The sequence below is a fragment of the Schistocerca serialis genome, chromosome 5 (assembly GCF_023864345.2).
Source record: "Schistocerca serialis cubense isolate TAMUIC-IGC-003099 chromosome 5, iqSchSeri2.2, whole genome shotgun sequence".
Taxonomy (NCBI): domain Eukaryota; kingdom Metazoa; phylum Arthropoda; class Insecta; order Orthoptera; family Acrididae; genus Schistocerca; species Schistocerca serialis.
The window spans coordinates 472063202-472541456 of NC_064642.1; the positions used below are offsets into that span (position 1 = coordinate 472063202).

At 41.9% G+C, this 478255-nt stretch overlaps 1 protein-coding gene and 1 non-coding gene across 3 annotated transcripts; both read left to right on the forward strand.

Moving 5' to 3' along the window:
* The first annotated feature begins 31619 nt into the window (after window positions 1-31619).
* Window positions 31620-416260, forward strand: LOC126481191 (segmentation protein cap'n'collar). Of its 2 annotated transcripts, none has more exons than XM_050104781.1 (15): window positions 31620-31699; window positions 202091-202249; window positions 228605-228689; window positions 235784-235938; window positions 240342-240548; window positions 321519-321807; window positions 331697-331827; window positions 341225-341321; window positions 406006-406339; window positions 411610-411755; window positions 412896-413087; window positions 413198-413302; window positions 413413-413600; window positions 413807-413980; window positions 414219-416260. In XM_050104781.1, exons 1-15 carry the CDS (start codon window positions 31691-31693, stop codon window positions 414387-414389), a joined length of 2442 nt encoding a protein of 813 aa, XP_049960738.1. In that variant the 5' UTR covers window positions 31620-31690; the 3' UTR covers window positions 414390-416260. The 2 variants fall into 2 exon arrangements, with proteins under 2 accessions (XP_049960738.1, XP_049960737.1); XM_050104780.1 differs by lacking the exon at window positions 31620-31699 and adding an exon at window positions 132941-133045.
* Window positions 270287-270361, forward strand: Trnas-cga (transfer RNA serine (anticodon CGA)). Its single transcript has one exon. It is a non-coding gene; the product is annotated as a tRNA-Ser (tRNA).
* Window positions 416261-478255: the final 61995 nt, after the last annotated feature.

The following is a 478255-nucleotide window of genomic DNA, read 5'->3' on the forward strand; positions in this document are numbered from 1 at the left end:
ATAAGAGTTTTGTAGCCAGAAGAATGGAGAATACTATGGTGTATTGTAATCCCGGATAAAACCAATTACTATTGAACGCCCCTCGTACTGTTATGTTACACACTGTATGCAAGTCCTCTGAGCTTGGCACCCGAAGCGCACTTTACTAATTGTTATACGTCCGATACAGAAATCTTATAGTAGTGGTGCCTTGTGTCGTTTGGGCCTTGAACCAGCCCTAGAAACAACTACCTTTTAACAAAAGACGTAGTTATTGACTGCAATCGCTATACTGTTGCTAAAAAGCACTGATTTGTAGAAAGGTGTCCACGAACGTAGCACGCATTTCAGAAACGTTCGACTAAAAGCAGTGCTTATTTTCGCGGAGAGATCCGCGCCGTGAGTTGTTTAAGGAGCGCGGCCGGTATGTTTACAAGCATAGACAAGCATCGCCTTCTGGCAGCCGTGCCATGCAAGGTCGGCTGTAGTATTCCGCGCACGCGCGCCACGCTCCTGCTCCCCGCTCGACGCCCATCAGCCACTCGCCACAATCAAGCGAATTACAGCCGGCCCGTCGCGCCGTTGCGCGCTGCATTCTCAGCCGACAGGGCGTCTACAGTGTCGCCTGCGTAGCACGGGAATCAGACTGCGACGCAGGACATCTGGGCTCAAACTCGTCCTGCAGATCAGGTTAAAGGAGTCAGGCAGCTGGTCGTAAACAAAGTACTTATAATGTTATTTTACTCATGATGTTTGTTGCTTAACACAGAGGCCATTACTAAAATACTGTTGAAGGAGACTGCAACCAGCCACAAATATTACGTTGGTGCATAAGTTCGTAGCGCTTTTGTTTTTCATATTCGTATTCCAGTATTGACTTATTTTTTATTTTATTTGTAGTTCACTGTTGCTGTTGTATTTGAGTTTACATATTGCATTTTGTCATATGGAGATAGTGAGTGGAGCTGTGGAACATTTTCGACATATTCTTCTGTTTGAGTTCTGTAGAGGGGTGACAGCAGTGGAGGCAGCGAGAAACATTTGCACTGAGTATGGGGAGAATGCCATTGCACAGAGCACGACAAGACCTTTTTTTTGTTTAGAAGAGGATCGTTTTGGCATTAGTGAATCTCGACGTTCAGAAAGACTTCGGGATTTGGTTGGTTGATTCGAGGGGAGGGGACCGAACAGCGAGGTCATCGGTCCCATCGGATTAGGGAAGGATGGGGAAGGAAGTCGTCCGTGCCCTTTCAGAGGAACTATACCGGCATTTGTCTGAAGCGATTTAGGGAAATCACGGGAAACCTAAAACCCACACGCGGGTTTGAACCGTCGTCCTCCCGAATGCGAGTTTCAGCGTGCTACCACTGCGCCACCTCGCTCGGTACTTCGGAGTTTGATGAAGATCGTTTAAATGCATTACCTCGGAATGGTAGACGTCAATGTACTCGAGAACTGGCAAATGTGATGAATTGTGATCATTCCACCATCGTGCAACATTTGCATGCAACGAAGAAGATTCGAAAATCGGGTACATGGGTACCGAATCCTCTAAGCCAAAATCACAAAAATCAGTTAGTGGCCATGTGTGCATCTCTGCTTGCTCGTCATCAATTGGCTGTCCGCTCCAGGTAGCTGAGCATGCCGGCACGGTAGCTCACCGTGTTTGGTCAGAGGGTTGCGTGCTCTCTGTAATAAAAAAAACTGAGTCACGGAATCAACGATCAACTTCAACGGATATGTTGTGTCGACCGCCCAGACCAAACGCAATGAACTATATCGAAAATAAAAAAAAGTGATCAGCGCGATAGAATGTCAATCCTAAGGGCCCGGAGATTTTCTCCTCTCGGAGACTGGATGTTGTGTTGTCCTAATCATCATCATTTCAATCCCATCGACGCGCAAGTCGCCGAAGTGACGTCCAATCGAAAGCCTTGCACCCGACGAACGGTCTACCCGACGGGAGGCCCTAGTCACACGACATCTACATTTTTATCAATTGGCTCGTGAACAACGCCGACCATTCCTATCCAGTATCGTTTCTTTATGCTAACATAAGGAACAGAGAGGAACAATTGACCTAAAATAAAAAAAGCAGCATCTGCGAAAGAATGTTATGCATCTGTGAAGCAGCGACGGTGTGGTGTACTGCGAATTGTTTCGCCGAGGCGGAACCGTCACTGCTGATATTTACTATCAACAACTGAGACGTCGTGCTGGCGCAGTCCAAGAAGAACGACCAGGTAGACTGCGTGAAGTGATGCTGCTCCACGATAACGTCCGCCCTCGTTATGCTAGAATGACAAAAGCACCACATGGGATTAGGGTTGGGAAGTCATTCCGCACACACCTTATTCAACAGGTTTTGCGCCCTCAGACTTTCATCTTTTACGCTCTCTATCGAACAACCTCCAAATAACTTCTTTTCCGTGGATGAAAATGCGCTCTGAACATCGCCTAACCAGTTCCCCCGCCTGAAAACCACGTGCTTTCTACAGTCTCTGAATCGAAAAGTTACCCCAGCGGTGGCAGACTGTTAGTGAAGGAGAATACATTATTGATGATTAAAATCTCTGGTATGTGTGTCTGTTGTAAAAAGCTTTTATTTTGCCGCTATTATTGATCTTCAGATGCCTGCATGACCAGCGTCATTGGCTAGCATATGGGGGGCACTCCCCCCCCCCCCCCCCTCCCTCCCATGGATACTAGACCTTGGTCTTGCCAAAATTTACGATACCGATGTGCCTGGTTTTGTAAGAAGTGTGAGGCAATGTTCCTTCGGACATGTATGCATGCCGTTAAGAAATACACAAAATATATTCCCAGTTTAGAATATGGGCAACCTTCCCCTATATATTAGAATGACGACATTGAAATTTTGTGCCAGACCGGGAGTCGAGCCCAGTTTCTCGCTTTTCGGGAGCGATCGTCTTAACAGTTTCGGTTATCCGTGTACGCTTCGCAGACAGACCCCAAACTTGCATACTTCGTCGTCCATGTGTCATTAACCTGCACTCCTACAGTTTCTATAATTCCCGTACAAGGGAGACATTTAATCTGAAGTCTGTAGCCTTGTATCGGCGAATAAATGCGATATTGCTGTGCCTGTGTTTGTAAGAAGTATGGTGCAGTGTTATTTCGGACATGCATCATGTCCGAAGAAACATTGCAGCGTATGATATACATCTCAAGGCGTCATGAAAGTAGGGGTAAACTACGCACGTTGCAACCTAACGCACAAGGCAGTAAGATTACATGTACGGAGACTTTAAATGAAAACGTATCCATTTTTAAAAATCTTCATATATCAGTAGTTGCAGTCGGGTTCAAACAAGAGGAAAATGATGAAGGATCGTCGAAAGCTCGAGATTGTTACCCAGATTTGACGCGGCAAAAAAACCGAGGCTGTTATATACTGAAAGAAACACCTGAATGTAAGCTGATTACGTTTGAGTAAAGAAAAAAAAAACATTACTTAATGTATCATTCTATTTTTAATCAGCGTTTTCAGTGGCATCTCATCCGCGCAAATATGTGACTATAAGCTGCAGATCATTTCAGAGAAACATTTTTCTTGTTGTTAATCTGTGTCATATGTGAACAGTCCACCTCTGTCATAACCAATATAGAATCAGTCGGCACTCCGTTATGAAGAACACGTCATGAAAATGCTTTTCAAATGTTGCCGTGTGAAAAAACGTTATTCGTTAAGGGAAGTGCTGTGTTTGTTTCTCTTGCACCTACGAAGTACATGGCAATAATGCGTTCGAGACAAGCTTATGTGGGAAGCAGTGATGATTTTGCCTGTCACTGGGGCAAATGCAGATAAGCTTTCTGGAAACCATTGCTCTTAAAACACCATCGACGCTTCTGAACTGATCTCGTTGATGCTCCAAATAGACAAGGCACGAGGCTTAACCACAATGTTAAGATAAAAATCCGATAACAGTGGTAGACAAGTTGGTTCATCCTTATTAGCAGTACTACTATTTCTTATGTTGTCTGCATCATGAGTGTAGATTTATTAGACGTCAGTTACTGTAATCTGTGCTCGGTAGTGCCTGGTGAAAGAGCCCGCAAGAAAGAAGAAAAGCTCTCAACCGACAGATGTTTAACTGTCAATGAACTAACTTTAATAAATGTACCCATTGATATCAAACACTGTTCTTCCTGCGACAGTAACAGCCCAATTTATTTATCGAAAAGTGTATGCCCACTTGATGTCGGTAATTCTGTCGGGCTGCGAAGGAAATTGACTAGTTCAGTGTACACATACTTTTCTGCGCTTTATGAAGGAAAATGGCAGTATTTTCTGGGTTACGTTGAGGCTAAGCTCTCCGATTTTGGTTCGAGAGCCACTTATAAAGCTGTGAGGTCCGATGGATGACTTGTAGAAGTTGAAAAAATAAAGATCTCAGTCAGACACGCAAAATATGGAAATTAGTGACGTAGTAGGAAAAGTAAGTTTGTAATTAGTCTGACACTATCAGATGAAACCGGCATGAGTAACCACGTGACATGACGACGCACAGACACACACACACACACACACACACACACACACACACACACACACCGCTATCTGGCAACATCGACGTTATCATCGGGAGACGTTAACATCCGTTATCGATTTTTGATTACTTTATTTCATTCCTAATTTGAAATGCGGCGCTGAGCCACGGAAACCAGGAAAGCGATTCGAGTGTTATTTTACGACCAAATTGCGCCATTAGTTTTTTTTCTTTCGATAAAGTTGTAAGCTTCGTGCAACATGTCCTATTCCAGAGAATCATTCATTTTGCCACTGCATACTAAAAGAAAGCTGAGTATAACCGTTCTGTAAAGGGTGCAAAGAAGGATTGATTATTATGTAATTGAAGGTGGCGGGGAAGGGGGAGTGGGAAAGAAAGGAAACGGAAGCAACGAAGACATCAGCTGCAATTAGGCTTTGTGTGGAATCAGCGGCAACGAGTGAAAATCTGTGCCGGACCTGGACGCGAACCCTGCTTCTCCTACTTCCTACGTGTTGTGTTAACTACTGCGCCATCCGGACGTAGTGTTTATCGAAAATGTGCGGACTGTCTGGGCACGCTCTCTGGACGACTCATATCCTACCTAGCACCGTCTATCTGCAGTCCCCATCCATGTCCTCCATGCTTGCTAGTTTTAGATTCCCGCTAGAGCTCGAACGAAATGTGCATTCGCACTGAAGGTGGTGGATTCATTGCCCAACGATGCGAATCAATTATATGAATGCGTGGTGTCTGTTCTTCCGGACATGTCCGAAAAGTATTGCTTATTGTAACAACAGATTTTTTTAAAATTATTTGCAGCCACATGACTGGAGTCAACATAACCAGTGGGTCGCGCCATTTTGTTTTAGTTTTTCTACCGTCATGCTGCGGTACTGTGGCACGGGGTTTCATTGTGTGCCAGGATTGGCGTACCTGCAAAGAAACAATAAAATACTTCAGCAACTATATTTTTTATAGTTGATAATTACAACTTTGGCTCCTCATACATACCCGCGATCGAGGTTCTCTCTGTAGTACCACCGGCCCCTGTGACCGAGCGGTTCTAGGCGCCTCAATTCGGAACCGCGCTGCTGCTACGATCGCAGGTTCGAATCCTGCCCCGGCATGGATGTGTGTGATGTCCTTAGGTTAGTTAGGTTTAAGTAGCTCTAAGTCTAGGGCACTGATGATCTCAGACGTTAAGCCCCATAGTGCCTAGAGCTATTTGAACCATCTGTATCTAATAAGGCGTCGTTATCTCTGGCAGCCGTAAAACCGAACGAGCTCTTTTATCGGATCGCGTTTGCTAGCAGGCTGTGGTGCTATATGTTTGCAATTCAGCGGATGTTCTCTGACGATTCTGCGGCATTGAGGCCTTTTGTGCCCTTCATAAATCTGCTGGTCATGACGCCAGCTTCTCATTTGTGATAACATGGCAGGAGTGACAGCTGGACGAGATTACAGTTCTCGGCTGGCCTTTGTTTGTATTTCCTCCATTTTTCGCTTTTCTTTTTCTTTTCTTCTTTTTTCAAGCGAGTTGTCGCAGAATTGAATGAAGAAGAATTCTGATGAAGTGAGAAGGTTTGAGTACTGCTCTGCTTGCACTAGTGTTCAGAGTACCAAGTTATCGATGTCTTTGTTTTTAGTATTGGTTCAATTCTTTAGACAGTTGTATTTGTTAAAATATCGCAGGTCTATTTTCTGTCCATTTTTACTTGCAGAGTAAACACGTGAGAAGGTTAAACAGGTTTCTGAATGAGTCAGCGACCGCCTTTTGTTATTTAGAACTACCTGTGTTTATTTGGAACTCCCGGTGGTCACTTGGAATTACTTAACAGCTGTGGTGTACGTGAGAAGAAGCAACTGCGTTTTAAGACAAGGCGTAACGGTGATGCTTAGCGGTGTTGTAACATTCTCCAATCGTCAAATTAGATAATTCACGGCAGATTTTTCGGCAGAAAAAAAATCACGACATTTTGAGGATCGTAGGATTTTATTTTTCACTATCAGCGTACATTACATCTGCTGATCTCAGATGTGTGCTACTCGAATCTATACCGTTGTGAACAGCTCCCTTCTACAGTCAACGAAATCCACTGCTATTACGTCTGATACACTTTATGTGACCAGAAACTTTCCAGCTATTAATTATTATTTATTTCAAAAACATCAGATAAAGAGCATAAAGAGATTGTTCAAAAAATGGTTCAAATGGCTCTGAGCACTATGGGACTTAACTTCTGAGGTCATCAATCCCCTAGAACTTAGAACTAGTTAAACCTTACTACCCTAAGGACATCACACACATCCATGCCCGGGGCAGGATTCGAACCTGCGACTGTAGCGGTCGCGCGGTTCCAGACTACAGCGCCTAGAACCGCACGGCCACTTCGGCCGGCGGTCGGAATGATGACTGGAAACTTTTTCCCATGTGATGAAGCTATTCAGTCGTGGTATCATAACATTTCGCCACTATCCCAAAATGCTCATACTTATTATGGCGTATGATCCGTTGTACCGCTACCTCGCCTAACTGTACTCTCTAGCGACCACGTCGTCGACGACATGGTATATCCTAAACTGCCTTCCATTTTAAACGACTGCTGTTACTCTTGTCAAGGAACGAGCATTTGATGCATGTTAGGAAAGTAAGTGAAGCGGTTACCAAAAGGAAAATTCAGTATCAGATACTGTAATGTTGTTACTTTAATTTGCTATGATGAAAGCGGTACTGATGGACAATAAAAGCGGGTTAAAAGCTGTGAGCTGTCTGGGGAAGTTAACCGTGCATTACTGCGCAACTGTTTCACCAGGTAACTAGTCTAGGTTTACCAAATTCCCAATCAGACTAACATTGATTATACTCTTTTAATAGTCATACAACAACCCGTAATATATATATATATATATATATATATATATATATATATATATAAGGAGAATTTAAATAAAAAGAAAGAAATCAGTTTATATTTGGAAATTTATTTTAAGATTGATCATTGAAATTTCAGCATATTAAACGTGAGTTATAACTGAGCTGGTGCCTTATTTAGGACTGTGAAAATGTGAGATTGTAATCTTACGGAACACATAAAATATGGAGCCAAGATTGGGAGACTGCATGCAACACTGCATTCATAAAATAACACACGATGAACGTTGAAACATAAGCAAGAGGAAATTAACCACAATCAACAGATTCAGTTTTCACCCAAAGAAATTACGTTCGTAGCACATTCCTGTCCGTCATGTAATTACCACACACTGGTATACTAAATTCATACCAACTCTCTGTGAAATCTTCCCAAAAAGAATAGCTGAGGGCTACTTTGACGATTACACCACATGCTTCACGTGGTCAACTTGGTTTACACAAAGCGTATAACTCCACAATAATTTTGATAATTAAAATAAATTAGATCGAAAAGCAATTTACAAAAGAAAAACCTCGAACTGGTTACTAACGTCTTACTATTAACCTGATGGGTCAAACAGTTACTGATCAACACGTGGTTCCACTTTACTCACAAAGTAGTGACAAAGCAACTACCGCTTCACACGAGAATTACACTGCGCTGCAATTTAAGATAAGATTAGATATTTTAGAGCTAAACCTGAAATAAAGGTGATTAAATTTTCAGTTAGGCTGAACTTAAGAAATCCATTGTCCTACGGACTTAGCAGACACGCGCTTAGCCGGAGATCTTACCACTTCAGACGCTCGCCACGGACAGACTGACCTGCGCTCCTACCGAGCGTGCTTCCCAAATACAAACGGAAGTGGCCAGAGGGGCAGCTTCCTATACCAACATGACAACGGACGGCCAGGACCATACTAAGAATAGAAACCTCTTTGCTTTTAGAAAGCGTAGCTACCTGTTCCGACGTTGGTCCTACTGTTCTCTAGCAGACAGGCTTGTCTGCTACCCTGAGGCATGCAACTAGAAATACATTTGCTCATTCATCCTCTCACACAGAAGGGAAGAGGGTTGACAGTATCTTATCATATACAGTATATAAAAGAAAGCGGATGTAGGTTCCGTATGAGACTGTGTGACATGAATTACATATAAACTGTGTTTTAAAGTGTAGTAGTGTGACAGATCGTTCTTGTTTATGTGTAAAAGTAACACGTTCCACTACTCAGTCTCCTCCCAGATAGTCAGAAACGCCACAGTAAATTTAGAAGAGGAATTTATGCCGTAAATGACAACAGATTTAAGAAATTAAACATGAAAGGAATCCAACAGAGACCTTTCAATACTTCAGTGTGTTCCCACTGGATCTGATTAAGTCCTAACATTGTTAACAGTACGGTACATTCTTACAACTTTACTCACGAGATATTTGTATGCAAGCATGAAATTGATGATATTTTCAGTTTTTATGCTGTGTTGGTCCCGACTCATATTTCATCAACTCCGCTTTCATTGTTACATAGCTAATAGCTGACATATTTCAGTGCCATAGTATACAATATGACTGTGGGTCTAACTGAAGTATCCAATTTTCTTTGTTTCAGGTGAGTGGCGCATGATGTTGAATGGAAGGACGTGGTTCTCGGGTAAGTAAATGTCGGTAGTGCTACAAACTTGCATACGCATCCAGTTTACACAGTATGTATTGTCACCAGTAGTTTGGCTTGGTAGATCAGTGAATTGGCAAATCACATTAACCTGCATTTCACCGCGTAAATGACTGAGTGTTGGGTTTGTTGCTTAGCGAAAAATAGAGAACAATTACCCAAAGGAATGGCCCCACTGGAAGTTTTGTTTATGCATTATACAGGAGGTACACTGTGTACGATCACATGCAAAGAACCTATACGCCAGTGGCATGAAATCTTCTACAGCAATATCAGCATTTCGTGCAGCCTTCTCTAATTACAATGAAGTCGTGCGTACAGAACATTGCAGACTTGTCGGATGTCATCGATACTGCGTAGCCATCTTACGATGCATAGGCGATGATACATGCTGGTCCCACTCACCTCTTTCCTGTTCCATTTTCGAACAGTGTCCCGAAAGAATAGCTGAACCTCTACATGATCTGAAGTTCTTATCGTCAAGATCATTTCGCTAGATGCGTGTCAGAGGAAGTACTGTATCTGTCAGTGAAGTTCGGATTGCCATCTCTTTGACGTTATCGTTATTTCTGAACGAACACGTGACGAACCTGTTGGTCTTCTTTGGATCTTCACTCTCACCTCTATAGTACCTGTTAAGGAACCCAGACTGACAATTCACTTTCCGTACGACTTACATCTATTGGGCATTTGATCAAGGGATGTTGCTGTTACACTAACCGGTTGAAGTCAGTGTTAGACAGATCTGGTGATGCTGCCCAGAGGAGTGGACGAAAAGCGTGGGTAGTGTGTTGGATTATACGGGAAGTGTGGAAGAACCCGGAAATTCAGTTCATTGTAAGGACTGTGCATTTCGACGCCGTTTTTTACTGAACTTCTTGGTTTTATACACTTACACGGTTCGTACGAGGCAGAAGGTACGTTTTGAGTGAAATAATACAGATGATATATGGAATTTCATGAAACCGTTACGTGTCTTAAGTGAGATCGACTTTCTTACGAGAGACAGGTTAACTGTCGATCTAAAGTACATTCTTCTAACAAACGATTGTAATTACCTCGCTTGAACGGAAAAGATGTATTTTAAGCCACTGTATCCGCTGAATTTGAGTGGAAGTGTTACATGTTGCAGCTGCTTACGGGACTCATCGCGTTTGCTTAGCTCTACACAAATATGAGACTTGAGCGTCCGTAAATTTCGCTGTGTGCGCTTGTACGTTTTAATAACGCTTCCTCTTTGACCCATTAAATGCCATAGAGCGTGAACGAGGGCATCATTTCTGAAATACGAAACCGAAACAAAGGTGGATATTTCAATCAAATAGTGTAATCACGCAGCCGTGGAGTAGAAAAGGTACACTATTTTTGCTATTCTTGAATTTTATTACACTGCAGTTGATACTATTCCCAGCCTACCAGAAAAACAATATTTTATGTAGCATGAATGAAACATATACCCAAAAAATGTGATTAAGACACGTGCACAATGGACAAACATTTCTGCAACGATCGGTAGAGGTTCGCTGTGATTCTCAGAAGTTTACGTTTTGTGTGAAGCTTCCTGGATAATCGTGACAAATAAAACAAAATGAAATTTCTGAAAACCGGGCAATGCACGTTCACAACGCAAGTGCATTGCCTCGCAGTAACATCTACTACCTTGAACCAAAGAGTATCGAACAAAGAATGACATGAGTCTTCCGGATATAGAGGAAGAGCTTTATACACTTCGCTGTCTGTGGGCCATTGGCGTATTAGGTATATTCATCGTGGGGTAACTGTGGTATGATTACTACTGTAGCGGCATGAGATGTCCACTGTCAGAAGGTTGAAGGGCACAGTTAGAAGAAAGTTCTCTGAGCACGTACGCAGCACGAGTAATGAAGTTATTGCGGCAGACATCATCCGATTCATTGCTAGTGAGATAAATAGGCCGATGTTGGTAGTTCAGGCTGTAGCGTCAGCGCCAACTTGCATTCCTATAAGCTGCTACGACTTCTTCTTACTTTCGTCAATCCTTGGTCCCCTGCTCCACACACACACACACACACACACACACACACACACACACACACTCACTCGCTCTTTTCCCTCATGAGCAGTTTGTTACTTGATGCCTCAGAATGTGGCCTGTTGGTCACTCACTTCTTTCCTCCCCAATTCGGTTCACTTCCTCTTCGTTAGATACTTGATCTTTCCATCTAATTCTCAACAGACTTCAGTGACCCCACATTCCAAAACGCAACAGATTCTTCTGCTCTGTACTGCCGTCGTCCACGTTTGATGTCCATATACCGTTACATTTCTCACAAACACTTCCACAAAGTATTTCCTAACCGTTAAATTTGTATTAGATGTTAAAATATTTTTCTTCTTCAGAAACTCGTTTCTTGGCAATGCCAGTCTGCGCAGAAGAGTCAACAAATAAATCACGTACAGGGACTGGGACATCAAAGCCGCGTTACCAGCCTGGAATTTATTTTCCTTTTTAACATACTCCCCTTGTAGACTTAAACACTTATCCCATGGCTCGACATGCATTAAAAGCCTGCACCATAGAATTCGTCTATCTGACATATAACGGGTGACCTTTCAGGATATACCACAGTTATTCACAGAATAAGGAACGATCGGTCGTGGAATGGAAACCACAGTGTAAATCCGATCAAGCTCAGCTCAGATGTTTTGGGCAGTGTCTCTAGTGTGCCCATAGATAGCTGCACATCGCTCTTCTCAGTTCCGAGCGCACAGTGAGCGCGTAAAGATTCCTAGAAAATAGTGTCTCTCGCCAAGTATGGGTGCCTGCCGAGACATTTCGCCTGACTTCATGCAACCCAACATAACATAACTGTCTACATCTACATGATTACTCTGCAATCCACATTTAAGTGCTTGGCAGAGAGTTCATCGAACCACAATCATACTATCTCTCTACCACTCCACTCCCGAACAGCGCGCGGGAAAAACGAACGCCTAAACCTTTCTGTTCGAGCTCTGATTTCTCTTATTTTATTTTGATGATCATTCCTACCTATGTAGGTTGGGCTCGACAAAATATTTTCGCATTCGGAAGAGAAAGTTGGTGACTGAAATTTCGTAAATATATCTCGCCGTGACGAAAAACGTCTTTGCTTTAATGACTTCCATCCCAACTCGCGTATCATATCTGCCACAATCTCTCCCCTATTACGTGATAATACAAAACGAGCTGCCCTTTTTTTGCACCCTTTCGGTGTCCTCCATCAATCCCACCTGGTAAGGCTCCCACACCTCCGCAGCAATATTCTAACAGAGGACGAACGAGTGTAGTGTAAGCTGTCCCTTTAGTGGACTTGTTGCATCTTCTAAGTGTCCTGCCAATGAAACGCAACCTTTGGCTCGCCTTCCCCAAAATATTATCTATGTGGTCTTTCCAACTGAAGTTGTTCGTAATTTTAACACCCAGGTACTTGGTTGAATTGACAGCCTTGAGAATTGTACTATTTATCGAGTAATCGAATTCCAACGGATTTCTTTTGGAACTCATGTGGATCACCTCACACTTTTCGTTATTTAACGTCAACTGCCACCTGCCACACCATACAGCAATCTTTTCTAAATCGCTTTGCAACTGATTCTGGTCTTCGGATGACCTTACTAGACGGTAAATTACAGCGTCATCTGCGAACAATCTAAGAGAACTGCTCAGATTGTCACCCAGGTCATTTATATATATCAGGAACAGCAGAGGTCCCAGGACGCTTCCCTGGGGAACACCTGATATCACTTCATTTTTACTCTATGATTTGCTGTCTATTACTACGAACTGCGACCTTCCTGACAGGAAATCACGAATCCAGTCGCACATCTGAGACGATACCCCATAGGCCCGCAGCTTGATTAGAAGTCGCTTGTGAGGAACGGTGTCAAAAGCTTTCCGGAAATCTAGAAATACGGAATCAACTTGAGATCCCCTGTCGATAGCGTCCATTACTTCGTGCGAATAAGGAGCTAGCTGCGTTGCACAAGAACGATGTTTTCTGAAACCATGCTGATTACGTATCATTAGATCGCTCCCTTCATAATGTTTGAACACAGTATATGCTCCAAAACCCTACTGCAAACCGACTGTCATGCAGTTACTTCTTCATGACAGTTCTCGGCCGCACACTAAAGGGTCAAGTAGGACGCTCCTACAACGTTTTCGATGGGAAATGTTTGATCATCCACCGTACTGCTCGGAATTTGTTCCCTCTGATTTTCATCCCTGTTCAATTAAACCGCTGACTAAAAAGACAAAATTTTGACGAAGACAACGAGCTGCAGTCGAGCTTAGAAAATTGTCGGAAAGCACAGGAGGCTACCTTCTATGGCAAGGGTTCTGGAAAGTTGGTACAAAGCTACGACAGATGTCTTACGTCGGACGGGCAGCTGTGTAGAGAAATAACTGTAAGGTGTAGCTAACTATTACTAGTTTTGATTTTCACTGTGGTTTCCATTTCGCGAGCGATCGTTCCTTACTTTCCGAATAGCCCTTGTAACCAGAATATTTGGTGGCTTAAACTGCCGCAGCCCACATGCCCGATGGGTCCTGAGGGTAGCGAAATACCCGTAGACGTATAAACAATGTACCGTCACTGGATGACTAGGGCCCGATAGGAAGCTTCTTGTGTTGATTTTTTTTTATCCTTTGCGAAATTCCTGTATCCAATTGAAAAAAAATTACATTAATTGCCGTTTTAACCACGTACAGAACGAATTTCGCTAAGGGCCTGGTACTCTGCAAATAGTCCCTCGGCCCACAAAAATCGCGTTGCCGTAGTCGGGTACACACTCATGGCCCACCAGCCATCTTGTCCTGACTGCAGATCTAAAAAAAAATGGCCCTGGAATACTGTGTACAGGCTATATCCCACGCGACAGCGTTATGCCGTATTATGGCGTTTGTGACTTATTTATCGATTCATCCTCGTACACTCTCTTTTTATCGGGCAACGTCAGTCATGTTTCCACCCAAATAGCAAAACGGGTCTAGTACTTCCAGTCTCTCATTCCCTAATCAATTCTCATAGCATCACCAGATTTAATTCGACTGCACTTCATTACCCATATTTTACGTTTTGTGAACTTTCGTCTTATAGCCTCGCCGAGACATTATCCATTTCGTTCAACGGAACTTCCAACTCCTTAACAGTCGCTGACAGATTTCAATATCATCAGAAAACCTTAAAGTTATTATTTCTTCCCCTTGGATCTTAATTACTATTCCAAATTTCTCTTTCGTCAGAATTTGAAAGAATGTATTCCGTTAAAATTGTCAAAAGATTTTTTATAATACTGCTGTACGTTTGGGCTTGCCTGGCTTCTAGGATAAGTCATCTACTCAGTATTTCTCTGGAATTCAAAACGATTGTCTGCCAGATCGTTTTCTACGAGTCGCCCGATACCGTAAAAGTGATGGTTTGTAACAAATCAATCAAATTTTTATACTGTATCAATGATAAACGGCTATATGGTGTTGGCGTTGTAGCCGGCCGGTGTGGCCGTGCGGTTCTAGGCGCTTCAGTCTGGAACCGCGTGACCGCTACGGTCGCAGGTTCTAATCCTGCCTGGGGCATAGATGTGTGTGATGTCCTTAGAATAGTTAGGTTTAAGTAGTTCTAAGTTCTAGGGGACTAATGACCTTAGATGTTAAGTCCCATAGCGCTCAGAGCCATTTGAAGTTTGAACCATTTTGTTGGCGTTGCCGTCGGTTGTGATATAGCCAGCGCTGCTCGGTGCTCGAGTCACTGGTACCGGGAAAACCCGTCAGCTTGACTCACGCCACAGAGTAACATATCTTTGTCTGCGCTCACGTTCTGCTTCCGCCGTACTGCCAGCGGTGCACCGTACACACACTGCAGAGGTTGCCGAGCTAGGCGGCACGCTAGATAGCTAACTCTGGTCTCGTAACAGAGAGCTGGACAAAGTATCGCTGTACTCTACATGAAGGCTGAATACTACAATGCTTTATGAAGCTTGATCCTGACTTACTCAGACAGCTATAGGAGGTTATGAAACTTAATGTGGACTCCGAATGACATTGCGAGTTAGCTATTTTCACGTGAACAAACTACAGGTCATTGATTAATGTAAAAGAAGCAGTATGTGGCAGAAATAAATCTAGGACGGACCAGGCATCGAGTCCTCCAAGTTTGGATTTTGTTGTCTGGCGCTTACCGCCGAGCCACACTTAGTAGATCGGATTAGGGTTCACATCCCATCGGGACATTCTAATTTTCGTTTCCCGTAGATTCCGCAAACCGCTTGATGTACTCGTGGTGCTGATTCCTTTAATAATAATAATTTCTTGTGCGTCGTTGGCTTTGGTGCAATTCCTTCAATTTGACGCTTCTTCGGCAACTCGCTTCTTCGGCAACCTACCCCAGATGTCCTACCGGGGAGAGGGGACCTACAATGTCGTTTTTGGCGACTTCTCACGTCTCTGAGTGGTGAAGGCTATGTTAAAACGCAGATTGAAAAGTTCATGGTCCGACCTGTTTCGATCACGCGACTGGTCTGTTTCCAGGCACACGTTTTAGACGATCAGGCCCTACGGTTCCTTCAATGAAACTACGGTTTTATTACTTCTCTCGTCATTAATCACTTCGAGCAACAACTTTGCCTCGTAAGATCTCGACGTCGACGACATGCTAATTTCTAACCTTCGTTTTCGTTGGATTATTCAGAATTCCTCGCAAGCACGCCATCTGATTATTAAAATGATGGAAACGCGTATGTCGCCCAACCAAAACTCTTTTTGTTTTTGTAGTATAACGAATTGATCGTAATATTATTATTAAAACGGCATAATTTCCGTCCTTATACCTATCGACCATTTAATAGTTCTTTCTAAAGCATCCATACTATAGAGTCTGTTTTCATCGAATGGTGTGGGGAAGTTGTTTGCATAGCCTTTGTCTTTAGAAACTGTTAAGCTCTGTAGTTGAATGGTCAGCGTGGCTGACGGCCATGCAAAGGACCCTGGTTCAATTACCGGCTCTGACAGGGATTATTCCATGGTGGGAGGACTGCAAGGGAGCCACTCAGCTTTGTGATGCCTGTTAAGACGCTGGCTGAAAGAGAAGTAAGGGCTCCAAGTTTAGGAATGTCAGGAGAGCGGTGTGCTGACCCCATGCCCTCCCATTGACGCATCCGATTGACGCCGTATGGCAGAGGATGACACGGCGGGCGGTCGGCATGGCGCGATGCTCTGGGCCTGATCGTGAAACTAGGATATTTTTGCCTTTAGAAACTTCGTCTCTTCCTCCACCTTTCTAGTACTTTCACTATTAAACCTTTCAGATTCACACCTTTAGCTCTTCTGCGAGAGGTCATTTCTGAGGCTTCTGGAAATGCCGCGTCTCAACTTTTGCTATGTCAAATGTAATGCCTCAAAAGAATTTTAGGAAAATGCATGTCAGTACTTGCGGTTAGAGCGCTTTGCGCGTATTGTTATCGGTGCTTCACTTCAGCTGTTCCACAATTTCTTAGCAAAAAAGAAAGAAGTTCGCTTCAAATCTTTGTCGTTAGAGAGACATATAGAAGTACTAAATGATATGGCAAGAATCAGCCATTTTGTTCAAATTTATTCGATTCATATGCACTATTGATATTGACATGTTGGTTCTTAATGCACATCGAAGATAATAAATACGGTAAGTCAGTTTCACGTAATTATTGGTTTTCTGTAGGTTAGTATAGTAATCCCTTTTCTGATAACTGAGACGACTTGTGTGATAAGGTTTCCGTTTCCGCTTTGTGGTCAATCGTAATACAGCCTACATTTTCGAAGTTTGTTATAAATATTTTCTACTGCTTACAAATGAAAATATTGACGCTGACCATTAGCTACGGGTCAGGGATTTTCTCTGCCTCGTGATGACTGGGTGTTGTGTGCTGTCCTTGGGTTAGTTAGGTTTAAGTAGTTCTAAGTTCTAGGGGACTGATGACCATAGATGTTAAGTCCCATAGTGCTCAGAGCCATTTTGAACCATTAGCTACGGAACCGTACACGCTTTTCACGTGGCGTGGCACTTACCCAGTCACCAAACGTATTAAGATCTTCTGTCATATTAATAACAATAATTATTGTCACTTCTGTCTTAGAAAGAAGTTAAATGTTCAAGCAGACAAAGTTTTAATTGTCCTTCCTTTGAAAGAGACAGCTTAACTGGCTCTCAGGTGCTAGGATTGGAAAATGTATTTCAGCATGTTTGCGTACCATACAAGAGCACTGCCCCCACCCGCTGATATTAAAAGTTTGTGAATCACTTTAATCCGTTCGTTACGCCGAAGCTCTGAAGGCAGGACTGGTTATGATGTAAATTTGCGTCTGCAAAGGTGGGATCTCGTAATTGCTTTGCGTGTTCGTGCATTTCTTCACAACGCAAACTGATTTTCTGAGAACGTAAGGCTGATCAGAACACATTTTAATACAACATAGCCGGTTTTTGATGCGTTCCGTAAGTTAAAACATAGCGTCGTTAGTAATGAAACGGGTTTTGTGAAATTTTCTGACAAACAGTTCTGTAACATTACAAAGTGAAAAGGAGTCGCTTTAAAAGATGTCGTCGCATTTAAAGTAGGTATATATTTAATTCATCTAAAATACGTTAATTCACCACAGTGTTAAATCAAGCTATCTTCTACACTTCTCAGTAATAAGCGGTGTATTTTGTACCTGCAAATGTACAGAATGAGCCCAAAAGAACTTCATATTTACAAAAAGCCATACAAAGGGAACGGTGAAACTTATTCGCTTCATATCTTATCCTGTTAATAGAGAATCTCTGTATGTAATTTTTTTACGTGTTATAGGGACTCGATATGTGCTCCTCGAGTCACACAGCAACCGTCAAGACGTGGGACATGACGGTATTGATGAACTCTACCGCATTATGATTCGCTGCCGTAGCTTCGCCAAGGTTTGCTGCAGTGGTGGAGCAAACACTTTCTTTCAAACGACCGAATAAAAACTTCACGAGTGACCATCAGCACCACATGTTATCGACCTGCATTTACATCGTCCATGCAGATGTGTGTACAAATGTTTCCGCGAAGATCAGTTCGATTGAGGCAGTGCAACACCTTATTGTAAAATGAAGCTGTTGCACTCGTCTTGCAGTTGAGGCAGAAGCCACATAGGAAGCAAGTCTTCATGAAAAAGATGGGGCCGTTAATGTCCCTCGACATTTCGCAGAACACATGACCTTTGGCGAATCTCGTTCTTGTTCAATGGGGCTTTCTGTTCACCAGATACGAACATTGTGCCGTTAATTTGCCATTAGTGTGAAACGTTGCTTCGTAACTAAAAATTAATCTCTGTGACATGTTGCCATCATTGCCCATCCTTACCAACAGTTCAATGCAGAAGTCAGATCGTACAGCATAATCTCCTGGAGTAAGTGGACCAGCTGCGGTCTGTACAATTTCATGCACAAGCGTTTACACAGGGCTTTGGAAACGTTTGGTTATGAGATTCTAAGCTCAGAACTTGCTCAACGTATCGATTTATATAGGCTTCGCAGGAATGCTGCTGGATCGCAATCAACATTTTGATGCCACACACTTGGCCGACGAGGACTTAAGCTTTTGCAAATTCAGCGCTTCTCTTCAAACTGTTTCCATCAGGCATGAGTGGAGACTCTGCTCGGTGGCCCCTGGTGAAAGTGTGTGCAAAATGTTTCTTGAATAGCAGTTACCAACTCTCTTTTCCCTAACTTAAGGACACAGCTTTTCTGTTCTGGTGTAGTTGCCATTTCCAGCACCAACTCTGTGGGGGCGGCCCCAGCCTGGAACAAGAGAACTCCGTTAAAAAAAAATATATATATGAATAAATAAAGGCTTCAAAGATAATTTATAAATGGGTTAAGATTTGAAGCGAATACGTTGTACTATTTAGTTTGCATGAGTTTTTGAAAGTGTACGGTTCTTCAGTGCTTACTCTTTATTTTGATAAACTCATCGATTTTTCGAGTCATCAGTCTTCTGACTGGCTCGATGCGGCCCGCCACGAATTCCTGTCCTGTGCTAACCTCTTCATCCCAGAGTAGCACTTGCAACCTACGTCCTCAATTATGTGCTGGATGTGTTCTAATCTCTGTCTTCCTCTACAGTATTTGCCTTCTATACCGAACATAATTTGTGATGTATGAGATACACGAACAGGAGTTAGGCCATGAAGTAAAGATTCGATTGATGCAGTCTCGTAGACGAACATTTAGGTACATTTGTAGCAGCTTTCGGTAATTGACTGTGTTACCTCTGATACGACGGGAACAGGATGCACGTGTAAAACTGACAGAAAACCAGGAAGATGGGAGGTATCAATAACGCATCGAGCCCACTGTGCATTGGAAGCCACTATGTGGCACTCCGTCCCAAATGCCAAGCACCATCAGTGGCTTACAACAACAATAATAATTTTTGCTATGTAGTTGTAATAGCGATTCTGCCCTTTAACTTTTAACCATAAAGTAATTGTTATTGGGGATATTTGCATCCTCGCAAACCTCTACATAAATTATAAGACTACGTTTCACGTGAAGTACTTCATTGTGGCTGCGAGTATTCTCCCAAAGTACAAAAGTCATCACAGGACCTGTCACCCTTCTAGGTGACCAGCTCTAGCAGATAGGATACGGTCTTCTAACCAAAGATCCCTTCAGCTGGAGGACAAAGGAGGTGGTAGACAGAAACTGTGGATTGGTGGATTGGCACACCTTGATTGCTCAGTAGACAGAAAAAGATCTAGGTTAGAATGTCGTACCATCATATCTAAGGTGGATCGACAGAAACGAAGAATTCGGCAAAAGCTAAAAGTTCCTATGTGGAAAGAGCTATTCTGATTTGTCTGTACTTTTTTATTACATGACAGTCCTGCCATGTGAATATGAAGATTCTCTCGTGTACGAGAACCATGATAGTTCCAGTATAATTGATCTTCGTACCGGAAGTGATGGAAGGCTGCTGTCATACTTTGCACATTACATCGCCTGCACTTTATAGATGTAGTCAATGTAACGCCTTTACCAAATTAGCGTCTTACTTTACGTCATAGCTGTATAAACTTGACGGGGTAGTTGGCTCCACTAAAGAGAAGTGCTGGCACAAGTCCCGCCCTCCTGCTGTATACACTGACTGACAGTGCCAGGAAAACACCGAGTGCGTAGTTTTTCTCGGTAGCTCAAAACATAGCCGTGACGTCGTGTCTTTGGTACGTAGATGACATGCGATAGGCGATAAGAAGGAAAAGAAAGAGACGTGTAGTAGGCTGCAAGACGGAAGTCTAGTAACTTGAAACTGTTGCAAGAATGATTTTAATGCGCAATTTTTCAGTTTGTATCTCTTATTACTTTTCTGTATTGAAATTTCGTATTTTTCTCAGCGTGTGTGCGATGGTTCGTGTTCTATGGAAAGAAAAACGTGACAAAAAATATGCACAGGTTGTTTTGTTCATAAAGTGAAATACTAACGCATTTGCACAAATAATACAGCACCTTATAATGACGGCTACAAGAATCTTAGAAACGAAGGCCCATGTTTCTTTGACGACATACAACAAAACAAAATGTTGCCAAGTGTTCCAGCGGATTCTAGATCTTCGAACTAAATTAGTATTTTGCGAGCTACCAAGTAACAGATAGGTCTAGATGTGAATCGTTGAGTAGGCCAGATTTCGAAATCATGCTTCAGTGCAAAGAAACTGATGAAGTAGCATCAGTATCGCCTGATAGTAGCGACGGTCTGCGTAACCGAAATAATGTGCCAGCAAAACACTTACGCCCTGCTGTATGCTCGAGGATTGATCTCGCAACTATTGTACCAGGGAAACGTGAGGGTTCACTAACTATTTTCTATTACGACTATCTGCAAGTTCGATTAACCTTTAGTTTTTGATGCTCTAGCGTAGCCGTGTTTGCGACAGGCATTATGGGAACGGTCTCTGGTTATTTTTTAAAGAAATAAATAGGTTTTTTGAAGGAACAGGCGGAATCAATTCCTATTTCCTTCAAGTGAGCCAACAGCTCAGGCTGGAAATGTCTTAAACGACGCCAATCCTGCGCTCGACTGAGATCATATCCCTGTGACGATTCCCATAGAGATGTGATTGACTGTTCCATGGCCATTGAGTTTTTTCCCCAAGCATTCGCTTCTAATGCCAAAATTTTCACACGATGGGTACAATATTCGAAACCCTCACTGCTGCCGGCAAGTATGATCTGTCCGATTACTGACCCTTTGGTATAGTAGCGTGTTCTGTGGATGCTTTCATTAATGACACTCTTGCGGTCGAACTATGTGCGCTTCAGTGATCCGCATGTTTGGTACCTGTGCGAAGGACCTGAGTTCGATTCCCGGCACTACTAGGGATTTTCTCGTTGGTGGTAGGGTTGGAGCAGGGTACACTCGGCGTCGTAATGCCAGTTGAGGAGTTACTTGAGTCAAAAGTAGCGGCTCCAAGGTCAAGGAAGAGCAGTGTGGTGATCACACGCCTCCATACCGTATCCAATGACACCATTGGCAAGGGTCGGTCGGTCCCGATTGGTCCATAAGGGCCAGAATGCGGAGCTCTGTTGGTTAATGTAGGTTCTCAAATTCAGGTATTTTGTATATTGGTTCATATGGCTTAGTCTGAGATGCTGAACGATCCACTAATGCATAGACGCCTTGTAGTGTGAAGGATTACGTCACAGTAATATTATTGGAGAGTCAATACGTCGTTAGAGTTAACAACCGTGTGGAACGCCCTACAGCTATCTTCTCCTATCATTACCAACTCCAATTATGATACCCGAAGCAATATACACGGAAGAGCCAAAACATTATGACCACCTGCATAATAGCGAGTTGATCTACCTTGGGACCTAAATGCAGCAGCGATTCTGCGTACCGTGATTTTAATAAGAAGTTGGTAGGTTTCCGAAGCTATGTGGCACCAAATGTTTGCCCGCAGGTCACGCCATTCCAGAAAACTACGGACCAGTGGTTTGTGGGTGCGTGACGTGACTGGCGCCCGATAGCGTCGCAGATGCGTTCCGTTGGCTTCAGATCAGGCGAATCTGGTGGCCAGGACATCAACTTGAATTCACCATGGTTGTCCACAAACCACTATAGCACATTCTTGCCTTGTGACGCCGACAAACACCTGCTGGAAGATTCCATCGCCGTCGAAAAGGACAATAAGCGCAAAGGGACGCAGGTGGTCCGCAGTAATATTCACATAGTCAGCTGCGGTCACATTGCCTTTAATTATCGCCCGTAGGTCACATGGAAACCCTGGTGAATGTCCCTAATAGTATAATACTGCGCCCACCAGTATACGTCCATGGCGTGGCGCATGTTTCGAGTGAATGTTCACCTGGATGACGGCACGTTCGGACTCTTATCACCAACCTGGTGCAACAAGAAATATTCATTCGACCAGACCCACGTTAGAGCGTCGATGATCCTGAACCCACTGGAGTCGCAATGGACATATCAATGGGTCAACGTGGGAATGCACATAGGGGTCGTCTGCTGCAGAGTCTTAAGTTCAACCATATGCACTGAACGGCGTACTCCGAAAGACTTGTGCCTGCACCAGCGTTGTACTCTGTCGTCAGATTTGCCACAGATAGCTATCAATCCTGCGTTACAGAGCGGGTAAGCCTATGATCTCCACATTCTGTGACGGGGCACGAACGTCCAACACCTTGTGCCCTCCTCGTGGTTTCACCATAGACACCATAGAAGCTGACAACAGTTGCACGCGAACAGCCGACCAGCTTCGCCGTTTCCGAGATGCTCGTTCGCAGGCGCCCGGCCGTAACGGTCTGCTCTTTGTCAAAGTCGCTTATGTCAGTGGATTTTTCCAATTTACGGTTTGTATTGTTGTCGCTAGAGTAGCCGCGGTAGTCTAGAGGGTAGAGCACTGGACTGTGTTGCTGGAGGACCCGGTATCAGTTGCGATTAGTGGGCGGGGATTTTTCCTCGTTCGTCCCTCCAGGACGGCGACAGGTCCATTCAGCTTGCTATCAAATGAGTACCAAGGTTCTTTCCAGGGGGTGTAAAAGGCAGCTGGTGTCACGGCGAAGACAGACTGTAGCCTAGATCATGTATGAGCTGCATTCTACCTGCAGGCGGTCACGGGGTTGTAACGCAGCAAATTATTACGAGATGACAGTTGTTGCAATAAGGCACGCTGCCTTCCACTGCGGTGGCTGCAGGATGGCTATGTTTTTTTTCGCATTGCTCACAGCACAGCCTGCCGTGAGAACTGCATAGCGTAACATTCAGTCGATACGATGGTTCATACCCTCTACGAATCTCAGTAATCCATATTAATTATTATCCGATTTTATTCAAATTTGGGACACAGCATTTTGTTATTAATGGAACGATGCTGTCAGAATTTTAAAATTTATTTATTATAGTTCTGGAAATAAAGAGAATTACCTAAAAGTCCTAAAACCTACGCTTGTTTTTTAAAACCAAGTTAGGAACAATAACAGATTGACTTTCATTATCATTCGAAGCCATTCCAAAGTTATCAGTACATAAATATCAATTAATTAGAATTTTCTTTTTAAAACTTTAGTCACTGTGCATTACGTTATACAAAAATCGGTCAAAATTATTCTTTTATTATATTTTGCCGTGTGAGTGCGTGAGACTGATTGGGAGAGTGTATGTGGGACATACGTTAAAATTTAATGTTTCATTTTTCGTAAAACCTTGTACAAACGAACCGTGGGAAAATTATGTTGCAAACACGTTTAGGTGACGTATGTCGGTGTGTGCTTGCTTTTGTAAAAAAGTAGCCAGAATGGAAGTTACCTGCCTTGGGCATGGGTGTGTGTGTTGTCCTTAGCGTAAATTATTTAAGGTTAAACTAAGTAGTGTGTAAGCTTAGAGACCGATGACCTCTGCAGTTTGGTCCCATAAGACCTTACCATAAATTTCCAAATTGAAGTTGGAGGCTGAATAAGTTTACTCATCAATTTGATGAATATTTTGCACTTCGTTTATTTTGATTAAAAAAATACTAGAATTTGAAGTTTTGATGACATTAATTACTATCCAATTTGTGATTGGATAAGGCAAGATTTGCCGCGAGAATGATCTGGAAGGAACGTTCTGATTGGTCGTTTAGATCAACAGCCAATCAGAATTAAGCTGTTCCCGCGCGAAAAGAGGAGCGGGCATATAGGAGAGTACCTCGAGAAGAGTCGTTTGCTACGGATAACACGATGTCAGATCGCTCATTAAAAATACTCTTTAAGATGAAGAAATAGTGAGCTAATTTCGGTTCGAACATATCGTGACCGAAGCGACTGGAGTTACGAACACTTTAATGATAGTTTGGTGTTTCTAAATTAAATAGTTTGAGAGATATGAGCGTGTGAACTTTATGGTCGTAGTAACAATTCTGCGTGGCATGTCTCGTGCTCTGTACGGAATATTTTGGCGAGCACCTCTTACGAAGAAGACCACTGAAACGACTGAATGTTTAACTCGCGAATAGTTGTGGGTCTGTGACTGGTAGAACGTGAAAATTAGTCAGGTCGGACTTACTAAAATTCTGGCTACTTTTCGAGTGAATATTTGTTGTACAGACCGTGAACTTTGAATGATAACGTTTTACCATATTAAATACGGACTTGATAGCCATTTCATGTGTTTCAGTATGAGGAAAAAGGAGAGTTAATCTAATTTTAAACGCTTTTCTGCAAGTAGACTGAAGATCCCGAACGCCCGATCTTTTAATCATGAACTTTCAGGAACAGACTTTCAACTAGAGTTCACGGCCTCTGTGTGGTAGGTATTAGGTGGTGGTTTCATCAACGTTGCTTTAGACTGCCTAGCACGTATCTGCTATCACAGAGTGAAGGGACATCGGCAAGAATCCTATCGAGGTAGGTGGACTGAACGATAGCGTTAACGAAAACGTAGACAACACCCCCCCCCCCCGGTCGCATTGTCACAGACAAATTTTTTTATTGTCACTAGAATGATACCTTATTGGGACTTTGCCATAATACGAGGAGCCTTCAGTAAAAAATGCAACACCTTTTTTTTCTGAAAGCACAATTCCAATACACCTTATTATTCCCCACCTTTTCGGCTACAAAATCCTGTTTTTCAACATAATCTCCGTTCAGTGAGACAGCCTTACGCCATCTTACTGGGATGATGGAGGAGGTGGGGGGCTGTATGCCCACGTGGTACCACTCTACTGATCGACGTCGGAGCCAATGTCTTGCTGCATCAGTGGCCTCCCCATTATCCACGTACTGCTTCCGGGCTGTAGCGTGGAATGAGGAAGAACACTCTAGTGACATTTTGTAAGCTTCTCACGGGTTGTTTCACTGCCAGGTCACGTAGACATTGTTCAAGCACCTCTGAATGCTCAGGTTTTCCGCCAAAAGAAATTCAATGACAACTCTCGCCTTCCGTTAGAGACGCCTTTTTGAAGGCTATATAGCGCCTCCACGTATCCGAACTTCAAGAAACTATAGGAGCTGAAGCTGAAACAGCCCACGATGTCTCGCAACAAATTCCGCATTTATTCAACAGAAATTGACCGAGAAAAAAGATGTGCTGCATTACTTATCGAACGCCCCTCGTATTTTGGCTCATTAGTGCGTATGTACTATCTATCACTCCTCCGTACTTAGGTATTACAATTTTGTCAGTTACTATCAGGGTCAAATCAAGAAAATGGTCCACGGTAAATACAAACATATTTTGGTCCCATAACTGGTTCTATCGACGTTGTTGTGTTGCTTTTGAGGATAGGCAATTTGTCCTGCGAGTTTGGACCACAGCAGTTCCAGGATTGTGAGAATAAAATGAAATCAAGAAATTGTTATTTATTTGTAGAGTTCTAAAAAAAGATTGAGATACTGAAATGGAAAAGAAAATACTTAATTATCAAACTGCATCTTAGAACTGGATAGTTTATGAAAAAGCTACAGGGAATAATGAGGGGAGTTTCCATTATAGTTAAAAGACGGAAATGAGGTGAATTGCATATTCACCCTATTTCCGTCGTTTAACTGTGATAGAAGCTGCCCCCATTGAAATAGCATGTAGTTTGAATCACCATGTGGAGGTATCACAGTAACAAATATGTGTACGTGAAATCATTCTGCCAACAGAAAGAAAAGGGTGATTATTTAAGGCGAAAACTGGTGCAGAAATAATGTCTTTGAAACTTAACGGTACGAGGGAAGACTCTGGCTGCAAAAGAGTTCGTTTCTCTAGAAAGCGAAAGCAGTGCCTTTTTAATGCTGTAAACGAAGCAGTGATATGATATTAAAACAGCCGAGCGAAGAAAGAAATTCTTGATGACTTTTCAATACTGTAATTCGATATGCCAATGTTACGGACTGCCTTGAACTTAATCTAGACAAATTGGGAATTTTATGTATTAGAATGATTTTTGCAGTAAATAATGCTGGTAATAAGAAGTAACTTCGCTATCTTGCAGTATGGACGTGCTTGTCGGGTGCAGATGAAAACGGCTGAACTTAATTCCTGCTATCGTAACGCCAATATAGACTTATCCGTATTCCAGAGAGCTGAGGATTTGCTAAAACTAGCGTGGTGAGCATCACTGCGAGTCTGACGCAATACGTAGCAAGCTTACGAAATGCCGCGCTGCAATCGTTGGACGCCAGAACGAGAAGCATTGCAGTGCACGTATCGAGAAATGAAGGGCAGCCGTAAGACGATATGTCAAGTTGTTCGTGGAATCACGTCAAGCTACAAACCCTTATGTAGTAACAGTCACGATGAAAACTGAAAGATGCTACTTTTAAAGGAAATAATAGAGTTGTAGCAGTTAGCATTTGGTACGTTTGCGTTAGTTTCAACGAAGTGATATTAATGTAATAACAAAGGGAATCAGATACGATATATACTACTGAGTCAGTGATACCCTTTTCGAGTCCATCCATCTCTATCAACTAGGAAAATTTGTGAAAGTGCATATGTGTGAGCGAACTTTTGCTAGTTTGGCATGTGGGCGCGGGGAGGGGGGGGGGGGGAGGAGAGAGAGAGAGAGAGAGAGAGAGAGAGAGAGAGAGAGAGAGAGAGAGAGAGAGAGGGGGGGGGGGGAGAAAAAATCTGGGAAACAGGTTATTGGAAGTTTAGACACCCTACTCGATTCATTACATATCTGGTGTATCAGCAATGGACTGATGTCTCTCCTCATGCGAAAGATTGCTTATCAGTATTTGTAAAGACCAAGACCGCTCTCCTAGAAAATTCCGCATCGCCTAATGAATTCATCACGAGTTTAAGGTAATTAGCACTAAATAAATGCTAAACAACTACTCGTATTGCAGGCAATCCTCCATTGGTGAGTGAAACAGAGAAAAAGCTATTAACATTACAGCCAAGTATTGAGCTCTCAGTAGTGTATTGCCATGATAACAAAAATGAAGCTTTTGGCATACCTGTTAATCATTTTTAATCAGGTTTTAATGTTCTTTAATAGCTTATAGTGATTGCTCTTTCAGATGTCACTATTTCTGATGAGTAGATCTGTAGCTCAGTTTTTATAAGGGCCAAATTGTACCATGTAATGTGATCAGAGGAAACAGTCGACTTCTCTTTAGGAAACATAGCAGTCTAAATATGGAGGCAAAAACTAAGCAAGGGGATAAACTACAGACGGTATTGACAGGAAAAGGAACAAACAAGTTAAAAGGAACAAACTGATTAATGTCAACATGTGTCTAGAAATGGGTTGTGAGCCTGAAATAAGTGTTACTACTTCATCGTCTTGTGTTGGACTGCAGTGGAAGTGATCTGCAGCTATGTTCCTTAGACTCTTCAGGACGTATTGGAAAATAAAATCGTTGCTTCGCTTGACCGAACTATTAATTACCTATTCTGTGGAATGAGACCTGATGAGTGTTCGACGCTCAACTAGTTGAGCCGTGTTAAATCCTTTAGTAACTATAGCGTACCTAATGCTTGGATATAACAAAATCTATATAATCCTCTGCAAATGTTGAGAGTCACAAGCTACAAACACTGGTCCCAGACGGGACTTGTATTCCGGGTAGAGCGCGGTTTTGTTCTCTTGCAGAATGCCAAGTCCTGTGCTACCGCATCCAGGTATACTTACATACTCCGCAAGCCACTGTGCAGTGCATGGTGGGTGAACGTTAGGCGTGATGTCGACAGTGTGAAGGTAGTCCCAACTGGAAACATCAGCTCGGTGTTGGTTGTTGTTGTTGGTGGTGGTGGTTACTTATAACAGCCTTGATCGCTTATTACGTCTAGTGGATCAAAAGTGCGGAAGGTGGCTGAGATAATCAATTTTAATGCGTTCTAATACTTCAGCAGGTATGCGCACACCACTCTCTGCACGCCATGTATTTGCCACTGTCCTTGGCAGAGAGGCAAATAATCATCCGGTTGTTGACATAACTTCGGTGTGCGATCCAGAAGTTTTTGGTTGCATTCTGAAACTATTTTTTTAGACCATTGCAAGAAAATCAGTGAGAAGAAAGCGTAACCCTTCCGATAGGTGAAACCAACTTCACCCGTTTCGGTACAAGGCCCAGGACTACTCGCTTCTACCCACTGCTTTCTTTGCTGTCTCATTTCTAGGGTGAAATGGAATGCTTAGTTTCGCCCAAGCTAACAGATCAATGCATCAGAACAGTTTTTTATTATTTTTTTTAAACTGGCCTCGGTCTGTGAGTTGGTGATCGCTGCCTCAGATCATATGAAGATGGTGATTATACGCTGGAGTGAAAAACTCGCGCGCCCGCATCTCGTGGTCGTGCGGTAGCGTTCTCGCTTCCCACGCCCGGGTTCCCGGGTTCGATTCCCGGCGGGGTCAGGGATTTTCTCTACCTCGTGATGGCTGGGTGTTGTGTGCTGTCCTTAGGTTAGTTAGGTTTAAGTAGTTCTAAGTTCTAGGGGACTTATGACCAAAGCAGTTGAGTCCCATAGTGCTCAGAGCCATTTGAACCATTTTTTTGAAAAACTCGCGGACGAAAGTAACTTTCGCATGATGTGTCACTGCCAAGTAACATAACTCGATAAAACGTGGACCATTCATAGAAAATACTGCTATAGTATAGTATAGAAGGTAATGCAAAGAAATATGCAATGAGACGAACAGAAATGACACTTTTATTCAAAGACAATAATTGCAATGAAGTCACCGCGATTTATGATGGTCCCCTTGGACATTACACGATGCGGGACATAGTTCTTAGTACGGTGTGTGATCACCACGGGCAGAAATACCCGGCAACGCGGTTGGTAAGCACTTCTTGTGATAGGGCGTCCCATAGCTCCATCAGCACGACTGACGACTGCTGGATGATCAAGGGTGCATGTGAACGTCCTGAATTACATCTCACCAACACATCCCACACGTGCTCGATAGGATTTAAGTCGGTGGAACACCCAGGCCAACTCATTCACGGAATGTCTTCTCGTTGCAAGAGCTCCTCCGCCTGCGCTGTTCGATGCGGTCGCGCATTGTCTTCCATAGACATGAAGTTACGGCCGAATGCACTGCTGAAAAGACGCACGTGGGGAAGGAGTACTGTGCTACAGTAACGTTGATAGTGTGACAGTAACGTTGACCGTTGAGTGCACGGTGTTTAAAGATTTGGAGGCCATCATGTCCGGCAACATTATGCCTCCCCCACACCGTAATACCTGGGCTGTCAAAACGATCGTGTTCGACAATGTGGTATTATTACGTGTTTCCACTTCAAGCCACATGTGGATACGTCCAGTATTGTGGAAAATGATCGATTTGGTGGTCGAGGTGTTATGGTTTGGAAAAGCATAATATTGTTGCAAAGACGTGCTAAACTCCTAATCTTTGAACACGGTACACTCACCAGTCAACGTTCTTATGACATTGTACCCCTTCCCCATGTGCATATTTCCGTGCTTTATTTTTATGGATGACGATGCGCGATCACGTCGATCTGCGTAGGCGGAGTTATGTTGGAGCAAACGGATACTCGGCGAGTGGACTGGCCTGCTCGTTCCTGCCACTTCATTCCCTTCAAGGAGGTGTGGGATGCGTTATGGGGGTGGGGGTGGGGGACTTGTTGCAGGACGTCCACGTGCACCAGCAGTTGTCATCCACGCTGGTGAAGGAATGGTACGCCTTACCACAAGAACTACTCTTTTATCAACCTTGTGACTAGCATGGGAAACGTTGAAGATCATGGATTGCCGTCCGCGGTGATCACACACCCTACTAACAAGGGAACCTCCCCATCGCACCCCCCCCCCCCCCTCAGATTTAGTTATAAGTTGGCACAGTGGATAGGTCTTGAAAAACTGAACACAGATCAATCGAGAAAACAGGAAGAAGTTGTGTGGAACTATGAAAAAAATAAGCAAAATATACAAACTGAGTAGTCCATGTGCAAGATAGGCAACATCAAGGATGGTGCGAGCTCAGGAGCGCCGTGGTCCCGTGGTTAGCGTGAGTAGCTGCGGAGCGAGAGGCCCTTGGTTCAAGTCTTCCCTCGACTGAATAGTTTTCTTTCTTTGTTTTCGCAAAGTTATGATCTGTCCGTTCGTTCATTGACGTCTCTGTTCACTGTAATAAGTTTAGTGTCTGTGTTTTGCGACCGAACCGCAAAACTGTGCAATTAGCAGACGAAAGGACGTGCCTCTCCAATGGGAACCGTAAACATTTGATCGCAAGCCCGTAGGTCAACCGATTACTCCACAGGAAAACACGTCTGATATATTCTATACGACACTGGTGACGGCATCTGCGTCACATGACAGGAACATGTCCTGGAATTTTGGAGAGCGAAGTTGATTATGAGTGAGTGCCTGAACTTTGATAATTGTCTGAAAATAAAAAATTACACTTTTCGCTCGAGGGAAGACTTGAACCAAGGACCTCTCGTTCCGCAGCTGCTCACGCTAACCACGGGACCACGGCGTTCCTGAGCTCGCACAATCCTTGATGTTGCCTATCTTGCACATGGACTACTCAGTTTGTATATTTTGCTTATGTTTTTCATAGTTCCACATAACTTCTTCCTGTTTTCTCGATTGATCTGTGATCAGTTTTTCAAGGCCTATCCACTGTGCCAACTTATAACTAAATCTGAGGGGGGTGCGATGGGGAGGTTCCCTTGTAAGAACAATGTCCCGCCTCTTGTAACGTCCAAGGGTTTCGTAATGTCGAGGGGACCGCTATGAATCGCGGTTGCTTTGGTTTCCCACTGTCTATACTGTAGTAGTTCTTCTACGTATGGTCCAAATTTCATTGAGCTATGTGACTTGTCAGTGACACATCATGCGAAAGTTGTTTTCGTCGTTACGTTTTGCACACCGGTGCTGCCGAAACATTGGGCGGTTTCTGCGATTAACGATCCCGGACACTCGGTAAGCACACAGGTACGGGCCAGTGTAAAAAGCGACGCGCAACAATGTGTAGGGCTGTCGGCTGACTTGTCGGGAGCGCGTCGCCGCGTGACTAGCGTGGGCGTCACGGCTGGGGCTGCCTCGCGGCCGGCCGCGCCGCGGCGCGTCAGTCGCACACGAGAAGCGTCGCCAGCCGCCACGCAGTAGCCGCACGGCGCCGCGCCCCAGCATGGTCGTGGTGAGTACACAGGCTGCTCCACGTGCCCAGCCGCTCGTGGGGGGGGGGGGGGGGGAGACGCGCGGCCTTCAAACATCGGGTCGCCATTCGCCAGGTGCGCGCTGCGGCTGCTGCATCTGGTGCTGCGCGCACCTGTACTCACGTCAGATACTCTCTCGATTCGTTCAGTGATCTGTTTTGGCATGAGACTGACAGTACCGACAAGCAGAAGAGCGCTGAACTTCACATAGATACACGCACTATCGATTAGCTGATAATCAATATGACTTAAAACCTGATAAAAGATCTTCGGTTTGCGCCACTTCGCCGACTTGTCAATGCACTTCTTATTAATTAAAACAGCTTCCCGTTGAGCTTCACTACGCTGAGTGAACATTTTCAGTCCAGAAAAATCCGAGGACATTTTCGGGAATCCAGCCTTGTTCCTATACTTCTTGAACTATCTAGTCTAATCACTTCAACTCAAGAGCCGGCCGTTGTGGCCGAGCGGTTCTAGGCGCTTCAGTCCGGAACCGCGCAGTTGATACGGTCGCAGGTTCGAATCCTACCTCGGTCATGGATGTGTGTGATGTCCTTAGGTTAGTTAGGTTTAATTAGTTCTAAGTTCTAGGCGACTAATGACCTCAGAAGTTAAGTCGCATAGAGCTCAGAGCTATTTGAATCATTTTGAACAACACAAGAGCGTCCATCCGACAGTTTGAAGAGAGGGGTTGGGGTTGTTCATGGAGGTTTGGAGAATTTTTAATGTTTTGGAAGACAAATGCCGACTTATCTACATCTACATGATTACTTTGCAATCACAATTAAGTGACTGGCTGAGGATTTTTCGAACCACCTTCAAGCTATTTCTCTACCGGTCCACCCTCGAACAGAGCCGGGAAAAGCGGACACTTGCGAGCTGTAATTTCTCTTATTTTATTATGATGATCATTCCACCCAATGTAGACGGGCACCAACAAAATATTTTCACGTTCAGAGGAGAAAGTTGGTGACTGAAATTTCAACTGAAGATCCTGTTCCAACGAAAAACGCCTTTGTTTTAATGACTGGCACTCCCATTCCTGTATCACATCAGTGGCGTCTCTCCCATCTTTCGTAATAGCTCAAAACCAGCTGCCCTTGTTTGAACCTTTTCGATGTCGTCCGTCAGTACTATCTGATGCGGATTCCACACCGCGGAGCAATGCCCTGGAAGAGGAAGAAAGGAAGGAAGGTTGGCTTTAACGTCCCGTCGACATCGAGGTCATCAGACACAGAGTACAAGCTCAGATTTTGTCGAGGATGAGGAAGGAAATCGGCTGTGCTCTTTCAAAGGAACCATCCCGACATTTGCCTGGGGCGATTTAGGGAAAACCTAAATCTGGATGGCCGGACGCCGGTCTGAGCCGTCGTCCTCCCGAATGCGAGTCCAGTGTGCTAACCACTGTGCCACCTCGCTCGGTCCAAGAAGAGGACGTAAAAAAAATTGCATTTTTGCATTTTCTCCGTGTTCTGTCTGTAAATCGTAGTCTTTGGTTTGCTTTACCCGCAGAATGATCTATGTGATTATTCCAACCTAAATTATTCGTAATTTGTAATCCCTAAATAATTAGTTAGATTTACAGCCTTTAAATTTCTGTGATTTATCGTAACCGATGCACAGTTCACGACACGCTCATTGACTTTCAGCAGCCTCGCTTCTTTGTTGGTCTACAAGAATATTCAAAGAAATATTATGTTTAACACTTTTAAGGACTGAATTTGTTCAAATTTCTTCTTATTTACTCAAGAAGAAACCTAAGAAAATTAACATTTTTAGCTACGTTCGTAACTCATGAACATATACGATGGACGGCAGCAGTAGCTTGCGATTCAGCTCCTCTGTACACCGGAGCGCATTCGCAGACAATTTTTCAGTGTTCACTAACATTCGCTTGTATTTGTTGGTTTGTTGATTTGGGGGGGGGGGGGGGGGGGGGGGAAATCAGTGAGGTCATCAGTCCCGTCGGATTAGGGAAGGACGGGGAAGGAAGTCGGCCGTGTCCTTTCAGAGGAACCATCCCGGAATTTGCCTGAAGCTATTTAGGGAAATCATGGAAAACATAAATCAGGACGGCCTGGACGCGGATTTGAACCGTCTTCCTGCCAAATGTGAGTCCACTGTGTTAACCACTGCGCCACCTCGCGCGGTTCTTGTATATGGGGAAAAGCTTTTACACTAGAGGAAAGGGAAGAGAACACGACGTAACGAACATAATCTATGGACATTGCGTCATTGTTTCTTCTTCTTCTTCTTTTTCGCTAGTAATCGGTACACGGGATACCAACAGTGCTCAGAGTATCCCAGAATGAATGGCCAACATTCAGGGATACGACTGGAACGAACTTTCCAAGAAAAAAAGTGCAGTAAACATGGGTCCTAAAATCGTACCTGAAGAGCTGTGGTCACTTCTTCATCTTCGATACTGTGAAATACATCTCCTCTAGTGAACAAGTGCTCATAGCTCTTAAGGTATGCATTCTAGAGCCATGTTTACTAGGCATTTTTTCTTGTTTTGGTCCATGTTACCACCGCTGGAAGTTGCCTACCTTACAAGCTTAGCACCAGCACTACCAGTATATGGATTCCACTGTCAGAGGCATCAGAACGGTTTTGGCGTTTAACTTTCGACTCGTTCGTTTCCGGCACAGCGATCCTTACTTCAGATTTACACATTTATCCTTCCCCATCATGTTTGTAACATCAACACGGCACCATCCTGTTTGCACATACATTTACAGGCGTCGGCGCTTATAACTTTGACACTCTGCAGCGTCGTTGGATGACTTTTGCGGGCATGGATTCCTATTCCAAATATTATGTTGTCACTCCCCTGGACAAGTCCTGCAAGTCTGTTACGGCAATTTCTGAACACCCTATATACATACGACCTGTCATACAGGCTACTTGGTAAGATCTGCCACATGGTTTGCTAGAGGACAGATTTGTGATCCTGAGTAAACATTTATATTTAACATAAAAAATATCTAACGTAACCATGACACATCAGCCATTTAATTTGAGATAGCATGAACGTTAGCAATGATGTCATTCGTGTATCTTTAATTTTAGTCAGCATAGTATACATATTTGCATTTACTTACTTACAAGAAAAATTACTGTGCTTTTCCTTTTTAATAAAAAGAATTGCAAAGATTGTTCTTATTCCCCTCTGACGCAAGCATCTAATGAATGTATCGCCTTCTCGCGTCCCCAGTAGGAGATTTGAGTGCTTAAGCAATTTTCTGAGAATTATATTTCTTTTGCTTCTGTGTTCGTGCTGTGGATATCTTCGATACCGGAAGCATATATGATATCTACATTCTTGTATCAGCAGTATTACATTCTCTTAGGCTAACTCCATCGCTCACGCAACTCATGTCAACAGCTACAGAGTACAGAAGTATGGAAAGATTGCAGCCGAAAGCTTTCTGCTCTGCTAGCGCCGAAGCGGAAGGTACGTGAACTTATGACGGTTCGCTAAAAGAACGACAACCAGAGGAACACGAGCGAGTGCAAACCGAACACGTCCGCATACAGTTTGTTCACGCCCGCCTAGCGTTTACGCCAGAGAAAATTCTCGTTCGCTGTTGCACGTTCGCTTCGGTGTAAAGAGAGCTTAACATCTTAACATTCTATTACTTTTCTTCAGTGCTCGCCGTAGTGAACAAGACAGGGCTTACATCTGATCCATTCGCTGACACTATTATATAAATTATTTTCATAAGATTACACATTTCGGTGTCATGTGGGAGCTGAATGATGCTGCATGCGGTTCCTACTACTGATTGCAGTCCTTGCTAAATGTTTTAATAATATTCTACACAACTTGACACAAGGTGCCAAGAAGTTACGCAGTATAAGTATGAATTTTGTTGCCTTGGTTCACGTAGGTGGCTACTGATTACTTAGCAACTTTGTTCTTACTTCCTGTCACTTCCCATTCTGCCTCCCAGCGCGCCTGTTGAATTTTATCTTCGTTCTGATCCTGAATGTGGTTATGTGGGAATCCTTATATTAGTTTGAAGTACTTTATCATGATCGTGTAACGAGACTTTTAGTCTGCACTGTGGAATCTATCCTTGTCGACTTTAAACGACATGGAGGATGGGTTGAAATCTATGCCCAGAGTAAGTAACTTGGCAAATCGACTGCAGATAAAGACTAAAGAGTACACTGTTAATACCACTTATGGAGGTCATAGAAGACTCAGTAAAATTTTACTTAGGTGTGAAATTTATACTACAAGAAAACGGAATACTAAAGAAAAGTATATGACAATATTAACATTAAAAATTGCTATAATGATGTTCAATAGATTTTAGATATACCTCAGTTATTTCCCTTTCCTGCGTTCCGAATATAACGCGTTTGCGTTCATTTACAATGAAGGTGCATTTCAGGGTTTTTACCAGAGAAATGTTTTCCTCATCGTGATATTTATGTGTCGCCCTCTTGAGAGATGTTCATATCTAATTTGAAAACTACGTCTTTGTGACGTTTTATATGATACACGCTAAGCGTCGTAATTGGCAAATGGGCGCTTAGCGTCTGAAACATTCTCGCTGACAGACGACATTCGACTGTCCAGCGAGTAGCAATAGTTCATGCATTTGGTATTGAGGTATTCATGTCAACACGTAATCTACGTACATACGGAAGGTAAACCAAAATTTTACGTCCTGTCGATGACGATGCACAGGATAAGCCTATTGAAAGAAACCACTCCGGAATTCACCAATAACATTAAAAAAAAAGAAAGTGTAAAAATATGGGTGGCCGAACGGAATCTGCTCCGCATTGGTCTCCAGATGCGTGTTCAGTGCCTAAACCACTTCGATACATTGCTCTGTTTGTAAATATGGAATCGGAGGCATGCCATAAATAAAAGGATTGGAAGGATTCCTGAAATACCACTACTGTGTAGAAAACATACCAGATATTGATCTACATCAGCCCATAATGATTCATTCAAGTTACCGGTACGAACGACACACTTGTTATGTTTTTTACAATGCTAAAATATCTTGCGTTTTGATTCCTGTTTCTTCATTTTCTTATGTATGCAATAATGAGGCCCCGTGATGTAAATTTGTGCGTGAAGAAAGACATAGTGACCAACGGAGACAACATATCATTTGTCCTATTCTTCTTCCTCAAAGTTAATTTTTTTATGCAGTCTGCCTTGAAGCATTTCATAAAACATTAACATTCAAGCACGACGTAGCAGTTTTTCTTTCTGTGGCTGGTGTATGTACTCAGCTGTTTATCGGAAGGTCCAGTTTCTTCCCTACCACACTGTCCTTATCGCCCTGTTTTAATCTTAGTTCATAGGTCACAAGGCCATAGATACATACAGAACAATGGAAACATTTTTCGTTTCTAGCCGTAATCTTATGGAAAAGGTATGACACAAGAATTTTGTGTCTCGTAATTACTGCTGAATTTAATGGAACTGCTTCGTCAAGTAACTCCATGTAAATCAAATTTATCTTCTTCATTTTGTATTTGATCTTGTGCTCTTATCGGGGCCATTGTGTGACGGACGGAGGAAGATTCTGGACCATCTCGCCGATGAAAAGTGGGTCATAATGGACGCCTCTCCAGCTGCGTTCCTTGCGCGAGTGGTAAGAGTCTCAACCATGACCTGCGTAATAAATCATCCGCCTACACTGATTTCCGAAAACCACCGCGCATCACGGCAAACCAGGCGTCTTAACATCAAGACAGAACGAATCATTCACAAGAACAGAATCGCCTCCATCGTTACTGTCGGAATCACTTGTAAACACTGCCGCCTTATAATGATGTCACTGGAATCGTCCTCGGAATTTTAAAACCATTCATTCACACACTCATCCGGATCTCCAGTCTCGCTAGGAACATCTGAATGATTGTCGTCAGAAACCTTCAAAGTTTTTTTCAGATTCGTTCATTTCCTTCAGTTTTCTGAATAGGACCATCTCTAAAAGCAGGAGGAACTCCAAGACGAAAGTAGTAACCATTTAAAATTTCAAAATACAATCAAAAAGCTACACAGCAAAAAACGAAGGCAGTAAAGTTTGTTATATTGACCATTAGCGTAAACACCTAAAATGACGAGGTAATTAAAATGTATCACAGCAGACGGCATCTGCAGACAGCGTGTGGAAAACACGAGTTATCTCGAGATCTGTCCGAAAAGAATGGCGCACGAAACACGAGTAAACTCGGGATCCACGCCCAGTATGGTAACTACTGTGCCAACGTACTTATTAATGGGGTGATGACACATATGACGGCAAGGAGAACCTAATATAAAGAGAGTTTCAGTAAATGGTTGAAACTTTTCAAACTTTTGCCGTCACAAGTTATAGCCTCTATGGTGTAATGGGAGGACACACGGAAACAGTTGAGTATTCCACGGGCTAATACCGATCTATTTACCAATACATTTCAGAAAACTGAAGAAGCTTTACAATAAACAATGCCAAACATGTATGGCAAAAATTAGAAACTTTCATTCCATGGTGTGTTAGACCTTTCATTGAACATCCTATCTTTAAGGGACAATGAGCTTCACTGCAAAGCTCTAACAATCCATTAAGTACGCAGATGAACACCAGGGATTACAGCCTAGAACAAGAAAAAAATTGAAAATAGACAATATCCAGTTGTCGGTTTCTCTAATTTTACAAGTGTAGCCAAACCAAAACAACCTCTGTAGGACGAAAAACCAATCCAGAGTTGTAAATTTTTATTTTTTATTCACTCGATGACTAGTTTCGGGCCAAGAACCATTTTCAAATCATCGCAACAGGGTCAAAAATGTGCAGTGAACATTTACAGTTAAAACAGATAACCCTAACTACTCCAGCATGCTGGAAATTCTCAAAACAACTTCTGTTGACATTCGATAAAAGAAGCTAAAATGAAACAAGTCTACCACTGCGTAGGGAAAATAGAAAGTGTAAAACTGCTCATAAGGCAAATTTTTATTCCGTCTGTTCTACTGAAATGAAATCGCATTTTTTCCCCGCAAACCGCTCACAGAAAATTGTGATTTGTAGCTCAAGTCTCATTTTTTGCTTTGATTAGCGGTGGACCCATCTCCCACTTCGCCTCATCGTCGTGGGACGTAATAATGAACAAACTGCCTACATAACTGATTATCAAAAAATTATAGTTTCTAATATAACAGAGCCTTATAATCGACGGCGAGAGCCAAGGCGGTCGATAAGTAAACTTCCATTATTGTATCTAAACAACGGTATATTTCCGTCTGCATCTGTGATACATGATTGATATTTTGCTCTGTGATGTTTGAAGAATCGGTGACCTTGTCTGTCAACCCGTCACTCATATGAAAGGGTCGCCAGCGATAGCTTATATGATCGTATCGCGGAACGACGCAAATGGAATGGCTGGCGGCATTTAGTGACGAGAGAATATCATAGATGGCAGTTGCGTAGCGACTGGCGCACCACGCTACAGCTTCGAACCGCTAGATGGCAGAGGTGTGCCTGGCGGGAGAACAGTTGCGTAATGGAACGCTTTTGGTACAGATTTGTTTGTCGATGTTACAGCAGGCTTATCGTACTTCTCGGCAGCTTCATAAACAGGCTCTCAGAATTGCTGGCTCTCTGGACGAAACGAGCTGTTGGTCGACAGTAATTTTTTTTTATGGAATAGATGGGTTACAATAGGCCTAACAAAATAGCACGTGTTCTGGATTGTGCTATAGTAAGGTTTTGTTACTTTTTACTTTTCTGATTGGAAAAAATATATTTGTTCGTCGCCTTTTCAAAATTGCTAATAATCCAACCGTGTAACTTCGACAGCCCTAAAAAGTTAGGTTGTAGTCGTATAAACCACTTACCTATCACACCCTCGGTATAACGTACTATTTGTGAAGTCAGAAGTAAAATAGTTCTAGTTTATTGAGCACAGCGGTACAGACGTTGTTTACATCAACAATATCTAACTTTTTCCGTTACGAAAGGCGTAAGACAAGTATTATCGCCATCGGAACGATCTCGGGCTTCTAGAAACGAAGCGCTCTCTCTCTCTCTCTCTCTCTCTCAAGTCAGTGTTCGCCGAAAAGTGACTTATCGAGTCACCAGTTGTTACAAATAGTGTGACATATCGATGATTGGCATCTGTCTTTGGTTCGTTGGCTGATGTATGTGTGACGATTTTTGTGACGTTTCTCCTGCACAACTGCGTGGCATTATCAAAGCTTTACCGTCTATTGCTGATGAAGCTTTGACAATGCCTGCCACTCATGCTGGCGAAACGTCACAAAGATATTTTTGAAAGATGTAACCGCATTTGACTGTACAGCAGGTTTTATTCGGCAATCTAGATTTCTGCCTTACGCCCTTTCCAAGTGTTAACAAGTATCAAAAATCATTAGACTTGAGTAGAGCACAAGCCACCGTCAGAATACGTATGTGCATATACTGTGACTTCCGTTCTACCCAAGTCCAATGATTTTCGATAATTGTAACACTTAAAAACCTGTTGCACAGTGAAAAGGCGGTTATATCTTTTAAAAAGTTTTGCATGACTGTGGCTCCACACCAAAGTAAAGTCACAAAGACCGTCAGACAAACATTGACCGAAGGACCCGAGACGGAAGCCAACAGGCAATTCGTCCACAAGTGACCATGAAAATCTCAAAGATTCTGTAAATTGTCTAATGTTTTCTATCAATCGATGTCTGATCATTTAATGGAGTAAAATTGTGTTTTTTGTTATTGTACAGGAGTAATAATCACATGATGAATTATTAACAACGTTTTGGTGTATTTCTGTTACCTTCTGCCAAGCCTCGCTACTTCTCTAGTAAGGGCATCCTCCGTGCGTACATCACGATTCTCCATTATTTCGTTGATACACTGTTTCCATGAACTCGTGATCTGCTAAGGTTTGTTCCCATTAAAAAAATTTCTCTAGCCTTCGTGATCTGGCTTCCTCAATATATGTCCACACCAGTTTCATTATTTTCTTTCAAACCAATCTATCACTGTTTCATTCGTCCTTATTGAAGCTCATACTTCATTCAGTAGCTTTTTCCCGGTTCTTCATTTCTGGCGCTCCTTCGTAAATAATCGATTCCCGCAGCTATCAGTCAGTATTTAAAAGTGCTGATCTTTAGCGTAGGACAGATTCAACCATTAACCTACCCACTCTTTTCTTAGTGTTTCTTTTCTGCCTTTTTGTATTCTGTGTTTTGCATCTGTATTGGCCAGTTCACTTTTGTCATACTTAAATTTTTCTACCTGTCTCATATCTGTTCCGCCATTGATGTGTGCTTCTAATATAGTGTCATTATTCACTACCAGATAGTCAGCTTTTGTTTCTATTCCGCACTGCCACGTCATGTTCAGTAAAATTTTCACCAGTTAAAGCCTTTTCAATGGATTAACTGGAATATTCGTTGAGAGAGTTCGATAACGTCACAGTTTTGGAGAAGTCTTCCGGCAACTTCGTTGAAACGTTAATGAGGCGGTATTACAGCACTGAAGTGTAATACATTTATTTTCTTGGTCTTACTCTTTTTTTTGTTACGTCGATCATTTCTGTGAGGGAACCTATACTGACGTGTGAGCTATGAGGTTCGTTTTTATTTGTTGGTTTCTTTTCCGCTGAACCGCATCGAGAATTTCATGGAACTCCGACGTTCTGCTTTGTAACTAGCTATGGTAGATGGTTTCCGTGAAAGCATTTGCGTAAGCACCGATCCCGTCCGTTTACTAGGTACCTTATTCGATGGTGTGGGTTATAGATTGGGGTCTGCCCGGCTACGAGAAATTAATCCGCATTCGCAAGCCTTTGTTCGCTTCTCCGGACATTAAAATGTAGGCCCACTCAATTCAGTTAAGTACGCCAGAGCTCTGTCGGTAGTCTTGCGCCTGGCTGACTTTTCGTCTCCTGAAGCTGGATCTCTTAATTTACATTCCATAGACTGAAATACTTCCAGTTCCAAAGAAAGCAGTTGCTGATAGATGTGAATGTTACCGAACTATCAGTTTAATAAGTCAGTAAGTTGCAAAATACTAACACGTATCCCTCACAGAAAAATCAAAAGGTAGGTGACATCGGGGAAAATCATTTTGGATTCCGGAGAAATGCAGGAACACGCGAAGTAATATTGACCCAACGACCTATGTTAGAATATAGGCTAAGGAAAGCCAAACGCACGTTCATAACAGTTTTAGACTTGTAAACAGTTTTGGCTATGTTGACTGGAAAACTCTCTTTGAAATTTTGAAGGAAGCAGGGGTGAAATACAGGGAGCGAAAGGCTATTTACGGGTTGTACAGAAACCAAACGGCAGTTTTAAGAGTCAAGGGGCATGAAAGGGAGGAGTGGACGAGAAGGGAACGGCAGGATTGTAGCCTATTCCCGATGTTAGTAGTTCTGTAAAACGGACAAGGAGGAATGGAAACCAAAGGAAAATTTGAAGTAGGAATTAAAGTCCAGTAGAAGAAATACAAACTTCGAGGTTTGTAGATGATATTTTAATCCTGTCAGAGATAGCAAAGGACTAGGAAGAGCAGTTGAACAGAATGAACAGCGTCTTGAAAGGGGGATATAAGATGAACATCAACCAAAGCAGAAAGAGGATAATGGAATGTTATCGAGTTAGATCAGGTGGTGCTGAGCGATTTAGATTAGGAAACGAGTCACTTCAAGTAGTAGATGAGATTTGTTATTTGGGCAGCAAAATAACTGATGATGGCCGAAGTAAAAAGCCTGTTAAATGTAGAGCGAAAATGGTAAGAAAAGCGTTTCAGAAGAAGAAAAATTTGTTAACATCGAATATAGCCTTGGGTGTTAGGAAGTCCTTTCTGAAGGTATTTTTATGGAGTGTAGCCATGTAAGGAAGTGAAACATAGACAACAAAAATATTAGACGAGAAGAGAACAGAAGCTTTTGAAATGTGGTGCTACAGAAATTTGCTGAAGATTAGATGGGTACTAAATAGAATTGGGGAGAAAAGAAACTTGTGGCACAATCTGACTAGAAGACGCGATCGGTTGATATAACACATTCTGTGAAATCAAGGGATCACCAATTTACTATTTGAGGGAAATGTGGAGTGGTGGTAAAAATTGTAGAGGGAGACAAAGAGATGAATACAGTAAGCAGCTTGTATATGATATAAGCTGCAGTAATTGTTCGGAGATGAAGAGGCTTGCACAGGATAGAGTAGCATAGAGAGACCTGCACCATCAAACCAGTTTCGGACTGAAAACAACAACAACAGCAATAACGACGACAACAGGCTAAACCACATTTTAGCATAACATAGACTGTCAAATTCTTGGTACCTTCCATCAGTTACAATTTTACGTCGTTATAACGGAATGATTTTGTGAAATTTTCTTGGAATATTTACGTCATCGGTGGGTAGTCAAATGAAGAGGTTTTACTAGTTTTCACACTTGCTCATTGTTAAATGTTAGTTGTTTATGGTTCAAATTGTTCAAATGGCTCTGAGCACTATGGGACATAACTTCTGAGGTCATCAGTCCCCTAGAACTTAGAACTACTTAAACCCAACTAACCTAAGGACATCACACACATCCATGCCCGAGGCAGGATTCGAACCTGCGACCGTAGCGGTCACGCGGTTCCAGAGCGTAGCGCCTAGAACCGCACGGCCACTTCGGCCGGCGTTAGTTGTTTATAAAATCTACATTGATTTACCATAATGTTAAAACGTTATAACGTGCTACGTTCCTCAGTGGGACTTAACATCTATGGTCATCAGTCCCCCAGAATTTATAACTACTTAAACCTAACTAACGTAAGGACAGCACACAACACCCAGTCATCACGAGGAAGAGAAAATCCCTGACCCCGCCGGGAAACTGTGTCAAGTTGCACTTCTGGTATCGATTGTCGCTTCTTTTCCCTCTGGCAGTGGTTTATGTATCTGATAAATGTTATGTTGCACAGTGGTTTGGAGTCCGCGTTCAACTGTGAGTCCCCCTCTAAATGCCCGCATAAGTCAATTCAGAGGTTGGCAGAAGGCAAATACACACCGCCTTTCAAAGGGTCGTGGATACTGAAGCACTATGATGTTCAAACTAACCTATGTATTGATGACATTTCAGCTTGCTACGGTAGCAATAACAACGGCACATCTCGGAGAAGACTCTCCCGTTTTGGATATAGAAGGATAATCAATTTAGAAAAGAGACGTTATAAGAAGTGAAAAATCATTAGACAGATTTCGCAACTATACATAGAGCAGCAGTAGAACTGGTACGTGCGGAGAAGGGTAACCAACGTGTGGGTTACTACTATTTTTTAAAAAAAATTACTTTTTTTTTTCTTAAGGCACAATGCAAGTGAAGAAGCATATCCAATGGTTTCAGAGGGAAACCAGTACTCGAATGTTCGATTTTTCTGTTTACAAATATATCAGGATATTAAATATTGTTGCGCAAACGAATGTGCATTTTCCCCGTTCGCTGCTTACCCTCACCTGCGCATGCACAAACCTATATGTCTATCCATTGCTTTGCGTATTTGCACGCTTTTTTTACTGGTTTGTTTTGAGAATGGCAATTAACGAAAATAGTAGAATTTAATTTTTGTTGTTGCTTGTTTATTGAAGCAGTAAAATACCGAGCATTCAAATATCCACTTGGGTTAAGAAAATTTCTACTGTTATAAATCAATACTCTATTCGAGTAGATGACTGACTGCCTTTGACCGTATTTTTTGTACAAGAAATCAATTGTTTCACTCTGCAGACACTTCCTTACTGTTTATATCGCTGCTGGTTGTATACATTGCCTGGCATCTGAACTTCGAAACATAGACCCTGTGAAAATCTGGAGGAGAAACTTGAACCATTTGGAATGTAATCCTATTGATGAATTTTAAAAGTTTTGGGCACAGGTAAGGGGCGAAATGAAGACAAAAAATTACGCGAGGGAAGACGACTTCAAATAATCTTACCAAAGGAAGGGACATCTGGTACTAGCCAAGTCAGGGAAAGAAAAATAAGGGAAATAATTCTTGTAGTCGCAGATAGGATGGAGTGCCATGAACGACATGCTTAAAATCGTGACCGGTGGATGGTGAGCGTGGGGAAGGGTTGCGTTTGAAGATAACTTTTTTATATTTTCCTTGACTAACTCGACAACCACGGCTTCCAGCGCAAGCGTATCCCAGTATAAAATTAAAATACTTGAAATTTCGTACAAAAGCGGCCCTATTTATTGTTCTCTAGGACTTATAGTTTGTGCGATTCAGAGGACTGACAAACGCGAATTATTGAAAAGTAGTTTACTGGAGTAAAGTTAATGTTTATCGTAAAATGAATTGGGTTTAGAACAAGTATTAAATATGTGTACTGTGCAGTAGAGTCGTATTAAAGGATAAGTTGTATGACGGGTAGGAGTTGGGGGGGGGGGGGGAGAAAGGTGGAGGTAAAAGCGTGAGGACAGGTTGCCGAAATGTGGTCATGCACTTCTCCCCTCAGGCGAGCCCACGATTACTCTACCCCACTACGTCACAATTAACAGGTACAGGGTGTTTCACAGAATTTACACTAACACTTTGCAGGGTGCCTTATGCGCTGAAGTGAGGTGACAAAAGTCGTGGGAGACTTCTAATAACGTGTCGGACCTCCTTCTGCCCGGCGTAATGCAACAACGCGATGTGGCATGGACTGGAAAGTCGCTGGATGTCCTCTGCAGAAATATTGAGCCATGCTGACTCTATAGCTGTCCATAACTGCGAAACTGTTGCTGGTGCAGGATTTTGCGCACGAACTGACCTCTCGATTATGTCCCATAAATGTTCGATAGGGTTAATGTCAGGCGATCTAGGTGGCCAAATCATTCGAACTGTCCAGAATGTTCTTCAAGCCAATTGCAAACAATTGTGGCCCAGTGTTTTGGCACAGGATACGTTCGTTGTACGCCCCACATTGATTTCTGCGCTTATTTCACGCGGTGTTGCTTGTCTTTTAGCACTGGCATCTCTACGCAAACGCCGCTGCTCTCGGTCGTTAAGTGAAGGTCATCACCACTACGTTGTCCGTGGTGAGAGGTAACGTCTGAAATTTGGTATTCTCAGCACACTCTTGAGATTGTGGATCTCGGAATATTGAATTCTCCAACGATTTCCTAAATGGAATGTCTCATGCATCTAGCTCCAGCTACCATTCCGCGTTCAAATCCTTTCAATTCCCGTCATGCAGCCATAATAACGTCGGAAACCTTTTCACCTGAATCACCTGAGGACAAATAACAGTTCCATTAATTCACTGCCTATTTGTAAACTTTTGTACGCAATAATACCGCCAGCTGTATATGTGCATATCGCTATCCCATGACTTTTATCACCTCGGTGTAAATCAGGGGCGACGCAGTGCATAGACACGCCCAGGAGTTTTAATTTTCCAAAAAATGTATTAACGCTTTATGGAATACAGATATGAGTTACTAATAATACTAATGTAAAAACCTCACAAGGGCAGAATCTACATAAATCACCGCGTACTGCTCTACACTGCTAAAGGGGGAATTGATTCTTACTCATCCTGCACAGTAGTTGTAGCATTCTTCCGGGAAAGACGACTTTCCACACCATTAGGGCTGCTTGCTGTTCAGTTTACAGACAGACTGTACAACTCCGGCATTTCCTTTCCCATTTTTCATGTGAGCAGACAAAATAACTTAAATAATTTCACTGTGCTCATCTATATATTCTGTTCATTAAGCGTGTACTTGTTTGCAGTTATTGAATTTTATTGTACGTGCGATGTGAATGACCTATTTGATGTTGATGGGACAGTGATAGTTGGTAAGTGAGGCTTTAATCGTGTTACTGGTAGACTGCATAACTTTCTACATTACAGGAACAGCTGGCACTTATAAAGTGGGCTGCACTGAGTGGAGCCACTTGCCTTGCATCCACAGTATGCCTGACACGAAGTAAGACTTATCACGTTCACGTCTAGAACACTAATCTGCCATAATGCACTGCGTGCCCATGTTCAGATATATAAAGTTTCATAACACCTAGGTGACCTGTTGTTGAAGCCTCTAAACATCTTCAGATGGTGGGAGAGCTGAGGCTGGTGTAATGCACTTGATACTCCCCGTGGTGTGGAAAGTATTGCACCCAAAGATTGTGGAGACAATGAAATCGATGTTGTTGAATACGTATTGAAACAATGTTATACTTGGAGCAGGCTCTTCATTGCGGTAGACGGCCGATAGCTCTAGTTGTTGAGTTTCTCGTAAGTTCCACTGAATATCAAATAGATTAATCAAATATTTTGATCCGAACTTCATATGAATGAAGAGTGTGCCAACACGTACCACAGAACTTTCGGATGATCGAGGGCGAATGGAATATAGATATCAGCTTCTTTTCAATTTTCTGTTTTGCCCTTTTTTTCTCTGGAATGCAGTCCATGACGACACAGAGTACGAGGAATAACATTTCCTCACCTCCATTGCAGAATTGTAAAAATGGAGAATTTGTCACAATGTGGGAAAACAGAATTGTCATAATCATTGACTCATTATCTTCAAAGATTACCGTGGCAGATGCTTTTTTGATTCTCTCCCTTATGCTTGTTTGTCTCTGCAGTTTGATGATGGTAAACGTAATTCAAAAAGTTTCCACTTGAACTAAGAACACAACAGTTTTTCTGGTGCAAGTTGTGCTGAAAACTTTGCGGTCCACTTAATTATCTCTCATTTTGTTCTTGGCTATCTTTGCAAGAGGTACTGTAACCCGAACCTAGCTCCAACAGCTCGTCTAAGGTGAATTGGCAGTCATCATTTCCCCTGCGTAACTGAATATCTCCTCTACTGATGCAGAAATTCCTTCGCCCTCAGGCCGTCCTCTTTTTGTCAGTCTCAATTTATTTCTCACTACGCCTCTTCTGCAGTTAGATTTGGTACACACATTTAATATTTGTTCTTAGCCCACTTAACAACAAACATTAATTGTTTACCATTAAAACACTGTTTTCAGTTTGAGTTGCTTCTATCCCTTGAATCGTGCAAACTAGTAGTCCTAAAGAAAAAAATTAAAACCACCATTTTGTAGGAATTTTTGCGTGCTTTAATTTTGTACTAGAATACTTTTTGCCGGACACTGCGGTTTTCGAGTTGTTCAAGGAAATCGTAAAAAAAAAGTGACCTACCTACATGCTTAACCCCCACCGATCAGGATTTTAAGTATGTTGTTACATCGAAATGAAAAGTAGAGCACAAGGTGGGAAGAAATCGAGAACAGCCTAAGTTACAGAAAGACACACACACACACACACACACACACACACACACACACACACACAGAGAGAGAGAGAGAGAGAGAGAGAGAGAGAGAATGCGTTTTATTTCTTTCCACACACTCGTCCAATCCCAGATAGAGTTCCTGTCTAATGACGTCATTTTAACGGCAGTGGCACTAATGTTTCTTCTTTTTGTTCCTTGCTTTTACAAATGTGAATCTTTCCGGCTATTTGAAATAATAAACAAAACAAGCCAGGTCGCTCGTATGTTTACTGGTATCATGTTATATTCGCCATATATGCTTGGATAATAATATCTTCCCATTAACAGTACATTAAAACCACCATATTAAACGAACCAGTCACAATAATGTAACTACTCCCTTTGTTCGACTTCAACATGCGATAACCGCTCACAGACGGCAGGTGGTAGCACTAGCAGTGGGGGGTATATAAAGCGTGTAGGTGGGGGGGGGGGGGGGGGGGGGACGCGGAAAACAGTGCAGTCGTTGTCGTAATGCGGATACTATGTATCTTATCTGACGTCCAAAATGGCATGGTCATAGGCTTTCGGGTCAAGGGTGGAAGCATTCCCGAAACATGTAAATTTGTAAACTGTTCGCGTGGCCCCGTGGTTGATGTACATCGACTGTTGGGCAACAGCCTGTCCAGATGAACCAAGGAACTACCAACATTGTCTCCTCAACGAGCGATCAGCGAACATTGCTGCGAATGGGCCTCTACAACAGGCGCCCGGTTCATGCAACCACGCTGACTGCTCGTCGTCAGCGACGAAGGCTGGAATTAGCACGTCAGTTACTGCAACTGGACGTCCACTGGGTGGCGACAAGTAATTTTTTCAAACGAATGACGTTTTATGCTGCATCAGACAGATGGACGTTGGCATGTACGGCCTGAATCGTATGAAAGCAAACACCCTGCGACAATCGTCGGAAGGGTCCAGGCTGGAGAAATGAGCGTTATGGTCTGGGGAATGTTTTCGTTGCATTCCCTGGGTGATCTCATCATTCTGGAAGGTACAGTGGGTCAACACAAGTAGCCATATATCCTTAGGGACAATGCCCGCCCCTACATGCCGTTTGTTTCTCCTCAGCAGGATGGTATCTTTCATCAAGACAATGCAATCTGTCACACAGTTCGCAGTGTATGTGCGTGGTTCGAATAGCACCAGGATGAGTTTACAGTACTCCTCTGACCGCCAAATTTCCCGGATTTAAACCCAATCGAGGATTTGTAGTACCGCCTCGACTGGGCTGTTCACGCCTTGGATCTTCAACCGAGAAACCTTGTGCAACTGGCCTAGGCACTGGAATCGTCATTGCTCCACATCCCTGTCGGTATCTTCCAGAACCTCATTGACTCTCTTCGTGCACGTCTCGCAGCTGTCCGCGGTGTAAAACTTGGTTATTCAGGTCTCTGGCAGGTGGTCACATTAATGTGACTGAACAGTGTATATTTGCTTTGCTTGAAGATGCAATGAGGTTCCTCAAAGATGGGCTATTACGGTTTACTAGTTTCACCGTAGATGTAAATTATGGAGGTGGTTATTGTAGAGTGGCATTCGACACAGTATGGTGATAGCCTTCACTGTCTTAATTGTAACTTTTTTTACCAAAGATAAATTACCAAACATTCGTATGTTTTCAGAAGCTGTCATTTTATTTACACGATTAGGTTCGCCATCTCATTACCATCTTCAGGCCCCTAAGCACTCCATTTACAGGGAATATCACATCGATACTTGCATAGCCGGAACCATCAACACCTGGATTCCGTGAATCTTGTGTCGAATGTTTACTTCGAAGACTTGACACCAAGTCTTACCACTATGCCACTTCTATCCTCTTTTCTGCTCTGATTGATTTTAGTGTTCATGGTTTGAGCGATAAATCTAAGAATTTAGGTCTTTCCCAGAGATTGCAATTGTTTTCAGTATAGATATAAGCTATATGCGGAGATGTGGTTTTTAGAAAAGGCCTGTTTTTAATTAGCACGGAAAACAGTGAAGCTCACCAGTTACTGCTTCATATGGGACTGTCGACAGTTATCTGCACTATTTTTCTCGTTTTAGCTACAACTGCTGTATTACCAATGGTATGAAAGCCATTTCACTCCCACTGTGCTGTTAAATGGAATGTTTTCCCATAGCTCTTGGCAGTCATTGTGCGACAGTGTCAGATCTGACAAGCACACGTGCAGTATTTTTATTTACAGCGGGAGCCCACATTCCATCCTAGTAACAACTGTCCCACCCGCGTCTGCATTTACCACGTATTAGCGGTGATGCTACAAATCTCTCTCATTCCTCTAATAGAGGTGTTTACTATAATGACGGCAGTGGTTCGCTCGTAGCTCTCCTGTTGTTAGGGTTGAACGCTCGTTTACAGCGAGATCCTTACAGTCGTGGAGCTGACTTTGTTCACGAACGGGAAAGCAGTCGCTTGTGGTTATCCTGAAGGAATAATTACAAGATTGGACTTAACTGATTTAATGTACCCTTAGAAAGCCCATATTATGAAGAAGTCGCCTCAGTTTACCGCGGTTCTTGCAGTGAATTAATCATCATGTAAAAACGTTTCATGCTCCGGTGAGAGTATTGAATGTCAGGAAAATTCCAGTGTAAGAACCTTGGACTATGGTAGGGCGAATACGATCGGCTTATAGCAAATCAGTGATAAAAGCTATCTTTAATAAAGGTAAACACGGCTGGTACGGAGCTGTTCTGATAACACCATAGGCGATTGCCCGCTTGTAACATGACGAATGTTTCTTATACTTCAGTACTCGCTGCAGATCAATAAACAAAGCATGGTATGTACAATAAACAATGGACCATAACCGTTTTCTTTCCTTTTTCAAAACTTGAATGCCGCTTTACCGACATAGCAGTGATCCACCTCTCGGGTATCTGGTTCAAGTGAACGCCTGTAACTTTTCTTCCAGAAGCAAGTATTTACTTTTATTGTACTTCAAGGAAAGAACGTGGGTTAAAATTCAACGTCCAGTCAACACTCGACTAGAGATGCCACTAGCTTAGTTGGACATCAACAGCGTCCGGAGGAATACGTAGCTATGTAGTAGAAGGAAACATTCACATATCCACTTCAGTTTATTAGTGAATAATAGAAAATCACAGTTAAGTAGCTTGGCGGCTAAGTTTCAAGCTACAAATACAAAGGCCGAGGTTTTAAATTCGCAGTGGCCCTGGGGTAATTGTTTGTCATGTCGCTCCTTTCGTTCCTGCCAATGACTTGCTGATGTGAAAAACGGTTTTGAGTCCACGTTAAACTCTAGGTTCCTCGTTATTAGCTGAGTCTGTCAGTCCCGCCTTCGGAGGAAGGCAGAGACATACCACCTCATATAGGTGCATGTCTAGTGAAGCACTGTGGTTACAAAACGCCGGGTTGGTGAACAGTCGAACATTTGAACCCTCCTCCTCCAAAGTACGAGTTGAGTCTTAAGCACAGTGTCACCTCACTCTATATCTTAGGCCTTTGATACTATTGCAGTATACTAGTCATCAGCTGTTTGAATATTACAGGCGATGACCCACTTGAATTTGGTTTAACGTGTTAAGTATCTTACTCGTTGTATCGAGGAGTTGCCTGCAGTCTAATACTGTTTGACCAGATATCTTTGATATGCACCCATGAAGTCCCGTATTCAAGAAATGAGCGTCGAGAGCAGATGCGAGAAAACTGCATTGCCATCTTCGGCAATGTCCTTCTGGAGGTGGTTTGCTGTTGCCTTTCTTTTCTATCCCATTCGGCTAACACAGCTGATTATCAGTCGCACAGGCAGTGACGTTCCTGTGGTCGAATACGGCGGAGTTCATGAAGTCCACAGTGTAGCGAAAGTTGTCATAAGTGTGCGTAGACAGTCCAGGGAGTAACCCAAATCGAAAAACGTTAACACAGGCAAGGTCAACCAATCTACTATCAGTGCCGCGTATCGAAGACATCAGACAATAGCGAGAAATGCCGGACAAATGGGGTCTGCGATATGTACTGGTACTCTCGCATCAGTGAACGGGCCCACGTGACATGCCTGCGGTGGCGCCATCCGCAGGAGCAAGCAAGCTGCGGTCGTGGTATCAAGGTCGAGTATTTCTGAACTTTCCTCGACAGCGATACTCTGGCTGGGCGGGGGATCCGAATCACTGTCGTATGCTTAACTTTCTCCAACCTTTCATGAACTGTCTAATGCGTATCTGTGTCATGTGGACGACTCACAAGTGTTTGTACGGTGTAGTGTTGTGTTTGGGCTGCGCGGAGTGGCCGCGCTGTTTGAGGCGCTATGTCACGGATTGCGCGGCCGCTCCCGCTGGAGGTTCGAGTCCTCCCTCGGGCATGGGTGTCTGTGTGTTGTTCTTAGCATAAGTTAGTTTAAGTTGTGTGACCTCAGCAGTTTGGTCCCTTAGGAATTCACACACACTTGAACATTTTTTATTGTGTTTGTGTTGTTGTGGATGGAGAGAAGAGAGACGGTGAAAGGTGGTCCCGGCACATAATCTACCAGGACGGACGGATCACCATCAACGGTATCACATTCTCTCATTACACGAAACACTGCAGTGAGGTTTGGAATTTAACACATGACGTAATGAGTGATGATAGAGAATTGTACGCCTTAACCACTCCTCCATTTGCCAAATAAATACTAGGGTGGAAACTTTCTTATACCACCAGGATTCGAACTGATTACCACAGAGTCGAACGTCGCCGCACGAGCTTGTGTTAATGATCTCGGTACGGAGGTGGGTACATAAAGTACTGCCAGAGGTAAGTCACATTGTATTCAGCGTGAGAAGCAGATTCAGTATCCGTAATGTAGACTTTCCATGCGGCAAGGTCCTTGCCTATAACAACACAACGCAAGCATCGAAGACACATGTGAGGAAAACAAGGACTGTGGGAGAGACTTGAAAATAAAGCTGTATCGAGGCAGTTTGCATGATATAAATGCTAATGTGCTGAACACATCCTGGCTAAACGGCATTATAAATCGAGAAACTCCACGTAGAGCGAAAAGTAGAACATTGAGGAGGAAGAAGAAGACGAAGAAGATCCATTTGGATGGAATATATCCAGACAGGCGAGGGCGTACGGCACACCATTATGATAGGCACAATGGAAAGAGTACATGTAAAGCTATTCTTACAGCTGGGATTTGTATCGGCACAGTATGCCGCGACATGTATGCGCGTCTCCGGGAGATGTATTGTGACTTGTAGGACGCGCCACATGTGCTGGTGCACTTGCCCTTTTGGAAGAAAAAAGGAAAACCCACAAAACGCAACGAATTCAACAACGGACTTACAGAGCTCTCAGGACCAAATAGGCATTTTTAAACAATCAAGGATGGTACTGCGCATGCTTAACTTCTGCGGTTGTCGAGTATTATGTTGAAAAATTATATACAGATGTATACGCGACGTGTAAACATGGGAAGGTCCGGATACAAGTTGGGTGAACTTTTGTATGTTGATACGACGTTCATACAAGTTGCGATACATGTATCCTATTGTAACCGTACCTTGAGACTGAGTCCTCATATAGAAAATACTATACTGTTTAGGAAATGGAATACAGAACGACAGCGGACCCTACCAACATAACTGACATCAAATTTCCGGGTATTTCTCATACCGTTTGTCGGCGAATAGATGATAATCGCCTGGAAGTTGGACGTGCCTTTAATCCTTACATGAGAAGCGTGAGTACTTAACAGAACGGAGAGCGCTGCGGTTCCAGAGCTTTGAACAGACTAGTACGGAGCAGGTAAGACTAGGATTGGGGGAGAGAGGAATTCTGATATCAGTCTAGCCTCTTAGGCAGAGATTTGTCCACATTCCTGAAAATCGTGGTCCTTGTTGCTACTGTAAACCGTATGCCCATTCTCAAGTCATAAGTTTGCGAAAAGATGTGAACAAAATTTCCACTTGGTGTTAAGAGCGGCACCCTCTTGAAATGCGAATTTACTTATCAGCCAGAACTTTATGACCGCTACCTAATAGCCAGTATGTTTACATATGGCACAGGTAACAGCGGCAACGCGTCATGGCATGGAAACAATGAGGTCTTGGTAGGTCGCTTGGGGGAGTTGGCACCACATCTGCACACACAAGCCACCTCTCAGTAAATTCCGGGGAGGGTGGGCGATGAGTTCGGACGCCACGTTCAATCAAATCCCGGACGTGTTCGATCTGGTTCAGATCTGACGAGCCGGGGGTCAGTACATCAATTGGAACTCGCCACTGCCTTCTTAGAACCACTCCATCACACTCCTGGTCTTGCGAGATGGCGCATTATCTTGTTGAAAAATGCCACTGCTGTCAGGAAACGTGATCGTCTTGAGGAGATATACGTGGTCTGCAACCAGTGTACGATTTTCGTTTGCCGTCATGGTACCTTGCACGAGCTCCACTGAACCCGTGGATGCCCAGGTGACTGTTCGCCAGAGCATAATGAAGGCGCCCGCAGTACGGGCGTCAAGGAGCTGTTCCCCTGGAAGACGATGGATTCGCGCTCTCATCGGCACGATGAAAAAGGTATCGGGATTCTGCAGACCATGCAACGCTCTGCCACTGCGTTAACGTCCACTGCCAATGGTCACGTGCCCATTTCAGTCGTAGTTACCCATGTTGTGGTGTTAACATTGGTCTTTTTATGGGTCGTCAGCTGCGGAGGCCCATCACTAGGAGTGTTCGGTGCACCGTGTCTTCAGACATACTTGTACCCTGCCCAGCAAAGTCTGATGTTAGTTTCGCCACAGTTCACCGCCTGTCCTGTTTTACCAGTCCGCGCAGCCTACGACGTCCGACATCTGTAATGAATTGTGGCAGCCCACCCCACGATGTCTGGACGTGGTTTAACCTTGGTTTCGCCACGTGTTGGAGACGCTCATCACAGCACTCCTCAAACACCCGAAAAGTCGTGCAGTTCGTGCCAAGGTTCCGAGCCATCACAATCTGCCCTCGGTCAAACTTAGATAGATCGTGAGCCTTCCCTATGGACAGCACGCTCATTGATCCTACATCCACCGTGCGTGTAATCTGACTAGCACTCATTCTTCGCTAAGTGACGCTGCTATCGCCTGGACCGGTTTATACTGATAGTAGGTCGGTGGTCATAATGTTCTGGCTAACCTGCGTAAGTGCAAAATAATGCTTGTTACAAAGAGAAAGAATCCGGTAATATACAGTAACTAGTTAAGTGGCGAACATCTGGAGCACGACATATCGTTTAAATATTTACAGGTAATACTAGGAAGCGATTTTAAATGGGACGAAGACGTAAAATCAGTATGAAAAGTGGAAGACTCAGATTAGCTGGAAAGGTCCTAGGAAAATGCAGTGCATGTGCGAAGGAAAGAGCATACGAGATGCTAGTGCGACCAATTCTACAGTACTGCCCCAGCATTGGAGTCTTTAGAAACGGTCGTGACAGCAGACATCGAAAAAATTAACAGTCGTGTTGCTAGGATAGTAACAGGTCCATATAGCTCAAATATAGGGTAACAGAAATGTTCGGGGAACTTTAACGGGAGTATTTGCAAAAGGTGACTGTTCTCGGGAATCCCTGTTGGGCAGATTTAGAAAAGACTCGTTAACAACTTTGGTGCCACTGTCTTAATCTTGCGTAGGTGTGATGAAACTAAATAAGATAAATTCGGACCCGTGCAAAAGCTGGTAACAGATATAGAGTTGAAAATCACTGAAATTGATACAAAGTACCATCCGCCAAGCACTGCACAGTGACTTACGGAATGTCCATGTAGGTGCAGAGTAATGTACAGTTTCGTTTGCGGAAGGTTTATAATTTCTTGGTGCCCTACCAATTATCCCTTTTAGTCCAACTAAACTATAGTTCCTCCGCTGATATCGCTGTCGTCGAGACTTTATGCCTTAACTTTTCTTCTTTCAGACTACTAATTCTACCGCTACTACTAGTTTCATAATTTACGGGGTTATGTATATACCGCTAGTGTCTTTTTCAGTGCCCACAAAGTTGAGGTGTGCTGAGACACGTGGAGCAAGTCATAGGTGTTTTTCTGGTATCGGGTAATACAGTCTACAGCGCCAGATTTTCACCTGGCGGCCATAATTGGAACTAATTTTTTTTTTCTTTTTTCAGCGTAAATCGGTTCCGCGTTAACGCATTAGAATATCTTCCAAGTTTGGTTGCCATACAATAATTTCAGCCCACGCTTGACCTCTGTGAGTAGGTGCATATTAACTTCAACTTTTAATGATTAACCTGTAACACACTGTTCCTTCATATTTTTGCCTGGGACCTATCTCCTCAAAATAAAACTGAAATAGCTCGAAAACTTAGTTACGACCAGGTTTTCGCAAGGATTCCCGTGGTTGCAAAGCAAACGAGTAAGCGCCCCCAAAAACTTGGCGGACTCTCAGTCCAGTGAGATTTGGATGAAAGAAGGTAATCACCCGAAGTTAACAAATCAGTTTATGTTCAGTTTAAGGGGAGCATTAATCTCATGTGGAATCGTACTGCTTTCCGCTGCTGTAGCAGCTAACGGCTTGCCCTGTTCATTATTGTACCTACAACTCGTGAATGTAGCCGTCAGAGGATACGAATCGTTTCAAGGCTGATCGTGTAAACATCAGCATGGCAAATTCAAAGAAATCTGGGGATTATGTAGGGGCGTAACAACAATTGTTCTTCCAGGACGTTCCCTCCGAACGGTATCGATAGCGATAAAGTGACAGCGGAACCCAGTGCCAACCTCTTGGTTGCGGAGTGTTATGTGGAAATGGATTCTAATCTTATTGTCGGTGTTAATCTAAACGCCCAGTGCAGTACGTCGGTAGTACGCCAGATTTCCTCGTGTACTTGGCCTGTGAAGGAAGTGAAGCGAGGTACTACCGCGTGCCGCAATGTCGGCGCGTCTTGTGTGTAGGCGGCGTGGGCGGAGCTGCGGGAGACGAAGCGAGGCCGTGTGACAGATGCGGTCTACCTCTGGGGCGCTGCGGTGCGGTCCATTAGTCAGTGCGGATTCTGCGCGGCCGGAGACCCCTTTGAAGGCAGCGCTAATGGTGCCGCAGGCCTCGTTAGGCGCGTTCTCTGCCGACCGCTTGGGACTTCACACTGCAGTCCCGCGGGGCCATAATCTTGGCTCTGCTACCGTCCAACGGGACCATGCAGCCCAGGATCATGCCGTGTTGTTTGGTTTCTGGAGAGCTACCTACGCAGCTCGGCATTAAAACTGCAACACTAGGAAGTGTAGCAAATAATGAGATAGTACCTGTTGTACGAATACTGTGTAGTAGGAAGACTACATACTTAAAATTACAGGCGATTGGGGAATATGGACTGCGAAATTTAGTGCACAGAGCTACCACCTTTGGCAGCAACAACGGGTCTAACCCGGGTGGTTATCGAGTCGAACTGAACAGACAAGCGAGAGATGCGGGCTAGTCATTCCTTCTTCCTACAGATTTTATCAAACATAATGGCTGGCGATTGTGCTGTGCCTCCGGGCGGAGTGGCCGTGCGGTTATAGGCGCTACAGTCTGGAACCGCGTGACCGCTACGGTCGCAGGTTCGAATCCTGCCTCGGGCATGGATGTGTGTGTTATCCTTAGGTTTAAGTAGTTCTAAGTTCTAGGGGACTTATGACCTCAGCAGTTGAGTCCCATAGTGCTCAGAGCCACTTGAACCATTTTTTGTGCTGTGCCAGTCTTTTGTCAGCCCATAGCCAGATTCAGTGGACGAGAGATGTGGAGAATATGCTGGCCTGGGTAAAATTGAACTCCGTCTGTATCAGGATCAAGACAGAGCGGACACCATGTTGTCCTGTTGTATCTTATTGAAAGAGAATAGCAGGGAGTCTTCCAGGAAACGGTACAGCCACGGGCCTTAACACATCAAAGTGGAAGGTCTGCTGTCCAAATTACCGGATATGCGAACCAGAGGTGATCGTGTTGTCCAATAAATGGCAGTTCATACCACGTTGCTTGGTTGGGTTGGGGACTTGATTTGAGAGAAGAGACCAAACACCGAGGTCATCGGTCTCATCGGGGTAGGGAAGGATGGGGAAGGAAGTCGACCGTGCTCTGTAAAAGGAAACATCCCGGCAGTTACCTAAAAAGATTTAGGGAAATCACGGAAAACCTAAATCAGAATGCGTGACGCTTTTTTTGAGCACATTTGGCGATAACGAATGCAATCTGGCAAAGTTCGTTCTCCTCGGAGACTCCACACACGGATATGTCCATCTTCGTGCTGTGCGCATAACAGGGACTCTGTCTTAAAGGGTGACGTAGTTCCACCCTCGCGTAAAGTGCTGTCGCTGGGAGCAACACTGTCGGCGCGCCTCTCCCTGTTACCGCAACCTACGATCCTGCACTGCAGAGCCAACAATGTGTCTTGTTTTCTTGTGCGCTAGTCACGTGAGGCCGTTTAAATCATGTTGTATATGGCTCAGTATGGTCCCCCTGTCCCATAGATTCCATATTCGCCTATCCGTCGTGGGACATCGACCAACGCGAATGACGATATTGAGGAACGATAAACCGCAGTCTCGATAGCCCACGATCTACCTCTGTCGATTTCCAACACGCGTCAGTACATGTCTCTTCTTACAACATAAGGTATAACAGAATCTTCTTACAAACAGCTAGCACTGAAATGCGATATTTTTTTAATTTTTTTATATGTATTGGCAATCGGAAAGTGCCCTCACAGTCATCTCAGTTGTGTAATGTTAGTTATGACGATATGAACGTGAGAACAACACAACACCCAGTCCCCTAGCGGAAAAAATCTCCGACCCGGTTGGAAATCGAACCAGGCCCCTTAGGTTAGCTGACCGCACAGCTATCGATGCGGATTAAATGCATATGTAGACTGTGTGTAGTAACAATAATACAACAATAATACCATCAGCTATGTGTACTAGTTTTATTTTATTTTATTTAAATAAATAAATAAACTAATACAAACAGCTGCACCTGAATTAAAACAGTTGCTGTCACATTATCCATTAAGAGATGAATGTACGGTCATTGCTAGGCAATCTTTCTTGGTTAACTTCATAAGAAGTTAAAGTGGCATCCAATTTATCTCAAGATTAATACAACCACTATACACAATGTGTACCTATATCAACGACTCAGCAAATAGCGTAACTCTCTAAGACTGTTCGCGGTCGACATGGGGTATACAGTTCACTAATGTCGTTAAGGTAATTGCCGGAAAATGCAGCAAGGGCTGAAGATGATCAACGCTTTTTTGTAACACTGGAATCTGATCAACGAATATAAATGTAACGTGATGAGCGCAAAAAATACGAAAGTAGGAACTATTGTTTGACTTCATGATCGACGATCATTCACTGGAATCAATGACCACGGTCAAGTAGGATATCTAGGAGTATATGTCTGTCGCGGAATGTACTCGTGGGGAAGGTAGGTTTCAGAATGAAATCCATTGGAACATCCTAATAAAATGCTTATTCGTACGTAGCCGTTTAAAAACCCTCGTTCGAACGATTCTTGGATATTGTTGGTGGTTCTAGAGCTCATACAAAGTTGTGTCAAAAAAAGAGGGGAGGGAAAGGAAGTCAACGTTACTCGTTACGAGTTCGTTTCGGTAGCGCGATAAACGCGTTCAACAAATTGCAGTGGTAGACGCTACATGAAAGATGTTGTGCATCAAGTACCCCTTCCGTGTGAATCAAGAAACGTAACAGTACTTCTTCCAACACAGTTCATGAGTAATGATAATAAAGGTAAGATGGAGAATTTGGACCTCAGAGAGAGGAGCCCGCGGCGAATGCAGGAGAAAGGGGGGAAGTGATTGTTAAACGCCACTCAGGTTTACTAACAGATAATGAGAACTTAATATGTTCTATAAGTATTACACCATGTGACCCATGCCTGCTAATCCAATTAAGACAGCACGTAGTGGAGCAAATAAGAAGCCATAAAAGTCTATGAACGGAATCAAATAAGGAACAGAAACTACAGAAATGTTAGGTCTTATCCCGTCGAACAGATCCCTCCTGAGTTGAGGGAAGCAGAAACTGCAAACCTGTAAATATGTTTTGCTAAACTGACTGGTGCATTATGGATCTGTGACGAAGACATCTTGTGAATCTCAGGACCACTGACGGAAACTAAGAATTTTGTTTCTCAGAGACGTTTTGTGTTACCCTTCCCGCAGGTCAGGAGCATACTAATTTGTAATTTGGATCATGCTTTGTACGACCCAGCTGTATTCAAACCTAAACTCAGGTTGATGATTGCTTTATTGTACTTCATTTAGTTCTTATCTTCTATGGGATCGATACCAGACACGTTATCTCACAAGATTTAACATCATTCTCTTATCTGTGTGTTATACGTATATCCAGGCTTTGTTGATAATGCGCGGTTGCGGCGAATCAGTGTATTAATTAGTGACTGTTTTCGTTATTGGAAGTTTCTTTGGGAGAGGTCAGCTCCCTTTTCATACATGTTGTTATGAACGTGCTGGAACAATGCTATAAGTCACGTAGTGCGTCAGTTTTCTTCTTCTTTCTTTTTTTTGTGTTCTGTGTTGTCGTGGGAGTTACTCGATGTGAAAAATGTTGTATATGTGCGGTGTTGTTCTTTCGGACATGCCCGAAAGAGCAGGCACCATATATACAGGGTGTTTCAAAGAGCGTTTTAAAAAATTGAGCGCAAATTTCTTAAACCAAAACAAGGAAAAAAGTCCAGTAAACACGGGCTCTAAAATAAGCACTTGTTAATTCTCGATTCTGTGAACCACAGCTCTTCTACTGCAGGCTCCAAGTTTTGCGAGAAGGCAGTATGGACCTAAAAAAGAGAAAGATGTCCAATAAGCATGTCCTCTAAAATGTATACCTTAAGAGTTACGAGCACACGTTCATCTTCGCTACAGCGAAACAAATCTCTTATACTGAACCAGTGCTTATACCACTTAAGGTATACATTGTAGAGACCATGTATATTAGACATCTTTTTCTTTTTTTCGTTTAAAGAACCTCTCCCCAAATTTTTAAAACGTCATTCTGAAACACCTTGAGTATGAACAAATGCGCCTTGGCTGCCATTAAGATCTTTTCCGTGTGTGTGTACTCTCTCTCCCGAACTCTTGTATGAATCAGGGTGAGGTTGCGAACAATGAGTATGATGGACGTAAATAGTGTGCGACAAATTGGAAATTTGGATTGGACGGGAAATGTGCTTGCATAACCGAAGAGGTTAAGACGACCACTCTCCCGAAAGTGGGAAATCCGGGTTCGAGCCCCGGTTCGGCAGAAATTTTTAGTTGTCGCCGCTGAATTCATTTCAGTGCCCGATTGCGTCAGATATCAGAATTTCTGTTCCATTTCATGGTGAAAAATTTTGTTATTGTATAGTCTCTTCAAATGTTGCTCCTTGTGGAATACAAAACACACAGGCAGATTTACTTTATTTGCGTCCTTTGTTGTATCATTTAATTTTAATGTTGTGGTACAGCGTTCCTCGTTTTCATTCGACAGTAAATTCAGATTTTATTGCCATTACTGTTTCATTATTTTTCGCCTGGTTCCGAGAAATTCACGGAGGATAGGTGTTGTTTCCATAACAATTCCGAGGTAAACTGTACATTGTGGATTTCTTTTTGTTCTTAGTTGTGAAGAGAATTTAAAAATAAGCGCCCTGGACAGAAAATGAGTCACCTCCAGAAGACATACGCTAATGCCGTATAAGAGCGCCTCTAGCTCTGAAAACGGCTTCAGTTCGGCGAGGGAGACTTCTGCAAGTCTCCTCAGGTTCGCCATATCCAGCTGAAGCCACACATTGATGAGTGGACCCCGTTGAACTACCTGCAGTGTGAGGATGTTGACTGCTGCGTTTCACCTAGCGCTACAAACAATCCCAGACATTTTCTGTGAGATTAGAATCAGGGGATCAAACGGACAGGTCATGGTGCGATAGGGCGCCAGAGTTTCCATTAATCCAGGAAGGGTGTGTTTCGTCCTGTGAACTAAGCTTCTGTCATCTATGAAGACAGCAGGGTCCACAGCATAGTCATCATGTACCCATGTGCATCAGGAGGGCAACAGAAAATAAGTGTAGACTTCACAAAATAGACATCCCTGACATTTAAGAAATGTTCACAACAAATGATTAACTTGCACCAGAACACAGAATGAAACACTGCTCGCCACAGTAATCATAAAGGTACACACCACCAAGACATCAGGGGAACTCGTTGGGAGTTACAAACAATGCAGTACGTTGAGCTAGGTACTCACTCTTAAAGAATGCATGTAGAATCATGTTGGCGTAACGGGATGATGAGAACTGATGGAATGTGATGCCATGCAACCAAATGCGAAAAGGTCTGGCATGGAGCACATCATGAAATTGGCTATTCTTTAAGGCATGCGTCCAATGGTTCCAGGTGGTATGACTGCAGTGTCACACACTTATCATGGAGTATAGTTTGGCTCTGAGCACTATGAGACTTAACATCTGAGGTCATCAGTCCCCTAGAACTTAGAACTACTTAAACCTAACTAACCTACGGACATCACACACATCCATGCCCGAGGCAGGATTCGAACCTGCTACCGTAGCGGTCGGGCGGTTCCAGACTGAAGCGCCTAGAACCGCTCGGCCACACCGGCCGGCTAGTATAGTTTGCTTTAAAGGAGTATGATTATTATACGCAGACCAAGAATCAATCCAAAGCAAGTTATTTTGATCAGCTATTGCCCAAAAGCAGTGCACATGCCATAGTTGCTGTTCTCTTACCCCCATTTTTCCACTCTTGCTTGCTCTGACATAAATATTCTCTACTGACCTTGCAAGATCACGCTCATGAGAAAGAATCGCAGGGGGCAGAGAACGTCCAAGTTCTCGTAGGACAATAAATAACTTTCCAGCAAATATGTCATCCAGATTAACAGTCGCTATAATCGTATACGAATGCGTTAAGGCATTGATGTGTGCTGATCTTGATACATCTCTCTTGGTACCTTTAATTTCTAGGGTTCCTTTCCTACGTACTTCCTCTTCAAATCCCAATTAGATGGAGTTGAAAACAAATTCCTTACTGAACGATGCGATAAGTTTGTTTATCTCATTTTCGAGCCGATTCCGCAGTAAGGTGTACATCGTCAAGCTGACGATTTGCTTGAAACTACGTTATCTTGTGTCTTCCAATTCTTTAGCACTGTTTGCAGTTATACTGCCATCGACTGCTTTCATTCAAATCACTGTAATGTATGTCGCACGCAATTTGATGTGAATAACATTTAAGTTACTATCGTGCATATCTTGTAAATTATATCGAGAATACTTGCAACGTGTGTTTGTAACAAGTGCGCCTTGTTCTCCCTTGATATCCGGAATGTTTCTTATACACTACACGGTCATATAGCTGCTGACTTATTCGAAATCTGCTCATAATTGTTTTTTTTTTTTTTGCTATGCTGTGGATGATCTACAATGTGCGTAATTCTGTTTAGTACCCGCTCCTTGGACAACGATTTTCGTATGTTATGTTCCACTGGAGACAATAATGATGAACTACACTACTGGCCATTAAAATTGCTACACCACGAAGATGACGTGCTACAGACGCGAAATTTAACCGACAGGAAGAAGATGCGGTGATATGCAAGTGATTAGCTTTTCAGAGCATTCACACAAGGTTGGCGCCGGTAGCGACACCTACAATGTGCTGACAGGAGGAAAGTTTCCAACCGATTTCTCATACACAAACAGCAGTTCACCGGCGTTGCCTGGTGAAACGTTGTTGTGATGCCTCGTGTAAGGTGGAGAAATGCGTACCGTCACGTTTCCGACTTTGATAAAGGTCGGATTGTAGCCTATCGGCCCGCATCTCGTGGTCGTGCGGTAGCGTTCTCGCTTCCCACGCCCGGGTTCCCGGGTTCGATTCCCGGCGGGGTCAGGGATTTTCTCTGCCTCGTGATGGCTGGGTGGTGTGTGCTGTCCTTAGGTTAGTTAGGTTTAAGCAGTTCTAAGTTCTAGGGGACTGATGACCATAGATGTTAAGTCCCATAGTGCTCAGAGCCATTTGAACCATTTTTGTAGCCTATCGCGATTGCGGTTTATCGTATCGTGACATTGCTGCTCGCGTTGGTCGAGATCCAATGACTGTTAGCAGAATATGGAATCGGTGGGTTCAGGAGGATGACACGGATCGCCGTGCTGAATCCCAACGGCCTCGTACCACTAGCAGTCGAGATGACAGGCATCTTATCCGCATGACTGTAACGGATCGTGCAGCCACGTCTCGATCCCTGAGTCAACAGATGGGGACGTTTGCAAGACAACAACCTTCTGTACGAACAGTTGGACGACGTTTGCAGCAGCAGGGACTATAAGCTCGGAGACCATGGCTGCGGTTACCCTTGACGCTGCATCACAGACAGGAGCGCCTGCGATGGTGTACTCAACGACGAACCTGGGTGCACGAATGGCAAAACGTCATTTTTTCGCACGGATCCAGGTTCTGTTTACAGCATCAAGATGGTCGCATCCGTGTTTGGCGACATCACCACGAACGCACATTGGAAGCGCGTATTCGTCATCGCCATACTGACGTACCACCTGGCGTGATGGTATGGGGTGCCATTGGTTACACGTCTCGGTCACCTCTTGTTCGCATTGACGGCACGTTGAATAGTGGATGTTATATTTCAGATGTGTTACAACCTGTGGCTCTACCATTCATTCGATCCCTGAGAAACCCTACATTTCAGCAGGATAATGCACGACCGTATGTTGCAGGTCCTGTACGGGCCTTTCTGGATACAGAAAATGTTCGACTGCTGCCCTGGCCAGCACATTCTCCATATTTCTCACCAATTGAAAACGTCTGGTCAATGGTGGCCGAGCACCTGGCTCGTCACAATACGCCAGTCAGTACTCTTGATGAACTGTGGTATCGTGTTGAAGCTGGATGGGCAGCTGTACTTGTACACGCCATCCAAGCTCTGTTTGACTCAATGCTCAGGTGTATCAACGCCGTTATTACGGCCAGAGGTGGTTGCTCTGGTTACTGATTTCTCAGGATCTATGTACCCAAATTGCGTGAACATTTAATCAGATGTCGGTTCTGGTATAATATATTTGTCCAGTGAATACCCGTTTATCATCTGCATTTCTTCTTGGTGTAGCAATTTTAATGGCCAGTAGTGTATATGGTTTGACACCTGTTTCAAAGTCACTTTTACTCGTTAAGCACGTATCGCCAGCATTGTACTCTTCATGTACAATGTCCGCACAGTCAAGCGTATACATCAAACGTTCCACTGATTCGTCTTGCAGAAGCGCTGAATATTTCATCCGCCAATTTTTTCTCACTCTGCGAAATTGCTTGGTTTCCTTTCAGACGAAATGTCAACTTCGCAACTGTTGTTGCAGGTATAATGCAATGTTTGCTTTGTTTGTCGTTACCTTGATCTGCTTTTTTAATAACACCACTGACACTGTTGCTAGTTACTCGTCAATTACGCAATTCAACTACGCTCCGTAACCTCATGCTGTGCTCTCGTTAGGTACCTCCAGTCCCGTCTCCTTTTGCCATTAGCAGCCAATATTGTGGGTGCGTATTAGGAGAGATGTGGGGCGTCGAATGCCGTAAACATAATTGGCCTTTCGCGACCTCACACTCAAGGGGTTCCATCTCAGGTTGAAAGCATATAACAATCGCATTACAAAAGTTGCACAAATCCAGCGCACTTGAAGCAAAGCTGTGCAACCGCTGCAAACCCGTAACTGAGCCTGGTAATTCTTGCAAACACGGCTTATAATTACCAAAGTAGTAATAAATGTCTTCTTCCAATATTTTGTGGAGAAGTTAGCACAAAGTGTACAGTTTCACGGAGCGCACCAAAAAACATGACCTTTCTCTGTCACTGTTGCCTGGCTACATCTGCTCTGCTAAGTCTGCCTGCCCTAAAGTTTTTCCCATTTAAAAGGTGTTTCCAAAACGGAACGCGATAAGGCCATCTATTACCCTGCCCCGCCACTGTCCACCGGGTCTGTCTATATTGCATTTTCTCGTATAGAAAAGACATTCGTCGAAGGGAAACCGTAAGGAGAAAAAAAAATGGTTCAAATGGCTCTGAGCACTATGGGTCTAAACATCTGAGGTCATCAGTCCCCTAGAACTTAGAACTACTTAAACCTAACTAACCTAAGAACATTACACACATCCATGCCCGAGGCAGGATTCGAACCCTCGACCGCAGCAGTCGCGCGGCTCCGGACTGAAGTGCCTAGAACCGCTCGGCCACCGCGGCCGGCAAAGGAGAAAAGCTTGGCCTCCTACAAGCCTAATGGCTTCCTTCTATCTTCTGCCTGTTTTGCTACTTTTTGCAGAAATAAATAATATTCAGTTAAGGATCAGATCAGACCGTACATAAATGATTTCATTTATCATCTTAAATCTTGTGGCGGATGACCTATCAGTGGGCTTTCCCATATAGTGAGCGGACGTTCTTCAATCTACCGAGTGCCCTACATGACTTCAAGAAGTTTCACAATGCAAAAGTTTCTTCGAGGACATTCCACACAAAAGAGACTTGAATTAAATCCCATAAAAAGATCACTCTGTATACGTGAATAAACCCTTAATTATCAGCAGTATGTAATTTTTCCCCGACGGCAGGAGTGGCGGAGTGGTTCTAGGCGCTACAGTCTGGAACCGTGCTACCGCTAGGGTCGCAGGTTCGAATCCTGCCTCGGGCATGGATGTGTGTGGTGTCCTTAGGTTAGTTGGGTTTAAGTAGTTCTAAGTTCTAGGGGACTGATGACCTCAGAAGTTAAGTCCCATAGTGCTCAGAGCCATTTGATTGTTCCCAGATAAATCTTGCTGCTACTTGCAAAAGTAAGAAACTCTAAGGAGCCTATATAAATTCCAATGAATAAAACACGTTGCTCGCACTTTCCTTCAATGTTACAGCGGTAAGAACTCTTCATAGCAGATTGAAACTAAGTAGTACATCCAGTGCGCAGCTTTTTCCTGAACATCCATGAATGGTTGTTAAGTTCGTCTATATACCAATAATAAAATCTGGTCTTTTGCCAACACCGTAAACATGTCTTCAACATGAAAACAAAAGACAAAATGCAGTTATCCATGTTAATTTCATCAGTTACATTCTGTTCGGGACTCCACGGTGGTATCGCATAGGTGCTGTCGTTGATCCGGCCTTTGGAGGCCAGTTCATCGATCCACAGTGCAGCCAAGGCAGCGTAGTTTTTACAAAGGATACTTCTGCAGCATATTTACCAACACATCAGCATTCACGAAATTTCACCGCACCGTTAGCTCGTGCAGGTCTCAGTAGTAGTTGTAGCTATCGTGGTTATTTGTTCGTTCACCAAAAAGGCCAATGAATCAGAAACGGCGTTATAGGCGAACGTTCCCAACTTAGAACAAAAGTTTATGTATCTATCATTGTAATTAAAACTTTACAAAATTTGTTAAACAAGCACGCCAGATCTCAGCAACACGCTACGTACATGGACAGTTACACCATTTCGTTGCGCGCTCACCTGCAAAAGACAGTGGTCGCAGGTTCTTATGCCGGTCTGGCAAACAGTTTTAACCTGTCCGGGAGTTTCATTATCCTGTTCATGTTTTCTGTGACCTGAAAGAGTGCACCCAAGACACTGTACGAAAATACCGCCCAAAAGAATCGCAGAACTTCGGCCTAAACTAAACCCTCCACGCACTGAGGGTTAAGCGCATTACTGACCCGTCGGTGTGTTCTACAATTTGCATTGTTTGAAAAGAGCCAATACCACGACTCGTCGGACCGCACGGCCGCTGGTGTCCAGTTTCTGTGTTTGGCCCTTTGGGGATGTGCCGCAGTTACCAGTGGCGTTTAGAGAGGCACTGGACTTCAAATGTCCATTGCTTGTAGTTCCCTTAGTGACATTCGCTTGCAAACTGTTCACACGGACTTGCATTCACTGACAGCAGCAATTCCTGTCGCGTTAGAAACCGATTGTTATTGACAGCGCGTGGCACTCGTCTCCGGTCTTTATCGATTAGGATCCTTTTACGCCACTGTTCTTACAGCTTGTTATATGGCTGCGAGTGGTTCACCATTCCTCGTGGACGCGTTGGACAATTCGCACCGATACACCAACAAATGGGTCTACTTTATTTACGGCGTGATCATAAAAACGGCCGCACAGCGTAGCTTTTTCCTGTCATTCGCTCTCTACGTCGTCTCATCTTACTGCGCTGATTAAATACAACCGATTGGCGTAAACACACCACCTCATTGCCACGACTTACTTCTGTGGTGTACGGTAATATGGCATCCTAGCACCAGTTCTACACCATCCTAAGCGACCAATGTGCTCTCTTAAGGGGATGACTAATATTTTGTCCGCCAGCCCGGTTAGCCTTGCGGTCTAACGCACGGCTCCGGATTGGGAAGTAGCGTCTGGTCCCCGGCACGTAGCCGCCCGGCGGACTATTGTCGAGATCCGTTAAGCCGGCTAGTCTGTGAATGGTTTTGAGGCGGTTTTCCATCTGCCTCGGCGAATGCGGGCTGGTTCCTATTATTCAGTCTCAGCTTCACTATGTCGGCGATTGCTGCGCAAACAAGTTCTCCAAGTACACGTACACCAACATTACTCTACCACGCAAACATAGGGGTTACACTCGTCTGTTGTGCGACGTTCTCTGGGGGGGGGGGGGGGGGGACACTGGGGGCCGAACCGCACAATACCCTGAGAGAGTGGTTCGATGTGGGGCGACGGAGGGGTGAAGTGGACTGCGGTAGTCGTCGTGGGGTTGTGGACCACTGCGGCTGCCGGGACGGAGCCTCTCCGTCGTTTCTACGCCCCCGGTTAACATACATTACAATATTTTGTCCTATGAGCATATTCATCTTTTTCGTGTATAATTGCATCCATTAGGCAGCGTTGTAGTCTATGTCCCTATTGTTCAAGGATGGGACTGAAATTCAAATGAAATGCTCGCTGATGACAATGCTATCCTCACTGAAAGCGAAGAACAAATACAGGATGTGTTGAACGGAATGGCCAATCTACTGAATACAGAATATCGATTGAGAATAAATCGAGGGAAGACGATAGTAATGAGAAGTAGGAGAAATGAGAACAGCGAGAAACTTGACATTAGAACTAAGGATCACGAAGTAGACAAAGTTCAGAAATTCTGCTGACTTGGCAGCAAAATGACCCATGATGGACCGAGCAAGGAGGACATAAGAGCAGACAGGGACAGGCAAAGAAGGCATCTCTGGTCAAGAGAAGTCGACTACTATCAAATAAAGGCCTTAATTTGAGGAAGAAATTTCTGTGAATGTACGTTTGGAGCATAACATTGTATGGTAGTGAATCATAGAGTGTGGAAAAACTGGAACAGAACAGAATAGCAGCACCTGAGACGTGGTGCTACGGAAGAGTGTTGAAACTTAGATGGACTGATAAGGTAAGGAGCAAAAAGGCTCTCCTCAGAGTCTTCGAGGAAAGGAATAGATCTATATGGAGAAAATGACAAAAAGAAGGGATCTCTGTTAAGACATCAGTGAATAACTACCGTGGTACTAGAGGAAGTTGCAGAGAGTAAAAACTGTAGAGGAAGACAGAGAGTCGAATACATCCATCTAGTAATTGAGGATATAGATTGCAAGCAGTACTCTGAGATGAAAAGGTTGGCACAGAAGAGGTATTATTGGCTGGGTATATCTAACCAGTCAGAAGACTGATGAGACAAAAAAAGGCAGAAAGAAAGAAAAGATTTCTTAAGATGAATCGAAAAATGTAAGTGGAACATCAGGTGAGTGTTTCTGCTTGTTGGGCAGTCGTACTAGTTATTTTCGTTGCAGGAGATGGCTGGTTATTGAAATACGTACATGCAAAGTATAGTGTCGCATTTATATCGCATCTGAGGAGAGGTGTAAACATATCAGTAGAGCGCAAAATTGTTCTTAGTTAGTGCCCGATTTCCGCTTGAGATCGAGGTCGTAGAGGTAGAGGACAAATGCACGTGAAAATGAATTGTGGTAGAAATCGGGTGTGGCCTTTTAGTATGAACCATTCCGGCATTCTCCTTAAGTTGGTCACAAAGTCACGATAGCGTAAACGCACTACCCGAACATTATTATGTAGCTTCTCACGAATGTGACAAACCAGGTGTCGTACTACAAAAGATGGGATCTTTTTGGTCGTTGTAGTCGAATCGTTGCGGAGATGATGGCATCAGAAGTAATGGCACAGCGAGCTGGTGGCATTTTGTGCGACCGGGGCGCGTGGAGTCGTCTTCATACCGGCGCCCGGAGAATGGGCGCATCCGTCATTGCGCGGGTGATATATTGCCCGCACATAACGGCGCGTCCTCGTTCTATTTACACCTCGCGGCGGCCGATAGCGCCGCGCAACTGCCGGTTACGGACGTGTTCGACGGTAACGTTGGCAGGAGACACCCGCCTCTGAGGTTGGTTAGTCGCTTGATTTGAGGAGGGGACCAAACAGTGAGGTCATCCGTCCCATCGGATTAGGGAAGGATGGGGAAGGAAGTCGGACTCTGCCCTTTCAAAGGAACCATCCCGGCATTTGCACGCGGGTTTGAAGTGTCGTCCTCCCGAATTGCGTGTCCAGTGTGCTAACCACTGCGGCACCTCGCTCGGTCTGCCTTTCAGCGCAGGCCGCTACATCGTGCCAGCAATCGATCCGGAGGCAGGTGGTTTGAATTCTGGTGGCTGAAGATATTATTCATCGTCTGAATTTGGGCACAAAGGGGGCAAGAGATGCAAACGAACATTTCTTGATCACCATACTGTGTTTCAGTGAGCTGAGTTGTATTCCAAATAGATCTTAAGTACCTTACAGAGTGGAAGCATAGAACACTGTCGACGATGATCCATTCGTCCTCACAGCATTGATCGGACGTACCGTTTCTTATGCATTCCATCAAAACTGTGACTTACCTCAAATTCTGGAACGCCGCGCACTACTCCTTACTTTCCTCTTCTACGTGCCTTCCCCCACGCGAATCATATCCACCCATAAACCCCTCCCACCACCTTTCCTCCCAAACTCTCGCCACCTTCGATTCTCCTATACTCCTGCAGGTTTGATACTAACCACCTAATCGTTTCATCTCTAATTTAAAATCTCAGCACTCCGCGCTTGTATACCTTTCACACAAGCACCCTCAGCAATCAGTTTCAATGTAACTGTATCAGTTACTCTGCGGGACTATGAAATCCGTTCAGAGATCTACCCGTCCTTCCAGATCTAACAGAACCCTTCTGCATTCTTTTATCTATTGAAAATATAGTTAAGTGATCTGTATTTTAATTTATGAAAAACTTCTAATTTTACATCTTTTTAAAATTGAAATAGTTTGTTTTATTTTGAATCATTTTTCGAATATGGAATTAGTTTTTATTGCTGACTCCACGCACCCCCCCCCTCCTCTCGTCTCACCTCTACAGTGTGTGATGAAATAAAAAAAAAGGAAGCCATTACATGGTATTGGATAGGATAAACGGGTTGGACGCTCTTCAACACGGCCCTGCACGGCAGGAACCCTCGTCACGCTCATCCACGTGGTAAAGATAAACCATTGACTTTCGCCCAGGACAGTAATGCGGTATTTCCAGACGCCCCTTACTGAGCATGATACTTGATTGTGTAATCAAGATCGACAGAAGATATAAATTTCCGCAGTATTGAGTGCTCAGAGCTGTCTACAATAGTCACCACTTTTTTGAACTTTATTATTTGTTGATTACTGAATTTACAGCTACTACAATGACGCAGCGTTTAAAACAATGAACTCGTATTCAGGAGGAGGTAATAAACCTGTATCTATCAATCAATATTATAAATGAAAGCCCCCCGCTACAGTGTCTGTCTCGTATGTTCGGGTTAATCTCAGAATTTCTGTACGGACATTGATGTGGGCTTCATTAATAGATAGGCTGATTGACAAGGAATGTTTATAAGATGACTAGCAGGGAAGGTTGTGTGTATAACTTATACCGCTAAATATTGATGACTGTGGAACGTATGCATCTTTTTCTGTTCCATACGTAATTGGCCTGTGGAGTGACATTTCGTGGCGGCGATGGGAGTTAGGAGCTGGACAACTAGAGAGGAGGCGGTATGTTGCGGGAAAAGCAGTAAATTAATAGTCGTCGCAAATCCAAAGAGCAGCTAAACTTAACAAAATTCTACAGATGTTATAAATTAAAGCCCCCATCGCGTTTTTCTGCTTCGTATATGAAGACTATGCTCAGAGAATACATTAAGGATTATGATAAATTTTCAGTATTAGATAGGCTAATGTCCTCTTCCAGGGCACTAATCATGTAAATGTAGATTAATGAGGAAGGTTTGTGTATGTCAGTGCATATCGTAAGTACGTCACCTGGCCGTAGACAAGTATCGTTAGTTCTACCCGAGCGAAGCCGGGTGGGTCGCTGTTGCGACCTTAGCGTCTTTAAACCAGAGCTAGACCATGGATCCGACCATTCTGTTTTAGCTCTTCCTTGATTACCCGCGGTCTTTCTGCGGAAGTGCATGGCGACGGCCGACATTCCTCCAGTCCTCGCTCGACATACACGGTGCTCTGTCTTTAATTATTTCATTATTGATAGTTCTTAAACTCTAATAACGAATATCTTTTACTCGGTTACATTATGCGCGACAATTGTCGTTCCTGACAAATAAAGAATGGTGCCGTACTGAGCGCCGAAACGGAACACTTGCCCTTACAAGGCAGTGCTCTTCCAAATGAGGTTCCCGAATGCGCGCGACGAACGAATTAAAAGTTGAAGCGCGCCGTTCACTCTTCTTCAGTCCTTCCATTTTGTTTTTACCTGTTATTCAACAGAAAAATACGAGAGGCGTTCATTTTTTTCCTGAAAGCAGGTTGGGTTTATTAAGGGTTCCAATGTACACTATATTATTCTCCACTCTTATGGCTACAAATCCTATTTTTCAACATAATATCCGTTCATGCGACGGCCTTACTGGGAGGGACTGTATGCCCGCGTGGTAACACTCTACTGGCCGACGTCGGAGACGTCTTGCTGCCTCAATAACCCCGCCCCCCAACCACCCGCGGTCTGCTTCCCGTGGAGTGCATCCTTCATTGGGCCAAACGGTAGTCGCAAGATGCGAAATTCGGGTCGTAGTACGGATGAAGAAGATGAGGCTTTACGTTTTCATGGAGAAGAAATTCGTTTGCATTTTCGTGGTGACGAACACATCGTTTCTTCAGTTTCCTGAGCGTAGCGCAGTACATTTCATAGTTGATCGTCGCACCGTGAGGGAAGATATCAAATAGAATAATCCCTTCTGAGTCCCAGAAGACCATCGCCATGACTTACTGGCTGATGATGCGGCTTTGAACCTTTTCTTTTTTTCTCGGAGGAAACGTGGTGTGACGCCACTCCATATTCAAATGTGTGTGAATTCCTAAGGGACCAAATGGCTGAGGTCATCGGTCCCTAGACTTACACACTACTTAAATAACCTTAAACTAACTTATGCTAAGAACAACACACTCACCCACGCCCGAGGGAGCCACTCCATGGATTGCCGTTTTGTTTCCGGTTCTAATTGATAAACCCATGTTTCACTGCCTGTGAAAATGGTTGTCAAAAATTGTCACGACAAACCTCCTAGCTACACAAGAAATTTCGCTCAGTGGTTCTTCGTTGCTCTTCATGGTCTTCCGTTATGCAGCGAGGAACTCAGAATACCTTCGGGTTCCGGTTCCCCAACGGTTGGACGATAGTGTCAGCCCTACTAGCAGGGAAGTACACTTGAACAGCGAGGCGTTTGATTGTGATAAATCAGTCTCCTCCAATGACAATGTCTGCACCTTCCAACATTGCAGGCGTCACAGCCGAGTGCGGCTGGCCGGCTGGAAGATCGGACAGGTTTGCGTTACCGCGTTGCGATGTGACAGACGCGTCGCCCAATGACTCACCATGCTGTTGTTCATTACCAGCTATCCGTACACATTCTGCAAGTGCCTGTGAATATCTGCGATGCTCTTTTTTTTCCGCCAGCTGTCTGCTTGGAACGCACCTCCGTTACAGACGCCAGTCTGAAGGTTCCTTATAGCGCTGCCACCTATCGGAACTTTATGAAACTATAGAGGCTGAAGCGAGAACATTGAACGGTGTCCCACAACACATTCTGCATTTTTTTGACCGAAACTGACAGAGAAAAAAATGAGTCGCATTACTGATTGAAAGCTCCTCTTAAAAGAAACCCACTGATGATTGTGAGACTTCAACTAAACTTTTATGAATGAAAAAAAAAATTGTGTTGCAAAGAAAGTTTTAATCTCAAGACGACTATAAATCCATTTCTCAGGGAGAGCACTGAAAAGACTCGGATTCACGAGTGCGCCATTAATGGGCCTTGCTCGGTGTATGCGTGCGGCAGTTGCGCTCAGCAGAGCGCGCCTGTGCCTGCGCTGGCGTTGACGTGTGGCTTGTGGCGTTAATTGCGTGTGGAGGTGCGAGCGCGCTCCCAGATGCGTATCTGGCCGCCGCCGCTGTCGCCACCAGCCCACAGCGGCTAAGCCGGCCGGGGAGACCTTTGTCAGGCCGCGCCAGCTGCTGCTTTCCGCTGCCTTGTAGCCAGCACTAATTAGCTAAGCTGTTCCCACCCACACTGGGAGCCATTACTGCTAGGCTACCCCGTGTACCTTCATAGGTAATACGCTGCCTGACAAAAAAAGTGAAGCACCCAGAAGACGTTGTCGGATGTCACTGTAAATTCGAAAATGCACAATACCTCGGCTGCTATGTGAACGATTCGAACTGCAGTTGTCTGTGATGACTTAGGAGAGCCATCAGAATGCATTTTTTCGTGTTTAATGTTATTACGAGGTCAATTAGGGTATATAAGGGTCGTGAACAGCGTCAGGTGACGATTAATCATTGTGAAGGACACGGATATGTCTCGTAGTCGTCTGAGACAGCGTTATCAGCATCGGATGGGATTTCAAAGGGGGCTCATTGTGGTTCTCCATTTGTACGGCTTGTCGAATCGTGCAGTATCCAAATTTGTAAGGCACTCAATGTTGAATTCGATGGCAACATAAGGACAGGCATACTCGATATCAAAGTTCTGGTCGATCACGTCTGACCACCACCAGGGGATGATCGCCATACTGTGCAACAAGCACATTGTAAACCCTTCACATCTGCGCCTGCCGTCCAAGAACTTAGTAATTAATTCTCTGCACATTCTGTGTTACCTCACACCATTAGTCATAGACTTGCGGCAGTCGGTCTAGGAGGGGCCACTGTCCCATCCGTAGGCTACCGTTAACATTACAACACAAACGGCTGCTTTTGGAGTGGCACCGCGACCGGTAAGCATAGACTATTGACGAATGGCGTCGCATTGTGCTGAGCGATGAACTGCGGTCATGCGCTACCCATGATGACCATCATCGACGAGTATGGCGGCGACCCAGGAGAGGTCCATTCTTGCTGTGTTTTGGAGAGGCGCAGCGATGTTATTCCTGGCGTCAAGCTGTGAGGGGCCATCGGGCATGAGATCGCAGCTGGTAGTGACAGGGAATTCTGACGGCGGAACGGTCCGCCACGAGCATCCCGCATCCTCTCTCATGTGACAGTATCGTGATGCTGCTTTTCAGCCGTACAGCGCTCATCCACACATCTCTCTGTGAACTGTCTGCGTTATGTTGAGGTGTTCGTATGGCCAGGAAGATCTCCAGATCTGTCCTCGATAAAACGTGTGTGAGACCAGCTCGATGTAAACTCCGTGCCAGTGCCAGTATGCAGGATATCGAGGACTAGTTATACCAATTGGGGGCCACGTTGCTGCGGCAGTAGAGGATACAACGGCTTTATGACGTCCTTCCGAACCAAATTAGTGCATTCATCCACCCCCACCCCCCCTGGGGGGGGGGGGGTAACCTCATAATGCTACTACAAAGTTCTTTGTAAATTTGACTGGCATTTATCATTGAAATAACATCATATATCTTCGCAACTCGGGAAGTTTCATTACCCCTCCCCTTCACTTTTTTTGTCAGGCAGTGTACTAACAAGGCCGGGGGCATTCTATACTGTTTTCTTATAGATCTAGAGCAGTTCGACTTAACATAATAATATGGACTCTTTATTCCTGTAGGTTCCTTTTTACAGTTCTGTAACGCTCTTGTCTTCTGTTGACTAGGTGTACTGAGAGGCTATTCCAGAACGTTACGACCTAGTGCGCATTTTCTCTCTGCAGGTAAACATAGGACTTCTATTTGAGATCATATGGTCTTTTCCGAGATCATGTCTGAGTATTGCGGGAGCCCCAGTCAAAGCAAGTTGTTATTGTGTCCTCTGTGATTGTTTAAACTGAAATGTTTGATGGAAAGTCTCACTGATCGTGAGGTCGAAGATGGTGACCGACTTTCGAGTGCTCGGTAGTTGAAATTGGCAGAAATTTGGAAGTATATGGTGATACAGTAATGAACGAAAGAAATGTGGGGAACTGGTGCGGAATGTTCAACAATGGACGATTAAATGTATTTGACGTAACTCAACTTACAGCTACATCATTCAAGACACTATATGAGGAGTCAAGTGAAACTTGAACTGCTGCAACATAGGCACGTAGCCTTAGACGAGTTAAACATGTCTTAAAAATATTTGTGATTCTTTTTTTGTTTTGTGAAATTGTGTCGGGGCATCTGCGTTGTAGCCAAATTTGTTCCTGATGGCCTCCCTTGCAACTGAGAAACTCGCAGAAAAATAGATAATGGCTGCAACATTTGTGGCAAAGTATCACGCAGTTGTAAATGCCTTTTTTGGTAAAATTGTTACTAATGATGAGACGCAGGTGCCACACTTTATCCCAGAACCCAAGCGCCAGTCGTTAAGAGTATTATCATTCCACATCAATCAAGAAAACAGCGAAGGTGTGAATACACTCTGTCAGGACGAAAACTCGTGACGGTGGTTTCTGGAGCCTCTCTTGATGGATTTCATACCGAAAAGCACTGATATCAATGCAGATTGATATTGTGGTGCCCTAAGAAAACTTTTGTATGGCTCCACAAAATCGTTAGTGTGGAATGCCTTCTGGTGGTCTTCTGGTTCTTCATAACAGTGGCCGCCCTCAAACTACAGCTGAAACAAGAGGCTTACTGAACCACTTTGGAAGGGAATGTCTGATAGTACACCCTAAAACTCGGACGAGAAACATTTCGAAAGTGATACTGACGTGAAGAATGTGAATAATAACTCACTTAATGGACTGTCGGCGCCCGAGTGCGACGAGGGAATTTTGAAGCTCGTGCACAGACAGAACATTTGCTTGAATAAAGAGGTGGCTATTTATAGAAATGAAGCAAACTGTGTTTTGTAAATAACGTTTTTGTTAGTAAAATTGTTTATTTTATTTTATTTAAGCCGAACGGCCTTTACTTCCTGAATTACTGTTTGTAACATCTATACCTAAATCGTAATAACAAACAAACTGACTGGCAGATAGTTGTTTGTAGAACAGCTACCATAGCATGAGCTTGGTCACGGTTGTCATATCGCTCTATTATCGGAAGTGCCAATTGCCACAGTCGGTTGCAGGCGACGCTTACGGACGGTAAGGGAACGATAGCGATTCGTTTTAGTTGTTTGCATTGTTTATCGATACGGCGCGTTTATTTTACGTTACAGAATGCCCTCAACTAGCCACGAAAGTGTGCAAAAAGGTGATAAGATTATTAGTACGCTGCTAAGCAAACCAGTGCTGCATTTAAAAAGAGCAGGGTGTGAATTACCTGAAAGGGAAAGCCCAGTTGTTGCTGCCGCAGCCATATTGTGTGCGCAACGAAACGTGAACGGACAACATCGTCCCCTTTCATGCTCGACTGTCAATCACTTCGTTGTTATGATTGAGGTATATTTATGACGTAATGAGCTAATAGCCCATCTGTGAACGCAGTGGCGTATTCATCTACTGTCACGTAGGTCGCTGCAGAATTCAAACGAGGGTAAAATGTCGGTGCTTTAAAACTACAGCGGAAGAAAAATAAGCTTAGTGTTAGAAACAGTAGAGAATTAAACAGGGTTGCTATTTCTGATAAGATAATGTCTACAGAAAGGTTGGCGAGCTTAGTATGCATCTAGTCGAAACAGTGTCAACAAAAACAGTCTGTCGGGAATATATAAACAGGACTTTCGCTTCAGAGCTGTTACTGTCAAATTGTTGTAAATCAGTGGTTTCTCTGAATCATACAAGGCCAATGCCACACCGGTAAGTACATTGTCGTTCGCCTATATTTCTCATTTTTCAAACAATGATAAAATAAATAAAGAATAAAAAAAATGCAAAGCCTAGTTGCAATACTAGGACCGAAAGCATCCTCTACAAGAAATTAGATAGTTTTGACATTAGGTTAGAGAGGTGTGATACATATGGGTAGACATTTGAAATAGAAAACCAGAGGAATGGGTATGTCTGAGGACTTTGGCTTTCATTGGATTGATCTCCACTAATTCCATTCATTTATGTGAATTTAGTTCACTTGGTAAATATATTCCTACGGTAAAGTCGAGGTCCTCTTCCATATCTGTTCTTTCCCATGGTGTTATCCCTAACAACCCTTTGCGAGGATCTCTGATTGTAATGTTCAGAAATAATTAGAAGGAAACGTTAATAACAGTAGAAGTTTGACTTGTGTTTACTTAATTCGCTTGCTCATACACCTGTCGTATTTAAAAATTTAACTCACATGCAGTTGACTTCAGGATACCTCAATCCCGTACTGGTACACATCCTGGAGGCAGCCAGTATTCGAATTCGAGAGCACAGTTCCATCAAGTCCCCAGTCATGCGAGAGTCGCAAGACAGCGACCGCCACCAGCCAACATATTGGTCAGAAAGTGATTTCTGTATCACAAAGATATATTTTCTAACTGAATTTAATTCAGTCGAATGAAAGGGAGTGGAATTAATGAAAGCGGTTCTTCATCAGAACCGTTTCTCTGGTGGTGCTTTCCTACAATGGAGAGCGCACGATTGTAGAATTCGAAACTAATAAGAGGAGCTTTCGGTGACATTGAAAATTTGAGTCGGGCCTGGTGGCATGCTTAGGTGGTATACTGGTTCCAGATTTTGGGTATAATCAACTGAAGACAGCGAGGTCATCAGTCTCATCGGGCTAGGGAAGGATGGGGAAGGAAGTCGACAGTGCCCTTTCAAAGGAACCATCCTGGCATTTGCCTGGAGCGATTTAGGGAAATCACAGAAAATCTAAATCAGGATGGCCGGACGCGGTATTGAACCGTCGTCCTCCTGCACGCGAGTTCAGTGTGCTAGCCACTGCGCCACCTCGCTCGGATTTGTATAGCAGGACTTACTATTAAATATTTACGTGAAAAGCAAAAAATTGCTAGAAGCAACTGTTCGCGGTTAACAGGAGATCTGTATATAAATCCTGGTCTGGTACAAATTATCGTTTGCAACCTGTATCCAAACCACGGAGGTTAATTGTTTGTGAAAGGATTTCTCTGATGCCATTTCAGTGAATTTAAATCAGTTGGTACTGTAGAGATTGTCAGAACTCGCTTATAAAATCCGCTGGTCGTCCGCGCTCCCTTCAAGTGAATCTGTGTGTTCGTGCTACTTGATATTACTTCTTTAATGTGTTTGAATCCTAGGGGTACATAACTTCGTGGCATTAACATTATGTCAATCCAGCTCTTTAAAGTTAGGACTAAATAACAGTGGCGACTGTAGATTATTTAGGAGTGATTCTCGGAAATGATTTTAAATGGAACGACATCATGAAAGTATTTGTACGGAAGGCCTGAGTTTCATTCGCATAATCCTAAGGAAATGTAAATCATTCAAGAAAGAAGTGACTTACAAAACACTCGTGCAACTGAATCTTGGGTGTCACACGATAGTGTGGGGTCATTACTATGTTCGTAACCCCAAGAAGAGCGATAGGTTTTGCTACAGGTTCGCGTAGTAAGCGCGAGAGCTTTACAGAGAGACTCAACAAACTGTAGTGTAAGAAAGTACAAGAGAGGCACTGTGCGTCATAAGACGTTTGCGGTTGAAGTTCCAAGACCATACGCTCAAAGACGAGTCGTGCAACTAATCAGGCGTTACCTTTCGTCGCGGTGCCTTTTTGGTTCGGACACTCGTTCCGGCAGCCATGCTTTCTGTTTCGGTAACAATACCATAGTTTCCGAAAGAAATGTACACTGAGGTGGCAAAAGTCATTGGATAGCGATATGCACTTATACAGACGGTGGTTGTATCGCGTACACAAGGTATAAAAGGGCAATGCATTGGCGGAGGTGTCATTTGTACTCAGGTGATTCATGTGAAAATGTATTCGACGGGACTATGGCAGCCTGACGGGAATTAGCAGACTGAACGTGAAGTGATTGGTTGGTTGTTTGGTTGGTTGGTTAGTTAGTTAGTTAGTTAGTAACATGTTCCATGGATCATTTTGCACCATAGATCGTAACGGTCTGGAAAGAGTCATTACACATTCAGATCGCAAATTAATGTGTAAATACGGTTACATTCCGAACATTTCTAATTTTTTTACAAAAAGAAATACAGAAGTGAGTTAGTAATTCCTACATACAACCTTTTACACATTACAATAATAGAAATTCTTCTACGGAATAGAAGGAGTTGTCAAGGAGAAACATTCTCAGTTTGTTGTGAGATTTTACTTTGCTGTCTGTCAGAAATTTTCTATCATTGGGTAAATGCTCAAAAATTTTCGTTGCAGCATTGTGCACCCCTTTTTGTGCTAAAGACAACCTTAATGTGGAGTAATGAATGTCACTTTTGTTCGTGGTATTGTAATTATGTACCTCATTGTTCCTCTTGAACAATAGTGGATTATTTATAACAAACTTCGTGAAGGAATAAATATACTGTGAAGCATTAGTCAGAACGTCCAACTCCTTAAACAAGTGTCTCCAAGATGTTCGTGGGTGAGCATCATATATTAGTCTCACAGCACGTTTTTGCGCAATGAAGACTTTCTCTCTTAAAGAAGAGTTACCGCAGTTGTCCATATGACATTATTGAATAAAAATATGCAAAATTTGTCAACTTACTGATTTCTCTCTCCCCAAGACTTTCAATGATTCTAAGTGCAAATGTGGATGAACTAAGTTGTTTTAGGAGCTCCAAAATGTTTTTTCTCCAATTTAAATTCTCATCAATAGGGACCCCCAAGAATTTTGAAGTTTCACCATATTTATTATTTCCTCACCATCTGTTACAGTTATTATCGGTGTAGTACCTCTAGATGTGCAGATATGAATATGTTGGGACTTTCTAAAACTGTGGGTCAGACCATTCGCAGAAAATTACGCAATGATACTTTTAAGAACTCTATTTATCATTTCTTCTGTTTCTCTATGTATGCTTGAATTGATTACAATACTAGTGTCGTCTGCAAAAAGAACTAATTCTGCTTGTTGTATACTAGACGGAAGATCGTTTACATACATGAGGAACAGTAGTGTACCTAAGATTGAACCTTCGGAAACCCCATGTGTGACTTTTCCCCAGTCAGAATTATGTCCTTGGACTATATAGCTTGAATTACTAACTACAGCTTTCTGCATTCTTGTGGTTAGATATGACGTTATCCATTGGTTGGCTCTATGATCAAACCCATAAAATGTTTATTTATCTGGAAGAAAGCTGGGATTCACACAGTCAAATGCCTTAGAGAGGTAGCAAAAAATATAAGCCGGACCTATTTTATCATTTAATACTTGTAAAATCTGGTATGTGAACATGTAAATAGCATTCTCAGTAGAGCAGCCCTTCTTAAACCCACACTGGGATTTGCTGAGGATACTATTGTTGTTACGTGAGTTGTTATTCTAGAATACATCACCTTCTCAGAAATTTTGGAGAATGATGTCAACAGTGAAATAGGTCGGTGTTTATTGACGTCTCTCTTATCACCTTTCTTAAAGAGGGTTTTAACAACTGCATATTTCAATCTCTGTGGAAAAATGCCTTGAGTTAATGATGCGTTACATATTTCAGATAAGACTTATTACGTGGGAATAAATTTTTAGTACTCTATTGGAAACATCATCAAAACCATATGGGCTTTTGTTTTTGAGAGAACGTTTAATTTTCTTAATTTCAGAAGGAGAAGTTGGTGATACAGTCACATGACTGAATTTTGTGAAAGTTACATTTTCAACATACTGCTGTGATTTTGCTCTTTAACTGCTTGTCTCTATGCTTTCTGCTATATTTAAGAAATGATTATTAAATGCATTTGCTATCTGTGACTCATCATTAATAGCCCTACCATTCAACTCAACATTGTTGTTGTATTGTTCTGTGGTTGGATGTCCCTGTCTCTCGCTTCACTACATTCCATATTGCCTGATTTCTGACACTATGTGCATGATTTTTGATTTTTTAATAACCTTTCTTGACATTTTTGAGTATTTTTGTATTGTGCAATTACTGCAGGATCCATACTTTTTCTTGCCAAAGACACATTTCCCTTTTCCTTTCACAAGATACATTAGTTCCTCAAATGGTCCATGGTTTTTTATGTGGCTGTGTAGTGTCCTTTCTGACTGGATTATGCGGAAAGCTATTTTCAAATAATGATACGAAATTATCATGGAATAGATTAAATTTTATGTTAGCATTTGGTTTGTTATAAATTACATGTCATGTCATCTCCTGTAAACTATTCTCAAATAATTTGTCCTGGAGTCTCTAATTATTCAGATTTCCACTTCGGAAGACTATCCATACTTTAAGCGCTATGTTTTTTATCGTAACCAACTGTGCATCATGACCAGAGAGAGACAATTTTGTACTGGGTAAACAGTTATTTTATTACTTTGAGCTTCATCAAAGAAAACATAAATTAGGATCCTGCTGTCTTTATCCACCCATGTTGGAAAGATAATTAATGAGACCAAATTGTAGGCTCCAAATAATGTTTCCATGTCGTTTTTCCTGTCAGAATCCTTTAGAAAATCTATACTGAAGTCACCATGGGCTATCAACTACTTGCTGCTGCACAGTAATGAATCCAGATTCCTCATAATAGTTCAAAATTTCCCAGTGGGGATCAATATATCGTTAGAATTAAAAGTGAACTATTGTTAAGCATTAATTCACCGACACACACTTCTTTGCGCTGATCACTACAAAATCTACTTGTCCAGATGTTTTTGAACTTGCATTCTGTCTTAATGTATGTAACAACTCCTCCTTTTCCTATGTTATTTCTGCATGAGCAAGCTGGCAGCTGGAGCTAGACGCATTGGACATTCCGTTTCGGAAATCGTTAAGGAATTCAATATTCCGAGTTCCACCGTGTCAAGAGTGTGCCGTCAGTGCCACAATTCAGGAATTACCTCTCACCACGGAGAACGCAGTGGTCGACGGCCTTCGCTTAACGACCGAGAGCAGCGGAGTTTGCGTGGAGTTGTCAGTGCCCGCAGAAATGTATGTGGTACGTACGACGAGCGTATCTTTTAGATAGTGCGGCGAAATTTGGCGTTAATGGACTATGGCAGCAGACGACCGAAGCCAATGCCTTTGCGGACAGCACGACATCGTCTGCACATCCTCCATATCGGTTGGACCCTAGACCTTTGGAAAACCGTGGCCTGGTCAGATGGGTCCCGATTTCAGTTTGTAAGAGTTTGTGGTGGGGTTAGAGTGTGGCGCAGACCCCACAAAGCCAGGGACCCTAATTGTCAACAAGGGACTGTGCAAATTGGTGTTAGCTCCATAATGGTGTGGGCTGTGTGTACACGGAATGGACTATGTCCACTGATCCAAGCAAAGCGATTATTGATCGGAAATGGTTATGTTCCAAACAACGATGGAATTTTTATAGCTGACAGTGCATTGTCACTGGGCCACAGTAGTCCGCGATTGGTTTGAAGAATATTCTGAACAATTCGAGTGAATGATTTGGCCACCCAGATTGCCCGACACGAATCCCATCGAACATTTATGGGACACAACCCAAATGTCGGTTCCTTCACAAAATCCTGCACCGGCAGGTATGAACGGCTTAGCAGTAACATGGCTGAATTTTTCTGCAAGGAACTTCCAACGGCTTGTTTGTCCATGCCACGTCGAGATGTTGCATCACGCCGGGTAAAAGGAAGTCCGACACGATATTAAGAAGTATTTCATGACTTTCGTCACCTCAGTGTATGTCTTGAAATAATAATCTACACACTGCGTTTAATAATATGCTGTATTATTTCGAACAGCATACATAGTTATTATTATATCAAGGTATCTTATTTCTGTACAAATTGTTCTCGTTCTGAAGATCTGTTAACGGCTAAGCCTTACACGCGTTACACGCGCTCTTTCGGGACTGTTCCATTTTTAATCCATTATGCTCTAAGCAAGACATTTACCCTGGAACAACAGCCAGTTTATGGAGTTTTTGAAAGCGGGTGATATATGGGCTCCATAGGAATCGAGCTGGGCTGGTGACTCCAGTAAGCATTCAGAGGGAGAGGCCAACGCCGTTTGTCCCGATCGTCCACCTACTATGTGCGTCGTGTTTGCTTGAAACAAACAGTTAAAAATGCATATGACAATAATTACCTCTAAGAAAATAAACATGTAACATCATCAATAAATATGCCATTTGCCTTGTTATTTTGAGTTCTATACCAAAAAGCGTTATCTGTCTCCTACGCTTTTAAATTTGAATGTGGAATATATGACTGACCACTGCGCACTATTTGACAAGGAGAGAAAAATTGCAGGAAGATCAATATGGCGTTTTGCAGATGACATGGTCCGCCAAATAACAGGTGTAAAATAATTACAGGATATAGTGTATACCGTTGAAGCTAAGGGAAGGATTTGTGAACTCTACGTATAATGTATGTTATACTCCGCAAGTCACCTAATGGTGAGTATTTTTGTACCACTAACTGAGCCGGCCGGAGTGGCCGAGCGGTTCTAGGCGCTACAGTCTGGAAACGCGCAGGTTCGAATCCTACCTTAGGCAAGGATGTGTGTGATGTCCTTAGGGTAGTTAGGTTTAAGTAATTCTAGGCGACTGATGACCGCAGCAGTCAAGTCCCATAGTGCTCAGAGCAATTTGAACCATTTTTGAACCACTAATTGAGCCCTCCAACCCTGTTCCACTCGCGGATAGAGTGTGGGAAGAATGATTGTATTGACTCCAGTTTCTCGAATTTTCTCCTCATGGACATTGCGCGAGACGTAAGTGGGGTGAAGTGATATGCTGTCCGACTCTTCCCGGAATGTATGTGGAACTCCACTGGCAGACGTTACAAGGGAGGCGTTGTGCATCACGGAGAGCTTTACTATTGAAATTTCGGGTCAGCAGTTGTCAGGAGGAGTCGGACAACATATTACTTCCATCCACATGCATCACGCGTGTTGACCACGAGGAGAAAATTCGAGAAATTAGATCCAGTACAGAGGCTTACCGACAATCGTTCTTCCCACGCACTATTCGCGAGTGGAACATGGTTGGAGGGATCAGATAGTGGTACCGAAAGTAGCCTCCGCCACACACCATTAGGTGGCTTGCAAAGTATGATGTAGATAGATGTAGATGTGCATGTAGATAGAAGACGTTGAGAAATGCCAACGAAGAGCAGCAAGTTTCGTCACGAGATCGTTTAGCCGGCACGAGAGCGTTACGGGGATGCTCAACAAAGTCCATTGGCGGACGTTACAAGAGACGCGTTGTGCGCCTCCCGGAAGTGACGTGGTAATGTGCGCGGCTATCCAGCAAGGGAGAATAGTCTGCACCACCAGCAGACGTGAATGACAGTAGACGATGAAGAATGGTGTGCCCGTTTGTAAAGTTGGGTTTCATTGTTTTAAAAAAAAAAAATTAAAAAAGCCGTAACAGCGAGCGAAATGTTTCACGAGGTAATGGCACAGTGATGTCCTTCCGCGTTGGGGTTATTCGGCCCCGAAGTACGGCGTTCGGCAATTTTCTCGCGTCACAGCTCGACACAGGAGCGAGTGGTAACGAGCAGTGGGACTGGGACGGCAGCCGGGACGCGCTCCCACGGCTCCGGAGAGATGCGCACTCCCGGAAGGCGACCGGCGCCGGCGCAGGCGCATCTGTCGCGTCGCTTCTCTTCTCGTCTCGTCGCCTCGCGGCCAGATGGCCAGCGGCGGGCTGTTCGCGAGGTCAACCACCGGTCAGTCGCGCGCCCACCCACGCGCGGGCCTAACTGTACCTGCAGCCGCCGCGCAACGTTCCCGAGGGAGCCAACCGAAGAAAGGCGCTCATCGCTGGTCCACAACCTGGCGATGATTGCTCCTTTTCGTGTAAAACAAAATTTTCTAAATGGTGAAACCAGAAGCCACTGCTGACCATTTTAACTGGATTACTAGGAAGGATGGATTGTGCGCATCAATAGGGCTTATAGAAAGCCAAAGACTCTCCATTTCGGTTTTTTCTATTTTTTACCCCAAAATCCAAAAAACACACTACCAAACAAAAAAGTAAAGCACCCACGAACGCCGGAGGAAACTAAAAAAGACTTTACATGTTGAGAGTGTATGTAATGTTATTTCATTGATTACGAAGTCGAATGAAATTTACAGATAACTTAGCAACATGGGTCCACGTATTAATATGATGTTGCGCATCCTCTGGCGTGGATGCAAGCACTGTTTCGTTTGAGAAGGGCAGCATAAAGCCGTTGTATCCTCTCCTGAGGCAAGCTGGCTCACAACAGTCATGACTGGTCCTTCATATACTGGACGCTGGCACTGGGACAGAGTTGACGTCCATCCTCGTCCCATACATGTTCTATCGGGTACAGATCTGGGGATCTTTCTGACCACAGGAATACTTCAAACATCACGTAGACAGTTCATAGAGACACGTGCCATGTGTGGTCGAGGACTGTCCGCTTGAATAGTGGAATCACGATGTTATCCCATGAGAAGTAACAGATGAGGATGCAAGGTGTCCGTTCCGTACCATCGTGCGTCAGTATTTCTTCAGTCACTACCAGCCGTGATCTGAAACCATACCCGATGACTCCTCACGCCTTGAAGCCAAGAGTAACACCGCTGTGTCTCTCCAAAACATTACAAGAATGGGATCTGCCCACGTCGCTACAACATTCGGCGACGAGGGTCACAGGGGGGAAAACACAACCACGATGAGTCCTGAAGACAGTGCGGCGCCATTCATCAGCAGGCCATGCTGAAGCAGCCGTTTTTGTTGTGGTAGTGGCAGCCTACACATGTGACGGTAATTGTCTAGTCCCGTTGATACTGGTGTCTCACTAATGTTGCAGAATGACCCAGAATTTTTCAGGGGGTCCTTTACTTGTTCTCGGATGGCGGGCGCAGATATGAAGGTGTTACGATGTGCTTTGTGCATAATAAAGCCATCCTCCCTTCCGGTGGTAAGACATTGTTGACCGGACTGCTCCAATGTTCTCGATGTTGCATGATTCGATCAGCTGGCCAAATGGAGACCCAAAATGTCCATTTCTAACTGTGAGGTGCCGATAACGCTGTCTCTCACCAGTACGCGGCATCTCCGTGTCCTTCAGTGGTCACCCAACATGTGACACTGTCCACACCCTTATATACCCTAATAAGACTCGTAACAACACGAACAACAATAATACGCTGCGGTGACTGTTTTGTCTTGTCACAGAGAGCTGCAACCGTAATTATTTACAAAACAGCCGGTAGTGTATGTACGTATACGAAGTCAGATTGACATCCAACCATGTCTTCTGGGTGCTTCATTTCTTTTACCAGGCAGCGCATGTACCAAAATTGTCCTATAATTAACAGGCAGATTCGTATATATTACCGAGCACAATGCGTAACACGTTTTAGTTGTATTCGGAAAGGGGTGGCTTTAGATTTCGTTGCAGCTACACAGCGAAGTCTTAAAGAGATGAGTACTTCGTTGAGAACAAGATTATTAGCGAAAGACTTCCCTGAGTCAAGGCAGTAAAGACTCTGCCGTGGTGTTGGTGTAGAAGCTCTCCTCACATTTGCCTGGGGCTATTGGAAAATCACTGATAACAGGATGGATGGACTGTAACTTGATTCAGATTTCATTCTCATTAACCAGCCAGTATTGCAAAGTACCACGCTTCATTCTTCACATTGCAAGTCGAGAACTGTAATACGTCGATAAAGTAAATCTTGCCGGCTTTCTTCCGGCTCGCTGTAGTGACGCACTATGATTTGATGCTGCAATAAGTCCGAGAACATTTTATCATACTGATACACCCTGACAAACCTTCATGTCAACATTGCTACTCTAATTGTGATAGGAATGCGTTCATCCCGTTTTCGAAAAAAGTGCGTTTCTTTTTCAATTCTGTATTCAAACACGTTTTGTTAGTTCTGTCTGTAAGGCGTATTCCATTTAGAATGTGAATGAGTAATATTATATTCAATAATAACAGTGATGAAGTTCTACTTTAGCTGCAATGGGGTTCACAGCCGAAATAATTTTTTTGAATTACAATAATCTGTCGCACTGGCCGTCATAACTTGGATTACGACATCTTGTGGTTTCATCTTTATTGCCCATTTCGGCAACTTAGACATTCTTAAGTGTATGATAGAACCCATTAAACCCAAATATCTCCATTTCACTGGTTATAACATACATCTGAAAATAGATGCACAGCGAAAACTGCGATAATGAAAAAGAGCGAAATAAAAGGATATTCTAAAGGAAGTTGCGACAGCCACTGTGTCAGATTATTGTCATTCAAAAAACGACGTATACGGAAATTCTGTCGTGCACGTTTTGCTATAGTGATTTAGTTTTCCTTGAGTCCATTACTGTTCAGTATTAAACACAGTACTCGTTATGATGGGCAGTGAGAAAGCGCCTGCGCAGTGGATCAACAGATGGGTTGGTAGGTGCAGGCACCCCGCTGGCTCAGAGGACCTGTAACAGCTAGTAAAGAGGGAACAGCGACGGGCGCGTCAGTCACAGCCGGGCTTCATTGGGCAGCGGCAGCAGATAGCCGACAGTAGATAGCGCCGCGTCGAGCCGCTGACGGCGTGCCGACAGCCGGGCTGCCACGTCACAGCCGCGCCGCGCTATGAACAACAGCCAGCCGAGGCGGCTGCTCTGCTCGTGTGGAGATCTCCTGCGCCCAAAGAACCGCTGCCAGCAAGTCATACGCATTCCAAGTACGCCGCGTCTTCCACGCGGACTCGGGTGTACGTTAAGAAGTGACAGTATGGACTGTTGTGAAGGAGTAGCTACTAACTGTCCCCGACCATGCGTTGCTGTGGCTCAGCCTGGTTAAATGGAAAGGAAAGAAAGAGAAAGCCCACGTTTCTTATGTGTGTTGGAATTGGATATACGTCCTGTTTTCCTTCTCCCCCAACCTCTCTGTGTCAAATGGCTCTGAGCACTATGGCACGTAACATCTGAGGTCATCAGTCCCCTAGACTTAGAACTACTTAAACCTAACTAACCTAAGGACATCACACACATCCACGCCCGAGGCAGGATTCGAACCTGCGACCGTAGCGGTCGCTCGGCTCCAGACTGTAGCGCCTAGAACCGCACGGCCACTGCGGCCGGCATTTCCCTAAATCGCTTCAGGAAAATGTCGGGATGGTTCCTTTGAACCCGAGCTTGTGCTCCGTCTCCAAAGACCTCGACGTCGACAGGACGTTAAACGCTAATTTCCTCCTCCTCATACATTACATATATTTTAAAAAACTGTATATAAAACATACGTGCCGCGCGGAATTAGCCGAGAGGTCTGGGGCGCTGCAGTAATGGACTGTGTGGCTGGTCCCGGCGGAGGTTCGAGTCCACCCTCGGGCAAGTGCGCTAGCTGATGTCTAGAATATCCATTCAAATAATAATAATAAAAAAAAAAGAAAACTGACATAACGGTGTGCACAGTTGGTGGACATGTTAGATGGCTAACTGTTGAAATAAGAAAAAGAGACTCTTGAAGGAGTTGACGAAGTCTAATCCCTTTTAAATATAATAGATAAAGAAGGAAGATACAAAAAAGTCATGGTAGTACGAATTGCACAAAGTAAAAGGGACTTTTTATCAAAAGAAACGGCTTTTAACATAAAAAATATAAATCTTTAGATCTGAAGGATTAATTAAAAGGTATCTTTAGAACACAGAAAAAATGCCTAATAAAGAGCACAACGAAAAGAACATATGGAATGGTTACGTATTACGGCGTTAACTGTGTTATCAGGAGTTTAATCGGTGGTACAGTGAGAGAGAATCGATGGCAGGTCTACCTCGTATATGAACATAAGGCGAAGCGTTGATAAAGTGCGATGGGCAAGTGATGCGGAAGAGATAAATGGCAAACGACAGGAAAGATGTATATTAAACAAGTATTTTGGCTGACGGCAGTGAAAAAATAAACAAACAAACGACAGCAACAACACGGGGTGCAGCTATTTGAAATTGTGAGGAAGAAGAACGGCACACGTATAGTAAATTATGTAAAAGTTGCTGCTAGATTGCAACAGTCTCCATATACGGGTTCAAATGGCTCTGAGCACTATGAGACTCAACTGCTGTGGTCATAAGTCCCCTAGAACTTAGAACTACTTAAACCTAACTAACCTAAGGACATCACACACATCCACGCCCGAGGCAGGATTCGAACCTGCGACCGTAGCGGTCGTGCGGTTCCAGACTGTAGCGCCTTTAACCGCTCGGTCACTCCGGCCGGCCCATATACGGGGACAAGGTTCTTACTGACTACACTATTCCAACAAAGTTTCTCCCAAGTCGATCAACGAATTCTGCGCATGCATGTAGAAGACAGTAGTGCAAGAACCATCTTTCCTATTGGTAGTGACTGGAAGCTAAGACGCTGTTTTCTTATCTGTCACTATTGTCGGGTTGGGTTGGGTTGTTTTGGGGAAGGAGACCAGACAGCGAGGTCATCGGTCTCATCAGATTAGGGAAGGACGGGGAAGGAAGTCGGCCGTGCCCTTTGAAAGGAACCATCCCGGCATTTGCCTGGAGCGATTTAGGGAAATCACGGAAAACCTAAATCAGGATGGCCGGACGCGGGATTGAACCGTCGTCCTCCCGTATGCGAGTCCAGTGTCTAACCACTGCGCTACCTCGCTCGGTCACTATTGTCCTTTAGTAGTTAGTATGTGTATCACATGAAGCGCGATCGCATAGTGACTCGTACCTGTTGTATTAAGCAGGGTGTCGACGCGAGCATGGATTAAACTGCTTGTGCAGTAGAAATTCGGTAATGCAAGTAGAACAATTGTGTGCCTTCAAAATACTGTGCCGGAGACTTGGACTAGCGGTCGGACTTTTCTGTCGCGAGTCTCCCGTCTGATCCACGCACCACCTCTCTCAGTACAGCATTCTCATGTGTTAGGAGAGACCTGCGCATGTAAGAGGAGAACAGGGAAGGCGCATCTGTCTTCTATGCGCCGTCCATTAATCTTACGCAACTCCCTCTGCGTGTAGCCGCCTGAGCGCTTTTGAAGATAGGAAGTGTGTGTGTTCCGAGCAAATATACCTTGCCCTCTGCAGGGCGGTGGCGAGGTCTCCCATTTATGTAAACACGCTGAACCCAGCGTTAGGTTTATTCCAGATCTTCCTATCTTCCACTTATGGGCGCGTTTAAGATATATGTTAGTTGTAGCGATGTGTTACTAATACCAACGTCTCAAGTTTTATCTTCGTCGTCTTCTATGTTTTAGTACATGTCTGATCGAAGTTCCCCTTTTTGAGATTTGTTGACAAACTTTTGTCTTTAATTAAGGCAACTTTTGGACAGTCTGATGTACTAGAATTTTTACATATTACTATGGTAGATGGCACGAATTCTTTACAGACGAATGGAAAAACTAGTAGAAGCCAACCTCGGGGAAGATCAGTTTGGATTCCGTAGAAACACTGGAACACGTGAGGCAATACTGACCTTACGACTTATCTTAGAAGAAAGATTAAGGAAAGGCAAACCTACGTTTCTAGCATTTGTAGACTTAGAGAAAGCTTTTGACAATGTTGACTGGAATACTCTCTTTCAAATTCTAAAGGTGGCAGGGGTAAAATACAGGGAGCGAAAGGCTATTTACAATTTGTACAGAAACCAGATGGCAGTTATAAGAGTCGAGGGACATGAAAGGGAAGCAGTGGCTGGGAAGGGAGTAAGACAGGGTTGTAGCCTCTCCCTGATGTTGTTCAATCTGTATATTGAGCAAGCAGTAAAGGAAACAAAAGAAAAATTAGGAGTAGGTATTAAAATTCATGGAGAAGAAATAAAAACTTTGAGGTTCGCCGATGACATTGTAATTCTGTCAGAGACAGCAAAGGACTTGGAAGAGCAGTTGAATGGAATGGACAGTGTCTTGAAAGGAAGATATAAGATGAACATCAACAAAAGCAAAACAAGGGTAATGGAATGTAGTCTAATTAAGTCAGGTGATGCTGAGGGAATTAGATTAGGAAATGAGGCACTTAAAGTAGTAAAGGAGTTTTGCTATTTGGGGAGCAAAATAACTGATGATGGTCGAAGTAGAGAGGATATAAAATGTAGACTGGCAATGGCAAGGAAAGCGTTTCTGAAGAAGAGAAATTTGTTAACATCCAGTATTGATTTAAGTGTCAGGAAGTCATTTCTGAAAGTATTCGTATGGAGTGTAGCCATGTATGGAAGTGAAACATGGACGATAAATAGTTTGGACAAGAAGAGAATAGAAGCTTTCGAAATGTGGTGTTACAGAAGAATGCTGAAGATTAGATGGGTAGATCACATAACTAATGAGGAAGTATTGAATAGGATTGGGGAGAAGAGAAGTTTGTGGCACAACTTGACCAGAAGAAGGGATCGGTTGGTAGGACATGTTCTGAGGCATCAAGGGATCACCAATTTAGTATTGGAGGGCAGCGTGGAGGGTAAAAATCGTAGAGGGAGACCAAGAGATGAATACACTAAGCAGATTCAGAAGGATGTAGGTTGCAGTAGGTACTGGGAGATGAAGAAGCTTGCACAGGATAGAGTAGCATGGAGAGCTGCATCAAACCAGTCTCAGGACTGAAGACCACAACAACAACAACAACTATGGTAGACTGTACGTAATTCACAGAGGAAGCCACAGAAATGAATTCTCATTTAGAGGGATAATTCTCTTTTGATCGGGGACCAAATGAGGCGAAACAAGGATCACAGTTTTTTAGACCCTTTTACCGAAAACAATCACTCAAGTGATGCCCTCATAAATGACAAGTTGTTGTGTTTTACAGCTAGGAGCCGTATTTTCAAATGTATGATACCATATACAATGGATGTTGTTACCATCTGAGAATTTCGCGCACTGTGAGACTATGCAACGATTATAACTATCTGGTACGCTATAGAAGATAATAGTGTGTGGTTCGAAGCTTTATAGAATTAGATATTGTAGTAACTGAATCGTTTGATCGATATTTTGCGGTATCGAACAGAACATTCTGCGATGTAACTGAATTAAGTTAAGTGGATATGTAATTTCAGTAGGATGTGGCTACAGCCATCGCGTCTTCTAAGTTGATTTACTACAAATGTGAGAGAGATTTGTTCCAGTCACCCCAGCTCTGTACGACTAGTGATAGTGATTGGTTTAACAGAATCATGTTATCGTGTTTTAAGGGTTTCGTCATGAATGGCCGCAAATATACGAAGTGAAGGCGAGTCGAATTCAGCTGAGTATTAAAGGGACCGATGCTGTTTGTTCTACTATGGGCGCTCATATGAACGTGCGGTAACAGCTATGATATATTCAATAAGTTCACTACAAGTTCCTCAAGAAAATTCAGTACTGAAATTGCTTTGTCAGGTTGTATTAGTGTTATCACTCGCCTGCACACTTTAGTCGCTAGCTTCAGACGTTCTGTTGCATGAACTGAGCACAAGGCACAGAGAAACAAACTAAAAGAAGCTAAGTAGTTACATTGCCGTCCGCAATTAGCATCAGATGACTGTGGCGACCAGCACCTAACGTATCTAAGTGACATGACGATACTGAACACAGCAGAAAAGAAGGGAAAATACAGTCTGCCTCGGTAGTTGCGGCGGCAGCGTGGTGGATTGCTAAGAGAAGAGGCCTGGGTTCGATTCCCGATTGGAGATTTTCTCCGCTCTGGGACTGGATGTTGTGTTGTTCTTACGATCGTATCGTCATACTTGACCTTACACTACTGATGTGGCTGGATAGGCAAGCCCGAAAGCCAGTAAACTAAAAAAGTGCAATAATGCTCATATCCGATTGTTTCTTCCTGTATTACATTCTGTTTGTAGATAATGACTAGCTGTCACTCACTTTGTTATTCTGATCCAAATATAATTCTGTTGCACCCTGCACGTAGCTTTTATAAAATCAGTATCCATTCTTTTTATAACAACAATGAAGAACAGCAACATATATTAGACATGTTTTGTCGGTATGTATATTTTAATAATACGCCCTCATGTATACGTTAGCTCTTTTGTAGCTATGCTCTTTCCGCTTTTATTTTCAAAAATCTTTGGTATAAACAGCGTTTGGACTGAAGTTTTCGTCAATACAGGTCATATTCTAATAGAGTGAGATCCCGCCATTGCTAAGGCTGTAGATGCCCATTTGGTTGTTCATTGGTCCACATCCCCGCCAGCTTTCAAGATTAAAGTTTGTCGCGTAGAAGTTAACTTGTAATATGTGTTCTTTTCTATTCACGGCCACAACAATGCATTGGTAATTGGTTTGTGCATTACACCTTCCTTACACACATCCTGAACGGGAACGCAAGTGACGGAACACTATATGGGACGTCATAACGTCGAATTTCAGTTAGCGAAGTATTTCAGGAAGTAAACTACAAAATGGATCCCGTCATATTTCCACAACGTGCTACGAAATGTAAACCGAGATCTCAGGTCGATCCGAACAATCGCCATATTGGAATACTGTTTTCTGAAGCTAAAATGGCGTATTTCATAGTTTTTGATACAACCTACGTGCTATGACAATATGCTTTTTCAAAGCACTGAGGCATTAAAGATATTAATAAAAAACCTTTTTAGCACCTTTTGTTGTAACAAAATTGTGGGGGAAAGGTACGTTGGTGATAAAAAGTGTTACCATAACTTTATGTTCTAAATTATCTGTCGAAATTAATCCTCCCCACCGTTTGTATAGAAATATAAAATGTAGGAACACCTTCGAACGTTTGGAGGCCAACAAATTTGATGTAAAAACTTTGAGGTTATTGACATGTATGAATATATGTATAGCGTATTTGGTAGGGTACTGTAGTCATAATGCTGAAATCTACGTTGCATTACTGGTCGGTAATATAACTTTAAAGGTAAAAATCTTTTAGGTAGTCGGGTCGCAACATGTTCTTTCTCAGTTTCTTCTCTCACTGTGATGTTTCGACCCCTCAGCTGGTATCTTCTTGAGTATCTACCGACATTCCCGGACGCTTGAACACTGTGACACATGACGCAGCTTAACAAGGTGGAACACTTCATCTTCACTGTCAACTGCCATGGCAACCTTAAGAAAACTTTAACTTACCACAAACGTTCGAAACTTTGTAAGATTGTTCATATGTGTTGTCAACTATAGAGATAGCCCTTCCCTATCCGCCATTCGGGTGCAATTACTACCTCAGATCCCCCCCCCCCCCCTCACCCCAGGGGAGGTTGGACTGAAGTTGACTGACTGATCCGACCGTAGAATTCAGAAATTCATTGGCATATTAATCTTGTTTTAGCATTTACACATTTTATAGAATCTTCATTTGCTATCACACGTACAGCCCTTCCCGCACAAAACTCGATGCTATACTCTCTACAGAATATGAGTATTTCCAGCACAAGAATTGCTTAAAGGATGCCGCAAATAAACATGTAAGTCACAAGTGTATAGTAGTGAATAGAGAACGGAACTGTGTCAATACTTGTATGTAAAATAAAATTAATGATATAATAGCTCTGAGAACAAATTAATAACTAGCTTAGTAATCAGCCTTCCCCGCCCGGGTGCACTCCTTACCCCGCGCAGTAGCGCCGCCCCCCCCCCCCCCCCCCCGGCCCCACGATCATCGGCGTTTCACATGGGAACAAATGAAACGTTTCTGACACATCCTTTACGACATGTTAAGGTGCTTTCAATCCACTGACGCCTTTACGATGTAATCGGGATCTTCTCCGGCAATGAAGCTGGCGCAGCTATTTCACGCATGTACGTTTATTGGAAGCAAAATCTGTGGTCCGTCTATACAACTAAATGGAAAGGCTATTTGCTCTGCACCATAAGATTTTCGCTTCTTTTTATTTGTGAAGCTTCTTCAGTAGCTTAGGTCTATAATAATCGTGTTATACGATGATTACAGATACAGAGGTTGGTCAGATATATAGGCGCACCCAACACACATCACGTTATTGTGCGAAGCAAGGGATAGGAAACCCATTGTCTTTCAAAACAACTTCAAGTTATCTCGGAATGGAGAAATAAAGGTCCGGTATGGCTTTCAAGGGAATCTTAACACCATTCTTTCTGCAAAAGAGTGGTAAGTTTGGGTAACGATGATGGAGGTGGACAGCGATTACTCCTCTTTCTCTCCAGAATAGACCAAAAAGGCACAGTGTTGAGAACTGGCGACTTTGACGGCCAAGGCAGATGCAACAAGTCATCCTCGTGTCCGCAAAACCAGACCTCGACGATGTGAGCTGTGTGAACAGGGACCCTGTCGTCTTGGAACACAGCATCGCTATTAGGGAACAGTCTACCATGGTATACACCTGGTCAACCAAAATGGTCACATAATCCTTGGCAGTGATGCCATCTTTTACAGTAACAATGAAGACCATGGAATATTACGATATAGCTCCCCAAATCATTAACGAACCCCTGCCCTGTTTCGCTGGTCCGACTTTAAACTCCGTCGGAAGTAGGAAACAGTGTGAAGCAAGAACCATCTGACCAATTTACTTTCTTCCATTGCTCCGTAGCCCAGGTCTTTATTTTCCTGTTACGGGCATTTGCATCATTGATCACTGGTTTTTGGAATTCAATCTCGCCCTGCAGTCCCCTGCCTGTGGAGCTCCTTTTGTGTTGTTTTGGTGCTAACAGGGTTCGCAAGTGCGACATTCAGTTCTGACGTGATTTTTGCAGCTGTCATCCTCTTATTTTTCGTCACAATCCTCTTCAATGAGCGTCTTTCACGATCACTCAACGATCACTTTCGTCCGTGTTATGACTTAGCGGATGATGCATGCTATATAAATCTTCCATACGGTCCCTCTTGAAACACCAAACATTTCGACCACCTTGGTGACCGAAGAACTCACCATATGAGCACGAACAATTTGCTCACGTTCGAATTGACCCAGCTCCGACATAACTCACAGCCATACAGAACACTGTTCTGACCACAACTATTACTTGCAGTGTATTGAGCATATAGCATATGTGCCGTTCGTGGTCAAATACAACAGCGGAACTTGCAGGCTTGTCTAGTATCTGCATTTGTGTTCAAGCATCCGTTTCTTGTGGTGTTTCACATTTTTGTCCAACCGCTGTATGTTACTATATTATATTTTCCTTATTCTCTTGTTAGGTGAGAAACACTTTTTTGGCGCAAATTTCGAAAGATTAATTACTATTTGGATTTGGTTCTACGTACAATTTCGTGCCCTGTTGTCCTGGAGTTCTACTTGTTTGGCCTGCCTACCCCAGGATGCGCGACTCACGGCGTTTTTCGACACATTCTAGTTGAACACTTCACTTCCACTGTTTACTGTGCCTGTCTTTCTAGATGGTGTTGCCAAGTTATGGTGTGTCTTTTCGTTCGTCTTTGTTGTGGTGATGTCTCCGTACATAGTTTGATTTTCTTTCGTTTGTTCTCTCTCTCTCTCTCTCTCTCTCTCTCTCTGTGTGTGTGTGTGTGTGTGTGTGTGTGTGTGTGTGTGTGTGTTTTGTGGTGGGAGTTATTATTTAGTCTGATTATGTTTTACATCTCTCTTATTTTTCTTGCCTCGTATGATCTGGAGTTGTTACCTTTATTGATTTGGTCATTTGTTACTTGCTTGTTCATTACAAACGTAGTGAATGTTTACTTGTAATTTTAGGCCCATTATTTGTCCTAACTTTATCAAACTATACCTCTAAGTATGTAAATGCCTGGACATATGAATTATATTATTTTTCTTGTTCTTTAATTGTTGTACCAAGACATGTCCAATATCCTTGTAAAAACGATCTACGGATGAATAAAACCACCACAACCACCGCAGCAACTACCGCCACCACCACCACCACTACTATCACTATTAGTCACTACTAGTTTTCTGTTGTTTTGTTGTAATTGTACATTTTAATAATTTTCAAGTTCTGTTTCATGTTATAAGGTTCATGTCCATGTTCTATTACGTATTCAGAGAGGATAGAATGACTACTTTCATGCTTACAGGTTCATATATTTTCCTGACTTTGCAATACGCTGCCGAGCAACCGGAGACGACGTACCCTGGCCAGTAATCCCTACCATCGTTTCATCTTTTTATCCAGCTTTGAAATTTATGCTTGTCCTTTCAGAAACATAGATTTGCAGTCTGTAAATTCTAACTGGTACAGACCAGCTCTTTGGAATTTGTCTGTTTTATTGTTGGTGTTTGTAAATAGGACTGGTGTGTTTTTCTTGTTCTGTGTAATATGTGTATTCCTTGTTCTTCACTCTATTTGTTATTCAGTGTGTGTGGGAAACTGTACCATTTCTTTTCGTTGGTTACGACACATTACAAGTATTCTATATTTTTGTGCGTACTGCAGTGTCCGAGTCGTTTGTGGAGTTTTGTGAGATTGTGGCGCCAGACGTCTCAGCCCACCCTGTGTAATGGTTTCTGACCGCTCACCAACCTCGCTGTAAAACATTTACGACTCGCACCAGGATGATTTTAGGGCTGCATCCTCGCAAAGGCGGCGCGTGTGCTGGCGGTGTGGCGCCGGGCCCGAGATCTTGTGACGCGGGTAGCAGGACAGGACAGGACAGCGACACAGGTAGACACGCCGTCCATTAGTCACCCAGCTGCGTCGGTGGGAGGCTGTAATGGACCGCACGACACGCCCGTTGGAATTCCTGCGGCCGTGGTGTTGAGGGCGCACCGCACCACCCACATAGCTTGTCCCAACAACACAGTCGCGCTGTTTCCACTGAGGCTATGAACCGTGTTAATGGAACAAATTTTTTTCGCTATGTAGATGTGACAACAGATATTGTGTGTCAGTACACTGGACTAAGTTCGATACAAGTTCAAAGTACCTTAAGAATCGCAGATACGGTCAACTCGATGGCAACCATTTTTCACAAAGGTTAGTGAGAACTTTGGGTGCAGTATGCATTCGGTTATGTAAAGATTAGATGAGCGTGGGGAGAAGTCGAGCAAAGCGTCAGATCAGCTGAAAGACCGACGAAAAAATGAAAGTATTTGAACTTATAACCAGTCTGTTGATGTTATGATATATGAATTACGCAAGTGACGATTGACTATGACTAGAACGTACCACAGACAAATCGGGAGAGTGGGAAATTATATTTTTTTGGGGGGGGGGGGTATCATTGTAATCATTCGATACTGCTTTGTATGAGTAGTCTTTTTTTTTTTTTGTTAAGAATAGCAAGTTTTTCCTAATGGTACTTTATGTATCTTGTTTTCTTTTTTCCTTCGTAAATTAACTATTTAATTATATTAAAAGAACAAGAAAAGTACTAAAATTATGAAAATCGTCTAATTTGTAGTAGTAAACGACCCACTGTAGTTACCAAGGTAATGTCAATGAATGAATAAATACGTGAACGGCGGGACGTGGCTTTTAAGGCATCACTCACACACGTCGACTCGACTGAAATAATGGAACCCTTGTTAATGAATAAACAGTTACTGTTCCTCCTACTCCGATAATTTTGTAGGGGATGTGAAATGGACATGAGCAGACGGCGACAGCGAGATTAAGAGAAATTCTGTGGGCTATGTGTGCAGTTGTTTCGACACAGAATAAAATATGGATGCTGTCTGATTGTCTTCTTCTCCTTACTCTTATTCTTTTGATCACTACGGTAAATAACTATGACTGCCTACTTTCCTTACCTTGCCAGCGTTCTCCGATCAAGACACATCAAGGATCATCGCTGCCAAAAAGAGAAACTGTAGCACTGTTATTATTTCATTGACACTCAATGCCAGTTGGTTATTTCATTAAAATTTTCAATTTCTATCTCCTATTAAGGCTCGTCATGCACTGTTAACACACTGACATACATTTTTCGTTGCACTCCGACGTCCGTGCTTGTGAAGTATGCGCAACGCACTTGAGCGGATTTTTTCCCCCCAGTGCTTTCCGTGTACTCGTTGTTCCTTGTTCATTATGAAGAGGTCTCTCCTCTTCAGAGGGTTCGTTAGCTGACAGCAGTAGGTCCTTTCAATATACGTTAGATGAAATCCAAGTCTCTTTTAAGTTTGATTGAGTGTAAACACCATCCCAAACAAATCATAACGATTTGATACTATCAGAGAAAAAAGAATAAAAATTTAAGAGCACATACTGACAACGAACTGTTGTTAGTGTACTACGAAGCGAAAAGATTGTGGGTCGTTTCACATATGAGGTCCGAGAAGATGTAAGTTTCCAATCAGTGAGGCTGTTTAATATTGCGTACATGGAAAATAGAAATAAAGAAATGACTACTCTGCAAAGAAATAATAAAAAGTGTGATTTAACAGCATCACCACAGACATAAAAGGATTGCACGAGACCAGAGCATAACGTGGCTCGATACGCTACGAGGCGTTCGGATGCATGTAATTACTTCCAGCTACAATAACAACAGCAGCTGCAAAAAGTCTAACATCAGAACAAAAGGTTCTCTTATTAGTATACATAGTGATTTCATGTCATAAGGCGTTACTGCCATAGCAGTTACTCAAAGAGAAGCTAGAAGCCTTCTCTTAATGGACAGGTAATTAAAATTATAGCATCAATAACTTGCTTGTCACGCTCGTGACTAAGACGTATCAAGTAACGAAAGAGCCTCCACTACTCGCGGTGGCAACATGCCAACGCATTCGCGAAGTTTCGCTTGCGTTTGTCCCAACACCATTACCCATTTCAAAAAGTGAGTTATCTTTTCACAGTAGAATAAGCATCGATATAGATCGAAGATGAGAGTCGCGCTACTTTCAAGTTTCTCATGAATATTTTCGAGCATGGCCTTCCTAGCGTATGTTGATGGATTTAGGGCTCTCAACAGAGAGATTTACAGCGCTGTAATAGCGTTCCTGGGAATAACATCATGGCGCATTGCTGTAATTTACGACGACTAATTAAATATAAACCCAGTTACCCTATATCAGATGATTTAACACCTACAAAAGTAATATAATTATATCACTTCTGGATGCTATGCCCATGATGGTTAATTTATAAATTCCATTGGTTTGGAATTTCATGAACGCCTTGTGAAAAAATATATTTTCTCACCTCTTCATAGTATGCTTCCCATTCAACGCGTCTTTCAGTGGTGAGAAAGCGTAAAAATCGCCGGAAATGACCGGTGTCAATGTGGAAGACATTCAGATACGAAATCCAGCATCGAATAACGACAATATGGAACGAGGTGTTTTTGTTTGCTCACGATTGCAGAGCAACTAAGTAGTACACTCCGTTTGTAGCAGAGCCAATGTTTCTCTCTTGCCTACGTAATGTTTCAGAATTATCCCTACTTCAGCCCTATGCAGAGAGAGCATAACTTTTCGTTATTTAAATTTTAAAAGAAGTGCCTGGTTGCTATATTTATTTAAGTCAAAACACATTTCGGACTTTCGTCTATCATCAGTTGGTTTTGTACAGCTACATATTTATCGTCAATATTTGCCTGGTACATAAATTCGTAGCGTTTTTCTTTTGCATTTTGGTATTCCAGTTGTTACGGGTTTATTTATCGATTGTAACTTTTTTTGTAGCTCACTGTTGTTATTTGAGTTTAAATATTGCCATTTTGTCATTTGAAGCCAGCGAGTGGAGCTGTAGACACTAGAAAATGGAGTGCAAGTGGAGAAATCGGATCATTTCCGACATATTCTTCAGTTTGAGTTCAGTAGAAAGGTGACAGGAGCGGAGGCAGCCAGAAACATTTGCGGCGTGTACCGGGTTAATGCCCATCGGTGAGACACGGCAAGAAAATGGTTTTTACGTTTTAGGGAGGATCGTTTTGACATTAGGGACTCTCCACTTGCTGAAGACCTTCGGGGTCTGATGATGGTCGTTTAAATGCATTAATCCACAAAGATCTACGTCACTGCACTCGAAAACTGCCAAACTCGATAAACTGTGATTATCGCACCATCATGCGACATTTTCATGCAATGGGGAAGCTTCAAAAGTTATGTGTATGGCACAAAAGTGAGCAGATGTCTATATATATATATCTGCTTGCTCATCATTAGTTGCCTCGTGAAAAACACCGGCCATTCCCATCCTGTATCGTTACTGGTGTCGAGAAATGATGTCTTTATGCTAAAATAAGGAAAAGAAAGGCATGTTTAAGTCCAAACAAAGCACTAACTCACTGTACAAAGATCAGCGCACTTCCATGTTACGCGTCTGGTGGAACAGCGTTGGTGTATGTACTACGGATTGCTTCCTCGGTGTGTAACCATAACTGCTGACATTAACTGTCATACAAAAAACACTATACAGGAGTTGGGTTAGGAAGTCATTCCGCACCTACCTTATTCACCTGATTTTGCGCCTTCAGATTTTTATCTTTTCCGCCCTCTATCGAACAATCTTCGGGGAATTAGCTTTCCGGGCGAAATGCGCTCTGAACATGGTTCTACGAGTTATTCGCCTCAAAACCGCCTGATTTCTACAGCCACGGAATCGACAAGTTACCCCAGTATTGGCCGACCGTTGTAAGTAGTGAAGGAGAAGATATTATAGATCACTAAAGTCTCTGTTATGTGCATAAGTTGTGATTAAACTTATGAAAAACAGTACGAACTTATTCACCAAACCAGTACGTTGACTGCATTTCGAATGCTGCAGGTGTCTGTTCAAAATGCTGTCGACATTTGAGTATCATATTGTTATTAAATATGATGTATATTAAGCTTATTGGATATGGCTTCTTTGCCTAAATCAAGTTAAAAATTGGCTGACTGCCATGTTTCTTGCAAAGTTTTAATCTACCCCTACTATGAATTAAATAATGAAGTTTGCCGCCGATGACTACTTGCGAAAATGGTTATGAATGATGGTCCTATTTCTAGCTTGGTTTTTTGGTATTAGGTTGGCCTTAGTGCCATCAAGATTCGTTTCCTATTATAGTAAGAATCCATTACCTTACATCTTTGTTGCATACATCTTTCAATTATTTAGTCATTTGACTTGATAACAACCTTTCAAAGTCTGCACAGCCTTTACTTTTCGCGTTGTGTTACTGGGTCATATTGCCGTTTGTCTGTCAGTTTTCAGACCACAGATGTCACGTTCACCAGCTGTCAGCATTCTTGTAGCACTCTTCAGTTTTTCAGTGCACTTCGACGATATTCGTTTAAACCGTCCTCGTACGAAAATTATAAATGATTCGAAGACGAAATCTGTGGTGTAAGTGCTCCCTAATCTTGGCAGACTGTCAGAAAATTCCAGTGGTGCCACACTTGTTGTTGGTGCGTGCGGTTTCATTGCAGAATTTGTAGACTGCTTCCTTCTTGAGGCCCCGTGGTTGATTGTGGCGGAAACAAAATTGTATCCAATGCATTGTTAGTTGTTACAATCTTCTAGTGGTATTCCACAGGAGAAAAGTTACGCAGTTTGAAGAAGAATCCTGTACTCGTCGGGAGGTTGCACGATTCCGCTGTTGGTTGCGCTTAACGACTGCTTGAATCTCCGAGCGATACGGTTCAGCGATATAACGCTTAGCCGCGATTTGAAGAATTTAACGTAGTTCCCTGCAAAGAGAAGCTAATTTTTGTGTTCCATAGTTTTCGTTTGACTTCTTCACGTGAGCGATACACACATCTTAAGTTTGTGACGCAAGTCACTTAGCAGATTGTAAATCACTAGATGCGTACTGAATATAACACGTTCGTTTTTTAAAAGTGAGGACTTCTTTGCTAAACAAGCCACCATGCGGTATATTGTGGAGGGTATTTCTGGTGCCACTAGAACACCACAGTGCTCTACTAGGCACGGTGCTGTTGGAGGTGGTATGCCGCTCTTTGAATTGACTTTCCGAAGTTGCAGCGAGACCTACAGTTTAGCGTGGATTCCGCAACCACGATGCTGCTCGACCTTTTTCACATTAACAAAAATTGCGAGAGATGAAAAAAGTGATAAGTGACAGACGAAAAGCTCTAGGACTGTTTGGTGGCCGAATCCGAGACACTTGGACTTGCAGTCTGGCCGTTTACCACTGAAACACAAACCCACACATCTTATTGAATACATATCTTTTAATTTCAACGGTAAATCATTCGGTGATCTACAACGTCTCTCTAGTCTTGTTTTTCACCCTGCGACGCCCTCGCTCTTACTAAACGAATAAAGGAGAAATTGCGCCGCTCTTGTTTGGGTCGTCTCTACACCCTCTAAATCCTACATTGTAAAGCTCCTAGACTGACGATCCATAAGAATCGTTCGAACGAGTATTCTGTCTGCTACTTCTTTTGTGGATGCATTACATTGCCTGAGAATTATTCACCTGGACCTCAACCTGATATTTGCTTTCTTTGTGCGTTTGGGACATAAAAATGAGTTGAAAAGTTAGGGCCCCTAGCTAGGTCTGATCAGCGAAAGCGGAGGGTGCCCGCGCCGCCTTCCCCCGCGGGACTCAGTCGGACCCGCGCACTGCAGCGTTGCCACTCCGAGTGGAGAAAGCAGCAGTCTGCTCTACCCTCCACTAAACGTTGACCCGATGCAGTGGCCATTAGAAAGTCCTGCTGCGACTGCACCGTGGTCATAGACCTCTGGAAGCACGCGGGCAATTTCACGACAAGTATTCGGGACTACTCTACCTGGAAAGCATGAGGCGTTACCGGGAATGAAACGGTGTGGACGCTGCGATCGGCCAGAATACGCTTGTTTCCGGGTTTCCTGTCTGCTTTAACTTTCTGCACACTGCGGTGGCTTCCGTTTGAGCAAGGCTTCGGATAAGGCACACAATTTATTAAGATTTCGGTTATCATACGAGCCGTCAGAGTCGTAAGACCCCATGAAATGTATGTTTAAAAGGCTGCCGGTGTTGTAAGGATTCAAGGGCATGACTGGCGCCGCCAGTCGAACTTTGTTATAAATGTAGCGCGTTCCCAACAATACCCTACTATTTACAGAAGTTCATAGAACCGCTCGGCCACCGCGGCCGGCTATAAGTGCGTAATTTCCTCTGGGTGTGTCCGCTAGGTGCCAAAATCTCGCCTCTGCCCAGAAACAACTAATCTGTTGACGAAGTAGGACGATTCTTCAAAAATTTCTCCACAAACAAATATTTGATCATTTAGAAGGAAAAAGGAACTTAATAATTGCGTGTACTACTTGTAAAATATTATTACTAACTCAATATAACATATTTCATAACGTGAATGTTTAAGTGTAGCCATAGTAGTTATAGTATCTATACAGGCTAACACTCTTGGTCCGCTGCAGTTGCATTAGGCTGAAAATATTTGTAAAAAAATAATAGTGAAGCGATGTTTTCGACTTCAGTGTGCCAGAAATGGAATATAGACTACATCAATATATGATTTACTGGTTCTTTAACGGTGTCTATATCATCCAAACCATAGGACCATACAAATTAATTTTATGAATAAGTGGATCAGTGGATGAGTGCCAAACTACGAACTGAAAGGCCCACGCTTCAATTCCTAGTCGTTCCTAGGCGCTTTTTTTGTCACTTGTGGCTTGTTTCACCTCTGGTAATAATTCGGGGCTGTGAAAAATGCCAAGCTGCACCGTTGTTCCGAGTCTATGTTAAATTGTAGGTCTCTCTGTAACTGAGTGGTAGGTCTCTCTGTAACTGAGTGAGTAAGTCGAGTCAAAGATCGGAAGAAGGCGAAGGCATACCACCTCCAACAAAACTATATTAAGTAAAGCACCGCGGTGTGTAAACAAACGACCGAATTAAAACTGTGTGCCGGACCGAGACTCGAACTCGGGACCTTTGCCTTTCGCGGGCAAGTGCTCCACCAGGAGAGCTTCTGTATAGATTGGAAGGGAGGAGACGAGGTACTGGCAGAAGTAAAGCTGTGAGGACGGGGCTTGGGTCGTGATTGGGTAGCTCAGCAAGTGGAACACTTGCCCGCGAAAGGCAAAGGCCCCGAGTTCGAGTCTCGGTCCGGCACACAGTTTTAATCTGCCAGGAAGTTTCATATCAGCGCACACTCCGCTGCAGAGCGAAAATCTCGTTCTGGAAACGACCGAATTCTCGAGAGATTTACTTCACACATGCAAGCAGCCTCGCTGAATTGATGTTGTAATCGACAATATCATTTATATGGCAAATTTTTAACAGTCCTTTGGGATACGCACGAAATTACTTTCACATCCGATGAACTTTACGTTTCGGAATCCGGTCAGAATGCTGGTCCGATATTAAGCATTCTCGTAATTGGTCACCATTCGGGAGTGATACTGAACTGATCGCCTTCCTGATGTCAAGGAATTACTACCATCAATCCAGTTTCAACTCTTTTGCCACCAGCTAGGCGTTACACAGTGCATATTGCTGTTTTGCTTTCTGCATATGCTGTCATCGTAGGGGCAATGTTCGGCGACGCACCTGCTTCACGTTGTACAGAATTGCGACTTAACGTCTTTGTCCAAGAACAGAAGATGCTGTTACTATGTCAGTCATCCAGCAAGATGGGCAGACCTGCTGGGTAGCGAAGCAAGTACGCCAGCAACGAGAAGCTAAGGAGCTAACAATGAAAAACACATACCAAGAGAGCAATGCCATTTACACAAATGCGAAGAAATTGGAGGACGGTAAACTCTAACCAGAGCACAGGTAACGTGGACTCCGTAATGATTGTAGTTGTCGGTACGTGCTCTTCGCAAGATCTACTTGTGGGAGATGTGTGAACATCAGTTGGGTTTTCCAATGGCCACCGGAAAATTGTAGAGACGAAGCATTTCTTCTCGTAGGTACAGGGCACAGGAGTGTTGACGGGGGCGTGTGCCTGTGACGGCCGGAGGTGCATCTGGTAATTAGGCGTGCTGCGGCAGATAGCTGTCCGCCAGATGAAGATGGATCGGCGCGCGTGCGTTTAAAGCGCCATTTGTCTGAGTTGCGCGCTGACGGACTCTGTGTGTGGCTCTGTGCTGCCGTGTGCACGCTGCCCACGAGCACGTCTTCTCGTTCGTCAGGCCTGCCTAGTGACTTTGGGAAGACATTTCAAAAATTAAAATAACAGTGGCTCCCACGACTGTCAGATTCTCCCGGTTGCTCTGGATTTTCCGCTAGGGCAGCAGTAAATGAGAGTAGTGCTACCAAACAGCTGTATTCGGCGCAAAAAGGTTTCGGGAGCGTATTAATAAAAAATAGAGAAAAGTTAATATGGTTGTTTTAATGCTCAGGTGTTTTAGTTAGTACTTGAGTACAGCGCACAGACGTTGGTATAACCACGTGAAACTGTCAGAAAGTCCTTCTTTGGGATGTTTTGTAACTCACGCGTCACATTGGCTTAAACGATGGTTATGTCGTCAAAGCGTTGATCATTCATGTGAATTTCTGCATTGTGTCGTTTTGTGGTACGTCCGCATTGATAACATCAAGCCTCGTCAGCGTTGAGGATTTTTTCTTGCAAAAATTCCGCGCGTTTTGCATTTCAATGAAATTCCGACAGGCATCCACTCCTTGTTGTTTTTGTTGGATAGTCAGGGTGTCCGGGACAAACCTTGCACACGCTTTTCTCTTCTTCGAATCATTCTGCAGAATGTCTTGAACGCTTGATTTAGAGAGGTTGATCCATTGCGATTTGTCCCACAACAACGTTGACACAGTACGGCCACATGTCCACAGCTTTATCATTGCTTGCTCACATCTGATTGGTCGAATGCACATATGTTATTGGTAGTTGTAGTTACTGCGCTGTCGTCCCTTACAACGTATATGTCAGAATAAATAAGTCTCTCAAATTTCTGGACGATGTGGATCGCTTTTATGGGGTCACACATCCTGGCGGTACCAGTTGTAAGGTTCTTCGCGTTCAAAAACTTGCTGATACGAAGACAAGTTGGTATGATCAATTTTGGCTTTTAAAGGCTATTAAATATCAGAAACCAGCCGCAACGTGTTGAGAGGTAACGTGCAGGGACATTTGGGGGCGTGACTGAAAGAAATCGATAGTGGCAGTACAGATGTGTATGATGAGGAACAGTGTGGTCTGTCAAGCTTACCCACAATACATGATAACATATAAAGATTTAGTTCGCTAACAATATTGCTGGAGCACTAAATATCTGTCTGGACCTGTGCATGCTGTTATTTGTGATCAGCTGCGTCTGTCTAGGCCTGTGCACGCTGTTATTTGCGATCAGATGCGTCAAAAGAATCAAACGTCATGTGGATTACGTGCTAATTCCACTTTCCAAGAAACCGAACGAAGTGATGCAATGGTTAATACACTGGATTAGCATTCTGGAGGACGAATGTCAAGTTCACGCCTAGCAATCCAGATTTAGATTTTCCGTGTCTTCCCTAATCCGCTCCAGGCAATTGCTAGCATGGTTCCTTTGAAAGGCCAACGCCGCTTTCCTTCTCGAACCTCCAAAAGCAATCCGAGCTTGTGCTGTATCTCTAATGAACTCGATGTCGACGGGACATTAAACACTAATCTTCCTTCCTTCTTGTGTCCAAGAAATTCAGTAGAGCTCCCATACCCGAAGATAATTCATAATTTAACAATTAGCCACTTTTTCCCCTTTAGGCATTATCAAACTACATCACAGTAAGAATTGTTATGAATACAGCACAATGTATTTCACACATCCATGTTGGGGAGAACCATGTGATGGCATCCTTAATATTTTGCTCAACCATGCAGGTTCAGGCCCACGTATCTCATATTGTGAAGTCCACATGTAAAATGGGTAACACGCAACCCTTATGCAGGCTGTATCACTGTATTAACTTACAGCACATTAAAATGAGTTATCATAACTACAAAGGGTACTAGGAAAATTTTGCAATACAGCTTTACTTATTTAATTTTATCGAAGTAATTTCCGCCACGTTGAACACACCTCTCCATCCTCCGATACCAATCCCTAAACCAGTTCTCCCAAGTTTCCGTTGGGAGTAACGCACACTCATTATCCCGAGCCCTCAGGAGGTCCTCATCAGTTGAAAACTGCACTCCCTTCAGCTTCATTTTCACACGTGGGAACGGTACAAAGTCACAAGGAGCAAGGTCTAGACTGTAAGGAAGGTGCTGAAGAAGTTTCAATCTTGTACCCTGCAAATATTCGGTGCATGCTTTGGCGTGGTGAGCTGGAGCGGTGTCATGATGGAGGAACCAAGTGTCCATTCTTGACTTTGGTCGCAGGTTCTTCAAAGATTGGATGTCTTTGGGCAGACACTGCCCAGTGTACCACTTAGTTGTGACTATCTTCGGTGTATCCAAATCAGCACATTCCATTTCATTTGGAAAAAAAACAAGAAACAGCTTTCATATTCTTCTTTACTGATCGGAATTTTCTGATAGCTATAGGTGTGTCGTCTTCTTCAAAGAGCCAAACTTGGCTCCGAGTCTTAGTAGTCACGTCATAGTAGTACAGCCAAGTCTCATCACCTGTCACGATGTTGTTCATTACAAAACTACTTTAACGTCTCCCAGTACAAAGTAACACATCACGTCATGTGCATTAAGTCCTAAGATATCCTCTATCTACTTTTAGGTCACTCACCTGTCTTCGTCTAGTGTCATCCTCAAAGCATCAATGTTTTCCTCAGTAACTGATGATCATGGCCTTCCCGTTCTCTCAGCATCTGGCAGTGTGAAAATTTCCTCTTTGGAATTCATTTTAGCACCTGAATATAGTTGTATGACACATCACAGGATGTGAGAGTCATTTCTTCAAAGCACTGGTCTATGTTTAAACCACACACAAATTTGTGCCACAAAACTGCGCGAATCTCACTCCGTGACCACGATGCCATAGAAAGCACCTCAGACTAACCCTGCTAGTGAACGACTGCGCCCACAGACTTCACACAGCGGCGACAATGCAAGTATGATATATTCTCAGAACCCACAAAAATCAGCCTCTGGTGACTTATTGTTGCGTTGTATTAGAAAACTTTCCTAGTACCCTTTGTATTAAATTGACAAAATTCGCATAACAGTTGTGGTGTTGCCACATTAATTGTGGCCTACACATCTGACCGTATTCACTATGGTTGCACAAAACTGTTCTTAGGAATGCCATCACATAGTTCTTCTCTGCAAGGTTGTATGGAATATATCATGCTACATACATAACAATGTTCTTACTGTGATAATGTCCTAGATATATAACAGCAGAGTGTACTTACGCGTGCATGTCTCACATCTCGTCGCAAAACCCTCATTTGATTTCAAGCAAATTTGGCACACAAGCAGCAGGCCTCATGATTATCAATATTGGGGTGTTTCTAAACTCCTAGCTTCAATGGGAGTGGATATATAGGCAAAGATGCTTTTCCAGTCCCTGGCATATAAGCTGCACTGCATGACAGGTATGTTTTGTGACAACAGTGTCAGCCTACGAAATCAACCTGCATTACAGGCCAGCATACATGCCAGGGGTAACAGAGTGTTTTCCCAGCCATGACATGTAGGCTGCCATGCATGACAGGTGTGTTATGGGAGTAGTATCGGCCTGCTTTATTGAACTGTACTGCAGGGGCTACATGCATGGGGACAGGCAACAGATCGAGGGGGAGGAGGACATGGACAGGAAAGGGGAGGAGTGAAAGATGCATGAAGCAGGTGGAAAGTGTAGAGGGGTAGTGGACAGACAGAAAAGAAACAGAGGGTGGCAGGGAAGGAAAAAGAGTGGATTAAGAGGTTATAGTCAGAGAGAGGAGGCGGAGGAAATGCACAAATAGAGAGGTAGGAGGAGGAGATAGACAGATAGAGGTGAGAAGAGGTGAGAAGATAAGCTGAACCGGCAGAGGGAGGAAGAGTAGACACAGAGAGGGGGCAGGAATGCTGTGTTCAATATGCGTGTCGAACACATTCGCTGGTGGAGCCACAGGGAAATGGCTAGTTATGAAATGACGTGCTTACATCAATGTAAAACAGCGGCTTAGGCAGAAAAATGAGTTCTTCAGGAAGTTTAATATGACTGTGGGCCTGTACATGCAAAAGACCATTTCTGCTTAGCTTGTCTGTCGGGCAACGATAGTGAACACTGCCTATCAGTGTGCTTGGAGATGGTGTGCACTTATTGGTACTCGTAAGACGCTCTGTAAGTCGACGAGACAGCTACTCAGGGCTTGCCTGGGCCTGGAGGCTTGCCACCTATTCTGAGTGACGATGTGGAAGGTGGCAGGTCTTTTCTCAACTTCTGTGTGAGTACACAATACTTTTATATATTTTTTCATGTTTCAACATTTTGATTTCCTTCCTGCTATTAATAAAATAAGTTTTGCTACAGATTTTCTCTATGGTGTCATTTCGTTTAATTTCTTGTCCAGCATGTGTAATATCTTGGTGACGATTCTGCAGCAACTGCGGTGATGGTTTTGAAGAAAATGTCTAAACCAGTTGAACTGGTTTCCGGTCGTTTGCAAAGTACAACAGCTGCGTACATTTTCTTGTTGCAGCGTGGGCGTGTTGTGCGCCCTCAACAACGATGTCGTGGTAGTGCACACTAATACCCGACCATACACAGCCGACACCATTCATGCATCCGTAAACGTCATATGTGCTATAGTTATGTTGATATAATGTCTGGGAAGGGGAAAGGGAAGGGGGAGGGCCATGTTCTGTGCGTAGTAATTTCTACGCCGCCGATGTGTGTCTGGAATTTCATTCTTAAATACGCGACAAGATCTATACTGAAAGTGCATATATTACTGTCATGTAAAACTTAAAACATTGTACGTTCGTTCATTGTAGATATTAGCTCATAACAAGAAGCATCTCAAAAAGAGTTCGTGCGTGATACGTTTGGAGCAAGGTGCTTCTGTGCAAGCAGAAAACGATTCACATTTTATCCATAGTGACTAGAAAAGCTACAGTACTTGAGATAACTTTGAAGTGTTTGTAGTCATAAGCACGCTGTAGAACTTCCTTCTGCAGGTTACAAACGTGTTTGGATAGTAACAGTCTTTCATAAAATTCCATAGCCTTCCTTCTGCGATAGTTACTATTCCAACAAGACGAATATCACAAATAGAGGATACATACTCCAGAATAGGTCACTTGATTCACTTGTAAATACTATTCCGCCGATAAATAACATCTCTGCGCAATCTACTCCCGAAACAAAATTTTACATTGTCGTTCCATCTTCTGTCTTGTGGAGAGTCATGCGACGTGGTTTGTACCGTGCTGACGCTGTAACACTTTTAACGTGAATTACGTCATATTTATTTAAGATTTAGTGTCTACTGCTTTTCGCGGCACCATAGATGTCATTTGTCAGTGTTAGTGAGTAAGAATTAATTTCATTCTTTAATCAGGATATTGACTGCAACGGTTGTATATGTCACGTCAAGACTGTTTTACCGAACAGAGATACGATGCCGAGTCTTTCCCATTGGCGGGTAGTGCGCTACCAATTACGCCCTTGGGCCACACTCCCCGAACCGATCTTTGGCCGTGAAAGTCAGAGCGCTGGGTTCAAATCTCGGTTTTAATTACTTATATACAGCCATCCGGGCTGTCACAATGACTTTCGAGGGACGTGAGTTAGCAGAATTACTTTCCTGTAGATAATTTTTTGTTACTCCTACCGTTAGTCGTGATCCATGTCGAAATATACAAAATTCATTTCCAAGCAGACAACATCATAAATTTAGCTAATACTCAAACAAGCATCAGAGATAGCCACACCTCTACTGGACTCCTACATGAATCACAAATTTAAGTTCATTATTTAATGACCACAGGTTTCATGCAATTAAGTGTGAATATATGACATAAATAAATATTAATCGAAGGCGCTTACCTTCAGCTGGAATTGTGTATGTTTCGTAAATTGATTTTCAAAATTTACTCAACATTGCAGTAATTATACTGAAGTGGCATTATATCTGATCAAAAGTATCGGAACACCTGTTAATGGACATTTAATATGGGGTATGTCCACCCTTCGGCTTGAACTCTGCTGGGAACACTTTCACTGAGATGTCTGAATGCCTGCGGAGGAATGACAACGATTCTTCCCAAAGAGCCGAAACTAGTGAAAGTAGTGATGTTTGACACTGGGGTCTGGAGCGAGGCCGAAGTTGTAACGGGTCCAAAGGTGTTCCGCTGGGTTCAGGTTGGGACTCTGGGCAGGCCATTCCATTTCAAGAATGTTATTGCCCAGAAACCATTGCCTCACAGATGTAGTCTTATGACTGGATGCATTATCATGCTGATACAAACAGCCATTGTCTCCGAATTGTTCCTCTGATGTACACAGTACGCAATGCTGTAAAATGGGTTCATATCTTCCCGCATTTAGCGTTTTCTTACACGCAGTAAGAGGACCACACCGTAAGCTCGAAAAGCACCCCTATGCCGTAACATCACCTATTCCGTATTTCACTGTTGTCACTGCACACGGTAGCAGGTAGGTTTCTCTGGGCATTTGGCAAACCCACACCCTTTCGTAGGTTTGCCGCAGGGTACAGAATGATTCATCACTCCTTTGTAATTCCTTAAACACAGTCATTGTGATAGCTGGACTGTTGATAGCACTTCGGAACTGTCGGGTGATTCCTTCCACTGATTTCGTGCGACTTCTTTACAACCACCTTCCGAAATGCTCGACGGTCCTTGTCCGTCCGTTGATGACGTCTGCCTGGCCTTGGTTCAGCTGTGGTTGTTCCTTCGCATTTCCACCTTACAATTACATCACCAACAGTCGACCTGGACAGTTTTTGAAGAGGTGAAATGTCCCTGATGGATTTGTTGCTGAGGTGACATCTAGCGAGTGGTCCACGTTCGACGACGCTGAGTTCTCCTGGCCAACCCACTCTGGTGTTATTGCTCCTCCAAAGAGACCAAGAAAGTCCCCGTCTCCTTTTGTACTGGCAGGACCGCTTCTCGTGACATCTACATCTACATCTACATTGATACTCCGCAAGCCACCCAACGGTGTGTGGCGGAGGGCACTTTACGTGCCACTGTCATTACCTCCCTTTCCTGTTCCAGTCGCGTATGGTTCGCGGGAAGAACGACTGTCTGAAAGCCTCCGTGCGCGCTCTAATCTCTCTAATTTTACATTCGTGATCTCCTCGGGAGGTATAAGTAGGGGGAAGCAATATATTCGATACCTCATCCAGAAACGCACCCTCTCGAAACCTGGCGAGCAAGTTACACCGCGATGCAGAGCGCCTCTCTTGCAGAGTCTGCCACTTGAGTTTATTAAACATCTCCGTAACGCTATCACGGTTACCAAATAACCCGGTAACGAAACGCGCCGCTCTTCTTTGGATCTTCTCTATCTCTTCAGTCAACCCGACCTGGTACGGATCCCACACTGATGAGCAATACTCAAGTATAGGTCGAACGAGTGTTTTGTAAGCCACCTCCTTTGTTGATGGACTACATTTTCTAAGCACTCTCCCAATGAATCTCAACCTGGTACCCGCCTTACCAACAATTAATTTTATATGATCATTCCACTTCAAATCGTTCCGCACGCATACTCCCAGATATTTTACAGAAGTAACTGCTACCAGTGTTTGTTCCGCTATCATATAATCATATAATGAAGGATCCTTCTTTCTATGTATTCGCAATACATTACATTTGTCTATGTTAAGGGTCAGTTGCCACTCCCTGCACCAAGTGCCTATCCGCTGCAGATCTTCCTGCATTTCGCTACAATTTTCTAATGCCGCAACTTCTCTGTATACTACAGCATCATCCGCGAAAAGCCGCATGGAACTTCCGACACTATCTACTAAGTCATTTATATATATTGTGAAAAGCAATGGTCCCATAACACTCCCCTGTGGCACGCCAGAGGTTACTTTAACGTCTGTAGACGTCTCTCCATTGATAACAACATGCTGTGTTCTGTTTGCTAAAAACTCTTCAATCCAGCCACACAGCTGGTCTGATATTCCGTAAGCTCTTACTTTGTTTATCAGGCGACAGTGCGGAACTGTATCGAACGCCTTCCGGAAGTCAAGAAAAATAGCATCTACCTGGGAGCCTGTATCTAATATTTTCTGGGTCTCATGAACAAATAAGGCGAGTTGGGTCTCACACGATCGCTGTTTCCGGAATCCATGTTGATTCCTACATAGTAGATTCTGGGTTTCCAGAAATGACATACGGTGGTCTGTCGGGATTCTTTGTATCAGATGGTGTAGTTGTACAAGGTTTTATTACTTTTGTACATAACCGTCTACAGTAAATTTTATTTGTGTGTTGCAGGTGAGTTGAGGAACGCAGTCGTTGACTGGGGGAATAATCCCGTGGCGGTCGCTGCAGCAGGTCTGACAAGCATCACTACGCTTTCTTCTGAGACATGTACCATTTCTACGAGGACGTGCTGAAAAGTACTGCCTCCGAATTTATGTGTGAAGACTCTTATTAAAGCTTTTTAAATACAACAAACGGCGTCAACATTCTACATCCTCATTCTTCGTGTGTACATATTTATTTCACAACGTAGTCACCCTGGCGACGAACACATTTCTCCCAACGAGAGACCTGTTTGTTGATACAGTCATTGTAGAATGTGTGACTTTGTCGACGGCGTCCCGAGTCACCTGTGCTTGCGTCGCTTCACCGCTATCAAAGTGAAGCTACGAAAGGTGTTCTTTAAGTTTTGGAAATAGATGAAACCCGGATGGAGCCGAGTCGGGACTGAATTGAGGATGACTGATGACAGTGAACCCAAGACGTCAGGTTGCTGCAGATGTCGCGGCGCTCTTCTGTGGGCTGGCTGTATCACGCTCAAGAAGAGGCTGCTCCATGGATGGAGGAACTCTTCGAATTCGAAATTTGATCACAACACGTTGTTTTTCACGCACCGAGGTAGTTACATTAGACCAGTCAGTTTTCGCGTTGGAATTCGGATCCCTCTAACAGCTTAGGGCTGTAAATATGTAGACATGGAGAACAAAGAAGTACAATGTTAATAACGTTTGTTTTTTAAAAAGGCTTTAAGAGTTTTCACATTAAAATACGGAGCCATTGGTTTACAGCACGCTCTCGTACAATACATTGCATTTTCTCTGCTCTTATCTGAAGCTTTCAGCGATCAATTGCACGTCAGTGCTTTACCAATCACTCGCGTTATCTCGTGTGATGTTTATAGGAAACAACCTGATAGTTGCTACATAGTACTAAACATCCCTATTTCCCCACACGCGACCTGCCGAAAACATTGGAAAAAGTGCTAGTAGGTTGGATAATGAAGTAGTAAAGATACTCACTTTACTCAAGTTTGAAGCTCCTCTTGATATTTTTCCGTGCTTGCGATTTAAAAATTGGATTGTTTTGAAAATCAGCCTTATGCAAACACAATTAATTTATTTTCCATTTTGATGTTTACCCAGACATATTTCGACACCCATGTGCCATCTTTTGTGGGTCAAATCTTTTTTGTGTGTAAAGTACAGTATCAAATTTATAATAATATATCTATTGTAGGTATAAGAATTGCAAGATTACATCGCTAAATGAACTGCACTATTATACATCGGTTTTTGTGCAATTTTTCGTCGTTTTTTGACAGCATGTCATCTGCAAACTAGCCATGAAGAAAAATTTTGTGTATTTGTGAAGAATTGTTTCGTGGGTAGAGATTATGTGCGTTTCTCGAGCGACGCGAAGATGGATCTAGATCAGGTAGGATACCAGGGATCCTCATACTGTTTTAGTTCCCAGCACATTAATATATGTAAATTTTTCGGAGGCCCCCGAAGTAAAAACATTGGTCTTTCTAAAGGAACTAAATTCAGGATGAAAAGTAAGAAAGAATTAAAGGACCTGCTGAATGGAATGGTCTAATGAGCACACATCATGGATTGAGAGTTAACCGAAAAAGACGGGCCGGCCGGTGTGGCCGAGCGGTTCTAGGCGCTTCAGTCTGGAACCGCGCGACCACTACGGCCGCAGGTTCGAATCCTGCCTGGGGCATGGGTGTGTGTGATGTCCTTAGGTTAGTTAGTTTTAAGTAGTTCTAAGTTCTAGGGGACTTATGACCTAAGATGTTGAGTCCCATAGTGCTCAGAGCCATTTGAACTATTTGAAGGAAGACGAAAGTATGAAGAGTAACAAAAATGAGGTTAGCGATAAACTCACCATCGGCGAATTACACGAGGTGAAGAAATTCTGCTACCTTGGAAGGAAAATAACGCTAGACGGAAGCATCAAGTAGGAAATGAAAAGTAGACCAGCACAGGGTAGAGGGCATGTCAGGCCATACGAGGATTACTGGTGTCAAAAGTAGGCCTTAATTCGAGGAAGAAATTTCTGAGTGTACCCTTGGAATCCAATATTGTCTGGAATTGAATCATGGACTCTGGGAAAACCGAAGAAGAAGAGAATCGAAGAGTTTGGAATGTGGTGCTTCAGAAGGATGTTGAAAGTTAGATGGACCGACTAGATAAAGAGTGAAGTGGTACTCCGCAGAATCGGCGAGGAGAGAAATATACGGAAAACATCGACAAGAAGAAGGCGCAGGATGTTAGGACATGTGTTAAGGTATAACTTCCATGGTACTGGAGGGAGATGTAGAGGGCAAAAATTGTAAGGGAAGACAGAGATTTGAATACATCCAACAAATGACTGAGGACGCAGGTTGCAAGTGCTTCTCTAAGATGAAGAGGTTAATACAGGATTGGTATTCATAATGTGCCTTATCAAACCAGTCAGAAAACAGATGAGGGGAAAAAAGAGTAATTGAAGTGTGCAGTTAATGTGATCAGGTTAGCTTGAAAATATATTACTAAAAGAAACACCAGTTGTAAATAAAAACAATCACTTGAACGAATTTAAGAGCTGAATCAGTTTTTTGTTCAGCACACAACTCTCAAATCTCGGAAACAAACTGGGATACAGCAACCCTGATTTCTTGTTCCACGCTAATTTTCTCTTTACTCTTATAACACTGACAGTTTAAAACCAAGCTTGCCACGAATATAATTTTACAAATGGAATTAATTACGTTGAGCTTTACCACTGAGCAATGAATATTCATGTTTTACTGACATCCAAACTACTGAAGCTCCATGCTGCCAAATTTTACCCTCTATGTAGTGTCGCAATGCAACTCATTAATGTTCTTCTAGTAGGTGAGTAAATTCTGGTGGAGCTTTCACTTTTTTTGGACACCAATCCTGTCACTGGTTTGATTCGGCCCGCCATGCGCCCCTCTCCGTGTGAGAGTAGCACTTACTCTCTTCGTTCTATGTGTGTTTAGTTTTCGTGCTGTGATGTAGGTTGCAGTAGCTATGCAGAGATAAAGAGGCTTGCACAGAATAGAGTAGCGTGGAAAGCTGCGTAAAACCAGTTTTCAGAATGAATTCGACGACGACGACGACGACAACAATTCAAAAGCCAAATCCTTCAGCTAACAAGCCATCGGACGGGAAAGCTAAACCCAGGAATAGACCGGCATTTCCGTTGTTCTTATATCATTGTTATGACGATCGTAACTACATGGCACATACCGTACAGTGAATGGTGAACAGATGTCATTGGATTTTTACTTATCCTTCCTGTATTATTTAGTTTTGCAGAAGCTGTGCATAGTTTGGAAAATAGTGTTCATTATTACTCTAATCGGCTCCGTAGCTTCTCATAAGAAATTAAACAAATTAATAATGGGTAAATGTTATACTAATCAAATCTGTGTGGCGTAAAGGAGCCATCCCCAAGATAATCCCAGTATGTGTGCTCTTTTGTGCGTTATGCCATTCTTACAGGATCACTCCAAGCCAGATGGGGGTATAGCTTATGGCTATAGACAATTGAATAATCGTTAACTGAGAAGTTATCTGGCTGCAGAGGCGAGCATGCGAAATAACATATTCCTCAATGATTTATCAAAGTAAAGTATGTAGAAATAGCCTCATTTTTTATCTTGCTTTGGGGTGCGATGATGATGGTAGAGAACGTATTTGAAATAATTCTAAGAGAGGAAGCTTTATATAGTCTCTTACGTAGAGTCTCTTACGTCGCGATAAATCACTCGGAGCTGGTGAGAGTCGCGTGATACAGACACCAGAGCGCAGTAGGCTAATATGCAGTGAAAAATCCCATAAGCATGTTGGAAGTGAAGGAAATCGGCATTCCCTTCGTGGTAGGATACTGGGAAACTGCGTTCTATCCATGAATGATATTGGTCAACTGGTTGGAATCCATATACGGTTGGAGCGTATTCAAAGACGGTTGGCACGAGTCTAACTTGTTGTAGAGTCTAACACAAATGTAAAAAATTACTGGACTGCCAGAGGCCCGAAAAACACTTGTTATTCCTTGAAAATTTATGTATAAAATCTTAAGACAAAGTTTTCAGGGTTTAATCTGTTAACCTGCTTAATTCCCCAAGCTACAGCCCAAGGAGAGACAGTGAAGGTTGAGGTAAATTTCGCATTCTTTGCGCTTTGCATCCGTGGATGAAACGGGAGAAAACCTCAGTACGTGGTACAATTAATAGTACTCTGCCCACGCACTTTACATTAATTTTTCGGATATAGATGTAAAAATAGGGGAATTTACTTATTCATCCAGATATACAACTTAGTAACTTCACGTATCAGTACAGTTGTTCCATATGACGAACACGTGCTGATAAATATAGCAAAAAGTGTGGCAAGAACGTTATAAGATGTTGCATAAATACAGATATTTCATTCATGCAAGAAACACCTCAGATCATGTTGTACCATATGATAGATTATCTGACTCAGCAGCTTACAGTTAGTTGCAGCAGGCTTAGTGTATAAGAAAGATATCTTCGACAATCGAGGGATATTTCACGTTTTTCTGTTCCAATTTTCCCAAGCTTTTTCTGTTCCAGTTTTTCCCTTTTTAGTGTAGCAGGTTTCAATGATTTTTTTTTTTACTCCAGTGAAATCCAGTACCTGCGGCCGTCGTAAGTTTTTCGCGAATTTCCCGAGTTACTTCATCCTAATGCAAGATGAATTCTATAATAAGTACGCCGCTGATATGCTTTCAGTTACTGGGCATCCGTCTTTGTTGACAATGATATCAGAGTTACGTCAAGCCCTTAACAACATACCCTTTTCTGTAAATGGCTGAGCAAACGTTCAGACAGAGAAATAAGCGAGACTGTTGTTACACTTGCATGTGTTTGAGCCTATGCGAGTGTCAAATAAGAATCTTCTGCGCATGCTCTTGTTACTATGAAGCTAGGTGGTAAGCTGTCAGTCTAAACAGAAATATGGTGTAGAATAACTGCAATTAAATCTCTGCCATAGGAGAAATAAAACTAACTTCCGTCTGCTAGGCGGAAAATGTTTCGCCTTTTCCGTGATTCATTCATCTTCATCGTGGAGCGATTCCGTTCACCCCTTCTTCAGTTAACATCCGTTAAACCATAAAAACGCTCACACCATCACCTCAGCTGCAGCCGCGGTTTTAGAGGTAGCCAAACTATATCAAATGCTGCTAGCTGCAAGCGAACAATCAAATGTGCTGCATCACGTAGCAGTCCGCGCTTTACGATCGAGAATTCGAGATCGCTTTCGGGCGTCATTTCAAACTTGTCCCAGTAGCGACTGATTAATTGTCACGGCAGGAACTCGAGGCAGCCGTTCTGTAAGCGATCACTGGTTGCGCCGAGAGATTGCTCAATACTGTATTTAATAACAGGGGCGCGTAATATAAAAGCTCCGCCGAACGGCTGATGCCGGTCAAAAGGGCTGGCGATAGCGGCTGTTGAGGCCGGCGGCCACCCGCGGCGCTGCAGGCGCAGCGAGGGGCGTGGCCTGTGCGGCGGCGCACGCGCACTGGCTGCTCTGCGGATCGCGCAGCGGGGCTCCACTATGGCGGCCGCAGTGCCCGGCGAGTGCTAGCGGCCATGAAGGCGGTAAAGCTCCGCCATAGCAGTCGCAGTTCTTCCAGAGATCTGCGGTCGTGTGTGAGCAGCGCTTGAGGGTTTTGAACGCCAACAGAACGAATAACACTTGACCGTAACGTCAGCGATTTACCGTAAATAAAAGGAGTAGCATAATGTCGACAGGCCTAACGTACGCGTTCTTCTGTTACTGTCCCCCAGAGAAACAAAATTATTTACTAACTCCACAAGCACATTTTACTGCATTTACGTTGTCCTCTGTGGATAGATTAGACTTTTTGGATAACTACTGTAACTTGCATTCACTTGAACCTTCTTATTGTACTTTAGTGTCTTTGTCTCCCTCAATCTTCTTCACATTCTCCTCCTTCACACTCCCCCCTCCCACCCCCGCCCCCATCCTAAAAAAGAAGATCCCTCCATTACAAAATTCATGATTCCTTGATGTGTCAGGATGTGCCTCATCAACCAATCCTCCTTTTAATCACGTTTTACCATAAATTTTCTTTTGTCTTCCATTAAATTCAGTACCTCCTCAGAAGTTATCCGATCTTCAGCATTATTTTTTTGGCACCACGTTTCAAAAGCTTTTGTTCTCTTCTTGCCTGAGCTGTTTATCATCGACGTTTCATCCTTGTACAAGGTACGTTTACCTTCAGAAAAGACTTCTTAAAATTTAACTGTCTTTTCGATCTTAATTTCCCTTTTTAAGAAATGCTTTCCTTGTTCTTGGTAGTGCGCGTTTCATCCTTCTGTGGTTCGGCCACCGTTATTTATTTTGCTGCCCAAACAGCAAAACTCATCTACTACTCTTCGTATTTCATTTATTAATCTAATCCCCACAGCATGACCTAATTTAATTTCTGCTATAGTCAGTCACTATTGTTTTATTTTTGTTGATGGCATCTTATAACCTATTTCCGATACACTGTCCATTTCCTCCAACAGCTCTTCAAAGTACTTTGCCATCTCTGATCGAAACAGAATATTACCAGCAAACCTCAAAGTTTTTATTGCTTCTTCCTGAGCTTTAATTTCAGTTCCCAAATTTCTCCTTGGTTTCCTTCACAGCTTGGACAATGTGCAGAGCAAATAACACCGGGGACAGGCTACAATCCCGTACAACTACCTTCTCAACTGTTTACAACTACCTTTTCAACTGTTGATTTCCTTTTATGTCCTTCAGTTCTAAAAACTGCAGTCTCGTTTGTGAGCAAGTTGCATACAACTTTTCGCTCTTTGTGTTTTATACCTGCTACTTCAAAATTTTCGAAGACTTTGTTCCAGTCTTCATTGACGAAAACTTTCTCTGAATGAACAAACGTTATAAACTTATGGTTTGCTTTCTTTAGCCTGTCTACCAAATACGGCGGTGTTGCCTCGTGTGTTCCTTTCTCCGAAACAAAAACTGATCTTTACCGAGGTCAGCTTGCACCAGTTTTTACGGTTCGACTGTAGCGGGTTGTATATTCTATCCAAGATACCACTGAGCACAACAGAGGCCCTTAAAAACGAAGAACCAGTTGCACAGAATTTAATTATTCATCACAAGTCTCTTCCTACTACGACACCAAGTTGTAGTTTCACAATGTCGACCTAAATTAAAATTAACCATACTGTGACAGATATTCGATATGAGAAAATCACAGAACAGGGCATACATAATTATGATGATTGCCTGGGATGGTTGAATAAGAGCGTTGTAAGTGTGCTGTATCTATGTATGTTATAAATGTAGTGAAGGTCTTCTTTAATGTTACCTTAACCCAATCTTGTACTAACCAACAGAGAGCCGCAGGTAGCATACTGAATATTTAATCGTCAACGACAGACGGTCATTTGTAGAGCAGAAATGGAATTTGAAAACAGTTTTGATGGGAAAAACTGCCAGAAGCAAGAAATTCGCAGCAGGGTTTGTAGACTTTAGGAAAGTGTCACTATATCGACAAACTAACACATTGTGATTTTCCCGTAGAATTGGACACAGGCAGCACGACACTGCTGTTTCAGAAACAATAACGAAATCTACCAGCGAAGTTACACTCTTGGATGAGATTTGGTGCTTGTTTTAAGTGAGGACAGGTGTAAGGTAGGGGCACGATCTAATCGCCATTACTTTTGAACGTCGCCTAGAATAAAGTCGTCAAAGAATGGGAAACCTACTTGCAGAAGAAGTCGTTACGAACCAAATTAGAGTAGTTATCAGGACGCGAGAACATTGCTGCCCGCTGCTTAGCATTCGTTCGTGATGATGTCTGTCACCGGAGATCCTTCATACAATCAGAAATGGTGTCAAAATTGGGCAACGGATATCGTTTGGAAGGCAGAGTGCGTCACTCGATTTAGGGGAAAGGCTGAAATTAATCCCTGCAAAGAACGATAGAATAAACGAAGTCGGTCAGCTCAAGCATCTCGGTATACCACAGAACCGATTGAACTACGGGGTATTCGGTATGTAGGGAGGAATTTTAAAGTGCCGTAGGACATACAAAATTTATTGAAAATGTAATATTTATTTAACAAATATTTAAGTAACTTTTCCAATTTGTGTGTGAAAAATTATATCCTCCATATGACCATCCAATACCGCACGGCAACAAGCAATGCGTTCATTGAAGTTCTCGATGACGCGTTCACAAACATCTGGTGCATGCCGTTAATAACCCTTTTAATTTCATCATGCAGTTGGTGTGTTGTTTACGATTTGATCACGTACACCTTAGATTTCACAAATCCCCACAAAAAAGTCACAAGGCGGTAAGATTGCATGATTGGCAGGCCAGTCCTGGTTGCCACGCGAAGAGAAAATGTTTTGAGCAAACTTTTCGCTCAGTAAAAAAATCGTTTCACGGGATGTGTGACATGTCGCGCCATCTCTTGAAACTAAAAATGTCATTTTCATCAATAAGAAGGAAAAACCAATCGGGAAGAATGATTCGGTTACGGTCGCCCCTCATCATTTTCAAAAAAGTACGGGCCGATCACTCCTCCTGCCTAGAACCCGCACCACACAGTCGTGCGTTGTGAATGCATCTCATGTTCCACAGTCTTTCGCGCATTTTCGTTACCCCAAATTCTGCATTTCTTCTTGCTCACGTACCCACTGAGATGGGAGTGCGCCTCATCTGAGAAAATTATTCTTTTTGTGAAGTTCTCGTTCTCTGCTTGTCGAGCCAAGACCCATTGAGCAAATCGATGTGTCTTTCCACGATCTGCAGGCTTAACTCTTGTATAAGTTGAATCTTGTATGCATGCATTTTCAAATCTTGTGGAAGGATGTCACGCAGTGAACTTGGTGATAAATTGTTGAGCTCGTCAGGAACCGATTTCATGGGGCTTACGATCATATTGTCACGCACGACAGCAATGTTTTCTTGTGTTCGAACAGAGCACGGTCGTCCTGTTTTCTTGCGTCTGAAACTGAACCCGTGGTCTCAGGCTTCCTGATCACCTTTCGAACTGATGATTCGGTTGGCGCTGCATTACGTCCGAATGTCACACGCAATTCACGAATGGTTGCCGTGGGACTTTCACACTTTTTGTAATAACTTCTTATCACTTGGAAACGTTTCTCAGGTGTCATCTGCTCAATGACGAAAATAAACATCGTGCTTATCACACAAAAGCTATAAGGCTACTAATGGGAAGGATCGCAATAACAAACATGAAAAAACCACGGGTGCCAAACATCATAGGGACAAAATGCTGCAAAATTCAAATTTGTCCTTACGTCACGGAGACCCGATAGATAAAGTTTCAAACCGTCGAACTGGAAAATGAAACTGGTATTGCAACAAAAGAAAAACACCCACAATATGAAAACGATCTCAAGTGAGACCAAGACACACAGTCGCAGTTATTGATCTAGAATGCCTGTTATTAGCGACAAGAAAAGTGGTAGAGAAGAAAGAACTAAAAAACCTTGGCCCTAGAAAAATCGGCTGTACTTAATGACAGTAGACGTTCTACGAAGTCGATTCAGTTTATTTGCATGTATCTCTCGAATGGGAAACGCTAGACTCACTAGATGCATACCTAACTACACCGCATGTTAACAAAACCAGAGCCAGCCGTTGTGGACGAGCGGTTCTAGGCGCTTCAGTCCGGAACCGCGCTGCTGCTACGGTCGCAGGTTCGAATCCTGCTTCGGGCATGGATGTCCTTAGGTTAGGTAGATTTAAGTAGTCTAGGGAACTGACGACCTCCGATGTTAAGTCCCATAGTGCTTAGAACCCTTTGAGTAAGACCAGAGGAAGGGGCAATTGGTGTGTAAAAACGATTTATTAACATCGAGGAGGATTTGCAGAATACAGGAATTATAGACGAAACGTAAATGAGAGGAACGTTTTTAGAAAAAAATGATACATTTATTTAATTGGATACTGGAACCAGAAGCAGCGCACAGGGACAACCACTTTCATTCCAATACGAGGAAGAAACAGCAAGCAGAAGAACCAAAGAACATTGGCGCTGAAGAAACCTGAAATACTGGGAATAATGTGATGCGTAATAGACGACATTCTATTCAAGAAGACGTCTGTCGTACGGACTTTCGCATGACTCAGAGTAAATGTCGCATTCATAGTAGCAACATTATTGTCTGCAAGTAGTGGTGTGAGTTGGGTGCACAACATAATTTATAACTGGAAGTATTGTGTAGGGCATGCCTGTAGGACATAAGGAAGAAATGTCAAAAGTGAAAGGGCAGAGCATTTCGGCTGTTTCCAACGCCGTAAGCTATTCAGAGCAGGTCGTTTGCAACTTGACATGCTTGCTACATACATGCGTTGCGTATCACTGTAAGGTACATGCCTGAGGCTTCTTATTGTGATACGCCCGATGCTTTCTTTTCTTGAGACTAAAGGATGAAGCGCGGCAGTAGAGGTTGCTGATACAACAGTTGTGGCGAGTTGTAGGATGTTCCTATATTACTACAACCTGTAATTCTGTAAGTAGGTTTCCACGATTCTTATTAGCATCTGTAAAGATAATTCTTCTAGCTTGCACGAAAGACAAACGATTTGGTAATGTATTAACGTTTTTGGCACCGCAGTATTTGATAGCCTAATGAGTACCGATATGGATATGCAGTGTGGTCAGAAACAGTGTGTACAGCGTAGGTTAAACGGTAGGTTGTGGTGAGAAATAGTGTTAAGAAAAAAATTTGATACGTTGCGTCGTATCCGAGTTAATTACCATCGAAGTTAGCCAATCAGGCCTTTGCGCGCGCTAATTCAAGCGGCCCGCCAGATTCAATAAGTGTCAGTTGTTTTCATAGCGTCGATGATATCGCACGAGACTGCTCAACCTTTGGCTCGGGTTAGATCCTTACTACCGTCTCATGTCCAATTTTTGTAGCGCTCTCTTGTTCAATTTTTGGAATCCAAACGAAGATGTCGTTGGACGACATCGTCTCTGGCGGGCCGCTTGAATTTGCGCGCGCAATGACCTGATTGGCTAACATCAATGATAATTAACTCGGAAACTGCGCAAAGTATCGAATTTTTTTCTTAACAATTCTTTCTCAGTCCAACTTACGCTTAAACATACTTACAAGTCCTTCAGACTGTTTCTGACCGGCCTGTATAATTTTCAAAATGGTTCAAATTGCTCCAAGCACTATGGGACATAACTTCTGAGGTCATCAGTCCCCTAGACTACGTAAACCTAACTAACCTAAGGACATCACACACACACCCATGCCCGAGGCAGGATTCGAACCTGCGACCGTAGCGATCGTTCGGCTCCAGACTGTAGCGCCTAGAACCGCGCGGCCACGAGATATTCAAACTAAGGACTTGTCGCTATAGTACCTTTGCCTGTGATATGTAACAACTTATTTATTATTTTGTTTAGTTTGTTATATATCTTTGTCATTGACTCTTTCGAGGTTACTGTTTTTGTATTTCTTGATTTGCGTAGCATTTGTCGTTGTCATCGACTTTTGCAGTTCTAATAGGTTTTTAATCTAACATTAAACAGCCCCAAGAAGGTACTACCGTAAACCACATTTCTTTGAGAAGTCTTGTGTTAGTTGGTGGTTTTAACTCTGTATTCGTAAACTGTAATAGGTCTATGTCTATTTCGCGATTAACTGCTGTTACCGGAAATATTGACCTTGCCGATACTACCCGTCTGCTTTGACCCATGACACCATCAGAATGGCGGACACAAAGTGCTAACCGAAATTTAAAACGTGCCATAACAAGAATTATAATTATTCTCATGACATCAACATGCCACATTTCAACCTAAACTAGACAATTGGACAATGTTAATTCACACATTCATGTAGTTAAATGTTAGCTCGGTTTACCCTTCACGCAAACAACCCTAAAAATTTAGCTTTCGAAACCCTTTTTGTTGTGCTCTAACTAGACACTGAAGTAACACGATACGTCTATTAACATAACCAGATGTGAGGGCTTTGCGTGCAAAGAGACTTAGATGTCATCATAGTTGTACAAGCGCCTCTTAAAGTTCCTTACCCCTTCAATTTAGTTAATATTTATTAGCACTTCTCCTGTCCTTTCTTTATATAACAGATACATATTTGTAGTGCAACGCAGGCTTATTGATGTGTTAAAAAATACATATACGAATGTTTTCTAATTTATTTCCTCACTCATTCGTTATGTTATTTCAGATTATTAACTTTAAAACTTTTGTAGCTGTATTTATATTAATGATCTAAAAAGATGAAGTTGGCATGTACTAATGAAATAATTCGATACGTCTTTGGTGCCAGTGTAAACTGTCTTCACGAATATAATGGATAATTATCTCACGTTTAGAATAAATACATTTCGTGTACCTCAAGTCAAATTTTATTTTTGCGGTACTTCTTCAAATTTATTGTATCAGTTACGGAAAAATGGCAGTTTGAGAATTTCGCCCCCTATTGGACATATTTTTGCTACGCCTATGTTATACCTGTCATGGTCACGGCGTTATTGTAATTCCACCACGACTAATGTTTCCTTTACTGCACAGTCGCAGACTGGTCAAACATTTCTCCCTGAGCGTTGTCCAGCAGGCAGCGCGCGATGTATGCGCCGGGAGAAAGCCGCCAGTATTGTGCGCGCGCCAGATTCACGATATTTAATGGCGGCGACGCTTTCTAAGCGCACCCTTCACACTCCCGTGAGAAACCAGCCTCCCCGCTGAGCCTGAATTTCACAACCTCCGCCGTAGGCTTAAATCCGGCTAAAATGGAACTAATTGCATGGTCCAGCACGCCGTACTGTCAAAAGGCTGAAATGACATTTTGTGGTTTCCACGGTGTTGAAAGACGCTTGAGATTGCAGCTGATTAAGAATTCACGGAGAAAAAATTATTTAACTTTTTATTCTCCTTTTCCCATTTGTTTCTCGACTCGGTTATATCTATTTTTGACAAATTTACATGCTATCGATTTCAGAATCAAATGACTCCATTTCAAGCACTTAAATTGATGCAGAAAACCATCTCTAACCCCAAGAAACCATCTACACTGAGGTGACAAAAGTCATACACGTATACTCACGGCGGCAGTATCGCCTACAAATGATATAAAAGGGAAATGCTTTGGCGCAGCTGTCATTCGTTCTCAGGTGATTAATGTGAAAAGGTGTCCGACTTGATTGCCGCCGCATCACAAGCTTTAACAGAGTTTGAACGCGGAATAGTCGTTGAAGCTATATAGACGCATGGAACATCGATAGGGAACGACGTCCGCAGTGTAAAGCGTGTGCCGAGGATACGAAATTTCAGGCGTTACCTCTCACACACACAGCGCAGCGGCCGATGGCCTTCACTTAATGGCCAAGAGCAGCGGTGTTCGCGTAGAGTAGTCAGTGCTAACACGCAAGGGACACTGCTTGAAATAACCGCTGAAATCAATGTGGGACGTGCAAAGCACGTAGCCTTTAGGACAGTGCGGCGAAATTTGGCGTTAATGGGCTATGACAGCAGAAGACCAACGCGAGTGCCTTTGCTAACAGCACGACATCGCCCGCAGAGCAGATCCTGAGCTCGTGCCCATATCGGTTGCACCCTGGACGACTGGACCTGGCCTGGTCAGATGAGTCCCAATTTTAGTTGGTAAGAGCTGACGGAAGGTTTAGAGTGTGGCGCAGACCCCAAGAAGCTATGGAACGAAGTTATCAACAAGGAACTGTGCAAGCTGACGGTGACTCAGTAATGGTCTTGGCTGTGTTTACGTGGAATGGACGGGGTCCTGTAGATGTTCATCTGCTTGGAGACCATTTGCAGCCATTCGTGGACGTCAAGTTCCCAAAGATGGAATTTTTATGGATGGCTACGCGCCATGTCACAGGGCCACTGTTATTCGCGATTGGTTGGTAGAACATGCTGGACAGTTCGAACGAATGATTTGGCCACCCAGGTCGCCGGCATGATCCCATAGAGCACTTACGTGTCATAATCGAGAAGTCAATTCGTGCACAAAATCCTAACCGGAAACACTTTCTCAATTATGGATGTCTATAGAGGCAGCATGGTTCAGTATTTCTGAAGGGGATTTCCAAAGACTTGTTGAGTCCATGCAAAGTCGACTTGCTACACTCGAAAATGGTTCAAATGGCTCTAAGCGCTATGGCACTTAACATCGGAGGTCATCAGTCCCCTAGACTTAGAACTACTTAAACCTAACTAACCTAAGGACATCACACACATCCATGCCCGAGGCAGGATTCAAACCTGCGACCGTAGCAGCAGCGCAGTTCTGGACTGAAGTGCCTAGAACCGCTCGGCCACAGCGTCCGGTCCGCACTTGATACACTAACCCGGATAAAGGAAGGCTGAAACGATATTAAGAGGTATTCCATGACTTCTGTCACCTCGATGTGTCCGCAACCATCTCTTGGAAAAATTGGCCTGAAATTAAAACATATTTCAGTATCAACACACACACGAAGACACCTCAGTAACAACAACCTGCCGCTAGTGGAATCATTACCCACCAATGCGCGATTGAACTAATGATAGGTTAGTGCAGTTATGGAAAACAATTAACAGGTTGTGCACTATGTGTGGCTCTAACCTTAAAAAATGATTAACTAATAAGGTTGTATGGCATTGTTGGTTGGGCGACCCTGGAACGGTTGTTCAGCCACCTAAAGAGAACGACTGTCCTCGTGCGCAGTGGCACCTTTCCTTTGCGAAGTGTGTGAGTCGTCTCTTAATTATGTCTTTTCAGTGTAGGTTTAGCGTTTACTGTCATGTTTGTGTTGTTGACCACTATGAGACGCAGACAAACACGGGAGAGAGTCAAATCATGCGCTGCCGTATAGCGTGGTCCTGTCGAAAAGCACGAAGGGCCTTACCGAAATTAATGTTACTACTCGACGAAGCGATGACGCATCACACGCCGTGGCTCCAAGATATATGCTGAGGAGGATGAAATTTAACCCACATCTAGTCGTGAGAAACTATACGCCACCACCTCCCTCGTTATGTCGGCCAAATACTGACTATAAAATTGTCTTCTACCACCAGGATTTGAGCCGGATACCTCGGAATAGAGTGACACCCACTGCCAAATTAGTAGCCATGGCTACAGAGGCGTATTGTATTTAACAAATCAAATGAAAGGAAAAATACTTACACATAATTATTTGATTTATCCTAGTCAGTTCCCATCCATCCCACATACATTGGTAATTTCTAGAGAATTTTTACTCTGTCCATCTAGAGGGTCGTACATGTAACGCAGTTGCAATATTTTTCGATTGACAGATGTGAGTGGGTTTCTCTCACTCGCTGCTTCTTCAGGTTCATGTCGGAGAGTATATGCAGTGCAAGAATGAGAGTTGATTAACTTCTTCCGTACCCATCAGTGGATACCTTACAGGCTCAATACAAAATCGAACAGCAGTTCCCAGATATACAAATGATTTGGCTTAGGCACTGTAACAGGCACACTCATGACACTTGCACCAAACTAATAGTATGTGAAACTATGAAACCGCTTGCTCAGTCATACGTAACTAGTGAAAGGAAGGAAGATTAGGGTTTAACGTCCCGTCAACGTCGAGGTCATTAGAGACGAATAGTTAGTGGTGAGGTGGTTGAACATGGATTATACAAATTAATGTGGGTGCGAAGAGAACAGCATGATGTTTCTTTGACGGTTGTGAGATGATAGGGGCACAGCAGTTTCAGCAAATTTGCCTTACATACATCCATCATTGTGACACCCATTTGACCTTAATAGCTTGTCTCTTTTGTGGAGGTATGAACATTCGGACCATGTGCAGTGAAATGTCGCTGCTGGAGATGAATCCACAGCCATTTCTGCCACACTACCCTATCTTTATCCAGCTGCCTCTTGTCTGTCACTGCACAATTTCTTCTTCCATTCTCTCTTCTTTCCATTGCATTTTCTTTAATCTCTCTCTCTCTCTCTCTCTCTCTCTCTCTCTCTCTCTCTCTCTCTCTCTGTCTCTGTCTCTTCAAAAATCCCTATTCCTCCCTTCTGCTTTCGTGGTTTCTACTGCAAGTGCTCTGTTTTTCTCGCCATGTGTCTATTTTCTCCTGTGTTTTCCTCCATACACAAAGGTTTCTCTGCGTTCTCTTCTGCTTCTCCGTTCCCTCCTGTACTGTTCTGCATTCTCTCATAGCTCTCTGCATCCTGTTCTCTTTTCTTTTGCTGTCATATCCGTCATTATCTCTCTACATTTGCTTCTCAGCGACCTCTCCCGCTTCCCTGGCCCTCTTTTGCTCCCTTCCGTTCTCTTTTGCTTCCCTGCATTCTCTTTTGCTTCCCTGCATTCTCTTTTGCTTCCCTGCATTCTCTTTTTCTTCCCTGCATTCTCTTTTTCTTCTCTGCATTCTCTTTTTCTTTCCTGCATCCTCTCTTGCATCCCTGCGTCCTCTCTTGCTTCCCTGCGTCCTCTCTTGCTTCCCTGCGTCCTCTCTTGCTTCCCTGCGTCCTCTCTTGCTTCACTGTATCGTCTACTAAATCTATCTGTTTCTGTTGTTTTGCCGGCCGAGCGGTTCTAGGCGCTTCAGTCTGGAACCGCGCGACCGCTACAGTCGCAGGTTCGAATCCTGTCTCGGGCACGGATGTGTGATGTCCTTAGGTCAGTTAGGTTTAAGTAGTTCTAAGTTCTAGGGGACTGATGACCTCAGAAGTTAAGTCCCATAGTGATCAGAGCCATTTGAACCATTTTTTCTGTTCTGTTCTGCCCCACCTCCCACTGTCTTCCTACATTCGTTTCTCTGCATCCTTCTTTGCTTCTCTGCATATCCTTCTTTTCCTTGCGTTCACTTGTTTCCTTGCGTTCGCTTGTTTCCTTGCGGTCAGTTCTCTATCCCTGCGTTCGCTTCTCTTTCCCTGCGTTCGCTCCTGTTTCGCCGCATTTGCTTCTGTTTCTCTGCTTTCGTTGTGGTTTCCCTGCATTCGCTTGTTCTGCATAGTCTTTGATTTCTTCCTGTCTCTCTCTCTCTCTCTCTCTCTCTCTCTCTCTCTCTCTCTCACACACACACACACACACACACACACACACATATATATATATATATATATATATATATATATATATATATATATATATACGCTCGCGCATACATGCTGTGTACCTTGTCCACTGGTTATCAGCGAGGCCGCCCTCGCGAGATAAGCGGCCTCAGAGATGTACTCGAGCGGCGCCGACGGCAGTGTTTGATGTGAAAGGGAGGCGAGGCGCCATGGGCATGCCACGGGTGGCGAGGGCGTCCAGCTGGAACCGCGGTCGCAGCCGCCGCCCCAAGAGGCCGGCACGAACAGTGAGTACCACTGCAACACGAGTCACACGTCCCCAACCCATGCCGCTATTCTCGATCCACCGTTTATTTTTACCCGCAGTCTCTTCTGTGACTATTAGTCCTAACAAAGCTTAAACTATAAAAAAAGCACAGTGCAGTTTTGTTGGAATTTCACGTTATACTCCTGATCTCGCGAAGTAAATGAGTTCATAAGTTGGATAATGGTAAAAAAAAATACTTAAAAGTGGTATGAAAACATGCATATTGTAAGCACTGTAATGATCACATCAGTCTTCGCGTTGATTTATATATTTGCTACATTGTATTCTGCGATATTTCACAGAAAACTGTAAGCCACTTTGCTGTTTTGCCACATGTTTCATTTGAGTACTTCAGTCGGTGCGGTTGTTGTCGACCGTAGATGTATGAAATTAAGTGGGAAGCGGCTCGATTGCTATCTAATCGGCGATAATGTACGGCAGATTACTGTACTAATTTGGCCGTTGTGCACTTCGAAATTTTATTGCTATTCAACGTGGCAGCTGTACTACTGTACTGTTCCAGATTTGTTCTGTTCACCCTGCTTAGGAAGGGGGTAGCTGTTTGGACAGCATGAGGTGTAAGTTACCGGCACATGAAAAATATGGCTGACAGGAGGGAAAGAATTGGCAGATTACAGTATTTAATTATCACACTGCGCTCCAGTGCCGTTTGTAACGCCGTATAAATCATGCATTCATGTGCTTGGAGGATCCATCTGTCGGATTGATCCATTAAACTGTCTGGTACTTTTCGCACTTTCCGAGGAGACTATGCCGTAACACAGCTCATTACCCCTTCTTATGTTGTCATTCACTACTACTTCATAGGAACATGATCACCATCTAACATTCTGCAAAGCGTCATTGCAGCGCAAAACCAGACACTATTAAACGTATGGCACTTAGAAAATATCGGAAGAAGGTAATTCCAAACCTCTCGCTAACCAAGAAAATGACACAGTATCCACGTGTTGTCTATGTCTTTCTAATCTCTAGCCTGATCTGGATGGCTGTATCGTAGGGCTGGTAGTTATGCACTTGAGCGCGAAAAGCATCTGGGAAGATAGGAAACAAATATTTTACGTTGCAGCAGAGAGAGCGTCTATTGGTGGAAGCGAATCGCGTGGTACATACGCGCAGATAAACGGCTGCCAGTAAAACAACACGGTTACGCTAGACATGAGCTTTTAATCTCGGAGTACTTTCTTGAAGTGTGTAGGGCATTCTCAGTTATTCTTGTAATAAACTTCACTAACATTGGAAACTAATTATAGCGTTGTTCATCATCATGACGATCATCATCTTCAGCCAATACGAGTCTACTGTTAAAGTAAAGGTCTCTTTTAGACTTTACCATGCCTTAAGGCATTTCAGCCGGGATTGCGTCTCCCACTCCAGTTTCTTTCCAGATCCATTTGTTTCCTTCTCTCTTCTAGTAATTCTGTTCTTGTTCCATTTAAAATCATCTGCTCCGTTCAGCTGTACGGTACAAAATAAAAGTAGTCATCAAAATGGAAGCAGGTTTGAATACCGCAGTACTTCACTATTATTTTTTCTGTTGGAAGTGGCATTTTCTTGCATTTAGCCGAGCTGATTCAGCAATTCATAGGGTGCTCTAGTTTAAGACATAATGTTAATCGCCTCGCAACTTGGCATTATTCACGCACATACGGAGTTGCCAATAGTTGATTATTGTCAGAAAATGTGTTTGTGCTAACCATGAATCGAATCCTGAATCACTGAATGTGTGGCATGGTGCCAGCGGTTTTCTCCTTTTTGTTGTTGTTGTTGTTCTCCTCCTCCTCCTCCTTCTTCTTCAGCTACTACTGGTACTTCTACTTCCAATACTATTACTATTGCTAGAATGCGGATACAGTTTGCTGTCTTGGCACCTTGTTCAAAAATTTTGCTAAACTGACGTAGCTTCTTAACCAGTGATTCATTCAATAAGTATCTTTCGTTGTCATAAATCATTCCTCCACCATCGGGAATCGAGCAAAAATTATAGCGCAGTGTCTCTACTGCATTACTATGGAATTTAAGGTTATCCATCGAGCAAAGAAACAGTACGTTTGACTATAATCTCAGTAGAAAGGCAGTCCCACAATCATTTTCTGTAGAACTGATGATGCGAATCCAGGATTAGTCAGTCTTCGTGTCGTTGTGAGGTAAGTGAATCATGTTTTGATACGCAGCTAGCCTCTGACGAAATTATCTCCCTCTAGTGCATGATCCATGTATCGGGTAATCAGACGAATATATCTCTAAGGTTAATCGAAGTTCTGCCATTAAACTGCAACTATTTCACCTTCGAATATCTGTTCTTGAACGCACATTTGCTGGCTACCAAAAGTGAACTATTGTCTTACAAGTAAAGTTTCTGTGCTACCGAATATACTGCTCGATTACGATCTCCTACCGAGCGATGTCGTGCAGTGGTTAAGGCAATGAACTCTTATTTGAGGGGAGGGGGTTTCAAAGCTATCCAGCCATTCAGATTTTCCGGAATTTTCTTAAATAATTTCAGGTGAATGCGGGGATGATTTTTTAAACAGCCCTCGGTCGCATCCTTCCGCCACTTTTCTTCTGAGATAGCACTTGGTCTCTAACGACCTTGACGTTGAGGACACGTTAAAGGCTAATCTTACTGTTCTTAATTATCTTTCCTCGTCCCTGTAACCTTGGTTCTGTGTATTCTAACTTAGGATTCCATTGGCTGAAAGCTAGCTAACATGAAGCTCAGTTATATGCTCTCTTCCGGTGATTAGTAACTGTGGATTCGATATTGAGGCGCCTACTAAGACGTAGAACAATCTACGCAAAGTACTAGAGGAACTTATTCCGCATACGATGCTGTGACCTTCCACTGCTAAGGCAATTGTCGGTGAACGTGGTAACATTGAACCGGGCAGGAAACATCAGCCCAGTTCGTACTTTTTTTTTTTTCACTTTCATTTTCTCTCTGCGGCAAATATAGTCACACCTTGAGCTGCGTAGAGAGTGGAAGCTCTAGCTGTTATACATTGCATCGTACAAGTCCGTTCGGTTCGGTCTGTCATGTAGATAATACCTTGTCCTTGTAGCTCTAGATCAGTGTAAAAGATCGAAAACAGGTATCCTGCTTTAAATTACGTTGTTGCAAAGAATGCTGCCCTGTGGTGATTCTGCACGATGCAGCATCGTTGTCGAGCTTCTTGTAGTGGACACTATTGTTTGTCCTCGCGAGAAATGCGGAAGTGATTTTTCTTCATTTCTTTACCGGAGGCAGCGAGCCGTGTGTGATCGTGTAAAGAAAGAGACCCGTAGAAGCCGTGAAAAGACGATAATGTCTGTGATTACTGAGGATTTCTTTCCTTCCCTTCAGTCCGCTGTAGCCTTCTCTCATTTTCAATGTTCGTCAATCCCACGCGTCACACGTCTACTGTTATTAGCAATAGTTCGTGAGTGGCAGACATTTTCCAGATACCACGCCGATTCCGGTCACACATTTGTACCTGGGCTTTCCGAAGCACATCTCGGTGGTATTATTATTATTATTATCTTTGTAGTAAGCCTCTACGGTGTTTCGAGTAAAGGGAACAATCGTAAAGTAATAATGAATTAACTGCTAAGCTACAGGAAAAAGGTTTCCAGCAATGTTAAAACACAAAAGGATAAGTATTTTTCTCTTCGATTAAACTCTTGACTGCTTACCTTCCGAAATAATGAAGTGTTTCGAAGTGGAACTACACGCACTGTCTTGACGGCGCTTGGTAGCTCGAGGAAAGGTGGGTACAATTTTAGAACACATTTCAACGTCCATAGTGACACACTTCGTAAAAAATAACTTTGGTACTGGCTAATTGTGAGGCTGAACGTGTTCGCACAGGACAGTTCGTCTAGAAAGGGAGCAGAAACTCTGCTTGCAAGTATTTCGACCTCCAATTTAGGACGTTTCTCAACTGTTTTTGCAAAAGTCATTGCGTACATTGACACGTGATATATTGCTGTTAAGTCTTCTTCCTACGACCTCTGTGGTGCCGTTAGAAGAAGTCATAGTCAATTCCATATCTCGGCAGATCAAGAGTTGTCAACCTGGAGCAGCATACTTCCCTTGTGCTTGATATCTTGCCGAAATTCCAGATTGTGTCCCTTGAATGACAGGGGAAATATTATGGACAATTTCGGTAAAAATAATATTATGATGTGGTAAATTGTGTGCTTCAGCAAGTTTCGAAGATAGTGATCACGTTGCATGCGTCATCTTACAGAACTATCGTATTTTGTGCCAAGCTAAAGATGCCAATAGCTCTTTGTGCAGTGCAGTAATGCTTAAGTTCTAACCCGAACGTGGCGTCTCGTTTACATTGATATACAGCCGTGACCTCTGGAGAGAGATTAACGAATGTACAGTTTGTTGTAGTTTCTATTTCAGTGTTTGTGGGTATCGAAATGAGGCAAAGGAAAAGAATGAAACTCAACGTTAACACACAGCCTACTCCTCGCAAATAAAGCCATGATAGCCTCGCTGCTTGACGCACCCTCTGACAGACGGATCAATACGGACCTCACTCAAAGAGACAGTGCACAGAGTGTAGGGATTTAATCGAGACCATTGCCATCTATCCCCGTGATCTTTCAACTACGGAACACCTCTTCTCTACTCCTTACTGAATAAATTCTGCCAATAGAAATTTCTTCCATCAACATAATTCGAAGCAACTTCTTCCATGAGGACCACCGCGTCAATAACGCACGTTAACTACATCTTATATAAAAAGGGGTTCGATAATGTTTACTATTTATGAATAAGCTTCCTGACTCACTAACCGTTTTTACTTTCCGTCTTTTCTGTAGAACCATTAGACTCTTCTCGAGGATTACACATGATTTATAGACTTCGCAATGGACAAAGAAACTTATAGATACGTAATGGATGCAATTGAACTCCGTGACCGTTCCGTTATAGGGTGTGGAATAATAATAAAATGGTTCAAATGGCTCTGAGCACTATGGGACTTAACTGCTCAGGTCATCAGTCCCCTAGAACTTAGAACTACTGAAACCTAACTAACCTAAGGACATCACACACATCCATGCCCGAGGCAGGATTCGAACCTGCGACCGTAGCGGTCGCACGGTTCCAGACTGTAGCGCCTAGAACCGCTCGGGCACTTCGGCCGGCTGAATAATAATAGCTACCAGTCACAAAAAAAAGTGATTATATTTAACGATCGGCCGTTTTCGGCCTTGTGCCTATCTTCAGGTGGTTTTACGTTCAGTTATATGTTTCAGTGCTCAATGTTTGAGATCAATACAACTGGAGTATCTATGTCGTTTCCACATTACATTCATCGCATCTTATATAAAAAAAATCTCGATTTTTTACACACTGACTGTATATTACACATGATGGTAAATATTGGTACTTCTACGTTACGCCTGTGATGCAGTAGTCGTCAATAACTTCAGAAGCACATACACTTGCAACATCTGACGTGTTTACATAGAAAAATAGAGCTACGTATGTTTTCCTATGCAAACACGTTAAATGTTGCAAGCGCATGTGATGAATGTAATGTGAGAACGACATAGATACTTCAGCTGTATTGACCGCCAACACTGAGCATTGACACATGTAACTGAATGTAAACACCCTGAAGATGAGCCAAAAAATCACTTTTTAATGTGACTGGTAGCGGTTATTATTCTACACGTTACAAATAGATTGAATTTGGATATCGTTTGAAGACGTGATCGTTTATAAGCGTCGACGTGCGTCATAGACGACTGTATACAATCACCTTTCAAAAGATAGCGGCTTCCTGCGAAGCGGGAAAATTTCGCAGAAAAGAGTCTACGAGTGTTTTGGTATGCTTTTTTGTCCTTAGACTAAAGATTTGAAATGCTGTTCATGTACAGGCTCATAATTTGACTCGCCCTTCATTCGTTGAGTTCCAGCGCGTCAGTATAAATCGGTGGCACCAGTCTTCGTGTGAACACTACCTCGCCGGGAGATCGATAATGATTTGATATAGAAACCTCACGAAATATGTTATTGTTTGTGATTTCTCTCAGAAGTACTTTCCACGAATACCATGGCGGACTTACACCGGGTGTCCGAATGTTATGTAACGAGTGTTGTAAGTTATTTATACTGATAAAATACAACAACCACTACCTCAATCCGAACAATAGATGACGTGAAACTGCTAGTACCAGCCGATACATTGGAATTTGCGTAAAAGTATAAAAATCTAAGACGCAAAGTTCTACAGATAGTTGGAAATATAAACTTTAATACCAATAAAATAACTGAGTTCGCCGGCACTCGCGATGAATTAAGTTAATAGTCTTCTGAGCACTTCCAGAAACATGTTGATGCTGATATTTCTGAAAAATGACATAAAATAAGGATTTAGCATTTTTACGCGAACTGGTCTTGTAGCATCTACGTGGAACAGGCCCGACACGGTACGACTAAGTCCTTCTCTAAAACAGGGTGACGACGCGGCACCTGATTCTCCAGTTGTCGATAATAGACGTCAGCTTAATAATGCACACGACGACAGAATTTTAAATGCCACAAGCATCTTGCGGAGTCTTCAGGCATTGTCCAGTTAATCTGTCGAATTTGTTCCCTTTTGAGGGAGCCCCTTACCAACACCTGTCGAATTTGGTGAGTGTCAGCGAGGGACGGCTTAAGATAGCGAGGTGTCACAGGGCGCGACAGGCGCGCCCGCCTACCTGGCCGACCGCCCTTCCTCGGACCCTTGACGATGCTCGGCCCTCAAGGGCCAGTCTCAGGTATTCGCCAGGGCGCGCCAGTGTTACCGCGAATGTGTCCCCGCGTGGTCGCGTTAGCGGCAGCCGCTGCCGCCGGCTCGCGCTCTAATGGGTGAGTGTTCCGTGTGTGTGTGTGTGTGTGTGTGTGTGTGTGTGTGTGTGTAGGGGAAAAGGGAGGGGGAGCCAATATGGAGCTTTTTTTGTGTGTACTGCCTTGTTACCCCTCCTCATGCAGTCGAGCACATTAAACTGATGCCCGTATTGATTATTCAGGGCGGTATGCTGAACATTCTTGTTGTTTTGCGAAAAATGTCAACGTTATCATAATGATGAAATCGTTAGTGATTACTATATCTGGCATGTAAACTGTCCTCCTAGCTATGGTTGGAGGGTATATATTTACATTCACACGCCGCAAGCCATCTGGCAAGTCTGTCCGGCAGTGTGTACATATCGTACCTTTGTGATTTCCCCCCTTTCGTGTTCCATTCACAGATGGTGCGCGAATGCTCCTTCGAGCTCGATTTTCTCTGATCTACCAGTCATGATCATTTCAAGAGGTGTCTGCGAGTAAATAATGTGGTACTTGACTCTTCTTGAAACGTAAGCTTTTCCCAATGTCAACAGCTAGCCTCTAGGATGCGTAACGCCTCCCTGTCGTCTGCGTATCTTTTGCTGAACGTCTCCCGTGACGCTCTCGTGCATTCAGATGAACTGGTAACGAAGCGCCGCTCTTTCTAGGATTTTCTCATATCTCCTCTATAAATCCTATCGAGCAAGGCTTTCAGAAAGACGAGCAGGACTCAAGAATATATCGAAAGAGTTTCCCCATAAGTTACCTCTTTCCAGATGAACTAAATTTCTTCTGTATTCTTGAAACGAATCTTAATCTGTGATGTGCCTTTCCTGCAAATAGTTCTGTGCGGTCGTTCCCCTTAACGTCGCTCCGGAAGCATACCGGTCAACCCAAATATTGAACGGTTGTTGTTATTTCCAGTGACTGGTCACTATTCGTGTAATGTTATAGTGATGCGGCCTTCCAACTATTTACGCGCGATACGTTGCAGTTATTGATGATGGTGAGAATTAGCAGTACCAAACGTCAGTCCTCTGCAGGTCTTCCTGCAATTCGCTACAATTTCCTGGTGTTTCGACTTCCATATGTACATCAACACATTCGCGAACAACTTCACAGTGCATACAGTGTCATCCACCAGATCATTTATATGCCTCATGAACAGTAGCACCCCTATAACACTTAGTTATACGTCACGTGATTTAGCCAGACGTCATAAGTTATTTGTACTAAGAAGTCTTGAATCTAGTTACAAAGCGATCCGATATTACGCAAGTTCTTACACTGTTTTTCAGGCGGCATTGCAGAACAGTGCCGAATATCTCCCGGAAAGCACCTAACATGGCATCAACCTGCGCGGTCTTATCTATTGATTTCTGGATCTCACAGACGGACAGGGCAAGCTGAGCCTTGCAAGATCACTGTCGGCAGATTCCATGTCTACTCGTGTAGCGGAGATTTTTCCTTCACCAGAAAGTGTGTAATGTGCATTCCTCATATATATTCCATAATTCTACATCAGTGTTGTGTGCTGTCCTTAGGTTAGTTAGGTTTAAGTAGTTCTAAGTTCTAGGGGACTGATGACCATAGCTGTTAAGTCCCATAGTGCTCAGAGCCATTTGAACCATTTTTCTACATCAGAGGGTTGCAGGGATATAGGCCTGTAATTATGGGCATCTATCCAACAACCCTTTTTGATAACGGGAATGACCTGCGCCTTTTTCCACTCGCGTAGAATGCTTCGTTGCTCCAGTGATCTACGATAAACTGCTTCTAGAAGAGGTAGAGTGTTGTACTCGTAGTTCAGTCCTAGAACGCAAGCTGCAACGTGTCTGTTACACTTCAGCAGGAATATCGCAAGAGCGCGAGGCGAAGATTTTATTTCTAATGGGATGCTTTATAGTAGTCCGTAGATCCCTACCAGTAGACCTTAGGGCGGGTGGTCTTGAGCTAAACCGTCAGATACTACCTTGTGAGATAAGTTCCGCGCCGCAAGCGGAGATAACGTAACGTGCGTCTTCGTGTTCCTCCGCACTATCTACACCCGCGTGACTCCGTTTGGAGGCACCCGTCTTCGTAAGAATTGCAAACTGACTAACAATTTCAACCCATGTGACATACTCGTAACTTGGGTATTTGTTTAGCTTGCTGTTAGCAGCTGTTGTTTTCTGGAGGTTACCATATATATATATATATATATATATATATATATATATATATATATATATATATATATAGCTCTCTTCTCGTGCACTCTGAGTGGTACAGTGATGTAATGAAACATCATTAAGCGTACAAATCTGGTGCACTGTGTGCAGCTGACGTCCACGATAGGTGTATAACATTGTCTGTTACTATCGCTACGAAATTTTGGCTATTTTTCCGTGTTTGTAGCTTCTGTATGTAACTTTTGTTACGGAACATATTAATGCTCTTTCCTTGTGATGCTCGAGGCTTCTCAGATTTTTTAATTCACTGTGCTGCGATGATGCTCGGTTCAGAGGTATCTGATTCGATGTCTAATAGTGGGAAGAATTTTGACAGTGTGCTGGATCTGTAATGTGCTACTGTCCCGGATTAAATCCAAACTTAGTACATTACTCGGTAGATGAGTATGTGTAATTTGGTTAACCAATTGCCTTTTTTTTCTTTTTTTGAGTAGTTAATTTACCAGCACAGGTTTTCACCCTTCTTCTTCCGAAACTAATATAATGCCATCTACACATTCATCCCCCATGAATATACACCGATTAAGTCCTGTACTCGCGTACTGAAGAGCGTGACTGAAATCGCCGATCGGCCAACCTTATTAGTGATTAGGTTGGTTTCCATGTCATCACTTCAAATGAGTGATGAGACTGCACAATCTACACGGCCACAACTGATTCCCACCATTCCTTCGTCCACAAGCTTATCTTATTGTGCCAGACACTTTCCCAATAACAGTACTATAGAAACATGGCATTACTTGACGCTTGGAATCTGGAGCTGTGCCCTGCAGACCACCACATGACATAAAGCTGACGCCACAATTTAAGAATCGTGTCAGGAGTCCTTAGTATGTGCTGAGACTTTTTAAATCAGTTTAAATTATCTGATCTAGTCCACGCTCTTACTGACTTTCTACGAATAACTTTAATGAATTAATGTAGTTGTTTGAACAGGCTTCAGGTCGGTTAGTATTGATATCAGCAGTGATTTTTTAAATGATTAGTCGTTTCTAAAGACTATGTACGATGATTGCGATCACAGTGGGTTGCTTTGGAATGACACAGAAAAGCGCTAATATTGGTACGGATTCCACGTGCCATAATGTTGGCTGTTTCTTGGAGTGTGTGTATGCAGATATAGAGCTTTCGCGCCGTGTTACCTTTTTTGATGTCTTGCCACCAATGGAGTGTGCTGTCATGCTTTGCACACTGTCGCTCTCGATGCATCAAATGAGGAAGCAGCCTTTGATTCAAATAAATTACGCACGAACTTCGTTTTTCGCACAGGACATTGGAAAGCGACGGCTGCGTTCAATGACTGAATGTCGTTCGTCAAGATACGTGCAACGTCAACATAACGTCGCGTCGCTCAGCCCAGTACTGAACAGTGGAAGTCAGGCTGTAAGAAAACGCCTGTCTTACTCACATAGTAAGGGCAGTAAAGTTTATTACTTGATGAGGAAAAATTCATAACGGATGGTCTTGACAAAAGCCGTGTGGTAAATTCTACCGACTACTGGGATGCGAAAGGACAGGAAAAGTATCGTACAGATATTTCAAAACTTCGACGTAGTATATGCTGGAGAAAATATTATCGCAGCTGGTGGCTGGGTTCCTCATTATGACTTGCACACCTAAAAATATGTTTTACTTTACCCTTGCTTGTTTTTTCTTTCTAATTGCATATACTGTGTTTTTTCTCCTTCATTAGAACTTACTGTTTCAGTTTTTATTTAATAACAGTGTTTTACCTGATGTTCTTGTTCGTGAGCAGTTTACGAATTGTAAAGGACGAATGTTTTTAGTTTTTAGATGTTAGGTCTCTTTTGTGGGAGAGCACTGTTAACGTAAAAAATGAAATCCTTATCTAACAATCGCAATACGTCACGAAAACAAAACAAGCGGTAACACGGCCACCCAGTCTCATTTCGCGTGTTTTTGCTGAAAACCACAGGGGTGTTAGCTGCTGCCTACCGAGATTCACAGCATCCAAAAATGTTGCAAATAATAAAACCTCGTTTACGAGACACATCCGGAAAGTAAGCACTGTTTTGGAAAAACTCATAAAAACATTTGTTTCAAACCAAAATTTATTTTTGCAAGAAAGAGCATTTCTTAAACTAATTTTCTACATAGTGGGCAACATTGTTCAGATAGTTGTCATAGCGGGAAATAAACTTTTCCATGTCCTCGTTATAGAAAGGTGCCGCCAGGGAAGACAAGCCGCTGCTGAACAACGTTTTTTACTTAGTTTTGTGCTTGTTGAGTTCTTTCTCAGAGGTGACACCGTCAGTGCAGTACGATACTGTGAAACACAAGGAAAAATTCGGCGCGCTATTAAAAAAAAAGGCATGGACTGTTCAGTGAAGGCATTGTGTTGCTTTATGACGACGCACGTCCCCGTTTTGCTGGTGTCACTCAAAACCTTCTCCAGCAATTCGGTTGGGACCAGTTCTAATGGTTCAAATGGCTCTGAGCACTATGGGACTCAACTGCTGAGGTCATTAGTCCCCTAGAACTTAGAACTAGTTAAACCTAACTAACCTAAGGACATCACAAACATCCATGCCCGAGGCAGGATTCGAACCTGCGACCGTAGCGGTCTTGCGGTTCCAGACTGCAGCGCCTTTAACCGCACGGCCACTTCGGCCGGCTGGGACCAGTTCTATCACCCGCTGTACGTTCCCGATCTCGCACCTTCTGACTACCCGCTCTTGAACTTAAAGCTTGATTTTGGACCAAGACAGCGAAGCAGGCGTAAAAAGCGGTGTTCAGTAGTGGCTGTCTTCACTGGATCTCCTTGAGGAGGGCGTAGAAAAGTTGGTTTCTCGCTATGACATATCTGTGAACAATGGTGGCAACTATGTAGAAAAACAGTTTAAGAAATATTCTTTATTGTAAAAATAAATTTTGTTTAAAAGACTGTTTTCATGAGTTTTTTCCAAAACTGTACTTTCTTTCCGAACATGACTCTTATTTCCACATAGGCAGATTTATACTTGAGTAAAACAGTCTGTTATTTCGTCACAAGTGCACGGTTTCGGCCTTGAGGCTATTTTCAAGTAAGACAGGTGTCACGTGCAGGACCCATTCCTGTAACAGGCCATAGCATCTTATGTTACAAAAATGACTCGTAGACTTGACAATTCTCTCTCTTGAAAATGACGACAAGGCGAAACTAGCTACCCGTGACGAAATAAACTAACGACAGTCGCCTTATAATTGATCCGTTCTGTAACGTAGGGTCCCTGTTATTCTTATAACCATCTGCAGATAGCAACATTTTCTCCCGTGCGCCGCAGTGGGCGGATTTCCGGTCACTGGGAGAAACTGGCTGGCCTGTCGCAGTAGGGGGTGGCAGTGTTGACATGCCCTGCGACGGTCTTAGTTCAGGGGCAAGAGTGCCCTGCGGCGTGTCGACAGCGCACACATTGGCTATACTGGACGCGCAACTCTCGGCGAAGTGTCTGTGCCCCCGCAGGTGGCCGTGGAGGCACGGGGCGTGACTCTTGAAAGCCAGCAAAGGATCGCTCCCCGCATGTGGGCTACGTTGCACTAATGCCGAGCGTGTGCACACGGGGTGAGGCGACACAGTGTTGAAGGGGCAGCACCCTGTCTTTGTCACTTATCCAACCGTCTCGCTATCCTTTAACCGGCCTTCTCACATTAATATAATTTGCGCATTTTATTCAGCCGCATGTGACAAGTGACCACCGCTTCATGCTCAGAATGTGGTTCGTAATCCGCTGATGTTAACATATGAAAAAACTATTTTCCCAGAGGCAAACAGTGTTTCGCGTAGAGTATGCGCCATTTAGAAACCTTAGTTTGCTACAGTAACCTCTCGGGAATCCCACCGATTTGGTGGAATAAACTGGTGGCGGTATACGTAGCTGGTACTAAGAGGGCGTGCCTCCGACTTTTTTATGTGAAAACTCTTACAAGTTTTTGAATAAAACAGACGTTGTTACATTCTACATCTTTTTTCTTCATGTCTACATATTCGGAGCCCTCTGCCACTAGAGGGCTTCGAATAGTAGCGTGTAACGTGGCAGTGTGTAACGTAATTATGTAGGTGCATGAGAAACATAATGCTGTAATCCAGATTCGAATTCGAAGAGTTCGTTCACACATGGAGCACCCTGTCGTTCAGCATGACAATGCCAGACCACGCACAAGCGCTGCGACACCCGCAACAATCCGACGCCTTGGGCTGACTGTCGTCGGTTATCCTCCATACAGTCGTCCCGACTTGTCCCCATCTGATCTCCATCTGTTTGCAAAAAGTAGAGAACACCTTCGAGCACTTCACTTTGAGAGTGATGAGGCGGTGCAAGCAGAGGTGAGGTTGTGGCTCCATCGACAAAGTCAAACATTCTACAGTGTTGGTATCAACAAACTGCTTTCTCGTTGGGAGAACAGAGTTCATTGCCAGCTTCACTGTTTTGAGAAATAAATACGCAGACATGAAGAATAAGGATGTAGAGTGTTAATAACATTTGTTTTATTTAAAAAGTTTTAATAAGAGTTTTCACACAAAAAATTCGGATGCATTACTTTCCATCACGCGCTAGTAACAACGGATACAGTACTGTTACTAAATATAGGAATAGGGTCTTGTTGACGTCTGCGCTGATCTGAAGTCTTTTCCACAACACGTGGGTGGGAATCTGCAGGTCATATTGTCCTTCTGTTCCCTTTCTGTGGTGTAGCTAATTTTTTATTGTCAATATAGTTTTTTTTAAATTTTGTTTTTGTCATTCTGTAGCATATTAAGTTTTTAAGTTACTGTTAGCTGTCAGTTGTGAAAGTAATGAAGCAACATTATATACGATGCAACCCATTTTAGATAATGAGGTAGCGGATTTAATAAATTAAATAATAAATAATAGTATTTAATAGCCTTTATCGTCCAGTGTGACTGTAGCGTACGCAGCTGAAAATTTGTTTAATCACATCTGAATTTTCCACCGTTTCATTCCTTTATCTTTGATAAATACATACTTTGGGTGAAATTTTATGATACACCGTAGGGAGAAGGATATATTCACGTCTTCCATCGCCATCTTTGATACCACAGTTAACGAATAACCCAGACAAAGTTTGAGGAAAGTTCGGCATGGAGATAAGGGAAATTGTATTTGTTCACAATGCCGTGCAGTGCTGTAGAAATGAAGGGCTGGGTATAGGTTAACGTAATGTCGACTTTTTGAGACGTTTAGAAACTGAGCGCAGTTGGATGACAGTAGGCCAGGATAACGGCTTAGCTTCTTTGGAGTAATCATCTATGGATTCGCGTGAAATACTATAGTCAAAATCAAATTAGTCGATCGAGCTTTGAACTATTTGCTCCAATTCGTTCAATAAAGCGGTGCAGTCTACTGCTGCCTTCGGACGGAAGGAATAATACAGAACGTGCAGACTCATTTAAGCAGTCATTTTCCCCCTACTTCATATGCGAATGGAACCTGAAGAGACACTCGTATTTGGGAAAATGGGAAGTAAGATTGGTTTGGAGACTGTGGACGGAAATGAATATGAAGTTTCTACATCTTGGCGACAAAGGGGTTGTAAGAGACGGAGTACAAGCTGCGTTTTGGAAAAGAATGGGTAGGCCATTGGGTGTGTGCTCTTCAAAGAAACAATCGCGACATTTTACCTTCAGCGCTATAGAAAGCCACGGAAAATATGAATACGGATTTCCGGACGGAGATGTGAAGTGCCGACATGTGTATGTGTACAGCGTCTGTTCTGTCAGACGTGTCTGACAAACAGCCCCTCCTCCCCCCTCCCCTCCCACACAGCGGCCAAACATGATTCCTTCAGCGCGGATACACATCAGGTTTCGTTCCCTCGCGCGGGAATACAGGTCGCGTTGTGAGCGAGGAATAAATGGTCAGGGACGCTACGTTGGTGTATGATAGTTTGGAATTTGGATCAGGTGGGAAGCGTGTCCGGATGACCGAGGCTGTTAAGGCAAGCATTCTAGAGAAGCGGAATACCTGGGTTCTAGTCCCAGTCCGGCACAAATTTTCAATTCGTATCACTGATTAATTTCAATACTCTAATGCGGCCACAGCCGGAAAGAACTTCCCTGAATATTGAGGTGTCCTCCCCAACACAATGTGTCGAATGTCCTAACCACAGCGCCAGCTCTCTCCAGACGGACGGAGAGGCGGTTAGCGCAGTGACATTCATTGCTTCTTGGGCCAGCCTTGCGTCGCGCCGTTTTTTTATTACACCACCTGCAGCAGAGAGAGAGCGGCCTTCCTGGGGCATTCTTCTAGCGTCTAACCGGACAAACTTGCCTTCGCTGGCTGTACACCTCGTAAGTGCCCCGTGTTTTCTGTACGCCACCACAATTTTTTCCCCCCAGTTTGTCAGCCTGGTTGTCAAGTCTTCTCTTCCGCTGCTGCCGACTTCTTATCTCACCCGCAGTTTGTCTCCGTCCATGGACTTGTATTAAGATATATCTGTGGAATCGTTTATCTAAGTGCGCAACGACTGATATTGTTAGAGCCTTTCGTACATTGATCTATGATCGCACTAAGCCCCATGCTGCTGTATAATTAGTGGCGGAGGATACCTTGTAACATATTTAATCGCTCTCTTTCCTATTAGATTTAGTGGGGAAATGAGTGTAGAAAAACTGAGTGTGTACTTCCTCACGATCTCTGATCTCTCAAGTCTTGATTATGATCGCGAAAAACGCGATCCAGACAGGAGAAATGTATTCCAGTCCGCAGATATATGAAATACTGATACTGCTTACAAATGCTTACCATAAGGAAATGTCTTTATTTCAACGATTCCCAGGTAAGCTCACTGAACACATTCTAAAAAGTTATCGTAGGAACTCAAGCGTCGGGGGACGTAGTGCTGTGGTTAACCCGCAGTGCTTCGATACAGCAAACACAGTTTCTAAAAATTTAAGCAAGGACGAATAAGTAAACAGTTAACTAACAGATAAGAACTCATCTACTGTCGTTTTTCTGTGTCATTTCATTCGGTATCGTAATGGACTAATTATCCCTTACGGCAGCTTCGTAGTTCTACTTGCTGTACTAGTGGAAGGAACAGGCCTCACAAATGAGTTAAGTGTTGTCTCAAAACGTATATTGGAGTATTTGTTACTTACTTGGCTGTTGGTATTACATATAAACCCAACTGAATCCGGCATTCACATTGCAGTGACTAAGCTAAACTCCGTCCGAACAGGCCTCGGAAGGCCCAAAGTACCGATCGACCGTCGTATCATCCTCACCCCACAGGCGTCACTGGGTGCGGATATGGAGGGGGAATGTGGTCAGCACACCGCTCTCCCGGCCGTATGTCAATTTCCGAGACCGGAACCGCCACTTCTCAGTCAAGTAGCTCCTCAGTTTGCCTCACAAGGGCTGAATGCACCCCGTTTGCCAACAGCGCTCGGCAGCCCGGATAGTCACCCATCGAAGTGCTAGCCCATCCCAAAATAGCTTAACTTTGGTGATCTGACGGGAACCGGTGTTACCACTGCGGCAAGGCCGTTTGCATTGCATTGACTAGAGATTCAAATATAAGGCAACCATGAGAGGCCTTGTTATGATTTGCTACAGTAAGTAAATACACTTGGATCCTCAGCATAACAATAAAATAATGAATATTGTTTACTACGCTATGGTGAAAGTATTGTGTATCTTGCCACTGTGAAACATTTTCTGTTGCTCCATATGACGCTTTAGTAACTAAAGTGTAAGTTTTGTGTGTGCGTACTCTATAGATGTACAAGAAATGGATTGCAACTAGATATGGAATCAAATATTTTAACCGCGACAACTAATTGCAGGTATCGGTTTCAATACTGTTAGTTGATTTCATACTGGTGGTTGGTATGCGCTATTGAGCACTCAGATTTGGTACACTTGTATACAAAAGTTGATGGATATTCTATATGCGGTTACGAGTGGCACCTGTGTGCCATGAACAAAATCCCTGTTGGCATGTTGGGATATGATATATTCACTTTATATATTAAGTAATGCCATGCTTCGACACTATTACGACGAACTCACGGTGATGGAAAGTTTACACCAGTCGCCAAGATCACAGAGGCGGTCACTGGAGACTGCTACCAAGATAACCATTGAGGATGTCGTGATTGGCTAATGGACGGTTGCGGTGTGGCTCATGATACAGATGATGTCCTGCAACGAGGCAGTGAGAGAAAATACCAAATAAAAAGCATAATGAATCGAAATGAGAATGGTTAGATGTATGTTGTGACGCGAGCAGTTGCTGGAAATGGTAGTTGAGGAAAGACCCTCAAGAACAGATTGTATAAGATTCATTATTGATGACGTAGGATTCAGCAGGTATGCTGAAATGAACGGGCTAGCTGGAAAGTGATGCAATTGCAGAGCTATGCCAAACAAGCTTTGGGGTTGATGACCGATATTGTAACATGCCACAGCAGGTAACAAAAAGGGCAATAGTAGGTAACGTCATCTGCGAAAAAAGTATATACCTTGCTTCTCATCGGAGTGAAGGGTCACTGACGTTTCTGTTCGTTTGACTGACAGTGGGCAGTACAATATAAACCGCTATGCCCCTGACTTTGTAATATACTATTTTTTCTATTCAGTATGTTTGCTAGGTTACCACAAATTGACGATATTCGCCATGTATATTGTGAGGTTAATTAAATTCGAAAGTGATTCCGTCGCGAACTACGATATCCTTTAAGATAAAAATTTCATCCTCGTGTCATAGAAACAAGAAGAAAGAGAAGAAACGCAGTTAGAATAGATGAATGAAAGATAAGGAATTGTTAACATAATTCCAGCACAGAGCACATTACGTCGTGGTATTCATTAATTTTTCAATTCTATTTGTATCATTATCGAGTCACAATATTGCCCCATTAAACATATTCCGCAGTGTCAGAATATTGGCATGTTTTTAACGCCATTGTTGTCCTCTGTGAAATTCTGTGCCGCGCGTACGTGATTGGCATACTTATGACGCAGTTACATGGCCTATCATGTTCTCAGCACACTATTTCTACCCATATGTGTTACTTTTTTTGTTGCAATAGGTAAGGATAAGATGCTGGACCGCGATGTTACAAATCTCTAACGGGCGATCTCTCCTTTGTTGAACTTGTCCACTCCCTCTAAAGGCCTTTAGATTGTTTATGGCTACAGTATCTGTTTCACTGGTGGACGAAGAGAGCAGTACTGTGGATATACATGCAAATATCCCAGTTCTTTACTCGTATTATTTTTTCATGAGAATTGCACGGTTGTTCGACATAAGAGGAAATCATTACGTCACCTTTCGAGACGAGGAGGATCTGTGACTGTCCCTCCGCCACTTTATCTTTAATCTTCCCTTGTTTTTTTAAAAAATAAGAAAAACAAACAAAACAGAACGTGGCTGTAGGATCAAATCTTTTCATTGACGTCTTATAACTGATTCATTTGGACACAGATTCGCTTTGAGGTCACTTCCATAGACAAATATTATGAAGATATTCAGTGATCTACGGGCCAATAAAAAGTAGTGTCGCTGTTTGTTAACGCCATTCTCCTCAAATAGTTACACTTCGCGTTTTGGGACAGAGCACACAGTCGTCCTTTATAAACAGCGTCCCTTTGCTAAACGGGATCTAGGTCCAGGCGTGTTCGGTAACGCACGCGATAGCAAGGGGTATCGCAATGAAAGAGAAACACCTAATGGCAGCTCGCGATGGAGAGTGTGCTCATCTGAGAGTATTGCATCGGCTCAGATAACGCTGCTTCCCCATGATGCCTATTTCGAGTTATTCTATAATATTATGATCATCCGTTAATATTCTGACACTGCGGAATATGTTTAATGGGGCAATATTGTGACGCGATAATGATACAAATAGAATTGAAAAATTAATGAATACCACGACGTAATGTGCTCTTTGCTGGAATTATGTTAACAATTCCTTATCTTTCATTCGTCTATCCTAACTGCGTTTCTCCTCTTTCTTCTTGTTTCTATGACACGAGGATGAAATTTTTATCTTAAAGGATATCGTAGTTCGCGGCGGAATCAGTTCCGATTAAGACACAAGCAGTGCGTGGAAAGAATCTGTATTTCTGTGTACTGTATTTTTTTTCTGAAGCGTGGGGGACAAGGTTAGATTATTCGTCCATTGTATATTAACGGACATAATATTTTCGTTTAACTGCCATCTGCTGTAAAGATATACAGCGGCAGAGGGCGTAACATTTATCATATTATCTTTCCTTATCTGAGACCAATGTAATCTTCCTCTTACACCTCAGTCAAGAATAGTTATTTCCTACTTGGCATATCATTGCTATTACCAGACCTCTATAATTAAACGAATTGCAGGTATCACCAGATTAATCTATGGTTTCCTTATCTGTTCTACATGTCATTTGTTACAATTGTTGTTGTTGTTGTTGTTGTTGTCAGTTCTGTGTATCACTGCAAAATAAATTACGCCATTTCGTCTGTAACACATTTAGTTAAAATATAGTGTTGTAATTATAAACATCTAAAATGGGGAAAAATTAAGCAGAAGAAATATCACTGTGCGTCCTTGAAAATTATAAAGTATTCCCCGTCGATATTACGAATAATCAAGCAAAACGTTTTCATTTGCACAGTACCAAGCTTTTATCATGCACCAATAAACTTCCAATTATAACGAGATTGTAACATCTGAAATTTTCTCCTTTTACATATAGAGGCATACCGAATATTCTATTGGTTTAGGTGATTTTTGTGCAGAGACTTAATTATTAGTCAATAACACTTAACTCCTTTGCCGGTATTTCACAAAAACATTTGTTTTCTCACGACTGTTGTTTCAAGTTATGACGTCATATTAAAGTTAAGAACCAGACTGTGCGTCCGTTTTTTGGTATAAACGACCTGTGAAAACAGTAGTTTTGTGAGATACTGGTAAAGAACGTATCTTTCAGTGTAAGATAATCAGAACCAGTTTCATACTTAATTTTGAAATTCTGGGCCAGACACGAATTCCGCACTACGGTCTTTTTTTTCCAAAAATTGACGGGAACTGCGAGTGGAGCAGTATTGCTGATAATTGAGTTTATGTTTATTTCAGCTAGTTTAAACAGGAAGACGAACGTATTTTTTGTGGAAAGTTAGACAACGCCCATTAAATTAACAAACAGGCGCTTAGTTTAAACGTGTGAATACACAAAAATTTTGATATAATTATTCATAATTTTCGTGAAGTATGAGCGAACAAATTACGCAGCAATCCATACCCCTTAGCGTCGCGATGGGTAACTATTTAATAACTACATTTGAATTGATGGCGTGCGAGGCCCTGAAATCTAGAATGTTATTCCGGGCAGATAGAAGACTCAGTAACGGTTTCTGTACGGACGTTATGAGGAAACGGATAAGATCTATCATATTTCTTATGTTTTGCAAATTTATGTTGCCCTGAATTCTTTAGAGCTAGACCCCGTGTTGAGATAGTGACGCACCTGTTGTGTTACGCTAGCGAATTCGTTTCACGTAAAGAAGTAGTACTTTCTCAGCATGAAATAAGTGTGGCGCACCGAAGGAGATGTGCGCGGTTGCTGTTATTTTGCTTTTAATTGAGTCTTGATAGCTGTTGCTCTAATAGTGAAGACGTTGCGCCGGCAGTAGTGTGGCGAGGGGCCAGCGGCAGTTGTCTGTTCCCGGCAAACAGCCGTGCTCCCGCCGGCGACCGCTTCTCCCGGCGCGCGGGTGTCTGTAGTAGAGGGCTGCTAGGCACGGTCTGCAGCAGCTACGGCCGTCGCGATTACAAATACACAGCTCGTAACAGATGGAAACGTCACGGTTTGTCGAGGAGAATACTGCAACGTCATTTCGTCCGTGAAATATCAAATCGCGTTTGAGGGATGAAGCACAAACTTCTGTCAGTGGCAGTATTGCAGCGCCACGTGCTTCAAAACTTTATGTACAACAATTTTTTTTAAACTTTCTGTTTTTGTACCGATTTCGAGATCTTTTCGTTAGTTTGGTTGACGGTGCAGCAGCAAAGTTACTTTTGCTGCGACATTTGTTACAAGACTGCTGTGTTAAACGTATAATCTCATGCTAAAAAAGGTACGAAAAAGAAAATAGTTTATTGCCTGGGGATGATGTCAGCAATACGGTGTAGGTGATTCTTTCGAACACAATTAAGACTGCCAATTATGGGCGATATTGGTTGACTAAAGGCTATAAAATGATATAACTAATAAGTATGGTCCCAGCTCTTTCCTGATGACAGTGACACTGTAAATTGTACAAAGTGCAGGGGGAATATGAAAGATTTCACATCTTGTATAGTTTCTTCTGTCTATTTCCGTGTCAGTTTTACATATTTTTGTGTCAGTTTCATTGTCTCTTAAGTATGTCTACTCTGTATGTGCAGTTAGGGAAACAACTGTATTAAATGCGTGTGGCAAATATGGGAAATCCTCAGAGAAAGATCATCGTCACAGATAATAAAGTGTTAACCGTATTTACTAAATTATCAGCTTACACGATATGTTTCTCAAGTAAGCTTATGCTTTTTTGTTGCCTGATATTGATATTTAATACCAGGATAATAATTGCACTGCCGAAAAGTGAATTATTTATTTATTTTGCAAATATGTTGAGCAAAGTCGCGACAAATATTTCAGAAGAATTCATTAAGTTGCGTTCTAGAGCTTGTATAAAGTTAAACGACGATGTATCTATCATGAAACGTGACTTATGATTAAACCTTCGTTTCTGCAACTTATTTCAGTTAAACGCCATCATTTCGCGAACATGAAGCATAAGCACATCAGGACAACATACAAGTTATTATGTCGTCAGGCGCATGCTTCCAAATAACAGCATTTTGCCGAAACTATTTGTAGAAGTAAGTAGCGTTGGTGGTAAATGATGCGCTTTGTAACAGTGGGATGACTCGTACAAGCTATGCTTCATTGGTACTTAACGAGGTGGCGCAGATTTTAAGGCACCGGACTCGCATTCTGTAGGAGCATAATTCAAATCTCCCCCTGATTATTCAGACTGAGATTTTCCGTGATTTCTGTAGATCGCGAAGGCGATTGCCGAGATGATTCATTTGAAAAGACAAGGCAGATTTCCTTCCTAAGTACAGAGAACAGTTACTCGTCAGTTAAAAGCTCTGTATGTTGGTTGGTAGGCTAACTTCACACTAGTAACCTCCCGCTCCCGCCCCACCCCCATTCCCCCTCGACTCTTTAAAGAATCTCTGCCATGAAAACAGAAACGTTTTATTCAGGATACATTAATACAACTGATACTGAAAACTTTGTACAGTTTTCTGAAAAGCTAGTTTTTATCCGAACTGTGTCTCGACCAATAACATAATTTTCAAGGTACATTCACATTCAGTGGTATTGTGGATATTGCCTGCAAAATATGTTGCGAATAGAGTTAGTTATAAAAAAGAATTAAAGTAAAACGTCATGTCCTGAATACGATAGTTTTACTGCATGAACAACGAAAATGTAAGCGATAAACTTTTCCCCTTCCATTATTGTGTGGAGAATTTCACCGAGAAATTTTTTTAAAAGGTTTGAATTGATATGTAACGTTTGTGCGAAGTCGAAAGTCTCTCATTTTCAAATTATGGAGGAATATAGTCTGGGTAATTTGCGCGCCATGAGTTTGACGACATTTCTGCCATTCAGTATTGAAGATGCTAAACTTTAACACGCGGTAATTGGCTGTGGACGCTTGACTCGAGCTATCATCACTGCACGCTGTTTCTTATTAGAAACCCGATTGTGAGCTCTTGAGTTGCTCGAGAGCGCAATATTCTTGGTGCCGTATACTATATATGTACCGATACATGTCTCTGCAGAGTATCTGATCCTTCGTCTTCACAATCCGCCGACTCACCTTGAAGTTTGTAAGATCCTTCAACGTGTAGTACTTCACTTCTAGTGGGTTTATTACGATATATCAGTAGGCGTGTTAACGAATCATTGCCTTTCTCTCTCTGTCATCCAGTTAACGCCTTCATGTCGTGTCATACATTACAGATTTCATTGTGTGTAAAGACAGCTATACTTATGCGTCTCATTAACAGTGATTACCAAGTCAGCTGGGTGTTGGTTACGTAATACAGGACTCGGCAGCACATTACTAAGGGTGACTGTTCCGTTTCTTAGACGATAGTCGCTCAAGGCGTCAATTCTAACACGGACTAGGTCGCTGCGTAAAATTTTTCGTACTCTGGTTTTACTATAGATGCAGTTTTTCCTTTCTATTGAATGTCATTCATATTAATCACCAGAAGTAGTTTCAACATCAATCAAAAAAGCGGCGACAATGACACGCTAGTTCTCGAAATGCTGTCACCTAGAAAGACTTGCACGCAATTTCATGAAATTGTTCGATGCGTTGTATAGTTTGAGAAATGAATTTATTGGTGAATTCCTACCTTGGCAAAAAATAGAGACGCATCGCGTTATCAGGTTGATCGGTAACGTTGTCGGGGAGTGCGTGTAGACCTCTGTAGACATCCGTCCGAGATCTGGAATAGCAGAAACATCACAGGGCAGCTGCAGTCGATGCTTTTAACGATTTGCTAATTAAAGATTGAACAGGTATTACGCCAACCGAAGATGGGCAAAAACTCTAAGCGCATGTTGAAATAAACAAAAATACATAAAGGAGTTGATCGTTTTTGTGTTTCGCAAAATACTGTAATCCACAGTCACGGAGCTCAACAACAAGTAAAAAGCATACATTGACGGAACCTACTGTACTTTTTGTGAACGATTGTTTTTATTGACACCGGTTCATTAACTGACACTGAAACGGTTTAACAGCTCCTAGACACTAGAGTAGTCACTCAAAGTGTTCTCTACAATTTGCTAAGAGGAAATATTGTCTCGAGTCATCTTGTTATGTGTATGTGTGTGTATAAAAATGCGTTAATGTAGCATTTTTGATGTTTGCTGTCACTTATACTACATTGTATATGGTCTCATTGATAACTGCAAGCCGGCCGCGGTGGCCGTGCGGTTCTGGCGCTGCAGTCCGGAACCGCGGGACTGCTACGGTCGCAGGTTCGAATCCTGGCTCGGGCATGGCTGTGTGTGATGTCCTTAGGTTAGTTAGGTTTAAGTAGTTCTAAGTTCTAGGGGACTTATGACCTAAGATGTTGAGTCCCATAGTGCTCAGAGCCATTTTTTTTTTGATAACTGCAAACTCGAAAATATTAAATCTTACGCTTTATGTTCTACATAACCGTGATCCTTCAGGTGGATATATAGGTCAGTTTCGCCTTCAGTCATTTCTATCCGTTAATATGAGTATGCTGTTCAGTGTCACACTACAATACACTCGTACTATGATCCGCGGTCCAGTCTTCAGTAGTGCATATGGTCTTTTCGTGTCTCTTATCGCGGTTTTCTCGTCCGACAAAGATTTGCACGTGTGCGCAATGTTAAAAGCTGCATCTTTTTTTTTCGAAGTCAGTGTAAAATGGTAGGCGCCCCTAATAACTGGCTGCGTAATTCAGTTCAGATGGAGGAAGGCAAGCGAATACAACCTAACTTCCAACAGGGCTACTCTAAGTACAGCACTGCACTGTTCAAACCAACCTACGGATTGGGGACAACTTTACATTAATACACAACAACTTAGTTTTCTCTGCAAAGAGTATATCTTTAAATGTAACGAGCAGCTCTGTGGTAACGCCTTTGAACACTTGCATCTATCGTCGATGCGTATGAAATGTTTATATCGTGTAGCGTCGTAAAGTACTGCAATTTGGAACGGTGTGTCATTCTACCAATTATTGAATTATCTGTGTTTCCGGAGCTATTTTACGTTGTAGTTCTGGTAAGGAAAACCTCTACTGTTCACAGTAAACTATTTGTATCTGATATTACACACACACTGTTATAAGATCATTTTTGTTAGCACCTGATAAAAGAAACTACGTATAGGAAACATTTAGAAGGTGGAAAAATTCAAAGCACTTGGCGAGGGCAGAACTTCATCTGAAATAATAACAATACTTCCATGTAGCTCAACGGCCAGGCTCAAGACTGCCAACAGGAATCCACTTCGGTAGCTTGCGTGTTCCTAACCTACCCCTAATCCTGCGAGGGAAAGGGAAAACTTGAACCACCTGTCTTTCTTGGCGAAACTTCGCATCGTTGAGAGGTGAAAGCCAGGTTGAAGATAGACTGAAAATTCCCTGGTCCTACTGGAATCGATCCGTAGACCTTTCACTTTCTTCGCAAGCGCTTTACCAGTAGTACACTAGGCCCGAAAACCATCTGAAGTATGTACGTTATCTGTCGCACACATATACGCAGTCTCTTCTGTGTTATGAACAGCTTTGCTTTCTTAAATTAGGAACTATGCATTTAAAAAGAAGTAGAAGAAGAAAAAGTGTGCTATTACATCTCTGAATGAGCTAGGTACATATTTTTTCTGTCTTCCAAAATAGTATTCGAAAATTTGTTCCACAAAATTTACTCAGGACATTTATCTTGTGATTTTAGTATTTTGATGCTTGATCGCAAGTACATACGCTTTCGTTGTATGGGGAAAGAATAACATCACATTGAGAGTTGTACACTACAGATGCTGGTGAAATGTCGAATAACCGGACAAAACAATGCGCTCTCACTCTCAAACAGGAACTGCAGTCTCAGAAAGAACTTGGTTGAGAACTTCAGTAACGGTTGCAGACGGCTCAGTGATTTTTTATCCTGGGAACGAGAAGCAGTTGCATGCGTTGCCTTTATCGCAAGCGTTGAAATTTGTTGGAGGAATACACGTGTTAAAGTTCCTTGCTGTACGATTCAAGAATGGAGCAGGTGAAAATGGCTACTTTACAACTCTGTGCGAATTGTAATTACTTGAATTTTATTTTGATGTCCTGTCATGTAGGAGGGTTGAAGACTGCTACTTCATAGATACCACATTTCGAGCGTTTAGAGATATGATTTTGCGAGATGGATGTCGTCTTTGTCTGCCAATTCGACGTTCTCGCTTACCACGAATCAAAAAACGTGTGACCATTCGCGCAGTCCTCCTTTTACGCTCAATGTCCCCAGAGAGTCCACCCTGGTACGGAAAGCCATAGTAATTTTCAATATATATATATATATATATATATATATATATATATATATATATATATAACTCTCACAGGAGAAAGGCATCAGCCCAACTTCGTGCTCCACGAGTCCTTATTTTTGCTACATTCTGTAGTTATTGAAAGGATATTTCTTCCCTCAAATTTGTCCACATTCCACATCTTCTGCCTCTGATTCTGTTCCCTTTGTATTTTCCTCCAGTGATGCTAAATTTACATTTTTTTTCATGAGAATGTGTCCGACTTAGTCTGCTTTCCACTTTCTGATAGACTTCAGGAGAATGCATGTTTGCTTATCTCTTTCGACCACTTCATAATCCTTATCCTGTCTACTCATTCAATTTTCTCCATTTTTCCCAATATTTCTCCTCCTTATTCCGAAATCTCTAAATTCCTGACCCACACGTAATTTAATTCGAAATGCGACAAGTTTTTTATAGCTAAACATGTTTGTTACCAAGTGCGGCTTTTCGGTATCCTATCAAGGAACCGTAACCTGCTATGTACGTTACCCACCCTGAGATATTTGTTTGATATGACTGTTTCATTTGTCATTCGTAGTTCTGTAGGTTTTATAAAGTGCGCACCTTTACGTTTCTCTAAATTTAGGAACAGTTTCCAAGGTTTCCACACACTTCTCCCAGATAACAAATCGGCATCTCAGCAGTACCGAGATCGTCCACAGTTAGTTTCGAAGAAAATTATAGGCAGTTTTCACGAATTATTTGGCCATCTAGGTAGTTAAAAATCTGAGAGGCATCGCCCCAGTCGCTCTCAAAGGCCTATCCTGCGTCCGTCACACAGTTGGGGCAGATGTGGATATGTGGCAGAACATGTCTTTCAGCGACTGGGTTGCTGAAATTCAGCGTGTTAAACATAACATATACTACATAATGTTAAGTATCAGGCCAAGTTTGATACTTAAATGTAACTGTAAACTAAGAGGCCCAGAAATTTTTAATGGAGTGAACAGATAACAAAGAAAGTAAGCATCAATACGTAGAAACTACGGTTAGTAAGTTACACATGCTGTCCCACGCTAAGATCATTCCGCAAGAAGAGAGTATACGTTTTGATTTTCCTGCAGAGACATTTCTGCTGCCATACGGATAACAGTTGCATCACAGTGTAAGAATGAAATACCGCAACAACTGAATGCGTACTCCGAAGTTGAAGTATGCGGGGTACAACGATTCTTTGGCAAGAAAAATCTGAAGCGAACAGTTTGTCCAAGGCCGCACAGACGCTGGTGATGCTAATTGGGAAGCCCAGATCATGGACCAAGCAATTTCCAGGACGTCTAAGGGAAAGAGATTTTCCAGCTTTGAGGAATTTCACACAAGGGTTCTCGAATGGCTCCGGGATAAAGGAGCACATTTCTATCGCTGAGGAACTGAATAACGGTCCGACCGTTGTTTACATTTTCTTAGCGGATATGTTGAAAAATGCATGTCACTTTGAAGTCTAGTTCCTCATTCAGTAAAGGTTACTTGGCCTGCTGCAATAATGTGTAACTTACTTTTAGAAATCCCCGTGCACCAAGGCAGCAAAGGTGAGGAAATCCCCGACCGACGTGGTGTCACCGCTTTTGAACACTGAAACAAAGACGAGGCTTAAAATTTTTTTCCGGGCTCTTTCTTGAGAGTTGGGAACTTCGAGACCCGAAAGAAGAAAACGCTTAAGAAACGACAAACGAATTGCGGAGTGTGCCGTTAGATTTCGCGCTTCAGAGGAAATGGGATCGCCAAGCGGTGGTTGGTTTTTACGTGGTTTTCGGCGTTGCTTCGGGCGGTACTCGCGTTAGTACTCCGTTTTCGATGCAAATGTATGCTATACAATCAGAGAATAAATTATAAAAAAACTAGCAAACTCTTATACATGCATTACGTAAGTTTCAGATCCTGTCAGTCTGCGGTTAGACGCAAAGGGGAAAAAGTGTTTTAAAGCTACCACGGTGAAAAGAGCTACTTATTTGCCAATATGCTTTCAGTTGGTAGCTCTCTTTAAATGCGGTTAAGTGGGAGAGAAAGAACCCAATAGTACACCATGACAAGGATAGTAGTGAACATCTCCAGCTCATCACATCCTTTAAATGGGTAGTGCAGTACTAAGAAGCTCTATGAAACGAGACGAACACATAAAATATGTACTAGGTAAGGTTGGGAGGGTACTCTGAAATTTCAGTGCAACTGCACACATAAAAAAAAGTTCTGCATTACCTCGGTTCCCAGAACTCCTGAAGATAGGTGGATATTTTATCACAGACACAGTCCCTGTGACTGTTCAGAGATGTCACTAAACCTGTCCAAAGATGTAAACAACCATGCATGAGCAGCGCCTATTAGACGCATGGGGTTCGAAATCCGATCGGTTCCAGTCATTCCACCAGGAAGGAGGTACACGGCTCGTGTTGTCTGTAGTTCAACCATGCCTAGACGATCAATACCGCGGTTCCATCGCGTCCGCATTGCTACTTTGTGCCAGGAAGGGCCCTCAGCGAGGAAAGTGTCCAGGCGTCTCGGAGTGAACCAAATCGATGTTGTTCGGACATGGAGGAGATACAGAAAGACAGGAACTGTCGATGACATGCCTCGCTCAGGCCGCGCAAGGGCTACTACTGCAGGGGATGACCGCTACCTATGGATTATGGCTTGGAGGAGCCCGGACGGCAACGCCACCATGTTGAATAATGCTTTTCGTGGAGCCACAGGACATCGTGTTACGACTCAAACTGTGCGCAACAGGCTGCGTGATGCGGAACTTCACTCCCGACGTCCATGGCGAGGTCCATCTTTGCAACCACGACGCCATGCAGCGCTGTACAGATGGGCCCAACAACATGCCGAATGGACCTCTCAGTATTGGCATCGCGTTCTTTTCACCTATGAGTGTCGCATATGCCTTCAACCAGACAATCGTCGGAGACGTATTTGGATGGAACCCGGTCAGGGGTGAACGCCTTAGACACACTGTCCAGCGAGTGCAGCAAAGTGGACTTTCCCTGCTGTTTTGGGGTGGCATTATGTGGGGCCGACGTACGCCGCTGATGGTCATGGAAGGCGCCGTAACGGCTGTACGATACATGAATGCCATCCTCCAACCGATAGTGCAACCATATCGGCAGCGTATTGGGGAGGCAGTCGTCTTCATGGACGAAAATTCGCGCCTCCATCGTGCTCATCTTGTGAATGACTTCCTTCAGGATAACGACATTGCTCTACTAGAGTGGCCAGCACGTTCTCCAGACATGAACCCTAACGTACATGCCTAGGATAGATTGAAAAGGGTTGATTATGGACGACGTGATCCACCAAACACTCTGAGAGATCGACACCGAATCGCCGTTGAAGAGTGGAACAATCTGGACCAAGAGTGCATTGATGAACTTGTGGATAGTATGCCACGACGATTACAGGCATGCACCAATGCAAGAGGACGTGCTACGGGGTATTAGAGGTACCGGATCACCACCTCTGAAGGTCTCGCTGTATGGCGGTACAACATGCAATGTGTGGTTTTCATGAGCAATAAAAAGCGCGGAAATGATGTTTATGTTGATTTCTGTTGCAACTTTCTGTACAGGCTCCGGAACTCTCGGAACCGAGGTGATGCAAAACTTTTTATGATGTGTTTATGAAGGAAGTAACATAGCCTATAAAGTGCTAGTGAGACCAATTCTAGAGTTGGACCTACCGCTTCCAGTGCTGGAACTATTACCAAGTAGGCAAGATAGCAGGCATAGAACGAAATTCAGAGGCCATCTAATAGTATCGTTACAGGTCGGCATAGCTCAGACGAAAGAGGAGAGATGCTCGGTGAAATTAAGCGGGAAACTGGGAAGAAAATCGTCACTGTGCTCGTGAAATCCTTTGGTAAATTTAGAAAGATGGCGTTGGGAGAACACAGCGTCAATTCTGCTGCTACCACCGGACTTACAATTAGTCCATTGCATAGTGAGCAAAAGAAAAATGGCGCTATAAACCTCTGTACGCGACCTAATTTCAGTCATCTTATTTTCATGGCCCATACGAGAGATATACTACGGCGCCAGTACTATTGGCTCTCATCCAATAGGATTTAAAGGGAAAAGGCGCCGCTCTTACCAGATTCCATTTGAGATCTCCGAGAATTTCTGTTACAATTTCGCACAGTCTATACGTACTGTTACGATCGTATTAGCGCATAAATCTTCCATTCGCCGCCCCTACTACCGATTTTAATGTTCGTTTCATAAAGCTACTTACGGCTACCCTTTGATATTACGCGATGTGTCATGCTCCTATAGTACATCACTGATAGTGTGATCGGATGTCATTGGATTCATTCTCTTTAGCTATGTGCATCATTTTATACTTATTCTTTTTTAAAGGATCTGTCGTTCATTCTGTGGTCGAGCGGTCTCAGGCGCTGCAGTCCGGAACCACGCAGCTGCTACGGTCGCAGGTTCGAATCCTGCCTCGGGCGTGGATGTGTGTGATGTCCTTAGGTTGGTTAGGTTGAAGTAGTTCTAAATCTAGGGGACTGATGACCTCAGATGTTAAGTCTCATAGTGCTTAGAGCCATTTTGTCATTCATTACACCAAATGGAAATTTTGTCCCGTCGATGAAAAGATCATTAGAAATGGAGCACAAACATTAGGGAAGCGCTTTTATAGCATAAACATTAGGAAAGTTATTCTGTTTGATGAGATATGTCATTCATTAAACCAAATGGATTTTTTCTCGTCGATGAAATGGTCGCTAGAGATGGAGCATGTGCAGTGATAGTACAAGAACTGGAAAAGAGGGAGGTCGGTTCCTCCCAAAGGGTCAAAGCCTGCATTCGCCTGAATCGTTGTTGGGAAACTTTAGCGGACGGTGGTATTAGGTCAGCTCTTCTGAAATGTTATTCGAATGTTTTAACTAATTCACAATCTCACTTGATAAAAAAAATGTTCAAATGTGTGTGAAATCTTACGGGACTTAACTGCTAAGGTTATCAGTCCCTAAGCTTACACACTACTTAACCTAACTTATCCTAAGGACAAAGACAGACACCCATGACCGAGGGAGGACTCGAACCTCCGCCGTGACCAGCCGCACAGTCCACGACTGTAGCTCGGCTAATCTCGCGCGGCCTCGCTTGATACACCGTAGAGAATTTTGACTCTGCCATGACCGGTGAAAATTTGTACCAGACCGAAACTCGAGCCCGAATTTCCTGCGTATAGCGAGCAAACGCCTTAACCATTAGGCTGTCTGAGCACACCTTCAGATGTAGCTCGAACTTTCATCTCACTGATGTTTCCACTTACGACGTCCGAACGCTACTAACAGCAGATCTCGCGTGGTATACTCGGAAATAGCATCGCCAGGGAAATGGAGTCTGGAGAACCGTACCGTGCCGTGAGCTACCGCAAGGAGTCATTATGAAATGAAGTAAATGCAGTTTTATCCTCAGTTCATTTCATTTTAGCGCATTTAATTCGTTTAATATACGCTATGTGTTGGAAAGTATGAGGACACGTCTATGTAATGCGCGGTTGACCACTAGATATCATGAGAGGCGCACCCCGCATTATAAAAGCTGGCGGGGAGTACTGTATAGTTAGCAGAGAAGCAGTAGCAGCAGAATGGGTTGGTCGGGAGAGCTCAGTGACTTCAAACGTGAACTGGTCATTGAATGTCACCTGAGTATCAAGTCCACCAGGGACATTTCAACCGTTCTAAAACTGCCCAGGTCGATGGTTGGTGACGTGAGTGTGAAGTGAAAAAGCAAAAGAATAAGCACAGCTAAACCAAGATTAGGCAGAGCTCATATTCTGACGGACAGGGACCGTCGAGCTTTGCAGGCGATTGTTGTAAAAAATCGCATGAAATCAGCGGAAGGAATGATTTTTGAGAGCAAAAGTGCTATCAGCAGTCCAGCTAGCCCATTACTGTCCGTCGGGAGTTAACAACAATGAGGTACAATGACGGAGCTGCTCCTCATAAGTTACAAATTTCTGTAGGCAGTGCTAAGCGACGCTTTAGCTGGTGTGAAGACTGGACAGTGGATGACTGGAAACGAGTGATTTGGAGTAACGTATCACACTGTACCCTTTGACAATGCGATGGAAAGGTTTGGATCTGGCGAATTCGTGGAGAATGTTACCTGTCATCGTGCGTAGTGCCAACAGTTACGGAAAGGGGGGGGGGTGTTTTTCGTGGTTACGATATGGTCCCCGTATTATGCTTAAGAAAACACTAAATGGAGAAGGATATGAACACATTTTACAGCACTATGTCTTGCGTACAATAGAGGAACAGTTCGCTGAACGTCGACTTTGCCCCAGATCTCAGCACCCAACATGTTTTCGGCTCTTGAGAAAGAACGGTCTTCCATTCCTCTACAGACATTCAGAAACCTCGTTGAAAGTCCCACCAGCAGAGTTCAAGGCGTCATAAAGGCGCAGGGTGGACACAGCCCATGTTACTGTCCGCTAATAGGTGTCTGGTTACTTTTAGTCAGTGTATATCGGTTGTGTAAGGGTACACCACGGACTCTATTCCAGCAGTGATGCTATTTCCACGTTCTACTTGGGATAACCTCTGATCGTACTGTCCAGAAATCGAAGGTGGACAATGAAAATTTGAGTCTGACCTGAAAATTTGAGTCTGGCTCTTAAAGCCTAACGATCAAGGCACAAATTTTCAGTTGTTACTACAGGCTCAAATCACGTTGCGCATTACGTGGCGAGGTTGTGCGGTAGTTAAAGCACTAAGAGTCGCAGTCGAGAGTACAGCGTTGAAGCCACCGTCCCCAAATCCAGACTTGCCTTTTTCAGACGAATGCTTGGGTCGTTCCTTCGGATGCTTGGCTGTCGGAGAATAAGCTTCGTCTCTTAAGATCTTGTCGCCGACGGGAAGTTAATCCATTATCTTGCTTCCTTCTTCACCTTGTGTAAAGAAAGCTGTCACTCACAGACAACACTTAGGAGCTGCATTGTTAGTGTAGAAGAAACCAGTTTGATAAGTCCTTACTTGCCGAAGAGAGAAGTCGCTCATCTTCAGATATCGCGAAGTCGCACGTGTGACTAATCGTTCTCCTCCTAACAAGCTGGCTGAGTGCGTGCTGAGTATTGTTGCCCACTGCCGGCCACCCGTGAAATTGTCGGAGGAAGCGCTCGCTTGTATTGTCATCATTTTCTCCGGCGTGAGGACCGGAGTTTTTGCCGGCTTCCCCCGAGCAGCTGCCGCCGCGCCGCCGGAACCTGTGTAAATTAACTTTTCTCCCGCACCTGCCCACCGCGTGTGCGGCCGGACATGATCCCGCCCTCCCTTCCGGAGGCTCAGCTCTCGATCCGAACGTAAAGTCCTTACTTGCCGACTGCTGTAAAGCCAACGTTTCCTCGTGGGAATCGCTTGTGATTTTCGCCGGACTACCTGTATCGTTTCAGCGTGTCTGTATACTTCCATTAAATCACAGTAGCAGCACTGCTTACCAAGAGCAACAATCAAACCCGAAATTGGTTTTGAGACACGCACGAGAAAGCTGCTCTGAGTTTAGAGAAAAAAATTAGCCCCATTCCTTTTTGAAAGAAGTCTCCTCTCCGTGACTTTTCAGGATTGCAGCAGGATGATATCGATTTCGTCCCTCGATATTTCTGACGACAAGACGGCTATCTGAGTAAATTTTACAGCTTGTTATTACTGGTGCATAGTCCCTTGGCCTTTTTGAGTTTCATAAACGGAAACAAACCAAGCAGTCGCCTTAATCATTAGCCTGTCTGAGCACATCTTCAGGCCTGACTCGAACTTTCGTTGTCACAGCTGTGTCGTTCAGTTACTGTCGAAGAAGCATTGATATATCCCCATTCCAAAATGGGATCTTCAGAGCAGCGGAGGTGATGGAGGATCTCTGCGGGGTTGTATATAACGGCTGATTTAAATTCACTGAAATATAGTGAACCGAATCAATGGAGATGCAAACAGTGAGAACCACGGCTCTCCGCCATAGCCGTTCTTGCCGTGGTGCTATTCTCCATAACCGTTCCTGCGGTGGGGCTATTCTCGAAGAGAGATTCTCTGGCTGTATTGTTTGGAAATCGTAAGAGGAAACTTCAATATTGATGAATTTTGAGTGGATCCTATAGGCGAACTCAGGTAGCCTACTGTTTAAGGCGACTCTTCGCGAAAATCAGCAGATCCGGGTCTGTAACAACTTTCAGGTATTCACGACGTACTGATATTGTTCACTTATTTCATACTTACTGCCTCCTTCGATTTCATGTCACTGAAATTAATTCGGTTGAGGCAGCTGAATGCTATGCTCATTCATGATTTCATTGAGGATGAGAAAAATCGTAGTCCTGGCCTGGAACCTCATTGACTGCAGTAGAATGGTCTTCAATGATTAGTTCCGCTACGAATTTATTGCGCCCCGAAGACCGGCGAAGACTTGCCTGGAGACTTCCCAGGCAAGGGTGGGTTACTGACCTGACTGTCGCCCGCTATACAGATCGACAACCAGTAGTGGGTGTCTGAGGAGCCGCTTCATTTGGTAGCAGGACCCCTCGGTTGTCATCCGCGCCCCCCTTACAGCACAGTGGTACGTCGATGATACTCTACGCCCCGTTTTGTTGCCCTTCATTGCAAGCCATCCTGGGCTTACATTTCATCAAGATAATGCCAGCCCGCACATGGGGAGAGTTTCTACTTCTTGTCTTCGTGCTTGCCAAATCCTATCTTGGCGAGCAAGGTCGCCAGATCTATCCACAGTTGACATTGTTTGGAGCATTATGGGGTGGGCCCTCCAACCAGCTCAGGATTTTGACGATCTAACGCGCCGAATTTGGTACGATATCCCTCAAGAGGACATCCAACAACTCTGTCAATCAATGCCAAACCGAATAACTGCTTGCATAACGGTCAGAGGTGGACCAACTCGTTATTGACTTAGTCAACTTATGAAACTCTTTTTCTTGAATAAATAATCTAATTTTTTTGAAATTGTGATCATTTATTTGTCTGTACATGTACACCACACCTACACATTTTCGTTCCATTCAGATAATTCCTTCGTGGTGTGTATCGATAACGAATTTTCGTTAAGTACATAGCTACGGCCCAAAGAAAGACGAATGGTAGATTTAGATTTAACGTATCGATGATTGTAAAATGTAAACCCTGACGGCCGGAAATGTCACAGTTAATAAAATGTTCGGGCTACTATGCCGTGGTCGAATGGATTTTACTTTAAAACTCAACCTTTCGTCCTCATCTGCGGAGGACATTTTCAGGCGGGATTGTAGCTTCTTTGAATGTCCGAGGGAGGATATGAATCGGACATTCGAAGAAGCTACGACCCCCCTTGAAAATGTCCTCCGCAGATGGGGACGAAACGTTGAGTTTTAAAGTAAAATCTACTCGAATAAGGCATAATAACCCGGAACACTTTAATAATTATAATGCCGATAACTACGAGTTTGGTAAAGTCGGGGCACATTGTCGGGTTGCGAAAGGTTATCGACTTTGTCCTTTTCAAAGCAACCATTCCTAAATTTGCTTTATTTCACAGTCGTGTGGGCATTTTGGGAGGTCCGTAAATTTCTTAGTGAGCGTGGCCTGCAAGAAGCAAGACAAATCGTCTTTTGTTCGGATGTAAACATGCTTCCAGGAAGTAATACATAAAGCTTATATCTTCCACGTGATACACATAGATGTACAAAAGCAGTGCCGAGGGCCTGAAAAGTACGCTGTTATCCATACATAACTGAAAAGCTTTACGCAGTATAAGTAGATTTTCCTTTAGACCGCATCAGTATTAAAGAAAATGCTCCAGAAGAAGTCGTTGCCCAGGCTGAACGGTTCGTATACAACGTATATGACGTATGTTTGATCATTTTCTGAGGAATCAGACGCTCGCGGAAGCATTATGGGACTGCAGGCATACTATGTCCTAGTAAAATTTTTTGAACGAAACATCAGTTTGAACTGAAACATGTAGTACATTAAGCTGGGAAGTTGAAAAACTTTATCTTTAGGAAAGTAATTAAAAATATCAGAATGCGTGTACGCTCGTATTAACGGCAGATGGTGTTGCGACCTTCCAGAGGAAACCTATCTCTCGCTTGAGATAACGAGAGAGATAACACGGTGTGAAACATGTGTACAGTTACGTAACGCATCTATTTTTCCAACGTTCGGGCTACTCTCCTGTCTCTCTTACGAATATTTTTTTTAACATGTATAGAAAAATACAAACAGGCGCCACACTTTTAACTACATGCCTGACGCCATCTTCACAACCATTTGATGCCCACCGACCGTGGAATTAGGACTTTGTGATAGCTCTGCCAGCAAAGAACGTAACAATTTCGTTAGGGAAAGAATATATTTTATTTTTTCCATTACGGCTGTCGATAATTCATGGTTAAGATTTTATTGGCTGTTTAGTATGCTCACCGGTAGTTTCTCATTCTCTCGTGTGCAGGTTCTTGCCACGATTATTCCTCAAAATGTCTACAATCAGTTTTTTGTCGGCAACTCCTTAACTGGCATTGCCTTCCATCACTTTATGCAAAGGAAGAAGTTAAATCAACGTCGTCATACGTCTAAAGCAGAGCTATAATACTCCCATACTGTTTTGTCCCCTGAAGGTGTTTTCATTTTTTGAAGTTTCTGGAAAGGACCTATAATCTAAAATCAGCTAGTGGATGTGCCACGCCATTCTGTATATGGTTCGCAGCATTTACTATATTGCGATATATCGTACGGTGTCTTTCTAAAGCATGCTCTCAGAATTAGGTGTCAGTTACTGATAGAAGACATAATAATTTGTAAATGACACCTATCCTTAGAATAATAACGATAACTGCAATCTGCTTTAAGCTCTCTGAGATCTATGATACATAGTGGCACCAGGCTCCACCCTTCTCTTTGCTATTGTCACCACCACTGCCACCACCACCGTCGTCGTCGTGATCAACAACAGCACCACAAACTAGAACGATCAGATCTTCACCAACAACGAAAACTAACTTGATTCAGTCACCGGGATTGTTGACGGACTCTGCTTCTTTGAAGCGTGATCACGAAGTTGCCGTTTCGATCTAATTAGTGAACGACATTTTCATCGTTCTGACGATGAAAATGTCGTTCCCTAATAATGGCAGGATATTTCTTGTTGTACAGTTTTTGAAGCAGAGTGTTCGTTAGTGTGTCCTAGGTTACATCATGCCAACCATTTCCGTAGCCTGTAACTGGCTGGTGGGCAAGTGAGTTCAAAGTTCGGAGAAAGGTAAGGGCATACAAATGGTTCAAATGGCTCTGAGCACTATGGGACTTAACTTCCGTGGTCATCAGTCCCCTAGAACTTAGAACTACTTAAACCTAACTAACCTAAAGTCATCACACACATCCATGCCCGAGGCAGGATTCGAACCTGCGACCGTAGCAGTCCCGTGGTTCCGGACTGCGCGCCTAGAACCACTAGACCACCGCGGCCGGCGTAAGGGCATACAAGTACCATCTCTTGCAGGATGTCCTTCGTGAAGCTCTGTAGTGTGCAAATTAATTGTCGATTTGTGACAGCTTTACTCTACGTAAGGATGAGATGATAAATGGTTTGAATTAGTAGCGATTTTTGTTAATGTTATCGGAAAGAGCACACACAAGTAGCCGATAATTAGCAATTATTAGTTTTATTTATGTAGCGAATGTCATTGTAGTTATAAAAATGTCTCAGAAGTTAACATAAAAGACAAATGAACATAAATCTTAATTGCTACAAACATAGTTTTCAGTGTATTCGACTGCATCTTAGGTAACAGTGAAGAAGTCGGAGGACTGGTAATAGTATGACCGTAAAGGATATACTTCTGATTTAACGATGTTTTCACATGTTACCAGCGCATATGATTACATAGTGTGTAATTTTTTCCCCCAGTCTTCTCTATTCTTTAATAACTCTTCAGTAATATTGTTCTCCCTCATTAACGACTCAGCCTCTCGAATCCAAGTATTAGGTCATCTTCCCTTTTTTGTCTTTTTGCATGAAAGGCGTTATGCTGCAATGTGGTAGATGGATTGTCTGTTATCACCACGTCGATGTTCTGGTGAAGCCACCTTTCGCTGTCGAATCGGCAGTTCTGTTGAGGCTGACCCCATTTTTTTACGGTGTAAGTTGAAGCCCAGGTTTGTCACTGACTGGGGGAAGGCCAAAGGCACATATTGGCGAGGACGCTCCACACCATTTTTGCCACGGTGATATGAAAATTGTTGGCAAGTAATTTCCTAACTTTGAACGACGAAGGGGATCGAGAGCGCAGTCTGTCGATTTCCACACCGTCGGAAAGTCGATGAAATTTTGTGTATTTGTGCACCTCCTGACGAGAGCAAGGTCCCGCCTTAATAGGTGGGTGAAAGTGTGTGGGCATAGAAATGTAGTCGCAAACTTTGTAGTTTCTTGTATTATAGTTCTACAGCGACTTCCTCTGTATGGGCTCTATTGAGCCACATTGCTCTATTTCGCATTACCACCAGATTCTGAGCTAAAACTCAGCGATAAAGGGTCGAGTATCCCGAAGTGGTAGGCAGACTTCTTGCAGCTCGATGTTTCGCTGTACTCTTCGTGAGATGTGTGTAGCTTTAATTTCTGCTCACTGACACACTGAGGGTTCTGGAACACCGACGAAGAATATGGCTCACGAGACAATAGGAGGCGCAATTGCTGGAACAATGTAGTGCTAAATGAGGGTATACGTAAGTCGTTCGACATTTCCCACATAGGACTGTGGTCGTATGAGGTAGCTCTTCATTTTTCAGCGTCGATCGTGAGTGCCGCTGGACCTTCGTCTTTTTTCTCCCCTCAGGAGTAAAAAAGGAACGAAGGACGAGAGGCAGGAGACGGGAGCCGTGCGCAGCCGGCAGATTGTGGGATTTCCGCGGCCGCCGAGAGCACACTTAGCTCCGGACTCGGCGAAAGGCTCGCCGGCACCAAGTGTTTGTCTCCGGTGACCTTTCGGGCCCCGCGCCAGGCGGCGCTCGCGTCACAGCTTTCCACGAAGACGGTCCAGTCCTTCCGAGGACTCTGTTGATCGCTACTGGGCACCGTAATAAAATAAGTGTTCTGCGCAGACCCCTTGCGGTGGTGAAACGAGGGACTAATGTCCAGGACACTGCGTTGTCCTCCTTCTTGGATTTATGTCGTGTGGTTGCCTAGTTTACTGTAGGCGAACACCCGTATTGCTATTGACATGTTTTCCAAATGTGCAGTCTTTAATACTTCCTGTTGACAAGTTTTTCTCTCAACAAATACATATTTTTTTTTATTTTATCGTTTGTTTTTTCTTACTGGGATGGCTTGTGGTTTTTTTACACTCTGCTGGAAAAAAGCGAGAAAATAAAAACATTTAAGGAACCTGAATGAATCAATCCATATTCAGATTGGCGTCTACCATAATGCGTCTTTGACAGAATTTCTGTGGCTTTGAGAGAGTAGTAGACTGTCACTGCGAGATAGAAACTTCGTTGAATCGCCAGGTCTTAAGATCATTGCTCGGAAAAGCAAGGGTCCAAGTTCGAAGCTCGGTCCAGCTGTACTACTCTTCACATTGAAATAGTATGTAGACAGCATTAAATGTGTGGTACGAGCCTGCTCCTCTAGAGCAGTAGCTTGCGAGACTAATGCTGATCGAATTCTCATCTGGGGCTACTAGTCTCAGTTCGATTCTTAGACGTTTCCCCACACCCGGTTAGGCAAAAATCTGTGATGAATTCCCGTGTCCGCCTTAGAAACATATTCCTCAAAGCAAATAAATCACACAAAACAGATTTCGGACCATTCCCAGGTAAATGACTCATACAACATTCTTAAAAGGACGTGGCGCCAGGGTCGGTAATAGGGAAGGCGAATGGTCGACTTCGGTTTATTGGGAGAATTATATGAAACCGTGGCTCATCTAGAAAGGAGACCGCGTGTGGAACACTAATACGACCAATTTTTGGGTACTGATCGGGTGTTTGGGGTCCAACCAGGTCGGATTAAATAAAGACATCGAAACAATTCAGTGCCGTGTTGCTAGATTTGTTACCGGTAGATGGGACTAATGACCTCAGCAGTTGAGTCCCATAGTGCTCAGAGCCATTTGAACCATTTGTTACCGGTAGGTTCGACACATGCGAGTAGTAGGGAGACGCTTCGTGAACTCAAATGGGAATCCGTGGATGGAAAATGCCGTTCTTTTCGCGTGACACTGTTAAAAAAAATAGATGAATGACATTTGCGGCTGACAGCAAAACGATTCTTCTGCTGCCAACGTACATTTCGCGTAAGGATCACGAAGACAAAGATAAGAGAAATTAGTGTTCGTACGGAAGAATGAAGATGTTTCGTTTTCCCTCGCTCCATTTGCGACAGAAGCAGGAGAAGGAATGAGCAGTAGTGGTACAGGGTACCCTCTTCCTTGGAGTCTGTATGTAGATGATGATGTTGGTATAACAGGGCGCTCAGCCGAAAGAAGTGATAGTTCGCGTGGTTAAATAACAGAGTAAGAAAAGAACAGAATAAGAAGTAACAGAATAAGAAAAGAAAAATGTTTTACATATGGCACAAATACGGGCATATAACTGCCAATTAAATGGGTAGCTTGTGGGAGCACCTCAAGCATTCGATTTGTTTGTAAAATATTACTTGCCGAGAAATTTCGATTACACTTTGATTAAAATAGCTTTAACGTTTTAGCGAGTTGAGTGATTGATGATCGCCGACAGCCAAAGGTAGTTCATTTTAGAGCGCCATTTGCTCGCTATCTTTTTTTGTAGGTACACGAAAAGTCTTGACAACCGTGACCGGCAGCACCCCGGTAATACTGCCGCTCCCTCTGCAATACGTCGACCATAGACAATTTTTCGGCCTATAGTATCAACTGTGGCTGTATTGGTAGTGATTCATAGTGGCCCATTTGATGAATGACAGTATATATACGTATCAGCGGCGACAGACAGCTTATAAAAGAAGCGGTAATGCCCTCTGCAAGGACGAAGAGTCCACATTCCAAGCAACCTGTGACGGGAGTATGTTGTAATCGGGCTCCGCAGCAAGGTAGAGAAATATTATGACGCCACTGACTACACATGACCTGACGCAGCTGCCAGTAAGAGAATATTTGCTATTTAAACCCTGATAAATCTGTCTACCATTCGTTCACTAACATGATATGAAATATTTGACTGAATGTAAAGTTCACATAATATATATTGTGCTAATATTCGAAATCGAAGCAGTCGATGCCGTTTCTAAATCTCTACCCGTCTTCTAGCCTTGCGACGTTAGTTGCAGTTGTGCATCTTTGGGTCCTAAAAGAGACAGATTTGGATCATGTCCTCATATCGTTCCGTACCTTTAGGAACAAACTGACAGTATGATATGTGGAACCATGTCATCCCAACAGTGGTCGCCATTCCTATGTACTACATGTAATCCAAACGACAGTGAGTACCTCAGCGGAGATGTAGTGGTCCAAATGCTCCCTTCCTTCAGTACACTTTCGACAGCAGCACGACGCTCGCCAAATGATGCTTAATCTGTCCAATTTTTCATCAGCGCTGGATAATACCAGAGTACAGCTTTAGTAGTGAACTTCAGGAGTAGGTAGCATAGTTTAAATACAACACCAGATGATATGAAATGGAACCAATTTATGAATTCAGTAGGACAGAAATGTTAACAGCTCTTAGGAAAAAAATGGTTCAAATGGCTCTGAGCACTATGGGACTTTACTTCTGAGGTCATCAGTCCCCTAGAACTTAGAACTACTTAAACCTAACTAACCTAAGGACATCACACACACCCATGCCCGAGACAGGATTCGAACCTGCGACAGTAGCGGTCGCACGGTACCAGACTGTGGCGCCTAGAACCGCTCGACCACTCCGGCCGGCAGCTCTTAGGACGATTCTAGGAACGAGCAGTGCGTATATTAAGGTGCATTTATACGGGCGATATGTTTCGGCAGTGTGCGGCCACAATAGTGTTGCTGTCAGCGTTGCTGCACTGTTGCTGTGAGTCACGACAGCTTTGCGGCGGCAATATTGCTTGTAGAACAATTGTTGCGAGTAGTTGCCGAGGTATGGCTGAGGTGTTGCCAGTGTTATCAACCAAGGCTGGACAATATTTCGTATGGCACGGTTATATGTGTCTCTGTCCTTGTCTGTAAATGCTTCCCTCTCACTGTCAGCCTCGCTTCTTCTTTCTCACGCCGACAGTGCTGCAGTGGCAAGTCACGTAATCTGAGCGATGGAAAAATGTTTCAGTTCGAAAAGTTGGCGCGCGTACGTTGACACTCGATTTGTTTGTTGTTCCCAAGAATGTAGAGGCGGGAAAATCAGTTTGATTTGCTCATCTATGACCAGGCCTATGGAACGTAGAAGTTAATGCAAACTAAGGTAGCAGTCTGAAAAAGAACGATGTCATTGCTACCGCCGCAATAGAAGATCTGCATCAGTGAGTTTTTATTTTGTTTTATATATGATAAGTCTTTCAAACTTTTTTAAGCTTCATCACATGGGTTTCGTGTTCGTGGACAGTAAACTTCATTCTTTTTTTTGATTACTGTTTTCGTATACATTACTTTCACGTCCCAAAACAGTCGTAGATGTATCACATTTATGAAATTTATGGTCCTCCTATTGTACTGACGAACGACAATAAAATATCAACACACACATTTGATACCTCGAAAGCGTTGCAAAGTTTGGTACAAAGATGCATATCAGATATAAGTGTACTTTAAAGAGGCACATCAAACTTGTGTCTGAACCATCAACAGTCAAAAACGGTAGGGTTACAGCTGTCAGGTTGTCAAGTGGTATACAATCTTTCACACTGGTTTTTGGACTTATCGATTCATGGACCAATAGCTTTTACAATAAATTTAAATACCGTTTCAGTATTATGGGAGATGTTTGTATCTATCATCAGTTGTAGAGTTAAAATTTCGGTAGCAGTTCGCTCACTTAAAAAAAAAAAATCACGAATCCACAAAGCCCAATTTATCTCGCTGTTTTCTCTTGTAGAATGCAAATGCAGGAGAGCTGTACTCACTTCCAGGAGCTCGCTTTATTTATTTCTCGCAATACTGTGGCCCTTGTAAACATTTATGGCCCGGAAATGTATTGGCACAACCGTTGCCGGGCATAATTGGGCGGCAATGTTGCCGACATGTGGTTGCAATTAGTTTGTTCGGCATTTTTGCCCGACAAATTGCTGGGCTGTATTCTCGGCAATATGCAATTTCTATAGCCCGTCCAAACGTACCTTTAAGAAAACAATACACAACATGCTAGTTCAATCTGTTCTAGAGTACCGCTGTATTCAGAATGAGATTTTCACTCTGCAGCGGAGTGTGCGCTGATATGGTAGAGCACTTGCCCGCGAAAGGCAAAGTCCCGAGTTCGAGTCCCGGTCGGGCACACAGTTTTAATCTGCCAGGAAGTTTCATACCGCTGTATTGTTTGGAGTTCTTACCAAGTTGGTCTTAAGGGACACGTCATAGAAATTCGCGCTGCCAGGATGGAAACAAGTCGTCATAGCCGATACGAAAGTGCAGTAGGATATTACCCGAAAGTGTAAAAGGATATTCAGTGAAAGTCAACGTAATTTGTTGGCAGAAGGTGACTATGTCCCCGCGATACATTAGTGAATTTAGAAATCTAGTGCTCGAAGTGGTATGTGTAACAATTCTGGGGTATCGGACATAGGGATCTTGCGCGTACAGACAAATACATTCATTTTCCCTTGTTACATACACGGAAATTGGTGCAAAGTGCAAAATACCCTCCGCCATGCGCTCTATTGTGACTCTTTGAGTGTGTGCTTAGGTAGAGCAACATTTATTCTTTTCTTTCATTTCCCAGACTCGTCGGCTTGGCGACTGTGAACTCTGGCAGGCAGTACTTAAAAACCGTATCAGACAGATAATTCAAATCGCGGTAGCTTCACGAATTACAGTCCTTAAGCACTGATTGTGACATATATGGCTGAAATTGCGTTAGTGTACTTATGTTACTCCTAGGCACTTCCATGCACTGGATGCTGTTCCTTTTGGTGTTACAGTATTCTTATCTAAAAGCGTGTTTTTGAATTCCATGATGCATGTGGACTTAATAATAGTTGGAGACTACCCTCTCTCCACCTCTGCGATATCTTACATAACGGAAAGTAACTTAAAAAGTTAATTGATTTTTCATGGCGCATACGTGCTGTTAATTCTGTACGAAGGCGAGCACTTCATTAATCACCGGCGATGCCGCAGGGTGGCAGATTCGTTTGTTATCGGGCCGGCTCTCCGGAAACTCGTTATGCGTTTGATCCTTTTCATTCCCGGCAAACAGAAATGGAGAGGAGAGGGAAAAAAAACGACGTTGTTCCGATTACAGCGAGTAGTAATCACATTAGGCTGCTGCTGTGTTCTCTGTGTGATCTTTCGATACGTAAGAGCAGTCCCTAATCAAAATCGTCTGGTCGTAAGTACATTTCACAGTTGAAGTTACTACAGAAAAAACGACGTCTCTAAAACCATGAATAAGTTTCAAATAAGCGACACTACAAACAGAATTCTGGTGGTAAGAGAAGGAAGAATTCAAGGTTAAAATTTCATAAAGTAATCGCTGACCCTATAACAACATTTGGAAGTGAACCGTAGAAATCAACTAAGAATGACAAAACATGAATACGTGGGCTAAAATGAAGTTCTTAAGGAACGATGTACCTCAAAGATCAAATACACAAAGATATTATAAGGGAAGAACTTAATATGATATGTATGAATAGAAAAGCAGAGCAAGAATGTATAAAAGGCAACAATTCAGGGTGAGTCACTAACAATTGCCACCAAGAATTACTCCGAAAGTAATAGGAGTGGAAAAAGTTCGTGGGACAAAAGTTGCAAGGGGCAACGGGGGCCATAATATGATGCTGGCTTTTTGCAGGTAGATGGGGTCGCTTCAGAGATATGAAGGTCCACTTTTTTTTTTTTTTTTTTTTTAAATGGGATGCTGTAGTATGGTACTTATTTTCTGATAGCGGCTTTCGAGACGAACCCAGTGATGTGTAACAGTAAGGTCTTTGAAGGTAAACGAAGGTCACAAAGGTGGCATGAACGTCCATTTACAGAAGCAGTTCGAAGTGATGACCATTGGTATCAGTGCAGTGCTGCAATCTTCTGATCATGGATTGAGTGGTATTCCTTGTCACATCGGCACTTTTACGAGTCCCCACAAGAAAAAAATCCAGAGGCATGAAGTCTGGCGAACGAGCCAGCCACGACACATCTCCTCCGAGTCCAATCCAACGATTTGGGAATCGTCTCTGAAACTCATTTCTAGCCATCAGCGAAAAATATGCCGGACACCCATCGTGTTCATACCACATTCTGTTCCTTGTTCGCAAAGGTATTTCTTCCAATAACATACTTAATGTTTCTTGCAGGTATGTGGTGTACTTCCTACCATTAAGATTTCCTTCGATGAAATAGAGACCTATAATTTTGTCCTCCAGAATCCCACGCCATACATTCACCGACCACGGTTTTTGGTGTGCAACTTGCCGCAGCCAGCATGGATTTCAGTTGCCCAATAATGCACGTTGTGCAAATTAACATTTCCATGGTTCGTAATTGTAGTCTCGTCAGCAAATAAAATCAAATTAATAAATGTGTCATCCCTCTAAATCTGAAGTTGAGCCCGTCGGCAGAAGTCAATGCGACGCATACGATCCGTACCAATTAATTCTTGGTGGAGACTGATATGGTAAGGATGATATTTATGGCGATGCAGAAAACAAGCAACACTACTCTTGTTCTGGATTTCTCCCGATTGAGAATTAGATAGCTTCAGTGAAGAAGAAACAGGTTGTAGTCTACTATGTGAAGGAGGTAGGATAATTCATTAACGCAATCTGTTCTGGATTCCTTTATTATTCGGAAGTTCTTCTAGTTCTGGAGCTAAATATATTGTGCCCTTGTAAAGTACAGCCACGGATTGGAGATGAACACTTATAATCCTCAGTATCTACAGCAATAATATGTATTGTACCCACATATCTTACTTCAAGGGGAATTTTCTGAATAAAATGAGGCAATTCGAAGTAGGTTTTCTTCTGTCTTCGTTTCTGAGGACTAAAGGATGTCGGTAAGTTAAATCTGAATCTTTGGGTGGTGTTGTACCGAATAGTTTAGCCTTACAATCGGAGTTTGAGCAAGCATCTACCAGTAACGGCAATTTAATTTTGGTCTGTTTGACGAGCAAACTAATACAATCGCAACCGACACATTATCTCCACCACGGGAAACAGTTGAAATAACACCTGCTACCTCTAATTTCTATAGTGCCACTCGCCGATGAACATAGATTTGTGCTGAGTAAACTTCATTGGGTTTCGCTCCAACAGCAAGGTTTTAAAGGAGCGACAGAATTATCTCACGGTACGTTAGTAGGAAGGTAAACAGAATTATCCCACGATGCGTTAGTAAGAGTGTAATACTAATGTTTAAAGCAATCTCATGTACAGAGATACCTATACATGACAGGCTTCTTAGCTTACCCATTCTACGGATGTGATCAAGACATCAAATATTTGAGAATATACAGGGTGATTCAGGTAAAATTTTCGGAACCGTTTGAGATATCGTAATCTGTTTCCACACAGATGTCTTTTAAGAAGATCCTTATCAAAAGGCTTACAGTCTCTTGTCACTGCTATATTACTTTCAGATACGTCGGTACCAAGAACTTTTTTAAAGGAACATGCGCTCGATATTCGTCAACTAACAACGAGAGTAGAAAGCTACAATTCTTCTTTGCCCCATCCAGACTGGAACATTTGTAACACTGCTTCCTTCATATCGAACGTAACGTATTTTCTCTTTTGGATATTAAATCACAAGCTTCTACATAAAATAGCAATCGGTTTGGTCTTCAAAGCAGATAAGTGCTAAATTTTAAACACTCCAATTTTTAAAATAATATCTACCGGATTTCTCAGTTTTAAACGCCGTTGAATACGCCTCTTTGAGATTTACGACACTTGTGGCGCATGTTACTACAAAAAGTAAGCTTGGTACCAATAGTTTCGTAATAAATGTATCTATGGCCTATATTTCGTTTAGTGACAACTTTTTTGCATTAAATGTGGGAAAATACTAAATTAAGAATCGTTAAACGGTTCTGGAAATATGTAATGTGAGCAGCTTAGCTAAAGCACCGTTTATAGTCAAAGGCTCAGTGCTGTCGTTCTATCGAGACATGTGGAACTATTTGTAGTACTAATAGGAATTATGTGACCGAAGAACTTGGAGCGCAGGTTACGTGTTGCATCTTAAGTAACGATGCATACAAAATTTAAATTAATAAAGAAACAAGTAATATGACATGGAAAAGAATTAAAACCTAACATTTGTTTGTTTGCAGATGCATAGTTTCACTTCTCAGAACACAACACATTTGCCATAAAACTTCTTTGAGAAGTTGACGGAAGAGAGCAGAAGTAGAACAGCCACGGTGTCACAAAGACTGGCGTTGCTGGTTCGACCAGTGCGGGGATGAGGGGAGTCAGGGTCGGGATGCACCGGCGTGCATTATGCGTGGCTGCTCTCTGAATAATGCATTGGAGATTAAGCCGGCTGGCGATCGGAGTGAGCTACTCTGAGTCACCGAGAGCGATGTATGGAGGGGGGGGGGGGGGAGACAGAGGGGGGACCCCTGCAGCGAGCACACACTCCTCCCCTGGTTTGCATGCATGGCACTTCTCTCGCCCCACCACATGTATCTCTTCCGTTCCGCTCTTATTGCTATTGTTATGGGTTGTTTGTACGTTTTTATTTCCGCGTGCGCCTCTACCGCGAAGAGGCACAGGAGGTGATTCACTTATTTCTGGCTTTTAAAGCACATACAGCGTAACAAACATAGTGATCCTTCTCCTCTTACTTGCATCGATAAGGATTCTGTCGGTTGCAGATGTAATACAGAAGAGAAAAAAATCAAAAGTACACACACTGCGTGCAACCCAAGTCTGCGACGCAAAGGTGTTGCAGTTTCTACGTATAACTGGTCAGAGACTTCGACAGTGTTTACTGCCCTGATTTGTAACGAGAACAGCAATATGCGAAATCTGAAACCAAGATAATAGCGTTCTCTTTGCGTCACACACATTACTTTTATCTCGTTAATTCGACTGGAACAATAACACCGGTAAAGGTTCGTAAGTGTTAGAAAGATACAGACACCGTATACAGAAAGCCGCTTATTGTGCGTCACCAAAGAATCTACCACAAGTTTTTCGTTGGTAGGTCTATGGAAGTGTTTCTGCACTTTACCGCCGCAGAAGCGTATTACCATTGACAGTACGTGTTTCTTAAAAGTTTGTCGGAGTCGTCATGTAATTTGTTTCGTAAGTTTTGATTACTTGTTCATGAGCACAGCATTACATTCGTCATAACATAGTGAGCAGCTGAATAATATAGTATCATATCGAAATTAATGTGTCACGCACCAGTTACAGTATCAGTTAACGCATCTGCACAAAATTACTCGGTATTTAACCATGTGGCAGCGGAGAATCCTGTCAACAATGAGCAAGGTTCTTTGAGCAACGTCAGATGAATCCAAATACAACCTGTATCATACCAGAAGTATTATTGTGCTACGAGATTAATGTAAGATACCCTGGCGCTTATCTCCCTCCTGCCGTATCTGTCCCCTTACACATAACACACTGCATTGTAGTCAATACCAAGACAGTGAGAAAGACGATTTGGGAGATAATGAGAAAAAGATACAAACATCCACTTTGGCTGTTTGACTTATAGACTGAAACAAAATACTATCGTACCAAACGATAAAATTTTTAAGGGTTCACAAAAGATTAGTCCATTGGGCTTTTGCCTGAGTGTAGAAATCCCAGTATTCCCTCCTTGTCTCGTAATAAAACCTATGCAAGATATAAACGAAGCAAAGGCAGTTTCCTTTGCTGAAGCATGTAGACGTGAAACCGGATAACTGAACAAGTCACATGTAAATACTCTTTTACAAACAAAACGCCATTTTCTTGCTGCAGTATTAGTACTTAAATATTTTGTGCTGTCCTAACAATTTTTGTGTTTTATGTCGCGTATTCACAGAAATTCACAGGACAGACAAAATTACTGTAATTACAATTTTATTTACGTAGAAAAAGTATTATTAGGACAGAACACTCTTGAACCGTTCTGTCAACAAATACGCTGGGAGAAGCTAAAGAATCACAGGACGTTAATGTGTAAAAATAAAGTTTTCTACTATTAAAAAAATAACTGAAAACACCTTTCATAAGAAAGACAAAACGCGCCTGAGTAATTAAATACCAGTATCGTAGCAACAAGAAGGAGTTTAGCTTATAGCAAATATTTATATATTTGCTGCGTAAAGTGGTCATTACAAGAAACTATTCATACACAATGATTTTACTGCATAACAGCTGAATGCCGTAATTTTAGAAATGACATTTTCCGCCAGGACTATTGCTATTAATAGTAGTGTTTCTGAAGTACTGCAGGACCGTGGACGCAAGTAAACAGAAAAGCGTCCAGAAACATGACACCGGCCCAATCAAATGGCGATTTTGCTGATAAGGACACGCTAGGATTACTTTCGTCGTGGTACACATCTATTCCTAATCATTCGCGGTGATAGCGCATGGTGAAGAAGGAAGATTAAGATTTACGCTCCGTCGGCGACGATTCTTTATAGACGGGTGACCTAGCTCCGTTTTGGGAAGGATATCGCCAATGTCGTTTCCAAAGGAACATGCCCTGCAGTTGCCTTAAGAGACTTGAAGAATCTAGAGAAAACCCATATTTGGACAGCCGGACGGGGATTTTAACTGCCGCCCTCCCGAATGCAAGTCCAGTGTGTTAAAATTGCGCCGCCTCGCTCCTTGCGAGAAAGATGGGCGCATAGCGAGTTCTTCCGCTGACGGGTGGAGTGCTTTGCGGCTCATCCACAGACAGAAGCCGAAAGCGGCGGCCCCGATAACTCTTCGCCCCGGCCTTCTCCGGCGCTCAATTTCGTGCGGCGGCGATCCGATCCGATCCGGACGATGCCATCTTGCGCGCTGGGCGGCCCGAAGCGGCGGGCCTCTTTGTTTCCGACGTCACGATTTGTGCTTCTGCCCCTGCGGGGCGGCCAGCCCGCCACACACGCCGTTCTGCCGCAGCCTCCGTGCTCTCCTGTTTATCTGCTTGCCATGCCGCCGTATCCTGGTACCGGGAGTCAAACTCACTAACAGTAACGAAAAACCAAAAAACAAAAGGAAGTGGCACCACGAAGGAATTATCCGAATGGCGCAGAAATCGGTAAATGTGAAGTTTATGTACTGACAACCAAAGGAAAAATGTGGTTCAACAGGAAGGGCTTCGCAAATTGAGCAACATAGTAACGCGTTGGTGCACGTCTGGCTGTAATGCAAGGAGTTATTCGGCTCCCCAGATCAAGATTCCAAGTTGTACAGTATGACGGGCGACAGTGAGGTTGATATTCCACAGCTGTCGTGGCTTCTCCAGACACGTCTTCGCTGGCCAGGTAATCATTTCGCAGGGTCCCTTAGGTTTTCATCCGCGGCACCTTACAGCACAGTGGTACGGCAACGATATTGTACGCCCCGTTTAGCTGCCCTTCATGGCAAGACATCGTGGCCTTATGTTTCAGCGAGATAATGCCAGCCCGCACACGCGAGAGTTTCAGTTGCTCGTCTTAGTGCTTGCCAGACCCTACCTTGGTCAGCAGGGTTGCCAGACGTGTCACAAACTGAGAACGTTTGGAGCGTTATGGGCGGGGCCTTCCAACCAGCTCGGGATTTTGAAGATAAGACGCGCCAGTTCGACAGTATTTGGCACGATATCCTTCAGGAGGGCATCCAACACGTCTGTGTCAATGCCAAGCCCAATAACTGCTTGCATAATGCTCAAAGGTGGACCAACGCGCTATTGACTTGATGAATTTGTGAAGCTCCTTCTCTTGAATAACTCATTGAATTTTTCTGAAATTGTTTTCATTTGTTTGACTGTACATGTACTTCACATCTAACATATCCATCTTTTTTTTATTCGTAGAGTGTATAAAAAATGCTGCAAAATTGGTCGTAAAACTAAAACTAAATACGTTACCCTCGTTAATGAGCAGGAAAAACGCTGTTTACGGAATATGGTGGAAATGGCCGCCGCTGTTGTCGCACCTGCGGCACGAAATGATGAAAACACTTTTCAGTCGAGTTTTATTTTTGCCTGGCTATATAAAACTCGGCGTGAATACGGAATTCAGATACGATAAGATACTGATGATGCATTCATCTTACGGTAATTTCGTAGCGAAAAGTGTGTCAACAGAGACTTCATGAAAGACGAAAGAATTAATCAAGTTGTACAAGTATGACGGAGGGAGTGGAGCATGCCTACGTAAATAAGTAGTAGGTATCTGCGGGCAGAAATTTACGTAAACCGGTGAGAAGTTAAGAGTCCGTCGTTGCTGCTTAGGAAAAGAGTGTTTTACGCTGCTACGTGGCAAGTGCTAGCATACGTGCACCCCGAGAAGCGTAGTTGTGCATTTTTAAGGGTGTCAGTGCACACGTCAGCTAGGCTGTTTATTTGTTACTCCACACTTTGTTTCAAAGAGATTTTTAAACATTGGAAAACAAACACAAGTCGACAATTCATGTTTGCATCTTGATAAATATTGTGTTGTTAAACAGCATGCATCACGAAAATTTGGAAATCGCAAAAGGATATACTGGACCGACTTGCGGTAAGTGTTACATTAATAAATGAAACATCGTCACAATATGCTTTGTAAAGAATGGTTAGGTGATAATTTACCTTTGATATCGTAGGCAGAAGAAACTTACGTTACTTCAAATATCTGTTTTCCTTCGAATCTGTAACGACTATTAACAACGTAGCTAGTCAAGAACGAGTCTTCTAGTCTGAAAGTGTCCTCTATGCTGCTTATCGTACCTTCTCTTAAATACTTCGAAACCCAGCTGGTCAGCGGTACGATGCTGATGGGCAACCTGATGCATATCTCCAATCTGGCAAGCTATTTTTCATTCTTGCCGCCAACCGTCGCTGTACAGAATCTTTTCTCTCATTGCCGGTTTCTGGCGGTCTCACCCGTATTCCTTTGCCAGTAATCTTTACTGATCTGAACATAAGCAACACTTGATGTACCTGTATATAGTACACTACGATCCTGACGTTACAAAACATGCAGGACCAATATAGATGCGTCCATATTATCATAGTCGTCGTGATGTACAGTCTAATTCATTCTGTGAATTCGCTGAATATTGTTACGGATTTGGCAGTATTAACAGAATTATATCCCTGACTTATGCTCTTGTAATTTCCGCGTGTGGCTTTCAAGGCAGTCTCTACATGCCTGTATCAATGAAGTCGTGTCAGATTTCTGTCTAGCTGACGTTATGACACACACACACACACACACACACACACACACAATACAGTGCGCTACTTCGTAATGTCGTCTCAATGATACCCTCATTATGAAAGTCATCCAGTTTCACCGAGGAAGGTCGCACCACAGTTTCTTCGTTAGATGTTGCGCGGACGAAAATTGACAGATAAAAGATCAGTGATATTTACAAGTTGGGCGTTGTGTAAGTCCCGGGAGGATATAATTTTAAACTTCCGAGAGCATATCTTTAAAGACGGAATATATTACTTTTCTCCCATATATATGTGTAATGAACATAAAATTTTATAGATTCGGTGTAAACAGGCATGAGTCCCTCCGTCACCCCATCCGCGAATGTAATACAAAGGGGGCTGTTAGCACTGTTAAATCATGTACCCTCCACCACGTGTCCTGCGGTAGCTCACACACTTTATCTTGTCTTCTGAGTAGCTTTATTTAATCGCTGGAGCTCTTTTTACGAGATGGTGGGGCCTAACCCTGAATTTTCCTATTGTTTGCTCTTCGAGACGTAGAGGACCATTAAAAGAAATGTTGAGATGTCCTCTCCTATGAGATTATTGCCGATTTGAGTTTCTTGTATTTTCCAGTCGATATAGCCTGCCATGACTAATGATTAGCTGTCGATGGTGCTTTATAATAAGAGGATATAATTTTTTAAAAAAGATCGATATTCTATCTATGGAGAAACGTAACCTAATATGACATTTTTGTTTGTTTTAGAGACATTCACAGAACATAATTACATTCATTACTGGTTTTGGCCATATATTTGTCGGTTTCAGAATCTACTAATTGTTAGAACTTACGAGTTACATTTAATAAAAATTGTACAGTGTTTGAAGACTGAAAAATAAAGTAAAAAATATGGGGAATAGAATCAAAGAGTATTTTTTAAATATCTGTTTCGTTCCAACTTTTATATATTTTCATGTTATTTGCATTTAAAGGTTTGGCAGCTGCTTCCCTGATGTGACGCGCATCTGGTGCAAGTCGTAAGAGGGAAACTGGAGGCAGAATTGCTTTTCCTGTATAATTCTCTCTCTCTCTCTCTCTCTCTCTCTCTCTCTCTCTATCTCTCTCTACTGGTAGAATATGAAACATATGTCGTCAGCGCTTATACTTCATTCACCGTGTGTGTTGCTTTTAATATATGGATAAGAACGACATGTATTTTGATTTTTACTTTACGAAACTTGCAAATGGAACTGGCAAAAGTTTTAATTTCTTTAAGATTTTAAGGTAGGCTTTTTCTCTTCTCCCATTGTAGATTCCGAAGTTGTTCAATATCTGGACGAAACCGATAATTATGTTAATCATCTTTTTTCCTTATGTTTGCAACCACAGTTATTAAAGATCGATTAAAAAGGCACGCTTCCGTTGAGGCTGTCTGTTGTTTGAAAAGAAAACCTAACAACCTGACATAAGTCTGCGGTATGTTGATAGTTTTTGCTTTTGGACCCTCTAATTACAACTGAGTGAAACACAATTTCTGTGCCGTACCGCCGGCCGAAGTGGCCGTGCGGTTAAAGGCGCTGCAGTCTGGAACCGCAAGACCGCTACGGTCGCAGGTTCGAATCCTGCCTCGGGCATGGCTGTTTGTGATGTCCTTAGGTTAGTTAGGTTTAACTAGTTCTAAGTTCTAGGGGACTAATGACCTCAGCAGTTGAGTCCCATAGTGCTCAGAGCCATTTGAACCATTTTTTTGTGCCGTACCCTCTTCTCCTTTATCCTCTGCAAGACGTCTTCAACGGGAGGCTTCGTGAACGTTGTTCTACACGTTGCGGTTTTTGCTCCATTTTTGGCGCTGTTCTTCTTCTTCTAATTGGCGTTTGAAATGTTATTTTTCAGACTTCTTAGCACTAGGAACTGAACACTTGTTTTGCTGTGAAGTCTGAAAAACAACATTTCAAATGTAATTGATAAAAAGAAGAACAGTGCCAAAAATGGAACAAAAACACAATGTGTAGAACAACCTCCACGAAGCATCCCGTTGAAGATGGCCTGCAGAGAATATAGGCGAGACGGGTACGGCACGGAAATTGTGTTTCATTCTGTTGTAATTAGAGGATCCGAAAGTAAAAATTATCAATAAACTTTAATATTACACACAACTGAGGACGACAGAACCACAAAAGTTGAAGATGTGGGCAATGTGTTCGCATCGTGTACTCAATTTGTCAGTTGGTGTAAGCAGGATTACCAGCCCGTCATGTTTCGCAACGCTGTCTGTAGTCATGTGGACATGCCTGACTGTTTTTTTATTCATGACTGACTGCAAGTATATATATATATATATATATATATATATATATATATATATATATAATGTGATCATGTTTGTGCATGACGGTTCATAATGAAATGGTGACGAAAACGGACAGTCGTGATGAAAAACATTTTATTGGAATAATCGTTGCGTCAGCAGAGCCATTCATGTCGTTTAATTTGATCGTAATCGTATTTTATGCGTATAAAGAATTAAAAATAAAAACAGTCTCCAAGACAGTCTAGTGCCATGCTTAGGTGCTCTCCAAAGCACACGATGAACCTAGCGCGTAGTGTAGTCTCGTTTCGGGATATAAGAAGCAGAGTGAGAACTGCTGGAAGGGCGCTCTGTTGTTTCCACGGCAACAGCGACATGAGTGGATGGGGCGGCTGCGGCAGCGGCGATTCGGTGCCGGTGCTGGGGCTGGCGAATGCAGGGACGGCTCCCTGCCGACCCTATGCCGCCTAAAAAAGGAAGGTCGTAATGACCCGGCTGTCGACGAGTCGTGAGCCGCGGGCCCACCCCCCGTCACGGCGCGCCTCTTCTCTTTCCTTCCTTCCCCTCTCCTGTCCTCCTCCTCGCGGCCTTTTTGCCGCCTCCCCCCTCCCTAATGGAGGCGGCTGCGCGCCAGGCTTCGTTAATTCCGTGCGGGGCGCCCCACCCCCTGCATTCCTCTCGCGCGTCCCCCCTCCCCCTCCCCCTTCGCCGTACCATGCGGGCACGACCAACGCCAGCCTCGTTGCGGCCTGATTGTAAACCTAACTGCCCGCAAGATACAAGCCGGTCACCCAAGCCCACTTGTTGAATACTCACTAGCGCCTTGTATGCATGGTACCGTAACCTAAAAACACCAACTCATTATAGTCTCATAACGCACTCAACTTCACGCCATCTCGGAGGAGAAAAATGGAGCGAAACAGTTATTTCTTTTTTTTTTTTTCATTTTTCTTGAGATTTCCAACGCTAATTTTTACCTCGGCAGCAAGATTTCACGCATTGTTACATGTTGATTGTTGGGCAGCATCTGAATTCACTGGGGTGGCATAGGTTGCAGAACGTCCCGGTGTGCTTCCTTCGTCAACACATTTTAGCCCTCATGAAGTGTTTACCGATGACAGAATCTGAACGCGTACTACAACGCTGCCCATATCTGAATTGCAGCCGGCGGCGTGTTGTTCCACACAAGAAATTTATGTCAAGCCCCCTTGTTTCACGGCCATATGTACACATTATTTCGCGCCATGTTTGTTTTCTCGACGCCACACGTGCAGTCGACATCATGACGAACAAGAGATTCCCATAAACTACCGACGTATATTTATTTAATTCTATGATTCTTCATCTCTTTTAGGTCTCCTATGTTAGAATGTGTCGTTCAGCCATCAACAGCTTATGTGAAAGATTACGTCAGTGTTGTTTAGAGACAGATTGAAGAAACCTAAAGAGTACAGTGTCCACTTCCACTTGCTGCCTCGTTTTTTCTCCTGCCACTCAACGCGATTGTCACCTCTGGAAATTCTTCGGTGGTAAAAGATTCCACGTGGCAATGCCACTGAAATGACACACCATACTATAACTCACCAGATTGTGACACTGCTAGTTCACTGAAGAAAGCAATAGCAAACTGATCACGAAGCTATGTCTGTATAAGCCTACTAAATGCAATAGCAAACTGATCTCGAAGCTATGTCTGTATAAGCCTACTAAATGATTAACTTGGTTGCACAATCACCTAGTTCCAGTTTCAGGTTGCATGCTGCTGCATATCTAGCGGCTTTCAGGGACATAAAAAATTTGATTCTCTGTATTTTGTATAACGAGGCGTTTTCTGGAACAATAGCTTAATTGAAATCCAAATCAGTCAGTAATTCTTACATATTACACTGTCACGTCGTATATTCTGAAACCAAAATATTTCGTTTATATTTGACGGAAATTTAGTCCGTGCCCGGGAGTTTGAATTGAATAAAAAAGCTATCCAAAACATTTGATATTCTGTTTCTTAATTTCATTGCATTTCACTTGCGTCTTTGTTGCAGAGAAAGCCTCAATTGCTGACCGAATTTAAAAATATATAATCGACTCATTTAGGTTCAAATGGCTCCAAGCACCATGGGACTTAACATCTGAGGTCATCAGTCCCCCAGAACTTAGAACTACTTAAACCTAACTAACCTAAGGATATCACACACATCCATGCCCGAGGCAGGATTCGGACCTGCGACCGTAGCAGTCGCGCGGTTCCGGACTGAAGCGCCTAGAACCGCTCGGTCACCACGGCCGGTGACTCATTGAGGGATGTAATCTTTTGTCAATGGTTTAACCTGTAAGACAAGTATCACAGTTAGAAAATGTGTGAATGTATTGAGGCATGGTAACTCACGTCGCGCAATTTCCCCAGACTGCATTCCTTCAGTATTTAAGAATGAGAGCATTTAGGGATTTCCAACAAACTTTATACATAATTTCAAACCTTTATGAAACTGTTCCTGGGTGATACCCTCCCTCCCGCCCCCACACAATGATGAAAGGAAAGAAGTTCACCAGTTACTACATTTCTGGCGTTCAAGCAGTAAAACTTCATCGTCAGGCGTGGCGTTCTAATTTATTATTAACTCTATTAGCAACACGTTACAGACGGTATACGCATATAACACTGAATGTACCTGCAAAATTATACCAATATACGACTGACAGTTCGGGACAGAGCCAACGAGATATATGGGTCCTGTGGCATACATCACTTTACATGACATTGCAGACCTTACGAATTGTAGCGATCGTCTCCAGCGGGAAACAAGCTGCTATTTGAGGTCACTTTAACAATTTGTAGCTGCGTGCTTAGACTCGCGCTTTCGATAACATACGACAATGTCAAGGACTTTGTCAGGTGCCTCTTCACTGACATACTGATTTCCCGTCTGCCCACGCACGTAGCCGATCATTTGCGATGCATGTCGGCAGAGGAAACTAGTGTGATGTCACAAGTTTGTTGCGGGGCCCGTATTTCCCGTGGGCCCTCGTTCAGTAGATGCGACTTCGTAAACATTGAGATGCGTGAAAAAAAGTACTCTGTCCTTAAAACGGTGGACAAATTACCCAGACAATAAACACATTAACTTATTTGTAAAGTAATCAGAAGTTTGAAGAGGTTTTACGCATGGGAGTTCACTAATTGGCTTATAAACCACTGCGGTGGTCACCTATGATGATTATTAATTATGAAATAAATTATTCATCGTTCGGTATACTTTGTTTGTACTTACATAGCAGTTTTGAAACAGCCTGCAATGATCTGCGTTATTTAGGGAAATATCGCTACCCCTATAGTAACGAGGGAAAACCTGATACAATAAACACGGAAGTTATTTCAGAGGAATAGCTTCGCGGCACCATTTATCAGACGAACTGCGTCGGATAAGAAAGCCACTGGCAGGTCTAATTCTGGGAAATGTGGGTAAGTGGCTGTGCATAGTGCTAATGCCACTCTTAGACTGCAGCATACATCCGGCTTCTAGAAATCTGTGTCGGGAACATCCAGTTGGTAAATAAAGCATTTTCTGCAACACATCCATATGAAAGTGACCAGAACTTCATTCCAACTGCAGCCGTCCGAAGTGAGGTATCAGTACTATGTGTTAAAGGTTTCTTGTAGATGATATGTTCCAAGGTAACCATCAATCACAGGGTGAAGCATTTTCAGCGAACATGCCTGTTTGTAACTTACTCAGTAGACAACCGCACATCTTCTTTTCTTGGTTGAGTCGCAGTACAACACTGGAAGTGATAGCGTGGAACGAAAGAATGCAGTTGAGCCAACATCTGCGTGTAGTGTAGTATACCTGTAGGTGCACACAAACACCTTCATGTTTTCCCACCTGCGTCTTTGCGGTCTACAGATGTTAATCGACGGCTTTGTCCCCTTGCGATAGGTGCACATACCATTCTGAAAGACGATAAAATTGCGCCAAACATACCATATATTCAGCAACTTATGTCGAAAATAATACACCTGACGATTAAGCAATGGAAGCTGCAGGAAGGAATAAAAGCAATGTAGGAAAAGACAGATTGCTACTTACCGTAAAGAAGACACTTTAAGTTGCAGATAGACGCAAGAAAAAGACACTTACATGAAGCTTTCGGCCACAGCCGTGATCAGTAAGAGACACACACACACCGTTCATACACACAAGCAAGCAAGCAGTTGGCGGTCATGTGTGCAAGAGGTGTGCTTACTTGTGTGTATGATCAAGGCTGTGGCCGAAAGCTTTATTTATGTAAGAGTCTTTTAACTCTGTCTGTGTGCAACTTAACGTGTCTTCTTTACGATAAGTAGCAATAGATTTTTTCCTGCACTGTCGACATCTGACGATTAAAATTTTACGTAAATGTAAACAGAACAGAAGTAACTTGATAAAAGATCATACTAACACATCTTCGTAACTGGCAACAAATATAATTTTTAATAAATATTGTGGGAGAAAAGGGTGAAGCATGGTACAATAAGCCTTCATTAGTGTGTTCGGAAATGAAATTACTACGTAAATTTCCGGTTATTCGATGTATCCTATAAGGCAGAGGTTAGACAGTATTTTAAAAAGCGGCCCGCCAGAGACTGTGTCGCCAAATGTATTCTTCTTTTGGTTTCCTAAAACCAAACAAGGGGGCGATACGAATATTGGGCATTGGACGGTAGAAAAGATAGAACCCGAGCGCAAGGCTGAGCAGTCTTGCGCGCTGTCATCTGTGCTATGAGAACAACTGGCATTAATTTATCTGCCGGGCTTCTTGGACATACGCGCTACAGCCAGATTGGTTAACATCAAAGCTAATTAACTCCGGAACGTATCGAATTTTTTCTGACTGTAGTTTCTCAGCACAACCTACCCTGCAGCACCGGTAAAAGCTCTTCAGACTGCTTCTGATCAGCCTGTATATGACACTACCGCCTGGCAGACATTCCATCGGATGGCATAGAAGGTCTCCACGAGGAAAAAAGAGGAAGGAAGATTAGGTTTTAATGTCTAGCCAACTACGTGGACATTAGGGAGCACATACTTGGATTAAGCCAGGACGAGGAACGTAATCGACCGATTAAATATCCCAGCATTAACATCAAGTATTTACGGAAAGATCGTAAAACCTAAATCAGAATGACTGGTCAAGGATTTGAACTGTCGTCCAGCCAAATGTGGGTCGAACTTGCAGTACACCGCATTACCTCACTCCATCCCGTGGGAATAGACAATTACACGTGTGGTGGTTACAGTCTGTTAAAGTGTCCATGATTATTATATAAATTGTAAATTTCCTGATGCGAGGTTAATGATGATAGTTTCACCTGATTAAAGCAACTATGACTGTGTCTCAGACAGGATCCCCCTTTTTGTTCGATACTGAGGCGCTATTCCAGTGCAATGGGAGAGCCTCTGCAATGCTGTTCCAGTTTAAGGGGAATACCAAGTGGGCTGAGGCGTGAATGAGAATTAGAATTGAGAAGGAAGACGTGTTACGGTAGTCCGTGCAGTTGCGCAAGGCCACAGTGCCAGGGTGGCGCAGTGTTTAGCGCCTCTCCCTAGTGAGCACGAGACCTGGCTTCGAATCCCGGCCTTGGTACAAAGTTTCATTCATCGCTTCAGTCTGCATGTATACAGAAAGTTAGATAGTGTCGTAGTGGTTGTTTCGCAGGTGAAGGTGGGTATTCCGGAAGCATTCCTGCTAAACTGCGAGTACTATTCAGCAGCAGTTTTTTGATTCAATAGAGAAACGATAAACTGTTGGATTTTTCGTTTTTTATTTATGCCATGTAATTTATCTTACACTTCTGAAGGTTCTATAAAAATTTTTATTGTGGTTACCTTTCCTGTAATCGTGGAAACCACCTCATATGCCCCTGTTGTCGAAGTTTCGCGTGTACTCGTCTGTGTCAGTATTTGCAGTAGAGAGCCGTCGCCCCTAGCATAGGAGAAAGTATGAGCGCGCTCTCGGCACCCCTTTCTAGTGTGTGGGCCTAGAATGTGCAGGCCGGCAGCCAGCAGCGGCTGTAAAAAGTCTCCGGCGTGGGCGTACGCCGCTGGGCGCCTTTCACAAGTGACCAGTGGCCAGACAGAGCCTCGGCTCTGCGGCGCCGCCGGCGGTGCCAGCTAGTATTAAGGCCGCTTTTTGTCCACGGCCGGCGCGCGACAATTCCTCCGGCTCCGGGAACGGAGGCACCCATGCACTACTGGCGTTGTAGCGGTTCCTCCTCCAGAGTTCTCTAGAACCATCTTGGGCGCTAAGGTGTCTTCCTTGCAATCCCTGTCATCTAAGATGTCACGTGAGTCAACAGTTATCAAGTGAGCACTACTTATATGCGTACGACATTGGAGTTCCTCTGTTGTTGCAGTGGTCGGACTTCCGTGCGTGTCCGATTGAACAAGCACTGCTGCGATTACAGCCGTTAAAAAGTAAAGTATTTTGGGATAACTCGACACCCTACGAGGGAAACTGAAATTGAAGGACAACTGCTCAAAAAATTGTACAACACACTTTTTCAGATATTTGTTAGACTTCAAGTTATTCATTTTGATAGAACGAAAAATTTAATTAGCACAGGTCGTGTAATTCTTTAATTTGTAGAGTATAACGCAAAATGTCCACTTCATTAAAGTTCGGGAGATATTGCTTGAGACATGATTGTAGGTGACAGACAAAAAGGGGAAACAACAATAAATAACAATAATACTTAAGAAAACGAACTTTTGCCAAAGAGATGAGAAACTGTAGTCACCTAGTTAAATTAAAAAATCTGTAAAAATCATACAAAGTGATTATGAACAATTTTCGCATGTAAAACTGAGTTCGTCGCCTTTTTCAAAACCCATCTCGTGGAACCATCTGTTGCACTGGCCGGCACACTTTATCCATAATTGACTAGCAGTCACATCATAGTGAAAACCACCACATTCACCACCATAGTTATCTTTATCCTTGATATTCGCAACCGAGCATACTACATCCTTCCCTGAACGTCGCTTTGGTTGCTGTGTGGCCGCTTTCTCCCGAAGTTGTCTTCGGTAATTTTCTGATGTGAGAACGACAGATTCTTGTTTTCTAGACACCTTCCTTCCAGAAACCTTACTTTGTACAACTTGCGCTGGTGATATTTCCTCAAATGAGGACTGAGTAGGTGGTGGCCGGACCGAGTCATTATCCACAGCGATGTCATCGCCTACTCTAACTTGTGGGATATCGTGTGGCGTAGTGACCAAATCATATTCAAAGACATCTTCAGTCAATACATCTGGTTTATATGGATAGATCTCACATTTTTTAGATTGCCTGTTGTTTGAATCTCCCTTTGTGATGCCCTTTCCTGGGTGATGGAGGACGAAGCTTCGGCACGCCTCGTTATAGAAGTGTTTCAGGTTTTTGAAAGATGATACATCAAGAGGCTGATATTTTCGGGTGTTGTGCGGAGGAAGAGACAGCACCTCAATCCCTAACCGTGATGCTTGATCCAGCACGTTGGGGTCTTTGCAATTGGAAACGTGACCATACAAAATGTTCCCTTGAAGTTTGTACTTGTTCAGATAATCCAGGAAGGAAGAAAATACCTTACTGACCACTTATCTAGATTCGGACATGTGAATAGATTATCCATTTGCCAACCCTATTGAATACGAGGGTTTTTGTCTAAAACGTCCTTCATGATTACAAAAGGTGGAATCAAAGTCCCCGCCGACTGCTGCAAACCATTACAGTCACAGTAGAACCACTTTCTCCTGTAATAGCATGAAAAAAGTACTTCTTCCCTCTCGGAGAAATGACCTTCCCGCCTTGAAAATGAGCTGAAATGCAGTACCGTCCGCACTGAAAATTCTTTCCAGATCTTCCTATAATCCAAGCGTGTTGTGCATTGCTCTGAGTTTTGTAAAAAAAAAATCCCCATTTCTTCTTTATTGAGTTCCCTTGAGCGAGCACAAGCTACTCACCTAGATTTCTCACACATAAATTTGGATTTCTTTCTAGGAAAGAATAAACCCAATCATATCCTGCCGTTTGTTTCGAACAGTTTGATATACGACTAATGCTATTCCTTTCTGCATGTTTGAAAGCGAGTTCTTTCATATCAATCACTGTTAACCCAAATCCTTTGGCATCCAGCAGTAACAAATGCGGTAAGTGTTCATCCTCTACAGCAGCGGTTAGAGTGACTCCTTTTCCATTCTGTCGATTACACACGTTGCCATTCAGAACTCTTGAACGCAACGTGTTTCTCGGTATCGAGAATCGTTTGGTGGCACTTGCAAGGGACATTTTGCTGTCTCTCACTTCTTGAATAGCGGCGGCCATACCCTCCGACCTCCATTGACAAAAGTTTTTCATTGTTTTTATACTTGCGAGGCGTTATAGAAGGTAAATAAATAAATAATTTTACACGTTACTTCAAAGCAGGAAATCCGAAATTTTGGGAGAAGTCGGCTTGTCGGAATCATCCCATGCGAGAGTATCGAAATCTACTCGAACTGTACGACTGAAGAAGAGAAGGCACTGTAGTCACCCAATGAGTCACAGAACTTTTCCCTCCCACGACAACAAAGCTAACAGGATGCTTTCAACATGACAGTTAGAAATCATTCATTATCACACATGTCTACAAAGTACGCTGCTATTTTCATTGCTAATCTGGACTCACCGCATTATTTTCTGCGGTTTCTTATCGTTATTTAAACTCGCTATGTAAATCAATACAATACACACACATTAAACAGGTTTCCCACTGTTCAGGAATGTACTTCTAGTCTGCTTCGCTAGAATGCGCTACCTTGTACATCAGCGTTGTGTTAGAAGTGTCGAGCTCTCTCAAGTGTCTAGATATCCCAAAATTATGTTGCATGAAATGTATTCGCAGCTGCTGATACGAACAACCATCCGTTGACACGGGAACGATGACATTAAAAATTTGTGTCGACTCGGGACTCTAAACACGATTTCTCGCTTTACACGAGAAATCGCCTTAACCGCTATGGCTGTCCGTACACGACTCACGGCCACACCCAAACTTCCATATGTCATAGTTCCTGCGTCACAACCTGTAATCGTACACATATTTAAAGTCGCTGCTTGGTACCGGAGGATAAATACGATACTATTGTGCCTGCGTTGTTAAGAAGAGCGATGCAATGTTCTCTCGGACATGCGTACTGAATCGAATTGGGGAAAAAAGGCATTTATGACATAACTTGACTAAAAGAGGGGATCAGCTCATAGGATACAACCTGAGGCATCAACGAATCATCAGTTTGATAATGGGAAGAAATATTGGAGGGAGTGTTTAAAAATTGTAGAGGGAGATCAAGGTTTGAATACGGTAAGCAGGTTCAAATAGACGTAAGTTGCGGTATTATGCAGAGACGAAGACACTTGCACAGGATAGACTAACATGGAGAACTGCATCACACTAGTCTTCGGACTGACGACCACAACAATAACAACCCTTTGTGAGTATGCTACAATTCTTGAGGATTCTTGTAATAAATCTACTTGGCATATGTGTTTATACGAATGTTTTTCCGCGATCGTTCCCTCGTAAATCACTCCGTATGCTTGCTGCAATATGTTTGTCGGATGTGTTTTGAGTGTGTGTTCGAGAGTTCTATAATCGAATAATGACAGTTCTTTCCTACTGATTATGCACATTACATTACATTTGTTTATGTTGAGTTTCAACTGCCAATCCCTCAAGTCTGGATAACCTCGAGGTTTTCCTGCGTTTCGCCACAATTTTCTATCATTCTGACTTCCCTAACACGGTGAATGGGAACTTCACCGAAAAAATTTCGGAGTTCGTTCAGGATATTTTCTGAATATTTCCGTACAAACTATTGGTGGTCTCCGATGGCTCATTACAGAGTAACTGCGTTGTTGTTGATTACTTGTCCCCATTTACCTTTGCGTTTGTATTGCACTGAAAATATTTGCATAACAGCAGAAATGTCCACTTTACTCTTATCCCTCAAGCCTGCATTCAGTATTACGCGGCTGTGTCTCGCGTTTTGTTTCTCCGGCAGCATTGATTTTATGCTAACACTGATGCACAACAGTGTGAATGGTGTGGCTATCGAAGACTCGGCCGATATGCACCTCGTGTATAGGTTCAATGAATGCAATGGAAGAACAGTACAAAGACGCGATGCTGAAGTGTTCCCGCGACGACGGGAACCACGTCACAGTACATCTGCACCTACCTGACAGTTAGTGTTTTACTTCGTGTTTTGTGTAGTACATTGTGATTTTCATTGCACGTTATAGGCTTTTTCACTGTTGTAAAGGTATTTCGGAAACGAAGGTAATTATAGTTACAAAAACGAGTAAACTATTATTACGTTAGTACTCTGTTGGGCATCCGAAGACCATGGGTCCCTGATACCAAAATATTCCTGGACAAAGGCCGAAGTTTTGTCAGTGGAACGAATTCTACCCCATAAAAAAACACAAACGGTTACATACGATTCTTTGACACCTGATCTTTATCCGATATGAAGTCGAATGACAATGAGTGCGTCGAGACGTATTTTACGAATGAACTATTGAGTTTAAAACTGCGTGGCGCCAGGTGCAAAGTTTTCGTATAGCTGGTCACGGTGCAAGTAGGATCCCGTGTTTCCGGGAGAACTAAGGGACATTTTTTTCTGGCTCCCCTCCCCTCCATGGTGCTGAAGACCGCTGTCGGCAAGATGGCGGCCTGGTGGAGGCGACCTCGTTCACGCCTCTGCTCGCTGGCCACACGTGAAGCCCACGCCAGCAATCTCCGCGCCGCGCCACCACAACACAAGCATATAGCGCCGCAGGTTCGTCTGTTGCGCTATCGCCCGACGTGGCGACCGCTGTTTCTCATTCCTCTAGCACTGCGTTAAAACAGCTTAAGTCGCAAACGTTACCCCTAGTTCTGTCTAGACACTTACCGCCTGGTTACCCGTCTTAAGTATTACACACACACACACACACACACACACACACACACTCACTCTCACTCACTCACTACTTCCGTATTTTAGCAAAACATGTCTTCCCTTTCACAAGACGCTGTTATGGTTCAATAGTAATTTGAAATACCACAATTGTAGGAGGCACTTGTTACATCGTTGAAACGGTTTCAGAAACAGTAATTGACTACAGTTTCCGTATATCTGCAAAGTAATTCCAGGTTCCGTCCCTATTACATGCTTTGAGGACTTACAATGGAGATGGAATTCTTGTCGTATTCAATGCGAACTGCTGTCCAGAAAACGCGGAACAAATGCATAACTGACCTATACCTATAGCAGGTGCTAATAGCTATTGTCGTGCAATAACGAGTGGTCAGTAAGTGAAGCAAAGACAGGGTGTAAGAAGTTACGCGTCAAAACTACGATCGAGAGCGTCCACAGCTACGGACAAAGGGGGAAGAGGCAGTTTCAGTCCAGGGGAAAAGAAATAAAATAAAAAAGTAAAAATAGGATCTTCGCTTACCTGCCCACCTTAAACAGGCGTACCAATTCAGCATCACTTTGAAGAAAGCCGCAACGTGCTACGGATACTGAGCAGTAGCATGTGTGTCCAGAACCATTTCTTGTGGGTTCTCAAAACGGTTTCGCCATTTGCGTCTGTCCTCCTTGCAGTTCTGAATTCTAAAGGCTTCCTTTAGCCCTTTACCTTCAGTTCGAGTCGGTTTTTCTCGTGTTACCAGCTAACGTGAAAAACTACTAAAAACGTGAATAGGAAACGTATCACATTTATCTGAATATTACCTTCCTGACAGCAAAATAACATTTTCGAACCTCGTGCAGAATCTCTCAGTTTAAGTACAATGTATGTCATAGGTATATATTATAAAGTGGTAGCATCCGTATATTTGGCAATTAATAAACACAGGTTTTCAATAGTTTTGAACTTTATTTTGTAGTAACTTGTGCTTAGTTCGTTTCCTCCAAACCCCCCACTCTCAAAAAAACTAATGCAAGGTACTAGTTCCCTGTAGCTCTGATCCTGCGTGCACTCTTGCGTACATTTCGTGTATCCTTCAATGCTGGGCAGTATTATCTCATTCATCATACGGGATGTCCTAGACGGTTCCGGCCAAAATTATTCATATCTACGTCTATACTTTGCAAACCGCCTTACGCTTTGTGACAAATTATAGAGGATTCTAAACTGGTTGCTAACAGAGATGTAAGACTAAGAGTGATTTGGTTTGTAATGACATAAGCGGTGACCTCCAGTCTCAGTGCATGGATTAAAACAGCGAATAAAATTTTGACATTCGTCTCAAATATCCCTGTCGTCTGCTGCAGAGGTCGATTGATAGTTAGAATTATACCAACTACTGTCTCTACAGTTTCTATCAATGTTTCGTACAATGAACTCACGTAACCATATATTTAAAAAAAATCCTCCTGCGCAAACGCCCCAGATGAACCTGTCGTTCGTCGTAGTAGCGCTACCAACATCTGAGCACAGATATAAGCTGTTTACAAAAACGTCCCTCAGGTCCATGGCTTATTTAATACGTTACCAGCCCGAAATATTTTTCTCCGACGATTGCTTATCTCAAAATACTCAGTTTAGTATCTCCCAGCCGGCCGCTGTGACAGGCGCTTCAGTTCGGAACCGCGCTGTTGCTACGGTCGCAGGCTCGATCCTGCCTCGGGCATGGATATGTGTGATGTCCTTAGGTTAGTTAGGTTTAAGTAGTTCTAAGTTCTAGGGGACTGATGACCTCAGATGTTAAGTCCCATAGTGCTCAGAGCCATTTGAACCATTTTTTTTAAGGATCTCCCATCGTCTGTGTAGTTGACGCCGAGACTTTGGGATATCCTGCATACTCAAGTTACGTACGCGGGACATTGTGCCATCATAATGTAAGATTATACGTACTGGTATACACTCATACACCAAGTTTTTATAGTCATAATATAAATGAAACCAGTCTCTTTGTATTGTTGTCATTAGCTGATTGCTGTTTATATCACCAAAGCAAATGTTTTCGTCAAGAAGTGAAGTACAACAGATCAAAAATAATGTGTGCAGTACAAAACCTATCGGTTCAGGATCGGTAACTACTCCTCGCTAAAATCCATCAAAGTATGCATTAGGAATTTACAAGCTTCCTATAGAAATATGGTGTTCTTGAAGGAAGCTAGCTAACTTATCCATGATATCGATTATTCTGTTAGAAAAACATTGTATAAACAAACGCTCTACACCCATTGATACATCTATTTGCAATTGACAATTAAATGAACAGTTTGTTAGTTGCTGTGTTTTATTGTCATTTAATTGTTAGTTGCTGTGTTTTACTGTCATTTAATCGTGTTTATGATAGTTGGAGTTATGGAATATTCTGCCCAGAAGCCGACGTTGGCTTCAGTACACCTCTTTCGACAATTAAAGGATATTTTATCATCCTGCTTAAGAGCAATTTTTTGCATTTGAGAATGAATCTTACGTTTGTTTCATTGTAAATGTAGTGAAGATTACTGCTAATACAGCATTCTACAAACCATAGAATTGTAGGGAGTTAAAATCAGATTCCACGGATGACTGTGTGGTAATATGAACATGTTTGTGTAAAGCAAGCAACCGAGCGTTACACTGAAAGTTCCATGGGTTTTCATAGTTGAGGAAATCTCCGGTTGCTTGTAACTTAAATACATTTAATACTTTGAGTTGTTCAAACATATATGAGTAAACTCTGATTTGTGTCAATTTAGAAATAAACTACATTGGTGACGTGGTGTTTCGGATGATGCTGGGAATTTGTTGATACTTTCTTTTCGATAGTCTGTCGTTACCTCCTCGACAGTAGACCCTAGTGTAGCCAAATATTTTGTTGTTTAAATTTATATGAAGACACCAGTTTACTAGAAATGCCCCTTCAGCCAGAGGTACACTAAGCGCCAGTTTTTGTATTTGAAATGGTAGCTTTGAAGATTCAGTGCACACTGAACGAACGGTAATGTGGACCGATACGTTCAGAACGGAGCTGTGTCTTTGTGATCTTTTATTGCAGCGCTTATGTGTCATCAGCTGGCAGTGCCTTACGGAGACTATTGATGGTGTTACAGGACATGGACCTGATAGAGGTGCTGTGGAAGCAGGACGTGGACCTGGGGTTCTCCCTGGAGGAGCTGCAGCCCGCAGACAAGCCCGGCAAGAGCCCTGCAGACGATGACGTCGCCACCCTGAAGGCCATCGCCGCTAGCGACCCCAAACCGCGCTCTAAGGTCAGTACCACCCACATCTCGTCTCTCTCTCTGTGCTCTGCTCTCTTCTGTTGTGCACGAGGCACAACACAAGAGAGCATTTAAAAATTTAGGTCAGAATTTGTTAGTTCCTCATTACGTACATCAGGGACAGCCGAAAATTCGGCACGCGAACACTGCCCTTGCACTGATCTGGCGGCACACTTCCACCATCACCACACCACACTGAGTGTGAGGAGGGGAAGGGGGTGGGGGGTGAAGACACTGCATTGTGATGGCAATGCACTCGCACTTCATACAACTTGGTTCAATATTTCTTATTTCTCAACACAAATTTTCAATATTTTTTAATTATTTTTGGTGCACGGAAGACATAATTTTTATCCGGTACAAATTGTCGGCGTACGGACAGATGCAGGCTATTACGCGTATTTTCACACTCAGGTTGCTACGTAATCGTGATTTGTTTAGTTTCATAATCGATACAAGCCTTTCACACAAATGCTAAATTAATAAATAGATTGATAGTCAAGGAATGAACGTAGGAGAGCAGATGCAGGAATCCTGCATCTCCGCTCACGGCGAGGTCCTAGTGGAGGTTCACACACACATGTGGATCGAAAAATTTTATCACGTTTGCAACCTCATTATGGAGATGTGGAAACTCTTCCCAAGAAAAACAACGTAGACCTCATGGCCAGTTTTAACGTAAAAGAATTTGTGTTTTAAACGGGAATTGCCCTGGAGATCAGTCAGTTCCATCTGGTCATGCACACGAGCACTTTCAGCTGAAATAGTAAACAATCTCGAAAACAGCTCGAAAACGGATGTAAAACTGGCAGTGTCCTAAAAAGGTTTAGAAAACTGTGTTTGTAATTTTTTCAAGGCCACAAAGAATTCTTCAAAACTCGCGTTTTGTTGTTTTAGGCTTGTGAGCTAGGGAAATGGACGATGTTTTTTGTCAGAATTTGTCCCTTCCACAGTACGATTTTCTTTTTCAATGCATCCCCAGCAAATCAGAAATAAGTTGTTTCTCACTTTGCAGCGTCTTACTGTGGGCAGTGTGGAGTGAAGTCCAGTTAAAGTGAAAGATGTGCAATCCCTCCCGGATGTTCTGATTTCCTTTCGTGCTCTCCTTTTTCCTTCACAAATTCAACAATAGCGGGCTTCAAATACAAAAATCGGTCCACGTATGCCCGTTGACGTAACCAACGTACTTTTCAGTAATAACTGTACGAGTTTATAAGGTTTCCATAGTCTCTTCAGTCAATCCATCGAAAACTGTTGCAGCTGACAGTGTAACAATGGGCACAACGTAAGAAAATTTAGTGCTGTATTCTTACCACCAATTTCATCTTGCTCCATGCCTGCAAGTTTAACACAAAGTGCTTCTTAATGTACGGAGCAATGAATGCAGTCTGTCGATAGTTGTAATTTTTTACTCTTTCAGTGTCAACTAAATCTTTAAATTCTTTCTGCATGGTAATGTAACATCACTTCGTAGCAAATTTACAGTACCCACCCCACTTATGCGACTGCATGATAGATATTGAGAATTCTTATCGTTGTCTCCTGTCATTCCAATTCATTTTTAAAGGTTTGTGACGCTAGATAGCTAGACCGACTCTTCTTGTGTAGACAGCCACTGTACCTCTGAACTCCCTTTGTATTTGTACCGTGAAGAAATAGCGAAGGGTAAACAGCACTGATGCCACTGCTGGAGTGAAGAATGTGCCAGCCGAAAAATAACGCTCCGCGGTGCTACGTGAAATGTACTTCCGAGAAGCATCCAAGAAAGCCGAGACAAGTTAAGCCTCGGCCCGCACACGTGCAGCACATTGTGCTCGCTTGCAGTATGGCTCGCCGTGTACGTTCTGTACGGTAGCGATCTAAACCTAGGCTACGTATTCGGCATGTATTTGCTGGAAGTGGCTGTACTCATATTATTACCATTCCCACATTACCAAATACCATTCTATACATAAATGTCACTATAAAAGTAAATAGTTGAACACTATACATTGAAAGTTAACAATTACAGTAAACGTGGTTTTTTTCACTACACATGCTACTAGTTGGTAATAAAAATGAGTTTTTGAAATAGCAGCAATCCACAAAAAACGCTTTCAGTTTACTTCCTCAATCAGCGTTTGCTATCTGTATGACATTTTCTCTTATCGGACAAATGATCAAAAATTTAAGTAGCTGGAAAATGCATTGCTTTAGAGTAGTGCTACAGCATTTGGCGCCGTCATCAAGAAGGTGCGACGGCGCACGTAGAAAAGATTTAGCGACGCGCTGCTAGGATCGTAACAGGTCGAAAGTAAAACACAGATTCTAGGGGCACCTAAATGGGAATCATTGGAAAAAGACAACTTTGTTCTCCCAAAACCCTGTTGGGTAAATTTACAGAACCGCTATCTTATGGAATACTGCGACAATTATGCTTACTTAATCGTATATCTCAGATATGGATCACGAGACTTAATATAAGGTAGGTTAGGGGACGTAAGGAGACGCTGAGACAGTCATTTTCCCTCGCTCAATGCGATAAAATAGAACTTGGAAGTAAAAGTAGATGCTAGTTAAGCTTTCAAGTTGAGTTGTTGTGTACGACCACGAACGGAACCATTGCAATGCCGTCAATACGTTCCAAGTGTCAGTCGTGGTCAGAACTGTGACCTGTGTATATCTCTGTGCTTTACGTCGGAGCTAAGTGGATTCGAACGTGGGCAAATTATAGGTGCTCGTACGGTGGTTGCTTCCGGAACGAAGAGAGAAGAAATGTTTAGTGTTTCAAGAGGTACCGTATCGAAGATTTATAGTACACTACAGGCCATTAAAATCGCTACACCACGAAGATGACGTGCTACAGACGCGAAATTTAACCGACAGGAAGTAGATGCTGTGATATGCAAATGATTAGCTTTTCAGAGCATTCAAACAACGTTGGCGCCGGTGGCGACACCTACAACGTACTGACATGAGGAAAGTTTCCAACCGGCTGGCCGTTGTGGCCGAGCGGTTCTAGGCGCGTCAGCCTGGAACCGCGCGACCGCTACGGTCGCAGGTTCGAATCCTCCCTCGGGCATGGATGTGTGTGATGTCCTTAGGTTAGTTAGGTTTAAGAAGTTCTAAGTTCTATGGGACTGATGACCTCAGCAGTTGAGTCCCATAGTGCTCAAAGCCATTTGAACCATCTCAAAGTTTCCAACCGATTTCTCTTACACAAACAGCAGTTGACCGGCGTTGCCTGGCGAAACGTTGTTGTGATGCCTCGTGTAAGGAGGAGAAATGCGTACCAACACGTTTCCGACTTTGATAAAGGTCGGATTGTAGCCTATCGCGATTGCGGTTTATCGTATCGCGACATTGCTGCTCGCGTTGGTCGAGATCCAATGACTGTTAGCAGAATATAGAATCGGTGGGTTCAGGAGGATAATACGGAACGCCGTGCTGGATCCCAACGACCTCGTATCACTAGCAGTCGAGATGACAGGCATCTTATCCGCATGGCTGTAACGGATTGTGCAGCCACGTGTCGATCCATGAGTCAAGAAATGGGGACGTTTGCAAGACCACAACCATCTGCACGAACAGTTCGACGACGTTTGCAGCAGCAGGGACTAGCTCGGAGACCATGTCTGCGGTTACCCTTGACGCTGCATCACAGACAGGAGCGCCTGCGATGGTGTACTCAACGACGAATCTGGGTGCACGAATGGCAAAACGTTATTTTTTCGGATGAATCCAGGTTCTGTTTACAGCATCACGATGGTCGCATCTGTGTTTGGCGACATCGCGGTGAACGCACATTGGAAGCGTGTATTCGTCATCGCCATACTGGCGTATCACCTGGCGTGATGGTATGGGGTGCCATTGGTTACACGTCTCGGTCACCTCGTGTTCGCATTGACGGATACAGAAAATATTCGACTGCTGCGCTGGCCAGCACATTCTCCAGATCTCGCACCAATTGAAAACGTCTGGTCAATTGTGGCCGAGCAACTGGCTCGTCACAATACGCCAGTCTCTACTCTTGATGAACTGTGGTATCGTGTTGAAGCTGCTTGGGCAGCTGTTCCTGTACACGCCACCCAAGCTCTGTTTGACTCAATGCCCAGGCGTATCAAGACCGTTATTACGGCCAGAGGTGGTTGTTCTGGGTACTGATTTCTCAGGATCTATGCACCCAAATTGCGTGAAAGTGTAATCACGTGTCAGTTGTAGTATAACATATTTGTCCAGTGAATACCCGTTTACCATCTGCATTTCTTTTTAGTGTAGCAATTGTAATGGCCAGTAGTGTACATCCAGGGAAAGCAGCATCATCATCATCAACTAAGTGACAACACGAGCGTAATTATATGTCGAGTGATCGTGACGAACGGTCATTCAAGATGATTGGACAGCAAATAAAGAGGACGACAGCTGCAAAAGTCACTGCAACGCTGGATGTCGTATCGCGAACCTAGTCAACCCCTCGACTCTTATAACTGCCATCTGATTTCTGTACAAATTGGTTCAAATGGCTCTGAGCACTATGAGACTTAACTTCTGAGGTCATCAGTCCCCTAGTACTTAGAACTTCTTAAACCTAACCAACCTAAGGACATCACACACATCCATGCCCGAGGCAGGATTCGAACCTGCGACCGTAGCGGTCGCGCGGTTCCAGACTGTAGCGCCTAGTACCGCTCGGCCACTCCGGCCGGCCGAACCTTGTCAGCATCAAAACGACACGAGGAGTGCTCCATAAGCAGAGAATTGCAGTCCGAGCTGGAATTCCAAAACCACACATCATTGATACAAATGCCTAACGGGAAAACATGGTGCCGAAACTGTAAAACCTGTTTCGCACTGTTTCCAACTTCTAGCCGTACGTTTGGAGAGCGAAACATGGCAGGGATATTCATTATTCGGGCAGCCACGTCGTGGTGTTCCATAGGCCCCATGGTTGCTCTGCAAGGTCGCCTTACTACCAAGGATTATGTGACCGTTTTGGCTGATCGGGTCCATCCCATAGTACAATGTGTGTCCCCCAATGGTGATGCTACGTTCCAAGGCCTCTGCTTACGCAGCTCACATGGTCTAGGACTGGTTTTATAAGCATGAGGATGAATTGTCGCATCTCCCCTAGACACCGATATCACCATATCCCAGCATTATTCAGCCTTTGTGGCCTACTTTGGAGAAAAGAGTGCGCGATCGCTATCCGTCTCTATAATCGCTACCTCAGCTTGTCACTCTTCTGCAAAGAGAATGACATAAGATTCCCTTGAGAATCATACGGACCCGTATTTATCCATTCGAGACGATTGGAAGCTGTTTTGAATGCCAACGCTTTTCCTACACCGTATGATGCACTGTAATGTGCTGTGGTTTTTTGGTGTTTCTATATTTTTGTCCTCCCCTTGTAGATATCCCATGTTGTCGTCTTACAGAGTGGTCTGTAACCTGCGACACACACACACACACACACACACGCACGCACACACACACACACACACACACACACACACACACACACACACACACACACACAGAAACATTACATCTGTAATAGCGTACCACATGAGACGTAATGTCAGGGTATAGCAAACCCATCTTCTAGGGGCGGCTGATATTGCTCCTTTCGACCTCAGTGTTGCATACTATCACTTACTTTTGCGTTTCTATTTAATTTGACGGCTTTTTAGTGATTGAGATTGGCCTAAGAGCGACCTTTCCTGTTGCACATGAGAGGAGGTCGATTAGCCTCCTATTACGTCTTGCACTGCAGTCTTGATCACATTTTACTGGTACGCGGTTCGATATATCTTTAGAGATTCTATTCATTCCAATTATTCTTTGTGGTTGTTTCGCAGTTCGACATATCTTTGGACATTAATTCATTGTAATTATTCTATGTGGTTGTTTGTTTTTCAAAAACGAGTGTTAAGGTGCTGTTGAATTAGTATGTTGTAAAAGGTACCTTCCACCTTACAGGATGAACATTGCACGATTACACGTAGTATTCATTTTTATACGGTAAAGATTCAGTCTTGTAGCTGGGTGTTCTCGGAATGTTACGCTGTAAGACATTAAGAAGTGGGAATATACAAAATATGCCAGCGCATCGATTTAGTCCAGTCGTATTCAGCTGATATAAAAATTTGAATGTGAGAATATTGTTGATGTTGTTTTTGCGCTGTGCAAAAACCAGTTTTGTGTATGCCCACCAATGGTTTGTCGTTGCAGTAGCATCGCAGTCAGGCTTCTATTATTCGTTGTAAAATTGTTAGTGTTATTTATTAAATTCTATGTTTCGAATCTGCACATTTTTGTGTTTGATTTAAGAAGTGGTACACTATTGCATGGTATAAGTTTTCAGGATTTGAAAATATCCCAAACATAGCAAATATAGCTACAAAATATAATTTTCAAACAAATATGCTATCTGTAAAGGCTGTTTAGTAAAAAAAAAACTGTTTCGTCTCAACCGTGTAGTGCAGATCTCCTCTCCATATTACTCTCTTGTTTCTAAAGTTCAAACCTTGACTGGCTGGAAAAGTTTTTCAGACGACGATAAGATTTAAGAAGCTATCATAAAGTGTTTGGTAGAATACGGAAACATTTTCACATCGATGGAATAAAAATACATGGACATCGATGAAGTTCATAGAGAAAAGCGTAACTACATGTATGTAATTTGTTGAGTAAGGTTTCCGTCAGAGTTGCAGATAAGTTTTTGATTAGTGACTAGGTTCGCACATTTTCATTCTTCTCAAACCATTACTTGCATTGGAAAGTATGTTATTAACAAAACGTTTTCTGTGCACAGATAACGTCAGTGCAGTGAATATTTTGTGCATACCTGCATTTATAATACATTTATTGCACTGCTGTTATCTGGGCCCACGAAGTGTTTGAAAATGTTGTAATTTCGTGTTTTGTTGATAACGTTGTACGTTATAATGTAGATAATGACTTGAGAACGAACCTAAATGTTTGAAACTAGACACTAATAAAATGTTATTTGCGACGCTGACGGATATCTTAATTAATAAATTACAGATATATTGAGTTGCTGATCCTGATACCAGCACAGTGTTGGAATTACGTAACTAAAAATGTATTAAAATACATCAAAATTACACAGAAATATAAGATATCAAAGATACATGTATAATTTGTATCTTTACTTTCCAAATAACTCTCGTAAGTAAGGATAAGTCGATAGGATTTGCTAGTTTAAATCCAAAACGATTACACTCGTTTAAAATCCTTTGTTGGTATTGTTCAGCTGGTTTGACTTTTTCATGGGATACTGTATTAAAAAATGTAGTCCACAACGCTTGTACCTTTGTCCTGCAAGATGGGAAGTTAAACGAGAAACACTACACTCATTCAGAATTCGGAAACGACTGTACAGTTTGAGTGATCATACAAGTGGGTACATGGTTTTTCTCTTCTTACTTGATGGTGACATTCACGTGTGATGATGGTCAGTTTACAGAAACTGGCGCGAAACCCGCAGTTAGGAAAGTTTTATATCAGTTGCAGGCCTTGCAATAAAAACAAGGGAATGGAAATTTGTGGCAAGGTCTTATGGGACCAAACTGCTGAGGTCATCGCTCCCTAAACTTACGCAGTACTCAATCTAACTTAAACTAAGCTACGCTAAGAACAACACACACACACACACACACACACACACACACACACACACACACGCACGCACGAGGGAGGATTCGAACCTCCGACGGGGGGAATAAAAACAAGGTAAATGCAGGAAGATGTAGAAGGCAGCAAACCATAAATATAGTCAGAGAGGACGTGTGTACTTAGTGGAAGTAACAGCACTTAGCTGTGGGGCAAAACCGGAAATTGAGAGGGCGCGAGGTGAAGGCACGGAACTGATGTTCACTGACGTGGCTGTTGCTTTTGCAGGAAATTGAAATCATTTGTCCATTTGTCGCGGCCAAGGCAGCCTGAGGAAACTTCGCCAGCCGACCTCTCCCGCCGAACGAACTGTGCGGTCACTCATTTTCATCGCCAAGGCAGCATGTAGGTAATCGAAAATTTGATGGCTGTTAGTCATATACGAGAATTAGAACGGAATACAGCGTCACCAGCACTGACCAGCTATGAGAATGTTTTTCACGTGGGCGCCGTTCATCATAGGTCTGCAGCATAAGATGATAATGGCGATTGTATTGTAGCCGGAATTGAGCTAGTGAAACCAGTTCCATATCGTTCAAAAGAAGTAACTCTCCAAATTACTTGAACAACCAGAAGCACACTTCACGCTGACTTTTCCCTACACTACTCTTCAGTTATACGCATCCTTGTTGATTGATGGTTCAAATGGCTCTGAGCACTATGGGACTCAACTGCTGTGGTCATAAGTCCCCTAGAACTTAGAACTACTTAAACCTAACTAACCTAAGGACAGCACACAACACCCAGCCATCACGAGGCAGAGAAAAGCCCTGACCCCGCCGGGAATCGAACCCGGGAACCCGGGCGTGGGAAGCGAGAACGCTACCGCACGACCACGAGATGCGGGCTCATCCTTGTTAATACTGTACGTTCTCGTATGCCGTCTACAACCTGTCATCGGATAGTCTCTCTGTCTTTCCTTATTTAAGTTAAGAACTTTTTCGGTCCCTCTATCATCCATTCATCTCACTACATGTACTACCCACCACCATCCCACTTATTTATGTATTTTTTTCGTTCAGAATTACGTCTTCCTCTCCATTCTGTTCCCTGATCTATTTTCTGGCCTCCTTGTATCTCCTAGTAATTTCCAAAATTCTCAGTTTTTAAATGGTTTTCGCGTTTACTGTCCACCTCTTGCTACTATAAATCAGAACTGGTAGTAAACTCTCTGTTTCAGGCACATAGGAAGCGCCATTATGAATACTGTATTTGGTTTGCCAAACGCACTCCACGATACCAAAGCACCTCCCGGACATTTTATGTCTTTTTGTTTATTTCATTTTCGATCTATTCAGTCGTCTTTATGATCAACGGTGCTAGTCACAAAAGCTCATATTACAACTCTGTAGCGTCATTGTTAATTTGTACAATTTTCTTTCTGGTCATAGTTACTTTAGTCTTATTAAAATTGATTTTCAGATCTACTGACGAGCTTGCTCTGCTACGTTCTTCCATAATTGTTGAAGTTTTTGTCATATCTCAGCAAATTTGATTTTAAACATGGGTTTGGTTTTACCAAAGCAAATGAATCTGAACAACCGAAGAATTTAAAGAAAGCCACGGTTCTCAGAATGGCGTACGTCGTCCTGAAAGAGAATGAAATGTGGAAGATATGGTTCAGCCAAGAACTAGGCAAAACTGCCTTTTCATGCCGTTTTCGGCTGGCAGCTGATACCAGCTTCAGTGTTTTGCTTACGGTACAGACTGAAAAGTACGCAATGGATTTCCATTTACAGAAAAAATTGAACCAAAGATGGTTTCACGTAAATCTCATGATTCGTCAGTAAGCCCCCGGAGATCACAAACACAAAATATGAGAGGTAGTGCCTTTAATGCTTGACAGGATACGACTGTACACACAGGGGAGACGGTAAACATCAGAATCGATAGTAAGGTATAGTGGCCGAGCTCCTTTCAGACTAGATGTCTATCTGGCACGCTGTCAGCTCCATTGCTCAGATTTCTGAGAAGAGTTACGCTATTTGTGAAGTGTTTATTCGACTCACAGTAGAGCATATAATTCGCGAGTGGTTGAGGAGACGCCCTACGTAACCGGAATGATATTTTTAAGAATATCAGAACGTGCACACGCCCAGAGTAGTTCAAGTACGAGCTACTGCATTCTTGAAACCACAGTGATAGAACTAAGTATATTTGGATACGATCAGAAGCGAACAGGCAGACTTTTCCGCATACTGTGAATGGATAAAAAGGGGGCGAGGGTTAAAACTGGTTGAACGTACTTTCTGCTGTACTTTATGCGGTTGCTGTCAGATTTTGATGTTGATGTGAGGGTTAGTTTTAATTACCATCTCAGAAAAATAAAGTTTCGTAATAATTTTTTGATTATTGAACAGGTACGTGTCTGCAGTCTTGATACACAAGAAAATCCCCACCCAAATACCGCAGCACGCCGCTAGAGGAACCAAAACAAAATGGTTCTCCCCATTCATAAAGTGGGGATGGCATGCTACGTTACTTTGGAGCGGCTATTTCAGAGTGTATCAGGATTACAGCCATGTACCTACGAAACAAACTAAAAGCTAATTACAGCCTCGTATGTTTATCAAACTTGTTCAGATTAGAACCGTGGCGCATAGCTGTATGCAAGACATCACATAAGGTGATGAGCCAGAAAATCTGCGTCTCTTATCAGTGCGGTACGCTCGTAACATCATATTACGAAAAGGTACGATGCTCTTTTACCACATGTATACTCAGCAAGTCACCCTCTTCTTCAAGGCCGTTGGTAGCTGTTTGACCGCTCTAGGCGAGAATTGAAGAATGATGCACCCTTTTATTTACTACCATCAGTCTCCCGATATCCCCCGGCCACTCCACCACCACCACCCCGTTCAACGGCAGAAAAATGAAAATGTCTTGTTATCCTTTTACTCATTAAACTAAGGTGAGCAGACATCCTTATTTTCCGGGGACAGTCCTCAGTTTTCATGCTTTGTCCTCAATTGCTCGTAAACTCGTTGAGGACAACAGATATACCGGATTTCTTATTTTTTGTCCTTAATTTTTGATATTTCCCAAAATAATTGAAATAGGAAGAATGTGCTGAACATTCTAGAACTCAGCTAAATATACTTGTGCAACTAAATTTGGCATCAATTACTTATTTTATTTAATTGCAAAAAATGGACTACTACGGGTTTAGAACTATTTACGAATTAATTTTTCCTTGAATTTAAAAATTATGCTATACTACTGAGAGGCGTGTGAAGAATGAGCTAGGGCATCTGAATAATCGTAGTGAAGTGTAGTTCCTGTTTTAATTGAAATATTTTTAGAGTGAGCAGTAAATATCTCTTTCTTACTTTAGTCAAAGTATGTAAAGACTTCTTAAGTAACTGTTCCGTATGCTTTTTAAAACAGTCCTGCTTAACGATAGAAACGGCCCTGGCAGTCCTATTCCTTTACCTGATGGTGCGTGGGAAGAAATGCCTCCTACGCATCTCCCCAACTTCGAATTTGTCTGATATTACTGTGACGATCAGTAGTCAGGATACACGTGGGCGGAAATAATATGCTGCTTAACTCTTCTTGAAACGCAAGCTCTCCGAATTTTAAGAGCTACATATTCAGTGATCAGCCGTGCTTCCATTATGGCGTTTACTCGCGGTATCTGCCCTTCCCCCCCCCCCCTCCTCCTCTATCTGCTTCCCAACCCTCCCCTCGCTTCTCCCTTCTTCGTTTCTCTCACACTCACTCCTTCTCCCCCCCCCCTCTTCCTGTAAAACTTCTCTCTCTCTCTCTCTCTCTCTCTCTCTCTCTTTTAAGTCACGAGCAATACTCACAAATCAATCGTAGAAGAGTTTTGTAAGCGGTATCCCTCTTGGTTGGATTATACTCCCATTGGACTCTCCTTAGTAAGCTGCATACTGCGCCATCTTGATTTATGTGACTATTCTGCCTTAAATGCTTCATTATCGCCTCTAGATACCTAGCTGTTTTCCGGACTCCAGTGACCGCTCGCTATTAGTGTAATCAGTCTGTTCTACATGCACAAACACACTCCTCATGCCATCGTATGATACGTGGCGGAGGGTATTTTGTAGCACTACTGGGCACTTCGTTAAGGATCTTTCCTTTTTTTCCGACATTTAATTATATTTCTATAAGTTTGTGGTTTTTCCGGCATAATAATTGCTCAACTGGCTCTGGGATATTACGCTGATGTGTGCAATAACTGAATATTTTTACGACTCTGATACTTGTGATCTTCATATACTGAAGAAGCTGTAAAGAGTTGTCCCTACTACAGCAACATCCGACTACGTCTGATTTTGAGCATGACACTGACATTCAGATTCCAGTCTTCGTAGCGAGGGGTGATCTTTTATGCATTTTGTAACTCGCATTAAGCGACCCCCTTTGTATACATCGAAATTTCAAGAGTGTGTGTCTTCTAATCGTAATCGTAGATAAAACATTGATGCACTATTTTTGTCTTCCGTCGGAACAGTGTAATTAGTATATTGGGTCTGTTCCGTCTGTCGTGACCGTTAAGTCTGCAGTATTTTGGAATGGACAAGAAATTACTTCCATTAACCTCTTAGAGAAACAATGGCATACATTCTTGCAATTTTATCGACAGACAGTTTCCATATTTTTCAGGCGTGAATATGGGACATTATTACTTTCTCTTCTGATATTTCGGGTGAGAATCTTCCAGCCATTGTCAAGGAGAGTCGGTGACTGGCGTCCGAGAATGAAAACGTGCATGTTTATTCGTTGAGATACCAAAACCTTGGGACTCGAAGCTCATGCATGTAGCTCATATGCAGCGCTAGCCACAAATAGAATTTTACTGTTACGAGAGAAAAATATTGCAAGTGGCAAGTATACAGAGACTCGCTTGTGCCCACCGGCAAGGACGACAGCCCTTATAGTGACTGAAAGGTGACTTTGCTATTACGAAAGGCGGGGTATATAAAATTCAGTCCAGTGTTGTAAAGTTGTGTAGAACGAAGCGCGCACTCACGCTTTCTGCAGCCAAACAAATCTGCGGTCTTGAGCATTGTATTTCCAATGGTAATTTCAAAATTACGGTAGCTTTCAGATGCTGGGCAAAGTTCCATACGTTTGGCAGACTGTGCTAAAGGGTGCAATGGAAAGCCTTGTAGCAGACTGCCTGATCAGCCAGGAAGAGGATCTCCTCCTCTGTCTAGATACGTCGTGGGATCTTCTCGTTGTATATCTTCATTTGCACTGGAACTTATGTTCGAGCCTAATCTGCCCAGCATCCTAACATCTGTCATGAATTATAATATGAACCAACTGACTCACATTCATTATGGATTCGCAGCTTCTTGAGTGGCTCAGCGTATAAACAGGCACTCTTTCCTCTAATCAGTCAGCTACCGACACGCCTTGGAGGGCCCCCAATCGAAATACTTAGTAGGGAGCAATGATGACCCTGATGCAAGCCTGAAAACCGATGGAATAAACAGGTTATTATTAACCTCTATAATACCAACTAGATGAAGAATAACATTCGAAACGTCAGAGTTATTTTGGTTTTCGGTACGTGCCAATACAGCCATCTCAACACAGGAAATATAATTCTACAGTTTGTCTTGACAATGCAGAGCACACATTACTTAGGTCGCACCCTGGTACGGAGATACAGAAGCTTGTCAAAGGACAGATTACTACATAAAACAAATTTTACATCCACAGTATATTGAAACGAGTAGAAAATGTCAAAGTTTATAGCTCCAGAAAGTGACGTTTGATTATAACGAAGCAGCAGATCACACAATGTAGCAGGCACGAAACTGTAGCAGTGGGATACGAAATATCACCTCGTCCACTCTGATCTCAAGGTTTTCCCCAGTTCGTCTTTCACCAGTGAGAAGACGTGGTTTAGGAGAACGCAGTACAGAAGAGGACTTCGTCGCGTAGGAAAGGGCTTCACTGCCAATATGAGCTGTTGTTTGCCGTGATTCGTCACTGTTTACTTACGTACAGGCTGTGATCTAGCGGGAAGGACACTGAAAAGTAAATAATGTTTATAATATCAACACTTTTTGTATCGCGTTTATCGAACTTCGCCGCGCACGAATATGACATTCCCGGCGTTCTAAGCAGTTATCAAAGCGGCGCAGTGGTTAAGACACTGGACTCTCATTCGGAAGGTCATCGATTTAAGTCTCTACATGGCCACTCAAACTGTAAAAAAGGAGACTGCCGGTTTGCTTTCCCAATCCGGGCTTGTACGACATCTCTAATAACCATGTCGTCGACCGACGGGACGCTAAACCCTGATCTTCCTTCCGCCTTGTAAGTGCACTGGGCGTGTTCCGGGTAGACTTGCTGCAGCGTTTCTGCCTGCACCCGCCCTAAGTGAAGTTGTGGACTTCACTGCTGGCGTCGTGTGCGCCCGTGGTGTACCGGCGCGATGAAGACGTGACGCCTGGCCGAGCCAGCGGCTGATCAGCGCGCATTCACATTCAGCGCCCGCCTCGTTAACACGCATTGTGCCCCTCTCGGACAAGCCGCTCTCAGCCCTTTGGACCCGTCAGTTTTGCCCCGTCTCATCGGAGTGGAATTTCATTTCTTGTGTCTGTTAACAAATAAAGGATGAAGATGCGAACGCAGGCGTGAGGCGGAAGGATAGAAATGTCTCTGTCCTGACGTTATCCGGCGAACCTTTTGGAAGATTACTGGGCTTGTAAGAACCGAGGCTTAAGGGGAAAACATGTCCTCAGTCTTGATTGGCACGGATGCATTTGTACCTAATGCCCCCACCATTTGCTGCTGCTCTTGAGTAGGCATTAGAAGGGCTCTCAACAAAATAATTCCAGCGATGACATTGTTCGCACTTTACCCATTAGGCTCATCGAATCCTAGCGATGCAGCCGAAATTTGGCCGACGGGAATCGATCGGTTCCCTGATTTAAATCCCATAGTCTTTGAGGGGGTTAATCGATATAATTTTTGGTGATTGGTCCCTCCAGTGGGGGACTTTGACTTCGGCTCTCAGACCGCGAGTTTCCAGAAGAATAGGGTACACGAATCGTCACCGTGTGCTGCCTTGTTTCCTTTCATTCCATACTCAAGAAAGAGGGTTGTTATTTTAACTCCCCGTCGATATCGAGGAAACTGGAGACTTAACTACACACGAGTAAAGGAATGAATCGATAATGGCCTACTCAGTGAGCCATCGTGGTATCGGCCCTGTGACGTGCTCTTTCATTAAGAACTATATTTCCAATGATGTATCAGTTCTTCCACATATCTGTCAGTTTCGTAAAACTGATAATTTATAACTCGGTTACTTAGCTGGTTTGTTGTTAGCTTCGTTGTCTACTTCAGGTTACAACTGTTGTCTCCAGTTTTTTATGTACGAATAATTACCCAGAAACTTTAATTTGGATTATGACAGTAACTCCTACTGGTAAATCCAAAGAGTTCCAATAAGTTTAGTTTTCTGTATTTCCATAGCCAACAAGCAAACTTTTTCACAGTAATTAAACAACTTTAGCAGAAACACAATTCCTGTGACTGCACAAACATGCCTTTCTACTACATCAAACTCCTCATGGTTCCCACAACTAACCTCTCTTCCCTCCAAACACGAGGTGGAAGAACAGAGATACTACAATTGTAAGCAAAGAGTCTAAGCATGTACATGCAGGTTGAGTCAGGAGGAGCCGGCCGCGGTGGCCGTGCGGTTCTAGGCGCTCCAGTCCGGAGCCGCGCTGTTGCTACGGTCGCAGGTTCGAATCCTGCCTCGGGCATGGGTGTATGTCATGTCCTTAGGTTAGTTAGGTTTAAGTAGTTCTAAGTTCTAGGGGACTGATGACCACAGCAGTTCAGTCCCATAGTGCTCAGAGCCATTTGAACCATTTTTGAGTCAGGAGGAAAGGTACATGTTTTGAGAGGTGATAGTATTAGTGATTCTGATATGGACATGTGCTCTATTACGACTGGTTTGCGACATAAACACGTTTAATGTCGCGTTTGTACGTTTTTCTTGAATATCTCGAAAACTGCATCCTCCAGCGAAAACATGTCGCAAAACAAAATTAAACTGCATCAAACTTCCTACAAAAAAAGTCTTAACCGTTTTTTCTCTAGAATTAATAGTTTGTGCGATGAGTGCGCGCACTATATTGAAAATCTCGCGCGATCCACATGCGCTGTAGCTTAGGTATATTTTTAGGCCAGTTTGAAGTAGTTTCTTGTATCAAACTGTTCGTCTCAATTTATTCTACGCTACTGGGAGACGTTGTAAACAATATCAATGCTTGAATAATACAGAAAATATACAGATGTGCATTAAATGTGTTCTGCCTCGGAAAGCATTCAGAATAGGACATATGTCCGTAAGAGGGTTTTGTTCAGAGTCACTAATACTATCACCCTTCAAAGCATGTAGCATGTATCTTTCCCCCTGACTCACCCTGTCTCTGGTGACAAAAGTATTCATATTTACTTAACACTAGTTTTTGCGTAAATATTATAAAATGTAGTGAAAACGTCATTGTAAATAACTCTAAAATTAACATATCAGATGTAAGCAGTAGTTAACGAAGGATACTGCTTACGTAGGAATCGATTTATAAATGAAGTTATCGATATCCACTGGTATCAAAGGCTCCCCTGTATTCTTTAACTTGATTACATCCTAGCCTTAACTGAATCCGTGGCAAAATTGCAAATACAATGGCCAAGCATCTGACTTCCTCTCCTGAATGTGGGTCCAACATTTTAACCACTATTTCACATCATCCATTCACATATTCAACTGCAGTACTTAAGACACAATTCTGCGCATACCTAAAGTAGGTTTGGCTTGTACTCGGTAATCACGTGGTTCAAATGGCACTGAGCACTATGCGACTTAACTTCTGAGGTCATCAGTCGCTTAGAACTTAGAACTAATTAAACCTAACTAACCTAAGGACATCACACGCATCCATGCCCGAGGCAGGATTCGAACCTGCGACCGTAGCGGTCGCTCTGCTCCAGACTGTATCGCCTAGAACCGCACGGCCACTCCGGCCGGCTAATCACGTGGCCTACAGGGTACAAAACAATACGTCGTATAAAAGAATTGTAGAGTAGATTAGAGGAAGATCTTAAGGTTTGAAGAATCAAAAAGTTAGTTAGAATTGGGAGTTTAGATTCGACACTAAATTAGTGTTCGCTGAGGAGCCTTCTGTGCGTACACGTCAGTTGGTATTATGCTACCGTTACCGGTTATATGCGATTTCAGTTTTTTTAAGAATAGTGTAATTATATCGGAACCAGACTCCAGCGCTAGTTTTGTGAATTTATGGTGCAGTGTAGCTAAATTCATAATTCGGGAAGAAAGTCTAACAGATTACAAAGACGACAAATAACGAGATTTCTTCTACTTGAAACACAATTATTGCACACGTTTTCTTTTTCTGTAAAGGTTCCATGCAACCAGTTTTTGCACACAAGAGAAAAAAATCCAGTCTACCTATGATCCATTTTTCGTGGCACACTGAGCACAATAATCACTGTCAAGCACAATGATCACTGTCATTTTGTGACCCACCTGGTTCGCTTAATCTTAGACTGTCCTGCAGTGGATTTCTTGGTTTTAGACACGTAATTCGCTGTGAACTCGCTACTGCCACTTTAATTCGACTGTGTCCTGTGAGAACTTTCGCTATTTTCTTTCTGCGCTTGGATGATAACGGATCCAAGATAGGCACAAGAATAATGCCTTCCGCGCCCGGGTTCCCGGGTTCGATTCCCGGCGGGGTCAGGAATTTTCTCTGCCTCGTGATGACTGGGTGTTGTGTGATGTCCTTAGGTTAGTTAGGTTTAAGTAGTTCTAAGTTCTAGGGGATTGATGACCATAGATGTTAAGAGCCATTTGAACCAGTAACGTCTTCAAAGAATGTTCCTGACATCGGGTCATTCTCAATCTCTACTTCAAGTGTGCTGCTATCTGACTAAGGGGGGAAGAGCTCGAGCACACCCTCTGCTGTCGAGCTTACTTCCATCATTACTGCCAGCCGCAACAGTTGCAACCGTGTAAGAAATTTGAAATGCCTCCTCTGGAATCCTTCGTGTGTTGAAAGGATACAAGTCACAAGCTTCAAACCGAGACTGAGCATTGAATGGAACTGCAGCTTTCTGCCACGCTTCAATGAGGAAGAGCGGGACTGTGCTCTTGAGAGTTTACATGTGGAATTAGACATTATCCAGCTGCGCATTGCCCTGTAAAAAGCGTGTTTCACTGATCTGAAAAAAACATCTATCGAGAGGCTGAAAATAACACGTTGAATGAGGAGATAAACGAATCAAAATCACACCAATATCCTAGCAAGCTGTAGTACATCAGGATAGAAGCGTTGAGGTATGGCAATCGAAAACCAGAACCACTTTTCCTTGTTGTTTCCTGGGTCAAAAGTGGTCTTCCATCCATCTCTGAGTATCTTACAGTTGACATACCTGATTTCTCATTCGTAAATACAACTGAGCAGTTCGGAAGTCCATCCTTCCATTCAGGCTTCTTTCTTTTACCTTTAAAAATGCACGCAGTTGGAATGAACAGGTGATGACTGATGTGACTCCTCCTTTTTCTCCAGAAGTTACTTGACACAATATGGAAAATATCTATCTGCTATGACTTTGTCTGGCCTAGGATTCAGGTGCCAGGCGTATAAATTTTATAGGTGCCCAGGCGTATTTAGTAAGTACATCCAGAACTAAAGAAACTCGCATTCGGGAGGACGACGGTTCAATCCTGCGTCCAGCCATCCTGATTTAGATTTTCCGTGATTTCCCTAGATCGCTCCAGGCAAATGCCGGGATGGTTCCTTTGAAAGGGCATGCCGACTTCCTTCCCAATCCTTCCCTAATCCGATGAGACCGATGACCTCGCTGTTTGGTCTCTTCCTCCAAACAACTCAACCAACCACTCCAACTAAAGAAAAAAAGCTGCAATTGCTTCACTGTTCATTGCCATAAGCCCTGTCAATAGAGAAACCTTACGACTTTCACATGTGGGCAAGTTTCAGAAAGGACTGTAACCAATCCCAACGGGCCATTTGATTTTCGTTAAAAAATCTATGACCAATTCCATTTCTTTCCGCAAACTGTAATACCAGCCGCCTCGGAGTTTATTCATTTGGTGGAAACCCACACATCTGCAGCTTCTTTATGTAGTGACCAATAGCTCCTCGTTCTCTTCAACGTGATATTTGTTCGACACTAAGAAATATTTGCAGAAATTGGAAATGTGCAGGTCGAGCACCATAGTTAACGTCGAACAACTTGCCTTTGAACCATTAATTTTTAATTTAATAAAATATTACGGTTAAAAGATGTACCAATTTTGCCCCCTAATCAAGGAAAACATTATAATTATTATAATACAACTTACTTGTGGGCCCATAGCATGCTTCTTTTCATCGTTCTTCACCAGACGTCGTTCCAGAATTCTGTAAGGGACGTCATAATGTAGAGAAGCTGTAAAACAATTCATCCCGCCAGTCCTTACGTGCTCCAAAGCCATTTGTAGGGATTCTTCAGACCGCTGGCCCCTGTTTGAAGTTCTTACGTACGTTCGAAGCATTTCCTATGGAAACAACATCTGTATAACTGAGGAATAAAATTCATTATCTTACACCAACAAAACAGCGGCGTCTTTCCCGAGGATCAGGGTGAGAAGCCACGTTCCGTGACTAGCGCAATATGCCCTCCGCAAGGAAATTGTGGATGGCATCGCACACTACAAAGTAGCCATAATGTTCTACATGTCTAACATTTGCCTCTTCCACTTTATTCACACGCTCTTAAGTACTTGAAAATATCTGTGCACCATGAAGAACAGTGCGCTTTAGCTCTTACCTTGTCTTTGTTTGTTGAAAAGCGGAGAAACAATAAATACAGCGACATATGTAACTGCCTTCTCGTCACATTACAGTCAGCAACTGTCCTACATGATGGTGTCAACATGTCACCAGCTGTAGTAAATGGCAGCTTTCGGCATCTCGCCCCTATCGGCATCTCCCCTCCGATTCACTCTATATTTTTTTAAAATTATACTGCCTATTCCTAACTGAAATATCCCTCAAAATTATCCTTATTTATTTTTTATTTTTATTTTTTATTGTCTTCTTTTATCTGGAAACTGTAATTGAGTGGGAATCCTGCTTAACCAAAAGCCCTCCCCGCTTATGTAATAAGTATTGTTTCCTTCGTAATTTCGACGCGGATTGCCTGACAACTTTAATTTTAATAATTAAAAATAATGACGTTGGTGCTCTTGTGACATCAGTAAAATCGCAATATATAGAAATACTTGTCACTACCAAAAACGATTTATGCGCTGAGTACAGTTAATTCCTTATTGCAGTATTTTAAGTATTTTGTGTTATGACACGACAGTACACCCGAAAGGATTTTAATGAAATTGGCATTGGCTGTGGAGCCCTCCTAAGTGCGTGTAAAGGGAATGGTGTCCACTCATCTGCGTGAGGACACCCGAGGATGTTATTCCTTTCTTTCTTACTCGTATCTTTTCAGTATCTCACTCCGTAATTTTACCTGTTCCTCGCTGAATATTCTTCTACATTGAAAATATGGGAAATCTTTATTTTATATTGTTTCTCTTATGAATATCTTCTTCATGTATGTTCAGTCCATTTAAATCTTACAGAGTTTCAGTGATCATTTATTCTTCTTCTAATTCATCAGTCCGACCCACAGCAGAAAATTCGTTTGCGGCGTTCGCATTCGTAAATGGTCTTTTGCTGTGATCCTACGTACGTTGTTGTACCTGAGCGCTATGAAGGAAACTAGATGACATACTCAGAGACCTTCAATGAATAGCCAACAGCGCCAAAGGATCTGAATTCTGACGATCACTTGAAAAAGCAAAGAGTAATGACAAATCAAGCGTAGCGAGCATTTCTTAGGAATGTGAGAAACATTTTTAGCAGAACTGGGCGATGGCGGGTTTCCCTTTGCCGCTACCTGCATACGACGCACCAGACCGGAAGCTTGACTATTCACAGAGCCCGTCAGCATTTACCCCCGGTACATTTCGGGTGAGTCTTTCTCAGCCTTGCTCATTGGAAGCACGACTGCGGTAATATGATCCACAAATCGGCATGGCAACGTTATAGCGAACGCACACTTAAAAAGCAATGCGTTCGGAACGCCGTAACTGGAATTCAAGTCCTAAGTAGCAGTCCGCGACAAGTAAAAACACAGACATCGTGCTTTGCTAGCGAAGTTGTTTATAACCAGCAGAATAACATCTACATCGAAATCTATACATAATGCACTAGGGACCGTAAGTGTATGACGGCTGTTACTTCGTAACAATATTAGCGATTTTCTACCCTATTCCGTCAGCGTGGGAAGCAATGCAAAAATGACAGTCTTCCACGAATTCACACTCTCTAAACGTACGCAAGAGGTCTACGAAAACAACTTTGTCCCCTTAAAAGTTCTCCAAGCATCTCTATTGCATGTTATGATCCTAGCAAAGCGTCTCTAAATTATGTGCATTTTCAACTTCTCGCGGCGTAATGAATAATCCATTAAATTTCGGGCATGCAGCCGCGCAAATAATTATTTGCGCGGCTGCATGCCCGAAATTTAATGGATTCGTCTCCAAATCACTTTGATTTGCCCTGTCATGACTAGTCGATGACTTCTAACGGTGGAGCAATACTCTAGATTTTTTGTCGCACTGGCATATGACACCATAGCGGTAGCGATGGACCACCCCGGGCCTCACACCAAACCGACCCCAGAGCTTGCGCAGATCGAGTTGGCATGAGGTGTATATACGGGGCGTGATCAAAAATGAACGGATTATTTGTTTAATTTTGCGAGTTTTATACACCAGATTTTCAATTTTTTTCCTTCATATTGGTACACATATACCTGATCTATGTTTGCGTATTCAACTGCTTTGAGTATTTAGTTTACTGTTGGCAGTCGAAAAGATTATACGTGTTTTCGAGTGCTCGGTGAACTTTTGCAAAAACGATGGATCAAAGAATTTACATTAAATTTTGCTTGAAAAATGGAATAAAGTGCGGCACCGCATTCGAAATGTTGACTCTGGCCTTTGGCGAACCTACTATGAGTTTACGAATTGTATAAACTTTTCTAGGAGGGTTGAGAAGACGTTGAAGACGACGACCGCCCTGGACGCCCTAGAATATGAATTAATGACGACAATGCGGAAGAATTAAAGAAAATTGTTCTGTAAAATCGCCGGATTACTATCAGAGATGTTGCTGATGATGTCGACATACCCTTTGGCTCGTGCCAAGCAAGTTTTTCGGATGTTTCGGCATGAGACGTGTAGTAGCAAAATTTGTTCAAAAATTGTTGAATTTCGACCAAAAACGACGTCGCGTAGATATCGCCCAGGAATTGCTGAATGAAGTTGACAACGATCCAGAACTTCTATAGAAGGTTATAACAGGTGACGAAACATGGGTGTACGGTTATGAAGTCGAAACCATCGCCCAGTCGCCTCAATGTAAAATGCCGGAAGAGCCAATACCGGGAAAAAACTGTTAGTTCGATCAAATGTGAAGATTCTTCTCACTGTTTTCTTCCATTACAGTGGGATAGTGCAACATGAGCTGCTGCCTTATGATCGCACGGTGAATAAGGAATGTAACTGGAAGTTATGCACCATTTGCTTGAAGAAATCGGAAGAAAACGCCCAGAATTATGGCAAAGTCACTCGTGGAAATTGCATGACGATAATACTCCCGCTCACACCCCGATGCTCGTTCGTAATTTTTTGGCAAAAAAACAAAACCGGTGTGTTGCCTCAGCCACCTCGCCTGATATGGCCTCCTGCGACTTCTTTCTATTCCCGAGAGTGAAGAGTACCATGAAAGAACTTCATTTTGTCACTAATGATTAGATAGAAAATATAAAAACGGAATCGTTGAAGGAGCTCAACGCCATAAAGAAAAGTGAATTCCAGAAGTGCTTCCAAGACTGGAAAAGCGCTGGCATAAGTCTGTTGTATCTGAGTGGGATTACTTTGAAGGGGACTAAGTTGATATTGATGAATAAATGTAGATACTTCGAGGAAAACAAAAATTCGGTTACTTTTTTGGTTTACAGGTGCAACGCACAGTCTCAGAATCCTTCCAACAAATTTAAGCCGTTAATACTGTACGATTTTCGAGACCGAGCGGGGCTTACATCACTTGACTCGCCTGTTGTCAACATTCATACTGGTAAGATATCTGTCCCAGGGATTCCACGGATTTCGAACATGTTTTAATTTCAAGTTTAAAGTCGGATAACAAATGACAAAAGAAATATTTTTTCATGAGGTATAATTATAGATTCACAATTTTCTTATTATTTTCCTTTATTTGTACTGTGAAACCTTTCTTATTGCCAAATTTCATGATTCTACATCGAGGGGGTGTACCCCACAGGTTTTGATGAGTGAGTATCAAAATATGTGACATAAATGGTCGTATCTGTTCATTGCATTGGATTAGAAGCTTCACTTTCTTACGTTGCCAGGGGACCGTAGACCGTAATACGTGATGCAAATTTCAACTTGATACGTCTGCCCATTCCTGAGAAAAAGCGTTTTTAACAGTCGGACAGACAGACAGACGGAGAAAAAAGTAGTTATATGAGGGTTCCGTTTTTACCGATTGAGGTACGGAACGCTTACTATACGTCTAGAGCCGGCCGAAGTGGCCGAGCGGTTCGAGGCGCTTCAGTCTGGAACAGCGCGACCGCTACGGTCGCAGGTTCGAATCCTGCCTCGGGCATGGATGTGTGTGATGTTCTTAGGTTAGTTAGGTTTAAGTAGTTCTAAGTTCTAGGGGACTGATGACCTAAGATGTTAAGTCCCATAGTGCTCAGAGCCATACGTCTAGAAGTGGTATACATCCTTCAAGGCAATCGTGATTCCTTACACAGAAGAACGGTTCTCGTTCAGATGTTGCCAGGACCGTCGATGACATAATGTACGGAACACATACCTCGTATTCCATGGTCTACAAACTAAATAATTGTAGAATTATATCGGTCGGCAATATGGTTGTAAGGCTTGACCGGCAGCCTTAACTAATAAACAATGGTTTTATGTCAAACCTGTCTGAAATCTCGTTTTTCAGTAACACATTCGAAGTATGTTTTGCTTTATATCAAGACGTGTGGAGGCTATTACCACAACACGTAGCAATTTCATCAGTTCTAATGTTGGAGTTGTAATATTGTTTTATCGCTCTGTACGCTTCACCATTTATTTGTGTTATTGCAAGTTAATGTGAGCTAATGCGATAACTTTGCAATTATACCTCCATGAGACTTCAAACATTTACAAAAAGTTGCTAAAGACTGATAAGTGTATGTAAATATCCATGATAGAGGACTGGGGCTGGGAGTTTCCATGTCACCAAAACTAGTTTCGGCCGACTTAGAGGATGTATCCAGGCCCATAAATTGGGAAAACTAGGAAGTAACTGAACTACCTTGGTTTTCTGAAGATTTTGTGCTCTTTGTCACTATTGCCGATGAATGGAACAAATTAATAACAAAGTTAGAACCTCTGAAATCAACTACAGAAAGAGTAAAATAATATGTAACCTACATATCGGAGATAAAATAGTAGTAGAGTCATAAAAGCAGTTGACGAGTATTTAGGGCAATGCAACCCCTGGCAAGTTTATGGGTGATAAGTACCACAGAACGTCACGAATCATTCAAACCTTTTACGTTGCACGCCGTGGACCAACCACGAAGTCGTCCTTCATGCGCACATGAAGCTTTGGTTCCTTAAGCAGTCGCCACTGTCGTCTCCTCTGCTTTTTAACGGTGGCAACCAACAGGTGTGCGACATCTCTTTCGGCCATCGGAGTGTAGTGCGAGTTAGAACCGTCCAACACCTGTCCGTTCTTTCTGTTCGTGGGCGCTTCTGTGCCGTTAAAAGAAAATTTTTTATGTATGTCATACGGCGACTGTGAAAAAACAAGACATTGCCTTGTGAGCCTGGTGCATCCTCCAGTGATTCGCGCAGCGCATCTTCAGCGTGCGTACATGCTCGGAATGCAAAACCTCAAGAATGCTTTTCTGGTTGCATTCTGAACAGAAAGAATCGCCAAAAAATTAGGTTTTTGATCACATTCGTATAAAAAAAATGTACTGTTTCTACAACGAGCTATCGTTTATTAGATGTCTCTAAGTGATGAGCTACCATTACACGAAACCTTACTTACTTCTGTGCTGGTTAATCGGTTCAGAATCTAAAATGTATCAACCCACCTTTGCATATTCTTCTGGTCCTTTGGGATCGCACCGGTTGTACGTGTCGCAACTATTGACAAAAATAATTATTATTCATCGTTGATTACATTGCAGCCAGATCGGCTAACTACATTAAAAAAGACAAAAAAGGGAGAAAGGGTTCCGGCAGACAGTGCTTCAGCTTGAAACCAGACTAAAAATATTTTAACAATTCACGATTTAATTAGTGACAGAGTTGCTGGTGCAGTGTTGTAACAATGCAGGAAATCGAACATACGTTCTCATTTCAGTATTTTAATAGCGGAAAAAGGGAGATGTGATACCTTTTTAGCGTGTTTTGCAGTGATTACTCCTAAAGCGATAATCATTTTTGAATCGCATTTAAAACAGAAAAGGGGAAATGCATAATCGCACGTTTAAAAATGTTATTCAGTGTCGTCCTGTTTCTGGCATTTATGTTGAAGTTACAAAAAAAAGTTTGAAGCTCTAGTACCTTTTTATAGGCACATCACAGACATTTAAAGAAACTAATTTCACAGCTCAAAAGCACAGATATTTCTGTACCTTTAACCGTTTTCCGAAATCTGATAAGTATTACTGCTCAGGTAAATTGGTAGAGGTACAAAGAAACATTTGATATTAATTGCTTTAAGAACTAAAGATCTAGTAGAGAACACTGCTTGTTGTACATCATCTGTGTAAGAACAGAAGCTTTCATGTCTTGTGTACGTTCTGAAGACAGTGAAATGGATACACAAGTTTCTAGATCCGAAACCCGTAAAACAACAGCTAAGAGAAACCTTTAAGAACAGCAAAATATATATATCTGTGTGTGTGTGTGTGTGTGTGTGTGTGTGTGTGTGTGTTGGGCGAGAATCTCAAGTTTGTTTTTCAACTGAGCTAGATACTTAATTGTGTGGGAATATACCTTCTTTAGATGCTACAAAGAATGTACACTCAACTAGGTGGGGTCATAAGAGTAACAATTAAGAGGCGTCTTTCAAAGATGAAGAGAAAGAAAAAAAATCTCAGTAGTATTATGTTTGTAGCAGAATAACAGAAAAAGAGAAGTTAGGAGGCAGAAAAAGAAAGTTGTTATATAACATGTGAATTGTTAAACCTACATGGACAGATAAAATTGTATACAATTCCTTGGTAAAACCAGCCAGTCAACAAACAGAAGTTCAAACTTATGGGTGAGAAAATGTGTGGACATTAAATTAATTCTTCCAAACAATGTGACTCTGTGCAACTAAAATAATAAGTTACTATAAAGTAAGATTTTGTATTCATACAACTTTTGTGGTCTACACCCACAATGTGTCTCAGTAGTGATATTTTTATTCGGATTTTTTTTTTTTCAAATTATATTTCAATTACAAAAGGAAATAACAAAGTTCTCTTTGTTTGCAGAAAGACGATGACAGTGAGGATGAACGGACTTCTAACCCGGATGACCCATGGGCTGGCCTATCGTACACAATCGACTTGGAGACAGGTCAGTATCTGCTGTATGAAGCACTGTAAACCAGTTCGGACCACCTCCCTTGATTATTGCTCATTCACTGTTCTTTTCATCTTTATCATCTGTTGTACTTATGCCACTGTGTAATAACTTTGCCTTTCACCTTCACTTTTCACTTGTCCCACCATTTGGACTATAAGACAAGAATGAATGAATTAATTAATGAATGAATAGTGTTACACAAGGAATTGGAAATTGTATGTTACATTACGAAAGCTAAAAAAGAGCAGAATATGTTCTAGATGAAGTGTCTTAACCTAAGAGTTCACCAGTTTATGTGCCCTTACTAGCCAGTCTGGAATACATAGGCAGGATTATTGGATGAAGACTACCATATGACCAGTACAGATTACAGAATTTATTTGCCAGTTAAATACTCTATTCTGGAATCTACCTAAGTGGGGTATTTCCCAAAACCTTATGCTCCACATGAAGCCTACAAACATTCTGCTTTAATTTTCAAGATCTGTTTAGTTCTTTAACATACCTGTCATCTTAATAGTATTATGAGTAGCAACTTCCCTTCTCGTAATGTTGTTGCATTCGATCCTGGATTTATCATCTTAATAGGTATGAAGAACAGTAGTGTAGATAAATATTATTCTCCTACTTCTTAGATATCAGTGAATCCTGCAAGAGATTTTAACAAAAGTATTCATGAGAACCTAAATTCAACAAATCTTAAGCAAATTTTATAAAATGTTTAGGTCACGTCATGACCAGTTTCAGGCAAATATCGCTCAACTGCATCTACATTTACACTCTGCAAAGCTCATAATGATCCTAGAGAGCACATTTTAAGACAATTATTTTGAAAAAGTAAGATGATTTCCTAGAGCACTACATTATGGATAACTTTTTTTAAAAAAAATGTTTAGTTTCTGGCAATATATGATTTATTTTCATTTAATTCCCCACATTTTGCCAGTCTGTAGGAACACTAGTTGCTTTGTCAACAAAGTCTGTTACCTGACACAAGTAATATTAGAAAGAAAGAAATGTAGACTTGTAAAATTAAAGAACTATTCTGCAGAAATAAGATGCAAGAAGAATAACAGCTCACATGAAGCTGTTAATGTTCTGTTGGAAAGGCAGCATTGTCTGATTCATTCATGGCATTTTCTACTGGTGCTTCATGTTAATCAATTTCAAGCGTATGAGAGGGTACAGTATGATTATATGCCTGCTGGAGTGAGTTTGCAGCTGCAGCGTTGGCAATACTGCGTATCTTTTGTGTGTGGTGTTCGGCTTCCCCAGCTGCTCTACACCCTGCCTGTGTGTACCTTCACAGGCCCTGTCCTCTCCTCGCTTCCTGACAGCCAAGTACCATTAGTCATAAACTGGAGAATCCATTTTCCTGCTGTGTTCTTATTAAGTAAAACCCTCGGAGGAACCATCAATCTCTCAATGGAGATTATACACAGTTTTTATATGTGAAATAGCTTTGTGAACTACACTTACTGTTCTCTATTTGTAAAACTTATAAAGAAGTAAAAGTCTGAAATATATATATTTCTTGAGTAGGAAAACTATTCTTAATTAGAGATAAACTGTTCTCTGCTTGTAAAATTTATAAGGATTTGAAAGTATGAAGTATGCATATTTTGTAAGTAGTAAAGAACTACTCTTAGCTAGAGATGACTTTATCAAAAAGTTGCACTGGTGAGCAATGTTGGCAAGAATTATTTCAAGCTGCAGAAATACTAAAAGGAATCTATCAAAGAACAGAGAGGTAGCTTCACTAAAATACTGCTACTGAATGAGCAAAGGAGAAGGCACAAAAGGTGTAACTGTGGTGATTGTTTTCATATAATTTTTCACTGAAATCTGAAAAATCTATTTCTGTAGCTCTGTGTTACAGAAAATATCTCCTTGGGGAGCTCTTGCTACCTGGAAGAAACAGTGTGCATAGAGCAGAAGGTAGAATCCAGCCGAGTAAAGTATCCCCAGGTCCCTCGGGTCAGTTGACTAATGGCAGAGCTGTCAAGATATGACAGATGGAATGCAATAGGCCACAGCAGACCTCCCGACCTGCTGTCTGGGGCTTCTTGTAAACATTTTACCTGCTCCCTGGTGTACAGTGATACAGGCACTGATATACACATGCAGCCACAGATGTATGTCTGATTGAGACCATTTAGATTGCACATGTATGTAGCATGCATAAGTTCTGTGAATTTAATAAAATATTACTTATTCCTCTCATGTTTGGAGTTTCTTAAACTTATTTTTCATGTATGAAGAACATTTTTCTGAATGTTATTTTCTTAATACCTGTAAGTTACAGTACAGTGTTTCAGTAATGCCCACATACATTATACTGATTAATTGGCAAAGTGATTTAGTGCTGGGGAGATGGTATGTACTTTTACACTCCTAGCAGATATGAAAAAGAGGCTGAAAAATTTTTACCATGCTTCCAGTCAGCTGTCCTTTTTGACTGTCACAGTAGCTTCTACCTAAAATAACAGATGCTTGGGATTCTGAAGGAGGGACAATAGCTTTGTCACTGACACTCTTGAGTGCCTCTCACACAGGCGTTTTCAAGTGGCTTATGGGTGAACCCAGCTACCTGGTCCTGCCTGCCTATTGATCTTTCCAGGGGTGAAAACTGTTTCAGTTATTCTCACAGACTTTCTAACAAAATTCATAACTGGATGCTTTATAACTTCCTTTGAAATATTTTGTCACAATACAATGAAAAATGCTTAATTTAGGCTGCCATTCACATTTGTTTCATCATTGTAAGGCTTCCTGTTGCTTTGTTCCACTTGATCAATCAAGAAATGCTTCACATTGAGTAGGTCAGTCACAGGCTTGTAGCCAGCTCAGAGGCGTGGCCTGAAGGTGAGTGTGTCTGTTTGGTTGCTTACGGTGCAGTTGTCAGAATGACTCGGAGGGTCGCGAGCTGCCGATCGGAGGAAGGCGCCTGCAAGTTGTCATGACTTGGCCCACCCTGGCACTACTACACTTCTGGGTAGCAGCCACCATGACACCACAGTTTCTCATTCATCCACTAAATAAATCTGTAGTACACTGGACTCCTACGACCTTGGCAGCCATGCTGAAGCTATTTAGCCACATCATGCACCAACTCTGACCTACATTTCTGTATTTATTCTCACACCCATCAATAAGATCATTGTAAAATCCTATGGCATTCTTGTTTAATAGCAGCATTTCTGTTATGTATTCTCTTGTTATGTTGTCGTGTGCTTTCTTTCTGTTGTTTCATCAGAGGCAAAACATTATTTTTCTTTTTTAATGTTATACTAATCTTGTATATGTTGAAATTAACTTGATTATCTCAGATTCACCAATGAAAGGAGTAAGTTTTGGCAGGGATATTGTGGTTATATTTCTACTTGAAGGGTACTAGCTTAGCACACCTGTACCATTTTTCTGCTGCTGATAGCTGCCAAGAAGGTTTTCTTCTATGAAAATTCCTGCACTCAACTGACTCATCACTGTGTGAATAAAAATTATTTAACAGTACTTTGCTGGCAACATTAGTATTGCTGATTGATCTGACCTTAATTTTTCTTCTGTTTTGTTTTTACTCAAAACAATATCTGTCTTTTTTTCTTTGAGACAATTATTGGCTGCAGCAAGCTACTATACCCACAAATTCTTCACTTTATTTTGAGATATTCCATAGTTTCCTGCACCAGTCTAGAAACCAGAGACCAAATTGTAGTAATAGCAACTAATGGATTTCTCCTGAGTGGGGAGCTCAGGTACAATCTGCCTGCATCTTCTGGAGCTTACAGATGCTGCCGTGCCATTAAAATTGGCACCATTTATTGTAGCTGTCAGGAGTTTCAGGTATTGGTTGCAGGGACGGCTCCCAGCAGCAGCAGCAGCAGCAGCAGGAGGTGGTGGTGGAGGTGGTGGTGGTGGAGGAGGAGGAGGTGAAGGTGGAGGAGGAGGAGGAGGAGGAGGTGTAGTCGGAATCCGGAGGCCACTCTCCTGCGGCCACAGTTGCCATGTCTAGTTGGGACTTCACGTTGATTGCTTACCGCTTGGTGCTGGCACCGAGGGGGGGGGCTGTGAAGTGGGGGGAGGCAGGCTAGGGCAGTATCTGGCAACATCGCTACTCTCATGGTGCCGGTTGGGGGAAGTCCTTGGGCAGGCTGTCTGCCCGTTGCATTCACGCAGTGGGGATTGCCTCGCTGCTACCCTCGGCCATTGTCTGTGGCGTCGTGGCAGGCTGGCAGCCATATTCTCGACTGTAGATCGAGACTAGTGCCGTGGCCTACCATTGGCTGGCAGTACATGTGTGGTAGTGTTTATATGTTCCTCGCTGTGTATCTTGACGTAGGGTAGTGTGCCATATTAAATGTTTAGTGCTTTCAGTTTTGAAAATATTATGTGAATTTTGTGTATTGTGTGAGGCAGTGAGTAATTGAAAAGTGTACAGCAGTTTGCATTGGAAATTTTTGTGTGTTGCACTGGTAGCACCGACTCTGATCAGCATATAGCACCAAGCTGAATTATTCTGAAAGAAGGGCTTCAAATAACAGGTAAGAAGCATAACTGTACTTATCTGTAGTGAAAATATACAGGTTTTCTTCTATGAAAAGTCTTCACATTTTTGTCTTCTGATCATCATTTATGGCTGTGAAATGCAGTTTGATTTATCAATAAATGTTCCACAGTGAATTGTAATTTCCAGTGTGTTACATAGTTTCATCTTTATGATTTCTGTAGGTAGAGTATATATTTTCATTGAGAGCAAATGAAATAGGAAAGTCTTGCCTGTTGTGTTCATCCATGTAAGAGTATAAATGAAGTATTTGTGCAAGACAGTTATTTGTAAGCAACCATTTTTTCTAATAATCTTCATAAGACACACTATGTGTAGCTGTGTTACCCCGTTACGTTCTACACTGCATTTACTTAAACTACAGTATGGGAAAATATGAACTTCATAATATCTCAACTTATAGTTAAGGCAAACCATATCACCAGGAACTGTACTCATGTTTTGGAGATATTTTGTTCCTGTTTCTAGTTTTATCATGTACATCATTTCTATTAATGATAGGCATAATGACAATCCATCCTGGATTTTCTGTTGTTCAATGACAGGCTTAAGTTGGATAGTACATGCAAATTAATGTGAAGAACTGGTCTTCAGCATTCATGCAGAAAAATAACAGCTTAAACAGTTTTTTTTTACATTATTGTATGGTTAGCTTATAAAGAAATGACAATTTAAATTGGAAATGGGTATTTAAAAATAAATTCTTTACATAAATTTGAGTAATGTCTATAATGAGTTCACATAAACTGGCTATTAAATTGGGCTTATTTTGATAATCTTAAGCAATTTATTTGTGCCCAAAAATCTACTTGGCCTCATGAGAATAATATGGTGTGTATTTTGGGCTGTTTGTCATTTATAGATCTTTTCTGTGAATTTGAGATAGAAAATCTGTTGCTTAACTACTTTGTATGGTGTCCCTCATTAATTTTTATTTGTAGACCACAGAAACTTAAAAGCTATGCAGCAGGGTTCTTTCTTCATTTTTGGAAGTTTTTGTCTGGCACCTACACACAAAAGGATGCCCTTATCCCTCTTCCCCAATTTTTCTCTTTTTTTGTGCTAACTCTAGGGTGTTACCTCACAATAACAGGAATGTGTCATCCCCACCTCCAGTAAGAAATGACAGTCTTGTGAATTGGACTGCTTTTGTGGAGGCCTCAACAGGCAGCGAAGGGAGAACAATGCTGTCAGAGGTTATTAACAAAAATTTCCTCAGCATGTCCATATCACACGTAATAGACAGCAGTGGTTTTGAATGTTAAGAGCTACTACCTGCATTCAGCAAAGGTGCTTGAGTGTCTGTGTCATAAGACATACGAACTTAACTGTTTTGCATATTTTCTACCATAGTTACCCTGTCATATTTTTTAAAGTTACATACGCAGGTAAGTACTTTTCTCACTACTTCATGTTATTGACCTTTTCCTTGTAGTCAGAGTGAGCAAACCTTCAGGTTGCACTTTCTCGTATGACAAAGTATTTGCTTTAATTTTCATGTTATGCATCCATAAATCTACATACTTTTTTCCTTTCAGTTGTACTGCAACATGAAGTTAAATAATCCAGCTTCCTTTTGCAGATATGAATTATTTCATATTTTTATATTTTGCTGCTGTTTTCAATCAAACTATTGTACTACTCTACATTGTACACATTGTTTTCCTGTTCTGATAACTTTCTTAATTTCATTATTCAAATCATATAGCAATGTTACTTCAGTTAAAAGTTTGGAGTAAAGATTCCTTTCTGTTTCTTTAAAGCTCACTTAATGAGGATGTGGGTATGAGTATGGCTGCTATTTTTACATAATTTATGGAACAAACTTACGATTTTAATCAGTGAATAGCAGGTAATGAAAACAGTCATGTTTTTATATCCACTATCCTAAAAGTGTTTGAAGTACAAGAGTATGTGTATAAACAGAAATCATTTTTGTTGGCATAAGTTTCAACAATATTTACTAAAATTTTAGTAATTGGATTGTTAATTGTGATTAATTTGGATGCAGGAGATGTATCAGATATTTAGAACAAATTCACAGCAAACATAACTGACATCAATATCAGTGTCCCAATAATAAGATTATTATATTTATTATTTATTATACCAAAAAACTAATGTTGAGTAACATGTTGCTCAAATCATCAGTTCGTCTTCCACGAATTCTTCTACCGAATAGTAGCATTTCTCATAAAGAACCCCCCACAGACTTATTTTTTGAAGGTTTAGCTGCATATGAAGTATATTTTTGCCTATTAATAGTGTATGTCTTCACCCCTTTATCTTGTTAACACTATGTATATAATTTCAGTTGATGTGTGAAGCACAAAATTCTCTTTTGTTTCTCATGTGGTATGTTGGACTAAAATGGTTCTCCTCAAATAATGGTTGTCAGGTATACAAGAAAATGATAATTTTGTAAGTGTGTCATTGTGAAGCATTGCAGTTAGGATGAGTATTTTCTGAAATAATTGTCGCTTTTTTTAAAAAAATCAGCATTGTTTTCTTGTTTCCACAGGAGAGTATGTGCTCAAGGATAGTCTATGTGAAGAACTCAGTAACACACCCGCAACCATCTTAGTTGATGAAGCACCATCTTCACTGCTTGATCTTCAGGAATTCTCACTTGAAGAGGCATTACAGCTTGTGGGACTGAATGAAAGTTCCACAGAGGTAATGTATCATGACTGAGACACAACACAGCCATAAGTTTTATGCTTATTGCCCTGCTACGAGATTGTTTTTCCAATGTGTCAAATATGTACCTTTTGTAGGGATATTTACACATTCTACTCCCCATATTCATGTGTAGTGTTACACTAATTATGAAAACATTATCTGCTTTAATGTATACTGTTGCACAAAAGACAATTTTGAAGTTTTAATGAGAAAATTAACCAAATAACACCTTTTTTCTTTTTAATATATTTGTTGTTTGAGGTGTAGTAGTATTTCACTGCTAACTGTTTAAAAATCATTTAAGCAGTTTTTGCCGGCCGCGGTGGTCTAGTGGTTCTAGGCGCTCAGTCCGGAACCGCGCGACTGCTACGGTCGCAGATTCGAATCCTGCCTCGGGCATGGATGTGTGTGATGTCCTTAGGTTAGTTAGGTTTAAGTAGTTCTAAGTTCTAGGGGACTGATGACCACAGATGTTAAGTCCCATAGTGCTCAGAGCCATTTTTTAAGCATTTTTTTTCTCTTCTTTTTTCCTCGTGTTATTTTTTGCTATTAAAATGGTGAATTATGCATCTAATCTGTTTAGCTAAGCAATGAAAGTGTAATATTCTACTGCTTATTGGTTGCTGTAAGATTCTGGTGAAGCTTCCATTCTGCTCTTGATTTATTACACATATGATTCCTCTACATCCCAATTACCAGTTAAACTGTAATTTTAACTGTCACATATATCTAAAGGGAGTCACATGTTTTTTTCAAATATTGATTTACCATTAAACCTTTTTTTAATTGCATTTATTATCTGGGGATAACTGTCCTGCAAACACTGTTAGAGTGTGCTATGTCAAAGCCTGTGGATGTAATGTTACGTATCTTAACTGCTTATCTCCCATAATGCTTCAGTTATCTAGAAGATAGTTAGCACAAATAAATATACGCATGGTGATCATTATGTTACTTTTAATGAGAAGTACACTGTGGTAGTTGGCATATTTTCATTTGCCACTGTAATTTAAGAGGACTTCTTTTTTGGCAGAGATATTCCAGTTAATGGGAATGTATGTGGTACCAGCAGTCTTCAGCATATATAGGGTGGTCCATCTGAAGTTTCGGATGAGAGTATCTCGAAAACTAAAAATCAGGTAAAAACAGTGGGTAATACAAGTTCATAAGCTCAAAGGGGGACATCAAATGATACTATGTGTGACCTCCAGCCCCCGCCCCCTTGAGTGGGAAACACCCATTTTTTATTGCAGATTCAGATTCTCCATAAAAAAGTAATCAGGTTTTGTCTGAAACATTTTTTTAAACCATTGACAGATGGCGCTGAAATCGAGAAAAAAGTAAAATTGGGGAAGAACTCTGATTTATTTAGAATTATCTGAGAAAGGCACATCAAATTGATAAAAAATGTGCACCAATTCTTTCATTACGCCAAATTAAGCTATTTTTGTACCAAATGTACTGTATCCTACTTTTTGTGTGTTACCCAGAACAACGACATGGACGTAGTAGAATGATGTTCCCATAGAGTGCTTCATTAGTGAGAGTCCCCTTGCTTCTCACATGTTGGGGTACATCATTAATGTGAGTCCCCTCACCTCTCACAATTTGAGGTGCTTAATTAATGAAATTGGCCATGAAGAAATTGTTTAGAATTATCTCCATTTGCTTCAACGCATAAAGTCAATTGTCTGCAAAAGTTGTCCACAGTTTCGAGCAGCACATCCCATGGTATGGCTGCACATGCTCTTTGAATGCGCTGCTCCGTATCATTTCAGGTTGTGGGCTGTCTTTCATTAACAATATGTTTTAAATAACCCCACAAGGAAAAAATCGGGAGATATTAGGTCTGGTGAACGTGGAGGCCACTGAATTGGTCTGCCGCGTCCTATCCACTGACCAGAGTACCATAAATTTAAAACATTCCACACATTTTATCATAATGGGGAGCTGCTCCACCCTGTTGGAAACACATTTGTTGCCTAATATCTAAATCAACATCTTCCATTAGCTCCGACAAATCATCTTGGAGAAGTTGTAAATAAGATTCCCCAGTAACATTTCGGTCAAAAAAATTTGGTCCTATCAAATAACCATTTAAAATTTCACACCAGGCCGTTAACAACCATTTGTGTTGATTGTTGACAGGTCTGTGCCAGTGTGGATTGACGGGGGACTAATAATGACAATCATGACTATTTAATTCGCCATTGTTTTTGAATGTGGCTTCATCGGTGAACATAACGTGTCAAAAAAATCATTGTCACCTCTTTATCATTTCCAAGACCCATTGGCGTAAATGCACGTGTATTTGCATATCTTTTGACGTTAATGCCTGTGTCAGTGTGATATGATACGCATGATATTTACGTGCCTTCAGAATCCTCAAAACAGTTGATTTCAGTATTCCAGTTTGTCTCTGAATTGCACGACTACTAATTTCGGGATCCAGTTGAACACAATCAAGAACAGTAAGAGTACGAGTGTCATTTTCACTGTATTCACGATGACGACGTGGACGGTGCATGTATCCATTTTTAGCTCATTGAGTGCGATTTTGAATAATGTTTTTGCTTGGATGTCGAATGTTTGGGAAATGATCTGCATACAATTACACAGCTGCAGCGAATTGTTATGGCATTCACCTAAAATTAACATCATATCAACAGTCTCTGTAGGTGGACAGTGAGCCATGTTTCGCTAAAGAATAATTTACTTTCGTCAGTTGATGTTTACGGTTCACAATCTGAAAGTGAAGTGACATCTGGTCACATGCACCGACCTTTATACTGAGCCATAGTTCGCAGTTTGGCCATGGTAGCACCACAGTCGGGTGAGTAAAGCATTTGTGAAGAGTTTCCTAATGAGATTTTAATACCATTCCACCTCCCTCCATCAAAAACTGTGGCAGGTAGGATACATTTTGTAAAAAAATAGCTTAATTTGGTGTAATGAAAGAATTGGTGCACATTTTGTATCAATTTGATGCGTCCTTCTCGGATCATTATAGATAAATCAAAGTTCTTCCCCAATTTTACTTTTTTCTCGATTTCAGCGCCATCTGTCAATGGTTTTAAAAAATGTTTCAGACCAAACATGACTCCTTTTTTATGGAGAATCCGAATCTGCAATAAAAAATGGGGGTTTCCATTTAAGATGTGTAGTTTTCAAGATAATCTCATCCGAAACTTCAGATGGACCATCCTGTATATGTTCTGTGGTCACGGGAGAATATATATATTGACAATCAGCATACTTGTTTTGTTAAATAGTTAATGTCTAAGAACCCTACACATTTGTTAATTTTTACAAACCCACAAATACCAGTCTGAGTTTCGCATGTGCATGTGCGCAGTGTCGAGGTTGTGATTGATGACACTGATTATTATTTCATAAAAGTAAGCTGTTAAATAATGACAACAGAGTAATTAATTTATGATATCTGCATATTGTTGATTTGAAAATTGTTTCCTTTGGGCTGTCAGCTCACCATATTGCTGTTTTACAGTTTCATTTACTTTGTCAATGTTGTTTCTTGTTACAAATCTCACATTAAGAAATTGTATAATCAGTACTAGCTGACTCAGACATAATGCAGCATGAGATTCACATTTTAAAGGAAGTGCTTAAATGTCAAATAAAATGCTCATAAGCAAACCATCTATATGGACAATTTCTTGCTGTTCCTTTCCTCTTCTGACTCCTTTCTCCCACTATTTTTGCCCTCGCACCTGTGACAGTTTCATCTTTTCTTCTCGTACTTTGTTGCCCCACAACACCTAATAATTCCTCTCTGTGTGTTTCTGTTTCATTTTGATGTAGTTTTCTGCCAGAATCATTCATACAGTTACCTGAATTTTGATAAATTGGCAACACCCATCAAACAGTTGTGTACTTCATGGCAGCTTGGCCTATCTCTGCTTATAATTACTGTGTGTTGACTAAAAGAAGAGGCATTTTCATGTGCAATACTTTGTTTATTGAATCTGAACTTTAAATATACCAAGGACGTAACCATGAAACCTGTTTTACGTATCTTATGTTTTTTTTTTCAAATCTTGCGTCCTTAGATGTCTGAGTTGTCTTTGAATTTGATGATTTTATGTTATTATAATGGTACCCAAGTAATTTATTCATCTATAATTAAGACAGTATCATTTGACCAACAAAACTGCAGTTTTCACCAAAACCATTTACCTTAATATCTTCCTATTTATGGTTGTTTCATTTGTGTCTACAATCTCCAATTCCAGTTAATGTAGTGTGCAACAGCTCGAAGGTTCCAAAAGTACTTTGATTGATTAGCTGTCTTAGTGAATAAATTTCACTCACACAGTTATTTAGAAAGAAAAAAAAAACTGCTTGAAATGGAACTTTTATATCTTTTCATCAAACAGCCGACAAAGGAGGAAAGTCCACTCTCAGAGCCAGTAATACCAGCACCACCTGCAAAGACTGGCACTGATGGAGATGTGAAGAAGGACGCTGCTGAGAAAGATCCATTGGAAACCGCCTCAACACCCTCAACATCAGACGAGGAGTTGGGCGACATGATACAAACAGCGCAGTTCCATCACCCACACCCCCATCCACGATCCTTCCAGGTATATGTTAACACATAGTAAATCAATTATTATTGTTTGTCTCCTAGGCGACTGATGTGTTTTGTGCTGATTGACCAGAACAGCAAGGAAGATGTCATGAAGAAGATTTCATGATCAAATTCACTCATAAGGCAGAAGAAAAGTTCTGCTTCATATTTCTTTCCATTTTGTGTTTTGTTCACTGTCAACAATCTCATCTATTTAATAAATTTATTTCTTTTTCTACCATTTTGCTAGTTTTGTTCCCTACTTGTAAAGATCTACTTACCAGAAAGGTCATACGGCCAGCAACTATGTATGTTGCAAGTACACACATAGTTTACATTTCATTATGTTGTGGCAGTAATGTTCTAATTTCACTACTGACAGTCTGTCATTAACTCTTACGTAATTAGTGTGCATTATTTTCGATCATCAAAAAAGATTTAGTTGGTAGTAAGCAGTATTAATTGTATCATTAGTTTGCTGTAAAATAATTTTTTCTTACGTAAATTTGCACATCTGAATGGAAGACTCGAGCAGTAGGAGCCAGGTTTTTGTTAATTCTGCCAAAATAACTAGTCCTTGACCAGTGAAATTTAAGTTTCCTTTTCTAAATTCATTTGAGCTTCTTCTTTTACTCTTTTTTTCATCAAGCTGATTTTTATTGATGTGTACCCAGTAGGTAGAATCTTACATTTTCAATATGTCTCCTACTGTCCTGTGTAATATACAGTAGTGGAAGTCAGTATAAAGGAAGGATTCCTTCGAAAATAATATTACAATGTCTGTCGGATACTGTATCAAATTTATTATGAAAGTAGTAGATACATATGAGACGTAAACAATCATGACAGGATTACATAGCTTTTTTCATAATCTGAGTAAAAAACATGTCACTCATTCTCCTGTTGTATTATTGTGTTGTTACTACTTTGTCCAACCTCCATTCTTCATAATGATCTCAGAAATTCTCTTCGGCATTGACCTTGTTAGTGTTTGTAGTTCTTGCAGTGAAATTGTCACCCATTCTTCTTGTATCACATTTTCCAGCTCACATGTGGTCTCAGATAGCCTTCCATTGTGATAAACATGCCTTGCAAGTATTCCCCAGTGATTTTTCATGGGGTTCATATCTTGGCTGCGTCCCCACCGGGGCAAGACATTGATAATTTCGTATTCAAACCACTTTTGGTTGTAGCAGAAAGATGCACAGATGCATTATCTTGTTGAAACATTAGACTTATGTTCCCTAGCCCCTCAAACACTGATCAATTCTGTCTTCAGCATCTCAGTGTCATGTTAGAGTTCATTGTACTGTTCAGCAGAACAATGCGTGATTTACCTTTATCGCAGAAGGCTGCTCAAATCATAACATTTCCACCAAAAAAATTTCTATGCATTCTTACCTGCTGCTCTTTTCTCCAGTGGTGCCCATAGTCCATCTGGCCCAATTGAATTAAACTTCTTCTCATCACATTAGATCACTTAATCCCATTCTCAAGTCCACGACATATGGTTTTCAGCAAACTCCATCCTAGCCTATTCATGTTTGGGTGTTAAAGCAGGTTTCTGTAGTCATTTTCTTTAAAGCAAGATGTTTGACAAAATTTGCTGTACACATCGGGAAATCTGCTCCCATAGGCTAAATTTATTCTTGTGATGGATTTGTAGTGTAAAATAAGGATGATGTCTTGGAATCTGAAAGTGACAACTCTTTCTTCTCAGCATGCATGCTTAATTCATGTAAAACTCCTCCTACCTCTACTTTCCTTGTATTCCACTTTTTCATTGGTGTTTGTCGTTCCCCATGGCTTTCCATAAGTACATACCACTTACATGCTTCCTCATTTTGTTAATGTTGTTATCATGAAGTAAAAAACCTAGTGTCGAGCAAATCATCTTTACTGACATTGTGGTAAGATGATGCATTGGTACCTTTCTTGCTAGCTATTGTTTGACTCCACATCTGTCCACTGGGGACATTACTATAGGCTATAATTTGGGTACCCAATCTCAAAATCGATATTATTTCGCTTCGTATATTTCTTTTAAGGCAGTTCTTCCTAAGACACAAATCTGTATCTGCGGTGGAAAAGACTCACCTAGAATCCCAAGAATGATGGGGTTAAAATCCAAACTGTGCAAGCATGTATTGTGTGTAACACTTTTCTTCTTATATCTCTTGTTACCCTTGGACTGAATTCATTTCTCCATATTTCCAGGTTCCCCCTTCCACATAATGCTGGAACCTGTTTTAATGCTCTGAAAATTAAAAGTTCATTCTATTGGTAGTGACTCATATAATGTACAAAAGTCATGTTGCACCATTGTTTGTAATCCACATTACACTGTGTTGCTGTTGTTGTACTCTTCAGTCCAAATAGTGGTTTGACGCAACTCTGTAATAGTCTATCCTGCACAAGATTCTTCGTCTCTGAATACTGCTGGAGTCTGCATCCATCTGAACCTGCGTATTGTATTCACGGTTAGGTCTCCCTCTGAAATTTTTATGCCTCCACACTTCCCTCCAGTACTAAATTGGTGAGACCTTAATGATTCAGGATGTGTCATATGAACTGATCCCTTCTTCTAGTCAGGTTGTGCCATAAATTTCTTTTCTCTCCCGTCTGGTTCAGTACCTCTTCATTTGTTATTTTATCTAACCATCTAATCTTCAACATTGGTCTATGATACACATATCTGCCAGATCTATCGATTTAGAATGTCAAACCAAACACCTTTCAGCCATCTATATTTCCAAATTGTTAATTTATTGGGCTACCAGTTTCGGCGATATATTACGCCATCTTCAGGCACCCTGATCAATGTGTAGGAAAATTCCAATCTTGGTTCCGGTCAGAATTGGGGCCAGAATTCAAAGACTGGTATCTCATGATTTTTAAGACAGCAATTACTTCAAGCAACACCGTCTCAAATATCTACAGATACCAGTCTTTGAACACTGGCCCCTATTCTGACCAGAACCAAGTTTGGAAGCTTCCTACATGTCGGTCAGGAGGCCTGAAGATAGTGTAATATATTGCCAAAACTGGTATCCCAATAAAATAACAATTTGGAAATTTAGACAGCTGAAAGGTGTTTGATTTTAAATTCTGTACTGAACAGTCAAGGTCCCAAACCATCTCTGAAAAGCTGGACGTACAGAGTCTCCTGATTTAGGTGGTAGCCTACTGATTTTCCACCTTTCCTCCTGGTTCCCGATTATTTCATTATTTCTCCCAATTTTTTGCTAATTATTGTCAAATGTAAGACATTTGTTTTGAATAACCACCATTTTAGTGTTTCTTGCAAATGCTTGGAAGTCCTTCACTTTAGATGTGTGCATATCGAAGTTCACAAAAATCAGGAAGCCCGCACGCAGCCTGTGCATCAGTTGTTGTTTTTCCTCTTTCTCACACATTTTGTAGGCTCTATATTCATACTGCTCAGTAATGTGCTCTATTTGGACTTGTGTTTGTGTGTTGTCACTGTGCGTAAGAGAAGGCACTTACTATTCAATGTTTTTTTTTCAATCAGTCTAAGTCTAAGGCTTTATTTCTGTGTAAGTGTTTATTTTAGATCTGCATATTTATGTATATCTTCTTTTGTCATGTTCATAGTATTTTGATTTAGTGATTTTTTTCCATTATGGCAGAAACATATAACTCCATCTTCGTCAAGCAGTATGTGGAATAATTTCCATGAATTGTCAGGTCTAGGAAAGGACCATTGTTAGCATTTTGTACCCTTTGCTGTTGTGACATTCATATATTATATGGTGGAAAAAGCTGTGTTTCAAAACATATGTTAACAAAAAAACACTGAGAAAATGTTAAGTGTGTGAATAACAGTCAAAGACTGGAATTCGGTGTTAAAACTGGAAGTGACAGAGTGATAATGCTGAATGATCTATTTACATCATTTATTTTAGAATGCAAAATGCCAATCAACTGTGCTAACCAAGCGAGTCACCTGTTTCAGGTAAACATTATGAGAATTTTACAGATTTCTTTAAAGGCATAGTTTCCCTAACAATATGTAGTAACAGCTAACTTTGAACATGCTGACATATAATATGTGATAGGTACATATATAATATGTGATTGATACTATCCCAGACACTTCAGAAATAACCGATTTTGATAGAATTTGAGGATACACATGAGAGCCAGTTGGTGGTGGGTCTGTGTCTATGGTTTTCATGTACTTGTCACAAAGCCATATGGCAGACACTGTTGTACAGCAATCCTACTTTTTTTTTTTAAATTTAAAACCAAAAAGCATCCCAATCCAGTGCTGATTATTTGACCTACGCTGCGGATAAGGGGTTCAAATCAATTAGTTCTAGTGTTTTCATTTGTGATTATATAGCTTTGTGACACCATAGGGAATGACATGCACCAGTTGTCCTGAGACCGTACTGAAAAAAAGCCACAGTAGTCATTATTTGTACCTTATTATTTTTAAGACTGGCTCTCCTAGTTTTTGGTTTTTGAAGTTTAGTAGTTAAGAACACAACAGTTTCAAAGCTTCTGTTCTCGTGTTGTCTGAATTGCTTATTGTAGACATTTCACTTCCGTACTTAGGCTACACTCCAAACACATACTTTCAGAAAAGGCTTCTAACAAATAAATTTATATTACATATTAACAGAATTACTCTTTTTCAGAAATGCTTTCTTTGCTGTAATCAGTCTGCATTTTATACCCTCTTTGCCTTAGCCATCACCAAGCAAGGTGGCACAGTGGTTAACACACTGGACTCGCATTCGGAAGGACGACGGTTCAATCCCACGTCCAGCCATCCTGATTTAGGTTTTCCATGATTTCCCTAAATCGCTCCAGGCAAATGCCGGGATGGTTCCTTTGAAAGGGCACGGCCGATTTCCTTCCACATCCTTCCCTAATCCTATGAGACCGATAACCTCGCTGTTTGGTCTCTTCCCCCAAACAACCAACCAACCAACCTTAGCCATCATTAGTTATTTCGCTGCCCAAAGAGCTAAACTACAACTTTTAATGTCTCATTCCCTCAGTATTGTCTGATTTAATTTCACTGCCTTCCATTACCCTTGTTTTAATTTTGTTGATGTTTATTTTATAATCTCTTTGCAAGACATTATACATTCCATTCATCTGATCTTCCTAGCCATTTGTGATCTCTGATAAAATGTCACCAGCAAACCTTTCAATTTCTTCTCTCTTAACTTCAATTCCCAGTTCAGATTTCTCCTCGGTTTCATTCACATCTTGCTCAATGTACAGATTGGATAACAGCAGGAATGAGCTACAACTCTGTCTCACTATATTTGCAACTACAGTTTCTCTTTCGCGTCTTTCGACTCTTACAACTGCAGCCTGGTTTCTGTTCAAGTTGTAAAAACTTTCAGTTCGCTGCATCTTGCCCAAGGCTGTAGACAATCAGCATCGTTGAAAGCTTTCTTTGCATGAGAAAAAGCTGTAAACATAGATTTGCCTTTCTTCAGCCTATCTTCAAGAATAAGTTGTAAGGTCACTGTTGCCTCTCATGTTCCTACATTCCTCTGGAACCCGAACTGATCTCTCCTGAGGTAGGCTTCCATCAGGTTTTCCATTGTTCTGTAAATAGTTAGTGTCAGCATTTTGCAACGATGACTTACTAAGCTGATAATTTGTTAATATTCACACCTATCAACACATGTCTTCTTTGGAACTGGAATTATTAATTTCTTCCTGAAGTCAGAGGATATTCCTCCTGTCTCACATATCGTGCACACCAGGAGGAATAATTTTGTCATGGCTGGCTCTCCCAAGGATCTCATTAATTTTACTCTGAGGGAATGTCATCTACTCCAGGGTCCTTGTTTCCACGTAGGTCCTTCAGTGCTCTGACAAATTCTTCTCGCAGTATCACAACTCTTATCTCATCTTCACGTACTTCCTGTTCTGTTTCTATGATATTGTCAAGTTCATTTCCCCTATATAGACCTTTTAAATATTCGTTCCACCTTCCAGCTTTTCCTTCTTTAATTAGTACTGGCTGTTGAGCTCCTGATATTCACACTGCTGCCTCTCTTTTCTCCAAAGGTCTCTTTAATTTTTTTAATAGATTGGATCTATTCATTTAGAGACTTGTGTTTGTCCTCTAACCATTCCTACTTATCCATTTTGCACTTCTGTCAACCTCATTTTTTTTTAGGCATCTGTATTCCTTCTGCTGAGTGCATTGTTGCATTTTTATATTTCCTCTTTTCATCAATTAAATTCATTATCTTCTGTATTACCCATCGATTTCTACATGACCTTGTCTTTCTGCTTATGTGATCCTCTGCTGCCTTCCCTATTTCATCTCCAATAGCTACTCAATTGTCTTGTATAGTTGTTTAATTCTCCTCCTGAAACTCACAACCAGCTCTAGTTCCTTCACTTTATCCAACACCCATCACCTGAATTTCTTTCCTTTTTGCAGTTTCTTCAATTTTAATTTGCTGCTCATAACCAATAAATTACCATCAGAATACACATCTATACCAGGAAATGCTTGGTAGTTCAAAATGTCTTTCTTGCTATTATTGTAATCTATCTGAAACTTTCTAGTGTCCCCGGGTCTCCTCCAAGGGTACAACCTTCTTTCGTGATTCTTAAACCAAGTGTTAGCGATAATTAAATCATGCTGTCTGTGAAAGTCTACCAGGCAACCTCCTTTTCATTCCTTCCTCCCTATCCATGTTTACCTACTGTTTTTCCTTCTCTTCCATTTCCTACTACTGAATTCCATCATCCATCACAATTGAATTTTCATCTGTCTTTATCTCTGAATAATTTCTTTTGTCTCATCACACATTCTTTCAGTTTTTTCATCATCACAGAACTATTTGCAGTGCAAACGTTACTACTATGGTGGGTGTTGGCTTGAACTATAGGTCCACCCAAAACTGACATGCTAAGTTAGTCAAAGGATGTATGAAAGCAAGGCGTACACCTCTAATAGCACCATGTGTAGCAAACCACTGTGGTGCACAATATACCATTGGGTTGATGACAGTGTACTTCACATTTTTCTTTGTATTGATTTCATTTATGCTCAGAAATTGACAGGGAAACGCTTCTTTCATGTCCCATGCAAGATGCAAATGTGTTACGTATAAAAACTGTTTGTGACACTGTGCACATCCTCACAAGGATTATTATGCTGTCTGAAACTTGACATTTTTTGCACTTATGCAGTCATGTGACACAGTTGTGGGGATCTGTATCAGACTACAATTATTTTGCTCATTATGATGGTAGACACACAGGCATTGACAGTTAAGTATGAAAGGAAACAGGTAAGCTTTAGATGAGAGAAACCCACTATTTTAAAACTATGGCTAATGATTAATCAACATTTTCCTGGAATAATGTGTCAGAGTTCTGAAGTAAGTGGAATATACACAATGTGAGAAAGTATTAACATAAAGGGCCAAAGCATGTTTAAAAATAATATAAATAATAAAGCAAACTGACACAAAATGAGTAAAGCTTGCACTCGGTATGTGGGAAAATGGTGCCTTGAAAATTATTTCATTGCAAGAAGAGACAAGAAAGTCATATCCATATTGTGGTGCAAGGGAGTAAAGGCATTTACTGTGGCAGATGGAAAATGTAAGAATTGGATTGAAAGATCTGTATGCAAACAGACGAAGTACACATTGAAGAGGCCAGGGGAAAAACAGGTGCTTTGCATAGAATTAGTAGAGGAGAGAAAGTGAAGGGCAAACAGTGCATTTAAGACAGATCAGGATTAAAGTGCATTTCCAGTGTTGGCAGCTGGTGTGCTGCATGCTGCTGTCAGCAGTTCTCTTCCAGTGGTAGCAACCAATCGCATGATAGAAGGGCCTATACAGTAGACAAAGAGAATCACTGAATCTAATGGCTTGTTTTGGTGGAAGATATGAATTTATTACTTTTGTTTCTGACATGGATAGAGTGTGACTCTCGATTATTGATCTGACTATTACAGATTATAAAGTTGGGTACTAGTTTTCGTATATATGTCTTGCATTGTATGTTTCTAGAATGCAACAGAATTTCTTGGGATATTCTTTTCTGTACCCAACAAATGTGGCTGGAGGAAAACTGGCTTTGCAGACAGACTGATCTATAGCATAGGCCAATGATCATTTCGAAAACTTTGTAGGGTCTTTATGAAATGTGCTGATTTCCAAGATTGTGATTACGTAAGAACCTAAGACTACTGTTTAAATTTTACAGAATATTTTGCTTTATAGGACAACATTCTACACAATGTATTACATTATGCAGCCATATAATTTCACACTTTCTCTGTCACGACAAAGTTTATCGAACACTGTTTTCTCATTGGTTCAACCATCTTGTATAATTATTTGACTCATTATTTAACATGTTCACTTCCCATCATTCACCACGCAAATTGTTACCATCTGCAACATGCAATGGACAAGCTGCAGCCACCATTAAGGCCCTTTTATCCACATCATCAGAAGTATTGCCTATTATAAAATTCAGAAGTGAACAGAATGGTACAAGATAAAAGAACTCCCTCCTGTCAGATCGCTTGAGACAATGGTGACTATTAAAAAAAAAGAAGAAGAAGAAGATGTTACAGCTGAAACAAGTTAGTGGAAATGAAGAGAATGTCTTTAGGTGGTGGTATGAAATGTTGGAATTTGGAACATTATATTCATTAATAGTGAATCAACAGTTGTAGTGAGCCATTAAAGTTGCCCTAAGATGGTTAATATTATTGTTAAGTATTTGTGGATATACATCAATATTTAATGTGTAAGGGGCCATACTGAGATATAATATAATAATATAGAGCATACCAGAAACTTTTGATTCATATTGCATTAGCTGGAAAATATTGTTCTGTCTGTGGGCAGTATTAACAGCATCCTTCCCAGTCTCTTCTTCCATAGGCTATTTTGCATTTACTATTGTATTTATTTACAAAAAGAGTGGAAAAGAAGAATAAACATCATTCATATTAGTGTCCATTGTACTATGCAAATCATTGTTGATATTGTGGTGTATTAGGGCAGATGACCATTAAAAAGTGGAAAGTTAAGAATGGTTGTCTTGAGTTGCTGCTCCCTAAACACATAGAGCAGCACCCCACAGCTATGAGGGAAGACTTTCTAACACTCTGTTCTTTAAGAACAAACTTACGGAACAAAGCTGAAGGAGTGAGTTGTATATATATATATATATATATATATAAAACCACATAGTCTTTTGATTATAGGGGCAGTCATTTTCAGTAATTTTTGTTTTATGTATTTGTTTACTAATTTTTTTGACTGTCAATGCTTGAAAGGTTCTGACAATCATTTGTCTCGTTCAGCCTCTATTCCCACCAGAATTTTTTTGTGCGTGAATTTTTTGCACCTCATTTTTAATCCACATTTATTTTCTTGCTTGCAGCAAAATAGAACAATTACTTCAGTAGCAACGTCTTGATCATCCAGCATTTTGCACAAGGCTGAATATTGCACAATATTAGTGTACATTTATATTGAGTATTGTTAGGGAACTTCAATAATACAGCACAGTATTATCCTACAGTAATATTTTACCCTGTAAGGGCCTCTTGAGAGATAATACACTGAAGCTGACTCCATCACACTATACAAATTTCACGAGTTTTGTGCCAATGTACAAACTATTTACAAAACTGGCCAGAAAGTAGACTGAAATTCTGTGTTGATCCACTGTAATAAATACATATTGTCCATCCTAAAAACGATGCTGTCAGAACATTAGCGTTGCCTTAATGATCACTGCTTGGTACGTTATTTCTCATAAAGGAAGAGGGATGCTCAGTTGGATGGGCGTAGATGGAGGACGCTGGTTGACAGTTAACAATGTTAACATTCGTCTCCGCTCGAACGTGGGGAGAGCAGTATCCGCACAGTTTTGTTGATGAACAGCTTGCTCACGAACTAGCAACAACGTGTTGCTTGAACTTGGACCCTAGATTTCGAATACTGTGTTGCGGCATGTGCTTGAGAGACATTCACAAGTACCATACAACTATATTTTCGGTGATGGGTACAAGGTCGCGTTGTTTCCTGAATTTTAGTTGTGTCATTTCTGCCGTCTCGCGCCGCGGAGTTCCCCCGGACATCTCTGCGACGGCTGCACAATTTTTTTCTTTTTTTTTTTTTTTTTTTGCTTCCGACGCCGGAGACGTGCTATGTTGAAGACGGGGACGAGAGCTCAAGGGCCCTTGACTCGTTCTCGGCAGCCCTACCCAGGGGCTCACGCGATGAAGACGTCGCCAGCAAGTGGCAGTTGGCTCCTCTGCTGCATTCCCGAGCACGCCGCCTTTCTGCAGGGAGCGGGCGACCTCGCGCAAAACCGCACGCTGTTTTCTCTTCAGCCACGACTCCTGAGAAAAGTCTAGCTGTAAACGCGCATTACGTAGGCCCTAAGGTAATTAATAGTTTGACGTGCTTTGTGAAGCTAGCATTGTCATCTTGAAGCCCGATGAAAGGATTCCGGTTGTTTTTTCCTGATTTCATCGATGGCTTACGTCCAGCTAATTGTTGAATACCATTCAGAATTACCTGTTCTTAGACCCTGTAAAGGAATGACCCCGTCATGTCTAGTGTAACCGAGAGGAAAAATTGGTCCTTTGTGAAATTTAATGCACGGAGTTATGTTCTAGCAAAACTTCGTGCTCTGCGTAACCGGCGTCGTTCGGCGATTTTATCGTGTGAAGACGATTGATCTGACATCGATGAAGCTAGCTATCATCACGAGGGCTCTCACAGCAGCGCACAAACAATCGCGCATGCGCTAAAGCGACGCATGCGCAGTAACAAGTGGCTACACCTCGCATGCACCGTTGCAGTTTTAAACTCGGGGAGTTCAGTGTACTTCCGCCAGTATACACCTGAAGATGGCCAGAAGAGTCTGTGTAGAAATATCGTGCGGCAAGCTAGTGACATCCGACCGTTCGCTCCAAATTTCATGTAACAAGTGGTCGTTTCCATGAAAGTGCTTCGTGAACAATCACTTTCGTTGGTTCTGGTTCATTTTGGAACATCCATACGGTTGATTACTACCAAGTTTCCAGCTAGTAGTCTCCTGTCACGATTTTGTGTACGGATTTTGCACTTTTTCGATCGAATTTTATGAGTTATTTCCTTTCACCGATTGATACAAGCCTCCTTTTTGAGGTTCGGTCGTATTACGCACAGTCCACCGGAAAAAAGATTTTTCTCACAGCTAAAAGTTCACGCAGAAAAAAAGGTATTGCAATCGTCGATATTTGTGAGGTTGCCTGTATCTCGACCGCCTCCGTACCAGATATCTTAAACTGGTGGAAAATAAAAGTACAAATGCGACCGAACTAAATTTCCCAACTTACGATTGGGAAACCATCTGGAAAAATGTGTTGCCGGAATCTGCGACCTGGGACGAAGCAGTGAACAGGAAAATTCTGAACAACTGGTGACTATGATATCCACCTGGCACATTAACCCATGTGTCTAACTTGTAACTTAATCAACAACGAAGAACTTAGTTTTGTGTATGAACGTAACTGAAATTTGGCGAAGCGTCAGGCAGAAGATTGCGAGTATAAAAGACGGATGTATAACACCAGCAAATTTACTAAACCCGAATTATATTCCATATCAAACCACAAAATGCATTACTGTCAACCGGATTAACGCACAAACAACACACTATATACCACAGTGTCACGACATTCCTGCTCATAAACACAATGAGAGCAGCTCTCCAAGCGGACAGAAAGCTACACTTCTGTTACTATTTCGGATGAGTGCGAATAGTATCAAGTTTATGTGCAATATACTTTTTATAATAGGAAACGCATGCAGTGTCACAAAAATTGACAATAACTTAAATTTACACCGCATTTATCTTTCTTTAGTTTCGTAAGGTGCGTGAGAGGTATATTAGAGGACAGTTTATTTACGATCTTGTAACGTACAGATATTTAGTGAAGAATGTCGTTTTCTTTTAAGAACAAAAGTGGCTAGTAAACAGCAGAAGTCTTGCTCTTTTGCGGAAAGACAACGTGATTCTTTTTTCACTACACTTGCAGTGAAATTAGTAAATGTGGAACATGGGAAACTCGTGTGAAACGCAATATCTACATTATTAACGTCCCAAATAAGCCACCACAGTTGTAGTTGAAGGAAAAACCAAGCAGACATGATTATAAAAGATCAAAAGCAATAAAATGTTTTCCAACACAGAAGGAACCAATGCCACAACTGTCTCTACATCTAAGCCACAAATGGCAAGAATCCTAAACACAATCGCTATTTGACTAAAAGTAATTACAAAAATGGTTCAAATGGCTCTGAGCACTATGGGACTTAACATCTGTGGTCATCAGCCCCCTAGAACTTAGAACTACTTAAACCTAACTAACCTAAGGACATCACAGACATCCATGCCCGAGGCAGGATTCGAACCTGCGACCGTAGCAAAAAGTAATTACATTTACAAAAATATTCCGTATTATAAAGCCGAGTAAAGTATAAGTACGTGCGAATATTCAGACTCCATGCAAAACTGTAACGAGTCAAGGATAATGTCTATCATAATAAGAACGGGCAACATAAATACATGCTTCTCCTGCATGAAATGTGTATCAATATTCTTTTGTTTTCAGCAGAGTAAGCTGCAATTATACACAGATTCGAAAGTGTTTCTTCATAATTGAAAAATATGAAGTTCTAATAAAATCGTAACGTGGTAACATTTGTTTCGCGCCGCGTGGGGTAGCCCTGTGAGGTTCGAGCCCTCCCTCGGGCATTGTCTCTGAATCAAGATTCGTGCTTTTACATTTTTTTCACGATCGTGCAATATCTCTTCAATATTTTCTGATTTTTGGAACGCAAAAATATAGTAACTATTTCGTCAGTTAAGAAGGTTCAACTTCCACAGCTGTGTGCCCGACTGTATATGTTAGACTAGCTATATACTGACAGAAGAAAATAAAAGCAAGAAAGACTTTTGGCGTATGTCACGACACAGCATCATAACTTAAACCAAAATAATTTATGAAAAAGTTTGCAAACTTCTTCAAACTTACGATCACGTAACAAACAAGTGGCTAACTGAAAACTTCTTGGAAAAAAGGAATTAAATGAACCAAAGTCATTATTAGAAAAATTTAAAACAGTTATGCACAGAAGCAAAGAATAATTATTTATTTTCATTTTATTTCAAGGAAAATTGAATGAAGATTTTGTTTTCATGGAAGGAGCAGTAATAAAATATTTGTGAGTAAAAACTTCGTGAGTAAAAAAAATCTCTGAGTTGTGTTTACATTTACGATACCTATATCTCAAGGTAAAGTCACACTGCCGACCCTCTTCAGTCATGTTGCACACTGCTTCCATGTTTTTTTGATCAACGTACACAAAATTCATCGATGAGAGAAACACGACCACAACGAAACCCTCCAAGTCAATTGTATAGTCTTTTGCTGAACGTGCTTAGTTAACAAAAAGTTGGACGAGGCGATTCGAGCCATTGATGTAGAGTTAGAGCTTTATAAAAATAGTAAAAACGTATCCAGCAAATCCTTAGCTACCATTGTCTCAGCAAAAACAACAAATTGTAACGCAATATTAATGTCATTATGTCAAATCCCAAATGCACTGTCTATACGTCGCTTGTATATACTTAAAAAACGGATCAGTTGGTACGTTCGTTGAATTTATCGTGTCTCTCTGATCGTATGTTTGTGTATCCGCGTTGCTTTCCAGGGAAAGGGGAACTATACTGTTGTGTTAGTCATTCTTCGTCATATGTTTACGGTTAACCATAGTGTTCACCGCTGTGGTCGCACATTTCAGTAAAGACAGAAATCGCTTAGTTTAAGGCGGTATCTCCTTTGAACGCATGAAAAGTAGGTGATTTTTGTGATTTTTTTTTCAAATAAAATAAAACGTAACGTCAAATCTGATGACATAATTTTATTCCTTACGCTTTCGTCTTTAAGAACGCATTTTTGTGCCCACATTCGACGCTCCGTACCTCTGCACCATGTGGAAGGACTCTCTTCCACCTGGAGCATTGGTCATCGGGGGGGATTCTGAAGCCCTGCAATTGTACCTGTAACAAAATAATTTAGTGTATATCATTTTCAATGTACTTTCTATCATCATACACAGGATAATTGAAAAATATTAAGTTCTAATAAAATCGTAACGTGTTAACATTTATTTCGCGCCGCGCGGGGTAGCTCTGTGAGGTTCGAGTCCTCCCTCGGGCATGGGTGGGTGTGTTGTCCTTAGCGTAAGTTAGTTTAAGTTAGATTATGTAGTGTGTAAGCCTAGGGACCGATGACCTCAGCAGTTTGGTCCCGTAGAACTTCCCACAAATTTCCAGAAATTTATTTCGCCCAAAACATCGAGGCAGAAGCGTACACCGAAAATAGCATTTTGAAGGTACCGCAAAACAGCATCGTATGCTGACAGAATGAAATTTAGAATTCCAATCAAAATCACATGTACTTATTTAAAAAATATGGTTCTGAAAAAAAGACGTTTAAAGTTTTGGGTTACATTTTTTGTTTATAAGATAAACATACTTCTACTGAGCGATCGCTATACTATGCCCCAATAATTCCAGATTCTTTTCGTACGCTTTTGTGCAGAAGTTCTCACAGGCCGACCCGCTCCGAAGTTCGAGCACGTTCATAATATCTATAACTCTTGTTAGGCAGTCGTTGAATTTACCTGGTGCCACATTCGGAGACACTTTTTCACAAATCACCTTATAAAACGATAACAGAATTCCTGGCGAACTTGGGATGAGCACTACAACAAAGTACACATCCCCCCTCCCCCCCCCCCCCACCAAAATAAAAAACATTTTAACCAACAACTACTCTCACAGTGACTTAAGCTTATTTTTTATACGACGAGATCTGCAAAACCATCACAAACTTTCGTGATGTAATCCGTAAAGCCGGCCTGTGTGGCCGAGCGGTTCTAGGCGCTTCAGTCTGGAACCGCGCGACCGCTACGGTCGCAGGTTCGAATCCTGCCTCGGGCATGGATGTGTGTGATGTCCTTAGGTTAGTTAGGTTTAAGTAGTTCTAAGTTCTATGGGACTGATGACCTCAGATGTTAAGTCACATAGTGCTTAGAGCCATTTGAACCATTTTAATCCGCAAAATTTATCATCAAAATTAAAAGGAAAAAATTCCCATTGAGTCATTACTGCTTTAGCAAGTACCAGAAGTAATATTACGGCTCATGTATCCTTTTCATGAACTAGTTTCTTCTGCAGTTTAGCTGTGAATCCGTATCGCGTTTACATACTTTAAACATTTTTGGCTCAATGTTCCGAACATCTGATGAGAACTGTTAGTCGCCGGCCGCGGTGGCCGAGCGATTCTAGGCGCTTCAGTCCGGAACCGCGCGACTGCTACGGTCGCAGGTTCGAATCCTGCCTCGGGCATGGATGTGTGTCATGTCCTTAGATCAGTTAGGTTTAAGTAGTTCTAAGTTCTAGGGGACTGATGACCTCAGATGTTAAGTCCCATAGTGCTCAGAGGCATTTGAACCATTTTTGAACTGTTAGTCATCTTCCAGCTTTTCCCGAAATGATGTGAGAAAAAAACAATAGAAATTCACAGTGAACTATATATAGAAATTTACAATAAATACAAAAAACGTGTTAAATGTGTATTTCATACGCTAATGCATCATATCAGAAAGTTGTTTTGATTCATTCCTGCTACAGTAAAACAGTCCTCTTTCTTGCGTCGTTCTTTTGCTGAAGTGTACCTCTAATTCGAGAAATTTTCGCCACGACGTACATTAGCCATTATTATCCTGTGTACAGCATATGTCATGTGTAATTTTAAAATCGAACAACCGCCCCGTGATGAGTGCGTCGGTCCGAAACCGCTAAGTGCGGTATTTGCTGTGAACAAATATTTCTAATTACAGTGGCTGTTTGCTGTAATAATTAACCTATATATTGACTTTTTAGTTTTCGCCGTCAGCCAGTAATCATCCTCCACGACAGAAAATGAAACTCGTTCATGTTACTAACGAGTTTGAGTGGTATCGAAAGTAGACGTTTTGTTATACCATGAAACCAAATAGTCTATCCTTTTTGCATAATTAGACGTCACATTATTGATTTATTCCTAAATTACGAAGTTGTCTTTTGCTAGATAATTGGAAAAAAGTGCCAGGTTCACGTATTTATAGAGAATGAAACCCTCATCACTACTGATCATGCCATTCTCAAGCCATATTTTCACCGCTCCAGTGGTCTCAGGAGACGTGATATATTTTAAAGGGACGGAACGGTGTTGGTATACATTCGTTTGCATAACGTAAGTGTAACAGATTACATGGTACTCCAGGAAAACGTGGAACTTGAAATCATCACTTTGTCTTGTCATTATAATGAGACATTTGAGGGTGATTCGTCATTCAGGATGGAAATTTAAGCGTGGTGAGCCGAGTGTCTACGTGACTGACTGACTGGCTGGCTTCATAATCCCTTTCTCCCACATTCATCATAAAGCAGACACGCGCAAACTATAGTCTGCATGTGACATTTTGTTCCAGAACGAGACAGTTCAGACAGACCTAACAGAATACTTAGGAGATAGGGAACTGAAGTACAGATGTATCTGACTCAGACGTAGCGGAGTCGATTTTGAGCAGTGGTGCAGAATACTGCAGCTGCTTCGGCGTGTCTCCTGCTCTAATTAAAAAACAAAAAAAAATTGCTTTCCCTGTTGTGATTGTTCCACACAATCCTGTACCCTCTCCTCTATCTCTGCTGTGTGAACAATTCACCGTCAAGCGTACTAATCGTCCGATGTTTTTTAACATTCCTAGTATTAGCGAAAAATTCCTTCCTATTCGGGTGACATCCGATACGAAATTTCTCTTTATATAACATTTCGGATTCTCTGTTTAATATATGCTGTTGTTTGGAACTTAAATGCTTGTCTGACAGCATATGTTACGAGCAACGTTCAAAGTTCGACTAGCAGACGGAGGTGCTGACTTTACATAGATAGCTGTTTGCAGACGCAATGCATTTGTTTTTTTATTTTGTCAAGCTGCAGTTTGTTGCCCCTTACGTGAAAGTTAAACATTTTTTTATATATTTCTAAAATTGCCCCGTATTCCCGATCGCAACGCGCTTGAATTAAATGTCTCTGGGTTTTGCTATCGTCTCCTTATCCTCAATGTAGCATTCGATCGCGTTTGTTGTTTTGATCTGAGACCGTAGGGTAAGGTTAGTACGGTGGAAGTTTCATAGGTTTCTACTATGAACGCTGATAAATACAGAGTGTGTATAAAAAAAAATCATCCGATTAGGCACGTCTTATATTTCTGGACTAATGAACATATACCATGAATATTGTTTTTTGATGAACAGGAAATTCAAGAAGTTTTCTTCACATGTTTTCATAGTTGTTCAGTATGGCCCCCTTGAGATGAACGGCATATGTCAATGCGGTATTCAGATTGTTCCCTCACTGCAGCGAGCATGTCTTGATTTACAGCTTCCACAGCTGCTGTTATGCTATGTCTCAGTTCATTCATTGTTGTTGGTAACGGGAGGCGCATAAACAGTCTTGTTTAAACCCCCACAAGAAATAAACACACACAGTCTGGTCCGGTGACCTTGGAGGTCAGTAATGCAAGGCTGAATCATGTGGTCCAGTGCGACCGATCCATCGTTCAGTAATCCTTTGATTTAAAAATTCCCGCACTTCCAGATGCCAGTATGTAGGTGCCCCATCCTGTTGGTAAATGAAGTCGTTCGAATCAGTTTCCAACTGTGGGAAAAGAAAGTTCTGAAGAATATCGAGATATGTGGTTCCTGTAACAGTGTTCTCGGCAAATGGACCATACACCTTTTCCCGTGAAACTTCACAAAACACATTAATTTATGTTCAAAATGTTCAAATGTGTGTGAAATCTTATGGGACTTAACTGCTAAGGTCATCAGTCCCTAAGCTTACACACTACTTAACCTAAATTATCCTGAGGACAAACACACACACCCATGCCCGAGGGAGGACTCGAACCTCCGCCGGGACCAGCCGCACAGCCCATGACTGCAGCGCCCCAGACCGCTCGGGTAATCCCGCGCGGCATTAATTTATGGAGAATCCCTCTCCTGTCGCACAATTTCATGTGGTTGTTCCGTACCCCATATTCTCATATTATGACGGTCCACCTTTCCATTTAAATGGAATATTGCCTCGTTACTAAAGACTGAGGGTGGAAAAAACTGTTATCCTCCATCTTGCCAAAAACGGAATTACTGAACTCCACACGTTATTGTATGTCGCCTTCACGAATAGCTTGCAGTAACTGAATTTTGTATGGTTTCATGTGTAAACGTCGACGCAGCAAACGCCAGATGGACAACGGGGGTATGTTGAGCTGTCAAGCTGCACGGCGAACAGATTTCTGCGGACTCCATGTGAAACTATGGCGGATGGGTTCGACGTCTGGGTCAGACACTCAAGGACGGCTCGGCGATTTGCCTTTACACAAACAACATGTTTCTCGGAATTTTTCATGCCGTCGTCTAATCCACTCCATACCTAGCACGAAAGTCACGCTGAACAGTTATTTATTGACTCGCACTGCGCAAAACGTAGAATACAAAACGCTTTGTGTTGTCCCGACACCATTTTTACTAGAACTGAAGTGGGCGACACTGCTGCTACCCAGCGGGAACGAAGTAAAACTCGAGAGTGAACTGTTTCCAACAGTACATTCTACACGCACATATCTCAAATAACATAATAGTTACGATTTTTTAAAAATCGGATGATTCTTTTTGATACACACTGTATACTCGTCACTCAAATCCAGCATAAGACTGGTGCCAGCGACACAGGTAAAAATACAACAGACACCCCTTCACCCCCCTCCCCCCGCCCTACCCCCCCCCCCCCTCACCCCCCCAAAAAGGTAGCTGGACAAGTGATGAATAAAGTCAGAAATGCAGCACGGTCGTAACTTTTAACACATTCTGTGTTTGTTTCGAGCTAAACTAAATGTTAATGAAATATATTGCACCTTGTACACTAAATTGATCGTAGTTTTGCCAGATGTTGCTGGTGTATTCAGAATAAAGGTTAGCAATAGAAGACCAGTCTCTAGGAAAGAGTTTGCATACTCGCACTTTGGTGATGGCATGCGTTCTTGACCTTCAGTCAGATTTGTGATTGCTTGGCAAACAGAGGTCTCTAAGCCTTGACGGGTACAGTTTCGCCGAGTAAGACTCGAACTCAAGGAAGTGAGGAGATGGGAGGTACTTGCGGCCTGGTACAAGTTGCTTGCTCAGAGTTCTCTACAGAAAATACAGACAGTACGTCTGGAAACGTACAGCTGAATAGAGGTCAGGCTTGTCTTGCATCGAGGAAGCTGAGCTGTGTGTACATTGCATTCGGGACACTTATTTTGTGGTGTCATAGGCGAGACGATTTCCCACTTCGATAGTTGCTAGTGTAATCAGAACTATTTGGTTGCAGAAGCATCGAGCATACGAGGAACAACAATTTGCCCGTGTTCGAAGTCACTCAGATCTGACATAATGCAGGCACAGATGCGCGTAGCACTGTTGTGAGCGCGACTGACACTTGAAACGTATTCACGACATTGCACAGGGGCTGTTCGTGTTCACATACAACAGCGTAATTTAGCCTAGCATCGTTCAAACATGCATTTCTCGTGGTGTTTCCACATTTTTATCCAGCCCTGGTACTCCCGAAATGACCGTAGACATAAAAATCAGAGAATGTTGAACTAATTTGGAGACTTATCGACAGCAGTATTCCTTCCGGAGCACCAGTCATGAGTCCAACAGGAAAAAAGGGGAGAGGGAGTGGCAAGCTAGAGGCACCCGAAATATCCTCCGCCACACCTAGTAGTTGACTCGCGAAGTACAGATGTAGAAACTAGCAACAACTTTCACCTGTCTGGGAACTTGTGAACACCGTAAGCTTAGCTATCTCATTAACCTTTTCAGATCTACAGCGTGTTTACCGGTTTGCGTTTGACGAGCCTTTCAGACTCCTGCCGTATTATCACGATTGTAGGGCGAATTTCTGATTCTAGGCAGCTGCCGAGATTGTCTGTTGCATCAGAGAGGCTTACGACTGACTCAGATTAACACGCTGTGGGCACTGAAAAGATCAAATCAAATGGCTCTGAGCACTATGGGACTTAACATCTATGGTCATCAGTCCCCTAGAACTTAGAACTACTTAAACCTAGCTAACCTAAGGACATCACACACATCCATGCCCGAGGCAGGATTCGAACCTGCGACCGTAGCGGTCACGCGGTTCCAGACTGAAGCGCCTAGAACCGCACGGTCACACCGGCCGGCGAATAGATCAAAGATATCCATCTACTTTCCGTCAGCGTATGTGTATGTTAATGACACACTCGTTGAGGTGTTGTTTGGGTCTTGATGAAGGTTATTTGAATCATGGTCGCAGGACGCGTTGCGCTAACCATGTTTGCCTTACATTGCAATTTATGCAGCCACGAAATCGCTGATGCATTGACCAGCTCGACTATGGTTCTCACCGCTGCTCTGCTAGACTGCATCAAATGTTCTCTTCATCCAGGCTCCATTCAACTCGATAGAAGGTAAATAACGCGACATATACGCCACACTATATAAATTCGCATGCATTATTTATTTTACCCATGATAATTTTTTAAGTATGTGGTAGTATGGTTACGTAGCAATTTAGTCAAGTGCTGAGGGTAATGTGGTTAAAGTTTTGGAAACCAAATAGAACACGATCACAGATTTCGTCTGAAATAAAAGGGCAAAATAAAGGCTTTATTTCATAACTCGTCGAGTGCAATATTTAAGAAAATACCTTCGCATAAATCAGTGAAATACGCTTACCTTGTAGGTATGACATACTGAATGGATAACTCCTCAAAAATTTCAGATACAATAAGTTTTGTTTACTCACTCTCAAAAATAGTTCTTACGGCACAGTGCGTTTTCAGACACCCAGAATCGCTTATATAAAAGTAGTGATTTTAGTGTGTTGCCCCATCTTGTATAATTTTCTGCGGATGCCCATGCTAGTAACGGAACAAAAACAACACAAACAATAACTTTCGAAATGTCCCCGCAAGAAGTGAGGACGTAGCATATCGCATGCAAAGGTTTCAATTACTCCATCATTGAACCATAGGTTCATTCAAAAGAACGACCTTGGCTCCGGAGAAACTACATGAATGTGCTTCCAGAAAAATTAGTCGCCGGGTTCTCACGTTTCGAGACCATAAACTCTACCCTTCATGATACGTGCGCCGCGGGAGAATCTTGTTATTGCTGAACTGTATTGTGGATAACACTTCATACATAGCACAAATCAGTGTCAGTAGAAACATACCAATCAATTATAACTGTGTACTATTTATCCTTCATAAAATATAACTTTATGAAACTGATTTATTTTCTGCACTTTAGTACACTCCCAGTGCGTAGCTCCAGCGTTTAGAATTAGGTTGACAAAATGCAAGATAAAATGGTATTACGAGAGCGTGCTGAAAAGTTAGCCTCCGATTTTTTTATTCTGTTGTCAATATCGGTTGAGGTATTACAGCCGGCAGTTGTGGCCGAGCGATTGTAGGCGCTTCAGTCCGGAACCGCGCTGCTGCTACAGTCTCAGGTTCGAATCCTGCCTCGGGCATGGATGTGTGTGATGTCCTTAGGTTAGTTAGGTTTAAGTAGTTGTAAGTGTAGGGTACTGATGACCTCAGCTGTTAAGTCCCATAGTTGTCAGAGCCATTTGAACCATTTTGAGGTATTACATGTCATACATATTACTCGGCCGATTTTCCCTCCCTCTTCGCTGACACAGCTTGAAACCCTCTGCCGCTACAGGGCTCTGAATTGTAGCGTGTAACATAGCGGTTTGTAACGTAACTACGTCGGTGCGTGAGAAACAGTGTGCTGTAATCGAGTTTCTAACCGCAGAAGAGTTCGACGACACATAGAGCATCCTCTCCTTCAGCATGATAATGCAAGGCAACACACGAGCGGTGCGACATCTGCAACAATCCGACACCTTGGGCTTACTGTCAACGGCCATCGTCCACACAGTTCGGTCTCGGTACCATCTGATTTTCATCTGCTTCCAAAACTTGAAGAACACCTTTGAGGACTTCACTTTGATAATGATGAGATTGTGGCAACGTCAACAAAGTGTTATATTCTTCAGTATGGTATCAACAAACTGATCTCTTGCTGGGAGAAATGTGTTCGTCGCCATGGTTATTGTGTTGAGAAATAAATAATTAGGCATGCAGGGTGATTGTGTTGAGAAATAAATAATTAGGCATGAAGAATAAAGATGTAGAATGTTTATAACGCTTTTTTTAAATTCAAAAGTTGTAAGAGTTTTCACATTAATTCGGAGGCATTACTTTTCAACATGCCCTCGTATCTTTCATGACACATTTTGGAGCATTCTGCTAGTCGCTGCAGCAGGTTTTAATCCTCTGCAGTTCTTCCTTCATTTCGCTACAATTTTCTGGCATTTCGACTTTCCTGTACACAACAGCGTCACTTGCGAACAGCTTCAATGAGCTTCAGACGTTATCTGGCAGATCATTTCAGTGCACATACTGTCCCAAACTTGTGGTGTCAAAATTATACATATAGTTGACGATCATATTCTGAGCAGGAATTAGCAATCGGAAATAAATATTTATCTACTTTTTGGCGTAAACAACTTGCGCCATGAAGAACGTAAGCACATTGGCAACACTAAAAAATGACGCGCACCAGTCTCAACACATGCATTAAAAAAAAAAAAGTGCCCTCAAACATTGCTGTAGTATGTTTCAAACGAGACAGCCAGTAGCGACCCTACAAACCAGTTCCCTTTCAGTTTCTGCAGGGGTTACATACATCAGTTACTTCATGTAACCCAATACGAAAACATACTTAGTCGTGAGCTTCGGCGATCCCACTGGTCGTGGTGCAAGCGGGGAACAGTTGTATGGTATAAAACATACGAGTATGTGGTTTAGAAACGCTTTCCTCACATGCCTTTCTCCTTCAAGACATCATACCACCTGAAATATTTGTCCCATTGGTTCCTTATTAGCAAATTAATACGATGTAAGATAGCTTCCGACGTTACTGGTTCCATCGAGCAGACGCCATATTAAAATACGAGTTACTAAAGATATAGTGCCGTATTTGTTGTTTTTTCTATTACACCTAGCGAACTATGAAAAATAAGCTGTTTGAAGGTACCAGCACTTCAGGTATATACTTTTCGGTACGATTGATGCAATAACATGTCGGGAAACGGTACGTCGGTGTAGAAAAGTGTCATCATCCCAGTAAGTGCAAAGTTCTGTGATGGGAATGTAACTCTCTCCAGATGTTTTAGTCAAACAATGTACATCTGCACTGATAGTGCCGGCCGGAGTGGCCGAGCGGTTCTAGGCGCTACAGTCTGGAACCGCGCGACCGCTACGGTCGCAGGTTCGAATCCTGCCTCGGGCATGGATGTGTGTGATCTCCTTAGGTTGGTTAGGTTTAAGTAGTTGTAAGTTCTAGGGGACTGATGACCTCAGAAGTTAAGTCCCATAGTGCTCAGAGCCATTTGAATCTTGCACTGATAGTACACAAATGCAAAATCAGTTTGCAGCGGGCTCCAAAAGTGGAGGTAAACAAACTTGGCTGAAATTCACGTTCTGTGCCCACATAGCGTAGGTAGAATTTTGTTCCAGAAGTTGGAGATTTATGTTCGGTTTCCACCAAGACATAAAATTTTAATTCCTCAGAAATATTTGAAACTTTCTTTTTTATTTCAATATCTTCTGAATAATATTTAATCTCAGAGAAAATATTTGAAGTTCTCATTTTTAATGTTAAGCATCTTTGAATCCACTGATAACTCCACAATGGTCTTCGGGATTTTCTCCTCGCGTCTTTGGAAATGCTAATGATGTTAACACAGCTGTCCCACGCGTTTCAATTTTCGGAAGCAATATGTACAACTTTTGTGCGACGGAGAGCCGGCTACGGAGCGGTTTTTCCGCATACACAACTTCGCGGCGGGGTCAGGGATTTTCTCTGCCTCGTGATGACTGGGTGTTGTGTGATGTCCGTAGGTTAGTTAGGTTTAAGTAGTTCTAAGTTCTAGGGGACTGATGACCATAGCTGTTAAGTCCCATAGTGCTCAGAGCCATTTGAACCACAACTTTGCGCCGTTTCGATCTAAGCCTCCGAGTTGCTCCGTTTGAATAGGGAACGAGAGAATTTCAAACGGGGTATCTCGGTTGTCTCGAGTAGCTTCACTTTCTCTAATCCCAAATATATGGCGCGGCATCAGTTTCACTTCACATACTAAGAATGGAAATTCCAGGATGGAATAATACGTAAAATAAACAAGCGTAACCACTCACCTATAGCTGACTGATGTGTGGCGCATAGAAACGCGTAACAGAAAACAGTATTCACATTAGCTACTAGCGTTCTAACTCTTGGTCTTTCCGTAGCAAAAGTGTATGCATGCACGCATGGGGGCATGCGCGCGCACGCACTTAACTTCAGTCAGCTATATGTGAGTGATTTCCTTTATTTTGCGTATCACTTTAGGTACCGTTCAACGTGTTAAAGATATCCGTAATCTATCTTCACTTTGACCAATAGTCACTATGCGCCCAATAAACCGCAAGCAGGCAGTTACGGTTACCTCGATAATCACCGAGATACATGTATCAAATACTTTTTATCAGATGAAACTGTGTATGTATTTTTCAGAATAGTTCTAGATGAGTTCTGCTGTGTTTATGCATTCACACTAGTTGGTACTATTTCAGCTAGTTCATAAATACAAAAAATATTGTACACTTAAAAAGGAGTACAAATAACGATACGACACTAAATATTTTACGAGCAGCATAAATTAAAATAATTCGCCAACGTCTCAGCATTCCAGATCTACACAGATGCTAACTTAATGCAAATCTTCAAAAGAGTAACACACAGTTAATCGTGAACGCCCTCAGTCCCCGAAGCACTTTACTGATGAGAGAAACACAAAATCCATGGTGTTGCGTATTCACCACACTACAAGAACACTAGGAAATCCTCATTTTAAGTACATTTTTGCAATACAGTTTCTTCCCAGACCTACGAAATAGTTACATCGCTAAATTGCGAATAGTCACAAAGCCAGATACCGTGTTACATATTTTCAATACGTTTACTTACAATTATTATCGAAAATTTTCGCATACGTGTCTTCCATACGTGCGCTTAACCAAAGAAAATGTTTTATACCGTTAACTAGTCCTGCCACCATTGGCACCCATCAGAATGGTTGTTTGACCGAGCATTATTCGGTGACTTCTGATACTCCTTTCAACCTTTCTTATAATGACCAACGGTGGCAGATATCGGTTAACGATGTAAAACGTTTACTGTGATTGCGTCAATGAAAATTTATGCGCTCAATGAAAAAGTCTGTCGCTACATCCACGATAAAATGTCCTTTCTTCCAGATACATGCTTTCTTTGTCCTACTTCAACGGTCCCTTGCATTATTTTGGGCTCTCGTTATTATAATAGTATTTATAGCATAGTTTAAATCATTGTGCAGATCAGGCGTTTGCTTGTCTTTTAGCACTGACACCTATGTGCAAACGGCGCTGCTCTCGGTCGTTAAGTGAAGGCCGTCGGCCACTGCGTTGTCCGTGGTGAGAGGTAATGCCTGAAATTTGGTATTTTCGACACACACTTGATACTGTGGATCTCGGAATATTGAATTCACTAACGATTTCCGAAATGTAATGTCCCATGCGTCTAGCTCCAACTACCACGCTCAACGTCTGCTAACTCCCGTCGTGCGGCCATAATCACGTCGGACACCTTTTCACACGAATCGCTTGAGTACCAATGACAGCTTCGCCAATGCACTGCCCTTTTATCCCTTGTGTATGCGATACTACGGCCATCTGTATATCGCTGTCCCAGGACTATTGTCACATTAGTGTAGTTTACGCTTGCCGTTTATCGAAATCGTGTGTTGTTTGCACGCGTCACCTGCGGTGGGATGTGTGATTTCGTCGCGTGAACAAGGCGGGTTGTTTCTGAGCGTTCAGCAGTATGGTGGAGAATTGGAGGCCACATCAGACGGCCACGTCGCATGTGACTGGGGCTTTACAAACTTAGCACGTGGCGTGTGATGGTTTCGGAGCGGTTTCGAACATCGTTGAAGACAACTTGCTCGTTCATCTCCACGTTCGGGCTCACATCCAGATTGCGGACGATTTTACTTCGTCCCTTTTCCTTTTAATTTTTTTCTCCCCTTCAATCAATTGGATGAAAATCAGTGTGGGTTTAGGCCTCTTAGAGGTTGTCAGGACCAGATCTTTAGCTTACGGCAAATAATGGAGAAGTGTTACGAGTGGAACAGGGAATTGTATCTATGCTTTATAGATCTAGAAAAGGCATATGACCGGCTTCCTAGGAGGAAGTTATTGTCTGTTCTACGAGATTATGGAATAGGAGGCAAACTTTTGCAAGCAATTAAAGCTCTTTGCATAGATAGTCAGGCAGCAGTTAGAGTTGACGGTAAATTGAGTTCATGGTTCAGAGTAGTTTCAGGGGTAAGACAAGGCTGCAACCTATCTCCACTGTTGTTCATATTATTTACGGATCATATGTTGAAACCAATAGACTGGCTGCATGAGATTAAGATACGTGAACACAAAATAAGCAGTCTCGCATGTGCGGATGACGTAGTTGTGATGGGAGATTCGATTGAAAGTTTGCAAAGTAATATTTCAGAGCTACATCAGAAATGTAAGGACTATGGCATGAAGATTAGCATTTCCAAAACGAAAGTAATGTCAATGGGAAAGAGATATAAACGGATTGAGTGCCACATAGGAGGGACAAAGTTAGAACAGATGGACGGTTTCAAGTACTTAGGATGCTTATTCTCACAGGATGGCAACATAGTGAAAGAACTGGAAGCGAGGTGTAGCAAAGCTAATGCAGTGAGCGCTCAGCTACGATCTACTCTCTTCTGCAAGAAGGAAGTCAGTACCAAGACTAAGTTATCTGTGCACCGTTCAATCTTTCGACCAACTTTGTTGTATGGGAGCGAAAGCTAGGTGGATTCAGGTTACCTTATCAGTAAGGTTGAGGTTACGGATATGAAAGTAGCTAGGATGATTGCAGGTACTAGTAGATGGGAACAATGGCAGGAGGGTGTCCACAATGAGGAAATCAAAGACAAACTGGGAATGAACTCTATAGATGTGGCAGTCAGGGCGAACAGGCTTAGATGGTGGGGTCATGTTACACGCATGGGAGAAGCAAGGTTACCCAGGAGACTCATGGGTTCAGCAGTAGAGGGTAGGAGGAGTCGGGGTAGACCAAGGAGAAGGTACCTGGATTCGGTTAAGAATGATTTTGAAGTAATAGGCTTAACATCAGAAGAGGCGCCAATGTTAGCACTGAATAGGGGATAGTGGAGGAATTTTATAAGGGGGACTATGCTCCAGACTGAACGCTGAAAGGCATAATCAGTGTTACATTATGATGATGATGATGATGATTCAATAAAACAGTATCAATCCAGGTGCGTTAATCGCAGTAAAGCGAAAAGTGCGTTAGCTGAAGAACCGCACCGGCAGTGGCAGTTTCCGGGTTTTCCCCTCTCGCAGGCTTGCCACTCTGACCGCACCGATGAAAGGCACGTAGTAACGGGACGGCGGCAGCACCAGCAGCGCCGGACAAAGCGCGCCAGCAGTAGAAAGCAGTGCCTCCCGTCTCAAAAGAGGTGACTGGCGGCGCGGCCGGCGCTGGCGATTTCTTCCCGCGGCCATTAATCAGCGCGACCCACGCCGAGTGACGCGCCTCGCACGCAACTAGGTCTTCCAGCGGCCCGCGTCCTCCTCAAATTACTCCCACCTCTCACTTTACCTCTGAATTAGCGCCGCGCCAGCGGCCGAGTCGTTAGCCTCTCCCATACTGACCCGCGGGCCGGCAGCCAACCAATAATGGCGTATCTTCTTTCAGGCGTCGCCTCTCTTCAGAATTACCTCTCGTAAATGTTCCTTCTGCACACACTTCGGGTAAAAGACTCCTTCAGACCTCAGAGGCAGTACGTGATTTTGATGCCATGTGGCACTAGTCGGATTGCGTGATCAGATCAGTGAGGAGCCACTCTTTCTATTTTTCTCCCACTTTTCCCGATAGGGCGACCAACATTTGGTGACGGTTTTAAAGCAAATGAACAATTTGTGACCACCATTTTAAAGGAAGTTTAAGGGAGATGTACTCGCAATAAATGTCAAGTGCATAAGTACATCACATTTGCCTGGAATGGACGAGAGTGGAGATATAAGTATAAAAAAAACTGACATACGTAGATTACTTTTATGTCGTACGGTATCGTATTTTGGGAGGTGGGCGCATCCGTGGGTTGCCACTACGGGCCGAGAACCATTAAACATTCGCCCTCCACAACCACTGTAGACGAGTAGGATATGTCATTCTATCTCCACTCCTCACTTTCCCTATAGCCAAACCGTCTTCTTTTCGTAGAAGCAAGAAGGAAAAAAGACTATATATCTATAATAGTATGTCTAGACCAGTAAGCATCACCATCAGTATACAGAACCTTTTGGCACTCTGTCCAAACCAAAGAAGAAGAAAAAATCGGAGAATCGTCTGGGTGTAGAGTGTACCACTCACAGTATAGACTTGAACAGAATACCTTCAAACGTCATGAGACTGTTAAACGATCTTAATCGGTGGCGTACATTAATATCAAAGCTGACAGATGTTCGCGTGTCAAAGTGTAACACTCACTGTTTATTGGATTGCTTTGCCCTTCCTTTGCCACGATGAAAATTCACAGGCAACTAGACGACATACGGCCAAATTACCAAATTACACTAGCCGTATTCGTTGCGCCTGTTGTCCTTTAACTAAAACTGGCAGCCCATTCAAGAACGAACACACTCGTAATCCCGACGGTGAATGTGGCGGGCCGGCAAGTGTAACACCTTCTTATCAAGGCTCAATTTAAACTCGAAGAATAACCCTAGCTACACTTCACATGCAGGTGACCCTGCGAATATCTACTACAAAATGCTACCACCGAACTCCCGTCCGTCCAACCCCGTAGCATCGGCCCTCCCGCTGTCCGACAAGACTTACTGGCTCTTGCATTTGCTGGTGGTGACTACGTCGTGCACGACACGCATAGAACGCTTTAATGCCTCATTGCATGACCCCGCCGCCGCCTGACAGGGCGCCGTGGTAGGCGTTACAGAGAGACACAGCTCTAACATCTTTGAATATCAATAGGGCTCACTTCAGTCAGGATGTCGAGAATGAGGTTTGAACGCAGCATACGTGATCGAAACTCATCGTGTCACTCTAAGAGCTCCTGATTAGGGACGAAGTCATTTTATGAGAGATATACGATTACTACAGATTTCAAAATTCCTGGAAGATTAGAATTGTGTGTCGGGCCGAGACTCGAACTCGGGACCTTTGCCTTTCGCGGGCAAGTGCTCTCATTCTGGAAACATCCCCCAGGCTGTGGCTAAGCCATGTCTCCGCAATATCCTTTCTTTCAGGAGTGCTAGTTTTGCAAGGTTCGCAGGAGAGCTTCTGGAAAGTTTGGAAGGTAGGAGACGGGGTACTGGCAGAAGTAAAGCTGTGAGGACGGGGCGTGAGTCGTGCTTGGGTAGCTCAGTTGGTAGAGCACTTGCCTGCGAAAGGCAAAGGTCCCGAGTTCGAGTCTCGGCCCGGCACACAGTTTTAATCTGCCATGAAGTTTCATATCAGCGCACACTCCGCTGCAGAGTGAAAATCTCATTCTGGACTACAGATTTCCCTTGAATCGATTACAGTATGCATTTATTCAGTTATCCGTGCAGACCCACGTCTAACTAACAATGAAATTTTTGTCTGTCTAGGGTAAACTGGGTATATTTGTCATAACATTCGAAAATGTTTCACAACGGCGTTATATTATAAAGAAAGAAAGATTGGGGTTTAACATCCCATTGCGTTCGAGATCGTTGTGGACTGAGCATGAGATCCAATTAGGCAAGGAAGTCCTGTCCCTTCAAAAGAAAAATACCGGCTTTTGTATTGAGCGACTTAGAAAAATCATGCCGACGGAGATTTGAAGCGCCCTTCCCCAGAACAGCAGTCCGATATCTTAACACTGCGTCACCTCGTTCGTGGTGGTCTCAGAAACCGTAAACGCTGTGACAATATGATGGAAAATTTTTGCTGATTGCTCTGATGCTCTGTTCACAGGGCAGACCGTATCTTTCATCACTGAAGTGCCTGCTTTGAAGATGTTCAGAAACCAGGTTTTACTTAACAATCACATTATTTCATTTATTAACATTCATAGTAATACCACTTGACTCCTACACAATCAACAACATCAAAATACGTGAGTATTACGGAAAATCTGATTTCTGTACATCTTCACTGTAGTAAAGTGATCAATATTAATAAGTGTCTCAAGCTGAGTTTGTGTTTGATGATTGATGGCTACAGTAACCTAAGAATTGTCATATGCACCTCAGTGAATTGTACATTTACTTGTTTTGCGAGAAGTTTGTTGTTACCTTTTAAATGAAAATAGTTAATGATTTTTTGACTCGTTCTTCATCCAAGAGCGCCATTAAATTTAGGATATGTGAAATGAATACAGCATCTTTTGTAACACACATTATTTTTCCTTGTTGTCTGACATGTTCTGCATCCTTGAGGATATTCTCACTGTGAAACTATAGGACAAAAAGTATAACTAATTCAGTCTAACTGAACACTTGTACTAGACTGTATAGTTGAGCACGAGGCGCTGCAAGTTATCGATCTATAGACTTTCCAAGAAAGGCAATGTGAACTATATTCCAGCACTACCAGTGGCAGATGTGCCCCATAATTTTCGTATTCAGGACTGAATCACGGACGACAGCTCAACAAGCATCACACCAGGTAGAGGGTACTGAGCACACAGACCATCGAATGTCAGAGGAGATGTGTTTAGGAAAATATTTCTTATTTAATTGTTTGCACGCGTTGGAAGTTAGTCCTAAGGCGAGTAAATAAATATATTACACGCATTGGTCGGGCAGCAGAGCATCCACGACTGTAACAGCCAACCCACAATAAAGTTGGAGAACATGGTACACATTGTTCTAATCCAAAGTGTAACAGCCATAAAATTTATGCGACGCAACTGAAGATACATACAAACATCTAATTGTTAAAGATATCTATCTCAAAAAAATTAAAGTCTTTGTAACAGAAACACTGTAAGGTAAGCGCTTTTGGAAAGAAAACAAGTGGTCACCGCGAAGTTTGTTTTGATATGGAGTGCCTTTGCCACGCTCATTTCGCCTGGTCCATCTAGCCACTTACGGCGGATCACTAATGATTACGTGGTAGGTGAAACGTGTTAGGGCTTTATGTTTTCGTATTGAAAATGTATTTCCGCACGTCCACGTCGTTAACCACAAAAAACACGGAACTTTTAGAAATTTAAACTTTTCCATTGAGATAGATCGCCAAATTGTAGGCTGTGCAATTTAACAAAGAAAGATACCCGGCCGAGCTCTTTTTCTTCACTGATTGTAGTTTCCTGCTGTGACTTATGTTCGTGAAAAAGTTCCATAGTTCTTTCTAAATCGAGTTAACATTAAACTGTAGGTTCTTCTCTAACTTTGTTAGTTACCTAATATCGATATTTCAGTTAGTACTTTTGCCTGGAACATCACACTGCTTTACTAATCGTGTTACACTCTTGGATTCTTTCAACTTGTTTACCTGGTCACCAAGCCGGATATAAGGAGCCCTACAGATCGTACCACGGTGTATCTTGAAGGTCGCTGCACACAGATTTTTATTATGTTTATTAGATACCTTAATTGGTTAGATAGGTTAGAAAACTTAAAAAGGGATATGGATACGTTTAAGTTTGATGTATTTAGGGTTAGTGAAGCGCAGTGGCAGGAATAACAGGACTTCTGAAAGACTTATCAACAAAAGAACAAGCAGAAGTAATTTAGGAGTAAGTAAGTTGCTTTGAACAGCGTAGTGAAGGCAAGACCGTGGCCAAAATACACAGGAAACGATCACCCACCCCACTAGTACAAGTTTTAATGCCAAGTAGCTGGAAACGACCACCAACCACACTAGTACAAGTTTCAATACCAACTAGCTCCTCACTGGACTGCATTGAAATTTTGAAGATAGCAGAGATAAAATACAGTGAGCGAAACTTGTTTAGATAGAAGATTGTCGCTAGAAGATCCAAAGGACGTGAAAGGAAGCCGTAGTTGAGAAGGGAGTTAGATAGGTTTCTAGCCTATTCCTGACGTTATTCAGTCTGTACAGTGAGCAAGCTGCGAAGGAAACCAAGGAGAAATTTCGAAAAGGAATTAAATTTCAGGTAGAAGAAACAAAAACTTTGATATTTGTCGATGACATTGTAATCCTATAAGAGACTGCAAAGGACTTGCAAGAGCAGTTGAACGAAATTGGTAGTGTCTTGAAAATAGATTATAACTCGAACATCGACAAAAATGAAATAAGGGTAATGGAATGTAGTCGAATTAAATCAGCCGACGTTGAAAAAATTTAATTAGAAAATGAGCCACTAAAAGTAATAGATGAGTTTTGCTATTCGGGCAGCAAAATAACTGGTAATGGCCGGAGTAGGGATAATATAAAATGCAGAGTGCCGACAGCAAGAAAAGCATTTCTGAAAAAGAGAAATTTGTTAACATCTGATATCAATTTAAGTGTTAGGAAGTCTTTTTCCGAAGATATTTGTCTGGCGTGTAGGCTTGTGTGGAAGTGAACGTAGACAATAGTCAGTTCAGACAAAAAGTGAATAGAAGCCTTTGAAATATTGTGCTATAGAAGAATACTGAACATTAGATAGGTTGATCGAATAACAAATGGAAGGGGGGGGGGCGCTGAATGGGATTGGGGGAAAAAAAGAAATTTATGGCATACTGTGGCTAAACGAAGAGATCATCTTGTTAGGACACATCCTGAGGCATCAAGGAACAATCACTTTGCTAATGGGGGGTAGTATGGAAGGGTAAAAATTGGAGAGGAAGGCGTAGGCATGAATAAAGTAAGCAGGTTAAAATTGACGTAGATTGCAGTAGTTACTCATAGGTGAAGGGGTTAGCACAGCATAGACTAGCGTGGAGACTTATCAAACCATTCTTCCGACTGAAGACCGCAACAGTAGCAACTTATACACAGACTAGTTGAAACAAAATACAAAGGCATGCACAATACTGAATGCCAAAAAGCTCATACAAGTGCAGGAGTCCACGTTTTTACGCCGAACCGAACTCCCAGGTGTCCATATCTAGGAAGCGGACGTTCCTTCACACTTCCTGGACCAAGCAGCTTATGCCACAGCGCACGCAACTAACGCAGCAGGTGGTAAGACCATTATGATCCGCTTTATGGGCTTTCTCCCGCAAACCATTCTTCTCCGGGGTATTGCGCGCTAGTTGCGACGAAAGGTCGCCCGTCTCATTACGATGAACGGGAAAGCGGTGCACTTGACAGTTTGGCCGGACGTCATTAACTGGGAGGTTGTGTCGGCCAGCGGAAGTGCGGAGTCTTCAGGAAGCTGCCACCATTACGACCACCCGGCAGCTCTTCTGGGTGGCTGTGGAAATGTTGTATGAAACATTGTGAGTCTTCGTTTCCTGTGTGGCCTGAAATGTTGTTCTTGTAATAAATAAACGAGATTTTCGTAACAGTTGCTTCCATCATAGTACAGAGGGATGTCCCACCAAAAATTAAAAATTCTGCTTAACCATTCATTCCAGTCCGTGCGCAATGGGTGTTTATAGATTGGGGGTAGGAAATTTGATAAATTAGCTTATAACATGGAGAAAATACGGGCTTAAAGGAGTAGACGAACTTCAACAGTTATTGGAAGAGCGTAAAAGAGAAAATTTAAAAGTAGTATAAACTTATAATAATGTATAAAAGTTTAGTTTTTTTTTAAATTTTCAGTTTCATTTACAGCAGTAAGACATGGACTTTCAGTACGGAAAATCATTCAGAAATTTAGGGTTCCTCAGCGAGCAGTGGAGAGAAGCATGTTAGAGTCATACGCGTCCGGCCATCCTGATTTAGGTTTCCCGAGATTTCCCTAAATCGCTGCAGGCAAATGCCGGGATGGTTCCTTTGAAAGGGCACGGCCGACTTCTTTCCCCGTCCTTCCCTAATCCGATGGACCGATGACCTCGCCTTTTGCTCCTCTTCCCCAAATCAACCAACCAACCATATTAGGATGTACGTGAGAAAGTCAGGGAAACTAATGAATGAGACAGGAAATAAAGTCGGGAGCAAGACATAATTATGACAACGAAGATTAAATATCAGTGACACCGACTCGTATCCGGGTGAACACATGATAAGTGGACTTAGAAACTGCTTTGTTAGATTCCAGTATGGATGCAGGATTGACATGGCTCCGTATAGCTGATGGCTGTAAGACATGAGAAGTACGGAGAGCACCTTTATCCACCAGTGGGTGTCAAATGGATGGTGGTGGTGATGATGATGATGATCATGTTATGTCGGCGTCACGAGGGGTGTAAAACTAACCCAGTTTCGCAAATATGGTGGAGGAATTTAGCCGCAGAATTCACCTGAAATTTTTAATCGAAACAAGGAACGTGTGTCTGGCCGACTAGACGCTGGTTTTGATCTCCTTTCTCGTGAATGTGGGCCCAGTGTCTTAAACAGTGTGCCAGCTTGCTCTGTACGAATCCTTTTGCAAGGTACTAATATACATTTTACCTTTTGCTCAGTGTATTGTCAAGTGCGCGTGTGTGTAATTGTGACTGTTTCGTCAGTGTAGTGTTCTGCGTCTGTTACGATGGATAATTATCGAAAATATAGAAAGAGGAGTGGTACATAGGCACATAACCACAGTCTCTTGAATTGGAAAATTCTGAGCCTCCGAGCATAAGTGTCTCTTGCCTCCACGCCACGAGGTAGTACAGAGAAGTTTGGGATATGGCACGTGTCATTGACAGAGTCTGGTCATCAGATATTGTACGCCAGCACCTTTCCACACAAATATCGTTGATGAAATATTCTTCCCCCACCAGGTCGAAGGAAAGCGTTGTCTTGTGCTGGGGATATGTCGTATTGATCCCAAAACCATATAAACCCGCCGTTCCGACAATTTTTGTTGAGATTCACAAAGCACACCAAGTGACAGAATGATGTAAAATTTCCTTGTAGTTATTATTAGGCGTAGTTCTCTAGTCTACATCTACATTTATACTCCGCAAGCCACCCAACGGTGTGTGGCAGAGGGCACTTTACGTGCCACTGTCATTATTTCCCTTTCCGGTCCCAGTCGCGTATGGTCCGCGGGAAGAACGACTGCCGTAAAGCCTCCGTGCGCGCTCGAATCTCTCTAATTTTACATTCGTCCTTTTCCCATGTTACTGATTCTCGCCATACAATGACGCTCTCACAGCATCTGCATCGCCGGAATGGTTTGCTCCTTACAATCGGTAGTTCTAGAACACGTTGGAGGTAAAAATGCTGATAACGTCAAATTCGTTCTGAGAATGAAGCATATCGTCACGTTTGGAGTACTTGTGTCGCGTACGTCGCTGGTGACGCAGAGGCAATCCCACTATAAGGACAGTGCTGACGTCGAAGTGGCGATCGCAGGGTGACCTCTCTGTGTTAAAAGAATGGGCCCAGGCCAGCGCAGCGTAGCGTGGTGGCGTGAGCTGGCCGATTCGCCACGGCGTCTGGCACACTTCCCGCCTCGGCTGCCTTTCGTGTCCACAGCTCCGGACCAGCACACGGCCCGCCCTCCTACAGAAAGGGCAAGACAATAGTGTGCTGTTGTTTGCCGGGAGTTCCCAAAGGGCTCAATCGCCATCTTGTAAAGGTTTCTTTCTTTGCTGAAATCGACACTTTATCTTGTCCACATGGGACTGTTATATCGTCTGATTGTATTTAGTATAGACGATCGTGATAAGTAAGCGTAGAGTCCTTCTACACCATGACTTTATTTCTCCCTTGGACCACCTATACAGCCAGTCTACTCTTACAGGGCTGCCCATCCTTTGAATGTATCAGTCTATCTTTACTACCTCGTCCGAGGAATTTAAAACAGAGAAATTTCATCGTCATTGTTAGTAGCACAATTTAATACCAACTTTTAACACAGATTCAACAAACAGTTTATAAATGCCTACATTGATTGTTGTCCAGAGTATTAACACTTTCACGGGAAGTTCTTAATTCATGTGGCCATCTTCTGTGTCTAGGGCAACCAAATTATGTGTGGTTGACGTTGTGAATCTCCCCACAGTCGCGGTGTGGTTGTGACATGACGTGGATTTCATAGAGGTATTTTCGGTGGCAACTATGGTTGAATTTCAACCTGGAAATGCTTCTTACAAACTGCCTCATTTTCCCTACGCCAGATGAGTTACATTTCGTGTCCTACTTTTCACGTACCATTGGGTCTTCGATAAATGTGGTTGGATTTCTTTGTACCAGGTGCTCTGTAGCAGATCTTCGGTCTCCCACATCTTGTTTCTTTCGTATTTGGCGTTGTCTCTGACTACAGCAATAAGATCAACCGCTGGAATGCATCCCTCTTGCTTGGTAGAGTTAGTTACCAATTGATCGGCCGGCCGGTGTGGCCGAGCGGTTCTAGGCGCTACAGTCTGGAACCGCGCGACCGCTACGGCCGCAGGTTCGAATCCTGCCTCGGGCATGGATGTGTGTGATGTCCTTAGCTTAGTCAGGTTTAATTAGTTCTAAGTTCTAGGGAACTGATGACCACAGCAGTTAAGTCCCATAGTGCTCAGAGCTATTTGAACCAACTCATCGGCTGCCTCATTACCCACAATCCAAGTATACCCTTTGGTTCATACGAACTATACCTTTGGCCGTCGCTATGTGTCTTTCGTATATTAGAAACAACGCTACTTCGTTGTTATTTTAAACTTCCTATTGGTAACAACAGCAGCAGCAACAACATCAACACGATAGTCAGGCCATGGCAACTACACGATACCACCAACCACTGCTTTATCCAGTACTTTCCATTAACTTCTCGTTAGACTTCACGAGGCTGAGTGAGAGCCGTTCCAGAATTCCACACCTAGGAAAAATCCGAGATGGTACTTTGAATCGAACATTGGACTTCAGCATCTGTTCCCGGTAATGCCAAGTAGTAGACCACTGAGGCAGTCATCAGTAACACATATTATTTAACTCGTCTTTTGCACCGTTGACATACATCGAGCACTTAATTTCCGTAGAACGGAAAGTAATGTTGTAGAGTAAGCCCAATTTGTGTCAGCCAGCAGTAAGACGGGCTGTGTTATTAGCATCCAAGATCGAGCGTGTTCAAAGAAGGGCGGCAGGGGTAGCCACAGACCTGTTGTTTGCCTCTCAGCAGAGCGCTGAAAAAATGTGAACTGAAGAATGAAGCTGGGAGAATCAGTGACTAAGAGGCCGCTACAGTATCAGTGAATACAACTGTTAAAAAGGAGTGATAAGACAGGTAGGACAACGTTTCTGCTTACCAAGAGTGACAGGAAACAGACTGCCGACTATCCGAGTAGTCAGTATCGCATGTTTGTCTCTTAGGATGAAACCGTGAGGTATCAATGTTAAAGATTCAGGAATATTGTACAATAAGGTTTATATCACGAAGCGCTTATTAATAGTCTGTCATAGATGTAGTACACGTTTGGCGACTAGTTTCGAACCAGTTGGTTCATTCTCAAGCCTGGCCTACTGAGACTGCACTGAAAGTGCCTGATCTTAATAACAAATATCAAAATGTCAATAGATGGTTTATAAAATGTTCGCAGGTGACTGTCACAGTCAACAAGTGCCTTCTTAGCAAGTCAAAATCTGAGTAGGCACATTTTGTGATTGTGACATTCATCTGCGAACATTTTATAAAGCATTTATTGCCATTTTGAAGTTTGTTATTTAGATCAGGCGTTTTCAGTGCAACCTCAGTAGGCGGGGCTTGTGAGCGAACCAGCTGGCTCGTAACCAGTAGCCAAACATATGTACTGCAATTGTGACAGATTGTTGATAATCGCTTCAGGAAAGACAGAAAAGGTTGCCACTACTGAGTCAACAAAATGTTGAAACTGAAAAACCAAGGCTTAGATTTACTAACTCAGCAGTTAGGTGTGAAGGATGGGAAGATTCGCCGTGGTTAACAGTCATGTTATCAAACAGCTATGAAAACAAGAAGAGCATCAGCAAAGAGAGCACCAGCTAAAATGAAATTTCGTTGATAAACATCAGGAATTGACTCACGTTAAAATCTTCATTTCCTGTAGCAAAACCGCGCTATTAGATGACTTGATGTCACCAACACCGCGAGGTATGATGCGACCGAGGAAACGGACCAAAATCAGAAAAGAGAGGTTGTGGTTCGTTGTTTTCAGACAGACACAGATGTCGGTAATGAAAAGATCACATTACCCAATATTTCTCGTATCTGAAAACAACTATATGAATTGTAGGGTTAACCTGTTACCAAAAACTTTGAAATGAAAATATTAGCTTCTAAAATTGACTTTAAAACTATTTATATTCGTTGTGTTAGCACTTTCATATAACCCTTGTTACTGTGAAAGTGGATTCATGAAAAACGGATTTGATGTGTGAACAGGAGCACACAATCATTCATCCGTGATAGATATTCAGATTTTTGGGAAGCGTATACCCAGTTACACCGAGATTAGAATTTATGTTAAGCCATACTATAAAGCTAACTCGTTGGGTTAGTTTTATCGCATAACATGGATATAGAAACATATGTTTTAAAACGGTATTTCATTCAAACTAAATTTCTGCTCGATAATTTCTGTACCTGTAGCTATTTGGACTTAGATATCCGACGACGGCGATGTACCCATGTTACGAGTGAAATGGAACAATGGTTACGAATCTAGGCTTATCTTCGGGAGGAACGACTTGGCAATACAATACGTTAGTTTTCTATGATGTCCTTCAATTACGTCAGGTAAATATCGTGATGGATATTTCAGTAAATCTATGGTCCGTTTTCTTCCCTGTCTTCATGGTCCTGAGCTAGTGCTCTATAACGACATCGCCGTCGTCGGATATCAAAGTCCAACCGGTTTTTCAGTGATACTGCTAAGTCGTATTTGTCACACTTCTTTTTATCCGGTATGAGCCACATGTGCCACCAGTGTAATATCTGCAGTCATTCACTGATGTTCTGTAGTCTGTATTTAGTTGCGGTATTTTTCAGCCACAAACATCCATGCGCATGTTCGCAAGACAGACAATAATTTGCATTCCCGAAATGTCGAAAGACGTTGCGTTACAAGAAAAAGATCGATAGAACAATAAAAAAGCATATTAACATTAATATATACATTTGTGGGGTCATCAGAAATAGAAAATCATAAGACAACATGAAAGGCTTGGCTTGTTTTATTATCGATTAACTGAACTGTGCTGCCTGTTGTATTGGGTATGAAAGCAATAAATGACTTTCTAGGAAGGAGACGCGATGGCTTTGTTGTTCTCACACAGACATCTGTCATCACAGTTGTGGCACATATCCCTGTCCTTTTGTTCCTTATGAAAAATTTAAGTGTACAAAATTCACACATTTTTCGAAGAAACATTTAAATGCAAACTGATGATGTTACAACTGTGATGAAAATGTTTGTACTTCCCTAAATCGCTTTAGGCAAATGCCGGGATGATTTCTTTGAAAGGACACGCCCGACTTCCTTCTCCGTTCTTCCCCAATCGGATGGAACCGATGACCTCGCTGTTTGGTGCCCTCCCGCAAATCAACCAACCAACCATATTTTTACAGAATCTAAGAGAAATTTCCTGTCGCAAGAAGGCGGAAATTGCTAATCAGCATTTCATGCGAGCTAGGGAACGTAGTTTAAAATTCAAGTTGATTTTTATAAAGAGGCAAGTCTTTGGGAGCTCCTGCTATGTTTCCTGTTCAACTGTACGAACTACGCTATGTAAAAATAACAATAGAAAAATTTGTACCTCATAACTGAAGTATGGTAAATACAGAAGAATTTCATTCTGTGTCGCAGAGCAGGTACACTAAACTGAAAAACTTAAATGCGTCAGATGTATCGGCCAGTGATTTGTCTTTTACTTTTCTTGTCAGGATTTATGTTGTTGATAAATATTTCCTTTCGCCATTGCCACGCTAACTGCAGTGCAAGAGCGTGGTTTATTCAGTGGAATATTTCAATGTTGTAGATAACACCAATGAATGGGTGACCTCGCTCCTGTATGCGGGCAGTGGGCACACGAAATCGTTCTGATAGCGGCGCATTGTGATGTCCGTAATGCTCCATATTGTTTCGGCATGTTTGGCGCCCTTAAATATTGTGCATTATAAAGCCAGTACCCGTATAAGTTTTTTTTTTTATTTACGTGTGCTTTATTTTAGATACGTCCGAGATTTTGTAAAGAGTTAAGAGCGAATAATGCTTCTCTGTAATTAAATTTTTCACAGGAATTTTCTTACACTGGGCCGCTGTTTGCGGCAGTGGTTACTGAAGTTGACAGCGCGGAGTGTGGCGTCTGTTAGCGACCTCAGCCTACATGAGACTCGTGTCGGGAATCCCCGACCTGCGACATAGACGTGAATAGGCGCACTGTCTGATCTGACAGGCGGTAGCGGAACAGAACTCGGCGCTGCTGATTTGTTTTGATCCCGCGTAGGCTTCGCGTTGGTGACAACTGCCTGTCACTTTTCACTCACCCTTTATGCTCAAGTCATGCCGTTTAGCTGTGAACGGACACCGCTGTTGCGTAATGCTGAGTAGTTTCGTGTTGAGAATGTCATATTGTGTGAGATGTCCTCTCGTCTTATCCTCCAGTGTGTGGTGTCGATCACTTAAATTTTGTGTTCTTGTTTAGTGTGAGAAAAGTCAGTAGTTACACAACAGGTTGAAGATACTGTTTTTTTTTTTTTCCTCGGCCATCAGCAGACTGCGGTTTCCGCACACAACAGAGTTGCTCTTCGATTCTGTTGCTGCTGTCTGTTTAGCACCTGCTGCCCATCGTCAGTGTATGCGCAGACTGTGAATGCCGCGAATGATGAGCAGTACGGTGTGGCGTAAGTGTGATGTTTATGTTTCTCTGTCTGTGGACTCAGTGCGCCGAGCAAAACTGTGGAAGACAACTACCCATCCACAACAGTGGTATTCATAAACACGCTCCTAAACTATTGACTTCGCTGAGATAACGTACGCGCGGATAGGAAATTTGTGGCATATAGAAGAGAGATGTTTAAAAACTAATTGAGGATGGCTTTCACTGATACTTGATTTTAAACCATGAAGTGGAAGACGAATAGAATTCATCGTCCACCGATGGGAACCAGATCGTTAGAGGCTGGGCTTTATACTGTATATGGGCGATATGAGCCTACATACCTACACGTACGACTGCTGTACTATGAGGTATACCACACACTGATTTTGCTTACAAAAGATATCTTTGGAACATGAAAATGATGAGCTGGATGACTGGATGATTCGATTGCGAAGGTTCTCATACTACTGTCAACGAAATGTAGAGTTTGTTAGTGAACTTTGCAACAATTGCTGTTGTATGGAAAAGACTTCAATTAAATATTCACAAGCACATGAAGTTTTTCCAACGAGACAGCGTTGATTTGTACCATTTTCACACTTTTTTGGGAATTTCAGAAATAGTTGTGTTGCATTTTCGGCTGGGTTACTGCGAGGAGTTATATCTAATTGGCGTTCATACCATGCAGTCAGCATCTTATTGCATACTTCGTGCATATGACGATTAAAATTTGTTTAGGGACACACAGAATAGATAACAACTCACAACAGATCATAATACGACGCCATGGTAACTGCAAAATAGTTATTTTAGAACACTGATCCGGAAGAAGGTAAAGAATATCACAAACACATTAATCTGTTCGGAAATTGCTGTAAAATCAGCAGCATAACTCGAAAGCCATATAATTCCCTTGGCGTACATTTGCATTTCCCGTATTACGTACTCTGTATAACTTTACAATGAGTTAACAAAGGTCGTGGTATACACCCCCCCCCCCCCCCCCAGCAAATAGCCCCCCCCAGCAAATAGCCTCTAAGTAGCTGAACACACTCGTTTCCAATCAATGATCGGTTCAGTTCGACCAGAGGATCCTGCCCAGCCCATTCCATGTAACAACAGTGGCTACGTAGCCACCTGCAGCTTGTTGACAACAGCTTGGTTCCATGGCTTTGAGGTCTGCACTACATTCGAAACCTACCATTAACTCTTACTTACTGAAATCGAAAACATCACACATTGATTTCTGGGGTTATTTCATACAGTGTTGCTTGTCTATTGGCACTAACAACTCCACGCAAACGGCGCTGCTGTCGGCCTTTGAGTGAATGCCGTCAGCTACTGTATTGTCCATGAAGGGAGGTAATGCCTGAAATTTCGTATTCTCGGCACACGCTTGACACCGTGGATTTCGCATTAATGAATAACCTAACGATTTCTTATACGTCTAGCTCCAAGTATCGTTCCGCGTTGAAAGTCCGTTAATTCCCGTCGTTCGGCCATAATGGCGTCGAAAACCGTTTCACAAGAATCACCTCATTACAGGTGACAGCTTCCCCAATGCAGAGCCTTTTACACCTTGTGTATGCGTTACTGGCGCCATCTGTATAAGTGCATATCGCTATCCCGTGAATTCTATCACCTCAGTGTTTGTGTGTGTTCCTCAGGAGCAATGGAAAGAATGAAATACGGTGCCAACAGAGATTTTGTTAACCTCGAAAAAGGGAGAAATGTTTTTAAGTCCCGTTGACGACAGAGTCTATAGAGGCAGAGTACAAACTCAGAGTGGACGACGAAGGGGAAAGAAATTGGCTACTCCCCTTCGAGAGGAATAATTCCGCTGCTTGCTTTCAGCAGTTTACGGAAAATTCACGTAAAACCTTAATCTGGATGGGCGAACGTAGATTCAAAGTTTCGTCTTGAATGTGGATCTAGTGCCTTAACCACTCCTTTGTTCGGTACTTCTGTCGAATTCCACGAATGGGAACCATCATGACTGACTTAAGAACTGGTCAAACGACGATCTTGTAAGGTACTTCTGTCGTTGATGAATTACGTTTCCGTAGTGCACTTTTTATCAGGTCTGGTACAGACCTTACCTACTACTGGATTTTTGTGGTTGTTCCACCTAAATTGCTCCGGACGCATGTTCATAGGTATTTTATGGACTTAACTGCATGCAGTAACTGATCGGTAACTTTATAATTAAACAACTGGCTCTTTCCGCGGTATATACAACCACCTTATGAAGCTTCCGACGCTACGTACCTATTTAGGTACATATACGGTGAATAGTAGCGGTACATTTCGATCAGCTACTTACGTCGCGATAATTACACGTAGATCAAAGAAGCCTCTGCGAATCAGCTTCTTGTCTCCCTGAGGAAGAGTACATTATGTTGCTATTATGTGAATGAGCATAAATTGCGAAGCTGATTGTACCTTTGCTTTTGTCGCTTGACTATCACATTTACGTAAAAAGAAAGAAAAGGACCTGAATCCTGGGACCGAAAAGACATTTCTTCTAAGGGCTGCCTGTTGCAGTATTCTTTACTCTCCTGCACGTGTCTTTAGTTTGATACGGTCGCCCTGAAGCACTCTTGTACCCACGGTCTGCCTCTGCAAAGCACTGGAGAACACCTGGCCTCTCCTGCTGTCCAAATTTGCTCTCTGGCTGTGCTGGGGTACACACTGGGATAGCGTCTCGAGTGCGTTCACGCCTCTTGCTTCATCCAAGTCTTGAACGTCTAATGTCCTTCGAGCTAGACCTCTGCGCGAACATCGCGATTTTCGTTTTTCATCCGATTTCTGACACCGTTCAAGTTTGTTACAGCGTCCCGTCGCTTCGTCCAATTTTCCTTTTTAACAGTTGCTCGTAGTTTCGTGTTGAGAATGTCATATTGTCTTAGATGCCCTCTCGTTTTTTTTCCGACTAACAAAGTCGTCGTGCGCCCTGAACTTAGTAATAATAATAACTTAATAATAATAATCTTTCAGTAGAGACTGAGACAGTCGTAATGGTTCATCTAGAAGAGTTACCGTAAGTGTTGTCTGCAAATAAATGCTATCCGATAAAAACAGCAGTAAAGTCCTCTAAAGTGTTAGCTTCGTGCAAGGACTGTCGGCTATTTGTTAATGTAGAAAAAGACAAAATTGTCGAGTTCGCAAAATATGAGAGCGTGTTATTCTTTGACTACAGTATTAATGAGTCATAACTATGAGAGTGTGCTAAAAAGTAATGCCTCGGAATTTTTTGTGAAAACTCTTAAAGCTTTATAAATAAAACTCACGTTAATAACATTCTACATCTTTTGTTCTTCATGTCTACATATCTGCAGCCCGCTGCCGTCAGAGGGCTCCGAATTGTAGTGTGTAACAAGGCGATAGGTGATGTAACTATGTCGGTGCGTGAGAAACAGCGTGCTGTAATCGAGTTTGGGATTCGAAGAGTTCGTTCACACATGGAGCACCCTCTCCTTCATCGTGACAATGCCGGACCACACATGGGCACTGTGCCATCTGCGACAGTCCGACGCGCTCGGCTCATTGTCATCGATCATCTTCCATACAGTCTCGACTTGACCTCATACGATTTTCGTCTGTTTCCAAAACTTAAGGAACACCATCGAGGATGTCACTTTGATAGTACTGACACGGTGCAAGCAAAGATGAGGTTGTCGCTCTGTAACCAAAGTGAAACATTCTACAGTGACGGTATCAGTAAATTGGTCACTCGTTGGAACAAATGTGTTCGTCACCAGCGTGACTATGTTGAAAAATAAATACTTAGACTTGAAGAATAAAGATGTAGAATATTAATGACGTTTGTTTTATTAAAAAAAGAAAGCATTAAGAGTTTTCGCATAAAAAATTCGGAAGCACTACTTTTCTGCACGACCTCGAAGAATGTGGTGCCCTACAAATTTTAGAGAGTAGCTTTGTATAGTGATTTTGAGTGGAGCAACCACTTAGACTGAGCTGACTTGTAGATAAATAGCGGACAACGATTCATTGGCGATGTACTAGGAAACTGCAACTTTTCTGCAAAAGAGATCGCGTACAAAATACACGTACAGCTCATACTTAAATATTGCTCAAGTATACGGTAACTAAGTCGGGTCATACTAACAGGGGACATATGCTATAAGGGCGATACAAATTGTCACATTCTTGTTTGAGGGCCGGGATTGTGTAGCAAAGGTGGGAAATCTTGACTGAAATACGCTCGAAGAAAGACTAAGTACAGCTGTCTGGAATCTACGTAGAAAAATTCAAGAACTTTCTTTCAAGGCAGAAATTCCCATTATTCTTCAGCAACCCGAGTATATATTCCGTTTAGATCATACGGACAAAATTAAGCAAGTAACAGTTAGCAAAGGGCCGCAGAAGCAGTCCGTCTCCGCATTCTCTATCCCTGACATGGTAAAAGCAGTACCCTCTGACACGCAGTTTAAAGTAACTCACAGAATATTGACGTACCCATCTGACTTGCTTGTCTTCTGTCTGCTAGATGCTCGTCTCCAAGCGCAAACAAGTTATAGTCACTGAGAAGTAAATCAGAATTGTTGCACGCACGTGGGGCGTATGCGACCGTATTTGCTTTTTTGTGGGGTTGGGGATGGAGGAGGAAATGGCAACCTGTTTCTATCAGAATCTTTAAAGTCGAACTGACTTCGGAATCGAAAATGCCATGTCCGTACAACACTCAACGGATAGCAACGCGACAAGACCCTTTTACAGAAAATAATGTTACTGCAGTGCACGTGCTTTACCAGTTTAGGCATCACTGTATATTCTTCCTTTTTCAAAATCTTGCGTCGTTTGTTCTCTTCCAACACCTTGAACGTTTATAAGCGCTGAACTTTTGTTTTTTCTCCTCCTTTACCAGAAATCATTTACGCTCTACGTGTCGTCTTTTATCGAACTACAAACATTGTGATTTTAACATTTTAAACCCGAGGCAACTCAGCTACAACTGCGCGCAGCGTCGATATGCATGTGGCTTTCTTTTAGTGGTACTTTGCCATTTAGTTGCGAGTGAGGGTGCGGACGTATTAAGTTTCTCCATATGCCCTTCAGTTGTCTGACGTTAAGAATCGTTCGCGGTATTTGCCGCGCGTCACTCCAGCCACTTCATTTGTATCTAACTCTAGGATATTTCTGAACAAACAGCCAGTCGTTTTCATTCACAAAGGGAGCGGGATTTCCTTCCTGTCGACGTCTTTCCTCAAGAAAGGTCACGGCCATCTTTCCTCAGCATCTTTTGTGATATGAGAATAGAATAAATGATCATTTGAAAAGATTACTATGCTGACGAAGCACGGTTACAAGATTTTCCTCTTGTGAAAATGTTGGCCTTGCATACCTCGTTTGCTCTGGACCTACTTACAAATGAACATTGTGTTATTCAACATACTACAGTCTTTTGAAAATTGAAGTGTTCCGTATATTTTTAGGTGTACGAAAGCATGTATGAGATGCCATAGGAAGCTGTATCTTAGTACTTACTGTTAGCTACAGAGTTCTTGTTTTAAATTTATTCTTACGTCTGAAAATTAGCACCAGCCGAACGTAACCTCTGCTTCACAGGTGCTCCGACGGCGTTGTCACTAAGACAGTGTTCCTCTGCATCACCCTTAAGACAGAAGAGAGAACGCCAAAATAATACGAATTATGTGAGAGGACGACATGATATCCGAATGTGTCGCGATCTTCAGACTGACGTGGGTGGGTCAGTGTATGCGATACTCCATTGGTGGTGATGCTGTTTGCAAGGTGATGAGGTCAATACAGATTTTCCTGACTGAATTCTTCTATTTCACGTTGGCTACTCGAGACACTCTTCTTATTATGGACCAAGAGCTGCGCGTAGCTTTGCTGAAGCCTGTTTGTTACTCGTGTGTCTTCCCTTACTGTTGTCACACAGTAATGTTAACAGGCGCCGCCTAGTCTTCGTGTCTGGACAGACTTGCTTCGCAGACTTGTCTATATTTACACTATATCATCAAAAGTATCCGGACAACCCTGTGTAGTGTGGCTGGCCACTAGCTGTCACGGCAGGCGCTCCTGCCAGTATAATAAAAGGCGACGAGTGTTGTGTTGCCAGTAGAGAAGTAATAAGAGCAGAATAGGTCGGCCAGAAGAGCTTAATGTCTTCGAACGTAGGCTAGAGTAACGAATACATCAGGGACATTTCACCCTTCTAAAGCTGCCCCAGTCGACTGTTGGTGTTGTGATTGCGAAGCGGAAAGGCGAAGGGAAAACCCCAGTTAAACCAACACAAGGCAGACCTCGTGTACTGACGGAAAGAGACCGTCAAGCATTGCAGACGATGATTGTAAAAAATAGGTCGAAATCAGTGGAAGGAAATCACTTGTGAGTTCCAAAGTCCTACCAGAAGTCCGGCTAGCGCAATAACGGTGCATAGGATGTTAAAAAATGGATTACAATGGTAGAATAGTTCATTATAATCTACACGTATCTGTAGTCAGCGCTAAGCGACGCGTGAGGTAGTGCAAACAGAGAGCCACGGGACAGTGGACGGCCGAGAACGTGTTACTTAGAGTGATGTATCAAGCAGTACGCTGTGGCAATTTGGTGGAAGGGTACAGGTTTGGCGAATGCGTGGAAAACGTTACCTGCCATCACGTGTAGTGCCAACAGTGAAGTACAGAGGCGGTGTTATTACGCTGTGGGGCGGAGGGTATTTTGCGTGGTTAGTGTGTGGTACCCCTATTGCGCTTAAGAAAACACTAAATGCAGAAGGATTTTACAACATTATGTACTGCATGCAACAGAGGAGCAATTCGGAGACGAGGAGTGTGTCAGCATGACAATGCACCCAGTCATAAATCAGCATCTGTGAGGCAATGGATTGTGGACAATAACATTCCTGAAATGAGTTGGCTTGTCCAGAGTCCCTACCTGAACCCAGTATGTACGACGAACTTATCCTTTAGGACATACGACGAAATGTGGCGTTAACGGGCTGTGGCAGCAAGTGCCTTTGCTAAGAGCACGATATCACCGCCAGTGCCTCTCGTAGGCTCGTGCATACCGATTGGACCCTAGGCCACTGGAAAATCGTGGATTGGTCAGATGAGTCAGATTTCAGTTGGTAAGAGCTGATGGTAGGGATCGAGTGTGACGGAGACCCCACGAAGTAATGGACCAAAGTTGTCAACAAAGCATTGTGCAAGTTTGTGGTGGCTCCATAATGAGTGGGCTGTGTTTACATGGAATGGACTGGCTCCTCTTGTCCAACTGGATCGATCATTGAGTGAAAATGGTTATGGACGGCTACTTGGTGACCATTTGCAGCCATTCATAGACTTTATGTTCCCAAACAACGATGAAATTTTTAGAATGACAATGCCTCTTGTCATCGGGCCACAATTCTTCGCGATTGATTTGAAGAACATTCTGGAGAGTTCGAGCGAATGATTTAGCCACCCAGATCGCGCGACATGAATCCAATCGAAAATTTATGGGCATAATCGAGAAGTCAGCTCATGCAGAACTTCCTGCACTGGCAACACTTTCGCATTTATGGACAGCTATAGAGGAAGCAGGGCTCAACATTTCTGCAGCGAATTTCCAATGACTTGTTAAGTCCATGCCATGTCGAGTTTCTGCACTGCTCTGGGCAAACTGAAGATCGTACATGATATTGCGAGGTATCCCGTGACGTTTGTCACATGAGTGTATGTAGCTTCGATCAGAAATAGTAGATAGCGCGAGCACTTCTGCATTTTATGAGTGTGTATTATTTGGCGAGGGCTACTGTGTACAAACGTTTTTACTAAGACGTTTTGGGGGTGGCGGAGCCAGACTCCCAATGAACACCGCCCACCTACATCTCCCTTCACCCCCCTCCCCCGTTGCCACCCCGCATGGATCTACTCCTGGGTCGAAAGTAACAGCAGGAGAGGAATGGTCGGTAGGCAGTGTCGCGTCCTCACGGCACCTTTCGCAGAACAGGACTAGATGGCGTGGGCGTCGCGCACTGTTTGGACAGCGGCCACTCGACGCTTCCCAGAAAGCCATTAGCGTCCGCGCCGCGGCGCGCTCGCTGGCCACGCTGTTTGCGCGAGAAGCTTTCGTAACGCCGCGCCGCGCTCAAGGCCCTCCCGCCATTACCGCCATTGTTATTGTAATTATTATCAAGAGTGTGTCCGTTCCCGCGCCGGGCCTCCACGTCGCTCCCTGCCTCCGATTTGCGCCTCCCGGAACGAATTGCGCGCATACGACTTCTCCCACCTTCGTCGCAACACCTCACGGCCAGGTTGACGAATCGCCCATGGCTCATAACCGTAAGAGGGAAAGCTAAAAATTTCATAACTTGACAAAGAAATACTTTTTTCCGTAAAAGTATACTTATTTATCCCTTTTAGATCAATGCGCACTGTCCAATATTCCCCAAAGGATTTATTCCATCCCTGGAGTGCGCTTCTAGAACACCTGCGAGATGGGTGTCCACAACGCGGAGGAAGACGGATACTCGTCTCCGTCCCTTCTCGGATTCTAGAATAAAGGATTTTTATTCATTACAAAAGACTCATACCCTTCTAAACGTAATTATGATGCTAGTAAACTGTAGGTATAGGTAGTTCTAGCGTAACGTAAACGCCCGCAGTGATAAAATACTGTGGCTCCCGGCCAAGTAACTTATTTAATTCTAGACCTAGATATATTACACTATTTTCAACTTATTCGGCAAGTCTGTAAACAACAGTCGAAACGCTCTACCGATCTTTCAGTTCCTCGGCGGTAAAAATCCGTTCCTTGGTCACGGTGCCATTCGACCACCGCTATATGAACGTCCTCATAGTCGAAACATCTGTGAATCAGTTGCTCAGTTGCCTTGACATTGTCTGTGGCTGATGTCTACGGCCTTCCTTCTCGATCAGCATCACCCCCGTCTGTGCGGCCTTGGTCAAATAATTGGCACCATTTTCTACGGTTGGACGCGACAGTGCAATCGGTCCGTAACCGGCAGAGTTTCACAGAAAATCTGTGAGCATTTTCGACTTTTTACCCATAAGAATAGCACTGTCCTGCGTATTTCAGCTTTCGAGTACGTTTCCATTTGCCGCGCCATTTTAGTCTCATTCTGAGATGGGCCCATTATCCGTACCGCAGCAGGACTCCCTCTGCAGGAACCCAGAACATGTACTCTCTTCGGACAATGCACCACCCTTGTTGCGCAATAGTCTTAGCGTTGGACGTCATGTGAATTTACTTTTTGAAGTCCCCTAATAGAAGATACGCCTATACAAATATACTACTGAGTTGAAGACTCAGGAATGCTTCAGGCGCTGTGTGGAGTAGCCCGCCGAACACTAATTGCACAAGGCTCGAAGGAGACGCTAGTTTTGATGGACTGTGTGTCTGTACCCGTACCTCGGCTTGCAAAAACGCTAGCAGGCTCACTGGAAGCACTGGAAGCGGAGTTTCAGGCTGTAACCCTTTACGCCACGACGTTTAAACACGGCGTGCAGAACGCGACATAGGATCCTTCCACCACATTACAAATTCAGAAAGCTTACTTTTTACATTTGCAACTAAACCTACAGCTACATACATACGCTTAAAACCACTGTGAAGCACATGACAGAGGGTACTTTACCATGGTACGGGGTGGTAGGGTTTCTTTGCGTATAAAGCGCAGAAAGAATGACTGCTTAAATGCCTCCGTGCTAATTGATACGCTGCTCCGTTTCCATTCTAAACAATTTCTCATCTGTCTAGAGAGACACATTAGTACTGATTAAGTAAATCGCCAATAATAAATCCTCAGTTTTTACTTTTCGGCAGACCTCGAAATGAAGACTTCAATGTTTGTTACATGGAGCATTATTCCAATCACTCAGCTTTTACGAATCAAATTATGTGTATTCGTTTCCCTTGTTGTTGTTGTTGTCTTCAGTCCTGAGACTGGTTTGACGCAGCTCTCCATGCTACTCTATCCTGTGCAAGCTTCTTCATCTCCCAGTACTTACTGCAGCCTACATCCTTCTGAATCTGCTTAGTGTATTCATCTCTTGGTCTCCCTCTACGATTTTTACCCTCCACGCTGCCCTCCAATGCTAAATTTGTGATCCCTTGATGCCTCAGAACATGTCCTACCAACCGGTCCCTTCTTCTTGTCAAGTTGAGCCACAAACTCCTCTTCTTCCCAATTCTATTCATTACCTCCTCATTAGTTATGTGATCTATCCATCTAATCTTCAGCATTCTTCTGTAGCACCACATTTCGAAAGCTTCTATTCCCTTCTTGTCCAAACTACACTCCTGGAAATTGAAATAAGGACACCGTGAATTCATTGTCCCAGGAAGGGGAAACTTTATTGACACATTCCTGGGGTCAGATACATCACATGATCACACTGACAGAACCACAGGCACATAGACACAGGGAACAGAGCATGCACAATGTCGGCACTAGTACAGTGTATATCCACCTTTCGCAGCAATGCAGGCTGCTATTCTCCCATGGAGACGATCGTAGACATGCTGGATGTAGTCCTGTGGAACGGCTTGCCATGCCATTTCCACCTGGCGCCTCAGTTGGACCAGCGTTCGTGCTGGACGTGCAGACCGCGTGAGACGACGCTTCATCCAGTCCCAAACATGCTCAATGGGGGACAGATCCGGAGATCTTGCTGGCCAGGGTAGTTGACTTACACCTTCTAGAGCACGTTGGGTGGCACGGGATACATGCGGAGGTGCATTGTCCTGTTGGAACAGCAAGTTCCCTTGCCGGTCTAGGAATGGTAGAACGATGGGTTCGATGACGGTTTGGATGTACCGTGCGCTATTCAGTGTCCCCTCGACGATCACCAGTGGTGTACGGCCAGTGTAGGAGATCGCTCCCTACACCATGATGCCGGGTGTTGGCCCTGTGTGCCTCGGTCGTATGCAGTCCTGATTGTGGCGCTCACCTGCACGGCGCCAAACACGCATACGACCATCATTGGCACCAAGGCAGAAGCGACTCTCATCGCTGAAGACGACACGTCTCCATTCGTCCCTCCATTCACGCCTGTCGCGACACCACTGGGGGCGGGCTGCACGATGTTGGGGCGTGAGCGGAAGACGGCCTAACGGTGTGCGGGACCGTAGCCCAGCTTCATGGAGACGGTTGCGAATGGTCCTCGCCGATACCCCAGGAGCAACAGTGTCCCTAATTTGCTGGGAAGTGGCGGTGCGGTCCCCTACGGCACTGCGTAGGATCCTACGGTCTTGTCGTGCATCCGTGCGTCGCTGTGGTCCGGTCCCAGGTCGACGGGCACGTGCACCTTCCGCCGACCACTGGCGACAACATCGATGTACTGTGGAGACCTCACGCCCTACGTGTTGAGCAATTCGGCGGTACGTCCACCCGGCCTCCCGCATGCCCACTATACGCCCTCGCTCAAAGTCCGTCAACTGCACATACGGTTCACGTCCACGCTGTCGCGGCATGCTACCAGTGTTAAAGACTGCGATGGAGCTCCGTATGCCACGGCAAACTGGCTGACACTGACGGCGGCGGTGCACAAATGCTGCGCAGCTAGCGCCATTCGACGGCCAACACCGCGGTTCCTGGTGTGTCCGCTGTGCCGTGCGTGTGATCATTGCTTGTACAGCCCTCTCGCAGTGTCCGGAGCAAGTATGGTGGGTCTGACACACCGGTGTCAATGTGTTCTTTTTTCCATTTCCAGGAGTGTATTTATCGTCCATGTTTCACTTCCATACAAATACTTTAAGAAACGACTTCCTGACACTTAAATCTATACTCGATGTTAACAAATTTCTCTTCTTCAGAAACGCTTTCCTTGCCATTGCCAGTCTACATTTTGTATCCTCTCTACTTCGACCATCATCAGTTATTTTGCTCCCCAAATAGCAAAACCCCAATTAAAATCAGATGACTATCGCAACTAGAATTTACGCGTTGTAGTAATGTTCATCCCAGGATTTTGTCCCCCCGGAATAATTGTTGTTTTTCACACTGAGACCGTGTTTTAGGATCCGTAATTTATAAGTGTTCCCTCATCCGAGATCTGATATTTTACTTATGCATCCAGATGACCCGGACTGCGTGTTGGACGTATAAGGCAGAACAAAGGGACCTGGCGAGCCTTTGCCTAAAAGAAGTCGGAACATACGTAAAAGAGTTGTGTAGCTTCTGTAATGTGCTTAATCAAACGTACATTTCGACCGCTATGTAATTCACTTAGTTTTCGTATGTCGTTTACGGCAAGTAGCGCTATGGTTCTTTGAAAAGGACACGGCCACGTCCCTTCCTCAGTTTGAGCTCGTGGTCCGTCTCTAATCACCTTGTCGTCGACGGTCCGTTAAACTTTAATTTTTGTCCATTACGCTTTTGAATTATGAGGAGGGCAACACAATTGTAATTGCTTAAAAGATAATCTTTTTGACTGAATTTGGAGGCCACTAAATATGTATAACGGTATTTGAACAGGAAAGAACCGTCTTAATGTGTTTTTATTTCACAGCTACGCTTGCTTTACTTGCTCGTTAATTTCAGACGCTGGTATAATTATGTATATTCTTTTCTTTAGTAAGAGGCAGAGATTCATATCACATTTCGGTCTGCCATCCTGCGAGACTTGAAAGACTGCAGTTAAAGCGTGCCATTAACGAACGACAAACGTATCGAAGAATGATGTGACTTGCTCTTGTACAGAATGAAACAGAAACAGTGAAATGAGTACCATACACGAGAGACAAGTAGATGTAGGCCTACTTCATTCTGAATGTACTTCATTCATATCACAATTTTTGTAATCCACTCGTGATTTTAGCGCATGGCTCGAGGAGCTATAAAACACAGTAAGGCAAGCGCCTTGTGTATAGCCTACTACCTTCAAAAACGCACACCACCAACAATCGACTCCAAATTGTCTCTGTCAACCACTTTTCTAGGCACCATTGAGATTTTTCGGCAGTCGAGCTAGTGATATGAGTTACCACTTTTTCCCTTTCATTCCAGTTTTGGTTCAAGTATATTTTCAGAGTATTTTGGTACGTTACCTTCGTTTCTCTGAACGCATCATCACCAAAATGTACGACTCACACCACAGAATAATGCAACAATCCTCAGACAGACAAAATAGTACTGCGATGTGATTGGCATTGCTGTGGGAACAGCACACCATAGCGCCATTGTGCCAGTCTTCCATTGTATTTACTGAGTACCAGTACAACTATCTGTAGTGCCATGTATCACTGTTAATGTTTAACCACAGTCTAACTTATAATGCCGCGAGACTCGCTATTGTGAAAATTATGACCATCTGGCGGTTGGAACGACAATAGCGCACCTAGCAGCGAGAAGTCCAGCCGTAATATAGTTCTTAATTATTTTTCTACTTAATTAACGAAATAGTTATTCTGCTTTTGTGTTCCAAGCATTCTACATTATTTAGACACATGAGTGATCGTGAAGTAAGTGTAAAAATAGGCGAATATTAGTGATTCAGTGACACTAGCTGCAACTTATTCATGAAGAAACACTTTCCAATGTATGTACTACTGCATTTTGCTCCACTGAAAGCAATAAAATATGAACACATATGCATGAGAAGCATATATCTCTGTTTTCCGTTCTTATTATGATAGACGTTTTCCTTGATTCGTAGGATTTTGGATGGAGTCTACGGATTCGCACATACTTACACTTCACTCTGCTTTTCAGTACCGAATATTTCTGTAAATGCAGTTACTTTTACTTCAAAAGCGAATGTGGTCGATCTGTTGTAGAATTTTAGAACATGTTTTTTGCTCGAGTATCATGTCGTTTTTGGAAACCCAGAATCTACTCTGTAGGAATCAACATGGATTCCGGAAACAGCGATCGTGTGAGACCCAACCCGCTTTATTTGTTCATCAGACCCAGAAAATATTAGATACAGGCCCCCAGGTAGATGCTATTTTCCTTGACTTCCGGAAGGCGTTCGATGCGGTTCCGCACTGTTGCCTGATAAACAAAGTAAGAGCCTACGGAATATCAGACCAGCTGTGTGGCTGGATTGAAGAGTTTTTAGCAAACAGAACACAGCATGTTGTTATCAATGGAGAGACGTCTACAGACGTTAAAGTAACCTCTGGCGTGCCACAGGGGATTGTTATGGGACCATTGCTTTTCACAATACATATAAATGACCTAGTAGATAGTGTCGGAAGTTCCATGCGGCTTTTCGCGGATGATGCTGTAGTATACAGAGAAGTTGCAGCATTAGAAAATTGTAGCGAAATGCAGGAAGATCTGCAGCGGATAGGCACTTGGTGCAGGGAGTGGCAACTGACCCTTAACATAGACAAATGTAATGTATTACGAATACATAGAAAGAAGGATCCTTTATTGTATGATTATATGATAGCGGAACAAACACTGGTAGCAGTTACTTCTGTAAAATATCTGGTAGTATGCGTGCGGAACGATTTGAAGTGGAATGATCATATAAAATTAATTGTTGGTAAGGCGGGTACCAGGTCGAGATTCATTGGGAGAGTCCTTAGAAAATATAGTCCATCAACAAAGGAGGTGGCTTACAAAACACTCGTTCGACCTATACTTGAGTATTGCTCATCAGTGTGGGATCCGTACCAGATCGGGTTGACGGAGGAGATAGAGAAGATCCCAAGAAGAGCGGCGCGTTTCGTCACAGGGCTATTTGGTAAGCGTGATAGCGTTACGGAGATGTTTAACAAACTCAAGTGGCAGACTCTGCAAGAGAGGCGCTCTGCATCTCGGTGTGGTTTGCTCGCCAGGTTTCGAGAGGGTGCGTTTCTGGATGAGGTATCGAATATATTGCTTCCCCTTCCTTATACCTCCCGAGGAGATCACGAATGTAAAATTAGAGAGATTCGAGCGCGCACGGAGGCTTTCAGACAGTCGTTCTTCCCGCGAACCATACGCGACTGGAACAGAAAAGGGAGGTAATGACAGTGGCACGTAAAGTGCCCTACGCCACACACCGTTGGGTGGCTTGCGGAGTATAAATGTAGATGTGGATGTAGATGTAGATTCTTGACGTTTGTGGCTCAGATATAGTGACGGTTGTAAAGCTGGTTCGTTCTGTCTTGGAAAACAGTTTTATTGCTTTTGATGTTTTGTTATCAAGTGTACTTGGTTTTCCCTTCAGCTACAGCTGTAGTGGCTTATGTGTTACGTTACATAAGTTTACTATGTTCCGAATTCACTAATTTGTCTTGAAGTGTACTGAATAAAACTTCACGTAGTTGGGTAGATAAACGACATTTGTTGCGAAAGGCCAGGTAGTCTGCTTTTTGTTATCTACTTTTTTGTTATTAGAGGAAACGACATCCTTCAGTAAATGTTTGTAGACTGCAAGAGAATAATAAATAAACAGTACTGTCATGTGCTTTTCACACCACCCAGGACCCTAAGGAAATTAAAGAAAGACAACTATGATGTTATGTTGGTGTTGAACTAGAACTCCATTCAGAAACAGTGTTCAAATCTCTGTTCGGCCATTTATATTCAGTTTTTCCGTGTTTTTATTAATGTTAGGATTGTTTCTTGAGGAACACTGGCCATCTTCCTGCCCCATCCGTGCCCTCTGAGTTACCTCTCTAATGATTTCGCTATCGCCTAACCTGTCTATCGTCATAAACTAGAAATAACATCCTCGGACCACGTCTAGCTTTCTTATTTTCAGTACACCGAACAACAAAACTAGTGGTTGTGGTGGTTATTGCTGTCGTGGTGGTATTACATCTGCGTATACAGCATGTATCATAATTAAGAGTAAAAACTGACACGAGTGAAGGTAATTTATGAGACAACTAGCGAGCCAAGCAATGCTTGGCAATTGCTAAATATGTATGGGAATTGGATATACGCCATAATCTCCTTCTCTCTCCCCCCCCCCCCCCCCCGTATCTCTTCATCTTTTTCTCCCCCCTCTCTCTGCCTATCTCCTCCTCCTTCCCCTCTCACTGTCCATCACATTCTTTCCGCCTCTGTGTTCATCTGGTCCCCTCCATACCTCTCTCCATGTCCGCCTTTCATATCTCTCTGTCCATCAGCCCTTCCTCCATCTCTACATCCATATCCACCCCTGTCTCTGTCAGTCACCTTTTCCCAATCCCCCTTCTCTGACCTTGAGCCTTGTTTATTGTTATTGTCAACGAAATTTTGATTGGGCACTGAAGTCGTTTAAAATGAATGAGTAGCTCGGTTGGGATCATTGGTATTCGGCGTATGAGACACCTGGCCTGCTGCTGGATCTTTGAGGATGGTAGCTTCAATGACAGTATTCTGCATAGTTTTAATCCGCAAATGAGTAGGATAAGATTCGGACGATTCAGAGAGTGTAGTAATGTTCTAATCATAAGCCGATAAGCCGCACAACTTTCCCGCTTTCTGTTTAAACGGCTTGCGAAGATGAAAACAAAACAGCACGTAGTTTTATATACGACTTTTGTTTAAAATTATATATAAGGAGAAAGAATATGTATGTGAGGGAGAATTTTTCTAATGGTTTAAATGCTGTGGACCCTGCCTTCCTATAGACTAGCAATATCCGCTGACCCTGTGTGGTATACTAATGAGCGAGATGGCGCAGTGGTGAAACACTGGTATTGCACCCGGGGAAACGCCCGTTCAAATCCCCGTCCGGTCATACAGATTGAGGTTTTCCGTGGTTCCTGTAAATCATTTAAGGAAATGTTGGTTGCTTCCTTTGAAAATGCCCGCCACCCGATCTCGGGCCCCGTCTCCAGTGACGTCGACGCGACGGCAATCCCTTATCTTCTTTCATCCCTTCCGTGCGGCAGAGCGGGCAGGTCCGCATCGGGTGATCTGCGCCGCGCACTGACAGGCCGATGTGTGCCATCGCGCTGCCTCTCCTGGAAGCGGCCACAGCGGCGCGTGGCCCCTCGCCACTCACGCAGCCGCCAGCTGCCAGCGCCCTCCACAGTCTTTTTTTTTTTCCCCCACAGACAACGAGCGGCCGCAGCTTTCTCGAGCGTCTATCTCCTGCCGCTGCTGTATTTCGGTAGCGGCCACACCGTCTATAATGCTCCAACATTCCGAAACAAGATTTTTCATCAGGTTATTTATTAATTTGTCGTATGGTAAACTTCCGTCTTAAGTGTTCCAATATAAAAAAAATACAGACCAAAAATTTTACAAAGAAAAATTAAGAATCACAATTCAAACAAAAAATATTATGAATCAAAATTTTTAAAAAGCCGCTTTGACACAGCATTTCACCTTCACAGATGTACACTATCTGATCAAAAGCATTCGGATACCCCTATGTAATGTGGTATTAGCAAACGAGAAGCAGACCCGTCAGCATAAAAGGAGGTCGGGATATATATTATTGTCAATAGAGAAGCAGTAACAACAGAATGGGTCGGCCAGTAAAGACCAGTGACTGAACGTGGACTGTTCATTGGGTGCCACCTGCGTAACGAATCCATCAGCGGCATTTCAACCCTTCTAAAAGCGGCTAAAGTCAACTCCTGGTGACGTGGTTGTGAGTTGTAAACGCGAAGCAACACGCACAGCTAAAGCAAGACGAGGAAGACCTAGTGTACTGACGGACAGGGCTGGTAGAGCATTGCGGAGGGTAGTCGTAAAAAAGCGCCTGAAATCGATCGTGAGCTCCAGACTGCTACCAGCAGTCGCTGTTCGTAGGGAGCTAAAAATGGTCGAGCAGCTTCTCATGCGCCATAAACTTCTGAAGTCAGTGTTAAGCGACGCTTGAGGTGGCGTAAAGAGTGACAGTGAATGACAGGAAACAAATGACATGGAGCGATGAATCGCGCTGTACGCCGTGGCAATCCAATGGAAGGTTCAAATGGCTCTGAGCACTATGTGACTTAGCATCTGAGGTCATCAGTCCCCTAGAACTTAGAACTACTTAAACCTAAATAACCTAAGGACATCACACACATCCATGCCCGAGGCAGGATTCGAACCTGCGACCGTAGCGGTCGCGCGGTTCCCGACTGTAGCGCCTAGAACCGCTCAGCCATCCAATGGAAGGGTTTGGGTCTGACGAGTGCCTTCAGAACGTCATGTGCCATCATGAGCAGTGCCAGTGGTCAAACACAGAGTTGGTGTGTTTCGTGGTTCGGATGTGGTCTATTTATTGCGCTTAAGAGAACGCTAAATGCGGAAGGATGTGAACATATTTTACAGCATTGTGTCCTGCGTACAATACCATAAACATTTCGGAGACAGTGGCAGACTGTATCAGCAAGACAATGCACCCTGTCATGGACCAGCGTCTGTAAGTCAATAGATTGCGCACAGTAACATTCCTGAAACGGATTGGCCCGCACCGAGTCCCGACTTGAAAACAGTGGAACACCTTTAGGATGAGTTAGAACTTCGACTTCGTTCCAACCCTAGCGTCGAACATCAGTACCCTCTTTGGTTTTGGATTTTGAGGAAGAATGGGCTGCAAATCCTCCACATACATACGTAACTGAAACAGCGCCCAGCAGGTTGGAGCCGTCATAAAAGCGACCTGTTGACGCAGTCCATGCTAATGTCCACTAATAGGCGTCCAGATATTTTTGATCGTATCTTGTATATGTGTCAATACTTGATGTCCAGTTAAGAACTTGAATTGAAGCGTCTAGGAGATCGCTTGATTTCGCAAAGTATCTTCTTCGGAACACTACTGGACGATACGCTCCAGAGCAGAAATGTTCAAATGGTTCAAATGACTCTGAGTACTATGGGACTTAACATCTATGGTCATCAGTCCCCTAGAACTTAGAACTACTTAAACCTAACTAACCTAAGGACATCACACAACACCCAGCCATCACGAGGCAGAGAAAATCCCTGACCCCCGCCGGGAATCGAACCCGGGAATCCGGGCGTGGGAAGCGAGAACGCTACCGCACGACCACGAGATGCGGGCAGCAGAAATGTGCATAGTGGTACTCTTCAAGTTACAGAGAAATGTTGAAATTGCTTATTCGTGAATGAAAATTCTTTATTTGATCCAAACAAACGAGATAGTATTGATGTGCCGGTCGTTGCTATTGTGTTTCACATATTATGCATGCGATGATATAGCAAAATAAATATCGGTTTGCAGAAGTAATTATTGTGTACGTAATGAGAAGTGCAAACAATTTTCAAGAAATTGGAAATCACATATGAACCTCTTGTTCTCTCGTTACCTGTGTAGGAAGTCTCTCTTAAATTGCTGCAAGAAGAAGGACCTAGCGAATTCTCAAAAATGTTCAAATATGTGTGAATTACTAAGGGGCCAAACTGCTGAGGTCATCGGTCACTTACCGAATTCTAACCTCTTCACTGGTATTGTGCGTTTTCTTGATAACAGCAGTTACAGTTTACGTTGTGTTACGCTTTAACCCTGCTGTTCTGTTCGGGTCTATATGACCCGAAACGAATATGAACGTTATTTTACATTATGTAAATACCAATATATATTTATGAAACTTTGTGACTTTGTCTGAAAATGGATGAGCAGCATGTGTTTTAAAAGGTTTTAAAAAAGTTTAAGAAGTTTGGGCTTCAACTGTAATAGTTGCATATGTAATGTTCGGGTCATAATGACCCGACACAAATATGTTTAGTGTAACTCGTATTTATTTCTAAAATCTGGAAATGGCGAAAATTATTTTTGTTGTGTTGTGTGGGAATAGTGACTGCATCATTCCAACTTACTCTCAACAATCACCTAAAGCTCCATGCGTTCACAACAATGGGCTTGTTTGTTGCTTTCCCCAGGAAATAATAATTGGCAGTTCTCAATAATTGGAATGCTTTGTTTCTGCCCAGTTTGACTTGTGACACCATGGCGATGAGACCATTGAATGATCGTGAGTTGGAAGAAATAGTAAATGCCTCACCAGATGAAGGATCACTTTCTGAGTTTGAAGATCACATCAGCAATGCATCTGAAAGCGAGTGTTCCGATGACAGTTACGACAGTCCACAGCCCATACAAAATAGTGTAGAGACTTTTCTTTCTAAAAATGGGAATATAGAATGGCAGTTGCATCCACCAGCACAACATGGTCGCCTACCAGCTTCGAACATCATCAAGAGTACCCCAGGAGTTACCAGGTATGCAGTCAGCAGAATATCTGATGTAAAATGTTCATTTGAAGCAGTATTTCACACAGCGCTTCAAAATGAAATAATAGAGATGACAAATATTGAAGGGCAGCGAGTTTATGGTGAACAGTGGACAGATATTGATGGTTCTGTTTTCCATGCATACTTAGGACTCTTACTCCTAGCGGGTGTATATCGATCTCATGGGGAGTCTACAAAAAGTTTGTGGGATAAAGATACTGGGCGAAACATATTTCGAGCAACCATGTCTCATGAAACATTCTGTAAGATATCACGTGTCCTGCGATTTGACAAGAAATCTACTAGAGAGGAAAGACGACGTACTGACAAACTTGCCGCAATTCGTAGTATTTGGGAGAAGTGGGTAGAGGTCCTTCCTAAACTGTATAATCCAGGAGAAAATGTTACTGTTGACGAGCAGTTAGTAGCATTTAGAGGTCGCTGTCCATTCAAGCAGTATATCCCAAGTAAACCGGCAAAATATGGGATCAAAATATGGACCATGTGTGACAGCAAAACTTCATACGTACTGAAAGCCCAAATTTATACAGGAAAGGTGAGTGGAGCGGCACCAGAAAGAAATCAGGGAATGAGGGTGGTATCTGATCTCACTTCTGAGTTACGTGGTCAGAATATCACGTGTGACAACTTTTTTACGTCGTACAATTTGGGGCAGCTGCTTCTGAAAAGGAAATTGACTATGTTGGGAACTATACGGAAAAATAAGCCGGAGCTTCCACACAAAATGACCAACAAGGAGGTACACAGCTCTTCATTTTACTTCACAAATGACACTACTGTGGTTAATTATATTCCTAAGAGACACAAGAATGTTGTACTTATGAGCACTCTCCACCATGATGCGGAAATCAGTGACAGGGCTGATAAGAAGCCAAAAATGATTTTGGACTATAATTCAACCAAAGGTGCTGTAGACACGCTTGATCAGTTATTAGGTACATATACATGCAAACGAAAAAGTAATAGGTGGCCAATGATAGTTTTCTACAATATTCTTGATGTTTCTGCTTATAATGCATACGTTTTGTGGATTTCGGTTGACCCTAATTGGAATGCAAGCAAATTGACTAGAAGGAGAATATTCTTGGAGGAACTTGGAAAGTCACTGATAAAAGAACATATTGCATCAAGAACGCATTTCCCAAGAACAGAAGATTCTTTGAGAATGGTCACAAGCATCCAAAACCCGAATGATGTGGGTGGTGTGTCAGAATCGGTAACAACAAGAAAATCTACAAAACGTGCACGCTGTAAGTTCTGTCCATCAAGTAATGACAATAAAACAAACATGGTGTGTGGAAAATGTAGTAAACATATTTGCAAGAAACATGTAACCTACTTGTGTCCACAGTGCAAGCAGTAAGAAAAGAACTGTAGTATTTTATAAGATGATTGTATTGAAAATTCTGTTGTTTCAAATTTATGTGAATACTTGTGCCTAAACTACAATCAGTAAGAAGAGAGGATTCTAAAGTTGTAGTGCTTTCTATGTTGGAATGTAATAAAAAAACTGTAGTGTGTTCTGTACTGTAGTGTGCTCTAAGATGAATATCTGTAATGACAACTGTCTGTTGTTAGAAAATGTCAATACTTACGTCTAAACTGTCAACAATAAGAATAGAAGTATGGAAAAACTGTAGTGCTTTCTAAGTTGAATGCCTGTAATGGAAACTGTCTGTTGTTTCAAATTTATGTGCATATTTAAATGAAAAATATCCCTCAATAAAGTTGTATGCATTGTTATTATTATTATTATTACCATTATTATTATTATTATTATTATTATTATTATTACTAACAAGGTACTGGAATAGAACAACAATGTCGATAGCTAAAACTGTACCAAAATTTATGTTTCTAAAGCATTTTGATATGTCGGGTCATATTGACCCGAACAGTATATATGTCAAGTAAAAGTGAACAGAACAGCAGGGTTAAGAGAAATGAATACCGTCTGGTATGTGTGGAATACGTATCAAACTTTCCTTGCTGCTTTTGATTGTGTGTGATAGAAAAATACTGCTAGTGTAAAGTTCTGTGCGAAGGCAGAGTTTGAGCGTGCCACTGGTCGTTTTGTGTCTTTTCACGAAGGTGTGGATTTCGAGGAAACAGATGCGCCCCACATTAGTCTCTGCTGCTCCGCGGGCCAACTCCGGGCTGCCGACGGTGCCCCATTTGGGTAGGTTAGTCCTAATTCGACTAGGTTAGTCCTAATTCGGCTTGGCCTCTTCGGAAGCTGTTGAGGCTGCACTGAATCTTCCTGAGTAGTTCGAACCCTGACGCGCGTATTGCTGGGTCTTCATAGCCGTTAGTCTACACGCCTCTTTCCATCTTTCCTCCAGCGGAAAGGGTTGCGTTGACAGGTCCGCGGTCAGGTTGAAGAAGAGTTTCATAACTTTCTGATCAGCATGGCGGCGAACTGGTATGACACAGGCATACAAAAACTGCCACAGCGTCTACAAAAATGCATCGACAGAAATGGTGGTTATGTCGAAAAATAGCTAAATGTTCAAGATGTAAACTGTTGTAAACCATTGTAGAAATAAACAGGTCTATGTACTTATAAAAAAATAGGAGTCCTTACTTTTGCGATTACCCTCGTATTACGGGTTATTCAAATCCGTCTTTGCAACTACCATAAAATGCGTATTTATTTTGCCAAATGGTAAGTACGCACGTTTAAAGATATGTATGTTTAGCACATTGTCTTCACATTAGGCAATTCCAGTAATAAGGAAGAACAACGCACGCGAATGTGTTTCAAGGCTTCTTAGTTACACCACCGGAAGATGATTAGACAACTACTGAATCTGCTAACTGTATGACAATATAGGGTTTAAAATACATAAAGAGCTCAGCGATGATGTTTCACACTTACGCACAGAATTTTTGTCTAGGTCTCCTTACTAAGCATTTCAGCAATTCCATCATTAAACCAATAACGATGAAATATCGAAAATATAGGTATAGCGCATCTCGCCATAGCTTGCCATACCCCATGTAAAGTTTATGTACGTACATCGAATCCGAGAAGTATCGTAAAAGATCCCTCTTGAATACTGTGTAAGAAACGATATTTGCTGATGAAGAGAATCATTTTTCATTATGCAAGGTTGTTGCTTGAGGCATAAGTTTCGCACGGGATGATCTGGATATTTCTCTCTTTAGTGTCCAAAATACGTAACGTGTAGATGAGGGCAGCAATTTGATCTATACGCAATTTTCGAGCATGTGTTGATATGAACCTCTAATCCTTGCTATAATTGTATTTGGTTTTAATTTCTGACAGTAAAATAAAGCACCTACTAATTATATTCTCTTTCTGAATAAAATATGCTCAGAATCGTAAATTTAGTTAGGTCTTTGCATGTTCCATCTCTCGTTTTGGTATGGAGCCTGTCAATTATTTTCCAAATATAATGCACACTATCAGTGAAAATAAGGCATAATGCTGATCATATGGTTCACTGTCTTTTACATTTGTCTTAAGTCATCTTTTTCTTCCTCTTCGTCATCTTCTTCTTTTTCTTTTTCTTCTTCTTCTGCTGGAGGCATAGGTCTTGTATTTTTTGTTGCGCTGTGTGACGCATGTTGTGTATATTCCTCAAGAGGTTGAGCGCCTGTTTTCGGCACGAGGAGGTGCGCAGGTCCCGGTTCGAATCCGCCCGACGGATTGATGACGAGAGCCGGTGTGTCGGCCAGCCTGCATGTGGTTTTTAGGCGTTAGCTGAATGCCGAGCTGCTAGCCACGTTCCACTTCAGATACATGCTACACAAACTTTTAGAACACTTTCTCACACTTGCACGTAGAATTTAGGAGACTGATGATGTTAGATATTTTCTCTCCTTAAACCCATAATCAGCAGCAGCCTCTACTGAAGATTTTTCTTTAATATAGAAAAGTTATTAATTCTGCTGTCCTTTTAGTAATGCCTGTTAAACAAATATACAGTAATCGAAGCCGTCATGTTGAGATACTGGTTATTTGATAATTTGTGTTGCTTATCAACAGAAGTTATGCGTGATCCTGAATATGAAACCAGTAAGACGGCTGCTGTGTCAGTGTGTATTGCGATCCGATTTACAAATTACCTGGAGACGACTGTGAGCTGCCATGTTAAGTTACAATTACAAACTGCCCGTCGGTAGCAGAGTCGCTAGCGACAGGCCGCTTCCTCGGGGTAAACAAAGGGAACGAGAACAATCTATAGTCAGTTACGGATGATTATTATTATTATTATTATTATTATTAGTATTTGAAATTTAAGTTAGACGAGCAAAAATTTTCAGAAAGCTGAATCGTGAAATAAGAATTATACTTGGTGTTGACTGTAAAACATCCTACAGGGACCTTTTAAAAAACGTGGTATCGCGACAACCGTTTCGCAGTACGTATTTACGTACGTTCAGTATGAAATGAAATGATCGTATGGCATTGTTGGCCGGGAGGTCTCATTCGGGTTCGGCCGCCAAGTGCAAGTCTTATTTCATGAGGATAACACAACACCCAGTCCCCGAGCGGAGAAAACCTCCAACCCGGCCAGGAATCGAATCCGGGCCTAGTGCATGGGAGGCGGGTACGTACAATGATTAACCAAAACATTACGACCATTGCCCACCGTGAGACTGAATGCCTCCTGATGGCGTTGCGGACCCGTGTTACGGTAAGGATAACACGTAAGCGAAGCAGAGACAAAAGGAGTATCATTCTAGCAATGTTGCGGGCTGTAAATGCGAAAATCCGCTTACATAAGCGACTTTGGCGAAGGACAGATTGTTATGGTCTGGCGCTTAGAAACGGGCATCTCGAACATTCACCTGGGCTCCCATTGCACCTGTCGTAATAATCGTAGGCACTGTGGCAGCTGTAGACTCAGTGGACATTTTTGCAGACCATCTGCAGTCGTTCATACTTGATGTCTTCCCGGATGGCGACGGCATCTTCCAGCAGGATAACAGTCAGTATCACATGGCCATCACCGAATTCAACTGATCCGAACCCGATAGAACACACATGGGACGCTGCCGTGCGCCGTCTCCGCTCCCACAAACCGCCGGTCCTCAATCTACGGGAATCAAGTGATGTCGGCGTAAGCCATCTGGTGCCACACACCTGCATATACCTACCAAGGACTTGTCGAATCCATGCCACGCAGAATCGCTGCTCTACTGCGTTCCAAAAATGGACCAGCAAACCAATAATGTTTCGACTCATCACGTTACATGTTAATCGAAAACATTATTTTATCCTTTGTCGTTACCAACGTCTCTTTTCTCAGAAAAATAAGGCAAATCGTGAATATAACGCTAGAGTCAAAAAACGACATGTACAAAGACTTAAACTTCAGCACAGAAAGGTATACATCTACTCGAATAAACTGACAGAGCATATAACATATCTTGTTCGTATTGTGGTTGAGTTTATTAAACTTAAAGAACATGGTCTGGTCAACGACTTCTACTCCATTCAACGGTATCTTCAGATAAATTCTTAATTTGTTTTTACTTTTTCTGATAATTAACATTGCCACTGAATAGTGTTTCATTATGACAAATAATTTCATTGTATTGCACTGAAAAAAAGTATATTGAAGTGTACACCGTTAATCAGCCATGCCGAAAATATGAGAGAGATTCATACCTGCCACTCTCCCGATTTGGCAGGAGATTCCAGATTTTTCACTTTTTCTCCTGCTTCCCGATTATTTGTTATTTCTGCCAATTCTTAACTAATTATTGTCAACCGTAATGTATTTGTTTGGAAAACCCACCATTTCAGTTTTTTTGGGTCAGTGGTAGAAACTCCTTTGTTCATCTGTCGTTTCTAATTTAATTTCATTAGAATAATTAGAGCACGCACAGAGGCATTCAATCAATCATTCTGCCCGCGCTCCATACGTGAATGGAACGGGAAGAAACCCTAATAACCGGTACAACAGGATGCACTCTCAGCCATGCACTTCGCGTTGTTTTGCAGAGTATGAATGTAGATGTACTATTCTATTAGATGTAATCTATCGAGGTTTATAGGAATCTGGAAATCGCACGCAAGCTGTACGTCGATAGTTGTTTTTCTTCATTCCCCCTCATTTTGTAAAATCTATACTCATGTTGGGCTGGTTCAAATGGCTCTGAGCACTATGGGACTTAACATCTGAAGTCATCAGTCCCCTAGAACTTAGAACCACTTAAACCTAACTAACCTAAGGACATCACACACATCCATGCCCGAGGCAGGATTCGAACCTGCAACCGTAGCGGTCGTGCGGCTCCAGACTGAAGCGCCTAGAACCGAACGGCCACATCGGCCGGCCTTTACTCATGTTGGTCAGTGTTGTGCTCTGTTTGGACTTTTGTGTATGTGTTGTCATTGTGCTTATGGGAAGTTACTGTTATTCAACATCTTTATTATCGGTATAAATTAGTAGAGTGTAAATTGTTATTTTGTTACATGGATCCCGGAAAACCCGTTATCTTTTGTAAGCGGTTGTTTCGCATGTATCTTATTTGTCAAATTCAGTGTCAAGAAAGTTGAAAATAAGAAGATAAAGCTTAAGGTTGAAGTGTTATAACGGAAATAAACGATAGGTTAACTGTTTCTTATTGCGCGTTTCTGTGCGCCACGCATCAGTCCACCATATGTAAGTGGTTGCCTTTAGGGAAAGGCAACTATTTTTATGAATCAACGTTTAGGGCAATTCTAGTGCCTTCATTTGATTTTTATAGCTATTATATAGCGTTGTGACGTCATAGGGAAAGATTCCCATCAGCTGTCTCGAGATGCTATTGAAAATGACCCGCGGTTTTTGGTCATTTGTACTTCCCGAATTTTAAAACTGAATCTCTCAACTTTTAGTTTCTGAAATTTGGAAAGTATGGAGATTATAAAACGTACATTTTTGACTTATTTCCGCATCAGAGAACTCTCTCTCCACGTTATCCATGGGATGCAAAGTATTGCGGCTTTCTTTAACGTCCCAGCTTGGCATTATCATTCAGCAATTTGAGGATAGTTGGGAATGACGATTTCCAGACCGCACACTCGAACTATATCTCATTTGACCTCGCTTCCATAGCTGCAGCTGTCCATTTAACTCCAGGTGTGCCACAGACTACCGTTGTTTGCCGGATTTCGAAGCGGTGCTGTTCTTTTAGCAAGCGCGACGCCTTTGCAGATTACTAATGCCCGTGCCGTCCAGTCGACCAGCACGGAAAAGGGTCTGTGCCGACTGCTGCGGCCAGCGGCCGAGGGCTGCACCAGCACCGTAACGCAAACATTTACTCTGGCCGCCCCTCGCACTACTCAACCGGTAATTCCGTACCTGGCCCCTACCTCCTCTCCGCAGATCCTTCAGGAATCCTGCCCGTGTTTGCAGGCCTCCCACCAAGAGGACGCGCTTGGAAGCGCAACCTCCCCTGAAACACGGTGTTCGTATGGTGAGGAGGGGAAGGTGGGGGGGGGGGGGGGTTCTTGACGTCTGGTTGTTCGTGAGTGCGCCTATCGTTAAAACTAACCATTTGGAACGAGACTCCATTCTTTATTTTCGTAGGCTACCACCCAGTGGTGACTGAAAAAATACGGGAACATTTTGCTTAAGACATCCAAATCCGTAAAAGAGGAGAGTAGCTCACCCAAGAGCAACAGCGCTCGAACTGATGGCAGACGGTTCGAATCTAGGTGATAGAAGAAATTTTCATCACACGTGTTTGGCCAGCAAACGAAAAAGAAGTGGCGGCGGTGCACTGTTTTTGATCGACAGATTGCCCTGTTTAAAACTCAGAATCTCGCCACAGTGTATCTGTATGGCACCACTGATCTATCAGGTGCATGTATTAAATATAGTGCCTACCCTTCCCCTTCAAATGACTACTTTATATGCCCACACATAATTGCACCGTATCATTTCTTTCCCCATCATAAACACAACATAACACGGCACTCACAAGTCATCACAATTTTACAACTACACTTCAGAGACTATTCTACACATGTACATTTTGTTTGCACATGAATGTGTCCTTACAGGCTGCACGTGAGAAACTCATTGCTCTTCTTAGATTTTACTGCACTGTTTCTATGCTACTACCCATAATGCTTGTTCATTGGATAGCTCATTATAGGAGACTGTAAATAAAAATTTTTCATAGAAACTGTTTGAAATACAACATTTACTTTTCTGAGTTGTTGCAGCATGCACAGTTACCACATTTGCCTATATGTAGTGTAAGTGAATAGTTAATATTTCTTCAGGGCTACTGGACCAAATAGATTTAGTCAAAACTGCTGGCAAAAAAAAACAAAAAAAAAATCATATGTCAGTGTAGCTAAAAATCAAAGACTACATCTCAGAAGGTTATGAGCAGTCCTGCTTTTGCCCACCTCCTCTTCCTCATCTGATCACTGGTTCTTCCCATTTCAAAACAGAACTATCATCTTAGCAGAAACGTCCTCATGATCACAGTCCAAAAAACAGCTCTAGTGCCACCCAGTCATACCGCTTACAATATGTTGTCATGTACTTTCACATTGTCAGCACATAATCTATCAGCATATCATCTAGCAGATGTGTTTGTTTATTGCGGTTGTCATACAGGTGTAAAATGTGAAGGCCTTAGGTGCTGTACCTGAATAAATGAAAGCTAATCATTCTAGAGTACTTTTATCTTAGTGATATTCAAATAATTACCAATACAATGTTGAGTGTACCCTCAAAGAGCTTAAAACTAATGTGCAGATGTAGTCATGCATTTTCTTCATAGTGATTTAATCTTCAAGGAATATAGTAAAGAACACCACTAGATGTTCTGTTGAAGAACAACACAACCATGATGTCTACCAGTGGGCTTGTAAAACCTGTAAGATTCTGTATTCTTTTTGACTGACGCAAGATAATTCAATGTTGTTGTGTTTTAGCCATTGTTACAACTATTCATATGTCCTGTGTTTACTTCATTCAGCTTCACCACTTCTCCTCCTCTCCTGTGGTGTGGCTTAGTCTTCTCTGCAGTGTAGCAAATTTCTGACCACATCTGCACAGGAAGCAATCTCTGTCCTTAATTTGAAGGGGTGTTTTGCAGCCTCACAAAGATGTATTACGGTTGTACATTATCACAGCTTCCACTCCACGTAATGTGGTCTGTAAGTATGTGGCACGTTTTTTGTGAGTGACAGATGATAAATGTCATTCTCTGTCCTTGTGAGCCTGTTAGTTTCCTCTTGATGGGGTTTAATTAACAGAAGTGCTAGAATGGGTTTGTAATATACAAATGACTGTGACCGTGGCCAGAGGCCCCGTCAGGTGGCAGTACGGCCACGCGGTGGGGGGAGAGGAGCACGTCCTGTACAGAAAAAGGACGCGGTGTCGAAACGACCTGACGGCCGTCAGATGTCGGAGTGGCCATTTTTTACCGGGGCCTCAACTTTGAATAGACTATTGTACGAGGTGAGCAGAGGTGTAGGGGTAAAAAGACAGCCGAAAGGCAAAGGAAGTAGGTATCGAGGAAGGAGAGGAGGAGGAGAGTGGGTGGACCACAGCCAGTGGGAGGAGAGGAGAGGAGCAGAGGGGAGGGGAGGAAGAGCTGGGCTGGAGGTGCTAATAGTGAGCACAGAAGGTAAACAGTAGTGTGTGTGCTGGCCTTGCCCCTGCAGCCTCCAGCAGCATCTGCTGGACGGAGCACCTCTCTGCCCAGACGGAGTGCTGTCTGTTACTTCCACATTTTCTACACAGCTTTGGAGAGTGATTAGTGTGCAAATGTCAGTGTCTGCAACATGTGCTGTTAGTGATGTCATCAAACTGCTGTCATAACTAAATACTGTTTGGGACCTATCATCAGTCACAAAATACAATGTTTATAGGAAACTGAATGAAAATATCACAGCTTCTGGAAAATATTGCTATTGTTTGTTGTCAAGTACAGTATGAGTGAATTTGTGCTAATTGGTGTTGCCGTAGAAGTCTGAATGTGACAGGTAACCTGTTCTCCAAGCTCTTCTGTGAAGTTCAACAGTGTCACTTGTGAAAGGATAGAAATGCACTGTATTTGGTATGACTTGTCATTGTGAAATGCTACATTATTCCTCTGGCATATGGATGTTGTGTGTCCATTTTGGATCAGCAGTCTGAAGTTCTGAGTGTGCTGGGGCTGAAAGCTGTGCAGTGATGTGCTTCTAAAATTGTTTTCATTTTTTTTGTGTTGAGAAAATGAGTGCCTTGATAAAAGCAGTGTATTTTCTGGTGCTGGTATTGAGTTCCCATTGTTGTGGTGCTGCGTAGTGCCTTGAAGAACTGTTGGTATAAAAGCGGGGATGACAGGGAAAGTAGAGCACATTCCTGAGGCCTCTGCATGTTGGAGGTTCCTGTGGGATAAGGAGGCTCTCTTACAGGTGAGTAGGCAAAACTATGTTGTTTCAGTAACATTTTGCTGTAAAAAAATTCTGTAGGAATGCCATTAGAGTTTCGTAGAAAATCTTGCAAGTCACAGCTATGTTAATTTAGTGTAGGACAGGACATTTTTGGGGGTCATAAGGGTATGAGACTTCAGAGGGTTAACTAATCACTAACAGTTCAGTGTCGCCTTCCTGCATACAGGGGAGGTTATATATTTTGTTTTGTGCTTGGAAGTATAACAACTCTTTGCTTAACCTTGACTTCAGAGAGCTGAGCTATATGTAGTAGAGGTGTGCAGTCCTTGTTTTGTTAGTTCAGTGGTGGCGAACAACTTGAGGTAGTAAGTAAAGACATGAAAGCTGATTAATGTTAATTGAGAGATCTGTCAGTGTCAATTTTATTTGAACAGAGGTAGCATCATATCATATTCCAATCGTTTCTTCACCACAGTAATATTTAGCCACATGATTATTATTTTATTCACAAGTTACACTTTCTGCTGTCACTTTTGTATAATTGGAATTATTGTTTTAATGTCTTCATTTTGTCCCGCTCTATTCCTGTCGTATTAGTTGTCTGTTATCGTCATTTTAGCTCCATTTTCAGAGATAAAAAAATCGCATAATTAGGATATGTATTCTCAAGGTATCGCTCAGTAAACATTCCGAAAACTACGTCACGTAATTAAATACGTGAGTTGCAGACATCCATAATTGTCAACGTCAGTTAGATCCTCAGAACGGTGACAGTGCTCCGAACTGCTACAAAGACGTAGGTTCTAGATGTCGTTCTCAGGTGATCCGTCAGTATTTTCCTGGCATTTAGGGTGAACCGTAACTGTGCTGTGTGTAAAAAAAAAAAAAAAAGGCGCAGCGTGGCTCAAATTCCACGTTAAGCTGAGTTAGTCGAAATGTACTACGCAATTGTCAGTTATTTTGAAGAAAGCTATGAAGTCCCGTGTAGATAAATAACATGACACGCCAAGAAGATAGGCAGACACACTCAAAGTTTACTTTTTGTGCAGATACGAAATTGCTATTCTATCCACTAATTCTGCATGCTCTCGCCTCACCAGCTGAGATGAAACTTGGGTTAAACGAGGTGATAATGCCGGGAAAGACGTTTACGTTTGAAGCCTCTGACACAATTTTATTCCATTTAAGCGGTTGAGCAACAGTCTGTCCAGCATCGAAATGCAGGTCCCTATTGTCGTGTTTTATGTTCAGTTTGAGCACTACTGTGTTTGTTCTACGTTCTTAAGACTGTGTTTTGTTGTATTTTCCCTTAGCTGTTGATAATTGCGTTGCTGTTTGGGATTGATACCGTCGCAGTTTACAGCGCTTGAACCGCCAATCTACGTGTTAATAATTGTCGTTGGATAACTAAAGATATGCATAACTCATCATTTATGTTGCTGATGGCTCTTGCTAAACTCTGTGGTCGTTGTTCAATTGAAGATACCACACTGAGACCGCAATCATCTGTAAATATTCGTGCTTTTTAATAAAAGCTTTTATTTCTCTGCTGTTTCCAGTACCGGCTTCTTCAGATAGCTACACTTCCTTCGTAGTATTTGTCGATGTCTTCAGGAACATGTGTTCTTCTACTGCAGTGTTTATTCCTGCTATGTCAATATGAATTTTTGAGAGGTAGAGAAAAATCCTAGACGCTAAGACCATACTTTTACTCTGCGTCAGATATGGTTCCAGAACATCATACGTGTTTCTCAGAGCGTTAGTAAAAGCTTTTTTAGAAGTAGTTGTGGCCGGTTGGCGTCTGCCTCGACAGTCTTTAGCTCCTCATTTTCCTATATCAATGTTACTGTTATCAGTGCCTCAGAATCCTTACTGCCCGCGCCAATCAAGTTGACACTCGGCGCGGTGGTTGCTGGGATCGACCGAAAGGCGTTTCCCGTTTACACTCGCTCCCGTCAGCCACCGCGCGTGGTCAACTTTTGCAACTGTTGCAGTGTTTTCCCTAACGCTGAACACACTGATGCCAATCTGAGCATGATATTTTCTCCCGTATTCGGACATAAAAGCATAATTGCGCTTGGAGTCTGGAACTGTCTTTTTTCCCCTGACGGAAACCGATTCTTATGGAGGTAAATTGGCCGTATTGTTTGTTGCCGTCGGAACTCAGTGCTGCACTGACGTCTCGTGCCCGGAGGCTCGTCGCCATTCTCACGCGGCCGCTGTCTCGCGACGATGAATCTCGCGTTAGGCAGTTTTTGGTGCGGCGTCCCGTGATTACCTCACATTTAGTGCGCCGGCCTGCGGCCATTAAAACCCAGCTTACCCAGCGCTGGCCTTGCTGGCTGACAGTCGTAATTAATGACACCTTGATTGCGCCGCCGGCGGCAGCCGCACAAGGCAAATTGATGTCAGTGCTATATTAGGACAGGCGCCCAGTCTCGACAGCCTCTTGATTGATCCGAAGGACTTTCCCGGTGACGTCCTGTATGCGCCCACGTTTCTCTGCCACAAGCCGGAAGATGGGAGATAGATTATTTCCTCAGGGACAGCTTTACTTTTCTTGTAGCCCGGTTCGTCCACCGCACAACAGATGAATGGAGTCAGATGTTGCAGAGGAACCTCTCGCTCGTTCTGAAATTCCTCCACTTCCTGTTGGTACAGAATTGTTAAATGGAAAAGTAACAACATAATGGTTATTTGGAAGACGACATTACTTTTATTAGTCACAAGCCTATTGGCAATGGTTCACCTTCACCAAACGCTGATCTAAGAACCAGATACTCGGATGTATGAGAAGACGTATGTTTACAGTGTAACCCTTTTTATTTCTGAAATACGCTAAATAAAGCCATGGCAATTTGAAAGGAAAAAACCTACGATCTTTTTAGGATTGAAACCAGAATCCTTAACCAAATCCACTTTACAGTCAGTCATTCACTTACACTTTACTATTACTTTATGTAACCGAGTGACATATTGCAGTGCTTAAGGAACTGGACTTGCAGTTCGGATGCATGACATTCTAAAACGTGCTTGATTACCTAGGTTTAGGTTTTCCCTTGTCCCCTCTCATTCAGTTAAGGTGAGCACTGAGATGGCTTCTTTGAAAATAATGTGGCTAAAGTCGTTTCCCATCCTTAGGCTATCCAAGCTCGTCCTGTGTTTAATGAGTCCATATTCAATGGGGATGCGAAACCACAACCTTCCTTCTCCTCTGTTTCACATGAATCATTTCAGTTACTTCTTGTTGTAGTTTGTGTGTGTGTGTGTGTGTGTGTGTGTGTGTGTGTGTGTGTGTGTGTGTGTGTGTTTTCTATCAAATATTTGTTACCAGTGTTTGGTCAGCAAGAGAGAACAGATAGCAGAGTACATTTCCTAATTACCAGGTTGTATGACAATCTCCTGGATTAAGCTCAAAATCTCTTTCCACTGTCTATTGGAGTGAGGGCACATGACATTGTAACTTTTGATCTCTTGATTGTGGGCGTTTAATTCAGTGGACCACTTAGTATTATTGCACATTAGTGGTGCCATGTAATACATGCCAGGTCTTACTTAACACCAACAATACAAAACTCGTAATTCATTCACAAGATACACATACACACATGATGCATCATAAGATTTGTGCAAGGCAACAGTGAACCACCTCCCACTAGGACTTTGCCCTTTTGGATGGCAATGAGAGGTTTCTGCCATGTTCCTGGACTTTGTTGATGGGCATGGAATTAACTTTGATAATGTATCAGCATTTTGCTTTCTGTTTAAACTATTCTTTGCAGTACCTTTTCCTAAGTTTCGGATACATAGGTGTATGAGGGCATTGTAACCTATGCTCTACATGTGACTTCTAGAGTACTCATTTGTAATTCCAAACTACTGTCTGAAAAAACATATGTGTTGGTGAGTTTGTGACTATTATACATCTACACTCACACTCTTGACAACGAAACACTATCATTGTACCCTATTATTTCCCTAGCTTGTACTGAACAAGTACTACAGCACCTGATAAATTCAGCTGAATTTCTCCACAAGTCTTGTACGCCTGAGAAATTAACTAACACTCTAATCTTCTTAGATGATGAGATCTTTCTATAAGACTGTTACTTGGATCTACATATCTAGCCTCACCAGGGAAATGTAAAAATATGAGGTGGTCAAAAATTTACCTTTTGAAGGCTGTACAGTCCAGAATAGGTATGCCAATCAGTCAGAATCACTGTGAGCAATGAGGCAGTCATTTCATCAGTGCACCAGGTTGAAGATACCCTGTTCGTAAAACATGTCCTGCTGCATGAACAAGTCTGTAACTGCCTCTGCATATCTTCATCTGACCGAGATCATTTACCCTTCAAGGCCTTTTCAAGGGATGAAAGACATTGTAACTACATGGGGAGAAATCAGGACTACAGGGCAAGTGCCGAACTGTCTCCAATTTGAGTTGGTATAACTTGTACGTTATGACATTTTCAATATGTGGACATGCATTACCATGAAGCAGCAGCACCCCTTTGCTCAACATTCCACAATAATGGTTTTCGATAGACGTGCTGCCCCGAACACATTTTTCATTCTCTGGTTGATGTCTGTTGGTGTTTGTCCTAGGGCAGCCGAGAAAGAATAACAGTATGTTGGTCCTGTTTGGATGCACTATAATAATGTCACCGTAGTTCACAATTCTACATTTACCCCATGCACATTGGAAAGACATAAATGACACTGAAATCCCTTGCCTACTTGTCGGTGCTAATATAACTGCATTGCAGTCATGCTATGTTGGATAAACACTGCAACAGTGCTCTCAGAGAGAAACTTTTTGATCACACCTTATATCTCCATTTGGAAACACAGCTTCACTCTTCCTCTAACCCACTAGACCAGAGGGAATAATTTATTAAATTGAACAGAATTACAGTTAGTACACTTTACATGTTTGAATTGGGAAATGATTCATTTTGCCATTTGGAATAGCTGAATTAAAGATCATACAAAAGACTATGTGAAGTGCACAGTAGGTAAGACACTGCACTCACATTTGAGGGGAGTGTGCTCAAATTCCCATCCAGTCACTCAGATTTAAGTTTTCTGTGGTCTCCGTAAATCAAATATCACAAATGCTGAACCAACTCCTTTGAGGAGGAGACACAAATTTCCTTTCACTGATGGCTAATATGCAGTATGATATCAACGAAAATAAGTAACAGTGTCACATCCAAGTTTGAACACACATGTCAGATATGATAACAATTTGATTGCTTTCGAACATGATTATTTTAACTTGTGTCTGTCAACACTGTATTGGTTGGAATTGCATTTTGACTAATTGACTGTATCAAGCATTTGTAATTGGTTCTATAACACACACTCGTAATGCAGAATTTGTAATCACTCATTAAAGAGGTAGTAGGCATGTCAGTATTCCAGCATTATGTTCTCTTCATTGTTATTCATATCTTTTTCAACCATCATTGGAGTCAAATCCATGTAGTTCACTTATAGCATTATCAGTGTATGCCTTGCCAGACAGTAAGTATGCTTGACACTTCCAGTGATTCAAAATTACAGTTGGAACCAGTAACATTTGTTAACAACCATAAGTGGAAATAACCATCTTCAAAAAGGATGTAAAAGCTGTGGGCCTATCCTGGATAAAACATTTTCTCTGCCCACCAATCACTAACTGTGAAAGCTTGCGCACAACATCAATAGAAAATTTAACTAACATGAATTCTGAATTGATATTTATTAATGCTAAAACAGTCTGTTAAAGATAATGGTGAAAGAACATAAAAGTACTTCATGTAAAGTCAGGATGTTTTACTTATCTATCTCAAAATTCAAGGGGACTCAAAAGTGTTGTTCAGGCAGAAGAAATCCCTATGACTGGAATTTATATGGTAGCTGGCTTCAGTGTGTAATGTGCTGTACATACCAGTGTCTTCTACAGTGAAGATTCATTATATTGCTTAATGTTAAGTGTTTCCAGTTTTTTTCTTATGGTTATGATCGAAGTGTTTCACTGAGGTGTCAGACATGTAGTTGAACTACACAAACAATGAATTATGATTGTTATGTCATGAGTGTTGTGCATTGAATCAATAGCTATTCTGTTTGCCTTGCACTTGAACATAAGAAACTGATACAGATAGAGGCATTTCTTCTGAAACTGAATGTTCTCTGAAATATTTTAGCATATTGAGTTTTGTTCTGTGTAATTGCAATTCATCAAGAATAAGAAGCTTGTTCCTTTAATTTCATCTATAGCTACATCACTGACACATGTACACTATTAGCAACCATATGATGTCTGGCAGAGGATACATAGTATCATTTTTGTGTCCCTTGTTATTTCATTCGCAAATCACATAAAGGAAGAGAACCTTGATTTCTCTCAACTGATAAAAAAGAAAAAAGCTGTTTAATGTTGCAGTAGCATTACAGATTTAGGCAGGTATCAAGCCATTAACAACTCAACAACTCAGAAATGTTCTTTTTTTATTTGGTGTGTGTGTGTGTGTTGTGTGTTGTGTGTTGTGTGTGTGTGTGTGTGTGTGTGTGTGTGTGTGTGTTAGAGAGGAAGGGGGGAGGGAGGGAGGGAGAGAGAGAGAGAGAGAGAGAGAGAGAGAGAGAGAGAGAGAGAGAGAGAGAGAGATTGCTGCAAATTATGTTCGATCACAGTAGTGAATACAGAGCTGGTTAACTTAACTGTCCTGTTAGATTAATGGCTCTAAGCAATCTTCCATTGCCAGGGATGAATAATTGATGACTAAAAAAAGCAAATGAAACTGTATACTTAATCACATTACAGCTGCCTGACACATTCTGTAAATGTTACATTTTTTGCCAGCAGGGTCTGCTGTACAATTAGTTTGCCATTTGTTTCATTTTTGTCTACAACAGTATCATTCATCTTTAGACTGATATAAAGGCAGCTGTCCTATAATGATGTCTAGTGTGAAATTCGTCACTTATTTATGATCCGTTGTTTTAGTTTTGTCAAAAAGCTTTTAGCTGTTTCCCAAGGAACCGTCCTCACTTAAATTCATGAACAATGTGTACTCAACATTTCTTATACTTTGTGGTAAACTGTGATGGTTATTTAAATTAATATTTAACAGATTCCTGGACTAATGTCATTATATCTCATGGTGTAATCCTCACGATTACTCGCTGAAAAAACAACAAATCACCATTTTGCCAATATGCAACACATAGGCAGAGTCAACAGCCAAAGTAATTGTAAATACAGAGGATCTGAAAAAGAGAAATGAGGTAATATTAAATATAAATTTAAGTGTTAGGAAGTATTTCCTGAAAGTATTTTGTCTTCTACCAGCATAAAGAGCTATCCCAAACCAGTCTACAGACATCAAGCAATAACAGCATGATTACCATTAGAAGCTCCTTCCCATATATGCCTTTCATGTATAAAAAATGTAGTGACATGCTGCCCATTTCTAGACATATACAGATTGGCTACTTCTAATTGAGAATGCCTCTGTTGTTTAAATAGGAATTGTTTAGGAGGAATGACTGTAACTTGCAGTTAGAGCAAGTACTATCTTTTGTCCGTCAGATTGGTTGATTGGTTGGTTGATTTGGGAGGGGAACCAAATAGCAAGGTCATCGGGCCCATCACATTAGGGAAGGATGGGGAAGGCAGTCAGCCATGCCCTTTCAAAGGAACCATCCCGGCATTTGCCTGAAGTGATTTAGGGAAATCACGGAAAACCTAAATCATGATGGACGGATGCGGGTTTGAACTGTCATCCTCCTGATTGCGAGTCCAGTGTGGTAATGTCTGTCAGACATTTCATTTATGCAGATAGTATATATTTTTTGCAGGAGGTATATATTTTTTGCAGGAGATGCAGTTGTTTGTATTATATTGTTTGTCATAAGTTTATAATTCTACCCCCAGTATCCCATATCAGTCAAAGTTATTTGCATTGAGACATTTTTCCAATGATTCATACGTGTTTCTACGAAATCATTATCATGGAGTAGTTCACTAATTTTTTGTAAGGCTCAGATGGTATTGTGAATATGAGCCAACAACACTTTCTTAATGCTGCAACGATGATTCCTACACCTAATGCAATCCTTGGAGTAGATTTCTTAGGAGGGTATGTTAATCTATTTTACTCTTACAAGATTTAGGTGGAAACCGGTATAACAGTGCCAGATTTTGAGAATAAGTTGGAACAGATAACCCTGTAAATCATGACAGACTTCATCAATCTGAATAGGACATAATGTACTCTGTGTTATAATGCAAATACAATGAAAGTTGGAAGTAGTCAATTTTGTTTGCTGGGAAACAAAACAAGTGGAACTGTGGTTTTAGCTACATAAATTCTGAAAAATTTTATTGTATCTGTTCAAAAATAATTATCATCTGATTAACACTGTTAAAAATTTTCTCAGTTTGTAATGAGCAGACTACACATTAAGTTCAATCAGTAGGTAAAATCAAATTGTATATGAAGATGGTATCTGTTCTTTCAGACATGTCCAAAAGAACAGATACCATGTTCATATACATATATAGTTAAGGCTCACCGGCCATTTGATCATCTTCTTCTGTGCAGATGCACAAACAGTGCCCGAACTCATGGGAATCGGCGATAAAGCCACGAGTAATGAGTATAATGGGCAGCGGCACTACGAATATAGTGCGGGACAATAAGTTGGGAATGTGGTTCTCGCTGGCTCAGATGGATAGAGTGTGTGCCATGTTAGCAGGAGATCCTGGGTTTGAGTCCAGGTCGAGGCATACATTTTCCACTGTCCTCGTTGACTAAGCTAAGGGTATTCATTTCATTGTAAAATCAAATTGGATGAATGTAAGATCATGAGTGTAAATATTTGTATTGGCTGCCTCCATGGTCTATTGGTCCAACACTGTTGGCTCCCAACATGGTCCTGCATTTGAATCATAGCACCCATCTCATTTTTTTCTATTGTGAAAATGTCTGGGCTGGGATCCTCTCAGCCTTCTGAGGGTAAATGAAAAGCTGCTTAAGTAAATAAGTTGTGCAAGCCACTGATGTGAATGATCAAAAGATTTGCATCAGGCTGGGAGCCTAAAGTCTTTTCTTTTTAACATTAGTGATAATAAAACAGTGCACTATTTGTAGATAAAAAGTTGAGTGAGTGTGAAATTGGAAATGAAAATGAGCATATTAATTTATATTAGATTTAATATTTGCACATGTCTACCCATGTGGTCCTGAGCAGCAGATAATACTAGATTATAATAAATGGAAATTTGCAATTTGTTTCAGGGTCGTGTGCCGGTGGTGCGCACAGCTAGTGTTGAACAGCGCTGGCAAGACTTGGCAAACCTGCTGAGCCTACCTGGAGAAGGTGTTCCTGGCCACACAAACTACCCGCATCATCATCCTCATCACCCACATGCACACCATCCACATATTGGCTATGGCAGCAGTACAGCTGGAGGTGCTGTTGGTGGTTATGGAGATACTGCGAGGGGAGTCCTGCTGCACAATGCCACGCTTGCTCCACCTGTTGGGGACATGAACGCCACAAGTCCATACCATGGCCATTCTGTTGGTGAGTACTCACAACAATTTACTCATACAAATTCATTTTTCATGTATGAATGTCTTGCTCATGGATTACTAAGTTCTTAGCACTATATTCTCTAGAATGAAATTTTACACTCTGCAGTGGAGTGTGTGCTGATATGAAACTTCCTGGCAGGTTAAAACTGTCTGCTGGACCAATACTCGTACTCTACTGACAGAGCTATCCAAGCATGACTCAAGACTCATCCTCATAGCATTACTTCCACCAGTACCGCACTTCCTACCTTCCAAACGCCACAGAAATTCTCCTGCGAACCTTGCAGGACTAGCACTCCTGGAAGAAAGGATTTTGTGGAGACATGGCTTAACCACAGCCCAGAGGATATTTCCAGAATGAAATTTTCACTCTGCAGCAGAGTTTGTGCTGATGTGAAACTTCCTGGCAAATTAAAACTGTGTGCCAGACCGAGATACGAACTCAGGACCATTGCCCCTCGCAGGCAAGTGCTCTACTGACAGAGCTACCCAATTACAACTCACAACCTGTCCTCCTAGCTTTACTTTCACCAGTACCTCCTCTCCTACCTCCCAAACTCCACAAAAGTTCTCCTGCGAGCCTTACAGGATTAGTGCTCCTGGAAGAAAGGATATTGCAGAGGCATGGTTTAGCTACTGCCTGGGTGATGTTTAAAGAATGAAATTTTTACTGTTCAGCAGAGTGTGTGCTGATATGGAACTTTCTGGCATAGTAAAACTGTGTGCCGGACTGAGACTCAAAGTCAGGACCCTTGCCTTTTGTGGGCAAGTGCACTACCAACAGAGGTATCCAAGCAAGACTTGCAACCCGTCCTCATAGCTTTACTTCTGCCAATACCTTGTCTACTACCTTCCAAATATCACAGAAGTTTTCCTGTGAACCATGCAGGACTAGCACTCCTGGAGAGAAAGGACATTGCGGAGACATTGCTTAGCCACAATCTGGAGGATGTTTGTGGAATGAGAAGTCCAGTCCAGCACACAGTTTTACTTTGCCAGGAAGTTTCATATCGGTGCACGATCTGCTGCATAGTCAAAATTTCATTCTGGAAACATCCCCCTGGCTATGGATAAGCCATGTCTCCACAATGTCCTTTCTTCCCAGACTTCAGTCCTGCAAGGTTCGCAGGAGAACTTCTGTGAAGTTTGGAGGTTAGAAGACAAGGTACTGGCAGAAGTAAATCTGAGAGAACAGGTCATGAGTCATGCTTGGGTAGCTCAATTGGTAGAGCTCTTCCCATGAAGGGCAAAGGTCCTGAGTTCCAGTCTCAGTCCGGCACACAGTTTTAATTATGTTCTCTTTTTCTGTTTAGTACTGATAAATACATTGTAATAATACAGTTACTTTTATACAGCATACTTATCAATTCATTGATACCACACCCATATTATTCTTCAGAATCTGATACTGATAAAATCTTTGGAAACTTTTGTCTGTGAAACATTTAGAATTTTCAGAAGTAATGTCATATTTTCCTATTTAAGGCATTTTACAAAGTTCTTTTAAGCCAGTATTTATTTCTGTTGCCCTTATTTATTATGTCCATAGGGGTCTATCATTGACCACTAAATGTTATGTGCCAAATACATATTTTAAAAAGGTATTAATAATATTTCATTGGATGTTATTGTTAATATGATGTTTTTAACTACCTTTATATCTTCGGAAGATGCCATGTACCTACATCTACAACTACATACATACTCCACAAGCCACCATACAGTATGTGGTGGAGGGAACCCTGTACTACCACTGCCTGTTTCCTTTCCTGTTCCACTTGCAAGTAGAATGAGGGAAAATGACTTTATATGCCTTAATATGAGCCCTAATTTCTCTTATCTTGCCTTTGTAATCCATAGGCAAAAAGTGGTTTGGTAGCAATAGAATTGTCCTGCAGCCAGCTTCAAATGCTGGTTCTCTAAATTTTCTCAGTAATGTTTCTCAGAAAGAATGATGCCTTCCCTCCAGGGATTCCCATTTCAATTCCCAAAGAATCTCCACAATACTTGCACATTGTTCTAACCTTCCGGTAACAAATCTAGTAGCCAAACTCTGAATTGCTTTGATGTTTTCCTTCAACCTGACCTGTTGTGTCTCCCAAACACTCGAGCAGTACTCAAGGATGGGTCGAACTAATGTTCAAAACAGTTTTGACATTTGCGCATATGACCCTAGTTTGTTTTTGCGTCCTAAAACAAAAAAAAACAAAAAAAAAAAGCTGCAGACAAGCCATGCTGTATTTGAGCACTACAGATTTGTTTTTCCTACTCACCTGCATTAACTTAGATTTTTCCATATGTAGAGCTAGCTGTCAACTAGAAATTTTGTCTGTCGCCTTGTATCCTCCTACACTCACTCAATAATGACACCTTCCCATACACCACAGTGTTATCAGCAAACAACCACAGATTGTTGCGCATCCTGTCTGCTAGATCACTGATGTATATAGAAAATAACAGCAGTCCTAGCACACTTCCCTGGGGCACTCTGACAATATCCTTGTCTGTGATGAATGATTGTCATCATGAGCAATGTACTGGGTTGTGTTATTTAAGAAGCCTTCAAGCCACTTGCATATATTGAACCTGTTCTGTGTACTCTTACCTTCAATAACAATCTGCAGTGGGGCACCATGTCAAATACTTTCCAGAAATCTAGGAATATAGAATCTACCTGTTGCTCTTTGTCCATGGATCACAGTATACCATATGAGAAAAGGGCAAGCTAGTTTCGCATGAGCAATGCTTTATACAACCCTGCTGATTTGTGGTCAAGCTTTTCTGTCTTCAGGAAATTTATTATATTTAAACTGAGAATATGTCGAAGAATTGTAAACCAATGTTAAAGATATTGGTCTGTATTTTTGCATGTCCATTCTTTTACCTTTCTTGTATGTAGGAGTCATGTGTGCTTTTTTACAGTTGATTGGGGCTTTGCACTGGGTGATAGATTCACAATAAATGCAAGCTAAATAAGGAGCAATTGTCATAGAGTTCTCTTTTTAAAACCAATTGGAGCTCCATCCAGTCAAGATGACTTATTTGCTTTAAACTATTCCAGTTGTTTCTCTATGGCAGGGATGCTTATTACTATATCCACCATTTGGGAATTGGTGCTATGTTCAAACAACAGTATGTTTGTAGGCTTGTCCTGCATGAATGATTTCTTAAATGAGAAGTTTAAAACTTCGTCTTTACTTTTGCAATCTTCGACTTCCACATGAGACTGATCGAGTGACTGGATAGAAGCCTTTGACCCGTGTAGTAATTTTATATAGGACCAGAATTTTCTTGGGGTCTTGACAAGATCATTTGCTAAGGTATGATAGTGATACTTGCTGCATGCTTTTTGTGTCAGTTTTTTTTTTTAATAGTTGCACGACTTTCTACCAACGTTTGCCTGAAATCATTTGTGTACTCACGTTTGAACCAAAAGTACAGCAATATTTGCTTCCTCGGAATTTTCTGAATTTCATTGTTAAACCACAGTGGGTCCTGCCCTTCCTTAATCCACTTACTCGGCACATACATCTGCAGAGCATTATGCCCCTAATTCCTCTATGCCCATCAAACTGGAACTAAATGATGTCAATTCATTGCCTGAATGGCATGCTAACAACTACTTATCTGCTCTTTCTAGCAAAAATAATGCCCTAGCCTTCTTGATTGATTCATTAGCTTTAGTAACCATAGTCACTCTGATGAAATTGTGGACACTAATCCCTGTCTTGCTACTGACACCATTGATAAGGTCAGGTCTGTCTTTAGCGGTAAGTTCTAAAGCAAAATCTTGAGACCATACAGTTGGCTCCAAACCAAAGGACCCTAATCAACTCTGGAAAGCATGCTGCAAATTCCGAGCTGTGCTTGAACCTTGCATGTGAGACCACCACCTTCAACACTTCTGCCAGCTGTCTATGTGAACTGAACTGTGAATGCCTCAGAATCCAAGTGAAAGACTTTGTTGGTTCCAACATGAACCATAACCTGTACACTACTGCACTCTGCACGCTAGATAACGACAGGCAAAGCCTTCTCAACATGTCGGATGAAGCCCACCAGCAGACATAATGGATGCACATTAGCTTCCTTTTTAGCCTGAACGCTATTTTCCTAAGGGGATCCACAACATTCCTTACTTTGGAGCTCCCGATAACTATCAAACCCCAATCCTTGTGTGCCTTCTTGGACCCTGCTGAACAAACAGCCACCTGTCCACTTGCAGGGCAAATAGATAAGGACTTATGGCCAGTCTCCACATGGGCCTTCCATTTCAACGGATGCAAAAGTGTTACCACCCACCAATCATGCAGCTGTGTGTGTGGGTCCTCTGTGTCATGTATACTAGGAGACGCCTCTGCAGCAGAGCCCATGGGCAAACCAAACATCACCTGAAAAGCCCCTTGTGCTGTGCCAGATGCTCTGCCATTGCTACACCATGAGGCAGCAGCCTGAAGATGACTGACCATAGACAAAAGCAGATTCAACTCTTTCGTGAACTGCAGCCAGCTCGTCCTGTGTTCACACGCAGCATGCACACATCTCGTGTGATGTCACATGTGATTAAGATTAGAACATTGCTGTGAAAAAAGTGCATATTACTGTCACTTATTATTGGCAGTTACTGTCTCAAAATACCTGTTCATGAAAAAGTCCTGGATTGGCACACAGTGCTAAGCAACTTGTATAAAAAAAATTCTGTGCAGTTAAAAAGAAACAACAGTGTGCAATAAGGTTTTATCTTTATACACACAAACTGAGTGATGGTTTTTGATAAAAATGCAGTTAAACTTGTGTGTCAAATTTGGATTCAAATGCAGATCTCCTGTGAAAGAAAACAACCAGGTTCATAGTTTTACTTATTTTACTATCAAGAAGTTTTACTTTAGTGTACACTCTACTGTAAAGTGAAAATTTCATTCAGTGAAAATTTCATTCTGGACTTATCCAGAAACAAGACATAAAATGCTGAGTGTTAGTGGCTGCAGTCAACTGACAATCATTAACTGCGCAGGAAATTTTCTTACTTGCTCCAGAGTTTCATGATACATTTATACCATATCATAAATGAATGAATGGATAATTTAATATGTGCAAAGCAGTATATTTTTCTCTGGAGCTGATATCTTGGGAAAGAAGTGTTCCACTACAAAAGGTAGCTTCTGTTGCCTGATAATATTCCTACACTTTTTGTGTTAGTTGTAAAGTAGTGTAATTGTAGTCTTGTGCACACCTGTTAATTTGGACTAAGTGTGCTTTGGAAGTGACACCACAACACAGCGGCTGCTGGAATGACTGAATACACACTTCAGTCGTTCTTTCAATCACAAAAATTGAAATATTCAAAGTATAGGTCTGAATTCTCAAAACAGTAAATCAGAGAGAATTTAAATGCCTATGTGGGTAGCCTCTGAAAGTGTTCCCTGGACAGGAAATAAGTTTAGGCATACAATGATGCCTAAGACACCGACAAAGTAAACATCATCCGTGAAAACCTTCACTATATGATGAAACTACCCATTTTTGATAACAAAATCTAATAATTCCATGTTTCTATTATGAAGAAGGGCTTTTGTGGTTGTTGTCTGCCGTAATGAAATTTATTCGTGCTCTTTAAATTGGGATTTCACTTAGTTTCTTAACGCTGGAGCAGGTGTGCCGATTCTCGCAACACAAGTGGGTGTGTGGTGTACTTTGTACACATGTAAGGAATAATTGTCTTTATGTTACCGGGGTGAACCTGTACGAGTAAAATCACAGTTTAATCTCGGTTAAATTAAACAATGGGGAAATAAACTTAGATTATACGAGCTAAATCACTGTATAACTAAACAATAATAAAATAAACTTTCATTGTATCGTTCTGTTGCCACATACAAGTGTTACTCCACAGTAATGACCCCCTCAGAGTATTAATCAGCATAATCCCATCAGATCTCTGTCAAATGCTTATTCAGTTACTAATTATCTCATAGGCAGCTTCTTCATTGCGTAATTTTGCTGCTAGCTTGTAATCTGGGTCTCTTTTCTTGCAAGGATCATAAATTTTTTCTCACCTGGCTCATTATTTATTTTATATTCCTGCTGCTCACTTGGATGTACAACAGTAAAACTTATCACTGTGTTAACTGAAGCAGTAATGAAGGATTAGATTGTTGTTGTTGTTGTTGTAATCTTCATCTCCCAGTACCTACTGCATCCTACATCCTTCTGAATCTGCTTAGTGTATTCATCTCTTGGTCTCCCTCTACGATTTTTACCCTCCACGCTGCCCTCCAGTACTAAATTGGTGATCCCTCGATGTCTCAGAACATGTCCTACCAACCAATCCCTTCTTCTAGTCAAGTTGTGCCACAAGCTCCTCTTCTCCCCAATTCTATTCAATACCTCCTCATTAGTTATGTGATCTACCCATCTGATCTTCTGCATTCTTCGGTAGCACCACATTTTGAAAGCTTCTATTCTCTTCTTGTCCAAGCTATTTATCGTCCATGTTTCACTTCCTTACATGGCTACACTCCATACAAATACTTTCAGAAATGACTTCCTGACATTTAAATCTATACTTGATGGTAACAAATTTTTCTTCTTCAGAAACGCTTTCCTTGCCATTGCCAGACTACATTTTATATCCTCTCTACTTTGACCATCATCAGTTATTTTGCTCCCCAAATAGCAAAACTCCTTTACTACTTTAAGTGTCTCATTTCCTAATCTAATTCCCTAAGCATCACCCGACTTAATTTGACTACATTCCATGATCCTCATTTTGCTTTTGTTGATGTTCATCTTATACCCTCCTTTCAAGACACTGTCCATTCCGTTCAACTGCTGTTCCAAGTCCTCTGCTGTCTCTGACAGAATTACGATGTCATCGGCGAACCTCAAAGTTTTTATTTATTCTCCATGGATTTTAATACCTACTCTGAACTTTTTTTTTTCCTTCACTGCTTGCTCAATATACAGATTGAATAACATCGTGGAGAGGCTACAACCCTGTCTCACTCCCTTCCCAACCACTGCTTCCCTTTCATACCCCTCGACTCTTATAACTGCCATCTGATTTCTGTACAAATTGGTTCAAATGGCTCTGAGCACTATGCGGCTTAACTTCTTAGGTCATCAGTCGCCTAGAACTTTGTACTAATTAAACCTAACTAACCTAAGGACATCACACACATCCATGCTCGAGGCAGGATTCGAACCTGCGGCCGGAGCGGTCGCTCGGCTCCAGACTGTAGCGCCTAGAACCACACGGCCACTCCAGCCGGCTCTGTACAAATTGTAAATAGTCTTTCGCTCCCTGTATTTTACCCCTGCCGCCTTCAGAATTTGAAAGAGAGTATTCCAATCAACATTGTCAGAAGCTTTCTCTAAGTCTACAAATGCTAGAAACGTAGGTTTGCCTTTTCTTAATCTTTCTTCTAAGATAAGTCGTAGGGTCAGTATTGCCTCACGTGTTCCCACATTTCTACAGAATCCAAACTGATCTTCCCCGAGGTCAGCTTCTACCAGTTTTTCCATTCGTCTGTAAAGAATTCGCATTAGTATTTTGCAGCTGTGACTTATTAAACTGATAGTTCGGTAATTTTCACATCTGTCAACACCTGCTTTCTTTGGGATTGGAAGTATTATATTCTTCTTGAAGTCTGAGGTTATTTCGCCTGTCTCATACATCTTGCTCACCAGATGGTAGAGTTTTGTCAGTACTGGCTCTCCCAAGGCCATCAGCAATTCTAATGGAATGTTGTTTACTCCGGGGGCCTTGTTTTGACTCAGGTCTTTCAGTGCTCTGTCAAACTCTTCACACAGTATAGTATCTCCCATTTCATCTTCATCTACATCCTCTTCCATTTCCATAATATTGTCCTCAAGTACATCGCCCTTGTATAGACCCTCTATATACTCCTTCCACCTTTCTGCTTTCCCTTCTTTGCTTAGAACTGGGTTTCCATCTGAGCTCTTATATTCATCCAAGTGGTTCTCTTTTCTCCAATGGTCTCTTTAATTTTCCTGTAGGCAGTATCTATCTTACCCCTAGTGAGATAAGTCTCTACATCCTTACATTTGTCCTCTAGCCATCTCTCCTTAGCCATTTTGCACTTCCTGTCGATCTCATTTTTGAGACATTTGTATTGCTTTTTGCCTGCTTCATTTACTGCATTTTATATTTTCTCCTTTCATCAATTAAATTCAATATTTCTTCTGTTACCCAAGGGTTTCTACTAGCCCTCATCTTTTTACCTATTTGATCCTCTGCTGCCTTCACTATTTCATCCCTCAAAGCTACCCATTCTTCTTCTACTGTATTTCTTTCCCCCATTCCTATCAATTGTCCCTTATGCTCTCCCTGAAACTCTGTACAACCTCTGGTTGTTTCAGTTTATCCAGGTCCCATCTCCTTAATTTCCCACCTTTTTGCAGTTTCTTCAGTTTTAGTCTACAGTTCATAACCAATAGATTGTGGTCAGAGTCCTCATCTGCCCCTGGAAATGTCTTACAATTTAAAACCTGGTTCCTAAACATCTGTCTTACCATTATATAATCTATCTGATACCTTTTAGTATCTCCAGGGTTCTTCCATATATGCAACCTTCGTTCATGATTTTAAACCAAGTGTTAGCTATGATTAAGTTATGCTCTGCGCAAAATTCTACCAGACGGCTTCCTCTTTCATTTCTTAGCCCCAATCCATATTCACCAACTATGTTTCCTTCTCTCCCTTTTCCTACTCTTGAATTCCAGTCAACCATGACTATTAAATTTTCGTCTCCCTTCACTACCTGAATAATTTCTTTTATCTCATCATACATTTCTTCAATTTCTTCGTCATCTGCAGAGCTAGTTGGCATATAAACTTGCACTACTGTGGTAGGCATGGGCTTCGTGTCTATCTTGGTCACAATAATGCGTTCACTATGCTGTTTGTAGTAGCTTACCTGCACTCCTATTTTTTTATTCATTATTAAACCAACTCCTGCATTACCCCTGTTTGATTTTGTATTTATAACCCTGTGTTCACCTGACCAAAAGTCTTGTTCCTCCTGCCACCGAACTTCACTAATTCCCACTATATCTAACTTTAACCTATCCATTTCCCTTTTTAAATTTTCTAACCTACCTGGCCGATTAAGGGATCTGACATTCCACGCTCCGATCCGTAGAACGCCAGTATTCTTTCTCCTGATAACAATGTCCTCTTGAGTAGACCCCGCCCGGAGATCCAAATGGGGAACTATTTTACCTCCGGAATATTTTACCCAAGAGGACGCCATTATCATTTAATCATACAGTAAAGCTGCATGCCCTCGGGAAAAATTACGGCTGTAGTTTCCCCTTGCTTTCAGCCGTTCACAGTACCAGAACAGCAAGGCCATATTGGCTAATGTTAGAAGGCCAGATCAGTCAATCACCCAGACTGTTGCCCCTGCAACTGCTGAAAAGGCTGCTGCCCCTCTTCAGGAACCACATGTTTGTCTGGCCTCTCAACAGATACCCCTCCGTTGTGGTTGCACCTACGGTACGGCTATCTGTATCGTTGAGGCACGCAAGCCTCCCCACCACCAACGGCAAGTTCCATGGTTCATGGGGTGGCGGGGGGGGAAGGATTAGATATGGGCTGTAAAACAACAATGGAATAGTACAAGACAGTGTTGTTTGTGGTTGGTGCACTTTATATGTAGTCACACCCAATCGAGGGTTAAATACTTGATTCACATAGTCATGCAGCCATAAGAACTCTAAATAGTTGATTAACTCCCTTCCTTCTTTCTGTGACATCAAACAGCAATGTCTATGACAATAAGATGTTAGTATTCATAACACTTTAAGTCACTGAGTGTATGTGATGTTCGTTAATGGTTTTCTTTTATGCACAGGAAGCAATTCAAACCTTGGAACTGCCGTGGCTGCGTCAATGAACCTGACAAACAGCAGTGAACCAATGGGAGATACAGGCTCTACTGCATCATACAAAATGGAGTCATCACATGACATGATGTACTATCAGGTAAGAGTCTTAGAGGATAATTCTATAAATCTTAGTATGTGACAATGATTGCTATGCTCTCAGCCTTGACTGTGTTATTATTTGTAAGTAATTCAATAAAAATATCAGATCTACATTTTTGTGAGTTAACATAATGTAAACAGTCCACTTCAAAGAAACTTGGAGAAGATCATGTGCAAAATGTGACCTTGTATACCAGAGTTTAAATTTTGACTTAAGAAAATCAAAGGGCTACCTAGTAGACAAATATAGATAAGATTCAGAAATCTGGAAATTTGCAAATACTGGCTGAACCGTGAACAATGGACATGTTTAATAATGGAATTAAAATGTTTGTTCAGTAGTAGCTCAGAAAAAGGGGAGTGGAGTGACAGAGCTGTGAAAACTACTGATTGGCCACTCAGAATATTTGTGAAGAGAGAAACATATTGAAGTGAAAGTGAAGATTTAGAAACTTTCTTCCTTACTGCTGTTAGTTTGATTGGTTTTAGTTCCAGTTTTTGCAGAGTTTGATCATTTAACCCCTCTTGCATTAGTGTATGAAATCAAAGATACAGATCATTTAAAAATTGAATTGTCAAGTAAGAATGCAGAGCAGTGACAATTTCACCAGGCTAAAATAATAACATTGTTTCTACTTATTTTTGTTGATATAATAATGATGTTTGTAACTGGCAAATGAAATTGTTAGAATCTGCAGCCCACCTGGGATTACAATTGAAGAGACAATAAGTATCTGAGTCAGAGTTGAGTGAATTCTGTTCTGTGTTGAAAGACAGGAGTAATATAAGTGAGATCCATTTAGAGTAGGTAGAGAGCACTTGCACATATGAGTGGTGGCTGCACTTTGTCGATACCACAAGATTGTTTGCTGCATACTGATTGAACTAAAGGCAGAAAGCTGTTCAGTTCTTCAAGCAACAAAGAAAACGTGTATGAATGTGTTCCGCATTTAAAAAATGTAGAAATAGTTGTCACATGTGAAACAGACAGAATTGGTGCAATGAAAGACTGTGTTTATATACAAGCTATTTGTTTCACTGTGTAAACAATATTAAAATTTGGGTAGTATGTCCAGGACAGAGACTGCCAGAAGGCATGAATGTAACAAGAGTACAAGTTATAAACTGAAGAACTGAGTGTGAGAAATGTTATGGAATGGAGTGAATCCTGATGCTGAAATGAATCTGAATATAATACTTATCAGGTAGAGGCAAACTGATTGTTAGAAAAGTAGGTGGAGTGACAAACCTAAAGGGAAAGAATGTAAATAGATAGTGTTGATGAAGAAAGAAGAAACCAGATGCCATAAGGACAATAAAATCAATTAAAAGTAATAAGATAACTTCTAGAAAACGCAGGTGACAGTTTAGAAAATGGCAAGAGAAAAACCAGGAAAAATACGTTGGGGGATCAAAAAATAATAATATAATTAATCTTAGTTAATGGTTTTAATACAACAGGGCAATTCCCTAGTGTTGGAAAATTTCTCTGAACTATTAACTTTGAATAAATGTCCCCCTCTTCATTTGTCCCTTTCAGAAATCATCAACTTTCCATAATTTTTGTTATCTCTGAAGGAACAAACCAGTAATTTCAAAATAATGAGTGTCCAGCAACATCTAGTGGTTATATTTCCATGAGTTGCTAGCCAACAACTTGTGCCTGTGACCAAACCCTTTTCCATATATAGTCTCACTACTAATTGTAATATAAGTGGTGTTCAGTCCACTTCAAATAAAGTCCACTCCAAATAAAGCATGTTTACGGCCCGTAACATCAGCACATGCTTCAGTCATGTGCTGTGGCCGAATTTCAAGCTATATGGTGCTAAAAGCCATTTCCAAGTTACTGTAGGAAGATACAGGATGACTTAGATAGAATTTCTATTTTGTGTTAAATGGAAGCTTGCTATAAAACACAGTATTAATCGTGTGCTGCTTGTCACAGTTATAGCAATTACATATCTAGGCATAAAATTGATGAAAGGAAGTATAAATGGAACTAAGGTCAGTTTATTGACAGAATTATAGGAAACTGTAGTTAATTTATAAAGGAGACAGCATATAGAAGACTTGTGTGACCCATTGTTGAATACTGCTTGAGTGTCCCCGCCATGTCAGATTAAAGGAAGATATCAAAAGTGGTATCAAAATGATCAGTGAACTCAAATGGGAATCCTCGAAGGTAAGATGATGTCCTTTCCATAAAACATTGTACTGAGAAAGCTCAGAGAACCAGAATTTGCAACAGACTGCAGAATGATTCCACTGCCACCAATGTACATTTTGTGCCCGGACTGTGAAGACCAGATAAGAGGAATTAGTGCTTATATGGAGATATTTAGACAGCTGTTTTTCCCATATTCAATATGCAAGTGGAACTGGACAGAGAATGACTAGCAAATGGACAAGGTACCCTGTGCCATGTACTGTGTTTTGGCTTGTGGAGTATGTAGATGTCCTTATTGAGGGTGTTTTCTGATACATACTTTCATTTCAGTTACCTTTTCTTATTATATAACCCAGAAACTACTTTCTCTTGTGAGTGTACTTTTCTTTAATTTATTGTTTCAGTGTTCCGTACATTCAAGTTGTGAGTATATCTCTCAGATGTAGAATGTATCACGTGTTATAGATACATTATACATTGTTTAGTTCAGATATTACTTTACAGGCAGATTTCTATAGCAGTAATTAAGAGACTAATTTTATACTAATGATCTGGTATTATTTTAATACACAGACTTTTGCTGAACAGATACCTTACATCATGAGACAAATGCTAGTCGCCATGTGTTTACATTTTTTCAGAAGTAGGCTAAACATTTTCCTCAATGAGGACCAAAAAAAAAAAAAAAAAAAAAAAAAAACTACATGGTTTATTCATAATTCATATTCCATTGGGGTGTTCTACTATCATGTCCTCTTTGAAATCATCTCTAAAATTTGACAAACTCTCAAAAAAACCAATGTTCTTATTGCAGCAATTTGTATTTTTATTGTTGAAGTTTCAAATATCATGGGTGATTCAGAGCATCTCACTTTCATCAATTAACCAGCTGCTGTGCCATTAACCCATGAGTTTATACTGAAGTAATCAAGTGACACGTGTTAAAATATTTACCTTGGCTGAAATTGACTGTAAGAAGAGTCATTTATGAACTATATATGTGTTAAATCACATTGTTGTTTAGATTTGGGTACAGGTGACGAGTGAGTGAAATAAATGAAAATCATAACTTGTTGCTCCTTATAGGTGGTGCAGTTTTTGCATTGTATGAAGTAGTCAAATGCATCTGAGAGGTAATGCCAAAAATTCATTCAGTGGTAAAAAACTTTATTAATAAGTTGAAGTAACATAAAGTCTCATCTACTGGACATTATCGCCACAAAGACCAAAGAAAAATAGAGCGTATATTTTAAAAGATTTAGAGCTTCTAACAAAAAACAACCAGTTGAGAGGAAAGCTTTCATCCCATTGATAAAAACAGTCAAAGATCACTTAAGCAGATTGCTAAGAAGATGCATTATTGACACAATGTTAAAACCCGAGAAGTCTTGTAAATATTTGAACACTGAAAGGGATCTATGCCTACCACTTCCCACAGCAGGTGTATACAAAATCTCTTGAACATGCAGTCAACTGTACATAAGAACTACTAAAAGAAGGAATAATACCTGGCTTAAGCCTCACATGGTGTCAGCTCTGGAAAAGTGTATTATATGTCTGAGGTCTTTTTTGACCCCAAAAGTGATTCTATCACCTTTATAGCAATGAAATGTAAAATATTTCAAAAAAAAAAATAATAATTATTTATTTGATAGACTCATGCACAATGTTGACATTATAACTCTATAGTTTCTTGCTATATCTAATTTGTATATAAGTTGTAATTGTGTACTAGCTTTGTTTGAAATATGAAAACATATATTGTTCAGTTCCAAAAATTACTTTAAAGCAAAATATTCATATACTGCTTACTATGTAACAATACAGTAATTAATTAATCTTGAAAAGCTCACCATGGCTTGAAAAATAGATAATCCTTACTCATCTGAACAAAATTCATTTAACAGTTTCCCATGTGCCTTAGATAAGCCGTCTATTATTAGCAGACCAAAGATTATCTACATCTACATCCATACTCCGCAAGCCACCTGACGGTGTGTGGCGGAGGGTACTGTGAGTACCCCTATCGGTTCTCCCTTCTATTCCAGTCTCGTATTGTTCGTGGAAAGAAGGATTGTAGGTATGTTTCTGGGTTGGCTCTAATCTCTCTGATTTTATCCTAATGGTCTCTTCGTGAGATATATGTAGGAGGGAGCAATATACTGCTCGACTCTTCGGTGAAGGTATGTTCTCGAAACTTTAACAAAAGCCTGTACTGAGCTACTGAGCGTCTCTCCTGCAGAGTCTTCCACTGGAGTTTATCTATCATCTCCGTGACACTTTCGCGATTACTAAATGATCCTGTAACGAAGCGCGCTGCTCTCCGTTGGATCTTCTCTATCTCTTCTATCAACCCTATCTGGTACGGATCCCACACTGTCGAGCAGTATTCAAGCAGTGGGTGAACAAGTGTACTGTAACCTACTTCCTTTGTTTTCGGATTGCATTTCCTTAGGATTCTTGCAATGAATCTTAGTCTGGCATCTGCTTTACCAACGATCAACTTTATATGATCATTCCATTTTAAATCACTCCTAATGCGTACTCCCAGATAATTTATGGAATTAACTGCTTCCAGTTGGTGACCTGCTATTTTGTAGCTAAATGATAAGGGATCTATCTTTCTATGTATTCGCAGCACATTACACTTGTCTACATTGAGATTCAATTGCCATTCCCTGCACCGTGCGTCAATTCGCTGCAGATCGTCCTGCATTTCAGTACAATTTTCCATTGTTACAACCTCTCGATACACCACAGCATCATCTGCAAAAAGCCTCAGTGAACTTCTAATGTCATCCACAAGGTCATTTATGTATATTTTGAATAGCAACGGTCCTATGACACTCCCCTGTGGCACACCTCAAATCACTCTTACTTCGGAAGACTTCCTTCCATTGAGAATGACATGCTGCGTTCCGTTATCTAGGAACTCCTCAATCCAATCACACAATTGGTCTGATAGCCCATATGCTCTTACTTTGTTCATTAAACAACTGTGAGGAACTGTATCAAACGCCTTGCGGAAGTCAAGAAACACGGCATCTACCTGTGAACCCATGTCTATGGCCCTCTTGAGTCTCGTGGACGAATACCGCGACCTGGGTTTCACACGACCGTCTCTTTCGAAACCCATGCTGATTCCTACAGAGTAGATTTCTAGTCTCCAGAAAAGTCATTATATTCGAACATAATACGTGTTCCAAAATTCTACAACTGATCGACGTTAGAGATATAGGTCTATAGTTCTGCACATCTGTTCGACGTCCCTTCTTGGGAACGGGGATGACCTGTGCCCTTTTCCAATCCTTTGGAATGCTACGCTCTTCTGCAGTTCTGTAGAGTCAAGCGCAGTCCACGGCTCAAGATAGAATTTTACTGTAATCTGCATGATCATTGGTATGCAGCACTATTACACTCTGCATCTGATTGGTGATAAAAAGTCTGAGACTGCCCTTGTCTTTAATTTTGATCTAAGGTTAAGTGGAATACCTGCAGTTTCACATATTACATTCCCTGAAACCTGCTTGTGCACATCAGGTGGTACTACATCATACATTATCGGCCCACTTCTAGATACAAGAGTTGGTGCACTAGTTTCATGAATGTTATCATCATCATCATCTTTTTGCATTAACACATGTGCACTGCATCTCTACCTGTATATCTTCCTCTGTCATATTTACAATAGCATCACTCACGTTCTCATTTCCAAATATTGATTAATTATCACTGTCATTCTTCTGTAAATCTGCTGAAGTCTGTTCAAGACTGTAGCCCCTTGCAAAAAGTATACCATCATCCATGACAAATAAAATATAACATCACGTCTTACTTTATAAATAAAAAAAAAAAAAGGAAATGCCATTTCTCACTGTGAATTTCTCATACGCATTGATATGTATGTATCTTTTACAAATTGTTAACAACAATGGACATATAAATGTCAGTTCAGAAGATACATTGTTGCCAAGTTTTTCTTTTCATGATAAAATTGAAATATAACATTGAAAATCACATATTATTTATTTGGGGTATTTTCTGACCCAATTGCAAAAATTTTGAATTATTATACTATAAATCACGCTATAATTGTATTGTACCTAGTTATAAAAAAATCCTAAAAAGCATATCTGGGGGTCAGGAAGTGTACATCCTCATCAAAACTGTTTCTTTGTAGCTAAATGAGCCTTGGGATCTGAAAGATGTCCCAGACACCTTAAAAGGGTTAAAGAACACAAAGGCACACTGATAAATTGGCAGTAGCAGGTCATGCACTGGTAGTAGAAAACCACTGAATTTGATGTACCGATACTATAGTTCTACGATAATTACTACGCTGTGATGTACAGAGAGCACATAGAAATTCAAAAGCACTAAAACAACTTTGACTGAAAAGAAGAACTGAAGTGAATATTGTACTAAATAAAAGAAACAGTGCCAACTCTTCCACACTACAAGCTCCATAACACACACCAGCACTACTCTGCAATCTTAGGAAATGGTCTGATGATGTCATGACCTGACTGTTGTGGACATAAGCATAAATAGACCTGCTTGCTGAGCTTTTTTAATTTTTAAGCTACTGAGTCTTAATACCCTCTGATGGTGTCTCCAGCATTAGGCACAGTAACACGCCTTAGCCTGCAACCTAGTACCCATGTAATAAAAATTTCCTAGGAACAGAATTTTTGTTAAATTTGGAAATGTTATTGACTAATATACTGTATTTTGCTGATTGCAAGTGAGGGATTTTAATAAATGTGCTTTGCATAAGAAGCCAAAGTTGACAAATTCCAAGTCACAAAAATATGGCTTTGTTAACTTATATGCAAGACAAATTATTGGTGAGTAGAGATGTAAAGGGTTACTTGAGTTACAAAAATGTCTACTTCAAAAGTTATACCCAAAGCCTCAGGACACTTCTTGCAAATAAATAAGCATACCTTTAACTGCTTGGATTGTAAGCGAGAATGCCATGGAGGATTAATTTTTAATACTTCAGGCAATATATGTTACTAAGTGGTTCATAGGAAAGAATATTCTGATGCTTTGGTGACTTCCAAAAGTTATTAATACCAATCCATTAAAAAAGTAGTGACATTGTGAACAAAAAACGCCATTAAAATTTGTTTTTTGATTTAGTCATTATTGTGACATGCTACAAGGGTCACTCCAAAACAAATGCACACATTTTTTTAAATCCATCTTTTATTCTACATGTTTGAAAGTATTACAGTGTGTAAATACATCCTTTAGGAACAATATTTTCATTTTTCCACATAATTTCCATCCCTCTCAACTGACTTAGGCCATCTTGGAACCAGCGCCTGTATACCCACACGGTAAAGTTCTGGACCAACCTGTTGGAGCCACTGTTTGGCAGCGTGCACAAGGGAGTCATCATCTTCAAACCTTGTTCCGCGAAGAGATTCTTTCAATTTCTCAAAGAGATGATGGTCACATGGAGCCAGGTCAGGACTGTAAGTCAGGTGTTTCAGTGTTGTCCATCTGAGCTTTGTTTCTTTGTGAGCCACTGTCAACATCCTGGGAACCCACCTGGCACAAACCTTTTCTAATGCCAACACTTTCAGTATTCTGCAAACACTTCCTTCCCCTATCCCAACGTAGCGTGACAATTCGTTGACTGTGATGTATCTGTCAGCAGTCACCTATTTGTTAACTCTCTGCACATTGTCTGGAATGTGTGCAGTATGAGGCCTGCTGCTGCTAGGACAATCCTCAATATTGCCGTGCCTGCTTTCATCACGTAACCTGCTTGCCCACCAACTAATTGTACTGCGATCGACAGTAGCATCTTCATACACCGTTTTCAACCTTGTGTGGATGTTTCCCACTGTCTCATTTTCACAGCACAGGAATTCTATGACAGCGCTTTGCTTCTGATGAACGTCAAGTGTAGCAGCCGTCTTGAAGACACACTGTGATGGCGCCACTCACGGGAACAGGTTGAACTAAGTTTGAAAACAAGTGGGAAGGATGTATCTACACACTGTAAAACTTTCACACAAGCAAAATGAAAACTGTATTTTTACAAAAATAGAGTGCATTTCTTTTGTAGTGACTCACGTACGTAACTTTCTTCATTTCAGATTGGATGAAACTGGAAGAATGGGTAGTTTCATTTGCTCACAATTTTGTTAGAAAAATATTTTTCTCCTTGTTGATGATATTGGCTGACTTAAAGTCTATCCTTTCCATTATTTAAAGCCTACACACTTGGAACTACTGAAGGAAGCACTCCAACAAAGTGTCGTAATGATACTGCATGCAGTAATTTGAAACTCGTGGACAATTTATGTGAATTGTTTCATAAGTGTGTCATATAGAACTGCCACTTGAATATTTCATGTATTTATCATAAATGATATAATGTTCAGAGTTCCCTGTTCCATTACATTTTTATAGTTCATCAAAATATTTGCATTATTCCTGATACTACCCATATATTAGCAGGCTGTTTTGTAGCTTCTGGCATTACGGCAATATATATCTTAATAGACAGTTTTAGTGACTTTTTGTGATTATTTTTCAAACTGTATACTGGTTACTGCTATGGGACAAAAACCGAGTGAGGTGGTGCAGTGGTTAGTACACTGGACTTGTCCAGAATGCTGGGATGGTCCCCTGAGACAGAATGGCCGACTTCCTTCGCCATCGTTCCTTAAACCGATGGGACCAACAACCTCGCTGTTTGGTTTCCTACCCCCGAATCGACCAACCAACCTATGAGACACTCCTCTACATAGTGTAGAATATGGAACAATATATTTGAGATATCCTCATTGTGTTGTAACTGAGAACCATCAACTCTCTTCTGAAAATGTAAATAAAGATGAGTATCCTAACAAGACGTTATATGATTGTGGTTCTACCGGAAACCTGAGTACAACATTCTCTGCTTCATTCCCCTTTTTCAAACCATCATGAGCACTGTGTGCTATTTCCTGTGTATATGGAAAAGTGCATATCACATGTTCCCTATTCATACTTGACAGTTCAGTGTCAGTAATAATAATTACTTCAGTACCTGCAAACTTGTTTTTATTTGTACAATTGCTTCCTGTGGCTGTTAATGAGCAAAAAATTGTCTGCAACTTCTGCAGACCAAGAAATACTCAAATAATTTTATAATAATATAAAGGCAATCAGTAATTTTTGAGACAGTGGTTAGTGCTTCAATAATATCTGCTATCCATTTCAGAATACCACCACTGAAATAAGTCAGACAACAGAGGGATTTTTGTCATCCATACTAAATGATGAAGATTTGCAGTTGATGGACATGGCAATGAATGACAGTAAGTACCATTTTATTCTAACAGTTAAATAAAACTTTTGAATTTCATGCTATAATTTAGTTACTTTCACCAGTGATCAATAAATATGAGGTCTGTTTAAAAAATTCCTCAACTTTGTCCACAAAATTTTTCTATGCTTACCCTTTACTTATTGGATATGGTCTCCTTCGAAATACTCTCCTCCATAACTGATACACCACTCCCAATGTTGTTTCCACTTCTGGAAGCAGTCCTCACACCCCTTTTGTTGGATAGTGTGAAGCACCATCTGCAAATTTTTATTAATCTCGTCTGACATTGCAGATCTTTGTCCCTTCAATGGGTTTTTCAACTTGGGAAATAAAAAATGTCCAGAGGGTCCAGGTCTGGAGAGGACAGAGCATGAGGCAGCACAGTGATTTCATTTTTTATGCAATAGTCATGCGCCATCAGGGATGAAGGTGCGGGTGCATTATTGCCATGAATTGTCTCGCCACATTTCAGGTCATTTCCATCTCACATTTTCTTGCAAGCATCACAGCATGTCCCAATAGTACCATCAGTTAACAGTTTATCCTTGTGGCACGAATTCGTGATAAAGCAATCCTTCAAAGTCAAAGAAAGCTATGAGCATGGCTTCAACATTTGGCCTGACCTGACAACCTTTTTGGTCTTGGAGAATTTTTCCCGACACATTGTGAAAATTGAACCTTGGTTTCAACATCATAACCATAGACCCACATCTCATCACCAGTTATGATTGACTTAAGGAACATCTTGTTCTCGTTTGTGCGATCCAGAAGCTCTTCACAGACTGTGAGCAAAGGTCTTTCTGGTCTTGACGCATGATCCATGGTACGAACTTGGCAGCAGCATGATGCATTCCAGGATGCTGCATCAGGTTTTCATGACATAGTCCACCTGAAATGTTTCAGTCTTCGATTGGCATGCACAATTTTGTTTATGTTCCTGACGTGAGTGTTGTCAGTACATGTCGTAGGGCATCCTGAATGAGGGCCATCTTTAACTTCTGTCCAACCCTTTTTAAACTCTAAAGGTTTTCTTGAATTTCACACAAAATTTAATGCAGATGCATTGCTCTTCTAAATCTGCCATCTCAAAATTTGCAAACTATGCAACACAACATCCTACCGAATACAGCACTGAACAGTAACTAACAGACATACAACAATGAAAACTGATCAAAACAGATGGTGAGTACAGAAGACAGTCAAAGCAGGAGCTATACAATCATACTGAGAAAATCACAGATGTAGCCAGGAAGAGACGTCTTGCTTTCTACGGACATATCACAAGGATGGACCAAACAATACTGACCAACTGACTTCTCAACTACTGCAAGAGCAGGAAGACCTTGACACCATGGCTGATAGAAGTCAAGAAAGACATCCAGGAACTGAACATAACTGAAAGTGACATTAGAAACGGAGCACTTCTCAGAAGGATACTAAAAGAAAAGAAGTTTCAGGACAGATCACCCCATAAAAAGACCAGTGTCCTTTGGACAAAGGAGAGAAAGGAGAAACATAGCTAGAGACTGCTGGATAACTGGGCAAACATCAAGTCCCTCTCCAGGCAGAAAAGTAGAATATTGTGGTCCCTAACTGGCCCATTCGAAAGAAGAAGAAGAAGAAGAAGAATGAAAGTTCCTGCAGTTACCCGTTAAACACAGGCATGCACAGGGATGCCAACTTCATTTTGCTCCAACACACCATAGGCACAAAATTATGAATGTTCTGGAAGTTTTTGAACAGACCTCATACATAAAATAAGCAATAGCTTCTCTTTACAAGATATGAACCAGTTCTTTTGAATGTTTGTACTTTCTTAATGAGTAAATGGATGAAACCATAATATAAAATAAATAAATAAATAAATCATTTGATCTGGCAGTTGCTGCCAACTCTTTAATTACATAAGAACGAAACACAGAAAGCATTGTTTTGCAGGTTGTATGTAGTTACTTTAAATTATAAAAACATAATCACATAATGCTTAAAAGAAGTTTATACTGTCGAATTTAGTAGCAAACTTAGTTCTACACAGTTTATTATTGTGTCACCTGTTCACCACTTTAGTAATTTGTGGAATGGATTACTTATTAAGGCCATAATTCATGTTGCTCTTCTCATTCTCCAGGTGAATTCTTTTTGTAATTAAATCTATCCATAATGTTTGGTTGAAAAAAATTACCCAACAAATGATTCACTTTCCTGCCAACAACTTAATTCCATTACTTTCTGTCCCTCAACTAATTAACAGTGTGATTTGGTGAAAATCTTAGCAGTTGGATGGAATGTATTTTGTGTGCTTTGGACCTGAAGGCCAAAATTAGCAACTTGAAAAAGGCCGTTTTTTAAAATTTATTTCTCATATCCACCTTACAATGTGGTATTGCATGATTTATGCCGTAATAAGAACGCATCTGGATATTAAACACTATTTACATTATGAATCACACCCTGTCCTGAAAGGAAAAAACACACCAGTTGTTATGTTTCTGCACATCTGGATGTTAAACACTCTTTTTTAAGCCCTATCTAAAGGCCCCATGTGACACAAGAAATAATGAAGCTGATGAGCAGCTGTTATGTTTTTCCTTGAAATGTTCCTAACTTCCCTGTCTTCTTCAGCTTGTTCAGTGAATTTTATTTCCCCCAAAAATTTCTTTTTTACTGTGAATATAGGTTTCCTTGTGGACTTAATGCACTTTTTCATTGAATTTGTTCTTAACTTGTCTGTAGCTCATCGTCTAATGGTTAGTGCCACTTCCTCTAGATTGGGGGCTCCGGGGTTCGATCCCTGGCTGGGTCAGATTTTCTATATTTGGGGCTGGTTATTTGTGTTGACCTAATCATATAATTTCATTTCATCTCATCTTTGTCACAAAGGTGTTTAAGTCACCAAAGTGGCATCAAATACAAAGGCTTGCTGGAGGCAGCTGAACAAATAATATCATAAGATCATTTTCATATCAATTCTTCATTTTTCACTTTTCTTTCTTTTTGCCATATATTTATTCCATGACTGTAACTGGTGTGTTTGGAACAGTTCCCAATTCATTTCGTTACCCGTGCCACAGTTTGTGAATGTGATGGAATTCTTTCTCTACTGTGGTCTTTCAGCATATCTTCTTGCTAGTCGTCAATTCTCTTTGTATGGGTCTTAATTCTTTCTCACTCATGTGAATCATTGTACCAGTTTCATTCTATTCTGGCACTGCTCGTGTTTTCCAAAAGAAAATTGGGAAGTGGTGAAAAGACTTTCAAACTCAATGAAGTTATATGCCATTCCTCTCTGATACTAGTTCCTAATCCCCTATTCTTTTCTGCTGCAAGTGGTGGCACAATTTAACATCTCATGTATTGGTTGATCAAATGATATAATTCCCTGGCAATGAGAGCAGCACTGCCCCATTTTGTTTCTGAGGGAAACAGGTGCAACTCTTCATTCACTCATGGAAAATGAAAAATGGAACACTAAATATAAAAATTTGTATTACTCACATCTTCAGGGAGGACATAAAAAAGAATAAGAATAAAAATTCTGTTGGTCAAGCTGGATCTTAAGCAATTTTTAAATTAGCCATTGTCATTTCAGCACATTTTATAGACAATGGAGGTCCTGGCTAATGACTGCAAAGCTGATGTCCTTTTATTAATGAGCAATTTGTCATTATTCTGTGTGCATAATCCACTTTATATTTTAGGTGGATAAAACTAGCTGTTCCAATAACATAAAATACTTCAGATCTGCAATTAAATTACATATTTGGCTTATGAATTATAATTTCTATAGAATTTAAGAAATGAATAAAGCTCAACAGGCAAAGTTCAGCGTATTTGAGTAGCTCTGCTGATAGGAAGTGAAAAACAAATCCACTATACTGCTATTAAAGTAAAACAGTTGTTTTTCAAACATGACATTGTATATCATTTGTATCTAAAATATCAACACCTATGTCCTGGCTGCATTAGTGTTATAAAAAGATGCAGCTGTAGTTTAAAAGGTGCACACTTAAAATGGTGTACACACCAAATGTTATCTCACTCAAGATAAAGGTTTTGTTCAAAATACTGATCCATTTAATTATTGTCCTACTAATTCCCATCTGATCTGATGAAGACGGCACTAGTGTCTGTACATTTAAAAGAAAATATGTTTTGAATAACTTTCCAACAGAGGAATTATGCTTGCAGCATTTTGTAAATGAGCATGCAAAAAGAAAGAGTTGTTAATACATAGGTTCATTCCTTTAAAAAATATTAAAAATGAAGGTAAATCTCTCTCAAATGTAAAATACATCAATAATGAAGATACTGGAAACAGATTTATAGCATCATAAAAATGTTAGTGATTTACATCAACCTTTCAGAAGTAAGAAACACAAATCTGGAAAGTGGGGAAAAGATATTCGAATGCAGTGCAGCTAGTGAACTGAATTATGTGACACTGATGGTAGCACGTCAAGATTGAGTAAGATGTAACCACCAAAAAAAAATCAGTGAAATATTGTTCATTTAAAAACTCTAAAATTTGATTACATTAAATGACTGACCATGAACCTGAGTTTGGTTGGTTGATTGGCAAATATATATAGGGCACTCTGAATGTGAATTTTTAATAAAGTCATAGCTGCATGGTGCATCAGTGAAGGTCTGTGAATTACAATGATTACTGAATAAAACAACTGTGTGATGGAAGAGAAAAATTACAAATTTGTCTGATCAGCAGTGTTTCATTGTCCAAATATGTAAGTTGTATGCTCTACTCTTCATGTATCCATTTTTGCTGCAGTGTATCATTATTGTAAAATTGTTTCTGTAAAGCAGTGGGTAAGTGTAAATAATAAATCTCATGAACTGGGTATATTGATGTCACAAGAGGGCTATATGAGAGATGATCCAGTATCCCCTTGCTTCCAGCAACACACTGCAAGATAATTCCTGTCTGTGGAATCTTCAGTACATATGCAGATCTCATTAGTCACCTTTCACTTTTAGAATGAGCCAAAGCTGTACTGTGTAGTCTGGGTTCATCTCACTCATTGCAAATTTTGTGGAATGACATCAGTTTACCACAGAAAAAATCATGTCAGCACTAGTTTTGATTATGTATAAATGTAGATAACCCATCTCTCTCCTCCCCCTCCTCCATCCCCTAGTGAATTGTGGACCTTGCCATTGGTGGGGTGGCTTGCATGCCTAAGCAATAGAGATATCTGTGCAATACATGCAACCACAACGGAGGGGTATCTGTTGAGAGGCCAGACAATTGTGTGATTCCTGAAGAGGAGCAGCAGCATTTTCAGTAGCTGCACTGGTAACGTTCTGGATGATTGACTGATCTACCTCGTAACATCAACCAAAATGGTCTCACTGTGCTTGTACTGCAAATGGCTGAAAGTGAGGGGGAACTACAGCCATAATCTTACCCAAGGGCATACAGCTCTACTATAATGTTAAATGATGATGACATCCTCTTGGGTAAAATATTCTAGAGGTAAAATAATCCCCCATTCAGAAGTCCAGTGGGGATTACTAATGGGGATGTTGTCATTAGTAGATACAAAACTGGCATTCTACAGATTGGAGTGGGGAATGTTAGATCCTTTAATCAGGCAGGTAGGCTACAAAATTTAAAAAGTGAAATGGATAGGTTGAAGTTAGATATAGTGGGAATTAGTGAAGTTTAGTGGCAAGAGGAACAGTTAAAATCATAGGGGGAGACCAAGACATGAATAAAGTTCTCAGAATAAGAAAGACATAGGTTACAGTAGTTAATTGGAGCTAAAGCAGCTTACACAGAATAGAGTAGCATGGAGAGCTGCATCAAACCAGTCTTCAGACTGAAAGATGACAACAACTACTATAAAACATCAACACAATTGAACTCTATCAGTTATGAATCCTGATTATCAGCACATTTTTGTTGAAGGTACAGTGCCAGTTATTGAGCATGAGTTGCTGGCCTAGTGATATGCCTCATACAGTACTAAGCAATGCCTGTCTAATTGTGTAAGGATCTCCTTGATATATGTGCTTAGTTTAAGATATGAACAGTGATGTAGACAAAATTTAAAAGAAGATACGCTTTAGATATTTACTTCCCTCTTTTACCATGCATTTTTACAAGTCCTGTGTTATAGAATTTAATTGATTGTGTTTTGTGATGTTAAATGCTAGCTTATTTTCAGTGGAACAAACAGGGTCTTTTGGTAAGATATCATTTACCGTCCGAGTTGTTGGTGTGCCACAGATAAACTTTATAGTGGTGCTTAAATCAGCTGCGAAAGATAGCAGTCATGCTTTATAAATGTCAGAGGGGTGGTCATGTTTATATGTAACATTATTATTTATTTTATTTTAAGGATATAAGTATGGAAATATTTGTAGGTATCATTACTTCTTTGCCAGTTTCTAACCTAAATCAGACTTGAGGTAGTAGTTTTCATTTGAAGACCCATAATTAAAGCAAATGGTAAAATCACCACCATGAGAAGAAAGAACATGAAAAAAGGGAAAGGGAAGAGAATCAAACAGCATGTGTAAAAACAAAATGAACAGGTGATGGAGTGTGTAGAGCAGGGAAGGAAAGTAAACACTGAATTTTTTTTCTTGTTTTTCCAGTTATTAGGAAATTTTTAATTGCTTTCTCAGGTGGCCTGTAATGCAGAACAGTAGAAAGAATTTCATATTCTGGCAGCATAGTCCCAATCAGGTAAGTGGTTGTAATGGAGGGCAGCATGTGTTGAAAGTTTACATTTGGGAGGGTATGAACTGGCAAAATAAAGTAATAATTTAACAAAAGTCATTTTGATACCAACATTGTAAATGGCTTCTACATACACTATGTGATCAAAAGTATCCGGACACCTGGCTGAGAATGACTTAAAAGTTCGTGGCACCCTCCATCAGTAATTCTGGAATTCAATATGGTGTTGGCCCACCCTTACTTAGCCTTGATGACAGCTTCCACTCTCTCAGGCATACGTTCAATCAAGTGCTGGAAGGTTTCTTGGGGAATGGCAGCCAATTCTTCATGGGGTGCTGCTCTGTGGAGAGGTATTGATGTTGGTCAGTGAGGCCTGGCATGAAGTCGACATTCCAAAACATCCCAAAAGTGTTCTATAGTATTCAGGGCAGGACTCTGCACAGGCCAATCCATTACAGGGATGTTATTGTCATGTAACCGCTCCGCCACACATCGTGCATTATAAACAGGTGCTCGATCATATTGAAAGATGGAATCGCCATCTCCGTATAGCTCTTCAATAGTGGGAAGCAAGAAGATGCATAAAACATCATTGTAGGCCTGTGCTGTGATAGAGCCATGCAAAACTGTTATGGTGTAACCCAAGCGCTGGAACAAAGATGCCGAACCCAAGGGCAGAGAAGGCAATGAGGAAACGGTGGCTAATGGTGCGCAGAGTTGGACTGCACCACACCATGAGCGACACCTGTAAGAAGGGAATGTAAGCGATGCTCCTGCTAGTCTCGGGTCTGCAGATCGGCACCAGACCATGGGCGTTAGTTATCAGTGCCATGTGTCAACTTGCCTGAACAGTTCACATATCAAGGACAATAAATTATATTGCAAGTCACCCCTTGTTTGTGACTACTATTTGTAAATCTCCGAAGTTAAGTATTATCATTTGCTTTGTAGAAATTAAATTATGGTTTAAATACAACTACGGTTGAAGAATGGCATTCATGTATCGTACAGCCCCCACAGCGCCTTCCATGTCCACCAGCGGCATACGTTGGCCTCACATAATGCCACCCCAAAACAGCAAGGAACCACCACCTTCCTGCACTTGCTGGACAGTGTGTCTAAGGCTTTCAGCCTGATCGTATTGCCTCCAAACACATCTCCGACGATTGTCTGGTTGGAGGCATATGCGACAGTCATGATTCCAATCCTGAGTGGTCGATTCAGCATGTTGTTGGGCCCATCTGTATCGTGCTGCATGGTGTCTTGCTTGCAAAGATGGACCTTACCATGGACGTTGGGAGTGAAGTTGTGCATCATGCAGCCTATTGCACACAGTTTGAGTCATAACATGATGTCCTGTGGCTGCACAAAAAGCAGTATTCAACATGGTGGCATTGCTGTCAGGATTCCTCCGAGCCATAATCCATAGGTAGCGGTCACCCACTGCAGTAGTAACCCTCGGGCAGCCTGAGCGAGGCATGTCATTGACAGTTCCTGTCTCTCTGTATCTCATCCATGTCCGAACAACATTGCTCCGGTTCACTCCGAGGTGCCTGGACACTTCCTTGTTGAGAGCCCTTCCTGGCACAAAGTAACAATGTGGACATGATTGAGCTGCAGTATTGACTGCCTAGGCATGGTTGAACCACAGACAACATGAGCCGTGTAGCTCCTTCCTGGTGGAATGAGTGGAATTGATTGGCTGTCGGACCCCCTCCATCTAATAGATGCTGCTCATTTATGATTGCTTACATCTTTGGGCAGGTTTAGGGCATCCTGAACAGTCAAAGGGACTGTGTCTGTGATACAATATCGACAGTCAACGTCTATCTTCAGGCGTTCTGGGAACCGGGGTGATGCAGAACTTTTTTTGATGTATGTATTATTATTGGTAAACTTGGTTACTCAAGCATTTGTACATGCCACTAACACAAAGTCTGAGTGACAAAAATAAAAATATAAGTAACTGATGACTTGTTGCCCTGGTTAAAAATGGAGAGAAGAGTTCTTCTCTAACATTTTGAAAGGAATGAGACTTAGGTTGATTTCTTTGAACATGAAATAAAAAAATTGTCAATGGAATGATGTCACACATTGTGAAATCTGCTGTGAACACTTTTTTTTTTTTTTTTTTTTGCCTCTTTCCTTTTTTGTAAAAGGGCAGAAATCAATTCTGTGCAACACATCAACAACCTGAAGTAAGTTAAACCAATCCTTCACAAAAATCTTTGAGCAAAAGCCCTCAGAGGTGCCATGAAAACTAAAGACCTATCCCAGCTTTGCATGGGTATCACTACGTACATGTGGCTGGATGACTTGCTTGACATAACGGTAATAAATTACAAACACAAACTTACATCATGAACCAGTCTACATATTGGTGAAAAATTCCCTGCAGTATTTCCTGAGATTGACCTTCACATACAGACAGAAAAATGTGGTGAGAGACATTAATTTAGTTATATGCATACCCTAGAAGCCAGACACATGTGCCCAAATCGTTGCTGGAATACCATAAATTAGATGGAAGAATTGCCCAGTCTACTTTATAGCCAAGGTCTGTCATTATCCATTCAGACCATTGAAGACATCTAATCACAGTTGTTGCTTTGAAAGAGGAAGATTTTTGCAGAGAGTGTGTGTGTGTGTGTGTGTGTGTGTGTGTGTGTGTGTCTGAGAAAAAGTAGTAGTGCCTGTTATATAAAGGGAAAAAATACATGCCCTTGTTCAGCAATGGATGTAACCTGTTGAAAAGGGTGGAAATTATTGTATTAAGTGACATTTTTACAATTTAATCATCAGACAGGCTAAGGCATGCCACATTTGCCAACATAGATGAATTTCTGATACTTCAGTCTATGGAGCTGGTAGCCATACATGCACGAGATATCTGAATGCCCTAGTAATCCATAAAATTTCCACTAAAGATGGATCTGACTGCCTTAATACTTCAGCATGCTCTTCACTGTCTGGTGCTAATCTCATATGATATCCAATCTGAATATGATAATCCACAAGAACACATAAACCATTATTTTCTAGTCAGGCCTTGTAGGACTTCAATCCTTGACATGTAACGATGTTGAAGCAAGTCTAAATGAATGGCACCGTATGCAGTTTTGTAGCAGAATGTTCACTTAAAAATGGGTGATGAAGGGACTAAATTTTGTACAAGATAATAAAGCTGTGCGTTTGTTGATAATAGGAAGGCTCACTGTTACTCAGTGTACATAATGTCAGCTGCCTGGAAATTAAGAGTTAAATGCTTTTAATACACTTCCCGGTTCTTTTGAGCTTCATGGAATGGATGGAAACATGGGATTACCAGAAGCTGTGCTGGATCTGTTGACTTCTGTAAGAGCTTGTGCTAATGCTCAGGCCGTCATTTCTGAGCTCGAAAAACTGCTGGTTCATCATGGTTGAAATGCATGGCAAAATGGCCTGACAATTTCTATTCTGGTATAGGGTGTGTTACAGTTCCAAAAAAGTCCTCATCACTGCTGTTCTGATTCTTCAACAACACAGATTATATTTAAGTGCAACTCATGTAGAATTAAATCACAGAAAGTAATAGTTCCTGATCCAACTGAAAATATGCAGAAGAAAAGATTTCTGGAGGTGAATACTTCATGGTCAGTACAGTTCTCTGAATGTTTGCTGAATAACTCGCTCAGAAATAATCCTATTTGTAGGTTCGAATGGGAAGCACTCGTATATGAACCACACTCTTGGTGCACCTGTAAACTACCAGTGCATTCACTAGAAAAGGTAGGTAACACCAAAGTCCAAAAAACAGTCTGGAAAAACCACACAGTATAGGGTCGTCAACATTACATACACTGGAGAGCTTTGCCTGGTTGAGAAGTGAGACCTTGGAAGTCTGTGGCAGCCCTTAAATCTGTGACAGGTATTTTGCCACATGACTTGGCACTGACATACCTTTAACATCACACCTAGTGACTTTGCTGGACATTATATTGACTGATCACTTGATATATCTGACGAGATTACAAGTGTCATTAAATGCAGAGTCATCATGGCAGCAAGAGAGACACCAAAGAGTAGTTGTGACAAGCTGTGAGTTACTATTCAAAGATTTCTTTGACAACTCAGTAATTTTATTCATAATGAATTTTACTTCTGATACTGTGTAACACATGCAAAATTTCTTGTGAATAGCATGTGAAATTTCTGCATGCGTTGATAACAGCTGAAAATTATTTTAGCTTGAATTGCAGCAAGTTATTAATGTAGGAATATCAATATTCATCAATTCCTACCATAGCATTCCAAGAAGTTCAGCCAGATTCCCTAGATACTGTCAATGATGTTCTCATAATGGTCAAAGTGGTTTGCATAGTTCGGAGTTCAGTCAAGATATGTGAATGCTCCTGCACATTTCTTGTGCCATGAAGTCATGTTTTAGCCTACCAGTCACAAAATTGTCGCCTTGGAAGGCAAAGCTAGCAAGTTTATGGGCTTTGAACAAATGGAAAACCTTGTTGTTCATTGTCTTCAGTAATTCTTTCTGACTCATGCTGTTATGTCACGTCAACTAAAAGACCCATCCATTACAGCATGGTTATTAGATGGACTTAAAACAAGTCCTTGCCTGCAGTCTTGCTGGAAGGCTTGCAGAGTAAATGATGAACATGACACTGTACATCATTATCACAAAGATATATGCACAGTTTATCTGATCAAATGTCGTATACAATCCTGCAGTAGCTACTGTTGATACCTCTTTGTCCACTCTTCTCAAAAGTGGGCAAGGGTCTCTTCCATGTGGCGTTCTAAATACCCATGTAATAAAATTCTCCTTCAAGTATCCGTTTCAAGAAATGGTGGGATAGGAGCAGTCTTTTGGTGTTCCCAGCAATTCTAAACTCTTTAGAAAGCAACTACTAGACCTGAGATGTGACACATATGTGAGGAGTCCCAGATTGCCTTGATCATTTTTTAGTTGTAATATGACTGGAATATTTTTTTCTGCTGGTGAACCAAAAGTCCAGTACTGGCACTGGCAAGTACAACAACAACAAAGTTAGGAAACTACTGCGAAAGCAAAGAGAGCTCCACTCCAAGTTTAAACGCAGCCAAAACCTCTCAGACAAACTGAAGCTAAACGATGTCAAAGTTAGCGTAAGGAGGGCTATGCGTGAAGCGTTCATTGAATTCGAAAGTAAAATTCTATGTACCGACTTGACAGAAAATCCTAGGAAGTTCTGGTCTTACGTTAAATCAGTAAGTGGCTCGAAACAGCATATCCAGACACTACGGGATGATGATGGCATTGAAACAGAGGATGACACGCGTAAAGCTGAAATACTAAACACCTTTTTCCAGAGCTGTTTCACAGAGGAAAACCGCACTGCAGTTCCTTCTCTAAATCCTCGCACAAACGAAAAAATGGCTGACATCGAAATAAGTGTCCAAGGAATAGAAAAGCAACTGGAATCACTCAATAGAGGAAAGTCCACTGGACCTGACGGGATACCAATTCGATTCTACACAGAGTACGCGAAAGAACTTGCCCCCCTTCTAACAGCCGTGTACCGCAAGTCTCTAGAGGAACGGAGGGTTCCAAATGATTGGAAAAGAGCACAGATAGTCCCAGTCTTCAAGAAGGGTCGTCGAGCAGATGCGCAAAACTATAGACCTATATCTCTTACGTCGATCTCTTGTAGAATTTTAGAACATGTTTTTTGCTCGCGTATCATGTCATTTCTGGAAACCCAGAATCTACTATGTAGGAATCAACATGGATTCCGGAAACAGCGATCGTGTGAGACCCAACTCGCCTTATTTGTTCATGAGACCCAGAAAATATTAGATACAGGCTCCCAGGTAGATGCTATTTTTCTTGACTTCCGGAAGGCGTTCGATACAGTTCCGCACTGTCGCCTGATAAACAAAGTAAGAGCCTACGGAATATCAGACCAGCTGTGTGGCTGGATTGAAGAGTTTTTAGCAAACAGAACACAGCATGTTGTTATCAATGGAGAGACGTCTACAGACGTTAAAGTAACCTCTGGCGTGCCACAGGGGAGTGTTATGGGACCATTGCTTTTCACAATATATATAAATGACTTAGTAGATAGTGTCGGAAGTTCCATGCGGCTTTTCGCGGATGATGCTGTAGTATACAGAGAAGTTGCTGCATTAGAAAATTGTAGCGAAATACAGGAAGATCTGCAGCGGATAGGCACTTGGTGCAGGGAGTGGCAACTGACCCTTAACATAGACAAATGTAATGTATTGCGAATACATAGAAAGAAGGATCCTTTATTGTATGATTATATGATAGTGGAACAAACACTGGTAGCAGTTACTTCTGTAAAATATCTGGTAGTATGCGTGCGGAACGATTTGAAGTGGAATGATCATATAAAATTAATTGTTGGTAAGGCGGGTACCAGGTCGAGATTCATTGGGAGAGTGCTTAGAAAATGTAGTCCATCAACAAAGGAGGTGGCTTACAAAACACTCGTTCGACCTATACTTGAGTATTGCTCATCAGTGTGGGATCCGTACCAGGTCGGGTTGACGGAGGAGATAGAGAAGATCCAAAGAAGAGCGGCGCGTTTCGTCACTGGGTTATTTGGTAACCGTGATAGCGTTACGGAGATGTTTAATAAACTCAAGTGGCAGACTCTGCAAGAGAGGCGCTCTGCATCGCGGTGTAGTTTGCTCGCCAGGTTTCGAGAGGGTGCGTTTCTGGATGAGGTATCGAATATATTGCTTCCCCCTACTTATACTTCCCGAGGAGATCACGAATGTAAAATTAGAGAGATTAGAGCGCGCATGGAGGCTTTCAGACAGTCGTTCTTCCCGCAAACCATACGCGACTGGAACAGGAAAGGGAGGTAATGACAGTGGCACGTAAAGTGCCCTCCGCCACACACCGTTGGGTGGCTTGCGGAGTATCAATGTAGATGTAGATGTAGATGTACCTGCAAAATTTTTCATTTACATCAATAGTTTACCTTAGCAAAGTTAGTTGTTGTTGGTTTATTTTTTATTTATTTATTTATTTATTTTTCAATGACTGTTCAGTGAGTGATGTCCTGTACACCTAAATTATTTACATTCTGCCACAAATTTCCATACCATATTAGTATATTACCCTTGTTATGTCCAAAGCCAATTGTGCACTATTTTGCCACCTCATTACTTAGGTATTGTGCCCCTTGTTACTAATAGTAAACAAGACAGCCATTGCCATGAATAGATACAATGATACCAGTCTACACTCTCGATACAGGTAGTCATTTCCTCTGTCTCTTTCCATGTCACACACAAGACATCAGGCGAAACTTCACATCAGAAATGAAACAGAAATCAAAGCATTGGAAGCTAGTAATCCTGCACCAGAAAAATAAATCAGTGAATTGCTGAGGCCAGTATTTTGTGGGATACAAATGGGTCTGTCTTGTTTATTATCTTGCACTAAATACTTAGCTAGCCTCATGAACCAACTGGATGAAAAAAATATGTCAGAAAACATTTGGACAATATATTTGTCCACAAAAATACTCTGCCTACAGGCAAACTGGGAAATTCAAATTATAATTTTTGGAAAATACACCATTTTTAAGCTTTGACTTCCATCTACAAAAAACTAAAAAAAGTGCCTGTAAAACTGTTCTTAGAAATATGACAGACATCTGTGTATATTTTGTAGACCCATAATTCAAAGAAGAATTTTCAAGCATCATGGGAATTACATGTGAAAGTACATTTTTGACCTAAAAGTCAGTCTTTCATTTTCCAAATAAAAAATATCCATCCTGCCCTTGTATATCACTGTTTCCAAGTCACTAGATTCAATTTGAACATTACAGACCATCTAGTAATTGTTCATGCAAGAATGTGTAACATACTGTAAGGTGCGTGTTAAATGAAGAAACTGAAGCATTTTTTTCTTGGAGCTACATAATGTATATAGGTTCAGGTTACAAGCCCTGCAGCTCTATAATTCAGAGCTGCTGCTTCTTAATTCAGTGGTCGGACAAACCATGTATTCCATCTTAATGTGGACTTTTTCACCATTACAACTGTATCTATGCTGGAATTCTAAAAACTCTGAACTATCTTCACCTTCCTACTAATGATTGAAAAGACTTCTGAAATAAGATTATAGCGATCCTTCAGTCACAGCAAGTAAGGTAACTCTTCAAACAATGTCTGAATATTCATCGATCTGAGATTACACAAAATCTGTATGAGGTTCACAAATTACACTCTGAACAATCTAACCACAAAGCTTCATCTCTCCTCTATGATGTCATTTGCATTGTCATGGTACCTGATGTTGCATGTTGAGCCTCACTTCCCTGAGTTGGGATATGGCCACATGCATTAATTGCCCCACCAGCAGATACCACAATGCTTAGCGAAAACTTCCATCACAGTCCCACCTTGAAGGCATGCATGCTCAGCCAAACCTGCTTTCACACACAAATAATAACAAAACTTCCCAACAGTACATGATTTAAAACTCATCACCAAATAAAAGTATTTTCAACCATTGTGATCATCATTGCATTGGTTGGTTAAACATTCAAAATGATACAAACTGCCAAATCTCACAGTTGATGAAAGAGGTTGTAAAAGATGTGTCCCAAGCTCTTCTGGTAAAAGATGTTGTAACAACTAAGCACACTGAGGAAATGTAACAGAAAAGAGTTGTACTTCCAAATTTGGTTTCTTAGGTGGTTCTGGAAGACCACCGTGTCTTCTCCTCTCTCTTATGCCAGATGATGAAAGAAGAGACATAGCATTTTATGGCAGCTAGAACTGTCAGACTGAGTAAGCAAGATATAACAGCCAAGAACCTCAATCTGATGTATCAGGAGGTAATGGAAAACATTGAAGAAGAGATGTATTGATCTTTAGCATCAATCTCCACACCAGCCAAATGTGCCAGGAAGATTGAACTCTGCCAACTTGATCCTATAGCGCAGCTTTCAAATGACAGACCAGCACCTAGCCACTGCAGATAGATCCCTCTCCTCCATCAAGTATGACATCCCACAGATGAAAAGAAATTTGGAGGACAGAGGACAACCTACTGGTGTGTTCCACTGTGGACACCTGCGGGAGACGTATGTTACTGCAGAGAAAGAAGGTTGGTTTTGTAAGACTACTGTGCTGCCAGATCTCAACCATCACAAAAAGCTCTATTCACACCAGTCAACTGCAGATGATGAACCCTGTCACTCTACGATGGATGAGGTCACTCCCTAAGAAGCTATAGCCATTTTCCATCACCATACAGGGGTACCAGTCACTCACCTAGCCACTGACTCCAGGAGGACTAAGTGAAGTGAACTTCTGTGGAGTTAAGCCATCACAGCTGCAAATCCTCTATGGGTGACAGTGACAATGATTTCAGGAAATCTCCTCACCATCACCATTGACAGCCAAGCTGTTGAGGCACAAGTTGACCAATGGACTTTCTTTTCTGTACTGTCAGATGCTTAGTGTTGCCAGCTAAAGACTTGACTTGACACGAAAGCAATTGTTCTGAAAGTTGCAATTATGAAGTATGTTCAGCCTATGGGAACATGTGCTGTAAGAATAACTACCAATGACAGGACACAGCCCTTTGAATTTGTCATTTTAACAGAACATTTGGAACTTTTGCAGGCATCGCGAGCAGTCATAAACTGTGGAAGATCAGAGAGAGCTCCAGACTGACAAAGCTATTCCAACAAGCACACATAATAAAGATTGCTCTGGGCAGTTGTTTACCATTGAAGATGACATTATTCCTCCATCAACAATGAGATGAATTCCAGTTGTCAATCGAGATGTTAATTTAAACTGCAAAGCTTTTGTTAATTACAAAAAGCTAGTCAGGCTCAAAAAGGAAATCTGCCTGCTAACGACACTCGTAATCATTGTGAGTGGTCAAGGAGAACTTTGGACCACTAATAACACTGGCCAACAATGAAAATTTTTTGAGCTCAGAAATAGCTGGTCTTATGTATTTCCACTTGTTGAATTCATAAATAACCATAAAAATGACTGACTGGTGATAAAGTAACAAGTCATTTTTTTAGAGTCTACATTTTCTGTTTGGGGAAAACTTTATTTTTGAAATCGGCACACGTTTCAACTGACAAAACACAATGTTCTTCAATTGATTGTAGTTTATAAACAGACACAGTGTTGCGATGAGTGTAGTTTAATGATGTTTGTTATAATTAGTGCAGAAATTCTGGTGTTTGCGTCTTTTAAGGTCTAAACTTTATTAAAATGCCACAGAAATGTGCAAATTCAGTGGATAACTTTTGTTATCTTTGTGGTGACATAACATTTTCATCACAGGAACGGAATTGACACCTCATGTGGAGACTGCCTATTGGCACTGTTTTGGTATGAACTTAGAAGACCAGGCAGGATAAGTCATGTGCTCCACACATATGTAGCAACTCTTGGTCTGTTATACTACAAGAATGGCTGGAGGAGGGGGGAGGGGGATTGTGGGTTTTGCTGTACCTACGGTTTGGCAAGAGCCTAAAGCCATATATATGATAGCTGTTTCTGCTTGACTCTACTTATAAAGGCAGAATTGTCGCTGGGAAAAAGAACAATAATTCAGTACCCAAACCTTCCATCTGCTATTCAATCTGTTCCACATTCAGATATTTTACCAGTTTTTACTCCACCCCCAAACTTTGCAGTGAATGTAGAAGATGAAGACAGCATGGAAGAAGTATCCAAAGAGTTTTATGCATCATGAACCTGATTTTGAGGAAAAAGATAATAAACCACACCAGTTGAGTCAGTCGGTATTGAGTGATCTTGTTCAAGACATTGGTTTGTCAAAAGAAAAAGCAGAAATTTAAGGGCCAAGATTACAGAAATTGGATCTTTTCCAAGGAGATGTCAGTGTCTCACATTACAGACAATGTTAGAGGAATCTGCTTCCTTATTTTGAGAAGAAAAACAATCTTGTCATTTGCTGCAATATTAATGCTTTGATGAAATTTTTGAATCTGAATCACGAGCTTATGGATTGGAGGCTTCTCCAAGCTAAGTTTGCAAGTTGTATTACTTCACAAAGACAACCACCTTCATTCTATGCCTGTTGGTCACGGAGTTCACATGAAAGAGGCTTATGCATACATGAAAGCCCTTCTTGACATATCAAAATATGTTGAATACATAAGGAAAATGTGGTGATCCCCATTATATTCAAGCATATTGGCTGCACGAAATCTAAACCCTGGCGAGAAAAATGTCATTGCTGAGCCTCCCATGGACCCGAAAGATGTTATTCTTCCACCCCTTCATATAAAGCTGGGGTCGATGAAAAATTTTATCAAAGCAATAAACCAAGGAGGACAGGTCTTTAAGTACTTAAGAGGCAAATGTCCTGCATTAAGTAATCCAAAGATTGAGCAAGATATTTTTTGGGGCTACAAATTCATCAACATGTGAAGCACCCTGAGTTTGATTGAGTTTTGGAGGTGAAACATAGGAAGCTTGGGAAGCCTTCAACGGAATTATTCGTGAATTTTTAGGCAACAAAAGAGGCGATAACTATTCTCAGTTGGTGGCAGTACTCCTGAAAAAAATACCATCAACTAGGATGCAACACGTTACTTGAGGTCCGTCTTCTCCACTCCAACTTAGACTTTTTCTCGTTGTGGAGCTGTCAGTGATGAACACGGGAAAGGCTCCATCAGGAAGTTACTGTACAGTGACAGAGATATGAGAGCCATTTGAATGACGCAATGCTTGCAGTTTACAGCTGGTCTCTGTATAGGGGTGCTTAAGAGCTCACAACGGGAAAGCCAAAAGGCAACGAGCTTCTGAAGCCACCACTTGATTTTCTTCAGGACCCAACTACCTACCAGGGGTTCTTCCATTAATTTAGAACTCTTAGAATGTAATACTCAATAAAAAAAATCAATTAGATTTTCAGAGTTGTTGATGTATTTATTTGAAACATATCGTTTTCTCATAACCCGCGAAAATAAAATACACCGAACTGCCAGAAGGAGTTGTGTGACATAAACGAAAGTTCGCAGATGTGTTTCTACATCTGAAACACGATGTCTGTTCAGATTCCGCCCCAGTCGCATAAGAGTGTCGCCAGTAGCAGCATTATGGTGACGCAAATCAAATTTACTTTAAATATGCGTTGTAACGGCTGTGAGCATTAGTTACCTTTTGAGACTGGACATGGTGGGTTTACTTTAGTCATGGCATTCTTAAGGCTGCAAAGACGCCATTATCAGCACCTCACTGAGTTTGAACGAGGTCATGTAATAGGGCTACGAGGGGCTGGATGTTCATTTTGCGGCATTGCAGAAAGACTTGGCAGGAATGTAATCGCTGTACATGATTGCTGGCAGCGGCGGCCACCAATACACGGTCACAGGAAGACCGGGCTCCGGACAGCCACGTGGCGCTGCCGAGAGGGAAGAACCATTGTGATCGGCATATGGCTCTGCCGCGTCGTACTGCATCTGCAGCAGCAATTTGAGCAGCAGTTGGCACCACAGTGACGCAACAAACTTTTACAAATCGGTTACTTCAAGGACAGCTCCGTGCCTGCGCGCATTCCATTGACCCCATCTTTTGCGACTTCTGTGGTGTCCAGCGAGACCTCATTGAAGGGCATTGTTGAGGTCTGTTGTGTTTTCCGATGGAGACTGATTGTGCCTCGGTGCCAGTGATGGCAGTGTGTCGGTTAGGAGGAGGCCAGTTGAGGACCTGCACCAAACCTGTGTACAAGGTAGACACACTGGACCGACTCCTGGAGTTACAGTCTAGGGTGGAATTTCGTATGCCAACAGAAGCGCTCTTGTGGTTATCCCTCGCACATAAATGCAGAATTGTACGTTAGTCTGGTGATTCGACCTGTTGTGCTGCCAGTCATGAACAGCATTCCAGGAGGTGTTTTCCAACAGGATAAAGCTCGTCCACATACCGATGTTGTAACCCAACATGCTCTACAGAGTGCCGACATGTTGGCTTGGCCTGCTCGATCACCAGATTTGTCTCCAATCGAGCACATATGGGACATGATCGAACGACAAGTATAGCGTCATCTACAAACAGCTTTAAATGGTCCCTGTATTGACCGACCAAGTGCAACAGGCACGGAAATCCATCCTACAGACTGTTCGGCACCTGTACAACATAATGCATACATTGTGGCGGTTGCATCGGTTGTTAATGTTCCAGCATTCCACATTTTCGGTGGCTTAATATCGCGCTTACCTTAACCTGTGAACTCGATCTTGCATCATTACTGTGGGTTAATTATTTTTTTGTGTTGCAGTTATTTTCTGTCATCGTATTTCCACCTTTTGTGCATCACAAAATCTAGAGTTAATAAAATATTTTCTTTGCTGTATCCATGGCTTTTTTAACCGAAAATTAGTGAGAGTTGTCCTATGAAGTGAAGTAAACATTTGAAAATATTTTTTCTGTTGGCCAGTATCATTACGAGCAGCCACAACAGGCACAATTTAGTCCTAAAGGGATGTGCGTAGGGACAGCTGAACCAGTCAAGGAAGGGCAGCTTAGCGTCATCGACAAAGAATCGTGCTCCGTTGCTACTACAGTCAGCGCAGTGGAGGAAGCTGCCGTTGAACTGTCAACAGGATCTGGCCTGACTGAGGAACAATGTCGCCGAGCGATATCAGTTCTGCGTCAATTTTATGGTGCCTTCCAATCCAAAGTGGAGAAAGAGAGACCAAGTGGCCCATGTAGAACAGCGTATCAACGCTGGGGATCATTCACCTTTAGACAGTGCTCAAGTCGCCAGCCGATCGACGGATAATCCAAGAGCAAGTGGAGAAGATGCTGCAGTATCACGTCATATAACCTCAGAGTGTCCTTGGTCTTCTTCTGTGGTCAATGTGAAAGAAGATGGCACATGGCGTTTCTCCATCGACTACCGATGACTGAATATAAGGCGGAGAAAGAGTCTGCATGTCTTCATTGCCACGCTTTAGTGACAACTTATACTGGTTTGAAGGAGCCAAATATTTCTAAGTTATGGAGAAGCTGGCTGGACTACTGGCAAATCAAGGTTGACGAGGCTGCCTTCATAACTCCTGATGTCGTTTATGAGTTTAAAATTATTCCGTTTTGACTGTGTAACGCTCCAGCCACTTTCGAACATATGATGGACCACCTGCTTCGACATTTTAAATGAACGATATGTCTTTACTCTTTGGATGACATTTTCGTTTATTTGAAAATGTTTTAAGAACATCTAAGTCACCTGGTAACCGTGCTGAAGTGTGTTGAGACTGCAGGCTTCCGCTTGAATCCAAAAGTTGCCTGTTCTCTGTCCAAGAAATATAAATCTTGGGTTATCTAGTGAATGGCGGTTGAGTCCGTCCTGATCCAGAGAAAGTAAAAACAATCAAAGATTTTCCTGCTCCTTGGCATATTCTTTATGTGAAAAGTTTCCCCGGAATGCGCTCGTACTACTGATGATTCATAAAGAACTTCTGTACCAAGGCACGTCTCTTGGAAGAACTACCGCTAAGAGACACCAAATTTTCCTGGAACGAATCGTAGGAAAGACCTTTCCGTGTCCTTAAAGTGGTTTTAACATCACCTCCAGTTCTAGCATTGTATGACGAGAATGATGAGACAGAATTAGCGGTTATGCGATAAGTGTAGTTCTAGTGCAAATTCAGAACATGCTGCAAAGGTGATTACTTATGTTTCCATAGTACTACAAAGTCCAATATGAACTACTCTACAACCGAGAAAAAGCGCCTTACAGTTGTTTGGGCCATCAAGAACTTCCAGTCGTATTTATTTGGTAAACCGTTCACCATTGTGGCGGACCACCATTATCGATGCTGGCTGACTAGCCTGGCTAGATGGGCCCTGAGACTTCAGAAGAACGACGTCGCAGTGGTATACAAAAATGGACGCAAAACAAGGACGCCGGCTGTCTTTCAAGAAATCCATCGGCGGTACGCAGTACTATGGGAGAAATGTCAATAATCGGTGTATTAAATGAGATTGTTGCTGAACGTAAGGAAGATGGATCACTCCTGAGAACGATAGAAGCATTGGAGGAGGAGGAACCCGCCAAATGAAAATTGCAGTTAATAAACAGAGCATTGTATAAGAGGAACTATCATGCAGTGGAGCAGAAATAGTTGCTTGTCATTCCAGCTTATCTACGGCCAGCTATCTTGAAGCATTTCCATCACGCTCTGGACACAGATACCACTGGCCAGGTCTCTACCAGTCCATTAGAAACCACGTGAGTCGCTGAAAGGAACGCCAACGAGGGAAACATGTGCCGCCGCTTCTTCTAGGACATCTGGTACCAGTTTCACCTGCAGCAGCGTTATTCCACCGACTTTAAATCGACCTGATGAGGAAGTGCCCAAAGTTGACAAACGGGAAGCTATGGATAATAGTATGCACTGACTACCTCATCTTTTGTGCTGTCACTAAAGATGTGTCGACTGCCGAAGGTCCGGAAATTGCAAAGTTCCTTGTAGAAAACATCATTTTGAAGCACGAAGCAGTGCATGTGGTGATCTCTGATCGTGGAAAAATTTTATATTCGCGGACTGATATCAGAGGTAGTTTCACATTACGATATCACCTACAGGATCACAACTCCCTGCTATTCAAAGACGAATGGTCTCACAGAACGCTTCATAATACGTTGGCAGATATGCCCTTGATATACAATGATATCATACAGAGAGATGGAGGTACAGTACTGTCCCATCATGACATATTCATACAACACAGGAAAGCAAGACTACACGCTTCACAGCGTTCTTTCTGCTCCACGCTCAGGACAACGGCTACACCGTACGCGTTTCAACGGGTCGATACTCAGGATTACTGCATGAGACACATCATCACTAGGACTGAAGACGCAAGGCAGCTGGCTCGCACACAGACCCTGGACTCCTAGGAGAAAAGACGCTTAGGAGAAAGACTGGGAACCCTGTAACGCCAAGCACCGTTCAGTAAGATACAGCCCAGGAGACGTGGTATGGATTGTTACACCTGTGCGGAAAGTGGGACCATCAGAAAAGTTATTAGAGAGCTACTTTTGGACGTATCGTATCCTTCGTCGCTAGAGATATCGTGCGTGTCCTTTGTATGAAGTCCTGCTACAGTCCACAGGCACACATCGACGGTAGGAGGTTCAAGGGAACTGAAGACCAAATTGATGATCACATTCTGCGAGCTCTGGTGCATGCAGTGTGGCACCAGTTCAAGCCTGACCACCTGCAGTTAGTTGATATATAGTATTCATGATTTCTGGAAGCTTCGTGAAACATCTTATGTTTGTATATTCTGTAATATTCGATATTTGAATACTACCAGCATTCTTGGATATTCAGTATTTGTGTAAGTAGTTCACTCACCTCCAAGAGTACAGTTCCGGCCTGCCTGTAAGTTGATGTTCGTAATAAAAGTGCTTTCAGTGTTGGTTTTGTGTCATTGACGACCCTACTTTCGGATTTGGATTTGACTGTTGTTGCGACGAGACAACATACGACAAAGAAAAGACACTCCACGAAGGAATGATTCTAGTGGGATGGAAATTGGTAGATATGATGTAAATTTACAGGTAAACAAGTGATCACTATTTCAGGAAAATTGGATGAATTATTCAAGAGAAAGAGTTTCGCAAATTGAACAAGTCAATAACACGTTGGTCCACCTCTTGCTCTTATGCGAACAGTTATTCGGCTTGACGTTGACTGATAGAGTTGTTGGATGTCCTCCCGAGGGATCTCGTGCCAAATTCTGTCCAATTGATGCGTTAGATCGTCAAAATCTCGAGCTGGTTGGAGAGCCCTGTCCATAATGCTCCAAACTTTGTCGATTGGGGAGAGGTCCGGCGACTTTGCTAGCCAAGGTACGATTTGGCAAGCACGAAGACAAGCAGTAGAAACTCTTGCCTTGAGGGCGGGCGGGCATTATCTTGTTGAAATGGATGGCTTATCATGAAGGGCAACAAAACGGAGCGTAGAATATCGTCGACCTGCCGCTGTGCTGTAAGAATGCCGTGGGTGACAACCAAGGGGATCCTACAATAAAAAGAAATGACATTGCAGACCATCAAACCTGGTTATCGGGCCGTATGGCAGGCGACAGTAAAGTCGATATCACACCGTCGTCCACAGTGTCTCTAGACACGGTTTCGGCCTGAAATCTCATTGACTGCCATAGAATTGTTTTCAGTGAAGAGTCCCGCTTCGAACTGAGCTTCGATATCCAGCGAAGACGGTCTGAAGACGCTCCGGACAACAACGGGCTACCAACCTGACTTTCGTCCGTCATACGGCCCGACAGCCAGAAGTGATGGCCCGGGGTGCAATATCATTTCATAGCATGACCCCTTTGATTGCCATGCACAGCACCCTTAACACAGCGATACGTCGACGATATTCTACGCTCTGTTACGTTGCCCTTCATGGCAAGCCATCCTGGGTTTACGTTTCAACAAGATAATGCCCGCCTGCATAAGTCAAGAGCCTCTACTGTTTGTATTCCTGCTCACCATCCCAACCTTGGTCAGCGAATTCACCGGAATTGAAAATGTTTCAAGCATTATGGGCTGGGCCCTCCAACCAGCTCGAGATATTTGCGACCTAACGCGTAATTGGACAGAATTTGGCACAATATCCCTCGGGATCAATCAATGTCAAGCCAAATAACTGCTTGCATAAGGGCCGAGGTTACTGACTTGCTCGGTTTTTAAAGCTCTTTTCTTGAATGAATCGCGCAGTTTATCAGAAATTGTAATAGTTTGTTTGTCTGCACATGTACATCACGTCCACCGATTTCCGTGCCATTCGGATAATTCCTTTGTGGTGTGTGTTTTTTTTCTAGGATTGTATAAAGAATCGAAAAAGCAGCGCTTTTTTCAAATTAAAAATCTTCAAAGTAGACATACTGTGTGTTTCATCTTAGTCTACTCGTACATTCTTTACGTTCGTCAGTCTGTCATTTTCTCATATGGCTGCACAAGTGACGCATTGGTTAACTCACTGATCTCACCTGCATCAAGCCCAATGTTAAATTCCCTGTCTGATCTTTCAGATTAAGGTTTTGCATGATTTCTCGTAATATGGTATAGGCAATTTCTGGAATGATTCCTCGCACCAGCCGGAGTGTGTGGTCTGTCTCTAATTATGTTCTCGTCAAAAAGGCATTAAACCCAAAAATCTCTCTCTCCGTCACCTTGCTGCTTGTCTTGTCCATCTCGATTTGTTTGTTTTCCTGTTACAGGTTACATTAAATTGAATAAAGTGTAATAGGTATGTTATTTGTTTGTTTACTCCCATAATTATAAAATGGCATTATTCATACAAATTTGAAAACATGCTTAGAAGAGAGAGAGCAAATTATAAGCAGGGTGGCGTGCTAGTCAGTTTATGTTTGATTGTGATGTTGAAGCTACTTGTCGAAACACTTATCCTTTTCGAAAGTCACGAAACTTCACCTTATTTACTTCGTATTTTCTGTCTGATTTTGCCTCTGTGACTTCTTACAAGAAATTGGTACTTATATTCGACTCACATTCGCACCAGTATTTGCTGACGGTTTCTGCAAGTAATTGCCCTTGACGCTGAAGATTGAACAGCAGTCGTAAGTGATTTGTACGTTGCTCTGCTTTCGGAAACATCAGTTTCGCTGACGTCTATGACTCGGCCAAATAGGCCCATTCGCCGTGACTCGACAGTCTCTTGTGCAAGTGGAAAAGGACCATAGCACGGTGACTCATCAAAAACCGTATCTTCGCGGAACGGAATGTGCAGCATTACTCGGCAAATCGTTTTCACACCTGATCATGAGTTGCCATTTGGCAGAGTGGTGACAAATTTATCGAATTAGTGCCCGTCCTATGAGCACGTCGCCTGCCTACAGAAAAGAAGCTACACGCTGTGTCACAGTAAACACCATATACACCGTCCCCCACCTTCACTTGCTTCCGTACCCCTCACCAACTATTCCACCTGCAGTCGGAGAATTATCAGCTGTTCTTGTGCGATGAAGAAGACGATTTCGTAGATAGTGGTGAATTACTAGTGTCCACTCGGGCTGCCTAATGGATTTGCAGCAGGATGGCGTGACAATTGTGAAGGGAGTACTGCGACTTCGTAAGTATTAGTCTGAGACAGTTATCAGTAGAAGTGGCAGAACATATGTCAGCAGTTAATTTGGGTCCATACCAAGACGAACCATCGTAACATGTCACTTATTACATGTCACTATTACCGACGCTAACTTTAAAGCTCCGTCTTTCAAAATAGTATCTCATATTAATACGATATTTTGCAAATATACGGTAGTCTAGGTTTAGTGGAGCTCCACCTTTCTGCAAAAAGTCTGGTCAAATTTAGCAGTTGTGTAAAAAGAAATTAGTGTCAAAAACGAAACACACAGAATACGACAATTTTAAAAAGCTGTATAGACAAAACTATTGTGCAGATTAAGTTGACGCTTTTCGTACGTTATTGTGTAGCATACGACAACATAAACTAACAAAATTTCATTGATATTAACGTCTCTGTGCAAGGACATAAAATTTTCTCTTTGAAAGTAATAATTTTCACCTAGGTCGCTTAAGAATTTCTTTTCCATGTTCTGGCTGCAGACGCACTGGAGCTATTCGAAGCTCGGTGAGAGTTCGGAACGAGGTTCGAAATACGTGTTTCATGCCCAAATATCAGCCCATATGTGCCGAGTGAGGTGCTAGGACGGGTGACGTCATGGGATCGCGAAACAGTGGAAAGAAATTTGAACCAGACCGTCCGGTATCCAACTGGCAGCGCGAGTTTTTGGAATGTGTCTAGAGAACGGTGCGTAGCAGCTTCTGTAATTCCTGCTAGTGCATGCGTGATGGAGAATTTAGTAGGTGGTTCTTTTTTTTTCATAGCAATTGCTTGGTTTCTCTTGGTATGAGTGCCAGTGTCCTAGCAGAGGGTAACGACGATGTTCTCTCCATTCACTGGCGTCTATCATCGAGTAAAAGTTAAGAAACAAGCATTGTGCATACCAGCAAATAATACACTGAAGAGCCAAAGAACTGGTACACGTGCTTAATATTGTGTACAGTCCCCGCGGGCACGCAGAAGTGCCGCAACACGACGTGGCATGGACTCGACTAATGTCTGAGGTGGTGTTGGAGGGAATTGACACCACGAATCCTGCAGGGCTGTCCATAAACCCTTAGGAGTACGAGGGGGTTGAGATCTCTTCTGAACAGCACGTTGCAAGACATCCCAGATATGCTCCATTATGTTCATGTCTGGGGAGATTGGTGGCCAGCGGAAGTGTTTAACCTAAGAATAGTGTTACTGGAGCCACTCTGTAGAAATTCTGAACGTGTGGGGCGTCGCATTGTCCTGCTGAGATTGCCCAAGTCTGTCGGAATGCACAACGGACATGAATGGATGCAGGTGATCAGACAGGATGCTTACGTACGTGTCTCCTGTCAGAGTCGTATCTAGACGTATCAGCGGTCCCATATCACTTCATTTGCAGACCACCAACAGCATTACATAGCCTCCACCTGTTTGAACAGTCCCCTGCTGACATGCAAGGATTCATGAGGTTGTCTCCATACCCGTACAAGCCCATCCGTTCGATACAATTTGGAACGAGACTCGTCTGACCAGGCAACATGTTTCCAGTCGTCAATAGTCCAATGTCGGTGTTGACGGAGCAGGCGAGGTGAGGTGTAAAGCTTTGTGTTACGCAGTTATCAAGGGTACACCGAGTGAGCCCTCGGCTCCGAAAGCCCATATCGGTGATGTTTCATTGAATAGTTCGCACGCTGACACTTGTTGGTGGCGAAGCTTTGAAATCTGAAGCAATTTGCGGAAGAGTTGCACTTCTGTGACGTTGAACGATTCTCTTCACTCGTCATTGGTCCCGTTCTTGTAGGATCTTTTTCCGGCCGCACCGATGTCGGAGATTTGATATTTTACCAGATTTCTGATATTCACGGTACACTCGTGAAATGGTCGTACGGGAAAACCCCACTTCATCGCTACCTCGGAGATGCTGTGTGCCATTGCTCGTGCGCCGACTATCACACCACGTTCAAAGTCACTTAAACCTTATAACTTGCCATTTTAGCAGCCGTAACCGATCTTACAACTGTGCCGGACACTTGTCTTGCCGACCGCAGCGGAGTATTGGCTAAATGGCTCTGAGCACTATGGGACTTAACATCTGCGGTGATCAGTCCCCTAGAACTCAGAACTACTTAAAACTAACTAACCTAAGAACACCACACACATCCATGCCCGAGGCAGGATTCGAACCTGCTACCTAAGCGGTCGCGCGGTTCCAGACTGTAGCGCCTAGAACCGCTTGGCCACAACGGCCGCAGTGGAGTATTCTGCCCGTTTGCATGTATATGTATTTGGATGCGCATGGCTATACCAATTTGTTTGGCGCTTCAGTGTAGTATATACGGCTTGGTTTGAAGTGCTCGTAAGACTACTCTGATCGAGCTTGAGCCAAACTCAGTATTTATGTGGCCTTGTGGATATCGTGCCAAATTGTGTCCAGTTGAAGCGTTACATTGTCAAAATCCCTAGCTGGTTGGAGGGTCCTGCCATAATGCTCCAAACGTTCTCATTTGGGGAGAGATCCAGTGACCATGCTGAGTTTAGTAGACACGAATATAAGCAATAGAGACTCTCGCCTAGTGCGGGCGGGTCGACGAACAGCTATGCTGCAAGCGTGGCGCGGATGACAACCAAAGGGGTCCTCATGTGAAAAGAAATGGCACTGCAAACCATCGTTCCCGATTGTCGGCCGATATGGCGGGCGACAGTCAGGTTGGTATCCCACTGTTGTCCGCGACGTCTCCAGACACGTCTTGGGCCTGGAATTTCACTGTCGAATGTGTATGAAATCTTATGGGACTTAACTGGATTTCATTGTCTGGCGTACAGTTATCTTCAGTGATGACTGATGACAACCAGAGATGAATTCGGAGGCGCCCTGAACAGCAGTGGGACAGCAACCTGACTGTCATTGCCATATAGCCCGACGACCAGGAATGATTGTCTGGGGTGCCATTTCTTTTCGTAACAGGCCCTACCGCACTGAGATGCCACGGCAGGTCTGCTGACAGAGACGTCAGACAGAAACATGGGACGTAATGAAACCTGCCGCACCTGACACCTGCCTGTGTGTGGTGTCCCTGGCGAAAGAGCGGCCTCCGCGAGGTTCTGCCAGCAGACCTGGCAGGGGAACACACGGCGGCTTACGGCCGCCCACGCAGCAGGACGCCAGCAGACCTCCAAGCGCTACCTGCCGTTCACCCTACCTAGCTCTTCCCGCCTACGTGAGCGTTATGGATAGTTTTGACACCGAATCTTTTATCTTGGAGATTCACATCAGATCAGCTACTTAGAATACTCAACACTATTCAAAATGTGAACTGGAGAAAAAAAAAGTTAGGGATTATGAGTGTCATAAATGAAGCCCAGTTCGAAGAATAAGCTCATCCACATTACAATTACTTTCGGACAACTTATAATAACTCACTTCTGGATTCTGACTTGCAGATCATGGAAATTAACGATTATCGATTTCCTCATAACCTGTTGCAGGTGTTTCACTCTAGGCACAAGAACTTTACACCACAGACAAAGCGCATTTTAGTATCCGAGATTTGGAAATTTTCTCCAAAACCACTATCAGATCGAAATAGCACAGCTACATCTCCTGCTGCAGGAAGTGATGCTAATGTGCCGGATACATGAAACACGCTAGAATTATTTTAAAAATAAGGTATGTAAACAAATGAGGCAGGTTTCGTCTAAAGCATTTGTAAACTGAATTTCGGTTTATAATAACATACTTTCCAAATAAAACTGAAAATACACTTCTATGTGTACGTAACAGTTACAGCTAAAACTGCAGACAGCAAATAATTAGCTGCCGATTAGACAGATCGTGAAAATCTTTCTCTCTGCTGAGATTACTTTACTTAAAACAGTGTCCTTTAATCTCAGTTAATTTCGGGAGATCTAACTTGTCAAATTGTACCGACATTCTCACGAAATTGAAAAATTTAGGTCTTTAATTTCTTAAATCATTAAACAGCGTGTGAAATAACCTGCCTATGTCACGATCAGTAATGAAGGTAGGTACCCAGAACTACAGACTTGCGCACAAAGCTTGCAACTCGTCTACCGAGCGCAGACTGATGGCGTTCCTCTGGCGTCTCAGCTGGTGTCGTGCACTGATAGATCTGAGCGCTGCCAGCTGAGTGGCCAGCACACATGCCGAGGCGTCCCAGAGCGGTAGGGCCCTTTGGTTGTCATACGTGGCACCCCTACATCACAGCGGTACTTAGACGATATTCTGCGCTCCGATTAGTTTCCCTTCATGGCAAGCCATCCCGAGCTTATATTTCAACAAGATAATGCATGCCCGCACAAGGCGAGAGTTTCTACTGTCTCTTCGTTCTCGCCAAACCCTAACTTCGCCAGCAAGGACGCCAGATCTCTCCCCAATTGAGAATTTTTGGAGCTTGATGGGCAGAGTTTTCCAACCAGCTCGGGCTTTTGATGATCTAACGCGCCAGTTGGACAGAATTTGGCATGATATCCTTCAGGAGGTCATCCAAAAACTCTATCAATCAACGCCAAACCGATAATTGGCCGCAAAAAGACCAATGGTGGTCGAACGCATTTTTGGATTGCTAAATTTGTGCAGCCTCTTCTTTGGAACAAATCATTCAGTTTTCCTGAAATTGTAATCAGTTGTTTGTCTGTACATATACATCACATCCACCGATTTCCGTCCCATTCGCATAATACCTTCGCGGTAGGTCTTTTTTTTTTTTTTGTTTGTTTTTGTTTTGGAGTGTATGTAGAATCCAAAAAGCAGTACTTTTTCTGATTAAAAACCTTCGAATAAGACATACTCTGTGCTTCATCATTGTCTACATTCTTTCCCCATTTCATTTCAACAAGAAAAGCTAATACACAAACACTCGAATTATCTGGAAAACGTATGACCAGGGCCTTTCATAATGCATAACAGATCATTGCGGTTCAGTTTGATGAAGGCTACCAAGGTATTATTGACCGCTGTGTCAAAACATTACACAGCATCTATTGTCCATTGTACGGTAGCCGCCATAAGAAAGAAGATAATATTTGTCCTCACACTGGCCACGAAGATAGTGGAGCAACTGGTGTGGCTAGTCCTTCGGCACGTTGAGTATATATCCGTACTTGGATCCTCATACTCAAGGGTGAAGAAACATGAATTTGGGACTGAAGTAAAAAAGTGTTTGGGAAATATCTTTATCAGACTATAGAATGGATGAGGCATTTGAGATTGTGCTTCGGTAGGTGGATAAATATCTCTGTAAAACAGTAATTCATCTAGTTTCTTTCAAAATTCATTTTAGTATCTGCCACACGCAAAGCCAACTACTTCTGCGTAAAATTAAGTTGGGCCCAGGATTCCCTGACATAACGCTAAACTTGAGCGGCAAGACACTCTTTTGAAAATAGTGCTGGGCCTTTAGTTCCTACGCCCAACAGGCTGTAGGTGTAGTTCGCGTCGTGAAATATGGTGTTCAGCACACAGCAGTCACCTATATAGGTAATCGCCTTTTTGAGTGCATTTACCAGCACATCAGAACAGTTCCTGCAAGAGGAACGTCGTCGCGGGACGTGAATGGCTTTCGGTGTAGCTGAGATCAAATAACGACTCTGAAGTGCACGACATATTCGGTACGTTATGGTACAACAACAGAATAAGGTGATGCTAATGTAATTTACATATCGACATATAACAATCTTTCGTACGGAATTTATGCTGAAATTACGGAAATGGCTGATTTGAAAACGATGATTATGTAATAGGTGCACCTGTTTCTCGTTGCGTTCGCGCCTGTGTACAATAAGCGAATTATTATTTTTACTGATTATGAACACCTTGTTGAGTGCTAACAGAAGCGTACAGGTCTTACTTACGATTCATGCAAGCGGAATACTTAATGCTGAGAAGAAACAGTGAATACTGATGACAGCTGCACAACTCATTTGTACTCCAAAGGAGTTTACAGCCGATTATCCTCTTTTGAAATACGGAGCTACGTTCATGTAGTACAGGGTTAACAAAAGATTCGCCGTTCTCAGTTTCTTTGTTTCTTATTAAAAACTTCTCCGTTGTCTAAGAGAATATTATCAAAAAGAAAACTAAGCTAATGATGTACGCGAAGCAGGTGTGTTCGCTGGATGCCTACACGTTGAATTTGGACCAGAGACTGCTGAACAGGTTGATTACTTGTAGGAACTCGGAAGTAAAATACATAACAAAGGAAGACGCAAGAAGCTTATTAGTAAGACGAGTGGGCTACTGACGTTTATAATTATAAACCCTGAAACCAGAAAAAGACTAATGAGAAACAAAAAGTGTGTTTGGAACACAGGTATGTATGGGTGTGACAACAGGGATGACGGAAATGAAACGAGGAGATGCTTTTGAAGTGTGGTGCTACCCTTTAACATGAGATAGATTGTACAGAATGAAGAGATCTTGCAACGAGGCAAAGAGAAAAATGCTGAAGAGAGAGAATAGTTTAGCAAATATTACGATATGAGTCATTGCCGAAAACTGTAGTAGAACGGATTGTGGAAAGTGAGAACTGCATGGACAAGTAGATAAGAGTATACAGGGTGGTCCCGAATTCATGGTACAAACTTTAATGGTAGGTGCAGGACATTGTAACAAGGATATATTGTATAGGAATGTATAGTCCCAGGTGACGCGGTGAGGCGTAAACAGGGGAAATAACGGCCGAAAGGCAAACGAAAGATTTTATTGAAATCGTTGTTGACAAGTGTCATGTTTACAGTAAGTGTTCAAAATTGCGTCCACCATGAGCGATACATGCTTGACAGCGTCGGTGCAGCGATTGGCGTACACGTTCAAAGATGCCTGGTATTTCACGCACACCTGCAGCAGCTACAGATATGCGAGCAACGAGATCCTCATCTGAGTCAACTGGAGTCTCATAAACAAGACTCTTAAGATGTCCCCATAAAAAGTAATCGAGGCAAGAGAAATCAGGAGATCGGGGTGGCCAAGGGACTGGTCCACCACGCCCAATCCATCTAGCACCAAACGTGGCATTCAGGTAATTCCGTACAGCAGTGCTGAAGTGTGCTGGCGCTCCATCGTGCTGAAACCACATGCGGTTACGAATGGCGAGCGGAACATCTTGCAGCAGTTCTGGTAACACTTCTTGCAGAAAAATAAGATAGCTTTCGCCACAGAGTCGCGTGGGTAGTAAGTATGGCCCAATCAAAAAGTCGTTCACAATACCAGCCCACACATTAATACCGAAACGTTGTTGATACGCATGTGGACGCGTTGCATGTGGATTATCTGTTGCCCACACATGGGAATTGTGCGCATTAAAGACACCCTCGCGTGAAAATGTCGCTTCATCTGTAAATAGCACATGACCTACGAAATCCGGCTGCAACGCACATTGCTGCAACAACCACTGGCAGAAGTTCACGCGAAGAGGATAATCTGCCGGATTCAATGCTTGTACTTTTTGAAAATGGAAGGGGTGTAAGCGATTTTCATTTAACACTCTGCATACAGTCTGATGACTCACATGTACGTCACGCGCAACAGTTCTTGTGCTTGACTCGGGTCTATCAGCCACTATGTTCAAGATGCGTTCTTCCAGTCTTGGAGTGCGTACAGCTCTTAATCGACCTGCGTCATGTCTGTTGACGTCGAACGTACCTGTTTCACAAAGTTGACGATGTAACCGTTGAAAAATTCTATGATCCGGCATTCGTCGATTAGGATACTCCGCGCGATACATTCGTAACGCAGCTCTGGCGTTACCATTTGCACGGCCGTACATGTAATGCATGTCTGCTTTTTCTGCATACGTAAAGTCACCCATCGTCTACGGCAGCACAATTGTGAATGGCGCTTGTCCCTACTGCGATACATCATGTTCATCTACTGCCCTCTACCGGCAGTGACACCAACCGATCACTCCATTTCTCTTTCCCCTGTTTACGCCTCACCGCGTCACCTGCGACTATACATTCCTATACAATAAATCCTTGTTACAATGTCCTGTACCTACCATTAAAGTTTGTACCATGAATTCGGGACCACCCTGTATAAGGCTGCAGCTGTTATACTGAAATGAAGAGGATAGCTGCCAAAGGGCAGACAGACAGGCGTCATAATCAAACTTAGGGTTCATTACCGAATCACCAATACAGAATTAAGGTGTAGTAAAGATACTTTAAGACATGAAATGTAGTTATCGAGTTGCATTGATCTGCACTCATTAGCACTAATCGAATGATGGTAATGTTTCATTTGTTCATTATTTACTTTAGTTAACTTGCTTAGCGTCAAATATTTAGGGTAAACTTGCGTGCGTTAGTTGTAGCAGAGCCTAATTCTTACTCTATATCTGATCCCACGTTTACAAAATACGACAGCAAGTGGTGTAAAATTGAAATAAAAATCTTGCGAGTCAGAAAAAAGAGTCTGCCGACCGCTGCCTGCCGTGACAGAAAAATAATTAAGAAGTTAGTTTGTCTAACTGTTTTTATTACATTCTCTCGCACATTTATAAGAGATTTCAGAGAAAAATATGATGATAAAGTGGTTGTTTCGTATCACATCAATTTTTCGTGGTATTCTTCTATTCATTTAAGCATAAGCAAACGGTAAAGAACTTTGAGGTTATGCCTGCAGATCTGGTCTGAAACGATAGAGGTCTTACTGCCTAAGTCGTACCTGTGAAGAATTCGTTAATCGCACCGGATCGACTTAGACGTTGATGGCCATTACATACCAACTAAAAATTATTTGTTTCAGCTGATCAGTATGAAGAACAGAGCTTACAAGAAGTGGAAGGAGGAGGATATGGACGAAGCTTTACTGAAACATCGGAATGGTGAAACTGGATTTAATGACACAAGTAGAAGATATAATATACCAAAGCCAATCCTGCGTCGCCATTTGAAGGGTTCATATAAAACATCAAAATTTGGATGGCCTGATGATGATATGACAGCAGAGATGGAAGAAGAATTAGCACAGCATATTATTAATCTAGAGTCTAATTTTTTCGGAGTAACTATTGCTGAAGTAAGGAAACTTGCTGAGAAATATCTTTATTTTCAAAAAAGAAAAAAAGATAGCCGTTAAAAAGTAGTATTAAAGGGTTATGAAAGATCATTCCACTTTGTCCTTGCGAGTTTCCGAAGCAATATCCAGGAGGAAGGGATTTAATAAAGAGCATATTAATGAGTTCTCTGACAAATATGAGGAAATACTAGATGAACATAAGTTTACTGCTAACCAGATATACAGTTAACAAAGCGCCTAAAGGAATTGCCCGAAAAGGCAAATACTAGGCGGGCGTAATCACAAGCTGAAGAAGAGGTCTTACAACGTCATGTGTATGGGCAATTAATGCAGCAGGCAAATTCATACCTCCGATGTCAATATTCAAGTGGAGCGGAATGCGAGATGTCTTAAAAAGGGAGGCTCCAACAAATACACTATTTGGATGCTCGCCACGTAGATAGATAACATCGGAACTGTTTGTCCGATGGCTAGAACATTTCATAAACTGTACAGAAGTAGAAAAAAGGGACGTGAAACGAATTTTCCTTTCACTGGATGGACATAGCACACGTACCAAAAATTTAAAGGCAGCTCAGCTGAAAAATTAAGATATTTTTGATATGTGTGTCCAAACCAACTGATTTTCGTTATGCCAATGTAAGCAATTTAATTTGTTAAGAATTTATATTTTGTTTCCTGTGTGTTATCTCAATACGTGTACCTATGGTAGCAATGTTAAGTTTATAGTTTGTAATTCGTTATTCTGCCGTTTTGTTACTTTATTCCACAATTAAGCATGTCATCACCGACTTCTTACGCTAAGGGCGTACGACTTAGGCTATTAGACGGTATGGATTAGGACGTCAGGCACCTTAATCGTACCGAAGATACAGATTTGAAAAAGATTAAAAACTTATTTTGAGAAAAGATTTATGCATTTGAGTGGAAACTGGTTGATAACTTAAAAAATAAGGTTTCAGTGTACGCAAAACAAGTTTTTGTTGTTTATATTAGCGTACCAAATAAAATAATTCTCCCTTAAGGAGTACGCCTTGAGCAGTCTCCTCCTTATTTGTAAAGTAATGAGAAGTTCCATTCTTTGAAGAATTGGGGTGCTGACCATCTATGGAACAGTAAAAATTACACTGTATGACAGATTGGACACCTTCCTAGGACATCTATTACCAGTCCGTACTTCGGCAAGTTACAGATTTTTGTCGTCTTAAAACTGTGTGCTCTTACGTCTTTATCAACCCTGAAACTCTGTAGTGAAATATGACATCCTATGCCAAAGGGCTTCAGTATCTTAAACTGCCCCGGTTACATTCCTTAATAACCTTGAACAGAAGAGAGAAATGCGGTCAGCAGTGGTTCAGCGTTACTAACGCACCAACAAATCGTGTTTGCTGGCCTGACATACTCGTCGGGTTACGGGATGGCGACATATTTGCGGACAGCGGCTACAGTCGTGACGTTTGCGTTAACCAGAGAGACTTCCTTTACGATCAGTTCTGATGTTTTCAAAGAGTGAACACGCAACTTACTCACCTACTGCGTATCCGATGAATAACTGAAAAAGGTTACGTTGCAGCTGTCGTCCACGGGGAAAAGCAGCTACAAGGAACGGGCAAAGCAATATTCGTTCATTGAGACTACGGTGTTCCCTTTTCGCAATGTAATCTCGCCGCTGCTAATCAGGCTCGCTTATTCGCACAGCAACACTGACAACAGACAACACGTTGGCGACGGTGACGTGTCGTTTTTGGTTGCGCATTTGCAGTGTCAGCGCAGGAAAACATGGCGGGGGTTTACAGTGTGGACAGCGTCATCCGGGGTCGCGATGTGCCAAGAGGCGGCGGTGCCTGATAACAGCCTCCGTTTTTCATTGTGAATTTTTATCTAGATCCACCGCCAGATACGGCACACACAGCGCAAACAATCGCTGGAACGTCTGTCGCTAGGCACTGTGTTCCGCTGCTATGACTCTGGGTGAATGTTCCAGCCCTGCTTGGCCACGTACTCAGTCCCGCCAAGATTTGCATTGTCCTCATTCAAGACGCGTTCGGATTCCCTCTTTGCTGCGCATGTCTCTTAGTCCATTAAAAACCGACCTCTATCGGGTGTAAAGTAGTCGCCTAAAAGGTAATTTTTGGTATAATTTCTTCACACAAATTACTTTTCATGCTTTCGAAACCTAAGGCGTATTGGTGCCGAATGTTTTTCCACCTCGAAGTGTGTCCTTACACTTGACACTTTCGCCAGAAACGACCAGTTTGGTGACAGTCGTTTTCGTGCTATTCGCACAATACAGCGAAAACATTGGGGAAATTAAAGAAATGCATTCACACAGTCCGAATAAAATCAGTTCATACGGGTGCCACGTACTGCAGTAAATATGCAAATCACTCAAACCTACACGCTGACAATTAGTGCTCGTCCTTCTGGTGCAGAATTTGTCTTCTTGTTTGATTTTCAGTAAAATGTTTTCGCATTCCTTCCCTGTGAAATACGACTTTCAGCATTTTACCAAAGTTCTTCCCGCGATTTCTTTACAGTACTTCTTTTAATACATATATTTATATTAATCTATTCTATACGCCCCACAGTGGTTCCTTTTTTATGACGAGGCTTGTCCAGTGTAACCACTCACAGCGATCCTAGGGAAAAACCATTCACCGAGTTTCTTGCTCCCTTCGGTGAGTTTGTAACTCGTAAACCTTGTGTGGGAAAATGTCTTTGATGCAGATGACCGTATTTAAGAATAAGCGCCGAAATTTCCTTTGCTATGACCCATCACTTATGTCGGTTACCCTTCCAATAAAATTAGGCGTAATGATACATAGGCCCACCCATGACGTGGTTCACGCCCGAGTGCTTACCATTAGAAATTTCGTGTCGCCCCAGTAAACATGAAAACATTCGGTAAATGATGTAGAGCTTGTCGTCGTGTGACATCATCTGATGCATTTTTTCTTGTTATGCTTCATTCATATCTATCCCTGAATACAGACAAATATACTTGTCTGTAACATAAATCCGGAAGAAATGTGTTTCCTCGTGCTCTTTCCAACGTAATAGTTCTCTCTTTAATACTAACTGAAAAAGAAAATTATTTCTGCGAGAGACTTCGCACGCCAAGATATATACGTCGACTGGGAGTTTGCGAAGCTGACAAAGACGGTAACGGTTCTACATTCCGCATTTGGTCTTTTGATGTTGCTCTTTCAGGTGTCGTAAGTGGTTTGAATTAAAACATTTTCTAGCTGGCTCATCATTTGTAACCAAAAACTTACAAATGTCAGAGCAATACCAACTAATTCTTTCAAGTTGTCTCTTAGTGTCAGTGAGCGTTAATTATCAGTCTTTCCGTTTGCATGTACTATTTTCAGTTAAGGATACTGATCACTGTCTCTTCTTGGTTGTCCATAACGCATCTGTCACTACGCTTGGGATATGTGATGACGTATAAACGATTAAGAGTGAACCCAAATAGATTCTGCTAAGATAACCTTCATCATGCCTCCTTCCCTTGTGACAAGTTGAAACAACATTATACGTAGAGCCTATCAATTCTTCGACTGATAAGTGAATATTCTAGTAGACCTCCCAAAGGTATTTTTTATTTGCCATTATATACCGTGCTAGTTCACAGAAAACGTAGATGTGAGCATTATTATGCGAAATTAAGTTCTGCTTACATCATGGCTTCTTTCTATAAAGCGAAACGCATATAACAGACTTTTTTGTTTATTTCGTAAACGACGACGATCGCCTCAAACGCAGCTAGAGAATAATACGCAGACTAAGCTCTACAGTATCTGATAATCTGGTTTCCTATACCTTTTTGCAGGTACATCTTTCGCAGGTAATCATCGCACGAACCCTAATTTATCCGAGAGAAAAAAAAAGACTCAGTTACTGACAGATGAGGCGATAAACAACCAGTTACGATACTACGGGGCGGTGATGTAGCAAGTACTGTACATGTAATCCCCCGCTTATGTGTAACAGAAGGCCTGAAGACCGTAACGTGATCAGGTTAAATAAATAAAAATAAATTTACTCAACGTGTACCAAACCTGTTATAATCAGAATTATAAGCTTGTAGATCATTCTAAACTGCCTACTTTGACATAAGAACTGTTGATCAGAACACATTTTATTTTTTACTGACACAAACATGTAACATCTTGTAATAACGATGTAAGTTCATGGCAACATTAGAAAATAACGACCAACAATATCCGTTGGAGTATATCAACAACACATAATTTTATCCCGAGCTTTACCAAATATTCGGGCTGTGTACCGTATAGTGAGGCAGGCAGCTCGGACCACACAAACCACAGTTCCTCTTCGGTTTCCACAGGGATTTCGCACATCGGTGACTTCATGTAACTCCACAAGGATCCATGTGCATGAGATCCGGCGATTGCGCTGCCCATGCTTCTCCTCCAATGCAAAGATGAGTATTTTGTTGTCCATGGCTCATGGACATTAATATCGAAGTGAAATGCTGCACTGTCGTGTTGAGAGCACATCCTCTCACGGACAGTAACTGTTAGTCCCCAACAACTGTGTCAGTACATCTCGAACGAACACCCAGTAACGTGCACAATTCAGACGTTGCTGGTGATCGGTACGAGCGTGGCATATGGGTCTTAGTCCCTAAGAATGCATATTGCGGCAGTGGAAAACGTCACCATAGTTGAAAGAGGCTTCATTCGTGAACAATACGAAGTGTAGAAAGTTTGGTACTGCAGACAGAACTGACCTTTTGGTTCAAAATCATCGAACTTGTCGATTAATATTTATTTTCTGACCATTTGTTCTCTGAACACTTAGTTCAAGATTCCCTGCCGGCTGCTTTATTTTACTCACAGGGTTTGGGCACCCTATGTATCATCATCTCCTCCTATTCTACACATCCAGCTCATATGTCACGATGATGATGGCTTTGATGACTATGGTTTTAAAGGGACTTAACGACGTTTAGTAATTCTCCGATCCTCTCATAACGTTCGAAGGTGTAGGAGACATTTTTCCCTTAGTAATAATTCTGTTAAGTATGTTACAAATGGAACATGAATGGCTAACTAGACTAATAAAATTGAACAGCCATTAAGAAAAAAAGATAATTCCGTAAAAATGTTAAATTACAAAATAGTTAGGTTGTATTTGCAATGTTGATTAATCGGTATAGAAAAGTAATTCATGGTTTAAGTAGGATTCAGTGACGAAGAACGGATTGGGTAAAGCCGCGGGGCTAGATCGACAGGCGAAAGCCGCCCCCCTCCCACCGCTCCCCTCCCGTGCTTTTCTGCTCCTTAGTCGACATTTGAAGTGTAGACTTTAATCTTTTCGTAATATCTACTCCATCTGGAAGTAAAGTACATTGTTAGGGACAGGAAAATTTCTACTAAAAGGTAATGCGAAAAATAACGCAAAATCTGTGGTTTTTAGTGACGTAATACGAAAACGGCTGTTTTTACAAAATGTCCAGAAAACTGGCACTTTCCCCGTTCCCGTGTAAATATGAGGGTGGTAGTTTACTACTATTTGTAACTGATCGTTATTGAATGTTGAAATAGGATTTGTCGGCTGGTCACACTGTCAAATGACCTCTGTTGTAATGAGGGCATTTTGGCTTCAGTGTTCAAATATAGACTGTGGATGGATGTTTTCATTTTATAGTGAATAACACCGAGCCTAGGCATAAAATAAAAGGTTTTTTTCATGATCTGTGTGTGATGTCTATATGGAATGGAACTTGTAGGTATATTTTCGATTTCGACATAACACTGTAAAACAATGAAATACCATAAGACAAATTAAAAATGTACGACAGTTCAGAAACAAAAAGTCAGAAACTAATATCAAAATTGGCAAAAACAACCTAAAAATTGGCAGAAAACAGCACCAAAACGGGTAAAAAGTAACGCCGAAATTGGCAAAAAAATAACATCGACATTGGGCACAAAATAAAACGACGTACATGGCTGATGGTTGTAACGTTATCCGCTGGAAACTTTGATAGGTGTTTGCAAGTTTCAACGACGGCCCATGTCATGGTCGATTGTGCTATCTTCGGAGATGTGACGAAAAACTTGGAGCTGCTCCACAACTCCACGTTTGTTCAGTGACAGAAATAGGGACATGTTTTACATCAGCCATCTTTTTGTTTATGTATCAACAAAATATTTCCGTTACAATAAGCACGTGTTTCATTGAGATTGTATTTACAGAGTACGCTCATAATAAATGTCAATCTGTCCTCAAACTGAAGTTTGGTTTGAACTCCGCAGTACTGTAGTAGGATCGGTCCTTTTGGAAATAGAATGCCGACCTTAGAGCTGTCTTTCCCTGACAGTTCTAGGAGAACACACAGTGCAAGTATAATGAGGATCCGAACTATGATGCCACTTGTCATTTTTCACTTACCTAATGGTTGTCAAAGGCGAAAGAAAAGGTAGTGACTGCACGAAATTCCCAGAAACCTTTTCTCTACGAGGCAGAAACGCTATCCCGAGACGGAGGCGGTCTGCAGCACGGGAAAATTATTAATGTGTTTTCCTCCTGCACGACACATGTCGGCGCCAACCTTTTACCTACTTGGGGCATCCGATATTATGTCCATAAGCACTAATTTTCTTTGGTTATTTACAAGACACGCCATCTTAAGGGGTTTCAGTGCGTCTCGCGGGGACCGGAACAAAGTGTACGTGTCGCACCGGACGCTGCTGTTGCAGGCTTCTTGTGACACAGCATTTACCTAAGATAACATGGGCGAGCGCCGATCTGGTACTCCCGTTATCTACAGCACAGTAGCCGATAAGTGCCTCAGCACTTCAGTTTTTTTCCGTCTTGACGTCAGTTTATTTTGCTGAGTTTTCAAAATTTAAAAGCGTCTACGTTAACATCATTCTCGTAAGCAGGATGCACCGGAGTATGCGTGATTCTGCAAAGCTCCATCACTGCTTTCTTCAGCAGTTTTCATTCTTGCTGTAAAGTAACCGACTTTAACAGAAGTCATCCTTGTCACGCAAAACGACGACCGTCGCCAACACAGTGAGACAAGAAAACGCTGTGAAGGTATTACAGTATCATACCTGCTGGCGTCGTAGACTAATTAACAGACACTTCTTGTACAGGTTTTTAACGTTCGTTCTAGTTAATACAGGAAAGTTCTCCTACAGTGACAAACAAGCTGATGACAACCAGCTATATTCTTACACGACGCTATGTACTTCTGTCAGAATCCAGGTATCCAAAAATAAATTTTCCACAGAGGTGTTTGTTACGTTGTTTCACAGTTGTGTTTCGTTGTTACATGATTTATCATTCGAGTTAGGAGTCAACGGTATAATGCTAACACTAACATAAGAGCACAGAAAAGTGCCCTGCGTGTCAAAACTACTTGTAAGATCTCCATCCAGATATTCAGTTGACTTGGGATTTTCTTGAATGGTGGCCACGTTGCTGTGAATGAGATTGTTATATTTCTCGGTAGCTGTGCTTCCCTTATGACTGCTCAGGAAAACCGAACAATGCTAACGGACGAGCGAGCGTCCTGTACGTAACGAGACCTCGTTTTTTTAATGCAGTTTAGGGTAAGATGGGGTAAAATGGCCACTCAAAGGGAAACTGAATTTTCATCAAACCATGGTTAATGAGAGAAGCTTGCAGCGTACACATTTTGGATGTACACATTTTAAAGTAGCACACTAGATATTTCCCAAGTAAAAAAAAAAAAAAAAAAAAAAATTGCAGCAGGAACTGTTCACTCATTTTAATCATTTATCTAGCGTTGCTGCATCTGCCATAATCGAAGGAAATATATATATATATATATATATATATATATATATATATATATATAAATGTATTATTAATAGGACATGTCTACATTTTTCTGAAGGCTTATATAGTGACCACTTTTACAGTTTATCGGGGTGGACATGCTGGTAGAGATATACATACGCCGAAAGTGGACAGCAAACCCTCTTTCAGCTGAAGTAACGCCACCGGCTTGGCGTCTTTTTTCAACTGCGAACACTCTGCTGTTATTGGACTGAATTGGCAACGGTTTCGTCCACACTGTAAATGTGATGAGCAGGGTGCAATTGTTTTCTTGTACTGTTTTAAGGACATCAAAAACTTCTCTATGCTAATTTTAGGGTGCTGTCTTTACCTGCCAACTTCGACTTTTTGTCAAAACGAAGTGGTACTTTGTTTCGCCCTGCCAATTAAAATGTTAATCTCCGTGGTTTTTAAATCTATAAAATTACTATTCCATTTCAAACATATAATGAATGAATTTTTTTTATTCTTGTTCCTTGTTAAGCATACTTCATAGACTTCCCATAATCTTTCTGCCAGACGTTGCATCTCCATTTTTTCCTTGAATTCTTCTTTAATTAATTAATTCAAAATCGTCACAAAGGGATAGAACGACATTTAATAGCTTTGTACAAAACAGGATTTCGAAGACACTCTTTAGTGCAGGACGTTTATAAATGAATATCGGGGTTTTAACGCTACTGTTTGAGTTGCTCTTTCATTTGACATATCATTTATAACTGTAAGTTTAATACAATAAATATTATAAAGCGTTAAAACCCCGATATTCATTTATAAACACCCTGTATTATGTGTAATATACGGAAGTAACTAACTCTTATTGGAGTAAACAGATAAAAAATGAGCTATTGGGAAAAGTGACTGTCTTATGTCATTTTTAGTTGTTCACAGATGAAATTATCAAACGGGAAGAAACAACAAGGAACTTCATTTGTAATTCAAATGACGTTGTTTAAACACTGATATTGTGGAAAAAAAGTTAATCCACATTTAAGAATAATAGAAATGACTTACCTTACATCAGACGCTTAAAAATAAAAAATAAAATTTTTCCTAAAAAATAAATGAACAGGCTTTTTTTTGTCAAACTCATAGGCAACAGTGATGGTTTGTATTAGAATTAGTCTGACCATTTCTCGGTCGGCAGCAGCATTGTTTAGGGCAAAAAATATGCAATGGCCACGCTTCCCGCCTTGATCACTTTACCCCACCTTCCCCTCTCAATAGTGATCCACTAATACTTTACCCTTCCAAACCTCAGTGACGCAAGATTTACCTAAGGGTCCTCGAAATATTTAAGCTTGAACAGAATCGGAATAACAATTCACTTTCACTTATCTTGCTGACATTTATAGAATATGAAAGGTAAGGGCCGAGCATTCGGACGCTTCGACAGTAATTCTGTCGTCAAAGCACATTGCCTCCCAAGACTCTTGAGTTTGTGGTACTTACTCATGAAAGGTAACATCATTTCACGTAGTTCAGTTTGCACCAGCAGCAGCAGCACAAATTGTCCACTATAGCTATTATTAATAAATGTTGTTGTGGTCTTCATTTCGAAAACTGGTTTGATGTAGCTCTCTGTGCTACTCAATCCTGTGCAAGCTACTTCATCTCCGAATAGCTCTGCAACCGAGATCCTATCGAACCTGCTTACTGTGTTCATCTCTTGGTCTTCCTTGCCATTTTTATGCTCCACGCTTCCCTCCTGTACTGAACTGGACAGCCCTTGATGTCTCAAAATGAGCCCTATCAACTCATCCCTTCTTTTAGTTAATTTGGGCCACAGATTTCTATTCTCGCCTCCCCAATTCTATTCAGGACGTGCTCATTAGTTACGCGATCTATCCATGAAATCTTCAGCATTCTTCTATTACATCACATTTCAAAAGCTTTTATTCTATTCTTGTCTGAAATGTTTATCATTCACGTTTCACTTCTACACAAGGCCACACTTCAGACAAGTACTTTCAGAAAAGACTTCTTTACGTTTAAATCAATGTTCGATATTAACAAATGTATGTTCATCAAAAACGCTTTTCTTGCATTACGAATCTATGTTCTCTCTACTTCGGCCATCGTCGCTTATTTTTCCCCTAGTGAAATATGCATCTGTATCCTTACATTTGTTCTCCCGCTATTACTGCGCAGCCATTTTGCACTTTCTGAGAGTCTTAATTTTTTAGGCGTTTGTATTTCCTTTTGACACTTCATTAGCTGAATTTTTAGAAGTTATCCTTTCATCAGTTAAATTCAGTATCTCCTGAGATAACCAAGGATTTCAACTAGGCCTTGTCTTTTTACCTATTTGATCCTCAACTGCCTTCCCTATTTCATCTCTCAGGCAGCCTGTTTGTCTTACAATGTATACATTTCCCCTGTTTCGCTGAGTTGATGCCCAGTTCTTCCTCTGAAACCCTCGGGAACCTTTGGTTCTTTCAACTTACCCCATCTACTTAATTTTCAACCTCTTTTGCAATTTCTTCAGTTTTAATTTACAGTTCATAGCCAATAAATTGTGGTCAGAAGGCATATCTGCCCCTGGAAATGTCTTACAGTTTAAAATCCAATTCCGAAAACTCTGTCTTACCATTATATAATGAATCTGAAACTAGTAAATAAATGTGTAAAAGCACGGTTAATACATACAATGTTAAAGTTTCAGTCTCGGCGCAAAATGTAAACAAATAGCGTTAAACAAAAGTTTGGGAGAATTCCCGTTTGACGTTGTCGACATCTGCAGTACGCAGTTGTCACTCCATAGATATTCGGAATATTAGTGCCATGCTCGGTAACAGCTGCGCATAATTACTACTTCGATTTAGAAATAAATGGAACAATCTGTGAACTCTGAGATAATACACAAATGTTATGTCAACAGTTCTTTATAATACGCTCAAAATTATATGAATACATGAGTGGTCTCGATACTATTACATGATAGGTTTTTTAATTAGTTTTCACGTTAGATAAAACATTTATTTTACCCTTTAACTACAGTGGCAGATATCGTGTAAGCAATGAAACCTCAGCCGTACAATAAACTATTTCTCTTTCTGGCCTATCTCGCAAAAGGGAATAAAAGAAAAAAAAAAGACAGCACGCGTATGCCGCCTACTCTATCAAGCAAAAACAATACTATTGCCTATTTCAGGCTCACTATTTAGTCAGATCCCAGTACAAAAAAATTACCCCCATCTCATAGAAAATTTGTTTCTACTCGAAATTGATCGCCATGTATAAATAACGTTTTTACTTCACCATTTAGTGTACTCTACAGCTTACCAGGACGAAGTAGTGGTTTGCCAAGTCTAAAATGCTATCCTCTATTGCGAACAAAAATTTGCAATCTGTTGTCAAACTAGGTAGGAACGAAGCAGTAAATAAACGCAGGGGGGGTTAATCTCGTTATAAAACATCGGTGGCTCGCGATTTTGACTGTCTGTGTTCTTCATTTTCAACGCCTGTCCGCTTTTCTTCGGAACAGAAGCAGAGACCAATTATTTCACGTCGTTGCTACCAGATGGCACCATGATGTAGCAACTGCATGGTCTTTGCGCAAACGACACGCGCTCTGTTCCGACATAGCAGTGCCGTGACGGACACACATGAAATATTTTAACAAGCCACGTTTTCTTCTCATTGAATTGATCTTCCTTCTTAAAGGAACTGATAAATAACGAAAATTAAAGCATTCAGTTTATATGTATGCGCAGATGCGAAATCCGCCGAAACGATGCGCTAACTTGGAACGTTTCAGAGTGTAGAACATGCTTGGCGGCGATTTGCTGCTCCCCGTTTTTCTTCGCGCACGCTCGCCACACAGAGAACAGCTTTGGAAGAATGATGACTTGCACTTAACGTTCAGTTCATTCACATCTTTATTATTATCATTACACGCTGGTGCAAGTGCTTTTTGCGGCCCCGAGTAATATGATTCCTCATTAATGTTTCTCTGTGCTATACCAAAGTGATCCTTGCATTTAACTCATGGTTTTTATGCTGCGTCATGTGATCTACACTCTGACCAGGATTCATTGCGTTCTTACAGGGAGCAAGGTGGCGCAGTTGCTAGCACACTGGACTCGCATTCGGGAAGACGACGGTTTAAGGAGGACGACGGTTGAAATTCGCGACCGGCCATCCTGAATTACATTATAACAATTTTCCCTTAATAGCATCAGGCAAATGCAGGAATGTTTCGTTTGAAAGGGAAAGGCCGATTTCCTTCCCCATCCTTCCCTAATCCAATGGGAGCAATGACCTCGCTGTTTCGTCCCCTCCCTCAAACAAACCAACCAACCAACCATTGCTTTCAGAACATCATTTCCATTATTTTCGACATTTTCCCATGTTTTAAGAGATGCAGTGTTAGTGGTCTGTATAGTAGTCAGTTCTCATGCTAATATAATAATTGCGCCTGGCTCTATGGGACGCCAATTCAGTTACTAGCGCATCCCTGAATCACCCCCGTTATCAAATAGCGAAAAGGGGATCTGGAGTTTAACTGGAATCCGAACCACGAGTCTTTCCTGGCGACTCCGTACAGTTTTGATAGGGGATGACGAGATTAAAGGCAGACTGGGAATTTCCATGCTCCGACAAGTTTTGGTTAATTATGCCGAGAAACATCTGGACATGAGGAGGTGTGATGGGGCGCTGGTGGACTGAGTTGCTGCGAATGGCTTGCCATATAAAAGCCTGCTGGTACGGGATCGTTGGGTCCAACTGTATCCATTTACATAGACATTCCACAACAACCAATTATCATCTCTCGTTGTTTACTGACGACACAGCTGCCTATAGAAACAACTCGCATCCAAAGTACATCGTTCGCATATCACAAGAACATGTTGAACATTTCGAGATTTTGCCGTGTTGTGGAATATTACCAAAAACTTCAGCAAAACTCTGGTTGTCCCATTCAACAATCAAAGAATTAATTAAGTTATAGAAATAATTACAAATTAACATTCATAAGACTATTGAAACAGCCCGCAACAAAAGAAATGCCCTACTTTATCAAATGTCTTTATAGAATAACAGTATGCATTAAAACAAGACTAAATTCAGTACTTTAACTGCCAAAGACCAGATATGGTTCCGATATTTAGTATTAGCTGCAGATACTAAATTCAGGATGATCCAGGACACGTGCTTACATTATCCCGTTATCTACCAAATTCAGTGTGAAACACGGAATTTCAGATCCATACAATTGCCGAAATCGTTGCACAGCAATCCCATAACTTTTACACCAATACTGAATTTCCGCCATACCATCTTACCCAACGCATACGTAACATCCCACTGAATCCCAGCAACAATATTCACCGACTGATACTCAATCACCAATTCAGTTTCAAAAATATCTCGAAACTAATGCTGTAGAATCATTCGCCCCCGCCCCCCCCCCCCCCCCCGCTAAAACTCTGATGCAAGGAATGAGATCTACACGTCATGGGATAGCGATATGCACACATGTACGAGTATATGTCGGTAGTATCGCGTACACAGGGTATAAGAGGGCAGTGCGCTGGCGGAGACGTTATTTGTACTCGGGTGATTCACGTGGAGAGTTTTCCGACGTAATAATGGCCGCACGACTGGAATTAGCAGACTTTGAACACGGAATGGTAGTTGGAGCTAGACGCATGGAACATTTCGGAAATCGTTAGTGAATTCAGTATTCCGAGATCCACAGTGTCAAGAGTGTGTCAAAAATACAAAATTTCAGACATTACTTCTCACGACGGAGAACGCAGTGGCCAATGGTCTTCACCCAACGATCGAGGGCAGAGGTGTTTGCGTAGAGTTTTCGGTACTAACAGACTCGCAACAGTGTGTGGAATAATCACAGAAATCAGTGTGGGTCGTAAGGCGAACGTATACATTAGGACAGTGTGGTGAAGAGTGTAGTTAACGGGCTATGGCAGTAGATGACCGACGCGAGTGCCTTTACTAACAGCACGACATCGCCTACAGCGGCTCTCCTGGACTCGTGACCATATCGTTTGGACCCTAAACATTGGAAAACCGTGGCTTGGTCAGATGAGTCCCGATTTCAGTTGTTAAGACATGGCAGGACTAGAGTGTGGCGCAGACCCCACAAAGCTAAGGGGCGAAGTTGTCAACAAGGTATTATACAAGCTGGTGGTGGCTCCATAATGGTGTGAGGTGTGTTGACTTCGAATGGACAGGGTCCTCTGGTCCAACTGAACCGACCACGGACTGGAAACAGCTGTGTTCGGCTACTTGGAGACCATTTGCAGCCATTCATGAAATTCGTGTTCCCATACAACGAAGAAATTTCTATGGATGACAATGCGCTATGTCACCGAGCCACAATTGTTCGCGACTGCTTTGAAGAACATTCTGGAGAATTCGAGCGAGTGATCTGGCCACCCAGATCGCCTGTTATGAATCCCATGGAACATTTATGGAACATAATCGGCAGGTCAGTTCGTTCACAAAACTTGCACCGGCAACACTTTCCCATTCATGGACGGCTATACAGGCAGCATAGCTCATTATTTCTGCAGGTGACTTCCAAAGACTTATTTGGGTCCATTGTGCGTCGAGTTTCTGCACTACACCTCGCAAAAGGAGATCCGACTCGAAATTAGAAGGTATTCCATGACTTTGTCACCCTTTATATGCTGTGTTTGACCTTGAAATACAGTGGCTGCTGAACCCCTCAGATTGCCTTCTCGCTCGGCAGCCGGGTGCCCCACAGTAGCCGTCGACCGTGACCCAAACGTGTCACAGGTGCGCCACCGTTCCACGAGCAGCGAGCGCATCCATCCGCTGTGGCACCAGTTAAGAGCGGGAGGAAGTGATTGGCAATGTGTGCCGTTTGTCGGGTGTCCTTGGGAGGCGCGCCTCGTTAACGCTGAGTCGGCGTTCTGCTCCCCCCCCTCCCCCCCCCCCACCTCCTCCCATCCTCCCCTCCTCGACCTGCAGCTCTTCCGACAGCGAGCTGGCTTCTTCTGTTTCGCGTGCGGCTGCGCGTTGCCGCGTTCGCTCCCTTATCTTTGTGTGTGTGTGGTGGCGTGTACTGCGGACTCTCTTATCGCCTGCAGCATTCAGTCGGTCTCTGGGAGAGTGAAGAAGAGGACGAGCGACGAGTGAGCTACTCACACGCGATTAAGCTACCGGCACATCATGGGGTGTCTGCGCTACCTCAAGAGCCGCTGCGCATGTAAGGGCTCTCACGCTTTGCCCTCTATGTTTACGTATAAGCTGCGTGGCTGCCTGCGCGTGCTGCTGTACAACGCATTTGTTTCAGCTGTGTTGTTTCCTGTCACTTGTATCTGATATGCGAACTGCCTGTTTGCAGTGCTTCTGCTGCTATGACGAAGTGTTATATTTGCAGCGATCCGCACAGTCGTTGCGTGTGTGTGTTCTCTCACCGGTGTTATTCAGTATACTGGAGCCTCCACCTCCGTCTTGCATTTACAACAAAAATGCGGTAAACTGGGAAATTTACTGGTATTTTCATGTTCTCCCACCGCGTCCGCGATGTAGGGGGGGATGTTAGTACTACGTGCTCAAGGAGCAATATCAATGGAACGTTCAGTATAACTGATCGAACGAACTATTTTCATACATTAGTGAGAAAGCATAAAGCGCCTTTCACTAACTTCTGATAAAAATGTACTTGAAATTCATGGAAAAAAATTGCTATCCGCGAGAAATTAAACCGAGGACCAATCGTAGTTCGTGCATAAAGTGCTCTTTCTAGTAAAGCTTTTGACGAAACAGCGCACTTGTCAGCAGAAAAAGGTCTGCTTGTCTTACGTCAACGTTCGCGCCAGCTGTCCGTTCTGGTATTTGGCTGATTCATTCGCTGACCGATATGCGAGAGTACGTCACAGCAGTGGCCGCACGGTGATAGAAGGTGCAGAGAACGTGGCCTTAGGAGGAGGAGGAGAAGGCGTCACACACGCACAGTGTGCCGTGTGGGGAGGGGGGGCGGGGGGGGGGGGGCAAGAGAGACAGAGAGAGAGAGAGAGAGAGAGAGAGAGAGAGAGAGAGAATAACATATTGTCGTTCAGTACACAACGCAGGACGTGACAATGCGTATCATAGTCGCAAGTTGTTGCTCTCACCAGTTCTCAGGTCTGAAAAGATCGCTTTGACGAGCTGACACCGTGACTTTTTTTTTTCATTTTTCGCTTTCAAAGCTACCAACAGCTGTCGTCTGCGTACAGTCCTTCAGACAGGTTGCTTTTTTGTATATCGGTTTTCAGTACGAAGACAGAGTTCTTTCTGAAGCACCGTATATGCTATGTAGCTGTTGTATCCTTTTCTTCGACTGAAGAGTCCTCTCCGGTGACTCAGCAGTTGGTTAAAGGGAAAAGTGTCGCCGATATTACGTGTTTGTCGAGCAGGGCAGAAAACGTGCGCCTAAGGTCAGCATCGTAATTGGTGACGAAGTGAGGAGGCAAAGGATGCATCACCGCCAGTCATGCCAGGCGGTCTCTGCGCTGCGTGAGTCACGGCCCTGTGGCTTCTGTCGTATTGGTCGTGCGGCACGAGAGGATTCACAACAATGCGCGCCTGCTGTGAAAGTGCTGTCGCGTTCTGCAAGTGCTCTAGGGCGTTGCTAGGGGCAGACGACCGCCATGTAACGTGAGTACGAGTAGACAGACATCTGCACTGCTTTCTTCTATCCAGATTCACTTTTGGCTTTATTACCGCAAAAGTCACAGGAAAAACGGAAAAAAAACATTCTCCTCCAAGTCACAATGCCGGTGAAAGCGTGTGGTCGGTGATATTGACAGGCGGTCATTGAAGAGGATTGTAACGAAAAATAAGAGGGTGACTGCTGCAAGAATCCCTGCAGAATCGAATGTCGTACTCGCGAATCCTGTTAGCACCAAAACAGTTCAAGGGAGCGCTACAAGCGGGGAATTGTAGGATGTGCTGGAATTCCAAAAATCGCTCATCACTGATGCAAATGTCCGAGACAGGAAAATGCGGTGCCGAAACGAGACATCCTGGACAGTGGGGCAATGAAATACAGTCATTGGGTTGGATGAGTCTTGTTTCACACTGTTTCCAACTTCTGGTCGAGTTTACGTCCCAAGACTGAAACATGGCGGGTTATGGTTCAAATGGCTCAGAGCACTATGGGACTTAACTGCTGAGGTCATCAGTCATGGTTTGGGCAGCCATACCGTGGTATTCCATGAGCCCACTGTTACTCAGCAATATCATGTTACTGCTAAGGATTATGTGGCCATTTTGACTGATCAGATCCATCCCATAGTACAACGTTGGTTCCCCAGTGGTGATGCTATGCTCGAAGATGACAGGACCCTTGTTCCAACAGCTCGCATTGTCCAGAAGTGGTTCTGCGATCACAGGCGTGAATTGTCGGATCTCCCCTGTCCACCACAGTCACCGGATCTAAATATTATTGAGCATTTGTGGTCTCCTTTGAAGAGAATGGTGCGCGATTCCTATGCACCTCCATCATTGGTAGCTGAACTTGCCACTATTTTGCAGGGATGGTGGTATAATATTTCCTTGAAAACCACACAGACTTGTATTTATCCATTCAAAGACGACTGGAAGGCGTTTTGAATGCCAACGTTTTTCTTATGCTGTATTAGGCACAGTAAGGTATTGCGTTGTTAGTGTTTCCATGTTTTTTTCCACCCACTGTACGTACGCTCTATTAATACTGTTCCAGATGTTCACTCTAGAAAATCATCTCTTGACTGTATTCTTCACAATGATATCGTAATTTCCAATGCTGGTACTATCAAAACTTGTTCTCAGGCAGAATGCTGTCAGCTCTTGATAGTGTCCACCTTGGCTTTAGGAAGGCGACAATTTCGCCAACAATAATATCGGCACTCTGTCGAGTCCTTTTCAATTAAGTTGGGGTAATGGTGCCACTGTCGGATGAACATCGGAAAAATTTACCCGGGACGGAGCTTTTAAGCACTTTGTAAAGTGTGCTGTTTCCTTGTCTAATATAGAAAATTTTCTCAAGAAGGAGAACTGTGCAGATAAATGGCCTAGTACGGAAAAACGTTTTCATATACCCACGAAACGCGAAAGAGCGTCTCTGAAATTTACAGCAGTCAACACCTGTCAAAAATTCAGCCCCATACGTTTTCTTGATGAGTGATGTCGTAACCACGCCTCCAACTCGTTGGCTCAAATGTTCAAATGTGTGTGAATTCCTAAGGGACGAAACTGCTTAGGTCATCGGTTCCTAGACTACTGAAACTGACTTAAACTAACTTATGCTAAGAACAACACACACACCCATGCCCGAGGGAGGACTCGAACCTCCCGTGGGAGGGGACACCCAGTCCGTGAACTCGTTAGTGAATAACAGATGTTGTACGGGGGAGCGCGCAGCTATGATCTGAACGACGCCTTCAGGCGATTTCAAGTTGCAGGCCTCACCACTGACACCATATTAAACTCATACGGTAGAGGCGATGGCGGTGGTAGGTCAGAATTAATTACTCCCTGAAACTGCACCTCTAATAGCGTATACGAGAGACACTCAGGAAAGGGCTTGCGTTCATTTGCTTTGATTTATAACTTGTTCCATTGCTTCCCGCGTCAAGCACCAGCTATCGTGGCAGGAGTCAGATGGCAGAGTTCACGGATTACGTTCCGCTGACAGACTAAGAATCGTGGTATGTCTCAGATAATGCACACAGTTGGCAGACGGATTAGATAGAACTGCGTACATTACCATCTAAAACAAGCAATGTCCAGCAATGACTAGCTGGACTTGACGGACCTGTCGACATATATCAGAATTTAGAGCTGTAGCCACAACTTGTGTATTCGGCAAAGCGTTGCTTTGAATGGGAATTTGGAACCCAAGCTCCACCAGCTAACCTCTGTCAAAGGTACTAGGCAGCGAATTGTGTGAGCTTACGAAGTCATTTGGGCGTATTGCAAATTAATTTTGCGCGCGTGACAGGACAAATGAGGCTCTACTTCCTCATTGTAAATAAAACTTGTGCGAGCTAATGTATGATCGGTGTTTCATGGTATGTGTGGGGCTGATCGTCCGGCAAAAGGCAGTGGGTTGTCGGTTTGGATGGCGTTTTGGAAATAATTTGCCGCTCTCGCTCATTTTTCTCAAAGTAGTGGGCATATCCTAGGAAAATAATTTAACGTAAAAAATGGTTCAAATGGCTCTGAGCACTATGAGACTTAACTTCTGAGGTCATCAGTCCCCCAGAACTTAGAAATACTTAAACCTAACCAACCTAAGGACATCACACACGTCCATGCCCGAGGCAGGATTCGAACCTGCGACCGTAGCGGTCGCGCGGCTCCAGACTGTAGCGCCTATAACCGCTCGGTCACCCAGGCCAGCTAACGTAAAGAGAACTGGAATATACACACACAGTTTGAGGATTTCAAAAGAATTTAAAGTAATGACATGCCTACGTCATTCTTCCGCCATGATTCCAGCGGCTTGTCTATGGGATTTGACGGCGAAGTGTGCTCTAAACCTGCGTCATGCAAGTGTCAGAGGGCTGCCGTAAGCTGTTGAAATACCATAACGCAGTACTCCTCCAAAAATTTTTCAGATTGCTTGTTAAATCGAGGTTTGCTTTGAGAGTAACTGCAGAGGGCCTTGTTGGTGGGTAGAAGTTTTATCAGTTTTGTTCTGTTAGCGTTTCTGTGGGTGTGTCTCCGCCGCGCTAGTACGGTGGTAATCGACCTCAGGGTAGCCGGCTCTAATATATTGCTGGCGGGAGAGATTTACGTGATCAGTGTGGCCGATGATGGGAGGAAGGCAATGGCCTATATTTCTTGATCATTAGGATAACCACTGATGTCCACTGTTAGGTCACGAGTGCTTGTGACACTTCCAGAGACGATCTGCCGTCTGATGGGATGTTCCGACAGGAGTAGGCTGGGTCTCGGCACTGTTTGTTTCCGGCGGATATATTTCTTTGATGAAAGCTGCCGACTATTCTCTTTGTCACACACAGTTTTTAGGCTGCTCTGTGTAATTTATAAAAATTTAACCGGTAAGAGACGAAAGGACAACCCGTGTGCAGCTCATGTAATAGCGTATGGAATAACACTGCGTCTTGCAACGCACGCGTTCCTTTTTATCCCACAACAACATCGTGTTTTAAATTGTTAGTAAGTGCGATGTTTTTTAACTAGTAGACTAAACCAGTTTTTTATGCACGCATCATACTAATAAATACATTTAAAACGCACCTGACCGTCGTGGGAATAATTCACAGTGGAAAACTGATGGTAGATCAAATAAGTGACGCTTCGTATACTCAAAGCTGTGACCAAATAAAAGCATGTTTGTAATCATCAGACATCTATCGGAAGTTCGACTGTATTTAGATTGTGATCGCCATCCTGCTATTGCTTAGCAAATACTCGTCGACAGATTGTCGGATTACACTCCTTATACATTCAGCTTTCCCCAGTGATTGTCGCTCCTTACACATTCAGTTTTCCCCAGTGCACCATCAAATAGCAGAGAAAAATGCAAAGGAACGACAAAAAGAAAAAAAAAAAAACACAACAGTAAGATAGTGTAGTTCGTAGATCATAAAAGCGCAAAAGCAAACAGAGGCTAGTATGGGGTGCTGCGAGAGCTGTAGGAATAGAACGTGGATAAAATATGTAAACAGACAAATAATGTGTTGCCGACATGCTTCCAACACCAAACTTGAAAATACTTAAAACAGAAAAAGAAAACCACAGCTTTGATTACCTGCACTGGCCACATTCAACTATCGGTATTCTAAGAAACCACTGCGGTATGTAACTGCTGAAACGAACTACGTAACTGTAACCAACCCTGCCAGACACAAAGCTGATAGCCGACGCGATGTTTTAATTTAACTGCACGTATTAGCGTCATGGACGGCTTCTGCAAAACGGAACATTTTTTTTAATACTATCCAGACATTCTGTAATTTTTTACAACGATCCAGACATATTTCGTAACTGCAGTGACGTAATCAACTTTCCTGTTTCCTTGTTTCTTGTAAATAAATGGAACGTATCGAGCGTTATTGCGTAGTATACTACAACGTATGCAGTTTCCTGCGAAAAATTATAAAGACGCCGTAACATGTTACGCGATAAATCCCAATATCGTAAAAATTCGGTTCACTAATGATGCCTGTACTGCAGAAAAACAAACCCGAATGTAGACAAATAAACGATAAATAAATAAAAAGTCCTTCGAGATTGCCATGAAGTATGGGGCAGATAAAATTTATAACACTATTATCGTTCTACACGATTTCATTTGAACGTTATCCGCAAAATTATCATTTAGTCAAAAATTATTTATGAAAATGCAAATTACAGAACGGCGGACTATTATTTTCCATCTGTGTAGCTATTAATGTCTGTTATATTGTTTATTGTAATTTATTGCGCAGTAACAAGGTCAAGATTAATTAGTTACAGCAGATAAATCACAACGCCATCATTATGACTGCTTCTTAATTTAAAGTATTAATCATTTCATCATTTCACTGTTGTTTACAAACAATACAGCCACGCGGTCTAGGGCATCTTATCACGGTCCGCGCGGCTCACCCCGTCGGAAGTTCGAGTCGTCCCTCGGGCATGGGTGTGTGTGTTGTACTTAGCGTAAGTTAGTTTCAGTTGGATTAAGTACTGTGTAAGCTTAGGGACCGATGCCCTCAGCAGTTTGGTCCCATAAGACCTTACAGCAAATTTCCAATTTTTTTTACAAACAATACAGATACACCATTACACAGAACTTAATGAAGTGTTTCAATCTTCGAACAACCACCATCCACTGTGTATTCTATGCCGCGTTGTCTTCAGCGAGCCTCAATGTGGTTTCCGCATCAAACTTCCCCTTCTGCGACACGCTAAAATGAACCCACACATGTCATGATGCGATATCCTTGAGTTTGCCGCGAATTGTGTTACTCTGTATTTTCTAGGTACTTTTTATGAACGTGAAATGTTCTTGTTACAGAAATTTGTCACGAACCATGCTTCAAGTATCGTGAATAAATTTTTCTTCCTGTTATCATGGGCTTCCAACACTTCGTCATAGCAGCACATTGCCCAAATCTCGTGCTTCCGTGCTGCAAATGCCGTTTTTGGGCAGTATGCTCTTAACGTTACACCGTAAAAACTTCGTTAGGTAGTAAATGAAACATCAGCTATCGTCATTGCAGTACTTCAAGAAAGAAAGTGCCTTATTAAGAATATTTGTTACGACTTGTGTTTAAATACATTAGAATCTTTCGTGCTGAAAGGGCAATACAATGAGGGAGAGTAATTACGTGTGATGAGCGGGAACAGGAATACTTGTTTGCAGCGTTACCACTGAGCTGTTTTTTTTTTCTTTTTTTTTCACCGTGTTTCGCATGAATCTTTGCTCTAGTCGACAACAGAAACCAATTCTTTGTCGCTGCTACCATATCGCTTATCTCGCGGACGACACGTGATCACTCACTGATACCTAGAAGGTCGCTCTTCCCGTCAAATTTGCAGGTTTTCCAAGTTGGTTAACATTGTGATACTATTGCATTTTTATTGAGCATTGTAGTTTGACATCGGCAAAGAACGAGAAACGCTTAAAGAACAGTGAGTTGAAGACCTAACAACAGGGGATTAGAGCAGTCATTGTTAAAGCATCCATTTTGTAATTCACGGGGAAAAAATGATAATTATGACGATGACTACCAAGTAGGTATTTTCGTAAAACGATTCTTGTGAACTATTTATAACTATTGAGGCGACAGACACCTCAATCGCTGAAGGAAAAACATATTTTGCTCAGTGGAAAAGTTACTCGTTTTCTCATTCTTATTTCACTTAGACATATTCAGAAATGATTATTTGAAAATAAATTATTACTCGCAGAGGTGCAGTGACTCGGGACGTAAGCAGAGACTAGGCTTATGGCTGCTAGCTTTCTGCGGAATGTCCCAAATTTTTCATTGTAAACAGCGTCCTCAAACAGGATAAGAACATCTTCTCAAATGTTTCCAGCGCTAAAACTCACATTATCATACGGTGGTGATTCGTTCTTTACTGTGTTCTGCGTCTTTACTCCAGTCTTGCGCCGGAGAGTCGACATGTTTTGTTCGCTCGTCTTTGACCGTTAGTGACACTAAGCGCGTATTTCTTTTCGTTGCGTGTTATAAGACTTCCTCGAAGTCGGAGCGCGCTTGGGATGAATCATAAGTCACGTGGGATGCCTTCAGCTTGAGAGGCTGCAGCACGCTCATAACGCAGCGTCGGATTAGGTCATCGCCTACAAGTCTGACGTACGCCTTGCGCTAATATACTAAATGTGAGTCACTCGTTGACTCTTCGTCGAATTTTTCGGGGAAAACTTTGAATGTCGCCTCCATTTATATCTTCTCCGAATACAGTCAGTAGTCACTGGACAGCGACTATAATGATTCTACAGAAGGTGGACGTGATAATGCAAGTAACACGGTACCTTTGATTTGTTGAGGAAAAGTGACCGTTGTTTAATGTCTCGTCGTTATTGAGATCATTGGAGATGGAAGAGCAAACGTGAATGGACAAGAAAGTGTTTAAGAAAGTGACAGCATCCACTGTATCTGCTTTGAATTAATCACGGAAAATTCAAGATCTTCGAACGACGATTAATATTCAAAAATTTATTTGAATATTAAACTGGTGTTAGAATTTACACAAAAATTTGTAGAATCTTCATTTATTATCATAGAAACAACACTAAAACATATAAACTGACGGGAAAAATATCGCAACACCCAAAAAATGTAGAGTAATGAAATTCGGGAATACATTTGCCTATATAACATATTAGCGGGAGATAAACCATTGCAAACGTGAAATGTTGGTACATTGATAACCGGTATAACCGCCAGAACTAATGCAAGCACGCGAATGCATGCATTGTGTTGTACAGGTGCCGGATGTCAGTCTGGGGGATGGAGTTCCGTGCCTGTTGCACTTGGTCGGTCAATATCGGGACGGTTAATGCTGTTTGTGGATGACGCTATAGTTGTCGTCCGATGATGTCCATTTGTGCTTGATTGGAGACAGATATGATGATCGAGCAGGCCAAGACAACATGTCGACACTCTGTAGAGCATGTTGGGTTACAACAGCAGTATGTGGTCGAGCGTTATCCTGTTGGAAAGCACCCCCTTGGAATGCTGATCATGAATGGCATAACAATAGGTCGAGTCACCACAGCGAGTTTGAGTCTAGGTGTGCGTAGTAACTACGAGAGTGCTCCTGCTGTCTTTCGAAATAGCAGCCCAGACCACAACTCCCTCCAGGTGTAAATCCAGCGTGTGTTGCACAGACAGGTTGGCTGCGGGCCCTCAACTGGCCTTCTGCTAACCAACACACGGCCGTCACTGGCACCGACGCAGAACCAGCTTTCGTCACAAAGCACATCAGACCTTGTCCCTGCCCTCCAATGAGCTTTGTCTTAACACTACTAAAGCCGCAAATGGCTGTGGTTTGGGGTCAGTGGAATCCACGTTACAGGGCGTCTGGCTCGGAGCTGTCCTTAAAGTAACCGATTTGTAGCAGTTCATCGTGTTAGTCTTCTTGTAGCCCTTTTACACGACCTAATTCAAACTCAGTGAGAGTTTGATAATGGCGTCTTTGTCGCCTTAAAGCATTCTTGCTAGTATTAGCTCACCACGTTCAATCTCGAAGGTAACTAACGCTCGCGACCGTTAAGTAAGTATTTAAAGCAAACTTGATTTGCCTGTTCATATGCGACTGGCGCGAAATTGAATATACATCACCTTTGAGGTGTAGAAACACGCCTACCAACTTCGTTTATGTCGCACAACTCCTTCTTGGTGTTTCAATTCTTTTCCGTCGGTGTAGTTAGTCATTCAATTTTACTGACCGATCGTGCTCACAACGTCGGCGCCCATTGGACCCAGCGCTCGGATAGGATGCTGCCTTTGTTAACACCATCGGTTTTGGCTGCTGGTGGAAGAACACAGCGTCACGAACACTAACTATGTACGAAGGAGAATCATTTGCAGAACGTGTAAGTAATGAAAACAAGGTCATTGCCAGCAAAATAGAGAAATTAAGTCAAGATGTACGAGACGAACAACGCGTTTCGTTTCGTACCATTACTGCTTGCGAAAGATAAAGAAGGCGAGTTACCTATCTACGATGCAACAAGCTTTTGAAAACTCTGAATTATCTGTAAATGACGCGAAAGACTTAAACGATATCCATTAGCGGCCAGACGCTGTGTATGGATGATTCTGGTCTAAATCCGGACACTCACTGACACGTGAGCGCAATGAAGTAGGGGAAGGGAGATGGCGAAGTAATTAACAAGGCACAGCTTTCAGCTGTGTACGGTGATGCAGCAGGCGCGTCCGCCGCGTTCAGTGACGCTGCGCTTTCGGGCGAAGTACGCACACTCATTCCAGATTACCTAAACAAACAGTTGAACGTGACTGGCGCAAGCCAGTTTCCAACAGCGAACGGCGGTGCGCTGCTGAATAGCGCTAAGCGAACCTTGCTGTGTCACACGCGGCTGTTACCAGAAGGCCATCACAGAGCAGGCGCGGTTGCTTCGTTTTGTGCAGATACCGAAAAACAGATGGCACTTGAAACACGGTGTGCATCTGAATAGCCCCAAATCGACAATTAGAAGACTTTGAATGGAAAAACACTCCTGGAGCTGAAATTCTTTTTCCACCTAGATAGTGTGGTGAGCCACAGAGTACATTAGCAAACTGGGTGTTTCTGGGAAGAGTTAGATAAGACACTGAAGCTTACAACGTCACCATAGAAGTGGAAGAATCTCGGTTGGTCAGAAGAGGAAAGAGGATTCGCAAAATAAGTACACAAACGTCCACATATCCGTTGGTCTTTCATCTCAATGTAGGACTTGCGTTAAGTCAGAAAGTAAATATCAGGATCCGTGTTGCCATATAACATGCGATGGCAGCATCGAACATAAAAGCTTCTGAAAAAAGAATTTTTCTGTGCCAAAAAAAAAAAAAAAAACTTCTTTTTATCTGGTCATATGCTGCAGGACACTTTGTATGTAACCTGCACTGCAAAATAGCTTAGCCTGCAAAATGTAGCTGAACCATTAAATACCGGTAAGGGATTGTGGTGTTTTGATTATTGAGGATATTTTCAATGCAATACATTCCTCAGTACGTCACGAAATGTAGCCGAAAGTGTGGAGAAAACAAGAGGAAAAAATTCCAGCTTGACAAACTTGTGTAGTATACTATACTGATGTCTCTCGTAATGGTAGTCAAGGGCATTTTCCCTGGTGTTGCAGCAGATAATTTGAGGTTCTTTTCTATCAACGTGTAGCTGGAGTCAGCCTAAACATACACTGCTCGTCACGTCTCACATACGACGCCCATCGTCCACGGAAAGCGTCAGTTTGTTTCCCTTTACACACAAAATTATTTTTAAATCGTATTCGAGAAGGCAGTCCCATTATAGTCTAGTGTGTTATTGGTTTTATTGAGATGTATAAACAGAAACAGTAAAACACGAAGAATAATCGGTATTCCAGCAGCGACTGAGTAGCGCTTCTGCATTCAGCGTGGGCCAGGGCGGCGCTGTTTGTGTAGATCATGTTCAACCATTTCGTTGTAGCTATGCATTGCACATTGGTGGCATCTTTTGATGTAACTCTTCCTCGATTATGTCAGCGTCTAAAATAATACGTTTTCTCTCGCCTGACGTCTGTGAGAGATGGAGGACAAGGCGAAGGCGAAGATCATTACCTGAGCGTATCACAGGAGATGCTGCTACAGCTTTCACGTAATGAGAGTTATAGCAGATAAGGCAATCAGACAGTGTGAAGGGAAATCCATATCATGCGAGGACTACGCAGCGGGCTTTGCCCCGTTAGAAACAGTGGTAGTAAGAAACTGAACGGAAGAATCGTTATGCAGAAACATTCTTCCGCTTCCTGCGTGCGTGGTCTGTTTCTTTTGTCTCCTTTTCTTTTAACAAGCTTTACCAACCCTGTTTTACAAATTCTTGCCTGCATCTTTCGTATTTCACTAAGCAGAACTACACCACAGAGAGAAAGCATGTCAGCGGTTCGCATTCTCTAGAATGTATGGCTCAAATGGCTCTGAGCACTATGCGACTTAACTTCTGAGGTCATCAGTCGCCTAGAACTTAGAACTAATTAAACCTAACTAACATAAGGTCATCACACACATCCATGCCAGAGGCAGGATTCGAACCTGCGACCGTAGCGGTCGCTCGGTTCCAGACTGTAGCGCCTAGAACCGCACGGCCACTCCGGCCGGGCTCTAGAATGTAACTGCAGGGGCTGGACAAAAATATGGAAGCACCAAAACCACAACACATTACCATTATCGTATCTAATACAATGTCAGAAACCTGTTGGCATACAGAAGAGCTTCCAGTCGTCGCGAAATGGACAAATACAGGTCCTGAATGGTTTTCAGGGAAATGTTATACCTTTCTTCGTGCAAAATAATGATAAGTCAAGATAACAAAGATGGAGGGCGATAGCGATCACGCACCCTTCTCTCCAAAGTAGACCATAAACGCTCAATAATATTGAAGTCCAGTGAGTGTGGCGGCCAGGGGACACGCGACAGTTCATCCTCGTGCTCTTAAAATCAGTCTAGGACGATGGGAACTATGTGGGTAGGGATAGGGGTCTTCACGTCTTGGAATACAGCATCTCCATTTGGGAACAGATCTACTATGGGATGGACTTGAACAGCCGAAAAAGTCAGGTAATCCTTGACAGTAACGCGACCTTGCATAGTAAACGTGGCACCCATGGAATGTCATGATGTGGCTAGCGAAACCTTCACCGAATCCCCGCCATGTTTCGTTCTTGAGATGTAAACTCATCCAGACATTGGAAACAGTGTACATCAACACTCGTCCGATCAAATGGCTTACTTCCATTGCTCCGTAGTCCAGGTTTTATGGCTTCGTTTTCTTGTTACGGACATTTGCATCACGGATGAACGGTTTTGGAATTCCAGCTCGTTCTGCTATTCCCTACTAATGGAGCCCCCTTCGTGGTGTTTTGGTGCTGACAAGGTTCGTAAATGCGACATTCTGTTCTGTAGAGACATACGGAGCTGTCGTCTTCTTATTTTCATGATCACTCAACATAATTTTCGCCCGCGTTATGACTGAGCAGTCATGTTTTTTTCCGTTTTCCACGTATGCGGTATAAATCTTCGATACGATGCCTCTTGATACACCAAACACTTCTGGTGCTTTGGTTACAGAAGAACCCACCATAGAAGCCCCAACAATTTGCCCATTTTCGAATTGACTTAGCACCGACATAATGCCTCTCAAGTACATGGAACATTGTATTGACCATAATTGGCAGTTGCAACGTACAGAGGACATCGCACAGGAGCCGTTCGCGCTCAAGTTCAAAAGCGCAACCTGTTTGCTTAGCGGGCGTCTACATTTATGTTCAGTCATCCGTTTCTCGCGATATTTCCATATTTTTGTCCAACCCCTGTATTTCGTGGCTCTATAGTGTGGCTCTGGAGGGTTGAGAGTGGTAAATAGTACAATCATTTACATAGTTCCTTACGAACTTATTCAAGTTCCTACCAGCCCACTTTTATTTACTTATAATTTCTTCTCTCCGTAAACCCGGGTCCAGCTCAGGCGGTTTCTACGTGACTGTTATAGGAAATAATTCATGCTGGATCTCTACTACCACAATGACTTTTCTGTGGCTGGAGAAATGTTTCGCGACGAAAACTGAAGAGGTATCTAACGGTGACGTAACAGCACCTGTTTGCGAAGTCAGCATCAGGAGTCAGAAGAAAGGCATTCTGGTTACATGGACCTCTAGTATTGCTATCCAGTTGTGCCCCAAGCAGGTAGTGTAGTGGTCGCTTAGCTGTCCGATGTTCTATAGGGCGTTAGCATCAAGGAGTTTACTGTTCTGAGATCGTCCAAAGAATGCCATTCCATAAAATTCTTGTTCTCGTCCCCTTGTTGTCATTCCGTAGTTAACGAAATTTGAGCTAAAAAAATGATTGTTTACCTTCATGTATTGAATAAAATATTCGTTATCTGTAGAGGTACATCGTCACCGACAAACACAGACATTAAAACTAACGTTTTAAATGTGAAGCCACTTATTCACTGTTTCCTCTTTGTGCAAGTTCCGTGACTACATAATGTTCATAAACTAACAAAGTTTGGGAGCCATTGGTTCAGCTTTAGCAATACACAGACACCCTTCGGGAAGCGGGCATATGTAGAACAGTTATTTACTGTATCACAAGTTGAAGCAACATGCATTGATCCAATGTTTTGGTTTCGTCTTCTTATTCGACTGATCCTTATCATCAGAGCCACATATTAGACGCCACAGACTGCTAATGAAAAATAGAGTACGTATTTAATTGGAGTAAAAACTTGCTAGCGAACGGCACTCTGTTTCGTACCTACAGCATAGGTGCCTCTCTCGGTTAGTGAAGAGCAAGGTACAGTCATTGGGCTACAATGAGCGGACGTGTGCAGTCAGTTTTAGTATGCAAAAATGTACATTTTCGGAATGAATTTGTCATGGATACTAAGACGCAATGAAATGGTCAAACATAACGTTCGTTCGTATAAATTTCGTTAACATAAGACTAAAATTTCGTTTTTTTTTCTTTTGTTTTCGCCAGCACCACTACCCTAGCGTCAAGTTGCACATATTCGAGAGAATAATGTTCCTGTAACACCACCATCTGACGATGAGCTTGTAGTGGCTCGAGTAATAATTAATGGTGCAATAAATCGTATCAGATTCAGAAAGCAAATGTTTGTATATCATACCGGCAGTTGAGATGTAGAATAGGTGTGTCCCTATAACACGAAATGATTGGGACGTTGAGAAAATGATACCACTGCACTATACCTCCTGCGTGAAACGCGCGAGCTCTTAGTGACTGAGTTGTTTTGTGTTGCGCAGGTATGTACACGATGCGCATGCTGGACTCGACGGGCAGCCCGACTTCTGCGTCGAGCGCCGCCCACGCAGGGGCGGCGGCTGGCGGGGCGACGACTGTGGCCGCTTCCGGCCCGGGGGCGGCGACGGCGGCGTCAGCTGCTGCTGCTGCTGCGGCGGCGGCGGCTGCGGCGGCGGCTGCAGCGGACGAGCGCATGGACGCGTCCAGCGACAGCGCCGTTAGCTCCATGGGCTCCGAGCGCGTGCCCTCGCTGTCTGACGGCGAGTGGATGGAGACTGGCTCCGACTCGGGACACACGGCCGGCGACCACTACGGAGCCGCCGACTACCACGCCAGGTGGGTGCTGCTCTCAGCTCACCGTATTCTCTGCGAGCCGGTAGGGAATCTCTCCACATCCTACAGTTGCTCTCTCTGACTCCAGATCCGTGTCCGCAGCCGATGTAGGAGGGAATCTGATGAAACTTTGCCCAGGTTTGTTGGCCAGTGTCTCTAATATGCCTCTCGATCGCGTCTGAACGCACAGTGAGCACGTAAAGATGGCTAGAGCAACTCTCCTGTCAAGTGTGAAATGGGTGCTGTCATTCGATTTCTTCATGCCGAGAGGTTCCGCCAGATTTCAGGCAGATGGCACCAGAGTGCGGCAATGGTGCAAGAACTTTGAAGCAGCACGTACAGTCATTCACGATGCAGGCGGTCAGGAAAGGAAGCGTGTCTCAACCGGTGATCTTATTCAGCGAGTGGATGAGGCGATTCGAGAAAATCATCTAGTAAGAGCAATTCAGAATAAACGAGGAGGATTGTTGTTATCAGGCATGATCCTTCTTTATGACAATACTCGGTCGCATACTGCAGCTGCAACAAAGGCGCCCCTGTAGCGTTTTCGATGGAAAGTGTTTGACCATCCACATACAGCCCGGACTTCGCCTCCTCTGATTTTCATCTCTTTGCTTACATGAACCGTTGCCTATGAGGACAGCATTTTGGCACAGACAGTGAGCTGCAGACTGGCGTAGATAATTGCCGGAAAGCGCAGGCAGCTACATTCTACGACGAGGGTATTGGAAATTTGGTACAACGCCACAACAAGTCTCTAAGTCGGGGCGGCGACTGTGTAGAGAAGTAGCTGGAAGGTGTAGTTAAATTTTGCAAATAAAAAATAATAAATTTTCACTGAATTTTCCATTTCCCAACCGACCTGACCGTGAAAAAAGTCGTCTTATTTTTATGTATGACAACTATGCCTTGGAAATGGTATATGACAGGGATGTTGTCTTTCTATCTACATCTAAGAAGCAGTGACGAAGTGAAATAAATATTCAGGCGTGGGATTAAAATTCATGGTCAAAGTAAGCCCAGGGTGAAAGGAAATCAGAATGAAAAGATATCATTGATACGATTCACTGATGCTGACATTGCTGGCATCAGTGAAAGTGAGAATGTAATAAACAGCTCAGTGATCATACACTAGGTACTGAGAGTGGACCGAAGAAAGAGGAAAGTAATGAAGAGCAGGAGAAATGAGATTAGTCAAACGGGCATTCTTGACCGACAAAAGTCTGCTAGTATCAGACATCGGTCTTAATTATATTTGAGGAAGAAATTTGTGATAATGTTCGTCTGGAGCACAGCGTTCTACGGAAGGGAATATAGGACTGTGGGAAAACTGGGAAAGAAGAGAATCGAAGCGTTTGAGATGTGACGCTATGGAACGATGTTGAAAATTAGGTGGGCAGATAAGCTAACAAATAAGGTACTTCGCAGAATCGGCGAGGAAAGAAGTATGTCAAAACCACTGACAAGAATAAGAAACGGAGTGATAGGACACGTGTTAAGCTATCAACGAATAACTGCCATGATAGCTGAGGGAGCTGAAAAGTGTAAAAACTATAGGGGAAGACAGAGATACAACAAACAATTGAGGACGTTGGATGAAAGTGCTACTGTGAGGTGAAGAAGTTAGCACAGGAGAATAAGTCGTGGCAGCCATATCAAACCAGTCAAAAGACTGTTGACAAGAAAAGTAAGTGTCCAGTTTTGTGACTGAACGTGATGGAGCACGGAGCCATTCGTTCGTAGATTGCATATAAGTATAACGCGCGTTCTTGAGGAAGAAGGTTATTGTACGTATCTGGTAACACCATTTTCTGTCACCTGCGGTGGTCTCTGTGGGCGCCATAAAGACTCTGCTATTCGATGGTCTAGGTACTTAGTCTGGGGTGGGTATTGACAGGGATTAAGTTAAGGAAATATGTGCACGAACTCTTCCGTTTATTTACAGTAACATTCTTAAACATGACTGCCTCCATATCCGAAGCGGTAAAGTCCATTTTTACGGTGACGGTCAACTCGAAGGTAAGTCGGTTCAAACACTGGAGATGAAACAACTTTTCTTCGTGAATGTCTGACTGACTTGGGGAGCAGGAGCGGTGGGTTACAGTTCTCGATCACTAGCGTTTATGTCAATATCCCAGGCTAAATTTCAGTCCCCTGCGCAATGTCTCATGGAGTGAAGGTGTGCACACCTCGATGGTGATCCTTTCTTCGTATAGGGGGCTTTAAGCTTGATAGCCCCCTGACTGCCATTCGAGAGGAGCAGTCTACAGACTGAATCCGAACACCACCATCAAAATTTGAGAGGTTTTTCAGCAATATTTTTTGAGTATTTTGATATGAGGGATACACAGTCTCCAGTAGATTGTTACAGGGTAAAAATGTAACTATTATTTATTCGATTTGTTGCCCCAGTTAGCTCTGTTGCTGTGAAAATACCTTCACAAAAATTTCAAAGCCTGTAATATGCAGTCATGTTATACGCAGTCACCAAAATGCACAAAACCCACATTAGTGCAACAAGCCTCAGACAGATGCAAAAGTACTGTCATGTGGTTGCCCTCGCCATGGTAACAACTCAGCGTAGAGTCATTGAGCCACTCTGCTTTCTAAGCATACATGGCAGATCTGTCATCGTACGCTTTCCATGTCTTTGGTCATCCTTAATTTGTAAATTTCTTCCTATTTTCCTTTATACCTTCCTTTATGGTAAACATGTTTAGAGTTTTCCGTGTGGTCTTGTTCCGTACTTGATCCTGTAATGTAACGAGCTCGTCCAGTCAAGTGTTACGAAAGTACGACATTTCAATGCTCATCGACGCGCGAATGGAAACTAAGTGGATCATCAGGTTACAAAGCAGAGTTATCCACTGTCTTCCCGTAAGTGGTGCATCAGTCACTATTGCAGCTTGTTCAGAGACCAGTACCAGAGCAATTCTCCCAACAAAGAAAAACTGCGCATATTTTTGGAAGAGGATATAATACGAAACCTGTGTTTTCCAGAGCATACACGAATTTTTATGAGAAGCCCGCATGAGGGTATCGTTTGCACCAGATACGTAGATTATGATGGTTCAGTTTCCGAGAGGTCGTCTTCCTATCGACGCGGGTAGCCAACAACACATGTCATTGGGGATTTAAATCGAAATTATGTTGGTTTGACGGAAAAATTCGTCAAATGATACGGGTGGATAATACTCATATAAATGACGGCTTTCCGTTCTCCCTGTACGAAATAATACAACAGATTCAAATTCTCGAATAAGGCAGGCTGTCATCTCTCCCCATCGCATTACTCTGATGTAATTTACGTGGTACACTGACTATATGTACAGCCGGCGCTCGGGTCACCAGATGTGAATGACCGTTCATTAAAATTGCTTCCCGTGACTGTGTTTCCTTCGAGTGATGATATGTAACCCAGAAAGCAGGCACCCGCTCGTAGGTCCAGTTATTCCACCGGCAACGTTTATCTAACGGATCTTAACATGCTGCGGTGCTGATTTTAAGCACCCCGACGTCTGAGATATGCGCTCCTCACTGTGTAAGTAGGTGCATAGTAAACAAACGTAGAAATGAATCATCACGCAGAAGAAAGAGTTTGAGCATGTGCGCTCTCGCAGCACCTTTCTCAGAACGGTTCTACAGAAAATACAATCATCAACTAGCAGGAAACAACGCCACGTAGTTTGCACTCATGTTCATTGGGTCTGTGCCCCCCCCCCCCCCCCAATCAGCAAAAATCTGAAATTTTCGGACCAACAGCGTGTTTTCTTTCAGGTTTTTCAGTCACCAACTTTCTCCCCCGAATGCGAAAATATTTTGTTGGCGCCCGCCTACATAGGAAGAAACGATCATCATAATAAAATAAGAGAAATCAGATCTTGCACAGCAAGATATAGGTGTTCGTTTTTTCTGTTTGCTATTTGAGACTGGAATAATAGAGAATTATTGTGAAGGTGGTTCAGCGAACGCCCTGCCAGGCACTTAAGTAAGATTTGCAGGGTGTCCATGTAGATATAGATGTAGATTCTGTCAACTACAGTAACCACCATAATGTTGGTCTTAAATGCTGTGCTTCATTTGTTGCTCAGGAATGAGTTAGAAAATATTTCCCATTTTGTCATTATAGGACCTTATCCTGTTTTTTCCCTGAAAGAAGTAACTTTACATGAGGTACTTGAGTGTCGGATTTAATCAGAATAGGTGTTCAATTCGAAGTAAGAAATATGGTTTGTGTTCCTCATGGTGGCATAAGTACATAAACAAAGGTGCCTCACTGTTGTCTGTGAATTTCATTCTGTGTTTTGAACTTGCCACGTTCTGTATTCACACATCAGAAAACCGCAATAGAAAATTGTGCGTATACTGAATGAGTCCATCCATTTGCAGATTACAGTCCCACAATGTTTTTCCATCAAGTGCGTCGAACATCATGCAGAATAGATATGGTAATCATTTTTTAGTCCTAGGTACAGTTTTGAGTATTGGAATGACCAGAGAATAATTACAACATAGTGAAACTGAAAGAGGCAGTGGGAAAACACACTATAAGGGCTTCATCAGCTCTGGTTAGCATTATATCTCGTGGAACTCATCTGTAGTTATAAGAAACCCCTGAGAGGAACATGAATCGGGAAATGATAACAAATTAGTTTTCTCAACTTTTAAATGATGTGTGGTTCACCATAACAAAGAAACCATACAGAATAAATTTTGCTAGTCTCCAATAACAATACACTCCTACCTTTCAAACATCATTTACAGCATAAATGCAGCAATGAAATTTCAGTTTAGTAGGACATCTCCAAACATCTCTATCTGCTCATTGAGATCCCTCAGTTATTTAAAATGTAATTATCTTGCAGTTTGTAGCTGTCAACTAAGAGCTGCTACAGCAGCCAAATAACATTTTGTCTTAATGTGATAAAGCTCGATTGGTATGGCTAAGAAGCTGTTTTGCCAGTGATTCTTGTCATATTTAGGACCTGTGATTCTTTCAGAACACACATTTTCATTGTAACGTTTTATAGAGGAAAGGTATTGTGACACTTGCTCAAATTTTTCACGTAATTGTTACATACTCATACTTCATAATTACTATAGTTATTTGATGTTACTTTGTAATAGAAGAATAAAAAAACTGATAATCACACTAAAAATTGAGTAGTATTAATTAAACGAGACTTCACATTACTTAGACAAAATTACAAGACACAATCTTTATCATTTTAAGGCTGTAACAGTATGGTGACACAGATCTCATTTGTTTGTAGCAAGTACAGACCTTACGACTACAGCTACTCTGGTCGCCAGCACTCCAGTTCTGTCAGCACAGCTGAGACACAGCACCGTGTGCCACCCATGGCTCAAAAGAAACATCAGATGTTTGGAAAGCGATGTTTCCAGGAGCAGGCTGCAGGTGAGTTCTTGTTTAGGTTATGCAACTGAAGATTCAATATACAAAATAAAACACTCATAAATTTTCCTCTGTTTGGCATTCATGGTTTCAACAGTTCAAGTGACTCACTTGAGTCAAAGCTCTATATCTTCAATCTGTTAAAAGAAAACAAAAGTGCCAAGCATTGTTATTTTTACTAATCATCTTTCAGAATGGTTTACAGTAACAAATGTACATCATAAATATGAAAATGTGATGCTCATTGGAAACCTATAGACATTCCCTTACACCATATTGTTTTGCTAGGCCAAATGGTACACCTGCCAAGACCAGTGCACCCTCTCTTAGGGGGGAGATAAGGCTCATTGAGGAATTCTCATTATGGTTTGACATCTCATTTTACATACACTCAAAAGTTGATTTTGGTACATTATGTACAAAAAATGCAAATGTATTTTAAGCTTTTGCCAAAAATTTGTCCTATGTTCATATTTGTCGTAGTGCAAGATACTACTATTATTCCTGAATACAAATTTAATCCAGACTAACCCCATTCCTCCTTCAATGCAAAATAAAGGGAGTAAACTTTGCTACACTCATGAAAAGTCAGTTTCTTTATTTCAGTTTTTATGTCGGGCCATTATTTATATTGTGGCAATGTGTATTATTCTGCATAATATTCAGTCCCACTTAGTTACATTTTGGGTCTATGTTAGATTTTTCCTGTTATTAGAGGCATGGGTTCACCTTAAACACAATATTTTTCACTCTTGCATTATTTAATATCAGGTTTAAAAGCATGACAGATGGACACTATCTTCCTCATTATCATGAGATTATGGCACTACTATCACTGCAGTAGCTCTCTGCTGTTTGCATTCATTTCCAAACCACTGTTCATCTCATATGAAACCCTCTTCCACAATTTGTCAATGCTGCCATTGTCTGAGAAACCACTGCCTTCAATATATCAGATAAAGCAGTGGGCTTTTTGCAGAAGCTGTTGTTAAAGTGAGCACCATTAGTTTCCTTAATCTGAAAGTCTGAATGCTTACACTTTGTATAATGTTGCAAATGAATTGTTTCTTATTGTTTTCTGGTCACTACTGATCAATGTGAAAAATAGCACGAAAAAACTCAATGACAAAACTTGGATTGCAGGAGCAGCTTCTTCCTTGGGTAGCCATGGAACAACACCGAGTCTGCCACCAGCGCCTGTAAAGTATGAGTTCAGCGAGGCAGTACCTGCTGGTGGAAATGCATTTGGCACCCCATTGGAAGCTGGAGTTGCTGCTGCCAAGGCACCAGAGATGAAATATAGCTGCAGTGTTGAATTTGCAAGGCATCACCCAGGTAGAGCGAAGCACACTATACAGCACACACCTATGAAATTTTTGCGTCTCACACATCTCCACTTGTGGTAACTAGTGTATCTTACTGCTATGTTGCTGGTTTTGTTGCAGATGTAAGACCATCTATTGACCACATACAGCACAATCATTCATACCATCTTCCTGCAGAAAGCACAGGAGCCATGCAAAGACCTGTTTCTAGAGACAAACAAAAAGGTATGAACAATAACTGGCTTCAAAATAGTATTTCTCTATTCCCTTTCCAAAACACATATGCACTACTTAAATGAAAGGAGCAGCTTATTAACATTTGTCTTTTCCATCAGGTCGTAAATCTGACGAGGAACATCTGAACAGAGATGAGAAACGGGCACGAGCAATGAACATTCCATTGCCTGTGAGTGACATCATCAATTTGCCAATGGACGAATTTAATGAGCGATTGTCAAAATACGACCTTAGTGAGGCACAGTTATCACTCATAAGGGACATCAGGAGGAGAGGAAAGAACAAGGTAATAAAAGAAGTTCAGTGTCAGTTACTGTGGAGAATATATTTCACTGTCAACTGCAAACGAATTTGAAGTCTTGTTCAGTGATATTTGTACTAGTTTCATTTATGTTAGTAAGCACTGAAATTTAAACCTTCTCTATACACATGTGTTCACAAATTGGGGTTCTACTACAGTAAGTATTTATTTGGTACTTTTTGCTCTTGTAGGTTGCAGCACAGAACTGCCGTAAACGGAAGCTAGACCAGATTCTCAGTCTTGCAGATGAGGTCAAAGAAATGCGTGATCGGAAGAACCGCCTGATGCAGGAGAGAGATTACATGTTGGCAGAACGTCAGCGTGTCAAGGAGAAGTTCAGCCAACTGTACAGGCACATCTTTCAGGTAAAACAATACAACTGTGAATTCCTTTTTCTTCTTGTTTAATTTGCAGCTCCTTGCTATATCATAAACTTAGTTTCCTTGTGCCCATGAGAAAAAGTTCTAACTCTCAAGAAATCTTTTTGCTTAATATGGAAAAAAAATCTTGAAACCATTATACATACAGTTTTTGCTTGAATTATTCTTCCCAGATGAATATTTTTAGGTGTTTATAAATAAAATCTGCTTGTTCTGACTGTAGCAACTGCGGGATCCTGATGGCAACCAGTATTCAATGTGTGAATACAGCCTTCAGCAGTCTGCAGACGGCACAGTACTGTTAGTGCCTCGAGCAAATGCAACTGCCTTCCTGGACCCTGAAGCCACCACTGCTGCTGCTTCGTGCAGGAAGCGTGAGGAAGAAAAGGAGTGACCTCATGTTGCTGTAAGCTCAAACCTGCTCAGATCAGAAGCGTGACAACTTCAAAATTGGACACTGGAGCAGGTGCAAATTCACAGATGCCTGTTTATCTTGTGATTCATTGTGTTTCTGAAAGTAAATCTGTAACTGTAATTGAGATCTCACATGACAAGTGGTGTTATTGGAAAAAATAAAGACATTTCAAATCGGACTGTACTATACAAAATAGAGTTGTATATTGAAGGTTGTGCCTGTACAAATACATCAGACATCGTGAAGAGTGAGTCGCCAATGTTATTGATGGTTACATACAAATATAGTGACAATATGAATATGGGATTGCAATCAGTGGAAAATGTTACAAGCCTAGATTGGTGAAAAATTAAGTGTGCATGTGTAAAAAGGTAAATTATTGGTAACTAAAACTACATGTTTTTTTTAAAACCGAAAGTGGGAATTAAAACTAATACCTTTTTAAATAGGAGTGAATTTTACTGTATGATATGCGAGAATTATAGTGCTTGTTGGCATCCATTATTGCTCTTTTTATAATGGCATTTAACATTTCTGTTAGAAACTTAGCATTAAGTATTTTAATATATTTTTATGTACAATTTTCATTAATATTCTTCGATAAGCTATACTTTTAAGAACAATTTTGAAGTGAATTCTGAATAAGAGAAAAGCATCTGGGCAAATATTGTCTTCTAAAACAACTGAAGTGAGTGTACAGAAAATTGTGGAGGACAGAGCTAGTGAATAAAATATTGTGCCTTCTTTAAAATTTAAATTTTTCTTGAAACTAGTTTCTTATACTATACAGTTTATTTGAAGAATATCACAGTGCAATTTAGTGAAATACTATTTAAATAATAAAGATTCATGATGAAACATACTGATTTTCAGTTTGTTACTCTGTGCTATTTAGAAATTTAAAAAGTTTACAAAAACCCATAGTACGTTATGTCCATTGATGATGTCAGTGCTGATGTTCAGTGATTTTTATTAGTAGTGTGTATGTGAGGCTGTGAACTCACTTCATTCAGTACATATAGTTTTAATATGTTTTAAGATTTCTTGTGATTCAGTTTTGTTGAGAATATTAGGTAATCTTGAAACTAAGGAATAGCAAAGTAGCTCAGCTAACACAAAGGCCTTAATATACATTGCTTCAATCATGCTCACCTTTTATACTTACAAAACACATAGTGCTTTTGAGACTTTTTTTAAACAGAAAGGAAAGTTATTTACTGGTCTGTATTGTCCCCTGGTGGCAATAGAGTTTACAAATAAATTTAATAAAAGTGTGAATATACAATTATTTTTATATAACTCATTAAATGGGATCATACGGCTAGGTCATTTATCTCAATGTATATACAATTTAATTAATGCAGATATGTGTACATTTCATATTTTATAAAGAATAGAGAGTAATTCTTAGGCAGTTGACATCATGTTTTGATATCAGCATTGTAAAATAGAGCAGCTGCTCTACCTGTATCATGTCATAATGTAAAGCATACATGCTAGTACTGTTCTTTGGAAATCCACATGTGCAGAGAAGAGTTCTTTTTTTCCTTTCTGTGTGTTGCACAACATTATGTCCGATTCAGTTGGTAAAATTTCTTGTGAATGCATACTGCTATGCAGATATTGTTTTATGTTCTTAAAACATTAGAACTAATTGCTGTAAAGTACCAAGTGCTTTCAACACTTCATAACAACTTCCAAATATTTATTAGTGCATTTAAATTCTTAGCTCACTGGGTTTCTTTATGGTAAAAATATGGAAAGATAGTGGACTACCTGTGTGAATCATTAACACACATTGTATATCTCTCTTTGAATGTCATTTAAAATAAAAAAAAGTGAGTTTTATACATTGTTTCTTGTCACTTTATACCTACACTGGACATTTGCTTTACTTGGAACCCAGTGTAATCTCATGACTGTGGCTGTGACAAAGTAAACAAAACAAAACAGTATATAGTTTTTGCTTTTTCTACTGTATTACCAGTTTTCAGGTGTTCACAAGCAAGAAGAAAAAGGATTTCTTGTTTAGCAGACATGAATGGAGAGAAGAAAAGTTTGACAACGCACATTAAATCTCCAAGAAAATTTATCTATTTACATTTTGTTTGCATGGAGCTATCATAATGATGGCTTTTGCAACAAAACTACAACTGTTGCAACTTACTATTCATTTCTTTACAGATGATAAGCTACTGGTTCATATTACAAGCAGTGTCTTAAAATTTATTGAATGAATATTAACATTTTTCAATCAGAAAAGGTTTCAATTTCATGTTAAGATCATTGTCTTTATATGCTAATATCATGAAAAGGATGGTTGCTGCTCATCATATAGTGGAGGTGCTGAATCGCAGATAGGCACAACAAAAAGACTATTAAACAGAGCTTTCAGCCTAACAGGCCTTCATCAGAATTAGACTACACACACACACACACACACACACACACACACACACACACACACAGGGTAAGGGGGAGGGAGGCGACAGGGGAAAACAGAGAAGTATAAAGACTGTGGGTGCATTGGTGGAACAGAGTTGTGCTAGAATGGGAACAGGGAAGGAGATAACTGGGTAAAGGACAATGACTAACCCACCTATCCCATTCCCTGTTCCCATCCCAGCACTATACTGCCTTCTGTTCCATCAGTGCACCCACAGTCTTTGTACTTTTCTCCTTTTCTGCTGCCCCTTTCCCCTCCCCCTCCTCCCTTCCCTCCATCTAACCTTCCAACTGTACCTAGCTGCCCTATCCTCTCCCCACCTCATCCCTGCATGCTCCCACAGGCAGCGCTTTACTGTCTCCCACCCATAACCTGCTATCCCTCCCCCAGCCACCTCCTTATCCCCACCACCCAGTTTGCTTCTCCTATCATGTTTTGCTGCTCGCAGTCTGGCCTCGGCAGCCAGAGACTCTGTGTGAATTGTGTGCGCGTGTGTGTGTGTGTGTGTGTGTGTGTGTGTGTGTGTGTGTGTGTGTGTGTGTGTGTGTGTGTTCCATCCTGGATTCTTCTTATATGTTATTAGAGAGTTTGGTAGTTTGTTAAACCGAAGCAATTTAATGATGCATGAGTTTCACTCTGTCATTTTTAATGTTGTTCTTGTCTGGAAATAGATATATTTCATCCTGTTCTTGTGATCACGTACAGCTGTGCACTAGGTAACTTCCATTGGTTAACTCATAAAAATGTAACAAATTGGAACAAGTATAAAGAATATATTATTGAGAGTTCTACACATGAGGATACAGCCTGTAAACTATTACTATTGACAATGCTGGTAAATACATCACACTTCAGGTATAAAAGAAACTTGCACATTATACTGCACTGAGTGATGCATGGCGTACTAAAACATAAACAAAGTGTGAGGCACAAGAAGATGTGACACTATAGTAGGTACACACTGGCATGTAGACAGATGGACACGTACCAAGACAAAGCAAAGCAAGACACTGGTACATAAAAGCAACAAAATACAAAGATCATGGTTCACATGAGTCTACAGATATTTATTTGAATGCTTTTGACTAAATTCAACACTTCCACTTCAAAACAACTGGTGCCTTAACTCACACTATTTAGAACTTCACAATGTATTTCTTTACTTAATCCTTCTGTCATTGTATCTGCTGGCATAGCCAGACACAACTTCCATTATATAATGATGTCTAACATAAGCATGCTTTGATCTTTTATGGTTTGAAGGACCAACAGACAAAGTTAATGCTCTCTGACTATCATTAGATAAAGTTACAGGCTTGTCATAGTCTTATCAACTGATGCAATAAATTTCTTAAGTAAATGGCCTCATGACAAACCTCAGAAAGTGGAACTGTGCAGGGCACATAAGTGGATACTATTTTTAATCTTAGTCACATCTCTACTTACCACTACATCACTTGCTTCAGAATCATCAAGCCTATAATCTTTTAGGGCGTTGCTATACCCCCTATGATCACTTCTTTTGCCATTTTATCCCAATTTACTCTCGTAAATGTAGGGAAATGCATCATGACCTTGCTTCCACTTATCCTGAGATGATTAATGTTTGGTTTGTTGCCAGTTAATGGTTCATGTGGCAATGTATTCCCTAAACTTTATCTTACTGATCTATTGCACAAATATACTGTGCTATTAACAGTATCAGCCCAAAACCACTTATCAAGTTTACCTTCTAATAGTATGCATCTTGTCTTTTCTACTTCAGTTCCAGGGTTGCCGCAGGTTCTGGAAATAAGGAAATATCAGGGAATTTCAAGCATGTCAGGGAAATTTGAAAAAAAGCACTGGAAAAATCACGTTTTTGTCTCAGTTGGTGAAATGGTTTGTTTACAGAGGTGTCATGCATCATCGCTGGCTGGGTGCAGCTGAGTACATGTGCCACTTCCCTACTCCCTCATTCCTACTGCTTCTTCCCTTTCTACCACTCCTGTCAGCTTGCAGCATGGCTGCCACCACTTCTTACCGCTAGCCAAGCAGCTGCTGACGAGAGGCAGGGAGGCGTGAGGAGTGGTTTGTTTGGATTTGATTCTCAGAGACTGTTGATGCAGTAGCCAGATATGGTGGTCATGTGTGCCCGAGTTGTGTCTGAGTGATTGTGTGAATGTGCGTGTGCTCTTGTTTTCTGACAAAAACTATGCCTGATAATTTAGTTGTGAGAGTGTGATTTTCTTTTCTATTTGCCTGTCAGCTGCTCAGCAATCATCATTACGGTTAGTTGCTACCTATCCTCATTATTATTGATCTCAGAGTATTTGAACAAGTTATCTGTTGCATGGAGTGATTAGCATGGTCTCATTTCATCAACATGCTGTCTGTGGTTCATGAATAGCTGGTCACATGAGTGGATTTCCATGACGGGCCAAAACCAGAGGCTGTCTCTGCGAGTATCTGTAATAGATCGGCCCTGCTGATCTAAAGCCATTCTGTTCCTATTAAAGTGCAGGCCCTGCCCATTGGATTTCATCTGCCCACAGGTATGTGTGCAGTGTAATGCATTGGATTTTCATGGTTTATTACAATGCTCCTCAGCAGGCCAGAGGCCATGGGTGATGGATTTCGGGAACTGTGACTGTCTCACCACAAGTACGCTGTACAGTGTGGGGTTTTATAGACATTTTATTTGTTCTAGTACATTTTGGCACTTCAAAAGTAGTATATATGTTAGAATGCAGTCAACCCGCTCCTGCAGGGGCCATATACCATCCGAGGAGACGGTGTACCCCAGAAAAGTGACAGCAGTGCACCGGAGTTGTGACTTGTCATTATGGATCTCGACTCCGATACGTGTCAATAAGTCCTGTATCGTGGCCAGGTGGAGTTCATGTTCCCTGTCAGAGGGGGAGAAAATTAGTATGTCGTCAAGGTATGCATAGCAGTATGTTCAGCTAAACAGAAGTGAGTCTATAAAACGCTGCCAAGTTTGGGCCGCATTTTTGAGACCATAAGACATGTAACAGAATTCGTAAAGGCCGAAAGGTGTGATCACTGCTGTCTTTGGTATGTCACTCTGCTCCATTGGTATCTGTAAATATGCCTTGCGGCAGTCCAAGACACTGAAGATGCATGCTCTGCTAAGTACTTGCGCAAAGTCTTGTATGTGAGGTATCGGATAATTGTCTAATACCGTCCACACGTTGAGGTGACGATAGTCATTGCAGAGGCACACTGTGCTGTCCTTTTTGGGGACTAAATGTATGGGCGAGGACGAGTTACTGTCCGATGGGCGAGCAATACCTGCCCGTAGAAGTTCCTCCACTGCGGCTTTAGCAAGGCATAGTTCATGTGGTGGCAGTCGGCGTGCTTTATGGTGCACTGGTGGCCCATCTGTCATGACAATTTTGTGTGTTGTGCCATTCATGATAGCGTTCAGCTCGTCTGGCAAACTCACTTGGTGGCCGTCGTGAATGGGAATCAGTAGCACACAAGAGTCACTAACCTGATGTGCCGGGGAAGCTGTCTGCATCGGTGGTGACAAAGTTCAACAAGGTGCATCTCCGGTGTCGGATGGTGGCGGCGTTGACAGGCACTGTACGAGGCATTGTGCCTCGGTGAGGGCTTGCGTAGCTGACGATATGGCACGGTTCAGTTCGGGGTTGTGAGCTCGGAGATCATCGACTGCAGGGCGTTCGGGCAGGAGCTGGGCAATGGAAGTTGTGAGGCTGTCCGCCAGTGAAGAGCACTTGATGGGAGCTGTGTCAAAGTCGTCGGGAAGCTGAAGGGGAGGGGGGGCCGAAGAGGCAACTGAACATTCAATATGAGTGGACGAGGTGTGGTGCAATAATGCGGCCGGCTGAAGATCTGGAGACAGTCCAAAGTGGAAAAGGAAGTCAATGACTAATACTGGATCGTCGACGTCAGCCACGTAGAAGGACCAAGTGAACTGTTTGCCAGTTATGAGTTCAATAGGTAACTTGGCCAAACCATCGACACGAAGTGGCTACTTTTTTGCTGCTCAAAGGGACACTTTAGTTTGGTTGGTGTCGTGTCCTTTACAGAAAATGTGGGAGGTATGACACTAACGTCTGCTCCGGTATCGACGAGAAAATACCGGCGCAAACCTAAATCCAAGGCGTACAGACGTCCTCGTGAGGTGGGGGATCTGACAGAATGCAACATCTGTGGGCGCCGCTGCATGTATCTGCGGGGCGTGGTGCCTACTGCGGCTCACGTGCAGCGTTTGGGAACGTGCAGGGTGGATGACAGTTGCGAGTGACATCCCTGAAAGTGGAGTGGAACCAGCATATGCGTGAGTCAGCTGTACTCAGCCCGCCAGCCGAAGCGTCAGGCAAGGGGAAGGCGGGGCGGGCAGGTGCTAGCCCGGTTGGGGTGGGGAGAGGCTTTTGCCGACCTGCTGGCAGTTCCAGGTCTTGGCCGCTAGAGAGCTGCTGTTACATGTGCTGTCCGCGATACGCATGTGCCCGGCCTCTACCGCCCAACGGTGGAAGTATAATCACAGGATTACCAACCTCGACGGTATTAGGCACTGTGCTGCGCGGAGGGAGGTGGCTGTGTCGAATAATGGCGTATGCCTGGTCTGCCAGCCGTAGTTTATCCTCGAGTGGCGCTGCGATATGTGGAAGCAAATGTAACTGTAGTTCTTGTGGCAGCTTCACCAACCACAATGCCCAGAGCACTAAGTTCAGCAAGATCTCAGTACTGACCTGCCCACGCAAGCGTTACCACAGCTATGAGGGTGTTCTGTCGCCTAAAGTCTCGTCATAAATTATGTTGTGGATCGTATTGGCTGACAGACGAGAGAGGCATTCAATGAGTAATGCACAAGCAGAGGCATATTTGTTGCTCTTGGGTGGATTCAGCAACAAGTCACTGATGAGATCAGGGTGGTCGTGCAGGTGGTTCACTAAACACACAAAATGAGTGCTGTCGTCCGCAATACCGTGTATGTCCAACATGTTGTCCACCAAGGTAAACCACATCACTGGGTTGTCCGGTCGTAACGGCGGCAGCTTCGTAAAATGAGCAGGGGCCAGTGCTTTCGGGGCTGTAGGAAAGGCACGAAAAGTACAAGGATTCTGCACAGTGTTCACTGGTGCGAACTGTGCCTCATTGACGGGCGATGTGGTGCGTTGAACATCTGTTAGCTATGTAGGCGAGACGTGGTATCCAGTCCTTGTGGATATGGAATCTGTACTGCCACACGACGAGCATGGTGCGTCAGGCGGGTAAGGATCAATTAGAGGTGCGAGATCGCAATTGAGCGCCGAGTGACGGGGTGGAACCAGGACAGGTGCGTCACCCGAGGTGTGCACGGGGCGGCAGGATGGATAGGCATCTAAATGGCCCGGTGTGGTTGGCGTGAGTGTCCCTTCGACCGGCGCGGAGGGGGACAAGTTAAATGGTGGGCCGCTCTGAGGAGGCGGTGGCCGTGCGTGTGGACCTCGGAACTGGACAGCCGCGTGGTCCATGTTGTGCGGTAGAAACTCGGGTGAGGGGTTTCCGGGGTCTTGTGTTGGAGGAGCATTCTGTCGAGCATAGAATGCCGTAGAAGGTGTCCGCGACGATGTGTACAGCGCCCAGTGTGGTATGCCGGCAGAGGTTAGAGTCATCCGGCCAGGCGAGGCAAACACCAGAGATACGAACATTCCTGGTGTATTAGTAGCACACGGGGTAAAGTGTTGCACTTCACAGTCAGAATGTCCATTCTGCACTTGCGGTGTCCTGCACTGCCGGAAAAACTGGAGGCTGCGATATTGTCTATTGGCGTGAAACCGGTGATACACAGCGAGCGACTGCAATGTATTTTCGCGACTCGGGGTCACCAATGTGGTTTTTTTGGCTATAGCAACAGACCACGCACAGAAAACTCCAACTTATTATGATAAGACACTTTTATTAAGGTTCGTATAATTACAGAAAACACAAGAAAAACAATGCAGAAATTCGCGACACACGTATCACTCAGTCAAGTCGTAGACAGGACTACTCAAAGAATCTCGAGTCTCTAAAGACCATTTACTCTGCACTTCGCTGGTGAAGTTACTGGCGGTCAACAGTCACCACAAGTTTTATAGCTCTACTGCCTTCATGTGAAAGAAAAGGCTATCTTGTTTGCTTGCCTTCATTACACACCACACAATTCTGCTTACTGGCATTGATATTAACATCTTCACATGCCATTCCTTCAACAGCTCCATTTTTCATTTTCATAAGATCCTTTGCATTTAAATGACCTTATCTTCTATGTCAGCTAGACATAGTAACCACTCCTCACAAATTACTTCTCCTGTCAATGTTAAACTTATAAACACCATTAATTAGATCTGCAGGTGTAACCAATTCTTGATTCTTGTTACAATATTACCTTGATCACTACTAAATTCAACTGAGGTTCCTTGTTCAGTCAGCCTGCTCACAAACAATAAAATTTTTTGTCAGTTCTGGACCACACACGTTTTCACTTTGATATAGTATCATATCTTTCCAACTTCCATTGTTAAATTAACTTATCCAGAGCATAATACCAGGAGTTCAGTCTTATTCGCTTCCACAATTTTATATATGCTAACAAGGCTCATTACATTCTTCATCCAATTTTTATTTTCTATGATATGCACAGTAGTACCCAAGTCAACACACAAGTCACTTCTGTTAAAAGAACCAATTGAAAACAATATACTGAAGGCATCAGGGATTCTTTGTTAAATAACACAATTCTTTTGAAAAACACTATCCTGGACATCAGGTAACAACTGCCTTGAAACTTTCTGTTGTATGTTCATTAATTAATTTGTTTTCCGTGACATCATTTCTTTGTACTTATTTAGAGTAGCTAGTGCATCAAGGTCAGAGATGCATTCACTGCTGGATAAACATTTCTATAATTGATTAAGTCTTCATCTACAACTTTTTGTCTATTAGTGTAGTGCTTTCCTGTTTAATTCTCATGGGAAAATTAATAACAGAACTCATATTATAAATACAGAAGGGTCTAGGAAAATGTAGGCACTCTTTGATAGTCAATATTAATGGAACAAAATGACATACCATTACAATTCTTGCAAGGGGGGAAAATTGTTTCACGTGTTCAAAGTGACCCCCATTAGCAGCCAGACAGTGTTGGTACCACTGAACTGTTTAATAAACTACAGCTGTCAGTGTTGCCAGTGTGATAGCCACACAGGACACCATGATGATTTCCCGTAATTCATTCAGTGTAGCTGGTTTCCGTTGATAAACTTCATTTTTGAAGGCCCCAAGTCAAGAGGCATGAGGTCGGGAGACCGCGGCGGGTACTCAACAGCTCCTCTTCGACTTATCTGTGGTCCAGGTAGATTTTCATCCAAGTAGACAATGACATCTCTTTGGCAGTGAGGTGGAGCACCATCTCAGGGTACACCTCACCAGTTGCAGCACCTTCAAAGAGGAATGGGCAAAAACAAACTGCGCAAAGACTGATCACACCGCACATTAACACCTGATGGATTAACATGTTTGAGGCCACTACATGCAGTTATGGCTGTTTACAGTACCACTAAGTCTGAATAGCACCTTGTCAGTCCAGATAACCACGCCTGCAAACCATTCATCCCCATGAAGCATATCTTCAAACCACTGACAGTACTCCATCCTTCGATCCAGGTCATCCTTGTTCATAGTACGCAGTGATCTTGGAATGTACACTTTCCACTTTGCGACCCTCAGAATTCATCATACGCTTGATCAGCTTACCTCATTTTCATGTGCATCCGCTTCACAGATTTTTAATATACTCTTGTAAAGTGTTGCAATACAGCAGCACTGGAAGCTGTACTAGTTGATGTTTTTGGTTGGCCAGACCTTTCCTTATGCACTTCCTGAACAGAACTGCCGGTTTCAAATTTACACTGAACACAATCAATTATTGTACGTGTTGGTGGCTGAGTTCTGTAAACACTATGCCATTGCCATTGTACCTCCATCATGTTTTTGTACTTCCAGTGCCACTGCAATACGGCCTTGCATTCCTCAAATAACAATCTTACTTCATTCATTGCTGCACTGTTATCTGCTGGAAAATGTGCACCAAGATCTATTGAGAAAACAATGGACTACAATACAGTGTAAAATTGCAAAAATGTGTCCTTTTGCTCCAATAATATTAACTATCAAAGAGTGTCTACATTTTTTTGGACCCCTCTGTAGTAAGTGAAATTTCCATATTGTTTCTTTTATCCAAATATTTCAAAGTAGTATTATTAAAATCTGCACAGACTAATCATTTGCTTTCTTTTGCCTATCAGGTGGCACAATAATGACTCAAACCTGTTTAAGAATATTTTCCAGTGGGAATCTAATTTATACACAGTACTACAGTAATGACTGACTATTCTGTTAGAAGCAATTCACAACCACAAGCTTCCAAATTGTTGATCTGAGCAGAAATTACAGGTTCCAGTAGGTTTTAACTTGTTATTTTTAACGTACATGACAACCTCATATTTTTCATAGAAAAATAGGCTGCTAATTTATAGTCCTTTTTGTTTAACATATGGTGCCTCAATTTACATGGTGCACAGACAGACATAATACATCAATTTGCTTTGGACATTCTAGATTGTGAAAATAGATTAGAAATTCATTAACCCTTTTTCTTCTGTGCACTAACATTCTGATGCATCACTGCAAGCTCACTGGAAAAAAATTCTTTTTTTTGCAGCACCTAAGCAATCTGGACTTCTTTTAAAGTGGTCTATGTGAATGAAGTATTTAGCCTCAAAAAGTCTTTCCTGTCACACCTGTAATCACTGGAAATGGTGGCTGTACCCTTTCACTTATATATTTTCAGCCATTTCTTTAGCTAATTTAGCTTTCCCCTTCCTGATAAGATGTAGTTTGTATCTTGTTTATCCCCACTTCCCAACAGCAACAACTGGCACCAGACACTGATTCAGGATTCAAACTGGTGGGGGAGGAGTAAAACATTCTTTTTGTTTCCACCTCATCCCCATCCAAATATAATTTTCCATCGCCCACATCTGTAATGAGCCACAGATGGCTACGATTTTAACAATAACAACAATGATGTAAAATAAAATTTTTAATATATTAATAATAATGAACTGTTTAATTACAATAAAATACATAAAATATTTTAATATAATAACAATATAATCATTTGTTTAAACAGTAATTAGTATAAGAATTTAGCATAAACATCCTAGAAATTAGAATTCAGAGATATCTGCATCTACATCTACATCTTGTAAGGGGTCCATAGGCCCTTACTATGACTTTGCACTTGGCACAGGTCGATAGGACGAACAATCGATTGTGACGTGTTGAGAGAGCGAGTGTTGAGTTGCGCCAGAGTGGTTGGCGGGAATAGTGTGTGTGTGAAGGCCATTGTTGAAATAGGGTCTTTAACGGAGAAGGGTGTCGCCATCGCCGTGGTTAGACCCCTATGTAATAGATTAATACCGGTAAAGTGAAAAAGTATCATTACGAAAGTGATCAGTGACGTTACTAATGCCGATATTTGGTTTCGCGTCTACCGCACCGGCATAACCTTGGATTGCAGTGTTGGATTGCAGTGTTGGATACAGTGATGGAATAGCGTGTGACGATAATGGAAAGTGAAGAAAGCCTGTGCTGAGATTAGCCGTAATTAGATATGTACGACGAAGGCAGTGGCTATCTCCTTTTTGTGTTTTGAGAAGAATATAAGTTCGCAATTAGTAAAACTGTGTTGGTGTTCCTTTACCAGACATTCAGTATTATAGTACTGAACAGGACGAACTGGACAGTAACAACTTCCATAGCAGTCAATTCCGATTACCAGCCCCATTAGGTTCACGGTCATGTTAATAATAAATATTGGGCTGCTATTCGATCAGATCAGGTCGGGATAAAAAATCGGAGGTGTTACAATCTACATCCATACTCTGCAAGCCACCTGACGGTGTGTGGCGGAGGGTATCTTGAGTATCTCTATTGGTTCTCCCTTCTATTCCAGTCTCATATTGTTCATGGAAAGAAGGATTGTCGGTATGCCTCTGTGTGGGCTCTAATCTCTCTGATTTCATCCTCATGGTCTCTTCGCGAGATATACGTAGGAGGGAGCAATATATTGCTTGACCCCTCAGTGAAGGTATGTTCTCGAAACTTCAACAAAAGCCCATACCGAGCTACTGAGCGTCTCTCCTGCAGAGTCTTCCACTGGAGTTCATCTATCATCTCTGTAACACTTTCGTGATTACTAAATGATCCTGTAACGAAGTGCGCTGCTCTCTGTTGGATCTTCTCTATCTCTTCTATCATTCCTATCTGGTACGGATCCCACACTGCTGAGCAGTATTCAAGCAGTGGGCAAACAAGCATACTGTAACCTACTTCCTTTGTTTTCGGATTGCACTTCCTTAGGATTCTTCCAATGAATCTGTCTGGTATCTGCTTTACCGACAATCAACTTTATATGATCATTCCATTTTAAATCACTCCTAATGCGTACTCCCAGATAATTTATGGAATTAACTGCTTTCAGTTGCTGACCTGCTATATTGTAGCTAAATGATAAGGGATCTATTTTTCTATGTATTCGCAGCACATTACACTTGTCTACATTGAGATTCAATTGCCATTCCCTGCACCATGCGTCAATTCGCTGCAGATCGTCCTGCATTTCAGTACAATTTTCCATTGTTACAACCTCTGAATATACCACAGCATCATCTGCAAAAAGCCTCAGTGAACTTCCGATGTCATCCACAAGGTCATTTATGTATATTGTGAATAGCAACGGTCCTGCGACACTCCCCTGCGGCACACCTGAAATCACTCTTACTTCAGAAGACTTCTCTCCATTGAGAATGACATGCTGCATTCTGTTATCTAGGAACTCTTCAATCCAATCACACAATTGGTCTGATAGTCCATATGCTCTTACTTTGTTCATTAAACGACTGTGGGGAACTGCATCGAACGCCTTGCGGAAGTCAAGAAACATGGCATCTACCTGTGAAACCATGTCTATGGCCCTCTGAGTCTCGTGAATGAATAGTGCAAGCTGGGTTTCACACGATCGTCTTTTTCGAAACCCATGCTGATTCCTACAGAGTAGATTTCTAGTCTCCAGAAAAGTCATTATACTCAAACATAGTACATGTTCCAAAATTCTACAACTGATAGACGTTAGAGATATAGGTCTATAGTTCTGCACATCTGTTCGACGCCCCTTCTTGAAAACGAGGATGACCTGTGCCCTTTTCCAATCCTTTGGAATGCTACACTCTTCTAGAGACCTACGGTATACCACTGCAAGAAGAGGGGCAAGTTCCTTCGCCTACTCTGTGTAAAATCGAACTGGTATCCCATCAGGTCCAGCGGCCTTTCCCCTTTTGAGTGATTTTAATTGTTTCTCTATCCCTCCATCATCTATTACGATATCTACCATTTTGTCATATGTGCGACACTCTAGAGAAGGAACTACAGTGCAGTCTTCCTCTGTGAAACAGCTTTGGAAAAAGACATTTAGTATTTCAGCCTTTAGTCTGTCATCCTCTGTTTCAGTACCATTTTGGTCACAGAGTGTCTGGACATTTTGTTATGATCCACCTACCACTTTGACATAAGACCAAAATTTCTTAGGATTTTCTGCCAAGTCAGTACATAGAACTTTACTTTCGAATTCGTTGAGCACCTCTCGCATAGCCCTCCTCACACTACATTTCGCTTCCTGTATTTTTTGTTTGTCTGCAGGGCTTTGGCTATGTTTATGTTTTCTGTGAAGTTCCCTTTGCTTCTGCAGCAGTTTTCTAACTTGGTTGTCGTACCACGGTGGCTCTTTTCCATCTCTTACGATCTTGCTTGGCACATACTCATCTAACACATATTGTACAATGGTTTTGAACTGATCCTCAACACTATCTGTACTTGAGACAAAACTTTTGTGTTGAGCCATCAGGTACTCTGAAATCTGCTTTTAGTCACTTTTGCTAAACAGAAAAATCTTCCTACCTTTTTTAAAATTTCTATTTACGGCTGAAATCATCGATGCAGTAACCGCTTTATGATCACTGATTCCCTGTTCTACTTTAACTGTTTCAAATAGTTTGGGTCTGTTTGTCACTAGAAGGTTTAATATGTTATTTCCACGAGTCAGTTCTCTGTTTAACTGCTCAAGGTAGTTTTCAGATACAGCACTTTAAAAAATTTCACTGGATTCTTTGTCCGTGCCACCCGTTATGTACGTTTGAGTCTCCCAGTTTATATCCGGCAAATTAAAATCTCCACCCACAACTATAACATGGTATGGAAATCTACTCGAAATATTTTCCAAATTGTCCTTCAGGTGCTCAGCCACAACAGCTGCTGAGCCAGGGGACCTATAGAGACATCCAATTACCATGTCTGAGCCTGCTTTAACCATGACCTTCACCCAAATTATTTCACATTTCGGATCTCCGTCAATTTCCTTCGATACTATTGCACTTCTTATCGCTATAAACACACCTCCCCCTTCACTGTCCAGCCTGTCTCTGCGGTATACATTCCAATCTGAGTTTAGAACTTCATTACTTTTTACATCTGGTTGCAGCCAACTTTCTGTCCCTAGTACTATGTGGGCATTGTGACCGTTTATTAATGAGAGCAGTTCTGGGACCTTTCTATAGACGCTCCTCCAGTTTACTATTAGCAGATTAATATTGTTATTCCTTGTTGCATTTTGCCTACTCCTACCTTGCCGCGTCTCAGGAGGCATCTTGTCGGGTCTAGGGAGGGAATTCTCTAACCTAAAAAACCCACATGTGCACTCCACACGTACTCTGCTACCCTTGTAGCCGCTTCCTGCGTGTAGTGCACGCCTGACCTATTCAGGGGGACCCTACATTTCTCCACCCGATAGCGGAGGTCGAGAAATTTGTATCCCAGATCTCTGCAGAACTGTCTGAGCCTCTGGTTTAAGCCTTCCACTCGGCTCCAAACCATATTTGAATTCTTGATTCTGAAAATTTGAGTAGTATGTGTATCATGATTTCAGTTTAAGAACTCGTAACAGCAACAAATTCTCCCAACTTTGATAATGTCATAATTTTCACTGTAAGAAATGAAGTATGCTAGCATCATTACCAACATTTTACTAAGCACTACGATTGTGAACACAGATCTGTAAGCTACGTTTACATATGTGTATAAATGAGGGAATGCAGTTTCTTTTAGTTGTTTCCACCTATGTACAGGAAGTCAGTCTTTCTTTCTTTTTCTTTTCTTATTAGTGGAAGTTACTCACCTTTTAATGGTTTGCTGGTCCTACATGCAGTCTCACAAATGAACATTTTAACTGCGGGGTACAGTCAGTCTGTGAATGTGCACTATATTTGGTTAGAATTTTACCAGTAGGGCTGCTAACACATCCATATGGAATAAATAAGAAAACAGGAATGCAGGTAAGCTATTACAAACAGTGTAGTGAGCACATAGACAAGACAGACACAAAGCCAACACTGATCATATCAGCACAATCTTATATGCCAACTAGCTTTATCAGTGAAGAAGTTGGAGTGTATGATGAATAAAGAAAATTATTCAGATAGTTAAGGGAGATAAAAATTTAGTTGTGATAGGTGAGTAGAATTTCGTAGTAGGAAAAGCAAGAGAAGGAAAAATAATATGAGAACATGGACTGAGGGAAAGGAATGAAAGAGGAAGCTGTCTTGTAGAATTTTGCACAGAAAATAGTTTAATCATCATTAACACTTGGTTTAAGAAACATGAAAGTAGGTTAAATAAGTGGTAGAGAGACGGGGGACATTGTAAAGTTTCAGATTGATTATGCGAGGATGTACTGAAAAGTAATACCTCTAAATTTTTTATATGAAAACTCATGAAGCTTTTTAAATAAAATAAATGTTATTAACGTTCTATATCTTATTCTTCACGTCTAAATATTTATTTCTCAACATAGTTACACTGGCAGTGAACACATTTCTCCCAACAGGACACCATTTCGTTGATGCTGTAATTACAGAATGTTTGACTTTGTTGACAGAGCCACAACCTCACCTGTGTTCGCAACACTTCATCACTATCAAATATAAGTCCTCAAAGGTGTTCTTTACAGTTTGGAAACAGATGAAAATCAGATAGGGCCAAGTTGGCACTGTATGCAGGATGATTGATCACAGTGAACCCAAAATATTGGTTTGCTGAAGATGTCACAGTGCTTGTGTGTAGTCTAGAATTTTCATGTTGAAGGAGAGGGTGGTCCATGTGTGGCTGAATTCTTTGAATTCGAAACTTGATTACAGCACACTGTTTTTCACGCACTGGCGTAGTTACATTCCATGCTGCCACATGGTGTACAGCATTAATAATATTTGCTTCATTTAAAAAGCATCATGATTTTCTACAAAAAAATTTGGAGGTATTACTTTTCAGCATACCCTCATATAATGGTAACACAGAGATTTCAAAATGAGGTTGGAAACTTCATGACATTTCCAGGGTCAAATGGGGCCTCTGACCATAACGGCAGATTAAAACTGAAGAAATTACAAAAAAGGTAGGAAGTTAAGGATATCTGACCTGGATAAACTGTAGGAACCAATAGAAGAAATTGGAGAGACGAAATTGGAAAGGCAGCAGAGGATCATATCAGTAAAAAGACAAGAAATAATAGAAATCATTGACAAAAGGAGAAAATTTAAAAATGCATCAAATGAAGCTGGTGAAAGGTACAGGCATCTAAAAAATGAGACTGCAGAAAGTGAAAACTGGCTAGACAGGAATGGCCAGAGGACAAATGCAAGGCCTTAGAAGCATGTATAATTAGGGGAAAGATAGGTGCTGCTTATAGGAAAATTAAACAGACCTGTGAAGAAAAGAAAGGCAGCTGTATGAATATCACAAACTCAGATGGTAAGCCAGTGTATGCAAAGAAGGGAAAGGCGCAAAGTGGAAAGAATATATAGGACTGTATAATGAAGTGAGCTTCAAGACAAAATTATAAGAAAAGAAGAGGCATTAAACGAAAGTCAGATTGAAGGTATGATGCTGTGAGAAGAATCTGACAGAGCACTGGAAGATCCTATTTAAAACAAGACTCGTGGTGTAGATGACATTCCCTCAGAGATATTTGCGAGAGCGAGCCATGACAATATTATTCCAACTAGTGTGCAAGATATAAAGAGAAATGTGAAATACCTTTGGAGACCCATGCAGTAGATAACATTTCCTCAGAGATATTTGGTAGAAAGAGGTGTGGCAGTATCATTCCAACTAGTGTGCAAGATATAAAGAAACATGTGAAATATGTTCGGATTTCAGGAAAACTGTAATAACCACTGACAGATGTGAATATTTCTCAATCATCAGTTCAATAAGTCATCTTTGCACAATATTGACACAAATTATTGATGGAAATTTGGTAGAAGTTGACCTTGAGGAAGATCAGGAACACATGAGGCAGTACCAACCCTATGACTTATCTTAGAAGACAGGCTGAAGAAAGGCAAACCTACATTGGTAGCATTTGTAGATTTAGAGAAAGCTTCTGACAATGTTGACTGAAAATAGCAAGTATAAAATACAGGGAGAGTTATTTACAACTTGAACCAACTTGTACAGAAGCCAGATGTTAGTTATTAGAAGAGTCCAAGGACATAAAAGGGAAGTCATTTTTGAGAAGGAAATGCGACAGGGTTGTAACCTAACCCCAAAGGTATTCAGTATGTACACTGAAAAAGCTGAGGACATAACAAAAAAGAAATTTGGAAAGGGAATTAAAGTAATAAAAGCTTTGTAGTTTGCTGATGACACTGAAATTCTGTCAGAGATGGCAAAAGACTTGGTAGAGCACTTCAACAGAACTTATATTGCCTAGTATCTAGGAGGACAGTACCATTTACCCATGTTACAGATGTGTAGTTGCTGCAATAGTCCAAATGAAAATTTATTGTGAGAATGTGCTGCAAGTAATCGTGTAATGTCAAGCTGTTCTGCTTTTAGGTAGATGGCTAATGATCACAATACTCTCAGAAATGCAGATGACATTGAACACCCAGATGACAATAGCAGCAACACAGATGATATGAAATTTAAATAACTGGCTACTAAATTCAATGAATTATTCCAAATAATAAAGCAGATGAAAACAACTTACATAGAACGGCAGTGCATACTGCACCACCAGATATCAGTTTTGCCAACTCTTCTGTTAGAGAGATCATAAAAATCTTTAGGTTTCTAAAAAGTAGTGGACTCCTCTGGCTGCAAGGGTGTCTCAGCCAAGGTAGCCTTCTAAAAACCATATGCTGACTTACTAGTGCCACCCTTGAGTTACCTTACTAACCATGCATACTGAACCATATTTCTGAATGCAACCTTTTAAAAACAGCTCAGTCAGACTACTGTTAAAGGAATCTCTACAGAGAAAGCAGTACATGATCCCACAAACTTATGTTAGAACTAAACAATAAAAATTACCCTGCTGGTATGTTATGTGATACCGTCAAGGCCTCTGATCAAGTAGGTCATAAAATTCTACTAAGGAAACAAAAATAAAACGAGGAAATTCACACATATCCAGGGTGATCCACTATTATATCCCTACGTTTATTTAACTGTTATTCACTTATTAACAAAGTTACATGGTTGTATTCAGTTCTACTGTGTGCTATGGTCCTTGCAATTTCAGATTTCCACACAGGCACCAACATTATTTGCCATTTCATATTTCCACATAGGCACCACCATTAGTAACACACCTTTGCAGTCAGAGTGCAATGTACCTTACAGACCATTGCAAAATATCGTTTGGTACCCATGCAAACTCTTCCCTAACGACTGCTTCTAAAGTGTCCAAGTCATACAGTTTTCTGGCATACAATTTTTCTTTCCAATATCTCCAGAGGAAAAAATCCAATGGGCTCAAGTCTGGACTTCTCAGTGGCCAGTCAGCATTTCTGCAACATCCAATAATGTAACTTGGAAAAGCAGTCAAACCATTCTTATGAAATCAATGGAGAATGGTGAGATGCCCCATCATGCATAAAGTGCACATTGTCCACGCCATCCCAGGTTAAAACAGTGGAATGAACTAAAGTTTGTTGCCTATTCACATATCTCTGTGCATTCACTGTTTTCCAAAGAATGTAAATACCAATAAGAGTATCATCATGAATACCACACCACACAGTCAGTGAAGGATATGACTGAAATTTTTCAGTCATAACTCCAAGACTGTCATTACTAGGACACTGGTAATGGTAGTTATGGCGATTTATGAACCCACTCACATTGAACACAGCTTTGTCTGTCCACAAAATGTTACTCAGGATGTCCGTTTCTTCTTCCACCCATTGTATCGTGGATTTAGCAGACACCATCCTAACATCGTGGTCTCCTGGTGGCAATCCTTGGCCAAAGTGTGGTTTCCATGGTCTCCAGTAAATCTCCTTCATTATCCATTAGGCCAAACCACATGATAAACCAGTTTCCCTCTGATGGAATTCATGGGACTTTGCGTGAATGAGGCAGCAGCGCTGGCTTTAGCCTCTACAGTGACAACTATCCTTGGGGCCCAACACCCCTTTGGTAAATAACTGAACCTGTACGAAAAAATTCACATGCAGTGTCTTTATTGCTTTCACATGCAGAGTCACATGTCTTCCCTCTCCTGTCTCCACCATCATTGTGCCATTACAGGCAACTGCCATACTTCCATCCCAGCTGCAATCCGAGCCTGGTCAGAAATGTGTGATCTCTGCATCATCTTCACTTAATTCGTGATTGTAGCTGCAGCAAACAACAGATACATGACAATTACATAACGGTATAGAACAGAGCATAATGTAATGGTAGAGTGATTGATCTTACATTTTTTGTGATAGAATAGCAGTAAAATAAATATAGGAATACAATAATGGATCACCCTCTATATGTGTGCCATCTGTTCTGGTAGACATATCTGTCAGTACAGACATCACTAAGTGATACAGTGGCTGTTAATTATATGAATTGAGAGAAAACAATGACATCAGCTGCATTCAGACTTTGAAATAAATCTAAAGACGACAGATGGAAATTTGTGCTGGACGGGGACCTGAACCTGAATTTCCCACTTAACATGAGCAGTCACCTAGACTGCCTCAGCTATTCTGATCCACTTCCCATCTGACCCAATCACCCATCCTGTTGTATAATAGTAGTGTGCCTGTCCATTCTCCTCTTGCTGGCAGCTCACCCCGATTCCCACAGGAGTTTGGACATAATGTGCATCTGCACTGAAATGATTGTAAGAGCCATTGCATTCATAGACATGACGATACACACACACGGAGATGTATACACATGTGTGTGTCTTTATGTCTATGAGTGTGATGGCTCTTACAATCATATCAGTGCAGATGCACATCACATCCAAACTCCTGTGGGAATCGGGGTGAGCTGCCCACAGGAGGACAATGGACAGGGACATTATTTGCGTGTGACAGGATTGGAACTTGAGTTGGATGGGAAACATGTCAAGATAGCCAAGGCAGTCAAAGTGAGCGCTCACATTAAACAGGAAATCCGGATTTTAGACCCATTCCAGCACAGATTTTCACATGTCATCTTTGAAATAAATCCAAAGACCAAATGCGGCTGATGTTGTTGGTTTCTTTCAATTTATATAAAACGGTAAATATGGCACTGAAGGTCTTCCCTTTGCATGGAGTCACATCTTCACAATAGAAAATAATGGGTTACATCAGCAAATGTTATGACAGAATTAAGATTAAATTCAGAGTGGAGAAACATTAAATATGATGTGACTCAAGTTTCAGTCCTTGACCTGCTCCTGTTCTTAGTCTACATAAAGCATTGATCTGGGATGTTGGAGGGCTTTTCAAGAACTGAAATGTATGTTGGTACTTCAAGTATATTGATGAAAAGCCCAAACACATCCCTATCAGGCACAGACAGAAGACTAATGGAATAGGGTTACAACTGGTTCATAGACTACAGCTTACATCTTAATCTTACAAAAACTCATGTAATTCCAAACACATAGGTATTACTTGCAGTTACCAAAGTAGAGATCAATGGGTGTACAGTGGATGATGCTCCCTTTGTGAAGTTCCTGAGCATCCAGATGGATAATAAACTGAGGTAACACCGATGTGCATATTTATGAATAAGAGTATTTTCGTAATTTAACAATATTGTAAGTAATAGCATTGGTTCACATTGTCTGAGATGCAACTAACAAACAACATATGTATCTTCTTGAAGTTAACAAAACACACAATGAAATTTATAGCCATCACTGTCATTGTCACATAGTAAACATTCGTAGACCATAATGCAGGGCCATTGTTTGCATACTGTGCTTACCACTACAGTACAAGCAGCTAAGGCAGCTTCGTTGATAGGTATTGCTGAACGTAAGCACTGTTTACAGCAACATGTTACAAAGCCATAGATATGATCTTTAATAATCTACATGACATAAAATAGGATGGGTTAAAATGCAATCAGAAAAGAACTATAGCTTAAACAAGGGTTCACAGTAAAATGTTAGTTAAAATTGTAAGTGCTAGCACTCAAATAGGTGTCTGCCATATATACCACTTAATAAAGTTAACTGAAAGCAGCATCTCAAAACAAGAAAAAAGCTGCACGCAGAGCCAAGAAAATGTTAGTGACACAGGATCAGGGCAGAAAACAAATGGACAGAATTAAACACCGGGACAAGCAAGAAATAAAACTTCCTGTGAGGCAATGAGAAATAGGTGTTCAATGTAAATTCGTTTTATTCATTCCAAAAATTTTTGGGGTAAGATCCCTTATGCTGTAGATTTCTATTTCTTCTAAATGGTATAATAAGCCACCATTTTAAACAATGTTTACAGTGAGCAACACCTACTGGTGAAACCTCCATAGCTGATTGTACTGCAGCAGTAAGCACAGTGTGCTAGCAATGGCCCTACACTACAGGCCATGAGTGATTACTACAATTCTATCTTTTTTTACCATATGGCCATAAATTTTATTTGCTTCTTTTGTCAACTTCAAGGTGACAGGTATACTGGTTTTTTAGTTGCTTTTCAAACAATATCAATCAAAGCTCCTACTTGTAATGTTGTTAGCTTATCATATTGCTCTTACTGAAAAATATGGACATTCTTTTATAGATCAATCTGAAAATGATCATTATGATTGAAACCAGTTGCTGAACAAAACAAATCCTCACAATCTTAGAGTGTTCTGGTTTTTAATTGCTGGCATTCCGGCCTGAGATGCTGGAGTTAGCAGTGGTTCGTGCCTGAGGTGTGCTTTTTTGTGTGCATAATGGTGTGTGTTTCTCTTATGCTGATGCGTGCTGTGTCAAAAATACCTTACGTAAGTGCCTGTCTGAAACTCTGTATGATAAGTAATTATCTATATTTTTCATTGTTTAATAATATATAAAATTAACATGAGATTTATTTCCAATTTACTTTTAATTTGTGATTATAATTTAAAATTATTGTCATTACTCATAGTTGTATAATTTATTCTGAAAACTTTTCTAAAAGAAGAAGTTGATTATAGATCACACACTTTGGATATAAAAGATTGATATATTTTATTATCTCTGAACTGCAGCTTTTTTATCTTTCTACTATTGTTTTGTGAGTAGGCTAAACAGTAGTTGAAATATGTCGAATATAAAGAAGGAATATGGAGTTGCTAATGGTGTGACATGTTTTATTATGAACAACTGATCTAAATGTTGATGTGATTTAGTCTGTCACTAGAAGTTGAAAGAATAAAAGTCTATGTTTTTCGAAGATCAAACAGCTGTAAATGGCCATTCCATAACACATCTTAAAATGTGAAACTTGCCTCCAGCATGCATGGAATCAACCTTAATGGACAAGGAGCAACAACAAAGACTGTATTAAGAATCTTAAAAAATTGGAGTAAATCATCATTCTTATCACAAAATTCATTTTAGTTTCAACCTGACCTTGAAATCAGCTCTTATTGAAACAGTTAATTAGATGAACACAAATAAAGATACAGTTTACACTATTTGCAATAATAATGAACTTTACAGATGAGTTGTAGTTTTTGAGGGAAGACTTAGAATAAGGAGGCGCAGCCAAGATAATCTAATGGCAGATAGTTGGAGACAGCCGTGGATTTATGTTTTAGCAGATAGAAAAGAATAAATATATGTGAATCTGTATGGAAAGCAGCATCAGTGCATAAATTCTGGATGTACTGATACTCAAATGTAAGAGTTAGTAGTGGTAGACAGTAACTGCAGTCACCAATAATTAACTTCCAGGTTGAACTTCCAGCATATAGACACTTGAGTGCAGTGTTTCCAAATATTTTTCTTTTTGTTATTTTCACATATACAAAGTAGAGGTCACTAAACATGGCAACTAAAGATATGACATTAGCCAAATAAATTCGGGAAGTGGATTTTGTGTTGATGTTGAATGAAAATAAAAAAAAATTGAGTGAATTATCTCAAAACAAGGCTTTATTGGCAGACAAAGTGTGTATTGCACTTTTAACACAAACAGAAGAAACCTTTGGAATATATGGCAAAATTATTGAGAAAAGCAGTAAAAAATCTGTACAAGATGTATCAGAATCCAGTAAAACTGAAAGTAATGTTCAAAATCATTCAATAAACTCACTAGCTTTAAATGATAATAAAGTGGAACATGTTAATGACTTGAGTGCAATATCTCACTATCATTTTACTTTAAAAATAATGTAATCTAAGAGAATAATTTTACTTATATCAGTATGTGTTTTATTTACCTCAATTTCTACCACCTGAAATGTCTTTGCATACAACTGTCTGGGAACCCCTGACCTAAAGACTTAATTTGTTAATTTCAAAAAGAACTTGCTAAGGACCCAAAGCATATGTGCTTCCATTTAATGGATGCTGTGCAGAGGAAATGTCATAATATAAGACCCACAGCACCTAAATTTAGATCCCAACAAAAAGTTCACAAAGAAAATGCAAGAGGTAGTCCTGCTTACATACTAATTTAGTTTGCTCAACTGGCTCCTCAGAGACAATTATGTCTTTAGTAACAACTGCTTGGCACATAAGAGTTTGCCCTAATTGATGACATTACAGATAAGCTGATGACTGAATCCTCCTGACTAGTTTACCTGGGCATTGCGAATTTGTACACTAATATTGCAGTAGATGAGACAATCCAGATAGTAATTTACTCAAACATAAGAATAGCTTGAGACAGAAACTAGTGAGTTCATACAGCTGCGGGGGTGTCTGGTCACTGATTTTGACTACTTCTCAGTTAACAATAAATTTTACATCCAGACAAATGGGCCGGCCATGGCATCAAACATTTTGAGCACAAGGAAGGATACTTTTATTAGCAACTTAGAAATAATGTTTAAAATCTGATGATCCTGTAATGGAAAAGGTAGTATATAATAAATACTAGGTTGACCACACACGGTTGCTCATAGACAGAACTGTGGATGACACCAATAAAACTGTTGCTTAATTTAATGGGTTCTATAAGAAAACTGAATTGACTGTAGAGCTCAAAAGTGATAATCATATTCCATTTCTGGTCCTTCAGGTAATGAGCAAGACAGCTCACATGGCATTAAGATCTTTAAAAATCAAAGAACAACAGTTGCTAGCAATGGAAAATCCAGGATGGAATAGTGACCCAGATAGAATACTACTCACCATTAGTGGAGATATTGAGCCACAGACAGTCAGCCAGGGACAGTGGTCACACGTGTGTGAGTTGCGTTTGCATGAAGTTGTACATGTATGTTGTCTAATTCAGATAAAAGCCTTTTGGCTGAAAGCTTATTTATTTTTGTTATGCTTGTCTGTGACTTAAATGAATTAAACATTCTAAAGTGAATTGCAATTAACAGTACACATGATGTAAGCATGGTGAATCATCTTATCCACATTGGGGAAAAGGAAAAAGAAAGAGGACATAGCTAAGGATACTGTACCATAGTTTTGAGAAATATCAGAGCAACTGTTGAATATATTTAGGCCATAAAATTTCAGGCTGGCATTAAAAGCAAAAACCAAGTCAGATACAGTTTAAGACATGAGGGTGGCAACAGGATGATTAAAATGGAGCAAGTGGTTGTATACAGGGTGACCCTGGAGGAATGGTTAAGATTTGCGGGTAAGACAGGACTAATAATTTAAAGCAAAAAATTCTAGTAAACATGCTCCAGAATCCATACCTTACAAGCTATGAACACTCCTTCATCTTCAGTATTATGAAACAAATCTTTTCTACAGCGTGATCTTTGCTTTCCATATTTTGAAAGAAGGTAGTATGAGCCAAAACAAGAAAAAAAATTATGCACTAAATAAGGGTCCTAAAATGAATACATTAAGAGCTATGAGGAGGAGGTGTGTTTCACTGAAGCAAAGATGAAGAAAAAGTGCCCTTAGCTCTTAAGGTATACACTTCAGAGCCCATGTTTACTGCCATTTTTTCTCTTTTGGTCCATACTACCACCTCTCAAAATATGAAAGCAAGGAGCATGCAGTAGAAAAGATTAGTTTCATTGTATCAAAGATGAAGGAGTGCTCATAGCTTGTACTGTATGCATTTCAGATCCCATGTTCATTGGACATTTTTGTTTTGAGTGTTCATTCCTGCCATATCCCTGAATATTGACCATTCCTCCTGGGACACACTGCATAAGACACAATGTGCATTACGTGACATGAAATATGTAGGACAAACAGCGAGAAAATATTTGACAAGCTATAAAGAGTACACAGACACTTTTACATGGGGCAGTTACGATAAACTGATGGTAGCCAAGCATATATAAGAAAAAACTCACTCACTAAAAGGCACTGAAGAGGATTTAGAGGTTACGCTAAAGAAAGGAAGCTAGCTTGATCTTCTTAAATAACTGAACATAGCAATTCACCAAAACAAATTTGATAATGTGCTTAATAAACAAATGGGAGAGGGCAGTAACACATTCTTCCCCAACTTTATGCATCCTTTTTGCAGTTAGCAGTAATACATTATAAATTTGCATGCATACTATAGGTCTGTTATTTCTTCATGTCCCCTGTAACATCTTTGGAAAAGACCAATTCTGGAATGGTTAATGGCTCCGTGCAGTCAGTTGGAGCTATATATACCGGTACTTGTTTGCAGGACTAGTTGGGCTGCTATTGTGACTTGAAGCATATGTGGCTTGTGTTTCCATTACAAGAAAGGAGCACTCAGAAGAAGTTAAGCAGACAATCACTTGTCACCATTTTTAAACTAAGATGTGAATTTCATGTCTAAATATTTTTATTACATTTTATTTTATGACTACTTTATGCTTTTTTTATGTGGGTGTATATGAAGGACTGACAACAGACACAAAGAGGAAGGGAGCTCCACTCCTGATATGCATAGCTGGGGACTATGTTCCTCACATTTGTGTGTTGTATGCAAAATAACATTAATGATTATCTTCACAAGTGCTTTCACAATCTTTAAGTTGGATAATATTAGAACAAAATTTTGATTTTCATTTACATTTAAACTGAAAATAAAGTATAATATGTTCATATTCAAATTAAAAATATGTAATGAAAACATATTTTAGACTGAAGATATAAATACTGAAAGATGTAATACTCACATTTTTGTAATTTCGAGAAACAATAGTACTGATATTACTACCACTCCTGCTACTACTACTACTGTTACTACTATTCTTATTATTTTTACAATTGTTATTATAACTATTTCTACAACATTTATTATCTTTTAAAAACATGTTAAATGTCAATATGGCATTGTCCTGCAGTTGCCAGCAGCTCAAACTTGAATTTTGTAGCACTATCACACCAAGCACAACCTTGGCGCTAGAGGGTGCATAATGACTGTGCACTGTGCAGCACTGAGGCATTCAAGACGTAATGTTTCTTGGTGTTGAGTTAAATGGTCAACATTGCATAGGTGGCCCACTATTACTGCTGCTGCAGATAGCAGGACTTCACCTCTGACAACACTTGCAAGTCTTACCAGTGTGGCAGGGTCCTACAGCACAGCATGTCAACAGGGCTCCTGAGACAACTCTCAGCAACCCTGAATGTATGTGAATATTGCATTTTTCCTTCAAACAGCTGCTGAAGGAAATCTCTATGTATGTACAGATAATTTTAAAACTCTAATTTTATCAATTAAATTTCAGCCTGTGAAGATTCATGTTATTGGAACTAGATGTTGTATCTCTTGCCTCTGTATAGCTAGTGTGCTGGCTTAGTTAACTTCAATTTTAATTTTTTTTTTTTTTCTTAAAGTGCCCATCATGCCTAATCACTGAATCCAAATTGTTGTTCTTATTATAGGGCCAGTTGTGTCTCAATCAAATTCAAATTTTAAAATACTGATCTAGTGACCATCTGGCATAATCATTAAATACAAATTTTAAGATATTTTGGTAAGTTGGCAACTGTCCCAACTGTTTCAGGTGTGTTTCTCTTAACTGTCTAACACTTTCTTGGATGACAAGAGACAGTGCAGTGTTGGGTTGCATGACTCGCACGTCTCTTCTAGATGACTTACACACTGTGCGTGCAGCCGATCCTCTTCTTTGGGTTATCAGCTACGTTGCTCTCACTGTTTAATTCATCTCCAAAGACTGTATCAGGTTAAGGGGAATATTATTAACCAGCTCTATATTCTTGAAATAAATTATATACTCACAGGCTATTGTCAGTTAAAAAACAATATATTTTCGACTCTCTTCCCAAAGTAACAATTATTCTGTACAAACTCCAGCAAGTCAACTGGTTCCAAGATAAATGTCAGAATCTACTAAACATTCATACAGTTACATATGTTCTGCCTCATGCAGAGCCAAGACATGAAGTAAAAGTCTCTATGTAACACACACTTCATGTGTCTCTGTAACAATCCTCATGAGGCCACACACCATGGAACATTATCCAAATACTCTTTGACTTTTTGATATATCTCCTAGGGCGCTGCTTGTAACTACTTGTCGGGGCCACTAGTCTGACACAGTTCCTGGCTCCTCATGACAGTTGTCCTTCCTGCACACACAGACACGTGTGGCACAGTAAAAAGGCTCTCTCACCCTTGTCATTAAAATATCAGGTGTTCGAGACAGTGAAGAACCAAGTGTTTCTAGAATTTACCCCGAAATTCTCAAAACACTACATATCCCTCCCTTTAGCTTGAATGTGTGATATTTTACACATATCCATCATGTACAGTAATATCTATCTCAACATTAATTTATATTTCAATTAACCTTCAAACAACCCTTACATATGGGTTGATGCTATGAATGCGCTTCCTCCTTCTGTTTTGGTAGGTATGCCCCTTTAAACTTACTGATCTATTATAGTACAGGACAATCCCCTTCTTGTTGCCCCTGCCCTCACAGTATAGATCAGCCTCTCTTGGGTCTGTCTATCTGCCCTTTTCATCCAATAAATGCTGGGTGCACCCTCCTTCTCCTTCCTGAGTAGGCTTCATAGTTCACTGCCCTAGTATGCATCTTTATGTATACTGTCACTAAATATTCCACTTCACACTTCTCTATTACTTCTTGGTACCTTATTTGATCCGCTAGAGTCCTCCACTACTTTTCAACTTCTATGCTTTCAGAAGACATCATATTTATATAGAATTCACTATATCATACCTTTCCTTATTCTAGATTTGTCCCACTATCCTACAAATCATCAGAACAAATATTCGACTGATATCCCTACATAATTATCACCATTAGTTCCTCCCTGGCTTATGCTCTTTAGCTCTTCATTTCTCACGCTTCCTTTCATGATATAGAACTGTCTCTGTTCTTATACCTATGTATAAATATACAGGAAATGACAAAAGGACAAAAAAGGGGGCGATGCAGAACCGTCGTATATCAACCATACATACCCAGATGTACATAGGTCTTTATTTCCCTAATCTCTTGGCGGTTCTGACATCACTTTAGGTTTCTAATCTGTAATTTTCATGTTTGTGTCTAAGTGTAATTTTGTGTGTATGTTGTGTGTTCGTGCAGCCGGATTCTTCGGCCTACTTATTGGAAATAAGTTGAAGGTTATAGGAAACCATGGTGAATGAGAAGGACTTCAGCAATAGAAGTGTATGCATATGGAAAGAGGGAAATATAGACCGGTACTCAGATGAGAAGTAAGATAGGAAAAAATAGAAACATTTGCTAAGATCGAAGACGTGAAAGGGGATAGCGCCAAATACAGGATACCCTTCCCACCCCCCTTCCCCAGGATCCCTACTTCACCAGTACTTGAGTGAGAAGCCAGAGGAGGTATGATGTTAAACATCTCCTACAGAATGGACCTTCTCACCTTCACCTTTGAAGTCCCCGAAGGAAGATCTTAGCAACTCCTATGGAACTGCAAATGGTAAAGAAGCAGTTACACTTGTCTGTGAGGGTTGTCTGAAAGGAGAGATGTGTGTGTTTAGTATTTGTCATGTTTGTACCTACACTACCCACCCTTTTCAAAAGTTATGCAAACCCTTCCATTTATCTTACATTTCACAAAAGGTATAAAATTATTCTATAAAAATAGAAAATTATACACTGTGATAACATAATTGATTAGTCATTCAGTTTATACTATTTTTCATACACACATAAAGTACTTCATTCAGTTTTTGATGTCTAGATATTACTTTGCTTGAATAGTACCATGATATTACCTTTATACTAGTACTATTTTCTATTCATTTCATTCCATGTTGAGAGATCATTATTCATTCGTGATTCTCTTAAATTAATTATTATCTTGTAGTCATGTTCAGTCACTTAAATACCAACATGATAGGATAGTTTAAGAGGTTATGAAAAGATTACAGAATAGTTGAAGATCTGAAGGGAATTCAGTGTAGGATAACTAATGTGGAAGTAACACCGAAAACAACTCAGGAACCGATGGTCGTCACTCCGTCTATTAACACAGAATGTTAACATCCCTGGGGAACAGATGTGACTCCACCAGGATCCCGTGGATCTGATATTAACCTCACTTGAGCAAGTGCATACCAGTACCTCTCGTTCAATTTTGTGTGGAAGTCTCCCCACAACAAAACAATCACCACTTTACTAGGTAACACAACATTAGGTAAAGTTATTCTATTTTCTACTTTGTCATGGACAAGTTTGAATTCTTTGTCCATAACCTTGTTAGCATCATTAGGTTTGGAAAAAGCAACAGTCGAATCGTTTCTGGAGATTATACACCCGGTAATTTCTCAACCTACAATTAGCTCAAAAGGTTCCGCCAGACTACTAACAGTTATCATGTCAAAGCTGACTATTTTTTCTTTGAAACTTTGCTTTACATTATTTACTCACGAAGTGACAGTTTCTGCATTAACAACTCGTGTATTAACCTCTGGCGTTTGCAAATGTATAATCAACCGTGTACTAACACATGAAATTTTCCATTGAATATTCGACATTAATTCCTTAGGCTGGTTTACACTCTTTTTCAAAGTATTTAAACCTTGTCTTACATTATTGTATTCATTATTCTACATGTCTTTTAGAGATTCTAAGTTTTCAGTAGGTTTTGATTCTATATTATTACTATTATTTTTGACGTCACATTCAGTTCCCAAAGTAACTATGTCTTCGCACTGATTACTAGATGCTTTGCTTTGAGCATCTATTTTGACGTATAATAAACCTATACTTGTCTTTTGACTATTTAAAGTTTTATTTTGGGCCTTTAATTTACAATTCATTGAGTTTAATAAGTCTAGGTTTTTTTCAAAATCTCACTTTGAGCATCCAATTTAGCACTTTGGTCATCTAATCTAACATTTAGTTCTTGTCTTAAAGAAGCTGAATCTGCTCTCTCTTCTTGTCTCTGGTTGTCTAATTTAAAGCTTAGTGCTTTAATTAGATTTGCTAACTCAGTCCAGTCTGGCATTTCCTTTCTTACAGTCATTGTTATGGCTGGCTCTGAAGTTCCCCCAACTTTCTGAATATTATCTACTTCTCTATTTTTCTTCGACCTTGTAATCATCTACCTAAACTACAATATTGTGTACAATAATTACACCCACAGTTTATTGTCCTGCAGTTCTTTCAACTTTACCAAACAGTTATTGGTTTTCGCTCACCTGTCGTAGAGGTCTAAGCTGTGTCAGTGAGCAGGTGTAGAATCAGCACCAGTGAACAGCACAGCCGTCAGCAGCGTCGAACGGTGGTTGCGGTGTCAGTGTCAGCGAGTGGACATGAAGTCAGCAACGGTGAACGGCAGTTGCAGACGGGGATGGTTACTGCATCGGCATCAGCTGGTACTGCGTCGGCGTCATCTGGTTACTGCGTATATGTCTTCTGGGTTGACATATGAGTGAGTACTGCTTACTTCCCCACACCAAATCTTCTTAGTCAAACTATCCTCTGTGTCTTCCTTTGTTCAGTGCTTGTTAACTTTTTCACCCTTTTTTTCTTTTAGGCAGAATCCAATTCTGTGTAACAGTTTCCTTGTCTTGTTACTCTCAGTTGCTATGGCAACTCAATATCTTCTGATCTCGATTTCTGTCATAAAATTCCCACTTTCTTCAGGTCCTGTTACTTGGGTTGCCACTTTCTAACACTTTCTTGGATGACAAGAGACAGTGCAGTGTTGGGCTGCATGACTCACGTTTCTCTTCTAGTTGACTTACGCGTTGTGCGTGCAGCCGATCCTCTTCTTTGGGTTATCAGCTACGTTGCTCTCACTGTTTAATTCATCCCCAAAGACTGTATCAGGTTAAGGGGAATATTATTAACCAGCTCTATATTCTTGAAATAAATTATATACTCACAGGCTCTTGTCAGTTAAAAAACAATATATTTTCGACTCTCTTCCCAAAGTAACAATTATTCTGTACAAACTCCAGCAAGCCAACTGGTTCCAAGATAAATGTCAGAATCTACTAAACATTCATACAGTTACATATGTTCTGCCTCTTGCAGAGCCAAGACATAAAGTAAAAGTCTCTATATAACACACGCTTCATCTGTCTCTGTTACAATCCTTATGACACCGCACACCATGGAACATTATCCAAATATTCTTTGACTTTTTGATATAACTTCTATGGCGCTGCTTTGTAACCACTTGTCGAGGTCGCTCATCTGACACAGTTCCTGGCTCCTCATGACAGCTGTCCTTCCTGCACACACAGACATGTGTGGCACAGTAAAAAGGCTCTCTCACCCTTTTCATTAAAATGTCAGGTGTTCGAGATGGGGGAGAGCCAAATGTTTCTAGAATTTACCCCAAAATTCTCGCAGCCCTACAACTGAGCCCATCAGGGGTCATTAAGTGTGATTCTAATTTTTGCTTTAATAAAAGATGGTAAGAATACCCCATTTTATTAACCAGCCCTTCCACTAGCCTGTCACTCTGTTACACAATGGTAGTGGAGCTAGTCACCTTGTTAATTAGCAGATTATTTTCTTTTGATAATACTTGAACATGTGTACTGTTAGAGATTTGTAATGGCACAAAATTATAGGAGAATTTAGAACAGAAATCAGAGCCCAGAACTGCACAGAGACCCCAGCCAGGCAGCACATGCTGGTCATTGCACTATGCGATAGACTGCCGTATCACCAGACCACAAGTGCCTAAATTGGGCCACAAGCCACAGACATCGGCCACAGCCAGCCATCACACCTGCTTGATCAGCATCCCTCAGCAGCAGCAAGACTTTCTGACACTGTCCCAGGTGTCAATGTTCTGGGGCCAGCCTTTGAGAAGCCACTTCATCTCAATTGACTTCCTTGTCATCAACGATTATGCCAGACTCCATGTTCCATATGGTTTGGAGTGGCTCACAAATGCAGCTCTTCCATAAATTCAGCACTGGGAACCAGCATTTAAATGCTGTCACAGCTGAGTGCCTGATGATCAGGCATGGCATGGCTGTGCCTGGCACTTGCTGAGTGTCAGCCAGGAATGCTCACTTTGAACTCTGCTGCACCAGATGGTAAAGGAGGGACCTCTGTCTTTCTGCCCAATCCAGGCAGGCAATACCATGCCTTCTGCCTGCCCCTGCTTCACCATTGATCCAGAATTCAACTCCTGGCAACACTATTGCTGTACCACTGGAGCACCACAACCTGCCATATTAGAGATGACCTGGTGGCAGTCCGTGACCATAGCATGTCAGCATCCTACTGTCACAGCTCGCCTTGCATACTGGGGATGCCAACACAGCAAGCACTCTGTCTCCTGAACAGTGTGTACATGACATCCGCTGTACGTCAACTTCTGCAGCTATGACAATGGAATGTTATAAGAGAAATTCAGACTGCACCAGAGAATGGAGCACAATCAGATGAATGTGTCTGCACTGCACGAATTAGTAAAGAACTAATAAAGAGTTGTATTTTCACCAGGACCTGCCTCTGCTGCTGTTCACATCCCCCATCTTTGACAGAGAACACAGCCCTCGCCCAGACAGCTTACCTCTCTCACTTTTACAAATTTGTTTATTTCAAAATGGGTGGTAGAGAGGTGCCTAGAGTTTATGAGCTGAGGAAAGAATAATTACAAAAAGAACATAGAGTGAAGACCTGTGTACCTCCTGTGAGGGTAACTGACCAAATACAAACGCTGTCATTTTTTTAAGGGAGGGGGTAAGGACTCCTTACCCTCTCCCTTAAAACCTACATCCTTTCATCTTTCCCTCTCCTTCCCTCTTTCCTGATGAGGCAACTGTTGGTTGCGAAAGCTAGAGTTTTGTGTGTATGTTTGTGTTTGTTTGTGTGTCTATTGACCTGCCAGCGCTTTCGTTCGGTAAGTCACCTCATCTTTGTTTTTTTATATATATATATATATATATATATATATATATATATATATATATATATATATATCCACCATGGAAAGGGGGAGTCTATAAGAAGTTATTTGCCTTCAGATTTCACATGCAATAAAATATTCAAGAGATTCTGTGGAGAAAGAAAAAATTTAGGACTGAAGCTATGCCTCTTACCAAAATACAAGCATATATTTTTCAGACATTTCAATCTATCATTCAGGACACCTCATACCAATACGTGGTCCACTTGTACGTTTGGATTAATGGAAATAAATGCAGAAACATGTCACCAGGAGAATGGACTATGAACTACACACAGATTACATAACATTTGTTCAAAGCAATTTTATGATATAATGGAGGAAGATAATCCTGAATTGGATTTGACGTGCAGAAGAACCAGCCTATTCCAAAACTATCAGTCAGTGAGATTTCCTAAGCTACATAAGTATGTTTATCATGACCAGTACTAAGGAGCAAAATAGGGAAAGCATCATTTTCCACACCTGGTTGGAGATAGAATCTTCAAGAGGACACAATCAAGTTGCTTCAGCTTTGCTAGACTTTCTTTCTGACTTACATTTATATAAAAAACAAATAAAAAGGTCAAATGATGGCACCAATACAGTACATCTACTCTCAGATTCTTGTAGCAAAATAAAAAACAGTTGCATAATGGCAAGGCTTATAATGTTCTTGTAAAAGAGCACAAAATTAAATAATATTCATCACTTCTTCCCTGCTTGTAGCCATAGCTATTAGCCTCCACGCCAAGTGTTTGGTAGAACTGAGATGTCTTACAGAAAAAAAGAAAGCATCTTTTCTCCTAAAGAATATTACAATTTTTTAGAAGAGCGTGGTACTCTCAAAGTTCTAAACACAGACCGAACTGTCAAGATAGTGCAGAGAAAGTGCTAAAACCCAAGCAACCATTCAAAATGAACAGCTAATGTGTCAGCTCATACAAGAAAGCAAAGAAAACTGTAAGTGTGTAAGTAAGTGATATATATTCTGGAGATCTAGAACAAGTTGACATCCTGAGATGAAAGAAACCATGCCTTCCAACATTACTAACATCAACCCTTTTACCAAAACAAAATATGGTAACCAAAGAAAAGAACAAAGATTTGTCTACCTTGCTTAAGTAGTTTGAAATTCCAGATGATGCAAAGGAGTTTTACATAGATGACCTAGATGAATAATGTATAGTTGTAAGAGTGAAAACTTGGCAATAACAGTGTGATTGTAACATGAAATACTTTTTGTGTTATTCATTTTGTATTTTATGTAGTACCGACAATAATTAAATTAACTATCATGATAAACTATCATGGTAAAATAGTTATCATTGCTATTATTGTATTATGCCACTGTATTCCTGTTATTATAGTTTGTATTCTCAACAAAATGAAAAACTTTAAATTAAAAAATGCTATATGTAATAATATATACAATAATACACATTTCACAACACTGTAGGCATAAAATAAACACTACAGCACATAAATTTTTTTATGGAAGACATACATGATACCAGCAGTAGCTATAAGCACTTATCAGCTTTTGAAAAATATTGGAAAAATCACCCCTTAACATACCGCCATAAAAATGAAATTCTAATATATTTCATTACAATGCTTAATTAATGTCAGTGAGATCTAGTAGTCATGTGAAAACTCAGATGCTCAAACAAATCTACGTGGGTGAAGACAGAAAAACTTATATTTTAAAAAACTGTATCTGTTGCATTTATTGAATTTTGGAGAAAATGCTCCTCAGTTGTGGACTGAGAAGACAACAGTTTTATAAGTTGCTGTATCGAAGGTATAAGAGGCAGTTAATGGATTATGTCAGCATTACTAGAGTGATGCAATATAGTTTTAGTGAAGTTTAGTGAGTATATGTGTAGCAACTGATATCTCTGCAAGCACTGTAGGAATTATGAGTAGCAAAAAGGCACTTCTGGTGGGTACAGCAAAATGAGGAGGCATTAGTATGGTATGTGTGGGATATTAGGTTCACAGTAAAGGCATTATGTTTGTTATATAATGAAGCAGAAGTTATCCGCAATATTCTCAAAGAGATAATCCTGGAGGATAGGTCTAAGTTGCTGTTTGTGGCAAGTCCATACTCACTCATGGATTTACAAAGTGTATTATGACAGCAATATTCTCAAAGAGATAATACTGGAGGACAGGTCTAAGTTACTGTTTGTGGCAAGTCCATAGACAGTCAAGGAGAAACAAGGTGTATTATGGCAGGTAGTAGCTGTCTGTTATGCAGATATGAAGTGAAAGGTAGAGAGCAGGATACTGGATTTGAAGGCACTGACAGGAGGTGAAGGGGCTGCCCTACAGATAATGGGACAACATATATACATTTTAGGTGTGGGAGTCCTGACTATTTTAAAAGAGATTGCCCAAGCACCATGTGTGCAATAGGATAGTAGCTTTGCCTAATGCCCCTGTTCTATTTATTTGTCTTAATGTGAACTAAGAAGTAGTTCGTGACCTACTTCACATGGGAAGCTCATTATCATTAGTTAGTGAAGAGCTGTATTGCAAGTGTCAATCAGCAAGTCAGTTTCCTCCGTTGAGCACGGAGGTTGTTAATCACATGGTGGCCAACTCTAGTGTGCATTGGTGGAATTCACCATTAAGCCGAGACTCCAGGGTTTCACTTGGAAGTTTAAGGCAAAGGTAGTGCATCAATTTAGTCATTCTGGTGATTTATCCAACACATTGGTCTGGCTATTAACTGGACAGAACATGAATTTTCGTTCTGTTTTGCTAGAGAGCGAACTTTTAACCATCTCTGTGGAGTACTGGTGCAGGTTTACATGTTTAAGGAAACAGAGGAACAGGAGATTGATAATTTTAGTCATCTGCTTTCTGAGCAAGGCATGCAGTTATGGGTTGTATGTCAGGTACTTCCCAATGTGCTTACCAGTGTCCTGCGAGTAGCAAAATTCAGTGAGTACATGATTGAACCTCCTGAGAATATTCCTGCCAGACATCCACCATACAGGCTTTCTCCTCTGAAGATGAAATAGCTCAAGTTGGTTATTGAGCAAATGCTTTAGAATGGAATCATTAGACTTTCCCCACTCTCCATACTTTTCAACGAAATTTTCAGTTTGAAAAGGAGTTGAGGGAGTTTGGAATGTTATAGATTGTCACGCTTTGAACAAAAAAGTAATATTGCAGTCCCTTATGTTGCCTGACATGTATTTCTCTTTCTGCTGGTTTTGTAAAGCTAAATTCTTCACTGCTCTGTATGTAAACCAAACCTGTTATCAGCTTCCACTATCTGAAGACTCTAAACCAATCATAACCTTTTCAACTGATTGGAATCTCTGTGAGTCTAACCACATCCTATTTGGACTCTTGACAGTAGCAGTGGTATCATTCCATCTTCTGGATAGTATTTTTTCAGATATCAAATTTAACTGTGCCTATGACAACCTGGACGACTTGGTATTCTTCAGTGAGAATTTTTCTGAGCACATTAGACACATTAAGGAAGTCTTGCACTGGTTAAGGGGGGGGGGGGCAGGTCTCATAGTTAAGCCTTTAAGGTAAAATTTGCTCAAACAAAGATGTCGTTTGTGGGACGTATAGTTCCTCCCAAGGGTTTTACTGTCAATCAGAGCCACTCTCAGGCTCAGGCTATTCACAGTTATCTACCACCTAAGAGTCCCAAGGCTGTGGAAAGGTTCACTGGCATGATTTTTTTTTGGGGGGGGGGGGGGGGGGAGTTCATACCTAATTTTGCACAAATGGCAGCAGTTCCGTTGAATTAATTAAGATTGAAAGGAAGAAAATTTGGATGGGGTCCTTCCCAACAAATCACATTCAAGGGTGTTAAGACAGCATTAGGAACAGCACCCATGTTGGTGATCCCCCAACTTTTCCAAAGACTCTGTAGTTCACATGGATACCTTTATGTCAGATGTGGCATTTGCTTTGTAGTTCAAATGGATACCTCGATGTCAGAAGTGGCAGTTGTTCTTTTACAAGAACACCCATCAGTAGAAGACCAATAGGTTATGTCTCTCAGGGTTTATCAAGGTTAGAGAGTAAATTAGTATTCAGTTTATGAACCAGAAGCAATGGCTACACTGTTAACCTAGTGAAGTTCTGTTATATCTGAAGCACCGTCCATTTATTCTAAAAACTGATAACCAGGCCCTTTGTTAGGTGCTGGTAAGACAAAGGCAGACAGAGAGTATCACAGGATGAACAATTCAAAAAAATGTGTGTGTGTGTGTGTGAATTCCTAAGGGACCAAACTGCTCAAACTGCTAAGGTCATTGGTCCCCAGGACAATTCAGATCTCTTCTTTTCAGTTTAGAGTGTGTCGTGTACACGGAGGGGATAACATTGTTGCTAACACCCTTAGTTGTATGTTTGGGAAAGAGGGTAGTGAACCATCTAGCGAGAGGCCCTTCACGGTAGCAATCAGCATGGTGCGGAGTTCATTGGTGTTGTCCTCACTCATCTCCAAGCTTGTGTAATGACATTGAGGAACAACAGGATGTTGATGTTGGATGAAAAGAAATGAAGGAGAAGATGTTATTGTTGTTGTGGTCTTCAGTCCTGACACCGGTTGGATGCAGCTCTCCATGATACTCTATCCAGTGCAAGCTTCTTCATCTCCCAGTACTTACTGCATCCTACATCCTTCTGAATCTCCTTAGAGTATTCATCTCTTGGTCTCCCTCTACGATTTTTACCCTCCAAGCTGCCCCCCAATGCCAAATTTGTGATCCCTTGATGCCTCAAAACATGTCCTACCAACCGATCCCTTCTTCTAGTCAAGTTGTGCCACAAACTTCTCTTCTCCCCAATCCTTTTCAATACCTCCTCATTAGTTATATGACCTATCCATCTAATCTTCAGCATTCTTCTGTAGCACCACATTTTGAAAGCTTCTATTCTCTTCTTGTCCAAACTAGTTATCGTCCATATTTCACTTCCATACATGGCTACACTCCATACAAATACTTTCAGAAACGACTTCCTGACACTTAAATCAATACTCGATGTTAACAAATTTCTCTTCTTCAGAAACGCCTTCCTTGCCATTGCCAGTCTACATTTGATATCCTCTCTACTTCGACCATCATCAGTTATTTTGCTCCCCCAATAGCAAAACTCCTTTACTACTTTAAGTGTCTCATTTCCTAATCTAATTCCCTCAGCATCACCCGATTAATTTCGACTACATTCCATTATCCTCGTTTTGCTTTTGTTGATGTTCATCTTACACCCTCCTTTCATGACACTGTCCATTCCTTTCAACTGCTCTTCCAAGTCCTTTGCTGTCTCTGACAGAATTACAATGTCATCGGCGAACCTCAAAGTTTTTATTTCTTCTCCATGGATTTTAATTCCTACTCCGAATTTTTCTTTTGTTTCCTTCACTGCTTGCTCAATATACAGATTGAATAACATCGGGGATAGGCTACAACCCTGTCTCATTCCCTTCCCAACCACTGCTTCCCTTTCATGCCCCTCGACTCTTATAACTGCCATCTGGTTTCTGTACAAATTGTAAATAGCCTTTCGCTCCCTGTATTTTACCCCTGCCACCTTCAGAATTTGAAAGAGAGTATTCCAGTCAACATTGTCAAAAGCTTTCTCTAAGTCTACAAATGCTAGACACATAGGTTTGCCTTTCCTTAATCTAGCTTCTAAGATAAGTCGTAGGGTCAGTATTCCCTCACGTGTTCCAATATTTCTATGGAATCCAAACTGATCTTCCCTGAGGTCAGCTTCTACCAGTTTTTCCATTTGTCTGTAGAGAATACGCATTAGTATTTTGCATCCATGACTTATTAAACTGATTGTTCGGTAATTTTCACATCTGTCAGCACCTGCTTTCTTTGGGATCGGAATTATTATATTCTTCTTGATGTCTGAGGGTATTTGCCTGTCTCATACATCTTTCTCACCAGATGGTAGAGTTTTGTCAGGACTGGCTCTCCCAAGGCCGTCAGTAGTTCTAATGGAATGTTGTCTACTCCCGGAGCCTTGTTTTGACTCAGGTCTTTCAGTGCTCTGTCAAACTCTTCACGCAGTATCGTATCTCCCATTTCATCTTCATCTACATCCTCTTCCATTTCCATAATATTGTCCTCAAGTACATTGCCCTTGTGTAGCCCCTCTATATCCTCCCTCCACCTTCATGCTTTCCCTTCTTTGCTTAGAACTGGGTTTCCATCTGAGCTCTTGATATTCATGCAAGTGGCTCTCTTTCCTCCAAAGGTCTCATTAATTTTCCTGTAGGCAGTATCTATCTTACCCCTAGTGCCCCTAGTGCGATAACCCTCCACATCCTTACATTTGTCCTCTAGCCATCCCTGCTTAGCCATTTTGCACTTCGTGTCGATCTCATTTTTGAGACATCTGTATTCCTTTCTGCCTGCTTCATTTTCTGCATTTTTGTATTTTCTCCTTTCGTCAATTAAGTTCAATATTTCTTCTGTTACCCGAGGATTTCTACTAGGCCTCGTCTTTTTACCTACTTGATTCTCTGCTGCCTTCACTACTTCATCCCTCAGAGCTACCCATCCTTCTTCCACTGCACTTCTTTCCACCATTCCTGTCAATTGTTCCCTTATGCTCTCCCTGAAACTCTGTACAACCTCTAGTTTAGTCAGTTTATCCAGGTCCCATCTCCTTAAATTCCCACCATCAGCTATATAATGTAAATGTTGTGTGACTAGAGCCTCCCGTTGGGTAGACCGTTCGCCGGGTGCAAGTCTTTCGATTTGATGCCACTTCGGCGAGTTGCGCGTCGATGGGGATGAAATGATGATGAGAAGGACAACACAACACGCAGTCCCTGAGTGGAGAAAATCTCTGATCCCAGCCGGGAATCAAACCCAGGCCCTTAGGATTGACATTCTGTCGTGCTGACCACACAGCTACTGGGGGCGGACAGCTGTATAATGGAAGGATGACAATGAAAATCTGTCCCAGACTGGGACTCAAACTCAGATTTCCTGCATATCAAGAAGGGTTTCCTTACCATTTGGCTCTCCGAGCACTACTCAAGGCCAGGCCAAACTTCCTTATGTCATCAATGATGTGTCTTGTACATACATTACGCATGTCTGAAGCTTCATTACGTCATAATTTGGAGTAACACAGGCATGGCAGTATTGTATTTATCCACCGACATGGGGCAAGTGACTTTCAACTAAAATAGCTCCCCTGTATGGGAATACATATATTAGATGTATGAGTACACATGGTTGATGACACTGGAAGTTTTACTCTGGCCATGAGTCATGTTCAGGTAGCCAACTAGTAAGGTGACTGTTTGTGATAAGTGAGAAATCCGAGTTCCTGGTCTGGCACAGATTTACATTGTCATCATTCCATTAACAGCTGATGGTGGTTTATCTTCGCAACTGTGAATATATTTCATAGTGGCTGTGTAATTCAGAATAACACAGGCACTGCAATATCGTATTTATCCGCCAACAACGGGCTAGGTGATTTCCAGGTAAAATGTCTCCCCTCTATGGAATGTACGTATGGATGTACAAGTACAGGCTGTAGACAAATGGCTGACAACATATGGAAGTTTGGGTCTGGCCTTGAATTGTGCCCTGATAGCCAATTGGTAAGGTAACCACACATGATATGCAGGAAATCTGGGTTCGGGTCCCAGTTTTCCAGCACAAATTTTCATTTTCGTCGTTCCATTATACAGCTGACAGGTGTCTATATTTGCAACTGTGAATATATTTCATAATGTAATGGACATAGTCACTGCACTGATGGTTATTCATATTTGCAACTGCGAATACATTTGATGTATTTCATAATGCCTGTAGTCCTGCAGTGCCCGTTCCTTCAGAATGCATGCAGTATCATATTTATCCAGCAACACCACGAGTCACTTTCAAGTAAAATGTCTCCAATGTATGGGAATATACATAATGGATGCCTGAGTACAAATTTTAGGCATGTGGTTGAGGGCATAATGGAAGTTTGAGTCTAGCTGTGCGTCATGCTTGGATAGGCAAACATAAGGCGACCACTTGTGACAAGCATGAAGTCCAAGTTCAAGTCCATGTTCAGCACAAATTTTCATTGTTGTCATTCCTTTATACAGCTGATGCATGCATGTCAGAAGGTATGTTGCATAGTAATTTTTAATAGCACAGGAACTGCAATATTGAATTTTTTATACATATTTTCTGTTATCCGTCTCCCCTTACAACCATCTAACACCTTCATTTTCCCATATCTGCATCATTCCATTTGTGTCACAAATTCCTCTTCTCCACAATTCTGTTCAGTGCCTCCTCACTTGTTATATGATCTACCCATCTCATTTTCAGCATTCTTCTGTAGCACCACATTTCAAGAGCTTCTATTCTCTTCTTGTCTAAACTGTTTATCATCCATGTTTCACTGCCAAACATGGCTACACTTCATATAGATACTTTCAGAAAAGACTTCCTGACACTTACATCTATATTCCACGTTAACAAATTTCTCTTCTTCAGAAATCATTTCCTTGCCATCACCAGTTTACATTTTATATTCTCTCTACTTTGACCATCATCAGTTGTTTTGCTGCCCAAATAGCAAAACCTGTCTACTGCTTTAAGTGTCTCATTTCCTAATCTAATTCCCTTAGCATCACCTGATTTAATTCAATTACATTCCATTATCCTCATTTTGTTTTTGTTGATGTTCATTTATATGGTCCTTTCAAGACACTGTCCATTCTGTTGAACTGTTCTTTCAAGTCCTTTGCTGTCTCTGACAGAATTACAATGTCATCAGCAAACCTCAAGGTTTTTTTGTTTTTTCTCCCTAGATTTTAATTCCAAATTCAGTTTTTTTTGTTTCCTTTACTGCTTGTTCAATGTACAGATTGAATAACATTGGAAATAAGCTACAACCATGTCTCACTCCCCTCTCAGTCATTGTTTACCTTTCATGCCCTTCGATTCCTGTAACTGCCATCTGGTTTATGTACAGATTGTAAATAGCCTTTCACCCCCTGTATTTTACCCCTGCCATCTTCAGAATTTGAAAGAGAGTATTCCAGTCAACACAATCAAAAGCTTCCTTTAAGTCTACAAATGCTATGAACATAGGTTTACTTTTCCTTAATGTAGCTTCTAAAATAAGGAGGATGTCGTTATCAGGAGAAAGAAAACTGGTGTTCTACGGATCAGAGCGTGGAATGTCAGATCCCTTAATCAGGCAGGTAGGTTGGAAAATTAAAAAAGGGAAATGGATAGCTTAAAGTTGGATATAGTGGGAATTAGTGAAGTTCGGTGGCAGGAGGAACAAGACTTTTGGTCAGGTGAATACAGGGTTATAAATACAAAATCAAATAGGGGTAATGGAGGAGTAGGTTTAATAATGAATAAAAAAATAGGAGTACGGGTAAGCAACTACAAACAGCTTAGTGAACGCATTATTGTGGCCAAGATAGACACGAAGTCCATGCCTACTACTGTAGTACAGCTCTGCAGATGATGAAGAAATTGATGAAATGTATGATGAGATAAAAGAAATTATTCAGGTAGTGAAGGGAGATGAAAATTTAATAGTCATGGGTGACTGGAATTCGAGAGTAGGAAAAGGGAGAAAAGGAAACATAGTAGGTGAATATGGATTGGGGCTAAGAAATGAAAGAGGAAGCCGCCTGGTAGAATTTTGCACAGAGCATAACTTAATCATAGCTAACACTTGGTTCAAGAATCATGAAAGAAGGTTGTATACATGGAAGAACCCTGGAGATACTAAAAGGTATCAGATAGATTATATAATGGTAAGACAGAGATTTAGGAACCAGGTTTTAAATTGTAAGACATTTCCAGGGGCAGATGTGGACTCTGACCACAATCTATTGGTTATGAACTGTAGATTAAAACTGAAGAAACTGCAAAAAGATGGGAATTAAAGGAGATGGGACCTGGATAAACTGAAAGAACCAGAGGTTGTACAGAGTTTCAGGGAGAGCATAAGGGAACAATTGACAGGAATGGGGGAAAGAAATACAGTAGAAGAAGAATGGATAGCTTTGATGGATGAAATAGTGAAGGCAGCAGAGGACCAAATGGGCAAAAAGGTGAGGGCTGGTAGAAACCCTTGGGTAACGGAAGAAATATTGAATTTAAATGATGAAAGGCGAAAATATAAAAATGCAGGAAATGAAGCACACAAAAAGGAATACAAACGTCTCAAAAACGAGATCGACAGGAAGTGCAAAATGGCTAAGCAGAGATGGCTAGAGGACAAATGTAAGGATGTAGAGGCTTATCTCACTAGGGGTAAGATAGATACTGCCTACAGGAAAATTAATGAGACCTTCGGAGAAAAGAGAACCACTTGTATGAATATCAAGAGCTCAGATGGAAACCCAGTTCTAGGCAAAGAAGGGAAGGCAGAAAGGAGTATACGGAGGGTCTATGCAAGGGCAATGTACTTGAGGACAATATTATGGAGGTGGAAGAGGATGTAGATGAGGATGAAATGGGAGATGTGATACTGTGTGAGGAGTTTGACAGAGCACTGAGAGACCTGAGTCGAGACAAGGCCCCCGGAGTGGACAACATTCCATTAAAACTACTGACGGCCTTGGGAGAGCCAGTCCTGACAAAACTCTACCATCTGGTGAGCAAGATGTATGAGACAGGCGAAGTACCCTCAGACTTCAAGAAGAATATAATAATTCCAATCCCAAAGAAAGCAGGAGTTTACAGATGTGAAAATTACTGAACTATCAGTTTAATAAGTCACAGTTGCAAAATACAAACATGAATTCTTTACAGATGAATGGAAAGACTGATAGAAGCTGACCTCGGGGAAGATCAATTTGGATTCCGTAGGAATGTTGGAACACATGAGGGAATACTGACCCTACGACTTATCTTAGAAGAAAGATTAAGGAAAGGCAAACCTACGTTTCTAGCATTTGTAGACTTAGAGAAAGCATTTGACAATGTTGACTGGAATACTCTCTTTCAAATTCTGAAGGTGGCAGGGGTAAAATACAGGGAGCGAAAGGCTATTTACAATTAGTACAGAAAGCAGAGGGCAATTATAAGAGTATAAGGGAAGCAGCGGTTAGGAAGGGAGTGAGACAGGGTTGTAGCCTCTCGCCGATGTTATTCAATCTGTATCTTGAGCAAGCAATAAAGGAAACAAAAGGAAAGTTCGGAGTAGGTATTACAATCCATGGAGAAGAAATAAAAACTTTGAGGTTCGCCAATGACATTGTAATTCTGTCAGAGACAGCAAAGGACTTGGAAGAGCAGTTGAATGAAATGGACAGTGTCTTGAGAGGAGGATATAAGGTGAACATCAACAAAAGCAAAACAAGGATAATGGAATGTAGTCGAATTAAGTCGGGTGACGCTGAGGGAATTAGATTAGGAAATGAGACACTTAAAGTAGTAAAGGAGTTTTGCTATTTGGGGAACAAAATAACTGATGATGGTTGAAGTAGAGAGGATTTAAAATATAGACTGGCAATGGCAAGGAAAGCGTTTCTGAAGAAGAGAAATTTGTTAACATCGAGTATAGATTTAGGTGTCAGGAAATCGTTTCTGAAAGTATTTGTATGGAGTGTAGCCATGTATGGAAGTGAAACATGGACAATAAATAGTTTGAACAAGAAGAGAATAGAAGCTTTCAAAATGTGGTGCTACAGAAGAATGTTGAAGATTAGGTGGGTAGATCACGTAACTAATGAGGAGGTATTGAATAGGATTGAGGAGAAGAGAAGTTTGTGGCACAACTTGACTAGAAGAAGGGATTGGTTGGTAGGACATGTCCTGAGGCATCAAGGGATCACAAATTTAGCATTGGGGGGCAGCGTGGAGGGTAAAAATCGTAGTGGGAGACCAAGAGAAGAATACACGAAGCAGATTCAGAAGGATGTAGGTTGCAGTAGGTACTGGGAGATGAAGGAGCTTGCGCAGGATAGATTAGCATGGAAAGCTGCATCAAACCAGTCTCAGGACTGAAGACCACAACAACAACAACAGCTGATGATTGTCCACATTCACAATTGCAAACACATTTCATATAGTTTATAATGGTTATAGTTGTCATAGTGCCCAATCAGGTGGGTTGCACCGTACTTCATAATAACACAGGCACTGTATCATATTTATCCACCGACACCCAGCAAGTGACTTTCAAGTCAAATTTCTCCCCCATATGGGAATATACATGATGGATGTATGAGTACAGATTGTAGACATATGCTTGATGGCATATGGAAGTTTGGGTCTGGCCATGACTTGTGCTCAGATAGCTAACTGGTGAGGCAACCACTCACGATAAGCAGAAAATCCGTGTTCAAGTCCACAGATTTTCATTGTCACAATTCCATAACATAGGTGATAGTTGTCCAAAGCCACAACTGCAGATATATTTCATGTGTGTAAAAAATTGATAATGACATAGAAAAACCCCCATAGAAGCACTAAAATATGTATAAATACATAAAAATATGAATAAATACACAAAAATATGCAAAAAGTGTGAAACCAAGTGAAAGCACATAACAATATGCCCAAATACTTTAAAAACATACAGAAACTTAGGAGAAAAGGAATGGACAAGGTATGAGAGTATGTGGGTGCTGGGATAAGGTAAGAGAGGGGATAAGTGGATCAGTTAAGTTGAGGATTACAAGTTTGTGTGGCACAGGTGGGTGTAGAAAACAAAATGCAAAATATGCCACAAATACATGAGAAAGAGAGAGGACGTGACCAATAGGAATGAATAAAATTATCTACGTGAAGAGTTCGGGGCATCAGATGTTGCATCAACAGTCTCCACAGTTGTTCATATAGCCATGTGTTCTGCATGGATGAGATCTTTGATACAGTGTGGGACAGAAGTGTGTGCAGTTTGGAAGATGGTGAATGAACACAAGAAAGAAGAGAAAGAATGGACAGTGGGAAGAGTAATGCTACAGAGAACAGTAACAAAGGAAAACATCACAGGGTTATGGGATGACACATAACTGCTAGGCAATCAGGCAGTGGAAATTACAGGTTGTAATATCAACTGTTAATGATAAATTAGATTGCTACTCACCATAAAGGTGATATGTTGAGCTGTAGACAGGCACAACAAAAAGACAATTACACATTAGATTTCAGCCAAAGCCTTTGTCAGAAAAGAAAACACACACACACACACACACACACACACACACACACACACACAAGCAAGCACACCTCAAGCACACATGATAACTATCCCTGGAAGATCAGAGCAATCTGCAACTGTCATGTAGACCGAAAGCAGCAGTCTAGGTAGTGGGGAAGGGGAAGGGACAGCACAGTATGGGCAGGGGTAGAGGTAGAGAAGAGGACAGTCTGGAGTGGCATATAGTGACTAGACTGCCAACAGGCACAATGTTGGAAGGCTGTGTGGCAGGGAGGAGGACAAAGGGGAGGGAATGGTGAGCAAAAAAGCAGAGGAGCAAGGAAGGGGAAATATGATGAGTGCAGCAAACAAAGAGGGTTGGAGAAGAGAATGGAGATAAGGTGATAGGACAGACGGGGTGGAAATTGTCGGGTGGGAGGTATGGGCCCAACCAGTTATCGTAGGTTGAGGCTGGGATAATTTCTGGAACAAAGAATGTGTTGTGAGTATAACTACCATCTATGCAGTTCAGAAAAGGTGGTGGTGAAGAGGTGGATCCAGATGGCTTAGGTAGTGAAGCAACCATTGAAACCAAACCATGTTATGTTCAGCCACATGTTGTACCACAGGGCTGTCTACTTTGCTCTTGGCCACAGTTTGGTGGTCACCCTTCATTCTGGTGAACAATATAGAAACGTGTGTGATGATTGCAGTAGAGTTGATACATGACATGGCTGCCTTCACAGGTGGTCCAACCTCTGATGGGTTAGGATAAGGCATGTCAGTATGGAAATAGGAAGTGTTGGGTGGATAGGTTGGGTATGTCTTGCACCTGGATCTCTCACAGGGATATGACCCCCGTGGCAAGGGGATGGGATTAGGAGTGGCATGGGGATGGAGGAGAATGTTGTGGAGCTTGTTTGGGTGACAGAATGGTGTATTATATGTATTTATACATATTTTTGTGTATGTTTGCAAATTTTTGCTTTTTGTTGCGTATTTTGCATACATCTTTTCTGTTATTCACCTCACCTCACAACCATCTAGCACCTTTGTGTGCCCATTTCCTTGACATTCCCATTTCCCCTATGCCATCCCTTCCACAATGGACCCCTGGTCCATCTTTCTTTTCCTGGCTAAAACCCAGCCCCACAGCCTGTCTCTCGAATGCTGCCTAGACCATGAAATCCCCCACAATGGCCTAACCATAAATATTCCTTTCATGGATCCCATCGCTCTTTCCACAGTGACCTTCACCTTTTCAGATTCTGCTAGTCCCTGGCCCTCACAAACCTGGAACTGCATAAACACATCTCTATGACACAGGCATCTCAGAACCATGACTGCTGCCTCCACAAGATATTACTACTGTGCAATCTCTACTCCATACAACACATCACTGAAATTGAACCCCTTACTCTCCAGCACCTGGAGGGGCACTCAAGACACCACCTCCATAAGTTATTCAATGCTGTTATCTCACTTCCACCTCAGGGAATACTATGTAACCCATGTCCTAAGCACAGTATTCCTCCTCATCAACCCCTCATAGTTCCCAGACCCTTGCTAACTGACCTTTTCAACTTGCCACATCCCCCAAATCATCTTATCAACACTCCACCAAATATAGAGTTGAAACATTCCTGCACACTGTTATTAACCTTCCACCAAAACCTTCAGCCCAAAAGAAATTACAGTCAATTCAAAGACTTCACCTGCAACCAAATTTAACCTTGTTGAACTTGTTGGAGACCCATTCTCCTTCTCCTGATCCATGCAATGAAAATATTACTCTGCCACTAAGTCCTCCATCTGAAGCCAACCTAATCCCAACCTTGAACCCTGCCTCTCCCAGTTCACCAGCATCCAACTATGATACTAACTTCTTCCACCTAACACCCCCTGGTCACCATCCAGGAAATCCTTAACTACATCTTGCCCTCACTGGCCTTCCCCAGGTCTCTCCCTCAGAACACCAACTTTTCAGCACAAGAAAGAACTGTCATAGAGAAACTAAAAATGAATCCTTTCCTAATCATCCTACCTGAAGACAAAGCTTTCACCACTGTTGTTATGAATCATAGTGCCTAACTGGCTGAAGGCTTCTGCCAGTTATTGCAGTCATCCACCTATAAACTCTGCTAGAGTGATCCCATCCCAGAAGTCCAACATAACCTCAAATCACAGTTTAAAGCCTTAGGCTCACCCCAGAACCTCTCCCTTGAATCCATGTCTGTCCTCACCCCTATGAGATGACATTGTGATTCTGTCAGAGACAGCAAAGGACTTGGAAGAGCAGTTGAACGGAATGGATAGTGTCTTGAAAGGAGGATATAAGATGAACATCAACAAAAGCAAAACAAGGATAATGGAATGTAGTTGAATTAAGTCGGGGGATGCTGAGGGAATTAGATTAGGAAATGACACACTTAAAGTAGTAAAAGAGTTTTGCTATTTGGGGAGCAATATAACTGATAATCGTCGAAGTAGAGAGGATATAAAATGTAGACTGGCAATGGCAAGGAAAGCGTTTATGAAGAACAGAAATTTGTTAACATCGAGTATAGATTTAAGTGTCAGGAAGTCATTTCTGAAAGTATTTGTATGGGGTGTAGCCATGTATGGAAGTGAAACATGGACGATAACTAGTTTGGACAAGCAGAGAATAGAAGCTTTCGAAATGTGGTGCTACAGAAGAATGCTGAAGATTAGGTGGGTAGATCACGTAACTAATGAGGAGGTATTGAATAGGATTGAGGAGAAGAGAAGTTTGTGGCACAACGTGACTAGAAGAAGGGATCGGTTGGTAGGACATGTCCTGAGGCATCAAGGGATCACAAATTTAGTATTGGAGGGCAGTGTGGAGGGTAAAAAGTGTAGAGGGAGACCAAGAGATGAATACACTAAGCAGATTCAGAAGGATGTAGGATGCAGTAAGTACTGGGAGATGAAGCTTGCACAGGGTAGAGTAATATGGAGAGCTGCATCAAACCAGTCTCAGGACTGAAGACCACAATAACAACAACAACAACAACAACAATGATCTGTAGTGCAGACAATGTTTAACTTATATCTTATGTAATTTACAGTCTTCAAAATAGTGGCTTGCAAATATAAATGCACAATTCACAGTCAAATATTACAACACAGTGCTGTAAAAATATATTTTTGCATCAAGAGAACTCATGGTTGCTTTCAATGGACTGCAGCTACTCTAAGAATGAAATTCATCAAGAGGAAAAGAGGTTACTCTGTTTACCTGGAGATGGCAGCACATATCAGACGAGAAAAGTATGATACCCTGTTTCATCAGACTACCTACCCTGTTTTATCAGACTCTACCCTGCTGTCATTTGACCATCAAAGAGTCCCAAATGGATGCTGTGGTAATAAGCATTCCTGGCATAGAGAAACAACTGAAAGAATTATAAACAAATAAGTTACCAGATCAAGATGGAATCCCAATTTGGTTTTACAAAGAGTACTCCATGTCACTGGCCCCTTACTTAGCTTATATTTATCGTGAATCTCTTGACCAGCCTGAGTTCAAATATAATATGTTTCCTAGAGACCAAAGGCCACATGTCCACAAATCATTATGGCTTTAGAAAGCATTGCTCATGTCAGACCCAGCTTGCTCTTTTCTCACATGATATGCTGTGAACTAGAGATGAAGGGCAACAGGCAGATTCCATATTTCTAGATTTATGAAGAGCATTTGACATGGTACCCCATTGCAGACCATTAACGAAGGTACATACTTGTGGAATAGGCTCCCAGATATGTGACTGGCTCAAAGATTTCTTAAGTAATAGAACCCAGTATGTTGTCCTCGATGGTGAGTGTTCATCAGAGACAGGGGTAACATCAAGAGTTCCCCAGGGAAGTGTCATAGGATTGTTGTTATTTTCTTTGTACATAAATGATCTGGTGAACAGGGTGGACAACAATCTGTGGTTGTTCACTGATGATGCTGTGGTGCACAGGAAAGAGTCAAAGATAAGTGATTGTACGTTGATACAAGATGACTTAGACAAAATTTCTAAGTTAATGGAGATGAGTAGGAAAAAGAAACTCATAATGTTCAGATACAGCATTAGTAGAGTACTTCTTGACACAGTCACATTGTTTAAATATCTGGGCATAACATAAAGGAGATCACATATAGGACGCTAATATGACCTATTCTTGAGTACTGCTCAAGTGTTTAGGATCCACACCAGGTCAGATTGAAAGAAGCCGTTGAAGCAATTCGAAGGCAAGCTGCTAGAGAAAGTTTAGAGAACTGGAATTTGAAGCTGACTGTAGAATAATTCTACTGCTGCCAACATACGTTTCACTTATGGACCACAAAGATAAGATAAGAGAAATTAGGGCTCATGCAGAGGCATACAGACAGTCATTTTTCCCTCACTGTATCTGTAATTGGAACAGGAAATGAAACAATTTGTTGTGGTACAGGGTACCCTCCGCCATGCTCCATATGGTGGCTTGCATAGTATGTATGTGGATGTAGATGTAGATGTAGAAACTGAACTAACAGTTGAAACTAACGGATAGTGTGTAATGAAACATTTTATTCCAAGTAAATTGACTGCCTCTGAGAAAACAATTTATAAAAGCCAAATTTCTGTAGCAAAATGACATAATGTGGAAATGTTGAAATAAAATAAAATGAGAAACTGAAAATAAAAATGTATTTTTGTCTTCCATGACTATGTGAACGTATTCTAATTCAATTGATAGCTCCGAGCCATGAAAATTCATTTTGTTTTCATTTGATATGAGAAAAGTACATGAAGAGAAAACAGTAAAATCATGAAATGTAAATACAGCCCATGTGGAGACTATCCTCCAATACCTCTCAGACTGCTCTGCACATGCAAAAAACTGACAGCTTGGGCGCATGAGAAAAATTCTTCTGGATAGCATCTGGTTGCTTGCTGCTACTGATCATACACGACTTCAGCTATGTGCATATTTGTGAGCCCACTGGCAACAGCTCAAATGAACCTTCGGTTTCCCAGTGCAGATATATGACATCAACCATTTCTGAGAATTTCCAATGACATAATTATATTCTAGCTTAATTGAAAGGATGTATTGATTTATGTCTTCAAATGCCTTGAACAGATCAGAATATGGTGATAGTAATTTAATATCTAATGAATGTAGTAGCCCTGCCTGTGGTTCCTCCATCAGTGTATTCCACATTGTCTTTATTTAATTGCCTGATTTGGCTATCCACATCTCATAATTCATGAGTTCTCATTTATGAATTACCTTCTTTGGTATTTTGCCATATGCCTTGTAATGGCATAAGAAACTGCTGTGTCCATTAAAATGTTATTTTCAGAAGGTAGTAGCACAACCCAAAAATGAGTCTACTTTGCTTATTTTCATTTTCCTGTGATATACAGCATTAAATTTTGGGTTAACTCATCCCACTAAGGATAATTTTGAATGAAATATTCTCGGACTTATTGCCATGTCAATTCTGGTAATACCTTGAGAGTGTTTTACACATCAGTGTCATCGCGAAGACTTCATTATCGTGATGGGTAATTTTGGCTCATAAATGGACAGTTCAAGCAATATGTGGTTTTAAGTTCACAAAACTGATGCCAACCCCGAGTCTGGAGTTGGGGAATTCTGACATTGTCTCCTAAATATATATTTCCTTCAATTTGATTTGTTGTTGACAATATGAGCTTATTCTCAAGAATTAGCAGCCTTTACTTAGTTAATACAAGGCAGTCTGCATCTGGATCACAACCCCTGCTGCTGCATCCATTTTCAATAAGCTGTCATAAGAATTAAAAAGTCTTAGCAGTAAACTCGCATTTACAAGGTTAAATTGAAGAACTTACTCATCATTCACTCTTATTCTATTGGATAGTTCATGGAAAATAATTAAACAAAACTTCCCCATTATATTGTTGATTATACTAATATACACTCAGCATCTTGTCATAAAATTGGTACAAAATTTATTTTATCTATTATGAACTTTTCTGGTGTTTATTTCATGTACTGACTCATTTCTTGGCCACAGAGATTTGCTCCTCAGTTTAGTTCTTTGGGGGAGGGGGGGGGGGAGGAGGAGGAGGGGCTATAGCTTTAATGCCAGAGCCATCTCTGACTGCCAAGTGTCAGATATAGTTTCATTTTTGTCCTAGAAGATACCATTATTCTTTGAGTAGCTTTTTTTTGTGCACTTGGCCAAATGAGTTACTTTTGACAGAAAGCTGTTTTCAGATAAGGTGAAGATTTTATTGATAAAAATTCTATTTTACTTTTCATTCATGTTCTGAGCACTGTGTACATTGCTCCATGCCATATGTTTCAGTAATTTCCTAAATTAATCAGTTGTTTGCTTATTGACTATCCTCTTGAACATTTATTCACTAGATTTTATTTCCTAATCAGTATCACTACTCAACATCAGAATCTGCTTGAGACTGATTGGTAACCCATTGACTGTTGGTTCTGTAGTGTGAATCCATTCAGTAGACCTGTCTGTAAAGAGATTATCAATGGCTGGTTTTGATCCAGTAGCTACTGTAAACAGGAAGTTTACTGTACGAATTAAATTGAATGATGCAAGAAATTCTTATGAAAGGGCTTTTTACAAAATCTATACTGAAATTTTCAGAAAATACTGTTTCATTGTATTTTACTGTGAAAACAGGTCAGTACCATTTCAGGCCGATTTACAAATGGGTTAAAATGTCTTGCAAGTTCTCTATAAACAATTATTATTATAGAGGATTTGCTTTGAAATCCTACTTTTATTGCCCATTTATTGATATTATTGTTCTAAGTGAAGCAATTATTGATGATAAAGAATAAAGGAAAAGATAGGTTGCTACTCACTGTAAATATGCCAGTTTAGTTGCAGACAGGCACGACAAAAAGACACTTACACATTAGCTTTTGGCCAAAGCCTCCATCAGAAAAGAAACCCACTCACATTCATTCACACAAGCAAGCACACCTCATGCACACATGACCGCCATCTCCGACGGATCAGACCAGAATGTAACCGTCACATAGAACAGAAGCAGCAATCTGGAGCGGGCGGGGAAGAGGAAGGTATAGCAGAGTGCGGTTGGGGGGAGAGAAGAGTGCTGTTGATGGAATGTGCAGGGACTACACTGCCGACAGGTGCAATGTCAGGAGGCTATGGGGTGAGGAGGGAGCAAGGGGAAAGATGGGCAGGTGATATGTCCGAGGGTGGCACGCAGAGAGTGGGAGACGAGAACAGAGAGAAGGTGATAGGCAAGAGTGGTGAATGGTGTGGGGTAAGAGGTTATTGTAGGTTGAGGCTGGGATAATTTTGGGAGTAAAGAATGCATTATAAAGATAACTATCAGCTGTGCAATTCAGAAAAGCTGGCGGTGAAGGGGAGGATCCAGATGACTCAGGCAGTGAAGCAGTCATTGAAATCTAGTGTGTTATGTTCAGCTGCATGTTGTGCCACAGGGTGGTCTTCTCTGCACTTGGCCACAGGTTGGTGATGGCTATTCACCCTGATGGACTGCTGGTTGATACTCATACCAATATAAAAAGCTGTGCAATGATTACAGCAGAGCTGGTATGTGACATGGCTGCTTTCACAGGTGGCACACCTCTCTGATGATGTAGGATAAGAGGTGACAGGACTGGAATAGGAAGTGCTGGGTGGGTGGATTGGGCAGGTCTTGCACCTGCATCTTCCAATGGGGTATGATCCTTGTGGCAAGGGGGTTGGGGTTGGGCGTGGCATAGGGATGGACTAGGACATTGCGGAGGTTGGGTGGACAATGGAACACCACATTGGAGGGATGGGAAGGATCTTGGGTAGTTGATTAACTTTTTATACCTGGGATTCACAGTCATGTAGAACTTTATAAAAAACACCATATTTACGCCAGTGACTGTAACACTTTCTTTATTTCACGGTTGCAATTTCGGCCTTAAGCCATTATCAAGTGCAGATTTTATTGGCTTTATGCCATGTCAACTCATTTTAAGTTGACATAGTGTAAAGCCAAAAAAATCTGCACTTGATAATGGCATAAGGCCGAAATTGCAATCGTGAAATAAAGGAAGTGTTACAGCCACTGGTGTAAATATGATGTCTTTTATAAAGATCTTGGGTAGGATGTCCATCATTTTAGGGCATGATGAAAAGCAGATAAAGCACTGATCAAGGATGTGGTTCATTTATTCCAGTCCAGGGTGGTACTGGGTGACAAAGGCGGCACTCCTTTCTAGCTGCTTCTTGGTTGTGGTCTGGGGGATAGTGCGTGTCTGTGAAGGCCTTGGAAAAACCCTCAGCATACTAGGCAAGGAATTGCTGTCTCTGCAGAAGCACTACTTCTGGGTGAGCAGGCTGCATGAAAGGGATTTTTTGCTGTGGAAGGAATGACAGCTGTCGAAATGCATACTGTTGGTGGTTGATGGGTTTAATGCGGACAGAGATGTGAATGGAGTCATCAGGGAAGAGTAGTTCAATTTGCAGGAAGGTGGCAAACTTGGCTGATAAACAGGTAAAGCTGATGATGTAAGGCTGTGAAGGAATGAAGATAGGGTGTCCTGGCCCTGAGTCAGGATCATGAAGATATCACCAATGAACCTGAACCAGACTAGGGGTTTGATGCTTTGAGGGGTTAGGAAGGGGCTAGATGGCTCATAAACAGGTTGGCATGGTGCCATGTGGATGTCCATGGCTGTGCCACACATTTTTGCTTGTATATCTTCCCTCCAAAGAAGCAGTAATTGTGAATTAGGACAGAGTTAATAAAATGTATGAGGAATAAAATAGTGTGTTTGGAATCTGAAAAACACTGGGAAACATAATGTTAAGAAAACACTGGGAAACATAATGTTAAGAAGTGGTAAGTTCATAGGCACGAGGGCTGTTAATATATAGGGAAGACAAAGGGGTGGTGGTGGTGGAGAGTCAGTGAAGATAGTGGTTGGTATTTTTGATGTGGGAGGCTAAATTGCAGGCAGTAGGTTAGAGGTGTTGATCAGTGAACACTGAAATATTTTCAGTGGGGCACAATAATTAGCTACAATGGGGCATCTAGATTTGTTGGGGAGGATGTAGAATATCAGTGTGTGCTTTCTTTGGGATTGGAATTACTATATTCTTCTTGAAGTCTGTGGGTATTTCACCTGTCTCACACATCTTGCTCATCAGATGGTAGAGTTTTGTCAGGACTGGCTCTCCCCAGGCTGTCAGTAGCTCTAATGGAATATTTTCTACTCCCAGGGCCTTGTTTTGACTCAGGTCTTTTAGTGCTCTGTCAAACTCTTCATGCAGTATCGTATCTCCCATTTCATCTTCATCTACATCCTCTTCCATTTCCATAACATTGTCCTCAAGAACATCGCCCTTGTATAGACCCTCTATATACTCCTTCCACCTATCTGCTTTCCCTTCTTTGCTTAGAACTGGGTTTCCATCTGAGCTCTTGATATTCATACAAGTGGTTCTCTTTTCTCCAAAGGTCTCTTTAATTTTCCTGTAGGCAGTATCTATCTCACCCCTAGTGAGATAAGCCTCTACATCCTTACATTTGTCCTCTAGCCATCCCTGCTTAGCCATTTTGCACTTCCTGTCGATCTCATTTTTGAGACTTTGCATTCCTTTTTGCCTGCTTCATTTACTGCATTTTTATATTTTCTCCTTTCATCAGTTAAATTTAATATTTCTTCTGTTACCCAAGGATTTCTACTAGGCCTCGTCTTTTTACCTACTTGATCCTCTGCTGCCTTCACTACTTCTTCCCTCAGAGCTACCCATTCTTCTTCTACTGTATTTCTTTCTCCCATTCCTGTCAGTTGTTCCCTTATGCTCTCCATGGAACTCTGTACAACCTCTGGTTTAGTCAGTTTATTCTGGTCCCATCTCCTTAAATTCCCACCTTTTTGCAGTTTCTTTGGTTTTAATCTACAGTTCATAACCAATAGATTGAGGTCAGAGTTCACATCTGCCCCTGGAAATGTCTTACAATTTAAGACCTAGTTCTTAAATCTCTGTCTTACCATTATATAATTTATCTGATACCTTCTGGTATCTCCAGGATTCTTCCATGCATACAACCTTCTTTTATGATTCTTGAACCAAGTGTTAGCTATCATTAAGTTATGCTCTGTGCAAAATTCAACCAGACGGCTTCCTCTTTCATTTCTTAGCCCCAATCCATATTCACCTACTATGTTTCCTTCTCTCCCTTTTCCTACTCTTGAATTCCAGTCACCCACGACTATTAAATTTTCATCTCCCTTCACTACCTGAATAATTTCTTTTATCTCATCATACATTTCATCAATTTCTTCATCATCTGCAGAGCTAGTTGTCATATAAACTTGTACTACAGTAGTAGGCGTGGGCTTCGTGTCTATCTTGGCCACAATAATGTGTTCACTATGCTGTTTGTAGTAGCGTACCCGTACTCCTATTTTTTTATTCACTATTAAACCTACTCTTGCATTACCCCTATTTGATTTTATATTTATAACCCTGTATTCATCTGACCAAAAGGCTTGTTCCTGCTGCCACCACACTTCACTAATTCCCACTATATCTAACTTTAGCCTATCCATTTCCCTTTTTAAATTTTCTAACCTACCTACCCTATTAAGGGATCTGACATTCCACTCTCCGATCCGTAGAATGCCCGTTTTCTTTCTCCTGATAACGACGTCCTCTTGAGTAGTCCCCGCCCTGGGATCCGAATGGGGGTCTATTTTACCTCCAGAATATTTTACCCAACAGGATGCCATCATCATTTAACCATACGGTAGAGCTGCATGCCCTCGGGAAAAATTACGGCTGTAGTTTCCCCTTGCTTTCAGCCGTTCGCAGTACCAGCACAGCAAGTCCGTTTTGGTTAGTGTTACAAGGCCAGATCAGTCAATCATCCAGACTGTTGCCCCTGCAACTACTGAAAACGCTGTTTCCTCTCTTCAGGAACCACACATTTGTCTGGCCTCTCAATAGATACCCCTCCATTGTGGTTGCACCTACGGTACGGCCATCTGTATCGCTGAGGCGCGCAAGCCTCCCCACCAACGGCAAGGTCCATGGTTCATGGTTCATCGTTGAGTGTATCAAAATGTTTGTCCCACTTAAGGGCTGTTGAAATCAACTTGTTCTTAACATGGCATTGTCGGATAAAACAGGGTGCCACTAAGTTTGATAAAACAGGGTAGTGCCCCGTTTTATCAAACTGATTTAAAAATCGCCATTTGCGATTTTCAAATTGTTTATTAAAATTTTATTATTGTTATTATTATTATTATTATTCACAGGATCTAACTTAAATTATGCCATAATTATGGAGCCTTATAAAAGGAAAACTGACAGACTGTCATGGAGTCAAGACAGTATGAAAGAAGCTGTAACAGCAGTTTTGGTCCAAACAATGGGCTATTTGAAAGCATCAAAGTTCTTCGGGTTTGCTCAGAGTACTCAGAAAGCACGTGTAATAAAGGCTCGGAGTGGAATGTGTTTAGAGAATGCTACAAAGATAGGTAGGCCTATTATAGAAGAAATTAATTAAGCTTTTGTAGTTATTATTATTGTTGTTGTTGTCGTTTCTGCTGCTGTTGTTGTTGTTTAAGGTCTAGGCTGCTACAAACCTGTATTTAATCAGGAGCAGGAAAATGAACTGCTGAATATATCCTGTCAATGGAAAGCAGATTGTTTGGATTGACCATCAATGAGGTGCGGAGTCTTGCTTTCGAACTGGCAGAGAAAAATAACTTGCCACATAACTTCAGCAAGACTGAGAAGATGGCAGGTAAATGCTGGTTCTACTCGTTTTTGAAGAGAAATCTGGAAATAAGCCTGCGTTCTGCTGAGCCAACATCTCTTGCCAGAGCAATGGGCTTTAACCATGCAGGGGTGAAGCAGTTCTTTGGTTTGCTGTTAGAACTTTGTAATACATACAACTTCACAGCTGATAGAGTCTATAATGTGGATGAGGCAGGAATAACAACAGTCTGTAATAAGCAATCAAAGGTGCTTGCCTTGAGGGGAAAAGTCAAGTTGGTGGTTTGGTTTCTACAGAGAGGGGCATCTTAGTGACTGCTGTAGCCTGTATGAGCACTTCTGGAATTTATATGCCCACAGTGTTTGTGTTCTCAAGACAAAGAGCCAAGCCTGAGCTGCTGGATAATGCTCCGCCAGGATCTACTGTGGAGTATCACCCTAGCAGATGGATGCAGAAAGAAATTTTCCTGAAGTGGTTTCAGCGATTTGTTGAATTTTCTAAACTAACTACAGAGAAACCTGTTCTTCTGCTCTTGGATGGTCACTCAACACACACAAAGATTACTGAACTTATTGCTATGGCTACAGAAAACAATGTTCATCTCTTATGCTCCCCCCCACACTGCACCCACCGAATGCAGCCCCTGGATGTTGCATTCATGGCCCCATTGACTAATTATTACTCTCAAGAGCTTCAAAAGTGGCTTCATTGTCATCCTGGATGAGTGATAACCATCAATCAGGTTGCAGGGGTGTATGGGACAGCATTCGTGAAAGCTGCTTCTATTGAGACTGCTGTAAATGCATTCCATAAAACTGGCATTTCCCACTGGATGCAGATATTTTCCCTGAGTGGATGTAATAGCCTGCTGAAGCAACAGAAACTGACCCACCGTTGGAGAATGGTGATGTCCCATCTTTGGAACCTACTTCAGAGTCATTAAACAGAGAAACAGCTTTTCCAACCACACGGTCTTCCCAGTAGGATAGGCCTAAGTCTTCAACTTCAGCTTTCCACGTCTCTCCGAAAGACATAAAAGCAGTGCTGATAGCTGAAAGAAAGTAACAAAAATCTGATACAAGAAGAGGAAAGACAGCTGTTCTTACAAGTTCACCTTATAAGGAAGAATTAAAGTCTTCTATGAAAAAGGGGAAGACTCCCAAAAGGAAACTTCAAATGGGACCACATTCTGACAGTTCTAGGCCTACTTAAGTCAGAAATGTTGGACAGAAGAAAGCAAATAAAATAGGAAAAGTACAGGAGTATAGCACATGGTCAGAAGAGGAAGGAGAAGATAATAATACAGCTTGCATTTTTTGTAATGAACCTTTCTCTAATTCTAAGTCTGAAGAAGGCTGGGTGAAGTGTTATAAGTGTAGTGAATGGGCTCATGAACAGGGCGCCAGCATTAATGATGATGATGATGATGATGATGATGATTATGATGAGATAAAAGAGAGGAAAAAAATTGTTAGGGATGGATATGGACTGCGCCTGTTGTGTATGGATCCAGTGGGAATTGGCCACCGTCCGTAAACAGCTGGAAGCTGTGTTGGCCTTGGTCAACAGGCTCCAGGCTGTTGCCCTGGGCCATAGTGACATTGGGACACCTGAAGTGAGCACTTTGGCGCCTCTGGAACCTGTAGCATCGCCTGGGATCTCTGATGCCACTGCACCCTCAGATTTGGATGCCCCTGCTGGTCGACACTTTCCTGACGGTGATTGGCGGACCATGACGGGGTTGTGAATCCCTAGGCGGAAGCCGAAAGTTGGTGCTGGCCACAAGGCTATACCCTTACTGGTACCCTGCATAACAGGTATGAGGTACTGCCCACTGCTGAAAGTACTTCTGAGCCAGCAAGGGCAGCCTCGTCTGTTGCGGCAGTGGCCGGTCTCCCTGAGAGATGCGGACAAGTGTAGAGGGTGGGATTACTTGTCATTGGGAGCGCCAATGTTAGGCACGTGATGCAGCCCCTTAGGGATATGGCAGGTAAGGACGGGAAGAAAGTCAATGTGCACTCCATGTGCATAGTGCATACCGGGGGGAGTCATCCAAGATGTGGAAAGGGTCCCTCCGGATGCCGTGAAGGGTACAGGGTGCAGCCAACTGCAGGTGGTGGCTCATGTCAGCACTAATGACGTGTGTCGCTATGAATCGAAAGATATTCTCTCTGGTTTCCAGTGGCTATCTGAGTTGGTGAAGACTGCCAGTCTTGCTAGTGAGATGAAGGCAGAGCTCACCATCTGCAGCATCGTCAACAGGACCAACTGAGGACCTTTGGTACAGAGCCGAGTGGAGGTTCTGAATCAGAGGCTCAGACGGTTCTGCAACCGTGTCGGCTGCAGATTCCTTGATTTGCGCCAGGGGTTTCAGGTTCTGTTAAATAGGTCAGGTGTTCACTACACACAGGAGGCAGCTACATGGGTAGCATGGACTGTGTGGTATGGGCTGGGCAGTTTCTTAGGTTAGACAGTCTCGGGAAAGATCAAAAAGGGTTCCAGTCTCAAAGGGTACAGGGCAAAGAAACGACAAGAATTGACCAAGCAAGATTCGGTATTGTAGTTGTAAATTGTCATAGCTGTGTTGGAAAAATACCAGAGCTTCAAGTGCCAACAGAAAGTACTGAAGCTGAAATCGTTATAGGAAGATAAAGCTGGCTAATGCCGGAGATAAATTCTGCCAAAATTTTTACAGAGGCGCAAATCGTGTTCAGAGAGGATAGATTAAATAAAGTAGGTGGTGCTGTGTTTGTGTCTGTTGGTAGTAGTTTATCTTGTAGTGAAGTTGAAATAGATAGTTCTGCGAATTACTATGGGTAGAGGTTACACTCAACAGCCGTACCAAAATCATAATCAGCTCCTTCTACTGACCCCCAACTCAGACGATATAATAGCTGAACGGTTCAAAGAAAACTTGAATTTCATTACAGATAAGTACCCCACTCATACTGTTATAATTGGTGGAGACTTCAATCTACCCTCGATCTGTTGGCAAAAATACATGTTCAAAGCCAGTGGTAGATAGAAAACACCCTCCAAAATTGTACTAAATGCTTTCTCTGAGAATTACTTTGACCAATTAGTTCATGAAAGCACACAAATTGTAAATGGTTGCGAAAACACACTTGACCTTTTAGCCACAAATAATCCTGATCTAATAGAGAGCGTCATGACAGATACAGGGATTAGTGAACACAAGGTCATTGTATACAAGGCTCAAACCATATAAACCAAAACCACTAAAAATAAATGCAAAATACATCTGTATAAAACAGCAGACAAAAATTCGATTGATGCCTTCCTAAGAGAGAGTCTCCATTCCTTCCAAACTAATTATGTAAGTGTAGACCATATATGGCTCAAATTCAAAGATAAAGTATCGACAGCAGTAGATAGATTCATACCACATAAGTTAATAAGAGACAGGACTGATCCACCAGGGTACACAAAACACGTCAGAACACTGTTGCAGAAGCACTGAAAAAAGCATGCCAAATTCAGAAGAATACATAATCCCCAAGACTGGCTACGTTTCACGGAAGCTCGAAATTTAGTGTGGATGTTAATGCGAGATGCTTTTAATAGGTTCCATAATGAAACACTGTCTCAAAATATGGTAGAAAACCCAGAGAGATTCTGGTCAAATGTAAAGTACACCAGTGGCAAAAAACAGTCAATACCGTGACTGCGCGATAGCGATCGAAATGTTACCGATGATGGTGCCACTAAAGCGGAGATACTAAATATAGTTTTCCATAATTCCTTCACGAAAGAAGGCGAAGTAAATATTCCAGAATTCAAAACCAGCATGAGTGACATAATTGTAGATATCTTAGGTGTTGCGAAACAACTCAAATCACTTAAGAAAGGCAAGTCTTCAGGTCCAGATGGTATACCAATCAGGTTCCTTTCAGAGTATGCAGACACAATAGCGCCTTTCTTAGCAACCATATACAACCGCTCACTTGACGAAAGGTCCTGACCTCAATTTGCAGTAGGATTTTGGAGCATATACTGTACTCGAACATCATGAATCACTTTGAAGAAAATGATTTATTGATACATAACCAACACGGATTCAGAAAATATCATTCTTGTGCAACACAGCTAGCTCCTTATTCCCATGAAGTAATGAGTGCTGTCGAGAAGGGATCTCAGATCGATTCCATATTCCTCGATTTCCAGAAGGCTTTTGATACCGTTCCTCACAAGTGACTATTAATCAAATTGCGTGTATATGGAGTATTGTCTCAGTTGTGTGACTGGATTCGTGATTTCCTCTCAGAGAGGTCACAGTTCGTAGTGATAGACTGTAAATCATCAAGTAGAACAGAAGTGATATCTGGCATTCCACAGAGTAGTGTCATAGGCCCTCTCCTGCTTCCGATTCACATAAATGATCTAGGTGATACTCTGAGCAGCCCCCTTAGATTGTTTACAGATGATGCTGTAATTTACCATCTAGTAAAATCATCAGATGATCAATTCCAATTATGAAATGATCTAGAGAGAATTTCTGTATGGTGCAAAAAGTGGCAATTGGCACTAAACAAAGAAAAGTGCAAGGTCATACACATGGGTACTAAAAGAAATCAGATAAATTTTGGGTACACAATAAATCGCA

Bases quoted from the DNA above. Each gene is read 5' to 3' on its own strand.
- LOC126481191 (XM_050104780.1), top strand. From the start codon at position 132,968: ATGGGCATGCCACGGGTGGCGAGGGCGTCCAGCTGGAACCGCGGTCGC. The intron at 133,046-202,090 runs GTGAGTACCACT...ATGGTGTTACAG, and splicing joins CCAAGAGGCCGGCACGAACA to GACATGGACCTGATAGAGGT. The intron at 235,939-240,341 runs GTAATGTATCAT...TTCATCAAACAG, and splicing joins TGAATGAAAGTTCCACAGAG to CCGACAAAGGAGGAAAGTCC.